This window comes from Vulpes lagopus, chromosome 10 (assembly GCF_018345385.1).
Source record: "Vulpes lagopus strain Blue_001 chromosome 10, ASM1834538v1, whole genome shotgun sequence".
Taxonomy (NCBI): Eukaryota; Metazoa; Chordata; class Mammalia; order Carnivora; family Canidae; genus Vulpes; species Vulpes lagopus.
This window is the reverse complement of record NC_054833.1, coordinates 60,227,003-60,803,718: the sequence shown is the minus strand read 5'-3', so window position 1 is coordinate 60,803,718 and position 576,716 is coordinate 60,227,003. Positions and strand designations below refer to the sequence as shown.

The 576,716-nt window shown below is 46.3% G+C and overlaps 8 protein-coding genes and 1 long non-coding RNA gene across 21 annotated transcripts in view; 6 read left to right on the top strand and 3 right to left on the bottom strand.

Moving 5' to 3' along the window:
• Positions 1-76,053, top strand: part of GAS7 (growth arrest specific 7) — a 209,806-nt gene extending 133,753 nt beyond the window's left edge. For all 7 annotated transcript variants that reach the window (XM_041771061.1, XM_041771067.1, XM_041771065.1 and 4 more), the window contains 12 exons: positions 15,703-15,783; positions 29,967-30,052; positions 38,540-38,593; positions 46,728-46,817; positions 50,037-50,152; positions 52,618-52,692; positions 57,398-57,476; positions 63,754-63,882; positions 64,528-64,651; positions 68,390-68,469; positions 70,107-70,205; positions 71,029-76,053. In XM_041771061.1, coding sequence (XP_041626995.1) covers positions 15,703-15,783; positions 29,967-30,052; positions 38,540-38,593; positions 46,728-46,817; positions 50,037-50,152; positions 52,618-52,692; positions 57,398-57,476; positions 63,754-63,882; positions 64,528-64,651; positions 68,390-68,469; positions 70,107-70,205; positions 71,029-71,142 — 1,127 coding nt within the window. In that variant the 3' untranslated portion in view covers positions 71,143-76,053. The remainder of the gene's footprint in view (positions 1-15,702; positions 15,784-29,966; positions 30,053-38,539; positions 38,594-46,727; positions 46,818-50,036; positions 50,153-52,617; positions 52,693-57,397; positions 57,477-63,753; positions 63,883-64,527; positions 64,652-68,389; positions 68,470-70,106; positions 70,206-71,028) is intronic.
• Positions 76,054-79,327: 3,274 nt separating this feature from the next.
• On the top strand, positions 79,328-87,009 carry RCVRN (recoverin). The gene is made up of 4 exons (XM_041769760.1): positions 79,328-79,449; positions 80,196-80,680; positions 84,168-84,279; positions 86,739-87,009. The coding sequence occupies exons 2-4, from the start codon at positions 80,300-80,302 to the stop codon at positions 86,852-86,854; spliced, it is 609 nt and encodes a 202-aa protein (XP_041625694.1). The 5' UTR covers positions 79,328-79,449; positions 80,196-80,299; the 3' UTR covers positions 86,855-87,009.
• Positions 87,010-91,530: 4,521 nt separating this feature from the next.
• Positions 91,531-143,685, bottom strand: GLP2R (glucagon like peptide 2 receptor). Its single transcript, XM_041769786.1, has 13 exons — positions 143,237-143,685; positions 136,545-136,632; positions 134,431-134,535; positions 131,692-131,813; positions 122,950-123,056; positions 121,166-121,319; positions 119,097-119,256; positions 118,036-118,096; positions 116,595-116,664; positions 111,583-111,671; positions 104,278-104,416; positions 95,646-95,687; positions 91,531-94,644 (listed from the first exon to the last, which is right to left on the bottom strand). The coding sequence occupies exons 1-13, from the start codon at positions 143,615-143,617 to the stop codon at positions 94,297-94,299; spliced, it is 1,866 nt and encodes a 621-aa protein (XP_041625720.1). The 5' UTR covers positions 143,618-143,685; the 3' UTR covers positions 91,531-94,296.
• A 2,552-nt stretch (positions 143,686-146,237) lies between these two features.
• Positions 146,238-160,409, top strand: GSG1L2 (GSG1 like 2). The gene is made up of 5 exons (XM_041770066.1): positions 146,238-146,590; positions 155,343-155,390; positions 156,679-156,831; positions 158,551-158,662; positions 160,151-160,409. The coding sequence occupies exons 1-5, from the start codon at positions 146,305-146,307 to the stop codon at positions 160,407-160,409; spliced, it is 858 nt and encodes a 285-aa protein (XP_041626000.1). The 5' UTR covers positions 146,238-146,304.
• A 10,923-nt stretch (positions 160,410-171,332) lies between these two features.
• DHRS7C (dehydrogenase/reductase 7C) lies at positions 171,333-186,667 on the top strand. Of its 2 annotated transcripts, none has more exons than XM_041769946.1 (7): positions 171,333-171,467; positions 171,666-171,825; positions 180,421-180,533; positions 182,275-182,485; positions 184,126-184,218; positions 185,337-185,492; positions 186,406-186,667. In XM_041769946.1, exons 2-7 carry the CDS (start codon positions 171,672-171,674, stop codon positions 186,612-186,614), a joined length of 936 nt encoding a protein of 311 aa, XP_041625880.1. In that variant the 5' UTR covers positions 171,333-171,467; positions 171,666-171,671; the 3' UTR covers positions 186,615-186,667. The 2 variants fall into 2 exon arrangements, with proteins under 2 accessions (XP_041625880.1, XP_041625879.1); XM_041769945.1 differs by having other exon boundaries at positions 182,272-182,485.
• An 8,267-nt stretch (positions 186,668-194,934) lies between these two features.
• Positions 194,935-200,100, top strand: LOC121500752. Its single transcript, XR_005990447.1, has 4 exons — positions 194,935-195,004; positions 195,302-195,420; positions 195,940-196,062; positions 199,821-200,100. It is a non-coding gene; the product is annotated as an uncharacterized LOC121500752 (long non-coding RNA).
• A 24,336-nt stretch (positions 200,101-224,436) lies between these two features.
• Positions 224,437-274,844, bottom strand: USP43 (ubiquitin specific peptidase 43). Of its 2 annotated transcripts, none has more exons than XM_041772776.1 (15): positions 274,295-274,844; positions 265,713-265,844; positions 260,084-260,187; positions 252,083-252,175; positions 250,303-250,438; positions 247,713-247,848; positions 246,310-246,445; positions 243,970-244,081; positions 240,939-241,042; positions 237,976-238,053; positions 236,826-236,952; positions 236,383-236,731; positions 234,559-234,717; positions 232,934-233,098; positions 224,437-226,183 (listed from the first exon to the last, which is right to left on the bottom strand). In XM_041772776.1, exons 1-15 carry the CDS (start codon positions 274,820-274,822, stop codon positions 225,123-225,125), a joined length of 3,420 nt encoding a protein of 1,139 aa, XP_041628710.1. In that variant the 5' UTR covers positions 274,823-274,844; the 3' UTR covers positions 224,437-225,122. The 2 variants fall into 2 exon arrangements, with proteins under 2 accessions (XP_041628710.1, XP_041628711.1); XM_041772777.1 differs by having other exon boundaries at positions 236,398-236,731.
• A 1,761-nt stretch (positions 274,845-276,605) lies between these two features.
• Positions 276,606-317,503, bottom strand: CFAP52 (cilia and flagella associated protein 52). 2 transcript variants are annotated; one of them, XM_041772778.1, is made up of 14 exons: positions 317,406-317,503; positions 311,152-311,351; positions 310,337-310,473; positions 305,240-305,368; positions 302,728-302,827; positions 301,844-301,960; positions 298,047-298,147; positions 295,426-295,596; positions 288,693-288,841; positions 286,424-286,569; positions 283,709-283,860; positions 280,947-281,049; positions 277,847-277,958; positions 276,606-276,979 (listed from the first exon to the last, which is right to left on the bottom strand). In XM_041772778.1, the coding sequence occupies exons 1-14, from the start codon at positions 317,473-317,475 to the stop codon at positions 276,804-276,806; spliced, it is 1,863 nt and encodes a 620-aa protein (XP_041628712.1). In that variant the 5' UTR covers positions 317,476-317,503; the 3' UTR covers positions 276,606-276,803. The 2 variants fall into 2 exon arrangements, with proteins under 2 accessions (XP_041628712.1, XP_041628713.1); XM_041772779.1 differs by lacking the exon at positions 295,426-295,596.
• Positions 317,504-318,182: 679 nt separating this feature from the next.
• STX8 (syntaxin 8) lies at positions 318,183-571,833 on the top strand. Of its 4 annotated transcripts, none has more exons than XM_041770063.1 (9): positions 318,183-318,318; positions 323,402-323,501; positions 330,070-330,164; positions 339,760-339,870; positions 362,641-362,765; positions 374,921-375,013; positions 472,312-472,413; positions 481,133-481,184; positions 495,464-495,521. In XM_041770063.1, the coding sequence occupies exons 1-9, from the start codon at positions 318,302-318,304 to the stop codon at positions 495,504-495,506; spliced, it is 738 nt and encodes a 245-aa protein (XP_041625997.1). In that variant the 5' UTR covers positions 318,183-318,301; the 3' UTR covers positions 495,507-495,521. The 4 variants fall into 4 exon arrangements, with proteins under 4 accessions (XP_041625997.1, XP_041625995.1, XP_041625996.1 ...); XM_041770061.1 differs by lacking the exon at positions 495,464-495,521 and adding an exon at positions 482,857-485,715; XM_041770062.1 differs by lacking the exon at positions 495,464-495,521 and adding an exon at positions 482,761-482,900.
• Positions 571,834-576,716: the final 4,883 nt, after the last annotated feature.

The window sequence follows — 576,716 nt, the reverse complement described above, 5'->3', positions numbered from 1 at the left end:
ACTGGGACACAACACACTTCTGTTGTGTAAGTGGCCTTGGTGGTGGTGGTGTTTTGTTGGGGCAGCCCCAGAACACCAGCATGCTTCCCAGGCCCCCGCATAAAGGGCCACCAGGGGTCTCTTTGGGCACTGTCAAGTCGCAGGAGAGGTGTCGTGTCCTCCCCTGGAGGCTGTGGAGAGGATACACCCTGTCACCTCCTTTGTCCACACCTGGCCTGAGGTTACAGTAGCATCAGCACCAGAAAGGTGGCCTGCTTTCCTGTTGCACTGCCAGCCTGTTGGTGAATGCAGGGCGTGGGCCCAGGCTTAAAATAGCTGCCTGGGCCCCAGACTTCTGGTAGTTCCAAGAGAAGGAAGTGCAGAAAAGCCTTTTATGTAAGCTATAGGAGAGAGACCCAGAAAGCGATTGATTCCCAGATGCTTTAGATTCTTCTCGTACATGTCCTTGTGTGTGGACCCAAGAGGACTGGGCTGGCAGGCACGTCCACAGCTCTCTGCCCCTTCTTGGCCCGGGCAGTTCCCCATCTTGATTCCCCGTCTCTGTAAAAGCAGGGGTGAGGCTGGTGTCTTTCAAGCTCTGTATTTCCCCTGGGGGACAGACTCCAGTGGCCACGCAGGTGGCCCAGCTCCCTGCCACCACCTCCCGTGGTCGCTGATTCCTGCTGGGTGGGATGCCCTGTGGCCCCAGGGGCACAGCTTTGGCTGCAGGGACGAGGGCTCGGAGGTGTTGGTCGGTAGTGGATGGTTCCCAGTCATAGATCTGGGAGGACTTCTGTTCCCCCTTTTGACCTTTCTGCGAATTTTCCAGCACTGCACCCCCCCACCCCCCGGGACCTGCATTACTTTTATAAGTAGGATAAAAATAATTGCTCTACTCATTTCCCAGATCCCAGCCCGCCCTCCTGGGTTCCTCTGCCTCTGCTTTCTCAGATGCCTGTCCTCCCTGGTCCTCTCCCTCTTCCTGCTGGAGTCCTCTGGTGGGATCTTTGGGCGCTGCTAAACTTTGGGGTTGCCTCCAGAGCTGGGGTGAACAGACTGGAGCCTGAGAGCACCCTGGTCTCATTTATGTGGGGTGAGGAGCACCCAGGGGTGCCCAACTATGTGCTCTCCACTGTGAAAGAAGAGGATGCCGGGCTGGGAGTCAAGGATGGACTCCTCCCTCCTTCTCTCTCCTCCCTCCTCCCCAGCCATCATCCCTGTCCCTAGATAAAGACTTCAGTGGCTTTGTGCTGCTGTATAGAAACAGGTTACTTGTTGATGGGGGACAGAGGGCCTCTACAGGAGCAGGTGCACAGCACACAGCAGGGATAGAGCCTTGGGAAGCAGAACAGAACGGGCCAGGGAGCACCCAGTGCTTTGGGTCCCCATCCAGCTGGCTTACCTCTTCCCTAGAGAGACTGCATCCCCATGAATTCCCGTGACCAGGTGTGCAAATACAAAGCCTTCTTGGCTGGTGGACTTTAGAGATGGAGAGGAGGCCTGCATGGTGGTGGTCCTGCTGGATTTCTTCTCTGCTCTCAAAGCATGGGCCCTGTGAGGGGTGCGGGGGGGGGGCACTTTTCTTTTTCTGGATCTCTCGGGGTCACGTTGACTGTTGGCTGCAGTTTTTAACAGCGCCACCTGTTTGGGGGAAGTACTTCAAATCGTGGGTGTGTTTAAGTCAGGAGTGATTTGTGGGTTGTTTTGATGGGTGTCCCTTTGGGAAAAAATCTTGCTTATTTTATTTTCATTTCTATTTTTATTTCTATTTTTATTTCTATTTTTATTTCTATTTTTATTTCTATTTCTATTTCTATTTCTATTTCTATTTCTATTCTATTTTTATTTTTATTTTTATTTTATTTTATTTTTGAATGTCCTTCCCTCCTTCCTTGGCACCCCCCAGGCCTGTGCTTCTCCAAGTGGAGTTCCTTGGACCAGAGGCATCAGCGCCACCTGGGGACTTGTTAGAAATGCAGTTTCTCGCCCCCACCCCCACTCCCAAGACCTTTGAAATCAGGGGCTCTGGGAGTGAGTGGGGTCCTGTGGTCTGTGGTTTCACCAGCCTGCCAGGTGATGGAGAAGGACTACTGTACTTTGAGCCTACCTTGAAGGCTGCCCCTGTTGGTGGCATTCCAGAATTTTCCTTAGTGGACGAGGCTGGCAGGCCTTTTAGCAGAGAGGTTTTTTCCAACCTGCTCATTTTGTTTCTCAAAGAATCTTATTTCATATCACCTTGAAAATGCTACCAATTTCTTCCTCACTTTGTATATTCCTCTCTGTCCTGATGCACCCCCCCCCTTTTTAAAGATTTTATTTATTTACACATGAGAGACACAGAGAGAGAGGCAGAGACACAGGCAGAGGGAGAAGCAGGCTCCCTGCAGGGAGCCCAATGCAAGACTCGATCCCAGGACCCCAGGGTCACACCCTGAGCAGAAGGCAGATGATCAACCACTGAGCCCCCCAGGTGCACCCTCAATGCCCTTTCTTGAAGAGCTTATTTTGTCTAAAATTTCTGTCCATGTTTTGGAGTATTGGTTCCTCCCCGCTTTGTGATTCGGGGGCTAGATGGTCTTCTTGGGAATCCAGCAGGCTTGGAGAGTGCCTTGGTGGCCACACCTCTCAGAGGGAGGACGGCTTATTTCTATTCCCCAAAATAGCCATGGCTCTTTCCGAAGGTTTCCTCTGCCTTGTGAAAAGCAACACTCTCTCCACGATTTCGAGCATTATTTATAAATGTAAAGTCACACCTTTTACTGGAAAGGCTTCTAAATCTGGATTAGCCATGCAGCGTGGTTGAAGTTCACAAATGCCAATTTTCTCAGAAAACAGATCCTAAGGGTGGCATGTGAGTGAAAGATACCCCATAGCGGGAAGAGAAGCTTCGGAATGGTTGAGGGGTGTGATTTTTTTTTTCTATGGAGAGATTATGGAAGTCCTCCTTGGGGCGTATTAAGAAGCCACTGTTCAGCACAGTCCTAGAAAAATATTCCAAATGTGGTCACAGAAGAATATTCCAGATAATAATGGCCTTAGGGCTGGCGTGGGCTGTTTATAGGGCAATGAAGTTTGGTGGATGTCTGTGGGCAAGAGGGTATTTATTTATTTATTTATTTATTCATGAGCAACACAGAGAGAGAGGCAGAGACACAGGCAGAGGGAGAAGCAGGCTCCCTGCGGGGAGTCCAATGCAAGACTCGATCCCAGAACCCTGGAATCATACCCTGAGCCAAAGGCAAACAGACACTCAACCGCTGAGCCACCCAGGTGTGCCAGGGAGGGTCTTCTTATAGGAACAGGGGCCCACTCAGACTAGCTTGTAGGGGGAAAAGAAGGGACATCTATTAGAAGCACATAGGCCATCTCCTAGAAGCCTCTGCTAAAGAACTGGAAATTGAGAGCTGAGCTGTAGGTTCTGTCTCTGGGATCTCACGATGTCTCAGGCTCACCGGGTTCTCTGGGTTTGCAACATACCTATTTTTCTCTGCATTCTTGCTTTTTTTCTTTTAGCAGCCAGTTAGCAGAAACTGGCCGCTGAGGGTTGAAGATGGCCTCCCAAGACCCGTTCTGAGCCACGCCTGTTGGAACAAGGAGTAGTGGCCAAGTAGGCATTCCCCAGATATGGGTCTGCCTAGAAAGGCCCTGGCATTTGGACCTTTTTAAGGGAAGGGTCTTGATTATGGGTAACACGTAATTCTGTTTTGTTTTGTTTTGTTTTTATGATGTTTTAGAGGCACCTGGGTGGCTCTGTGGTTGAGCATCCACCTTTGGCTCAGGTCATGATCCCGGAACCCCCGGAGGTCGAGTCCTGCATTGGGCTCCCTGCAGGGAGCCTGCTTCTCCCTCTGCCTGTGTCTCTGCCTCTCTCTGTGTGTCTCTCAGGAATAAATAAAATCTTTTTAAAAAATGATGTTTTAGGATTCTGATTGTGATTTTTATAGAAAGCCCAGTTGATCTGTAGCTTTTTCGCTTCCTCACTTTGGGAACCACACTCAAGAAGCAAGGCCTTTGCCAGCAAAAGAGGGGACTGTATTCTTCTAGGACTCTCATGGACTGTGTATCCCCCCTTAACATTTTTAAGCCAGATAAAACTTAATTTCAGAAAATGGTTGAGAAATAGATGGACTTTAATTTTTTTCAGATCACTGGCCTTGTGCTCTACCAGCATTTATTGACTGCCTCAGCCTTTCACAGTTGCCCTGCAAAGCACCGCTGGACCATATGCTAACCTAGTCTGTTTGGGTCTGTTTCTTGTTTTTTTGTTTTTATTTTTCCGTCTTTGAATTTATTCCTACACTAACATGATACAGTGTCACCTCTCTTTCATGGAAAATTATCATGTACTTGGTAAAGCATTCAGATGGGATGCTATAAAAATATGGCCCTTTTTGATTTGATTTTGTTTTAATTATTTTAGAGATACAATGAGTTTGAGTGAGAGGAGAGGGAGAGGGAGAAAATCTCAAGCAGACTCCCCACTGAGCGCAAAGCCCAACGTGGGGCTCGATCCCACGACCCACGAGATTGTGACCTGAGCTGCCAAAATCAAGAGTTAGTTGCTTAACCAACTGAACCACCCAGGCGCCCCACTTTGGCTTGATTTTTAAAAATTAACTAGCATCAAATGTTTCTTGTGTGTTCTGCTAGCAATTTTCTGTGCACATACATTTCTTTTTTTTTTTTTTTTAAGATTTTATTTATTCATTCATGAGAGACAGAGAGAGGGACAGAGACACAGGCAGAGGGAGAAGCAGACTCCCTGCGGGGAACCCGATGTGGGACTTGATCCCAGGACTCCGGGATCATGCCCTGAGCCCAAGGCAGATGCTCAACCACCGAGTCACCCAGGTGTTCCTGTGCACATACATTTCTAGGATGTATCTGAGCACCTTTTGTACACTGGTCACTTAGTGGTGTGTGTCAGACACGCCCTGCACATCTGCACATTCAGATCCGCCCCATTCCCAGGGAACAGCTGCGTGGAATGCCATCCTCCCAACACAACATTGTGTCCCCTGGGCATTGACAGCGTTTCCCTGGAGATTTTCACCATTTAACAAAAGATGCCCCCAAACACATCGCCATGCTCATTACATCATTGCACACCCGAAATTGTTGTTAGGTCGAAGGATCTGTGTGTTTGGGATTTTGATCACTATCTCCACGCTGTGTTTTTTCAAGACATTCCCAACCTGTTTTTCCAGATCCTCGCTAATGAGGGGTTATCAGTCTGATATACATCCAGTGAGTAGGAAAATAGTGTCTTGTTATCTTAATTTGGGTTCCTCCGACTCTTGAGAGAGAACGAGCATCTTTTCCTCTTGGTTATTTGCAGTTGTTTTTCTTTAAATCATCCATATATGTTCTTTGCCTTTTGGATTGGATTGCTTGCATAATTCATGCTATGTGAAGGGGCTTGGTGCTCTGTTCTCCATGGTCTTATCTACACACACGCACACACACACACACACACACACACACACACACACGCTCATTTTTAAAAACCAGCCTTTGGCTGTATACCCAAACTCCATTCTCACAATTGCTTTGACCTGAGTCAGCATTCACTCATCAAACACCCAACTGCTTACTCTACGCGGTACCTGGGAGACAGGGATACATTTATGTGACACAGTCGCTGCCCTCACATCTGGTGGGCGGACTGGACTTGAAAGCAGGTGCTGGGGCTGAGGAAGGGGATAGGTGATCCGAGCCCTCCCACCCAGGCTGTCTACCGCCTAAGGGCAGGACAAAGTTGTGGGCTCCTGGAGCTCCTCCCCAGGTTCGGCACTTGTTCATACTTAGTGCTTGGATAGTCTGAATGATCTCAACGAGGTGCACACAGGACCAGGGGGGTCACCTGGACTCTCCCCATGTCCAAACCAGTTGGCCCACACCTGCCTTCCAGCCTGCTGCCAGCACTGTCCATGTCAAACAGCTGGGCTTCCCCCACCCCCCACCCACTAGAACCTTCTACTGGTGCCTTTTCCCTCTTGGCTTCCTTCACAACAGTGCTTTGTCCTCTCTGTGGTCCCCTATTCTAGAAAAGACTCTAAAAACTCAGTCATGCTAAAGGATTTGTGGCAATCTATGCTAGATTAGGTTATTCTAAAACTAAAATAGTCAACAAAGCCTCATGTCAAAGCCAAGGCTCTCTGGGGACAGATGTTGGGAGTCTGATAGCTTTAGAAGGTTGGGGTAAGGATGATGGGCGTTTAGGAAGTTTCCTAACATGATCCTACATTGCTGCCATGCATCTTGCTTCATACCTTGCCTGACCCTAACCCCCTCGGATTCTGTGTCTTTAGGTATTTTCTAGTCTGTGGCTGGTTCCTGGGATGGTTTACTGGGGTCTCTACCAGTTTTTACCCCCATCTGGTTTATCACTGAGACTCCGTGTTAACAATGCTGATTTCTGGGTTCTGCCCGAGACCTACTGAACCAGAATTTTCAGGTCCCGGGTCTGGGAATCTGTATTTTTACCAAGTGGTCCCAATGATCGTGATGAATAACCCAGTTTGGGAAATGAGATTGGAACTTTGCCATGTACCTGTGCTTACATCCCAGATCCCGATGGTCTAGGCTTTGGTTTGGATAAGGTCTCTTTCTTGGGATCCACCTACTTCTCCACCATAAGATGAAGGTCATAATATCCACGAACTGGCAGTTGGCCAGTCGTGACCTGATGGCTCACGACAAGACGCTTATTCCTAAATTGCAGTCAACGCTCACTACCCCTCAACCCAAGTTCAGGGATTCCTGGTGTGTTTGCCTGAGACTGTACTCTGTAAGGAGATTGGTATACCAGGGTTCCTAAAGGGTCTGAAAGACAGGCTGAGAGTTCCAGGCACCCCACTCTCCATGTCCCCACTAGAATTCTTCTGGCCATGGCTGGTCCTATTCTTCTAGGCCCTCTTTGTAGGCTAGAGGCAGCCACTGGTTGAGGCCAATGTCAGAGGGCCAGGGCACTAAAGGGGCCGCCTCTTTATCCCATTGGTATCACCAGCCTCTCTACCATCTGTGAACTGGGCTTAAGGACCCTGCCCCACCTGGATCACAGGCTTGCCAGAAGGATCCTTGGAGCTGCTGGGAAGTGGTAGGCCACCAACAGTGATGTTTCTCTCGTCAACTGAAGGACATTCCTACTGCTCAGAAAGGCTAAAGAAGGCATTCTCGGACCCTCTTCCCCCTAGCGCCAAAGAGGTGCCCTTCCTCCCCTTCCCTTTGGGGGATGTGTTCTAAGGAATGGACTTGGCATTTGAGCATCTGTCTGTGTGACACCAGTGCCTGAGCTTCTAGGCACATAACAGCAGCTCTGGGCCAAGAGGTGTTTTAAGGACCAGGGGCAGGTGTGCAATCCATATCTTTCCCTTTCTTGAACAGCAGAGTCCTGGTATCACCACTTCTTCAGAGCATGAGGACTCTTAGTGCCCAGAGGGGGCAGTTCTAGGGGCCGTCAGGGTTATGTGTGTGCTGCTTGTGACTCTTGGACCCTGGGAATTGGGGACCATTAGCTAGCACCTCCCTTCTTTTCCCACTGCTGCGGGCTTGACTCTTGCCATGCATTTCTGGCTGGAGCTCAGGATGCAGACTCTGGGGTCCAACGGCTATGGTGAGGTCTTACCATGCTGCCTGAAACTAGAGGCCTGGCCTGGGCTCAAGAGCCCTCCCGCTGGTAGGTCAGACCCAGGCAAGCCTACAGCACATAGTTCTTCTGCTGACAGGCCCATGGATGGCCCATTGCAAAAAGCCTTTGTGTGTTTCTGTTTGCTGAGACACCACTGCTGTATCCCTGCCACCAGGGATCTGAGCTGTGTGAACAGGGTTGGAGTAGTAATGGAGGCCCCCATGGGAGACAGATCAGGATTAAGCTTCCCAGGTGAGAATCTCTTCCTGGGTGTCACATGATGGTTCAGGAATTCTCTCTATGCCCACGAGGTTCTGAAACCAACATGGAGGGGTTTGGTCCTAGAGCTGAGGGCAGGGGGAAGGGGTCATCATCACCTGGGCACCCCCTTCATTGACCCTTCCTGAGTGAGACATCCCTGGGTCCCACTAGTGTCCCATTTCTTGGTGGTGGTGGCAGTGGTGGCAGTGCTATCCTCACATGGATGGACCCTGCCATACTCATCCATGCTCCCAAGCTCCTGCTGTTCCTTCTGGAGGGAGTTATGGAAGGGCCCCAGCTCATCTCCATCTCTGAAAAGCTGACTGGGTGGATGGGGAGAGTCGGTATTCACAGATGATGCATCCAGGGCACCAGACATGCTGAGGGGCATGTGGTGGCTGAGTCCAGGAAGCCTGCTCAGAGGCATGGCCAGACACAGTGGTCACCATTGGATTGTGCCACTTCTCTGTTTAAAGCCCTGCAGTGGCTACCCCACATTGCTGGACCCCCACCCTCAGGGTGCCCATTTCTGGAGGTCGATAGCTGGGGCCTGAGGCTTTGCATTTCTAGTGATGCTAATGCTGCTGGTCCAAGACCCCACTCTGAGGGCCAGTGTCCTGCATAATCCAGTCTCACCCTGTTACCTCTGACTTCTTCTGCTCCCCACCTACATCCCCACTCTTGAGCCACACCATCTTCCTTGTAGCTGTTTGAAGATGACAGACCTGTGCCTGCCCTAAAGCCTATTGACATTTTGTTCCTCAACCTCCAATTCTGTGTCATCAGATATGTGCATGGCTCACTCCTTTTCTTCTTGCCAGCTTCTGAGACAGCCCCCAACCTGCCCACCACTTGGCACCAGTCTGTTGGGCACCCCAACACTTGGCACTCCTCTGCTTCCCTCCCATGTTCTATCAGTCCTGGGCTGTGAGGTCTGGCAGTGGTGATGGAGAGTTACTTCTAAAGCTGGGTGATAAAAGAGCATCGTGGCTTTTCCCTGCCTTTCCGCCCACACACTTTGGGGGAAGTTAGTGCCATAATGTGAGCAGCCCCCACAGCAAGGAACTTTGGCCCTTGCCAGCATCTGTGTGAGTGAGGCATCTTGAAAGTGGCTCCTGCAGCCCCACTCAAGCCTTCAGATGATGCAGCCCCAGCTAAGACCCTGACTGTAACATCACGGGAGAGCCTGAGCCAGAACCACCCCCATGAAGCCCCTCCTGGCTTCCTGACCCTCTGGAGCTGTGTGACATCATAAAATGCTTATTGATTCAAGCTGCTGAGTTCGAAGTGGTTTCGGATGATACTTAGTACTTAGATACCTAATACTTTCCAAACTTGACTCAACTGTGCCTGTCTGGGGGAGGCCTTCTGTGGCTACCCTTCTAAAATTACATCACTGTCTAATATTATTTTTTACCCTTCTTCCCTACTTGATTCTTCAGTGTGTTCTAATGTCTAACCTGATATGCTTTAATTGGTTACCTTCTTCCTGGCATGATTCTCTTCCTCCACTTCCATCAGGAGATTTTAAATTTTCATTCATGGAAAATTCTGCATATTGATATTTTAAAAATGGAAGGAATAGCATTGTGACTGCTAGAACGTAAGCTGAGGGATAGGGGGGAGGGTGTTTGAACCCGTTCTATTTCCCGTAGTATCCACAGGGCGCAGGACACTGCCAGGCGCAGAGTAGGCTTTCAAGTATAGTACTGTTGTATTCCATAATAGAACTTATTATGTTATATCAAATATTTACCAAGTCATAAATATGTCTAATATCTCTATGAAATTCATAAAACAACATTATTGATTTTGAGGGTGATTCTCAAACACTAGTGGTGTATAGACTCCAACAGCACTGTTTTGCTGCAACTCCCAGAGTCTTAGCACAGAGTTCAGAGATGTTGGTGTCACTTGCACGTTGGGAGGTCCTTGCTGGTGGATTGAGCTGCAGTTCTGCTACTTCTCATCAAGACCTCAGCTTCTTCCTTTGGAAAATGGAAATCGGGTTGCCCGGGTGGCTCAGTCTGTTGGATGTCTGCCTTCTGCTCAAGTCATGATCCTGGGATCGAACCCTACATCGGGCTTCCTGCTTAGTGGGGAGTCAGCTTCTCTCTCTCCCTCTGCCTCTCCACCTGCTCATGCCCTGTCTCTTAGATAAATAAATAAAATCTTAAGGAAAAAAAAAAGAAAAGAAAATGGGAAATAATAGTGCCCATTTTGTACTAATTTGGGGGCCGTTGAAGGAGGTGCCCAGCATGGAGGGGCTTGGGCTAGACCAGGCATGAATGGTGTTCAGAGAGTACTAGTTCATTTCCTGCGGAGGGTCTATGGTCTTCCTGTTGTCAGAGACCCCTAACTGCTGTGATCGCAAAGCCAAGGACAGAGGAAATGCTGGGATACAGGAGGGAACCAGAGCCTTTGCTGCGGAGTCCCAAAGGGAGGGATGAGTAGGACCCTCCAGATGCTGATGGGGGCTCTGGGATGTGCTGCAGCTTGCCTTCATGGGGGCCGACCTGACTGCAGATTCTGTATCCAGGTTGGGAGGAGGTGTCCTCTGATTCTCCTAGGACCTGCCTTCCTGGTTGGAGTATAGGACATGGCCAAGAAGAGCATGGCAGCCCCCGGGGGGACAGGTGTGGGGGTGGGGGGAGCAGGGTGGGAATAGCTTCTAGCTTCCAGATCCGAAGAGGCAGGGGCTGCAGAAGGGAGCAGGAGAGCTACCATCGGGCTAGGAAAACCCTGAGAACAGCCCCCCAGACCCTCCTGGTGAGGAGAAGTGGGAAGGGCAGGGGGTGCCAAGCCAAAGGAAGCCACAGTTGGGGCCACCACCAAACAAGAGGAAAAGCCAGGAGGAGCAGTGGGGAGCAGAGAGATTTAAAAGGATGAATTTTTTTTTAGAAGGTAAAGAGGAGGGGATCTCAGGAATCCCAGAACCCAGCCAGGACCACATGGGCCCAGTTCCCTCTGAACTGGAACCAGTGGTTGTTCACCTGGGAGCTACCACACAGCCAAGGATTGGCCCAGTCAAGCACTTGAGTCCATTGAGGGCCAGACAGGGACTAAGGGTGAGGGGTGGGGGGTCCAGGCAGGACAGGACAGGACAAGGTTGACATATGCCCAAGGCATTTACCAGAACTGGTGGCCTAGATCCAGGGGGGTCCTCATGGCCTTCCCCCCGGAAGCCGCTATTTCCAATGCATGCAGGATGCAGTCTTAACCAGGGAAATGAAGTTCAGACATAACTGTGCAAAGTTAATAACTGCTGCCTCACTGCCTGTTTCACTATTAGCATTATCATTGCCATTATTATTTTAAGGAGGGGTCGTCTGTGCTTTGAATCCCAGATTTATGTCTCTGTCCTCCTTTCAACTAACTACACTTTGATTTTTTTTTAAAGATTTTATGTATTTATTCATGAGAGACAGAGAGAGAGAAAGAGAGGAGGAGACACAGGCAGAGGGAGAAGCAGGCTCCCTGCCGGGAAACCGACATGGGACTCGATCCCAGGACCCCAGGATCGCGACCTGAGCCGAAGGCAGACGCTCAACCCCTGAGCCACCCAGGTGCCCCCAGAAGTTTTATTCCACGTGGCAGTCATTGCCAACCACTGATGGGGAAATTAAACTCTCTGGCCTGTGGCATTGATGGTCCAGTTTGATCCACGGGCAGGCGATCTGTGTGTGTCTGTGGCTTTTCTGTTGTCACTGGAGGTCCGAATCGAGTTAGGGTTGCCGTTGGGGAAAAAAAAAGTGTTTTTCATGGATTGAGTTGCATGGGTGGGCAGTGTTGCCAAGAACACATCTCACTTCTTCCACTCTGACCTTGCTGTGCCCCCTCAGCCTTTGGGGGCCTGCCTGACAACACCTCTGGCCCTGGCAGTCTGGGTGTTTCTGGAACCACCTAAAACCCCAGGGAGAGAACCCAGGGTAAGTCAGGCCCCAAACCTTCTGCTTCAGTTTGGCCCTGGCTTGTTCAGGGAGCCTGGAGTGTTGTAAATAGATTAGGGGACCTTTTATTGAAAAAGGCCTAGAAATGGCTTCCTCCCTGTGGGTGGTATGGTCATCTGGGGTGATGTTTCCTGCTCCTGGTGAGGTCACTCAGCCACAGTCCCCGTGGCTCTCTCCAGACATCCGCCCGGCCTGGCCTGGCCACTTTCCTGGCTCAGTAGCTCTGTGTTTTGGGTTTGGCCAGAGTTGGCCAAGATGAGGAGGGAGGCTGAGTTGATTCCTTCACCATTTTTTTTTAAGATTTTATTTATTCATGACAGACACAGAGAGGCAGAGACATAGGCAGAGGGAGAAGCAGGCTCCCAGTATGGGACTCGATCCCAGGACCCCGGGATCACGACCTGAGCCAAAGGCAGATGCTCAACTGCTGAGCTGCCCAGGCACCCCCTTCAGGCGGTTCCATTGCCCTGATGAAGTTGAGGCCAAAATATGTGGTTCTTGCAGGAAGGGGGGACTCCAGCTTGGGGGCGGGGCTTGTAAGGGACCCAGACCAGCAAGTGCAGCAGAAGGGGCCTTCTGGGGAGTGGGGTTCTGACTGCAGCCCGTATCCCCTTGTGATTTCAGATCCTCCTCCTGCAGACTCTGAGCACATGATGCCACCGTGGCTCCTCCTCTCTGTCATCAGGATTCCCAGTGAGGGGGAGGGGGACCCACAGGGGCAGCCCCACCCTGCTCTTCGCTCTCAGCAGGCTCTCATTAGTTGCCCCACATCCCACAGATGCAGCAGCTTCAGTGGGAAGGTTGCTTGGGGCCCAGCCCAGGTCACCGTTGCCATGCTGTGAGTCACCTCTCCCTGCCGCCCTCCTGTCTTGCTCCGTTTGCCGCCAGGAGTCACCATGGTTGTCCTTTCTCAGTCCACATGAGTCTTGCTTTTGCCCATAAGATTGCATTTTGTCTTGGCCACAACCCCCCTTCAGCTATAAGAAGAGCTGGTGCTCCCGCATAGACCCGGCGTAGAGGCCGCCCAGCTGACCTTGGAGCACAGCCTTGCAGGTGTGTGCCGCCCCGCTCCCAGCTGACTTCCACAAGCTCCCATGGGGCAGAAGGGGCTGCTGGGGCTTCTCTGAAATCAGGCATCAGCCACCAGAAGGGTGGGGCAACAGCAAAAAGTGGGCATCTCCCTGGGAACCGTGCCCATGGGGGAGAACAGGGCTGTTTGTCCCTGGAGACAGGAAGGGTGCATCACATGGGAACCTACATGTGCTGCCATGGTGTCTGTCCTTCCATTTGCCCATCTGTCCAGGCACCCAGCAGGGCAGGGGGGAGCCTGCCACAGACCTGGCTCTCAAGGACGTGGGATAGGGGTCAAGGTCAAAGTGTGTGCTGTCTGAGAAGTGGGACAAAGGGTTGATTCCCTGTGAGGAGCTAGTGGGGTGCGAGTGTGTGTGCTGGGGGCTCCTGGGTCTGGTTTTCAGGCAAATCTGGGGCAGATTATGTGCAGGAGGTCCAGGTGGGGGTGTGCTCCAGGGAGCTGCCCCCGGGAGGGAAGCAAAACAGTACCAGGTACAGTCACAAGGTCTGTCAGCCCCTGCCGGCTCTGAGCTGGGTGGCCATGCGGGATTATTTGACTTGAGGCAAGGATTGGTTGGTGAGCTTTTTAACCCCCCACATTGACCAGCCATTGGATGTGCAGCGCCCCCCATCCCTCACCCCAGGCGTAGCTTCTGCAGCTGGAGACATCTGGGGGATGCACTACAGCGTTCACTCTGGAGAGTTTGGGCATTTGACAGCAGGGGAGAAATGCAGTCTGGGGAGGCTGCCTGGTGGAAGAGACATTTGGTAAGATTCGGCCCTCCGGGGGTGGTAGTGGAGTAAGGCATGTTGCAAGACCAGCAAATGTGCTGGAGTGAAGTGAATGCTGGACAGATAGGGACACCCTACTGCCGGGGCTCTGAGGTTTGGACTTTATTCTGTCTGCCATGTGGGGGACGAGCCAGCAAAGGATTGTCCCTGTGTGTGACCTGTAGCAAGAGCAGGGCTCTGGGGTGAGCACCCCCCCCCCGGCCCCTCCTAACACGGGAAGCCACTGAGCCTGATTTTCTGGTCACTCCTCAGCTGTCCCCTCCATGGTCACATCTGCCTTCTGCTCCTGTCACTCACCCTCTGCTCTGAAGTCTCTCCTTTAAGACACGAAGGGACCAATATCTCCACCCCGCCCACTTCTTCCTCCTGGAGCCATAAACCCCTTGAACCCAAACAGTAGGTTTAAGATTTTAAGACCACTGACCAAAGCTGGAGGACAGGAGTGTTGGGACCCGAAAGACCAACTAGCCCAACCATTTCATTTCAGATGGAGAATCAGAGGACCAGAGAGGCCATGTGAGCTGCCCAGGGCCACACAGCCCATTATAGGCAGCACTGAAGCAGGAATCCAGTTCCCTTGAATCCAAATTGAAGAGAAGCTGTTGAAAAGTGTTGCTTATTTTTGTTTTGAGCATCTCAGACCACTGAGATTTTACTAACAATTTTTGATTAGTCCATTATATGGACATAGTATCATTTAACTAAAAATATACCGAATGTGGGCATTTGGCACCAACACAGTGGTTGCCGTGAGTGGATACCCTTACCGATCATCTTTTACAGAGGAGGAAACCAAGGAACCTGGAGGATGGTTAGCCTGGCCTGAGGTTCCAGGGGTCAGAGGAGGCAGAGGCGGGATTGCAACCCAGGTGGTCTGGACGCAGAATGGCGCTGTTCATAGATGCTAAGCAGGGTGCTCTTCGTGGGTTGGGAAAAATAAAAGAGTCGATCAGTGAAAAGAAGGGATAGTATGATTTTTGTTTGATTTTAAAGGTGTGTGTACACAGCTCGAGAATAAATCACTGAAGATACTAAAACGTTGACGCTGAGGACCTCTGAGCTGGTGGGACCATGTGGGCTACTCTTTTCTTTTTTCTTTTCTTTCTTCCTTCGGTTGATTTTATTTATTTATTTGAGAGAACGTGAATGAACAAGGGCAGAGTGAGAAGCAGACTCCCCGCTGAGCAGGGAGTCCGATGCGGGACTCTATCCCAGGACCCTGGCTTCACGACCTGAGCCGAAGGCAGACGCTTCACCCGCTGAGCCACCCGGGTGTCCCAATGCTACTCTTTCCTTTGTGTTTTTCTACACTGTCGAGTTGTATAGCATGAGAAAGGATCGTCTTCATCACTAGATAACTTGATGAGAGGTCTGTGCTCACAGTGGCCCTGTGCCTAACGTCGCATTCAGGGAGGCGAGCACCGGTTGCAACGTTAGCTTTACTTCCTGACTGGCCCCTGTAGCTGGGCATCCGGGGAGGGACAGGTGGCCAGTCTCACGCAGCGATTATAATTCAGACAAGATGTGGGCCTTTAGAGCCGAGAAGGACTTGAGAAATCACCTGCATTTTGCAGAAGATCCCCCCTCCTTTGTCTCTGTATTAAACCACCCCACCCCCTCCCAGGCCAGGGCTCCTTCCTCTGGCTCGGGGGTTTCGGGCGACACTGGGCACTTGGAAGAAATGCCCTGTTGGCAGGTGGGGGTCAGGGGCACGAGACAGAAGTGGAGATTGTGAGTCGGCACCTTTGGGGGATTGTTGGGGGTGCAATGGGGACTGTTCCCAAAGATCCCTGCTAGGAGGTCACCTCTCCTGCTCCTTCATGGGAGAAGGGTCCCCAGTGAAGAGAAACTGTGCATCATAGGAAATGCAGAGGGGCAATAATGTGGGAGCAGAAAGCCCACTCCTGCTTCCCAGGGTTGTGCAAGAAGGTGGCCAGCCCACGGCTCTGCTCCATGACCCTCTGAGGTTTGGCCCCTGTGAGAGTCTCAAAGTGATTGTGTGTTTCTTTCTTTGACCAGAGACCACCTGGGAACGTCCCAGCAGTTCTCCTGGGATTCCAGCCAGCCCTGGCCCTCACAGGAGCTCTCTGCCTCCAACAGGTACTGTCCACTCACTGCTTTGGGGGCAGCTGGGAGGGGCCCCATACCCACCTCCACTGGAAAGGCCAAGACTCTGGGTTCTGGGGGTCTGGAACCTGGCTGAAGATCTTACTGGCCAAACCCAGGGAGTGATGTGGAGGGCTGGAAGGCTGGGCTCTCCCTGGTAGTGTCACTAGCAGCCTGATTGCTCATGCTCACTCCCTCTCAGGTGCTTAAGGAGGGGAACTAGCCAGGTGACACAGTGAGGCATCAGGGTTGTACCCTGTCTGCTGGTGTGGATACCCCAAGCGGGAGCAGCACTGCTCTGCACAGCTCCTAAATGCATCAAGGAGAAAAGTTAAAGGAGGCAGATTTCTATGGGGCAACTTTCAAATAAAATGTTCTAGAAAGCACTTGGGATTCCTCGTTAGGGTGTGAGTTCTCTGTCTGCAAAGGCAATCAAGTGGAGGTGGTCGAGGGAGACATTCCTATCATAGGTGGGGGTTTTGTACCAAGTTCCTAAGAGGCAGGTGGATTTTTAGAGCCCTTACCCATGAGCCCAGGTTGCAGTAATGTGCTGTTTCGCTGCCCTGGTCATATATGCTCTCTGAGGATGGGGATTGCACCTCCCCTTTTCTTCCGTGGGACCCTTCAGCCCTCAGACACGAGCTGGCTTCTGTATTGAGGGAGCTCACCAATGCCTCCATCATCATGGGGTGGGGACTGTGAGGAGGGTAGGGGTGAGAAGAGGAGGGGAGAGGCAGCAGCTTCCATTGAGGGGGGTGAGGGCCTGTACAGCCTTCACGGAGCTGACATAACCCATCACAGGGGACCAAGGGAAGAGCTAAAATAACGACGGAAGAGTGGCTGTGTGAACGCATGAACGAAGGTGTACAGGCAGGTGTAGAAAATATGAGCAGGACTTTGAACCCTCGCATCAGAGGAAGGGTCTTGGGTGCAGGGCTGCACCCCTGCCTTGCAGCCCTGAGGTCTTCAGACACTCTTTACCCCTGATACGTTAGGAACTCTACAGTTTATTGTATGATGCATATAAGATAAAACATATGACCAAAGTGTGTTATTTGAGGAAATGAGAATTGTCAGAGCAGAGGAGTTCAAGAAACAAAATGGTAGGAAAATGCAGCTCTGGAGACTCAGCCAAGGCACGAGAGAAGGGGTGAGTGGGTGTTCTAGGCTTTTAAAATGTTTTTATTGACATTATTTATATATATATATATATATACACACATATATTTATGTATGCTGTCAATTTGTATGTATGTAAAATGTAAATAAACCTCTAAATATATAAATACATATTTATATATTTTATATATAAATAGATATACAAATATATAAATAAGTGTATATATATACTTGTTTATATACATATATACAGACATATATATTTTTTATTTCTTTTCTTTTCTTAAAAGATTTTATTTATTTATTTATGAGAGACACAGAGAGAGGCAGAGACACAGGCAGCGGGAGAAGCAGGATCCATGCAGGGAGCCCGATGCAGGACTCGATCCTAAGGCCCCGGGATCAAACCCTGAGCTGAAAGCAGATGCTCAACCACTGAGCCACCCAGGAGTCCCTTTTTTATTTTAATTATTTTATTTATTTAATTTTTTTAATTAAAAAAAAAAAAGAACCCAAACAGAGAAAACCCTCTTGTGAGAGAGGAAAATGAGATATTTGCTCCTGATTCCCTAGGGACAGGGTGAGCCCCCCCCCCCACACACACACACACCTCATCGCAAGAGCTAGTTGCCAGAACCGGCCCATTTGGCCTTCCTACCTGTTGTAGGACGAGGACAGGCAGTTCTGGGCACACTGCCTTCTGTATTGGGTCGTCTGGTGTTTCTGTTTTTGTTCTAACAATAGAAATGCCAGTGGGAATAAAGGGAGGTGTGGCCCTCCAGGCTGGCTCCTGGCCAGCCAGACACTAGGAAGGAAACCTGGCTCCCAGCTGTGTTTCCTGGCCACAGTGGTTGGTCCCCGGAGCAGGACAGGACGAGGCTCAGGTGTGAACTGCCACCTGTCACATCTGCGGGGCTGCTGGGACCGGTGGAGCCTGTGGAGCCGGTGGGGGAGCTTGCCCTTTGAGTCAGTGGGGTCACCTCTTCGAAGCCTGTGGCCCCCAGCACCAGGCTGTCCCCTCTGTGCTGTGTGGGGGCTATCCCCCAGAAAGAGGGCTGGAAGGAGCTGGCTCAGGGGCCAGGCATGACAGGCGCCTGCCCCCGCCTGAGTTGCACAGCCCAGAGGCCTGTCGGCTGAGCACTGACTTGGGCGCTGGAGTGGGACTGGGGTGCTGAGAAAGGCAGGGAGGTGGGCGCAGACCACCATCATCAGACCCGATGATGACAGTTGTCAAGAGGGCCGAGGCGCTAGACAGAGTGTGTGGTCACCTCCGCCCCCAACCTCAGGGGGCTGGGGCACCTGTGCCCAGGTGGGCGGAATGCTAGGTCTGTCAAGTTCTCTACCAAGAAAGGGTTTTGTCATCCCATGCAGTTGGACGATCAACACACTCTTCTGTGCGTTGGGGATTCAGCGGGCACCCCAGCATCGTGAAGGCCTGAAGTGAAGACCCCGTTAGATGTGCTGCCTTGTGCTCTTTGTTTTGTGGGCAACATCTGGGCCCCCTAGTGCCGTGGGTCTTAACCCTGGGGCTGGTTTGGCCTGCCAGCAGGCATTGGCAGTGTCTGGAGACATCTTTGGTTGTCATCTTCGGGGGGGGGGGGGGGCGCAAACGCCACTCTGTAGTGCCCAGGGCAGCACAGCCCCCCAACAAGGGTTGTCCAACCCCTCACATCTGGTATTGACAGAGTTGAGGGGCCCTGTTCCAGGGTGACTCAGAACCTCGGTACTGTTCAGGGGTGAGAGACCTCGGCCCATCGAAGTGACAAGCAGCAGCAAGGGACACGTGGGGGGCTCAGTGGTTGAGTGTCCACCTTTGGCTCAGGGCGTGATCCCCGGGTCCTGGGATCGAGTTCCTCATCGGCTTCCCTGCAGGGAGCCTGCTTCTCTCTCTGCCTGTCTCTTCCTCTCTGTGTGTGTCTCGTGAATAAATAAATAAAATGTTCAAAAAAAAAAAAAAAAGAGAAGCAGCAGCAAAATCTACAGAAGCCTCGTTCGCTGGCTCTGAGGCCCCTTTTGTGGGCACAGTGGATACGTACCCCTCAATCACAGAGAGCCCTATTTTCTTCCCTCATGGTGCTTAAAGTCCAGCTGCCTCTCATGGTTGTGGCATCTTCGATTTCAGAATGACAGCTTAGAGCGGGGCCTCGGGGTGTCACATCTCACCAGGCCTCACAGTGCCCATGTGTCACAGCACGAGGCCATGGCTCACCTCCCACCCACCCCTCCGTAGATCACGATTCTTTTTTTTTTTAATTGACGTTCGATTTGCCAACATAGAATATAACACCCAGTGCTCATCCCGTCAAGTGTATCACGATTCTTGATTCCTCTCTCTATCCCGGGGCTCAGACACTCGTCCTCTCTGTGTCCACGCTCTGGGGTGGATGGGAGGAAACCTGTTTTGACATCTTCTTTTCTAGCTTTTGAATGAAACCTCTTCTGTAGAGGATAAAACACCAGCCATGTAGGCATTTTTCCCTACGGGGCGCGTGAGAATTTTGTCTAGATAGTCACTCACCCAGTTGTACAGGCACCTGTCAGGAGATTGAAATTTTTTTTAAAAGATTTTATTTATTTATTCATGAGAGACACACAGAGAGAGGCAGAGACACAGGAAGAGGGAGAAGCAGGCTCCCTGCAGCGAGCCTGATATGGGACTCGATCCCAGGACCCCGGGATCACGACCTGAGCTGAAAGCAGGTGCTTACCCGCTGAGCCACCCAGGGGTACTTTCAGGTGGTTCTATTGCCGTGATAAGTTTGGGGCCGAGCCCCTATGGTTGTGCTCGTGCTCCTGCGAAAGCAGCAGTAGTAGAATATGCCAGATGCTGTTCTCAGTGCTGGGGGTCACACCACAGACCATCCACACCTGTGTGATCCCTGCTCCCAGGAACCCACGTTCTAGCAGATGACTGGGGCAGACGAGTTAATGTGCAATATGTCAGATGATCCTGGTTTGCTCTCATGAAAAGAATTGCAATAGGACAGTGGGACAGAATGCGGCTGGGGAGTCAGGGATGGCCCCACAGAGGAGATAATGACTATGTGTGGGGGGTGGTAGTGAGGTGTTCTGGGCCAGGGGACAGTGAGTGCAAAGGCTCTGGGGCAGAAGTGACCCTGGCATGTTCAAGAACACAGAGCAAGCCAGTGTGGCTGGAGGGTGGGAGGTGGCAAGGCAGAGAGGGGTAGGTGATGAGGGGAGAGCGGTCAGCAGGATCAGACCCTGCCGAGCCCCCCAAGCTACAGGAAGGCGGTGGGATTTCATTCTGAGTGAAGTGGGAAGTGCGGTAGAGATGTTTTGTCTTAGTGAGACACTGCCTTTGTGAGGCAGCCAGGCAGCACTCGGCTGTGTCAGGATTGCTCTCTGTTAGCAGTGGTGGCAATTGGGGTGCTTACCTGCACAGGAAGGGGCTGGCGGTGAGGGCAGCGTGGGAACCTCAGCCTCGTTCATTGACTGCAGATACCACGTATGGTCATTTCTTTTCTTTTTTTTTTTTTTTTTTAAGCTTTTATTTATTTATTCATGAGACACACACAGAGAGAGGCAGAGACACAGGCAGAGGGAGAAGCAGGCTCCTGGATACAGGACTCAATCCCAGGACCCTGGGGTCACGACCTGAGCAGAATGCAGATGCTGAACCGCTGAGCCCCCCCAGACGCCCCCCCCCCGCCCCCACCGCCCCGGTCTGGTTATTTCTAAAGGAGGACGTGGAAAAACAGGTCCTGGAGAATATTAGTGGGAACCCCAAATTAACCCAGCTAGAGCAAGCTTAGGCCGCCTCCCCTTCACGAGGTCCAAGGTCAGTTTTACTCTTGAGTCGTAGCTTCTGGAGAGGATTCAGCAGCCACCTGTGGACGGGGCCTGGTTCTTTGTTGATGCAGGTTGTTCAAGGGCTGGAAGCATAGCCCGGCCGGGTTAGCAGCTGGGGAGCAGGATCCGGGAACACACCAGTGCCCCTCACAATTGGGATTCCACTCTCCCAACGCCAGGTGCCTCTTAGAGGGTCAGCACTGGACTGAGGGCTTTTCCTTCACCGCCTCCCTGAAGACGGCGGCATCCGGAGCCGTGTTTATCCTCCAGCTTTTCCTAGAGACATTTTTCATGCCAGGTTTTTGGGGTGAGGCCCACAGAAGCAGTAAAGTCTAAACCAAATGGAAGAGCAGAAGCTGTATTCCGTAATGGCTGCAAATATGAAAAATGATCCTGGGGGCTGGTTTAATAGGCAGCGTGGACGCAATGATTTATGGACAGAGTGAAAAACAAGGTTCTGGGAGTCTCATGGATGCATCACTTTGTAGAATGAAGGACACTGCAGAGCAGCATGGCCCAGTAGAACTTTCTAGCATAACAGAAAAGTGCTCTATCTACACCGTCCACTGTGGTAGCCTGAGGCACATGGGTGGTGGACACTCAAAGTATGTCCGGGACAATTCCAGAGGAATTTAACTTAATTTCGCTTTATTTAATAATTTTTTTTAAATGTTTGGAATGATCTCAGGTTCACAGAGAAATCACGAAGCCAGTTCAGAGAATTGTTATATATCCTGTACTCAGTTTCCCCTATGGTTCATATCCTAGATACCTGGGGTGCGCTTTGCCAAAAGTAAGAAACTAATGTTAACTAATTTTCTGCAGATGTCACCAGTTTATCTTTCTTTTCTTTTCTTTTCTTTTCTTTTCTTTTCTTTTCTTTTCTTTCTTTTCTTTCCTTTTTTTTCTTTTCTTTCTTTTCTTTTCCTTTTCTTTCTCTTCTTTTCTTTCTTTTCTTTTTTTTCTTTTTTAAGATTTTATTTATTCATTCATGAGAGACACAGAGAGAGAGGCAGAGACACAGGCAGAGGGAGAAGCAGGCTCCCTGCAGGGAGCCCGATGTGGGACTCGATCCCAGGACCTCGGGATCATGACCTGAGCAGAAGGCAGATGTTCAACTGCTAAGCCACCCAGGTGCCCCCAGTTTTTCCACTAATGTCCTCTTCCTATTCTGGGATCCAGTCCTTCATACCACACAGCATGTATATTTTATTTAAGTGTGATTGGTTAGAACTTGAATAGCTCCCTATGACGAATGGCTATCCTGTCAGCCAGGGCAGGTGTGGAGAGTGAATTCCTTTCTGAGCTTCAGCCCCTGGAATGTGCACTGAGCTTTTGTTGGTGTGTTTCTTTCTTTTTTTTTTTTTTTTTTTAAGATTTTATTTATTCATGAGAGACACAGAGACATAGGCAGAGGGAGAAGGAGGCTCCCCTCATGGAGCCCGATGTGGGACTCGATCCCTGAAATCCAGGATAACGCCCTGAGCCGAAAGCAGAGCTTAACCGCTGAGCCATCCAGGCATCTCTGTTGGTGTGTTTCTTAAAGGCTGGAGGAAATCCATCTTGTACTGAGTCGCCCCACTGCTGACGGGGTGGGAGTGGTCAGGAAACCCGGGTTCAGATTCTGGCTTTGGCTGGCCTGGGGGCTTGAGCCCATGGAGGGATCATCCTTGGGTGCAGGGCCTGCCTCCAACAGCCCCTGGGAAGCCAGGTCTCAGAGGACTGAGTGAGGTCCCTTGAAGATCAGGGAGGGTCTGCCTTTGAGCACATGGAGCCAGCCAGGAGGAGTGCATGTCAATAGCCGCTTCCCCTGTGCAGAGGGCTCTGAGAAGGGGGCTCCCCTTCACCCACACCCTCTCTAGATTGGGAATCCCTCACCGCCGTCCGCCCCCTACACAGTTACAAGCAGGACCCTCCATCTGCTGCAGAACTAACAGGTCACCAGGCCCAGAGCAGCTTCCATGGTCCTCAGCTAGGTCTCACCATTGACACCAGGATGTCCGCCATGACACCGCCTTCTGGAAGGGGCCTTGAGTATTCCTTTCCTGGTTCTTGTCAGCTCAGACCCCAGAGGACCTCACCAAAACCTGTGTAACCTTTGACCCCGGGAGGATAGGTCACAGGCTTTCAACCATTTACAGCCACGTGGGCAGATGTGTTGTGGGTTCTGTTTTGGGGGATACAGTTTCTATTTTAGATAGTCAGGGAAGCCCGTGAAGACCAGGTGGCCAGACAGATGTTTCCAGACCAGAGGATTATAATGTGAAACTGCCCCCCCGCCACCCCACTAAACAGAACTGAGGAGATGCAACCTTCCTCCACCACATGGTGAGTGGCAACAGCGTGAGGCAGGGATTGTGCTCCGACTGCCTTCAGGGGGTGCTGAGCACAATACTCGCCCTGGTGTTTGCTTTGGTTTGCCTGACTTCAAAACCCGCCTTCTTACAGCCACCACGGTTCCCAAAGCAGGTTCCACATTACTCTTGCTTTGCTGCCCAAAATGGGTTGTGTGTCCACTAAAGTGTGGGAGTACCACACTTGTTTGAGGTTCACAGAGCACGTCAGCAGCCAGGAATACTCAGTTTATCATGCTTCGCAGATGTTGGGTTTTCTACAAATGGAAAGTTTGTGGCAAGTCTGTCAGCACCATTTTTTTCCCAACAGCATTTGTGTCACATTTTGGTAATACTCTTGATATTTCAAACTTTTTCGTTATGTCTATTATGGCGACAAGTTTTGTGATCCGTGATCTTTGATGTTACTATTGCAATTGTGTTGGAGCAACCACAAGCCTGTAGGAGTGAACTTCACCGATAAATCTGTGTCTTCTGATGGCTCCACCGACCGGCCATCCCCCCATCTCTCCCTCTCCTCGCCTCCCTCTTCCCTGAGCCCCAACAATAGTGAAATTAGGCCATTTAATAACCCTCTGGTGGCCTGTAAGTTCAAGGGAAAGGAAGAGTTGCATATCTCTTACTGTAAATGAAAAGCTAGAAGTGATCACGCTCAGTGAGGAAGGCATGTTGAAAGCCGAGATCGGCTGAAAGCTTGGCCTCTTGTGCCAAAGCAAAGTTAGCCAAGTTGGGAATGCAGAGGAAAAGTTCTCGAAGGAAATTAGACTGCTACTCCAGTGACCACACAAATGATAAGAAAGAGAAGCAGCCTTCTTGCAGATGTGCAGACAGTGTCAGTGATCTGGATAGAAGACCAAACGAGCCCCAACATTCCCTTAGGACGAAAGCCTAATCCAGAGCAAGACCCTAATGTTCATCCATTCTGTGAAGGCCGGGCAAGGTGGTGACCTCAAAGTGCAAGGGCAAGGAGCAAGTGCTCCAGAAGAGGGAGCTAAGGTAACGAATGAAGGTGGCTACGCTCAGCAGCAGATCCTCAGTGTAGATGAAACAGCCTTCTGTTGGAAGAAGATGGCATCTAGAACTTCCACAGCTGGAGAGGAGAAGTCAACGCTAGGTGCTCATGCAGCAGGTGACCTCAAGTTGAAGCCAGTGGTCGTTTGCCATTCTGAGAATCCTGGGGCCCTTCAGAATGAGGCTGAATCTACTCTGTGCGCTGTCCACAAAGCCTGCGTGACGGCACCCCTGTGTACAACCTGGGTTACTGAATATTTTAAGCCCGTTGTTGAGACCCATGGCTCAGAAAAAAAGGATTCTCTGCAAAATACGACTTCTCATTGACAGTGGACTGGGTCTTCCAAGAGCTCTGATGGAGGTGGGCAATGAGGTGGTGTTGCTTCCATGCCTGCTAACGCCACGGTCATTCTGCAGCCCACAGGTCAAGGAGTCACTTCAACTTCCAGGCGTATTATTTGAGAAATCTATTTCGTGAGGCTCTAGCTGCCAAAGATAATGATTCCTCTGATGACTCTGGGCAAAGTGAATTGAAAACCTTCTGGAAAGGATTCTCCCTTCTAGATGCCATTAAGAGGATTCATGAGAAGAAGTCAAAATATCAACATGACCAGGAGTTTGGAGGAAGTCAATTCCAACCCTCACAGATGACTCTGAGGGGCTCAAGAGTCCAATGGGGAAGTCGTTGCAGATGTGACGGAAACAGCAGGAGACCTAGAATCAGAAGTGGAGCCAGGAGATGGGATTGAATCACTACCATCTCATGATATACCTTTCAGTGGATGAGGGGTGGCTTCTTATAGATGAGCAAAAAATTGTGGTTTCTTGAGATGGACTCTGCTCCTGGTGAAGATTGTTGAAATGACAACAAAGGATTGAGAATATTCCATGGACTTAGTTGATAAAGCAGCAGCAGGGTTTGAGAGGATGGACTCTCGTTTTGCAAGAAGTTCTCCTGTGGGTCACATGCTATCAAACAGCATCATGTGCTGCAGAGAAATCGTTCATGAAAGGAAGTCTATCAATGCCCCAAACTTCATTGTTGTCTGATTTTAAGAAATTGCCACTGTCACCCCCCCACCCCGCCTTCAGCAGCCACCAACCTGAGCACTCAGCAGCCATCAACACTGAGGCAAGACCCTCCACCAGCAAAGATGAGGAGGACTTGCTGAAAGCTCAGATGATGGTTAATGGTTGGTTGGTTTTTAACAATAAAGCATATTTAAATTAAGCACGTACATTGCTTTTTTTTTAGACATAATGTTATTGAACATTTTATAGAGTGTAAATGTAAACATAACTTTTACATGCACCAAGAAGTCAAAACATTCATTCGACTCTCCTTATTGTGACGTTCGCTTATTTGTGGTGCTCTGGCGCCCAACCTGCTGTATCTCTGAGATGCGCCTGTATCTAAAAAGGCCTCCTCCTGTAATAAAACAATTTAATTCTGAATAATAATGGGGGCACTTGTCCCAAACTCTTTGGAGCATAAGACTCTACCCTCTGCCTTTACTGCTTCGGACTTAGAACAAACATCCTGCCGAACTGGTGCTGGGTGTCACATGCCCTGGGAAACTCTGCATTCCGCCGCGATGAATGTGGGAATAGGGTGGTGGTGGTGGGAGGGGTGTTGCAGGAACGAGGCCTTGGGGCTCCTGGGTTTCTTCAGCTTGAGGAAAGAAGTTACATGTTTATTCCAGAAATAATGGGAGATTGGGCCAGACCTGAAGGAGGCAGAAAGGGGGGCTGTCTCCAGGGCTGATTTTCTTGTTTGAAAGAGTAAGTCTCCTCTTTGGGGTCCTTTAGGGAACAGAAATGTGGACAGTGGGGCGTGGAGGACGGAGCTTTCTCTTTTGGGGACTGCAGCAGGAAGGGAAACAGAGCTCCTGGGAGCATGAATTCTGGGCAACAGATGTTGCTGGCTCTTCTCTGTTGCTTGGCTTCTCTCGACAACTCTTGCTTTGCTCCTTCTTTTCCATTTTTATCCACTTCCTCTCCCCCAGCCCCCCAAAGACCTCCTCCTTTTTCCTTTCTCCCCAAATGCCCGTCCCCTCCTCTCATTTACGCAGCTCTCAAGCCCTCTCTCTTTCCAACTACCCACAAACAGGAATGAAATGTGTGCATCTGTGTGTTTATATTTGTGTTGGAAATTATGAAAGTTACTACCTAAGAGCTTTCCGTTCCCTTTTTCTTATCTTAAAAACAGCTGAATTTGGCATTTTACTTTTTTTTTTTTTTTTTTTTGGTATCCCCAGACTGAATTATGCTCCTTATGGTTATGAGCAATCCTTGACCAGTTTTATTTTAACCTCACTTCCCCCCATCCCCTGGGGGCTGGAGGCATCAAAAGTACCCACTTCTGGCCTCACTTGTGTTGCATCTAACCCCTGGTAAGCTGAGAGCCTAGAGGACTGGAAATAATCAGAGCCCCCTGTGGGTGAGCCGTAAGTGTTCAGATCTCCACTGATCACTCTTCTGAGCGTGCCTGGGACTGGTAGCATGAAACGCAGCAAGACCAGGGCAGTGGAGAGCTGCTGGGTGGGGAGAAGTGGTTGGATGGGAAATTATTTTTTCTCTCCCAGTAATTGTTTTGACACCGAAAGTAATTAGCCAGCAGCTGACAGCTCAGAACTGAAGTGAGAACAAGAGGGTGGATTAGGGGCAAAATGCCCCTGCGTTCGGCAGTTCCTGGCCGCCGTTCGTGTGGTGAGAGGGGTGCATGGGGGATGCAGGAAGCAGAAGATAGACAACCATGTACTGAGGGTGTACTTTGGGGTGCTGTGAGGGGAGCAGGTGGGGGTCGGGAAGAGCTGGGGACAGCTTTGATGTGCAGGGACCCTGTACCATCAAAGGTGTAGTGACTGGTTCCAAGTGAAGACCTGCTCAGGTAAGAATTGACCAATTTCGTGTTTGTGGTCACAATGGTTCAGTTCTTCTCTTGCCTTCGGTGGATTTTTGGATCAGGGCAACACTGGCTTTGTCTAACCAGCTGGGAAATTTGCCACGTTTCCAAACTCTTGGTGCAGTTTGTGTCTAGGTACTTCTTTGTTAGGCGTTAGAACGAATTTGCCCATAAAACCATCTGGGTCCAGGGCCTTTTGGAGGGAGGTCAGTCCTCAAAGGTTTTACTCATCTTGGTATTTCTCTCGTGTCCTTTGGAACCATTTTTTTTGATCATTTGATTCTAGCCTGTAGTTTTAAATCATATGCCCTTGCATTAAAAAAAAAAACTCTTAACGAGATCTGCTTATGTTTTCTTTCTAATTCTGTGGTCTGAGCATTCGTGCGTGCACTCAGCCTCAGATTAGATGGGCTGACCTGCTTTTTTATTGTGATTCCTCCCCGCTACAGCCACCCCCACGCAGAGAGAACTTGCCTGAGCTGCGAATGTCATCCTGTTTCCTAACCCATTCATTTCTGGTGCCATATTTATACCCCCTTCTCATGTTTTCCTTCGGTTTACCTCATTGGCTTTTAAAAGTTTCTCTAAATTCTTAATTTGAAGGTTTAGTCCATGTATTTGTATTCCCTTGGTTTCAGTAATTGAGTAATGAAGGCTGTGGATTTTTTCTCCAAATATAATTCAAGCCTTATCCCATCCGTTTTGATATGTTCCTCATGATTCTCATGATTATTTTCTAAATGTTGTATAATTACAGTTTTGATTTTGACCTGAGAATAGGAGAGCATTTTCTGAAATTTCCAAGTGTTTGGGAGTCGGAGGGATGGGGACCTTGTGTATTTGTTCTTTCATTATTAATATCTGCTTTTATTGCTTTCTGGTTGAAGAATGTGGCCTGCGTTAGTTATGCCTTTTGCGACTTACCAACACTTTCTTTGTGGTTTCAATATGCCCAGGCTTTTTTTTTTCTTTAAATGTTCCATGGCTTGTTGGCCAAAGATGTTATCTTTGTTCGTAGCACATGATGTTAAATATCTAGTTCATTCGGCTTTTAAGTGAAATTACTGAGATATTCATATCCTCACTTTTGTTTGCTTACTCAGTCATCTACTAAAAGCTGGCTGCTAAGGTTTTCTCTCGATTCTCCAGCACGTAGGTTTTATCCATTTCCGTGCTACACTGTTTGATAAACGAATGACACTTCTTGAATGTTACACCTTCATTGGGTCTTGTATTTATCATCATCTAGTGCCCTTCCTGGCAGAGCTTATACCAATGTGAGTAGCTTCTCCTCAATCCTCTCAACGTTCTCTGATGCTCTTGGAATCCTGACCCTGGCTCCCCTTGAGCTGGAGAACTTGTGGACGGTAGTCACAGTGTTTAATCAGCTGACAAGGGGCCTGAGTGCAGACCCGGCTTGTGACTCGCCATGCGGGCTAATCTCTTGTGTCTTGTCGCTTCCCCAAGCCGCTGCACTGGGAGGCCAGCTCCGTGCCCAGCTTTCTAGTGCCTTCCTGTATCTCTGCCCACCCTTCCTCCAGAGTATCAAGCCAGCCTTGCATGTCAGGGAGAAACCCAGCCGCCCACTGGGGTCTGCAGGGTAGTCTGTGTTTCTGCTCGCAGGGGGGCCCTCGATTTTTCACTGCAAATGTTGGAGATTGGGGGACATCCCCCAGCATGAGGATGGTCCCGCGTGGGGTGGTCTTCATCAGCCCATTGCTTGCTTTTGGCAGATCAGTAGACGTTAGAGACTTTTCAGCCAACCTCTCCCCCTGTTTCTGGCCACCCCGCAGGGCCCTCTCAACAAGAACCATGCACTGGACTCAGTTTATGTACCTCCCCTGGTTGGACCTACACAGTGCATATGTTGTGGCAATTCCGCCAAGCCTGGGGTGTGTAGGAGGCATGCTTCCCTGGTGTCTGGGTATGATGCAGGCTTGGGGTTTGAGGCGACTGGATTCAGGAGCAGAAAGCAGTGACCTTCCCTCCCTCCACTGGCCCCTTTCCTCTTCTCAAGAATTACTTAATGAGTCCAAGCATCCTTGAGCAAGTACTGCCCCATTTGATTTTCATGCTAATAGAGCCCACGTAGAATTATCCCCATTTCTCAGATCGGGAAGCTGAGGCTCACCGAGGAGAACTGCTCTCTAAGCTCATGTAGCCATGCCTGCAAGAGAGCAGTGTCCCCTCTGGGAACTGAGATGGCACAGGTCCCGGTGTGTACTTACTTGTGACATCAGGAGCACGCAGGGGTGTCGATGGGACCTGTGAATCCATCCTCATTGATGGAAATATGCCAAGGAAACTGGCAAATGCTACACACCAGGGCTCCCTGCTTAGAGAGTGAGGTTGATCCGCACCCCTTGGGAGCATGAGTGAGTATCACAGGGCTAGAATATTACAGCCTTGAATTTTTTCTTTCTTTTTTTTAACTTTAGGAAAATCAAGACTCAAAAGAGATGGTCTGCGATGCCCTTCCCCACCCCAGCTATTAATTGGCAAAGCCAAATTTCAGAGAAACCAGTAAACCCAGTGCTCTTTTCTTATATGCTGTGAGGATGAGGGTGGAGGTGGTTCCTCTGGAGAGCTACAGGCAGGTAGAGGCGGTCCTGCCTGACTCTGGAGAGAGCCTGGACCGTGGATCAGCACCAGTGGCCACAGCTAATGTGGCATCTTCAGTGATGGCTGTTGAACTGTAGTGAGCCCCACCCCTCCTCTTAAGCACATCCCTCTCTGGTTCAGAAAAGAAACGTGGTCCCCCTGAGAGATCCGCAGTTGGGAGCTGGGGATCAGAGAGATGCTTGGAGCCCATTTCCAGCTCCATAAGCGCTGGTCAGATCCCAAGGGATGGTCCTGGCTGTGCGAGACGTCTCAGAGGCTGGCAGGCAGTGACATGGCACAAGGGGCTGCGGTTGCAGGCAGTTGGCGTCACCCGTGTGTGGTCGGCGTGGCATCTGAGCACTGTTTCTCTCCCACAGTGAATGGATACCACGTGGCAGGGACCCCAGCACACCCTCCCGAGACTGCCCACATGAGTGTCCGAAAATCCACCGGTGATTCCCAGGTAAGGGGTCGTGTTATGGGAGGTAGGGGTAGCCAGCCAGTCTAGCAGGCCCAGGGAGGTGTCGTCAAGAGGGCATAGAGCCGGGGTCCAGGTGACCACAGCCCGGTTCTGCCCCTGGTACAGAGTGGCTGGTATATCTGGGTCATTCCCATGTACCATGATTGGGGGAGAGTGGGCAGTTGTGGTTTGTTGGTTTTCTCTAGAAAACTGGAGGGTCGTTGCAGTGGGGCAATGGCGGTGGACCGTCCCTATCGTTAGGGCGGCGGGTTCCATCCTGCCACCTGGATTCCCAATATGTAGAATCTAGGTGTCTGTCACTTTAAGAATACGGATGGGGCCAGATCACATCACGTTCCTTCTTCTATGCTCTCTCTTTCCCCGCCCCTAGACTTCACCCAGAAGGGGATTTTGTAAAATGCTATCTTACCTTTAATAATCTAGCACAGAGCCCACAATGACAAGATGAGAGGAAATGGGAGAATGGTGTAAGAGTTCCATCCTGCTTTCCCATTCATCCTACCCGTTGACATCTGTACAGATATGGGTACCTTTCCCGAGCAACAGGTGAGACCACTGAGTCTCAGGCCATTGCAGCAACCCATGCAGGTTGACACGAATATGTGATTGGAATGGACCTTGATGCAACAGCTCATGGCCTTTCAAGTTGTGTTACGCTGTGTCTAAGGAAGTGAGGGTTGGCTTATTTATTCTATCCATAAAGTCTATCCAGAAGATGTTCTTTTATCTTTTAAGATTTTATTTATTCACGAGAGACACAGAGAGAGAGGCAGAGACATAAGCAGAGGGATAAGCAGGTTCCCTGTGGAGAGCCCAATGAGGACTCTGAGGTTCTGTTTCCAACCAGGCCCCCAGGGGATGCTGATCATGCTAGTCCGAGGACCATTGTCTTGAGCAGGGAGCGGTCTGGACCTGGTAGATAATGCACAGTGTGTGTGTGTGTGTGTGCGTGTGTGTGTGTGTGTCCCCATCCGTGTCCCCTTCACTCCCCTGCTCGTGGCACACATCACACACACCCCTGGCACTGTGTGTTCTCTGCCAAGCCCCCAACAGCCATTCCAGCACAACCTCCATCAATCTATTTGGAATGAAGCAGGTTTACCTCCTGGCTACAGATTGTTTTCTGAAGACATCAGCCTAAGTTCTGGTATGTTGTAACATAACTGAAAGAGCCGGTGCTACCCTGGGTATCATCTAGAAGACTGAAAACATCCTCCCCACTGCCCCATCGTTCATCCTTCTTTCCCTAATAGAACATGACTCCCTCTGCCCCTCAAATAATGCGAAGTTGTTACTGAACCGTTTTGTTTTTTAATGTATATTGAGAGAACCTTCTCGGAAGCTGCTTTGACCCAGGGATATCCCCTCTAGCATCTGTTCTTGGAATACATTCAGGGATTCTGATCAGTGTGGGAAGCGTTTCCTCAAGCGTTATTTCTGACTCTGCAGCATGGGACCGAGCCTTAACTGTCCAGCCACAGGGGATAGGCACAGTGGATGTTGGCACTGAATCACCACCCAGCCTGTTCTGTTACACAGACTCGAGAAATACCATTTCTGAAGAAAACTTAATGATTTAGGTAGAGGCTGAGCAGCACACACCCTCCATGCCCAGCCGGTCTTACCTGGTAGGAAGAAATCCACATGTTCATGAAGACAAACGACTGGAAGAAAAATTAATCAGAACAGTTGATGGTGGTTCTGTCTGCATCTAAGACTGATTCTCAGTCGGGAACATTTGTTTGGAAATGTTTTGGTTGTCACAGCTGGGGAGGGGGGTACCACTGGCTGGTCTCTAGTGTGTAGGACTCTACTATGACTAGTTGGCCTACAATGCACTGGACAGCCCCCCCACACACACACACACACCCAACAAAGAATTATCCAGTCCGAAAATACAGTGGTGTTGGGGTTGAGAAACCTTGGTCTAAAGTACTTTTTATTTTCCTTGTACTTTGTAGTATCTTTAACATTTCCCAAAATGAACGCATTTGACTAACAGAAGGCAGGTACAATGAGCGTTATGGGAAGCAGGGTACTTGGGGATGCCGCGTTAAGTGGCAGGTAGAATTGAGTGTCCTCGCTTGGGATGAGAACGTGGAGGGTTGACGTGTCATCGAAGTAACAAAGATAATGCAGCACGTGCACGGAGAGCCAATAAGCAGTTGTTCACCAATCCCAGAACCAGAAGGTAGCGTGTTATTTTATTTTTTTTTTAGGCCGTGGAGGGATTCGTGAAGCTGCGGAGCTGGCTCTTTGCAGTGGTGCTTGGGGCCAGTCCCAGGAAAAAGATGAGAAATTTGGGTGTTTACAGAGAGTGCTGCCAACAAATGATCCCCCAAGTATAGACCGCGCTCTTCAGCACGCATAGTATTTGCTCACACAGTCCCAAGCTGCCGGTTATAACAATCACAACATAGTGATACCTGAAGAATAACGGAAGAATGAGTGCATGAGCAAATGAACACAGGGGTGTTCCAGATACAGGGTTGGGGGTGAGTCAGCAGGTTGCCCAGGGTTTGCTCAAAGGCCTGTGAGCTGTCCCCCACCCCCATGTCTCCACCCCCCACCCCGGCCCCCTGTCCTTGGCAGGACTGATGGCTCTTCCAGGGACCCTACCTGCACTTCCCAGCTCTGGGAGACCAGTTGGCTGGGCACAGGTGGTGGTGATATAGTGCCACCCAGTGGATGTTTCTGGCCTGCAGCCCTGGTGTGGGCTGTCCGAATACTGGATAAAAGGGGCCCACCTAGGGGCACCTGGGTGGTTCAGCGGTTGAGCATCTGCCTTCTGCTCAGGGCATGATCCCAAGGTTCTGGGATCAAGTCCCACATCAGGCTCCCCACAGGGAGCCTGCTTCTCCCTCTGCCTGTGTCTCTGCCTATATCTCTGTGTCTCTCATGAAAAAATAAATAAAATCTTTAAAAAAAAGAATAAAACAAATAAAAGTGGCCCACCTGACCAGGGGGCGCTGGTGTGTCAGAGGCTGAGTTTTGCTGGCCTCCATGTCCTGGCCTGTCCCACGTGGCAGGGCCTGGGGTGGGAGCAGGGAAGGGACCTGGACACCAGAGTCCAGCCCCTTTTGTGACCAACCTTTCAGTGGGTCTGGCTTCCTAGAAATGTCCCCCAGGAGCACGGGGGTGGGACCAATGGGTCGGAAACTCAGGGTCCCATTGGAGACAAGAGCTGGGAGTAGAGGTGAGATGCTGAGACTCATCCACCTAATGGGGCTCTCCTCTCAGTCCAGCGACACATGTTCCATCGAGCATCTTCTCCTTCTCAGCCAGGCACTGGGTCACAGGCAGACAGAGCCCCTGCTCTAGTGGAGGCTGGTGGCTGGTGCCAGAGAAGACACGAGATAAGTGAAAATTTCCTGTCTGCAGCAGTAAGTGCTAGAGGAGGCATGTGCTCTGGGCACCTGGCCAGATGGCCATTGGGTGGTGGTGGAGGTGCCAGTGCCGGGGCTCTAGAAGAAGAGATAGTGAGCTAAGACTGGACAGATGAGTGAGGGCTTAGTGTGGTTCAGGGTGGTGGTGGGGAACAGCCTTCCAGTGGAGGGAAGAGCACGTGTGGACGCCCAGAGGAGGGGGAAGCAGAGCGGTGTTTTCAGAGAACCTGTGGGGGCCAAGTGGGACTGGGATTTACTGAACCCACAGGTGCAGGGAGGGCAGGGGGTGAGGGGCTGGAGGGGTCTGCACAGGCCTTTTGTGAGGTGCTTGGGTCTCTTCCACCAGAACAGGGGGGTCATTGAGAGGTTTCATTCTGCCTCCCGCCTTCCGAGGATTTACGGGGCCTGAAGACGGGGTCAGGAAGGGTTGCCCAGCCGGGGCCCATGGGTTAGTGCAGTCCACCCAGCACCGTTTTGTGTGTTATCACCCCCATGGGTCCTCACCTTGCAGTGACAGCAGAGTGGCCCAGGCGAGAGAGAGTAGGAGACCAGGCTGGGCAGGGACTTTTAAAAAAGGAAGGTGTGGGGCGCCTGGGGGTGCTCAGTCAGTTGAGTATCTTCCTTTGGCTCGGGTCGTGATCCCAGGGTCCTGGGTTCGAGACCCACATTGGGCTCCCTGCTCCAATGGGCAACCTGCTTGACCCACCCCCAACTCTGTATCTCAAACACCCCTGTGTTCATTTGCTCATTCACTCATTCTTCAGTTATCCTTTTCCCTCTGCCCCTCCACCCACATGTGCTTGCTCTTTCTCTTTAATAAATAAATAAATAGTTTTTAAAAAGTTGTTATTTATTTATTCATGAGAGATGCAGAGAGAGAGGCAGAGACACAGGCAGAGGGAGAAGCAGGCTCCCTATGGGGAGCCCGATGCCAAACTTGACCCCAGGACCCCTGGATCACACCCTGGGCCAAAGGCAGACGCTCAACCACTAGGCCACCCAGGCGTCCCAATAAAATATTTTTTAAAAATTAAAAAAGAAACAAGGAAGGAGAAAACTTTCCAGAATCATAAGCAAAGGACATTAAAAAAAAAAATTTTTTTTATTCTGCACCTTGGCAAACATTTAGAAACGCAGAAGGCTTGCTGTAATAAAGTACTATGGACTCGTCCTCTAACTGCAATGATTATTCAGCCAATCTTCATTTATAGCTCCATTCCCTACCTCTCCTGTCCCCCCATCCCAGGATTATTTGAAAGCAAAGTCCCGACACACTGTTTTTACTGGAAATGCTCCAGAGTGTGTATCTCTATGGAGAGGGGACATGACCGCAGTAGCATTAACCCCTGTGAGAAGACATTAATTTGGTATGATCATTTAATATACGTAATTCCTCGTCAAACTTCCCCTTTGTCTCCCCAGTTCCAGTTTCCCACGTGGATGTATTATTGGCTAGATCTCTTTAAAGTTTCCCTCTCTCTGGGCTTTATTGAGATGCAGTTCACACAGCCTACAATCCATCCACTTAAAATGCACAGTGCAATGGTCACAGTTATGCCACCACCATCGTAATCGCTTTTAGAGCATTTTCATCGCCCTGGGAAGAATCCCCGGAAGCCTTTGGCACCCACTGACCTATTTTTTTTTGTCTCCATTGATTTGCCTCTTCTGGACGGTTCATATAAGTGGAATCGCAGAGCATGTGGTCTTTTGTGTCTGGCTCTTTGCCCTTAGGACATGTTCCGACGTCAGTGGATGTTGCAGATGTAGTAGCACCATGTTCCTTTTTTATGGCCACATAGTATTCCATTGAAGGGATTGACCATTTCATCTCATTTATGGCTTTTGCTTCTTTTAATCTAGACCGTATTCACCACATGTTTTTATGTTATTTTGTCTTGCCCCACAGAGGCTCTTTTTGAGACGAGTCCAGGCCAGGTGTAGAATGACTCGCATGCTTAGTCCAGTTGTTTTTTTATGCTTAGACTCGGGCTAACAGTTCTGGCAAGGATTTCTACCACCTGGGGCCTCCTGGGATAGCACCCTACCAGTGATACAAACCAGGGGTTTGAGCTCCAGGTTAATGCAAAGACCCCTTTGCAAGGGTGCATTTTTTTCCCTTTCTAGTTAGCCAGTAATCTGGGGGGTGATAGGGTGAGACCATGGGCATATCCTATTCCTTCACAGGCTTTTCACCTCAATACTTTGAGCATCCTTGGTGACTGCAGCCGGATCCATTTTGACTTTGGGCTTTGCAAATGGTGATGTTGTGATTCTCTATCCATTTTTATGGGCCTTCTTCCAGAAAGGAATGCTGCCCCCCTCTCCCTACCTGCCCTTTGAAGTTACTCATTTGTAGTCATTATTCATAATCATGCTCCCATTGTCCCAAATTTGGCTTGTTGGAACTTCTATCTGCAGGCGCTTGGGTCCGTTGGTGAGATTGCATTGTTCTTTGCATGGTTTCTAACCTCCTAGAATAATAAGATGTTCCAGATGGACCTGGCTTCCGAAATGAGCCATTTCTCCCAGGAGCCTGGTTCCTTTGAGTCTGAAATAATATTTAGAAACCAACATCTAGCTAGTAGGTATTCTCTCCGTGATGGAGGTGTTGTTCCCTCTAAGCCCTTCTGTGGAATGCTGCAGGGATGTGTGTGTGTGTGTGTGTGTGAGGTGTGTGTGTGTGTGTGTGTGTGTGTGTGTGTGTGTGTAGTGGTCAGTCCAGGCTAAGGCTGTACTACCTGGAGGGCAGAGAGTGGGAAGGTGCCAACACCCACACATAGGATGCCCCCCATCCATGCCATTACTTGCACTTCTGTCCTGACCCAAGTTACAAGGATGAGGGCAACCTTTGTATCCAGCTTCATCCCATAGAACCTTGGACACAGTGGCCCCCAAATCAGTGTTTGTGGATGATGGAGATCTTTCTCCATCCCTGCAAAGACACCCAAAAAGCAGGAGGTCGTCCCCAGCCTCCATGTGAGAAGCCAGAAGAATAGAGAGAAAAGAGAAAAGAGCCTGCAGCTCTGACTTCCTCGCTTTACCACACCAGAGGCTTCCCTTCTGCACCCCCCTCCCTGGCATGGGTTTGCTTGGCCAGTGCCCATGCAGAGGAACCCGCAGGAGAGCCCTACACCTGCCAGAGGGTAGCAGCACTGGAGCTCCTACCTTGTGGCCTCTGTCTTCCTGTCAGGTGGCCCAATTTTGGCGAATGCCCTGGGATGCGAATGATAGTGCAGGAGCGTCCAGGGTTAGGAAGGTGGATGCGTTGATGCTTTGAAAATGTCCATCGAGGCTGTGGTTGGCCACAAGCTTGAGGCAGCCCCAGAGCCTTCCTGGGCTACTAGAGCGGCTGCCAGAAGTAGGGAAGCCTTGATGAATGACAGATCATAGATCAGTGAGTCCCCAAGGGAGGCCCCCAAACTCTGCTTCAGAGACACTGCCCCCTCACCCCCAAGAGCTGCTGGGTCAGGTGGGACCCAATTTGGGGCCACTTCCTGTTCATTCTGATGCACTCCAAAGTTTGAAGACCACTGATAGCAAACAGTGAAAGTGAGAGAAGTTGCATGACTTGGCACAGTGACAAAGTTACTGAGTTTCTTTAAAAAAAAAAATTACTTATTTATTCATGAGAGACAGAGAGAGGGGCAGAGACACAGGCAGAGGGAGAAGCAGGCTCTCTGTGGGGAGCCTGATGTGGGACTCGATCCCAGGGCCTCGAGATGATCCTTAAGCTGAAGGTAGACCCTCAAACCCTGAGCCACCCAGGTGCCCCTAGTGAATTTATGTTTCTTGTCTAGGATGTAGATGATGTGCACAGTCCCTTTTAGCTCGCTAGCCTGAGGGTATCGGCTTCCATTAACTGACTTTCCTTACTGGCCCAGGTAGGTCTGGATGGGAGTAAGAGGATGAACATGGGCTGCAAGCATGGGCTCCATCAAGCTCTCTGTTTTGTGTGCTGAGCAGATGGCATCCTGAGGCCAGGCTGAACCCCGAGCCCAGATGCTCATCCTGCCAGTGGTCCAAGGCGGTGCCGGCCCAGGATGGCCATTGCTGGTTTCCTGAGGCTGGCTGGAGAAGCCTCCCTGACAACCATGTCCTTAGGTTCCACTAGGGCAAGAAGGCTGTGGGTCCCAGGTCATCCATATAATGCCCCCTCTCCCAGGGCCTTGGGGTGAGCCCGCTTTCCCGCTCATTGAGTGGCTCAGGACAGGAGTGGACATTGCACATCCTGCTCAGAGACCCTCTTGAGTCACTAACATAACTGCTAATAATGGGGCAACGACCTCCTCAGCATTGATCCTCCTCCCCTTTAGGATCATAGACTCCTGTGATCTGGTCTTTTGAGATGTGGTCTTTTCAGCTGGTAATCCTTAATGTAATCCATCTCAGAACCATGCTGGGACTTGGGCAAGTCTGCTGAGGACCTGTGGGATCCAAGGTATTTGGGACAGTGGCTTATGCTGGCAGCAGGAAGACATAAAAAAGGCAATGCAAAGGCTGAATGAATGAAAGCAGAGAGGCGGCTCTGCTGAGAAATCCCTCCTGCCTCCCAGGGTCGGGGCAGTGGCATGTCACGGAGGGGGCCAGGCATCCCCGTTGCACGTTGCACGGATTGAGGGTTTGATGTGTTGGACCCAGGGGATTCAGGATACAAGTCGTTTTTTGGAGTCCGCGGTGCCAGGAGGTGGCGGCCTGCTTTTAACTCTCTGCTCCCCGGTGGCTTCTGCAGGTTCAGACAGCAGGCAGCACTCGGAAGGCTTACCAGCAGAGGGCAGCTGAGGGGTTAAGTCCCCAAATCAGGGGCTGCGAGAAGAGGAGGGAGACCTGGCTTGGAGTGGTTCCCTCAGAGCCTGGGCTGGAGGCTGCGAGCCCTCCCGGTCCCCCCCAGGAAGCAGCGTGGGGTCAGGGCCGCTCCTGCCTGCCCTCTTCCTGAATATGGTGACTTAAGGGTTAATGGGAGCTCCAGCATCCCCGATCCCCCGAACTTCCCAGCACGCGGCTTGCAGGGAGCCCGAATAGAAAACCCGAGATGTCCAGTATGGAGAACAGCCTCGATGATGTCTCTTGCCTCTCTCCCCAGAACCTGGGATCCTCATCGCCAGGCAAAAAGCAGAGCAAGGAAAATACCATCACGGTAAGCGATGGACTTCCGCTGGCGCTCACAGGTGGGGCGGGAGAGCGGGGCTTTCTGCCTGCTGGGCGGTTGCCATGGCAATGTGGACCCAGTGCAAGCCCAGCCTAGAATCTGGGAAGTTCCGAAGGTTGGATGGAGCTGAGATTTTCCTTGCCTTCCCCCCCATCCCCATCCCCAGCCTAACCCCCCATCCCCATCCCTATCCCCAACCTCACCCCTTCCCCACCCCCACCCCATTCCCATCCCCACCCCATCCCCATCCCCATGCCACCCTCACTCCATCCCCACCCGAACTTCATCCCCAACCCCACCCTCACCCCATCCCCATCCCATCCTTACCCCATCCTCACTCCCATCCTCATCCCCACCCTCACCCCATCCTCATCCCCACTCTCACACCCATCCTCACCCCATCCCCACCCCTATCCCTCACCCCCATCCCCATCTCACCCCATCCTCAGCCCCATCCTTGTCCCCACTCTCATCCCCATCCCACCCTTACCCCATCCCCATCCCTCACCCTCATTCCCATCCCCATGCCACCCTCACTCCATCCCCATCCCCACCCGCACCCCATCCCCACCCCCACCCCCATCCTCACCCCCATCCCCATCCCTATCCCTCACTCCTATCTTACCCTCACCCCATCCTCATCCCCACCCTCACACCCATCCTCACCCCCATCCCCATCCCTATCCCTCCCCCAACCTCATCTCCACCCTCACCCCCATCCTCATCCCCACCCTCACACCCATCCTCACCCCCATCCCCATCCCCATCCCTATCCCTCACCCCCATCCCCATCCCACTCTCACCCCAACCTCATCTCCACCCTCACCCCCATCCTCATCCCCACCCTCACCCCCATCCCCATCCCACCCTCACCCCATCCTCATCCCCACTCTCACCCCATCGTCATCCCCACCCTCACCCCATCCCCTCCCTCACCCCCATCCCCATCCCACCCTCACCCCATCCTCATCCCCACCCTCACCCCCATCCCCATCTCTCACCCCCACCCCCATCCCCAACCCCCCTCGCCCCACCTTCATCTCCACCCCCACCCCAGGCCTTCTGTTGATTTCACCTTTCACTTTTTCCCTCCGGGTGGGTGACTGGGTGCAGGTGCAGGCGTGGTAGGAAAGATGCAGAAGCCCTCCTCCCCGGGGGAGGCACATGTGCCCAGGCGGGGCGGAGGGGGTAGCCTGTGCTCTGCACACCAGCTACGATGTGACATGTAAATTACAGCCACGGCGGGGTTGCTTTGCGGGCAGGGTGACTTCTGGAAGATGTCAAAGTTAAAAACAAGAGGAAAAGAACTCTAAGAAGAGAGTTCTGGAGGGGTGCAGGCAGCTCCTGCTTGGGGTGGCCAGACCGCCTCCTGGGGTTCTTCTAGAAGCCCACAAAGCCCCCACAGGCAAGCCCAGGAGGACTCCCCAACACACACACACACACACACACACACACACACACACACACATACATACCAGGCCCGTGTGGGGGAAAGGGGACAAATGCCTTGTCCCGCTGCTCAGACCGCCAGCTAAGGGCTTGGAGACATGAGACGTGGGGTCCTCGGTGTGCTGCTTTGACTCCAGCGCAGGGAGCCCAGAGTGGGGACCTGCTCCCTCAGGCTCCAGCACAGGCAGGTCTGAGCCATTCTGACCATCCACACAAAAATGAGGCCCAGAACGGGTATGCCACCCTGGCTCGTGCAGGCTGAAAATCCTGCTCTGGATGAAAGATAGGGTTGGGTTCACGGTGACATCGGCAACCGTAATTGCCACTTTGGTGTGCATTTACTATGCGCTGGTAGTGTTCGAGCGGCTCATGGAGCTCTCTGCTCACTGTGTGAGGTGGAGGTGACAGGACCACTGTCGTATGGTGGCCGTGAAGCCAGAGGGTCTGTTACAGCACCTGCTAGCTGCACAGCAGCCCCGTTGTGTCTCAGTGTGCACATCTGTACAACGGGGAGAGATGGCAGGTGTCTGTGCCCCGGGGATGGGGTGAGGACTAAATGCTTCTGTATGCCCAAAGCACTCAGAACAGGAGCTGGGCATGTAGTAAGTGCTCGGGGCGCACTGGTCTTCTTGACCCTGTTTACAGATGACAGAACTGAGGCAGGCAGCCATACCTCTCCCGGCTGGGATGCATCAGGACTCAGGGCCTGTGTGCCCCCCGCCCTTGGAGGTTGCCTGTGGAAGAGAGTGGGGCCTGGGTCAGGGGCAGCTGATAGGCAGGGCGTGGGCCGGGCCCAGGGGCAGGCCCCCCAAGTGCACGTTATCCTCACTTTCAGAGCGCCAGGGAATGCCCCAGAGCAAAGCAGAACCCCCCCCCCACCAAGTGCCCTCCAGCGGAGGGAAGGAGAGGGAGGGGGGAGGGTGGTGGTATGGTGGTATGTTAGAATAGTAGGAGAAAAGTGGAAAGGACAGATGCGAAGTGGAAGCGCTTTCCTGGCAGGGATGTTCTGGGGGCCCCAGGGTAGGGACCTGAGTCACCGGCCATGCCTTGGCTTTGAGCCAGAGCGACAAGGCGCTTGGTCAGAGCCGCCTCTCCAGCGCACCTTGCTCATTGTCTGTCCTGACCTCGTGTCTCCCCTCCTCCTTCCCACTGACCTAAATCGAGCTGCTCAGAGCTGGCCTGCAAAGTGTTGCTGGCAGCCCAAGCCTCTGGGACATTTGCTTAAAATGCCAGTTCCTCGATGGGTTCCTAGACCTACGACACTTGGTTGATCTGGGGCCCAGCAGGGACGTTTGTGTTGCAACCACCATCCCCAGGGGTTGTAAATACACACTTATGCCTCCTCTGGGAGTTTTTGCTGGAGGAAGTGACCGGCCAGAGGGCTCGGAGCAAGCAGAGCCCCGGGACTGGACTGGAGCTGGGCCTGCTGCCTGCCCTCCCAGGTGGCCCCAAGCACGTCTGGGCTGAGATGGGTGAAGGCCTGCGTGCTGCTCTTCTCTGTCCACAAAGCGCTCGCTGCCCCCTGTCCCATCCTCAGTCCTCCCTCTGGGCTCTGATCCTCCAGGGTTCTGTGGTTTCCCAGAAAGGAGACCCCGCCGGGCCACTGGATGGGGAGGTGGGGGAGATGCCCAGCTCCCGGGGCACAGGCTGACCTCTGCTGGCGAGTGGGGCCTGGGTGAGCAATCTCCCATCCTATCGGATCCTGCAGAGTGGACAGGGCGTTTGCAGGCATTCGCTCAGATGCTCGCTGGGCAGTAAAGAGCAGTGCATCCAGGTCCCAGGCTGTGTGTGGACAGGGCCGAGGAACCAGGATGGAGCTTGATCCTGACAGGCCAGCTTCGCTCCTGCTGCTGGTGGCCTGGAGCAAGCTCTGGGCAGAGCCAGCCACGGAGTGGGTTGCTTGATTAGGAGTGACAGGCCCTCGTGGCAGCTCACAGCCCTTGGCACAAACAGGACGTGTGAGAAATCTAGAGGATTCCAGAGAAGCTGACAACAACGCTGCATAGCCTGGAGGGAGGAATCTGGGGACCCCTGTGGTCCTCAGCCTGTGCTTCTTGATGTGGCCCATCATATGCCCTGGAACCTCGGTGGGAGCTGGTGGGCTGCAGGTGAGCCCTTGGGGTCGTTTCTTTTCCACTTCCATAGACCCCGGCTCTGACTTCTTCTCTTCCACCCCCTCCCAGATCTGCCTCCCTCCAGAAGCAAATTCAGAGCCAGGTGCCAGCGAAGCGGATGATGCTCTCGGGGACTCCCTACATCAGGCGCACTTGTGTCTAGCACCTGTCATGCCGTGGCCAGCAGCCTTAAGTGGTGGCTGCAGCCCCCTTAGAATGCTCCGAGGGTTTCTAGTGGGGTGGGACAGTGGCACTTGTGATCCCAGCTGCCCCTGTGCAGAGCCTCAGGCACACAGTGGCCGTCGGGGAGGCGGGGTGGTGGTGATTCCCCTCGTTTATCCGAGGGCTGGAGAAACCAGTTGATGTCAGCGTGAAGATGTCACAGGTCAGGGGCACTGACTTCGGGAGGAGCAAGGGTGGGGGTGGCCCCCAGAACTTCTCCCAGACGGTACTCACTGAGAGGCATGCCCCCTGTCCTGCTCCCTGTCAAGTGCCTCTTCCCACCTGAGCCTGCCACCCCTCCCCCCGCCCCGCCTTGGGTGGGGGTGTGGAAGGTAGTGTGACCAAAGTGAAAAGCCGGGTTGCCTGGCTTCCAACACTGACTCCAACCAGGAAGCACAAGCCGTGTGACCTTGCATAACTGACTGAACCTGTCAGTGCCTTAGTTTGTTCCTCTGTAGAATGGGGGTAATAACAGCACCTGCCTGACATGTAAAGCAGTTAGAGCCGTGGCTGGCACATTATTGGCTCTGATCAGAGCAGATGGTGGTTCCTTAGCCTATCCACTGTGTTTGCCGGGAGGAAGATGCCATCAAGGCTTTGACTGTGCCCAGGAGGCCTCGGAGGAGGACAGGCTCCATCCCAGAGATGTTGTGAATCTGGAAAACGTCCCCCAGGAGGGCACAGAGAGCCATACATGAAGGTTTCCACGAGGAAAGGCTTCTCTACTTGCTCTTTGTTTAGGTTGGATTCTCTTATTTGGGGGCGCAAGGGGGGTGGTCCTGCAGATGTAGGATGTTTACCAGCATCCCTGGCCTCTACCCACTAGGGGGGCCTGTAGCAGTGCCTCCTTCCTCCCATCCCCCCCCCCATTTTGTAACAACCACCAATGTCCCCAGGTGGGGGCAGGGTAGTTAGAGAGCAAAGTCGCCCCTGGTTGGTTCACTTCACAATCTCCCTGCAAGATCTCCTGTGCTCTTCTGCTGATCCTGTTGCTCTGAGCCACCATCGTGATCCCCAGCTCCCTGGGGAGGATCCCTGGTGGCCGAGGTCTGGGTTCTCCCTCCGGAGAATTCACCCCACCAGCAGCCCAGTCAGGTCAGTCTCCTGCTGGATGCTTCCAGGGCTCCCACGCCCACAGGGCTCCCCTCTGGCCTCAGTTTTAAGTCCTCCCTGACTGCCTCCCAGCCACACAGAGCAGTGATCCCCCGACTGTGGGTGCAGCCTCGGACCCTGGATCCTTTGCAAACCTGTGACCCACTGTACCTCTCACCCCCTGTCTGCCTAACCCTAACCCTCTTATTAGCTAAATCTCTCTCTCTCTCTCAGATTCCTTCTCCCAACCCCCAGCCATTCCTGCAGTCCCAGCACCCATGCTAACCCTAGTGGTGATTTATCCCAAAGTAGGGCAATCGCTTATGCACCGATTTGCCTTCCTTGTGAGGCTTTAAACTGTTGAGGACAGGGACACCTGGGTGGCTCAATGGTTGAGCATCTGCCTTCGGCTCAGAGCGTGATCCCGGGGTCCTGGGATGGAGTCCCACATCGGGCTCTCTGCAGGGAGCCTGCTTCTCCCTCTGCCTGTGTCTCTGCCTCTCTCTATGTGTCTCTCATGAATAAATAAATAAAATCTTAAAAAAAAAAAATAAAACCGTTGAGGACAGAGACCCATTCCATCCATCACTGGCCTTCAGTTACTGCACCAAGGAACACTTGTGGAGCACCCCTCAGGGTTCTGTGCTTGCCAGGTAATAGGGAGACAGCAGAGAAAGGGTCTCCTTCCCATCATGGAGCAGACTCTCTGGCTGATTAAACAGTCATGAGAGGTATAATTACAAATGCATGTGTGCAGAGGGCTGGAAAGATCTAGCATCTCGAGGGGCACATGCAACAGACGTTTGCATGGGAAGTGGACAGGCCAGCGTTCCACTGAACAGCCGTGTGGTTGATGGCTTGAGCTCTGCTGTCAGCCCAGCCCCGATTCAGATTCTTAACTTGTGGGATTTTCAGTTTCTTCCTGTAAAATGAGGCCCGTGTAACGCAGCCCGTGGGGGTTGCTGGGATGATGACATGGCAATGTGTGTGGGGCGCCTGAGTGAAGGCCTCCTAGGGATTCCCAGTGGTTATTGCTGCCTCCCCCGGGGAGCTTGTGGGGTGCAGTTCTTGTTGGTACCTACCAGGGAATGCGGGGCTCTGAGGAGCATTGGGGACATCCCTGTGCGACAGGGGGGAGCATCCATCCCCAAACCAGAGATGGTAGAGGCGGGGACAAGTACCCTGGGGCCTTTGGCCAGTCCATCCAAGGACCCGTATCCTCACAAAGCAGTAGAAGTGATGGCAGGGATGAGCCCTCCTTGTCCCCCGTCCCCCAGCCCAGCCAGATCCCCTTCTGTGGTTATTGCAGGGCCATTTGTGGGACCTCTTGCCTTTAGCCCCCACCAGAATGCTCTAGAAGACCTCTGTGTTCACCCAGTTCCGCGATCCTTAACGCCCAATATAATGCCGTCATTCGTTTGTCACTGGATTTGGTTGAAATGTTCACGGACCACATTATCACACAAAATAAGGATGCCCCTGTGATCACTGTTACTTGTTGAAACAAGAATAGCTGGCACGTGACATCAGGAACATGCGACGCTGGGAATCCAGCCCTTGTGTCCATGATTCTGCAGGAGATCCAGGCAGCAGTGAGCCATCTGAGCCCCCGGGGCTGGGGGGAGACACCCCTAGTATGTCAGCCTGAAAAGAGGGTTTGGGGGGACAGTTGCCTGATGGTGGGCATTGGGAGGCTGGGCCTCCCCCACTGCAGACTCCCTCAGGCGCCAGGAGGAGGAGATTCCACATCCCTAGGGTTTTCTGGATCCTTCCTGCTCCTGGTCTTCCCCTCCAGAAGGGGAATCCCAGCCCTTCCAGGAAGAGAAAGGAGCCCTTCCTCTCCGGAGGAGAGGGCTCCTGTCCTTGGCTGGGACGTCTCCCGCACCGTCCTGACCTCCTGGGACAGCAGGTGAGACCCGGGGCTCTGGCAGCCAGAGCGGAATGTATGTGCTACATGCACGTCCAGCGTCCCATGTTGTGTCACCTGACGACACGCTGAACTCTTCCTGCCGGCTTGATAGCAATTGGCAGGAGCTAAGAGCAAGATCTGCTCTTGGACAAATCTCTGCAGACCGTGCCCCTCCCCAGAGTGGGGGCTGGGCACCCCCACCCAAACCGCAGCTTCTGTGCACGAGGCACCTCGTTCATGCACACGGCTGCCTAGCATTGCAGTTTATGTGGCCTCTGTCCAGAACCCCAAGGTTTTCCATGTGGTTCCTGCTTGAACATCACAGGGTTCCCGCTTCGGCGGGTGCCGGCTCCGGGGTGAGGCTTGCAGACAGCAGGGCCCAGGCCTCGCCTCCCCGAATCTCCATGGCTCCCACGCTGAACACAAATGAACGGGCTCCCCCAGGAGCGGATTCCAGGCTTGAAGCAACCCCAACAGAAGCAGGGGCCGGAGCGCTTCCACCGGGAGGGGAAAGCCAGGGCACCACGGACGTGCCTGGGCAGGGTCGTCTGAGACAGGCCCCAGGAACATCTTCACTGTCCGGCCCTGGGGAGCCTGGCCCCAAGCACACATCCTAGCATCATCACCTTCCACTCTCTTTGTCCGTAGAATACATATGGTGCATAAAACGCACAAGGTAAACTCTCAGCCTGACCCCTCGGCCACGTAGTTCCTTTTTCAGGAAGCAGGCGATGTTATCGGCTTCCAGAAGTATTCTGTACATAAATGACCAAATGTGTATATGTTTTCTCCTCCCCGCTCTGTCTCTCGCTCAATCTCTGTCTTTCTGCACAAATAGTAGTATTTTGTAAATACTATTCTACATCCTGGTTTTTTTCTTCCCCACTTGATAATACGACCTGGCGCGCCTTCCACATCAACATGTAAGAACTTTCTCCCGACGTTTTCAGCTGCCTATGCAAATCCCATAGATGCCTCTCTGCCCATTGCTGTTTAACCACTCCCCTGCGCGTGGACGCAGATCCATCCATAGGGCATGCTCTCCGTAGTGGTCACTGGGTTGGAGGCTCAGGCCGTGTGTGGTTTTTGATAGATCCTGTTATGCTGCCCTGCAGAGAGTTGGGACTGGTTGCACCCCCCTGGGGTGGGCATGAGTCCTGCTGCCCCTCATTGGAAACGCGGGCCCCTGGAGCATCCCGAGACTGCAGTCAGTGCATGTTCTGCCAAACTGGTGTAAAGGGAGACCTCTGTAATGCCGTGTGCCAGGCACAGAGCCTTCCCAGCTGCTCCCAACCTTCTAGGCAAGTCATTTTCTTTCTTGTTCTGTGCCCTGCAGATAAACTGTGTAACGTTCCCTCACCCAGACACGATGCCGGAGCAGCAGCTGCTGAAACCGACCGAGTGGAGCTATTGTGACTATTTCTGGGTAAGTGTGCCTCAGTTTCCTCCACCCCCTACTTCTCCGAGGATCAGGAGTAGAGGACACCCAGCAGGTGCATGAAGGGTCTCAAGCTCAAAAGAAGAGGATCCTCTTCTGTTGAAACCTGGTGGTAGATTGAGCATCGAGGGCAGATGTTTGAGACCCTCTTAGAGTCCAGATCGTTTCATAAATCTCAGCGGATCCATGGGATTTTCATTCAGGGCAGCACGGCAACCCCGGATGGAATGCAGATGAGCTGAGGGTCACTACTTTGCTGCTTGGTAGGAGCAAGAGGCTGGAGCCAACTTCAGTGGGGGAATCTGGCCGCCCCACTTGTTCTGTCATGCTTGAAGGTGACCTTGGACAAAAGCTTTACCTTTTGGGGCTTCCCTGCTTCTATCAGGCAGGAGGAAGTTGGGTGCCAGGATCTGTGGAGAGCTCTGCCTTTACTCACTGTGGTTCCAGAACTTTTGCATTCTGTTCAATGAGTGCAGAGCTTCACTTTTGCAAGATAAAAAAGAATTCTGGAGACAGATGGTGGGTGACCGTTGTGCATCCCTGTGAATGCGCTTGATGCCGCTGAGCTGCATCCTTAAAAGTGGTTAAGATCGGGGGGTGCCTGGGCGGCCCAGTTGGTTAGGTATCCTGACTCTTGACCTCCACTCAGGGCTTAATCTTGGGGTCATGATTTCAAGTCCCACACTGGGCTCCAGGCCGGGGGTGGAGCCTTCTTTTTTTAAAAAAAAAAAAAAGGTTAACCTGGTAAATTTTATCTTACGTGTATTTTCCCACAACAAAATCAGTTATCTGTTGACAAGTGCACAGCCCGCCTGCTCAGAAGCTCTAAGAATAGCCCTTGGCCTCCGCCTGTAAGGCCAGCAGTGACTTTCAAAGTGAAATCACCTCACTCTGGATTCGTATAGTGCTGATGGTTGCTCATCCTTGGGAACATATGAAAAAAACACTGAATTGTATGCTTTAGGGTTAAAAAAAGAAAAACACTTAAGTAGAGACCCTGAGGAGCAGTTAACACACAGAATAAAAACTGTTTCGCCACCATGCAGGATGGCATCGCTACCTGTTTCTAGTTTGTGAGCCAAGCACCAGACAGACATGCTTTTGTTCTGTTGACAAGTCACTTGTGCTCTCAAAGATACCCAGTGATTCCCAGTGGCCCAGCCGTGTATCTCCCAGGCCTTGGGGTGGGGGTGCGGGGGTTGGGATCTGGAGAGGGGCAGCAGACGTCACAGAGAGGGTTCTGTGGGGCGGCAGAGGTCAGAGTGTAGGGGATTCGGGAGGCCCCATGAGCATGCTAGGTCTCCTTCTGTTTGCAGTAGGAAGATGTTGGAATATGATGTGATGAGGTTTAGAAGCGTCGTGCGGGGAAGACTGGGAGCGGCTGGTGGAGGAGTCAACAGCACCGTACAGAAGCTCACGGTGGCAGCCAGAGATTGGGGGCGACGGGGAGTGGCTGGTTATAGATGTCAGCTCTGAAGAGGGAGGGGCGTGCAAAGTGGAGCATTCAGGGGAGACTGGCTGGAGCCCTGGGAATGCAAACCCCGGGAGCTTCAGGACATTGCATGTGGGGTTCATGTGGAGGCATCAGGGGCCCTGCCACTGGTCAGCATCCAAGGGAACGCCATTTGTGCAGTCCTGTCCTCATTCAGGCTCTGCTGCAACCTGCTACTTACTAGGGCTTTATTTTTCCTGACCACCACTTTTTCCTCTAACAGAAACCTCCCCACTGACACAGCCATCAAAGTCCACCATTTCTGGTTGCTTTTCCCGAGTGTGGACACATCACTCTCCATCCCATGTGGGAGGCAGATTGAGGCCAGGATTTGGGGGGGGCAGTTCTTTGGCTTTTATCAAGGTGTAGCATTCACACAGTGAAGCGCGTGGATCTTAAAAATACTCGGAGAATGGGACTTCTGGGTGGTTCAGTGGTTGAACGTCTGCCTTTGGCTCAGGGCATGATTCTGGGGTCGGGGATCAAATCCCACATCAGGCTCCCCACAGGGAGCCTGCTTCTCCCTCTGCCTCTGTCTCTGCCTCTCTGTGTGTCTCTCATGAATTAATAAATTAAAAACCTTTAAAAAAAAACTCAGAGAAGCTTTTCAGTGGCCAGAGCAGCCCCACCATGCCATGGAGTATCCCACGTGGTAGTGATCTCCCTGTCACGAGAGGAATTAGCAGTGTGGCCCAGAGGGCTTTGTGTCAGGATGGCTGAGGAAAGGGGATCCCATGTCAGAAAGGAGTTTTGGTGAGGGGTGTCCATAAGGTTTTAAATGCTCAACGATGGGAAGTGGGATTCTCTCCAGACCCCTTTCCAAAATTCCCTTCTCCTAAAACATCTGCTCTGAAAATAGTCTTAGAGATATAAGATACAACCCAGGCCTACTGCAAAGAGGGGGGATGGGCACAGCTCGGGATTGAAAAGGCCTGGCCACATCACCCTGTGGCTAAGCTGAGACAAGGGGTCCAAGGACCGATGTACCTGTCTGGTATCAAAGGATGCATTTTTAACTCCTTTCTTTAAGCACCAAAGCATCTGAGTCTGGATTCCTGGTGGGGAAAGGCTGTCATGGGGGAGGACACAGCTTCAGGTGTGGTACCTGCCAGGCCCAAGAAGTCTCTAAGAGCTATGTGGGCAGACCCCGGGATGAATGTCCTGCAGGGGAGGCTGAGCCTAGGGGCTGCTGGGTAGGAGGCAGGAAAGAGGTATTCAGGTCCCCTTGAAGAAATGCAAGCAAAACAAAAGAAGACATTTAATTTTGACGTTTTAAGAGTATTTGCTTGCAAAATGATTCTAGTACTGAACTCTTATTTCACTGACTTGACCATCTTCCTTGAGTCCTGACTTGGTTGAAAGTTGACTAACATCAAATACCACTTAGCGAGCATTTAGGATCCGGTGAGTGCTGTGCCAAGCCGTTTCCAGGGGTCACTTACCCTGGAATGACCATAGGAGGTGGGCGCCAGCATCCCCCCAACACCCAGTTTCACAGATGAAGCAGCTCAGACTTGGACCCAGGGGAGAGCTTGCCTGAGGCCTCCCAGGAGAGAGACACGAGCTGGGACCGTGGGCACAGCATCCCTCTTGGGCTGAGGTCAGCTTGCCAGGGGGCGGGGGGTCCCTTCGGGTGCTGCCTTCCCCGCACTCCGTTCCCTGCAGCCCTGGACACCACCGTCACCTAACCTCCCGTGTCTCTGTGTCCTTTCTAGGCTGATAAGAAGGATCCTCAAGGCAATGGCACTGTAGCTGGGTTCGAGCTGCTGCTTCAGAAGCAACTGAAAGGCAAGCAGATGCAGAAGGAAATGTCAGAGTTCATCCGGGAGAGGTGAGGCCTGGGCCCCCTCCCAGCTCCCGGGGCCACGGGCAGCGCCACCTTGTCCTCTGGGCCCGAGGCCCTTGAGCGACTGGGATGAGCACTAGCAACTCGGCACCTGGCCCAGTTAGCCCCAAGGGGAGCATGAGACCTGAGGTGCCCCAAGATTCGTCTTGGGACAAATCTAACCTGCAGATGTGTTGCTTTGGCCTGTGTAATATGTTTGAAGTTTGAGCTAACTTTTCTTTTTTTTTTAATTGGTAGATCTTACATTAAAAGCTGGCTACCTGGCATGTCTTGAAAAGGCAGAAAGTCTGGCAGGAATGGTTTGCCCAACAATGGACCAGAGCCAGGTGGCAGCCAGCCCAGAGAGGCAGCATTTTGCCACAGTCCCCACCACTCCCTGCTGTACCCCCGTAGATCCCTGGGCTCCTTTACATTGGAAGCACTGGTCCTGTCATAACAAAAAGGAGGAGTGTTACCTTGTAATTCATCTTTGAACTAAAACTGTGTCCCGGGCCTGGGTGTAAAGAACCTGCCACCCCCACCTCCCCCTGCCCCCATCCCCGCCATCCTTGCCTTCAGGGAGCTCAGTAAGATGCAAGTCAGGTGAGGTCATTGTGACAAGTGCAAGGATTATAATAGTGATTTTGCTGAGGGATGGTCTGTCTGAACATAAGCAAGGAAACAATAAATTCAGCCTGATGGAAACAGGAGAAAGTAAAAGAAGAGTCTTAAGTTCCTTCTCCACCTCCCACCTTTCAGTTCCTCCGAGGTCTGAGACCCTGTAAGGCACACACACCTGCACACATGTATGCACCCCCCACACACGTGTGCATTACACACACACACAACTTTCCATTCTGGAGTTTCCAGGGTACACTGGAAATATTTACAGTAAATGGCAATATATTTAACATTTTTTTAAATAACAATTTTAGTAATTTTTCAGAGTTTCAAAGCACCTCTTTTGCTTAGGCCTGTTTTCCATTTGTAGAAGCAAATCTTTATTTTACGACCCTCTAAGCTGGTACGGGGTGGAGAGGATACATCGCTGAGGTGCGAGCAAACAGTAGCACAAAGCAGGTGACCAGGTAAACAGCCGTGAAGCCAAAGTTTGAATACACCTGCGGTCTTGTATGTTCCTAAAAATGTCATGTTAGCAGATAAATGGAATCTGACCTTGGAGAACACCCTGGTCTTCTGTGAGGAGTGCAGATGTCTCCCGGGAGGCCTTTCCCAGCCGGGAGAGGTGACGGCAGGGGCACACAGGTGGAGCCTGCTGGGCCCGGCATAGGGCAGCCAGGCCTGGTGTATGCAGTTGGCAGTGAGGTGTCTTGGGGAGTGTGAAGCTAGGAGTGCTTAGACCTGCTTTTGAGGGAGATATGTTGACCTCTGACTGGATGCTGCACCCTGGTCGCCCATCACCCTGGGGAGGGCAGTGCAATGGCAAGGAAGTGACGAAACAGGAAAGAGACTCCAGTGGGACCCAGATGCTGTCTAGAGGTGACAGTGGGAGCAGAGCCATGAATGAAGAAACACAGTTGTGGCTCTCTCAGACCAAAGCAGAAAATAATTCTTACTCAGAATGATGCCAGGGGGCTTGGTTAGGCCACCCATCGCCATCACCACACCTGGGGCCATCAGCTTCAGAGCTGCTCGGAGCAAGGCTGCAGCCCCCGGAGGGTCTCTGAGGCCTTCCTGTTTGCTGAGGGAAAGGCCGGGGGCTTCTGCGTGGTGGCTCTGGATGTCACAGCACGGTCCCTCATCCCCGCAAGGCCCAGGGCACCACTCAGGCGCTGAGCATCGCCGGGGACAACACTCTCACATGATGTGCCAGTTAATCCAGAACAGTCCCCAGAGAGTTGCCTTGAAAGTGTGTCAAGGGCTCGCCTGCTGGAAGCAAAATCCAAGGCAACCTCCCTCGCTCGGGAACGGAGGCAGCCGCAGCTCTGGGCACTGCCTGGTTTCCATGGAAATACGTGTGTCCTGCAGGCCTGATGGTCGGGAGATGCTGAGGGCTGGGGGACTGTAGGGGAAGGTGATGTTCCTGCTTTGTGGGGGCCGTCCCTGCTTTGGAGGATCTACCCCTGGGGTGCAGGGGCCAGAAGGGAGGCTGCCCTGCATGTCCCTGTGGTCCATCACAGGTTATGTTCATTCATCGGAGGGCCTCCCATGTGTCCAGCCTTGGGCTAGGAGTGATGCGAATAAGAGCACCTCTTCATAGCCCAGAAGACACATGGGGTCACCCCATTTTACAGATAAGGAGACAGAGATTCACACAAGCTTATTCACTCAGCAAGGATTTTTCTAAGCACCTGCCATGTGTTGGGTGGATGGACAAGAACCTTGAACTCTCAGAGCCTGTGGTCTAGTGGGTTCCTTTACACGGTCAGTAGGCGGCAGGGCTGTGGGTCAGACCTATGATATGATCTCGTGCCGCTGAGCTGATATGTTGGGTTTTCTCCCATTTGCAGGATAAAGATAGAAGAGGAATACGCAAAAAACTTGGCTAAGCTCTCTCAGAATTCATTGGCTGCTCAGGAGGAAGGGTGAGTGGGGAGGACGGTGACGGGAATGGGAAGGAACAGCAGACAGGATGGGGGACTTCCTTGTCCCTGATCCCTAATCGGTGCCGTGGTCCCACGTGACTGGGGAAGTCTGCATAGGCCTGGCTCCAGGTGGGCCCTCATGATTGCAGGTATGTGCGTTCATGCTCAAGGTGGGCACTTCCCCATTATCTTCTGTCTGGTGACCAAGGGCCTCCCACCAGATCCTGGTGTATGTCAGCAGCCCCTCTACCCCATACCCTGGTCACTGCACACCAGCCCCCAGACTCTCACTCCAGCTCCCGTCTCCTGGGGAGCAGGCTGGTAAGACCCTGGGTGGGAGAGGATTCTGTACCCGGGCCATCATTTAGAATTCTCTCTCGAAAGCCAGGCTCCCCTGCCTCTCCAGCTGCAGGGGTCCAGACCTCCTTGGGTTCAGGACCTGGGCTGGCAAGAGGATCAGCCCCACCCTCCCAACCACAGAGGGGTCCCTAGCAGTGGAAGACTAGTTTTCTCTGCTTGTCTCTCTCTTTTTTTTTTTTTTTTAAAGATTCATTTATTTACTCACAAAAGACCCAGAGAGAGGCCAAGACACAGGCAGAGGGAGAAGCAGATTCCCTTTGGGGAGTCCGATGCAGGACTCGATCCCAGGACCCTGGGATCATGCCCTGAGCTGAAGACAGATGCTCAACCACTGAGCCACCCAAGTGTCCCTTTCTGCTCATTTCTTAACATAAAACACTTGCAGCCTGCCGGTGGGAATGTAAAATGGTGCCGCCACCATGGAAAACAGTTTGGCAGGGCCTCAGAATGCTAAAGAGGATTACCGTATGACCCAGAAATTCTGCTCGTAGGCTTATACCCAAAAGAATTGAAAATAGGTACTCAAATACCCGTATGGTATGCATGTGTTCATAACAAAACCATCCATGACAGCCAAAACATGCAAACAACCCAAATGGCCATCGGGGGATGGATGGACCAACAAGTTTTATATCCGTCCATGCTGGATCATAGGGATACACAATGGAATATTATTTAGCCATGAGAAAGGGATCTCAGGTCCTGATCCAGGCTACTACGTGGATGAACCTCAAAAACATTATCCTAAGTTAAAGAAGAAAAGGTTGCATGTTATAGGATTCCATTTTTATAAAATGTCCAGAATAGGAGAAACCCACAAAGACGGAACAAAGATAGGTGGTTGCTGGATTGCCAGGGGAGCATGGAATGGAAAGAAACAGCTTCATGGGTTCAGGGTTTCCTTTTGGGGTGTGTATAGTCATCTGCTTGGGCAGCTATGATAGAGTACCACCGACCGGGCAGATTCAATGACACAGATGTCCCTTATCATGGTTCTGGAGGCTGGAAGGCCCAAGATCATGAGGCTGGAAGGGCTGGTGTCTGGCAAGAGCTCTCCTCTTCAGTTACAAGTGGCCACCATCTCCCTACGGGCTTCCCTTGGTGTGGAGAGAGCATGGGCTCTCTGGAGTCTCTTCTTATAGGGACCTGAGTCCTATTGGATTGGGGCCCCACCAGTTTTGACCTCATATGACCTTATTACTTCCTTAGAGGCTCCATCTCCAAATAACAGCCACCCTGGGAGGAGGTGGAGTGGGGGAGGCTTAGGGTTGCAACCTGAGTCTGGTAGAGACCCCACACACTCAGCCCCTAACGGGATGGGGGGGGGGGGGCGGGACGCACGGGTTTAGAACAAGATAGAGGCAGTGGTTGCACAATATGGTGAATGTGCCGAACACCGTGGGATTGTTCTCTTTAAATTAATTTCATGGAACGTGAGTTCTGCAGACTCAGGAGGTGGGAGCTGGAAGGTTCCCCCCGCCTCCGCCTAGGCCTTCGCCCCATTGCTGCCTCCCTCTGTGTTGGAACCTCTCTTGCGAGGGGAAGTAAGGACGGAGGACGTCCTGTTGTGGGTGGTTATGGTCGTCAGAGGGCTGCGATGCTAAGTCCAAATCCGCCTGCGTGCCCTGAAGCCTCCAGGGGACGGGCTGTGCCAACCCAGCGTGGCTTTGATTCAGGCCTCTCTGCGTGGGCCGGCCGTGTGGCCAAGTGGCGGCTGCTCTGTGGTTTCTCGCTGGTACTGTGGGCCACAGGGCGGTCCCTGCAGGGCCAGGGGCTCCTCCACAGAAATGAGCTCACCCCCATGGCCCCCTTCTGCCCCCACCCCTGGGACACTGGACCCAAGATGAGAGCAGGAAGGAGGCATCAGTGGGTGGGGGAGTCGCCCCTCTGCCTGGCAAGGAGACTTTCCTGCATATCTCCGTGCCCTGCAAGCGCAGGGCTCTTCTGGAGTCTTCCGGCTTCCACCTCCTCGGCCTGGGCTGCTGCCAGGGACACTCCATCCTGCCAACATGCTCAGCATATGCTCCCAGCTGCACGAGCCAGGCCTGCACCACCGTGCCGTACACACACACACTGACACACACGGGCCACCCAGCGCACGATCACTCACGGGCCTCGGCACTGTGCACCTGCAACGCGGGCGTGAATGTGCATCCCATCGTGGCTGCCCAGGCACACACTCCTCCCGGCGGACAGGCGGGGGCTTTGGGGAGGGAGTGGGGGGGGGGCGGTGAACACACGGGAAATGGGATTTGGGTCTTTGCGGGTTGGTAATTGTGACAGTAACACGCATTTTGACTCAGCTTGCCTGAGACTGTATGTTGGAATGGAAATACATCTCAGGTTTTCTTTCTTTCATTAACCTCTCCACAGATGAAAAAAAAATCTGTCTTGGAGGGAGAGAATTTCTAAATTGCTTTTTTTTCCCCCCTAAACTGGGAGGTGGCTCTGGAGGGGCCTGGAATTCTGGGGTGGGGAAGTAGGGGGGTGGACGGAGGAGTGTGCTGCTTGCCCAGAGAGGCCCATCCGAGGGTTGCAGTGGCACCCGCCCCCATGTGAATGCCCAGCCTGGAGGCAGTGGGTGGGGGCCGAGGACCTCATCCCGTGTGGGACCCGGGCTGCTTCCTTCCTTCCCAGGGCAGCACCCAGATGCCCTTCTCAGGCCGCCAAAGCCCTGGGCCAGTTCCACGTGCTGACCGTAGGCGCCCAGGCTCAGCAGCGCCCAGGGCCTTTCTGGCTGCCGGGCTCTGGTTTGTAGGTTCACGTGGAGCTCAGCCTGGATTCCAGCTCCCACTCCCCCCGGCTCTCACTTTAGATCTGTGATCCTCTTGAGATAATCTGCATGTTAGGGCATCAGGCCAGGGTTCGAGATTTTTTTTTTACCTCCCCCACCACCACCCCGTGGATATGCAGTCGTCTCTGACCCTTGGTCGAAAAGACCGTGCTCTGTCCCCACCCCACCCCCAGGTGCTTGGCACCTGTCACTGGTCGCTTGCCTGTTACCTGCATGCCTGTGTCTGCACCTGGCATTCTGTTCTTGTATCCACGTGACCGCCACGACTGCTCCCACCCCCTCCACCTTCCCCCCATCCCCGGGCCCCCTGACCATCTGCCAAATCAAGGGAGAGCCCAGGCCACCCAGAGTTGCCCCAGCACTGCTTCTGGGAGCTCAGTCCTCTTCCCAACAAGACAGATGCCAACAGCTTGGAGTGCCCCGTGGCTCCCTCCGGCTCTTCCCTAATGGACTGTGCTCCCCAGCCAGGATCGCCCCAGGGGACCTTTCTGTGCTGCCGGACCCCTAGATAAAATGGGTCAGCCATTTCCCGTGAGCCAGCCTCGCAGCCAGACGGCCCTGGACTGTGACCAGAGGGACTCGTTGTGTTCTGTTGGACGAGTCTCACTGCCGGTGGCCTCGCTCGAAGCCCAGGAGCCGCGCGACCTGCTGCTTTTTGACTCAGCTGTGCCACTTCGCTGCATGTTTTACGGATTCTCTGGGGAGGGAGTGGGGGGGTGGGGGGTGATGGTGGCTTTTTTTGATGAGATGAAGGCATATGAACAGTCAGCCTGGGTTTATGGGCTGCATGGGGAGGTCTTGAGCAAGGACTGCATGCGTGTCGCTTTAAGCCCAGCAAGGCTCAAGGGTTCCAGGTGGTGGAGGGTGTGGGGACCACTCGTGAAGACCCTGGGGACCTCAGGAGATTGCTTTTATTTTTGAAACCTCTCCTTTGGGCGGCAGATGATTAGGTCACAGTACTCTGCCCTTCTGGGTGGGGAATGTGTGGGCCACACCGGGTGGGGCTCCACAGCCCAGAATCAGGACTGGGGGAGCCGTGCCTCTGTGGATGGGGATCGAGAGCCTTCCCTGCTACGTGGGCATCTGTGAGCAGTCCCTCCGCCCAGGGGTCCATCTCCCCCACCACCACCACCACCATCACCTTGGAAGTCTGGCCACTGGAGGCTTGCCCGCAGGCAGGGCTGTGTGGCACCTTCTGTTTGAGAAGGGCTTCTCCCCAAAGAGGTGGCTTTCCTTCTTCCTTGAGAGGCCAGCAGGCCTTCACACTGCGCTCCCATGAACCAGGATGGGCGCCGGGAAGGCATGGGCAGGTGCCTGCTGTGCACCTGCACCCCACCTCCTTCTCCCATCTCCCCCAGTTCTCTGAGTTTCTGGATGTTTCCCCAGGTGCTGCTGCCTGCCCCCTTTGGTCCTGAGATCCTCAGCTCGGTTTGGGATGGTCCCCCTCCCCCGCTGAACCCACGTGGAGAATCCACCGTCCCCCCCAGGAGGGGCCGAAATCTCTGAGGGCAGTGCCGCTGCCTGGGTCTGACCTTCTCTCTCCTGTTACAGCTCCCTGGGAGAAGCGTGGGCCCAGGTGAAGAAGAGCCTTGCAGACGAGGCGGAAGTTCATCTCAAGTTCTCTGCCAAGGTGAGCCGGCCCTGCGGCCTCTCTGAGCTGGTCACATGAAGCCGTGTGCTGCTGAAGGGCTCGCAGGGATCTCCCCAGTGCGTCCCGTCGGCCCCTTCCATGGTCCGCGGTGTGGATTCCCAGTGCAGGGCAGAGAGACAGCAAAGCAGTGGCATCAGGGGCCATGCGTGTCCCTCAGGAGCTCAGAAAATAGTCAAAGCTTCATAAGTACTGGTGAATAAGTATTTATTCCCTTTGTGCATTTTTTTAAAGATTTTATTTATTTATTCATGAGAGACACACACACACACACACAGAGACAGAGAGGGGCAGAGACACAGGCAGAGGGAGAAGCAGGCTCCCTGTGGGGAGCCCGATTTGGGACTCCGTCCCAGGACCCTGGGATCACACCCTGAACTGAAGGCAGATGTTTAACCACTGAGCCACCCAGGTGCCCCCACTCCTGTCTTTTGAAGCCTACTCTCTCTGGGGATCTTTCTGTTCCCAGGTGACCCTCTTCTTCCCTGCTCCCTGGCTCACATCTCCAGATTCCATCTCAGGCTCTCACCTACTCTTCAGGGGGAAAAAATAAACCCAGAGTCTAAGGGAAACAATTCACACTAAAGTGTGCATGACTGATCGGGCTGCCCACTAGCATGATTGCGTTTTAAAGGAAGAGAGATCCTTGAGAGTAGCACCATTCTTGGTGGCCTTTGTCCCGTGGGGTCTGCACTCTTCCCACTGTCACCAAGTTGGAGGGTACATTGCCTCCTTTACTACCATGTGGAGGTAGCACCTCCCAGAGGCGTCTGCTCTTCCCTGAGTTCCACACTCAGCACCCGTGGTTCCATCTGTTCTCCAGAGCTTTGCTCGTAGGCATTGCCCTCTGGGGCTTTGGGAAGTGCGCTGTTGGAGGGCAGGAATTGGGCTTCGTACGTGTCTCACCACCCTACCCCGTGACGGTCCCCCTTGCACGCAGAGGGCAGAATGAGTGGCTCAAGTGATGGGGACCCACAAAAGGGCTTTATAAAGATCTGGGGTGGGAGGAAGAAACGATGCCGCTAGCAGCCCCACCCCCGGCTTTGGAAGGATGTTAGCACCCCGAAGTCAGGTTGACGCCAGCTGTGAGTGAGACTTTTGGGCTCGCAACAGCACCCTTAACCCAGCCACTGAGCACCTCACAGGAAATCTGCCAGTCCAGTGTGGGTGAGGGGGCTCCGTGAAGCGTCCTTTTTCTGCCTCGGCAGAAAGCAGTGAGTTATTTCCAAGCTGTTGATCAGGGAGTGTTCCCCTGAGGCCTCCCTTCTTGTGTCCTGGCCTCCACGGAGGCAGAAGCCTCCACTGATGGGGGAGATGGGGGAGGGAGGCTGCCAGTGTGAGGTGGAGCTGGGTCTATAAGTTCTGAAAGGTCACCTGCTGGGTCCCCGGGAACCCTGCTGGCACCTGCTCCTCATCACCGAGACCCTCCAGTCTTGATTATTTATACAGTGCCCAACAGGTGACAAAATATTCTCCAAATACACACATTTTTCTCTACGTCTTTTTACCCTCACCGCCGCCACCACCTCTGCCTTCACCAGCATCGGTACTTAGAGCCACCAGGCACATCTGGTTTTCCACTGATTTCTCTGATTTCTCTGACACCAGCCGGGTGTCCTACAATTCAGCTCAATGCTGGTGCTACCTGCCTAGAGAAGCATCTGATCCCATGGGCAAAGGGCACCGTCCCACAAGACTGTCCCCCTTGTTGCTTCCAAGTCTGGCCACACTCGTGTCTGACGTAGCAACAAATCGGGACTTCCCAGGACACCTTCCTCACATTTGATGCTTTGCTGAATGGCTCACAGAACTCGAGGAAACGTGTCCTTAGGTTTCCCGGTTTATCACAGATTAAAGGACATCGTGAAGGATACGGATGAACAGCCAAATGAAAGGTCCATAAGGCGAGGTCCAGAAGAGTCCTGAGCACGGGAGCTTCTGTCCCCATGGCATTGGGGTGTCCCACCTGCCCGGCAGGTGGATGAGGTCACCAACCCAAAAGTTCTCCAAACGCTATAATTGATGGATTTTTATAGAATTTTCATCACATAGGCGTGATGGCTTATGAACTCCATCTCTGCCCTCCTCTCCTTCCCTCCCCAGGGGATGGAGGAGAGGCTGAAAGTTTCAAGCTTCTAATCATGGTTTGGGCTTTCTGGTGACCAGCCCCCATCCTGAAGCTCTCCAGGAGACCACCGAGGTCACATCATTAGAAAGATGCTCCTGTCTCCCATGAAATGCCAAGGGATTTAGGTAGGGGTTCTGTGTCTGGGACCAGGGTCAAAGACCAAATATTAGCACCAGAGATGCTCCTAGCACCCCTATCATTTGGGGGGTTACAAAGCTTTCGGGAGTTCTAGCCGGGAGCTGGGGACCAAGGCCAAAATACACATTTGTTGAATCAAGGCATCCCAGTGTGCAAGCATTCTAGAAGGTTCCGTGAAGGGACTAACTCCTTTCCCTTGGGTTTTAACAAGCACCCGGCAGTCAGCATCTGCATTTCACACATGCTCCTGAGGAAGCAGAGGACAGGACTGAGGGAATTGGCAGCTTGCCCCCCGGGCCTTCTCTCTGGGCAGACCAGTGGCATTTAAAAATGCACAGAGCCCTGTTCTAAGGGACACTCTGTCCTCTCTCAGGGGGTCGCCAGGGGGGGGCAGGCCTCCCCCTCCAAGCACTCAGGATGTTTTCAGCCAGGTGTTGTCAAGGTAGGGCTGACTTCACCATGCAGCTGATGGAAGATCTGTGACGAATGTTCACGAAAACCGGATTTTTCTATGGGAGCTTCTCCTGCCTTCAGCCTGTGAGTGTTGGTGGCCTTCGGAGGCGACCAGGGTAGCAGCCCAATGGCTGGATGATGATTCCTCAAAAGCAAAGGGGCTCCCAGGATTTATGCATCTGCCATGGATAATAGGGCTCCCTATGGCCGAAACCCATTTTAGCATCTGCTCCACGGGGCTTGTTGAAATTCACTCTGAATGTTCTGTGTCAGGGGTAAGAGCACTTTAAGAAATGCAATTTCAGCTATGGCAATCTTTCAGGCTTTGCTATCTCCTGGCTCGAGCCACCATCCCTAGCAACAGGCTCCTGAAGAAGTAAGATTACTGTATGCAAAGGAGGATCTACCTGGCTTCAGCTGAGGAAGAGAAAATAGAAAAATTCTTTCTGATAGAAGAAAAAAAATCTAATCATGCAAGAGAGGCCGTGCATTCAGACAGAAGATTTTAGGGGGACAGTGGGAGTCCAGAGACGTGAGTTTTATATCCGTGCTCTTCCTGACCAGCTTTGTGACCTGGAGCAAGTCTTAGCAACTCTGGGCTTCCTCTTTTTTTTTTTTTTTTTTTCCATGTGTGAAATGAAGAGCTTGGACCAGATCAGTGACTTGAAGCTTATTTGATTGGTACCCCGGGTAATAAGTTTTGCATGGGCAGCCAGAGCACACAGGTGTCCAGATCCAGATAGCCACGCACAGGTGCTCACACACATGCATAGCTAAGACCAATGTTCCACAGAGCTATACTACTTCTACCTAAAATGTACTCTGGTGTTCTCTATTTCTTTCTTTCTTTCTTTCTTTCTTTTTTTTTTTTTTTTTTTTAGATTTTATTTATTTTCATGAGAGACAGAGAGAGAAGCAGAGACATAGGCAGAGGGAGAAGTCTCAAGATGCATGACTCAATTCCAGGACTCTGGGATCACTACCTGAGCCAAATACAGATATTCAAACACTGAGCTACCCAGGTGTCCCTGGTGTTCTCTATTTCTCATCAAAAAGCTAGTTCTGACCTAACTGACACTGAACTGATTTCACAGCTCTTAGGCCAGCTAAGGAGGTCACAAGGACAAGCATCCAGGAAGGCCTCTGTCCCTGGGCAAAGATGCTCAGGCATTAGGAACAAAGAGGACACCCAGCCAGCGTTCTCAAAGAAAAAATTAGTCTTTTATTTTATTTTAAAGATTTTATTTATTCATTCGACAGAAAGAGAAAACACACACGCACAAGCAGGGAGAGGGGCAGAGGGAGAAGCAGGCTCTCTGCGGGGAGCCCAGTATGGGTCTCGATCCCAGCACCCCGGGATCATGACCTGAGCCAAAGGTAGATGCCTAACAAACGGCCACCCAGGTACCCCAAAATGAGTCTTTTAAAAGCATTTAGAACATAGAACTATGAATCTCTATCTATGGGATTGCATGCCTGTGACAGCTAGTAGCGTTTTGTTTCCAGAAAGTCATTTGGAATCTGGGAGGCACATTTTGGTGTACTGGGCCCTTTTGTAAGTCACAGAACCGGGGGCTGGGGCCCAGGAATCCTGAAAATCCTGAATGTTGAAAAGACCCTCTGGACAGTAAGCTCCTGGGCACGTGGACGTCTGGAAATCAGCCCACTTCCTAGGCCCTTGGAAAGAGACCCGGGGTTACTGAATCGACAGGCTGAGTTAACCCTCCTAGATCCCCGATCAGGAGCAGGTCCCCCCAGCAGCTAAGCTATGCTTCTCCTCCGCCAACACCTGATGTAGGTGGGAAAGGGCCTGCGTGTTCTGGGCCGCTCTCAAGGGTGTAGCATCTTTCGGACTGCCACCAGGTGGGGGTGTTTTCCTATGCAAGTCCGCTTCTAGGGGCTTGGAAAAGTTGGAGGCATTTACAGCTGACATCAGGGAGAGAGGGGAGTTTGGGCGTTGTTTCCTTTTTTTTTTTTTTTTTCATGTATGAAATGAAGAGCTTGGACCAGATCAGTGACTTGAAACTTACTTGACTGGGACCCACCAGTAATAAGTTTTGCATGGGCAGCCAGGGCACATAGGTGTCCAGATCCAGATAGCCACGCACAGGTGCTCACATGCATGCAGAGCTAAGACCGATGTTCGAGAGGCTCTGGGAGGCTGAGTTGGGGGGCTTCGGGAGGCTGAATCAGAGTGCTCCAGGAGGCTTGTGCTCTGTTAGCCTTTGACAATCATCCGACAACCAAGGCATCGACTTGTCTCCCAGGCATTGGGCACTGAGGATTTTGTCACTCTCCCTAGTAGTAAAGGGGCTCCCACTCCGCACCAGCTCTGACCAGACATTCTGGACACAGTGGGGCAAAGCCAGCTGGGCCTCTGCCCTCTGGGACCCCCCCCCCCCCACACACACACACACCTGTATTTGATATAGAACTACAAACACCGAAGTCCTGAGGTCTCCAGAGAAAAAGATAATGTAGCAAGAGACCGGTAAGGAGGAAGAGAGAGAAGTCGCAGAACCCCTGTTGGGAGGTCATGTTCGAATGTTGGGCTGTGCTTCCCGAAGGCACTTCGGGGACTGGCTGAGGGACCCTGGAAGGCTGGTAGGGGGGGCCATAGGAGGCTGAGTCGAGGGTGCTCCAGGAGGCTGGGCTGGGGGCTCCAGGAGGCTGAGTCAAGGGGCTCTGAGAGGCAGAGTTGGGGGCCTCGGGAGGCTGAATCAGAGTGCTCAGGAGGCTGAGTGTGAGGGCCCAAGTCAGCTGGGCTCTGGACTGCCCACCTGGCTCTGACCATAGCAGGGCCACGTTGATCTGTAAAAGCTCTCCTTCAAAAGAGGGTGGAGTAGGGGGGAAAGGAAGCAGCATAAAAGAGAAGGAAAAAGCTTGAAAAACCCCACACCTCTCTGGCTCTCCAGATAGAGGCTGGCTCCCTCAGGGCAGGAGGGGAGGTGCACCTGTCTCCAAGCAGACCAGAGTGGGGAGCCTCCTGGGCTGGTCACCCAGACCAGTAGCTGTGATCTTCTCCCGGCCCTGGGCAGTGCCCACCATGGCTTCCTCGAGCTCTGACCCGTGTCCAGACCATCCTTGTAATCTGGGGCACCCGGCATGTGGCAGGTGTTCAGCAAATAGAACTGGCCTGAGCTCACCTCACTAAAAGGCAGTCACTGTGCTAAGTACTTGGGGACACAGAGGCGGTGGCTTGGTTTCCAAACCCCAGTTTGGAAAGTAAAGCAAAGTAAGCTGAGGACCTGAGCAAAGTCCTACGAGCAGTGGTGAGAGCCTAGGGGAAGCAGGAGGCAGCCGATGAAGGGCTCGGAAAGCCTTGGACACTAAGGTATGAAACCTGGGGCCTGGCCAGCTTAAAGTCACCCCCTGACCCGAGACCTATTGGGTGGCCCCTTGTGTCTGTCTTCCTATTGGCTGGGCCAGGCTCTGTCCCCAACCCCACCCTCACCTGTAGAGTGGGGGAGAGTGCCCCCCCACCTCATCTTGCACCTGACGTCCCCAGGTCCTGAGCGTGCCCCCCCCTTTCCTTGACAGCTGCACAGCGAGGTAGAGAAGCCCTTAATGAATTTCCGAGAGAACTTTAAGAAGGACATGAAGAAGTGTGACCACCACATCGCCGACCTCCGCAAGCAGCTCGCCAGCCGCTATGCCGCGGTGGAGAAGGTGAGGGGCCTGGGAGGCCAGTAGGCTGGGTGACGGCAGGGTCCATGACCCACAGCAGAGGCATTTGTCCCCGGGTGGTGGGATTGGAGTGGCGGTGCGGGGAACAGCAGCCCCCAGCCCACATCTGAGGATCCCCCACTCCACCCCTGGGACCCTCGGGTCACTGCCAAAGGACCAGTAGGAGACCAAGTGGGGCTCCCCAGGCACAGGAAACGAGGTACCCCATGCTTTTGTGAGATGCTCAGCTGGCACGTGTGCTGGTCCATGCGGGCCCTTTATCTGGGCCTCTCTGGGCAGTTTTCCTCCTGATGATTTGGTTCCCCTGGCAGAGGCCTGGAGGTTTGACCTCGCTGGGAGCTGCTAACCCCAGTGCCTTGGGAAGGGGCGCAGGACCAGGGGCGCATCCTTGGTGCCAGCCTTGGGCACCCTAAACCCTGCCAACTGTGGCCACCCCAGGGCCCATCTGGACCCAGAGTGGGGTGGCTGGTGCTGCCATCCGCTGAGCATCTGCTGGGGAGACAACGATCCATGAACACAGAGAAGTCAGGACCCCTACCCAGCAACAGGGAGGCTGGGCTGCATAACCCGAGGGGCCCCCCTGGCATGGAGTCCTGTGGGCAGCCTCCCCATGTCATTGGACCCCAGGCCCGTAAGGCTCTCACGGAGCGGCAGAGAGACCTAGAGATGAAGACCCAGCAGCTGGAAATCAAGCTGAGCAACAAGACGGAGGAAGACATCAAGAAGGCACGGAGGAAGTCCACACAGGCTGGTGAGTGCGGCCACCGGGCCCCCTACCTCTCTGGTCCTCGCCGGGGCCTCCGAGGTACAGAAAGGGCACGGCTGAGGGACACCTGGGTGGCTCGGGAGTTGAGCATCTGTCTTCTCAGGGCCTGACCCCGGTGTCCTGGGATCAAGTCCCGCATCAGTCTCCCCACAGGGAGCCTGCTTCTCTCTCTGCCTGTGTCTCTGCCTCTCTCTGTGTGTCTCATAAGTAAATGAAAAAAGAAAAAAAAAAAAGGGCAGGACCGTGGAGGGGGTCATGATGCTATGTCCAGGCCCTCCTGGGGGATGAGGGGACCACCCTGGACCTCAGACCAGGAGGTAGACCAAATCCTCCATGCGTCCAGAACTCAGGGCTCCTGTCCCTGCGAGGATACTCCCAGGGCTTCCTTATGGCGAGTGGAGAGACCCCCTGCCCCACCACGGATGCCCACATTTTGTTCGGTGAAAGAACCAGATTTCAGATTCTCACACAAAGATCCCCCCACCCCCACCCTTGAGTCAGTTTCTACTTCAACCTCGTGGTTAAAAACTGTGGATGCACAAGAAAGGGGGAGAAAGGCCAATTAGAACCAGGTTTAAAAAAAATAGTCACTATTTGTTCAGGAAGTCCAAGTTGAGAGGCACGCAGGTGGCAATTTCTGGGATTAAAGCGTGTGCTGTGATTAGGGTTTGGGTCCAGTGTCCTTCTCACCCGAATTTCTGGTGAACCTAAGACAGTTAACGCGTTACAGAACGAAGCCCACCGTCTGGATGTGATCATACAGTGGTGTAGAGGTAGTCGATCACAAAGCAGTGTGACAGAAACACAACATTTGATTGAAAGATCTGTAATGCATAGTGATAACCAGATCCAGAAATAGAAGGCATAATATACTTATCCCGGGGGATTGGGAAGGCAAACCCAGGACGGGAAGAGGCTGTTTCAATTAGCTCAATTTATTAAAATATTTTAACAATACAATTTTATCGCTGCCTGGCAAAAAAAATGTGACCAGCACCTAAGAATATAAAAATCCAATTCACTAAATAGACGCACCACCAACACTTCCTAGTGTTTGAACTTTTTTAAATGTTTCTTGATTTTTAAATTTATACACAGTAGGTCATTTTCCGTTCCATGTCCTGAACTCACTTTTTAAAAAAATTTTTTTTAATATTTTATTTACTTATTGGGGAGAGAGAGCAAGAGAGCAAGAGAGCAGGGGCAGAGGGAGAGGGAGAAGCAGGATCCCTGCTGAGCAGGGAGTCTGATGTGGGACTTGATCCCAGGACCCCGGGATCATGACCTGAACCGAAGGCAGACACTTCATCGACTAAGCCACCCAGGCACCCGAATCTGAGCATTTAAAAAAAAAAGACTTCTGTCACTTGTGATTTTTTTTTTTTCTGTGAACAGATGAACTCCTGTCCTCTCCCCTATTTCTTTTCAGGTGGCTGGTCTTGTTCTGACAGATTGATTGACAAGGATTAATTATATATCAGGAAAATTAACCTTCCATGGTTTGACTTGCAAATATTTTTCCTAGGTTGCCATTTAGCATTTAATTTTGTTCTTATATTTCACTTGCTCACTCGCTCGCTTGTTTTCTTCTTGAATTTTTTTGCAGAACAGTCTTTTTCCCTTATAAGGTCTGGATTTTGTGACTCCCTTAGAAAGACCTTTCCTTCCTCAATATATATATTTTTAAATCACTTTTTTCCCTTTAGCCTCAGGTGTAAAAAAATAAACACGTAAATACTTGACCCACCAGGAGATTATTTGAACCCACAGCACTGCTTTGGCCCTGTTCCTCAAGTTCCATTGTTTTGTGTATTCATTTACATCATATCCTAGATATTTTGCTTCACATTCATTTCTCTTGGGTTCTAGATACTTGGCTATTCCATTTCTCGCACATTCTGGACAATCTTGCTACTTGCTCTTTCTAGTCAATTGCAGCCGAATTCAGAAGAACATTACATTTTCATGCTGGGAAGGCTCTGCTACATTTGTTCTTCTGGTCTTGCTGTTTGTGTCTTGGCTGGTTGTGTGGCCATCAGATAATACAGACTCTTATCCCTACAGTTTGGAATTCTCTTATGATGGAAGCGACTGGTCCTTGCCCTTGGTTCTAACTGAAAAATTCTTCCTTTCCGAAACCCCCTTCTGTGTACCTTGTGCCTGGCCCCATGCCTCAGAGCCTCTTGTCGAACCCTCCAGTCCTCCTGCAGCTACCTGATTTCCTGATGTCGCACAAGATCCCAAAGCATGGTCTCAAGATCAGGATCAACAAAGAGGGCTTTTTTGGGAGTTTGAGTATCATATGTTTGTAGGGTGACTTGCTGACCCCCCTCGTTGGTCAGGTGCTGTCAGGCTCCTGGTGGGAATGTGTTGGCTGTGAAGTACACACTTTCTTCTCTCCAGATCAGTCCTTCTTGGGATCAGGGACCCATTACTGAGGATGGGTCAAGAGCTCTTGGTTGTGTTCTGTTACTCGGGCTCATCTCTTGGCAACAGTGTAGTTCAGTGGAAGGTGGTGCTGAGCTGGGCCCTGGGCTACGTGGACGGGAGTCTCCCCAACTTCTTTCACTTCCATTTCAGAATACACATGATCCAGGGGATGTTAGAGGACATTGACTCCGCTGGAATTACTAGATTTAGAGTGAATCTGCTAGCTTGGGATTGGTTCTTGAGTTTTTCGCATCTTGAACAAAGGCTGTGATTCCTTCCTGTCTCTGGAGCCCAGTGATGATCAGAAAACCACATTGAGACAGAGCCGTGTGCCCAAGTGATGCCTCTCTAGCTGCAATGTGCACGGGGTTCCCCCGAGGATCTTGGGAAAATGCAGTTTCCGATTCAGTAGGTCTTTGGTGTGCCCTGGGATCTGCGTTTCTGGCAAGTTCCCAGGGCATACTGAGGCTGCAGGGCCAGGCATTGCATTCTGGGCAATAAGGTTCTGGGTGCTGATATGCTTAGTAATGCTTGCAACTATCCCACGGCTTATTTTCCTTCTAATTACAAAATATTTCGAATGTACCTGCCTTTCCAGAAAATAACCTACCAAGCATCAAGATTGCAGAGTTAGGGTTGTTTCGCCCGTCTCTTGTAGGAAATAAAATGCTGTGGGAGGAGCTTATTTCTTCCCACCCATCCTCTCTTTCCAAAGTGACCACCGTCCCAGAATTGGTGTGTAGCGTGCCAGTGCATCTTCATACTATTACTGTACAGGAGTGAGCCACAGACTATCAGGCACATTATTTTGTGTTTCAGAATTATATTCTGGTGCATGTACACACACACACACACACACACACACACACACACACACACACGATTTGCAGACTTCTCTTCTTTCACTCTTAGCTACTTCCAGGTTGCTTGTGACACATGTTTTTTGTTTTTTTTTTTTTTTTTGTGACACATGTTTAACCAAGAAGGACTCTCCAGTGTCAAATGAGAAGCCATCTTTAGAGAGGAAAGCATCTCTTGGGTTTGTGGTAGGATTTGGGGGGGTCCTAGGAGCACACACACACACAGATACTGGAAACCCTCATCCTGAGTTCTTAGTATCTGGGGTCGAGCTCATGATGCAGGGTTGCCCCTTCATTTGCTCTGCTTCCCATCTCTCCACATTCCAGTGGCTTCCATGACCCAGGGAAAGGAGAGGGCATGGGGCACAGATGGAGGAGGGAAGCCATGGTGAGGACAGGACAGAGTGTGATGGTGGCTGATGGTCTTTTCCAGGAGATGACCTCATGCGCTGTGTGGACCTCTACAACCAAGCCCAGTCCAAATGGTTTGAAGAGATGGTGACCACCACATTGGTGAGTGAGCAGAGATGTGTAAGCTTGTCCATTCAGGGAGTGGTGCTTGGGAGTCCCAGGGGGATGCTGGTGGGCATGCGGATGATGGTGGAATGGAGGTGGCCATAGAGGTGGTCATTAGATCCTCCACTGCCTCAGAGCCAAGACCTCGACTCTGGGCCAGTCTATGTGAATTCAGATCCTACTTCGGCACTCCCTAGCTGCATGAACACAGGCAAGGGTTGGGTCTTACCGTACCCTCCTTGGCTGTTCCCTAAGGGGTCAGGCTCTCACCCAGGGATGCCCTCAACCAAATGTACAGTGGTGCCTTTAGGAAAGACAGCCAAGTTTCAGGAAGAGTGACCCTCCCCACCCCAGGAAGGGTTGCCCGTCCCAGATAAGGGGGTGCATACAGAGTGAGGTTGGGGTAGCTGTTTGGGAGGATTGAGAGGGGAGGCCTCTGACCAAGGGGTACAGGGAATAGGCATCAGACCCCTTTTTTTGCCTTATATTTTTTAAGATTTGTTTGTTTTAGAGAGAAACAGAGCACAGGAGGGAGGGGCAGAAGGAGAGGGAGAGAGAGAATCTCAAGCAGACTCCCCACTGAGCATGGAGCCTGACACGGGGCTTGATCCCACGACCCTCAGATCATGATCTGACCTGATACCAGGAGTCAGACGCTCAACCACTCAACCAGGCACCCCCTGAGTATCTCTTATGAGGGGACGGCATCTCCTCCTCAGCACCCGTTGGGGTGGATGGTGAAGTGTGGTTGGCACTGGGGCCGTTGGGTTGGATGAGAAAGGAGGCCTGGCACCAGGTATCTCCTGCATTGTCCCACTGCCCAAAGCTACCGTCGTCCATCCGGCGCAGGACAGACTAACGCTCTGCGTGTCCAGGTGTCAGCCCACCAGAGCAGATTAGAAGCCTCCCCCAGGGACAGTGACCTAGTCTTCCTCCCGGTTAATCTCCTAATTAAGCCCCCTGCTTTACCCTCCTTCCCGGTTAATCACCTAGGCAGTGACCTAGTTGTGCGCAGAATAGTAGTCTGATCCCCTAAATTCCAAAGATGCAGAACCATCTAGAAACCAAAGGACAAACCCTTCCTCTTCCATTTGACAACGGCCGTCCGACTCCCAGCCCCCCTGCCTCCCCCGGCCTGGTCTGTCTTCTGCACGTCAGCACTGGATGGCCAGAGGAGAGGAGGCTGCTCCGCAAGGCCCAGGAACAAGGCCCCAAGAGACTGAAGCACAGAATCTCGGCATGTGACCCATTTGTCCACCCCATAGGGGAACCAAGGCTGGGGCTCCCTGGTGCAGACCCAGAAGCCTGGTTGGAACCCCATTCCTCCCACAATGCTCCGTGCTCTGGACAAGTGAGGTTACAGATAAGGGCCTCTCTCTTAAAATTACTGTGGACAGTTAAGTAACGCTGTGAAGCTCCCAGCACCCACCCCACCTGCGGCCCGGCAGGGCAGGATTCCGGACGCAGCAGCTGCTGTCACCTCCTCCACCTCCCCCCTCGGCGCTGCGCCAGTTCAGCCCCAGCGCGTCGGTGGCTCCAAGCAGGCAGCCGGGGACTGGTGTTCCGTGTTCGGGGTGGGCTGGTCCCCGAGGTGAGGGCGGGCGCTCAGGGCTGTCTGGCCTCCTCCTGGGCAGGAGCTGGAGCGGCTGGAGGTGGAGAGGGTGGAGATGATCCGGCAGCACCTGTGCCAGTACACCCAGCTGCGGCACGAGACGGACATGTTCAACCAAAGCGTGAGTCCCCCGCCCCGGGCTGAGGCCAGGAGGACCTCCCACCCCCCCACCCCCACCCCCACCCCCACCCCCACCCTGGAGAGGAGCCGGGCCTGAGGGGAGCTCCCTGGGGCGGGCGCGGCCGGCTGAGGAGCGCCTCCAAATGAATCTGTCCTGAAGGTGGCCAGTGGCACCCGGGCCTGGGGGCTACCTCTTGGGATGGGCTCACGCACCGGCCTGGACACGTGTGAGTCTATCCCACGTGCGCGAGGTAGAGACGCGCCCGAGACAGACGCACGCAGCATAGAGATGGCATGCGTGGCAGAGAGGCGCCCGAGGTAGAGGCGCTAGGTAGAGACTGACATCAGCTGTCACCCCGAGGAGAAAGAAGGTCATGACAGTTAAAATAGCTGAAGACCTTATCACCTCCCCTGGCAAATTTCTTACCAAAGAAATAAATACATAATCCAGAAATACTCAAATTCTCTGACGCTCAAATTCCGTTGGCTCTGTTCTTGGGTGGTAAAGGTGGGGACAGATGCAGGAGGAGGAGGAGGAGGAGGCCCCGGACCCGGAGCCGAGCTCCACCCTGCCCCATCATGCAGGCCTGCAGGCTGGAGGGCAGAGTGCCCGGAGGGTGTCACAAAGTGGGGGCAAGAGCCCAGGCTCCCCACTCTTGCAGCCCTGCGCCAGGCTGAACCTCCCAGGCACCTCCCTTGGAGCCCCACAGCCCCTCTAGAGAGGCTGCCAGGACAGGCCAGAAGGTGTGAGCCACAGGACTCGAAGGTGTTGTCCCTGGCACACCTGCCACTTCTGACTATGTCCCCTTCTCCGTCCCTTGCAGACAGTCGAGCCTGTGGACCAACTGCTTCGAAAAGTGGACCCAGCCAAAGACAGGGAGCTGTGGGTCAGAGAGCACAAGACAGGCAACATCCGCCCTGTGGACATGGAGATTTAGGCTGGCACACACGGCCCCGGGGGTCCTGCTGCAGAGAGGGGTCTGGGGTCCCACGGAGAGGCGGTGGCAGTGCGCACTGTGGGGCCCGCTGCTGAGCGCAGCCGCCCTCCCACCCACTGTCCTGGTCCTGGGCCACTGAGCTGGTGATTCCAGAAGGGCGGCCCTGCCAGGAGCTGCCCGCATTCCCAGGCCAAGAAGACGGATCCACAGCCCTGCCCCGTCTCCGAGGCCGTCGCCCCCACCCCGACTCCTGTGTTCTGCTTCCTGCTCCCAGGACAGACTGAGGCTGGAACTGGGTGTGGTCCCTGCTGAGCACCCTAGGGGTCACCTCCCCACCCAGAGCCAGCTGTGTCACACACTTGTGCCCCTGGAAGCCCCAAGGCCTGTCTTCTAGCCCCTGGTGTCCCAGGCTTTGGAGGGTCATGGCAGAAAGGTCCCTGTCTTCAACCAAGTATCAGGATCAGAATCATGGATAGAAGGCACCGTTCAGCTCCCCAGCCCACACCCAGAATTCTTTGCAGCCCACCCTCTTTATTTTCTTCCCCTTATGTTCTGAGAGCCCAAATCTGGGCTCTTCTTTGCCACTTTCCATCATCTGGGAGTCTTGGGAATAAGGCCTGGCTCCTCTCTTGGCCCAGACCGACCCTGCCTGGAGAGGTCAGGATGGAACTACCTCATTCACATCAGCCCCAAGTCAGAGTATTGAGTCGCTTTTCCTATTAGGTCAGGCATCTTCAGTAAAGTCTCCGGGCTGGAAACCCCAATCCACCCAACCCTCAACTGCTTCCTCAGGGAAGCTCCCTCCTGCCACCCCTGCCCCCTCCCGGGCTCTTCTCAGGGCCCTGTGTCAGCGCCCTGTGGAAGACGGGTTGGGGTTTGTCCCTCCCCAGATGTGGCTTGCTTTCCCTGGTGGGCACCAAACAGGCATGGCATATTCTCACGGCCACAGTGGGTTGTCACCCTACAGGCAGTGTCCTGCCACCTTGGTCTCAGCTCCTGCACGTTCCAAAGCCCTGCACGGAGCCCTGCTTGATGTTAATATCATCTTCCCCCCTACCCCCATCTCCCACAAAATCCGGTGACTTGGGAAGCTTTCAGCACGCCATTGGGTCCTCACTCATCACTCTCTCCCTTTATAGAAACACAGCAAACACATTCTCCATCACATCTAAGCCCTGAGCATCACCATGAGGGGACCAGAAGAAGAAATCTCCCCCCGTCCCGCCCCGCAGCTTCACCACCACCCCAGAGGTGGTCACGTAGCCAGCAAGGGGCAGATTGTAGCCCAGAACCCACACCCTGAGAACCCATCCTTCTTAACTCCTCTTTCCCTTTGATTACTTGGATGTGCAGGGTCCATATACCCCCTACTAGGGCAGGATCCTAAGAGCATGACTCCCGGGGTCCTTCAGTCTTCATGCTGGGAATTGCCTCACTCATCTTGAGTCCTTGGGCACCTCTTTCATTGAGTCAGAATTATGTCCTCACAGTTTAGAGTACAAAGATGCTGAATATCCTAGAGTGAGCCAAACTGCCCCCTGTCCTACTAAAACACCCTAACCAAAAAAGGTCCACATGAAGGCCTTTGCCGACACGAAAGCCATGAGGGTGGATCTGTCCCCGGCAGGGAGGACCACTCCTTCCAGATCTGGGGCTGGGCTGTGACACCAGCTACCAATCTTAGGATATTATTTTTTGTTTTCTCTAGGAAAAATGGGTGCTAGTAGTAATTGCCTTGTGGCTTAGTGAACTCATTTGTGGGTGATTTTCAAATGTTCAAAGCCAATAGCCTTGTTACTAACAGATATTTTGAGTGTGATATGGCTCATGGGTTTTGTTTTCTCCCTCCCATCTGAGGATTCCTGAGTCTTCTGGTCCTCCCTGGGAGACAGAGGGGGGCTCTCTTGCCTCTTCCAGCCCATTTTCTGAGGGTACTCCCCACCCCCACCCCACTGTCCTTAATTTGGTCTCATTAGCCTTCACAAATTTCATTTCTTTTTTTTTTTTTTTTCCTGTGCTCCTTCATTCACTTCTCATTGGGGTTAGTGACTGAAGCAAACCGAAACAGTGTCCGCACTCCCAAACAGGGGGTTTGTTTCTCTTCCCTTTGTGAAGACCAGTCAATTCCTAGATTAGCGGGTGGGTACGTAAGAACCTTGGCTGAGCCAAGGTCCCTTCTTGGAAACACAAGCCATAAACTTCAAAGGACATCAAAGACTTTGGCTTGTTAAAGTGATTTTACTTCCAGCCATGAGTGGCCTCGACAGGGAGAGTCGAAACAGGATTCTGCAGACCCACTGGTGATTATGGAGGTAGTTTGGAAAGCACTTTACAGGTGTTAGGTTGGGGGCATTGATCAGTTTATTCCCCAAATCCCACCCCGCCAGGACCTACTGCCTTGTTTTTCCAGATTTCTGGAGGTCATTGGACCTACGCTATTAGAGTTTATTGACGTCCAGTGACACCCACCCTTTGGAAGGATACGGTTCTGTGAATTTTGACAGACCTCGTCTTAACAACCAGCCACCAAAACCACAATATTTCTATCACTCCCAAAAATTCCCTCTGACTCCTTTATAGCCGGTCTACACCTGCTTCCCTTCCTGCACCCTGGCAACCACTGATGGATTATCTGACCCTGCCGTTTGCCCTTTCTAGAATGCCATACAAAAGGAGTCCCCGATGCAGCCCTCAAGTCTGGCTGCTTTCCCTCGGCTTCACGCTTTGGGGTCATGCACATCGTGTGTGTGTCACTAGCTTGTTCCTTCGTCTCGCAGAACCGCACTATGTTGCATGAGTCCTCGCTTGGGGAAATGCTGTGTTGGGCCTGGAGGCTCCTGGCCCAAGGGTCTTCAGCTTGTTTGCACGGCTTCTTCCTCCGCCTCCCAAGGCGCCTCCAAACGCCAGCTGTGCCCACGGTAGTCCTTGGAGCTCACACTTGGCCTTTGTGGCTCATTTCAGGGTTTTGTGCAGAAAGGGGCCAGGGGTTGGGGAGGGGTGCCTCCCACTTAAGCTGCAGCCTGAGGTTTGCACCTCAGCTGGTAAGCCCACGCAGTCCTGGGGGCCCTCCCTTCGGCTCACAAAGCCTCCAGCTTCTACTGAGCATTGGGTGTGGGAGGTGAATGGACAAATGGCCGGTAAAAATGCAGGGGGCGACCTCGGGCTGGCCATGACCTTCCCCTGGATGTCTGTTGCCTTGGCTGCAGGCTGCAGGTGTGCGTTCTGGTCTCCCCAGCCTCCTCCAGCTACTGCACTCCCTCCACCTCCCCTTCTTGCTCCGGTTCTGTATCCCACACCATCATGCTTGAGCCCCATCTGTGTGATTGTGCATGGTAGTGTCTGAAATCCTCACGAGAGGGATACCCTGGCACTTCTTTTGTGTGTAGACCCAAATGGAGCCGAAATGAAGAGTTTCCTGAGCTGTTGAGAATGAGGTAGTTCCTCCTCGGGCCCAGAAGGGCGCACTCATAAGTCATTACCTTTGGGGTCTCATCCCCTGATCTTTGATCTCGTGTCCTGAGGTCTGTGTCCAAGGAGCCAGGACAAGCATGAAGAAAGAGCCTCTTCCCGTGAGCTTCCTGATACTGCTGGAGCCTTGCTCCGCTGGTGGTCACACTGAGCCTGTGCCTGCTGCCCTTGGGTGGTGGCAGGTGGTGACAGAGATAGAACCCAACCCAGCTAACACTGGGCTAGCTATGGGCATGACCCCCAAGGTGATGACTCCCTCAAGCCATGTCCCGATTGTGCCCTGCTTGCTGAGAGGTGAGCCCTTGGAGGCAACCAGGCACCCCTCTGCCCCCTACCCCACCAAGCAAATGGAAGATATTCCTGGATCCAGGCCAGGGAAGGTGTGAGCCATGGAGCCCAAGTCTGCCGGGGTCCCATGCTTCTTGGACGCTTCTGGGTTGAGTTTTGGCAGGTAGGGCTTGCAGGATCAGCCAGCAAAAGACACAGGTGACAAGAACCCTTTAGAGGCTGGGGTGTGGCCAGGTCAGGAGCCTTTGTTGCAGGGTCCCTCCGAGGGAACTGGGTTGTGATGACCTTTGGATCTCTCCCTGTGTGCTGTTCAGGGGATGCTGACCCCTTGTGTTTGAGGGACGTCCCTAAAAGGATTGCAGTGAGAGTGCAAAGGATCTGGGCACATGGGTGTGGTCGTGGAGACGGTGTGACACAGGGACGGAGAAGAGAGGGATATGGTGCCAGGGCAAGAGCACTGGACCAGCCCCGCCCTGCTGCCTTGTTGGTCCTGTAACCCACAGTGAAGTCGCGTTCCCTCCCGGGACCTCTGTGCTCCCTCATCTGTCAAGCGGGGACGTGTCCTTCCCAGCATCACACGCAGCCGACTGGCTCCTGGGAGCTGTGGCCTCCGGCAGCCGTGCGGACCTGGGAGCAGACACTCAGAGGGACACCGGCTGTCCGCGGTGGTGACGGGGGTCCCAAATTGGCATTGCTTCCCTCCCCTGAGGAGGGAGATGAGGGTGGGGGCGAGGGGGGGGCGGGACTGGGGGGGTTGGGGGGCAGCCCTTTCACCGACCAGCACATCAGCAAACCCTAGGACAGTGGGATTTTCTAACAAAATAAACTTGCTTATTTGGTCTGTTTTCTGTAACTTTTGCTAAATACTTTATACATTTTTAATGTTAAAAAGCTGTGTCTCCTGCCAGCATTTCTCATCCCGGTATGACTGTGTTTACTTCACATTGTATACCCTTCCACCCTCTGGCTGCCTAGATCAGTAAATAAAATTGATGTACTATAATTTATAAGTAACACTGTTGAAACTCTGATCCCTATGGAGGCTGTAACCCACCCGAATTTCTCCCTCCCCGACTCCCCTCGCCCCAATCCCTGCCACCCCCTAATAGCATTTGTGTGTATTAATGCTAAAGAATTAAATGTTTAAAGGGTTTACATTTTGAAGCCGTTTGCTATATATAATTGTTCTGCATTATTATAAAGCGTTTTCAGGAAGTGAAAGGCTCTCTCATTCCCCCGCCCCCAACCCCGGCCCACCCCCGCCTCGCTCTGGCTCTGTGTGTACACTTGAGATGCTTAGATTCATCCCATGTAAAATAAACTGTCCAGAGACACTGGGTCCTGCTGGGTGACCCTCCTTCCTGGAGGGCTGTCACACTCTCCTTTGTATAAATGGTCTCAGTGATCCGTCTAGGCTCCCAGGGTTGGTGATAATCTTACGCCTCATGTCTTAGCAAAGGGCACCTGGGTGCGGATCCCCCCCTCAGATGGTTACCTGCTGCTGGACCCACAGCCCTGGCCCCTCCCGGCCCAGTCCCCTGGGGACTTCTATCCCTGTGGACAGAAAGGGCTCCTGGCTATTGTTTCTTTGCTCATCCATCCGTGCATGCAGTCATTATTGACCACCTGCTAGATGCCAGACACCCCTTCACGTCAATAAGTGAAATGGATAAAGAGCCCGGCCCTCCTGGACATGGCTTTCTAGCAGAGGGAGAGGCAAAAACAGTTGACAAGAGTAACTAATCCAGCACGGGTGTGGAAGGTGTTCCGTGTTAGGGAGAAAGGACAGGGCAGGATACGAGGATTGGTAGTTTCAGGGATGACTCTGGGTAAGTTGTAATATTAAACAGGGCAGTTGGGGCAGCCTTATTGGGAAGGTGACATTTGGTCAAAGGCCAGGAGACCCCAGGCTGGGGGGGTGGGGTGGGGTGGGGGGAGCCCAGCAGGTTGCTGGGAGAATATTCTAGGCAGGAGATGGCCTGGTTATAGGTGGTGAGAATGGAAGAGGGACACCTGGGTTGGGGATGCTGTTGCCGGAATAGACGGACAGTGGGCGGGGGCAGCTTCTGCAGGGCCTTGTGCGCCCCTGAAGGACTCTGACTTTCACGCTGCTGGAGGGGCGGAGAGAGGTCCAAGCCAAGGAGCGTGCGGCCTGACTTCACAGCTGTAGGACAGGCTGTAGCAATGTTGGAGACCAGGATGGAAGCAAGGAGGCAAGGAAGCTGGTCCGGGAGGGGCAGTGGGGCCTGCAGGAGGTGGTCACAGTGGAAGTTGAGGGGAGCAGTCAGGGTCTGGATGTGCTTTGAAGGCAGTGCCTACACGGTTCTTGACAGATGGGGTGGGGTGTGCCAGAGGGGCGCCGAGGATGACTCCAAGGACTTCAGTCCAAGCCACCAAAAGGGTGGACTGCCATGTGCTGCAACGAGAGGGCCAGGGGAGAAATATTCCTTCCCATCCTCTGCCACCCACCCACCCCCTCTATACCCCCTTTCCCGGCCCAGTGCAGACTGGTGTGTGGGCTCCGGTTCCAGGCCAAGGGAAGAAGGGTCAGCCCGTCCTTTGTACCAGAGCAGGAGAAGGTAGGGGAGTGGGGGTGAGTGCTGGGGGCCACCCCCTCCCCCCCACCCCGAGCTCCAGGCTTGGGGGCGCCACAGGGCCAGCCTCTACGAAGAGATCACTTCTTTCAAGGAGTGGGGAGACACAAACTGAGGTCCTCTGGTTGGAGGGCAGGCCTTTGGGGTTCGAGCAGAGTTTATGGCCGCAACTCAGACTTAACAAATCCGTTCACAATACATCATCTCCAACAACTTGTTTGCCTAAGGAGCATAAGCATAAACTCTCCCTCTGATAGAAGATGTTTATGCAGGTTTTCAAACAAACCCCCAGGTCATGACTCCTCTCCTGGAAGCATCAACACAGCTGCCTGTGGTCCCATCCCAAGGCCGGGCCCCTCCTGGGCACAACCTGAGGAATGTGGGCCAGAGGTACCAGGCTGCTTCCCACCTGGGTCCAGTCCTTCATTCTTGCCCTCAGCCAGGGTGCAAGGGCCTCCGGGACTCTGGCTGCTTTCTGCATTAAGCCAGGGCCCTGTCTCCTTGCCCATTGGCTCTTCACCTACAGGGATGGAGCTTCTTGCCCACTGGCTCAGGCCTCCTTGAGAAAGGAGTTGTTGTAAGGTGATGCAAAGACCCCAAATGGAGAGCCTGACCGACCAGGGCTTTCCTTCTGGCTTTGCTGCTTAGCAGCCCTGTGACCCAGGCAGGCTCCATTTCTTCCCTGTAACATCCACTTCCTCTCATCTGCAGGCTTGGTATGGACAAGAGTGGCACCAGAAGGCACTTAAAAATATATTTTTTTTTTATTTATTTATTTTATTTACTTATTTGAGAGAGTGCAGAGTGGAGTAAGGGCACAGGGAGAGAATCTCCAGCAGACCCCACATTGATCCCAGAACCTGATGTAGGGTTCAATCCCACGACCCTGAGATCATGACCTGAGCCAAAACCAAGACCTGGATGTTTAACCTACTGAGCCACCCAGGTGCTCTGCCAGGAGGCACTTATAATCACCTTCCACACCTGATTCTGAGACAAAGGGCAAAGCCTCTGACCCCACTTTCGTGGGCTGGGGTAGATGGGTTGGTTGGTTGGTTGGTTGGTTGGTTGGTTTCTGAGTGTGGTGACTGATTTATTTCCAACTGCTCTTGAGAACAAACACTTTGCTACAGGATAGTGAAAGTCTTGGGATCCCTGGGTGGCGCAGCGGTTTGGCTCCTGCCTTTGGCCCAGGGCGCGATCCTGGAGACCCGGGATCGAATCCCACATCGGGCTCCCGGTACATGGAGCCTGCTTCTCCCTCCGCCTGTGTCTCTGCCTCTCTCTCTCTCTCTCTCTGTGACTATCATAAATAAATAAAAATTAAAAAAAAAAAAGGATAGTGAAAGTCTTGGGAAAAAAAAAGATCTTCTATTAAGAAATTATATGCTCTTACAAACTAATGAGAAAAAATAATAAGTACACACACACACACACACACACACACACACACATGCACACACTCCTAACATTTAGGACTCCTGAGAAATACTCTGGAACCATAGGGGTCAGCACTGAAAAATCCAGAAACAATGGGCCATAGTCCCATATGAACACATGCAAATGGCTTTGAACATGGGCAAACCCTTCCATGGGTGGCGCAGGCCTCACCACTCGGCACTGTCTCTGATTCACCCGTGTTGCTCACTCCCTCCACCTTCTGGCCCTCCAAGCAGTTTTGTATCCTTGTTGTAGATGAGTCACAAAAACTAACATATTGTGTGTGCCTGGCTCTCTTCTAAGTGCTTTGTACATATTAGCTCATTTTAGCCTCAAAATAACAATGAGGCAGACACTATTATTATGCCCATTCACTTGGAATATTCACAGGGGCCCCAAGTTGCCAGGCACCATTCTGGTGATGGAGAGGCGGCTGGGAACAAAACAGACAGAACCCCTGCCTCCAACGGAGCTTCCGTTCTGGTGCGGGGACACACAGCACATGGAGTAATTAAAAGTGAGTCGGAAGGGGTACTTATGAGGAAGAGACATAAAGTGGGGCTTGGGGGCACGGTGTGGTGTTGTAAACAGAGTGATCCATCCAGGCCTTGCTGAGGAGATGACATTTGAGGAAAGCCATGAAGGAGGTAAAGGACTAGGAGACCATTCTAGGCAGAGAGAGGTTAAGAAACATGCCTAGCGTCACACAGCCAGGAAGTCACAGAGCCAGGATTTGAACCTCAGGCTGGCTCTGGAGCCTGGCTTTTTTTTTTTTTTAATTCAATTTGCCAGCATACAGTATAACAGCCAGTGCTCATCACATCACGTGCCCTCCTTAATGCCTGTCACCCAGGTACCCCCTCTCCCGACCCCTCCCCTTCTGCAACCCTCAGTTTGTTCTAAGAGCCTGCCTTTTCACGGCTGCAGCGTAGAGCTCAATGCAAGATGCCATGCCTGCCCCTGGCACCCTCAGAGTTTGGGGGAAAGAGAGGCCATGAGCACGGTGACTCCTGGAGAGCTGAAGTCAGGGAGGACCAGGGAGAGGCAAGGAGCAGCAGGAGAGGCCAAGGCTTTGGCTCTGAAGCTTCTGACCTCCTGTCCTGTCCTCCCCAAAGGCCAAGATGGATTGGCCACCTGCTGTCAGCTCTTTCTTTTAATCTGGACGTGGGGGGGTAGTTCTTGGAGCCTACCCCATCCCCCGTCCTGGCCCCTCCTCCCTCCAAGTACTGGGGTGAACCAGCCACAAATCCTCTAATCCACCAGCACCTCCAGGTCAGTCTCCAGCTGCAGAAGACCACGTCGCTCGCCACCCACCCAGCCAGCCCAGCCAGCCAGCGCTGCCCGGCCGGGCCCAGGCGGCCTCACCCATGGGGAACAGCAAAAGCGGAGCCCTCTCCAAGGAGATCCTGGAGGAGCTGCAGCTGAACACCAAGTTCACAGAGGAGGAGCTGTGCAGCTGGTACCAGTCCTTCCTGAAGGAGTGCCCCAGTGGCCGCATCACCAAGCAGGAGTTTCAGAGCATCTACTCCAAGTTCTTCCCTGAGGCCGACCCCAAGGCCTATGCCCAGCATGTGTTTCGCAGCTTTGACGCCAACAGCGACGGCACCCTGGACTTCAAAGAGTATGTCATCGCCTTGCACATGACCTCGGCCGGCAAGACCAACCAGAAGCTTGAGTGGGCCTTCTCGCTCTACGATGTGGACGGCAACGGGGCCATCAGCAAGAGTGAAGTGCTGGAGATCGTCATGGTCAGTCTCGGCCTCCCCCGCACAGCGGGACTGGGCTCCCCCGGGTTCCTGGGTCCAGGGGGTTCAGGGGGTCGGAGGGGGCGGTGTCCACAATCTGGGGTCCTGCTGCTGCTGCTGCTGCTCAAGGGGACGGGGCTGACCATGTGGAGTGGGGATCCAGGCTGCGGAGCTCAGGGGCTCCAAGTGTGCGAGGAGGGGTCTCCAGTACGTGGGTCACTTCCCAACAGCGTCTCTTCCTCCTAAAAAAGAATCTGGGTATTTTGTGTTAATTAAATTTTGTTTCCTTCCTTCTCTCTATTCCCTCCTTCCTTCCTTCTCTCCTTCCTTCCTATCTTCATTAAACCATCTTGCAAACCTTCAACAGTACCTATCCAGATTCTTCCACAGTTAGCTTTAAGTACATAACGTGTTTCAAATACAGAGTAGGGGATCCCTGGGTAGCTTACCAGTTTGGCATCTGCCTTTGGCCCAGGGTGTGATCCTGGAGACCCGGGATCAAGTCCCGCATCGGGCTCCCTGCATGGAGCCTGCTTCTCCCTCTGCCTGTGTCTCTGCCTCTCTCTCTATGTGTCTCTCATGAATGAATAAATAAAATCTTAAAAAAAAAAAAAGAAAGAAAATACAGAGTAGAAGGAGGCCAGCTTTGGGGGTCATGAACTTTTGGGGGTTCCTGTCCTCTTAGTCTTTAGAGCCAAGGGTAGGCCACATCACCCCGGGGGGCCTCCGCTTTCTTACCTGCTGCCCTATGTTCTGGACTGAGCCTCTGCAGGGGCCTTGCTGGCCAGCACTTCTAAAACACACTCTCCCCCCACCCCACACTGGCCTGGCATCCTATCATTTGTTGCGAAGATCGCAGGGATCTTAAGAATACTTTCATTTAATAGGTAAGTAATTTGTAAACCCTAGAAATATATGCAGGAGACAATTGAAATTGCCTTTAATTCTATCATCTGGAGGGAGCTACTGTCAATGTATTAATGTATACAATCCCAGCCCTTTAAAAAAAAAAGATTTTATTTATTTATTCATGAGAGACACAGAGAGAGAGGCAGAGACACAGGCAGAGGGAGAAGAAGGCTCCCTGTGGGGAATGGTGTGGGACTCGATCCCAGGACCCCAGGGTCATGCCCTGAACCGAAGGCAAACACTCAACCCCTGAGCCACCCAGGCATCCTACCATCCTAGTCCTTTATCTGTATATATATATTTAAAAATAATTTTAGAACTATGATATATAAGGCGTTTTTCTCAGTCATTATTTTGTTACAATTTCCCTATCAAGAAATGGTTTCTTCAAAACCATTTTGAATGGCTGCTTAGAATTCTGTCTTATGGGACACCTGGGTGGCTCAGCAGTTGAGCATCTGCCTTCAGCTCAGGCTGTGACCCCGGGGTCCTGGGATAGAGTCCCACATCAGGCTCCCCAAAGGGAGCCTGCTTCTCCCTCTGTCTGTGTCTCTGCCTCTGTTTCGTGTCTCTCATGAATAAATAAATAAAACCTAAAAAAAAGAATTCCATCTTATGGAAAGGCCATAAAATTACCTAACCAGCCCTGTACTTTTGGAAAACTAAGATGTTTCTATTTTTTTTCTTATGATGGCATCTGTATTCCCCTTCACTTGGCATCTCTTCCTGGCATCTACTAATCCCCCAGCCCATTTCATTGTGTTATTCCCCTAATTCTGTTCCTGGTAAAAAGGAGAAGAATGTCTTTTGTAGTTTATCTCATTTTTTGGTGCATTTGTAATCCTGCTTGTGTTTGCATGGTTCTCCCCCTGATTCAGAGAGATCATAAACCAAGCAGCCAAGCAGGCAGCCTCTGGGCAGCAGACCTGACTTACGCCTCACGTTAAGGGTGGGGACGTCCCTGGAATCTGGGCACTACCCACAGAGCGAGCTCCCCTGGCTTGGCAGGTGGCCTGGTGCAGGGAGCACAACCACCAACAGGACGTCAGGCCCAGCGGTGGCCTACAAGTTGGTGCTCCTTGAGGAAAAGGAAGAGGAAAGGAAAGAGGGAGAGGTAGGGGTAGTATCCACAGTATCCCCAGCTGAGGCAGTGCAAGCTGGTGCAGGGCTGCTCAGTTCACTAGATCACATGGTCGCTGCCCCGGGAGTCCAAAGTTTCAGGATCTAATCCCAGTTACACCACTAACTAGCTATGTGGCCTTGGAAAAACCTTGGGGCCCAGGGTAAGGACTGGATAGCTCCTTCTCTGAGGTCCTGACAGGCTGTCCTTGGAGTTAGAAACTGGGCAAGGGTTTAGCCCAGGGTTTAGCTGTGGGGCCGGTACGTGGTTCCCCAGGCTCAGGACTGAGATGGAACCCGGCACCCACAGTTGGGTTGCTGGGCACCCCCGGGCTCTGAATGCTGCTATCCAAGGCTGCTGCCCAGAGCTGCTGGGTTTGCTCCTCTTGCTATAGCATGTTGGTGCTAAAACTTCCCAGACCTGCTCGCCCTCCCTCCAGGCTAATGTCACAGGCATCACTGCCCCTGCCTCAGTGTGTGCAAGGTGCCCCCAACTCCACCCAACACGCCTGCCTGCACCCCTAGTCTGCCCCAACGCTGAGTGCGTGGGCTGGAATGGGCTCGGGAGCCACTCAGGTGTCCACTCTGGCCTGGCTGGGCTGGACTTACCGAGCTGATGGGATCCTATAACCTGGAGCTGGCAGGGCACATTGAGACCACCTTGTCCCTCTCTGTTCTCCATCCCCTTGGATGCTTTCCAAGTGAATAGACTGCAAGGATAAAGGTTCTAGAACCAAACTGCCTGGTTAGAATCTCCATTTCTTCATCTGTAAAATGGGGCCAATGAAACCCACCTCATAAGGCCATTGTGGAGGTTACATGTAAAAGGGCATGTTATTACGCGTTCCAAGAACATTAGCCGTTGTCACCATAAGCCAACCCAGCTGGGCAACCAAGGTACCACAGGGACCCCAAAGAAGCCACTTGAGGTGGCTGCTGTGGGATTATCAGAAAGCTTTTGGGGTTGTTTTTTTTTAAAGATTTTACTCATTTATTCATGAGACAGAGGCAGAGGCAGAAGGAGAAGCAGGCTCCCTGAGGGGAGCCCGATGAGGAATTCGATCTCAGGACCCCGGGATCATGACCTGAGCTGAAGGCAGATGCTTCACTGACTGAGCCACCCAGGCACCCAAGCTTTTTGTTTTTTATCTCATTTTAATTTTTTTTAAATAAAATGAAAGTATTGTTTCTACAGGGTCAGGAAATTCAACAGGTGTAGAGAAGGGGGGAAAAAAGTGAAAGCCTTCTTTACCCCTTTACTACGTTCCCTGTCCCTTCTGAGGATCTAAAAAATACAGATTCCCCAACTCTGCTCCCCTGGGCAGGCTGGGGCCTGGGCATCTGTATTTTCACCTCTGCTTGGGGGGATATCTGGCCCTGGGCACGGGGGTGGGGGAGGGTCACCAGAGAGGGTCACCCCTGCTTCTCCTTCTGATGGGAACTTCCTCTTTATGTGCTGCAGGCTATTTTCAAAATGATCAGTCCCGAGGATGTGAAGCAACTTCCAGAGGATGAGAACACCCCAGAGAAACGAGCAGAGAAGATCTGGGGGTTCTTTGGAAAGAAAGATGATGGTGAATTCCTTCCCCCTTAAAAGTGTCTGGTTTTAGAGTCATGGGCTATTTCCTGGAGGCCCCAGCGAGATTGGTCTTCCTAGGGCCAAGGGGACCCCTCCTCACGGCATGCACTGCAGGGCTATCTGAGTCCCTGGGGGAGAGGGGACCCCTCATCTTGGCATGCACTGCAGGGATCTCTGCGTCCCTGGGGGGCAGTAAGCAGACCAGTCAGCAGGGCCCAGCTCCGCTGTCCCCCTGGAGCAGATGCTGCTGGTGGGGACCGGTGCCACATCCCCCTTGCCCCTTGACTCCATCACCGCCGAGCTCCCTGGGGCAGGGGGAAGGTCTGGATTCTGGAAGGCCAAGGAAGGAAAGGCACCTTAGAGCATCGTTAGCGTGGGGGGAAGAATGGCTAAGTCAGGACAGCAGCTCCTTAGCCGAGGGCGTACCCACTGCGGGGTTACGGGCTCTGCAAACCACTTTCTGTTTCAGCGGAAGTGCTCGCCTAGACGCCTGGGTGCACCTTACTTGGTTCCTAAAATGCTTTCTGCACAGTGAGGACAGGGCAAAGCTTCAGCTCGGCCTGTGTCTGAAGGGGCGTCGAGTCCCAAGTCAGCGGGATCTCAGTTTACCTGCTTTTACCCCGGGGAGTTAGTTTGGATTCCGACAGATGGAATTAGATTTAGATTGGGTTGGAATCGATTTATTGAGAACTGGCCTTCGAGGGAAAGGGAGGAGGGAGCTGGAGGAGCCTGGGGAGGCCCAGACTGCAGGGCAGCGGGGCCCCGAGCGGAGAGCCCAGGGCCGCTGAAGACTTGAGGCCGCAGCCCTGCTTTAGAAGGTTTTGGCAAAGCCAGGGGAGCCCCTGGGAGCCCTTTCATCCACGGGCCGGCCAGCCTCGGGCCCTCCAATGCCCCTGCTCAGTCTTTGGCCACGAGCAGCCCTTGGAGATGTGGGGTCTCCCTGAAAACAGGGAGACATTCCAGAACAGGGCAGCTGGTCTGCAGGTGCGTGATGCTCAGGCCAACGCAGGCAGCACTGCAGAGGGGCGGCATGGGCATGGCTGCAAGCTGGGCGGGGAGCCCCCCAACATGTGGGGACCTGGCAAGTGGCTGCCTGTTCTTGTGGCTTCCAGCTGGTTACTGCCGCCTGGGGACCCGCAGCCCCGCGGGGCCTCCTCAGCTGATTCTCTAAGAGAGAAGCCGGCACTGGAGATTTTGAGAACCTGAAGGGCCTCACTTGGTGACATATGGTCCACGCACCTCTGCGCAGCCAGTGTGGGCTCCTTCTGTGGTCTCCGGGACAGGCCTGGGCAGGTCGGGAGAGGGGCAGGTGCAGGGGGCCCCAGCGCCACCAATCTGCAGTCCAGGAAGAAGCCTGAGGAGCAAGAAGGTCATTGCCAAGGGGCCCGGATCCGGGGGAAAGCAGGCCAGGTAACTGGGCGAGCCTTCAAAGCAGGTGATCGTTCCCAGTGCCAGTCCTGTGCCCCGCTGACTTCGCAGTGAGCACCTCCTCAACTCTGCTGCGTGGGTGTAGTGGTCCCAGCCTCCATGTCTCCTCCCCTTCCGGCACCTGCTCTCCTCTTCCTCCTCCTCCTTCTTCACACCATGTGGCCCCTCCCCCACTGACCGCATCTGGGAGGACCAGACATCTCTCAGGTCTGCCAGGTGCTATGTCCTCCCGTTGTACTTGCTACCCTGAAAACCAACCCAGGTGAATGCCACAGTCACGGGAGGTGGTGGTGTTTGGAGGCCGAGATTTTCAGATGACCCCCTCCGGAGACAGCGCCTCACTCCACAATCAGGTTCTTGACCGTGGCAGTTTCAAGCTCAACCTGAGGCCGAGAAGGCAGCTGAGACTTTAAAACACAAATTTCACTACCCGGACCTGTGCAAGGACCCCATCCTGGATCCTCACCCGGGAGGGATTAAGGGTGTCAGAGAGGCGCAGAGCACAGGCCACTGGAAATCTAGTTGGTTCAGCCAAGCTCGTTGAGCACCTGCTCGGTGCAGGCAGTGTGAGCATCACCATCTGCAGAGAGAAGCACCTGTCTCTTTCTGGAGTTATTTAGATGTGGGAGTGTCTCCGCATCAGACCAAGAGTTTCCTGGAACAGGAACTCTGTCTCATTCCTTTCTGAGCCACCCCCTTGCAGTGGCCTCAGCCCCAAGCACAGTGGCTCCAGCACAGAGGAGCTGTCAGCCCCCTGCTGGGAGGGAGGCAGAGAGACCTCACTAGGGGCCAGGCTCTCCTGGGCTGGTCCTCTCATTAACCCTTTGCTGCTGGTTTGAGGGCAGGTCCAGGGATCCCGGGAAAGAGCTGGGTATCTGGGGGTGATGGGTTGTACCCTCAGGGGCACAGAAATTCAGTGTTTTCATAACAGATACCTCCACATGGGGCACGCTGGCCAGCACCAGCCTTGCTGTGACTTGGGACAGCTGAATCTGACTGCAGCCTTTCTTCTCCTCCCATGCACAGATAAACTTACAGAGGAGGAGTTCATCGAGGGGACCCTGGCCAATAAGGAAATTCTGAGACTGATCCAATTTGAGCCTCGAAAAGTGAAGGAAAAATTAAAAGAAAAGAAACCCTGATGTTGACTGCTTGGCCCTGCCCCTCCTGTCTCCCCCCGCACAGAAACCCCCACATGAGCATGCGCACATGCCCCAGGGGCCAAGGGGGCTTCCTTGGCCCTAGCATCCCTCCTCCTCTTCTACCCCCCACCTCTGGTCCCCTTGGCCCATGCCTCGGTGATAATCCCAGGATTAGGTCACAGGAGTCCTCAATATCACCCCCTACCCCGTGTAAGCTCCTTTGTGGGTTGCTGGGTAAGCAGGTTCCAATAAATGTGAGAGGAGCTGGGCACACAGCTGGGTCATTCTTGAGCTGGAAAGGGAAATGATTTCTGTCGACTGGGCCTCAGACACAAGGGTGCATGGCCCCTGCGGCCACAGGCTGGGGTGCTGGGCCTGGTGTGACAGGGAAGCAGGCTGCATGGGGGACTGTAACACTACAAGACACCATTCCAGGTGGTCAGGTGACCCTGGAGATATGCCAAGTGCTGCCAGGGGGGCTGACTCCTCCAGAGGGTTGGGGAAGGTGTTCCCAGATAGAAACATTTCAGTTAAGGCCACATGGCCTGCAGGTGGGGGGTTGGGGGAGGATGGGGGTCAGGAAGCACGGGGTCCCAGAGGGCAGCCCCCTCAGAGACACTGAGGCAGGAATGAGAATGTCATGTTCCAGGACTGGAAAAGGCCAGGGTAGCCAGGGAGCCTGGGGAGGAGCCCAGGGAGGAGCCCTGGGAGGAGGGAGAGCTAACTGTGAGTTATGCCTAAAAGGTAGGCAGGGACCAGCATGCCAGGCTTTTCTGCAGTCCATGGAAAGATGGGGCTTCTCCGTGGGGTTTGAAGTAGGAGGGACTCATGTTTGTAAGAGAACCCTCTGGCCAGGAGAAATACGTCAGAGGGGCAGGACTAGGAGCTGGGAGCCTGGACATTATACTTTTACAGTCACCCCAGGAGCCCTCAGCAGAGGGGACCCGCCTGGAGAGAGTAGGACCGCTCTGGAGATAGCATCCTCCTCACTGGCTGCAGGGGGAGGAGGGATGACAGGAGTGGCTGGAATGGCAGAGACAGCAGCCAGGTTTGTGGCCTGGGTGCTGGGTGAATAGTGACGCCATCTACCACGATGAGAAGCTCAGGGAGGGTCCTTGTTCTCAGGGTTTCAGGAAATGATGACAACAAGTTCAAGCTGGATATGGTAAGAGAGGTGGGGGCCCTCCCCACCTCCACAGATGAGGAGGAGGCCCAGAGACTGCAAGCAGCCTGCCCAGGGTCAACCAACTAATGAGCAAAGGCTGTTTGGGGCTACCCACTGGGCTACATTGCCTTGTCACGGCTCTGGGGCCTGGGACACCTTGGAACCCCACCAGCATGGTCTTAATAGCCTTGTACTCATTGGGGAGGCTTATCTACTTTCTAGGCTTAAGCTCCAAAATGAGCTCAGAAAAATATATGGAGGTCCCAGACACTTGACTGACCTATATGCAACCCCCTGAGGCAAGGGAGCCTCCAATTGGGAGTCTTGGGGTGACCCCCCCCACCTCCACAGTGATAGAACAATCACCACTGCTGGAAAGCACTGCTCTTCATGGAGGGTGAGTCTGGGAGCAATCCTAACACTCAGTATAGAGCCATTCCTGGGAGCCAGGCATCCTGCCCCATGGTGTAGATGGGGACACTGAAGCCACAAAATAAGAACAACACGTTTGGCACTTGAACTAGAGGCCCTTTGATTATACTAGGCTGCCTCAAAAGCTTGGGCCTGGACATGACAGGACAGAGAATTCTGGTTTTGCATAGGATCAGAGCTGGAAGGGGGAGAGGCTCTACACAGGATGTGGTCCAGCGGTTCTTCAAGGAAGAGAGTCATTATTAGAATTACCTGCCCAAGACACCCCTCCAGGACCAGACTAGTGAGTCACTCAGAAGAGTCATCTCAGGGGGAGAAGAAGGATCTTGGGTTCAGCTCAAGGTAGCTCAGGGGTAGACTCAAAGGCCTCCAGTACTCTTTCCACCACCCTACACACTGCCCTACATGAGTGAACCTCATTTGTTGGGGAGTGAGGTTGAGGGCTTTTCTCTGGGGTTGGAGCATCCATGTCATTTGAATTTAAAGGCAGAGACACAAGGGGCACCTGGGTGGCTCAGTGGTTAAACATCTGCCTTTGGTTCAGGCCATGATCCTAGGGTCCTGGGATCAAGTCCCACCTTGGGTTCCCCGCAGGGAGCCTGCTTCTCCCTCTGCCTGTGTCTCTGCCTCACTCTCTGTGTCTTTCATGAATAAATATATAAAATTTTAAAATAAAGTTAAAGCAGAGATACCACATAATAACCTTGTTAATCTATGATTCAATGAAAGGCATAAAGGGGCCACTGGATCTTCTACGGCCAGTGGAGAGCTCAGTAGTGCTAACATAACTAGCACATCTTCTGTTACCTTGGGGCGGCAGGGCCACTTGGGCTGGGTCCTGCCCTGCTCTAGGGTTCTCTGTGGGAAAATGCTGAGAGAATCCGGAAGTGGTGCAAAGGCCAACTAGACTGAAGAGAAGAGAAGGAGGTGGAGGTGGTGTTGAGCTATGTCATCAAGACTCTTTCGGATGCAAGGGACAGAAAACCCAACACGGATTGCTGTGGCACAGATAGGAATTTATTGAGTCACGTAAAGGAAATCCCAGGAGTTTTGCTAGCTTTAGGTCTGGCTTAATCCAGGGGCTCCCACAATGCCTAGGGACTCCTCTCCTTCTCCTGGCCTTACTTTCTACTGTCATGGCTCCATTCTCAGGGAAGCTTTCCCTCCTGCTCTGGCAAGATGGGCACCAGCAGATACAGGCTTACTCTGCCATGGTTCCAATATCAGCAAAAAAGGGCTGGGGGGTGGCTTTCTGTTGAGAATCCCAGCCCAAGTCCCAGGACCATCTCTCATGGGCTCTTGGTTATATGCCCATCCCTAACCCAATATCTGGTGCCAGAGGGCTGTCCTGCTGGGATTGGCTGAGCAGAATTTGTCCCCAGCCTTGGGGCCGAGAGTGCAGCTGAGACAGCTCAGACGTCATGAACTGGGAGTGGGGAGATGTATAGTTCCCAAGAGGAAAATTTGGGTCCTATTAGTATAAGAGAAATAGATTTTTAAAAATAGATGTCCACTCTAGGGACCTTGGGGCGGGGGAGTCATTTCACATCTAAATTTCTGCTTCCTCACATACATGTAAACTAAGGGTTGGAAACGGGTCTTTTCAAGAGCAGTAATCCAAACTGCTCTCACAGGCTCCAGCCTCTTGTGTAGTGCCCCTTTGGTATGTCTTAGCATCCTCAGTGGTGTCCCTGACAGACTTGCCAGTAGGTCTCTCAATACCAGGTGCCATTGCTTCATTAGATACCACCATTCTCACCTCAACCAAGGCTATAGAACTTTAAAAAAAAATTATACATATTATTTATTTATTTATTCATAAGAGACACACAGAGAGAGAAGCAGAGACACAGGCAGAGGGAGGAGCAGGCTCCATGCAGGGAGCCTGGTGTGGGACTCGATTCCAGGTCTCCGGGATCACACCCTGGGCCAAAGGCAGATGCTAAACTGCTGAGCTACCCAGGGATCCCCTACTCTGTATTTGAAACATGTTATGTACTTAAAGCTAACTGTGGAAGAATCTGGATAGGTACTGTTGAAGGTTTGCAAGATGGTTTAATGAGGATAGGAAGGAAGGAAGGAAGGAAGGAAGGAAGGAAGGAAGGAAGGAAGGAAGGAAGGAAGGAGGAATAGAGGAGATCATGATCTGAGCCAAAGGCAGATGCTCAACCACTGAGCCACCCAGATGCCTCGAGGCTACAGTACTTCTGATATACATACCCAAGCTATGCACTGAGCTGCTGGTGAGCCTTCTGGGTTAATATTTGTGGCGTAGGGCCACAGGGAGTGGCATGTGTCACGGAAACAGCTCTTGTCACTGCCTCCTGGCAACAGCTCTCTTGAATGTGATTTGTGGCTTCCCTTTGTACACCAGGGCTCAGGCCTTGTCCATGGAGCCAGATGGGGACACAGACACCCTATTTCCCACTCCACCTCCATTTCTGTTGCTTGGAGGCCACACAAATTTATCAGATGAGCTCAGGTAGGTGTGTGTGTCTCATCTGAGGCCCTAGCTGGGATCCCACCCTTCAAAAAACAAAATAAAACAGCTCCACAAAACTAAGCCAACCACACTTAACGTCAATTATTACTCAGAGTTGTGAGAATCAGTCAAGTCTGTTCTTAACGAAGAATTTCTAAGCTGTACATGTCACAGACAGAAGGCTTATTTATTTGGACTTTAGCAGAGCATAGTGAGTTTTGGAGGGGAGGTGTCACTTGATACCGTTTCCATGTCTTCGACCTTGGTGACATATGAAAGCCAGGCAGGTGGCTATGGCCCCCAAAGCACAGGCAATAGAAGAAAATAAACAGATAAACCAGACTTTATCATGACCAGAAGCATCTGTCCGTCAAGGGACACCATCAAGAGGGTGAAAAGACAGCCTACAGAAGAAAAGGAAATATTTGCAAATTATATATCTGGTAAAGTCTTAAAATCCAGAACATACAAAGAAATTCAACAACTCAACAACAACTACAACAAAAAACCAAAAACCCATACAGCCTCATTTTTAAAACTGGGCGAAGGGCTTGAATAGGATTTCTCCAGAGAAGATATGCCAATGTCCATAATCACATGAAAAGGTGCTCAACATCTTTAGTCACCACAGAAATGCAAGTTAAAACTACCCTAGCTACCATGTCATACCCATCAGGATGGCGATGATCAAAAAAGTAGAAAGTAAGTGTTGGCCAGGACTGGATAGATTGGAACCCTTGTGCATGGCCGGTGGAATACAAAATGGCACAGCTGCTGTGGAGGATGGCTTGGTGGTTCCTCAAGATATTAAACAGAAGGACCTTAGGACTCAGCTGTTCTCCTCCAAGGCGTCTACTCAAAGAATTGAAAATAGAGACTCAAACAGAATCCTCTGCACACCCAAACCCACAGCGGCATTTTTCACAGTAGCCAAAATGGGGAAGCAACCCAGTGTCCATCACATGGTGAATGGAATAAAATATTTCATCCACACAGTGGAATGTTATTCTGCTGTGAAAAGGAAGGAGGTTCTAGTATATGCTACAAGATAGATGAACCTCGAGAGCAGTGTGTTGAGATAAGCCAGTCACAAAAGGACAAATATGGTGAGATTCCACTTATGTAATGTACCTAGAGCCATCACATACTGAGACAGGGTGTAGAATGGTGGTAACCAGGGGCTGGGCCTAGGAGATACAGGGTTAGTGGTTTTTTTTTTTTAAGATTTTATTTATTTATTCATGAAACACATAGAGAAAGAGGCAGAGACACAGGCAGAGAGAGAAGCAGGCTCCCTTTGGGGAACCCAGATGCAGGACTTGATCCCAGGACTCTGGGATCACGACCTGAACCAAAGACAGCTGCTCAACCACTGAGCCTCCCAGGCATCCCATGGGATTAGTGTTTAATGGGGATAGAGTTTCAGTTAGGAAGGTGAGAAAGTTCTGGAGATGGTTGGACAATAGTATGAATGCACTTGATGCCACTTATTTATAGACTTAAAAGTGGTTAACATGGTAAATTTTATGTTCATATATTTTACCACATTTAGAAAAGTTAAAAAAAGAACAAAATCACTCAAGAATTTCTAAAAATACCTATGTCCAGGCTCATTTACACCAATTCCATCAGAATCTCTGGGTCATGGCTAGCCATCAGTGTTTCCAAGCAAGTTCCTCAGGTGATTGTCTGGCCAGGATTGAGACCCACTAAGCCAGATCTTCAAAGCACCAAGAAAGTGAACAATCTAGGGGTTGGTCTAGATGAGGGGAGACACTTGCCTCCCACCCTTTTGGCCTCTGACCTCTGTCCCCTTCTGCCTTCTCCATCCCCTCCTCTGGGTCCCCAAGGAGGCTCAATGCCACAGCCCTTTCCTTCACATCTATCCAGGAACTGTGCTCCAGATTCTCAGGACACAAGAGACCTTCAGCACCCAGCGAGAAACACGTGTCAAAGAATTGACCTGATACAGACTCAATTAAATAAACTTGTTATTTTAATTGTTAAGGAGACAAGAGCAAGCGGGGGGTGTGTATGTGTGTGTGTGTGCACGTGTCACCCCATTTGGGGAGTGACAAGGCAGGGAGGACATATTTACAGATGCTTTGGGAAAAAAATAAACTTCCTTCTCCTATTCAAGGTCGGGTCCTGGGTCACTGATCCCCAATAGCATCCAATGCTTCCAAAGACATCTCTGTCCCATGTCATCGACGAGTGTATACTGGGGACCTACTCTGAACCTGCTGTGCTGGGTGCAGGCTAGGAACACAGCAGGGCCCCAGCTCCCTAGAAGCTAACAGACCTGAGCAGGGAAGGCAGGGATATTTAGAGCAGGGAGAAATTAGAAGGACGTATACTTTTAATGATTGAGCTATGTATGATCTGGACACCAAAAAAATAAACCTTCGCTTTGTTATGCACTTGCCCAGTGCCTCTGCTCCAGTTTCTCCTCTTGGCAAGCAGAGCCGGGACTCCAGGGGGGAGGGCGGAAACATGGAATCAGCAAGATAAATAATATTTTAGGTGCAATTGTTTAAAAATAGAAATTCACGCCCCAAAATCCGTCACAGGCAAAATACCAATGTTTTCAATAAAGTCAGGATCAGAATCTGCATTTAGATGAGCTGGTCTCTCGCTGGTCTCACCCTCATCCTGGCGCTGTGCTAATAAAAAGTTATCTTTAGAAATGGCCCATCTGCGGAAGCTTGCGGATTTTTTTAATGTTGTGTTAAAATATTACTTATCTTGAAGATTTTTTTTCCAGTGCTGTCTTAAATCTTGCACCCAAGCCGGGTTCCTCACCTACCTCACCCTAGTCCCCACCCTGCTGGCAGAGTGTCTTTGACAACGGAGCTGCTAGGCAAAATAGTGGCCTTGCAATGTCATTTGAACTGCGGATCACGTATACCCCATGGGATACACTTACACGAGAAGATTATTCGTGGATCTGAAATGCAAATCGAATTGAGCACTATGTGTTTTAACTACTAAATCTTGATGACTGCCCTACCGGTGTTCCCACTAGTGTAAGGCTGTATCTCTCTCATCCCATGGCAACGTACCCGCCCAAATACACATGCATTTTTGCACACTCCAAAGCGACACTCTTGGCCATTAACATGTGTTCCCCTAGAATCTTCCTCCTGTGGTTTTCTTCCAGCGCCCTGCTGTATTGCTTTAGTCACTGAGCCCGACCCTAATGGCCCGGGGCCTTGCTCAGCCTTTAGGGCATCCTCCACACTGGGTCTGAGCATCAGAGACCTGGACATGAACTTCACGCCAAAATGGGCGCGGTGCATGGGGAGACCCTGAGGGCTCTGTGCACATGCCACTTCCTTCCTCCCCGGGCGGTGGGCCTCCAGCCTAGATCTCACTCTCTTCCAGAATCTCCTCCATGGTGTGGGTCAGGGTGAAGTCCCCGTCGCTGCTCTCGGACAGGCTGCTGCCCCGGGGCCAGGCTGCGTGTCCCCGTGGGGGCCGGGGGCCCAGTCCCCCCAGGCCGTGCATTGCCAGGTGCAGGAGCTGTCCATGGTTGTTGCCACCGCCCAGCGAGGGCTGCAGCTTCTCCCGTGTCCTCGCGCGGCCTGCCTGGGACAGCTTCTTGGGACATTTTCCCAGGAACCGGAAGTCTTTCTGCAGGACCCAGGCACTGCAGCCTGAGTGGCGGGCCAGCAAGAAGCGGACCCAGTGCTTCCGCAGCTCAGCCTTCACCTGCGGGGGGATAAGAGGGCGGGTTACTGTTCCCGAGTCACCTGGCCGTGTGTGTGTGTGTGTGTGTGTGTGTGTGTGTCCTATCAGCAATCACTCACTGCACGGCTCCCATGTGCCACCCCCGGGAAACTTACCTTCTAACTGTGGAGATGCACAGAGAGGAGTAAACAAGCCTATGTGTGCACAGCGCATGGTAGTGACACCATGTGGCTACTGAACAGGACAGTGAGGCGAGGAGACAAAAATTTGAGATATAAGTGTTCCAGAAAGGACTGTGTAGAGGTGGCATATGACACCTGCCTGGTGGACAAGGAGCCCCCCGCCCCGCCCTGTAGGAAGACAGAGGTGACAGCAGTGAGCAGGCGGGAAGTGGGTTTTGCTGTCCAGGAGCTTACATTCTGGGGGGTGAAAGAGGGACTGGAGATGCCACCAATTCCTAAAGCCAGGAGGAAACCGCCTGCCCTCCCCCTTTCAAGCCTCTTTCCAGGAAGCAGAGAACTGGTAGTGATGATGATGATGATGATGATGATGATGATGATGAAAATCACCATAGTTACTGGGAACCCAGAAAGCTCAGAGCCACACAATAATAACCAGGGGCCGCTATTATAACCATTTTACAGATCAGGAAACTGAGGGCGAAAGAGCTCTAGGAACCCGATGCACTCAGACCTGCTAAGTGGATGAGTCACAGCCAGAATCCCGATTTTTGGACTCCAAAGTTCAAGCAGGTTCCCTCTGTCACATTTAATGAATGCTCCCTGAGTGCCCCCAGCAGGGCCAGAGCGGGGATGTGAGCCTCTTCCGTGCATCCCGACACTATCTCCCATTCCTCTGGACTTCCCCCTGCTTGCCCTACTGGGTGCTCACAGTATGCATTTGCCCTGGGTACATGCTGGTCACTGCACCATGTCCCCCATCACACAACCAGAAACCTGTGGGGGCTACAGGACGCCAGCCCCAGCCTCACCAGAACCCGAACGGCAGCTTCGGAGACGTACCTCTCCATTGGCAAAGCAGTACTGCAAGGCCACGAGTAATCCCTGCAAGCAAAGGAAGATATGGCATGAGGTTTGCCTTAGGAGAAGATGTGTCTGGGAATGGCCTGGAGAATCCAAGCCCCCCCTCGCCCCCCGCATCCGGGAAGCCCCCAGAAGAGTCAGGTGACTACATTGCCAGCGTTAACTGGAGTTGGCCATACTGGTCACATTAGCTTGGATTTCACTGGGATCTCTTCTGACTTTGACCTCCACCACCCGTATCAGCCCAGGTATGTGCTTAGATGCCTACAGGTTAATGATGAATAAATCCTAAATACTTTGTGTTATTCATTCAATTATACAAATATTGTACAAGACCGCTGTCCCATTTCTACTTGTTCATGGTGAGCATTGCTAATTTTTTTTTGGCCTCAATTTTATTCTTTCCCTTTGGGAACTGATGCTGCCCTACTCTCTGGGCTTATGGCAGGGTTGTCGATCATGGTCCCCATGTTCTAGGATGGCCATCACCACAATAATCAGCCCAAATGGTCAGGGGACCCAAGCAGGGCTGATGTGAATTCTTTTGCCTAGGAATGGAGGAAGGGTTGCACTCTCTTCCCTGTGTTTGCCAACTTTATGGTCAAAGTCAGCCCAGAGATACCCATGGGTGTCTTCCCAGCTGCAGGGAGTCAGCTTGTCTGAGGATGAAGCCAAGAGAGAGAAAAGCTGATGAAGCCAAGGTAAGAGACAAGATTTCCAATCTCGTATGCATACCTGGATCCACCAATGCCTGATCCTGAAGTTTTCATTTATGTGACATAATAAATAACCCCTTCTTGAGTCAACATTTCTTTTGAAAAGATAGATGATTCCATGCCCATCGTTTCTCATCACATGTAGATTAAAATTTAAAAATCTCCTAACCACAGAAGGCACCTGGGCTCTGTTTCTGTGTCGCTGACTTTATCCACTTCTTGTTACCCGCTTGCCCTCAGCCACTCCATTCCAGCCACACTGGCTTCTTCCAGCATCTCAAGCTGAGGTACTAGTTACCTGTCACTGTATAACTCAGTGGATCAAAACAGTCAAGATTTACCGTCTCACACAACTTTCTACGGGCCAAGAATCCAACGGTGGCTTAGCTGGGTATTTTGGTTCAGGGTCATCCTTCAGGTTGCAGACAAGATGTTGGCTGGGACTTCAGTGTTCTGAAGGCTTGACTTGCTTCCAAGATGGCTCACATGCCTGCCAAGTTGATGTTGGTTGGTGGTAGGAGGTGCTGGTCTCTGCCACAGAGCTGTGTGAGTGTCCTCGTGACAAGGGAGCTGGCTCCCCGACCTGCCCCGAGTGGGTGACCCAAGGGAGCCAGGCAGAAGCTACAACCTCTTGATGACCTGGCCTCAAAAGCCACATTCCTTCATGTCCACAGTACCTTAGCAGTCATGCAGATCAACCCTATTCCTTGTGAGAGGAGACTCTGTGGGGCCGTGAATACCAGGAGGCAAAGATCCTTGGTGGCTATATTGGACACTAACTAGCACAACTCATTGCTTATTGAGGTCCCTTCATGCTTTCTGTCTTCTGGACCATTCTTCTCTCAAATCTCTGCCTAACTGGCTTCTCAAAATTCAGCTCTTAGCTCAAATATCTATAAAAGAGAGAGATCTTACCCGACCGCTCAATTTTTGGTAGCCTCTCCAGTCACCGTGAGCTGTGAGCTCTCTGATTATATTCTTTGCAGCCCCAGAATTATGTTGTTATTACTGGGCAACTTGGTTCTTAACTGTCCCTCCCTGCCCCCACCCAGCAAGGCTGGCGTCTTTATCTAGTCTTTTCACTACCAGACACCCAGAACCAAAAACAAATGCCTGGCACATGAGAGGAGCTCAACCCTTTCTGTAAAAGGAATATGTGAGTGAGTGAGTTGGGTTTCTGTTACTAACAACACAAGAGCTTCGCCTTGTACAATGCACAATGATTTCTAAAACACAACAGGACGGTCTCCTTTCTGTTGTCTTCCTTGTCATTTATGAAGCATTGTGGGCACCAAGGGTCCCAGTGGAAACGACAGGCCACCTTTACGTGGCATTTCCATTTCCAAAGCACCTGTGTTGGGGAAGTTTCTGGAGAGGGATACCCATCTTGATGTCGGAAGATTTTTCTGGATTCACTGCCTGACTGCCAAGAAGTCTGGGATCAAAGCTGTTGTAGCTTGTGACTGTCTTCCAGCATTTGCTGACTCTAATGCTTCCTGATGTGAGATCCAGCTACGCTAACCTGCATTCCATGGTCTCCCCAGTCATGTGAGCATCTGTGGCACCTGGGCTGTGTGTCTAAAGTACTAGAGCTCCATACATGTGCAGGACTCAAGTGCCTGAGTGTTTGTAGGGGGGAGGGGAACAGCGTAAAATGGCAGGACTCACAAGGGAAGGACACGTTTCTGACTGAAGAGTGAGGGTCAGAGTGCAGACCGACTCTCCCATCTCTCTTGATAATATTTCTCTCACCCCCTGCAGCTGGCAAGGGAGGTTTGGTACTGGGAAAGGAGCTGATATTATAAAGGGATTATAACATGTTGCCCTGGGGGAAGATTTTTATGGTCTTCCTTATGGAGGCTTAGAGATTTGGTGTGCTGGCTATCTTGATGTCAGTCATGTGTTTGGATTCTGCTCACCAGTGTGGGATTTTCTTTCTCCATGCACCCTTTATTCCATGGGGATAGCTCCTAAACAGGGGCATGGTGGTACCAGTTTATCACTGCCACACACACACACAGTCTCATTGGGGGTTCCTAGTTGCCCCATACAGTGGCAGGGAGATTATGCATGCCCTTGAGCCTATGATATTAGAAGAGGTAGCTTTCCCCTGTCGGAATCCTCACGAATGAGTTAGCTAAAATAGGATTCCACATCACACACATGTCTTTCACTTCTTTGGGTTCTTGACTGACTGTTTTCAGAGGCTCCTGGAGTCCGGTTAACTCTCATTCTAGATAAAATGAGTGTGAAGGGAGTGGTCCCACAGAACAGATGGCGCTCACTTCCTATGCCACCACCACTTGGTGACAAGTCTCTCCAAAGATCCCTTGATGGTGAAATTCTCTATGAAATAAGCTCTTGGAAGAGTGAAGGAGCCTCCAAGCAGCAAGGAAAAGCCTCTGTTGGGCCCATGACAGTTCCTGCTAATGCACTAAAATATGACCCACCGGATGTGCCCCCACACATCTGCTCACTCATGCTGTCACCTCTGCCTAGGAGGATGGAGGGGAGTAGTGCAGGGGTACCCAGAAGTACTCTGTCCATGCACAGGCCCTGTCAGTGTGTTTCCTGGCTCAGTTTGCACAGGAAACACAGGATCCTCATGTTTCTCACTGATGCATGGCAGCAGGCAGAGCTCCAGTTGCAGGACCAAAGGATCCAGTGAGGTGGTGAGTCCCCAGAAATGGCCCCAAGGATCTCTCCTTTCCCTATAGGCATACGTTACTCCTCACATAAAGTGGTGGACCATCTTTCCCCTCCCCTTGAATCTGTGACTCCTGTACAATGTGGTGGAAGTAACCTTCTGGGACTTCCGAGCCTATACGTTAAGAAATCTTGGAAGTTTCTACCTTCTCCCTCTTAGAACATTTGCTCTGGGGATGCTCTGGGAGTCCAGCACCAGGCCCAAGGTGGATGGAGAGGCTACGTGGAGGAGAACAGATACGACATTCTATGATCAAGAGCCTCAGCTGAGCCCCAGCCAACAGCCCGTGTCAATGTCCAGCCATGTGAATGAATCATTTTGGATGTTCCAGCCCAACTGAGCTTTCAGATATTTTCAGGCCCATTTTTAAAATTGCATGTATCAAAAATATCACCCTGCTGAGTCCAGAAGGCCCAGTTTATAGAATCATTAAAGATAACAACACAGTTCCTGCTTTGAGCCATGAAGTTTTGGGGTAGTTTGTCACAGAGCAGTCAGTGGAGCTGCTAACACAAGCTCCCTTGCCAATGGAGTCTGATAAAAGCTGATTCTTCCTCAAAATCTGTCCCATGTAGTTCCCCCATAAGCTTCTGGTCCTCAGAGGGCCTGGGGCATGTGAGCTCAGCTGACCAAGGGCTCACATAACCTATCAAGCCCTCAGAGGAAGAAAAGCCAACAAATACTGCTGACATAATAGCTATTGGTTCTTGTTTCATTGCTGACAATGAAATTGTTTCTAATTTATGATTATCTTTTAAAGAAGGTTAACACCAAACAACACAGGAAACTTGAGTTATTAAAGCTTCACCATTGAAATCCACCCCCAAAGATTGAAATATATTAAACATGGTTTCATAATGAAAATAAACAAGGCCAGCAATGGGTTCTGTGTCGCAGCTCAGAGCCACACACAGCTCAGCTCCAACAGAAGGAAAAAGGAGCCAGGGCACCTGAATGGCTCAGTGGTTGAGTAGATATCTGCCTTTGGCTCAGGGCGTGACCCCGGGTCCTGGGATCGAGTTCTGCATTGGGCTCCCTGCAGGGAGCCTGCTTCTCCCTCTGCCTGTGTCTCTGCCCTCTCTGTCTCTCATGAATAAATAAATAAAATAGGGATCCCTGGGTGGCGCAGCGGTTTGGCGCCTGCCTTTGGCCCAGGGCGCGATCCTGAAGACCCGGGATCGAATCCCACGTCGGGTTCCCGGTGCATGGAGCCTGCTTCTCCCTCTGCCTGTGTCTCTGCCTCTCTCCCTCTCTCTCTGTGTGACTATCATAAATAAAGAAAAATTAAAAATATATATTTAAAAAAAAATAAAAATAATAAAAAATAAAAAGGAAGGAAAAAGGAGCCATCATTCAATTGCCCAGCCCCAGGCTCTGCCTCTGGCCTTTGATGAGCATGAGGCACTATGACAGAGTGCTTCCCAGCAGGGGCTCAACCTCCACAAAGAAACCTCATCTCTGGTGACTACTGGCATGCAGAAGTCCTCCTCTGAGTCCTCTGTCACTAAAGTGGTAGGATAATTTCTCCCTCATGGTGACAATGTGAGGGTTCTATGAGATCAAAAGCATTTGGAAGTAAAAGGATGTTTTCTCATGTTCCATTTTATTTTTTAATTTTTTTAAAGATTTTATTTATTTATTAATGAGATAGAGAGAGAGACAGAGAAAGAGAGAGGCAGAGACACAGGCAGAGGGAGAAGCAGGCTCCATGCAGGGAGCCTGACATGGGACTCAATCCCCGTCTCCAGGATCATGCCCTGGGCTGAAGGCGGAGCTAGACTGCTGGGCCACCCAGGCTGCCCTTTGTTTTTGTTTTTGTTTTTGTTTTTGAGACACGGTTTTGCGGGATATAGAATCCTTGGTTGAATTATGTTTCTTTCAACATTTTGATTATGTCATATCACTGCTTCCAGACTCCTACTGTTTCTGATTTGAGTCAGGTGTCACTTGTTTGTTGGTCCCTGTGTGTCATGAGTCATTTTTCTCTTACTACTTTCAAGAGTTTTCTCTTTGCGTTTGGCTTTCAACAGTTGAACTATAACATTTAACATTTATAACATTTATATAACTATAACTATAACATTTCTCGGTGGGGATCTCCTTGTTTTATCTTCTTTGGGATTCATTGAGCTTTCTGGATTCATAGATCAATGTTTTTCATCACCTTTGGGAAGTGCACAGCCCTTATTTCTCCAAAGAACTTTTCTTCTCCTTTCTCTCTCTTGTCCTTCTGGGACTGTATGCTGAAATGCTCAATGGTGTTCCACAGATCTCTGAGACTCTTTTATTTTCTTCATCCCTTTTTTCCTGTTTCTCAAATTGGAGCATTTCAACCGACCTATCTTCAGATGTATTGGCTTTTTCTTCTGCCATCTGATTCTGATATCAAGCCTCCCAAGTGAAATTTTCATTTTCATTATTGTACTTTTCAACCCTAGAATTTTTTCAGGTTGTTTCTTATTTTGCAATTTCTCTCTGTATTGAGATTTCCTAATTGATAAATCTTTGTCATCATGCTGATCTTTAATTTCTTAAACATGATTTCTTTCAGTCCTTCAAACATATATTTTTTGAGGATTTTAATTTTAAGTAATCTCTACACCCAATATGGGGCTCAATTTCACAATCCTGAGATCCAGAGTCACACGCTTTACCAACTGAGCCAGCCAGGCACTCCTGAACATATTTATATTTATAACAGCTTCTTTGAAATTCTTTGTCTGCTAAGCAACCTCTCAGAGAGTTTCAGTTGACTGCTTTTCTTTTTCCTGAGTAAGGGTCACACTCTTGTTTCTCTGCATGTCTCATAATTTTTCGTTTTTGTTGTTCAAAACTGGAAGTTTTATTTTTTTTATTTTTTTATTTTTTAACAAACTGGAAGTTTTAGAATCTGTATTCCCTACTCCCTACTTCCTGGGTAGTTTCTTTGTCTGGGCCATTAGTTCTGTGAGACTTTTCTCCCCTGTGTTATACAGCTCACTGATGTCTGTGCTCATTTCAAAAATTTTTGGCTTTGTGTTTAAGTCTGGCCTCCTGATCCTGTTTATAATAGCTTAACAATTAGTCAATGATTGATCAGAAGTCATGTTCAATCACCTTAAATCAGTAAGACTTCCACACTCTTTAATAATGGACCTGTGTGTGGCTTGGGGGACTCATTCCAAGTTTAGACAGTTGATAAGTCTTCTATGGCTTTTACTTTCTATCTCCTGTGTCTCCTGGATGTGTGTGCAGGAGCTCGTGTTCAGCCAGCAACATGTGAATATCCTCTCTGGTCTCCCCTGAGTGTGTATGTAACCTTGCACAAGCCTCCAGCCTACCAGAGAAATATTTTGGAGCTGATCAAAACCCATGATATGTCTCATTCCTCAAATCCCCCTATTGAGTTTCTGGCTAGCGTGCCAGACCGTTTCTCATCCCAGCTAGGATGACCGTCTTAGGCTGTGACATTTTCATCTCTCAATCCTTTGCCACTGAGATCACTACTGTATCTGACAGTGGCCAGGAGTGTGGGCTTTTCCTGCTCTCTGATTGTTCTACATCAAGTCAGCCCCTTATTGCAACGAAGCTGCTAGTTTTCACTAGAATTTCCTCACTGACGGAGAAGTTGAAGGACAAGCGCATTCCAGGCTAAACAAATGGACCCCACTGTTGTTACTCAGATTTAACAATTTTTCTTGAATAAACTCTTCTCAGCCTTTTGTATGCCTCTGGCTGGTTTCCAGGGCCCTCACGTCATTGCTGTTGACAATCTTGTGTGATTTTACTGTTGTTTCTTGGGGGAGGGGACTGCTTGCCAAGTGCCTCTTTCCTCCATTCCATAAGTCCTGCCCTGTACTAGCATTTTGCAATGATTAGTCCCAAGGTTACCACTGAACAGAGACTCTGCTGCCAGCACTGTTTTTGATGGTTGCTTGGATTTGTGGCCTTTGCTACTGAGCCATGCTTTTCAGTATTGATACCCTTGTGTAGTCTCCTCCCCTTCAGTCCAGGCTGGGATTTTCTTTAAAAATCTGGGATTTGCTTTAATTTTTTTTCTTTGTTTATATATATAGAAAGTGAGCAGGTGAGGAGCCAAGAGAAGGGGAAAGAGAATCTCCAGCAGGCTCCACACTCAGCATGGAGTCTGACTTAGGGCTCAATCTCACAACCCTGAGATCATGACCTGAGCCAAAATCAAGAGTCGGATGCTTAACCAACTGAACTACCCAGGCACCCATGGGATTTGCTTTAAACATCAGAATGCAGAAGAAGTATCACTGTATGAGTTTCAGGCCTAGGCATCTAGAAGGCTGGAAGCTCCTGCTTTTGTGCTCTTGGAAGCTCTGTACTGCCATCTAAGAAGTTCAGCTTCCCTGCTAGACAGATCATGTGAGGAGAATCGGCAGTAAGGGATAGGCCCCAAGACTGTATGGAACTGAGGGAAGTAGCTGGCAGTGAGAAATGAAGCCCCAGAAATTTGACCAAATAAATCCACTCCAGCCAGCCCTAACCATGTGAGCCTTCCCAGCTCAGGCACCAGACATAAGAGTGGTGAAGCATCTTGGAAGGCATGGCATCACATGGAGCAGAGGGGAGCCATCCTTACTATGCTCACCTGGAGTTCCCCAGAATAATGAAAAAGAATAAAAATTATCGTTGTTATAAGATACTAGGTAATGGATAACAATTTAAGGATGGATAACCAAATAGCCAGAAAAAAGAGCAACAGCTGGACTACTGGTTCTAGTTTTGGCCTCCTCCAACACATCTTGACACAACTGGCAAGCTTCAAGAGCTGCCTGGTCTTGACTCACTGGTTCCTACCAAGTTGTATTGTGTTCTGAGTATGTCACCTGAAGTATAGACAATGTTCATTGTGCACAATGCCCTGCAGAGAGCCCAGCAAAAATAGGCACATAATAAAAGGCTTCACGCTGACACTCACAGTTAATATGATTGTGAGTCACACCAACTATTACAGCCCAGGAAACAGACCACTTTTCCCTTCTTAGTCACTGAGTCATGCTGGCAGGATCAAGGCAACACAACACTTTTGGTCTACACACCCTTTTCATGCCATAGGTGCCAGTGCCAGAGAGCCTGTTGACACTACAACTTTGTTTCTTTCTCAATTCTCAATCTGTCTGGGTCAAGGGCATTTGGTTTTCTCCAAAGCAAAGGAATCCATGTTCAGATGCCTACTTACATGAAATGAGCTCAGAGTCAGCTGCATGAAGAGTCGTATAAGTTTTGAAAATCCTTCCACTTGATCATCAGTGATGAAGGAGAAGAGAACCTCGTGAACACCCAACAAAGGAATGAGGACCAGTGTTGACTTTGCCAATCTGCAAATGACAACCAAAAAACTGTCAGGAGAGCTATGTTGAGAATAGGCAGTTTCCTGCTCTTCTGTCCATGACTTTATCATAGTTCTTATCATACTGAAAAATAGTTGATCTTCTAGTTTGTCTCCTTGGCTACACATTGAATGCTTTAAGGGCCAGTGTGGTCTTGTTTAACTGATTCCTCCCTACACCTGACTCTTGGCAGACACTCAGGATACATGAATGGAGTGAATGAATGAATAAATGAATGGATGGATGGATGAATTTTCCTATAAAGATTATGATATGCCTATAGATCTTAATGTTTTGACTGATGGATAGATTTCCATGTGCATGGCTGTCTCCCTGGGACACTACACCACTACCAGGTATGACAGATTTCCTATTTCCTGGCTGGCAGGTGCCTCTATTTCTTTCTCTATTCAGGACTTCCAATGTCAGTGCTTTATTGAACCTGAGAAGGGAAAGCAAATGAAGTATCTGGGGTCACACAGCCACTAAGTGACAAATCCAGGCCTGGAAGTGAGGCTTCTGACTCCAAACTCACACCCTACACACTCCATGCAGAGCTTGACCTTCAAGCCCCATGCTGCCCTTCAGCCCCAAGACAGCAAGGGCTGCAGGAAATGAGAAACTGATCCTCCTCATAAAAAGTACTGTGTGGAAGCTTGCTGCTGTATACACTCTGCATAAAAAAAGACAAACATTCCTTTGTACCACCCACGTGCAAAGTGCACAGCTGGGGCCCAAACATTCCATATCGCATACCGGTGGTTCCCAAACATGGTTTATCATTAGAATTCCTTAAAGAACCTAAAAAGATAGATGATAGATAGACAGATAGATGAATGAATGGATGGATAAACAGATAGATGGAGAGATAGATGGAGAAATGGATAGGTGGATAGGTGGGTGGATGGATGGGTAGATGGATGGATGGATAGATAGATGGAGAGATAGATGGCTGGCTGGCTGGCTGGGTAGATAATAGATAGATGATAGAAAGATAGTAAATAGGTATAGCCAGCTAGCTTCCTCAGCTGAGGTGTCAACCTCCTGAGTCAAAACCTCTGCCCTTTGAGTCCTGGGAATGTAAATTTTTAAGGAATCCTCCCATGGGGTTCTGATAAGCGGCCACATTTGGGAATGACTTTTTTTTTTAACCATTGAGCTGCTTCTTAATTTAAAACTACCTACATTAGCAAAAGTGACTCATACCCAGGGCACAAACAAAGCTACTGTCTTGTATATACACACTGGAAAAAAAAAGTTTAATCCCTAATGACTTTTTAGCCCAAGTCACTTTTCTTAAAGGGCCAGACTTGGAGAAGGCTTCCCCCCACCCCAACCCTGTGGAATTAACGATGGAGGAGATCATGGGCGATGTCCTCGGGAAGATTAACTATATGCAAGAGAAAGTGTTTAGTGTGGATCCTGTGTCTGTGAGACCCATTCAAGTGTAATGGTATCAAGGAAATGAGAAAATCTCACCTTTGTCCCCCGAAAAGACCTAGAACCGTAGGAGGAAAGTAGGCACATAAGCTGTGTGTGCAAGACCAGTGACGGATGGGGTATTGGGGGTGGGAGTGCTAGGCAGTGGGGAAACAGACACCAGGTCTAGTTATGCCCTTCCCCTGAGCTGAGCCCCATCAATTCCAACCCCACTCCCATCCAGGGCAACACTAAGGTGGTCCTAAGGACAGAATATTTCAAGAGAGTTGTTTATGTGCTTGTTTTTGCTTTTTAATTTCCAGGAGTGTTTTTAAAACCCTCTGTCTCAGAGGCAGCAAAGTGGCAACCACAGGTTAAATTTGTACTACTGGTGGTTTTTACTTAGGCTAAGGGGGTGATTTCTGTTACTGGAACCACTTATAAGTAATAAAGACAGTTGGAGCAGAGGGGGCCAGATTTCTGGCTTCTTTGGAAGAACACGGAAATCTGGGCCTGCAATTTTTCTTGGTAATTGTCATCGGCGGGCCCATAGCAGCTGTTTTCTTCACAGGGAACATGTCCTCTATAACATTCAACCCATCTGTACTACTCACTTATGTTCCACGCTTGGCCCCTGTGAGTATCTGAGTTTGTGACCCTTGCTCTGGGTTATCTAAGTTTTATTTAATTAATTAATTTATTTTTTAAAGATTTTATTTATTCATTCATGAGAGACACAAAAAGAAAGAAGCAGAGACACAGGCAGAGGGAGAGCAGGCTCCCTGTGGGGATCCTGATGTGGGGCTTGATCCCACAACACAGCCTGAGCCAAAGGCAGATGCTCAACCACTGAGCCACGCAGGTGCCTCAGTTATCTGAGTTTTAATGATACGTGCTACATACTTAGATGCAGGTCTGCATTTCACCATTAACTTGGGGCCATGCTATTCAAAACATTAGGTGTTTTGAATAAGCTCTGTATTTTGGAATAATAGCAAATCTGTAGAAAAGTAGCAAAGAGAGTACAGAGAGTTCCACATATGCTTCCCCCAGTTTCCCCTCATGTTAAATCGTGTATAACCATGGTACATTTATTTGTTAAGACTAAGAAGCCAATACTGGCATCGGACAAGTAACTGTGCTCCAGATCCCTCTCAGGTTTCACCAGGTTTTCCCCTAATGTCCTTTTCATGTGCCCGAGTCCCATATTTAGCATGGGATGATTTTTAAGGAATGGCCTTCTGTTTATGAAGCTTTGGGCCATTTTAGTAACTGTCAGCTCCCTGGTAGGATGTCAAGGGATTCCCCGTTCCTTATCTCATTCTAACTTCTCCTTAGACAAAGTACCATGTGTGTTCCTGTTCGGATAGAAATCCATAAATATATATCTACAGCCGTTTACTCTTATGAACTGTATTTATGCTTATTTTTCATCTATAGTCATTTGTTTGTTTAAATTGTTTGGTTTATTGCAGTCATTCAGTGATCCAACAAATATTTATGGAGCATGAGCCAGTGCAGTGGGAGAAGAGGTGCTGTGGTCAAAGGCAGTGGAGCCCAGGGGCAGTATCTGGGCCTGGGTTCAAATCTCGATGCCACCAATTATCCTCCATGTGGCTTTGGACAAATTATTTAAGCTCTCATCTATAAAAATGAGGATTATACAACTAATACCATAATATGAAGTGTTGAAATAATTAAAACATTATTATTAATAATAATACAACTGACAGTGTCGTTTGAAAGAGCAAATAAACACATGGTAAGCCCTCGGAATATTGATATCTGATACTTGAAGAATGTTCACTAGGATTTGGGTATCACTGTTTTTTTTAAAATAAGCCATCTTTGCCTTCAGGTTGCTTACAACCTCCACCACGACTTTGATCAATTTCACTTCCATTTGTTACATTTTTTTGGTTTTGGGTGCCCACCAGAACATCTTTTTGGAAAGGGCTCTGAGGCTCGGCAGGTGAAGAAATGACCCTCCTTTATAAATTCAGCAAGAGCTCTGCCCGGCACACCACATGGAGAGTAGAGACTGGTCCTCCGGGGGAAGAGCAGCCTGGGTGCTGGAAGCCACAAGGAACAGACAACTCTGACGCCACTGAGCATCATCAGCTGGCATCTGCCCACATTCCAGGGGCCTGGCTCGGCTCTCCCACTCCTGGCCAGGCAGGTGTGCCATGTAACTCTCCTCTGCTTGAATGCTGGAAGCCCAGGGACAGGATGGGGACTACAGGAGGTTCTCCAGCAACTAACAACTTGCCTTTTTGGCAAGACCCAGACCTATTTAATTTAAACTTTCCTAAAATATGCTCCTGGAGGAGATGGGGGCCAAATCTTGAGAGCTACATTCTGAAAGTTCTCAAAATCTGGGGGAGGTGGAAGCAGGCCTGTTTCTACCAGAGTTTGGACAAAATGCCCTGGGCCCTGTCGCCCCTTCCTCCTCATCCTAGCCGGGGAGGGGTGGCAAAGGAAAACAGACCTGGAGGGGGACGTGGAGGTAGAAGAGCTCAGTGTGAGCTGGTGGGGGTGACCTAGTGGGGTGACTTAGAAATGAGAGCATTAGCACTGCTCTGCAGAGAAAAATGAGCAGATGCCCTCCTCAATGCTGCAGGATTCGCCAGCCAGGGCAGGAAAATCAGGTGGGCTGGTGTGTCCTGAGAGGCAGGACCCTGGGTTTTTGCTAATTAATGAGCATAAGCTGAGCAATTGTACTGTGCTCTGTGCTGGAGCAAGGTGAACAGAAAGCAGATGGCCAACCAGAATGATGAAGAAAGTCACAAAGATGCTAAGAGTCCCCTGTACTTACCGAGCCCTATCTGTGGAGACCCTGAGAAATGAGCCCTGCTTTCACCAGGCAGGTGGCCCCACAGGGCAGTGGGGGTTTCTCACGGTCAGTGATCCTTCGCACCGATCACTCTACTTTGACGACATGATCACTGGCAACACCCCAGTGACTGCTTTGAATTTCTGGCTTATTTGTTGTCAAGTATGCTAGGAGTGCAGGCACCAGGAGGAAACCCCCCTGCTCATTCCCGCCTTTCACCACCTCTAAGAATGAACAGTTGTATAGTCTGGTTTATATATCAGTCTCTTGTGAGTCCAGTTGGCATTAGGCAGCTCTCCAAAGTCTCAGCCATTTGGGAACACTGATACGTCCCTGGGTGGTGACAAACTCACCAAGGTAAGGTGTCTTAGCCTGGGAGGACTCCAGGTGGGCATAAACCCAGGTTTCTCTTTTCAAGCTTTATCCTTGAACAAGGGTGGAGGAAGGGAGGAAAAAACCTTTCCAGACTGGTTGTATATATCAGACAAGTTATTCTTTCTCCTCCCAAAATAGCTGTCTTGGATCATTGCTCAGCCATGAGGGTCTCCCCAGTATTTATGCTTGCCTAGATTGTCAGCTCCCAGTCGGGTATGCACACTTGAGGGCTGTGCAAAAACAATCCATGTGGCATTAGAAGAAAACGTAATAAGGAAAGATAATTGAAGTTCTATGTGTTAAATTTTAATCCATCCTTTACCATTTTCTCTTTCTGTTGTATTTTATAATGTCTATATCAGCTCAACAGACCATGGGTATGAATGATGAGGGGCATGCTCAGAATTTCTTTTTTTTTTTTTAATTTTTATTTATTTATGATAGTCACAGAGAGATAGAGAGAGAGGCAGAGACACAGGCAGAGGGAGAAGCAGGCTCCATGCACCGGGAGCCCGACGTGGGATTCGATCCCGGGTCTCCAGGATCGCGCCCTGGGCCAAAGGCAGGCGCCAAACCGCTGCGCCACCCAGGGATCCCCAGAATTTCTTTATTGAAAAAGATGCATGATCAGAAAAGTTTGGGAACCACCATCTCGGATAATTCCAAAGGAGATCTTGCAAAAGGGGATGTTGTGGCTGCTTAGAAGCATATCTGCCATGGCCCAACCTGAAAACTCCATGGGTTATTTCACTACAGCATCTGACCCAGTGTCCTGCACTCTGCATCAAAATATCTTGGGGGAAGTCCATAAGAAGTCCAGGTAACAGGGCTCCATTCCACATTTACTGAGTCTGAATACCCAGTGGAAGGCCTCATGAGTCCATGCTTTTGGCTGCCTTGCCAGGTGATGCTTATAAGCAGCTAGAATGGAAAGCTTCTTTAGGGGACCCTATGGGTTTGGAGCATGGGGAGCCCCAATGGTACATGGTGGGCTTTGAGGGCAGAAAAAAGCAGGGTGTAGACTCTCAGTCTGCATGGAAAGTGGTGTCTTGGGATTTGTCTACTCCCTGTTTCTGTTTCTGGGCAGTGCCGTCCTCTGTCGGGTTTCCCAGATGCTTCAGTGTCCCCTGTGCCTGGTTAGTGAGAGGCCTGCCCTCCCTGAATGGACCCATGATGGGAAGACTAGAGCAGCTCTAACCATGATTTTAGATCTCCACCCTCAGAGAGCAGTTAGAGGCTTAGCCTTGGGAGAAGAGCCAAAGAAGCTTTGAGCCACTTAGAGTTCTCCACCAGAGGCGCCAAGAAAGTCGGCATGGTTCTGTGTTGTCCAAGCCAGCCCAAGTGCCTTCAGGATGAGAGGGTGAGTTGCAAAATGTTTGGGCCAATTATAGCATATATTTGTCAGTGGTGAACCATACGTGTTTATATCCTTTGGGAACTCCCAGAAGAAGGGTTTTAGGTATATAGAATTTGGGGTCTTGATCCTGGGCAAAGACCACTCACACATCCAATTAGACTGAGACTTTTTTTTTTTAATATCAAAATAGAGCGATTTACAAGACACTGAGTATGATCTGTTGATTCTCTCTTGAAACAAATGAGCTACGACACACAAGGTGATTCTTTTTCTCAGAGAGCGTGAGGGTGAGTGGGGGTGGAAGAGAACAGAACGGGGGTCAATGTGCACGGAACAGAATCTAGAAAATGCAGACAGAGGACGTCTGGCTGTACGTCTGACACAGACAATAAAAACTGCAGAAGCCAGAATTCAAAACTTCAGTGAGTGGCTCACATCTATGAGCTTCTTTGGTCTTCCTAACAAGCAAGAGATGGGTTTCCTGTGACATTCCCATTTTACACACATGAAATTAGGCCCAGGGAGGCCAAGTATGTTGCCCAAGTTCACTCAGCAGATCTGGGATCATGGCCAGCATCAGCCCTCTTGACATATGTTCACACCAAAATACTAGTTTTTGGGAGTTGGAATGTTCTTCTTGCAGACAGGGCCCACATACTATCTTTCTTTTGTTCCAAGCACAGGTCCAGGCACATGGTAGGTGTTCATTAAATATTTGTCAGATAAATGGAAAAAATACCTTCCCAGCACACCTGGGTCAGGTCCAATTTTAGTGTTAGTGAGAGAGAAACAGAGCTCCACCCATCCTCACTCACACCTCTGCCTATGACCTGCCATGTGGACTAAAATCCTTACCCTTAGAGCCACTCTTTGGCTCAACCAAATGGCTCTACCATCCATTCTTAGGGGCATTTTAAGTTCTCTGCTGCGGGGAATGTGCATACCCTTGACCACTCACTTCATGTCCATGGGGCCAGAAGGTCCTCAACAGTGGCAAAAGCCTTGCATGACCCCATGACACCTTTTTCAGAGGTTCCTTTCTTGATACGCTCATCTTGGGAAACAGACATATCGATATAGCTCATGCCCCTCCCCCAGAACATTATCCAGAACAGCCTGAAGGGGTCAAAATAATCTTGGACCATCGAGCGCTGACCTCAGGCCACTCACCTGTATTTATAATCTCTGAAGCACATTTGATGGGCTTTGAGCTTTGAAATGAGAAGCTTGACAATTTTCAGGAAGATGAAGAAATTGACCTTGGGGAAAAAAGTAGATATGGGTTAATAAGTGATATAGACTCCACATGGTTATGAATATCAAGGTCACCCTGAGCCTGGCCATTGGGTCCTTGTCCATGTAAGCCAAGGGAAATGTGGCAGTTGACCATTCAGGAAGTACATGCTCGTGGAAATCCCCACTCTTCCAAAGGCCATGTCAACACATCCATGTATTATTTCATTTAATCTTCACAATAATATTCTGAAAAGCCACACTGTTTTTATGTCATGATACAATGAGAAAAAGGAGAGGCATGGGAGATACAAGAGGCACGGAAGAGATCAGTACAGTTCCTAAAGTTGCACACACAGCAAGTGACTGAGCTGGTACTAAATACAGCTTTACCTGAAAATCATCTTTTCTTCATGTAAACAGCCTCCCTTCTGTAAAGAACTGCAGCCCTACTGATGTCTAACTTGAGGTCTTCTTGCTGCCATGGAGTTTATTGGAAAGCACATATTCTCCTTTCCCTAGAGTGGATTCCACACCTGTCATGGGCTGGGACAGTTTGACCCTTCATTGTCAGCCTTGGTAGAAATGTTTAAATATGTCTGCAAATTCTTCAGCACTGTTGCCTTAGAAAGGCAGAGCCTAATTCCCTCTTTCCCTCTGAGATGTAAGCAAGGCTTAGCTATGTACATCAAATGAAAAGAACATGGTGGAAGTGAGGCTATGTGACTTCTTAGGGTAGGTCCTCAAAAAGATGGCATCCACCTGGTTCTCTCTCTCTCTTTCTCTGGGGAAAGCCAGCCGCCATGTTGAAAGCACACTCAAGTAGCCTGCAGAGAGACCCACCTTGGGGAACTGAGTCCTCCTACCAACAACTAGTACCACTTGCCGGCCATGTGTATGAGCCACCTGGGAAGCTGATTCTCCAGCCCCAGTCAAGCCATCAGATGGTTGCAGCTCTGGCCAACACCTTAACAGCAACCCCATGAGACACTGTGAGGCTCTTGGAGAAGTAGAAAGGCAAGTGATTGAGGGCTTGGAGAATGAGAATGAGATTTGTGAAGAGTAAGACCAAGTGGGGGTGGGTGGGAGAGAACCAGCGCCTGCAGAGCCTTTCAAGGTCACACAGAGGACTTTGGGTTTCCTTCCAAAAGCAATGGAGAGCCAGTGATGAATCTCAAGCAGGAGAGTTACCTGATCAGATTTGTATTTCTATTCAGAAAGATCATTTCAACAGCTGTGGGGATTATGGATTGGAGGAAGGCAAAGCCAGAGTAGGGGAGACAGGAAAGAATGATGGAGAGGTGATATAAAGCCACAGCTGTGGTGCATCAGCAATGGGGAATATGAGATGGATTTGAAAGTCTTAAGGAGTATGAGTCAAATGGCCTAATTTGTTAGTGGTTGGATGTGAGGTCAAAGATGATCCAAAGTTTCTCAGTAGATCTCAAGTGTGCTGTCATGTCATTCACCGAGAGTGAGCACATGAAGGAGGGAGAGCAGGTGCAGGAGGATGAGGAGAGCTCTAGTTACTGTGGACACAAGAGATGGCTCAAGGCATTGAGATATTTATGTTTGGATTTCAGCAGAGAAGTCCCAGCTGGAGCATGGAGCCAGCATTGGAGGAGGTGAGATCGTCCAGAAAGGCAGGGTAGACTGAAAGAAATAAAGGGTTAATTAAGAGACTCACCTTGTGATGAAAGGAAATGGAGGCAGGAAAAGAGATGGAGAAAGAGTAGCCAGGGCAGTTGGAGCAGATCACAAGGAAGTGGTGTCCTGGAAGCTCACAGCTGTAAGAATTTAAGAAGGTGAACACTACGTGGAATTTAAGCAAACTAAGACTGCATTTAGCAACAAAGAGCTGAGAAAAGGTGCACTTCACAGGTGGCAGTATGAGCCAGATCGCAATGCTTTGCTTTTTGAGCTAGACATGAAGAGGTAGATGATATTGAAGAGGCTTGGCTGTGAAGGGAAGCAGAATGATAGAACAGTAATCGACAAGGGATGTAGAATGGGGACAATGTCTCTCCCCTCTTTTACATGCAGGGCTGTAGAGGTTTGGGGTTAGAGTTGTTCTTTTCTTTTAAGATTTTATTTATTTATTCATGAGAGACAGAGAGAGAGAGAGGAGAGAGAGAGAGAGAGAGGCAGAGACACAGGCAGAAGGAGAAGCAGGCTCCATGCAGGGAGCCTGACGTGGGACTCAATCCCGGGTCTCCAGGATCACTCCCTGGGCTAAAGGCAGAGCTAAACCGCTACCAGGCTACCCAACAGTTTTGTTTTTTTTTTTTTTTTAACTTTTTTTTGTATGTATTTTTTATTGGCATTTGATTTGCCAACATATAGCATAACACCCAGTGCTCATCCCATCAAGTGCCCCCCTCAGTGCCTGTCACCCAGTCACCCCAACCCCCCACCCACCTCCCTTTCTGCCACCCCTTGTTCGTTTCCCAGAGTTAGGAATCTCTCATGTTCTGTCACCCTCTCTGATATTGTTTTTAAAACAGAAAAGAGTTGAGAATGCCTCCAGGTGATGAGGAAAGAGCCAGTAGAGTTGGAGATTGGGTGATCATTAATGGCGGAAAGTCTCCACTAACACTGAGCCAGCACAGGACCAATGCCTCCTGCCTGGAAATAAAACCCTGGAAACACACAGTGAAACAAAAGCTGCAGAATCCAACCTGTACCTCCTGTGACTCGCCTTATCAAGCCCAGGAGAATCAGTGCTCAAAACTAACAGACTACAGTTTCAGGCAAGAGACTACTATTTATCCAATCCACCAGCCAGCAGGAATGATGGAGCTTCCCAGCCAAAGAGTATTTAGTAACAGAACACTTAAATACAAACTAAATGCAACCAAGTAATTTATTTCTTTAATGGGATATCTGCTTTTCCTCACAAAGAGAAAACGTTGTGTCCTTGGCTTAGTGATTTGTTGAAGTCAGGCATTTTTCTCACAAAGTAAGTTGAACCGGGGAAAGGAACGTTATTTCAGCAAATTAATTTCAATTGGGACTGTACCCTAGGAAATGAAGAGTTGTGATGAGGAGCATGTGGATTTTCTGTTTTTTGTGTCTTCCAGGGACCAGACATGAGAAAATGGGCATCAACCAATGGGCCATATGGCTCCTCAATGCCACGGAATGAAACATCAGCCTGGTTGGACCATGGAGCCTGTGCTCACCTAGGCATCCCGCAAGACAAGAGTCAGCAGGCCCATTTGGATGACACTGTTCTTCATTTGTGCACAAGCAGGAAAAGAGACTGAGTGAGGAAATTTTTTAAGAACGCAGCCAACTCCTCTTAGATTCTGTGATGAGAATGGGGACACAGGACCCCAAATATGTAAGGCTCCCTTTCAGGTCCTAGACAGTGCAGAATGCATTATCAGATACCACGTTCCTGGTGACACTTCTTTGGTACCCCAGCACCTGTGCTTAGGTCTGGGAGGCAATTGCCTCCCTTAGAGGCTGGCAGAGGCAATTGCTAACATGGTAGGGGGCTCAGAAGTCAGCTTCATCTACCCCTAAACTTCTCCACCAACCCCTGACCCCTCTTCACCTGGCCTGCTGTGTGGACTAAAATGTCTTATCATTAGAGCTGCTCCTTAGGGTTAAAATACTTCATCCCCAGAACCCTGATGAAGTGCACACATCACACAGTTTATAGGAACACTTGTGGTGGGGGGTGCTTTTTCCATCTATTATTCATCCATTTGCTCATTTTTACAACAATGAGTAATTCAGTCACTACTTATGATCTGACCCACTTTCACCATGGGGAGCAGAAGATGGGATGCAGCAAAGCTAAGGTATAAGGGGGTAGGAAAGCACAGGGTATGGAGAGATTCCCACTGCAACTTTTAGAGGAGGGAACTATGAAAATGAGATGTTTGGGAGACACAGAAAGCCCCTGGGCGCCTGGTGAGACAGAAGATCTAAAAACAGACAATACCAGTGAAGACTAATTTTACAGACTTCTCAGCTTTGCCAAGTCCTGGAATTATCAGAGGAGATTCAGTAGGAACGAATGAAAAAATCTGAGTTTGTAACTTCATAAAGTCAACAGATGGTTCATTCAATTCATTGGCTAAAAAAAAAAAAGCGTTCAGCTGCGTGTTCAATTTGGTTGATCCATTACCTCTAGGAATTACGGTGTGGATAGAACAAACCTGCATAGTGTACGTATTTTGTAAGGCTGTCCATGAAGGTTTGGACTAATCAAAGCTTTCTGGATTTTCTACTGGGAGCAGAGGAGACTAGGATATAAGAATATATCTTATTCTGGGATGGTTCTATTCTAAATGTACACCCAAGGGTAACAGGTTAATTTAAGTAGTGGAGCCTTATATCCTGAAGAAGATGTGAATTCTCCAATTTCTATGCCTCATGTAAGACCAGAGCATCTGGACTCTCGGGATTGTTACATTGTTATCTCTGAAACAGAGAGAAAGTCAAGAGGGCAGCAGATAAAATCAGCTGGGATGTCTGGAAACCCCGCATAGCGTTCATTCACATCAGCCCTGATGCTGATCCATGGATGCAGACCCAGTCTGGGGGAGGTGGGAGAAGCCCAGCTGTGGTAACAAGGATGCTCACGGCAGGGTGGGGAGGAGGGGGAGCCTGAGTCTCAGGATGAGTCTCTTTAGTCCCATACAGCGTCACTGAGCTGGTTACAGGTTTCTGTATACAGCATGAGGCCCCAGGGAGAAGGAGGCCTGTGGTACAACCCTGCATTGGAGTCCTGAACCAGAGCAAGGATAAGCTTCTAACTTGTTCTTTCTCGTTCAACACACCCTGCTCACAACTCTCGACCACCCCTTTTCTCAAGGGAACTGGCCCAGGCTCACTCTGAGTCAGAGAATTCTGCTGGGTGGCAGGGGAGGGGGAGCAGGGTCCCCCACAGCTAACATGCTCAGGGAGGAAGAAGCAGGAGTGGGAATGGTCCTTACCATTACACAAAGCAGCATGGGCCCTCGGATGATCCACCAGATTTTCTTATTTCTATTGGTTACCCAGCACCTATGGCAAAGAGTGGGCAGGAGAAGACTTAAAACAGGGACACGAGGGCACCTGGGTGGCTCAATTGTTTAAGCATCTGCCTTTGGCTCAGGTCACGATCTCAGGGTTCTGGGATCGAGGCCCACACTAGGCTCCCTGCTCAGTGGGGAGCCTGCTTCTCCCTCTGCCTACTGCTCCCCCTGTTTGTGCTCTCTCTCTCCGTCTCTCTGTCAAATAAATAAATAAAATCTTTAAAAAACAAAACCAGAGACATGGTTGAATGAACAGCCTCATGCCCTCTGGAAAAAGGGTGCTCATACTTAAGACTGACTGCCACTCGTGATTCTCCTGGGGGTGGGAGAGAAAAAATAAAACAGGATTACAACCCCCTCCTATTCGTATGGTACCATCAACTTTTCTTAATGGTAAAGTGTTCTTTGAATGCAAACAACATGGCATGGGACTTTCCACGCTTTTCTTCAAGTTCATACAAAAATAAATTATTAATTACACATACGGGATGTTTTGGTAGTGATTATTTGGAAGGGGGGAAATAGGGTCACGCGATATACGTTGTGGGCAGCAGGCTTACCAATGTCCTGTTGAGATTCAATCCCTAGAAGCCAAATGATGGGGAACCAACCTGGTTTTTTAGTAGTCTCCATAAAGTTCCACCATATAGGCATGCCACAATTTGTTCATGGTTTCCCATATTAGTGGATGCTCAGGCATTTTGTTTTTGTTTTGGGTTGCTTTTTTTTTTTAATTGAGATATAATGGATATTTAACACCATCTTAGTTTCAGGTGTGCAATATAATGACTTGATATTTGTATATACCTTGGCAAGATGTTAACTGGGCCACAATAAGCCCAGTTAACGTCTATCACCACACATAGTTACAAATGTTTTTTCTTGCCATAGGGATTTTTAAAACAGACTCTCGAAGCACTTTTCAAATATACAACAGGGTATTATTAACTCACCATGCTGTCTCCATGTTATACTTTATATCTCTTGGAATTATTTATTTTATAGCTAGAAGTTTGTGCCTTTTGACCACCTTCACCCATTTCAGTTTGCTTCCTCTTCATCCCACTGTGAACAATGACACATTAACCAATATTGTACCCGTATCTTTACATACCGAAGGTCATCGCCACCCCATGCAGTGACTTTCTTGAGTGTTAATTTGAGCTAATTTGGTGCTAACTTGCATGTGTAACTAAGCTAACAAACTTTGATTATTTTATCTACAGGTCTAAGTACATTCTAGATGGCCAAAACAGAAGGCGGCGGATATTCTCTTTGGGAAAACGGTGTCAATTCTTGTATTTGGGCATATCTTGGAATTCCTGTCTCACGGAAATGTGTGAGCGGGTGAATTTCCTACCCAGTGTTTTCCAGCTGTGCACGAGTGATACTCCAGGGTACAACAAACAGCAGCGGGAAGGCTGGGGAAAGAAAACAGGGAAATGCAGTTAGGATCTGATTGGCCAAACCTGCCTGCCTCCCACCCCACCCTGATGAGCCAAAACCATCTGGTAAAAACGTATAAAAGCCCAAATATCACAGAACCACAGGCTGAGAGCTGAAGAGACTTAGGGTGACACAAAACCCATCTGTTGTTTTACCGTCAGGCAAACCAGGAAGCAGAGAGGAGAAAACACCCGCCACATGTTGCAAAGCAGCTCAGAGTAAATCCAAAACATTCACCCAAATCTCCCAAATGGTAGGCCACCGGTATTTCTTCTGAATCCTGCAGAGCCTCACATTTTCCAAGAGTTTGTGGCAACAGGGGTTCCAGACCCCTTCTTGAAGACTGAGTTGGCGTTTTTGGACTGGATGTTTGTGTCCTCTGCTCCAACCCCATGTTGAAGCCCTAACCCTCAATGTGGTGATCATTGGGGGCTGGATCTTTGGAGGTAACTAGGTTTGGAAGGTGGGGGTGGTATTGGTCATCATGATGGGATTAGAGCCTGCTCTCTCTCTCTCTCTCTCTCTCTCTCTCTCTCTCTCCATCATGTGAGGCTATAGTGAGAAGGCGGCTGTCTGCAAAAGAAGAGGCCCTCACCAGAACTCAACCATGCTGGCACTCTGATCTCAAACTTCCCAACCTCCATAACTGTGAGAAATAAATGTCTGTTGGTTACGCCATGCAGTCTATGGCATTTTGTTATGGCAGCCTGAGCAGATCACTACAGCTGGGGACAGGGTAGGAGGGAGAGCATCTAATTGTACAAAAAAAGCTTGTTGATTTTTGAAAGTATGCATTCGGTCTATAGTGCTTATTTGTATCTGTACATGTACACACACACCCCTTTCATCAGTATCTTTTCACTGGAGAGTTATCTGCCCCAGATGCTCCCTCCAGCTGGGAAACCAAAGGTTCTATCAAGCTCCTATGTTCTGATGGGCCCCTAGGAGAAGAGGCTGGGGGTTCAGGTCACTCACCCCAACCCACCAGCATGTATCTGGGCCACAGCCGCCTCTCAGAGAGCACTGTGGGCTCCAGCAGCGTGTGCAGATAAAGGCCTTCGACCAGCAGCCATGAGTAATTGGCACCCACGAAGTAGTGCAGCAGGACCTGAGCCGAGCGGCAGGAGGCAGATATCTGTGAAGGACAGAGCACCCGAGGGTGAGGCCAGACCTTCTCATATGGACCCAAGAGGCTGGAGAAGGGCCTCCCCATGTACAGCCCTCTCTCTTCCCTGTCTCACCACACAAATTTGCTTACTATCTCAGAAAGGCTGGCAACAATACCAAAATGCGAGGGAGGGCTTTCTGTAGGGTTCAGAGCCCAGCCTCTTCCTTGACCTTCTAGATTTGTGTAGACAAACAAAAATAAAGAGAATGCACCAGCAGCAATTTCCCAAAAGGAAACACTGAAAGGTATGTTCCCTGATCTTAGTTCAAATCAACTAGAAACTAAAAAAAAGAAAAAAAATCTTCATATGATTGGAAAGGAAGAAATAATTTCTAAATAACCTGTGAATCAAAAAAAGGAAATAATGATAAAAATTAGAACTTATTTTTGAACTGAATGAAAGGAAAATTCTACATATCAAAAGATGTGGTGTGCAGCTAATACCACACCTAGAGTAAAACCTACAACCTTAAATGACTCAATTAAAAAAAGAAATAAGCTGAAAAATCAATTATCCTAACTATCACATCAGAAAAAGAGCAGCAAATTTAACCTAAAGAAAGGACCTGGCAGGGGCAGGTAGGTGGCTCAGTGGTTGAGCATCTGCCTTTGGCTCAGGGCGTGATCCTGGGGTCCTGGGATCGAGTGCCGCATCAGGCTCCCACAGGGAACCTGCTTCTCCCTCTGCCTATGTCTCCGCCTCTCTCTCTCTCTGTGTCTCTCATGAATAAATAAATAAAATATTTGAGGGGAAAAAAAAGAAAAAACCTGGCAGGAAAGCATAAAGATAAAAGTAGAAATTAATGAAACAGACCACATAAACGTAATCAACAAACCTAAAATTTCATTCTACAGTTTGTCTAGTAAAACCAAAAAACATCTGGTGAGGATGATCAAGAGGGTAGAAAAGAAAATGAAGGTATAAATAATCAATATCAGGGATGCAAAAAGCAATACCTCCAAAGCTGCAACAGACCTTAAAAAGATCTTAAGAAACTATGAACTATTATGGCAAGAAACTCGAAAAGTTAGAGGAAGTACATGCATTCCTAGAAAAACTCAAGTTACTAAAATTGACACCAGAATAAACAGAGAACCTGAACACAAGTCAAAACTAGTGCATAGTTAAAAGCCTTCCAATTAAGAAAACTCTGATTCCAAAGGCTTCACTGGAGTGATCTATGAAATATGTAAGAAAGAAAAATACCCATCTTAAATTCTCCCAGAGAATAGAGAAAGAGGTAACAAGTCTAATTTGTTTTAAGAGATCACCATAAACTTTATCATCTTTTTCAGAAGAAAAGAAACTTCCTCACAGGTGCAGGTGAGAGAATGCTAAAGAGAACACAGCATCAGCTAATGAATCCAGCATTTTAGGGAAAAGAGTAATACATCAGAACCTAGTTGTATTTATTCCAAGAAAGCCAGGTTAATTTAACAGGTTACTATAATCATTATTCATAAGATAAAGGAAAAAGCATCCCAACAGAAGCAGATTTCAATGTGGAAAAGATTTGCTGCTTTTAAAAATTGCAATAATAATGATAATGATAATAATAAGGAATAATTAATAATAAAGGCTCATCTGTACAGTTCTTTTGTTCACAGATGAAGAAATTTCCCACCCAAGTGCACACAGTAGCCCTGTGGTGGACTCTTCTATGCTGACGTCTTTTACCTGCCCCACTCTTGGGAGGTTTGGGGGGGCTTTTTGGTTTGGTTTTGGGATTTGTTTTAAAGTCAAATGATGCCTCTCTAACCAGAAGGCCTTTGACACCCCCTTTCCTCCCCCTTCCCCTTCCCAGCCCCACCTTCCCACCGCAAGATTCCCAGTACTGATCTGCCAAGTGAGAGGCTATGGTAGGGAGGGACATACCTCGGACACATAGGACATCCACTCTTTGTCACTGTTGGGCCTCCTGGAGTAAGAGTTGTAGAAGATGGCATCCTTCACCAGCACAGCCAGGGCTCTCAGGATGAAAGAGGCAAACAAGTTCATGTGGATGTAGTTGCGTGTGCAGTGGAGCTTTCTGTGCAGGAAGAAGAAAACCAGGTGTCTTCCCCCATGAAAGAACAGTTCAGACTGACAGGTGTGTGCCTGAAACACCTGTGCAACTATCACTAGAGGGCAGACATTCATGGTATAGACTCCAGAGCTGCATGCCTGGGTTATGTGATTTTATCTGTGCCTCATTTCCCTCATTGGGAAAATGGAGATAATACTGACATATTGAGTAAAAATTGAGAAATTGAGGCAAAAGGGTTGAGTCAGCTGTCCAAAGTCCTAGAGAAGTGGTGGAGCTAAGGTTGACCTCTGGTCCTCTGGTCAACCCAGGCTTAGCTAAAGTAACTTACTCCAGGGCTGGGCAGCTATTTCCTCTGGGCTTGCTTCTGGCACTTTGGGAAGGTGAGTGGAGGAGGTCATGGATAGCACAGGGTACAGGTTCTAGAATTCTTCCACTGCTCAAGAATTGGTCTCTGGATGGGGCATAGGGTCATGATTCTGCTCCAGGAGCCATAGAATATCCTGGGATTAAGGAGCCAGACCTGGGGCTAGAGGAGCCCAGGTGGGAAGCTGTTCTGGAGCTAGCATTCAATCCCCCAGAGTGCGCATCTAGACCTCCTGCATCGAATGCTCATTCTGCCACATTATATTCAATTACTTTGCTGAATGAAGGCCGAGAGCCCTCAGAGGGCTCCCTAGGGGATTCATAAATATCTCACTTGGGTGATTTCTAAAAATATGATTAGAAAAATGCATATTAGCAAAATGCACTCAGGCTTTGGATTCTGAGTAACAACGTAAGGAAATGGAAATGCTCAGTCTCTGAGCTGCCTGGTTGCCGGCCCGCCACCATCATTCACCAGCTGCATGCCATTGGACAAGTTACTTGATCTCTCCAAATTTCAGTCATTTACAAAACAGAGCTGGGACACCTGGGTGGCTCAGCAGTTAAGCGTCTGCCTTCAGCTCAGGGCATGATCCTGGAGTCCCAGGATTAAGTCCCACGTTAGGCTCCCTGCGTGGAGCCTGCTTCTCCCTCTGCCTATGTCTCTGCCTCTCTCTCTCTCTCTCTCTCTCTCATGAATAAATAAATTTTTAAAAATCTTTAAAAATAACCTGAGGCTGATGATAATGCTAATCTCCTAGGATTAGAATTAACCATAATTCTGATTAGGAAGAAATTTCAATGACTTGCATGTAACGTGTTTAGAAAAGTGTCTGGCACTGAGGAAGCACTCAAATGATTGATAGCTAATTGGAGTCTGTGGGCCCCGGATTAAAATCCCAGCTCTCTCACACTAATTTGCTTTGGGGAAATTTCTTAATCTCTTTTCTAAAACTCATGCCTCTGGTAGGACAAGGTAGACAGGAGGTTATCTGATCCCAAAGAGGCTAAAGTAGAGTTTAGAATCCCAGGTTCCAGTTCCAGCTGTACTCTGTGACTGACAGGGACCTCTCATATCCTGCTCTCACTGGACCTCTGATATCCTTTCCCCCTCCACCTGCAAAATGGAGTTGATGGACCAGAGACTCTCTCAGATCCCTTCCAGCTCTGATGGGCCATGACATCAGCCAGCCCAGTCTTCTGCCTTCTAGAGGGAGCCAATAAGCAAATCCCAGGCACCTGAAGATGTGCAGGCATAAATTCCACTCACCGAAGGAACAAGAGGAGAGTGAGTGCCAGGAGGAGGGAGATGACGGAGAGAGAGTACCCCACAGTGTACAACAGCTGCAAAGTCGACAACAAGGCATGGTGCTCCACCTGTGCACAGATAAAGAGCAGTTCTGACCACAAGCCAGACAGCTATGATCTCCACCCCCCAGCTCCATGACCAGGACGACAAGGGTCTAGGCATGCACTATAGCCTTGTTGATACCCAAGGGTAGCTTAGGGTAGCTTAGACTGCTTTCTGGCACATCTCTGAGATGTGCCATCTCAGAGCTTTGATGGACTGAAATGCTCACGAGGGAGGTCTCACCTCCATGGCTGGTCCTACAGCCCAGCATTGATGCTTCAAAATTCACAGTATTATGGAAGAATTGTGCCCAGAACAAGTGAGTGCCTTAGAAAGGAGGACAGGTTTCCTTGTCCCTGAGTGTGCTGTCCCTAGAGTGTAGGAGTCCCTCTCTCTGGAAGATGGGGCCAGATTTTCACCTGGATCCCTCCTAAAATAATTTTTCATGCCTGACCACTTAGGTGAAGACCCCATAAAACATAGGATATTTTCTCGAGTCCCAGGATAGCCTGATTGTGAACAGAGGGTAATTTTCTGGAAAGTCTGTGTTGTGATTTTCCAGCAGAATCCCACCTTCTTACCAATTCATCATGCTACTCGCCATCAAGATTACGTTTCTCAATACATTTTTGTTCAAGGACTCACAGCAAATATGTATTACCTGCTAAATCATGGCTTACGCTTCTCCACATAACACTTTTAGCAGCTTTATTCAAGCATGCCTGGCGTGCCATAAACTGTACATATTTAAAGAATAAAACTTGATGAATTTAGACATGAATATATCTGTGATTTCATCACTGCATTCAAGATAATGAACATTTTTTTTAAATTTTTATTTATTTATGATAGTCACAGAGAGAGAGAGAGAGGCAGAGACACAGGCAGAGGGAGAAGCAGGCTCCATGCACCGGGAGCCCGATGCGGGGCTCTATCCCGGGTCTCCAGGATCACGCCCTGGGCCAAAGGCAGGCGCCAAACCGCTGCGCCACCCAGGGATCCCGATAATGAACATTTTCATAACCTCCCAAAAGTTTCCTTGTGACCCTTTATAATATATATCCTCTCATTCTCTCCCACTATCTTATGCCCAAGTGAACATTGGTTGGTGTTCTGTCATTAGAGATTAATTTTCACTTTCTAAAATTTTAATTTTAAATTTTAATTTAAAATTTTCACTTTCTAAAATTTTAAAAATTTAATTCCATATAAATGGAATCCTATGATTTGTTTTTTTCTTTCTTTTCTTTTCTTTTCTTTTCTTTTCTTTCTTTCTTTTCTTTTCTTTCTTCTTTCTTCTTTCTTATCAGGCTTCTTTCCCTTGAAATAATTATTTTGAGATTAATGTACATTTATTTGAGTTGTTTTCAGAGATTGGGTTTCACAAATAAAAATGAAAATTTCTGCATGAGTCTTTACGTGGACATAGGTTTTTAATTTCTCTCAAAGAAATATCTAAAAATAGAAGGGTGGGGTAGTATGGTGTATGTTTTAACTTCTTAAGAAACTGCCAAACTGTCTTCTAAATAAGTTATATCAATTTATGTTTCCACCAGCAGTGGATTAGGAGTTCCAGCTGCTCTGGAATCTACTAACACTTCATATAATCAGTCTTTTAAATTTTAGCCATTCTATTGGGTATGTAGTAATGTCTTACTGTGGTTTTAAGTTGCATTTCTCTAATGATTAATGACGTTGAGAATCATTTAATGTGCTTATTTGCCATCTGTGTATCTTATTTGGTAAAGTGTCTGTTCAAATATTTGGCCATTTTTTAAATTGGATTGTTTGTCTTAATTTTGATTTGTAAATGTTCTTTATATATTATAGATATAAATCTCCTGCCAAATAAGTGTTTTGCAAGCATTTTCTCCCATTCTGGGGCTTGGCTTTTTATTTTTTAACAGCGTCTTTAGAAGAGCAGAAGTTTTTTATTGTGATACAGTTCAATTTGTCAAATTTTTTATATAGTTGTGCTTTTTGTATTTTATTTTAAAATCTTTACTTGACCAAGGCCCTTCATATTTTCATATATGATTTCTTCCTAGAAGTTTAATAAAATGAGCTCTTAAATTTAGGTCTATGATCCATTTCTAGTTCATTTTTCTTCATAGTGTGAGGCAGGCAAGGGTTGATGTTCAGTTTTTGTTTTTGCTTTTGCTTTTTTTTTTTTTGGGTATCCAATTGCTCTGGTGCTGTATAGAATAATAAGATTATTCTTTCCCCCACAAAATTGCCTTGGCATTCTTGTCAAAAATCAATTGTCTGGGTCTTGTAGACAGAATACAGTTGGATTTTATTTTGTTTTATCTTTTTTTTTTAAGATTTTCTTTATTTATTCATGAGAGACACACAGTGAGAGAGAGGCAGAGACACACATAGGCAGAGGGAGAAGCAGACTCCATGCAGGAAGCCTGATGCGGGACTCGATCCCAGGACTCCAGGATCACACCCTGGGCCGAAGGCAGGCTCTAAACTGCTGAGCCACCCAGGGATTCCCCTTCTTCTTCTTTTTTTTCTTTTAAAGATTTATTTATTTATGAGAGACACAGAGAGAGAGAGACAGAGACAGAGACAGAGAGAGGCAGAGACACAGGCAGAGGGAGAAGCAGGCTCCATGCAGCCTGATGTGGGACTCAATCCCGGGTCTCCAGGATCACGCCCTGGGCTGAAGGCGGCGCTAAACCACTGAGCCACAGGGGCTAACCCCTTGTTTTATCTTCTTAATCCCAACTGACAACCTCTTTTAATTAGGATGTTTAGATCATTTACGTTTAATATGATTACTTATTTGATTGCATTTAAATACCTTGGTTTTCTCTTTGTCCCAACTTTTCTTTGTTCTCTTTCCTTATTTTGGTTTGAGCATATTTTTTAATTCCATTTTTCCTTCCAGGACCTACTAGCTATACCTCTTTGTTTTGCTTTTTACTGGTTGCTTTAATGTTTACAGTATATCTTTAACTTATCATACTGCCATGGCCCTCATCCTGGCCTTTGTGTGATTGTCACACATTTTTCTTGTACTTATATTAGACCCCATAATACATTGTTACTATTTTTACTTTAACTACTCATATCTTTTTAAATATTTTTAAAATAAGATTAAAAAAAGTTTACCTTCATATTTACTATTTCTGGTGCTCTACATTCCTCTACATTGATAAAAAAATTTCCATAGACACGTATGTCTTTCTATGTTAAGGTCTTTCTTTAACATTTCTTGTAATGGTGGCCTGGGTGCAGAAATCTCTGTGTAGCCTTTGAATCTTTCTAAATCAAGCTCAATCATACTTCTATCTGAAATTATTTTCTATGAACCCCATCAAGAGCTCTATAATCCTGTCAGGACTCTAACTTCTCTTGCTGGTCTCTCTTCAACTTGAAACTAAATCTATCCTTCTAAAACCAGCATCAATTTTCCTCTTAAAAGAAGTCTTCCATAAATGCTTCTCTGTGTACTGTCAACTCTGAATTCCCAAAGCACTTGTGGTCTGTTTCAACAAATTGGGGCATCAGTTATAATATTCATTAATGTGTTGTTTGCATTTGTTTTGTATTTCTAGATTGACTATAGATATCCTGAAAGCAGAGACATGTTTAGTGTTTCTTCACACAGAGTGGCATGATTTCTTTAAATAGATGATTCAGGTGGCATATTAAGACTTCCGTGAGTCATTTGAACATCATTTATTTTATTGGCTATATAAGCTTAACACATTTAATTAAGTAACCTAATAATCTGTTTCTGAATTATTATTTTTAAAAACATGTCCATGTTTTATGCTTTCTGGAAACAAACTAGGGGAATTACTTGTTTTTTATTTGTCTATGTTTTAGCTTGAGTCCCCACCAAAGCAGATCCTGAAAGGAGGATTGAAATGCAAGTACTTTACATGGAAAGAGAACAAACCATTAGTAGGGGAAAGGAGAAGCTAGGAAAAATAAATGGTGTGTTATCAAGGCAGCTACTACTTTGGGCAGCTGGAGCTTAATCCCATTTCCCCATAGGGAAATGCTGGAAACCTCAGAATTAGCCACTCTAAGACTGAGGGAGCTGGACATTTACATACCTACTCCTGCCAGTCATTGGTTAAGGGCTGTTCTGTGTTGGGGTAGGAGGGTCAAGGGCATTAATTCCTTGGTGCTTCAGGCCTGCCCTTCTGTGGACTAAGTGGGCTCTGAGAACCAGAGAACCAGCAAAGAAATGCATGAGCTGGTGATAAGAAGTTAGACAATTGTGTACTGAATTGGTCAGGGCAAGGAGATAAGAGATGGGCAACAATATACAGTTGTTTTAATTGCACTGTTTCAGAGGAGTTTCTTAAATTCCCATCTACATTCAGAGTTCCAATAAAATCTGGTTACTTCTCTAGTGACCTCAGAACACCCAGATACTGTCCAACTCACTCTCAGTACCAACCGGTGAATCTTAAGTCATTTACACATCTTTATGCAATGCTTCATAATCAGCGTGTACCAGGGAAGACTGAGGAGATAGGCATTCTCATACACTGCTGAAGAGAGGGGGGAAATGGCACAACTCTTAAGGAGGGGAATTTGATAATAATTAACAAAATCAGGGGCACCTGGGTGGCTCAGTGGTTGAGCATCTGCCTTTGGATCAGGTCATGATCCTGGGGTCTGTCCTGGGGTCAAGTCCCATGCTGGGTTCCCCACAGGGAGCCTGCTTCTCCCTCTGCCCATGTCTCTGCCTCTCTCTGTGTCTCTCATGAATAAATAAATAAAATCTTTAAAAATATATTTAATAAAATTACATATGCATCTATCTTTTAATCTAGCAATCCCATTTCTGGGATTCTTCCAAAAGATATACCCTAACAAATATGAAGCAACATATGCATACAAGGTTATTTGAGGTGGCATCATTAGTGATAAGAGATCGGAAATAACTCTACTGGCTATAGGAGAGCGGCTGAAAAACTATAGTAGAAACACATAGTAGAATACTATGCAGATGTGAAAGAAAAAAAGAGAGGGAGAGAAAAATATTTGTAGGTACTGATATAATTTCTAGGACATGCTACTAAGTGAGAAAGGTGAGATGCAAAATAAGGTATCTGCTAGACTTCCTTCAACGTAGGAAAAATGGTAAAACAAATATTTGCTTAGTTTTGCAAAAGGAAACATAAGATGTATATTATAATTTGATTAAAAGGGAAGGAAATAGAGGGAAAAGATAAGCCAGAAAATAATAAAAATGTTTATCTGTAGGGGGAAGGCAGGAATAGGGTAGAGGCAGTGATTGGAGTGTGGTTTCTCTGACTGTACTTTTTATTTTTTATTTTTTTAAAGATTTTTATTTATTTATTTATTCATGAGAGACACACAGAGAGAGAGAGAGAGAGAGGCAAAGACACAGGCAGAGGGAGAAGCAGGCTCCATGCAGGGAGCCTGACACAGGACTTGATCCAGGTCTCCAGGACCAGGCCCTGGGCTGAAGGCAGCGCTAAACCACTGAGCCACCCAGGCTGCCCCTCTCACTGTACTTTTTAATATAATTTTGGCTTTCAAACCCTGTCAATATTTTATTTATTAAAAATAAAGTTAAAGGAGAACACGTGGGTGGCTCAGTGGTTGAGTATCTGCCTTCGGATCAGGACGTGACCCTGGGGTCCTGAGATGGAGTCCCACATCACACTCTCCTTGTGTCTCTGCTTCTCTCTCTGTGTCTCTCATGAATAAATAAATAAAATCTTTAAAAATTAATTAAATTAAATTAAATTAAATTAAATTAAATTAAATTAAATTAAATTAAATTAATTAATTTAATTTAATTTAATTTAATTAAGTGGGTGACTGGGTGGCTCAGTCAGTTAAGCATCTGCCTTCAGCTCAAGTCATGATCCCTGTTGGGCTCCCTGCTCAGTGGGGAATCTGTTTCTCCCTTTGTTCCTCCTTCTGCTTGTGCTCTCTCTATATATCTCTCAAATAAATAAATAAAATCTTTTAAAAAATTAAAGACAGAAAGTAAAGAAAGAAGAGAAAGCAAATCCTTAACATTAATAGAAACAACTGAATAAAAATGTGTATCCAACCAATAACGTGACCACATGGAGAAAATAATTATTTCAAATAATTATGAACACAGTACTCTGAACATGGGATATAGTCTAAGGATAAAATGTGCTGCAAATTTGGCGGGTGGGGTGGGGGGCGAGGGATGTCTTAAATCTACATACTACAAAGATCTTAGGATCTAGTTGTAGTGGCAGTGAACATACCTAGCACTCAAATCTCGGTTTCTAATAACATTCCTCTATTTAGAGAATCCAGAACTCTTTGAAGAAATAGCTAATTTGGGCCTGGAACAGGGAAATCATGAGATGAGCTTGGACCATCTTCTTGTGCCAGAAAATAAGGAAGTGCTCCAAGACCAGAGAGATTATCACAAAAGGACACAAGAGCCAGTTTGGAGGCGTTTCACTAGTTAAATTTAGAAAAACGCTGAGCATCAAAGTAATAATAGGAAGAAGAAGAAGAAGAAGAAGAAGAAGAAGAAGAAGAAGAAGAAGAAGAAGAAGAAGAAAGGAGAAGGAGAAGGAGAAGGAGAAGGAGAAGAAGAAGAAGAAGAAGAAGAAGAAGAAGAAGAAGAAGAAGGAGGAGGAGGAGGAGGAGGAGGAGGAGAAGAGGGGGAGGAGGAAGGAAATAAAGAAATTTGTAAATTCATAGCAATATAGAAAACTGAAAAGAAGGGGAAAGAGTCTTCTTATCAGAAGAATGCCCTCTAGTAGATATGGAAGAAATGACAAAGCTCGAATCAACTCAAGTCAGCATCATCAATAAAAGTTGTAATACTGAGAAAAGTTTGTTAGGGAACAAGACACATACATAGTTCCAAAGTAGCATCCTACCAATTACTGACCAGACAGAAAAGGAGACACTACCTATCATGGAGGGATCTGGCTGTCACTACCAACATCCAGTGATCATACGCAACATCATTGTAGTGTGACACCTGACATTTTGGTCTCCTGGGGTGATGCTATACAGTATACACAGCACCCATGAGGATTAAATTGAGTCTTACCAAGCCTTTAAACCCAACTTCCAGCTTAAGGGAACATAGAAGATGAAGGACTATGTCTAATAGCAACAAAGTTCTTCAGGGGGTCTTCGAAAAGCCAATCATGGGCTACGGTGAGGGAGACTCTAGATTAAAAGATAACTGAAGTGAACCTGGACTAGACTCTGGTCCAGGGAAGAAAAGCTTAAAAAAAAAATTGGAGGGGAAATCTGAATGAATATGGATAAAGCACTAGCTGATATGATGTTAATTGGAATAACAGTATTGCAGTTATGTAGGATAACGTCTTTGCTTAGGAAGGACCTGATGAATAATATTTAAGGATGAAATCTCATGATGCCTGCAAATCGTTGTCAAATATTTCCCAAAGAGAGACACAAAGCAAAAGCAAATGGGGGAGAGGGGAGGGATGTTAATACATTTTGACTTTAGATAGTGGGTCCATGAGTATTTATATTATTATTCTTTTTAACTTTCCTATGTGTTTGGATATCTCAAAATAAAATGTTAAAAAAATATATCAATTGAGATATGCTGTATGGAAAACTGAGTTTTATCATTAAAATCTACATATTAAAACTATAAACACATATACACACACACAGAAATACGATCTCTTTAAAACACAATCTCATTTATCGTACATAAGAACCCCCAGGGATCCCTGGGTGGCGCAGCGGTTTGGCGCCTGCCTTTGGCCCAGGGCGCGATCCTGGAGACCAGGGATCGAATCCCACGTCGGGCTCCCAGTGCATGGAGCCTGCTTCTCCCTCTGCCTGTGTCTCTGCCTCTCTCTCTCTCTCTGTGACTGTCATAAATAAATAAAAATTAAAAAAAAAAAAGAACCCCCAGCTGATGAGGCGTAAGAACATATTTTGTTCACCAGCACTCTGAAAAGACCTACTATCGCTAGCGTTTTTTTGGGCCAAATGTCAATCCATTATTAGAAACACAGGCAATCATGGCCAGAAGTTGGGGTTTTTTTTATGTTTTTGAGATTTGTTTTTTTAATATTTGAATTCTTGGAAATATGGCTTTTTGCAGAGGGGAGGAGGCAATGCCCCAGTCCTCACCTTTCTAAAGAGAGAAATCTTTACTTCCAGTGGGAAGTGGTTTGACTTTTGATTTGCTGTCCCTCGGGTCCCTGCAGACTTGAACCCAGAGGAGGCTTCAGGCATCCTGCACCTGCTGGTGAGTCCCCCGTGATCACCTGGGTCCCAGCCTTAACTGCATATCAGTATCAATGGGGAACCAGATACCAGTCTGATGACCAGACCCCAGCACAGACCCCTGACCCAGTCTCCATGAAACCATTCACTCAGGATTTATTAAGTACCCACGGTATGTAAATGCTTTTGCACCCCAGTATTTGGCCAGGGGTGAGAAACTGAGCAGCCTCAGGGGTGCCTATTTCACTCTTGCTGCAGAAGAAATTCAGCGGCTGCCAGAGGTTACTGTCCTACAACCGTGGACCTTCCCCAGGTGAGGCTGGGGCAGACCAGCAATGGGGGGAGGCTCCTTGTGTGGCCCCCAGAGCCAACCAGGGGGGCCCTGGTGGAGGGTGGTTGAGGATGATGCCCAGGGCCCATCATCACTAGGCCAAGCAGACTCACATTCTGTTCAGAGCTGTGGTCCTTGGAGCATTCGGAGTCATCCTGCCAAATATCCGTGGAGTTCTCCAGCATTTGCCAAGTACCCCGAGCCAAGCAGTATCTGTAGGCCTTTCCTGAGTTTTCTGAAAGTAAACACAGCTCTAGGGGAGAGGTCAGAGCACCCAGCCCACTCCCGAGCACGTGGTGAGGCCCTCATCCTCACCACAAAGCTGTGGAAAATCCCAGGGAAAAGAGATTTTCACTTGCCTTTTGGGGGCTCATTAGCATCCCTGCTGTTTATTTGGGATGGAAGGAAAAACACGGAAGCCTCTGCATTTCGTAACAAACCACGATCCACTAATGTCTACTGTGTTTACCCAAAGTCTCTAGAGCTAGAACAGTCCCTGGTGACTCAGAAATGTGAGAGCCCTGGAAGGTGCAGCCCAGCTGGGAGACATAGGATCAGAGAGGGGCGTTGGGTCCTGATGCCCAAGAGGCAGTGCCACAAAGAAGAGAAAGGGGTAGATGAAGCCTGCTCGGCCACCTACAAGCTTGGTGGCCTTAAGCTTGTGGCCCTCCCACTCTTGCAGACTTCTAGTTTCTTCAAGAGCTGAGGACAATACGGTAATGGTACCAATCTTCCCCAGTTTGGGAGAGGGTTAAACGAGTGCGTGCATGCATGTGTGTGCATAAGTGACAGGTTGGCACTGTGTCCACGATGACAGCTCCATTCTCAAAGCCCTTCCCCAAAGGGATCGTCCTCCCTCCTAGAAGACCAGGGACTGGACTTGCCAATGAGTATTGGAAATTGAACTTCCCACTCCTGACCCTGCATGGAGTAGGCCAACAGTAACTATTTGTTGAGTGTAATGGATGGATACCCGTGGGGTATTTCCCCCTGCCCACCTGAAGTCTCCTCAAGGGTGTCTAACTGCCATCTCAAACACCATTCAGATACTCTTGTCCTTCATGGTCTACGGCTGACATGGCAGTCATGCACATCATGCCTCACCCCGAATCTTCCAAAGGCTGTCTGGAAACAAGTCAGAGCCCTTCCTGGGCCTCCCACAAAGTCCTGTACGGTCTGGCCCTCAGTACTCTCTGACCTAACTTCCTACTGGCTCTCTTTCCCCTTCAAGACAGCCACAGTCATCTCGCTTGTTCTTTGTGGGACACACTAGATGTAAGCAGTGGGCACCCTGGGCCACCACCCAGATGATGGTGAGCGTGGGTGGGGTCAGGCAGGGTGGGAGCTCTTTCCCTCTCCACCTTCCAGCCCCCTGTCCCTCACCTCCCACATCATCTGACAAGTCTTGGCTCTTCCTCTTGCCCCTGCCTGCATCTGTACCATCATGCTCCCATTCTCTGGATCCCTTAAATCAACTTTTTTGTAAGTTTAAATTTTTAGTCACTTTTTCCCTTCAGGTGGAATGGACCTCCGTTTTTAGCTCTTGAAAAGAATAAGTAGGTGGAGGAGCAGTGTGAGGTGGGGGCAGGAGTAAATGGCCTGTTCCATGTGTCCTTGAGATCCTTGAACATTTGGGTCTTAAAGACCTTAAGGAATCCAGGGGCTTGACCTTAGTCTCAGCCTCATTTCCATTTACAAAGCACCTGCTGTGTGGCTGACTCTTCCTGCCTTCTTATTCATTTGTGGCCTCAAAAGTAGCTGTTGTTCACTTCACTTTCCGGAGCAGAAAACAGCTCAGAAGGGCTCTGGACACTTGCCCTAAGTCACAGAGGGTAAAAGAGATGGACAGGCGCTGAACTCCATGTGCAGTGCTCTCCCCACCCCACTGAGCTGGCTCCCACAGGGCTGCTTCCTCAACTATCCAGACTCTCCGGTCCAGCAAACTCCAGTATCTTCCCTTAAACGTCACATCCTCGTACCTCCTGGGTCTCTTCCAGCTGGATTTCACCAGAGGATAGTTCCATAGACTATGTCACTAGCTCTCCCATCAGAAATGCGTCTCTCTTCCTTGGGAACTCTCTCTGCACCAGAAGCCTCAGAAAATCGAAACCAAATTTAACTGATGATTTACCAAGCTGAAACTACATACAAAAATATCACCATCTTGCCTGCTTAGTAAGGCATTCTCACTTGGTTTTGCCTGGAACTTTCTAATCACTTATGTTTCTGGAATATAGTTTTTTTTTTCCTCGTTCTTTGGCCTTCAAAGGCAAAAGAGTTCTAGCCAGTAATTGTTTCTCTTCCCTTCCAGAACAAACCAGCTAAGAGGTTGGGCTGCTGGGGCAGGTGAGGATGGGATATGCTCCTGGAGTCCTACATAATAGCCACTTGCTTTGCGCTGAGTGGTTAAAGATTTCATCCAAGTCCCATGGGATTTAAAAGCACCACCCTGTAGCACCATCTTCCAAAGCTATCTGACAATTCCAAAGTTGTGGATGTGAGCATCCCAATCTCTCCTCCTCCTCTCCATGATGACTGTCACTGCAGCAAATTCTGTGGTAGCCTGGCCTGGACTCTCTAATCTTCCAATAAAACAGGACTGTTGCCTTAATGGAACATCCAGGCAGAGAAGAATTGCAGGCAGACAAGAGGAGGTGTCCGGAGAGGAAAGAAGGTATGTTACTGACAACTTAGGAAAACTTCTGTGGGGAAAGAAGACTTGAAAAAACCACTTGGTTGGAGCCCCCTCTCTCTCTCTCTCTCTCTCTCTCTAATTGCTTCCTGGCTAGTCTACCCAAGAGGGACCAGCCTTTAAGGAAACTGCCAGAAAATGGTAAAATAGGACTTACTACCTTCACTCCACCAAGGTAAGTATGAAGGGCAGGGGACGGAGACATTCCCTGGAGAAGAATGAGGCCAGCACACATATCGATCAAAGGTCCCATTACAAAAGGTCCCTGTGGAAAGAAAAGGTCCCAGGTGAGTGCCATGTTGGAGCACCGACACCACTGATGGAGGCAGAGCCCCCTTCCTGGCACAGGAAGCTGGTGTATCCTATGCAGGAACTAGCATTGCTGTCCCACTGTCCACATAGGTCAAGGATGAGGAGCAGCATGGGGAGAAAGGAGTGTTTAATGCACCCTTAGGCACAGTGGCTTTATCTACCCAACCTGACCCCTTGCAGTGGTCCCGTCCGTTATGTCAACGTGCACGTCACGCTGATGTTGGTTTATTTTACATGGGCTGAACTCTCACACAAGCTCAGAATCAGGAGAACACTTGGTGGTTCAGCCAGTGCCTTCTGTTCCATAGTTACTTAAGGAATTGTCAAGCCTTCAACCAATTAGATGCTGGAACACCCTCACTATAAAATGTGCAAAATGACCAGTGGATGGAGGGGATCTGCAGAATCAAGGTTCTTGGCTACATGTATTGGACACAACCTCTGTCTGGACATATTGCTCCATTTGAAGACCAACCGAATAATCATTATGAGACATTTGCATCCAGGGGATGATTTATACACTGGCACTTGGCAATGAGATGCTGATGCTAAAAACATACAACACAGCCTTATGGGCCTCCTGGGATGAAATTAAGGGGTTTCAGGCTGGATCCCAAATGCCCATAATGCAAGTTCCTCACTCCTGGGAACTGAGCATCATTCCTATCTGCTCCCTAATTGGGCTAGCCTGCAGGGGCCACTCAGGTTGGATGGCCACATCATTGACATCAGGACCCCACAGATGCAGATCTACCAGGTTATGAGCTGGCTCAGGGCATCCTGTGGAGCCAGCTGCAAGTGTCAGCACAAGGTCTGTGTGAAGCAGTGCTCACCTGGCCGAGCTGCTCACGGTATGGCTCCAAATTAAAAGGACGTGCCCTACTTTGATTTCAGAAAGCTGTATTCCCTAAAGAGAGGGGTGGTCCTTATAACAGATATCAAGCTTTGATTGCCACCAGCCTGGGCTTGAAGAAATATTCAGAGGGAGAGGGGTATGTCTTGAAGGCTGGGACTCTTTGGGTCAGGAGAAGGGAAAGAGAGTTTATGGTATCCTGTCCTCCTCTGTGCCCCTGAATGAAATAATCTGAAAGCAGCCAGGAGGATGGGGGTGTGTGTGTGTGCAGATTTCAATATTAAAATAACCAAAAAAAGAAGTCTTGGGATGCACCCAAAAAGTCTGCATGAGGGCAGGAGAGGCCATGGACTGATCAAACTATTAACATATTTGCTAGAACTTTCTAAACCTGGTGTAGACCTGGATAAGAGAAATGTTATGAATCGGATTCAGATAACACCTTGGGGGATGAGGACGTCCTCCCACCTATCTCCCCGGTAGAGTCCCAGGTTAATCTATGACAGTTGCTCATGTCATGCAATTTGGTGGTGAGTGTGCTGTGATAGATGACTTTAAATTAATAGTCACATCTATGTATATCTTGTCTCATATGCTCTTTTATAATGAGAGGTGGGGGTCTCTCTCCTCCCTTCCCTTGAGCCTGGATAGGCCTTAGTAACCATCTGACCTAACTGAGCTTGGAGGGGATAGCTTCTGAGAGGCTAAGTCATAAATGGCAACATGACCTCTAGTCATGCTTGCCTTGGCAACCTAGCCACCATACTGTGAGGAGCTGGGGCTATGTGGACAGGCCACATGGAAGTGTTTGAGCCAATGGACTCTCAGCTGGAGCCACCATCAACCATCAGATGTAAGTGTGAACAAGCCTTCAGATGATTCCAGCCCCCAGCCACTGAGTCTTCCAGCTAACTCAACACTGTAGACCAAAACCAAGCCATTCCCCCTGTGGCTGGTCTGAATTCCTCACCCACAGAAACTGTGATAGATTATAAATGATGATGATGATGATGATGATGATGATAATGATGATGATGATGATTGCTTTAAGCCACTCAACTTTGGAGCTATTTGTTACACAGCCATAGATAACTCATACACGTGCTTACCAGAAGGTTCCTTGAGCAAGTCTTTCAGACACTTCTCTTTGTATTGAGCCCACTTGCGAGTTGTTTCCTCAAGGAGGGATCCTGTAACCTGGACAGAAAAAAAACAAAACACGGTGACTCCCTGTTCACTACAGAGGTGGCCTTGTGATCATGTCATCACGAGTCTCAAAACCTGCCATTGACGTGACCATAATGGCCTGCAGCAAGAAACAGAACTTCTTTGGTATGTTATGCTTTATGTTAAAGATGCATACAAATTTTATGTTCATTCCATAACCTAATCATATTGATTTTAATACAGATACGAAAGACTTCCCCCCCAAAATCTTCAAGTGAGGCTGACATTTCCAGAGGAGGCAATATGCTCATCCTGAATGTGACATCCTACCAGATGAATAGTTGCATGCTCCTAAGATTATATGGATCTCCAGAAGAGAAGCATCACACTAAGAAGGATCCAATAATGTGTCAGGAAAAGGCTGGAAGAATTGCAGGGACTTGCACCATCCCACCTGGTTGCCTGTGGATCCAGAATCAAAGACTGGGCAGACAAATGCTCTGCTACTATACTTGAGGCCTTGGGATTTTTTTTCCTTTCTGACATTCCCTCCCCTAGAACCTTAAAAATATAGCACACACTTTTGGGCTTTCCAGATAATTTGAGTTGTATAACAACATCTAATTGTGCATCTGCACCACTTGCTTTGTTTATTAACAAAACAGTGGGTTTAAAGGGGTTTTCTTTTCTTTAATTTGCTCATCTTCGTTTGAGCACCTGTTGTGTGCCAGGCGTTGCATTCGGGAGGAACTGAAGGGGATGCAGTGATGGGCAAAACACAGCTTCCTTCTGCCCTAAAGGACTTAGAATCTGCTAGAGATAAGACAACTATATAACTGGCTGTCATACAAAGTCCAGTGACGTTCTTACCCTATCGTCCCTGGCTTCCAGAGACGTTCATCCCCGAATGGTTCAGTATTGGCACCATTAGCCTTTCTGGTTTGTTCCAGAAACCAGGAGTTGTCCTTGGCTTCTCTCCCCCCCGTCATCTAACCAGGTACCAGTTTCTGTCCTGTGCTTCTCCCTAACCTGCATTCCATTTCCTCCACCTCTGGCCTGGTCCACACTCCTCCAGAGGGATAGGTCCACAGAGCTGTCCTGCCTAAAGTCTTCCACCTGTGGCCTACTGATTTGACTTTACATCTCAGCCACCTCTGGCCCAAACCTCTTGACCCCAATCATGCTCTTTCATGACTTTGCATCTTTGCATGTCCCACTGGCCCTCCCTCCTACCCTCGTCTTCACCTGGCTCACTCCTGGTTCAACCTCCAAGGCTCAACTCAAGCCTAATGACCCCAGGTCATACTTGACAACCTCTGTGACTGAAGTCTTGAGCTGGGAACCTTTCTCCCCAGTGCCCTGTGACCCCACACATGACTAAGTCCTGCAGTCCATTGTGTTCTATTGCCATTGGTGGTTTATTTATTTGTTCATCCCCTTCATGACCCCATACATTCCTGGAGGACCGAGATGTGTCTTTCATCTCTGAATACAAACCCCTAGCACAGGCCAGAAGTTATTGTTCTCATTGTCCAGCTATAGAAACAGAAGTACAGGTAGGAGTTGGAGTTGGAGGAAGGATGAACACAGAGGGGCTAGATACGTGATTTGGGATAAGATCATCCAGTTCAACCGGCTTTGAGGCTTTGTGTCCTCTCACAAGGGGTAACAAACTCATATGTTTTCTTGGGCCAGGCAGAGAACCAGAAAGAATGGGATAAGACAGGTGGGTAGCAACAGGTGTAGCAATAGGTGTAACAACAGAGAGCGGAGAAGCACAGTATAAACTGGGGAGATGTTCCACCAAAAAGTCAGCATCAGGAACACCTGGGTGGCTCAGCAGTTAAGCGTCTGCCTTCGGCCCAGGGCGTGATCCTGGAGACCCGGATTGAGTCCCGCATCGGGCTTCCTGCATGGAGCCTGCTTCTCTCTGCCTCTGTCTATGTCTCTGCCTCTCTCTGTGTCTCTCATTAATAAATAAATAAATAAATTCTTTTTAAAAAAAGTCAGCATCAGAACCACTATATTCACCCATACCCCCCACAACAAAACAAAACAAACAACACAAAACAAAACAACCCAAAACCCAACCACCTATAAGCCCAGTGGATGGGAAGCTTCCACCTTCTGAGTAACTAGTCCAGTCTACCCTCTCCCTTCTCTGCCCAGCGTGCTCCAGCCGCCAATACTATGGAACGCATGATGGGGTCTGTGTTGTTCCTTTGCATTCTTTCCAGAGAATCACACAACCAACTTTTTGGATAAGAGCTGGTGTAGCCATCATTAGACCAGAGGTTGCCAAACTTTTTCAATTCATGGTGCCCACCGTGACTCCATCATTTTTCCACAGTACCCTTAAGCCAGAAGAAAAACCAAAAGTCCCATTTCTTTTGAGGAAGTAGGGCCAACCAACTTAAATATTTGCATCCTAACAACTGAGTGCCTACTGAAGATTGTACAACTTCCCAAACTTGGCAATCAGATGGGATAGCATCCCGTTTGTTCCCATTCTACATTGATGCTTGTGCCGTACTTGCTTTTTATCACAGCAACTGAAAAAAAACAAAAAACAAAAACAAAATAAACCCCCTCCAGCTTTGCAGAGATACAACATCATCAAAGGGAATGAAGCGTGATCTAATGCCAAAACCATGAACTACCTCGAGCTAATAATTTGCGGGGTTTTGGCAGATGTCAAATATCGCTTTGCTTCCCTTGAAAAATGAGCAGCCCTGTGAGCTCACAGCGGTGCCTTGAGGGACCTCAGCACACAATTTGGAAGCCATTATTTAACCAATAAATAATAACAATGACGATAATGATGAGGAAATAATTGGCATTCATTCCTAGGTTCCAGTCTCCCCATAGTACTTTCTGTCTCTGACTTATGGCACAAGAGTCAAGATGGAAGTTTATTAACACACTAAGAAAATAAATCCTAATGGGACCATAACTAGGATCTGTATTATTTTTCACGAGTTCAGCAAAGAAGGTGATGACCAAATCATCAGCTTCCAGAATCTCCAAGCCACTGAAGTAAGACCCTTTCTTGGATAGAGTGCTGTTTATATTCTCAGGGACCTCGCTGGAATTGGCCAAGGAAGAGACAATTAAAATTAGTCATGCACGTGAGCTGTCCCCAGACTAATCTGACCCTCTCCCCCTGCCCTTTGCCAAGACTGATGGCCATGATCAGGAGGAGGAGGAGGAGGAGGAGAAAGAACCCTACAAAGCACCAAATTTGGTCAATCTAGGGGAGCTGGACAAACAGACTGTCTTCCCAGGTACTTGGACAAGTACACGAAAAATGCAAGAGGCAAATCCAAGTTCAATCACAGCCAGATCCAAACAAGGTAAGGATGAAAGGAAATAATGCGAATGGCTGTTTTCTAACCGGAAAAAAATCGACTTGATCTGGATTTCTCTTTCCCTTGCGCGGGCAACGAGCATCAACGACTAACTCTGCCGAGGAGGGATCAAGGAAAACGGGGGGTAAAAAAAAAGACCTTCTGTGGGTTGCTTTCAATACATTTTATTGTAGTCTTTGTTCAAGAATGCGTACGCCTCTCTGTAAATCAAACAAAAAAAATTGCAGGAAAGCCAAAAGGGGAGAAGATTGAATCATAACGTTAGTATCAGAAATTACCATCTCCTTCTGGACTCTTCTCTCTGTGTACACGCTTCCGTTTACTTTTTTCTCCTTCTTTCCATTTTTATTTTAACCAAAAAAGGAAACCATCTTGTTTTGTGCTTTCACCAGAAGGTGCATAGTGAATATGAATCCATTGCAAGAGCCATACTCCTAAAACACTGTTTTAACAGCTACATAATGTTCTGTGAGTGAATGTGGTACACAGTTCAGTGTTCAAATCCTCTAGCGATGAACACTTACACGGGCTGAGATGCTTGCTAATATAAACGATGCTCTACTGAAAAAATTCACAAACATTTGAGCACATCTTTATTTGCTTAGGAGAAATTCTTTCAACTGGAATTTCTGGGTCCTAGAGTATACACATTTTTAAAGGGCTTTGATAATGTACTGCCAACCTATCCTTGCCAAGTTTTTTTTCTTCTTTTTTTTAATTTAAAAGTATGCACCTTTTTACGCTCCCATCGACAATGTAAGAAAGAGCCACAAATTTGCTTCTCAAAGAGCCTTAGAGAGAGAGTTTATGTTTTTTGAAGCCAAAGCAACTGTTAATTAACTTAAATGAGTCCAAAGCAGGGAGGGGGGGGTTGAGGACGGGTGGGTGGACTGCTTAAATTTAGAAAACCTAAACTATCCCTGAGAATTTCTCATTAAGTGAATTTTAGGAAGACTTCCTGCCAGAAAACATGCCACAATCATTTATATTCCATGCAGGGAAAGCATCTGTGAACAAAATCCATCATGTAAGTCGACACAAAGCCTTGTAATGTAAACATCATGGAGGAAAAATATGGGTTTTAATACCAAGAACCCGGGGGGGGGGGATTCATCGGGGTGATAGACGCACCCTGGAGGACAGACAGAGGGAAGAGTTTCTGAAGACAGACTGGGTGGCAGATGGGGGTGGGGTGGGAGGGAACACAGCTCACAGAGACAGTATTGATTAGGAAAAGACCAGAAGCAAGGAACAAGGTGTGGCTTTGTCAGCTTCATACTCCGGCCTGAGTAACTGCAGATTTCGCTGACGGAACATATCCATAGTCATATGTCAGCAGCTTGCCCAGGAATGCTAAGGAAGAGAGAACACAGGGCTTTGCTCCAGTGAGACATAGCGGCTCACAGGCCGCACAATCACAGGTGGTCACTTAACAACCGTGAACCTCAATCTCCCCAACTGTGAAATGGGCTCCGTCATAACACTTCTGCGAGAGGCTTGCAGTGGGGATTGCAGCCAGACAGACTGAGGAGAAAATGCAAAGTGCTGCAGCGGTGCTTGGCACCTCGTGGCAACCATCGCGCAGGATCGCATGTAGAAGGGGAAAGGAGCTAGATTGCTAGTTGCATGGATTCAGCCGGAATATGAGATGCCCGGAGGGTTGAAGCAAGAGTGTGAGCTCTGTGCAGAGTCTCCCAGCAATGGCCCCACCGCCACCCAGCTGGTGGTTCGCCCAGGGGCAGCCACCACGGCAGGAATTTCATGAAACCATCGACGGGGCGCACATCCTTAGTCCGTGGGAGAAATCAGATGCAGAGAATTCGGTAGGTGTTTTCTGCCTGTTGGGTCCCAGGTTAGAACAAAGAAAGCCCAATGAGGCGAACACTTACAAGATCAGACACCACGAACCGACGTCCCTAGGTGGGGGCAGGCGGGATTTGGAACCCCAGGGCCACATACAGGGTCGAACTACACCCATGGGCCAGAGAAGAAGAGAACCCTTCCTCGAGGCACTTTCATGGCTTGCATTTCCCAGATGAACAGGACATCATGGTCTAGTATAAAAATGGAAACTCAGGGGCACCTGGATGGCTCAGTCAGTGAAGCATCGGCCTTCAGCTCAAGTCATGATCTCAGGGTCCTGGGATCGAGTCCCATATCGGCCTTCCTGCTCAGCGGAGTGTCTGCTTCTCCCTCTCCCTCTGCTGCTCCCCTGCTTGTGCTCCCTCATTCTCTCTCAAATAAGTAAATAAAACCTTCTTTTTTTAAAGGAAGCTTAAAAAGGTAAAAGGGCAAAAGTCAATGTCCCTGGATAAGAATAAAACAAGATACCAGAATGCCCACCTGAAGAGGTTGGTTACATACATTACAAGACAACCTTGAAGTCTTAAACATCACGCTATGGGGGTACCTTTTACTGATACTGATACTGATACTGAAAAGCGTTCTCATCTGTAAGTGGGATTAGCAGGAGCTCCTCCCTCGTGGGGTGTAAATTGAGTTAATACAGAGGACACACCTGGCACCGGCCCTAGCACATCATGCGCTTGATTGAAGTGTTAGCTTGTCTTAGCTTTCAGTGTATTCCCATAAGACAAAAGCAGAGAGCGAGATAATATTTATAGTCAGTCTGATCTTATGCTTGAAAAAAAAAACAATAAAGTACCTGTAAATATATGGCAGAAAGAGGTCCAGAAGTATAAGCCCCCAAAGGTGAAAAAGGGTGATTTCTGGGTGGTGGGACTGCAATGATCTAGAGCTGGTATTTATGCATCTTCAGATTTTATACATTTAGTTTTAAAACAATGAACGTTCTATATTTTTATACTAAGAAGGAAAAGGAGAAAGGAAAGAAGAGAAAAAAAAACCATAGTCCTAAATACTCAAGCCTGAGTATTGTAAAATATTGTAAAAGCAGACAAGATATACAGGACCAGTTTAAATGCTATTTACAGAATTCATCCTGACATTGGAAAATACTTATAAAATGGTGTAAAAGGGAAAACCAGGATACAGAACACTTTATGCATCATAACTTCAGCCACACAGACACACACATAGAAAAAGGATTTGCAGGAAATATGCCAAAACGTTAACCACGATGACCTCTGAATACTAGGATTAGGGTTAATCATTCCCGCCTTAACCCTTAATAATATTTCCCAAATTGCCAACGAGAGGCCGCAACTGCCTATAGGATCAAAAAAGATGCAGAACTGACCCCGGCAGCAATCGCTGTGACAATCCAAATCATAAACCGCTCTTACTTGTTTGACGGAGACCAGGAGCAGCAGGGTGAGCACCGGCCTCGCGGGGGCCGGCAGGGAGCGCTTCCTGGAGGGGGGCAGAGGCCTGGGCCCCGGGTGGGCAGGGGTGTCCATGGGCAGTGTGGACTCGGGGTGGGGGTCCTCTCCTTTCCTTCTTCCAGGCGCTGCCCCTGCCCGATGCTGGCCTTGCCTTCCCCCCTGCAACTTCACAGGCGAGGGAGCAGTTCTGGAATAGTCCAAGATGCACCAGAGGCGGCCTCCTCCTGCATTCCTCCCGGCACAGCGAGGAAATGTTTGCACAAACTCTCTCCACGCCGCGCGCGGAAGGAGCGTCTGAACTGGTCTAGGGCCACCTACCGATGATTCCCTGGGGTTTCTCATCAGCGGTGGCTCATCTCCTCCTGGGCCACCCCCCCTCCTTCCAAAGGCAGGGAGATTTTTCCCAGACCTTCCCCAAGTCAGCTGCGCTCCCAGGGACTTCCTCAGCAAGGGCCGCCCGGGAGGAGAAGCCAGGCAGCCAGTGGTTCTGCTCCGTGCACACAGTCCGCGGGCTGGAGCCTCGGGTTCCAGCTGCTGAGCAACAGCTGGCACAAGAGGATGGGCCTCGCACCAGGTATGAGTGGGCATCTGAGCAAGGGGGCCCATTTCTTACCAATGCCCCAAGGGCAGGGTCTCTTCTGATCCCCATCTATGCAAACACTTGGAGGGAGAAAGCAGATCCAGGTCCAGGCCCTGGAGCCAAACCCCAATGGGTGGCTTGAGTTCTGTCTACAAGTGCAGGAAAGTCAAACACAACTCTTGATGGCCCCGTTGAGCCTCTCGATGCTGCCCAGCCCACCTGGCAGGGGCTTCCAGGGGACGCACATCACTTTCTCACCCAGCTGATGATCACCTGTTTCATTTGTCCTCAAATAACCCTGTGAGGTGACCAGGAGGTCTCCACTTAACAGCTGAGAAAATGAGGCTCAGAGAGGTTAGGCTGCTGGCCCACGGCCTCACAGCAGTAAATGGCAGGCCCAGGATTCCCAGAATCACCTGACGCAGCCACGTGGTCAGGTGCTGATCTTACCTCAACTCTCTAGGGGCATTCCCTTCCTCTGGCGGGCTCCTCTAGGGGCCTTGGAGAGGCTCAGCTCGGTCCTGATCTCCCCACCTCTCCCTGTCCAGGCTCTTCAGCCTCCAGATTGGAGGCCCAGGAGGCAAAGAGGTCCTGCCCGGCTGAGACGCAGGTCGGCAAGAGACAAGAAGGCCATGTTCTCATGGAGTTTGGTTTTGTTTTTCTCTCCATCCAAGTCGGACAGAGGAGCACACCCTTGCTAACTTACCTGAGTGAATGAATTCTGAACGGTGGGGGGAATACCAGGAAGCACCGCTCAACAGAAATCCTTGGAAATCTTAAAATCACCACATGGCAAGACTTTAAACCCTAACGATCAAATGCTTGTGGTGAACAAAGACCCCCCCCCCCCACCCAGAATGGCCTGGGACAGTAGTACGACCTCTGGAATTAATGTGGTCGTCTCTGGGACAGCAGGATGAGGTGACAAGGGGAGAGGCACCCCCAACGATGCTCTGATCCTTGCCTTACAGCTGGAAAGCCGTTCTGGAATCACACATTGACAACCACGTCTTCTGGGCTGCATGCTGGCAAAGGAAATATTCTAGCTATTCCCTTTGAACTTGTTCCCCAAAACATTCTTTTCCTGAAGGGACAGGGGCGGGGGCGGGGGGGGGGGGGCACACCTGGCCTCCTTGCTGTGGGATGGGTGCCATCTGGTGATAGAACGTGATAAATCCTCTTCCCACAAGTCCTGTGGCCAGTGGGACGAGTCCCTGTGCCCGCGCCAGCAGGAAGTAGAGTTAGAGTGGCCCACGTGACATGTACCCCAGCACCCAGCCCAGTGATTCTCCCTTACGTCTGCAGGTATCTGAGGGCCCTCAGGAGGTGCTAATAGGCGATCTAGGACCTGTGTGTTTCCGGGATGCTCCTCCTGCCCTCATCCCTGCATCAATGTCTTCTGCTCCAGAAGTGATTAGTCTCCTCTGTGTCACCATCCCCAGGGGTGAGGATGCCAAGGGCTGTGCCTGCCAGCTTCTGGGGCCCCAGGACGGTGCCGGATGTCGCACCCCATGGGGTGTGAGCCGCCCACCCTTGCTCTGCATGGTGCTTTGGCTCTGGAGCAGGCCGCCAGCACCTCAAGTCTCAGTCCCCTAAACAGGACGCTGTCCTTGGCAATCCCTGTTGGCTAAGCAGGGAACAAACAGGCTGTGGGACTCCCCATTTCTGGCACCCAACACTGAGTAGCCTGATCAGTGCAAAAGGCAAGGGTTGAGCAGACTCGCCCAGACACCTGCCCAAACACCCCTGGTCTTCAGCGCCCTCCACAAGAACCAAAAGGCAGATGCAACCCGAGTGTCCATGGACAAGTGACGCATGAGCAAACGGGGGTCTATCCACGCAACGAGATGCCACTAAGCGGTAAAAGGAAAGGGATTCTGACACCTGCTGCTACACGGGGGAGCCTGGAGGGCACGACACTGAATGGAATAAGCCAGAAACAAAGAGACAAGACTGCACGGCCCCACTCACGTGAGGTCCCGGGACCGGCCACATTCATAGGGACAGGAGGTAGAGTGGCAGTGCCCTGAGTGGGGACCGGGATGGGGAGTAAGTGTTCACTGGGGCAGAGCTCCAATGTCACAAGATGACAGGGTCTAGAGATTGGGCGCGTGACTACGTGAAGGTAAAAAAATGGTCACCATGGTAAATTTCACCTTCTGCGTATTTTACCCCAAGTGCAAAAAGACCGAGCGCCAGGCCCCTCCCGCACCCCACTCCCTGGAGAGGACTGAAGGGCCGGCGTCACTGATGGGGGCCTGCCCCGCTCTGGGCCTTCTCGGGCCACGGGTGCACACGCACACGGATGGCACACGCTGAGGGGGGCACCCGGGATGTGAGGGAAGCCGGTCAGGGTGCCAGATGGCAGGGCCGAGAGGGGCGGGTAGCCTGCGGGGGGAGGCAGGGAGGGGCCCGCTGCTCATCCTGACGCCACACACCTCCTCCAGCCATGGACAGGGCCAGGCGGCGGCAGATGCTGGGCCTCCTCCCCGTCGGCCTCGCCCTGGCCTGCTCCCTCGCCGCCGTGGGCAGCAGCCACTGGTGCCAGGGGACCCGGAGGGTGACCAAGCCGCTGTGCCCGGGCAGGCTGCCCTGCATTCACTCCGATGGGGGCAGGAGGGACAACGCGAGCCAGGCCATCCAGGACATTTGGGAGACGGGGGACGACAAGTTCATCCTGTGCAGGTTCCACGTGGGGCTCTGGCAGTCCTGTGAGGAGAGCGTCGGCAGCACAGGTGAGCACGGCGGCAGGTGCAGCGAGGTGGGTGACAGGTGCGGGAGCTCTGGAGCCTGCCGCCTGGCTGGGAGTCCCGGCTCTGTCACTGACTGCCCTGCATCCTCGGGCAAGCTTCTTCATCGCTCTGAGCCTGTTTCCTCAAGTGTAAAATAGGAAGGATAGCGGCCCTCGTTACCAAGAGTTACCATAAAGATAAAATTACTGAGCTCACTGCCTTGCAACAGGGCCTGCTGCGGTGGGTTTAGAAACACTCGTTCTTACCATTTGCTAGTGTCACCCCATCCCTAGAGAACCAGAAGTGGCCCCGTCCATCTCTCAACTGTGTCCTTGCACATCTAAGGGGGTCTTGGAATGGCAGGTTCTCCTGAAAAATTGACTTTTATCACCATCGGTGATGATGTGGAACCCCCACCAGAAGAATCTTTCACAAGTTAACCCTCTGGAAGCCCTTGAAATAACCCTACAAAGTAGATATAATCAGCTCACAAATGAGAAACTGAGACTCAGAGTTTCAGGTCACGTGGCTAGTGAGTCCCACCCCTTTCTCACTGTAGCACTCAGCCCTGATCTTTTGAGCTTCTGTGGGTTTGGCAGAGTGGTGATGACAGAAATGGGAGAGGGGGAGAGAGGAGAGAGAAGAGGGAGGGGAAGGGTTGGTATTTGGAGCATCCACCTTTCAGAAAATTTTTTTTTTTACCTCTTAAGGAACTGAGGAAGGAGGACCTGGACCCCGCCCCCCCGCCCCCCCCCCCCCCCCCCCCCCCGCCCCAGTGTCTGGCAGCCTGGCTGCAAACCCAAGCCCATGCTTGGGGCCAGGATGCTCTTCCCTTCCTACCAGGAAAGCACATACCTCAAGGTCAAAAGAAAAGGTCCCCTCCACATCCTCATTTCTCTCTTTTTAAAATTTTATTTATTTATTTATTTATTATTGGAGTTTAATTTGCCAACATATAGCGTATCACCCAGTGCTCATCCCGTCAAGTGCCCCCATCAGTGCCCATCACTCAGTCACCCCAACCCCCCACCCACCTCCCTTTCCACCACCCCTAGTTTGTTTCCCAGACTTAGGAGCCTCTCATGTTCTGTCACCCTCTCTGATATTTCCCACTCATTTTCTCTCCTTTCCCCTTTATTCCCTTTCACTATTTTTTATATTCCCCAAATGAATGAGACCGTATAATGTTTGTCCTTCTCCGATTGATTTATTTTCCTCAGCATAATACCCTCCAGTCCCATTTCTCTCTTGATCTTGGGCTTAACACGTTAAATTTCTTGACCAGCCTTTTATTTTCTCTGCAGTTTCTAATTGCTTTTTCCCATCCTCGTAGCATTAGTGATTTCATCCTGAGGCCTAAGGAAAAGACTCCAAGTAGAAACTCTCTGATATGCTGCTTACCCATCTCCATCCGGCCCCAGTGGGGGCCACACAGGAGCAGTGCCTAGTCTTGCCCTTCCACATGTCCTGGTCAGTGCGTATGGACTTGGCATTACGTGTGGTACATACGCTGTCAGCCTAGAGCTAAGGCTACCAGAAGACACTCTCTGCCCCTCTCCTCTAGGGAGTGAGCTCTCTTCCTATCAGTCTGCTCTCTCTACCCAGGAGGCTCATGATTCTGCATTCTGGAGGGCACCAAAGGTAGTCTCAGATTTTCAGTTTGGAAAAAAATGATCACTAAACCCATTGGCAAGGTGCTTGGAACTTCTCCTCTTCCAAGGCCTCATCTGAGGATTGCCTACTTCAATTTCCATAGCTGCATAGACATATCATACCGAATATCAGATGTTGGCAGTGCATGACAATCGCCCAGGGAGTTAATTCAATTCCAGGTCCCCAGCCCTGGAAATTCTGATTCAGTAGGTCATAGATTGAGGTCTAGAAATCTACAGTCCCTTTTATAAAAATATATTTAACCAAGGTAATATTTACACATAGATAAGAGATCAAATCATTTTGAGGTGCTTCTAAGAAAAACCAACAGTCCCCTGCTGCCTTCCCACTTCTTAACCTAGTCCCACCCTTCAGGGAAACCACTTTTAGCTTAGCTGTTTCTTCTGCTATTTGCTTCCATGTTTCAAAAGCCATATGCTAGGCATTACTTATCAACTTCCTGTCATAATAGATAAGGCTAAGTCTCTCATACCACCACGTCCCACATATGTCCTGCCATCTTCCTAATATTCTTATATTACTGTTTTAGGTAAATCAATAAGTCAACAATTGATTTAGAGTATATAAATATTGTTCATCACAGAATCAAGGAGGTGCTATCATTACATTAAATTTCTTGTATAGCTTTTTGCTTTCCTAGAGTTCCTTGTTGCCTTTTCTTTTCTCACCCTCATTGCTTTTTATTCTCTTCAGCTCTCCTTTCCATCTGGTGTCTTCTGTATTTCTAACAAGCTCCCCCCTAGTGATTAAGACACACACCAAAAAAAAAAAATAAAAAAATAAAAATAAATAAAAATAAATAAATAAAAAAGACACACACCAAAGTTAGAGAAGCAAAGGTATAGCAAAGCCCTCTGGAAAGACAGTGCTCAGAGCAGCATGGAACAAATTTGCTAAAAGCCATTTCCTTGTTAAGCAAATGGAGAGGTGGAAAGAGGAATGAGACACAGTGGTGAGAACTGAGATGAAACTAAAACAAGGAAAAATATGATAAGGTTATCACAGACTGACAAATGATATGGGAATAGAAATGACAAAGAAGTTCCTTATAGCTCTGGGCATGGCGAAGGCTTCATAAAGGAGATGGCGGTTGTGCCAGACCTCCAAACAGGACTGTGATTTAATAGATGGAGATTAGGGCTGAGGATATTCCAGGCAGACAGGACAAAGTGAGCAAAGGTTTGAGACAGGACAGTTCCTGTATTTGCATTAGAACACAAGGCAGGGTGGAAGAGGAAGCCTCATTACAGAAGAATTTAACTCACATGGCTCTTGAATGTGACCTGAGGCAGCTTCTGCTTCCCTACAACACAAAGTCACGGTCACTTCAGGACAAGGAATTGAGCAAGACAATGTTCCCTAGAAAGAGAAACCTAACTGAAGAAAATTGAAGCATCACTAGTGTGTAATGTCAGGGGAGGTTGGGCCACAGTAGAACCTGAACCTGAGAACAGGAGGTAGAAAATTGGACAGTCGGGAGCTGTTTCCCTAGTGATCAAGGAATTGTGAGAAAGGACTCTGCTGGGATTTTCAGAGACTGGAAGCCTTATCTCTTAAATGATGTCAGAGCTATAGGTTTCAGGGAGGACTGGAAGCAGGTGCAAACCGTCTACCGGCATATGGCGCATGCCCGACGTAGTCACACCAACACTGTGCAGATAGATGATATACACTGTCCTTGAGCTTTCTGATAAAAACAAAACAACAACAAACTATTACCAGGTTGGGGGAGAGGACCTTCTCAACCTAAAACAGAGACCAACAGCACAATTATAGGGCTGTGTGAGGGGTTTTCAGGCCTCTTCTTCCAGAGACCAGGAATCTCCTTGGCATTTCTGCCAACGGAGTGTTTAACACACACACACACACACACACACACACACACACACACACACAGCCCTCTCATGGATCATACCACTGAAAGGTGTTTAAATATATTATCAGGAACACAGGCTGAATTTTAAGGAGAGTTGATGGTCTCAGTGATTCATGGACAAAGCCAAGTAGAAATAGAGTCCAATTCTTGACCTCTTTCTGATTAATATGCTTCTTATATATTTGATGTCACGCCGGAAAGAGACTTTAACAGGTGCCTCTCTGGGTTTTCTCAAGGATTATGCCCCCCACCCCCCTCCCAGAGATGCCTTGTGAGATGCTTTTCATAAAACTAAATAGAGTTTCGATTATTAAAAGAAATTGGAAGATGTTGCCTATTACATTTTCTTCCAATGCATCTTAACGTTTTAAAATGTCTAAGTCTTACCATAATGAAAACCGTTAATTATTTATTACATATCCCAGTGTGTCCCAAAATTAGTTGACCACAGAAAAATAATCTGCTTGGAGCAAGGCTCTTTGTAAAAAGGCTCACCTAAAACAACAGATGCATTTTATTGAGTTCTAGAAGCAGGAGCACTCCCTTGAAGACTGAACAGCTAGATCCTAGTAGAGTAGGGCACAGAGCTCAGATTTCTTGACCCAGACTTCCTGTTTCCCACCACCCCCCACCTCAATGCCCAAAACTTAACTGAAGGTCAATTGTCTTATAATTGCCAATGAAGATGCTTGTGCCCATCAATCCAAAAAACCTCTGCTCATGTTTTTTAAAAATTTTTATTTTTTATATTTTTTAAAGATTTTATTTATTCATGAGAGACACAGAGAGACAGGCAGAGAAACATGCAGAGGGAGAAACAAGCTCCCTGCCGGGAGCCTGATGTGGGACTTGATCCCAGGACTCCAGGATCATGACCTGAGCTGAAAGCAGAGGCTCAACCACTGGCCACCCAGGGGTTGCCTCTGCTCACATTTTTATACGTTTCCTAATATAAAAGGTGGTCCGGGTAAATCACAGTATCTAAATATTGTCATCACTTTATTAAGAATCAAGAAGAGGGCATCTTCTCCAGAACACCTTTTTTTTTTTTCCTCCCCTCAGAGAAATATGATCACCTTCATATGTTATAAGATGCCCCCAGAGCAAAAGGTTTAGAATTAAGTCTTTATTAAGTAATAACTAAAGTAATAGCAAACATACAATAGAGTAAAACAAGAGACATACGTCACAGGTGGAAAATCAATGCCCACAGAAGGTGGTAACAACAGCAAACAGAGCAAGATCATCGATGACCTTGAAATGTCATCCTCAGCTCAAGGGGCAGCTTGAGCTCAGCTCAGTGGTATGGCCACATGGACTTAGGCGCTCGGTGTTGTCAGGTTTTTGTCTGGCTTTTTCAAAGGAAGTAAGATATTTGGACTTCCACGTGAGAATTCCCAATTTTAGAGTATCTTGAAGGGGCACCTGGGTGGCTCAGCTGGTTGAGCGTCTGACTCTTGGTTTCAGCTCAGGTTGTGATCTCACAGTGGTGGGATGGAGCCTTGTGACGGGCTCTGGGCGCAGTGAGGAGTCTACTTCCGATTCTCTCTCTCCTCCCACACTCCCCACCAAATAAATAAAATTTATTTATTAAATAAATAAATAAATAAATAATCTTTAAATAATAAAAAGTATCTTAAAAACATTGCCCCAGAAAGCACGTCTGCAGAATATAGCCTGAGGCTCCCAGCTAAAGATCACTGCACACAAACATCTTCTCTTAAGTGTAATTCATCACAAGGGCCTGGGAGATTTGGGGGTACATGAAAGAAAAGGATTATAGCTGGAAGTGAACGAGAAGGCATCCAAACAGTGCTTGGACAGAGGGTCAGAAGGGGCGCGGGCCTCTCAGGAGACCTGACAATAAGCACTCCATCCAGGTGCCCCTGGATCCAAATAAGCCCAGGAGAGCAGCCTTGGGACATCCGACCATCCCCAGATCTGCTGCCCCGAGGTCTTACGGATTTTTTTCTTCCTTCTGAATCCACTTCATCTCTGTGCCTGCAAAAGCTGACCCTCGAGGGGAGGAGCGCGATCTCAGGTTGGAGCGCGATCTCAGGACATCCTCTGCACAAGCCACCTCTTCCCATTCCTGTTCCTGTTGCCAAAGTGCTTTTAAAGGGGGGAAGTACTTCTGACTTCCCCCTCTGAGATGAAACTCCTGGCAGAGGCAGTGCTCACATGGCATTCTCTGCCTTAGGCGAAGCAACGAGTCAACAGAATGTGCTGGTTCCCAATTCCGCAGTGTTCTGTTGAAGCCACAAAGGTCAAGGACAGAGGGGCCTGGGCGCCCCGTGGGGTGGGGGGTGGGAGGACAGGACCAGCAGATGGGGATGCACGAGTCCAGCGCTGGGGACCTGGACACGGTTTCCCAAGCTGGCTTGGGGCTCCGCTTGGCCGGCGAAGCACTTGCAGCCGAGCTATGTCACACCAGCCTCTCCGGCTTCGTGGGATTTACGAAGATTTTTCCTTTTAATCCCGCTGGCCTCATTCAAAAGGAACACCATTTCTGAGGATTCAGATTAATCAAGGGGTCACTGTGGCCTGACTCCTTGCCCGGGCTGACCTCAACCTTCAAAGCCAGGGTGAATTTTCCTTATCTCCTTATCTCTGGCCTCTACTCTCTCTTTGCTCTGCCCCTGGGTCTGTACTTGGCCCTCTCTTTATTCCTGTGACAAAGGGCAGGCCACTTTGGAAGGCAAGGTACATGGTTAGTCCACCCCTCCCCCCTCCATGGGTTATGTAGAAAGACAGCAGGTGGTGATACGCAAAAAGGTACTGGATTTCAGGAGGGAAGCCCAGTTTCAGTTCCCAGTTTTTCCAACCTGTCTGAGCCTGGCCTCCAAATCTGTAAAATGTGGCTATTTGTACTCACCTTGATCGATAATGAAATGCTCCAAAAAAGGGGGGCATCTGGGTGGCTCAGTGGCTGAGTGTCTGCCTTGGGCTCAGGGCGTGAAGTTGGGGTCCGGGGATCGAGTCCCACATCCGGATCCCTGCAGGGAGCCTGCTTCTCCCTCTGCCTATGTCTCTGCCTCCCTCTCTGTCTCTCATGAATAAATAAATAAATGTTTTTAAAAAAGAAGCTCTGCACCAGTCCCAAAGGGCTGAGAGCAGCACGTGAGTGTCGAGATATCCCCTGTGCAGTGGGGGCATCCTTGGTAGAACCCATGGGATGCGGACAAATTTTCCTACTGTGCCCATAAAACCACCACCACTGCCAAAGCCAGAGAACCTGTGAGGAACATGGGCCCATCCCGTCAGTCCAAAGTTGACCTCATTAAAAAGCTTAAGAGGCCACTGGGGCTTCAGATGGGCAGATGGGTCCCCGATGCTACTGTCCTGACCCCCAGGCTGTGGAATACCTTCCTCTGGGCCGCTTGCCCTAGACAGGTGACGAGTAAAGCCCTTTCTTCACATTTGTCAGGAAGTCTCCCTGCAGCACAACTCGACCAAATGGCTGTATCATAAACCCAGGCCTTGTTCTTCTTCCTATAGTTCAGCAGAGGTGCACTGCAGATGTGCCAACCTATGATGTCCCGGGGCCCTTGGACTTTCATGGCGACAAGAATGGCAAACCTTAAGGTTTATGGCCTTTAGACATGTGCCGCCGTGAGCATGCACCTGTTTGGGCATATGGTCCTTCTTGCATGAGCCTGATGAGTTAGAAGGTGAAGCCAAGGGAAGGGCTCTGTGTTGGGAGGACAGGTGGAGGAGCCTGGCCATAAAGGAAGAGGAATTTGGGGGCACCTGGGTGGCTTAGTGGTTGAGCATCTGTCTCTGGCCCATGGTGTGATCCCTGAGTCCTGGGATCAAGTCCCACATCGGGCTACCCGCAGGGAGCCTGCTTCTCCCTCTGCCTGTGTCTCTGCCTCTCTGTGTGTCTTTCATGAATAAATAAAATCTTCAAAAAATAATAAAAAATAAATAAATTCCCAAAGCAAGGCTAATGTGAAGACTTCTGAATCTGTTTTAGGGATGAGAAAGCCACTCCTATGAAGAGTCAGTGATGTGTGGCCCACCCTGCTTTTAATTCCAGCCAGCCCAGACTGGGAGCAGCTCTGTGTCTCAGGCATCCCCGCATCTCCTGGCACCCTCCCTGTCCTGCCACACTCCAGAAAGCATGATGAAATGTAAATAGCTAGGTTGCTCAGTAACAGATCTGAATTTTCTATAATTCTCTCTTTTTTTAAAGATACATTTTTTTATTTTAGAAAAAGGGTGCACAAGTGGGGGAGGGGCAGAGGGAGTGAGAGAATCCAAGCAGGCTTCTTGGTCAGCCTGGAGCCCAACGTGGGGCTCAATCCCTAGACCCTGAGATCAGAGCCTGAGCCAAAATCAAGAGTTGGACTCTTAACGGACTGAGCCATTGGCGGGGGAGGGCTGCTCTAATTCATTTTTTTAAATTGTTACAAACTTGGTTACTTTCCTTCTAAGCAGAAACAAACTGAAAATCATAATAGAAGGGATGCTGTTGGGGGAGTTGAGACTCCCGGGTCTAAGGCTCGCAGTATCAACCTGGACGGGCTGGATTATGCCGCAGTAACAACCAGCCCCCAAATCTCAGTGGTTTAACTCAACACATTCATGTCTAGCTCATTCTGTGTGGATTTTTCAGGTTGGCAATTCAGGCTGATGGACACTCCATGCAGACGTGTGCTTCTGTGATCACAGAGGCAGGGGAGCAAGACTCGGGTGGACAGGACATTGGCCCTTAAACCTTCTGACCAGAAATGACTCCCCTCATGGCAGCTCCCAATTCACTGACCAAAGAAAGTCATATGGCCAACCTGGACTCATCGGGATGGGATTGAATTATGCTCCTGTGAGGTGGGTGGGGGGCAGGACATGTCTATGAACAATAAAGTAATTGACCACATTCCCCAAACCTTGTTCAAATGACCTGGGATAAGGGGCTCCTGGGGGGCTCAGTTGGTGAAGCGTTTGACTTCGGCTCAGGTCATGATCTCAGGGTCCTGGGATCGAGTCCTGCATGGGACTCCCTGCTCCACAGGAAGTCTGCTTCTCCCTCTGCTTGTGCGCTCTCTCTCGCTCTCTCTCTCTCTCTCTCTCTCTCTGCCAAATAAATAAAATCTTTGAAAAAAAAATGGCCCGGGATAGATTGAAGGCACTAGGAACACATTCTGTCACTAATTGTTCGGGTTACTCCTAATTATGAGTATATTCTCTTTGTGTTTATTCTAGGTGAAAAGTGTAGGAGTTTCCAGAGCATCATGCCAGCTGAAGAACAAGGTACAACACCTTACTCATGTGCTGTCCACCAGCACGCCACCCCACGATCTGGATAACTGTTAGGGTTTTTGTTGGGATGGGGGAAAAGATGGGGGTTTTGTTTGTTTGTTTGTTTTGTTGTTGTTTGTCCAAGATGTCAAATCCAAAAGCTGGAACTGTGGGCTCTCTCTCCATGTGCCCTGGAGTCAGTGGTGCCGGAAAATGCTAAGCAACCAATTTTGCCAGGAGGGAGGGATGGGAAGCCCTGACAGGTAGTGTCTGATGTTTCCTGGGGTATAAATACTCCCACCGTGGCTAATTTGCAAGCTACCACAATGCAACGTAGATGCAGTGCCCGGGAGAGATGGGCTCTGGCTCGCCATGACCTACAGCACTTTGTCTTCTGTGTAACGCTCATCAAGGTCATCATGATGACCTTCTCAGTATCTGTGTCCCCAACTGGGATAAAGGTTTTGTGAAGGCGTGAATCATGCCTGCTTCATCCACTGCAGGGGTCCCCAGCACCTGGCTTGCTCTGCAGGATGACTTTCAGGAATGTTAGCTTCTCTCCATGTCCCCTTAGTCTCCTGGCCTCCACCTCTGACACAGTTCCTCAAAGCCACAGGCAGGATCCCCTCCAGAGGGCAAATAATTGGCTCACATAGAAATAAAATAAGGTTTGGGCGCCTGGGCAGGTCAGCCGAAGCATCTGCCTTCGGCTCAGGTCATGATCTCAGGGGTGGAGTCCTGTATCAGCCTCCCTGCTCAGTAGGGAGTCTGCTTCTCCCTCTGACCCTCCCCACTCTCCTGCTTTCTCTCACATAAATAAATAAATAAATAAATAAATAAATAAATAAATAAATAAATAAAATCTTAAAGAAAGAAACCAATAAGGTTTTGGGATCTCTAACCAGGGTGCTTCAACTCTAGATGTCTCTCTCTGCCCTCTCATGTAACGTTGGGTATCTTCTCTAAAAAGACAAAGTCTTCTGGTGAAATCAGAAGTTAATCAGCATTAACTTTTGAACTGGGCAAGAGAGACCCCCAGCATCTCTCATGTCTTCACATCAGACTCTTATTCCATTTTTTTCCCTCCCAGCAAAGGACAAATTTACACACTCCTCTCTCAACCCCAAGGAGGCCTCTATCACTGCCAACTTTCCAAGATCCAGCAGACGTCGTGTTTCCTAACCCTTGGCATTTGCTTTTTATTTTTTGTTTTAGAAGTGAACTCAATCAAAGGGCTAGACATTGCAGTACTTCTGAATTCTCAACCCTCAGCATCCCTGTCATCCTCACATGTTTACAGGTGTTCTGTGGCTGTCCATTGGGGCCGAGATCATGAATATTTTTCTGATGATGACAAGTGCCATTCTCCTGGGCTCCAGAGTGAGTTATCATCGCTCTCATTTCCATCAGCTCAAAGTGGATGCCTCTGTAGCCATCCTCATGGTGCTTGCAGGTACTTCACCGTAGCAGCCCTGAGACAGCCCGATTCTCCAGAGCCCGCCCCAGAATCAAGGACAGAGCTTCAGGCTGGCTGTCCCCACTGCCAAAGTGCTGGCTGGCTCTTTTCCATCAATCGCCATTTCAGCAGGACAGTTCACTGGTCCACCAGAGAAGTCGCTGAGTTAATCCCATCGGGGGCGGGGGGGGGAAGCAATGATGCTTTGGGTGACCGATGAAGAGAAAAGAGGGTAGACATAGGGGATGGAGAATGAAATGTATTACTGCATGTTTATCACAACTCTGGGAAGGAGGTACACTGGCTCTGAGAACAGAAATCGCCTAATTTAGGGTGGCTACATATGAAATCCTGCCTGGGTTCAGATCTCTGCTACCTAATGGCTGTGTGATCCCAGGCAAGTCACTCAACCATTCTAAGCCAGCTATCTCAAAAGCCTATGGTGATGGCCAGGTAAGAATGCACCTGGTATGTATAAGAATGCAGGAAATGGTCCCTTGCTAAAAATCATTATCCAGGTTTGATGTACATAAAAGAATGAAGAACTCCCTTCTTGGGGATGGGGGGGGGGTCTTCTGTGTCCTCCAAGCAACTTTTAGAGCAACTTCATTTGGGTCTCAGGAGTTGGCCTTTCTATCAGAAAAAGAACCCTGAACAAATGGTTTCTTTGCCTCCCTGTCCTGATACTCAAAGCTCTGTTAATAGTGCATCAGCCCAGTTGGGAGCTTGGTAAGTGTCAGGCATCTTTCCCCAGCCTCATCATCAGTGAATAGAATGATAAAATCCAATTTCTGGAACTTCATAACAAGGAGGCAGGCCATGGGCTCGTGGAGACTCTTCTGCAGGTCCTGGCATCCTCCAGGGACCCCCAAGGTCATGAGCAGACCTCTTCTTGGACATCTATTCAGTTTCGACTATGAATACATGTCAGGTAGTGTGTTTGAGGATTTACATCATGAGGACTTTAGCCATATAAATAATTGTCCCCATCAGTTAAAACCCCTGACACCTATCCCTAACTAGTTGCCATTTATTAAATTACATTAAAACACCATCTATGGACTTAGAGTCCCCATACAAGAAAGACGAACCAATGAAACAACTACAGTTTAAAAGTGAAATTCAAGAAAACTTTAACAGAAGACCACACTCTATAGAAAGCTCCCTCCAAGTATCTGGAAAAATTGACACAGTGCATTCAAATCCTAGACATATCCTGCCACACCTAGGGGGGAAAGTCTTCCAGAGTCTCCAGGCTAAAAGGCTGAGCTGAGCCACTTAGAAAGGAAAGAAAATCCCATTGGCAACTGATTTCTGTTCCTCCCAATTACTGTCATGTGAATCTAGTGTGGCCAGACCCACTCAGATTTTTATCTACAATATCCCAGTGTTTCTGTGTTAGCAAACCATCCATATGAAAAAGAATAATGTGACAGAGCACTGTAGAGTGTGGGAAAGAGAGAATGGGACATTGGAGCCTCTGAGCATTGGGACACCAGGGCATGATAGACAGGAAAGTTGGTCATTGGAGAAATGACATGTCAGAGGAAGGCCTGCCATGAGGATTCATGACACTAAGGAATTAGCATGTACATGAAACACGAAGGCTGCTTGCAAGGGCTCAAGGAGGATGCTACTGGGATTCTTACATACAACTCACATAAGGTAGAGAAACTACATTCCTAACTGCGGCTCACAAAAGCTTTCCTTGTGCAGGGCTTCTCAGCATGGTGGCCCACATGATGTACACAACCATTTTTCAAATCACTGTGAACCTTGGACCAGAAGATTGGAGGCCTCAGACGTGGGACTATGGCTGGTCCTACTGGTGAGTTGCTGGCCCTACTGGTGGGTTCAAGTCCTGATGGACCAGCAGGGATGCACACAGGGTGTTTAGGACAACCGACCTTGGCCGTTGTTCTACCATCTGACTTTGACTGACTTCTTAACCATTCTGTGGCGCTGCTCTCCCATCTGTGAAAGGATGATACAGCCTCGTGTGTTCACGGGCATTTAAAGAGATTGTGTTTGTAAAATCCTTGGCACAGAGTCAAGTCCTCAGGAAATGGAAACACTAGGGATGCCTGGGTGGCTCAATAGTTGGGCGTCTGCCTTTGGCTCAGGTCATGTTCCCGGGGTCCTGGGATCGAGTCCTGCATCAGGGTCCCCACAGGGAGTCTGCTTTTCCCTCTGCCTGTGTCTCTGCCTCTGTGTGTGTGTGTCTCTCATGAATAAATAAATAACATCTTTTTTTAAAAAAAAGAAAGAAATAGAGACACTAATGTTATTCCATTCTTAAACACATTGCACCTGCTTCCTTTTGTAATCCTTTCTGAAAATTTCCCTTTCTTTGTCATCTAACCTTCATATTGAATTCTATTTTAGATTTAAGTTGAATTTCCAAAAGGTCTTTCTTGTGTTCTAGTTATTGCTTTTTCATAATTCCTGATCCTGCTTTGTTCATGCAGTATCTTCTCATATCTCTCTGCACATCGTGATCAAAGGGTTTTCTTCTGACTACTGTTTTCTTCTGTTCCTTGTGCTACCTCTTTTCTTTAGATCCCCCCCTTTATCTATTTATTGTTGGGCCTTTCCCCTAGATGTTGATACCCTTGAAGTCAAGTCATATTTAAGGAGGATTGGAAACTCTGGAATGGGTTTAAAACTTGCCTATGGGTAGGCTTCTTTGTAGGCAATCGAATATGGAGACTTTTATTTCACCTGAGAATGTCACCTCTTGAAAATACACCAATGCCAGTTGGCAGAGGTTCTTTCTCAGCGACCATTTGAATGGGTTCTGTAGAAGGTAAAACGTGTTGACCATCATCTCAGGAGGCAAAAGGCTTCCAGAAGGTAGGGGTAGAAAGTAACAACACCAAGTGCCTGCCCTGGGTTAGAGCCAACCACAACACTAACAAATGCAACAGTTCTGTGTCAGCAGATACTGTGCAGAGTACTTTCCGTGCATGAGTCCACTGAATTCCGTTCAACCACCCTGTGTGCAGTGTTACTATTAACCAGGTTTTGCAGATGAGGAACCTGATATTGAAGTGAAGTCCCCAGCTCAAGGGTGCCCAGATCATAAGATACGGGTGCAAACATGCCATGCAAGCTTGGTGCAATGACTCCAAAGTCTGTTCTCTTGACCATTGGGCTACAACAACACTATTGGCTGGTCTCTGAAACTTTTCATCCGAAGTCCAGGTCCAAATCAGATGGAACTAGGAGCTGGGTTTTTCACCAGACTGACCCCACAGCAGAAAGCCCTAGAACCAGAGCCCTACACTCCCTCCTAATGGTGGTGTTTTGTTGACAGCCTCGCGTGGGGTTCATCTGCCCTCTGCATGACTGTGTCGGTCATAGCCATGAACAGATATACAGCAGCCCGCCTGGAGTTCACAGAGAAGCAGAGGGTACAGAAGGGAAGTCAGCACTCTCAACTCAACTGCCCAGAGCCCAAGGCTTTGGAAAGTATTTGGGAAACAGAAGCTGCTCCCAGCCCTGCCGGGAGTGCCCTCACAAGTGTCTCTGAGCATCTGCCACCAAGTGCCCCCGGCAAGGTGTCCATGTGCTAGACAATGCTTGTGGCTACCAAATGCACACAGGCAGGCAAGCCAGGCACCTGTGTCCACAATGCACATCTCTGGGGTGGAATTCAGAAGGCAGTGGTCCAGGTAAACCTTCTGCCCACCATCTAGCCCTTTATTAAACAGCTTTGGCTTCAGCTACGATTCCTAGTAAAATGCCAGTGTCTTTAAACGAGATTACTCTTACAGGAGATATCAATCATTGTCACTCTAGTATAAATGAGCACCTCAAGCTTTCCCAACGGTGTGTTTAACAAAGGTAACCAAAGAAGAGGGAACATGTAAGCACTCAGGGTAATAGAAGTTGAAGAAAGAGGAAAGGAAGGTTCTAACAACAAAGGGTGTGAAATGTGTTGCCCATACATGTTTGTTGACAGAAGAGCCCGGAAAAAATTTCCCTTAACGAACACATAAATTGACAGTATGCATGTCTGTCCCATACTTTCTCTTTTATTTTAATCAAGAAGGCCCAAATTTAAATTGAAAAAGTTGGTTTCATGTTTCTTTCAACATATATTTTCTTTGAAATGTCCTGATTTCTATGTACAGTAGGATCCCCTTGGAAGGATAATCAGATGATAAAACAAAATGAGAACAGTCAAATAGAATGACATCTTATAATAATGAAGTAGAACAAGTGTTGGAATCATTGTGCTTAGATCACCAGGCTCTTTTGCTTCTAAAAATAAATATGGCTTAAACATGCAAGTTTTGTTTGAGGCCGTGGAGTGCCGCATGTTTGCTAATGTGTGCAATTACAATATTATATAAATTTATCTTATCTTTTAAACTAACATATTATTAAGGCCATGGGCTGTAAGACACATCATTTGGGTTTTTGAAAAAAAATTAAACTGCTAAATTATAACAATCCTAAATATGTCCTAACTTAGATTTATTTATTTATTTATTTTTTAGTGTTTATGGGGTTAGTGGACACATCGTTTCTGGAAGAGGAAGAAAAAAAAAAAAAACAACCCTGAGTCTTTCAAATGAAATTATTCAGTCTGCTTATGCGGAACTGTAACATTTATACTGTCACAGAGTAAGGAGAAATTAGCTTCTTCGTGTTTGGGGCTCTAGTCAAGTACCTAATAAATTATGGTTCCATGGGATTCTGTGTTCCAGCATATTTGAAGAGATAGAAAATGGATTTTTGCAGGAATAAGCCCAGCTCAGAAAGGCACGATGAGGTTCCCCTGGGCCATTTCTTCACCTAGATCAGAGGGACCTGTATCCAGTGGCTTCCGCCCTCCACTGTATACAGGTTTTGTATGGTTTGTCACCCCCCATGTATCCATGTAGGGAGATCCTGTGTCATCGTCACAATATCAAGTCAGAGTCCGATCCTAGAGAGAAGGAAACCTGCCTGAAATCCTGAAATGTTCACAGAGACATTTGGTTCTCTAAAAAAAGTCTGTGCAGGATGTGACCAAAGTTGCCAAGGGAAAAAATTAATTTTCTGGAGCCACGTGCGAAAAGCTGGTGTCATCAGATGGCACAGGTGGCACCTTGACAAATACGTGATCAGTTAGATGCCAGGACAGGACCTGAGACGATTGGTCCCTGAGGTTCAAGCCAAGACTCTTTGCTATGTCCTCTGAACTCCCAAGGCACTTTTCTTCCTTTCAAATTTTTTAAACGGCAGTTTTATTAAAGTATAACATACATAACCCTGAGTATACACACACCCTAAGTGTACGGCTTAGTGAATTTTCAGAGAGGGAACATGCCCTGTAACCACCACCACCCCCAGATCAAGAAACAGAGCCAAGGTGTCTCATTTTCATCTAGCTTTGCTCTGAGACAGCCCCAGGTGGATTTGAACTCCTTAGTAGAGAAATAATCTATTTATGGATTTGTTCCCCTCTTAAAGGTTGTAAATTGCTTCTCTATGGCAAGGACTTTTCTCTGTACCTGCCCCCAACGTCTAAAACTGTGGTTGGTGGAACACCTGGGTGGCTCAGTGGTTGAGTGTCTGTCTGTCTTTGGCTCAGGGCATGATCCCGGGGTCCTGGGATCAAGTCCCACATTAGGCTCCCTGCATGGAGCCTGCTTCTCCCTCTGCCTGTGTCTCTGCCTCTCTCTCTCTCTCTCTCTCTCTCTGTGTGTGTGTGTGTGTGTGTCTAATGAATAAATAAATAAAATCTTTAAAAAATTGTGGTTGGCAAGTAGAAAACCTTCATACACACATGTCTGCTTGTATGTGTATATATATGTGTATGTGTGTGTGTGTGTGTTTAGGAAAAAATATCAAATGAACACACACACACACACATATATTCTATCCAATAGACCTTTGTATTTTTTAGCATTTTGCAGATATTGATACAGTTTGTGATTAAGGCATGGACTCAGGAGCCAGAGTGCCTGGCTAGAAACCCTAGCTTTTCACCTTGACCTTGGGTGAGTCATTCATCCCTCTGTGCCTCAGATTTCTCATCTGTAGAATGAGAGAATAATCCTCCCTATTTCAAAGATCATGAGGACTAAGGGCATTAGTATGTGTGACGATCCTAGAATAACAGTCAGCACCTAGTAAGCACAACAGAAGGATTAACTGCTAGGATCTGCCACGGGCAAAGCACTGTGTCAGGTCCTGTGGGTATTTAAGGAAACAAGATAGAGTCTGAGCCCTTGCCAGTGAGTTGGGGAAACAATGGTGAAATCTCAGTGACCACATCCAGGGGAGAGAGCCAGGATCGAATGAGGGCCCCAACCAACCAACCATTTTAAGTGTGGACACTGTCTACCCTTAGTTAACCATTCAGTGACTTTTATCAGGTGTCTACAATGTTCCAGGCACCACACCATTCTTCCTGATGTAAGGATTCCAGCTTCTCCCTTTTCTGATATTAGCAAAATACCCATTTGGGGTCAGTTGTTAGAAAACCGGTCCAAGTCTACTGCCTACTTACTGCACCAACAAACCCAAGCAGTTTCCAGAATGTCAAGTGTTTTGACTAATCAACCCATCACGAGAAGCCACCAGCAATGGCTCTCAATGGTCTTACCCAACCAGGCTCACGAGACTCAGAGGCAAAGAGTCCATGTCTCCCCTTATGAGGTGAGTGGTAAAGAAGGGTGACCACTGACTCCCTGTGCTTGAGCAGGAATAAACAAGGTGTTTCCAGGTGAAGAACTGAAAAAGCAGAAGTCTCCAGTGGGTCTAAACTCACTGATTGGCCCTGAGTCTGTTTTATTGATTGTTTTCATAGAATTGACAACTTAGCCTCTTTGCTGTCACCAGACAAACCCATCTTGGGGAATCACAGCTGAATGGTCTGGGCTGAGAGGGACTTCTTTGAAGACCAGAATTATGGTTAGTTAGTAGGCTTGCCCAGTGAGATGCACCATGTTTGCTCATGTTAACACTGTTCACTCCTTGAACACTGTGAGGTGTGTGTCATGGAGATACAGAGCCCGTACGCTGGTCCTGTAGAAACAATTTAGTGTTGTTCCCAAGGAAAGAGGTGGGAGGACACTGTAAAACCACCAAGATGAAAGGTTAGGGGGCATGTCCATCACTTGGTGGTTGACCAATATTGCTATTCACTTTTACTAAGTCAACTGTGCTGCCTTAGAGAGACAGACTATCTGGGTGGGGCTTTAACTACTTAGGGATTTTTTTTTTTTTAGTCATCACAAAGCAAGAGAGAGACATCTTTTACACAGTGAAAACACAGAAGAAAAGAAGGTGGCAATCTAGAAAACAGGAGAATTTGGAGGTCAAGCAAGATTATAAAGGTGTCACACAGGATCTGTTTGCTTCTCTCTTTGATTATTTTCTTTTCTCTTTTCTTTTTTTTTTTTCTCTTCTCTTTTCAACAAGGAAATATTTCAATATACATGAGCTAATGTAACCGACGTGCATGCAGCCACTGGTCCATGTGACAGAATTAAGTGCTTTGTCGTGGTTGTCACAGATCTCTCTTTCAAAAGAGAGAGAGAGAAGAAATAAGTTGTAAGAGATATAATGAGCACCTCACATTCCCCATCTCTTTCTTCTTCTTTCTCCCGGGTCGTAACTAGCACTTGGGAGTCACTTTTAGGTGTGGTCACACACATTTACTGTGCACATCTGTATCCACAAACTATAGGTGAAAGGGTCTAATCGGGCTTCACATTTTATATGAGTGACCATCATCTTAGATTCAGGTTGCCCCCCCAACGAGGTTGGACAATTTTTTAACTAATTTTTTTATTTGGTAAAATACACATAAAATTAAATATACCATCTTAACCATTTGTAAATGCACATTTCAGCAGCATTAAACACATTCCACTGTTGTGCAACCATTGCCACCACCTGTCTCTGGAACTTTTGTCATCTTGCAAAACTGAGACTCTGTCTCCATTCAACACTAACTCCCCATTGTTCCTCCTCCCTGCCCCTGGCACCCCCATTCTGCTTTCTATCTCGATGAGTTTGACCACTCTAGTACCTCATATAAGTGGAATCACCCAGTATTTGTTCTTTTGTGACTGCCTTATTTCACTCAACACAGTGTCCTTGAGGTTCATCCATGTGGTAGCAGGTGTCAGGATGTTCTTCCTTTTTAAGGCTGAATATTCCAATTTTTTAATACATCAGGCTAGTCCAACAACCCACCGTCCTGTCCCATCCTTGCTTTTCCTCTTCAACAGCCCTGCTACCTATGCAATGTTGCCTCCAGGCATGGGGAGCACCCATCCTCCCCAACGGAGATCAGGAGTGAAATAAGTTTGTGCTGCAAAGCAAGTGCTGGTCCTGGCTGGAAAGAAGGATCGAGCCACCAGAACCTGCGTTTCAGCCCAGAAAATGAGCCTGCGGGAGTGAGGGGGTGACAGACCCAACAATGTACCTATTATGGAAGTACGTGCTCACACATTACCTGACTTAGCCCTGGCACTCTTCACCTCCGAATCCTGCTCAGAGTCCTCAAGAATGGGTGCTGATGTGCATTGAGGTAAGGCAATGAGATGAACCAACACAGATGAGGAAAAAATTGCCAGGGAGAAGGGAGAACCTAAAACTGTCAGGTGCAGTGATGGGCCAGACCCCTTCTGGGTGTTGTATGCCCATCACCTCTTATACTCTGTCTCTACATGGTGACAATGGTAGTAGCATCAGTGTTTCTGTTTCCAGAAGATGCCCATGAGATCAGGTCTAAGTGTGTGCCTGAGGCTACATGCAATTCAGGAGCAGAACTGAGATTCGGACTCAGGACAGGCAGCTCCAAGCCCATCATGCAGCCTTTCTGGGGGCAGAGTAGGAGACAAATTCTCTTGTCTCCTCCTCCATCCCCACGTAGGACTGTCAAAGGCAGGACCCTGGGGCATCTTATAGGAAGAGTAAAGGGGTTGACTAAGCCACTGAGGGAGCACTTGCCTCTGGTCCAGAGATGGATTAGGGCAATTTGATGCTACACTTAGCTTTAAAGATGGCTTCTGCTTGGAACCAAGGAAATTGAAGAGGCTCTAGACGTTCTGCACAAGCAGGCTGGGGCTTGCTGTGCTCTAGATCATGGCTTTCACACCCCAGGCTTTCCAGGATGGCCCCCAACACCACAGAAGCGCATTCACACTGTTCAGTCTTAGTTCTCAAGTCTTGGGCTAGAAAATACCATTATTTCAGGGTCAGGCAAATCTTTAGTCTTCTGTCCTAAGTAGGGTTGCAAGGTAGACTGGGATTTGGAGCAAGAATCTCTCTGTAATTGAAGAGGGTGCTTTTTTAAAAAGATTTTATTTATTTATTCACAAGAGACAGAGACAGGGAGAGAGAGGGAGGGGGGAGAGAGAGAGAGAGAGAGAGAGAGAGAGAGGCAGGTTCCATGCAGGGAGCACGGGAGCACAATGTGGGACTCAATCCCGGGACTCCAGGATCACGCCCTGGGCCGAAGGCAGGCTCTAAACCGCTGAGCCACCCAGGGATCCCCAAAGAGGGTGCTTTTGGTTGGAATATCCTTTGTCTGTGGCAGTCAAGCCAAAAGAAAGGGAAACTCCCACCACCCTTAGTGGGTGTGAGTTTTCACTGGTTCAACTAAAGTTCCCCTGAGAGTTGTGTCTGAACCCAAATAGAGTTCCATGCCTGAGAGCCCACTGCTCTGTCTTGCCTCTTCTGCATGGCCAGGGTCATGGGGCAAAGTGGAAGCTACCAAACATTATTCAACCAAGCTCTGAGGCTCTTGTAACCAGTGGCCCCCAGTATCTCTTAGACACAGTGAGGCTGTCATCCAAATGTCAAGGTGTGCAGAAGGCTGTGTGGTCAAAGCAGAACGTGCAGGGAGTTTGGGTGGATCGTGAGCCACCTTCAGGGCTGGCTTGTTATGGAACCACTGATAGTAAGTCTGAAAGAGAACTGAAACCTCAAGATAATCTTCACAGAGAAGTTCCTGTCGATGTCACCAATGGCTTCTCATTACTAAAGTCAAGGTCACTTCTCAGACCTTATCTCACTTGACCAATCAGCAGTATTGGACACAAACAGTCACCTCCCCCCACTTCAAACATATCTTCACTGGATACCCAGGACACCACTCCCTTGTGTCTCCCCCAACACACTGACCACATCACTTCTGTCTCCTTTGCTGACCTTTCTTCAAGCCCCCAAGCTCTGGATGTTGGAGTACCAAAGAGCACAGCCCTCCAGGGTACCCCCAGTCCATACTAATGTCTTAGGGGACCTCATCCCTTTACAACTCTGGCAAAACCACCAACTTGTGATAGCTCTCAAATATATAACCTGAGCCTAGACCTCTCTTACCTGGACATGCCTCCAGACTGGCTTACCCAACTTCCTACTCAACACCCCCACTTAGATTAACAGGGTTTCAAAATTAACAGAACAAAACAGCACTTGTAGTTCACCCACATCCTCAATCACTGCTTCCTGCAGCCTTCCCCAACTCCAGAAAAAGGAAGGAAGGAAGGAAGGAAGGAAGGAAGGAAGGAAGGAAGGAAAATTAATAGTAACTATCCTATTAGTCATTCAAGTCAAAATCTTGGAGTAGGGGCACCTGCGTGGCTCAGCTGGTCTTGGTCTCAGCTCAGGTCTTGATCTCAGGGTCATGAGTTCAGGCCCTGTGTTGGGCTCCAACTGGGCATGGAGCCTACTTTAAAAAAAAAATCTTGGAATGATCTTGACTCTTCTCTTTCCTTTATTCCTCTCTATCCAACGTATGAGCAAATCCCGTCTGCTATACCTTCAAATATGTCTGAATCCAGGCACTTCTCACCACCTTGACTGCTACCCAGTGAAGACAAACCAAGGCCAGCATCACTGTTTACCTGGGTTATTGTTGCAAAAGTCTCCCGCTGGCCTCTCTACTTCCATCCTTGTCCCCATACACCCTATTCCCAGTACAACAGGTCTACATGAAAGTCCATTCACATCTTCTCTCTCCTCTGAACACCCCAAGGATTACCATCTCATTTAGAGCAAAAGCCAAAGTTCTAACCATGTCCTACAAGATCTATGGACCCTCCAACAGACACATGAAAAGATGCTCAACATCATTCATCATCAGGGGAATGCAAATGAGAACCACAACATAGATTACCTCACACCTGTCAGAATGGCTAGGGTCAAAAGACAAGAAGCAACAAGTGTTGGCAAGGGTGTGGAGAAAAAGGAACACTTGTGCCCTGTTGGTGGGAGTGTAACTTGGTGCAGCCACTGTGAAGAACAGTATGGAGCTTCCTCAAAAACTTATAAATAGAAATACCATATGATCCAGTAATTTCGCTACTGGGTATTCACCCAAAGAAAACAGAAACACTAATTTAAAAAGATATATGCACTCCTATGTTTATTGTAGCACTATTTACAACAGCCAAGATATGGAAGCCACCTAAGTGCCTATTGATAGATGAACAGAAAAAGAAGATGTGATATATATATATATATATATATATATATATATATATATATAAAATGGAATATTATTCAACCATAAAAGGAATGAGATCTTGCCATTTGTGACAACATGAATAATAGATCTTGAGGATATTATGGTAAATGAGATAAGTCAGAGAAAAACAAATACCACATGATTTTACTTATATGTGGAATCTAAAACCTAAAACAAATCAACAAAGCCAAACTCTTTTTTTAATGTTTTATTTTTATTTCTTAGATTTTACTTATTTATTTGAGACAGAGAGAGAGCACGAGCAAAGTGAGGGACAGAGGAAGAAGCAGGCTCCGCTGAGCCTGGGGCTCATCTTGGGACTCAATCCCAGGACCCCCAAAATCATGACCTGAGCTGAAGGCAGATGCTTAACCAACTGAACCACCCAGGTGTCCCCACAAAACCAAACTTTTAAATACAGAGAACAAACCGATGGTCACCAGAGAGGGATATGTAGGGGGACGGGAAAAACAGATAAAAGGAACTCAGAAGTACACACTTCCACTTATAAAATAAATCAGTCATGGAGATGAAAGGCACAGTATAGGGAATATAATCAGTAATATTGTAATAACATTACAGATGGTGACCACACTCATCAAGGTGAGCACTGAGTAATGTCTAGAATTGTCAAATCAGTATGTTGTATACCCAAAACTAGCATAACGTTACATGTCAATTACACTTCAATATAAAAAAATTTTTTTAAGATAGGTAGGCTCTCAACTGCTTCCCTAAGTTCATCCATTACTCACCTGCTCCAGTCACTGTGCTCCACGCACAGGCCTCCCTGGCGGCTCCTTGGGAATCCCAAACACATTCTGCCTCAGGGCCTTTGCACCTTGCTGGTCCCTTTGCCTACAATGCCTGTATATCCTCCCATATATCCTCCTTACTTCCTCAGGCATCCACTCAGGCGCCATCTTTCCACCAACACTCTCTGATCACTGTACATGAAATGAGAGTGACATATTCTCGGTTTGCCTTTTCCCTTCTCCCAGGCTAGACCCTATGATGTGCCACTCGGATTCCTCTTGGCTGACAGACTTGTTGCCTCAGCTGCTGGCAGTGTGGTCAGCCAACAGCTAGCTCTTAGCCCCTTCGGGGATCACCTCAGTTACAGAGACCTGACCTTGGGCCCTTTGGTCCCAAGCAGGTAGAGAAGCCACTAGCCCATTGCACGAAAGCTCTGTGACACTCACCTGTGCTGCTTGACTGCTCTTTGCTTTCTGTTTAACGAAAATGGTAGGGCTGGTTTTGAATGAGTCTACATGATACACGGGCATCAGCTGGAGGTAGACATTCCCACTCAAGAGTGGCTCTGACGCATGATGGAGAAGAAAGATCTTCCACGCACAGAACTTGGATGAACACCTATTTTTTAAAAAGATTTTATTTATTTATTTATTTATTTATTTATTTATTTGAGAGAGTGAGAGGGAGCATGAGGAGGGAGGCAGAGGGAGAAGCATACTCCCCACTGAGCAGGGAGCCCAATGTGGGGCTCAATCTCAGGACCCTGAGATCATGACCTGAGCTCAGTGCTCAGCATGAGATTCTCTCTCTCTCTCTCTCTCTCTCTCTCCCCCCGCCCCCACTCCTGCATGCTCATGTGTGTGCTCTCTCTCTTTCTAAAATAAATAAATAAATCTTTTTTAAAAATGTGACATATGTCCACACAATGGAAATGAGTGATCTCCAGCCTTGCACAGTATGGATGAATCTTGCAAACACAATGGTTGGCAAGACAGTAACAACTTTGAGACTCTGTTTAAATAAAAAGTCATAAAAAAAAAATCACAGGTAAAACTAAGATATGCTTTTCAAAGCTAGAAAGTAGTCCCTCCTCAGGGCTGGAAAGAGATATTTCTATATGTATTTTCTATACCAATAAAAAGTTAGGTTTCTTTGATGTCCCTGGTCATCCTAATTTCTAAGGAAGAAATTCTATTTCCTCACTGTCACCCCTGGGGAACTACTCCCTGCCCCCCCCTTCCTGCTCAGTCCAAATAAAAGTAGGACATCATTATGATTGGTCTTCTGGTTTCTGGCAGTTTGAACACTTCAACAGGTTTTTACTTTTCTATGTGTTTTCTTAATTTCTAATCCTACAGCATTCCCTTATGTAATTTAAAAAATCAGCATTTGGGATAAATTCTTAGTAATTTTTTAAACATTTTATTTATCTATTCATGAGAGACACACAGAGAGAGGCAGAGACACAGGCAGAGGGAGAAGCAGGCTCCCTGTGGGGAGCCCAATGCGGGACTCGATTCCAGGACCCCAAGATCATGTCCTGAGCTGAAGACAGATGCTCAACCATTGAGCCACTCAGGTGCCCCAGTATTCTTTTTTTTTTTTTTTTAAGATTTTATATGTAAGTATTCTCTATGCCCAATGTGGGGCTCGAACCCACAACTCCAAGATCGAGAGTTGCATGCTCCACCAACAGAACCAGCCAGGTGCATACATTTTTCATGCTTTTAATCATTCAGGAAGACAACAGTTATCTTCTTGTGAGCTGGATCTATACTGGGTCTGTCCTCCCAAGAGTCCTGCAAGATGGGACTGTTGGGCTCATTTTACAAAGAAGCTAAGGCACATGCAGGGAGGTGACACAGCTTGACTAAGGAGAAACACCCCAAACTCTGCTCATGTCACAATTCCCAGGGTTCATTCTGCAACAGGTTCCACCCTGCTTAAAAATTTTCTATGCTTTTCATTCCCTCCAGAGAGGGAAGGCCAGATGGCTTGCAGCCACATGGGTCTGAGCTACCTGGAAGCATCCAGACCCACGGTTATAGGAATGGATGACTGGATGTTTGCACTGAAAATCCCAGGTCCTGATCCCTAATGCCCAGCCCCGAACTGCAGAGGAAAACTCCAATAGTCAGGCTTGCCAGAGAGCTTTAAAAGTCCTGGCAGGAACTCTGAAATCAGACCCGGCCAGCATGTGTCCCTGAATATCAGAATAGACACTATATTTACCCTGAAAAGCCCTTCAGTGCACTGACAGCTATAAATAGTCATTAGGGCCCGAGCAAGTGGCCTTAACACATGGATTTCCTTCCAAAAATGCAGACCCATTTTAATTAAATTTGTAATTAACCTCTGGGAGGGCAGGCCCCGGATTCCGTTTGCTTTTGGACACACCGTGAGTAATTTCCTATTCATTGAACGTTTGGGGATTAGCATGCTCGCTGGGTGCTTAGCTCAGAAGCAGCTTGCACAGGACCTGGCTCCCTGGAGAAGACACATGGGCTCATGGTGAACGCACCCTGTAGCCTGGGGCCAGGTGTCCCCGTCAGAGTCTCTTTGCAAAGCCAGAGAATTTTCCCTCTGTTTCCCCCAGAACAAGATGGGAGTCACAGCCGTGCTCATGCTGCCTCTGCTGCTCCTGGGAATCAGCGGTCTCCTCTTCATCTACCAAGAGGTGTCCCGGCTGTGGTCCAAGTCAGCCGTGCAGAACAAAGTGGTGGTGATCACCGATGCCATCTCAGGACTGGGCAAGGGTAAGCCGGCTTCTCGACCTGAAGGACGAGAGGTGGCAGGATGGCCACCTGGCCAACCTGCTAGCGGGAGGGGGATCAACGCTGTGTCCTCTCCGAGGGTCTGTCATTAACCAGCAAGTGTCTTGTCTTTGGGGGGCTGTAGCTCCCACGCCTGAGACATGAAGGGATTGGCATAGCCGGGCTTGCAAACTCATAGCCTTGGAGCCAAAAGGGGTCTGCAGATGTGATTTGCTTCACCTTCATCGGGTTCTGGAAGTGTTGAAATGCAAAGTCCTTCACTGGGGCGGCATACCAACTATGAGCCCAGACTTGGGCGCTGGATTGAGTTCCGGGCTCCATCACTTACTAGCTGGTGACTGTACTTGTCTGCTTTGGATTTCCCATCTAGGAAAGTGAGGATAATTACTAGTAGTCTTTACCTCATGGTGTTGTTGTGGAAGGAAGGAAGGAAGGAAGGAAGGAAGGAAGGAAGGAAGGAAGGAAGGAAGGAAGGAAGGAAGAAAAGAATAGATGGAAAGCATGTAGAAGCACCAAGTGTGCATAGTGGTGATAATGATGCTGAACACATTTAGGCAGAACAAGTGCATTCTGGTGCGCCACACACCCCACTCATCCCTAGTGTATTGCACTCAGGCCAATTAGTTCAACCACTTACCTCCTGGCCTTGAAGGTACATATGTTTGTGGCCTTTGAATTAGATGGTCTTAGGGGGCTTTTCTCCTGGAGACATGAGGGCAGGCAGTGTCCTTAGGTTTGTTAAGATTCTAATTCTATCTCTCCTAATGATGGTTGTGCAGCCACCTACAGGATAATTTGGGGGCACCTTTTGTGGTGGTTTGTGTTATTTTTAATTGAATGTAGAACCCACATGGCCAAACATTCAACAAGTGTCCGGTGGGTCCATTACGTGCTGTGTATTGAGGTGAGCATGGTACCTTCAGGGAAGGGCTGGCACCCATTCCCGTGGTGCTGCCATCATGAGAACATTCGTAACCTCCTGTTTGGGATTCTCTAAGAACTTCATTCCTTGGGTCTCCCAATGGGAGCCAATCCACATGCTTCGGAAGACAGGATCAATGTCAGTGGGTGGTTAACTCAAGCTCACCGTGTGACATAAAAAAATAAAGCAAAACAGATGAACTGGGTTCTCTGTGTGTCCCTCCATGGGTCCTAGGAGCAATTCCCAAGGAGGACATCCTGCATCATTAGATTCAGGGCTCAAAAGGGAGGAGAGATACAGTCCTCAACTTCTACAAGGACAAGCTAGGGCACACACTTCTGTCAACCAGACCAGACACGAGACAAGAGGGACAAGTGGTTGCCATGAGCCAACAGAACAGAGACACTCACCTACAGACACTCAGAGGCCGTCTTTGGGGGAAACCTGTTCTTTCAACAGAACCTGTCCCTGTTGCATCAGACCAGCTGCCAACATGAGACCCCCTTCCTTGTGGAGCCTTCTCTGCCACAGACAGGGCACAGTCTTTCTTCTTCTCAGAGGGGCTCCAGAAAACTGGCCTCTGGGGTCCCACAGTTCCTCCTATAAACACTCCGCTGTTACCACACTCCTCACACCGGGCAGTATGCGTGTGTTTCTCAGTTGGTCCGCTAGATGAGCTCCCTCCAGGTACAGCCTGTGATTTATTCACCCTGGTGTCCCATCACCTAGCTCAAAGCTTGGCATAGACTATGTACTCCCTCCCCCCAAAAAAAGTTTATTTAATAAGTGCCTTTAAAAGCAACCATCTTATGAAGAAAGGCACTCCTTTGGCTATGTATGTGGTCATCTCTTTGCCTCGTTGTTTCTGACCAGATTCCAATATGATCAGAGAACATATTCTCTACGATTTCAATTCTTTTTCTTTTTAAGATTTTATTTATTTATTGGAGAGAGCATGAGCATGAGAAAGAGAGCACAAGCAAGGGGAAGGGCAGAGGAAGATGGAGAGGCAGGCTCCCTGAGGAGCAGGGACCCCAACACGGGGCTCGATCCCGACCCCGGGATCATGACCTGAGCTGGAGGTAGATGCTTAACCCACTGAGCCACTCAGGTGCCCCCATACAATTTCAATTCTTTTTAAATTTGCTGAGGTGTGTTTTATGGCCCAGGATATGGCCCATCTCAGTGCACGATCCACAGGTGCCTGGAAAGGGTGACCTCCTGCTGTGGTTGTGCGGAATGTCCCACAAAACCTCGATCAGATCCCGTCTGTCCGGAAGGCTGTCCAGTCCTGCATCCTTCTTCCCTGTCGCTGGGAGATGTATATTTGTTTCAGGAGCTCTTTAAATTTATTTTTAAAGTCTCATTCGGTCATAGTGATACACTGCACCAATCGGGTACCTGAGAAATACAACCCAGGGGCAACGTGGCATCTTCAAAGGATTGAGGCCTGGTATCGGTCACGACTCCCATCACCGTTCTGTTGTGCTGGGTCTTCTGGACCCACTCTGGGAAAACAATGCAAAGCAGAAAGAAAAAAGTAAATCCAAACATTCAGAAGTAACCTGAGAAGTGAGGCATGGGTGGCCTTAAATAAACGCCTCGCTGGAACCCGCCGCTGAGCGCAGGGATCGCAGGATCACCCAGCCCCATTCCTCAGTTCTGGGGCAGGATAAAGTGAGGGGCACGGCGCCGATGACACGGGCCACACACGGTCCCCAGCGCATCCCACACCCGTCCCCTGGGACCTGAGTGAACCCAGCCAGGAGCGCGGGTTTCCGGAGCAATAAGACAGGGATCAGGACCCCAGAACCCTGCCCGGAGCCCACGCAGCTCGGCCCCATCGGGAATCAGGTCACTTTGTACCTTGTCGACAGCGAGAGTGACTCTCAAAATACTTCACCACTGTGCTTGAACTTGAAGTGTTTCTCAAATTGGGCTGCTTGCTTCTCAATCATCGGCCTCTTAACAGGGGCTCCAGGTCATCCTTTCACCCGAAGTCAGGCGGTGGCAAGTGCAGGGCAAGGAACCGTGGAAGGCGGGCCTCAACTTATGTGTGCTGCGTGGAAAAGAAAAAGCTTGGTGCCAAGCTGCCCGACGTGAGATACACTGAGCCCAGCTCCTGAGCCGACCTGATCAAGATTCAGACCAAGAATGTCTGAATATGCTAGAAGGACTTATTTGGGAGGGGGACTTTAGGCTGGCTGTCTCGAAGCAGGGGTAGCACCATCCACTGGGCTCCAGCCTCCTGGGCCCACCTGGGAGAGGCAAGGTGTTCGCAGAGAAGAGGGGGTGGGTGATGATCAAGAGCACTCCTGGCTGCCTCTGCAAGGAGGCCAAGGCCACGGGCCCCTCCCCAGCCCCCGCGCCCAGCGCGTAGATGTAGAGGATGAGTGGGTGACACCCCCGCATACTCCTTTCTGGGGGTCGGGGCACGGACCAAGGGGCAGACCCATGCCGAGAACCCAGTACCCCCATGAGAATGTCATTGCTTGGAGTCACAGCCTGGCCTTCTACCTCCAGGTGGTCTCTTTTGGTGAATTCCATTATAAACTCTAATATATTAAAAAGGATTTTCAGGGCAGCCTGGGTGGCTCAGTGGTTTAGCATCTGCCTTCGACTCAGGATGTGATCCTAGAGTCCCAGAATCAAGTCCCGCATTGGGCTCCCTGCATGGAGCCTGCTTCTCCCTCTGCCTGTGTCTCTGCCTCTCTCTCTCTGTGTGTGTCTCTCATGAATAAATAAATAAAATCTTAAAAAAGAAAAAAAAAGGATTTTCAGGTAGGGGTGCCTGGGTGGCTCAGTCGGTTAGGCATCTGCCTGTGGCTCAGGTCCTGATCCCCAGGGTCCTGGGATTGAGACCCGCATTGGGCTCCCTGTGCTGTCTTTCTCTGTCAAATAAACAAATAAATGAATCTTTTTTTTTAAAGCATTTTTTCAGGTAAAAAGAACAGAAAACACACCTAGAACCCTGCCCACTTGGAAACACGTCTTTCTGTTTCCTTTACAATGCTCATACATGTAGTCAGCAGTGACCATCTGATGGGTGCCATGTTCTGGGCCCAGGAGTCAGGGCAGCAGCAGGACAGCCCACCCCACTCTGAAATTCATGCAGCAGAGAAAACCCTTCCTCTGTGTCCCGATTTTTTAAAAGCAATCTAATAGTCTCGTGACTTTTCTGATCACTATTAGATTATATAAGACCCTTTGGGCATGATAGGTGCCCTGACACACCATCAATCCTTCGATTTAGAAATTGGGACGCCCGGTCCAATGCATTAGAAAACGTGTGGATTTTCATTGAGGTTAATGCCCTCTTCCATCTACTCACCCAGACCCAGGGGTCAGAAAGTTTGTTCCTCTTTCGAACTCTTCTGGGCCTGGAGCAGGGGGCCAGAAGGGAATAGAAGGAAAGCAGGAGGGAGCCTCATCTGGCTGACACTGTCATGAGGCTTCAAGCTCATGGCCTGGCATCTGTTTAAAACCAAGTCTGGCATTTTCTCTGCAGCCACTTCTGCGGGTCCTTCAGAGCCCCTCCCTGGGAACATCCGGCCCCCATTTCCACGAGGCCTGCACACTCCACTTGCTCAAGTCTCTTTCGGTCCCGGGGTTTAAGGGCAAGCACTTCTCCTGGGCCCTCTGTTTTAATAAGATCCAATCAAGGTTGACGGCAAAAAAAGGGCATTTATTATCTGCCACAAGTAAGGTTACCGGGGCTGGCTCTCAAAGCAGCACCTCCCAGAGTAAAAAGCAGTGTGTTTTCATTGATCGGTCCCACGAATGCATCAGCCGGGTAGTTGCCCTTGAAATCCAGACTCTTCTGGCTTTAGCCAGCCCCATGGTCCCTTCTGCCCCTTCCTGGGATCTTGAGTGCCCTCTGGTTGGACACTGCAACAACAGCTAAGCCTTTGTGGTTGGTTCTAATTAGCTAACACCACTGCCCTGTTGACAGAACCTCAGCAGAATTCAAAACAGCTCCCACGCAACCCACAGCTTATGTCTCCTCCATCGAGCTTGTGAGGCTGGGTTTTGGAGTGCAAATGCCCTGGGACAGCCAGGTCCTCCTCTGCTCTGCTCTGCGCAAACCTGCGGCACCCCTCCTCATGTTGGATTTTGCAGGTGGGACTCAGACCCCGTCCCCTGGCTCCACGGCCACAGGGAACCCAACAGCAGGCTGTTCGAATGGTCCCAGTGGAGACAAAGGGCAAAAATCCACATCTCAATTCTCTCCCCAAATCCTGCTTCAAAGGCCACTCTCTCTCCTTTTCTTTGTCCAATTTGTGTCCTATTTGGAGGATAAGACAATATTGAACTCCATAAAACAGGGTTTTAGTGATTTCCTTTGAAAATACGCATCTGGGGTTGGCAGGGCACTTCCGAATTTTACATCTGTTTGATCTCGGTGCGCTGGTCAAATTTTCCATTTAAAACCCTGTTACACGTGCGTCTGTGCAATTTAACATCTCATTACACACAGAGTCAGCGCATGGCACGGAAACACCGGTTTCTGCAACATCAGTTTTAAAGGCTTCGAAATATTCAATAAATACCATCATTGACCAGCCTCCCATAATATAGGACATTTATAACCATCTCCACCTCTTTACTGTTATAATAGCACCGAGATAGACAACGTGATAACTGTGTCCACTCAGACATTCTTAATTATCTTCTTAGAATAAATGCCTCATAAATGAAATAACCCGGTCAAAGTCTATATTTGGCTTTAAGGATTCTATCCAATTTTTATTCCAAAAGATTGTGGCAATTTACACTGCCACCAGCAGGGAATGTGTGACTCTCCCTGAATTTCGTTTTCAATTATCTGATGGATGAGAATGAACGTTCTGTTTTAAACTGCATGTCTTTGTTCTTGGCACCAAACTCTCACCTTCTATATATTAATCAGCTCTTTGTGATTCTCTTATGAATTGCTTACTCATCTCACTAGCCAACTTCTTCACTGGGGTCTTTGTTTGGCTTTCTTATTGATTTATAACAGGTCTTTGTAGATCAAGTAAATTAGCCCTTTTCTGACATATGTATTTTATTTTATTTTTTAAAAAGATTTTATTCATTTATTCATGAGAGACACACAGAGAGAGGCAGAGACACAGGCAGAAGGAGAAGCAGGCTCCCTGCGGGGAGCCCCATGTGGGACTCGATCCCAGGATCCTGGGACCACAACCTAAGCAGAAGGCAGACACTCAACCACTGAGCCACCCAGGTGCCCCCTGACATATATATTTTAAATAGATTTCCTCAGGGCGCCTGGGTGGCTCACTTGGTTAGATGTCTGACTCTTGATTTCAGCTCAGGTCATGATTTCAGGGTCCTGGGATTGAGCCCTGCAACAGGCTCTGTGCTTAGCACGAAGTCTGCTTTACATTCTCTCTCTCTCTGTCTGTCTGTCTCTCTCTCTCCCTCTGCCCCACCCCTACTTGCACTCGAGCTCTCTCTCTCTCTCTAAAGTAAATAAAAATCTTTAAAAATAATAAAAATAAATACACTTCCTCAAGTTGTCTTGGTCTTAATTTTCATTCCTGTTTTCTGCTGTAAGGAAAGGATTTTTTTAAGGATAAGAAAATCTATAGATCTTTTCTGTTATGACTTTTTTCCTTTGAGGTCAGGCTTCTAAGATCTTTCTCTAAAGCAAGTCATTTCTCCTTTCTTCTAGTTCTTTTATGGCTCTGTTTTGACATTTAACTGTTTAATATATTTTAGAGTATCACATTCTCCCCAATAGTTAGTTAGGAGTTCAAATACCACATTTTATTTCATTATTTTTAAAATTCCACTTTTTCAGTAGTATGTTCTTTACCCATTGATTCATCCTGCTAACTTTAAAATACACCAAACTCTTACGAATTCTTGGCTCTATTTTTTCTATCCATACTTGAGCCACAAACAGGCTGCTTTAATTTCTGTAGCTTTATCATGTATTTTAATAACTGATGGTTGGTCCATTCCTATTTTTGTTCATCAAACTGTTCATTGCTTTTCTTATGCATTTATTCTTCCAAATAAGGTTTGTAAACTATTCCAAGTAAAGTTTAGGATCTTTCCATCCCTTTCCAAGACATGTTGGGATCTTGATTTACTGCATCAAATTCACTTGGAGATGGATTAACATCTTCATTGATTTCCACCATCCAGAATGGTCATGGACACCCTCTTTCTCAACAAAGCACCTATATTTAGAGAAATCGTCCCTGCCCTGTGGTCCCAACAACTCAAGGTGACATTTTTAACACCTTTATTTCTTGGTTTTGGTTTCCCTTGGTCAGCAGAACTGTCCACATCCTCCCTCCTCCCTGCTCTCATCACACACATTACACCTGCTTCTAGACCTCACTGGGACCTCCCATCTGTCCCTCACCCCTGCTCCTATCTGAGACCACAGGGTCCAGCATCTCAACTGCTCTCCCCTCATATTACAACCCCCTGCCCACAATGCCTGCTGATCACATCCCATTTGGCCCCCTACCAGTGGACATTGCCTCCTCAGGAGTCACACACCTATTGTACCCACAGTCAGTAGACATAAGTGAATAAAAGGCTGGTCCTCTTACCTCCAGGTGGGACACCTCTGCATTTGCATTTACACTCCAGAAACTTCCTTGGATCCACCCACACCTAGATTTTCCCTGAAACCTTACTCCCGGATGGATTTCCTCTAAAGAGCATTCCCTCAATAAAACCTGGCTGCCTGAGTCCCTGCCTCTAATTTTGCTTCTGGGAAAACCACCCAAGACACGGCCTCATGTGGTCACCATGGGAATTAAGTGATCTAATATATGCAAATCTCTTTCAACAGTCCCTAGAACAAGTAAACACTCAAAATATATTAGCTTTTATTGTTCTTAAATATCAGTATTATTGCTACACGAGACTACTGGGTGTCTACCAACCTTTGCCCCGTTGAGAAAGCCCTATGTTGGGTGAGTCAGGAATTTGGTTCAGAATAAAATTAACTAGACACAAAGCAGAATTATTGTTTTTTCCTTTTTTTTTTATTTTTATTTATTTATTTATTTATGATAGTCACAGAGAGAGAGAGAGAGGCAGAGACACAGGCAGAGGGAGAAGCAGGCTCCAAGCACCGGGAGCCCAATGTGGGATTCGATCCCAGGTCTCCAGGATCGCGCCCTGGGCCAAAGGCAGGCGCCAAACCGCTGCGCCACCCAGGGATCCCTGTTTTTTCCTTTTTAAATAAAAATAACCCTGGATGGAGTATCTACCCACAGAGAAAATGTGCAGGAAACGGGTGACATTAGGAAAAAATCCACGACGGCTGATTCCTATATCTTTAGATTAAGATATATTGAGGGCTTTGATCCTGGAGGGCTAGGTGGTCAGGATCATCCCTCTGTCCAGCTTAAGGAAGAATATCCTAATAATCAGAACCATCCCAGGAAGGAAGGGTCATGTCTCTCCACCCTGATCCCCTTCATGGGAGGTAACCACGCGGAGGCTGGAAATGACAAAAAAAAAGTTCAAGCCCCGGGAGGAGGTTGAATGAAATGACCTCTAAGTAGGGACCCTGTGGCCCTAGGACTTTTGAGTTCTTTGAAATCTTGAATTTGTATGATGGAGGCTCATCATCCGGGGCTCCATCCTCACGGTGCACCCCGCCCTCTCTCTTCTCCCCACAGAGTGCGCTCGGGTGTTCCATACTGGTGGGGCAAGGCTGGTGCTGTGTGGGAAGAACTGGGAGAGGCTACAGATCCTGTATGATGCCCTCATCAGTGTGGCCGACCCCAGCAAGGTAAGACCTCCTGGCAGGTGGCTGGGGGAGCTCCTGGGCTCCCTTAGCAGCGCTTGGGCTATGTGGGTGAGATTTGGTGCTTGCTTTGGGGGAATGGGAGGCAGGGCTCTCACTCATCTTGACACAGGCAAGGGCTGGCTTATCTTGACCATTCTCCATGCCAGGAACTTGCTCCCTGGCAACTCATCCTCCCCACCCCCTATGTATTTAAGTCAGAGCCAAAGCAGATCCAGACACTAGCGCATGGCACAGGTACGGGCATGATTATAAGCCCTTACGGCTGATTTTTAAAAAGTAATATATCAGGGGTGCCTGGCTGGCTCAGTTGGTGGAGCGTGCGACTCTTGATCTTGGGGTTGTGAGTTTGAGCCCCATGTTGGGTGGAGAGATTACTTAAAAATAAAATCTTTAAAATAAAATCATCCCTCAAATGATATTCCCTTCAAACAAGTCAGGGAAGTGAAGTCACTTTCGATGAAGTCACTGGGAGGTGAACGTTTTCCTGGAGGTGGCAGGTTTCAAAGAGTTTCTGGAGCCTTGTTTAGAGAATTGCCTTTGGAGCTCTCTTGACATTTTGGGTTTGTTGTGTTTAATTCTCCCTTGAGGTTGTTGAATTAGTTTTTGGAAACAGCCCAAAATAATTCACAACGAAGTCTGGTATTTGAGAAGATGGAACAGATGGGACAACTCAGCATTCAGGTTATGTTTTGGGGGGATGTTATCAGGTAATCATTTAAAACGAGGTTCTGAGGTCAATTGTGTGGGAAATACTGAGGATAGCCAAGCTTGTCTGGTGGGTTCCTTTACTGCAGGACTTTTCAGAGCCTTTGATATACTCATGTGCATTGTGTATCCCCAAGAAGGATGTGTAAGAGTCTGTGTTTCCTAAACACTTTGACCAGGGAACCCTCTTATCAGGACTAATGTTTGTCAAACACTGGAATTGCATTTATCACATGGTATCATGACTTTTCCAACCTGTTCCCTGCTCTAGACTGTGAGAGTCTCAATGGCAATTGAATATTTAGGACTGAACACAATGCCTGGCACATAGATGGTGCTCCAAAAATATTGTGTGGAGGGTACGATTTTTTTAATAATACATTTATTTTTTATTGGTGTTCAATTTGCCAACATACAGAGTAACACCCAGTGCTCATCCCATCAAGTGCCCCCCTCAGTGCCCGTCACCCATTCACCCCCAGCCCCCACCCTCCTCCCCTTCCACCACCCCTAGTTCGTTTCCCAGAGTTAGGAGTCTTTATGCTCTGTCTCCCTTTCTGATATTTTGGAGGGTACGGTTTTGGTCAAAAAACAAAATGTGGCTACAGAGCATAGTGAAGGATTCCCCTGGGGCTCCTAGGCCTGTTTGGAAAGCCATTTACAAAAAGGAGCTCATAAATACTTCATAACATCACCGTTGGAATCCATGCTCGGCCTCCCCTGTAAAGGGTGATTTTCATCTGGATTGATCAATTCTGGCCCCTTTGGCTGACAATTCAGACTTATTACTGCATTTTTGCATGTTTGGATTCCTGGGGTAGCTGTGGTACCACGAATGGACTCCCCATCCGCTTCCTTCCTCCCAGAACCATTTCTACTTTTTCTTCTTCATCTCTATCTTGAAGTCATTCCATGAATTCTGAATTCCAAAAAGGGGTGGCTCTCAGATTGAGGGCCCCCAGGATCTGTGACAGAGGTCTTCCCACACACAACCTTGACTCTCTCATTGGTTCAGCAGACATTTACCCCAAAGCTGGTCCTCTTGGACCTCTCGGACATCAGCTGTGTCCAGGACGTGGCCAAAGAGGTCCTGGACTGTTACGGCTGTGTGGACATCCTCATCAACAACGCCAGCATGAAGGTCAAGGGGCCTGCCCATAAGATTTCTCTAGAGCTCGACAAGAAGATCATGGATGCCAATTACTTTGGGCCTATCACGCTGACCAAAGGTCTCGTGAGTTTGACCTTCCTGCAGATTTCTGGGCGACCAGCTGCTAGAGAGGGCTATGTTACATGATCAGACAGTCACCCAATTCTGGATGCAGTCTCTAGTCCCCCTCGGGAATATTCCTATTTATTTGGTGAAAGCTTTCAACATTCTGGCTATAAATGTTAATAAGAAAAAAGGGATTTTGGAAGTATCTTGCTAGTATATTCCAGCCTCCCTATTTGGGGTGCCTTCCTTCCCACCCAAGCCCTGCCCTTTATCCCCTCTTCCTACTCATTTCCATGGCTTCCCCTCCAATCCCATCCCACATATTGGACCATTGTCTTCATGCTTCACATACATTTTGATATATCGACATGGCCTTTGATCTGTTCCCACCCATGTCAGTTGGTCAAGGATAGAGATCCTGTCCTCAGAAATAAAAAAGAAAAAGATTTATCCCCAAACTACAAGAGGCCCAGTGTAGTGTCCTTCCCTTTGCAGGACCAGGGAGAGCAGAATGGGTAAAAAAGGGTAAAATGGCAGCTCTTATGTGGAAAGACCCCACCGCCAAGTTCAAATGCAGGTCTAGAACATGGGAGGTGGGGCTGGAGATGACAGGGAATGGAATTGAGAGTTGAAGCTACCCACCCCCCGCAAAAGTTTGTTAAAGCAGAACCGCAAAAGGGAGGAGATATATATACCTGGAGAACTTCTGAGCTTCAAATGTGAGGAACCCTGGAAGCATGGTCTTAGAGCTGCCTTGTAAACAGCCACAATCTCCAGGATAGTGAGGTTTGGGGCAGCAGGACAGAGGAAGGGATAGGTATCTGAAGCAGAAAGATGACTTTCCAGAGCTTCTGAAATGATGCCCCAGAGATAATGGTTTCCTCTAACGCACATCAGGCAGCCTTCAGGGTTCATCAGCATCCAAATGAGGGATAAAGGGGATAGCAGGGGGAAAGCCAGGGCTGGTTTACTTTCCTGGTTGGGACCTCCAATTTGCTAAGAGACTCTTGCTAGAGTCACTAGCTCTGGGCCTTGGTTTGCCCATCTGTAACAGGCTCTACGTCAAAGTCATTCTTTGATTTTTTTTGTTGTTGTATCTCCATTCCACCTGCATGTACTGTGATTTATTCCATTCTCTGAATTTCTGTATTTCCAAAGTCATTCATTTTTAGGGGAAATCTTTATCACATTGCCATAAATTAAAAACCCTTCTCCCTCTCAATAAATAGAAGGTCCTTGACAATAGAACAAAGTAGCAGTTTCCCCCAAGATGCAGGGCTGGGGCCTTTCCTCTCTTGGTTAAAAGATTCACGCCTTCAAGAGAGGTGTTAAAGACACATAAGGACCCAGAGAGGGGAATCGGAATGGGGTGATCTAGGACCTATCTCACCACTGAGATCCCTGTCACTTCTGTACACGGCGGGGGGGGGGGGGGGGCGGTAGGCTGTCGCTGAAAATCACCCCGAAATCACCAGTAATGGGGTCCAGCCTGCTCTTAGGAAATACGGGAGTAAGGGTGTCCCTGTTCCTGTCCACCTGTCCTGCTGTAATCAGATTTCCAGGGGTCCTGCATGATGAAGGGGATCTGGAGCAGGCTGTCTGCCTGCTCGGTCCGCAACGCGTAACCATGACCCACTGTCCTGTGCTTTCCAGCCTTGCTTCCCGACATGATCTCCCGGAGGACAGGCCAGATTGTGTTAGTGAATAACATCCAAGGGAAGCTTGGAATCCCATTCCGGACAGCTTGTAAGTTGTTATGACAGAAACATTATGTCTATGTCTTATAAGACAGGGGAGGCTGTGTCTAGCACTAGGCATGCAGTTATGGGGTGGGGGTGGCGTCCACAGGTGAGCTGGTCTATTGGTTTTTCTTTCATCCCTTCAGTTCCTACTTCTGAGCACCCATGGGACTCTGCGTTCCTCAGCCCCAGAGGCTCACGTCCCCACAGGCGGTCAGGGCCTGCCCTGTCTGAACACCAACAATCCCTCCCAGACGGACACCCCTGAAATGGGAAGGAAGTTAGGGTTCATCATACCCCAGTGGTGGCTCTAACTCCCCCACCCACCCACAAGCTCTAAGGAATGTCCACTCTACTCTTTTTGAAATCCCTGAAAAGGTTCTTGCTTTCCCAACCGATGACTTTATCCATTTGCAGTGAATTTGGTGAGCAGCTCAGATGGACAGGACCCCACAGCAAAAAAGGCCAGGAGGTGGGAGGGGAGACCTGCTCCGGGCTCACCAGGGTATCGAGCTGGCCCTGGGACCCTGGAGAAATAACTTGGTACCAGCTCTACTGGGAAGGAATGGGAACTCATGCCTGGGCTGGGCATCTTCTATCCATCTTTACCACCACCTGCCAAGGGGGATATTATCCCCATTTTATATATAAGAAAACTGAGCCTCGGGGCGCCTATGTGGCTCAGTGGTTGAGCATCTGCCTTCGGCTCAGGGGATGACCCCAGGGTCCTGGGATCCAGTCCCACGTTGGGCTCCCAGCAGGAAGCCTGCTTCCCCTCTGCCTGTGTCTCTGCCTCTGTGTGTGTGTGTGTCTCTCTCACGAATAAAATGAATAAAATCTTAAAAAAAGAAAGAAAGAAAACTGAGCCTCAGACAGGTAAAGCAATTTGCCCAAGGCCCCGCAGTGGACAGGTGGGTGGCTGAGCCGAAGCAGACCCCAGCTGTGCCTCGATCCACCACTACCCCAGGGCTCCGTGTCCTCCTCTGTGGAGTGGGGGCAGGGCTGGGCTACATGAGAGTCCTCTTCCAGCTGAGCTGGTGGGAGCGTGTGCGCAGGCCTCTGTGGCAGTGCTCCTGCCGGGGTGCAGGGCCGGGCCCCCCACCGACCCCCGACTGTTGCCTCCAGACGCTGCCTCCAAGCACGCCGCACTGGGCTTCTTCGACTGCCTCCGGGCCGAGGTAGAGGAATACGACGTGGTTGTCAGCACCGTGAGCCCCACTTTCATCCGGTCGTACCACGTTGATCCAGGCCAAGGAAACTGGGAGGCCTCCATCTGGAAATGTGAGCTTTCCCAGGGAGGCTGGAGGTGCAGGTCCCAGGAAGGGGGCAGCCTGGGGGCCGCTTCCTGAAGCCTGAGACTGGGGGTGGCCCCCCACCTGGCCAACAGCAGGGAGGGGCCCCCCATACTGCAGTCCTGAGGCACCGGGGGAGCGGGGAATCCTAACCCACATCCAGCAGACGAAGGCCCATCTGGGCTCCGTCACTCACAGGCTCTGTGACCTTGGCCGCGTCACTGCCTGTCCTGGGGTCTCAGTTTCCCCTGAGGAACAGCCAGATCTGATCTTCCAGACCTTCCTACCCCTGCCCCCGACTTTTCCCTGGGAGGCAGCACCAAGTAGATGCTGAGAGTCTGGCACCGGCTTCCCTATACTTGAAGCCGGCCTCGGTTGGATGCTCAGTGTTCCAACACAGGCAATTCGTTGTGAGCTCTGTGCCTCAGTTTCTCTTTAGGCAGTGAGGAATGACTATAGTGCCTGCCTCGCCAGGCACACAGCAAGCGCTCTATAGATGCACCGGATTATTACTGCTGTTCCAGAAGGCTCTGAACAGGGAGCTGCTGCACCCTGCTCGAGGCCCTGTATACACCAGGGAGGCGAGATGGACCAAGATGTGGGCAGGAGGTTGTAGCTTCACGATAGCTGTAAACATAGCTCCTTAATTCATCTGGCACCTTCTGGCTTGAGCTCTTTCTCCTGCTTGCAATGGCTCACAACCCATCCCTACCCCGAAATTAATAGGGCAGGAAACTATGTCCACTTCACGGATGAAGAAACTGAGTCACGGGGGGTGGTGAAGAGTGTCACCACCGGGTTCTCAAGGTCCCTGGAAGCCCATGACTCCAGACCAGGCTCCCCCTTCCCAGTCTTAGGGCACCCAGAGGCTATAACCCCCGCCCCTCCTGGGGGCTTTTTAGTCTTTTTCAGGAAGCTGACCTACGGGGTGCACCCTGTGGACGTGGCCGAGGAGGTGATGCGCACTGTGAGACGGAAGAAGCAGGAGGTCTTCATGGCCAACCCCATCCCCAAAGCCGCCGTGTACATCCGCACCTTCTTCCCAGAGTTCTTTTTCGCCGTGGTGGCCTGTGGGGTGAAGGAGAAACTCAATGTCCCAGAGGAGGGCTAGGTGCTGGGGGCCACACGGGTCAATTCGAGGGGAATAAAGGTTTTCTGGCAAGGTGCAGGTCCCCTGTCCTCTAACTCTGGGGCCCAGCATAAGCTACATCCCTGACCTACCCCTGCCTATGGGAGATGCCCCAACACCAGCCTGTCTCTGCAAGGGCCCCTGGGTGCCTCCCACTGGACATTCCCAGGACACGCATCCAGAAGCTTCTTGACTCTGTAGGGTGACACAGAGCAGAAGAAAAACAGGTACCATAATGGGTCTGACCCCGCATAGACACACACACATGCATGCACACACTTGTATGCACACATGCACATGTACACACATGCATACACATGCACGCACACAGGCATGCACACACATGCATGCACACATACACACACACACACATGCATACACACACTTTAGCCATCAGCCCGCTCAGAAACTTAGAAAAAAAACCACCTCCACTTTATACCACACTCACACCACACTGGGGTCAGCCCCCAGCAACAGGAGCAGGACTTGGCAACCCGCTTGGGCAGCCCTGCCAAACAGAACTCTCTGTGACGGTGCAAATGTTCTAGAACCTGCATTGTCCGCGAGGGCAGCTGCTAGCCACAGGTGCCTGTTGACCCCTAGAAATGTGGCCTGTGCGCCAGAGAGACTGGATTCTCAATTATATCTCGTTCGAGCCACTGTGAATTTTAAACAGCCTCACGTGGCTAGCGGCCCCCGGGTCAGCAGCACAGGGGCGCTGTGACGTTCGCTCCTGGCAGCACATTTGAACCTGCCTCTTTCCTGGAGTTAACTGGTCAGAGCAGGGCCCGGGCACAGCTGTTTTTAAAACACTTCTGAGTTGATTCTGAGGCACGCCAGGGGTATCTACCTCATTGCAGCCTTTTTGTGCATTTAAAACCGTCATTCTGTTTCTTAGCAGGCACCTCCCTAACTCGTTTTTATTACACAAAACAGTTCATGATCCTTGGGATGTTGGAAAATATAGGGTACTTTTTTTTTTTGTAGTAATATTGTAACTCTTGATGCAAACTCTTCTAATATTTAGAGATGAAAGAGGGCCCAAGTGTCCCCTCACCCCAGACCCAAGCCATTTACAAAATTGACATATATACTGTACACATAAGCAGGTGGGTTTTTTTTAAGATTTTATTTATTCATCAGAGACACAGGGAGAGAGGCAGAGACACAGGCAGAGGGAGAAGCAGGCTCCATGTAGGGAGCCCGACGTGGGACTCGATCCCAGGACCCTGGGATCATGCCCTGAGCTGAAGGCAGATGCTCAACCTCTGAGCCCACCAGGCACCCTGACAATTGTGTTTAAACCAGAATCTACAAAGTAAAATGCCCAGAGTCGCGTGATCACCGTGGAACCCAGCCCACCCTGTAAGGTTGATGATCAGGATGTGGTGTCAGAATTTAGGAGGGTCAGCGAAGCAGCAGGCAAGGCAGGCTGAGAGTCAGTCTTCTGTCCTTGGCGGGGGGGGGGGGGGGGGGGGATTTTGTTACTGTAGGTGGGGGAGCAGGTGCTAGAGCGGTGCTCAGGCCAGTACCAGTGGGTGCTTGCAGGTGGGGCGTGGGGGCAGGAAAATGCTTGAAAGCCGACTTGTGGTCAGAGACAGAGACAAGAGATGCAGCTTCAGGACAGGAAGCGTGGGAGCCAGGGCCACAGGCAGCCAGTGCTGGGACGCATCGGGGCTGCGCCCCCGGCTAAGCTTGGCCACCACCCAGACCCAGGCTTCAGGTCCTGACCTGCTCTGCCTCCTTTTAAGTGAGTTCTACAGAGATGGCAGGTGGGGACGTGATGGACAGGGAGGGAGCATCTACACCACACAGAGCCAGGGGGACTCCAAAGCGGGGGTCAGACCTCAGACCCTGGGACTCCCCCAGAGAAGCCACGTGGATTGATGAGGCAGGAAGAAGGACCTCCCGTGTGGTGGGTCTGCTCCGATGTCCCCCTGTCCACTGGTTGCCCTGCAGACAACGAGGTCAGGGCCCTGTAGGAGGACTGGCTGGGGGCACCCCAGATGCTCTAAAGTTGAATTTTCTGTCTCTGTACTTTGGTCTCCCTCTGGCTGGACGCCCCCGATTCCCTTTCAGATGCCCCTGAGTCCACGCGGGCCCTGCTGCCCTCTGGCGATGGAGTGTCTCTCCACCAGAGGGGGAACAATTGTAATAAGCTGCGGAGTGGGGCAAGTGCCGTGCGCTATGCGGAGTGGCCACCAGGTGTCACTGTGGGCCCGAGCCGATCCTGCAGGTACTTTGCGCGGAGTCCCCGCCCCGCACAGGTGTAATCCCGCAAAATCCCACGCAGTTCCCAGTCTCCAGCGAGCACACCCCCCACCCCGGGGGTCCTGGGATCAAGTCCCGCATCGGGCTCCTGGCAGGGAGCCTGCTTCTCCCTCTGCCTGTCTCTTCCTCTCTCTGTGTCTCTCGTGAATAAATAACATCTTTAAAAAAAAAAAAGTAAGCGGAGACAAAAAGCGACCACATACCCTGGGAAGCACTCTTGACATTTGGGCGCTTCTTGGAGCACAAGAAACTTTGAGGGTGCGTCACTTAGAGCTATGGGGGCCTCGCAAAATGTGGCTGCAGGAAGACAGCACGGGAGAGACACGTGGGAGGGGCGGGGGGCCGACAGCCTCCAGACCTGGCCGCTCTCCCTGTCCACGCTCCAGGAGGCCACCTTTGTGGACAGCAGCCCCGGCCCTGTCGTTGTGGCTACTGATGGGGCTCCACCGTGGAGGTGAGCTGGCAGGAAGGGATGAGGCTGCTGTATTAAGGCCCCCAGGTCCTCACACCCCCACCCAGGTCACTTATGCAACCCCCACCCCGTGAGAGGGTCCCCTTGGGTTACACTCTGGAGCTGCTCCTTTTCCTGGTCCCTTGGATCTCAGGGCGTTCACGGGTCCTGGCTCATGAAGCCCTGGGTGCGTCATCATCTTTTGCTGGCCTCCCTTTACCCTGGACACCTCTCTATAACTAGTCCCTCCGTGAAACACCCCCCACCCTGCTGCTCTGTGATACCCATGTTGTGGGGATATCTATGGTTCCCCATAAAATACATATTGAAGCCCTAACCCAACACCCCTACCCTCCTCTCCAGTCCTAGCACCTTAGAAATGTGACCTTGCTTGAAAATAGGGTCATTGCAGATGTACCTAATTAACATGAGGTCACATTCGGGTAGGTCAGACTCCTAAATCAACATGACATTTGTCCTTATAAGACGACAGCCGGGGTGCCTGGGTGGCTCAGTGGTTGAACATCTGCCTTCGGCTCAGAGCGTGACCCCAGGGTCCTGGGATCGAGTCCTGCATCAGGCTCCCCCTAGGAAGCCTGCTTCTCCCTCTTCCTGTGTCTCTGCCTCTCTCTCTGGGTCTCTTATGAATAAATAAATAATTAAAAAAAAAAGATGAAAGCCGTGTGAAGACAGACACACAGGGAGAATGCCACATGTTGACCCAAACACAGACCAGAACACTAGAGCTACAAGCCAAGGATCTTGCTTGCCAGCCACTGCCCAGAAGACATCTGTGAGGCCCCTGGGGAAAGTCAAGACCCAGAGGGAAAGAGGCCAATCTATCAAGGAGGCACAAGCATCCCTGGAGGTGTGCTTGCTTCCTGAGCCCAACAACTACTAGTTCTGTATGTCATCAGAGGATTCAGTAGCATCTAATCAGAGGGCCCTACTTGTTCCAAAATTTCTAGTGGGGATTTCAGACACCAAAACAAAGCCCTCCACGGTTCAGCTATGGCCTCCAGAATATTCCAGAGCAAATGTGTTCAGTGTCATCAGCAGAGGAGTTGGCTGTGAGGGGCAGGGCTGAGGATGGAGGGTCAGAAACACCAGGCCTGGAGCCCTGGAAGAGGAGCAGCCCATCAGCATGGCAGGCCGGGTCCAGGGCAGGAGGATGGACCCCAGGGCAGCCACCCAGCAGCAACCAGGCAGATATGGTCTCCTGAGCCAGGAAGAGCCTCACCAGCGGCCACTCGGCCTCCCTCACTCTTCCTGAAATCAGATGGTCTTCTCCAACTTGAGAATAATTGACAGGCTGATGGAGACACAAGAGCCAAAGTGAGCCACCCTGGTTGTCCTGGGCCTTTTATCTTCATTACTACTTTGAATCCTTGAGAGTCCAGTAATGACTTTGGGGGTTACATGTGGCATAAAGTCAACTCAAACATCTACTCACCTAAGTAACTGGAAATCCTATTTCAGGCATGGCTAGATCCAGGCAACCAAATGGTGCCATGCCACCAGGATTCAGTCTTTTTGCTTGTTTCTGGGTGTGTGTGTGTGTGTGTGTGTGTGTGTGTGTGTGTGTGTGTGTTTTCCATCTCTCAGAAGCATATTCCACTGGTGAGCTTCACTCTCAACAGACTCACCCCTTCATCAGGACAAGATAGACACCAACAGCTCCAGGCTCACACCCTACCTGCTTGAAACCTAAATAGAGATTACTCTTTCCCAATAGTTCAGACTAAGGTGCTGACATCCGCAGGGCCACATCACCTTACTGAAATCACCACCCTGTGTCTGATCACCCAGGCCTAGACCATGTGCCCATCCTAGGGCGGGAGAGGCAGGGTGCTTTTGGTGGACAGATTGGGGAAGGGTGGTTTCCCCACTGAAAATGAAAACATTACAAGACATTTTGCAAGCAACATGGTCTTTCTTTGTATAGTAGGCTCTTGAACAACACAGGGATTGGGGGCATTGACCCCACAGACCCAAAAATCTACATATATCTCTTGACTCCCCCAGACTTTTTTTTTAAGATTTTATTTATTTATGCACAAGAGACCCAGAGAGAGAGGCAGAGACACAGGCAGAGGAAGAAGCAGGCTCCCTGCAGGGAGCCCATATGGGACTCGATCCCAGGACCCAGGGATCACACCCTGAGCCCAAGGCAGATGCTCAACTGCTGAGCCACCCAGGTGCCTGACTCCCCCCAGACTTAACCACGAATAGCCTACTGTTGACCTGAAAGCCTCACCGATTAAGTCAATTAACACATACTTTGTACATAATCTGTATTATACACTGTATTCTTACAATGAAGCAAGCTAGAGAGAAGAAAATAATAAGGATAATAATAATACTGAGATAGGCTAAGGTAATCATAAGGAAGAGGAAGTACATCTATGGGGCTACGCTGTAAAACTTTGTGCACAAGTGAGAATTCTTGCTGGGAAAGACAAGGGACGTGACGCACGCTGAGCCTTTGTGGTCTACCTGCCACCTTACTAGCCGCTTTCACGCACGACCTCATGCAATGCTCCCAGCGGGCCTCTGAGATGGAATATCTGTGGTTCTGTTTCCCCTGGTGACAGAGGGAGAGGCTCGGAAAGCTGGGCAGATAATTCAGCAGGTTGCGGTCGTGTGGCTGGTCAATGGCACAGCGGGCCCTTGTGGGGGGAGGGGGGACAGCCAGTGTGGTCGCAGATGGAGATGGAGATGGAGATGATCCTCAAAGTGCCAGCCTTATCCCATGTTAGAACGGAGTAAGGCTTCCAAATGCAGAGCCAGATCATGCCCACCATCCCCATGGTGTGCCCAGGCCAGCCGCTGTATCAGAGGATCTCTGGTGGCAAAAGTCAGTCAAGGACCTTCCATTGTGAAGGCTGAGCTCCGGTGCGGAGGTTTGGTGTGGACCCCATAGGGCTCTGTTGGCCAAAAGAGGAATGTCCAGGTGTATAAATAAGAGAGGAACCTGGGGGGCCTCTGGGGGCTTAGTGGGTGAAGTGTCTGCCTTCAGCTCAGGTCATGATCTCAGGGTCCTGGGATCGAGCCCCCTGTTGGGCTCCCTGCTCAGCGAGGAGCCTCCTTCTCCCTCTCCCTCTCCCTCTCAAAAACAAATCACCAGTGTTCTTAAAGGCTCTAGTATTGGGGATTCCTCTCTCTCTCTCCCCACCCCCACCACCTGGTGTCTTGTCAGATTCTTTTTATCTGCCAAGCCCCATTTTCTTGTTCTTTGTTGGCTGTCTTCACCCATTTATTCAGGATTTCTGCACCCAAGCAGCTCTGGCTTGTCAGAGCCATTGAATTTGCTGAGACATCAAACCTGACCCTAAATTTATGGAATCTCAGAGCTTGATCACGGACTCTCCCAAACGTCCCTCACCCCATTACAAGCTTCTGGGATAGAACAACTGGGCAGCTTGGGGTTAGGCATAAACACATGCCATAAAACTCTAAAGAGAAGCCAGAGGAAGATTAGGAGAAATCACTAGAATGGTTCCCTCTGTGCTGGGCAGGAGCAGGGACGTGACCAAGCAGAGGCAGCAGGGCTTCAGATACGCTGGTCAAGTGACTACTTGTTTCTTCTTTAAAACTGTTGGCATACATCATTTACACTTCCCTGTTTATGATACATCTTATAATTTTTATAGGTTTAAAAGCAACAGTCTTGGGCTGTCTGGGTGGCTCAGCGGTTGAGTGTCTGCCTTCAGCTCAGGTCATGATCCTGGGATCCTGGGATCGAGACCCTCGTCAGACTCCCAGCAGGGAGCCTGCTTCTCCCTCTGCCTATGTCTCTGCCTCTCTCTGAGTCTCTCATGAATAAATAATTTTTAAAAGTCTTGTTTATAGCACATATACATAAAGAGCTGTTGTGGTTACTCCCATGAGAGTGGAGGCCTTACTTCCCTGGACCGAGAGAACCACTGGGGAGATGGGAGGATGTTGGAAAGGCAGGGGGAACCCAATAGAGATTGAGGAGAGAAAGCCTGAGTCTGAAATTCTTCGAATTCTAAAGGCTTGCAGGATAGGTTCATGGCCAGACAGATGTGCAAAGGTGCATACACAAAGGGATCCGGAAGGGATCCACCTCTACAGCACACTGGTTGGGTGATGTGGGACCCATTACATAGCTTTTGCAACGTTAAGGTCCTTGATAGCATGGGGGCAAATCTTGTGCTTATTTCACAGCATCTTTTTAGGCGGGACACATCAAGAGCTTGAAATACAGGGGTCACGTAAGGAAGGGTGAGAAAGAGCATTGTAGGCAAGGGTACCCAGAGACAGGAGAGATGGCCTCTGACACCCAACTGATTTTCCCTCCCTGGTTCTGGGGTCTTGATAAGTCTTGTTCTGGATAATTGATCACCGTGAACTAGTAAAAAGGAAGGACCTAAAGAAAAGTTGAAAGCAATGAGTCGAAACAAAACAAGGATGCTAACTTGAGCCAGTCCTAAGAAAAACCTTTATTATTTGTTTTATTTTAAATAGCATCGAGTGAGAACCTACCACGTTCCAGGCCCTACAGATATTGCAGAGATAAATAAGGCTCAGGCTGTGGTCTCAAAGACATCCCAAGGAACACAACTGCCTAGGATATTTATTTATTTATTTATTTATTTATTTTTGTTGGAGTTCAATTTGCCAACATATAGCATAACACCTAGTGCTCATCCCATCAAGTGCCCCCCTCAGTGCCCGTCACCCAGTGACCCCCATCCCTGCCCACCTCCCTTTCCACCACCCCTTATTCATTTCCCAGAGTTACAACTGCCTAAGATTGATCAAAATGCCCACATAACTGTGTCCATTAATCTTATTATTTTATAACTTTCCAATTTCTTTTTGCTTTTTATAATTACCAAATGAATACACAGGTTCATTAGAGACAAGTCCTGCACAGAAAAGTATAATATTGAAAATGGAATCCCCACGGCCTCTCAGAATTCTGGCCCTTACATATACAATTAACGAAATACAGTTAATTAAGAAAAAAAGCCAAGTCAATGGGTGGATGGCTTTCCACTCTCTCTCTCTCTCTCTCTTTTTTTTTAAGCATCATACTATACCATGCTGTTATTTTCCCTCTTAAGAGCTTACCATGTGCATCTTCACCATCCTCATACATAGAGGTCGACTTCCTTCTCTCGTCATACTTGACATGCTGAGAATCTCTTTAAATATCATTTTATATGGGTGCCTGGGTGGCTCAGTGGTTGAGTGCCTGCCTTCGGCTCAGGTCATAGTCATAATCCCGAGTCCTGGGATCGAGTCCCACATCGGGCTCCCCACAGAGAGTCTGCTTCTCCCTCTGCCTGTGTCTCTGCCTCTCTCTGTGTCTCTCATGAATGAATGAATGAATGAATAAAATCTTTAAAAAGTTAAGTGCCTGCCTTAGGCTCGGGTCATGATCCTGGGGTTCTTGGTCCTGAGATCGAGCCCTGCAGTGGGTTCCTTGCTCAGCGGGGTGTCTGCTTCCCCTCTCCTTGTGCTCTCTCCGTCTCCTATTTGTTCTCTCTCCCCCTTTTGCTCTTTCTCTCAACTTAATAAGTAAAATTTAAAAAAAAAAAAAAAAAAAAAAAGGCCGTCTGCTGTGGAGACAGGAAGACCTGGACTCTGTCTTGGCCTCTTCAGCATTGTACAAGCTCAGGTAAGTCACGTGGCCTTCCCAAACCTCCACCTCTTTGGCTAAGTTTTTTTAATTGTGGTAAGAGAAATTGACAATTTGTTCAGAGATCTACCCTCTTAAATGTTTATGTGTGCTATACAGAATCGCTGGTGGTAGGGACGACGCTGTAGAGCACATCTCTAGGGCCAAGTCTTCTTGCTTAAATGAGACTTTATGCCTGTTGATGAATATATCCCCTCTTCCCCCTCTGCCAGCTTCTGGCAACTCCTGTCCACTCTTTGGTTCTATGAATTTGACTATTTTTGATATTTCATGTAGGAAAATGGAAGTTCTTGCTTCTTGGGGACAGATGCAGGGATTAACATTGATGACTAACTCATGAAAAGAGTGAAGGAAGGTGGTTGCTTCTACAAAACTCTTGCCACAAAGTATTCCAGGTACAGATACAAAAGGCTGTATACAGGGTGATGGCTAATCTTATATGTCAACTTGGCAGGGCCAAGGGGTGCCCAGAGATTTGGTCAGACATTATTCTGGGTGTTTCTGTGATGGTGTTTTTGGATGATATTTACATTTAAATGGACTCTGAGTAGAGTAGAACACCCTCTGTAATGTGCATGGGTCTCATTTAATCTGTTGAAGACCTAAATAGAACCGAAGGCTGCCCTCTCTTGAACCAGCAGCCAGTCTCTGGACTTGACCTGTAAACTCCTTTCTGAGTCTCCAGTCTGTCACCCTCCTCATTTCCTTGAAATAAATCTCTTCCTATATATACACATCTTACTGGTTTTGTTTCTCTGGAGAACCTCTGATTCACATAGTGGGAAAATACCATAAACCAAAGAAGAGTACTCTTTCACTTCACCTCTTAGTAAAGGGGTATATTTGTAGTATATTAGTGATGTTATATGCTAAGTAGTATATTAGTGACAATATGGAACATTCTTTTCCCAAAGGGTGCCTACAAAGAGAAAATAAGTCTTGTGCACGCTTTCTACACCTGTATAGGGTAACATACCAGAAAAAGAAAAAGAGAGAAAAAGAAGGAAGGATCCAACAAGTGTTGAATCTTTGTACAGGTAAGAGTTCCTTGAGGTCTGCAAGCCCTAACTTCTTATAAATGCAGGGAACTCAGTATGACCTCCCAGGCCACTCCTCGGTGAGCATCCATCCAAGTCAGTGAAAACTAATAGAAAGGGTGTCTTCCCGGAAGCCAGGGTCTGTCTCCAGGTCTGTTTCTTCCCCTTGATTCTAGTCTAATCATCAGGGGCCATTCAGAAGAAATAGAATCCCTCTTCTATATGGCATCCCTTCAATATTTGAAGACTACTATTCTGGTTCATGATTCTCCTCACCAGACTTTGTTTAAAATCCCCAACTTCTCCAGATCTGCCCCATACAACATGGTTTCCAGCCCCCTCACCACCCACCTTTTGGATATGGTAACAATTTGCTAACGTTCCTCTTAACACAAGGCCCCAAAACCCCATGGTGCAATCCAAATGTGGCTTGACTAGCCCAGAGTATGCAAGGATGCTTCTGCCTATACAAAGCTGTGCTGATGGAGTTGACTTTTTAAAACTAAAACGAAGTCTGAATACATGGATCCATGTTGCATGTCACTTTGAGATTGTTTCAGCTCATAACTGTTAAAGGAAAGTATATGTTTGCAAAATTGGTCTGTGCCTCAATTGAGCTATGGATAAAGTAAGCTAGAACTGGACAGCAAAATGGCTTGAGCCTCATAGGATGTGACCTTACTTGATGTCACTATTGGGACCACAACCAAGATAATAAATTCTCCTTTTTAAAGTTTTCGATATTTTCTTCCTTCTCTCCATCCAGTCTTAGAATGATTGACCCCCAATCCCATTCTCCTAGTCTCCATATACACCTGTCATGGTCATCTCTCAAACAAATCACATTTCATCTGTCAGTGGGTGACTGTGGCCAAGGCAAATAATCATGCCCTTTTCACAACTGTGAATGGGCAGGTTGGATAAGATGCATTCCAAACTCCCTTCTAATTTTATGATCCTTTAGATCTGTGATATCTTAGGCCCAGTATCTGTTTGACAAGTTCCTCCCATCCACGCATCCAAATCCACTAACTGGTAAAAAAAAAAAAAAATACCTGCTGCCCTCTAGGCTCCCAAAAGGGTCCTTAAGCCAGATCTGACCAGGTTGTAGGTCAGAACTGGAATTTTGTTTCTTCTCTTCTTTTGGGCTGAGAATAATCACAAGATATCATTTAGACTGGATGGTTCCAGGCATACCAACATTCTAACAAAAGTTGATTCCGTGGATCTTTCTACTTAGAATACCAGCTTGAATCCACTCAGTAAAGTAAAGTTGTTGGTTTTTTTTTTTTTAAGTTTAGGGAAGGTCAGTAGAATTTAATAATGCATCTTTGGGTCTTCATAATGACATATAGCTAGTTTGATGGGATATTTTACTTCTCAATAACTCAAGTTAAATTATTCCATGGATGAAGCTCAAAGAGGCAAGCCTACTATGAGATAGAGGACCTGATCTGAGCTTGGCCACCCATTCACTGTGCAGCCCCATACAAGTCTTTTGATCTTTCTGGTCTTGTTTTCCTCATCTGCAAAACAAGGGCCTCAGAGTAATTGACCCCAAGGCCTCTTCAAGCCCCTGGTCTCACTGTTAAGAGAATGAAGAGCCAAGCCACAAACTGACAGAAGATATTTGCACATTGTCTACCTGAGAGAAAACTTGCATCCAAAATATATAAATAACTCTCAAAACTCAACAAAAATACCAATAACTTAATTCAAAATGGGTGAAATGTTTGAACAGACACTTAACCTAAAGATATATAAGGGAGTTAAATTAGCACACGAAAAGACTTTTAACATCCTGAGGCAATAGGGAAATAAAAAATAAAGTGAGATATCAATGCACACCTATCAGAATCACTAGTTAAAAAGGAAGTCTTTGCTCACTGCCAGTAGAAGTGGAAAATGCTACCACCATTTCTTAAAAAGTTGAAACATTCACCTCTCATTTGACCTGGTCATTCTATTCCTATGTACATCTCCAAGAGAAATGAGAGCATCTGTCCACACAAAGACCTATGCCCAGATTATTTAGAGCAGTTTTAGTAACAATCAAAAAGGGGAAACAACCCAAAGGCCACCAAGTGGATGAATGGATAAACAAATTGTGGCATATCCGTGCAAGGGACTACTAGCCAGGACTAAAAATGAGTTAACTATGGATTCATGCATCAACATGGATAAATCTCAAAAAACTATGCTGAATGAAAGACCAGGAGTGCATATTGTATGATTTTGTTTACATAGAATTCTAGAAAATGCAAGTTTATATGAAATTCTAGAAAATGCAGTGAGCTAGTGATAGAAAGTACTCAGGTGATTGCTTGCGGATGGAGGAGGCAGCTGGGGCACAGCGAGTGGGGAGGGAGAGATGACAAGGGGATTTGAGGATACTTTGGGGAGTGATAATACATTCATTACCATGATGGTGGTGATGGCTTCGTGGAGATAGATGCCAAAGCACATCAAATTGTACATTTTAAATATGTGTTTATTGTATCATAACTATGCTTCAGTAAAGCTGTTTATAAATGAAAATTTTAAAAATTTTAGAAAAAGATGTCATAAAGAGTTGGAAAATCAGGATGCCAGGGTGGCTCAGTGATTGAGCATCTGCTTTCAGGTTGGGGTGTGATCTCTGGGTCCTGGTATCAAGTCCTGCATCAGGTTCCCCATGGGGAGCCTGCTTTTCCCTCTGCCTGTGTCTCTGCCTCTGTCTCTGTGTCTCTCATAAATAAATAAATAAATAAAATCTTTTTTTAAAAAAGGAATTGGAAAATCACATTACCAAAATAATAATCCACAGATTATTTCCTCATAGCAAGGGATGAAATGGAATGCACCATAGAGGCACCAGATAGTCATCATCACCTTTGTGGAGCAGTCAATGTCAACATGGAGGTAGGCAGGTTGACCAGATATGATATATCTTATGATGGATACAGTAAGAATACCAAACCTCACCTACAAGGTGTACTAACAGAAATCCTTAACATAAAGACTGATGATTAGACTTAAATCTAATTGCAGGTAGAGGATACCAGGGATAAAGGAAAAAGCCAATGGATAACCTGAAGAAGCACCATCCAGAACTGAGGACATCTTATGTTTAACTGGTCTGGTCTCATCACGGGTTAGTACAGTGAGAAAAAGGGATGAGGCTAGCTCAGGAGCTTTCGAGGACCTACCTCCAGATACAAAGTGTGGACCTGGATTCTGGAAAGGGAACTGGGACCTAGAGGGGGAAATCTGAATATAGCCTGAATATTAGAGAAGATGGAAAGGCATTGCCATGGGAAGGTTTTATATATATATATACCAAGTCACTTGGATCCCCTGAGTCCAGCATGCGGTGATCCCAGCAGGAACAGAAGCTGGGCAGTTTTCTTGCCCTGGAGTAGTAAATGTGCCATTTGAAGCAAGTATACATCTTTTTTTAAAAGATTTTATTTATTTATTTATTCTTGAGACACAGAAGGCAGAGACATAGGCAGAGGGAAACGCAGGCAGCCTGATGTGGGACTCGATCCCAGGACCCCAGGATCACAACCTGAGCCAAAGGCAGACACTCAACCACTGAGCCACTCAGGTGCCCCACTATTCATCCACTTTAAAATGAGACTTCTGGTAATGAAAATTCTAATGCTAACTGGTGACTTAAAAAAAAACTAGAAGATTAAGAAATAAGAAGAGCGTACATCAGAGTTTCTCAATCTTGGCACTACTAACATATGGGACCGGATAATTCTTTGTTGCAGGGAGCTGTTGTGTGCACTGTTGGATGATGAACAACATCCTGGGCCTCTACTTGCTAGCAGCACTGCTCCCCCATCTCCAAGTTGTGGCAACCAAAAATGTCTCTAGAGACTGCTGAATGCCCCCAGTGAGCAAGATCCCACCCCTACCCCACAAACTGAAAACAGTTGTTATACATAAAGGTTCACAGAGCTTGACTGATGTGATCAGATATCTCACTTACCCTCCTGACCATGAGCTATTCCTGGAAACCCATCTCTAGAAAAAAAGAGAACCACATGCATCTTTCAGAGAAGGAACTAGGGGCTGGGGTGAAGAAATGGCCTTGCCTTCTTTTCTGCACCATGAGCTCATCCCCTTATCCCTCTAAGACCACCTAGAGTCGGTCCACCTACTTCCTGAAGCTCTTCCCAACTACACCTTTCTCAATTGTCAATCTAGCCCCCCCACCTCCAGAAGTGGAAGAGAGCTAAGAAAAAATAGTGTAACAAAAGTCAAAGAAAAAGCGCTTTCCTGAAGGAATAACGAGTTATCATGAAGTGTCATAAGAGTAGAACAAGGGATCCCTGGGTGGCGCAGCGGTTTGGCGCCTGCCTTTGGCCCAGGGCGCGATCCTGGAGACCCGGGATCGAATCCCACGTCAGGCTCCCGGTGCATGGAGCCTGCTTCTCCCTCTGCCTGTGTCTCTGCCTCTCTCTCTCTCTCTGTATGACTATCATAAAAAAAAAAAAAAAAAAGAGTAGAACAAGATTGGGACAGAAAGGAAAGCATCATGTCTGGCATTTACAGGAAGCTATCAGAAAGGCCATCGAGGAAGTCACTGACAATTTGACATGGCCTTGGGTGTGGATGGCTGGCTTCACTGGTTTGAAGGGTGAACAGCAAGGGAGGGAAGAAGGGACATGAGTAGGAGACAGAAGCAGAGGGCAAGGATGGGGGAAGCCCTTCCTTCATGGCTTACAATCTACTCGCTTGCCCTCCTGGAACCACTAGGGTCCTGCATCCAAACCTCACCATGTTGTGTGTGAGCACACTCCTCTCCTCCTCCCAGCAATGGACCATCTGTATGGAGCAGTGACGTGCCAGTGAGTCACAAGGACAGGCTCCCCCCTACTGAGGCCGAGAGGAACTTAATACGCCATCATTGATTTACGTATGATCTCAGGAGACTGAAAGCTATAAAGTAAACTCCGTGTCTGTCTCCTGTTCCAGAATTCCACAAGCCTCTCTTTATCTTGATGAGTTCCTTCCTGTGTGCTTTTTAGTCAGACTTTGCATACAAACATATTTGCTATCAAAGAATCACAATAAATCCTGCCCCACCACTGCAATGTACCCAATAAAAGTTGCATAAATCGGACCCACATGGTCACTGCAGCAGAATGCAGAAGAGAACAACTTAATGCGGGAGAAGAATGTCTATAGTCAAAGGGGTTTGAACGGGAACCCAGTGTAATCACCAGTCATCTTCCAGCTATTTTGTCATCACTCTTATTTTCTTTGTAGCATGTGAGGAACCATTTTCTTGGTTTTTTTAATCTGTCTTCCTGGCTAAAATATGGGTTTCGTGAGAGAAAAGACTTTGTCCTGATCAGCAGAGTTATCTCTGAAGCCTAGAACTATGTCTGACACATAGAATATAATTAATCAATGTTGATTGGGTAGGTGGATGGACAGATGGATGGGTGAGTGGATGGGTGGGTAGGTAGTGGGTGGGTTGATAGATGGATGGATGGGTGGGTGGTGAATGGCGGGGTGGGTGGATGTATGGATAGATAGATGAGTGGATGGGTGAGTAGATGGGTGCTTTGATGAATGAATGGGTGGATGGATGGATGGATGGATGGATAGATGGTTGGTTGGTTGGGTAGGTAGATGGTTGGATGGGATGGATCAGTGGGTGGATAGATGGATGGATAAGTAAATGGATGGGTGGGTAGTAGATCTTTGGGTGAGTGGGTGGATGGATGGGTGGATGGATGGATCAGTGGGCAGACAGATGAATGAATGCATAGATGGGTGGGTAGATGGTTGGGTGGGTGGATGGATGGGTGAGCGGGTGAATGGATAAACAGAAAAATGGATGGGTGGGGGTGGTGAATGGATAGATAGGTGGATGGATGAATGGGTGGGTGAGTCCATCCGTCTCTACCTCTCAGGCCTATAGAGCAACCCTACCTAATAAAGGCCCCCAGCAGTTCCCATTGTAAGCTAATTCCACCTTAACTGAACTGAGTTTTCAATTTAAACAAACAAAAAATACATTGACTCACTCGTTATCTTTTGTTCCACATGCCTCCCCCCTAAGGAAACAGGAAAGTGGATCCATTCAAATATTTCCTTCTTTTGATCAGTCATGAGTAATTCGGAATGTGACTCTGCCTTCTCAAATCTACAGAATTACTTAAACCTGAGGTTTCTTGGTGAGAAGACCTTTGCCCCAGATTCCCCCCAATTCTGTAAACCCTGGAGGAGAGGGTTTCCATGCCCTGGCTTGGCACTGCCTGGCTGTCAGAATGTGAGAAACTATGGCCATTCTTAGGGGTTCCATCCAACAGAAAGGGAGAGGCCTCAGGTCCACCTCACATCATGGGTAATCAATCAGGACATGTTCATTTTTGACACGGATGCATTTTGAGGGTTTGAGAGAAAGCTATTCGAGACTTCGATCTGGCTAAAAATTTAGACTGGTCTCTGGCGACTATAACAAAGGCTCTTCCTCTCAGCTCAGCCACAAAGTCGCAGTCTTCCTTCCCTCAAAGCCAGGGCCTCATCCACCAGCTCTACCAAGTCCTTCCTGATTGTCTGTGCTCCCCACTTAGAGACTCAACATGTTCCTGCAAATCCAAACAGAAAGCCAGTGAGGGAGAACCTCACTACCTATGCATCTCGTCTAAATGTGCTTGGACCATTCTGGTGGTTTAATCTGTGCTGGAGGGAAAAGCAGAGAGGGCAGGTACTGAATGACTTGGAGGAGCGAGCAGCGGAACTTGGCAAAGTGACACGAGTGAGCAGAAGCGGTCTGCGCCAGAGCCTCCACTACCTCTTCCTTCGCAGCCACAGCTCCTCCTGCTGCCCCTCGGTTAGAGGCTAAATGCTTCCTGACTCTTCCCATGAAATGAATGAATTCCCAGTTAGGCCACAATTAGTCCTTTTAAATTCCTCTGCTGCGTACCGTAGGACCCAAGAGATGCTGACTGTGCTTGCATGTGCATGTATTTTTAAGGACTTGAAAAAGTCTAAACTACTTTTTGCCAGAGGTTTCCAGGTCCCTGGAGGGTCCCTTCCATAATCTTAGGACTTCTAAAGAGCTGTGCTGACTCACAGGGGGGCCCAAGTCTTGACCGTCTTCCTCCGGATTTCAGGGTAGATGCTCTCCAAAGGAGACTTTCTTTTCTTTTTCTTTTTCTTTCTTTTTCTTTTTCTTTTTCTTTCTTTTTCTTTTTCTTTTTCTTTTTCTTTTTCTTTTTCTTTTTTTTTCTTTTTCTTTTTCTTTTTCTTTTTCTTTCTTTTTCTTTCTTTCTTCTTTCTTTCTTTCTTTCTTTCTTTCTTTCTTTCTTTCTTTCTTTCTTTCTTTCTTTCTTTCTTTCTTTCTTTCTTTCTTTCTTTCTTTCTTTCTTTCTTTTTCTTTCTCTCCAAGGGCAGTAACTCAGGGTACGTGCTCTGCAATTTCCCAAAGGCATTTAAGCCCCTTCCTTCTTGGAGGACTTTCCAGTATCCGCAGATTTAACTGGAGACACTGAGGGGCCTTCTTTCAATATTTAAAAAAGGTGAGAAAGAATAAAAAGGGATCATATGGGGAAAAATATCTTTTCTGGTATTTTTTAAAACTGAGCTATTGCTTATACACAATAAAGTACACAGATCTTCTCTGTCTGGCTTGGTGAAATTTTAGAAGTGCCTGTACCCACATAACCACCACACAAATGAAGTTGTAGAGCGTTTCTAGTAGCCAAGAATGTTTCCTCCTACCTGGTCAATAGCATCCCCCAGAAGCAACCCCCATTGATGTCTACCACTCACAGTAATTTTTACCTATTGAGTTTCAAAAAAAGGAAATCATAGAGTAAACTTTTTTTGTGCGTTTTGCTTCTTTTGCATACACAATTTCTTTATGAGTCAATTCCACTTGTATATGTCAGTAGTTTCTTATATATATATATATATATATATATATATATATATATATATAGTAGTTTATATTTTTTTAATTGAAATATAGTTAACACAAAGGCTACGTTGGCTTCGGGTATACAACACAGTGATTCAATATCTCTACATATTATGCTATGCTCACCCCAAGGGTAGCTACCATCTGCTGCCACATAACACTGTTACAGTGCCACTGACTATATTCCCTATGTCGTGCCATTCATTGTGGTAACTCATTCCTTTGATAACTGGAAGCCTGGACCTCCTACCGCCCTCCACCCATTTTACCCATCCCCCCATTCCCTCCTCTCAGGCCACCACCAATGGATTCTAAAGAGGTATTTATGCATCCACTTCTGCTTTTTGTTTGTTCATTTGTTTTGCTTTCTAGATTCCACATAGAAGTGAAATCATATGGTATTTGTCTGTGTCTGACTTATTTCACTTAACATAGGACCCTCTGGGTCCATCTATGTTGTTGCAAATGGTAAGATCTCATTCTTTTTGTGGCTGAATAGTATTCCATTGTCTATCTTTATCCAGTCATCAGTCGATGGACACTTGGGCTCCTTCCATATCTAGGCTATTGTAATTAATCCTACAATAAATATAGGGGTTCATGTATACTTCTTGAGTTATTGTTTTCATGTTCTTTGGGTGAATACCCAGTAGTGGAATTACTGGATCACATGGTATTTAATTTTTTGAGGAACCTCCATACTATTTTCCACAGTGGCTGCACCAGTTTACATTCCCACCAGCAGCACACAAGGGTTCCTCTTTCTCCACATCCTTGCCAATACCTGTTGTTTCTTGTGTTTTGGATTTTAGCCGTTTTGACAAGTGTAAGGTGGTATCTCACTATAGTTTTGATTTGCATTTCCCTGATGATGGGTGATGCTGAGCATCTGTTCATGTGTCTATCGGCCATCTGAGTGTCTTCTTTGGAAAAAATGTCTGGTAGTCTTTGTTTTGTTTTGTTTTGTTTTGCTGCAAGCTATTCCATTAAATGAGCATTTCACAGTTTATTGCTTCCAGGGATATTTTCTATTAACTTGAAGTTGCATTTACTCATCTTGTCATCTATCAGATTAGTGCTGCTCTTAAATCCACCTACTGAGTTCTTAGCTTCTGATATTGCTTAGCTTCAGACTTAGTTCTTAGCTTCTGATTTTGTTTCATTTTTTAGAATCCTCATTTGACTATTTAAAAAAAAAAAAGATTGTAGTTTCTTGGTGTGATTTCTATGGTCTTGAATTAATTAGGGCTGTTTTCAAGTCCTTGCCTGCTCATCCTAATATCTTAATGGAAACCACATTTCAGATGTCCCCCCATTACACGGTTTCGTTATGGCTTCCAGCTCAAAGCAATAAAATTCTAACCTGAACTGCTGAGCATCACTGCCAGGAGAATTTCCAGCAGATCCTTCTGGTTCCTTCATAAATGATCTATGAGCTCCTTCAGTGGCTAAATGACCCATCAAGTTTTTAAAATAAACCAGTTCTTGGCAGGTTAATGTTCTGGCTCTATTATGTTTGAGAACATCCTGACTAAGGTCATTCCAGGGCTCCCATGAGGCAATTCCCAAATGAAATGTCTATAGTTTTGCAACAGTGGGTCAGAAAACATCAAAGTTAAAAATGTCTTCATGTCTGAGACCACCCTCCTCCCTCTAGTCCATCTCTTTACCTGAGGTTTATGACTTTAGATTCTCTGTCCTCTCAGCAAATGCTTCCAGGAAGAATCCTGCCTACCTGGTTCAAATCTTCCATTTAGCTTTGGATGTGATTCATGCATCTTGGTTTTCTAAAATAGAAAATGGCAACAGACCATAAGAGAGAAATTTTCCTGTATTACAGCTTTTATTATGTTGCTTCCTTGATCCAAAGAATTCAGTGGCTTCTCCATGCATCCCCGCACCCACAGACCTCTTTCAGATTTGTATTTAATTAACATCTTATGCAAACTGCTGTTCCAGCTAAGCTAGCCTGCTCCTGAAACATCCCCAGTGTCACGTGATGGCTTATACCGTGACCATATACCCCCCACCCCCAATCAGGAGTTCTTCTGCATATCCCCTGTAAAACTCCTTGTCTGAAGGACACAGTGTCTCATTCGTCTCTGAAATCCCAGGAAGTAACATAATGACCAGTACACAGTGGGAAATCTAAATATGAAACCTCCACCATTATTTTGGAATCTGTAAATACGAAAGTCACCTTATTCTTTACTGCAAAAGACTCTAAGATCTCAAACACTGAATTCCACCCTCCTCACCCAGATCACTAGATCATCCATGGATCACATCTTAGAGGGAAGTTATGTTCTAAAGCCAGTCCAAACTCCAAACATTAGGAATTGTCAAATTGATCATAAAGATGTGAAACTACAATAAACCTAGTGTTTAAATTAAAAAAAATAATTGTCAAATTTTCCCTTGAATAATCCTGTCAAGGGATTATGGCAAGTCACCCATAAAAAAGAATGTTGATCATTTTAAGTGTATTATGACTTATTTCAGTAAGTTCAACACACTCAAAACAGCCAGCTTGTCCTGACATTGGACTAAGTGGCTGTTTTTCAGCTGAGAAATATAGGAGATCCTTGGCTTATTTTCAGAAGCCATGCTACATGAAAAATATATTTCCACTCATTTTTTTATGTGTTGGCTTTGTCTTCTTCCCTTGGGATGCACAGTTAGTTTCCCACCAAATGATAGGTTCAAATGATGAACTCCATTGGGGTCTCCTACTTCCCACCTCTCCTGTTCTGCCTCCCCTCCTTAAACCTGCTCTTTAACAACAGGGAGATCCTTGACCTAGTTCTCAGTTTACCAGCTCTACTTCTCCTTGCCTTGTCTTTCTCTGAAACCTTTCCAATGGTCCCACCACATACCTCCTGTTATATCCATTTTATCAATCTTCAAACCTGTGTTTTCACTGATTTCTCTTCAATACCATAATTTCTTCCTTCTTAGAACTTCCATAGCAGGCTTCTACTGTGGTACCTGGACAACTTTATTTTGCTCAAGTTGCAAATCATAGACTAGACTGCAAGTGCTTTGTGGGCAGGAGGTATATCCCATCCTGTTCTGAACCCCTTCCAACCCCTGTTCATGGCCTGGTGCCATGAACACATCCGGTGTTCTACGGTATTTGTGGAATGGATATGAATTAATGACATATTAGGAAGCATATATATTGTGGATTCAAGATGGAACTCCTGGAACTGTAACAAAGATGCACAGAGACCAACTGGCAGCTGAGTATTCTGTGCATAAGGAGTTAAAGCCTCCAAAGTAGAAATGGAGGGAGTGACAGACACAAAGGGACATCTTTAAGGTTGGAAACAGGGCGGATGCCTGGGTGGCTCAGTGGTTGAGCATCTGCCTTTGGCTCAGGTCGTGATCCCAGGGTCCTGAGATTAAGTCCCACATCGGGCTCCTTGCAGGGAGCCTGCTTTTACCTCTGCCTATGTCTCTACCTCTCTCTGTGTGTCTCTCATGAATAAATAAAATCTTTAAAAAAAAAAAAGTTGGAAACAAGGCACAAAAGAGGGTTCTAAAGTTTACAACCTGGGTGTCTAAGCAATTGAATTTACCATTTATAGAGTAGGGCCTATTTTTCCACGGGGAAGCAGAAAACCTGTGAGCTAAACACATTGAGTCTGAAGTGCTATAGGACAGCCAAGTGAAAATGTCCAGCATGAAGTTGGAAATAAGAATACAGTGCTCAGGGGAGGGACCTAGATCTGACTGTGGATATGGGAATCCTCTGTTGAAAGTGAAATGGAGGAGACCCCCCCAAGAGAGAGTGCAGACACAAATGCAGGTGGACAAGGTCTTATCTTTGCAACATCCTTGGGACACACACACACATAAGCAGGTAGCTTTTACAATGTCTAATTCATCTCTGAATGTAGCCATCAGCCACATGGAGCTTTTAAAACCAAATGAAACTAAAAATTCAGTTCTTAAGTCATACCTATCACATTTCAAGTGCTCAGTAGCCACATGTGGCTGGTGGACATCATACTGGACAGCACAGATATATATAAAATTCCCATCTCTGCAGAGAGTTCTAACCGACAGGGCTGGTCTAGACTGAAGGAAAAAAGAAGGACAACTGGAAAGAGAATTGTTGCACTACCCTAGGAATTCACTAGGGTTGGTTAACTAAATGAAGATGCTTAATTTTAGTGCCTTTGCTATTTGTAGCAAAAACTTATTTAAAAACAAACTTTTTTGTTATGTAAGTAAGATGGCTCCATGTAGAAAAATATTTAAAAGATGGAAAGTGGGGCTCCTGGGTGGCTCACTTGGTTAAGTGTCTGCCTTTGGCTCAAGTCATAACCCCAGAATCTTAGAATTAAGCCCTGCATCAGGCTCCCAGCTCAGCATGGAGTCAGCTTCTCCCTCTGCCATTCACCCTGCTTGTGCTCTCTCTCTTGCTCACTCTCTCTCCCTCAATAAATAAATAAAATCTTAAAGTAAAAAATAAAAAATTGGAAAGCACAAATTAAAAAATTAAAAATCCCTCCTCCCCAACCTACCTATCCAGATCTAGCCATTGTTAACATCTTTGAGTAAACCTGTCCAGTCTGGTCTTTTTAAATATTTACATTTGAGTAATATTGAATAATATTTAAATTTGAGTAATTTCCAAATTTCATTGGAAATCATATTATACATATAATTTTATAAACCACTTGTTCACCTGAAAGTCTATCATAAACATTTTCTCAATGATTATTAGCCCATCTGTAATGGGTATAAATGCTAGGCCACAAATATTTTTAAGGCTTTGGTCACATCATACACTTTTTAAAAAAGATTTTATTTATTCATGAGAGACAGAGAGAGACAGAGAGAGAGAGAGAGAGGCAGAGACACAGGCAGAGGGAGAAGTAGGCTCCATGCAGGAAGCCCAACGTGGGACTGAGCTACCTGGGCTGCCCACATCATACACTTTTATAGAAAAGTTTCATCAATTTTCACTCCCAGCAGTAAATGTCTGAACATTCTGGTCATCCTTTGCCTTTTCTTAGCCTTTCTCAAGGTCATTTATTTTTCTTTAAGTTTGGAGTAGTTTTTTTGTTTTGTTTTGTTTTTTTAGTTTTTTATTTAAATTTCAGATAGTTAATGTATTTGTTATTTATAATCACTATAGAGTGATTCAGCACTTCCATACAACCAAGATCATTTGATGATTGCTTTTTATCTTTGCCAGTCTGGAATATGCCACTTGTCTCAAACATTTTTTGTGATTTTTTGGCCAATTACATTTATTTTATGTACTTGTTCATGCACTTACCTATTTTATTATTTGCCCATTATTTCTAAAACTGCACTTTATATATTAAATGTTGAGTTAGTCTATGTATGTAGTGGGCCAGAGGTAGAGTTTTATAGACATCTCCCCAATTTTTGTTAGCTTGCTTCTGATAATATTCATATAATCAAATATTTGTCTTTTTCCTCTGATAGTTCTTCCTTTGTTTTTTTCTGTTAGAGTTACCCAGCATGGCCTCAGGTATCCCTCAGAGATGAGCAGAGGGTGAAGGCAGCTGGCGGACCGAGGAAGGTCTGATGGGGGACTATTACTGTGATCAGTCTTCTGATTCTGGAAAGAGAAAAAACGCAACACTAACACTCACTGCTTCTAAGTCTGACTCGGTGTAAGAAAAGAACATGCCCTGGTTGCTTATTTACTTTGTGTCCCCTCCTGGCATCCTCACCTCTGATCTTCCAAGGCAAGTCAAAGACCACAGAGGCTCCCAAATGTCCATAACAGGGAGGGGCTCAAGTTCAGCTCCCAAATCAATCCTTTTGAACCCAACTTTACATGGCTAGAATTTTATGTCCTATTGCTTGTTGGACGGTTGCTTTGTACCACAAATACAGTTCAGAGATTTTTGGTACAAGGTATTTGTCTCTTACATTGATAGATAACTGCAGACTTTGGGGAGGATTTTTACACACATTCATGGAAAGGCTACTGAACAAGATATCCAAAACCCTAAAGTTGGGATTGTTGAGTTATTGCTATAGTAGACTACAGGAAATCATTTAATTCTTGTTTCCTAGTCCCAGATATAGCTCTAACTTGCTCCCTGACTTAGGTCCCATCACCTTCTAGGTTTTTGTATCCACAATCTGGTCCAAGATTTTGCCCTGTGTATCCTATTTTCACCTCACCAACACTTGTCATTGCTGCTTGGTTTAAAGAAGATCACACCTGCTGAGAACAGAGGAGTGCAAACCCACACCACCCCTGACAGCTGCATCCAAAGCAAGCAGATGAAGATTTGAAGAACGAGCAATGCATTTCACCGGACACCCAATTACTCAGTCCCATGCAACATAAGAAACTGGTTCAGTTTGCGTTTCTTCTTTCTGACTGTATCCATGTGATATGGAGACTGGCTCAGGTAGTTCAATGGGTATCTCAAGGAGAGCCTATTTTCACAGGGAATGAGGACATGTATCGTCAGGGGGAAATAACTCGTTCTATTGTAGAGAGGCAATACATTTGATTTTCACTGTATTTTTTTAAAAATTCATATTTCGGAATAATGATAAACAAAAGATGGATAAACAAGTAGGTGACAGATAATCTTCCAACCACGTGAAACTTGCTTAAGTAACTGGTTTACAACAGTTCTTACATCCTGAGAAAGGCTTAGTCAATCCCCTAAAAAAAACCACTTTAAGTAAGTTCCTGGGTGATCCATAAGGATCAGGAGCTTCCAGTGGATGCCCATGCCTAGGCATCACCCTCTGAAAGCAGAGTCCCCTCCCCTTCCTCTCTCTGACAGCCCCTGGTTTCTGCTTCTTGTCCATTCCTTTGATTGAATTATTTCTATCCTGAGCCACATCAGTCAGCTTTTTTGCCTTGGATCCTTTCCTTGAACTTTCTATCCTTATCATTTGTCTTGCCCTTTTGCCTGGTAATTCTAGAAGGGTAAAAATTTGCAGGAAATATTTGAATTAGGGGCTCCTCATTAGTTGTCAAATAAAATCAAAATGTCTTAGCCAAGGATTGGATGTCTGAGGTCTGGCCCAAAGACACCAAAGATATAGAGTAGGTGCTGGGTCCTGCAGTGGAATAAAGCTTCTCCCTCTGCCTGTGTCTGCCTCTCTCTGTATTTCTCAGGAATAAATAAAATCTTTTTAAAAATTTGTAAAAATACCATGTCATTTTAAAGCAAAACAACTTCTCAAAATATGATAAAATAATTATATGATATAGATAATATCTTAGAATTGTACTTGAGGAATCACTTTGTGTGGATGACAGCTATACCTGTACCTCGCACAGGGCAGGCCATAAACATTGATTAATGTATCAAGAGATCTATTAGTCAGTCATGAAGAAATTTTTTTAAAAGCTTTTATTTTTAAGAAACCTCTCCACTCAACGTGGGACCCTGAGATCATGACCCTGAGATCAAGAGTCACATGTTCCACCCACTGAGCCAGCCAGCTGCCCCCATAATGAAGATATTTTAAAATAGTGTTGTGGTTAATCAGCTAGAAATGTTGGAAGACTTTCTTTGAGAGAATTGATCGATCATGAGAAAAATATCCCAGAAATTGGACTTTATACCCAAAAATGAATAATTCAGTGATTCCCCCCATCTTTATACTTTTCTGTAGTTCTTGACTTTCTATAAGTCTATTACTTTTATTTTAAAAGAAATAAAATAAGCTTTATGTCCTTTGCCACCCACGCCAGTGCCCTGCATCTTACCTTGATTCCTCTGGGGTCCTTGTGCTATGTCCGCTTTCTGGAAAACAGAAAAGATCAACATTATACTGTGCTAACTGTATTAGGGCTATTTGCCTAGGGTGGTGCTTTTGTGGTGAATGCAATCTCTTCATGGGTCCTGAGTATTTTTTCCTAGATGATTTTTTCCATGTCACACTTGTATTCACATTTTTTGCAAAGTCCCTGATTCTTTTAAAAATCAAACTGAAATGCCTCATCTTGGCATTCAGGATTCTGCAAAATATGGACTTCTTGAAGCTTGTACGTATGTTGTAAAAAAAAAAAATCTATCTACTAGATATCACCATATACAAATACACTAGCTTTATATATATATATATATATATATATATATACACACATATATATATATATATACACATATATATATACATACATATGCACATTTCTCTCTCATTCACACACACACACACACACACATGCACAGAGCAAAGAGCATCTCAAATCAAAAAATAATAATAATAATAATAATAACAACAACACGGTGTAAAATACTGAGAGCTTAGGGCCCTATAGTATTTCTCTTTTTTAAAATTTATTTATTCACGGGAGACGCACAGAGAGGGGCAGAGACACAGGCAGAGGGAGAAGCAGGCTCCATGCAGGGAGCCCGATGCAGGACTGGATTCCAGGAACCCTGGGATCACATCCTGAGCGGAAGGCAGATGCTTAACTGCTGAGCCCCCCAGGTGTCCCAGGCTTCCCAACCTTTTGACACGTTTCTACAAACGTGAAAGTCTTACCCTTGTCTCTCTGTGAAATTCAGGTTAAACTCATCTGATTAGATTTCACAAAATCCTGATCCAGGTGTTTATGGGGAGTTTTCCCTGGTTGAGAATCAGCCTATCTTACCTAACTTGCAAGCCTCTTTTTCCAGTTTGCAAATATACATTTAAAATCCTGAGGATGTGGGTCTGCCTGGGTGGCTCAGTTGGTTGAGCGTCCAATTCTTGGTTTCAGTTCGGGTCATGATCTCATGGGTCATGGGGATGGAGCCCTGCGTTGGGCTTCACGCTCAGCAGGGAGTCAGCTTGAAGACTCTCTCCCTCTGCTCACTCCCCACCCCCACTCTCTCTCTAAAATAAATAAATCTTTGAAAAAAATAAAATACCGAAGATGCTTCCCCAAATGGCATAGCCCTTTGCACCCACTCAATTATGAAAGCATTGTTCCCCGTCATGTGGAGACTGTCTCCCCTACAGACCATGTGTCCTTTCCAGAACACAATTCTAAGGCTGAGAACTGGGCCCCATTTGGGATGTCAGAGACCACAGAAAATGTTCTCATTGTCCTTAACATGCTTCCAGACTTTTCCGAAGTAGCTCACAGATGCATTCAGCTTCTGTGCGAAGGTCGCAGGGAGCTCGGTCCTGAGTGTGATCCAGTGTTGGAATCTACTGTAGAGTCGTCCTCTTGTCCTATAAAACAAAAAGAGACTCAAGACTATGGGCTTATGGAGAATATTCAGTCTGTCGGACGGCTGGCCTTGGCAGGATGGAAGGAGGAGGCCCGGCCACTACCCACTAGCCTGTCCCTGACCACCTGGGATTGACTCGGAGGCAGTTCCAGAGCATTCAGAAGGAGACTGTCCCAAGCAGATAGTTTCATGGGGACATCTCCCGCCACCACGGGGTGGAGACAGGCGAGGGTCAGAAGTGTCCAGGTTTTTCGGTCGCTTAAGGAGCTAGTTTGTCATCAGGTAAGGTGACAGCACCCTGTGTGACCATGGGCACACAGCTCTCACCTCAGAGCTCTAAGGGTCTCACGGGGGATCCAGATGCTCTAAAGATGCACAAGCATACAGAGGAGCCTCACTGTTTGCTGGGGTGTCAGAGGAGGGCTCCCCAGGTAAGGTGATGGTTGAGTCAAGCTTGAAAGGTGTGTGGACATTTTCCAGATGGAGGAGGGAAAGAATGTTCCAGAGAGAGAGAGAATGACAAAAGCCAAGGGGCATGAGACAGCCTTGGTGTTTGAGAACTGGGGAGGAGAACCAACTAAGGACAAGGGCGTGGCCTCCCACCCTGCCAGCACTACTTCAAGCTTGATGCTCTTTCTCGTTTTTAATGGTGTTTACCATTCTTTTATGATGATCAAATGGTACAAGGCTCTTTCAGACTATAAATTTACCTCTAAGAAGATGTTAAGAGTGGGCCTCCTGGGGGGCTCAGTTGGTGAAGCTTCTGCTTTTGGCTCAGGTCATGATCCCAGACTCCCTGGATCGAACCCCAAGTTAGGCTCCCTGCTCAGTGAGGAGTCTGCTTCTCCCTCTGCTCCTTCACCCTGCTCATGTTCTCTCCCTCTCTCAAATAAATAAATAAATAAACAAACAAACAAATAAATAAATAAAAAAAATCTTTTTTAAAAAAGAAAGAAAATGCTAAGAAAGGATCATCTCTGTTATATTTACAAAAATCACATCATGGATTTGTAAGTTCGAAGTGTAAAATATCCTATCCCTGTCTCTGGGTATGTGTGCAACATTTATCTGTGGTGCCTGATACTTCTAGGTCAACTCCCAATCATCACGGCAGACTGGACTTACGAGACAGGATTTCTCCTTCTGATTCTAGAAATAAGGAAAACAGTGAAAGTCGTAAGGTATTACAAATGTTCGAGTAATAAAAGTAAGAAAGGGATCTCCCTGGGTGCCAGTAATAGAAATGGAAGTGAAAAAAGGATGTGAGCAGGGAAATGAACAGCTCAGAGTTCATGGCATATGGGGTCTTCTTACTCTTCTGCTGGGGTACGGAAGGGGCACCTGCATAAAGACGGGGCCATGACGAGGTGCCCTGCTCATCCACAAGAGGGGAATGGGAAAAACACACCTGGTACCAGTAATCAACATATTGCCTTCTAATTCATACTTCATTACCTGCTCCATGAACATGGATCTAGATCCTCTAAATATCTCTTTTTCCAGCAGGTAATATGCTAAGAACACAGATCTGGACCCTCTAAATCTCTCTCCTTTTCCAGCAGGTATGATGCTAAGAACACAGACCTGGACCCTCTAAATCTCTCCTTTTCCAGCAGGTATGATGTTAAGCTTTGTCAGTAGAAGACACTGAGGAGATATTGCAGAAAGGAGGGGTTTCTCATCCTAGTTCTGGGTGCTCTCTTGGCAGGCTCCCGTGGCACACACATGACTTCCCAGTGCCCAGTATGCCTGGTAGTCACAGCCCCTACCAGCCAGCGCCTTCACCAGCACCCCCTCTTCTGGGGGTGTTGCACTGGTGTGCCTCCTGGGGGACACCTCCTGAGAACAGCTTTCCCCAGTACCCTCAAGGGCAAGTCCCTGCAAATTTTGCCAGGGGAACACCACATACCCAGCAGGCATGATGCTTAGAACACAGATCTGGACCCTCTAAGTCTCTCTCCTTTTCCAGCAGGTATGATGCTACTGGTACCACTCACTGGACCACACCTGTGCTGCATCTCAGGTGAGTATATCAGCCCTGGGGTGGTTGGGGGTCTTCCTTAGAGCTTCCTTAGAGCCTACAAGTGGAGGCTGCTCCTTCCAACCAGACTCCTGTTCTCTTCTTACAAGCTCTCATGTGATAGTTAACACAGCGTATTTCTTTATATTAAACGTGTCCAAACCCCCCCGTGGTTTCTGTCTCCTGAGTGGACTCTGACGCACATGATGACAGGATTGGGGACCGAGCAAAGGTGTGGAAAGATGTTCCCACTCTTCTCTCTGTCTCTCTGGGGCCCAGTGGGACATGCAACAGGCAGTAAGTGGAGACCCAGAGTCCTGGTGGGGAGCTGAAGAGAAGAGCTCTCCTGATTTTAAGAGTAAATGAAGTATTTCTTTGTCCTCCTCACCACAAATGAACCTTGTCACCTAAGGACTTGTTCTCAGCTGAATGATGTCCCTTTGTCCTGCACTTTTTCTAAATCTTCCTGTAGGATTTACTAAGCTCACCCTGAGGAGAAGGTCGAGGCAGAATAAAAACACACACCGATGGAGCATTTTTGTGTGCCAGGCACTATCATGACTATTTCAAGTGTGATCCTACCCTTCTCCTACAGAGGAGGAATGTGGCCAAATTGCAAATCTAGTAAATAATGGATCTGGTCATTGACTCCAGAAAGTTCATCTGGCTCCAAGACCCCTCTCCAGGACAATCAAAGAATTATCAGAGTTAGAAGGACCCTTCCAGTTGCAAGGACCTCCTTCTGCATTTTGCGCGTAATCATGATGCCACCCAGGGAGACAAGATGACTTGTTTGAAGTCCCCACAGTCAATGCATGACTGGTTCTAAAACTCAGCCCTGCCACATCTCTAGTGGAAGCTCTCCTGAGTTGTTCTTAGACTCCTCAGTGCTGTCTCTAAGCCCTAAGCACTGTTTCCCACATCGAGAGCCTTTACCTAAATACGCCTTACTCTGGGCTTCTTTTATCTTCAGAAGAATCTCGAAGGAACTCATTTAGTAAATGCTTCCCCAGGAGGCAGCTTACCCCATTTCTCTGAGACTTTCTTCCAGGCTGGTATAGATGCTTCTGTTTGAGGTGTCATGCCCATTGTCCTCAGCTCTTGAAAAAAAAAAAAAAGAAGAAGATGTGGGGTCACCTTTGTGAGGCTGTCGTGGAGAACACATGTTGTAGGGGCCGGTAGTCTGATGGAACAGCACCTGGGGGCATGGGATAGTCACCCCAAGCAGGTGTGTGCCATTCTGCAAAGCTTATCACTCACTGATATCTAGCTTGAGTGATTCACTAACAGTAAGGATTAGGGAAAACTAAAAAGCCAATCACACATTTTACAGTCACCACATAAGGAAAGGCCACATCCCTAAGAAGTTCTTTGTACCCTACCACTAATTAATTTTTCCTCCATTAAAAATCTTACAATATGCAAATTCCTTCACATCAGAACATAAGTCACTATAATCATAAGTTTTTCTCCTACAAGATGTCAGATAATGAGGGACGTTTGGGATACCTTTTCTTTTTAGAGCATTACTATTTTATTTATTTATCACTTTATTTTTAGGGAGGGAGAGCAAGAGATTCTTAAGTAGACTCTGCACTCAGCACAGAGTCAAACATGGGGCTCGATCTCACAACCCCAAGATCACGCTCTGAGCAGAAATCAAGAGTTGACACTTAGCCAACTGAGCCACCCAGGCGTCTCAAGAGCACCATTGCTTTTAATAGCAGAAATATAGGAACAGTGCGAGTGCCTCTTAGTTAAGTTTGTGACACATTTGCATTAGCAAGTTGTAAGCAACATCCGAAAAGAATGGGGCAAATCTGAAGTTAGAGACCTGGGGGGGGAAAAACTCCAAAAGCTTAAATGAAAAAAGAAAGCAAATGTAAGAGTACAAACGTGCAACCAGCAGAAAAATAAGCCCAGGAGCTCTAAAGCACAACACAGCGATTACAGGCAGCAATACTTCAAAGATGCTAAGTATCTAGATCTTAACTGTTCCCACCATTTAAGAGAAATAATTACGTGATGTTCTCGAGGTGACGTTGGCTAACACTACAATGGCAATCCTATTGCAATTGTGTAAATGTACCAAATCAGTACATTGCACAATTTAAACTTACGCAATGGTCTAGGTCAATTATATCTCAGTGAATTTAATAAAGTGAAGTTTGAATTTTAAAAAAAGGAAGTGGCAAAACAATAATTATTGTATGCTTGTATATGATTTTTAAAAAAAAAATTTTAAGAGGAGGCAAAGGGAGGTATACCCGGGGGTGCTCACTGGGCTAAGTATCTGCCTTTAGCTTAGGTAATCCAGGGTCCTGGGATCCAGCCCTGAGTTGGGCTCCTCTGCTCAGAGGAGAGCCTGCTTCTCCTCTTCCTTTGACCCTCCCCCTGTTCATGCTCTCTCTCTTGCTCACTCGGTCTCAAATAAATAAAATCTTTGAAGAGGAAGGAGAAGAAGAGGAGGAGGAGGAGGAAGGCAGAAAAGGCAGAAGCTTTTTTTTTTTTAGATTGTTTTATTTTTTTTAGATTGTTTTATTTATTTATTCATGAGAGAGACACACACACAGAGAGAGAGAGAGAGAGAGAGAAAGAGAGAGGCAGAGACACAGACAGAGGGAGAAGCAGGCTCCATGCAGGGAGCTCGACATGGGACTCGATCCCAGGACCCCAGGATCACGCTCTGGGCTGAAGGCAGGCGCTAAACCACTGAGCCACCCAGGGATCCCCAGCAGAAGGTTTCTATGACAAAGTGTGAGTGTTCATGAGATTGGTCCTTCCAGCCTGGAAACACCCTCAGAGCCCTTCCTCCACCTGGAAGCCAGCCTGAGATCCATGGACTATTCGAGGAACTTGAAAGCAAAATCCATTCATTGAGATGATGAAGCTCAAGGATCACTACACCAATCAGGGAAATAGAGAGAGTGATAGGCATGGGAACCTGCCCTGCTGCCACAGGTGGACATTGCCTGCCTTGGCTCCCGTGTCCACTTCCGATGCCTGACTTTGCTGAGATGACCCAATGTGTTTTACATTCTACTTACCATTAGGTTTTTTTCTGTGATTCTATCACATCTGGTTCAATGATTCTTAATTTTAAATTATTTTAAATAGATTTTAAATTCGAACTGAATTTTATTTCAATGTATACTATAAATCATGAGATGCCTCATGTTTTTCTGTCCTCTTCATCTCTTGTGCTATCTGCTAGCTAGTCATTGGTTTGGGGAACTGGCTCCACAGATCCTGGTGCTCCTATAACTGGGCCAGTGATCTTGGTCAAGTCATTACACAGGACCACATGGAACTACCATTTTGGTAAGTCAAAAATGGTTGAAGATGATCCAGTCTACGTATCTAAACTCTTCTCTTCGACTCTAGACCAGCAAAAATGGAGTTAGCAATATCATTTATGTCCCAGGAGTGTTTAAAGAATAAATGAGCCCCTGGGAATGCAGGAGCAGACATTAGCTGGTGGGGTTGTTGGCCGTGCTTTACCTCCTGAAGCTAATAACCAGATGGCTAGAGCTGCCAGCTGTTGAACTATGCCCGTGGAGGCTAGAAGCTAGAGAAGCAACAGATCCAAGGGGATTTCTGAAAGACTATAACTTACTCTCTAATAACTGTGTGTCCTGGAACCCAACCTACTCAAATTCATATGTCTTCCTTTTGGGAATGAGCCTTACAAGAGAGGCTGGGAAATAACGGTGTCCTCTCTCTCCCCCAAAGCCACATAAGTCTCTGAACCCAGAGCCAGCATGTAAAGAACTGCAGGCTATCCCAACCCTGCAGATTTCCAGTCTTTGACACATAGGAATATGGTACCAAGAAAGAGACATCTGCCTAAGAGCAGGCTTGCTAGCCTTGTAGGAGGCACCAACCACGCTGGGATGTAACCAAAGAGTGGTACCAGCTGATTGATGTACAAGTAGGCGATCAGTTCCAACGGTCTATGAAAGCCTGTATGTAAACCAGAGAAGGTTCTTGCTCATCTTAATAATCTTTTCTAGATGGGATGAGCACTGGGTGTTATATTTTGGCAAATTGAATTTAAATTTTAAAAATGTAATATATATATATATACTAAAGACCAATTAAAAATAATCTTTTCTAAATGAATGGTTCCCAATGCCATGAAAAGGGCAGCGACCATTACTCATTCAACATTTCTAGTGTTCACTGAAATAATAATTCAGTCATTACTCAGTTAATAATAATTAATGCATTCGGTTCTCACATCAACACCGCAAGCTAGGTGTATTATTGTCACCTGACATGAGGAAGCTCCAGCTCAGACCAATGAGGTAACCGGCCCAAGGTCACCGACTGGGAATTAGAAGAGTTCGAGGCCACATTTGGCTGGTACCAAAAGCACAGACTCATAGCTGCTTCGTAAGCACTCACTTAACCAGCTTTAAGACAGGTTTTCCTAAATGAGTCTATGAAGGTAACAAGTGATATTATCATAACTCCAGGGGTGTGCTAGCAGACTGGAGGTCCAGGATTGGGGGGGAAAGGCCCGATTTGTAGAGTTTGATGATTTCTATATTGTAAATAATTGGATTATGGCTGATTTTGACATACTGATTCCAGAATATTTAACGATGGGCTTGCAGGAGCCAGTACGAGCCCACCCCAGCACACCACTGCAGGTTTCCATTACACTGATGAACAGATCAAGGCCCCAAGACATCAATGTGACATGACATGAGGCCACAGAATTCATAGCTAACCTTGAATTTGAACCTGGAACCTCTACAAAAAGACCACTGGTTGCTTCCACAACTCCGTTTGTACTTACCAACCTCAGGAAGAAAAGAAGGAAGCATCACTACCAAACACATGGGTCAGGCCACCTTCTTGATGAGCGGAGTGTTCTTGAAATTTGATCTATTTGATCTTCCCTCCCCCTCCAATGTTGACACTATTGGTAGGGCTCTCCATCTGCTGGATGGATCGAATTGGGAGGGTCCTAGATCAATGAGCAAAGAAATGGGAAAAGGGGAAGAAGAAAAAGGGAGTATGGGAGATTAAGCAGAGATGTCAACTCAGGTGGAAAGTATATGAGTAAGAAAACAACACTTCGGGTGGCCACAGCAGTGGACACCAGCCGCTCTGTCTGCCCGGCTTCCCATCTTATGCAAAGAGCACCTGCGCTTTCCTCCTGGGGGGTGGATGACATCCATCCATGTGGCTTGGCTGGAGCTGGCTGCATCCCCTGGCTCCTGAGGTGGGCTGTGGCTGGGGTCTGGTGTTAGAGTGTGTGACACGGCCCTAGCCACCCATGCCCCACGCACCTGCACACCAACCCATTCAAATACAGCCTGTTGGAGGGAATTCTAGGATGTGGCTAGAATGACAGGAACCGGGCCTCAGTGGTTCCTGTGTGTGCCTGGAAGTCCTCTGCTTGAAGAGTGTCCCCTGGCTGAGACCTGCGGCCCCCCACCAACCTGCCTGAAAGAAACTGGGAGTTTGGTTAACTTCAAAGTGATTTCATGAGCACCACTCTTAGTATTTTTTTTTTTAAAAAACAGATTTGCTGGTCAACTTGTCAACATTTCAGCTCAGAACATTCCCCGCGTCGGAGCCACTTTCGTTTCGCCAGGGACAAAAATAAATACAGCCCCTACATGGGCTGGGACAGCAGACAGATGAAGTTATGGGATCTCTAAAAATGGAGTAAACTTTAGTCCATTTCTAAGACAGTGGAACAGAAGGCTTCGAAACCTCTAGAATCCATTATATGTCAATGAAAGTATTTATCTGGCTTCCTTCCTATGAATGCCTCTCACTAGCCCTCTTGGGATCCACCCTCTGTCACCCTACAAGACTGTAAACCAGCTTGTTCCAAGCACTGGAAGGATCTTTGGTTCTCACTCAGAGGATGAATGGCTTGAATCCTCCACTGGCAGCTCGGGGTCCCAGTAACGGTGATAACTAATGTTTGCTAATTAGCTCATTTTGTGCTCTCAACCACCTGATGGATCAGGTCCTATTATCATCCCCACTTCACAGACAGGAAATCGAGGCACAGAAGAGCTAAACTAACTTCCCAAATTCAAATAGCTGGATGGTGGCAGAGTGGGCTTTGAACCCCAGCTCTTGCCAGAGTCTGGTTTCTCCATGCGTGTGCGAGGCAGCAAGTTGAGACTCAAGGCCGAGGCAGAGGGAGGGAGGATCTGGTCCAATGTCAACCTACAGAGGTGGGAAGGGAGACCAGGGGTGAAGTGGCTTCGCAGAGTCATTCAGTTACTTCATTGGCAGCCTCATCCAGGTCCTTTCCTCTCTAGTCCGAGGTGCTTCCCTGTGGCAAGAGGGATGCCATTAGGTTGGGTGTGAGGCTACCCAAAGGTCAGGCCAACCAAGATCTCAGGAATCCTTCCCTTCAGACCAGGAAAGTCAGACAGGGCTGAGCGTCTGCACACACAGCCCCAGGTTGGGCCACCCTTACACATGCCTGGAGAAACTCAGCTCCTGGGGGGACCTACTGGGGGCTCCCGAGTCGCTGCTCAGACCACGGCCACTCCCGATATAGTCACTTCAATCCAAGGGAGAATCCCAACAGTAGTGTCCTGATCTGAGGAAGAGGATTTCCCTGGATTTCCATCCGCCATCCTATGAAGTCACAGAGCCTCTGTCCTGGTCCTGACCATAGCATGTACATCTGTGTCCAATCCTGGGGCCTTCCTTTGCAGGAAATGTGTGCCTGCATCACTTGAGAGGTGTTTGGGGGCCATGAGGACCATGAAGATGAAATTTAATCTACAGCCAAATAACTATGTCCATAGGTAGGGAAGACATTCCAGAATGCAGCTGTAGAATGCCAGAAGTGGTTCATCCCTGGGATCATTTCCGATTATCTCACACTCAGGTTTAAAGCTGGTAGGTGAGACCCAGCTCTGCTCACACCCAGCATTTCTCCAACCACTTTGACGTGTTTCTTTGGTGGGGTTCATTTGCCACAGGCAGGTGTCAGTCTAAGGAAAGCCTTTTCTGCACAACCCCAGAGACCAGGACTTGGAAGTGAGTGTATGCAGCCTGTTTCCACCACGAATGCAGGGATTCCACACAGCTTCTTAACTTATCCAGAGTAGGGCTCTCGTTAGAGACACCCCCACCCCGTTTTTTACGATTTATTTACTTATTTATTTTAGAAAGATTGAGGAAGAGCATGAGCAGGAGGGGCAGAGGGAGAGAGAAAGAATCTCAAGCAAACTCCACACTGAGCGTGGAGTCCGACATGGGGCTTGAGCCCACAATTCTGAGACCGGGACCTGAGCAGAAACTAAGTTGAACACTTAACCAACTACGCCACCCAAGCACCCTGAGACCCTTTTCTTATATTGTCCATTCAGGTAGAAAATTGGAGTTTGGGGAGAGATGTCTGAAGGACCAATAAAGCTTACAGGAACCCATCAATGCTCCAACTTCCATCCACGTCAATGCCTCAAACCCTGTCCAATTTACATGAACCGTGACTTCCAAAAAGAGGGTGCTACAGCTCTATTTCCCTCTGAAATTTTGCATACCTGTCGGAAACTAAGAAAGCAAAGTTTAAGAAATAGACCAGTTTTCCTAGAGGCAGAACCATTAAATTAGGATTCATTCTGGAAGGATCAAAATCCTTTCCCAGACCCTTATGCTCACAGCCTTTCCTGCCAGGTCCCTGTAGAGGGGGAAGCAGGCTCAGGGGAGCGGTGCAGATAGAGCCACCAGGGTCCATGTGCCATTGCCTCTTACTAAACCTCCAAGTCCGGCGCCCAGGGAAGACAGTCAGTCCGAGGTGCATCACGGAGGACACCACTCACACTTGGGACCCACTCATGGTATCCAAGGGCATTCTGAAAGTTGAGACCTTCCAGGGGAGAAGCCAGGGGGTGGCCATCTGGGTCATTATCACCCAATCCCTTAGAGGACAAAGGAAGGGAGGCTGAGCTTAGAAGTGCATGGAGCCAAAGATGACAAATGAACATCAACAGCAGTGAAAGAGCCAGGAAAAGCATCAGGATTCCTCGACGCCTATGACCCCAGAGGGCATGGACAGCCACATCTTCCACATTGCTTGAGATTAGTGGATTCACACTTGAGAAGCACACGGGTCACCTGGCATTCACGTCGCCCTTCCAGGCCAAGTGGCTCAGTCCTCCTGCTTCAAAATCTCTCATAATCTCAGCTCTCCCTACCTTGGAACTGTGTTTCTAGGTAGTCTTTCTCATGGGCACCTGGATGGCTCAGTCAGTGAAGCTCAGGCCATGACCTCAGGGTCCTGGCATTGAGCCCCATGTTGGGCTCTGTGTTCATCACAGAGTCTGCTTAAGATTCTCTCTCTCTCTCCCCCCCTTCTCCCTCTGCCCCTCCCTTTGCTTGTGCTCTCTCTCTAAAATAAAGAAATAAATCCTAAAAAAAAAAAGAGAGAGAGAGAGAGAGAGAGAGTAGTCTTTCTCAGTAGGAAAAAAAAAAAAAAGGACCTCATTCTTCCTTCTTAAGGGAAAAAAATAAAAGTGGCAGGGACATACCGATGAGTCATGCAATATGTATGAAGGAAAACTTAATTTTTGGAGTTGGATGTCTTGTACAAATGGTTCCCAACAGAGAGGAAATATTTCTAGAAAACAGACTACACACAGACCCAAAGGCCTAGGGTTGGGCGTAGCAGCTCCCAAGTAAGCAGTGACAGGATATTTGTCAGAACTGCTACCGAGGAGTTCAAGGAAAGCTCAAGGAAACGGAACAACTATCGGTCTGTGGGGACAGGCTCACACTCTCGGGCCTCCTAAGGACTAATCCTTTAGACAGAGAGACCTAAGGGGACTTCTGTTTGTTTAGGAAACATCAAGTCATCTTATTTAAAGTTTCAGAAACAAAACAAGTCATGACTTTATATCAAAAGCAAGGAGCCAAGCCGACACAGCACTGGTTGGGGCGCCTGGCTGGCTCACGTGACTCTTGCTCTCAGGGCTGTGAGTTTGAGTCTCACACTGGGTATAGCAATAACTCAAAAATAAAATCTTTGGGGGACGCCTGGGTGGCTCAGTGGTTGAGAGTCTGTCTGCCTTTGGCTCAGGGCGTGATCCTGCAAGGAGCCTGCTTCTCCCCCTGCCTATGCCTCTGCCTCTCTCTCTGTGTCTCTCATGAATAAATAAATAAAATATTTAATAAAATAAATAAAATAAAATAAAATCTTTGGGGTAAAAAAAGATCATTTGTTAAATTTGAATAACTCCGAGAGCCATCTGCATGTTTCACTGATGGACCTTTATTAAAATTGTACATAGATGTCATACTTCATTTTTGTTTTTGTTTAAAAAGAACTTCCTCTACTCCTAGTATCAAAATAGTTCTCTTTTTTAAATACCTTGAAAAACAGTAATACAATTATTTTGTTATATATTAAATATCTTCCTAAAATCGCCACCGGTTCTGCTCCATCTCTCTCCTAGATGTTTTACGGTGTTTTTGGCATCTTGAAGGCTTTATCCCAGAGAGGCATTGCAGATTTGAAAATGAGAAGCCGATGGCAAGAAGTGATGGGATGTCCAAGACTCTTATTTATGAGGCCTCCCTGCAGAGTTACCAGCTGTAAAGCTGGGCTACATCTGAATCTCTCTTTAGGGCATGTACTCGGGCCTGTGGAATTAGGGAAATAAATCCAATCTTGCGCTGAACCGGTAATGCTGATGCAACAGCACCCTCTCCTGGCCTGCAAGTATAAAAGCACCCAACGGTACAGGAAGGTATTAGGACATGCTGTGTTGGAAATCTAGAGGTGGGTACCAAAAAAAAAAGAGAAAGAAAGAAAATAAATTTATTTTTCAGGGGTCACAAGACAACCGGCTTTCCGAAAGCCCACTCTCGACACAAGCTTCTTCCTGCGGCTCCATCGTGAGGAGGCCAGCTTCGCACGAAACTGGAACGCGCACCATCAGAAGCTGGACTCAGGTAACGTTTTCTTCCGACTTAAGGAAAGAGTGTGGTACTTCACCTGTTGCAAGGTGCTCAAGGGAGGGTGCTCTCCGGGAACAGGTCTCTGGGATGCACCCAGGGCACCGGCCCACGCAGGCCTGCCGGCCTTGCGGGGGAGGCGGAGAGAGCTGGGTGCCGACCAGATGTCCCTCTCCAGGCGACTGGCGGGGGCCCTGGGCAGGCCGTCCCGGAGCTGGAAGGAAGGAGAGGAGACTCGAGCGTGCTCACCCACCGCTGGGCTCAGCCTGCCGCTCACCAGGGACACTGGGGACGCCTGTGGGGCCACCTCCGCCCTGTCATGCTTGTTCTCCTTCTTCCAAAACACAGACCTCAGCAGGGTGAGGGTTCCCTGTGGGGATCTGTTGGTTTCCATGTCTCTGCCCTCCGCGTGGGTCCTCATCCTGGCTAAGGCACTGTGGCGGCCGTCTGCGCTGCTTCTAGAAGATGCCGCGGTGCTCAGAGCCTCCTTGGGGGAGGGTACCCTGCTGTGGCTTCCTGCCTGACCACTTCCCTTGCAGTTTGCGGTCTTCTGGCCCTCAGCTCGGGCTCGTCTCTCATCCCCCACCGAGGACATCACCGGGAGGGGCAGGTCAAACTCTTTGGGCAGCTTGATATCCTGACTTGCATTTTCCGTGGCTTTCCTCGCAGTGTTGGGACCATCTGAGATTCCAGGGGTTGCAGAGTAGTTGGTGTGGCCCGAGGGGCAGGGCACTCTGTCGCTGGCTTGCCCACTCTCTTCCCCCCTAGCCGGGCCGGTGGCTTTTGACGTCCCGTCCTCACCAGCAGCGCCTGTCAACAGCGGCACGATGGACTGGCTCGTGGATCGGGGCCTCCGCCTGGACTCCAAGTACTCCACCAGCTCCACGGACCCACCGAGGGGTTTCTCTCTGGGCCTAAGAGACCATCGGAGGGGCATGGTCTTGAACAAGGCTCCCTGCTTGGCTCTGGAAGGTGGAGGCTCCTTCATGCTGATGCTTCGGCCTCGTACACCCCGGACCAAAGGCCCAGACTGCAACCCTCCTGAAAGAGACACCAAGAGCATCAGTGCCTGAATACCCCTCCGGCTGCAATGCGTGACTACAATGCCTGTCAACTAACAGACAGTGAGCGAGCATTCCTGATGCACTCAGGCAGCCCTGTGCTGGGAGCTGGGGACAGAGCGGTGAGCGAGACACTGAGGTTCTAGCTCTTGGAGGTATCAGCATTGGCACCATGTCCCATGGAACCCTTTTACATATTTGAAGCCACAGGGCAAGCCAGTTCAACAAAGGCAGCTGCATGCCCAGGCAGCACCGACTCCTGAGAAAGCCCAGTCTCAGAGGCATCTAGCCCTACGACTGAACACCATTTTCATTTATATCTAAATATTTGCATGAAGCAGAACGCTCAGCAAAAGTCCCTCCTTCTTCCAGGTCAAATTAGGTGCTTGTACCTTTCAGGGGCAAGAATCTCTGATATCCTATCTGTGGGCTTAAAAAAATAAACAAATGGTGCGTTTAATTTTATCAGAGCTGTCACTTAGGTCTTCTTTGTGTGTTTTGCAACATGTATATATGGTTGGAAAGACAAGTTTGATATGTGATGTCGAAGGAGAAATAGTCTAAAAAAACAGTGTAATCCCAGCTGAAAAAATGGATACACGTGTGTGTGATGCATGCATGTGAAAACATACAAGTATGGAGAAGTAAATACTAAAATGACAAGATGTCGAGGGGGACATAGGATGATGCTGTCTATGTATGACTGATTTTTAAAAAATTCTTTCCTAAATTTTAATGTCTCTAAAGGGAATACACACATAGCCATGGCTGTATGTTTCTCCTGAGGAAAGAGTCACTTATGAAAACAATTTCGTTTACAACAGCATAAAAAATAATAAAATACTTCAGAATTAACTGGGGAGGTGAAAGACTTGAATAACAAACGCTACAAACATTAGAAAGAAATTAAAGATGACAGAAATGGAAAGATATCCCACGTTCATGGAAGGCTCAATATTGTTAAAATGTCACCATTCCCCAAAGCAATTGATCTGCAGCTTCAACCCAACCCCTATCAAAATCCCAGTGGGGATTTTTGCAGAGACAGAAAAACCCATCCTGAAATTCATCTGGAATCTCAAGCGACCTCCATAGCCAGTTACAAAAAGACAAATACTGCATGATTCCACCGCATGAGGTGATCAGAGTGGTCAAAACCAGACAGAAATTGTACAGGGGGCGGCCAGGGGCTCAGGGAAGGGGAGAGTGTTGTGTTTTTGTGAAATGGGCAGACTTTCAGATTTACAAGATGAAAAGAGTTACAGGGATGGATGGTGGCTGTGACTGAGTCACAGCACGAATGTACATAACACCACTGAAACATGCATCTAAAAACAGTCAAGGGACTCCTCGGTGGCTCAGTGGTAGAGTGGCCACCTTCAGTTCAGGGCATGATCTCTGGGTCCTGGGATTGAGTCCCGCATCAGGCTCCCCACAGGGAGCCTGCTTCTCCCTCTGCCTGTGTCTCTTTCTTTGTGTCTCTCATAAATAAATAAATAAAATCTTTAAAATAATAATAATAATAATAATAATAATAATAATAATAATAGCAACACACAATCACCTGTCACTGTACCATTATGCTGCCTTGATGTATAAGATGCCTGTCATCACAGAGGAAAAAAGTCTTCACCCGCACGACCCGCATGGTGCAGGGACAGTGACATGCATTTAGATAAAGACCCAATGTCAACCACACTGCCTTTCACCCACACCTGACACTCTCATCAGTGAGGAGGAGAATGACCCCCATGAGCGAGGACTACCACCACAAAATGCCCCTGTCAGCACCACAGCCAACTGGGACGAGCTAGATGCAGAGAGATCAGAGGTTCTCAGGGGACAGGTGACAGCTCAGGGTCTGCAGGCAGGGGAAGCACGGCACACATCATCAGCCAGGCTCCCGGGGAAGAGGTGATGGGAAGGCAAAGTCCACTGCCCACCAGTGACTGGAGGGGTTTGACAGCATCTCTCAGAGGTTCCTGGGGAATTTTACCTGCCATGGATCATTCTGGTGGGTTTTTTTTTTTTTCATTCTGGTGGTTTTTAATCATTCTTCTTTCATTTGGTATTGCTTTCCTTAAAGCATTTCCTTAGATCATTACAGCAAGAGACACACACAGTTTCACCCAAAATGTTTTGCAGTTTCACTTTCGACGGGCCTTGTCATTCCACCATTAAGTCCCCATCCCTCAGGGGAAAAGCAATATGCTGGGGTCTGAGACACACATGCTGTTGTTGCTGGATTTTTTCCCCCCTTGTCCGCCACCCTGGGAAGGGCAGAAAGCGAAGCTTTTATTGGGAGGACAAAGCTGTGACTTTCAGCTTTTCAAAACGAGATGACACAGCCTGCAGCCTGGCAGGTGGCGAGGTGGCTTGGCAGCACGTCCCCTCTTCCCGGCTGAAAGGCCTGGGGCAGCGGGGAGATGCGTTGGCCACGCGGCAGAGACAGAAGGGACAGGAGAGCACTGCTCACAGACATCTCCCTCCTGGGGGAGGGGACAGTGCTCCCCCTGCCCCTCCCGGGGGGACCTCCTGGAGGCAGGGAGCCAGAGGCAGAGGTGGCTGGTGTTCAGAGATGCCTGAGTGAGGGTTCCCTCTGCCGCCCCCCCCTGGAACCTGTGGCCTGGCCCAGGCTCAGCCGGCTTGAGAACCTGGGAGGACCTAGAGCCTTAAACCACATGGAGGACATGGAGGGTGAAGTCCTCCCTTAAGATCAGAGAAGCCTCAGAGCCTGCGCGATGGGCTTCCCAGGTCCTGCGAGGGACAGATGGCACCTGTACAGCTGGCAGGCTCCGCCCTCACCCCCAGCCCCACCTGCAGGCCCCCCCCCAGCCCTGCCCCGCCCCCCGTGGCCACAGCCCCGCCTGCACCCCCGCCCACATCCATGGCCCTTACCCACAGCCCTGCCCACAGCCCACCACCCACAGGCCCCGTCCACAGCCCCATCAGCACCTGCACTCCCCCCCATGGCCTCCCCCATACCCGTGGTCCTTACCAACAGCCCCGCCCACACCCACGGCCCCATCAATACCTGCAGTCCTTACCCAGAGCCCCAATGGCACCTGCAGCCCCGCTCATGGCCCTGCCCACAGCGCCACCCACACCCACAGCCCCATCCAGGGCCCCACCTGCAGCCCCACCCATAGCCCGGCCCACAGCCCCTCCTGCAGCCCTGCCCTCGGCCCTGCCCACACCTGGCTCTGGTAGTAGCAGATGCTGCCCTGAGACATGCCCCCATATGTTCCTATGTGACTTTTTATCTGCCGCTAACAAGTCGGGCATCTCTGACCTCAGGATGCATGCTGTCCACCCCCTGCCCATTCTTAATCCACCTGCAACAGGACCAGCCTCCTGGTCCAGGTATCTCAGCATATCCGAGGCTTTCCACTGTGCCTCTCACAGCCACCTACTACTTACACCTTCAAGAGACATGTAAGGAGAGCCTACTGAGTGCCAAGGGCTGTTTTCAGTGCTAGGGATATGGCTGTGGAAAAAAAAACACACAGTTCCTGGCCCTGTGGGGCCTGACAGCAACATGTGACATCGTGGGATGGAGTGCTGAAGGCTATGACAAAGAATGAGGCGGGGTAACCGGGGAGTACAGCGTAGTCAGTGGCTGAGGAGTAAGGAGAGAAGAAAGCTGAGTGAAAAGGGAGGAGGATGCCATGTGAAAGATTGGGGAAAACAGCCTGCAGGCAGAGGGAGCAGCAAGTGCAAAGACCCTGGGGCACAAGTGAGCTTGGTGGGTCAGGGAAGCAGCAAAGAGACCACCATGGCTTAACCAAGGGAGAAAAGTTTCCCCACTAGGGGTCTTCATCTTCTGAGCCCCCACTTTAATTCGGAGACATCTCTGTCTCTGGTTGCAGAGGGCAACCTGGGACAAGCCTGACCCCCAGACTTTCCCTGGGTCCCCTAGAGGGTAAGGACAAGCTACATGGCTGAGCTGAGCCTTGTCCAGCTCTGAGACTAAGCCAGTAGGATGAGGGTGGCGAGGGGAAAGTGTGCCTTGGCAGGCCGAGGCCACCCCCACCACCATTACTCCAAGAATCACCTCTGCTCAGGAGAGCATGGAGAAGAGCCCCAGTGGGCAGAAGCAGAAGAAACAACACACAGAAGGGGATCAGGGAGTCAGAGAACCAGCAGAACAGGGCTCTGATGAAGTGGAACAGACAAAAGAGAAGCTTTCAGGGAGATTCAAGGATAGAATGAGAGGGCTGACAAAAGGTCTTCTAGGTTTTCAGATGCAGTAAATGCTTTGAAGGCACATGGGTCACTGTTGAGACTCAAATCCATGGCCGAAAAGACAAAGGAAGCACAGTGTTTCACACCTTAGAGCAAAACGACCAAGAGAAATCGCAGGGAAAAGCTAGAAGACCCCGGGAATGGACCCAGGGGACCCACCAGGCAAATAATAAGAATTTGAAAAGTCAGAGAAACAATAATTAAACATACAAAAGAACAATTTCCCTAAAGAAAAGCCTGCATCTGTAGGCGGACAGGTTCTGGGGGTTCTAGGTGGGGGGGTGGTGGTGGGGAAACAGACCTGGGCATACTCTGGTGGAATTTCTAAACTCCAAGGGCAACAGCTTCCAGCCCAAAAGAACAAGTGGTTCTCACGTAGGAGGGGGGAAAAAGGCGTCTCACCTGCCACCCTGGGGCCTGGCGGGCCGTGGGAAAATATCTACAGACACCAGAGAGGGAAGGATTCTGACCCAAGAGTCCATCGACCAGCCAAGCTGCGACTCACTCCCTGGTCAAAGAAAGTATTTGTGCCTATGCAGAGGGAGAGGGTGCGTCGCCCATCCCTAAAAAGAACTCTGGCCAAATGTTAAAGAATGAGAATCCAGATCTCAAGACAGAGGGGGATGCAAAGAAGACAGGTGGGATTTTCAGTGGAGCCCGCGGCCCGTGTACCATGCAGCTGCATAGGGGCAGATGGTTTGGGGATGGGGAATACAAGGTGACATTAGAGCATTTGGGATCTGGGAAGTCACAGCGTTCACAGCCTGAAACCGAGTGCTGAACCATCTCAGAGAATCTGAGGGCTGGGAATTGAAGTTTGGGGCAGGGGAGGGGTCCTAAAACAGAGCAGAGGGAACACGTGAAGGCATTTCAAAGCGCTCACTCTGGGTGGGGAAAAGGAACTAGAAGCATTCCTCGGTCTCATCTCACTGTGGGGAAGGGCGGCAGGCAGAAATGAACTACAACGGCGCACGGAATAGGAATGACCTGGCTTCCCATATCCATAGAACAGGAAGATGCATTTGATGGCACACATGGGAGGGAAGGATAAGGGAAAAATTCGCAGGATGGAAAAGGCACAGCAGAACTTCTAAACAGACAAAGGAAGAAACAAAGAGCCACATGACCAACTGGGCATAAATAAGGAAAAAGAAAACAGAAATAGCAACAACAAAACAACTTTCTTAAAGAAACAAAATCAAGTTTATCATTGTTAGATTGAATACCAATGGACTGAATGCTCCGCTTGTGAGACAGGCTCTCCGTTTTTGACATTGAAAAAAGTAACAACAAAAATAATAAAACTGCAGTGTTTACTAGAAACCACTTAAAACTAACCAACTCTAAAAGAAAAACTCATAAAGCAAAAGGGAATGGCAAAGTGATACCAGGAAAATGCAAACAAAAAAGGAGGAAGGGGTGGAATGATTAATCTTGAAAAAGACAGAATTTTATTTTTTAGAATTTATTGATTATTTTAGAGTGTGTCCATGAGAGTGGAGGGAAGATAAGAGGGGGAGAGAGAGAATCTCGAGCAGACTTTCCACTGAGCATGGAGCCAGACATGGGGCTTGATCTCCTGACGCTGAGGATTATGACCTGAGCTGAAATCAAGAGGTGGACACTTAACAGACTGAGCCACCCAGGTGCCCCTTAACAAAGTAGAATTTAAGATGAAAAGCGTGAAGCAGGATAAAGTGCCACGTTACAACAAGAACAGACGATTTATAAAGGATACTGACACGTATTAAAGCAGCAACGAAATAATATAAAGCAGAAATTATTAAAGTCCGTGGCATACTTGATTAAAAATACAGCCATGCCAGAAGGTTGGACTAGACCCCCTTCCTAGCCAGGCAGCCCTTGATAAAGTCAATGTGAAGACAAAGTGAACTAAATCCAAAAACCAACTCACCTAATTGAATAGTTTCGACACAGAGCTTATGTCCCCTGACTTGACACAACAGGCATTATTTCATGTGTGCACAGAACACTGACGAAATAATAATCGTGCACTTACTTGATCGCGAGAAGGGGATGCTTTTTGAAAGCCACATTCTTGGATCACAATCCACAAAATGAGAAAGAATTAAAGGGTGAGCTGCCCCCCCCACCCCCAATCACGAATGCCTGAAACTCCCAGATAACCTTCAAAATGGAATTGAAAACAGAAATAACACAGTATCTGGAACTGGAAAGTACCGATGATGAGAGAAACGAAGCCTCGAAGGCCCAATAAAAGCCACTGAGAAAATTTACCACCAGAGGCACGTCCACCAAAAATATGAAGTCTCAGGGCCCTTTTACTAATCAGGGGGCTTCTGCAAAGGGCGCTGGACATTTTTTTTTTTTTAATACGGTCTTGATTTTTGTTTTGTTTTGTTTTTCTAAATGTTGCAAAAGCCAGGTTAGTTTTTACAACTTCCTTCTTGAAGGGCTTCTCCGTACACTCCTCCCCAGTTACGGAAGTCGCAGTGGGACATACCCTTTTCCTGATCGGAGAGGCTGCTGGTGAAGACGGGAGGGTCAGGCTCCCGGGGCCGTGAGGGGCCGGGGCTGGAGCTCCAGGACAACAGGCTGCCCCTGGTGCTGCCGTGACTGCTCTCCAGCCGAAGGAGCCAGTGATCGGAGAAGGAGGAGCTCGTGGAGCCTGCGGAGAAGCCACAGGGAAGGCTGGACCCACCCCCACCAGGTGGCTCGGGGTCCTCCGAGGAGCCTCTCCGCAGCCAGACCCCCACCCCCGAGTCCCGGGGCTGCAGAACCAGAGCAGAATTACACAACAGAAGTGATGACCAGAGGAGGACCCCGCAAACTGCTTGACCACGTGACCATGCTGACAATCTAGGGAAAGGCATTCGGGCCCAGAAAGGTCAGCGTGGTGACGGGCATGGAAGGGCTTCCCCTGACATCACTTGCCACCAACTCCAGTTTTCTAATAGGCCAGGTTTTCCATTCGTTCTGTGTTCTATAAAAGGAAGGCAGATTTCCCATTGGGATTGATTCAGACCCCTTGGGGCGTTGTGGTTTAATTTGGCCACCTCCCAACAATTATAGGATAGGATTGCAGAGCGCAATAAATCACATAGGGAGGTCAAAGTTGACCTCCAGACTTCCAAGTTTGAGGCTGCTTAATGAACATGTTACTGGGTATGGTTTAATAGCTATCTTTCCTACTGAGGCCCAGTGTCCCTAACAACCACCTCGCCCTGTCTTTTTATTTTTATTTTTTAATTAAAGATTTTATTGATTTATTCATGAAAGAGGCAGAGACACAGGCAGAGGGATAAGCAGGCTCCTTGTGGAGAGCCCGATGCGGGACTCAATCCCAGGACCCCAACGTCATGACCTGAGCCAAAGGCAGACACTCAACCAGTGAGCAACCCAGGCGTCCCCCCAAGCCTTTCTAATAGGATGAAAGCAGGTGTATGTGCAAAGCTAATTAAAGTTTGACATGAGGGGCACCTGGGGAGCTCAGTTGGTTAAGTGTCCGACTAACTCTTGGTTTTGGCTTAGGTTCTGATCTCAGGGTCATGAGATCGAGCCCCATCAGGCTCAGAGCCCCAACATGGGGCTCAATCTCAGCAAGGGGGTCTGCTTGAGATTCTCTCTCCCTCTGCCCTTCCGTTTTGTGCTCTCTTTTTCTTAAAAAAGGGATTCCTGGGTGGCACAGCGGTTTAGCGCCTGCCTTTGGCCCAGGGCGCGATCCTAGAGACCGGGGATCGAATCCCACGTCGGGCTTCCGGTGCATGGAGCCTGCTTCTCCCTCTGCCTGTGTCTCTGCCTCTCTCTCTCTCTGTGTGACTATCATAAATAAATAAAAAATAAAAAAAAAAAAAGATTTAAAATCTTAAAAAAAAATAAATTACAGTCTGGCTGGATAGGAGTGAGACTGGAAACCTGAAATCCTGAAACAGCTACAAAAGCAGCTGGGTCATCGGCTACAAAACATTATTCCTTATTCCTTTCCCCTGGGTCCATTGTGCATCCCTACAAATGCTGCAGTCAGAGTCCCCCCACTTCTGGATCTGTACCTACCTCCCCTGGTCCTTGTCGTTCATTCAACTGAACACCTTCCCAGCTCCCCACTCCTTCCTGAGCGACAGCACATACCTCTTACGGAGCTGCTGGCTGACCAGATAGGGATGCTGTTCCGTTTCTGATAAAATAGGATGTAAGCGCCTCGGGTGTTGACCTCGTCCTCTGGGAGCGGTTCAACCGTGCTGTCGTCGTAACTGTACCACTGGCCATCCAGAGAGTTCCGGCAGTAGGCTGCAAAGGTCCAAATCCGAAGTGCCAATTACTGGAGCCCTCCCTGCCACCACCACCCCCCTCCAAGAAATAAACCCAGAAAGGCATTTCGCACGAGCAGAGCTGAAAAAAAAAAAATGGACGTTGTTTGTTAACAGAATGAGAAAAATCGGTCCATGTCTGAGCAGAAATGAATTTTGTGGGAATCAGATCAATCAGTTACCCTCCCAGATGCAGTGTGCTGTGACTTCAAGCCGGAATCCTTAGGTTTTAACCTGGGGTTCTGGCAAAATCGCCAGTAACGGGGAAGCCCTGAATTATTTAGCCAGACAGTAATGTCAAGGTTCACATGGTTCCTTGAGAAAGTTCGAAATGCGCATCTCTGATTCAGTATGCAATTAAAAAACAACAACAACAACAACATATTTGAGATTATGAAATTAAAAAACAACTATGTATTTGAGATTATGGTATGTGTCTTTCCTGCCTCAGAACTGAAGGAAAACATTTAGCAAAGGTCCATAAATAAGATTCTTGCCACCTTCCAAATAATACGACAAAACACTCTCCTTCCCCTCCACATCTCGGCCCATGGTGCCATCCAGAACCCACTAATCCGGAGTCAGCCCATTTTTCTGTAATGAGTCACATAGCAAATATCTTAGGGTTTACAGGTCCCATTCAGCCACAGATGGTCTCTGCCATATATTCCTTTTCTTCTTCGTTTTCATCTTTTAAAATGTGAAAACCATGTTTTAACTCTTGAGCTGTATAAAAAAACCAGCGCTGGACTGAATTTGGCCCGAGGGCCACAGTTCGCTGAGCGCAAACTTCCACCCCCATAACCAGTCCAAAGGCCAGTCTTACTGATTCTACTTCCAAAACGCATCTGGAACACCCCAACTGTCACCTCCTGAGTCCCAGCCAACACCATCCCTCATTTATTTGAGCCCCAGAAATGCCTCCTAACTGGAATTCCAACTTCCACGCTGGCTCCCTTCTCTGCCTCTTTTCCACAGAGGAGAGCTACATTTGTAGACTAGATTATGTCCTTAACCCTAAAGTCTTTTAACGGCTTCCCATTACCCTATGGAAAAAAAACCCGCAAACTCTCGTCCATGGCCTACACATAGTGCCCACTTCTCCAGCCTCATCTGTGTTATTTACCCCGGGTTGCTATACTTCAGCCGTGACAGGCTTTCATCATTTCTTAAACACATCAAACCCTGTCCCAGGGCCTTTGCACATACTAGTAGCTCTTCCCATAATGGTCTTCCTCCCATTATTCACATAGCTAGTTTCCTTTGGTTCTGGCATATGGGCGCCACCCTCAGAGAGGCCTTATTCCTATCACAGATACCATCAATCGTATACCCTTCATGATGCCAGGCAGTGAAAGAGCTGAAGCAACAAGCACCTCTGTGTCTGAAATCAGACTGAAGCGCCACGAGGGCAGGACTCATATGTGTCTTGCTCCTCCCAGGAGCTCCAGGACCCAACACAGGGTCTGGCACAGGAGGGGCACAGGCCGCCCAGCATGCCCAGTGTCCTGGTGGTGGGAGAGCCCGGCCTTCCGGGAGCACCTTCTCCTGGGCGGCGGGGGGGGGAGGGGGGGGAGCGTCCCAAAGCTCAGGCCACGGTCCCGACCCATGACCACAGCAGCACGAGCCACAAGGCGAGGCTCACCTGTGTAATGCCCACCTTGCAGACTGCCGTGGTGGTTGCAGACGGCATACAGGTCGTACAGGGTGTCCAGCGGGTAGCCAGCGGGCAGGCAGGCCGGCTGCTTCCAGGACGGCCAGGGGCCCGTGGCAGCCGGGGAGCCAGCGCCTCTCTGGGCCACGTGCGGAGCCATGTCGAGGCCAGAGAGCGGGAACCTCACCAGTGTGGACAGTTTGTTCCTCTTCTCACCCACTTGACAGAACCTCTTGAGGTGGATGATGAGGATGTCGGGCAGCGTCCACAAGCTCAGCTTCACCATGCCCCGCTGGAGGGCCTCGCAGTGCGGGCACTTCCATGCATCGTCCTGCGCCAGCTGGAGAGGAAGCCAGTGACTCTGAGGCCCCCGCCTCCCATGCCACGTGGCCAGCCCCCCCCCCCCATCCCCAGCCCAGACCCTCGGGCAACACCTGCTCCTCCTTGGTGTAGAACTGAAAGCACTCATCCAAGGTACAGCTGTGTTGTTGGTGTGCCTGCTGCTGCCGCCACACACTGTCCGCATCCTGGACCCGCTCCTCCTGGAGGTTCCCAAACAGCCTGCAGGGTGCAGACATTCAGGGCATCAGGGCCTCCTACGGCCAAGGGCACTCTCACCTGTCTCGATGTGCAGCATGCAGGCAGCCACCAGGGGAGGTGAAGCGGCCCCGCCAGCACCTCGCACACACGCTGAGCCCTGCTCACTTTGACCAGGATGCCTGCTCTCGCCTGCCAGCTCCTGGGGGGTAGGGGGGTGGGGGCCGGTGCTCAGCCGATTCGTCTAGGCTTCCTCAGCTAGCACAGGGCCCAGTATCTTGCAGAAGATTAATAAACACTTGCTGGAATGAACAGTGTCCTTTCCCAAAGTATATACTCAGTTATAGGAACAGCCAAGCTGAGTGATCAGGACAGCCTGGGTTTAAGTCCTGGCTCGGCCATGCATGTGCTGCAGGACACCGAGCAACTGCTCAACCTCCCTGTGCACCTGAAAACGTCTAAAAACTGTGGATTGTGGTAGTACTGACCTCACAGGGCGTGGTGAAGGGGAGATAAAGTGCATCTAGGTGAAGCGCTTGCTCAGGGCAGTGACCAGCATGGGCTGAGTGGGTAAGCATCTATTACTACTATTTTTTTAAGATTTTATTTATTTTCATGAGAGACACAGAGAGAGAGGCAGACACAGAGAGAGAGAGGCAGACACAGGCAGAGGGATAAGCAGGCTCCCTGTGGGGAGCCTGATGTGGGACTCGATCCCAGGACCCCGGGATCACGCCCTGAGCTGAAGGCAGACGCTCAACCTCTGAGCCCCACAGGTGTCCCTATTTACTACTATTTTTAATATTATCTATTACTATTTCTACTATTACTACTATTACTGCCACTGCTCCTCACACCACCCAGCATGACTGTCATCACTGTCATTACTGTTGTTTACATGCAGACACCTGTCACCAGGGTCTCCCAGAGGCATGGACCACACGGCCTCCTGCCTTCCGGTGTATCGGGGGAAACGGCATGGGAGGATTTATTTGAACAGGCAGGCTCTGCCTCTCCTCCCCTGGAGCCCAGTGCTGTTGTACTCACCGCTCCTTGGCACAGCTCTCCCACTCCACAGCCAGCTTGATGTGTGGGGGGCCTCCTGGCCTCCTGAGGTGCATGGCCCTGGGGAAAGAACACAGCCCATAAGAAAGTTTGAGGCCTCCTTCCCCTTCCTCCCTGCCTCCCACCCCAGGACTGATGTCCCAAACAGAACTGCCCAAAGACCTGAGTGTAAACTGAGGCCAGGGAGATAGAAATGTGACCAGAAGGGTCATGGCCTCAGAGAGGGCTTCCTTTAGCGTGCAACCAGACTCTTTTTTCAAGGCTTCTCAAACTACTTATGGTCAAAGACCATTTTGTTGATGTTTCTAAACCATTACGGGCCCCCAGGTGGCTCAGTGAGTGGTTGAGCATCTGCCTTCGGCTCAGGGCATGATCCCGGGGTCCTGGGATAGAGTCCCCCATTGGGCTCCCTGTGGGGAGCCTGCTTCTCCCTCTGCCTGTGTCTCTTCCTCTCTTTGTGTCTCTCATGGACAAATACACAAAATCTTTCAAAGAATAAATAAACCATTACAGATAGATCCTTTTGTGAAATACAATATAAACGTAATGGAAGGACAAAATAGTTCAATTTTTTAAAAAAAATTATGCAAAATTATTATGCATTCATCCTATTTCAATTGCTCTGTCCTATTGCCTTGACATACCTAAGGGCTTCCTCTCAAATTCTGTCATGGGCCGGTGACAATCAGGGTACAGGCTGGCATCACAGTCTGTGGAACTCATTTGGAAGCCAGAGTGCCACGAGGAGGGCCCCTCTCAGAGGCCCCCCAGCCCCTGTGCTCACTTGTCCCATCAGACCAAAGAAGGACAGGCCAACAGTCCTCCAGCCTCCCTAACTCTACTCTGTAAAGCAGCTGCCAGGCGAGGAGGGTGAAGATGGCACAGAAAACATCAAACCTTCGATCTTCCACCCCTCCTGATGGTTCCTGGACTTTACAAAGGGACGAGTCCTTCCCATCTACGATCCTTTTTCTTTTCCTTTTTTTTTTTTTTTACAAGATTTCATCTATTTTTCATGAGACATACACAGAGACAGGCAGAGACACAGGCAGAGGGAGAAGCAGGCTCCCTGCCAGGAGCCCTATGTGGAACTTGATCTCAGGACCCCGGGATCATGCCCTGAGCTGAAGGCAGAGGCTGAGCCACCCAGGCGCCCCCCCACTGTGATCCTGATATCCATTTGGATTCAGACACCAGTTCCAGTGTGGGCTTTCTATCCACACCACAGAGCAATGACCTCCATTCCAGCGTTATCTACCTGAAGACAGCATCAGATCCACACACAGGTGGAGGGTTTGGCCCTACAAAAGCCCCCTCCCCACTTCAGACACCAAAGGTCCAGGTTGTGATCTGGGCTACAGACTGGAAGCTCTGGGGACCCTCTCCTTGGGTTTGATTAATATGCAGGAGTGGCCCAGAGAACTCAGAGAAACATTTCACTTGCTTGCTCACCAGCTTATTATAAAAGGATGCAACTGGGGAATGGCCAGATGGAAGAGGTGCAGAAGGCAGAGCTTGCAGAGCTCTCCCAGCACCACTATGTGCTCACCCACCTGGACGCTCCCAAAACAAGCCCTTCCGGGGGTCTACTTGATTAATCATTGCCCACTGGAAGTGCAATCCATCTCCAACCCTCTCCCTCCTTTGATGTCTGTGGGTGGGAAGGACAGCTCCCACCTTTAATCACATGGTTGGTTCCCCTGGCAACTCATCCCTCCCTGTCCTGAGGTTCTTTCCAAAAGTGACCTCATTAGGGGCACCTGGGTGGCTCAGTGGTTGAGCATCTGAGCATCAGGGCATGGCATGATCCTGGGATCCACAATTGAGTCGGGCTCCCTGCAGGGGGCCTGCTTCTCCCTCTGCCTGTGTCTCTGCCTCTCTCTCTGTGTCTCTCATGAATAAATCTATAAAATCTTTTTTTTTTTTAAAAAAAAAAAAACCTCATTAATACAGACTCAGGTGTGGTTGAAAGGGCTTGTTGCGAAGAATAAGACACCTTTATCACTTATCACTAAAGGCATTCCAAGGGCCTTAGGAGCTCTGCGGCCACAAGACCAAATATATATTTCTTATTATAAATGAGAGTATCGCACCTATGTTATGGATTCACTCAGCTTTGGTGGACTGAGCCAGAAAACCAGAGACGTTTATTGGTAACTCTGCATCTTGTAGAAAATGACCCAGAGCCCTAGATAAGTTACAGAGAAAAACCACCTCTTGGGTATCATGACGCTCACGAGCATCACCTGGCAGGGCCGTGCAAGGTGGAAGGATGCAGGGGTGGCCAGGCCGGTGTTCCCCCTCCATCACAGACATGGGATTCTACAGTTTGAGCCAAAGGCTCAGTGGGAGAATTCTCCTCCACCCCAGACGGGACATTCAGGTTGAATTCAGCAGCCTGAGCTAACTGAACAAATTTGGGTTTCTCAGTCAGACGGAAATGGGTTCTGATTCGGGCTGGGCCCTTAGCTACATGGGTATGAGCAAGTTAGGGGCACCTGGGGGCTCAGTGGGTGAAGCGTGTGCTGCTGTCGGCTCAGATCCTGATCCCAGGGTCCTGGGATCGAGCCCCGCATCGGGCTCCCTGCTCAGTGGAAGTCTGCTTCTCCCTCTCCCTCTGACCTCTCCCACCCCTGCTTGTATATGCTCTCTCTCTCTCTTTCTCAAATAAATAAATAAAATCTTTTTAAATTTTTCAAAAAAATTTTAAAAACTATGAGCAAGTCATCACCGGGAACCTCAGCGTCCCCACATCTCTGAGTGGCCACCACAGCACCTCTCTAGACACAAGGGTTGAAAGCACAGAAATGTGTCCAAGGACCTAACACAGGTGACTGACACCACAAGGCAAGCAACCAGGGGTAGCTAGGATTATAATCCATTCACTGACACTCCAGGCAAGTACAGTTGCGCTTGTTCTCTTACCAAAGCTGGAACGTCCTTACCTGTCAACTGCCCAGTGACAGAGTGGATGACTGTCGTGTGGGGATAAATAGCTGCAGGCCAGGGAAAGCCCCACAACCCGGACGGAGAACAGAGATCCCGGGTTCTGCAGAGACAGAAAACAAAGTTGGTGGGTCATCATCACGTTGACTTCTGTTGGGTCGAGGACAAATAAGTTGCTCAAAGAGCATGATCCTTTATGTTTATAGTCTATTTTGAGTACTGCCTTAAAAATTAGGCATTAGACATTTCATGTCTTCATTCTGAAGACATGAAAATATTTATTTATTTAGTTTTGTGGGTGGTTTTGGGTTGGTTTTTTTTTTTTTTTTTTAAGATGCACACTGTAGGGGCACCTGAGTGGTGGCTCAGTCAGTTAAGCATCCGACTCTCGACTTCGGCTCATGTCATGATCTCAGGATCGTGGGATTGAGCCCTGCATTAGGCTCATTGCTGTACTCGGAGCCTGCTTAAAATTCTCTCTCTCCCTTCCTCTTCCCCTCCTCCCTCTAAAAAAAAAAAAAAAAAAAGACACACACTGTACCTTTTACCATAGCAATCTAGCACTCTTTAACACACTAAATTTTCCCAAACAATGAACAGTGTTTTTTAAATAGTGTACATTTAATTGGAGCAGATGCTGGCTCGGTCAATGGAAGAAAATCGCTCAGTTATGTTAATTAATGATGAATAGATCATTTAATACCTTACCTCAAGATGACTATCATCATCACCAAGTTGCCAAAATGAGGCAATCAAAGCAAGCTAGAGTCTTTTTTTTACATACCAAATGCTTAAGAAGTATTCATACACTACAAAATAAGCCACAGAAAGAAATACCACCTATGTTTTCATTCTAAGATGCATGTTATTTATTTTCATATTCTAGTATTTCTGAAGTTGAAGGCTGTCATAAGCAGTGTTATTCACAATAGTCAAAAAGTGGTGTGTCGGGATGCCCGGGTGGCTCAGCGGTCAAGTGTCTGCCTTCAGCTCAAGGCATGACCCTGGGGACCTGAGATCGAGTCCCCCATCAGGCTCCCTACATGGAGCCTGCTTCTCCCCTGCCTGTGTCTCTGCCTCTCTCTCTGTGTCTCTCATGAATAAATAAAATCTTAAAAAAAAAATCAGTGGTGTCTTCAAGTAAAGCAAATACAGTTTAAAGATGTATTTACTTATTTGAGAGAGAGAGAGCATGCATGGTGGGGAGAGCCAGAAGGAGAGGGGGATAGAGAATCTCAAGCAGACTCCACATTGAGTGCAGAGCCCAACTCAGGACTCGATCCCACAACCCTAAGGTCACAGACCTGAGCCAAAACCAAGAGTTGAATGCTTCACCCACTCTGCCACCCACACATCCTGAAAATATAATTCTTTAAGTGGTCACGGGTGACTTTAGCTTTAACAAGAAAAACAGTGAAATATCCTTCCAAACCCTGACGATGGCAAAAAGTAGATGCATCTCTACTTGTAAAGCACTGATGAGCTATAGGTTGAGGTCAGACACAGGGAAATAAGGGGGACAGGCATTGCAGTTCCAAGAAAGAACAACGGTGCATGGACATGACCCAACACGCATGCAGACAGCTGCAATCTGCTCCCCTGGCTGCAGCAGCTCATGTGTGCAGGGGGCAAAGGAACGCTGCTAAGGTGAAGCAGAAGCCAGCTGTAGGGAGCCTTAAGCATGAAGTCCAGGGAGCTTGCCCGATTGGACCATGGCCACACTCTAGTTCACCTACAGTTTCAACAAGGACAAAATTGATCGCAGGCAAGCAAGCTGCCTCCAGAGGCTTTGATCCAGGGGTGGCCAGGGGAGGGTTGTACTTCCTAAGTTGACTATTTCTTAAATCTGGGGGCAGCAAAGTGGAGGGTGGGGTTGCGGTTCTTTTTCCTAATAGTCCTTGGCTGTTTGGATGGCAACATAATCAACACGATTTAGGCAGTGGTCCGGTGTGGAGGCAGCTTACCCCACCTGCACACAGAGCAAGTTTGCAAAGTGATCGCATATAAAAGTCTTGGCAGTGACAGATCTCTATCTTTTCACGATTCGAATGAATTCACTCTGCCCAGCAAATTGGCCATTTTGGGAAGATGTTCTCCTATCTTCTGTTCTTAGCTAGGGAAACTCATTCTAGAACCTGCACTGATTTTAATCTCTTCTGCTCAAGGTTGAGAATTCTGAATGTATTCAAAGTATGACCATATGGAGTCAGGGTTTTAATATGGTACTAAAGCGTTGTGGGTTTACACGGATGGGCCATCCTTAGGAACCCCACAACCATTTTTTTTTAATTTTTTAAAGATTTTTTATTTATTTATTCATTCATGAGAGACACACAGAGAGAGGCAGAGACACAGGCAGGGGGAGAAGCAGGCTCCCTATGGGGAGCCCGATGTGGGACTCGATCCCAGGACCCCAGGGTCACACCCTGAGCTGAAGGCAGACACTCAACCACTGAGCCACCCAGGTGCCCCAATCTCAGTTTTTAAAAAACCAGATAAAATTATTGTAATACCTAGATTTTCACATTTGGACATAAACCTCCATTTACATTTGCCACAGAAAATCATACCTCGAGTATATTTTCCACATGAGTTATACCTCAAGCCCCCTGAAATTCTGAATCCAAACATGTAAGTTACAATTTATGAGACCCCTGCTCTCCAGGAAAAACCCTAAGTAAATATACAAAACAGAAAAGAACAGCATAAATCCTATTCCAGTGGTGTTTTTAGAGATTTAACAAGAAAAAGACTCTGTCCGTGAAAGGTATTTTGTAATGGTGCAAAGAATAAAACAGCAGAGGCCACAGAATGGTTACTTCCTCACATATGATCAAAGCTGGGTTTTGTTTTTTGTTTTAAAGGTTTTATATATTTGGGGCACTTGGGTGGCTCTCATTAACAGCAAATGCTGGTCTATCTTGAGCTCCTCCTAGATCCCTACCCTCATCTCCATCCCCCGCCACACACACACACACACACACACACACACACACACATACACACACATACACACACACACGCTCTGACCTGGATGGGGACCTCACTCTTCATGACACAGCGGACATTACTGAGAATGCGCTGCTGGAGCTGGACCCAGGTGATGGCTCTGTCTTCCCTGAGCAGGAAAGGCGGCCCGAACCTGAAACATTCAAGGCTTCTGGTTATGTCAGCAGCGGAACAACCAACGCTACTCAACAGCCACGAGCATTGACTGTGCTCAGGAGCACCTCTCCATTGAGTAAGAGCTAAGCGCCAAGCACGGCACCAAACCACTCCTCGAAGCACCTCGTTGCAAATGGACACGCGGTGGTATAAACAGAGGCCCAGAAATGCAAAGCCAAAGAGAGACATGGTGGTGCAAACAGATGGCTGCAAAGCTCAGCCAGCTGGGAGATTCTTCCCCACAACAGAGGAAGAGAACACGGCAGCTAGAGGAAATGGAGGCAGGGATGAACCCAGAGGGAAGCCAATCCAGCTGATGCACTGATGCTTTTGTTCATCAAGAGCATTCTTGGGAGAGTGTTTCCCATGTTCCAAGCTATGAACGCACCATGGTGAGCCAGAGGTGGCTCTGGCCACAGTTCCGGCTCAGCCGTGGGTACCACCGGACAAATCACCACCACCCACGCAAGGCTGTAGGAAGACCCGAAGGGATAAGAATGTGACACTGTCGAACAAACTCTGCAGAAACTCAGCTCAAACCTGAGCTAGTGCATCTGGAAGGGCAAAGGCACTGTGCTGCCCACAGTCAGCTTATTCACATTTTTCTCTGTCTGGCATTCAGATTGCTTCCAATCTTTTAAATTTTAACTTATGGTGCCTGCTTATGGTGGGAGCTACATATATGTGCTTACACACACAACTCCGTGTGCGCATGACCGATTATTTCTGTGGAATAAATTTCCAGAAGCGGAAATGCACGAGACCAAAGTGATGTGTAAGCCAGCTGCCCTCCCGAGAAGCCACGCCAGTGTACAGTGGCAGGTGTGCCCCATTCCCTTGACACCTGCCCAGAGTGAGTATTATCAAGTTGTAAAAGTCTTTTACTGATCTGAAAGCGGAAGAGCCTCTTGCTGTTACAATTAGAATCATGACTAACAAAGCTGAGTATTTTAACTGATGCTTGTATTTCTTTTGTGAATTAAGGTAAATCTCCCTAAAATCTCCCTCATTTTAACAAGAGTTATCTCTCTCACTAATTTCCAAGCTGAGTTTTATACCATGGCTTATGCACCCTTCACCTGTCACGTGATGTATTTTTTCTCATTTGTCATGTGATGTGAATATTTTTTTCTCATTTGTGCTTAAAATTTTAAATGCATCTAAAACATCAGTCTTTTCCTTTATAACCTCCTGTACCTTAGGCATTAAAAGACTCCTCCTGCCCAAAAACATAAATATCTCCCTACATTATCTTCAAGTTATCTTATGGTTTCCTTTTAATCAGTCTAGAATTTAAACGTGAATCTACGTCAGAAGTAAAAAATTGATCATAAAAAATAAAAAGAAAGAAATCAATTTGCCCTACCCTTATATACTAAATAATTTATTCACTCTTTAATAATATGAAATGTACCATTTTTATCATATAACACTCAAATATACTTCAGCCTATCCTGTTACACTGATTCAAATGGGAAAAAAAAATTTTTCCACAGATATTACAATTTTTTTGGCTTCAAAAACTATTGCTATTTATATAACCTATATCATAATTTTTAATAATTGAGACTTTATTCTAGTTTAATAAAGCAACCCCTCTTCCTTCCTCCTTTCTCCTTTCCCCAATATTTTCTATCCTTACGAGTTTATTATTCCAGATGAATTTTACAAACATTTTATCAATCAGTATAGACACTTTTGGTTGGAGTTATAGCTTTCAAGCGTTTAATTTGAACTGGTTACAAAAATGATCTGGTTTTGTCTATTCGTTATGTAACCACACCCAGACCCTTCCACAACTTCTGATCACTTCCCAGTTCTTGGCCCCCTGGACAGGCCATGATATAATCTGCAGACAGTGGTCATTTTATCTCTTCTTTTCTTATGGCCAGTTTTTTCCCTTGTCTTCCTCCCCTGACCAGGCCTTACAGCACAATATAAAACGACAGTGGTGAAAGTCGTAATAATTGTTCCTGAAATCAACAGGAAAGTCTCTGAGGTTTAATTGCTAAGGGGCGACATTTGCCATCTGTTTAAGGCAGTTATTGATGAACCTTTTGGTCAGAAAGTACCCTAAATCCTAGTTGATTAACCTTGAGAATGCATGCTTGCTTTTATCAAATTAGAATTATTCTAGATAGAACTCCAAGCCTGAGTCTACACATGTCCACACATCATGTAAAAGGAAGATGAAGTTATACATACCTGCTGGCCTGTTGCCCTGACCCCACCAAGTTACAGATGAGGATTAGCACCTTATTCTTGCTGGGGACAGACAGGGGTACTCGCTGCCCTTCACGGGCTGCCAAGCGTGGGGACACCGACAAACCACATGGATGAGCTAAAGAGAGAGAATTATGTTCATACTCTTAAAGAATTTGCTGGGGGCACAGCCTGGTCTCTCTAGCCCCTCTTCTCCTTGAGCATCTATTAACCACCATTGGGAGACACTAAAGCACTCTAAGGAAAGAGATACCAAGATCCGTGGCACTTGTGCCATCGGGTATGTGGTAAAGGAAGATCACATATGTGGTAGCGAATTTGCCATTGTGTTCAGCCAGTAATGTTAAAACGTAGGCAGGGATTTTAATTAACACTTCCCAAAGTCAATCTGAAAAATACACCAAAATGATTTTGGTTGCTTTTATGCCTGAATCAGAGAGCCAAGAGTTGGCTCCGGTTTCCTCCGCCAACAAAAGAAACACAGAGGGAAGGTAAGAACCTCTACCCTTGAGGAAGAGGAAGAATTAAACTATCCTCAATTTCTGATCATCCTGAAAAATCAGACTTCTGAAGCACAGGTGTGTCTCCTTTGATTGAACCTGAAATGAGGGTCTTTTCATTGAATTAAATAATCAGGGCCAGTCAATGCCCTGCCCAGGGGTTCCTTGTTGACTCAGAGCAACCACAGATCCCTGGTTCCCACCACCTGCCACTGAGGTTGGCTGAGGATAGGGGCCAGGGCACAGGATTCACCTGAGCTCTATGGCAACACTGGCAGACCAATCCTCCAAATACCAGCCTTCTTGACCAGCTGATTGGGCCAGAATATATACTGAACTGCAATCAAAGACCATCAGATGCTGACTTCTTGGTCAGTCCAAAGTTCAGGGAGTGGGACGGTTAACAACAGTCATTTAATAACCTCTTTGGCCATCTACTGCTTCAATCTGTAAACATTTGATTTCAAGCACAGACTTTGAACTACAAGAGTCCTAAAGACAAAGATCACCCCAGGACCTATTCTGAATCATGATTCTCATTCTCAACTGTGGTCTCAAGAGCAGCAGCAGCATCGCCTGAGAACTTGTTAGACATGGTAATTCTCGGGTCCCACCCCAGACCAGAAACTGAACCAGAAACTCAGTGTGGAGGACCCAGAACTTAGCCTTAACAAGCTTTCCACATGAGTCTGATATTCACCATGGTTTTGAGAACCCCTGACTAATTTTTAATGATCAACCATCTATACAGTAAACATCAGAGAAAAATAGCCTGACAGGTCCAAGTACTAAAATTAAATACATCTTATGCCTTAGCATGCAAGGAGTACCCGCTCAAACGTGTGACTCATAATATCCATAAAATTATGCAACGCACTACTGTACCTGAGAGTGTCTCCTGACCAGGGGGTGGAGGAGCATGGAAGGCATACACATTATCTCCCTCTGAGATGGTATTCAGGTCCTCTTCATCAAAGAACGACCGCTGGAATCCATTGGGACACAGTTCAACCAAGATCACCTGGAATGAGGAGGATCATTTTCCCTCTGGATTTCTCCAAGGGGACTTAAGCAAGAAATCTAAAAGTGACTGATGGTCTCTTTTATCCTTTTCCTCCCTTCTAAGTAAGAAATGCTGTTTATCATTCATGATAAAAGTGAGAAATGCTGCTTATTATTCATGATAAAACAGAGGAAGTATAACAATTACATTGACCACAGACATCTCAATGGAAACAATAGGATCTCAAACTGCTAAAGAGAAGGGATGGGGGAAGACAATTGGGGGGGGGGGGGGACCTCAAGTTTATGCCCAGCTAAACTATCATGTGATTCCTAGGAATAAAATAAAGCTCTCTTCAGATTAAAACTGTTGACCATTAACGGATCGCTACTGAAAGAACTAAATAGCCTTTGCCAACTTTTCTTACATCATGGCATCCAGGGAACATATATTTATGGAACACACTCAGCCAAGCAGCAGCGATTGCTCACATAACAGAGCAGAGGGGTGACCGCCTTGAGGGTCCTGTCACCTCAAGGGCTGAGCAAACCAACATGTCAACAAACCTAAGCCATTCAAGGCACACTGGCTGGGAAATACTCTGGTAAGACATAAATTCCAGGGTTAAAACGAACAAACTGAATAAAAAACAAAAACAAAAACAAAAACAAAAACAAAAACAAAAAACAAAAAACCTAGAGTTGTAAGATGAAATGACAAGTCGAAGAAAATGGTAAACATTGGTAAATGTAAATAATGCACGGACTCTATAAATCCATAATAATAACAACTAGTATAAGTACTACAACCAGGGAGGCGGGATTAAAACACTGGACAATCATATCCATCCACAGCAATAACCAAAAAGGTTGGAGGGAGATTAAAACACACCACGATCCTTGCATTGTTTGGGAAAATTAACACACGACCTTGCTAATTCTACATGTTGGCATTTTAAGGATAACCACCAAATAAGCATAGAAATAGAATATATATACGTCCCAAGCCTGAAGAGATGGAACAAAAATTGCTCGACAGAAAAGCAGCAGCAAAGGAGAGGAAAAGGAAACAAAGAAAAAGGAGGGCAAACAGAAAGTATAAAATAAGAGGATATAAATAAATCCAAATATATTCATGAGTGTAGGTAATGTAAGTGGAATAACCCTGCCAGTTAAAATATCAAAACAGATTTTTAAACTCCAACCCAAAGGCCAAATGACTCCTACCTCCCTGAACAAACAAACACATCACACTTCTTAAATTCCTGACAATTCCTTTACTCATAATTATTCAAACTCTATGTCACATCTGCCTTTTGGGGTTTTTTTGGTTTTTTGTTTGTTTTTTTTTACTGCTAATTCTTTTCCCAAGACTCACCCACTGTCCCATTCTCTCTCTCTCTCTTTCTCTCTCTCAATATACTCCCAAAGAACACTTTGAGTTCACTGAGTAAGATATACACTTTTTCCCCCTGACTTGAGATCCTCCTAAATTTGGGGATAAAATCAGAGGCACTGATGGGGGGGGGAGGGGCAGGAAGGAGCCCACAGAGTGAGTGACCATGGCAGTTACCTGGATGGATGCATGTGTAAAAATTCAACAAACTATAACCTCAAGGTGTGTACCTCTTACTGGGTGCATGTCTTTCCTTAACAGAAAGGCTACAAAAAAATTTTTTTAATTTGAAAAAAAATATGACATGAGGTCATTGGGGAGGTGTAAAATTTGCATTTCCTAGTTAAAGACACAGGGGACCAATTGCTTACTTTGCCCAAGGTCACAAAATAGAAAAGCCCTATTCTAAACCCCTCCCATGACACCACCTGGCTGTCAACCACCATCACCCCCACACTGCCTGTGCACGGGGTCCCCCGTTACGAGTTCTGCCTCCAAAGTCATTGCAGATCCAGCCTCTTTACCAAGACTCTGGCACTGAGGTGTTACGCATCCTCAGTAGCTCCTCATGTTTTATTTACGGCCCCTTCAGCATCCTGGTTTATAATCTCAGGAGTGAAACTATACAGCAGCGGTCCAGGCTTTGGAATCAAACCATCTGCATCAAACCCTGTGTCAGCGCTGCCTAGCTGTGTGGCCCTGGGTCACTTAACCCCTTCGTGCCTCCTCTTTGCTCATGGACCAAACAAGGATAACCGTACCAACTCCACAAGGTGGTCACCAGGGCTGCATTGGCTGTGAATACAAGGGTCGCAATACAAAGCGCCCAGCACTTGAGAAGCACTACTGGGCATTGCTGTCATTGGAATTACTAAGATCGTGATCATCAGCACTGTCTTTGCCCTTTTCTGGTAACTCTGTGCAAATGCAGGGAGAGCTCAAGGCTCAGTCATCAAGGCACCAGGGGCGGCCGATTGAATGGAAACTCATGAGTCCCAGGGAGTCACCTCAGGGAACCAGAAATTAGTCTAAATGGCCCCAGACTGCTAGCCTGGCCCCCGTGCGATTGCATCACACCTCATCTGCAGGGACGTCGCCTTCCTCTGAAACCATCTTCCTCAGGGCTGCCACTGTGCTGAGGATTGGCACGGCCAGGCCAACCCGCAGGAACCGCTGGCTCTTGGAGGGGAAGACCAAGGTGACGCTCAAGAATCTGGAAAACAGGAAGGTGTCCATATACTTAAAGGGCGGACATGAACTGCCAACCCCATTACCATTGGGTCACGTCCAACACTTAGGCAGGTTCTCTGCTTTCTGGTAGGGTCACTGACTTTAGGTACACTGTCACCAGGTGGAAATGGAGAGCCAACTCTCCCAGAGTCTCTGCTCCCTATAACTTTCTAGCTAGTTAAAAACAAAAGGTACTTGATTAAAAATCACAGTACAGACCTGCAATCTCAAGCTTCTGTTTGTTAAATAGGTCACATTAGGCAAAAACAAACTGCAATTTGAGATGTAAAACAGTCAAGCCTCTTCCACTACAGTTTGACACTACTGATGCCCCCACCCCTTAATGAAATTCCCCTTGGTAATAGGATACTTGCCCTTCTGCACAGCACTCCCCTCCTCCCTGCCCCTCCTGCCACCCGCCAGACACTTTTCCCTTCGACACTCTCTGGAATCTCTAGTCGTACTGCCTATTGTGCCCACACACACACTGGGGCCCACTCCTCCGGCTCCTTCCTGCAACAACTGTCGGATTCTCAAAGCCTGCTGGCAGAGCTGGGACTTGAACTCCACAGCAGACTAGCCCTAAAGTCAGCGATCCCAAACACTGTGCTATGCTGCGTCCGTCAGGAGGCATCCCCTGGTCATGTCGCTGAAGGAAGGACCAGCCCATGTGCAGCCCGTGCCAAACAGAGGATGAGCAGCTCAGGAAGCCAGAGCAGAAATGAGGATTCAGTTGCTGGGAATGACTTTGGGAAGCTTTATCTCCACAGGTGCATCCTAAGGACAGGGCACTGTCAACGGGTGGAGGGCAAGAGAGATGGTATTTTCAGAGGTGGAGGAAGAAATGCCACAGTCTCAGCACCAGCAAAGGACCCCCCAGACTTCAGTGACATGGACATTGGCCAGGTGCCTTAAGGGCCATAAAGCCAATGGGACTCCTGGGTGGCTCAGTGGTTGAGCAGCTGCCTTCAGCTCAGGGCATGATCCCAGGATCCTGGGATCGAGTCCCACATCGAGCTCCCTGCATGGAGCGTGCTTCTCCCTCTGCCTGTGTCTCTGCCTCTCTCTCTGTGTCTCTCATGAATAAATAAATGACATCTTAAAAAAAAAAAGGGGGGGGCATAAAGCTGAGCCCACCACACCTCTTACCTCGACCCTACCCTGCTCTATCCTGCTTTCCTCTTCTCCTTTGACACCCCCTCCCCTTTTTCCCTTGGTCCTTAAAGAAACGGTTTCCCTGCTGCTTCAGAGAGAGCCAAAAGGATCTGGAAACAAAGCAGGGGAAAAGCAGGTGGTGACAGATTTTTTTCAGATTGGCCCCTAGTCTGCTGAGAGGTGCCGAGAAGCCGAGAAGCCGGTGCTAGCTTCTGAGTCGGCCAGAGACGTAAGCCCGGAGATTATGCTGACAGAGGCACCGTGGATACTTCCTTCCTCAGCTAAAGAAGGGAAGCGGTGACCTTTCACTTTGTCACATTCAATCGGCAGACATCGCCAGCTTTCCAGGCTTGTTTGTACAGAAATGCTGGCCGAGACCCACAACTGACAGCACTGCAGGTGCGAGGCCAGAGGGACCCCAGGAAGGACTAATGGGCAGGTGTCAACTTCACCACGCAGGACATTCACGTACCTCGTCTGGCGCAAGGGGATTGGTAAGGACACACAGAGGAAGGGGTCAAAGGTGTTGCTCTGCTTCAGGCAGTGGGGACAGGTCAAGGAAGATCTGCGAGGACAAAAGAAAAGAATTTCAAGCTGAATTGCACTCAAACAGTTAGGCAGATCCTCAAAAAGCTAAACATAGAATTGCCATGTGAGGGACGCTCGGGGGGCTCAGCGGTTGAGTGCCTGCCTTAGGCTCAGGTCGTGATCCTGGGGTCCTGGGATTGAGGCCTGCATCAGGCTCCCCGCGAGGAGCCTGCTTCTCCCTCTACCTGTGTCTCTGCCTCTCTCTCTCTCTGTGTCTCTCATGAATAAATAAATAAAATCTTAAAAAAAGAAAAAAAAGAATTGCCATGGGATCCAGCAATTCCCCTCCCAGACACATACCCAAAAGGAGATGATGACACAAGTACGTGTACACTGATGTTCATAGCAGTACTTTTCCCAAGACCAAGGGCGGGCACAACCCAAGCATTCATCAGTGGATAGATAGTTAAATCCAGAATACATAGAGCCACAGACATGGAAAGCAGATTGGGGGTGCCAGGTGCAGGGGAGGGTCTCAGGTTCTCCTTTGGGTGTTGAAATAGGAACTAGACAGAGGCGGTGGCTGCCCAACATGGTCATGTACCTGCCGCCAAACTGTACACTTTAAAATGGTTAGTTTTACGTTATGTGACTTCTACCTCAATTTTTTTTTTACCTCAATTTTTTTAAACAAAGATTTTATTTATTTGAAAAAGAAAGAGAGAAGGAGAGAGAAGGAGAGCATGCACAAGCAAGGGACACTGCAGACACAGGCAGAGGGGGAAGCAGGCTCTCTGCTGAGCAGAGAGCCCGATGCGGGACTTGACCCCAGGACCCTAGAATCACACCCTGAGCCGAAGGCAGACGCTCAACCACTGAGCCACCAAAGTGCCCTCACCCCAATTTTTTTAAAAGAAGGTTTAATCACACATGTCAGTGCACTGAGCACGGGAAGGGAAGCTGACATGCCTGGAGATGGAAACAGAAAGCCAATGTGCAAGTCGGAAGGCATCTTAGGACCAAGTGTTCCCTTGGTTCTCAGCCTCACTCTGCTCCAGAATCACAAGGGAAGCTTTTCTAAGCACACAGATGTCTCAGCCCTCCTCCCATAGATTCTGTTTCCAAGGGGAGAGGGAGACAGGGAGAGGCCCAGCTGTCAGGATGTCCATCCAGGACACAGAACCACGGACGGAGTCCACCCTGCTCGTTGTACCAGCTCAAGAAAAGCAGCTAATAGCAAAATAGCTCATGTGGACACAGCGTTGACTATGAAGTGGGCGTTGTTCTGACCATCGTGCCTGTATTAACCCTCCTACTACTGGTAACCACCAGTATCATCCCCCTTTTGCAGACGAGGCGACTGAAGCACAGAGAGGTTAAGCAACTTTCCCAAGGACGCACAGCTCGGAAGTGGCAAAGGGAGGCTCAGGTTCCAGAGTCTACGCTCATCACCTATCCCACAATCTTTAGTACATGCAAATGATGCATCAATGGTTTCTGAGTAGACCACACACTTTAAACTTTCAAACTTAACACTCCCTTACTTAAGAGCATGTTGTCTCTAAAAGTAGTTTTTCTATTCCACATGGGCACCCCCATTTTATTTCCTTACTTGGATGCCATACTATATTCTTCTAGGACAAAAGGGATTTCCCAATATCTTGGATGCATCCTGAAATCCACACTGCCTTCCTCCTTGAGGTCAGGGCCCACCACCCAGCTGACAGCCCTGCTCCTGCACTAGTCAGCCCGGAACAACAGAGCAGGTGTCACAACCAGGTTTTGAGTCTCTGCGGGGAGTCCAGCTGGAGTGGTTCCCAGTTTCCCACTGAGCAGACTCAATGGGGGAAAACCAGAGACAAACAAGAAACCCTGAGGCCTTCAGGGTGCTGTCCAAAGCGATCCTAAATGGGCTCCCAAAGCAGGTCGGCTCTCCGGGGTACGAGTTAACAGCCTGCCATCCATGGCTTCAGAAAACAGACCGGAGTATTTAGTCCAACAATTTGCTGCCTCCTTGGGAAAAGCATGGTGATGTTTTGGTAAAAACCATGTATCAGGGGCGCCTGGGTGCCTCAGTGGTTGAGCCTCTGCCTTCAGCTCAGGGCCTGACCCTGGGGTCCTGAGTTCCACATCGGGCTCCCTGCAGGGAGCCTGCTTCTCCCTCTGTCTGTGTCTCTGCACCTCTCTCTGTGCCTCTTGTGAATAAATAAATAAAATCTTTTAAAAAAATGAAAAGGAATTTTTCTTCTTTGATTTATCTGCATTTAGAGCCTACTAAAGCTAAGCGAGGCTGCATTCTTCTTGCAGGCTTGCACCATATTAAACAGAGATAGAGTCTGTCTTTATAATGAGCCACGAATCTCCGTAAGGAGCAAGAGATGTGTAGTTGGTAAAAAAGAAAAAAAAAACACACATGGAATGGTCTAATTTTACGTGTAAAGAATGAAGGGAACATATGGTCTTCGTAATAAACAAACTACAGAAAGGGTGCGAAATGAGCAATGTTTTTCAAAGATGAGCAACGAGGACAACATGAGTGGGACCAGCAAGTGAGGGAGAGAGAAGACTCTGGATGTTACCAGGCTTCAGCCATCCCCCACATCCTTCTGTCCTATAGTCCCCCAAGCTGTCATGGGAGGAACTGCCCCTGGACCTTCTTTACCCCTGCCCATCTCCCTTCAGCAGTCCAGAGTGGTCAAATTGCTTCTGATACAGAAACCAACCTTGGGCAGCGGGTGGCTCAGTGGTTTAGTGCCTGCCTTCGGTTCAAGTCGTGATCTGGGGTCCTGGGATCGAGTCCCACATCGGGCTCCCCGCAGGGAGCCTGCTTCTCCCTCTGCCTGTGTCTCTGCCTCTCTCTGTGTCTCTCATGAATAAATAAATAAAATCTTTAAAAAAAAAAAAAAAACAACAACCTTGCCAGCCGCCCCTGAGACTCAGAGCTGCTCTTTGCTTCTCGCCAGATAAAATGCCCAGAAACCAGCCCCTGGGTCTTGGCGATGCACATTTCAGCACTCCGACCTCTCCCTGAGGCAGCTGCACACACATCCTACCCCTCAGACCCGCCCAGCACCAGGAATGGGGATGTCTATGCCGGCAGGGGTGCTTCTGACAACACACAGGTCAGATGTCACCCCTGCAGGACCTGCTCTGAGAAAGCCTAACAGGGATTGCCGCCTAATGGGGACCAGATCAGACTTTCTGTGAATAAAAGCCACAAGTGACAAAGAAATGCAAACACACACATGCATGCACTCCCTCTCGTAGCCAAAACTCCAACATAGCAACAATCCTTGGTTAGTAAACTCACAGATGTTTTAGGTTGTGATAATAACCGTATGGAATAACCAATTATCTCTCCCCTAATCCATCACCTCAGGCACTCAGATCCTATTCCTCCTTCTCCCCTCCAGCCAAAGTCAAAAACCCAATACCTTAAAAAGGAGGGGAAGAGGGAGATACTCGGTGAAGAAGATCTCTGAATTAATTCATAATAAATCCTCCAGCTTGCAATTTCATAAAGAAGGGCTGATACCAGGGATGCCTGTGTGGCTCAGGGTGTGATCCCAGGGTCCTGGGATCAAGTCCCACAGGGAGTCTGCTTCTCCCTCTGCCTCTCTCATGAATAAATTAAAAATCTTAAAAAAAAAAAAAAAGAAGAAGGGCTGATACCATGGCGACTTTGCCATCATGGCAAGGCCTCCCCAGTGGAGAGGGAGGCTGAAGAGTCCGCAGAGCCACAGGCGCCACCACTCAGCGGCACCGGCTCAGAGCTGGCCCCATGGGCTACCCCCGGAAAATCACTTCCCACAGCTCAAAAGCCCTCACCTGGACAGTCATGTCTATTTTTTCTTTACCGCAGACTAAGTGGCACAAAGCAGGTATTTTTAGCGGTCACTGGTTCTTTTAAGCTTGAACACCTTGCTTGTTACTCATCATCCCACAGTAATCTACCCAAAGGATACTTGCAGTCCCTAATATCTGATCGGGGTAAATGTCACTTCCTCAGGAGTCCTCCTTCCCTGACACGCCCAACACCAGTCAGAGACTGTGTGATGTTGTGATGTTATAGTAAGAAATAGATATATTTGGTCTTTGTCCTAATTCCTGGCGCTGAGCTCCGAAAACCCTTGGAATTACCTAAGGAAGGAGCGCCAGGAAGCAAAAGGTCCATCTTTTGTTATCCATAAGAAGCCCCAGGCACATCACCTGAGAGTTATGTTAAGCAGGTGATTTTTGGAACAGCCCCCAGATAACCAAGGATGGGGGCTGGTTGCCAGGGGAGCCAACCCGGGGTTAAGAGGGTTGGAACTTTCAGGGGAGGAAAGGGTACCAGAGGTTGAGTCAGTCACCCAAGGGTCAATGACTCAATCAGGGGTAGGCAAGGAGAGCTACAGGAAGCCCTAGCACGAGGGGTCTGGGGAGCTTCCAGGCGGGAACAGGGGGAGGGGCTGGGAGGGCGGGGCGCCCCGAGAGGGGGCGGGGAACGCAGTGGGGGCGGGGCGCCCCAAGAGGAGGTGGGGGGCGGGGCACCTAGAGAGAGGGTAGGGAGAGAGGGCGGGACACCCAGAGAGGGCGGAGCACCCAGAAAGGGTGGGGAGAGAAGGCGGGGTGCCCTGAGAGGGAGGGGGCGCCTGGCGGGGGAGCACCTGGGGAAAGAAGGTGGGACGCCCAAAGAGGGGACAGGGTGCCGGAGAGGGCAGGGCGAGAAAGTGGGGCGCGGCGGGGGGGCGAGGTGGGGCGCCCGGGGAGCCTGGCAGGGCACCCAGGGAGGTGGGGGAGCCCTGCGCCCCTCGGATGCACTGGCCCAGCACATCGGTCCCACCCCGCTGTTCTGAGCTGCTGCCTTTTATAACCAACAGCTCTGGCGAAGGGCTTTCCTGCGTTCTGCGAGCAGCTCTAGCGAACTGTGGAAGCTGTGGAGGGCGCGGTGGGATCCTCAGGTCTGTAGCCTGCCAGTGAGAGGCACAGGTGCCAGTGAGAGGCACAGGTGCCAGTGAGAGGCACAGGTGTTGGTGTGGGACTTGAGGGAGGGGTGTGTGCTGGGGGAGCAGTCTGCTGCGACTGAGCTGTGGGGCCTGACGCTGTGTCCAGGTAAACAGTGTCAGAATGGAGTGACAGGGACACCTGGGTAGCTCAGTGGGTTAGGTGTCTACCTTGGGCTCAGGTCATGATCTAGGGTCCTGGGATAGAGCCCCATGTGGGGCTCCCTGCTCAGCGAGTCTACTTCTCCCTCTCCCTCTGCCCACTCCCCCCTGCTTGTGCTCTCACTCACACACTCTCTCTGTCAAAAGCAAATGTATAAATAGAATATTTAAAAAAAAAAAAAAAAAAGGAATGGAGTTACACTGGAGGATGCTGGGTTGATGCTCGCAGAGAGTTGCAGTCTGGCCTGGTGTGGGGGCAGCACCCAGCGCCCACACACCTGACCCCAGGCAGGTATGTAAGCAGGGTAGGAGGAGAGGTATGTAAGCAGGTGTAAAAGAAAATAATTTTTTTCTTTCACCCCAGTAACCTGCACCTCAAAGCACCTGCCAGCTACATAACCCTATAAACACACAGGGGTCACCCTAGATTCTCAGCTTTCCCTTGATGCCTCCACATGGCACCCTTAAACTCACTGCCTGCCCTGCCACAACTGGATCCCAGGTGCCACCACTCTCCCACCGTCCCTCAGCTGCTGCAGCTACTGGTCCTGCCTCTCTTCACCTCCCCCCCGCCCCCCAAACCACCAGTGTCATCTCTGAAATTGAAAACGAGACCACACCTGGCTTCAAATTTTGCAGTGGCTTCCTTTGCCCGTCAGACAACAACCCACACCTGGACAGGACTCCTGCCCCTACCAGGTCCCCGTCCACCGCTCCAGTCGTACCTCCCACCCCTTCCCTACCTGGCAGCTACCTTGGCCTTCCTGTCCTTTGATGTCCCAACATTATTCTAACCCCAGGCCCTTTGCCTCTGCAGGTTTCTCTGCTTGGATGACCCTGTCCCCAGATAGCTGACTCCTTGTCACTCGGTTCTCAGCTCAAATGTCTCCCTCTAAAAAGAAGCCTCCCCAGACCACCTTATCTAACACTCCCCACACCCCGAGCCATGTCTTATCACCCTGGCGAGCTGCCCTTGAGGTGTGTGTCACCAAACACCGCCCCCCAGGAGAATGTGAGCTCCATGAGAATGGGGCCCTGCCTTGTTCATATCTTCGGGAAGGGAAGTGGCCAGTAGAGGATTAAACAGTAAATATCTGGGACCTATCCAGAATTAAGTATCTAGAGAGCACAGGGAAGTATTTGGTTGGTGTTTCTCAAGCGTGGGCAAGGAGTGATGCTTCTCGCTGCACCCCGTGGACCAAGCACAGGAGCAGATGCTCAAATATTTGAAAGAAGAGGGGCACCCAGGTGGCTCAGTGGTTGGGCATCTGCCTCTGGCTCAGGCTGTGACCCCGGGGTCCTGGGATCGAGTCCCACATCAGGCTCCCCGCAGGGAGCCTGCTTCTCCCTCTGCCTGTGTCTCTGCCTCTCTCTCTGTCTCTCTCATGAATAAATAAATCTTTTAAAAAATTTTTTTCAAAGAAGGGAAGAAAGAGAGTGTGTATCCACCAGAAGGGAAGTGGGTACAGAGAACGGAGTGAGCTGAGAAATAAACGGAGTGGTCGTACAAAGACACCAGTGAGCGGTACCTAGTGGCAATTCTTGAGCTCCTCCCTTGCAATCTCACCTACTCTGGCCTGTACTCCCCGTTTCCCTCCTTCTAGATGTTCCTTCTCCTTTCTTCTTTTCCTGTCTCATTTTTGTTTCAAGCAGCCTCCACTCCGGGCATCTGCAGATAAACATGACACCGATGCCCTGCAGGTAGCTTTCACGGCTAGAAAAGGGCAGCGGCCAGGAGGCCGACGTTCACTCGCATGTGCCACTGGAGGAGAGAAATGGGCCCTCCTTCATATACAACAATACAACCTAGACTCATTTGGAAGAGTTTTTAATCACCCAATATGCTAAGTGACCAAGGGTAGCATGTCACCAAGAGGAAGTTCTCTGTAGCCGATGGCTTCCCCTAAATCCCTCATTCTTGTGCTCCTCCCCACGTCTGAGCATTTTCCACTCTTGTTGGAGATGCTTCCTCCCCTCCCCATTCAATCCTAATCATCCTTCAGAGCCCATCAAAAGGCACACCTCCTCCAAGAAGCCAGGTAAGTTTCTCCCCCTGTAACTCCTTCCTGCAATCAGTGCTTTCACTGAACCATCACAGTACTTGCCCTATATGAATCTCTGAACTGTCATAGATGTAAAATCCCAAAAAGAACATCTCTGAAGTCCAACACCGTATATATATTTATATATGTTTATTTTTTTTAACATCCCCCCTGATACTAGGACATCTTGAACTCAAAATAACTTGGCAAGCCAGGCTCTCTGGCTATAGGAACAGGAAGGATCTCGTCAGCTTCTCAATGATTGCCTGCTGGTGAAGCCCTCACCTTCACATTCCCACTTTGTAGAACCCCCTCCAAGGGGAGATGGGAGGCCTGGGGACCAGTAAGAAGGGACAGAAGAAATACTGAGGGCCAGAGACACCTGGCTGACTCAGTGGTTGAGTGTCTGCCTTTGGCTCAGGGCATGATCCCAGGGTCCTGGGATCGAGTCCTGCATTGGGCTCCCTGCATGGAGCCTGCTTCACCCTCTGCCTGTGTCTCTGCCTCTCTCTCTCTCTCTCTCTGTCTCTCATGAATAAATAAATAAAATCTTTAAAAAAGAAAAGAAAAGAAATACTGAGGGCCAGGGATGACTGGAATGAGTGGTGAACTGGGGTTTGTAATGGGAAGGGGAAGGGACTAGAGCTTCTGTTGTCTTGTAATCCTGGGGCCACGTGGCAACCAGGAGACCAGGTATCGGCACAGAAGCCTGGGCAATCCGTTCTAAGCACATCCCACTCTTACCTATATTCTTACCTGTACTGTGCTTGAAAGTGGCTCTGCACAAAGCTTTGGCCTAGAGAAAGCTGAGCCGGTGGGGACGGGAGGTTCTCAGGGGTTTTACTGGCTTCGGGCTGAGGCTGCAAAGAAATGAGGGGAGAAAGCAAGATGAGGCACCCATCACTCCACCATCTTTGGACCACTGAGCCCTGGCCCCCCAGGCCCACGCCACCCCTCCTGGAGCCGGGACTCTGCAGGACCTGGATCTCCTGTAGGCTTTGTCACAATGCACAGCCCCTTCAGTCTCTAGACCTCCCCAGTTCCCCCAGAGGATGTGCTGAGGAACAGAGGTGAAGCCTGGGAACGCTCCCCTACTCGGCCACCTCGGCTGTGACCTCTGCCCTGACTGTCCCATTCGCATCTCTATCCTGCTGGGCCCCGCGTGTCCACGCCTCCTGTACCTTCCCCCAGGCATGCTGCCATGGCTCCGAACACGTCCACGCCACATCTCCCATCTTCCACCTGCCAACCCGCCCCACCTGCATCTCCCCGGAAGCCACTCTTCACAGGAGCCCCAGGCAAACCAGGCTTTACCCCTTAGAATCGAGAATAAGCCTCCTTCACCCCACATTAGTCCTACCGTACCCCTCTTTGCATCCCCTTATGTATTTGCTTTCTGGTGCTGATGTGGCAAATTCCCACAAACTGGCGGCTTAAAATATTCAGAGCCGGGAGAAAGGAATGCATGTGTAGTGTGTGGGGTGACATGCACCAAAATGCATTGAGGAGTGCCTGGGTGGCTCAGTGGGGACTCAGTGATCTCAGGATCCTGGGATAGAGCCCTACATCGGGCTCCCTGCAGGGAGCCTGCTTCTCCCTCTCCCTCCTCCCAGCTCCTTCTCTTGCTCACTCTCTCTCAAATAAATAAAAATGTTAAAATAAAATAAAATGCATCAAGAAACAGCAAGAGGAGGAAAAACATGGATGGAGTGATGGACAGATACAAGAGAAAGCAATTTTAGTAAAATGTAGAGTCTAGGTGGTTCTCTGTATAATTAATTCAATGTTTCCACATGGATGAAATTTTCCGTTATAAAATATTAGGGCAAATGCTCATAACAGAACATTCTTATTTGCCCCCATGGCTTTGCGAAGCTCAATTTAACCAGCACAGGGGAGGTGAGAAGGGTAGTGGTAGATAGGGCTGCTGGGTGAGTCTGGTTGCCGCGCTGAGTGGGGTCTTCAATGTCCTTAAGGAGACTACTCAGTTCAGTAAACAGCCCAGAAGCAAGATTAAGAAATAGCCTCCAGAGACACCTAACTCTGGGAAATGAAGAAGGGGTAGTGGAAAGGGAGGTGGGCGGGGGGTTGGGGTGACTGGGTGACGGGCACTGAGGGAGGCACTTGATGGGATGAGCACTGGGTGTTATGCTATATGTTGGCAAATTGAACTCCAATAAAAAAAATAAAAGAAAAAGAAAAGAAATAGCCTCCAGGATCTATCTGGAGTTAAGGACACAGATCAGGAGGCCTGGGGTACAATGGGGCAAACTGGAGCAGGAGCCACAAAAACGAAAAGGAGGGGGGTGCCTGGGTGGCTGGTGGGTGAAGCGTCTGCCTTCCGGTCGGGTCATGATCTTAAGGTGCCTGGATGGGGCCCCGTGTTGGGCTCCCTGCTCAGCGGGGAGTCTGTTTCTCCCTCTCCCTGCCCCTGCTCGTGCTCTCTCTCACTCACTCCCTCTCTCAAATAAATAAAACCCTAAAAAAAAAAAAAAAAAAAAAAAAAGAAAGAAAAAGAGAGATGGACTGAAGATGCCTTGTGTCCACAGCTCATACCTAAGCACTTGGTGGGGCAGCAGACAAAGAAAAGGGGAGAAGACAGGTGGGAGCAACCTGAAGCTCCCATCTGGTGGCTGGAGAATGCCTGTTCCATCAGATGAGGGAAATTGGAAGGGAGAAGTGGGTCAGGGAAGGGCACGCTGTGTAAGGTTATGGGGAGCTGGAAGGGAATGAACCCTGGATGCAGAGATCACGCTGGGATTTGTGGCTGCGCAGGGCGGATGCCCTTTCTGGGACACTGAGCCCGGGTCCTCAGTCCTGGTGCCCCTTCTGGGACACTGAGCCCAGTCCTCACAGAGGTAGGGCTCTTTAATTAGATGTCCCACCCCCCTTAGCAAGGGACAGGCTCGTGACCCAAGCAAGCCAGATGACACGTTCCTGCCCTGCATGTGAATCGTGAGCAGAGTGACCAAAGCCTGAAACAGTGATTGCAGCAGGGTGCCCGGGCCAGAGCCCAGCAGCTTCTGCCACTGTGACAGGCACCCCCAGAGCTGTCTGATTCTCTCTGGGTCCAAGCTGGGTTCTCGTCTCCCCTCTGATCCCCTTACAAGTCAGCTGAAGCTGGTTGCTGTTCACTTGCGGCCAAAGACCTCACAAAGATACAGGTGCTTCTGCATCAAGGTGGTAACGTGGCTCGCAGAGGTGGAGGTGGGGGCAGGCGGAGAGGCAGGGTCACCCGGAAGGGGGTACGGAAGGAGAAAATGTGGAGTGAGGCTGGGCTCAGAGGCAGCAGGGTCATTTGCAGAGCGTAGACCAGGAGGTCAGACCAGGCCGGCTCCAGTCTGCTAGCCAAGTGGCCTTGAGCATCTCTCTGGGCCTCATTTCATGTCTAAAAGGAGCAGGACTATCACATCCATTTCACGAAGGCACCATTAAAAGAAAAAAGATTGTGTGTCCTGGATTGCACAGAGCAGGTACCTCATATATATAGTTTCCTGGTCCTCTCTGCAGCCCCTTTCTGTTCTTAATTCTGCAACAGAGGCATTTCCCAAAAGATGGCCTCTGTGAGAGCATCTATAGGATGCTAAAAATATGTCCTTTTCACCGGATGAAAACATTGGAGAATCATTCCAGGGATAGAGAAGAAACGTGGTCCTTATGTTTTCTATTCTAGTTTCAAAAAAACACCTAGCTGTATGGCCTTCCCATGTTTTGAAACAGAAATAACCTCAAAAAGAAAAAAACTGGGGCACCTGGGTGGCTCAGACGGTGAAATGTCTGCCTTTGGTTCAGGTCATGACTCGGGGTCCTGGGATCGAGCCCTGCATCAGGCTCCCTACTCAGCAGAGAGCCTGCTTCTCCCTCTGCCTCTGCCCCCGACCTGTGCTTGCTGTCTCTAGTGCTCTCGCTCTCTCCCTCTCTCAAATAAATAAATAAAATCTTAAAAAAAAAAAAAAAAAGGAAAAAAATTGCTCAGTTACAGAGGACAGTCCCTTCTCAGAAAGGGAGGATGAGGTTTCATGCCAGCTCCCACTTTACCATCGAGCCTTCCCAGCCAGGCCTCCACGGGCAGCCCAATTTTCTGACAGCAAATTCCAGAAGCCACTTCCACCCCAGACAGAGAAATAGATCTTTTCTGGTATCAATCAGGTCAAGCTAAGAGCTGGGCAAGCTCCTCTCTTTGGTCAATGGCCACTCTCTCTTCCTGCCTGGGTGATCAGGGCTTCTTAGGGAAAGGACCAGAGAGCGACCGACTGGCATGGCCCAGAACAAGGAGCAAGGGGCAAAGGGGCCTGAAGTCAGTCTGAGCGGCTGGCGGGCCCAGTCAGAAGCCTGGATTTTGTTCTAAGTACAACAGGAAGCCACCAGAGACATTTAAGAAGGAGGGAGACATGACCTTTTGTCCTTTCTCAAAAGATACCTCTGGCTTCGGTGTGGAGAACATCTATCTAGGAGGATGCATTGGAGATTGGAAGACCATCTAGGACTGCTTTGATGTGGGTCCTCAACTCACTAAAAAGAATTATTGGCATGTCACCAGCATCCTGTGGGTAGATGGACACTGCAAAGGCCCCGTGGAACAGGACGGCCTCCACAGCAAAGATGTGCTATCTGGCCACAGATGTGAAACATGCACAGTCTGAGAGAACCCTGCTCTAGAGTCATGCTCCCTAGATGTGGATCCTGGCTCTCCCACAGATTGGCTGTGTGACTTGGGGCAAGTTACTTAACTTCTCTGTGACCTTCCCTGGCCCATAAGCCCAATACCCCTTCCTGCCACCAGAGGAAGGACTGAAAGGCTGTCTAGGAAGCGACTTTCCAGGTAGGAAGTGCAGCCTGGCACAGCCAGGGATGGGGAGGAGGCGAACACACAGGACAAGTCTTTTCCTGTGTGGCCAGGGGATGGGGCACCCTCGATCTGCTCATCTCCTCTCACCCCAGCAGGGTGAGAAGGAAAGAGATCCAGCCCTGCTTTGACATCGACTTGGGTTCGATTCCATTTCGCCCAAGTATTAGCTGGATGACCTGGGGCAATTTGCCTAACCCAACTCTTCCTTAACTACAAAACGTGAGCCATCCGTGAGAACATCAGAGCAGGAGAGCGATGGGACCTGTCCAACTGCTCAAGAGTCTATGGAACATCTCTTACGTGTCAGTAGTGAAGCCAGCCCTGAAAAGCATCAAGTGAGATGCATGGCACATAATGAATATTCAATACATGGTATCTTTTAAAAAATATGTCATTCTGATTTCAAAATGGGTTCACTATGAGATTATAGAATACACAGGGTGGTGGACAAATTTTCTGCTCAAGCACTCATCTCTGGGGAAACGACCCAGCCCAGATGCTCTAAAGACTACGTGAGCGCTGGGGCACCTGAGTGGCTCAGTCAGTTAAGTGTCCAACTCTTGATTTCAGCTCAGGTCATGATGTCAGGGCCATGAGATCGAGCTGGGCCCACACTGGACTCCACAATGGGCATGGAACCTGCTTAAGATCCTCTCTCTCTCAGGATGCCTGGGTGGCCCAGTGGTTGAGCATCTGCCTTTGGCTCAGATCATGATCCTGGGATCGAGTCCCACATCGGTCTCCCTCCTTCTCTCTCTCTGTGTCTCTCATGAATAAATAAATAAAATTAAAAAAAAAAAAGAAGAAGATTCTCTCTCTCCCTCTCTGAAAAAAAAAAAAAAAGGAAGACTAAGTGAGCACTGCAGAGGCTCCTCTGGCCACCATGGAGGCAGAGCCGATTGGAAAATGAAGCCAACAAGAAATAAAGAGCCAAAGACGTGGTGACATCATCTGAGTCCTTGGGTCCAGCCTTACCTGAAGCTGGTACAGCCTATAACGTTTAAGCCTAAACGTTATAAAAGCCAATAAATGCCCTTTCCTGAAATTGGATCAAGTTAAATTTCAGTCACTTTCAACTAAAAAGATCTGAGAAGGATAAGACCGCTGTGTTTAAAAGAAGAACCGCCCATAGTCCCACAACCCAGAAACACCATCCCACAAAACACTGTAATTTTTCTGGTCCTCCCAGGTTCCACTGTGGTGTTTTTTGGTTTTTGGTTTGTGTGTGTGTGTGTGTGTGTGTGTGTGTGTGTGTGTTTTGCTTTGTTTCATTTATGTGCTTTAGGGGTGACTGGGATAGTTCTTGTTAAAATAAGAAAACAGTGTTTCAAGCCAGACCCCCTTGTACTTGAACCCTGGTTCTGTCCCTTCTTTAGCTGTGTTGCTTTGGGAAGGTTCCTCGACCTCTCTGATCCTTGGTTTACTCATATATGCAATGGAGGTGATAACTCTAGCAGGACCCCATATCAAGTAAATATTCAAGGGGGAAAAAAAAAGAAAGCAAGCCAAACACGACATGGTGTTCGAGTGCCCCACCTTCTCGGCCCCCGGTCCTCGGGAGGAGCCCTCCAAGTCCTCATGCACACGATCCAGCAACCAGAGCAGGAACTCCAAGGCATCATGCTGGGCATTGCCTTGGAACTGGGAGCCATACTTGGACACAGCGTTCTGCAAAGAAAGTAGAAAACCAGATGGTCAGTAGAGTCCCTTGAAGAACCAAGTCAGGGCCCGTAAGCACCAAGCCTGCCAGGGGTCACTAATGGGCCCTGATCGGGGCTGACAACGTGGAACACGAGGTGAGAACTTTCTGGGCTGAAGCCTGCTCTTTGGGGACAATGTCCCCAAATCCTATCCTGGTGTTCTGTATGGAAGGCACTTTCTCCCTGCATCCCCCCACTGGAAAGATTGCTGATATAGGTCCTGTCCTTGGAAACCCCACAGGCCATCTGGGCTGAGTATGTGGATGATCTTGTCTGTTGATTGCGAGGGTGTTTGCTCCCACTGGGCACTCAGTTCCCACCACTGCCACCCATGAAAGCATCCCTCCCCGCTCTCCTACTCTCTCCCTGGGTGACTCATCTACTCCCAGCCTCCCCCCCCCCCCCCCCCCCCCCCCCCCCCCGTGAAGTGGGCTGTCCTAACATGCACGCGGCTCCCTTAACTGCCTCCTCCCAGCAGATGTGAAATCAAACTTCTGTGGTTAGATCCCACGTTGCCTGAGCCAGTCCTGCGCCCCATTCGTTCGTAAACATTTGTTCAGGGCGGACCATGTGCCAGATACTACTGTAGGGGCTGGAGTTACAACACTGAACAGAACGCACAGGACGCCTGATGCCCACTAAGCTCCCTCGGCCCTCCTGAGAAATCATGCCGCAGCTTTGTCATCTCCTACAGGGATGCACATTCCAGGTTGTTTTGTTTTGTTTTGTTTTAAAGTTTATTCCAAAGGGTGATATATAGACATATGGACATTTAAAGAATTCAAGACATAAAAAAAGATGGTCATGAAAAGTCTTCCCTCCACCCAGCCCCCATCTCTGCCCCAGAGGGAGGCCACTGGGCATTTTCTCAAGCATCTTTCCAGGAAACATTTTTTTTTTAAGATTTTATTTATTTATTCATGAGAGACACAGAGAGAGAGGCAGAGACACAGGCAGAGGAAGAAGCAGGCTCCCTGCGGTGAGCCCAATGCAGGACTCGATCCCAGGACCCCGGGATCATGCCCTGAGCCAAAGGCACATGTTCAAATGCTGAGCCACCCAGGTGCCCCAGAAAAGTTTTTTTTTTTTTTTTTTTTTAATGCACGTGCTAGCATGAGGATCTGAGATTAAGCAAATCCCCACTGCCCATGTATGCACACATGCAGGTGCACAGAGTACATTCTGGTTCTTTGCCACCACCCCCCTTAGATGCAGCCGGACATCAAGCCCCACCTCACACAGGGCTGCCCTCGGCTCCCACCAAATGGAGCAGTCTGAGCTACGGACCCACATGATCCTCACCATCGCCAGTCAAATCTAATAGCCTGGGCATTTTGCTTTTTCTTCCTCTAATCCTTCCACTGGGATTTAAAGAAAACTTTGGGATATGACAAAGCAAAATTCAAGATTGAATTAGCTGAAATACTGGCTCTGAGTCTTTATTCCAGTCATACTAGTTTGTGGCTCACTGTTGGATCCTTTGTGGTATTCTTCCTCCAGACTTCTTTGTCCTTTGACCTCCAGGTATGGCTGCCAGATTGATTGATTGATTGATTGATTTTTTAAAATATTTTATTAATTTATGTATTTACTCATGAGAGACACAGAGAGGCAGAGACACAGGCAGAGGGAGAAGCAGGCTCTCTGCAGGGAGCCCAATGGGGAACTTGATCCTAGGACTCCGGGATCACAACCTGAGCTGAAGGCAGATGCTCAACCACTGAGCCACCCAGGTGCCCCAGGGCTGGCAGATTTAGCAAGCAAAAATACACAGTGTTCAATTAAGTTTGAATTTCAGGCAAGCAGTGATCGCTTTTAGAGTAAGTACATCCCATGCAATACTTGGAATATATTTACGCTAAAGAAGTTATTTGTTGTTTATCTGAAATTCAAATTTAACTGGGCATCATGCAGTGCATCCTACCTGGCCACCCATCGCCTAGCCACCCTCAGTATCCCACTATCTCTATTCTTAGTACCAACATTCCTTCCCCGGGGGAGCAGCTACCTCCAACTCAAATTCTCTAAAACCAGCTCTTCCTCTTAACATCAGTGTCCTTTTTCAGATTCAAAAATTATTATTTTGAGAGAGAAAGACAGCAAGGGAGCACAAGCAGGGGGAGGGGCAGAGGGAGATGGAGAAGCAGGCTCCCCACTGAGCAGGGAACCCAACACAGGGCTCGATCCCAGGACCCCAGGATCATGACCTGAGCCGAAGGCAGATGCTTCACTGACTGAGCCCCCCAGGCGCCTTCAGAGTCTCTCTTGAACCCACATTGGTCAGCACCAAGCGTTCTGGAAGCTGGTTCCCAATCTGTCTCTGTGTCCCTTCATAGAAACCCATTCCCGCCAGAGTCCTAATTGCTGAGAACCCAGAAGACAGCACCTCCTGGCAAAGGAGCCCAGCCCTGGGACTTTCCCTGTGCCAGCCCACAGCCCATTGGAGAACATCATGCCTCAACTCAAACCTCCCCTAACTCACCAGCGAACAATCCACCCTGCTCTGGTCTGGCCCCGTCCATATTTTTCACTGCCCTCACACATATTTCAAAGCTAATCGAGCCACTCAGGTGCCCCCAACATATCTTGCCAACTCCACACTCTACACCTTGATGGCCTATTCCTTTGGTGAGAAATCCATCCCCCTTTTGCTCATCATGTGAGTCCTTTAAGATGGACACTCTTCCTCTTAGCCCAGTACTAAAGCCATACAACCTTTCCAGAAAGAATGTGAGGATTTTAAGAAGTAGACAAGCTAGGCCCTTGGAAAAATCCTTCTAGAGAAACAGTAATTTCACTTTGGGGGATCTAGTAACAGGAAATGAGAACTACAAGCAAAGATACTGCTACGTACTAAAGTTTCCTGGGGAACACTTATGGCACACTCAGATGGCCTGAAAAATTATGCTTGAGGAAATGAGAAGAAAATAAATGATCCTATCATTTTTTTGAAAAGTGCAAAAATATGTATTTGAGATTATCTGATATATATGTATTGCTAGAAAAGACCAGAAATACATGGCAAAATATTAACCAATGGTTATTATAGGAGGATGGGACAAGTGGTCTTTTTTTTTTTTTTTTTTTTTCATTTGTACACTGCAAATTTTTTTACACTGAATTTTGTTCTTTAGTATTTTTCGGCTTAGAATGGTCTCTGGCAGGTATTTTAGAGTTCAGGGTTTTTTTTCGAAATAACTTGACCTAGGGGCGCCTGGGTGGTTCAGTGGGTTGGGTGTCTGCCTTCGGCTCAGGTCATGATCCTGGGGTCCTGGGATAGAGCCCCTGCTCTGCGGGGAGCCTGCTTCCCCCCTCTTCCACTTCCTGCTTGTGCTCTCTCTTTCTCTGTGTCAAGTAGATAAATAAATTCCTTTTAAAAATTAAAATTAAAAAAAAAGAAAAAAAAAAAGAACTTGACCTACTGGTTCCTGCAGAAGACACTCACACAGAAAGTCTATGAAAATGTGGCCAGGGGATCCCTGGGTGGCTCAGCAGTTTAGTGCCTGCCTTCGGCCCAGGGCGTGATCCTGGAGTCCCAGGATCGAGTCCCACATCGGGCTCCCTGCATGGAGCCTGCTTCTCCCTCTGCCTATGTCTCTGCCTCTCTCTGTGTCTCTCATGAATAAATAAATAAAATCTTTTAAAAAAAGAAAAAAGAAAATGTGACCAGAGCTGTATTAAAGTGAAATCCTCCCTTGGGAGAAATGGACAGAAATATTTGCTACTTCTACACTGCAGCCTGACATAGCTCGCTCTGCATGTGTGCATGCCTTTCTCCCTCTCAACACTGATCATTTTTAACACACCTCTTACACAATGATTCCTAGTTATTTCATATTTCCGGTGCTTTTCGGGAATGAAATCTAATTTTTGCACACTCCAAATGGTTATCACTTTTGATTTTCTGTCTGGTTTCTGATCTCGTTAGTGACCGCCATCATGCTACAATATGGATTTCTAGACTCATCTAGCCATTTCCTTTTTCTGTTCAATCTTTTTTTATCCCATTTCCATTTCGTGTCTTACTGTTTTGTCCAGAACTTCCAAAATATAAGAGCGATGAAGAAGAATCCCTGCTCGTAAAAGGCAATGCCTCTAGTGCATCACGTAAGGCATACTGTATGTCTAAAATTGTAGGTCTACAAGTGATGCCTAAGTACATAAGCTAAGATAAACTCCAGATGGCTGAAATCCTTAACATAGCCATGAGAAAACTTAGAAATACATAACACAGAATCTTTATCAAAAGGTATGACGTAAATAAATCTACAACTTCTAGGATTGGGGATGGGAAGGAGTGAGTTTGCAGAGAGTGTGGCGAGTTTAAGGCTTGAGGAACTCACAGAAAACAGAAAAAGGAGTATTGAGACCCAGGCCGAAGGGACAGTCAACATGGACACGCAAATCCAGGAGCAGTCTCACGACTAGTCAAGAAGCTCTTAACCAAAGAAACCAAAGAAAAATGAGATGCTATTTCTTTTTGTTCAGTAAGTTGAAACATTACACTTGCTGAGATTAGCCTTTAACTGTTCCCAACACTGGAAAAAAATGATTACCAAGTAATGTTCCATAAAGATGTTAGGTAATGCTAACTAAGGCAATCATCCTGCAGCATAAATGTATCAACAATTCACTGTATACCTTAAACTTACACAGTGTTGCATGTCAGGGATAGCTCAATTTTTTAAAATGGGTGCACTGCACTGTACCTGAGTTATACCCCTATAACAATGATTCAAAAAGAAAAAGAAAACATATAAAAATATAATAGTCACATCTTTGCTTTGACCATGTAAGTCCACTTCGAGGGAGCAAATTTAGGAAATGGGTCAGAGCCAAGGACAATGATTTGGACTCAAGAATTTTCAAGACAGTGTGATAACTGGAAACCTGCACAGTAAATGTCTCTGCAGGGACTGGTTCATGTAATGAAATACTACAAAATCATTTAAAATTGAGTTCTATAGAATGTTATAATGGCCAGGAGAAAGTCTTAGGACAATATTCGCATGAAAAAAAAGCAGGATACAAAACTAGAATTTTCAATATGTAGATGCTCTAAATGAAACACGGCGATGTTTATGAAGGTTGTCTCTGGAGGGTGGAGTTCCAAGTCATTTCTTTATATTTTTAGCACCTCCCGAGTTTTTTTTCCTATGCACATATTTAATGATATCATTAGAAAAGCAACATGTCAACGTGTCATAGATAATACCATCGGCGGGATTTGTTAGGATGTATTTATTCATGTGTTGTTAAAAGAGGGTGGTTCTACTGTCTGCATGCTGGGTGTCTGGGAGGTCAGCAAAGAGGACACCGCAAAGCCATCCCATTTGCATGGCTGGGGTTGGGGTAACTCACTCCAGCATGCTGGTCCCTCCTCTATTCCCCTCTTCCTTGGCCTGAAGCTAGCAATGCCTCCTCAAGACCCAACTCCTTCCTGAAAACCATCTGCAGCTTATCCCCAACCAATTCTTCAGCTCCTCTCCCCGGGGACAGAGGCTCCCATTATTTATTTATTTATTTTTCCATTATTTAATTTATTATTTTTTAAAGATGTTTATTTGAGAGCGAGCAAGTGTGACAGCATGAGTGGGAGGAGGTGGGGGGAGAGGGAGAAGCAGGCTTCCCATTGGGGTCGATCCCAGGACCCCGGGATCATGACCTGAGTCGAAGACAGAGGCTTAACCGACTGAGCCACCCAGGCACCCCTTCCGTTAATTTACTTAATCTTGCATTTATCCTGCCTCACTCACAGAAGGTCCCTCAGCTCCACCTGCCAGAGAATGCACATCCCCACCCTCCCCTGTCCTTAGCTGACCTCTCCTGTTGACCTCTCCTGACCGCTACTCCTCGTGGGACACCCCGTCCCACGTCCCGCCATCGATCATATCCTCCTGCCAGACCTGCCATAAGCACTCTGTATATTTTTATTTTCCAGCTCTTGTCACCAGCTCTGACCACGTGCCTGTGCTATCATTTCATTAACATCCACCTCTCCCGCTAGACTGGGAACTCCTAGAAAGCAGCCCCAGGGGGGTTTGTACTCAACGCTTCTCATGCATTCCAAGTGCCTGGCATAGTGTCGGGACTATCTGTCGGGTGAAGGGATGTTTCCTCACCTGGATAATAAGGGGAGCCTACCTAGATATCAATCAGCAGGGTTTATTAAAAGCCCAGATCCTGGCATCCTCTGCTCCCTCCAAGCCTGGCTGCCCCAAAAGTCCCAGGAAACCTCAGATTACATCACCCTCATTAACAATTAACAAATGACTATCCTCCAGCTCCCCCCACCCCCCCAGGCTTTCAAGGAGCTTCCAGGCCTTGGGGATTCGAGAGCAAGAGATGAGATAGGAAATCCCAGTGAGTCACGGAGAGCAGTTACTTATCTGGAGGATTTTTTTCAAGCTACTCCTGTCTCTCCCACCGTAGCAGGAACCGCATGAGAATACACCTGGCAAGAGTTAAGGTATATACACATTACCTCTCTCCCTCCTCCAGGTCTCTGTAGGTGAGAAACAATAGAAATGATAAAAGCTTCCTGGAGGTCTGGCACTGTTCTTAGACTGTACAGAAAGAGAACTCATTGAATCCTCCCAACGACCTGATAATAAGGTAGGTACCATTATGGTCCCATTTCGCAGATGAGGAAAGTGGAGGCACAGCGGGATTTGGTAACCTGCTCGAGGTCACAAAGCTCCAGAGACCCTGCTCTTAACCACTACACCCTACGGTGGTCCCTGCCATCCTAAGATTTCTGTCGTTCCGGTTACTGCTGGTCAGTCAGCCTCAGAGGGAAGCACATGATCCTCCCGACTTAGGTCAGAAGACCAACCCCGCGACAATGCCTACATCCCTTGCTTCACCTCATCACAGACATGTGATGACCTCGCATCCTTGCAAGAAGGGTGAGTACTGTATACAATATTTTCAGAGAGAAACACCCATTCCCGTAACTTTTATTACTGTATATTGTTATAAGTGTTCTTTTCTGTGATGAGTTATTGCAGTCCGTGTCTTAACTGGACCTAACTATAAATTAAGCTTTATTGTAGGTAAGTATGTCTAGAAAGAAATATAGTGATTATGTAGGGCTTCGTACTACCTCTGGTTTCAGGCACCCACTGGGGGGCCTGGGATGTACTCCCCCCCCCCCAAGCATAAGGGGGGAAAGGACTACTGTACTGCTTCATTATTAAGAAAGCAAATATTGCCCAAAGGGGATACTGAAGACACCCATTTGACCCACTGACTCCTGCAGAGCACTGCTTCGGTAGTGGAAGTGGGAGAGCGGACGGGGGAGGCTGGCACGCTGCGGGTCACATGGCAGGGACTGCTTTTTCAGGCTGAAACTCAAGAGCGGTGATGCCTGTGGAATGAACACTGACAGGTTCCCCTCCCCCAAGAACAATCGCTCGTCTATGGGGAGCTTCAGCTGGCTGCCCAGAGCTGTGGTTTTTTCAGCAGGAAGCAAGTCATGTGCATCAATTATCAGGAACTCTGTAATCCAACTGGGATCCCAAGCGTGCCGCTTAACCCTGGGTGATGTGACATACATAACTCCCAAGGCCTCATGACCCTACAGTGTACTGTAAGTAGACCCTGATTCTGGGGGGCCAGTGAATGCAACCTCAAACCCAGGCGTGGTGGGCGATGTAAGTGCACTAAAGGATGCCGTCTCCAAGATAGCACCCCCACTGCCTTCCCCCATCACCGGGGGGAACTCAGTGGCACTCAGCACAGTACCTGGCCCATGGATCTCAGCTCCCACTAGGTTTAGAATAAAACCCGCACTCCTTACTACTGCTTCTTAGACCTTGCATGATCTGACCAACGTCAGCCACGCCCCACCGCTACCCTCCCTGGGCTCCCACCACTGGTTTTCCTTCTGTGCCTGCAGGCCGGCCCCTGGCGCCTGTGCTGGCTCTTCCCTCTACCTGGGTCACCCCTAGACCTTGGTCCGGCCGCGTCCTACTCATTGGGATCTCTGCGCGAGCATCCCCTCCTTCCTCCGAGGCCCTGGCCTGAGAGTCAGGCTCTCCACACCGCACCCCTCCAGACTGGGAAGTGTGGGTCCGAGGCAGTAGGACGCCGCGGGGACCCGAGGGCCTTCAGTACTTGAACAAACGTTTGTTGAGTGCACAAATGCTCAATGCACTCCGTCGAACCCGCTCCTCCAAACACACACACACACACACGCACACACACCTGGGAGAAATTCATAGAGCAGACGTTTGCAAGGGTAGCACCGCAAGTTACCTCCGGACGAAGGCGGCGAGCCGAGCTGCAGCCCTGGGGCCACCTCGCCCGAGGGGCGCGCGCGGCGGCGGGGGCGGCGGGGCGGCCGGGAGGAGGGCGGCCCGGAGGAGGGCGGCCGGGAGGAGGGCGGCCCGGAGGAGGGCGGCGGGCGCTGCCTACCTTGAACTCGGCGGAAAGTTGGGGCGTGTACTCGCGCGTCCAGAGCGCGCGCACCAGCGCCGCCAGCTGCTCGGTGACCTCGGCGCGGCCCGGCGCCGCCCGGTAGCGCCCGAGCGCCAGGAACTCGGCCAGCAGGTCGGTGTTGCTGAGACACTGCACCACGGCGTTCATGAAACAGGTGTTGCCGTGGTTCTTCAAGCCCTGCGCGCCCGGGGGCCGCGCGCCGTCGCCGGCCGGGGGCTGCGGCTGCGGCTGCGGCTGGGGCTGGGCGCCGGGCGGGCGCTCCTCCCCGGGGCTCCCGCGCGCGGCCGGGGCGGGGTCCGGGGCGCGGGCGAAGCCCCCCTCGCCGTCGCCGTCGCCGTCGCGGGGGCCTGGCTGGGGCCGCGGCCGGGACGGCGAGGCCCCCGGGCGGGAGCGGCTGCCCAGCGCCAGCAGGAAGCGGCCGAGCAGGCGGCGCAGGGAGCGGCGGCGGCGGGGCCGGGGCGCGGGCGGCCCCTCTCCCTCCGCGGCCCCCGCGCCCGGCTCCATGGCTCCCGCCCGCGCGCCCCCGGAGCCGAGCCCCCGCTCCCACCCCGCCCCCGCAGCGCCGCCCACCCGCCCTGACCGCCGGGCAGAGGCGGCGGCCGCCGGCTACCTGCGGGCCAGGTGTGCCGGGGCCGGGCGGAGGCGGAGCCAGGGGCGGGGCCGCCCCGCGCGGGAATCCGGCCGCGGGGCCCGCCCAGGGCAGCGCCGCGGCGGCGGAGAGGCGCTGGGTCCCCGCCCTTCCTCGCCCGCCGCAGGCCGACGCCGCGGATTCCCTCCCCTTCCCGCCAGACTCCAACCTGTGAAGCTGCACGGGGCTGATACGCTTGGAAGGCGGTGGGTCGCGAAGCCCCGGCTAGCCTGAGGTCCTGGAAATTACGTGCGGGGAAGATGAAGATCCTCCGAGAGGCGCGCACCGGGGGCCGGGACCCGCCGGGGAGCGCGCCGCGGGGTCCTCCCAGCTGCCGGCGCCGGCCTGTGCGGGCGGGGGCGGGGGCGGGGACGGGGGCGGGGGACGGGGACGCCCCCCCTGCTGCCACTCCCAGCGCGCCCGCACCGCGCGGGAGGCCTTCCCGGGTCCGCGACCGGGAGCCGCGTGGGGCCCCGGCACGAGTCGTCCCGGATGGTTGTGGCGGGTTCGTTTAAACTGCAGGCTCGAGGCTTCACTGTCCTGCTCCAGCTGCTGAGAAGCCGGCGCAGGGAGGACCGCGCCTGTACCGAGGCAGAGGAACCGGAACTCGACCCGGCTCTGCGGCCGGCCCAGCCCACACGCGGGCTCCTTCCAGCCTCGGCGTTTGCTCCCGGGACGTTTTCAGGCTCCCGGGCTCGCCCGCGGTGCGTTCCCCTGGCGGGTGTCGGCGTCCAATCAGAACTGGCCTGGCCTTGCCCCGCCCTCGGTTTCCTGGGTGACCCCGGGGGGCCTCCTCCGGTCTCTTGACCCTGTAACTGTCAGGTTTATAATTAATCAGGCAAAGTCTTGCAGGAGATTTTCTCATCAGTTTCTGACTCAGAAAGACCTCCGCAGGATGCATGATCCCATCAACGCCCTGAAATGTTTGCTTATTTGAGAAGTAAGGATCATTTATTAAATAACTGCCTTGATATGTCCCCAGGAGGTGACCTGATGCAGAAGAAGAGGACGATGACGACGACGAAGAAGAATTACTTAAAGGATAAACAACAGGCTTAGAACAAAAAACGTATGCTGTGAATTGGAGACTTGAAGTATTTCTGGAAAATGCCATGATTTACTCTCTCTTGGAAAAAAAAAAGATACCCGGTGGGATGATTAATACACAAGGTCCGTTCTCTTGCCTTCCCTTGCCCAGAAAAGCATCTGAGAAATTTCACCTTTGATGATTATCCCCAAGATCCCCAAGAACCCATGGTTTCTTTGAGAAAGCACCATAATTCATGTTCAACCGTCTTCTCTGGCAGGGATTCTGCTGATGCTTTAACATATTATTTCACTTCTCAAAATAACCTTTAAAGCAGATATTCTCACTTTACAAAAGGCCAAACTCAGAAGGTTGGATGGATGGAAGGCAGGGAGGGAGGAAGATCCTAAAATCCTACCCAAGATCTGGACTCAGACCAAGTCTTGCCCCATTGCAGCTTGACCAATGAAAAGCTGACCCTCCTTATTTTTAGAGAATAACAGTAGTGCAAGCTGTAGACAAATTATGCAGAAGGGCTGTGGGTTTTGCAGTCACAGGACAGATATTATGACAGGAAACCAACAACAGGGAATTTATAATAAAAACCTTTTAATTACACTCTGGACAACTTATTCTTGAACACATTCCAAGTTTAATATACAATTTAAGAATACAAAATGCATCCTATAAAGAAAAAGGGAAACTTAACGTATTTTGAGTAAAGAACAAAATCCCGGATGGGAGAAATAAAAAACCAGTCTTGGGAGTTATCTAAGGTCAACTTTCAATAGAACCCTACGCGGTGGTGCATCCCAGAAATCTCTGAGGCCTCATGAGGTAAATGGGTACTTCCATCTCAAAATAGCTCCATCAGCACTTACGCTAACGATGTACTGATTTCCTGGACTTATCCGGATGCGGGTGATGTTGCCACTGTGTCCCACCCCGACATGAGTCACTTCACCCTCGTTATAATCCCAAACTTTGACCAGATGGTCATTTCCACCTGAAAAAGACAAACAGGTGTATTTGGCATTGCTGCAACAGAACAGGGAGGAACAGCCTTGATTTCGAGTAACTGGATAATTTACAGCACGTCCCCCGTGTTCCAATTTAAAGGGAGAAAAATCTGTCTTTATATTTCTCTTTTCCTTGATTATAAAAATCTAGATCTGCTGTAGTAAATTTTACAAGAAAGAAATATAAAGAGGTGACATCCTTCTTATCTCACCACCCAGAAATAACACTGATTAACTATTATGTTATTAATAACACTGATTTAGTTCCTTCCAGTCTTTTCTCTACAAGTATATGTGTATATGTATATATATGTGTGTGTGTGTGTGTGTTTGTATATGATCACAATGTGTGGTTTAATATCATGCCATAAGTAAATGTGTTTATGAAACTTTAATTCATTTGGAGCATTTATTTGTTAATGTCTTGAAGAGTCAGGGCCCAGCAGGAAATGATCATTGATGGTGTCAGAAGGCATGTTATATGGTCCATGCCCCCTGGAAATGCTGATTTAAAAGCTGACATTTAAGACTGCAGTAGGAAATAACAGAGCAAGGCATGCTGGATAATCCAGACCATTTCTGTCACCGATGCCACCACCAAAAAAGGAAACAATGTAAGGCTCAGCTTTTATGTGTGCCCCCCAAGGCTCATGGGCAGACGTTTCCTCCCACTGAAGCGTGACTTCTGGATCTTACTTTCCTGGCCACTCGGGCTGCAGTGTTCAGGCCTGAATCTGAATCACAGGGGCCCGTAGATACTTTTGTCATCACTTCCTGTTGCCTCCCACTTGGGAGTTCTATGCTCCCATTTACATAAGCAGGGCTTGGCTTTCTTTTCCTACCCCAGGACTAACCTGTGACAAAGTGCACTCCTTCCAGGGTAATATCCATTCCATTGATTGACCCAGACAAGGAGCCTTCCAACTCTCTGATTACGGACCCATCAAATACTTCCCAGTAAGCAATCTAGAATTCAGAAAAAACAGCCATCAGGCCAGATTCGGCTCAGTGGCAGCATCCGTGCCATGCCAACAAAAAGATGGTTCTAACTTTATATAGAAGGGTGGCAAAAATACACCCTGGGATGATATATCGGCTGAAAATTATAAATAGGCTCAAGCAGGGGGTGGAGAAGGCATTTTCATATTTTTAGCACTGGTTTTTCAATTTGCATTCTATTTAGAGAGACGGTGATGTGCCAGTAAGCCCGGATTGTGACAGAAAGTGCTTTTGGTGAGAAGAAGCACTTGGAAGTCGGGAGCAAGCTATAAAAGAAGGCCTGGTGAAAGGGAAGCAGCCCCCTCCAGCTGCTTGGGGAAGGAGCAGCTCAGGAGTTGCACAGGCTCTGCTCTCTGCGGCTGACCACCCCCTCTTCCTCACTCCATCCTATCCCCAACTTTCTCTTCTGCCTCAAAGCAGTGAACCCCACCCCCACCCCAGGATGGGGTCTAGAAGGTAAACTGACAATATGGTCCCCTCCTGGGTTAGGGGGGAGATTTTTCTCTGAATCTTTGCTTTTATACTCTTTGAACTTTGAACCTTATAAATGTACAACCTCTTCAAAAGAGAAAATTTCTTTCTAAACAAAGCACTTGACCAGGAATCAGGAGTGTGAATTTTGCGTGCATTTCACCTCTTCTTATTTTGTGTTGATAGAAATTTGCTGGGTCACAATTCAGGTCGTGAGGCCAGGAATCTGTATTATTCTGAATCTAGCGGGAAATTGTATGTGCTATTTTAAAAAAAAAATGTTTTTAAGCTATCTTATTGATTTCTATTAATGCTTGGTCACTTTAACAAAAGGTTGTTTTCATAGTAAAAGCATAAAGGAATATAGAAGCATGCCCGAAATCTCGTTTCTCAGGAATCACACCCACTTAGGCAGCTGGTGCCTGATGGCCTGCTCTTTTGGCCAAAGTCAAAGTGATCATCTGAGCAGCCTTAAGGCGCCTTGGCTTTCCCTCAGGCTTACCCTCTGCTGGGATGGTCTTCCCAGAGAGCTAAGCAAGGTGAGTCCTCCACCACTCAGACCTCAGCTCAAGTGTCACCTCCTTAAGGAGACCTTCGCCAAGCATCCTAGCTAAAGCAGCTTCCATCCACTGAGCCAGGATTGTGTGACCTATTCTTCCTTTTTATCCCTTTCACCATCTGATGTTGTCTTGTTCACATATGAGCCCGCTGTTCAGGGACATGTTTGTTTCCATGTGTCTTGTCCAATCCATTCCCTCCTACCTACGGTCACTACGGAAAGTTGGCCAGCTCCCTGACAGCAGGGACACTGTCCTGTCCCCAGGCCTCATGGTGGCTGTACCGATGTATGATTTATGCTTTGAATATTCTGGTGACAATTCTCAGATGAGGACAGTAGCCTGTTTCAAGTCTCCTAAACTCATAAACCATCCCATTCTCTGGAATGTGGGGAAACATGACACAAATCTGGAAACTTTATGAACCACGTATAATAGCATTTATGGTGACATCATGATTAACTTCTAATATCCTTTCTGCCCCCCTTCCAAGAGGAAGCCTGCTTAAGCCAGAAGTGAAATGGGTTTGAGGAGTGGGCAGATGAAAGCCAGTTTGGGCATACAAGACCCAAAGGAAGTACCAAGGCCAACCTACAGGAACTAGAACCAAGCAGAACTCTGGGTGCTCCCCCTAAACATTCTGTGTCAGGCAAACCCTGGCCCACACAGGTGGCATTTCTTAGGTTTTTATGACAAAGTATCTTCAGACAGTAGTTCCCAATCACCTTGGCAGCTTAAACAGGGAAAGACCCATTCCTAGATTATTTATTTATTTATTTATTTATTTATTTATTTATTTATTTATTTATTTATTTATATTCATTTGTGAAAGCACAAGCAGCGGGAGGGCCAGAGGGAGCCTGACGTGGGGCTCGATCCCAAGACCCTGGGGATCATGACTTGAGCCAAAGGCAGACGCTAAGCCACCCAGGTGACCCTATTTTCTTTTCTTTTTTTTTTTTTTAAGATTTTATTTATTTGACAGAGAGCAAGCAAGCATGAGTGGGGTGGGGATATGCCAAGGAAGAGGGAGAAGCAGGCTTCCTGCTGAGCAGGGAACCAGACATGGGACTCGATCCCAGAACCCTAGGATCATGACCTGAGCTAAGGGCTGATGCTTCACTGACTGAGCCCCCCAGGAGCTCCCTGCCCCCTCTTCCTAGATTCTATCTTTGGTGTTGGGGGAGCAGAGAGAGGTACCTCTAGTATTTCTCCTACAATATTTTTATACTTTCAACTTTACTTTTTCTGTAGCTGGTGGAAAGATAAATATACAATCTCTTCTTTGATGATCTCAAAGTCATCTCCAAGTCTGAATTAGAGGAATCCAAATCCATTAATTGGATGCGCAGATAACTGGACTGAGTCCTGGCTGGTCTGATGTGGCCAGGAGGGTAGCTGACACCCCGGCATCCTTGCCCTTCCATGTGCCTCTCTCCTGAAGCCTTTTGCTTGCTCCAAAAGGAAGGGTTCCCCCCAAAAGAGGAACCAATCTTCACCCAAGGCCAGGGACTCCTCAGCTAAGGAGATTTGTTATAAGTTGGTGAAGTAGAGAAGAGCATGTCATTCCACTTGAGTGTAGTCAAGGGGACAGCTGGTTTGGGCAATCTGGTTCTAGGCTCAGAAATGCCCTAATAATGAAAACCAGTACTTAGCGTGTAGCTACTATGGGCCAGGTTCCCCGCCATCGGCATTACACAGGAGCATGACTTTAGCGCTCACGGCAACTCTGTGAGATCAGCCCTTTATAGACAAGGAAGCAAAGACACCAAAAGGTGATGTAGCATTTGCAAAGCGGAGCAGCTGGTCCCCAGCAAGACTGTGCTCTGAACTAGGGCTCAACCCCAGAGCTGCTCCCTCAGCCACAGCACCTCACTGCTGTCTGCCCTGCACCAGAAGGGCCCTGACTCCTGCTGGGAGTGTTTACCTTTCTGTCTGTCCCGCTGGTGATGATCTGGAACTCTTCCGGGTGGTAACAAACACACTGGAATAAGGTATTTGCCAGTATCATCTGATTCCTCCGGAGACGTCTGAAATTGAGACACAAAAGCCCTGAGGCTTGACTTGCTCTTCCCTAGGAGATGTATTGTTCAAAGTGGATTTGGTGCAAGCAGGAGTTGCTTTGGTTTATCTATCCCAGACAGACTTCCTGCTCCTCTGCAGGCTCCACTTTGGCATCTCCTCAGCACACCTGTGGGGCACTCAGAAGACACCGGTCGGGCCCTTTTCCAAAGACAAAGCACGGAACTGCAGGGGAAGCCTCAAGTTCCAGCAAGAGTGGAGTGGGAGGGGCTGAGTTCAGAGTTACCCTGCTGCCTTCCACACAAGCCACCTTATTCTTGAGGCCACCATGTGGAAGTAAAGGTTCCTACCATCTGAGTGACACAGTGTGGGGATAGGTTTTTATTTTTATTATCTTTCTTTAGACATTTTTTTAAAGATTTTGAGAGTGAGAGAGTGAGCATGAGCGGGGTGAAGGGCAGAGGAAGAAGCAGGCTCCCCGCTGAGCAGGGAGCCCGATGAGGGGCTTGATCCCAGGACCCCGGGATCATGACCTAAGCTGAAGGCACCCCCTTAACTGACTGAGCCACCTAGGTGTCCTGGGGATGGCTTTTTAAAAATCGATATTATTGAGCTTCACCTTTAAGGATTTGGATCTAGCAGGTGGGGATGAGGCCCACAGATGGGCGCTTTTCATCAGCATCCCAGCTGATTCTCATGTGCATGACGGTTTGAAAACCACTGTGGTAGCTACCATGCTAACAAATATGTACATATATGGCTTCTCCCCCTCGGGAAATGGGTGGCCATCTCACAGGCCAGTCTCCACAGGCTGAAAACATGCACCTTCTGCATGGTTTCTTCTCAATATGGCAGTTTTCAAACCTGGCATCTGGGCTGGCCACTTTTTAAAGATTTTAGCACAAATTAGCCAGATAATCCTGCAATGCAGCAGGCAGGCTTCAGGGATTTTTGGTGATCACAAACAACCCATGGATATCACTTTAGAGACGCCCTACCTGGGACGCCTGGGGGGTTTAGCAGTTGAGCGCCTGCCTTTGGCTCAGGGCATGATCCCGGGGTCCTGGGATCGAGTCCCACATCGGGCTCCCCACAGGGAGCCTGCTTCTCCCTCTGCCTGTGTCTCTGCCTCTCTCTCTCTGTGTCTCCCAAGAATAAATAAATAAAATCTTTAAAGAAAAAGAGAGAGAGAGAGAGACGCCCTACCTTCTAGTTCTGTGTGTTACCAAAGGGGAGTTCAGGTGTAGGCTAAGACCTCCCGCAAGTGTGGTCCTTGAACCAGGGGCATCCCTTTGGAGCTGGTTAGAAATGCAGAATCTCAGGAGCCCCTCTGGACCTACTGAATACAAATCTACATGTTAACCAGATCCCCAGGTGGTCCATGGGGAGGCACATCAAAGTGAGAGACACGCAGGACCAGGAGGCAGGTTTCTTTCGTTTTTGTTTTTAGTGTATTAAATAAAAAGTGTTCTGCATTTGCATTAATTCCCATTCTCTTCTCTCCAGTCTAGAAAGTTCCTTATTCTCCTGTAGTACCTATATCCATTCCTATATTTAGATCTTTTTTCTCCTGCTTCTACACTTATCTGAGTCTTTCTAAGGCAGTTATGTGCAGAGGCAAGGCATCTTAGGAGTGATAAGAGAGGTTGCCAGGGGAGGAGGGAGTTAGGGGAATAGGGCCTAATTCTAAATTAAAAAACACAGCTGGGGCGCCTGGGCAGCTCAGTGGTTGAGTGTCTTCCTTCGGCTCAGGCCGTGATCCTGGGGTCCTGGGATCCAGTCCCGCATCGGGCTCCCTGCATGGAGCCTGCTTCTCCCTCTGCCTGACTCTCTGCCTCTCTCTGTGTCTCTCAGGAATAAATAAATAAAATCTTAAAAAGTAAAATCAATAAACACAGCTAAAATGCTTATGGTAAAAAAAATGAATATTTTTAAAATAAATAAATACACACAGCTAAAATGCTTATAGTAAAAAAAAAAAAAAAATCACCCCTGAAAACCTTTTGTGGACTCCCAACAATAAAGTCACACCAGGGATCCCTGGGTGGTGCAGCGGTTTAGCGCCTGCCTTTGGCCCAGGGCGCGATCCTGGAGACCCGGGATCGAATCCCACGTCAGGCTCCCGGTGCATGGAGCCTGCTTCTCCCTCTGCCTGTGTCTCTGCCTCTCTCTCTCTCTCTCACTGTGCGCCTATTATAAATAAATAAAAATTAAAAAAAAAAAATTTAAAGTCACACCAGTCCTCCACTTCCACCCTGCATGGCTCACTCTGCAGAGCTCACTCTGGTCTTGGTCACACTGCATGGCACAACAATAGGAACTGCCTATGACGTTACTTCCCTCTCCCTTTTTGCGGGGTGGGGGGGAATTCTTAGGATTGCATTCATATAAGTTCAATCATGCTTCGCAGTGTGTGACCGGAAAGCTATTTGCCCGTGCGTCCAGAATCTTCTAAAATCCAGCCCTTCCGGGAAACTGTATCCCTTCTACCAGCACCCGTAAACCCTGAACAAACCCGTAAACATCAGAGGAGTGGCTTCAGATGGACATCCCCTGATCGTTGCCTTAAAGATTTCTAGTCTTTGTTTGAATCTTCTCTCAAGTTCCATAAAAATGCTGGGATTCCTGGGTGTGTATCATGTTGTCCTCCCCACCACGGGTACCTACACCAGGTCCCAAATGATGCAAGTGCCATCCGTGCTGGCAGTGACACATTCCTCATTGTTCTTCTTCACCCTAATGCAAGACACGGAGGATTTGTGCTCTTTCAGGGCCTCTTCCAGCTTCTGGGTCTGGCAGCCTATCTGCCACACCCTCACCTGGAAGCCACAAAGCACAGGCTTTCAACACAAACTTGGGACTTGAAGGGGTTAAAATATATACATTTTTTCCCATATTTATATGCTTTTTCAGCTCTACTGTACTCAACTTATTTTAAATTTGCAGTTCTCGTCTCCGTTGAGTGGGGCGGGAATGAAAAGCTGCAGAGCAGGAATATCCTTCCATGGAGCCAGGAAAATGCTACCAATAATCCTACACCTACATCTACTTATAAGGCTGAGAAATTTATCAGACACCTGCTGCTTGCTAAAGCAGACATCTGCTCAGTTCTGCTGAGCATCACTCTCAGACTTCTGGTGCCATCAGGAAAGCTCTTGGGTGCCCAGAGCCATATTTAAACTTCACATCAGCTGCTCGGGCTTAATGGTTTTCAATCGATGGTTCCCAACCTTATCAAAGCCAGTACCTGCTTTCTACAATAAGTATATTCTGACTGCCAACCCCCTGCTATCGTGAAGTGAAATTCATAGGTCATTGGTTCTACCCACAAAATTTCAAAAATGGTCAATATGATGCCCTAACTGTAATAAAAGGGGTACGTAAAAGGGAAGTCATTGTATGGTCCTGTAATAGATAAACATTCTGTCACAACCGTACCAGAAAGCATAATAATGTAGTCAGATGCTTACACTTTCTCATATCGAGCATGTTGGACTTGTGGAAGGTATGAAGAGCAGAGATTATCTTGCTTGAGTAACATAAGACAATACAAGAATACAAGAATAGTATCAACACCCTAGAAACTAGGGTTAGGATAAATGGGCTAACTTATTTGTACCTGAAAGGGGAAAGTAGCCATAAGCAAAGTAAGAAAAACATCCTAAGACGTTTCCTTAGTAAGGAAGATGGGGAAGCATGAAGTTCTCCCAAATGAGCTGTGTCTGAATAATTCTCTAATCTTGTAAGCCACTATGTGTGGAGGCATACATTCAGTCTTTAGCAAGAGTAATACTCAAATTTTCTAACTCATACGATATGGGCAGCAGCCAAACAGCACCCAGGCCTGGAGCTTTGGATGTTCTGGGCATTAGCCTTTAAGCTGTGGGACTGCAGGGGGTTTAGGGTATGTTTGCAGGGGTAAAGGGAGAGGGGGTAAAGTGGTGGGACTGGGGTCTTTGCAACTCAGGCAAGGTCATTTACCAATGAAAATGGAAATACTTGAGTACTTCGGGAACTGCTGAATTCATACCCGTGCACACCTGCTGACAGCAGCCCTGGTCTCCAGCACTTAACAATGAATGTCTTTTGGAAGGAAGGTCCATAATAGCTGAGTGAGGAATGGGAGGAAGAGCTGATGTGGTGTTCTGAAAAGACTGCCAAGGGCAATGAATTTGTAATGTCTGATTTCTTACAGCAGCTCTCATCAACTGGGGCTCAGTCCCCTAGAAGCAGATGATCTGGTCCAAGCCAAGTTTGGGCAGGGGCAGGGCAGATGCCCCAAAAGGCTGAGGGAGCTAGCAAGGATGCTGAGGGTGTTGACAACAGCATGACTGAAGAGCTAAGGGAAGGGATCAAAGCCCTCGAGGGGGTGGTAGGCAGAGAGCAGGGGAGGGTCCGAGGCTAGAAGGGTCTATGGAGCACCTGTCACGTGGCTAGTCCACGTGGAGATGTGCTCTGAATGCAAAATGCACATCAGATTTTGAAGACTTGGTACAAACCATCGCAAGACATCTTACTAATCAGAGTCTTGATTTTTTATTTTCCATTTATATAGAAGAAATGGAAGTGCAGAGAGGTTGAAGAGCTTGCCCCAGGTCACACAGCTGGAAAGTGGCGGAAGCAAAATTTGTGGCCAGTCTGACTCCTGGAGCCCAAACACTCAGCCTAGAACCTGCTTGGCCCTCAACTCTGCTAAAGGCCTCATGAAGATGCTAGATCCTTCTCCACTCTGATAAGTTATTCCTATAATTGCATGAAGATAAGAAAGGAAAAGAAGATGTCCTCTCTTGAGAAAGGCAGCCTTGGGTGGGGGATGCAGAGAAAGCCGAGGTGGGGAGTGGTGGTGTCTGGGGGAGGCAGTGAGAACAATGTGTGAATGGAAGATGTTTCAGGCTCCTGCCAATGATGGGAGCGAAGGTCAAGTGTGACGATTCTGAAATAATGGTCACATATCTGGGTAGATGAAAGAATTGAGTCTAAAAATAGCATTGCTTTTAAAAGATATGATGGAGACAATTTATGTAACTATAGTCTTTGAAGGAGAAGAACAAACAAATCCAAAACTCTGGCAAAATGCTCACCTGATTCATAGCCCGATTCTGTATAGAATGCTTTCATGTCTGTATCTTGAATGTTCTTTCAAGGTATATCTGAACCGAACAGGTATATCTATCTGTGTGTTTGTGTTATTAGAGTTTTAATTTACAATATATTTTAGGGTTTCTTCAAAATCCTACTTTGGTTCTGCCTGACTCCTAATATAGGTTAAACACACACACACACACACACAAGTAAGTAGCTTCCTGTAAGGCAGTTGCTCTAAACTAGGGGCTATTGCCAAAAAAAAAAAAAAAAAAAAGATTCTGCCTTCAAGAACAATACCTCCCCTTCCCCACCGCCGCTGATGACCCGTTTACAGTCACTGGTGGTAGCGATAGCTGTCACTCCGATCCTGTGGGCATTGTTGATGACATACATCAGCCGGCCCGTCTCTGGGGCGAAGGCCCGGATCCTACCATCGTCCCATGCTGGTGTGGAAGGGAGACAAGAGAGAGGCAGGATCAGTAGGCCCCTAGTCTTGGTGCCGACTCTGGCTCTCCTCAATCATAAAGGAGTCGGGACTGGGGAGCAGTGGTGGTGATGGGGGAAGGTGGCCAGTCCCCCCCAAATGCCAGGAATCATATCCCTCTTGCCCCTGACTCCCCAAATTGGCCACACCTGCCTGTAGGTGCACCCAACCCCAGGAGAAAACGTTTGGGGTGGGGAGGAAGGAAGGAGGCCAGCTCCCACTGCTCCTGTGGGTTGCAAAACTTGTGCATTCAACCAGCTAGCTGATATTGGTTGCATCTGGGTAGAGAATTTAACATCTCTAAACACATGTTGGTTTCTTACCCCTCCCTCTATTTTAAACCTGATGCTCCTTCCCTGACTCCTGCCATCTTCCCCATCTCAATAAAAGTTGCCATCATCCATCTAGTTGTCTAAGCCAAGAACTTCAGAGTCATCCTTGATTCTTCTCTATTCCAACCACCCAACTCCACCCAGCTCAACCCAACTTCCAATCAATAAACAAGCCCTATAAATTCTACAGTTAAAAAACATCCCGAATTTGCCCACTTCCCAATCCCTCCCTCCACTGGGCCTACCCTCAACTAAGCCACCAGCATCTCTCTCCTGGGGGATTGTAACAGCTTCCTCCCTGGCCTCAGACTCTTGCTCCCTTCAATCAATTATCTATGCAGGGTCTGGGTACACCCCTTCAGGGACCTAGCAGTGAACCTAGAAGTGGCATGAATAGAGGCAGGGAGACCTGGTAGGAAGCCACTAGAAGAGATCTAAGGGATGGTGATGGCTGGGACAAGAGTGGAGATAAGTGCTCTGTGGTGAGCGCCATCTGTGGTGAGGCAAATGCCGAAAGCCAAGAGCTCCTGGTGGCCACTGTGTGTGAAGACATGACCAAAGGAGAAGCCAATGGGGAGGAGACAGAGCCAGGGAAAGAGGAGGTGAGATGAGCTACTGATATCACCATTTCAACAGCTGCACCTAAGATCCACTTGAGGGGTGCCTCGGTGGTTCAGTAGGTCAAGCGTCTTGACTTCGGCTCAGGTCATGATCTTGGGGTCCTGGGATCAAGCCCTGTGTCAGGCTCCCTGCTCAACACAGAATCTGCTTCTCCCTCTGCCCCTCCCCTTGCTGGTGCTTGCCTGCACTCTCTCTCTCTCAAATAAATAAAGTTTTTTTTAAGAAAGAGAGATCCACTTGACTTTTCCCTGATGTGAACAAGTGAATTCACTTTTTGACCACTGGGGAAATTTGCATATGAGTTGAACATAAGATGATATATATTTATATATAAATCCCAGGACCCCAGGACCATGCCCTGAGCTGAAGGCAGATGCTCGCCAGGTGCCCCAAACATAAGATGATATTAAGAAATTATTATTTTGGGGATCCCTGGGTGGCTCAGTGGTTTAGTGCCTGCCTTTGGTCCAGGGTGTGATCCTGGAGTCCTGGAATCGATTCCATATCGGGCTCCCTGCATGGGGCCTGCTCCTCCCTCTGCCTGTGTCTCTGCCTCTCTCTCTCTCTCTATCTCTCTCTGTGTGTGTCTCTCATGAATAAATAAATAAAATCTTTTAAAAAATAAACTAAAAATAATAAAATAAATTTTAAAAAGAAATATTATTTTGTAGGAAAATATTACTTTTAGCAATGCAAACTAAAGTATTTGGAGGTGGAATATAATGGTGTCTATGATTTACGTTAAAATACTTTGCTGTGAGAGGATCAATTGAGTTAAAAGTGAATTCTCTTTGAGGCATAATATAGTTTAAACAACCGAAAGGGTTCTAACACATAGGTGCCCTGAACTCACCAAGGCTTCAAAATCCATCTGGTAATAGAATGACTAAATTCTCTTATGAAAGAAAAAGCCACACACTATACGCAGCAATGTCGGGGGCAGAGAAATTGCTTTCTGGTCCTTCTGAACTCAGAAAGTCTCCCAGCTGGAAGGGAACTCCACAGAGAGGCTGGACTGGAAGCAGCGGGAGGCCACTCCAGGTTGTCCATATGGAGAGGCCAGTAGAAGGAACAAAGGTCCAAAGCCACCGCCCGAGCCCACTGCAAAGCCCAAGGATGTCAACATTACCCGAGATGATGCTCTTGCCATCTCTCATGAAATCGATGCCGTGGCAGGTCATGTTGGGCACAGTGATCCGCAGCAGCTCCCTGTTGGACAGCGTGTGCCACACTCGGATGTCTTTCTTGGCACAGGTGGCAAACAGCTCGGCGGTGCCACTGCAAAGGAGCCACCGTAAGAATAAAGAGGTGCAGCCACACAAGACGCACACTGATTCTTAGGTGCACACTTGACTCTCAGATGTTACCGCACCGGGACATCGAGAATGGTGTCTTGTAGCATCAAGTATCTCAAAGCCTGATGGCCTTACAGAAACCTTGTGTAAGATGGCATTCAACGCCCACAAGTCATCTGTGGATCATCTCTTGCAGCCCTTTGCCCGGAGGAGACAGGTTGAGACAAAGGTGCTCAGGAGGGAAATGCCAATTTCAAAGTCTTTAAGTGTCCTGGTTGACTGGAGATCAAATAGGTCTGTGAGATGTTGATATTAAGAGACACTAAACAAACTCTTCCTGACAATAGTCATCATAATTTCAAAGAGAAAAAAGACACAGGTGCTAGAGTTTATGTTTGCAGATAACCTGGAGCAGTACTTTGCTTGGTTGTGAGAGAATATGAGCTTCTGGACAAGGAAGCGAAGCCCAGAGTAATGGGTCTATTTTTTTTAAACGATTTTATTTATTTATTTAAGAGAGAGAGAGAGAAAGAAAGAAAGAGCACTAGCAGGGGGAGAAGCAGAGGGAGAGGGAGAAGCAGATTCTTCACTGAGCAGGGAGCCTAATGCAGGGCTCAATCCCAGGACCCCAAGATCATGACCTGAGCTGAAGTACGACACTTAACTGACTGAGCCACCCGGGTACCCCCTGCTTTTTAAAAAGACAACTTGTAAATAAAGTGAAAAATACCATTACATCAAAAACTACAGACTATTTCAATTTGGATAAGAAAAAGGAGTAATACTCGAGTATAATAAAGCCCAGCTGCTTAATAAATATGAATTTATAGCTACAGTCTCTGTGGAGGTTGAACTAACTTTTAGATGTAAGTGCTTCTCAAGAAATGTCTACATTTCATCAAAGGCTCATTCAGGACAAGAGCTCATATTTTAAGACCATCTCTCTTTGGAATTAATAGAAAAATAAATGGATCTTTTTCCATAGATTTAGCTTTGGGGCTCAAAGAGAAATAATTATAATGCTGGACTAGTTACCTAGAAAAAATGTGGGCTGGAATAGGATGAGGAGATGCAGCTGCTTGCCAGACAGTCCTAAGTAACACAGAGCAAATCAAGCCAACTTTAGAGGATAATATTTATTTAAAATAAGAGAGGCTTTATATAAGACACTGCCTTCAGTGAAGGACCCCCTCCTGTGGGGAAAGTGAGCTTTTATTTATTTTTATTTTTTTAAAGACTTTATTTATTCATGAGAGACACAGAGAGAGGCAGAGACACAGGCAGATGGAGAAGCAGGCTCCCTGCAGGGAGCCTGATGCGTAACTCGATCCCAGGACCCCGGGATCACACCTTGAGCTGAAGGCAGATGCTCAACCCCTGAGAACCCCCAGGTGTCCCAGGAAAGTGAGCTTTTAAAGAGGCATGTGGACTCCTCATGAAAGTCAAATATCACGGATTTGAGCACACCTAGAGAACTTTCCTAACTCTCCTTACCCTTGACGGATGGTCTACTTCTTCAGGAATCTAGTTCAGACATGAACTTTTCCAGTAGTAGACTGTCCCTAGTTAGGACCTGAAAGGTTAAATTCCAGGAAAAAAAAAAAAAACAGATCAGATCAAGACGGCGCCCTGGGCCCACGTATCTCCCACCTAAAATCCTGTGAAATGAAGAGACGGATGCAGATGCCAGAGACAGGGGTAGAGGTAGAGGTAGAGGTAAATACAGGGAAGCAGGAACAAGTTACCATCAAATTGACCAGAAACATTGAGGATCAAGAGAAACCAGCCAGATAAAACCCGTGGACAGACAGAACCAGAGGGAAACACAAAGTATCAAAATCAGGAGGAGAGGGTAGCTCTCGTGATGTTGTAGGCACGAAGTGGTCACACAAACCTTCCTGCAGATGGCAATCAGAAGCACTAAACAGGATCAACAATGAGAACCTAAAATCCTAAAGATGCTGAAAGCGTTTAAAAGTAAGCAGAAACCAGGGAGCAGTTGTTCTTGTAAAAGTGCAAGTGGGAAGGATTAAGAATCATGACCGTGTTGCTGGCTAATCCAAGGATGCCCCTGACTCCCACAGCTGCGGGGGCCACGGAAAAGCGGTGCCAGGTAAACTGTTTAAAGACATGTTAACAGAGTCAAGGGCTGGAAAATGTATTTATTTTAAAAAAAGATTTTACTTATTTATATGACAGAGAGAGAGAGAGAACATGAGCAGGGAGGGAGGGGCAGAGGGCGAGGGAGAAGCAGACGCTCCACTGAGCAGGGAGCCTGATGTAGGGACTCAATCCCAGGACCCCGGGATCATGACCTGAGCCAAAGGCAGATGCTTAACCTACTGAGCCACCCAGGCACCCCAAGGGCTGGAAAATTTAAAGGGGGAAATCCTGGCAGCAAGAGATCTACTGGAGTGAAACCTAAATTCAAATTATAAACATTGCCCAAATTCCCATCTGACAGCTAAAGTCTATGTGCATGGGAGAAAACCCAAGAGGAGGAAAAAGCAGACACAGACCAGAGAGGACTCTTCTTTTTAAAAAAATTCTATTGAATTTTTTTTTTTTTTTTTTTTTTTAGGATCATATGTTTGAAGACAGAGCTACATGGGATCAATCTGAGCGGGTGGTTTTTTGTTTGTTTGTTTGGTTGGTTGGTTTTTTTTTTTTTTTTTTTTTTTTGGACTTTTTAACTGAATACATTCATCAACTGGGTTCAGCTTGCAAGGCAGAAAGCTGGACCTTACGCGCTAAAAATATCAGAAGCCAGGGCCTGAGGTCCTAAGAACAGCTGAGAATTTAGAGGAAATCTCTAGAAGCAAGGAAACCATGGGGAGGATGAGCTTCATCTCTGCACAAATCCTTGGGTGAATGCTAAGTTCTGCAAGCATGCAGGAGTACCCAGAACCTGTATATGAAAGCTACAGTGGGAAGCCATAAGAATGTCAGCTGCCACATTCTGTGAGAAGGACAAAATTTGCAGGTTGAGTCCAGGCCAATAATCCTCAGAGAACACCAGGGAATTCAGAGTTAGTACAATGTATTATCTATCATGCTGAGTTTTCAATGAAAAGTAAGCAGATATGCAAAGAAATAGGAAAATATGATTTGGGGAACAGGCAATCAAAAGATCAAGGTGTTGGAAAGACTTCAAAGCAACTCATTTAAAATATATTCAAAGTATTAAAGGAAACTATGATATTAGGGTGCCTGGGTGGCTCAGCAGGTTAGGCACCTGCCTCCAGCTCAGGTCATGATCTCAGGGTCCTGGGATCAAGCCCAGTATCAGGCTCCCTGCTTAGCAAGGAGTCTGCTTCTCTCTCTGCTCCTTACCCAGCTTGTGGTTTCTTGTGCTCTCTCTCTTAAATAAATAAATAAAATCTTAATTTAAAAAATTTAGGGGGGGAGGATTCCTTGGTGGCTCTGCGGTTTAGTGCCTGCCTTCGGCCCAGGGCATGATCCTGGGGACCCAGGATCGAGTCCCACGTCAGGCTCCCTGCATGGAGCCTGCTTCTCCCTCTGCCTGTGTCTCTGCCTCTCTCTCTCTCTCTCATGAATAAATAAATAAAATCTTTAAAAATATAAAAAATAAAAAAATAAAAAATTTAGGGGCGCCCAGGTGGCTCAGTTGGTTAAGTGTCTGTCTTCAGCTCAAGTCAGGATCCCAGGGTCCTGGGATTGAGCCCAGTGTCAGGCTCCCTGCTCAGTGGGAAGCTTGCTTCTCCCTTTCCTCCTTGTTCATGCTCTCACTATCTCTGTCTCTCACTCTCTCTCAAATAAACAAATAAAATATTTAAAAAATGTAAAGGAAACTATGATACCAATGAATTAACAGGCAATATCTAGAAAGAACTAGAAATATCATAATCATAAATTATTATATCAAATACACATACTTATGACTTAAAGATTGATAAATAACAAACAATACCATGAATAGTTTCCAAGTCATGTGAAGTCAGGGAGGGGAAGGTACAACCACAAAACATGATCATGACACAACACAAGACAAGAAAAGGAGACACAGGGACTCTAGGGTGGCTCAATGGTTGAACATCTGCCTTGGGCTCAGGTCATGATCCTGGGGTCCTGGGACTGAGTCCTGCATTGGGCTCCTGCAGGGGAGCCTGCTTCTCCCTCTGCTTGTGTCTTTGCCTCTCACTCTGTGCCTCTCATGAATAAATAAATAAAATCTTTAAAAAAAAAAAAAGGAGACACAAAAAGAAGAAACATACTATACAGAAAACATCTATAAACTCATTAGATAGAAATAAGCACAAGTGGATTAAATTCTATGAAAAGACCAAGGCTGGCCTAAAACAATACGAAGAGAGACATAGTTTCTTTTGCTACAGTGCATGTCTCTAACATGTATTATTAGCTCATATGCAATAGGCAAATAGGCACGTGATAGCAGAATGTTGCAGAAGTCGCTTGGTTCATCTAGACATTTTTCCCAATAGATTAATGCCTTGGCACATGAAGGACTAGTAGCTGAAAAAAATGTACATTAACTGAATCCACAAGGAAAGGAAAAACGCAGTCCTTTGCGGGATGCTGGTGTACCCCATGCTCTTCCTCTTCATTCAGTTTTCTCCGTAGCTCAGCAGGGAGATGGAGGAGAGAGCAAAGCAGGAATGGGTAGTAACCCTGGATAGATTTCTTTTTGGGATCATGGAATGTTCCCGAATTAGATTATGATGGCTGCACAACTCTGTAAATGTGAACAAACAGACAAGCAAATACAAAACAAAAGAACAACCCACATTGAGCTGTGAACTCTAAATGGGTAAACTTTATGGCATGTAAATTATATTTTAATAAAGCTGTTTCACAAAAAAGAAAAACAAGAAAAAAGGAGGCGGGCGGTGGATGGGGGGGAGAAGAGGTACAAACCCTGAATAGGTCAGTAACTAAGTAAGTATTTGAAGAGTTAGTTAAAAATTGACTCTTAGAAAAGGCCCCCCAGGGCCAAGTAATTTTACAGATTGATTCTACTGAGCACCTTAGAAAAAGAGGAAAACACTTGATGGGATGAGCACTGAGTATTACACTATATATTGGCAAATTGAATTTAAATTTAAAAAATATTAAAAAAAAGAAAAAGAGGAAAAAAGTAAGATGAAAAGAAAATGACCAACCAAATCTCAAAAAAGATCACCCTGGTGGGAAGCACCAGCTGTTTTCACTATGAGAAACATATAAGGGCACTTGGGCAGCTCAGCTGGTGAAACGTCCATTTCTTGGTTTTGACTCAGGTCATGATCTCAGGGTAGTGAGATGGAGCCCCATGTTGGGCTCTGCACTCAGCGGGGAGTCTGCTTGAGATTCTGTCTCTCTCTCCCTCTGCTCCTCCCACTCATGCTCTCTTTCTCTAAAATAAATAAGTAAAAAAAATTTTAAATAAATAAATAAATACAATAAATAAGTAAAGCTTAAAAAATAAAAAGTAATTGCAATGACTCAGGGAACCCAAATACATTTCATGATCTTAAGGATTGAGTTTCTAAAGGGAGTCTCACCACCCATAAAACAATGATTCTGAGCTTTGTAAATTCAAGTCACATACTGTGGAAGGTCAGAGCAAAAACTGTCCGATCAAGTTCGTGGGGTGAATGCCACCGAAGATAAAATGTGTTTCAAAAGCAAATAATGGCAAACCATGACTTGACTATTTTTTTTTATATCAAAACTGCTGATGGTTGTTTGCTTCATTTGTATCATGTAGGATTTACCAAGAATTCCAGAAGATTACTGAGTGGTCCAGAAGACCTCTTGTGTCCATCACCATTAAGTGTGCCAAGTCTAGAAGACCCAAGAGGTATAAACAAATGACTTGAAAGAAGTTTGGAAAAAAGGCACTACTGGGGCACCTGGGTGGCCCAGTCGGTTAAATGTCTACCTTCGGCCCAGGTTATGATCCTGGGGTCCTGGGATCGAGTCCCATGTCAGGCGTCCTGCTTAGCAGGGAGCCTGCTTCTCCCTCTCCCTCTACTCCTCCCCCTGCTTGTGCTCTATTTCTCTCTCTCTCTCTCTCTCTCTCTCTCTCGTTGTCAAATAAATAAATAAAAATCTTGAAAGAAAGAAAGAAAGAAAGAAAGAAAGAAAGGAAAGAAAAAGGAAGGAAGGAAGGAAGGAAGGAAGGAAGGAAGGAAGGAAGGGCAAGCAGGCATTAGTAAGCTTTTTCCAGACAGTACTGGGGAAACAGAAAAGTTTCCGTGATAAGTTTATTAGAAGAGCCAACATTCTAAAGAAGCCCAAATTTGAACTGTGAAAACTAATGTAGCTGCTGGGTGAAGGCAATAGGTATAACCAGTGTTAAAAATAATTATCAAATAATAATAAAACATCAGTATTATATTTCCAATTATTATAATTAATATTAGATCATAATTGTTATTAAAATAACTGACCAGCATTGAAAAATTTGAGGACAAAAAATAATAACTATATTAATACATGTTGAAAAGGCATTAATGAGATAAAATCAAATTTCTTGGCACACTGCATCAGACCTCCATGTTTTCACTGAGTGTGGGAGCCAAAATACTTTGCTCTTCTACTTACAATGGAAAGATAATGTCCTCAACAGCTTCAAAGTGACAAGTTGCAATGAGAATCTCTTTGAAATCCGTGAAGTTGATACGATAAATGTGTGATTCTTCTGTTCCTACAAAAAACTGATGTCCTTCCCCTCGAAGTGTGATAGAAGTGATGCCACCTTGTAACTGGACTTTCCTTTATGGAGAAGCAGAAAGGTGAAGTAGATTCACTCCATCAGTTGAGTACTTGTTACAGAGGATACAAATCTGGCATATGACCTAGGACATGTCTTCAGGGAGGGGACACAATTGGAAAGGCAGGAGTGACTCACAATAGTGGGTGCCCATGGTCAGCAGAGGGAGAGGCCAGCAGGGTTTACAGTAGTTTGGGGGGCTTCCTCGGTGAGAGAGTCTAAAATGGGTTGTGGAACGTAGGCAGGATCTGGACAGAAGGAACATTCCAGGAAGGCAATGGGCACAAACGATCGTGGCAATTAAGTACTTCATTAATTCCATTTCTGGGAAATAATCCCACAATTGGGAGGGAAAACCTTTATGTCAAAGGAGGTTATTATAACTGTAGTGAAAAGAGTACAAAGTTGGAAACAACCTAAATATCCAATTGCAATGCAATGGTGAAATCATCTACCGGACAGCAGGCAACTTCTTAAGATATTGGCCAATTAAAGCATGTTTCAAAGATTCTGTATGTTTTACCACAGTTTTTTTTTTTTTGTAATTTACCACAGTAGTTTTTAAAAAGATATTAATGTTGAGAATGTTTATGACGTTTACCTTAAGTAAAAATAAATCAGAATATATTTTGTACACAGGGAAGTACAGTGATTTTAAAATGTATACGAAGAACACAAGACAAGAAGAAATAACAAAACATTAATAGTGGCTGTCTTCACCCAACTTCAGGGACTCTTGTCTCTTCGTCCACATTTCAAATCCTACTGCTTCCCAAATGTCTCAGGAGTGTGAACTTTACCAAAAAAAAAAAAAAAAGCATATACATGAACAAGTCCCTAAAAACCCAACCTTGCTCTACAACTAATTTAGTTTTGACAGTAAGAATGCAGTGGAGATTCTTGTGCAAGGGATCAGTGTGGGACGGGTAATACTTTACAAAGATCCTTTTGTTGATGGGATGCAGAATGGTTAATTAAGAAAGGACTGACCCCAAGTCACATCCTGGCTCCTTCACTAACTAGATAGAGCTCTCTGACCCTGGATAAATTGTCAGAAATCTCCTAGCTTCACTTCAATTGACCACAGAATAATTTCTCCTTCGTGGGGTCGTGGTGAGGATTAGAGATAATGTACATGAGGCTATGGAGGGCAGCCATTAGAAATACTGGCTATTGGCATCTGGGCTCTCTAGAAGACAAAGTGAAGCCCAGGGCTCTGGGGGCAAGGCCAAGGGTCCCTGAGCTTCAGCAGTCTGCTTCATTATACTACTTCCTGACTTCTCATAGGAGCAACTTTCTCCATCCACAAAAACCCAAGGAGGCAGAAATCACGGCATCCAATGGGAGTACATGCTGTCACACTAGGTTAGTTTGGAGATGCGTACAGCACAAACCCTGTAATAACTTCCTTGAATTAATCATCCTCATGACAGTGGGAACATTTGTATATTCAGGACAAGGTATTTGAAAATTAGGGGGTGAATTTTTTATACTCACTTCACATATCCAGAGTCTAACCAACTCTGCTCTTAAGTAGCCTCCTTCTCTTATTCCCCTTCACCTAGACACAGACCTTGTCCAAATGCATTCCCAAGAAGACCTATCCAGAGCACTGAGTTTAAAATTACAAACTTGGGGGCACCTGGGGGGCTCAGTGGTTGAGCATCTGCCTTTGGCTCAGGGTGTGATTCTAGGGTCCCGGGATCGAGTTCCACTCAGGCTTCCCAGAGGGAACCTGCTTCTCCCTCTGCCTGTGTCTCTGTCTCTTTCTCTATGCCTCTCATGAATAAATAAATAAAATCTTAAAAAAAAAAAAGAAACTTGCGTTCAAATGAATTAACCATGAGAATAGTGCCTGACAGATAAGAGGTACCCACTGCATAATAAATTTTACTGAATAAATAAATTTTAAAGGTTTTGAGATTTGAGGTTATTTCTTGGATTTTTTTTCTTTGTTGAGAAAGAGAGAGTTCAGGCACGTGGGAGGGGGAGAGAGAGAGAGAGAGGATCTTAAGCAGGTTCCATGTATAACACCAAGTCAGATGATGGGGGGCGGGAGCTCGATCTCACCACCTTGAGATCATGACCTGAATCAAGAGTTGGACACTCAAACAACCGAGTCACCCAGGCACCTGGATATCTTTATAACAGCATCTTATTTCCTCTGTTATGATTCAGATTTATAAATGAAATAATAGTTAATGTACTTATTAGAAGGGCAATGTCCCCTTGGGTAGTCGTGGACTACTTCGGTTTGATTCAACATAAGCTATTGTCTTTTCATTGGCAAAGAAATAATCTATTGTGATTCCAACCACTCATTTTAACAGTAAGATTAAATTCTTTAACCAAATATCACTTTGGCAATTATTGCCAAATAGTTACTGGCTTTAAGCAGACTTCCTTCTGGTGGGTCCTTCCCCATTCCAACCCTGTGGAGTCTGGAACTTACTTGATAGGTTTGTAGCTGGGGCTTTTACAGAAGACCAGCAATCCGGCTCCGGAACCCACCAACAAACCCCCCATCTTCAGGCACCTGATGGCAGACACTCCCTAAGGGGTAGAAACAGCATTGAGAGAAAAGCCAGATGGTTTCATCGTTAAGAATCAGTGTGTGGGGGCACCTGAGTGGCTTCGTCAGTTAAGCGTCTTTCTTCGGCTTAGGTCATGAGAGCCCTGGTCAATGGGGAGCCTGCTTCACCCTCTCTCTCTGCCACTCCCCCTGTGTGTGCTTGCTCGCTCACTCTCTCTCTCAAATAAAGAAATAAATAAAATATTTTTAAATTAAAAAAAGAATCAGTGTGTGAGCTGACACACATGTAACAGACATGGGGCATTGCAAAGGACAGGTCAATGCTGCCACGTGTTGCCTCGACAAAACACATGAAGGTATCACCTGTGACATACCCCTGTGACAAAGGCTGGCCACAGGGCTCAGTGCCAAGAATGAGCTCTCCTGGTCCTTCAAGGAGCAAGCCTGCTTCATCAGACTTCCTCCCTTTAAAACTACCTGTGCATTTTGAATGTATTAAAAATTAACACTTTTTATCTATCTATTGGAATGAAGTTACAGCAGAAGGTATAATAAGCGCAGGCAACATTAGTTCCACAGTGGCTACTGTTTACACCAGAAGTTAATTCTTATACTGCAAGGAGATTATATTAACATCCAAGGAAAGCACTAAGAACCCTTATTGTTTGGTGACTATATTTTCTGAACTAAAGCATGCAGTATATAGTATATAGTCTTACCAATAATAGACATTGTTAAATTCAAAGCCATCTTCAAAGTGTGGGGAGATATGATGGTCATTTTATAACCCCCACTATGAAGTTCTAATTTTATTTTATTGTATTTTTAAAGGACTTTTTAAAAAGATTTTATTTATTTACTCATGAGAGACACAGAAAGAGAGAGGCAGAGACATAGGCAGAGGGAGAAGCAGGATTCATGCAGGAAGCCCAGTGTGGGACTCGATCCTGGGACTCCAGGATCACACCCTAGGCTGAAAGCAGATGCTCAACCACTGAGCCACCCAGGGATCCCCTGTATTTTTTTTAAGGATTTTATTTATTTATTTGAAAGAGAGTGAACGAGAGAGAGAGCAGGGGAGGAGCAATGGGAGAGGGAGAAGCAGACCCTCCACTGAGCAGGAAGCCTGACATGGGGCTCGATCCCAGGACCCTGGGATCGTGACCTGAGCCAGAAGCAGATGATTAACCAACTGAGCCATCCAGGAGCCCCACAATGTTTCATTTTAAAGCTTTCAGTAATAATACAGCTAATGACTTTACAGGCACAAGCCTAATAAACTTTAACAAACTTTACAAAATAAATATTATGTCTTCTCAAGTTACACTAAATTGAGTTTGCCTATTCTGGTTCAAAATTCATTTTATGTTTGAGAAGAGAAAGCAAGACTCAAGAATGTTAAGGCACAGAGCAGAATTATGGGCTCCCCTGTCCTGCCCGCCACCTTCAGCTCCCAAAATGCTACAGCAGGACAATGGGATAAATGCCCAGCCCATGAGGAGACAACCCTGGAGTGAGGATTCTTAGCATGTGTTGGGGGACTTAGGGAAGCAAGGGATAAAGCATTCAACAAAGCCTCAGAGTTACCTATGTGTGATTTCTAAATAAACTTTTGAAACTATAAGCAGGTTCTGAAGCCAGGCTGCATGAGTTCAAATTTCAGCTCTGCTACTGATTAACCATGAGATCTTGAATAGTATGTGCCTCAGTGTCCTCATCTGTGATGCAGGGATGAAAATGGTACCTATCTCATCAGACTGTTGAGGACCAAATGGGGTAATACAAAGAAGGTGCTTTGCTCCGTGTCCAATATGCCAACATTTAGGGATCCTGTACTGTTTTAAATATTAGTATTATGACCACCATCATCTTAGGCTTACCAGGTCTGTTAGAAACGATTCCAACCCCTTTACCCTTCTAACCATAGAGTGGCCATTTAAGTAGAGTTTCAAAATGGGTAACAGCCCAAGGTCACATAATATTCCAACCAAATATCTTCAGCGATATCTCCTATCCTTTCATCCCCTAAGAATTATTTTCTTTCCACTTGCATAAGTGGTTCCACTTGGAACCACTGCTTTGTGGAATTTACCATCAGGCCTAAATGCCTAAATGGCTTAGGAGTTAAAGTATTCACAGTACCCCCATCAATGGCACTTAAGTACCAACAACTTGGGGAACACTAAGATGGCCAGCATCTATTTTTGGGAAAGGCATTTAGATCCCAAGTGCTGTAGGGGGAAGGTGTCAAAAATAGGCAGATTGGTATTTTTCACATAGGGTTAAATGGAGCCCTTTGGAAATAACTCAGGAGGTGGAAATGGCAGGGCTCTGAGCCTTGCCCTCCTTTAACTGGGCTGCTTTGCTTTTATCTGTTTCATATCCTGGAATTCCCCTCCTAAAAATAACTTGGAAAACAATGTCTAGACTACACCTCGATCTCCAGTGGGATTATTTCTAAGCCTTTCTCTATCCATACTATAGCGTTCTCTCATTCTTATGCATACTCTTAAAAGCTTGAACATTAAATGATGGTGTGATTAAGTAAACTCTAACATCTTCCCTGGGCATGTGGTGCAAGATTTCAAGTCTTCTGGGGAATATCTGCTAAGTGGGAAAGCATCTAAGCTGAGAACCATCTGTTCTATTATCAGACATGCGATAGGCAGGTGCAGAACCTAGCACAAGCTCTCAAATTCAAAGGTTAGTGGAAACAGCCCTTGTAACTTTCTGCAGGTCCTGGAAATAGCAGCTCTTATTTTGTGAGACTACCCTCTGATCATAGATTTTTTTCTTTTAAATATTGAAGTCTTTCTGGATTTTTAATCAGAATTGTTAGGAACTCTGCAAATATAAATAATCCACATTTTCTAGGTCTTGCTCATGACTTACAATGCTGGCTGAAGCTAAACTCTAAGATCTGGTTATTAGAGGGGTGGCTGGGGGGCTCAGTTGGTGAAGTGTCTGCCTTCAGCTTAGGTCATGATCTCCAGGTCCTGGGATCGAGCCCCACAGCAGGCTCTCTTCTCAGTGGGGAGTCTGCTTCTCCTTCTCCCTCTACCCTTCCCTACCCTGCTTGTGGGCGCTCTCTCTCTCAAATCAATAAATAAAATCATTTTTAAAATAACCTACTTATTGACTAGGACGAAAATTACATATGTATGCATGTTTATATCCAGTGTTATAGATCAAAAAGCACATTTCTTTTATATATGGTAACAGGGCTGTCAAAATTCTGGCACCAGTATGGGTACAAATCAGAACCACAGGCCCAGTGCTTGAAAAATATAAAAAACGTGTGGTCTGATTCCCTAACTGGGGACACCGAGGAAGTTTTGCTCTACATATGAACCAGAGATGAGGGCTCAGAGAAGTCAATGCACCTTGCAAATTTTGGTGTGGCCCTGGGTACAACACAGCCTTCTTCTTTTTTCCACAGACTTTTTTTTTTTAAGATTTTATTTATTTATTCATGAGAGACACACAGAGAGAGGCAGAGATACAGGCAGAGGGAGAAGCAGAGAGAGCCCAATGAGGGACTCGATCCCAGAACCCCCGGGGGGTCACGACCTGAGCCAAAAGCATATGCTTAACCACTAAGCAATCCAGGTGCCCCTTTTTCCCACAGACTCTTGACATAGGTCTGTGCTGCCAGTGGAGGGAAGAAATCACCAGAAAAGAGCAGGGCAGGACAGATGCTGGCGGTCTCTACTTACCAGACTGAATTTGTCCTTCACAGGCCCAGTGTCTGCCAGCAGTTTGGTCCTTGGGTTCATTTTCAGAATATCTCCAGTTGTGGTGCCAAGGAAGAAAAAGCTATCATCGTCAGCTATCTGGGGATCAGAGACAAAAAGGGTGCTAAAGATCTGTGTTTTCTCAGTGATGCCCAATAGCTCCGATCAGGGATGGGACAAACTCTCTCTGAGGCCCCATTGGACATCTGACCTACAAAGGTGCCCATGGCTACTTCAGTCTCTATGGACTCTAAGATGGGTAAGAACAGCTCTGAGGGGGGCAGAATCAAAGCCAACCTCAGAACCAGGAGAAAGGTTAGACTCCAGCTAGCCTGCGCATTTCACTGGAAGACTCTGTGTCTGGTGTTAGATACGCATGTGTAGATATCCTGCCAGTTCCAGTTCTGGAGACACCACCTCAGAGTGCCTAGGATGAAGATTTACTCCTCCAAGGAGAACATGTGTTTGCTTTATCTCCTATTTTCCAAAGTCTATCTGCATATGACAATGATGTGTTAAATAAGAGAAATAAGTCAGTGGAGAATGGAGTTGTCCATATTCATGTAGGAGTCCACAGTAAAAACATATAATTCCTCTTTCCCAAAGTTGTGTCTAGGCAGCTCCTACCTTCTGAAAGGAGCTCCAGAAACAACACCCTCCCTCACCTGTATCCCTCAATCAGCATCCCTTATGTCCAGACCTCCCCTCCCTACCCCGCAGCCCAAGGTATGTGTACCTATGTATGTGCACACATGTATGCACACACACATGCATGTACACACACACACATATACCCCTTGGCCAATACTGTTAACAGGAATTTGTACCAATGTTTACTGCCATTAATACTTAAAAGTAATACTTACTGTAATACTCATGACTATTCTTTTCATCTGACCTGTTTGGCACTCAGTTGGCCAGATTTTTCTATTTGGGAGATCCAGTTCCCAGACTCGAATGGTCCCACTATAGAAGAGAGACACAATCAAATGGAAATCTATTTACTAATCTCTTTATCTTGTCTCTGTTTTCTGCATTCCCCTGGAGGGAAGAGAACTGGATATTTCTGAGGGTTTCTTAGGCCTACTGTTCTACTTAAAATCTTCCACTCAATCCTTACAACCACCCTCCGAGGTAGGTTTTATGATCCCCTCTCTCCTCCAAATGAGAAAACACAGCAGAGCAAGGATTCACACCCAGTTACCCACTGTAGTCAGAGCAGACATAAACACAAATAAACAAAGGGCAAACCAGAGTTCACTAAGTATGTTTCCTTCAAGGTTTGCAGTTGTGAGAAGATCTCTTCAAGGAAAAGTGCTTCATTATGGAGAGCTGTCCTCATGAAAAATGAGACTAAGTAAACAGTGGGCCAAAGAAAATCAGCCCCTGACACAAAGGCTTGGCATATACTTGGCATTCAATCACTGTATGTTGAGTTAATCTGAATTAATAATTGTATAAACATATCGTGGTCAATGTCATAGCTGAAGCTAATAGTCGAAGGCAAAAAAAGATTAACCTAAAAATAGATGGATCGGGGGGGGGGGCACCTGGGTGGCTTAGTGGTTGAGTGTCTACCTTCAACTCAGGGCGTAATCCCAGGGTCCTGGGATTGAGTCCTGCATCGGGCTCCCCACAGGGAGCCTGCCTCTCTCTGTGTGTCTCTCATAAATAAATAAATAGAATGTTTAAAAAGAAAATAGATTGATGGAGGTGCCTGGCTGGCTCAGTCAGAAGAGCATGTGACTCTTGATATCAGGGGTTGTGAGTTCAAGCCCCACATTGGGCAAAGATATTACTTAAATAAATCAATTTAAAACAAAATCAAAATTTAAAAAAAGAAAAAGAAAAACAGATCAGTCAAGTTCAGTTTTCCTCTTTTTTTTTTGGCTTCCAGAGTTATGCACATAATAAGTGCTCAATAACTATTTTGTACACATTCTCATTTGAATAAAAATATACTTCTCATTTGAATTCTTATTTTGAGTACTTTCAAAATTAAAAAAAAAATCAGCTTCTCCATGGCCCTCCTGGTAGATGTCACTTGGATGCCAAATTGGAATTTGCAGGATCTCTCATGAGGGACAATATAATGGAATATATGGAACTAGGGCCAACATGGAGGGTACTGTGGGTGCCGTACCAGAAATCTTACTTACGAGTACTTACTTACTCTTAGTTATCACTGTTGCATGAAATTAAAGCAGATCTAGAATACAGACTGTCCTTAAAAAAATAAAAAATAAAAAATAAAAAAAAAGTTTGGGCAAGGAGGGCTTCAATTCAAGGTGTAAATCCTGGAGAAACACTGTCCTTGGATGTCAGAGTGGGCTGATGCCTGCAGCTGAGGCCGCTGCTGAGGAGCAGCTGGACCCTGATGATACAAAGGCTTAGTGAAGCCACTTTGCAAACCCCAAGAAGTGACAGTACTGCATGGTCGTCAGTGGCCTCAGAAGACAGGGAAGGATGAGGCCAGATGCTCCAGGCTCAGGATGCTCTCCTAATAAGATTCACTCCATAGGGGGTTGTTGGCTCATTCAACCAGCTAGGTTCATGGCCCCTACGTAAATCCATCCTCGTAATTAGCCCCAGAAAAAACGCATGCTGCATATCACAGGGAGGGAACAGGACACAATGCAGATGTAGAGCAATTCTTTGCTCTGGCTGGAAAAGCAGCCAGTGGTGTGTGCCTTTCACAGATGGGAGACCACAGATGGGATGAACAAGAGGGTTCCACCCAACATGTACTCCAACCCCACATTCATAGCTTTCGGACCTTTACACTGGCACACCACATCATGAAAGAGGATGCTTTTGTGCAGGTATAACCTTCATCTCCCAATCCAGAAAGGGCCCTGATTGGTGAATCTGTAAATTAATTTCTTCTGTTAGATGCTGGCTCTCAGCTTGGTCTCCATTAGCTGGGTAAAAGCTAGAAATTATCTCATATGGCCAATAGTCAGACATCTGAAACTTCCTGGCACAGTTCATTTGCAAACTATCATTTCAGGACACCTAAATCAAGACAGGTGCTAAGCAACATCAACCAGTGAGTGGATCTTTGCAATCGTGCACATTCCTCTGTGAGCATGCACTGTAGATAGTGCATGATCAGCAACAAACAGACCAGACCCCAAAATGAATTTAGCAGAGAAGCAGTGGCTCCTCAGTAGGAAGCACAGAATTTTCAAATAACCATATTTAAAGACTTTCAGTTACAAGGCTTTTTAAGGACTGCAAAATCATGCAAATTATGATGTAAGGTAATTTTGGAGGACGAATACTGTGTTCCCCCAAATTGGAATGGCCATGCTTTCTGCCCAAGCAAATAGAGTGATGTACGAGTTCTGAAAACCCTGACTGCATGCAGATGCATACTTTCCAGCAGTAATGAACATCTCATCCCGGCACCTCGAGAAGATTATTGTGGTGGCATTCCCCACGTTGAGACTGGCTGCAGGACTGCCACAGATGGCTTCTCTCTTGGCTATGCTCCACACGACCACACTGCCAAAACGAGAAGGACCAAAAGAGTCAGGGGAAGATGGGCTCTTGAAATAAGAAACAGTGTTTTTAGTGGTTCTAGAAAGAGAGAAAGAGAGAGAGAGAGAGAGAGAGAGAGAAGGAACAAAATAATTACACTGACCCCCAGATATCTCCTGTGCCGCACTGGTTATTAGAGGACAAGCAGGTGACACTTAAAAAGGTTTTGTGTTTTTTTTTGTTTTTTGTTTTGTTTTTGTTTTTGTTTTTTTTTATTCATGATAGTCACAGAGAGAGAGAGAGAGAGAGAGAGGCAGAGGGAGAAGCAGGTTCCATGCACCGGGAGCCCGACGTGGGACTCGATCCCGGGTCTCCAGGATCGCGCCCTGGGCCAAAGGCAGGCGCCAAACCACTGTGCCACCCAGGGATCCCCTTAAAAAGGTTTTGAAGGAAAATGATAATGAGGCTAGAAACCAGTGACACCCCCCCCCATCAATGAAGTCTGATGCTAAAATAAAGACATTTTCAGATAAGCAAGGCATAAACATTTACCGCCCATTTATCACATGTAAAAAATTTTCCTTGGAGAAGTATTCCAGGAAAAAAAACAAAACAGTGCAATGAAAAGGATGAGCTCAGGCAGTGCTCCCAAACATGAACATACACCAGGGTCTTCTCGAGCTTCTGAGTCAGAAGGTGGGGCCTGAGATTTTGCTTTTCTAAAAAGTCCCCGGTGATGTTGATGCGGCTGGTCTGGGGAGCACACATGGAGAAGCGCTGCTTTGGGTTCCTTTTCCTTCTTTCTGGGTGCAACTTAGTCCTAAATTGAGCATGTTCAGATAATAATACTAAAAATGCTGGGGGTGGGGGGTACCCCAAGTGGCTCAGTAGTTTAGCGCCTGCCTTTGGCCCAGAGACCTGGGATCGAGTCCCACATCAGGCTCCCTGCATGAAGCCTGCTTCTCCCTCTGCCTGTGTCTCTGCCTCTCTTTCTCTCTGTGTCTCTTATGAATAAATAAATACAAAATCTTTATAAAAAAATAAAATAAAATAAAAATGCTGGGGATCATCTAAATATTAAAGAAAAGGAATGCAGATGGTACAAATTTGTTAATGTAAAAACATGCCTCGCTATGCTTCCCAAATTTCCTATATGTAGAATGTATTATCACCAGGGTTCTAAAATCCAAGTAGAATCAAGATTGGTAGGAATGGGGAGGTAGGCAGTTGTGTTAAGAGCCAGAATTTTTTTTTTCTTAATAGGAAATTGATAGATACCATCTGAAGTGGAAAACTTGAGAGGCATATCATGCCTTCCCCCGCCCCAAAAAAGACTCTTAAAACCAAGTATGTCATGCCCAAGAGAAATGAAAACATACATCCAATCCAAATATTGTACATGAATGTTCATAACAGCATTATTAATAATAGCCTAAAACGGGGAAAGACACAAAGCCCCATCAACTGATGGATAAAGAAAATGTGGTGGAGCCATACAATGGAATATTATTTGACACTAAAAAGAATGAAGTACTGATACTTGCCAAAGTATGGATTAACCTTGAAAACATTATGCTTAATAAAAAATATAGGATACTAGGGTGCCTGGGTGGCTCAGTCGGTGAAGCATCTGCCTTCAGCTCAGGTCATGATCCCAGGGTCCTAGGATGAAGGCCTGTGTCGGGCTCCCTGCTCAGGGGTAAATCTGCTTCTCCCTCTCATTGTGTCCCTCCCCCTGCTTGTGCTCTCTTTCTCTCTCACTCACTCACTCTCTCTCTCAAATGAATAAATAAAATATTTAAAAATTCAGTTACAAAAGGCTATATACTGTATTATTCCGTTTATGGAATGCTACACTGAGAACAGGCAAATTTATAGAAACAGAAAGTAGATTAGTGGTTGCCTGGGGCTGAGAGGGTAGTGGTGGAGTGGGGAGTGACTGCTAATGGATGAAGGGTTTCTTTTCAGAGTGTATAAAATGCTCTGCAATTGTTTGTGGTGGTAATTACACAACATGACATGTAAAAAATGTCTTTGGGGAAGTATTTCAGCAAAGAAAGAAAGAAAGAACTGAAGAACGAAAGAAAGAAAAAAATCCACTCAACTAACCGCTATAGCAAAAAGTATATACCCATATATTTTAAGTGGGTGAATTTTATGGTATGTGAAATATATCTCAATGAAGGTGTAAAAAAAAAAATCCCAGTGCTCCTGGGGAGAGCTCTTCATAGTGGAGGGGATATGAATTCTGAATTCTTGTGCATAGCAGGATAACACATTTTCTTTATAAACCACAGATGTCTGGGGATCTCTGGGTGGCTCAGCGGTTTAGCGCCTGCCTTCAGCTCAGGGCGTGGTCCTGGGGTCCCGGGATCAAGTCCCACATCAAGCTCCCTGCATGGAGCCCGCTTCTTCCTCTGCCTGTGTCTCTGCCTCTCTCTCTCTTTCATGAATGAATGAATAAGATCTTTAAAAAATAAAAAATAAATAAACCACGGATGTGGTATAGCTTCCATTTTTCAAAAGCAAGTTTAAAATTTAAAAACAAATAAAAGGCACTGACATCAATAGCAAGTTGGCCAAATTTCAGCATATCTGTGCAATGGTATACAATGCAGTCATTGCAAAGAATGAGATCTATGTCTATACAGACACACAGAGAAAATGGCATTGGTATAAAGTAAATAAAAAATCAGGTTGTTCTCAGTAGGTGCAGAGAAAACATTTGACAAAGTATGACATCCATTCATGATAAAAATTCTCAACAAAGCAGGTCTAGAGGGAACATATCTCAATATAATAAAGGGCATATATGAAAAACCTACAGCTCACATATCATACTTAATGGTGAAAAACTGAAAGCTTTTCCTCTAGAAGGAACAGGACAAGGATGTCTTCTCTTACCACTATTATTCAACATAGTACTAAGTGAAATCCTAGCCACAGCAATCAGACCATAAAAAGAAATAAAAGGCAACAAAATTGGTAAGGAAGAAGTAAACTGTCACTATTTGCAGATGATATGATATTATATATAGAAAACCCTAAAGATTCCACCAAAGGACTGCTAGAATGGCTGAATGAATTCAGTAAGATAGCAGAATACAAAATTAATATACCAAAAATACATTTCTATGCACTAATAAGGAGGTAACAGAAAGAGAATTTAAGAAAACTTTCCCATTTCAATTACAAAAAGAATAAAATACCTAGGAATAAATTCAACCAAGGAGGTGAAAGACCTATACTCTGAAAACCATAAAATATTGATGAAAGAAATTGAAGAGACACAAATGGAAAGACATTCCATCCTCATGGATTGGAAGAATAGATATTGTTAAAATATCCATACTAGATATTTTAAATCCACACTTTTATGGTCAATTAATCTATGACAAAGGAGACCTGAATGTGAGACCAGAATCCATAAAAATCCTGGAAGAAAACACAGGCAATAGTTTCTTTGACATTTGGCAGTAGAAACATTTTTCTAGATACATCTCCACCAACAGGGAACAAAAAGCAGAATTAAACTAGTGGGACGGTATCAAAACAAAAAGCTTTTGCACAGTGAAGAAAACCATCAACAAAACAGAAAGGCAACCTATAGAATGGGAGAAGACATTTGCAAATGACATATCCGGTAAAGAGTTAATGTCCAAAATATATAAAACATTTAATATAACTCAACACCAAAAAAAAAAAAAAGAAAAAAGAAAAATCCAATTAAAAATGGGCAGAGAATCTGAATAGACATTTTCCCAGAAAAGATACAGATGGCCAACAAACACATGAAAAGATGCCCAATATCACTCAACACCAGGGAAATATAAATCAAAACCATAATGAGATACTATCTCACACCTGTCAGAATGGCTAAAATCAACAACACAAGAAACAACAGGTGTTGGCAAGGATGTGGAGAAAAGGGAGCCCTTTTGCACTCTTGGTGGGAATGCAAACTGGTGCAGCCACTCTGGAGAACAGTATGGAGGGTCCTCAAAAAGTTAAAAATAGGAATTTTATATGATCCAGGAATGGAATTCCTGGTTTTTTCCCCAAAGAAAATGAAAACACTAATTCAAAAAGATACATGCACCCCTGTGTTTACCATAGTATTTACAATAGCCAAGATATAGAAGCAGCCTAAGTACCTAATAGTATATAGAATTGTTGAATCGTTATATTGTGCACCTGAAACTAATATAGCCTTGTTTATTATATTTGAAAAAATATTTTTAACAAATAAAATTTAAAATGAAAATGTAGGAAGCACCTGGATGGCCCAGTCAGTAAAGCATCAGCCTTCGGCTCAGGTCATGATCCCAGCGTCTTGGGATAGAGCCCCAAACCAAGATGGGCTCCCTGGTCAACAGGGAATCTGCTTCTCTCCCTCTGCCTGTCTCTGCCTCTCTGTCTGTGTCTCTCAGGAATAAATAAATAAATAATTTTTTTAAATGCCACCCTTGGGGTCACATTGCCAGGGTTACTCTCCCAGCTCTGCTACTTACCAGTTGGTGGCATTCATTCCTCACCTGTCACATGGCACCAGTAGCTTCCACCTGGAGTTAAGGAGATAAGGCTTGACTAAGGTGTTCCATACACACCTGTCACACAGTAAGTGGCCTCCTACCTGGCCCTAAATTTGCTGTTGTCATTGATGATGATGGTATCATCCTTCTTTTACAGCGAAGGTTCTCAAATTCAGTGTACTTTACAATCACCAGGAAGACTTTGAGACTGCCTAAAGCCCAGGCCAATCAGCCTCTGAAAGTGGGCCCAGGTATCAGTGATTTCCTAAAGCTCCCTGGTGGGTTTTGATGCACAGTGAGGGTTGAGAACTGCTGCCCTACCATATTTTCCCCATGCACTTTTCACATGACACACAGCTGAATATGGACAGGCTGACAGAGAACGTCCGGGGGTAGAGGGTGCACGACATATCTGGAAATACACGTGGTGGAAAATAAATAAACCTGCTGAGTTCATTACCTGCCGTCGTCTGGGCCTCCTAGTGATACCAAGTACAAGTCATTTGGTGAAAAGGCCAGTGCTTCAATTTTGCCCTTGTGAAGGGACAGCCGGGCAATCAGCTCTCTTTTCTTATAATCCCACAAGATGATGTCAGCCTGGGGGCAAGAATACACTGTCAGATCACAGACTGGCTTCAGAAGAGTCTGGAGCAGGGGAAGGAGAGCTACTCTGTCTTGGTGAAAAATAATCACTAATTGCACTTTTCTAGAAATTAGATCATTTCTTTCAAATGTAGTGGAAACAAATGGGAAAGGGTTTTGTTTTGTTTTAATATTTAATTTATTTATTTGAGAGAGAGACAGAGACAGAACATGAAGGGGGGGCGCAGAGGCAGAGGGAGAAGCAGGCTCCCCACTGAGCAGGGAGCCCCGTGCAGGATTGCCATCCCAGGACCCTGAGGATGCTTATCTGAGCCGAAGGCAGATGCTTCACCCTTTGAGCCACCCAGACACCCCTAGAAAGAGTTTTGTTTTATTTATTTATTTATTTATTTATTTATTTATTTATTTATTTATTTATTTATTTGAAAGAGTTTTAAACTAAGCAGGGACTTTTGGTTTCTGAGCATAATCAGTGCACCAGCTACAAGGTCTAGAGTAAACACCAAAATACTCAGCTTAGGGAAGGAAAATGAACTCAAGAAGGAGGCAAAGAGGAAGAAGAGGGAGGGGAGGAGGAACATACGCCAGCATAGAGTTGATCTGGATTGGGGTGGATTTCCCAGGAGGGCACCTCTCTGTCCACTTATGGGGAGCTATTCTCAGCTCATTCACCTTGAAGCCCATGAAAGTGACCTGTCCTGAGGCTATGTAGGCCCCGCTCCTGGAGATGGTCACACAGGAGACATTGTTGCCATGGCCATGCAGGAAGTTCTGTTCCTGGGTGTTTATCGCCTGAATCAGGATCGTGCAGCCCAGAGGGTAAATCAGATGCTCCTGGTCAGGGTGGCATTTCAGACCCGTGGGCACATGTCCTGAGAGAAAGGTTAACAAGAGAAACGGTTTAAAAATAAATAAATAGGGGCAGCCCGGGGGGCTCAGCGATTTAAGTGCCTGCCTTCTGCCCAGGGCATGATCCTGGGGACCGGGGATCGAGTCCCACATCGGGCTCCCTGCATGGAGCCTGCTTCTCCCTCTCCCTCTGCCTGTGTCTGTGCCTCTCTCTCTCTATCATGAATGAATGAATGAATGAATGAATGAATAAATGGTAATAATTAGGAGCAGTGTGCCTGGCTGGCCCAGTCGATAGAGCATGCAACTCTTGATCTCTGCATTGTGAATTAAAGCCCCATTTTAGGCATGGAGCCTACTTAAAAAAAAAGGAGGGGGGAACGCCTGAGTGGCTCAGTGGTTGAGCCTCGGTTCAGGGCCTGATCCTGGAATCTGGGATCAGAGTTCCCCATCAGGTTCCCTGCAGGGAGCCTGCTTCTCCCTCTGCCTGTGTCTCTACCTCTCTCTCACTCTGTCTCTCATGAATAAATAAATAAATCTTTAAAAAAAATAAACAACAGGGATCCCTGGGTGGCGCAGCGGTTTGGCGCCTGCCTTTGGCCCAGGGCGCGATCCTGGAGACCCGGGATCGAATCCCACGTCGGGCTCCCGGTGCATGGAGCCTGCTTCTCCCTCTGCCTGTGTCTCTGCCTCTCTCTCTATCTCTCTGTGACTATCATAAATAAATAAAAATTAAAAAAAAATAAATAAACAACAGTAATTGGTACAAAAATGGCCAATGTTTTTTAAAATTGCATACAAAAGGAGGATCCCTGGGTGGCTCAGCAGTTTGGCGCCTACCTTTGGTCCAGGGCATGGTCCTGGGATCTGGGATCGAGTCCCACATCAGGCTCCCAGTATGGAGCCTGCCTCTCTCTCTCCCTCTGTGTCTATCATGAATAAATAAATAAAATCTTAAAAAAATAAAAACAAATAAAGTTGCATATAAAAGAAAGCAGTTTTGAAATAAACCTTATTTCAAATAAAATAAGTGTATTTTGTGTGTGTGTGTGTGTGTGTGTGTGTGTGTGTGAGGGGGGTAATATATTTAATTTTATTCCACTGACAAGGTCAGCCTAACATATTACTTCTCAGACTCTAATGTGTATAAAATTGCTTGGGAAATCTGGTTAAAATGCAGTTTGGGATTTGAGGTCTGGAGAGGGGCTGAGATTCTGCATTTCTGACAAGTTCTCAAGAGATATTGATGCTGGTTTGGCAATCTTATTGGTATCAGGGCTCAAGGGCCAATTTTGGGATCCTGAGAAGCAGGATTTCCTGGGTGCAGGGGAAATATGAGAGCAGCCTGTCTCCGTGAGTGTGGAGGCATAGGAAGATCATGAATTCACTGCCTAGGGCAGAAGTTTGGTGAAGATGATTTGGTTCTAAGTCACCACCAGGTGCTCTAAAGAAGCCACGCCCTCTCGGTGTGAGACCTGCCTCCCCCCACCTCCCCGCATCTGCAAGAACCATCTTAAGAATTACAAACCTTTGTTACACGTTTTAATATGAAATATAAGTCCTCCCTGATCAATCAACTTTGGTCAGGATATTTTGGGTTGTGCTTGATATTATTTTACAATATAAACTGTAAAGTCTGCTTGATTGGCTAAAAATCACTTTAGCGGGATGGTATTCAATGTGTAGATTAAGGAAAAATAATTTTTTTAATGATATATTCGATCTCCTTTCTAAAAACAGGAGATGCATTTCCAAGCTCCTTCCAGGGCTTCCAGTGGCATTTTCAATATTCTTCATAAAGATCTCACACATTTTTTTAGTACGTTTATTCCTGGGTATTTTAAAAGCATTCTATGGCTATTGCCTACTCCATCAAAAGAGTCATACATATTTATTAATATCATATTCTGGTCTTAGAATGAATTCGTCTTTTACATTTAACTCCCTCTAGAATTTATTTTGGTACGTAATGTGGTTCCAGTAGCTAAATAGATTTTTTGTTTTGCTCAAATTGCCAAATGTATTTATTGAATAAATGATTTCTTTTGCTTTAATTGAGATCATTCTTTTTCCATGCAGTAGGTTTTCAAAAGATTAAGGTTTGTGTCTTTGGGAGTGATCTATTCATATATGTATATTCACATATATATTTTTTCAGTTGCAGTTACCTTATAAGCAATCATATGGCTATCCATATGGAAAAAAGTAAAATTAGATCCTACTTCACACCATCCACAAAACAATATATTTCATGTAGATCAAAGCCCAAAATGTGACAAACAAGACTTAATGAGTACACAAGTTGTAGGAAATGACTTCTTTTTAAACACATACCACAAGAAGAGCAAATCCTAACAGAAAAGGCCAATATAGTCAACCAGTTAGGTTAAAAATTTTAAGTTTCTAATGACATTTGACAAAATAAAAAGAAAAACCAAAACCAGGAGAAGATATTTGCAATGTGCATGACGACAAGTATCATATCCAGAATAAACAAAGAGCTACTGCAAAGAAATAAGAAAAACACAAACAGTTTCAACAGAAAAGTGAGCCAAGGATTGGAACAGACAATTTATGAGAGAGGGAAGTCAAAAGCCAGTAAACATATGAAGAGACAGGCAAATTTGCGAGTAATTGGGGAAATACAAATTATATCCCAGATGAGATACCATTTCGTCTCCATCATAATGGCTAAAATTAAAAAGGTTGATAATAGCAAGCATCAGTGGTGATGTGAAACAAAAGGGAACACTCATACTTTAGCATTGTGGGAAGGTATATTGGTCGAATCGCTTTGGAAAACACCACATCCGTATGCAGCGTGTCTGAATATGCACACACCCTGGGACCTAGCTGTTCCACTCTTTGGTATAGAACCTAGAGAAATACATGCAAGGGTGCCCGTGGCCACTACAAAAGTGTTCACTGTGGTATTGTTTGGATTAGCAAAAAGTAGCAAATAAACTAAAAGACCACCAATGGTGAATAGGTAACTAATGTTGGCCTATTTACACAGAGAATAGTGGAATTAAAATAAATTAATCAATGTGAGTAGATTGCACAAATGCTAGGTGAAAAAAAAGCAGGCTGCAGAATGTGACCAGGATGATATTATTACTATAAAATATAGAAATAGGTAAGTTAGTATTCTAAATTGTTTATATATAGCATATTTAATATTTTACCCGTACAGTAAAATTTAAAAACATAGCTGGAAAGAGTACACGTTAACTTCAGGATAGTGGTTGTCTCTAGAGAGGGAGACAGGATGGGATAGCGTGACAGGAGAGAGGACTTACAATGTGTATTTTTTTCTTAAAAAAAAAATAACTCAAATAAGAAAAAGCATCTGGGCAGCCCCGGTGGCTTAGGGGTTTAGCACCGCCTCAGCTGGGGGTGTGATCCTGAACACTGGGGGGATCCAGTCCCACACTGGGCTCCCTGCATGGGGCCTGCTTCTCCCTCTGCTTGTGTCTCTCCCTGTCTCTCTCTCTCTCTCTCTCTCTCTCTGTGTGTGTATCTCATTAATAAATAAATTTTTAAAAAAGAAAAAAAAAAGCATCAAAATTCGCTAATTCTGCATGTAATACTTGGTATTTATTGTGGCATTCTAAATTTCTGTTGAAATATTTTACAGTAAATTTAAAAAGCCCTGTGACACCCCCTGCCCAGAATTAACTACTGTTAATATGCAGATGTGTATTTCTTCAGATTTATTTTCTTTGCATTTAGTCATTAGGGTTCCTGGCTGCAAACAAGAAAGGTCACTTCTGGTGGACTTAACAGGAAAAATAATTTCGCGGAAGGAATACAAATAGCTTGCAGAATTGGCAGGAAGTATGGAAAATTGCACTTGAAAAAGATGCAGTGGTTGAGCATCTAAAGAGCATGATCCTGGGGTCCCCACATTGGGCTCCCTGCAGGGAGTCTGTTTCTCCCTCTGCCTGTGTCTCTGCCTCTCTCTCTGTATCTCTGCCTCTCTCTCTGTATCTCTCATGAATAAATAAATAAAATCTTAAAAAAAAAAGAGAGAGAGAGAGAGAGAGAGAGAGAGACAGGAGCAGTAGGTGAGACCAAGTGACAAGAACTAAGGAATTCTCATTCCCACCCACCTCCACACCCAATGCAACAACATCAGACTCCCACAGCGCTCTACTGTTTTGCAGACTCCTGGAAGAGGGGAAGCTCTGGGAACATCCCACTGGCTGAGCCTATGATGTCCTATGTCTCTGAATTGGCTCCCAAGGAGTTAGGAGAAGAAAGATTTGCTCCTTTTTAAGACCTCAGCAAAGGCAGCTGAACAAACCCCCCACCCCCTGCTGTCCCTCCTGAGTAGCCAAATTCACACATGTCTCCTATAGTGAATACATACAAACTCACCCCCCACTGCTCCCTACCTCTCTCTCTCACTCTCTCTCTGTCTCTAACATACACACACATACACACACACACACACACACTTTATTTACTAACTATAATGGACTCATACCATACATAATATTGGGCAAGTTGCATTTTACACTTAATATATCTTCGACATCTTTCCTTCCTAGATCTATCTCATTTTTCTTAAGGGTTATGTAGTATTTTGTTGTACAAAAGGACTATACTTTTAAAAATAATTTATGTGTATTTGTATGAAAGGATGCAAATTGTCACAAAACCAACAAGGTAAAAATAATCCGATCAGTTTGGGCCATCTTAAGAGGCCAAGATAATTAGTCATGGCAATGGAAAGCACTGGAATATAATGGACCATATATTTACTCTTAGAGCTGGACAACACAGCATGAGCTCAGTTGTAGAGCTCTGTGTTTGAAGCTCTGCACTGGTCACTGGTGTGACCCCCTGCACTGGGCACAGGTCCCTTACTCCCTTTACCAGTGACCTTGTCACCAGCTGTAAAGATAGTCCACTCCTCAGGTCAGGTGTACTAAGTACATTCTCTATCTCTCTCTCTTTCTTTCCTTCTTTTTCTTTCTTTCTAAAGATTATTTAACACAGAGAGTGTTCCCTTAGGCAGTAAACATATTTATTTGACAGAGAGAGAGAGAGAGAGCCCTGAGAGGGCAAGCAGGGGAAAGGCAGGTAGAGGGAGAGGCAGAAAATGGGGGTCTGATCCCAAGACCCCAGGATCATGATCTGAGCCAAAGGCAGATGCTTAACCGACTGAGCCACCCAAGCACCCCCGAAATGCCTACTTTCTATCAGAAACTATAAAACTAAAACGAAGAGTCAAGATACAAGTCCCAGAATACACCTAAAACTCTAGTCTTTGATTGTTCTGCAACTGCATCACTACAATTTAAAAACTTTCAGATAACACAATGCACTTAAAAAGAAGTTTGCTTTTTCTAAAATGCAACGCATTGCTTGTTTCCATCCTTCACACACAAAATCAAAGAGCACTTTCCGAACCCTTAATGTTCAAACTAACAGGAGGTCATAAATAAGATGTGAGCAGAACCAGCAGTCCTCCCGCTTCCCACCCCCCCACCCCCACCCCCGCCTTGACCTGAGCCTCTCTCCCCTCCAGCTCCCCCTGGCGTCCTCTTGATCTTTTATCGGGGTCTGAAACCTTCCATTAGGAGTTCTTCTGGGGTCGGGGGACTAGACCATCCCCTAAGGCGGGTGCTCACACCCACGTCCAGCTCCCAGCCCTTTCTCATTGGCACATCAGCTGGGATTCTACGAGGTTCTGGGTCCAGGGGTCGATTTGGACTTGGCAGTCTCGCAGTTCACGGGGGGGGGGGGTGTCTTTGGGGGCTGCGTGGGGACTTAAGGCCGAGGCAGAGCCAACCTAGAATGAAAAGGATGACGGCCACCCTACTCATCCCTCCTCCCCGGGGGTAGGGGGGGAGACACTTGTCCCTTCTAGGTGCTGCGAAGCCATCCCAGTCCTTGAGGCTTAGAACGAGGAGGTGACTCCTCGACTCCCCGGGACCTTAGGGCAGGAGAGAGCGTGGCTCTGGCTCAGTGTCCCGCGCTGCCTTCCAGGTGGCCCCCGGTGTCCCTGTTTGCACTATTCGTCCCCGGGGCTTGCAAACCTCCCAGCCCGGACACGCTCAAGGCCTCACCGTTGAAGCCGATCACGGCCTCGAGCTCCAGCTCGGCCACCTCGGCTTTGGGCGAACTTTGCTCCTCCATCCCCTGGAGCCTGGGCTCTCGACTCCCTCCTCTCGCCAGCGGCGGCGCAGCGTCTCCTGGTCGTTATGGTAACGGACGTGCGCATGCGCACCAGGTCCCCGGCCGCACGCACTGGCGGCGGCGGCACCGGGAGCTCCCGGTGCAAGAGCAGCCGCGCTCCTTCCCATCCCTCTTTCGCTGGAGGTGTAGGGGCATTGAGTGTGCTCGTTCCCTCCACGGAAAAACGTCTGTGACTTCTTCCCCGAACTATATAACCAAGCACCGAGTGTCATTTAAGGAAGGTCGCTCTAAAATAATATATAATTGCCACTTCTTTGGGTCTCTTACTTGAAGCAAGATTGCAAATAATTTTTAAGCTTTGTGGCGGTACACCTTTACATGGAAAAGTAACTCTGAGTGCGTTCTGGCAGATTTCTACAGTTGTGCAGCTATGCCCACCGTCTTGTTTTTGCTTTGGGCAGGATGGCATTTCAGATGCTCGCCGGAAAATGCTGAAGATTTCTGTCCAACGCTTTTATTTAAATCGCGCCGGGTCGCTCGCGTCTCGCAGTGGGGGAACATAAGAGATTAGATTGCTCCATCCTGGTGTTCCCCGAGGGGACGTGGGGGCCGCCCCCCTTTCTGGACCGTCCCTGCGAGGCCCTGGTGCACACTTCCCGCCCCCCCTCCACGCCCCCCCACCTCGCAGGCCAGCTCCGGGTTGCGGTCGCGCCCGGGCCGAGCAGCGGGGTGTGAGCCGCGCCGGCCGCCGTAGTCCGCCGCCGCGAGCAGGAAGTGTCCGACGGCGGCGGCGGCGGCGGCGGCGGCGGCGGGCGGAGACTGCACGATGGCCCCGGACCCCTGGTGAGCCCCGGGTGAGGGCGGCCGCGCCGGGGGTTCCGGGGATGCGGTGGGGGCTTCAGGACGAGGGAGCGGCAGCGAGGCCCCTTCCCGAGCCCGGGGCGGGGGGGTCGGGGGGAGGACCCTGCCGCGCGCCCCGCAGCCTCGGCGCCCGCAGGGGCGGCCCCGCAGGCGGGCCGGGTGGTCTCGGGGCAGCGGGGGAGGGCCAGTGCGCAGGCCCGGAAGGTGCCCGGAGCCCTGCATTGGCTCGCGTCGGACCGCGGGCACTTCGGGCATTTCGCGCCCGCCCCGGCTGCCGCGCCGGCGGCTGCGGGCTCCCCCGGACTCCCCGGGCAAGTCCAGTCGGAGTGACCTTTCTGTGCGATGCGGCTGCAGCTGGTGACCTCGCCGCCTCCTCTCGCTTCACCCGCGGAGAAACCCGGGTTCACAGCCCACCGCCACCTGCGCCAGTTAGTAACCAGTTGGCACTGGGACCTAGATCTCTCGGGCCCTTCCGAAAACTTGGAGGAATCGCGGAGGGGAATTGCGCATGTGTTTGTCTGGCTTGTGATGGGCCCTTACCTGAGTCCGTATCCAGAAGGCTGTACTGCAGCAACTTTGCAGTAGAACCGGAGCTGAGGAGGGTCGTTCCTCCAACACCCTGAGTCCCAAGGACTGGATGATGACAGACACGAGCTCTCATCCCAAGGAACAGATTGCTACAGAATTACGGACTGAAGCTGTTTTTGTTTTTAAGATTTTATTTATTTATTCACGAGAGAGGCAGAGACACAGGCAGAGGGAGGGCCTGATGCGGGACTCGTTTCCGGGACCCCGGGATCACGACCTGAGTCAAAGGCAGACGCTCAACCACTGAGCCACCCAGGAGCCCGGAGGATTTTTGCTTTTATGAAAAAAATGGGGAAAGCAAAAATAGCATTCGGTGTCTGTTTTGCAGCAAGCTGTCATAGAGACCTTGCACCTCCCAACCCTCCCCTCAAGCTCCTTCCCTGAGAACTACATTCAGCATCTCAGCGTCAAGCTGTCATAGCTTTGAATTGTGTCAGTGAGCATCCAGGCTTTCACTTAGTTTATTTTGTGTCTCCATTAGCAAGACGTGCCCTAAGGCATCAGAAAAGCCCCAAGGGAGGTTATTTTGGGGGGGTTTAGGAAAGCTCAAAAGATATTCCGTATAAAATAATGGTAATTGTTGGTCCCTTTGCTTTACATGGTTTCGGCTTATGAAAGGTTTTGTAGAAAGACTACTTTTGGATAGTGAGGGAAACCTGCATGCTTTACAAAGCAGGGAACATTTCAACCATGTCATTAAGTATTTACTGAAAACATTTCTTTTTATGGCGCACAATAGCACATTCTACGAATAACCATAATTTATTTCCTTTTCTGTAATGTTAGAGTATGTTTTGTTTAACTGTTGCAAAGACTGCCCCCTTTGTTCCATTTCTTATTTCCTCCTCTTGCTTGCTGCAGACGGAACTATTGAATTGAAGGGTATGAACATTTTTAAGGCCCTTGATACCTATTGCTAAGTTGTCTTCCACCTCCTGGAAGCTAACCCCCTCACTTTACACTTAAGGTAGGAAATAAAGCTCAGAGATGGTTATCCATTTAGATTGGTGGAAGTGATCATTGGACCCCCAAGCCCCTTCCCCAGTTTATGGAGAAAACACATAATGTGCCCTTTTACTCTCATGTAGTTTGACCTGGTGGCTTTCTCATTTGACTGTTGACCGTGAGAAGTGCGGGAACTCTGCTGTGTTAGTATCCACTACCTTGCACAGTGAGTTGCTAATCAGGAAGGTAGAAGGGACTATGGAACAGGGCTTTGAAAAAACTATAAACACAGACTTGACTACGTACAGCTTTGCCTTTGGGCCATTGAAAAATTGTAGGTCAGTGATGCTCTACTCCTGAGTGGCGTTCTAATGTTCACTTATGGGATACAGCAGTGACTGCTTTAATGGCATCAGAGCAAGTGATAAGCGCTGTCTCTGAACTAGTTATTTGCTAAAGTTTTTTTTCAAGTTTTTAAAAATTTATTCATGAGAGACACAGAGAGAGGCAGAGACACAGGCAGAGGGAGAAGCAGGCTCCCTGAAGGGAGCTGGATGCGGGACTCAATCCTGGGACCCCGGGATCACACCCTGAGCCGAAGGCAGATGCTAAACCACTGAGCCATCCCCAGGTGCCCCTGAGATTTTTTTTTTTTAAGTAAATCTCATACATAGATGAATTTGTGCATTCAGTGTTTTTATGGTAGAACAGGGGCTCAGTTCACAGTCTGGGAACTTCCTCCATGTCCCCCTTGGTGGGTCCTCAGTCTCTGCTATGGTGTCACCATCATCTAGGTCACTTAGGCCTGAGAACTCCAGTCATCAGCTTTTTCTTCACTTCTCTTTTCGGGTTGTTAAACCTTTGGGTTTTCCCCAAATGCCTCTGGCATCTCTTTGATACCACCTTTTTCTGCTCTGGGCCCATCCTTTCAGCTCTGTGCCTTGCAGACAGTAGATACTGGTGACCAGTTATGGAATCAGAGAGCTGGAGAAGTCTCCTGGTCTCCTGCTACTCCTCTCTCATTCCCAGCCTTTTGTGTAAACAAGTTCAGGTGGATTTTCCTAAACTAATACTTTAGGCACTTGTGTACTTGAACCCGTGATGAGGCTGGCCATTACCATCACGCCTGTTTTCAAGGCCAGGTTCTCAAACTTCTATACAGATTGGAAAATCCCCCGGGGAGTCTTTCTCAATTGCTCCTGTCCTGATCAGACCCCATTCTAGTTTAAGCAGAATGCCTGGGGCTGAGTGCCAGGACTTGGTTGCATTGTTTTTGTTGTTTGAAGATTCCTCGGTGATTCCAGTGGGTAGCAAATTTCTAGAACCTCCGCTTCTCCAGGGCTAACGTGAGAATGTGAGGATTGGGAACAGAACGTCTGGGATTTTGACCTGCATTTCACAGGACCTCTTCAAGGGCTCACTCCCCTACATCTCTAAAGCCCTCTTGTCAAAAGTCTCACCCGTTGATCCTGGTGTTCGAGTCTCTGCAGAAACTAGCTTCCCTGCATCTGTAACCCTGTGATACTGTATCCTCCTACCTAGGGCCACTCAGCCCAATGCGCCAGGCCCGTTTCCTTCCTTTCACCTTTGCTTGTTTCTTGTGTCTTTGGCCCAGTCTAGAATGTGCCTCTCCCTCCTGCCTCTCAATCTTGCAGTTCAGCCCAGGATATAATCTCTTGGCCTAGTCCTGTCAAATCCGAGTGCCTCGGCTGCCAGTGATTTCTCTCACTTCCACACTCCAGAAGGACTTACCAGTTATGTTCCACATTTGGTAGGAGCTATAGCATACATTATTAGTGATTTCCACAAGTATGGTCTAGGAGCACAGAGCCAGACCTAAGTTCCTCTTTTCGGAGAGGACAGTATGGAGGGGAAAAAGGGGAATGTGGCAAAGCTGGGGCTAGGACCCAGTTTCCTTACCAACTTCCTTCCTGTTATCTTTTTTTTTTCTTTTTGGGGGGAGAGGCAGAGAGAGAGGGAGGGAGACAATCTCAAGCAGACTGCATACTCAGCACAGAGCCCGATGCTGGGTTTGATCTCCTGACCCTGAGATATGACCTGAGCCCAAATCAAGAGTCAGATGCTCAATTGACTGAGCCACTCAGGTGCCCCTTCCCTCCAGTTTCCTTAATTATGTATTGTATCACCTGCTCTTCTTTGTGAACATACGCACACTACACGTGTATGCCATATGCACGATGCCACTTTAGTGTGTAGTGGGAAGTAGTTAATGATCCTACCTCATGGGATGTGAAGTTCAGAATGTAACACTCTTAGCCAGAACTGGCCCAGATCCGTACTCAACCACTATACTACTATTGCTATAATCACTATAGTAAGATTGGTAAGAGAAGTGACTGAAGATTGTTCTTTTTCATCACTGAAAAACACATTTGCTAAGTTCCCTAGGTATATGAGTAGTGAGTGGGAGTTCAAAGATTTTAAGGAATGGATTGTTTACCTTCTCACGCAAAAATTGGGACATTGGGTAAAACAGCAGTTTTCAATATTTTGTACTGGGAAAATATGTTGATTGTATCGAACTGACCACCTGGTAGATGAAACACAACGTATAGGCGCACTTAGCTCTTCTCTGTAAAACAAGTAGAAAATAGAAAGGCTGTTACAAACGGACCCACGAAGGGGTGATTGGGAACTCACTGTGAATTTTTCAAAGCCTCCAACACTTTGAGTACTAAACAGAAACCCAGCAAATGTTTTGAGAGAATTCTCATAAGCTTAGATGTCAGGAGGGTGTGTGTCCTGTGTCTCCAGAGCATTTCATTGTAGGATAAACAGTACTTGCTGTTCTTGTTTTACATGTAAAGCTCTTCCCAAGATAGCTGCCTGGCTGGCTTCCTCACCTTGCCTCACTCTCTGCTCTTTAATCCTGCTTTATTTTTCTTCTTCACACATACCAGCACTTGACATACTACATATTTATTTATTTTATGCCTTTCTCCCTTTGCTAAGCTCCTAGAGCAGGGACGTTGTCCATGTAGTTCACTGCTCTGCTCTCCAGGGCCTGGAACAATACTCGGTACAGAGGAGGCCCTCCGTAAACATTCACCGAACATTCTTTAAGTCAGTGAATTCAAACATGTTACCATCTGCAGAATGGTGAAGTGGGTAGGAGCCCAAGCTCAGGGCTGGGCAGCCTTGGCTTGCTGCTGGGGGTATCACTTGGGCAGGTCTCTGTACCTCTTTGTACCTGATATTTCCTTACAGGTGGGGGTGGTAATGGTACCTGCCTCCTGGCATTTTTTTGTGCATTAAGTGAATTATTAAAAATGAAGCATTTAGAATAGATCCCTGCTCATAATATTTACCATAATAGCAACACATGTCCCTATGACTGTTAACTATTACTACCCTTCCTTCCTGTTTGAATTTGTAGCTAGAATTAAAAACAGAAGCTCAAAAAAATAAATTAATTAAAATAAATTTAAAAAAACAAAACAAAGCTCAGATGACACAGAAATCTTCTTTCAAAGAACCTTAAACATTCTTTCCCTTTACGACTTTAATGCAGGTTCTCCACATACGACTCTACCTGCCAAATTGCACAAGAGATTGCCGAGAAAATCCAACAGCAAAATCAGTATGAAAGAAATGGTGAAAATACAATCAGGGTAAGACCAGGGGAAAATTAGTACCTGAAATGATTTGTTTGAGCTCTGAGGTCTGAAAACCCGCCTACTGCTGAGGCTGTGTGTGTGTGTGTGTGTGTGTGTGTGTGTATATGTATATGTATAAAATGGCCTCCAAACTTACATGTGTGGAATTGGTATTACAACCAATCAGTTAATCATTATAACTGAGACTAAGTGAAGCATGACACCTGTTTAATTTCTCCTCCATAACAAAAGTTTCTAACAATTTCATAGTCTGGGTCAAACCCTAGACAGTAAATCTTCCAGACTTTGCAGAACAAGAGGTGACATCTTCACCTCTTGGAGTATCTATTCTTGCCAAAAGGATCGTGGCCTTTTTTTTACATTTTACATGGAAAAACGTAAATAGTTTGCAGGCTGTACAAAAACAGTGGCAGGATTTAGCTAGGAAATATATTTTTTAGACACTCAGGAGTTCATACTAGCACCTTTGAGTCCAGGACACAAGTTTCTTTCTAAACTTCCCCACTCAAATTCATATTTTTCCTTTCCAGCAGTCAGAACTTTGGTTTCCAAAAACAGTGATATCTTTTTGTTCATTTGATCTACCATATAGTTTACAGAAAACAGTTTCAGAATTACTACGCAGGTGCCACCACAAACACTAATTCTGAATTTGTCTTATTTTTTTTAAGAACTAATATCCCACTAATAATACTGAGGTTATTCTGTTCTAAAGTTATTAGAATGGATTCCTTTTTTTGTTTTCCTTTTTTATGCTATCCTTTGCATCTGTTTATATTCTTTTTTTTTTTTTTTTGCAATCTTTAACCCCCATACTTATCCCCCCCACCCCCCCACATGGTAACCACCAGTTTATGCTCTATGGTTAAGAGTCTGTTTCTTGGTTTGTCTCTCTCTCTGTTTTCCCTTTTGTTTCTTTGTTTTCCCTTTGTTGATTTATTTCTTAATTCCACATAAGAGTAAAATCATGTGGTATTTGTCTTTCTCTGACTTATCTTACTTAGCATTAAACTCTCTAGCTCCATTTATGTTGCTGCTAATAGCAAGATTTAATTCTTTTTATGGCTGAATAATATTCCATTGTGTATGTGTATTCTGTTGTGTGTGTATACATATAAGAATATATGTATACACACACACACACACACACACTTTTTCATCCACTCATCAAGTGATGGACACTGGGGCTGCTTCCATATCTTGGCTATTGTAGATAATGCAGCAGTAAACATAAGGGTACATGTATCCCCTTGAATTAGCATTCTTTTATTCTTTGGGTAAATACCCAGTAGTTTGATTACTAGATTGTAGAGTAGCTCTGTTTTTAACTTACTGAGGACCCGCCTCACTGTTTTCCACAGTGGCTACACCTGTTTGCATTCCGACCAATGTGCAAGAGGGTTCCCCTTTCTCCACATCCTCGCCGACACTTGTGTTGTTGATTTTATACATTCTGACAGGTGTGAGGTGACATCTCGTTGTGGTTTTGATTTGTATTTCCCTGATGCTGAGTGATGTTGAGTATCTTTTCACATGTCTGTTGGCCATCTGGATGTCTTCTTTGGAGAAATGTCTGTTCCTGTCTTCTGCCCGGTTTTAAATTGGATTACTTGGTTTTGGGGTGTTGAGTTGAATCAGTTCTTTAGATATTTTGCATATTAAGAGTTTATCAGATATGTCATTTGCAAATGTCTTCTCCCATTCAGTAGATTGCCTTTTTGCGTTGTTGGTTGTTTCCTTTGCTGTGCTGAAGCTTTTTGTTTTGATGAAGTCCCAGTAGTTTATTTTTTATTTTATTCACCTTGCCTCAGGAAATATATTTAGAAAGAAGTTGCTTGGGCCAATTTTTTCCTGCTGTCTTGTAGGATTTTTATGATTTTAGGTCTCACATTTAAGTCTTTAATCTGGGATCCCTGGGTGGCACAGCGGTTTAGCGCCTGCCTTTGGCCCAGGGCACAATCCTGGAGACCCAGGATCGAATCCCACGTCGGGCTCCCTGCATGGAGCCTGCTTCTCCCTCTGCCTATGTCTCTGCCTCTCTCTCTCTCTCTCTCTCTCTCTCTGTGTGACTATCATAAATAAATAAAATTTAAAAAAGACCTATTAAAAATAAGGCTTTAAATAAATAAATAAAATTTTAAAAAGACCTATTAAAAAAATAAGTCTTAAAACTTTCAGTTTATTTTTGTGTACGGTGTAAGAGAATGGTCCAATTTCATTCTTATGTGCATGGCTGTCCAGTTTTCTAACACCATTTGTTGAAAGACTTTCTTTTTCCTACTGAATACCCTTTCCTGCTTTTTTAGATTAATTGGTCATATAATTGTGGGTTTATTATATTAATAGTTAGTACTCCTTATATGCAATCATTTTCATGAATTTCTCATTTATTCTTCCTGGTTTTTTTTTTGTTTTTTTTTTTTTTTTTTTTTGCAGAAATACCATCTGTGTATTTGTGTGTGTTCTCATTTCTCTTCCTTTTACATAAAAGATACCCTTTGGTATCTTGCTCTTTTTATTTAATACTACATTGTAGTGAACCCTCCATATTAATTCACTGAGATCTTTGCTGTTCTTTAGGCCTATATAGTACTCTATCACACAGATAAGCTGTTGTCCCATTTAACCCATCTAAGGATGGGCATTTGGATGGTTTCTACTATTGTGCTGTTATGAATAATGCTGCAATAAATCCCTTTATGCTTCCCCCCCTCTTATATTTGTGGAGATGTCTTTTAAGGGTGAATTCTCAGAACCAGAATGTATGTGATTTTTTCACCCGTAGCCAAATTCCCCTTCACGGAGGTGCTTGCCTTTGGCACCCTGATCAGCAGTGCACGGATTTCTGTTTCTTCACAGGCTGACCAACAGAGGGTGTTGTCATCTTCTTAGTCGTTGCCAGTCAGCTAAGTGAGACAGGGTGCCTCAGTGTAGCTTCACATTTGCATTTTTCATACATGAATCGGGAAGTATGTTTTCACATGCTTAAGCGTTATTTATATATATATTTTCTGAGAAGTTCTTGTCTCTTGCCCATTTTTTTTTTATTGGATTGTTGGTCTTTTTAGTCTTTAAAAGAATTCCTTATATAATGTGGAGATTAGTTCTTGGTGACATACTGTAATTTATTTTCTTTATCATTTGTGGTTTGGCTTTGCTTATGGTATCATCTGCCATGTGAAAGTTTTGGTTTTTTTAAACAGTTGGTGAACGATCTTTAATTGCTTCTGTATTTTTACTTGTAACTTTTGCCATTTCTAGGATGTAAGGGAACGTATTCCTGTTTTCTTCTAATAAATGTATGGCTCACTTTTCATGTTTACATCTCTGATTCATTTAACTGCTGTCATTTTCTTAGATAGCTAGATTATTTCTAATTATGAGTTTTCAGTGTGGCTAAATTACTGCCCCTGTGAGAATAAGTTTCTCAGTGTAGACTTTCTGGATTTAGGTTGTATGAAATTTTAAGCTTCTTGAACATACAGTTCTGTACCAATTCTGATTATCTTTTAAAAATCTTTTTCATTCTGTTAGGTGAAAGTATACAATAGTTTATTGTGCATTTTTAAAATTACTTATGCCCCCGAACATATTTTCATATATTTATTGGATACTCGTATTTCTTCCTTTGTGAATTGCCAGTGTATGTCCGTAACCTAACCTGTTATTTCTTAATCTCAGTGTTCTTTGTATGTATGTTGGCTATATTAAAGCTTGATCTGGCATATTTGGTACCAATATTTTTTCTCTTAAATTGGCTTTTGATTTTATAAATGACATTTTCTTGTGACATGTAATTGTTTTTAAACTCTGATATTTTCAGTATTTTTATTTGTAGTCTTTTCTTCTAGAAAAAAGGGAGACAATTCTGACAAAGATCTCTCATACCCAGAGATTATGTGAAATATTTTATCTAATCATCTAAATTTTCTTCAAGCTTTCCGTCAGTTTTTCCTTTATTTTTAAACATGTATCTTTAAAATATTTGAAGTTTTATTTCAGTATGTTGTGGGCATTTAATTTTACTTTTTCCCCCTCTTTGCTAAATTATTCCTTACCTTACTGCCCAGGCTATGAAATATACTGTATTTCATTCACCGAATTTTTACGCAGCTGCAATCTTGCTGGACCTTCTGTTCTCTTGCACTAATGATGCTTTCGCCAACTCCCAGCACTATACTCTTGTAGTTTTTATGAAGACTTAGTATCTGATTGTTTAAATCCCCCATTATCATATATATTCCTTGTCTTTCTATATTTTCCTTTATCCATGTTCTTGAATAATTTTGCATAGCTTCATAGCTTCACTTTTGTGCTGTGCCTCAATTGCCACCTGTTTTCCAATAAAAGAACTCCAGATGAGACTTTGAATAGATGTGTGGCTTATTTATAGGTTAAATTAGGGGACATTTACGTTTTTACAGTATTAAATGTTTCCTTCTACTCATTCCTTCATTAGTTATTTACTGCACATTCCCTGTGTGCCAGGCACTGTGCTAGATATTTTTTAGATTTTCCCGACATTGTTAATGATGTTTAAAAATAATAACTAAAAAAAAATTCTCCCTACCTATTACCTAAATTTAGAAACTCCATTGATTTTTTTTTCATTATGTGGTTGATAACATACTGACTCCTTTTCCTGTTTCTAGCAATCTGTCAGGAGCTTCATTTAACGTTCCCAAATAGATTACTCCATTTGCAAATGATGATTTCCTCTCCTTTCCGGCTCTTGTCTTTCACTTGTCTTAAATGCGTTGGTTAGCACTTCTAGACCAAAGTTGAATCATATTGTAGTTTCTGTTTTGTTTTTAATTAATTCCCCCTATGCTGCATTAATCGTTAACACTGTCAGCTTTATTATTAGATTTTCTAACATCAAACTGTTCGTAAATTACTAGGATAAATTCTGCTTGGTGATAGTATATATATTGTCATCTTAACATAATTCTGAATTTGCTTTGCTAATATTTTTAAAAGACTTTTATGTTTTATAATCCCCATGGGAGATTGGCATGTGGTTTCTTTTTCCCCCCAATATCTCTGTTAGTGCCTGGTACCAGGGTTGTGTTAGCTTAAAATATGAAGTTGGCTTTCCATCTTTTTCTGTGCTTTGGAAGGTTTCTGTTAAATTATGATAATGGAACACTTTTCCTGATTATAAAAGTAATCATTTTCTTATAAAATATTTTTAAAATCCCACTACTCAGAGATAACTGCCCTTGACATTTTCAAGTATTTCATTCCTAGATTGATTTTTCTCAGTGCGGGGATATTTCTTTTTTTTTTTTTTTTTTTTTTTTTTAGTGCGGGGATATTTCATTTTATGACTTGATTTCTTTTTAAATAAATTATGATGGCTCTCTTTCTGTGTTAACAAGTTGAGATTTCAATCATACTTTTTAATGGCTACATTCTCTTTCATCTCTTGAATGCTTTTGAGCTTTAATTTCATAGACCTTTTAGGTTTGATGTGCATCTGTGTGTGTGTGTGTGCGTGTGCATGCGTGTGTTGTGCTTTTTTTGTTTGTTTGTTTTACTCTTTACTTCTTGAATGAGAGGAGATCTGCTTTCCTTGGTATTTCCTCATAAACATTGTGGGTGGTTTTTCCATGGTTCCCAGAGGTATTAGAATAGTTAAGGTTAGACTTTTCTTGGCTGCCGATACCTTTGAGGGTTGGTTGATGTGTGCAGCCCTGGGCCAACCTCTGGTGTCCTACTGTTTTTTTTCCTTAGTGGGACCGCTAATCTAGGGAGGGAGCCCCTGCTTCTACTGCAGCTTTGTAATTGCTTTGAACAAGGTAGCAAATGAAATCTGTAACAGTCTTGTTTTTTTAAACATTATCTCTGATTTCACCCATGGCTGACTATATTTAATTTACATGGGCAGCTTTATTTTTCATATTTCTCAATATCTGAGAGCCCCTCTCCCCACCCTCCTCCATATTTGAGAGTAGCACTCACAAACCAAAATTTCCTCTGGGTCTGCAGAATGATTGAGAAAATCCACATGCTGTTGGAAAAAATAGTCACGTGTGGTTAACATTGCATAAGAAGAACACACGGCTATAAAATGTTTAAATGGGTTTTAAGCATACCAGCATGTTTAGGGAAGACTGGCCAGGATGATAGTGGGACTTGCCATCTTGTCATTTGAAGCAAAGTTGAGGGAACTGTGGGATTTTTGCTGGGGAATGAAGGATAGGGAACCCAATTTCCTGTGTGACTCCAAGGTGGACAAATAGGATCCAAGGGTAGATGCTTAGAGCACAGAATTCAGACTGCAAGGACCAAGTGGCAGTTTCCAATCACTATCTATGGAGGTGTGAACTGGTTACACCTGTGACCTGCAGCTGTGACTGGTCACATTGGAGAGTGGGTACGAGCATCAGGTGGGTGGCTGGACCAAAATTTAGATACCTTACAACCCCGAGGGTATTGTTGGGAAGGTTACGCATCTCTGCCAGCTTGCCCTTGCAGGAACCACAGTTATGTTTACATATTTGTAGGAGATCCCGCACCTCTGGACCAGCATACTTAGGATGTGTTCTTTTCTTTCCAGCTTACCGTGACAATCAGAACTTTGTTGCAGAATCTGAAGGAAAAGATCGCCCTTTTGAAGGACTTATTGCTAAATGCTGTGTCAACACATCAGATGTATCCATGTAAACATTTCCACCTCTTTTCTAGAGTGGGAGGAAAAGTAGTCTTATTTTAAGAAAGGAAGGAATCTGGGCCACCCAGATTTTTCCACAGCTTGAGGAAGACCTGGTTTCCAAAATACTGCCTATCCTCTTGATTTCTATTTTAAGTGTCTGTTACATGTTTTACAGTGAATATGCTGGCAGAGCAAGACACACTGAAGGCATTAATTTATTTGAGTGTTATTTGGGCATGACCTTTATGGTGTAGGAAGTGAGTGCTTTCTGCCAGTGGTGTGTTTGCATCAAGGTTTGTATGCCCACCTGTCTAGTCTCCTGAAGATGGTGAGCCACAGCTCCTGCAGGAGACAATCATGGTTATCCTGAGCTGTGATATCCTGAGCTGTGATTATGCTAGAATGTCCAGAGTTTTGAGTGATCCATTTTCTTTTCTGAGAGGCCAATGCCAGTAGAAGTCATGTATCTTTGGGATTTTTCCCCCCTCTATTTATGTAGATTATTGAGATGGGACTCCTTTGCCTTCCTATTCTTTGAGAAGCACAGATACTGCCCCAGGTTTGAGAGTTTGGGGGTGTGGGGTGGGCAGGGAGCACTTGCTTAAAGCAAGTTGTGCCACCATCTCAACTGCCTACCAATGCTATTAAGTATTGAAATTTTTATTAGAAGTTCATAATTTGATCCATTTAGGAAAAAACCAGTTCTGTAAAGCCGAGTTTATATTGGTTTGAAAAATGGCCTCAAACTGCTTCCCCCCTCATCATTTCTTCAAATGATCAGTTCATACCCAAAAGCCAGATTCGAGTGTCTCAGGAAATGGTTTTTACATGGGAAAATGTAGGAATATAGACACAATAATTGAAAATGTTTTAACAATTATTTTCTTACGAGTGTAACCCCTTTATGCTACCAGGGAGGTTCATTTAGATTAATTGCATGATTTTCCAAATATCCAGTTACTAACATGCTAAGGTTTCAAGTAAAAGTTTAATTTCAACAAACAATGGGGGCTTTATTTTTAACACAACTGGAATATTCTGATATCTCCATCTGGTATCATTTATACTACACATATATTAGATATATACATGTGTGTGTATATATATATTTAAAGGTTTATTTATTATTTGAAAGAGAGGGAGAAAAAGTGGAAGCACAAGCGAAGGGTGGAGGGGGTGGGAAGGAGGTGGTGGTGGTGGTGACAGGGACAGAAAGAGAGGGAGCAGACTCCCCTGCTGAACAGAGAGCCCAATGTGAGACTTGATACCAGGACCCTGGGACTTGACCTGACCCGAAGGCTTGCTTAACCAGGTGAGCCATGCTGGTGCCCCATGCACATTATTATAAAAAGGGTTTTAACTTATCAAGATCAGCAAGACCTACTATGTAGACCTCAAGTGGTTTCCAGTTGGCCCAACTGCACTTGAGGTCCAGATAGACACACTCATTTTCTTGTTACCTAAAGCACATATGTTAGGAAGGTAACTAAATAGTCCTTTCAGGATGTAATATTAACAACTGTGTATTTGCTAACTTCCATTAAGGTAACATGATTATTCATCTTATGATATTTATGTGTTAAACTAGAGGGTAAAAAGGAAACAAATTAAGAACTCTTACTTTTTTCTATTAGTAACTTCTGCTCGTTATTAGTTACAGAGGAGCATGTGGCAGTAATAATTGACTTTGTTCTGAATGCTTTCAGCCTGACCATCTTTTGAAATCTCACAGACTTTGGTTTTGTGGTCATCTCAGAATTTGCTGAATGAAGCACGAAAAACATATAAAAATATTTAAAAGTATTGAACAGAGTTATTAAACACATTATGAAAATATTTAAGGACATTACTGTGGATAATGTAGAATTTTGTAGGATAAAGCAGAAACTCAGCTGGACGATAACAGCATTCTTTAAGTCTTTTTTTCAAACAATTGGGTCTTTCTACTGGAAGTGCAACCCATGCTAAGGATGGAATTTCTGGTCACCCGCCCCAAGGGGGCGCTCAATACCTCTGCGTTTTCAGGGAGACCATTTCTTTTGATGGAATGGAAAGGAGGTAGTTCTCCATTATGAAGGCCTCTTTTTAATTCCCTTGACCTTCTCCTACCCAACTATTTTACGTAATTCTATGGCAGTTATCCTCCGGATTTATCCTCTCTTGTATTTATCCTCTGTATCAGAGAGCTATTTGCGTTGATGGTTCCTTATTTTCTTTACAAAAAAAGGTATTGAGGCCAGGTCAACCTTTGCACCCCAAGTCACAGATGGAGCTGGAAAAAGAATCCAGCATCCCAGCAGAGGAGTATTTTACACAGAGAGGAATCCGAGGGCTGGAGTAACTTGCCCCAGACTCCACAGCTGGGAAATGGTAGAGCTTGGACGCAGAGTCAGGGCTGTCTGGCCCCGAAGCCAGTTGTTTAAAAGCTGAATCTTACTTTAGTAGAAATAATACAGTCATCTGTCACCTGGCATGTCTTCAACTAGAATTCCCTAATAATTGGCATGTTACTCTAGTGCCAAGACAAATCCTGTTTATAATGCAAATCCTCAAGACCCTCCTTAATCATCAGAAAGATTAAACACTGTTCACTGTGGTTTATTAGGTATGCTTTATGATGTTGTAATTCTTAGAAAAATTTTTGTTCGTAAATCGCCAACAGAGTGACTGTTTAATCCTTTTTTTTTTTTTTTAAGGCATAACTAATGTTGGGTGACTTTTTTAATGTGAATATTTGAATACCACATTTCCTTACTGTGTTGGGTAGTTGAGAGTTTACGGCACTTTACTCAGTAAATTTATGCATTTGTGCAGTTTTCCAAAGAACACTAGGGATTGCCAGAAAGATAAGTCCTAGGAAAATGCCTTCCAAACAATTAAACTCATGGAGTGAAGGCATAAGATGTTATTGCTCTTTCTTGGAAAAGTATTTTCTCCTGGCAAGAATAAATGTGAAGTTAAAATGAAAGTTCTGTGCTTTTGAATTGGTTAGTTAGCAATTCATAAACCAAAGTCCTGCAGCCAGAGAGTTTAAAATTGCTGAAAAACATTAATTTCTATTCACCGTGTTTCTTGGTGACAGCAGTTGTTAATTGCTTCGCTGGTTGAGCAAAGTTGTGGGCCATGGGAGGCTGCATGTGCAATGTCAGGTAGTAGTAAAATTATTCTTGAATTGGCCTTATGTGAAGCTCATCTTTGTGTTGGGTTCTCAAAGGCAGCACCTTTACTACTTTAAGGAGATTTTTTAAAAATCTCTTTACAAAGGGGTTCAATATAAAAAGATACTTTGGTGTCTTGGGAGATGTCCCATAGAAATGATCTTTAAAACTATAAATAACTTTTCTCCCCCTTTCTCTTTTGCAGGGGGAGAAAAGACAGGTAGACAGGTAGATAGGCAGATGCAGCCATCTGCATTCGGTAACATACCAAACGAATGCAGATGTTGGGGGGCTAACCAAATAGACTTTAGAGAGAGCCCCTCGTGGCTCCAGTGAAGGTCAAATGGGTTCTCAAGCATGGTACTTACACATGACAGTTTTCACTGGGACTTCGTATGGTGAGGAAGTAGGGACAAGACTGTTGATGTAGGTAGGGATTTTTTGATTTATAGTCTTGTTACATTCTTTCTAGCTTTCCATGCTAAGATCTTTCTTTGTTACCATGGTAGTAAAAGTAGATGGTAGTTTTGCTTGCTGTGTTTTTTTTTTCTTTTTTCTTTTTTTTAATTTTTATTTTAGAGAGCCAGAGAGATCAAAGAGGGAGAAGAAGGAGAAGGAGAAGCAGACTCCCCACTAAGCAGGGAGCCCAATGCGGGGCTCCATCCCAGGACCCTGAGATCATGACCTGAGCTGAAGGCAGATGCATAGCCAACTGAGCCACCCAGGCGCTCCTGCCTGCTGTGGTTTCTTGTTTTGTTTTGTTTTGTTTTTTTCTGAATATCCGTACCTGGCACAATGTATAATTAGTAACTTGATGTAAGTCTCCCACCAGCCCCAATTTGTTGGGAAGTATTTCTGCTTCCATGAAGTCCATTGGTATGGTGGGAACAGCACTGACTTTGGAAGCAGACAGACTAGCTTGAGATTGAGGACTAGCTCTGCCACTTCTCAAGCAATTTAGCCTTTCTGGACCTTCATCTCATTATCTTGAGTAGGAATTAGGAAAAAAAGTTACATTGCAAGGTTGTTTTAAAAGCTGGAGGAAGTCAATTTAAAGCACCTCACAGGACTAGCCCCTCCTACTGGCGGGTGTTGAATACTAGGTTGCTTTCAACATTTACTAATATATGTCCAACCTTGGACATATTACCTAACCTCTTTGTACCTTGGTGGGTTTTTTTTTTTCCCCATCCGAAAGAGGGATAATAAAAGTATACCTGGCTTGTAGGATTGTCATGAGGATTAAATTATGTGCAGGGAGGATGCTTGGTGTGCAGTAAGCCTTCCTTGAGGATTACCTGCTACTTACTATTTTGTCACTATTGTAAAGATTCCAGCTAACAGGGAGAATTTACAGATAGTCCTGGAGTTGCTCATCATGTAAAGAGATTATAGCAAGGCACATAGATAATGTATTAAAATAGGGCTTGCAAAATGAGATCAGTGCTTTGAGGAAGGTAAAGGCTTGGCCTGGTATATAATAAATATTCAGAAGAGTTTGTTAACTTAAAAAAAAAAAGGATGAGATGCATGTGAGCTAGCAAAGTTTAGCCTCTAGGACCCTCAACTATCTTTTTTTTTTTTTTTAAGATTTTATTTATTCATGAGAGAGACAGAGAGAGAGGCAGAGACAGAGACAGCGGGAGAAGCAGGCTCCCTGCAGGGAGCCCAATGCAGGACTCGATCCCAGGACCCTGGGATTATGACCTCAGCCAAAGGCAGATGTTTAACCACTGAGCCACCCAGGTGCCCCTTTAAACTGTCTTGTTGCAGCTCTTAGGGCACCAAAAAAGAAATCAGTGTATCTGCAAACTTCTTCCTTCTACAGCGTGATTAATTCACAAGCAAGGCTTGCCAAAATTCTTAAGCCTTCTACCAACTAAAGAGAAAATCCAGGAGCTGGAATGGGGAGTGGGGCATCCTGTGGGACCAGCAGTATCTTCCTTTCACTTCCTTAGATTCCCAGGGCTTGTCAAGTTTGAGCAGGGAAGCTGGCCTGAAGCACACTGGTAGCAAGTTACTGGTAATATGAAATCAGCATCCCATTTCATGTACAACCTTACATCCCTATCACTTGGCTTTATATGTAAAGCCAGCCATCAGTCCACATACACGTAGTAGGATCCTTGCTTAGATGATTCTACGATCTCTTGTTAGGAACAACTCCTCAAGTGATGAGTGTGCTGGGCAGAAGGGCTGTTAATCTGTGATTTCTCCTTTTGCCCCTCTCCCCCCATCTCCTATACCACATCCTCCCAGTAGATTAAAATACAAATCAAACAAGGAGGAGGGCGTTCCTAATTGGTTAATTTTCCAGTTTTCCCAGATTAGCAGGGCGTCTCTGGGAAAATTCTGTGTTGGTATTACTGGTTCTGATGTTGATTTTAACAGGCTGCTGTGCAGAGGCCAAGTGGGTAGTCCTGGGAGCCCCAGGGTGCAGAAGCCCCCCGAAGGTTTGGGGGTCAATGCCAGCTCGTCTTGGTGGGAAAGCCCTGACTTGAAACAGACAGAGCTGGGCTCCAGCCTGGTGTTGTCAGTAACCAGCCAGGTGACAGCCACACTGGGCCAGGCTCCTGGTGGCGAGAACCAGGGGAACCCTACCTGGCTCTGGGGAACACTAAGGCTTTGTGTAGCAGTAACTGTGATTCTGTTCTTCAGCTCTAACCTACAAAACACAATCACCAAGCTTTACCGCTCTTGAAATTGATGTTATTTAATAAAGTCTATCCTCAGGAGCCTTTAATCCTGTAACTGGCGTCTGTTAAATTTGAGCACCCGTCTTTCCCTGTTGCTATTATAAAAGCACCTTCTACCTATATGCTTATGATTGGTTTTGGCCAGCGCCTTGCCTCTCTCTCTACTTCATCCCCACCATCTCCACCTCTTTCAGGGTTCACAGTGTGGATGGTGGGCACCTGTCATCCCAGGCTTTCCTAGGCTTGCATAACTAGGTGTGCATGTAGATATAAATTTCATTTTGACTACATAAAGGGGTCACACCATCCATATGGTTTTGAAACTTGTGATTTTATTAATTAGCATTATGATAGGCACACCATACAAAACACCTGAAAAGTAAGGGTCCCTCACACCCCAAATCCCCAGTGCTCCCTCTTTAGTGGCAGTTGTTTTGTATCCTTCCAGAAATGTTCTCTGTATACATACAAACATATGTGTGTCCAGCTGAGTGTTTTTTAAATGCAGTGGGAGCACAGCATTCACTGTTTAGCTCTTGGCTGCTTTTTCTTTTATTTCATTTTAACACTATGTTTTAGAAATGATATCCTATCAGATAATCCACGTCAAGTACTTAGTAAGTGCTCGGCTATGTTAATTATAATCGCCGGTCCATTAAGAGTGTTGCCACTCTTTTTTTCTCCTTTTTTTTTTTTCTTTTAGGCTGCAAAACATTTCCACTATGGAGTTGTGCTAATTCCTTATTTGGTGGACATCAGGATGTTTTTGCTATTTGGCTGTAGTGAACATGTCTGTTCCTAAGCCTTGGTGTAGATGTGTGATGTATTGCAGGACAAGGACCTGTTGTAAGATAGTGCTTTCTAAATTTTGCCACTTAGAAGGCAGTCTGGCAATTGGCTGAGCTTGTTTTTGTCACAGAGTGCCTGCTTCCTCTACCCTTTCCAGAACTTCCTGGTCACACTTCCTAATCTGATACATGAAGGGGATACTATGTTTCTGTTTGCATTTCTTTTACTAATGTAAAAACTGAATGTTTTTCCATTATTATTAGGCGTTCTTTTTTCTGTGCTCTGTTACATTTTTGCCTCTTTCTTTTCATTTCTTTTCATTTTCTTTTCATTTGTCACTATTAATTTGTCATGTCATGTCACTATTAATTTGTCATAATTCATTTTGCTGATACTTAAAAAGTTCTATACAGTCACATTGGTCTTTTCCTTCGTGGTCTATACATTTTCAGTTTGATGGGAAAGATTTCTCTTACCCCAAGAATTATAAAAAGTTACCTTTTGTCTTCCCTAATGATACTTTTGTGATTTTTTTTTTAACCTTTAAATCTATGCTTAATTGTAAGAATGTATTGTAGTTCAGCTTATGTTTGCTTGGGTGGCTGGACACTGAAAACCACAGATTGCCAGAGTTGGTGGAATGCAGAACACAGGACTAGACAAGTTAGTATTGTGATATAACTAATAGTTACCACAAATTAAAATTCCCATTTTGTCCTGTATAATTCATGCCATAGCTTCTGAGAGCTTCTATTCCCCCCAACCTCCCCACCCATGACCTTCTCTTAGGTAGAAGAAAAACCTTCTGCTCTGTTGACAATTTACCACTAATGGAAACACATTGATACCTATCCTTTCTATGGCATCCATCAAAAGGCAAATATTTGGCCTTTTTTTTGTCCAGATGAAGTACTTCAGCCCCCTCTTTCTTTCTTCCTTCCTTTCTTTCTTTTTTTTATGATTTTCAAATTTATTTGAGAGAGAGAAAGGAAGGGGCAGAGGGAGAGACAAAATCTTGAGCAAACTCTTTGTGAGGGCAGAGCCCAACACAGGGCTCGATCTCACGACCCTGAGATCATGACCTGAGTGAAACCCAAGAGCCTGACACTCAACTAACTGAGCCACCCAGGCACCCAGCCCACTGTTTCTTAGCTGCAGTGGCTAGTTTATGGTTACCAAGAGGGCTTTGGGAAGAGCATGGCATTCTGGAATGTTGAGACAATCTATTGACTTATTTTAATATCTGAAGCCACTGACCCTGCTTAACTACATTGGTTTGGGGATTTATGATTTTACTAACTACTGTCTGTTACTGGAGAACTTTTTTAATGGATTTTTAAAAATTATTATTATTTTACTTGCAAGCTAGCTCTTTCTATTCACAATTAGCACTAGAAATTGTAGATCCCCAGGCTATGGTCCCCTGCCTCCTCCAGGAAATGGTGATGCTTCTACTTGATTTTGCCAATTTCTTGGAAATATTTTTGGGCCTACATACAGTGTTTCATGCCCATCTCTTAAATAGAGAAGTGTCTCTGAATTTAAAGTAGGAGTCAAAGAAAGAAAGAAAGAGAGAGAGAGAGAAAGAGAGAGAGAGAAAGAGAGAAAGAGAGAGAGAGAGAAAGAAAGAAAGAAAGAAAGAAAGAAAGAAAGAAAGTAGGAGTCTCACTAACATCTTACTGTTAACCAGAACTAGGACTGTGCCCCGGGTGACTGCGTAACCAGAGTTTCATGTCCAATAAAACAAAAGCCATCTAATAAAAAAAACTCAAAGCCAGATAAAATCCACTGTGCTGAGGTGGCTTATTTCTGTACTTACTCTCTTGTGTCTTGTGTCAGAGATGTTCTTTCAGAAGTGTTGGTTAGCTTTCTCCCCCTTTTTTTTTTTTTTTAAGATTTAATTTTTTTATTTGAGAGAGAACAAGCAAGGGAAAGGCAGAGGGAGAAACAGGAGAAGCAGACTCCTCGCTGAGCATGGAGCCTAATTCAAGGCTCAATCCCAGGACCCTGGGATCATGACCTGAGCTTCAAAGCCAGACACTCAACCAACAGATTCACCCAGGCTCCTATCCCCTTGTTCTTTTATGGCAGAAATTTTCTCCCTGAACATTTTATTTTGTTTTTAAACACGCAAGCACGCACACACATTCCCTAAGCCTAGAAGAACTTGCTTAGCTTGCTTCAAGGAAGCTAGTTTAAAAAAAAACTGGATTTAGCCCAGATTTATTTCTTTGCCATAACTCATGAATTGTGCTGGAAAAGGTGTTAGAAATAATCTATTATCTCGTGTTGCATCTGAGGAAACAGATCGAAAAAGGTGGTTCAAGGTCATAAATAGTGGTCAAAACAAGACTTTTGGCTTCAGACTCCTGGTTTCACTGCTTACTAGAATAACACATTGAAATCCGATTCTTTTTTTGTAATTGTCTTTAAATATCATGCCGTGTATTTAAATATTGAGCTGATGGGAGCTCCTTTTAGATCAAATGTGTCGCACAGAGTAGCGCTTTGCAGTATCTATTCCCAGTGTGTTAATAGGAAGAAAGAAGGCAGCATAGAAAACCTCTTCCTTTTTTTACAGAGTATCTTAGGGTACTCCTGTCTAGGAGAACACCCTTGAACACTGCCTCCTAGAACTTAAAACCTGAGGACTCCCTGAGTCAGATGGCTCTGCTGACAAGAATAATCATTTCAGTGTTGGTCGCTGGGAGGAAGATAATTTCTACCTCCTGTATTTCTCAGTGGTTGAGTCTGTCAAGGTCATTGAGTTGGAAGATCTGTGATGTCGAAGGTCAGAGCAGGAGCAGAAGCAGAACAGCTGAGATCTCTTCTGGCCAATATTGCTTAGTGTCTGTACCGGGTCATAGCTGGCCGGGAGAGCTCACTGCATAACAGAATAGGTAAACTGAGGTAATCCAGCCACTGTTGGGACCTTAACTAGCTGCCTGCAGCACACAGCTTGAAGGAGACCGAAGACAGAACCTCCTGGATGAACTCGTAACTCGAGAGAGACTGCTTGTGGCATCTTTTAAGAACGAGGGTGCAGAACCGGATCTCATCAGGTAGGGCCTTTTCATTTACAGGGATTATGTGTTGGGTGAAGATGTGTTTGCAGAGATTACAGATTTGTTTCCTGAATGGTCTAACTCAACTAGTAAAATAGATCCAGCTCATTTATAGTGTTTGACTATCATTTTCTTTCAACTTAGTGTTCTTTAATTTTCAAGGTTTAGGAAATCGGGTGTGTTGAGCTGCATCTCATCTTGAGGGGTGAATGTTTGGGGAGAGTACAGACAAAATCAGCAAATCTCCTTTGCATCCTTGAGTTTCTTTCTTCTATCTTAGCTGTCTTTTAAACTCCTGAAGCCAGGTACTCATCTGTGTGGGGACATTAGATGTTTTTTTTTTTTTTTTCCCCACTGACACTTTGGAAAAGTGTGTCCTAGTAAGATGTGTCATCCATGGCTCATGAAGGTAGGGGTGTGGGGCAGGATTCTTGCTCCTGCTGTGCCCCTGAGTGATTCACAGGCCATGCAGTTGACTGCTGTTCTGCACCAAGCTCTGTTGGAAGACCCGGAGAAGTGGTCCGGCGTTCCAGGGTTGGGGTTAACAAACCCTGTATGGTTACATCTTTAGAACTGGCCTCCCCCTGCTTCCAGAACTCCTGTAAGGTCATCATGGGAACCATCACAGAAGGACAGGACTTTAGGGTAGAAACTCACTTCTCTCCTTCTTCCCCACGGGGTCTGATGCTTTCACTCTGGAGAGGAGCTTGTTTCTGCTGAGTTCTTGGTCAGGAATAACATGGCTTTTCCCCAAGAGCAATGGTTTTTGACCTTTGGCCACATATTGCCAGGCCCCACCTCAAACAATTAAATGGGGGGAAAGGGGGTGCATGGAGGATCCCAGGTGAGTCTGGTAGGCAGCCAGGATTGCAGACCATTGCCCTGGGGCAAGGATGCAGCAGTTTCCTTTGGGCCCCAGACTTCTCAGGAGCATGTGATCCTGGGTTTTTGTGTTTTTATTTTTTTTTAAAGATTTTATTTATTCATGAGAGGCACAGAGAGAGAGAGGCAGAGACACAGGCAGAGGGAGAAGCCGGCTTCCTGCTGAGAAACCGACATGGGACTCGATCCCTGGACCCCAGGATCACACCCTGAGCCAAAGGCAGATGCTCAACCACTGAGCCACCCAGGTGCCCCTGATCCTGGGTTTTTAGAAAGAGATTATGAAAGATAGGAAGCTAAATGAAATCTTAAGTCGTTTCAATGGAGAAGTAAAGCCAGGGAGGGAGGAGTTGTGTCCCAGGCAGGGTTTGTAAGAAACCTGGGGGTGGGGTGGCTGTCTCTCTGCCCGTGTGTGGTGGATGAAGGCGGTGGTCCAGAGCTGGTGACATGGAACACATGAGCAAGGAAATCTGTAGTGTAGAGTTGGTGCCACCTGTCAGGAAGGGCCTTTACCCGGAAGGAAGAGATCTTTATAGTCCAGACAGTGAACAGAGGCACAGTCAGGCGGCAGAGCCAAGTGGAGAGGCAGTAGGGAGGGGGGTGCATCTACGTACCTCTGCTTTGTGGTCATGGAGGTGGTGACAGTGATGGACGGTAATAGTTACCTACCCCATTCCCGACAAGAGTATGTCATGTGCCCAGCTCTGCTTAGTGCTCTACATGGTGTCATTTACAAAAGCTGAAGAGGCTACTTTATGTGCGAGGTCTTTGTAGGTTTTGTGGGTATTTTAGTCCCCTCTTGCTTGTTACTTGTCTTCTCTCCGGTGATCGTCTCCATATCCTTGTTATTTAAAATGTAACCTGTGCACAAGCGTCATTGCCACCTGGGAGTGTGTTAGAGGTGTGTTAGAAGTCCAAGTTAGATTCTTGGACCCTGCCCCCAAACCTCCTGAATCTGTTTTTGTTTTTTAAGACTTTTATTTATTTATTCATGAGAGACAGAAAGGGGCAGAGACACAGGCAGAGGGAGAAGCAGGCTCCCTGCGGGGAACCTGATGCAGGACTCGATCCTAGGACCCCAGGATCATGACCTGAGCCAAAGGCAGATGCTCAACCACTGAGCCACCCAGGCGTCTCTGAACCTGTATTAAAAATAAATAAATAAATAAAAATAAAAAAATTAAAAAATAAAAATTATTTTTAATAGGCTTGAACTCAGGACAGTGATGTTGAGTCATGTGTTCTACCCACTGAGCCAGCCAGGTGCCCCTGAATCTGCATTTTAACAAGATCTCTGGGTGATCTGAATGTACCTTGCCATTTGAGAAACAACGGCTCTATATCCTCTGTTCCTAACAGCGGCACTTCGTATCAGAGTCACACAAGAGGCTTATAAATAAAAAGTAAAAACAGAGGCTTACAGGTGTCAGGATCATGTACTTGCGGGGTTGAGTTAGTAGTCTGGCCAACAATAGGTTTTTGGGTTTTTTTTTTTTTTTTTAAGATTTTTTTTTCATGAGAGGCACAGAGAGAGGCACAGACACAGGCAGAGGGAGAAGCAGGCTCCCTGTGGGGACCCCGATGTGGGACTTGATCCCAGGACCCCAATATCATGACCTGAGCCAAAGGCAGCTGCTCAACCACTGAGCCACACATGTGTCCCTGGGTTGTTCCTTCTGGGGCCATGACGGAGAGTCTGCTCTAGGCCTCTCCTCTGGGTTTGTAAATGGCTGACTTCATATGGTCATTTCTCTGTGCGTCAGCATCCAAATTCCCTTTCAGGGTGCCAGCCATACTAGATTATGGCCCACCCTATGACCTCATTTTAATCTAATTACCTCTCTAAAGAACCTGTTTCCAGATATCATTGTGTCCTGAGCTGTGTACTAGGGGTCCGCATTTCAGCATCGGAATTTTTGTGGGGACACAGTTCAGCCCAGAACTCAGTCTTGAAATTGCGAGGCTTTACAGACATTCCAGGAGAATCTGATCAATGAGAGGATGCATGCTAGATGAGAGCATTCTCAAATACTATGTAGGAAAATCCCTGGGAAATCTGCTTCTGGGCCGTGAAATGGACACTCCCAACAACACTGTTCCCCCAGCTTGGCAGAAATGATAGCATCACTGCAGACTCATCAGGGACAGGAAATAAGTGTATGGTGAGCGAATGAATGAATGTTGAAGTCAATTGCTAGAAGTAGATTGTCTTAGCTTAGAAGTCAGAGTCTCCGGTCTTTGAGTCCATTCACCTGCCTACGTCAGGGTGTTATTTTTGCCCTCTGTACCCCTAACCCCCACACTTGAGGCCTGTCTGGCCCTCCCCAACTTCTCGTACGCTCATAATTCTCTCACTAGCCTTCTGAGGATCTGAATTCAGACGTAGACATAAGGAGTTTGGGTTCACAGCTCAGCTTGCCCTCTTGCCTCTTGACCATCAGAATGCCTGGTCATTTCTGATACTGCCATTAGGGACCTTTCAGCTCAGTCTTTGGAGAAACCTCATTCCCTTTTCTGCTAGCCAGTTCCTCGGGCTCACAAAGCCCTCCTCAGTCCTCCACATGGTCAATTCCTGGTTCTGGGCTCCTCTAACATTTTTTTTTCTACTTCTCCAATCTCTAGATTTCCTCCAGCATTTTTGTTTACCTCTGTTATTCTTTATGCAAGGTGCAGTGCTTTGTCACTTGGGGGTGTGCTGGGCGGTGGCACATGTCTTTGCCTTAGGTCACGAGGTACAGAAATACATTGGCCAGAAAGCCTTCACAGAACTTAAAAATGTGATCGACACACTCTCTCTGGCAGGATTTGTCATTGACGCCAGACGGCCACCACAATGTGTTCCTTGTGGCCAACTTGGGGGTTCATTTGCTCACCAGTATCTCAGAGCCCCAGGATAACTGGCAGCCACAGCACAAGACCAGTTTGCCTGATTGATGGGGACTCACGTGGAGCCCCTGCCTCTCCCTCTGCTTCTGATTTCCTTTGTGTGACCCTGGTCCCCTCGTGCCCGCTCCCTAACCCTTAGCCTACCCCTCCCATTCCTCCTCAAATGTGGCCTTATTAAGGAGAGGAGAGTATTGTCAGACCTCAGTTTGGATTAACATTTCCCTTAAACAGACATTAATGTGGCAATCATGCAATTGAATGTGGAGCTGTCATGTGATGGAATCTTCCTTATACCTTGCGGATTACCGATCATTATTCGAAAGCATCAAACCTTGATGTACCACCGCGGTGTAAGCAAGCAATGGCTGGCTAATTAAGGGCATTTGGAAACTTGTTAAAGAAGCCTCTGTGTAACAATGTCTCTTAGAAGATAAGCTGTGACTTATAAAGCAGGGACACAGCTTCTGATTTAAAATCCTGCAGCCCTTTATATCTGAGAGCATTGTTGCGTCTCACAATTAGTTAAATCTTTGTCTGTCAAGAGAGGAAAAAAAAAATCCTTGCATAGTCCACTGCTCGGTGAGCATCTCAAAGATTATGTGATTAACTCGGCTGTAGTGGGTGGCTAATTGGCTCAGCTTTAATCCTCACACTACCAACTATATTGAAGATTATAGGAAATAGGAAGTTATTTAGATGTTGAGATGGTAGCTGTGTATCAGAAATGGCATATTAATTAATAAGCAGACTGATTGCTAAAATCAAAATAATAAGGATGATAGTGGAATGTTCACATTTTCTTTGTGAACTTTACATTTGATTCCAGATCTCTCTCTTTGAGGCTGTTAAATAAAAGTATGATACTTCCGGCTTGCATTTCAGGTCAGTGTCACTGAATTGAGAAGCCAAGGTGGGCAAAAGAAAAATCTACATTAAATTTTACATTAAAAGCACACCATTTTAAGTCACTGAAACTTTTATTTCCAATTAAAGCTTGAGTTATAAGAAGGATGATTTGTATCCAATTATGCCTGGATTTCCTAAAGTGTCATAGGTTTATATTATATGTTGCTTAAAGTTATTAACACATGAGCAATCTACGTTTCTAGAACTAGGAAGTAGCTAAAGAGTGCATACGTGCATAAGTAATATATTCACATGGCTGAGAAATTTAAAAAGCATTTAACAGTATTTGGTGACAAGCCTCCCTCCTGCTCTGTTCCCCACTTCTGGACACAAATATCAATCTTAAAAATCGTTGCCATATCCTTCCAAAGTTCTCTTAGGAATACAATCAAATGTGAATATGTTTTCTTATTTCCCTCCATCTTTTACACAAATGGTACATACCATTCTACAATACTTTTTGGTTACCTCAACTAATATATATTAGAGAGCTTCCCAAACCGGCAGGTTTTGTCATTTGTTTTCATAGCCTTATAATATTTCATTATATGCATGTGGCATAATTTCTTTAACTAGCTTCCTGTTAACACATGTGTGTATTGTTTCTTGTCTGTTACACATATATTTTATATGAATACATATGTGCTTAATACATAGACTTTTTTTCTACTACAAAAAGATGGTGGTTATACAGAAGGGAGTTCACACATGGGAAAGTCTGCCTCTACATAGGTTCTTACAAGTAGGATGGCTGGATCAGAGGGCATATGCCCTTGTAACTCTCATAGAACCAGTGTAGACTTGCACTAGCCATTCGTGTGAGTGCCTGTTTCCATAGTTTGCCCCAGAGACAGTGTTATTAAACTTCGGTTTCCTATTCCAGTCTAATATATGAAGATAGTTATTTCTCTTTTTTCCAATATTTTATTTATTTATTTATTTATTTATTTATTTGAGAGAGAGAGAGAGAGAGAGAGAGAAACGTGAGAGAGAACAAGCACAAGCAGGGGGTTGAGAAGGTAGAGGGAGAAGCAGATGCCCCACTGAGCAGGGAGCCAGATGCAGGGCTCGATCCCAGGACCCTGAGATCATGACCTGAGCTGAAGGCAGATGCTTAATCGACTGAGCCACCCAGGTGCCCATAAAATAGTTATTTTGTAATAGAGTTTTATGTAGTTACTGTATATAATTGTAATGAACATAGGTTATTGGGAAATTCTCCTCTGTTTCTTTTTAGTATTCTCATGATTTTATTTTATAACCTTACTTAATCTACTTGGAATTTAATTTGGTGAAGAGGATGAATCCCACTTTTTTCTTAATTGGCTACCCTATTTTTTTTACTATGTTTTTCATTGAATGATCCATTTTCACAAATTTTGAGATGATGTGCTTTAATATAATACATCTGTGTAGATATGTATTTGGATCTGTTTCTGGACTTTGTGGTGTATTCTAGGGGTCTGTGACCACTCATGTGCTAGCACCTTTCCTTTCGAGGCTTTATTATAAGTTTTAATACATGATTGGGCTTGCCTCCTGTCATTACACTTCTTTTTTAAGAGTTTTGATTTTTTTTAAAAACATGAATTCTAGAATCAGCTAACCTGGTTTTTTAAAAAGGGAAAAATAACTATTTTTAAAATTGGCATTCCATTAAATCTTAAAACCTTTTATAATGTTGAACCTTCCTCTCCAGGAACATGGGATGTGTCTCGATCGGGTCAAGCTGTCTTTTAGGGCTTTCAGAACATCTTCAAGGGAGCTGTATATGTTTCTGGTTTAATGTAATTTTAGGTATTTTATGTTTTTGGTGGTTTCAAATTCACTTTTTCATGCCCTCACGCTTTTTGATTTTTGATTATATAGAAGCTGTTCATACGCTATTAATATTATAACTACTTTTTTTTAATTTTTATTTATTTATCTATTTATGATAGTCACAGAGAGAGAGAGAGAGGCAGAGACACAGGCGGAGGAAGAAGCAGGCTCCATGCATCGGGAGCCTGATGTGGGATTCGATCCGGGGTATCCAGGATCGCGCCCTGGGCCAAAGGCAGGCGCCAAACCGCTGCGCCACCCAGGGATCCCTATAACTACTTTCTTAGTGCTCTGATGTTTGTAGAATCAACAGAAAGTTGATTTCTAGTTATATTTGTTGGTTTTCTAAAAGAAAGGAAACAGTTCCTGGAAGCTTCCCAATCCATAAACCGGCCCAAAATAGAACTAAGTTGGGCTAGCATCACATGCCAGGTTATGCCAAAAGCCGTGGAAGAACAGAGTTGCCATGACTGGCTTAGGTCTGCTCCGGAGACACGGATCCCTGAACTGAGAATGAGGATGGGCTCATGTTCCCTGAGCAGTGGAGCCTTGAACAGAATCAAGGTTCTGATAAGGAGTGAGAAGAGACTTAGCAGAGTTGGGTGGGCAAGCTGTAGTGACCACATCAACCCTTGCCCACAGCCCTTCCAGCAGCAGTAACTTGCTACATCTTTCAAGTACCCTCTGACACCAGACATGGAAGGTTCTTAAGTTCTGTGACCTCACTAAGGACCTTCATCTCCTATCACATCTGTTCCTGAAGTCCCAGGGAAGTGGTAGTTCACTGCCCTTCTAGGTGATTTTATTTAGGTTCACGTGGGACTTAGACTTTAAACCTTCAATTTGCTTTTTAAGGAAGCCGCAATATTTACCACTACCACCTGGCTCTCTGGAGAGGTTTAAGAGATACGCTTTTGAAGTTCAACATGGTTCTTATAGTGATGCATTTATGCAGTTCCATAGAGTTGGTTTCTTCTGCAGACAGATGATCTCATGCATTTTACGTTAGGTAATGTTTAACTCTCATTTGGGAGGTAGGAGCTTCTGACCTTGTCTCCACGATCTGGAGAAATGCAATAGGTTAATTTGATGTGTGGACTGATACTTCATGTGACAAGAGGGACTATTTGGAGTAGGGACTGACCTGAAAGGTCTGGAATATATATTGTCTTAGTACATTTTTTTCTATGTTAACCACTGGTCCAGTAGCAGTCATGCAGCATGTACAGTGACCGTGTTTCTTTGGGGAGAAAAATGGAGAATGTCATATGACAGTAGTTCTTGTGACTCCTTTTGTGGAGGAGGCAGTTTGGTTGAAGGGTTAGGCCAAAATGTTGACACTTTGGGATATTCTAGAAGTTTGTGGGAACTGACAGAATTTTTAAAAATGTGAACCTAATCTGAAAGTGGTGGATTGTGTCATAAACACACAGATTGTACAAAAGAGTAATCAATGAAAATTGGAGCGCCTTCCCACTTCCAACAGATGTGAAGTTCCTCATTTCTTCCCCAGAGGTAACCACTTCTAATAGTTTTTTATATGTCCTTCCTGGGAGATTCTACATATATACAAGGGTGCGCGCCCACACACACACACACACACACACACACACACACACACACCCCTCCCATCTACCTCTTGCCTCTTTTATTTTTAACATGAATTATAGTATAACATGCCCTCTTGACTCTTTGCGTTATCTTTTTAGCTCTATGGGGTAACTTGGAGATGATGAAGCAGAATGTTTAAACTAATACTTTTAAATGTCTTGGAAGTATTTCAGAGCTTGACAGAGTAAGCTATTCAAAGTTTTTTGGTGATGTATGTACTCACAAGACTGATGACCACTTGAATGGATCTCTGTAGTCATTTTAGTCCAGATTTTTTTTTTTTCTCTCCATGGAATAGGAAAGGAACTCTACCAGCAGCCCAATTTCTAAATAGATACTGAGTATAAAAAAGATTATCCATTTGGATGACTGATGAAGCAAGTGAATCTAAAGACCTTGAGATGTGAATAAATATTAGTTATTGCAATTCCATGCTGTTGAACAAGTCGAGAAAGCTACCCAGTGATACCCTGTGAGATGTAATGAATATAGTCTGTCCACAGGCAGTAGCATGGTAGCTTCTCCACAGGTTTTGAAAGCTGGATGACAAAGAAATATCAAATAAAAAAATTTAAGATGCTATTTGTTATAGCATTAAAAACATGAAATATGTAGGAATAAGTCAAAGAAAGGTATATGAAACCTCCACATTCAAAACTATAATAACATTGTTTAGAGAAATTAAGGAAAAACTAAAAGATATACCATGTTCAGGGATTGGAGGACTCAATCTTGTAAAGATGTCAGCTCTCTCAAGATTCACCTATAGGTTCAGAACAAACTCAGAGTCCCCAGCCACTTTTTTTTTTAAAGATTTTATTTATTTATTCATGAGAGACAGACAGAGACATAGGTAGAGGGAGAAGCAGGCTCCGTGCAGGGAACCTGATGCAGGACTTGATCCCAGGAGCCCGGGATCACACCCTGAGCCAAAGGCAGATGCTCAACCTCTGAGCCATCCAAGTGCCCCCACCCAAGCCACTTTTTCAGTTTCATCATTTAAGAAGATGATTTTAAACTTTATATGGCATTTAAAAGAGCCAAGAAAAGCCAAGGTAGTTTTGAAGAACAAAAGGCATGAGGGCTCACGTTATCAGTTATCAGGACTTACCATAAAGCTGCACTGTGATGTGGACACAAGGATAGGCAAGTAAACCAGTGGAACAATACAGAGTTCACATGCGTTGCTACTTGACTCATGACAAAGGTGCACTGCAATGTAGTAGAGAAAAGATAGTCTCTTCAATAAATAATGTTAGGTCAACTAGAGAAGCATACGAGTGAAAAAGAATCAGCCTCTGCATCACTGTTTATAAAATTCAGTTCCAAAAAGATTGTAGATCTAAATGCAAAAGGTGAAATGAGAACTCATAGGAGAAAACATAAAAGAATGTCTTTATGACCTTGGGACAGGCAAGTATTTCTTATAGGATACTTAGAGCATTAAACATAGAAGAAACACATGATAAGTTGGACTTCCTTAAAATAAGAAATTCTGCTTATATCAAAGCACGAAAGACAAGCCACAGAATGAGAACCATATTTATTTTATTTATTTATTTTTAAAGATTATATTTATTCATGAGAGATACAGAGAGAGAGGCAGAGACACAGGCAGAGGGAGAAACAGGCTCCATGCAGGAAGCCCAATGTGGAATTTGATCCCGTGACTCCAGGATCACACCCTGCTGAAGGTAGACGCTATACTGCTGAGCCACCCAGAGATCCCCAAGAATTCATATTTATAGTGCGTTTATCTGATACCAGATTGTTGTTGTATCCAGAATATATAAAGAACTCCTATAATTTAAGAAAATGACTGACAAGCCATTAGGAAAAAGAGGCAGAAGACTAGAATTTGGACATCACAAAGGAGGATACCCAATTGCTGGTAAGCATATGAAAACATGTGCAACTTAACTAGTCATAAGGAAAGTGCGAAGCAAAACCATGATAACAGACCATCGCACCTACCAGAATGGCAGGAATTAAAATGGCAGACGGGTTAAGTGCTGCTGGAATTCTCACACACTGCTGCTGAAACTCTCAATTCTGCAGCCACTTTGGAAAACTGTATCTCCTAAAACTGAGCTGTGCAAAAGCATGAATAAGACTGCTTATATCAGTGTTATTAGTCTTCCCACCTGGAAACGACTCAGTGAATACCTACACTAGGCTGTATAAATACATGATGGCATATTTATGCAGTGATACTACCCAGAAAGTGAGAAAAAATGAACTACATGCCACACCATGGATGAATCTAACAAACATCCACATTGAGCAAAATGAGTCTGACTTATGAGCGCGTACTCTAGGATTCCATTCCTGTAAAGGCAAAGCTTCATTGCAATATTACAGATCAGGGAAGTGGGTCCCTTTGTGGGAAGCAGTGAGCCATAAGAGGGCACGAGAGATCCTGGTGTTCTGTTAGCACTCTGTTTCTTGCTAGGGTAGTGACTAACTGTGGGTGCTCACTTCACAAATTATCTTTGAGCTGTACACTTAATGACTTTTCTGTTCACATGTTCTAATTGAACTTAAAAATATGTATGTAAGTACCAGTATACATACATACATTTTTATATAACATATTACACATGCAGATAAGTATGTATATACCTGTGTCTATGTACACTTATATATGTATATATACTTAAATATATAATATGTAATAAGTAATTAGTAATACAATGTATGCTCATATAACACATCGTTGCTCATAAAACTTATAAATGGATATAGTTATATATAACCATACTTAATGTGTGAGTATACATACATAAACACGTACATATGTATTGATGCTTTTGCATGCACAGTGTGCACGCGCACACACGTATGCACACTAAGATCTGTGTCCTGAACAGACCACAAGATGGAGATGTGAGTCAGTAGAACTGGGGGAAAACTTTACCCAGGTCTTCCTAGTGGGTAGATTTTGTGAAGTTAGGGTTTTTCTTCTGTGAAAGTGCCGGGGGAGTGCTTGGCTTGCTCTTTCTGCCCACCGTCAGAAAAGGAGCCAGGTCACCCTTCTATTCCATCCCCAACATCATCCTCCTTCCTTTCTCTGCTCACTGCAGCCCTGTTTGTCATTTGAAAACTTCCCCCTGGGTGACTGTAGACTCCTGCCTGGGTTATCTGCCCCTTCTTGCTTCTCTCTCCCTGTCCCTCCATCATCTTTTCTTACCTTTAGATCTTTCTTTCCCATTACTCTTTCTCCCTGCCGCCCCACCACCACCACCACCACCCCTGCCCCCGCCGGAGAAAAAAAAGTTCGATTCTGGCATTTCTTGATATTAGTGTTTGTTTCCTACTCTTAATTTTAAAAACAGAAGGATGCTTTTTTTCTTTTTCTTTTTTTTAATATTTTATTTATTTATTAATGAGAGACACTGAGAGAGGCAGAGACACAGGCAGAGGAAGAAGCAGGCTCCCTGCAGGGAGCCCAATGCGGACTCCATCCAAGGACCCCAGGATCACAACCTGAGCCGAAGGCAGATGCTCAACCGCTGAGCCACCCAGGCATCTCCAGAAGGATACTTTCAACAGCACTTTCTATCCATCTTCACTACGTCAGGGGTCATCATTCTCCTAATATCTCCCCTCCCCTTGATCTTCCTCCCTGAGGAAGTGAGTCGTCCTTAATTGGATTTGAAACAAATTACAAACGCAATACAGGCTCATTATAACAAGTCAGACTGTACTGAGGCGTAGCCAAAAATTAATTCTCTCCCTTTCTTTCCCTCTAGTGCCATTATCCTAAAGTAACTAGTGTTAACTGTTTGGACACTTTCCTTTTCCACCTGTATCTGTGTTTATACAAATATTTACAAATAGATTTATACACATAAACGTTTTCCTTTCCCAACTTTTTTAATGAAGACAGTTGTCTGATACAGATTACTCCATAATTTACTTTTCCATTTAAATTTGGACAGTCCTCCAAATCCATAGATCTAACAAATTCTTTTCAGTGGCAGCATTATTCCACAATGTAAATATGCAGTCATTCATCCAACCACTCCCCATCTGATGGATACTGAGTTGTTTAGGTTTTTGCTATGACGAGTAAAATGTGTCAGGACCCATGGTGAATGTGGCTTCTATTTCTGTAGAAATTTCTCCCCAAAGTGGAGTCACTAGAACGAAGGGCATGGGTGTCCAGGTTCAACAGGCACTGCCATGTCTGTTTCTGAAAGTCCCAATGGCTCTCATTCTCCCCAGCACCATATGGGGAAGCCCTTTAATTTTTTATTAATATTTTTAAAATTTTATTTGTTTATTCATGAGAGACAGAGAGAGAGGCAGAGACATAGGCAGAGAGAGAAGCAGGCTCCCCATGGGGTGCCCGATGTGGGACTCGATCCCAGGACCCCAGGATCATGCCCTGAGCCAGAGGCAGGTGCTCAACCACTGAGCCACCCAGGTGTCCCTGGGGCAGCCCTTTTATAGAACTGGTTGAGTTTTGTCCATTCGATGGGCGAAAAATGGTATCTTGTTTTGAATCGCAATCCTTTAACCACCTGATATATTTGTCACTTTTTCATGGGAAGATAAAAAGATTCCCTACCCCTTTGTGTATTAATTTTACATGATGAAAACCACATGGGAATTGAAAAAGTAGAAAATTCTAGTCTATGAAGAAGCAGAGGGAAGAACCCAAGAGTCACCTATACACACTGTATTATAAGTTACTTATGTTGATTAAAAAAAAACAAACCTATTGAATACTTTCCAATGTGGGCTTTTTATAAATGAAAATGTGTAAGAAACTGAAAAAAGCATTTTCTCATTTATTAAAAAGGATTTTCTCTTTTTCCCTGCCTCTCTTGCCTACCAAGCACGTTCAGATAGTATTTGAGCCTCATAATAATTTTTGTGGTGTAAGAGAGGAGAGAGGAGGGCCAGTTTGCGGATGGGGAGACTGAGCCTCAAAGAAGCCATCATGCCCAAGGTGAATAAATGGGAGAAAAAAAACTAGAACTCAAGTCTCCTTGTCATTTGCTGTAGGTTTTGTCTCTTGAGCCCTCTCTCTCTCTCTCTCAGTTTTGGTCTCCTACCATGGTTCCCTTGTAGGGACCCCCATTGGTTCATTTCTCACTGACTTCAAGTACTTTTTCCTTCTTCCTGATACTTGTACGTAACACACAGCGTTCCTTCCATATGTTCAAGCCACATAGTGTGAACTCTGCATGTGTAATTCAGTGGTGGGAATAAAGGGTCCAGTATTAAAAACCTGGGTTTGAATTTTGACTCAATTTTTTATAAAAATGATTATAAAAATAATCATGACTCTACAAAATATTGTGGAGTCCAGGTGAGATAAACGTAGGTGAAGGCATATGTTTATGCCTTTGTGAAGTGCTTGGTAAATGGTATTGAGCACATGCTGTCACGGCTCTTAGCAGAGGGCAGTCCAAGAATGGCATGCCCTTTGGAGAGGCCTTTTTGTCCTGCACCAAACAATGGAGAATGACGTAGAAGAGTTGATACCTAAATGCTAAATCTTGTGCTATGGGCCACACACAGTCTAGGAGATAAGGACAGGAGGAACGCTGGGTGAGGCAGGAGGAACTGAGAAACCAGGGGGAGAAATGAGACTTGACACAGCCATTGTACATTTGGTAGAATTTGCATATTTTCCTCTTACTTGTGTGCCTTCTTGAGCCCTCCTCTTTCTAGACTGATCACTTACGTACCAGTCTGCATACTTGGTGTCCAGCTGGCTGCAGAGATACCACCTCAGGGTGCCTGCAGGTTGCCGGACCCTGTCCCCAGAGGGAAAATGAAAAGCACAGTCGAAAGCATGGGTGCCCATCTCAAGAGTTTGAGTTTTTAGATGGGAACTATCTAAAATAGTTGAAAATAATGACCATGCGGGTAGTTTTGGCTTTAGTGAGTCTTGGATGTATACATATTATTCACGGACACCCTCAGTCTTTTAATGCCAGATTTGGATTTTTGTACATCAGCTGACAAACATAAATTTCTACCACTGTTGGTCATCCTTCTGCCAGCTAAAAATTTCTTTCTGTCACACTTGCATCTTTGTCCTAGAACAACGTTAACTTACCCAACTAAGTGAATATTTTACTGCATTTTATCTTTATGAGTGAGGACAGAAGCAAATAAAGGGGGGGGGGGGACAGTAGAGTTGAGACAGAAATGGAGATCATCCATCATGTTGAATGCTTAAATGCAAATTGTTCACCTCAGTTGGGCACCTGTCAGATACGTCTGTTGTTCAAGTGTGCTTGGTCGTAAAAAAAATTTTTTTTGAAAGGTTTTATTTATTTATTCCTGAGAGACACAGAGAGAGGGGCAGAGACACAGGCAGAGGGAGAAGCAGGCTCCCTGTAGGGAGCCCGATGGGGAACTCGATCCCAGGACCCCGGGATCACAACCTGAGCCAAAGGCAGATGGTCAACCACTGAGACAGAGATGTAGGGCCATTGTGAATGGCCATTATGAAAATCCCTCCATAATATATAAGCATATTGTTGACTTTCATTCATTCTGTTTCCAAACATGTTTTTGGGAGTGCTTTCTGTACTCACAGAAGGAGTTGCTTATAAGTAAAAGTCAGTCATGGCATCACTGAGCATTTTAGGTTGAATTGTAACCACCCACCAGCAGATGGCTCTCAGTCACTGTAAATTTGTCAGAGAGCTAATTCATCTCACTTGGAATTCTACTGTTTTATGGACCACCCTGACGTACCCCTTTCTACTCTTCAGGAACCCTGACAATCAAACGCTTACAGTAGAGCAACTGTTCCTTTTAGTTTTATTTTCTTGATTTTGGGCTGCCTGAGTGACTCTTAGGCAAAGCCTGCTGGAATTTCTGAACTTCAGTTTGGAGGTCAAAACTTGCAATGACCTTTGCCACCCTGCATCTCTGTTCTGCTGTGAACCATTTTGCCAGGTTTGTAACGTAACATTAAAACTTATTAGCGGCCAGTGTGGTCAGCAATGAGGAAGGAAAAAATGGGATTGGTTTGAAACTAGAAAAATATTTAGACTGCAGTAGATTTTACAGATGCTATGGCAAGCATCTCCTTGGATGATGTGTAAGAAGATACTTTCCTTGTTTGAGTTCTTACCTATTCTGGCCTCATACTCAATAAAGATCATGTTTTTAACTTCACAAAAAAACAATAGTTGAGTATTTGCAAAAGGCATGGTGTTAGGCTTTTATTGTCTCCAGAGTATCAGGTCCATAAGGTTGGTTATTTGTCTTATTCCCTTCCAAGCCCCAAGGTTAGAGTTGGGGTGCTTATAGAGGGTGCTCAGTGAGTACTTGTAGGAAGGATGAGTGGAAGGCAGGATGGGATACAGGAAGGAACAGGACAGAGTCCTGGACCTAGAGAGGCTAGCCATCTAGCAGCTTTGGCTAAAGTAGTCATAGACAGCCACCCATCTGGCAGGAGCAATTTTACTTTGTGGTCGTTCTTAGGAACAATGTTGAAGTTTGGGAAAATTCTAGAAGAAAATAAAAAATGTCTTTTCCCCTAGGTTGTGTCACTTCCCTGAGTCTCCCACATTTGAAAATTTTTATCCCCTGTATCCAGTCTACTCAAAAACTTGGGGAATTTCCCTGTGATTCACTGTGGGGATTGTCTCCTGCTGTCCCCTCTTGCCATTTCCCTCCTTCCAGACCCCCGTCACCTTCCGCCTGAATTACACCAGCCTCCTGGCCCACCTCCCCAACTGTGGCCTCTCCTCAGCATAATCCTGGCCGCATATTGGGGCCAGATTTTGCCTCTCAAGAATTTATGTCAAAGAATCTATTTCTGATTGAAATTTGAGCCCCTGTGCATCTTTATATCCACAGAAAGCAACTGCCAAAAAAAGTTTGGAGAAAGGAATTACCCTTTTCATACCGTGGTAGCATTTTCTCATCTTTTTAGGCAAGTCTAATTGTAAAGCTTCACAGACTCAATTCACTTCACTGGCACCCTGGAAGCATCTTCTCCAGTCCTGTCTGCAACCCACCACATGGTCCATGAATACACAAACACTGATACTCCTTTTAGATAAAACGCAAACATTTTATATAGTCACTTTGACATCTTTTTGAGATGCTAACAACACCTAAGAAAGCTACCTCTTGGGAATTCACTGCTTTTTCAATTCTGGGTTTGGTTGATAAGAAGGCCTGTCCCTGTGAGCTTCCAACAAACTTCAACCACATTTATCAGCAGAAAAACACGAGTCGCCTGTGCCACCTGCCCCCCGTAGTACCATAATGTAATGTACATCATTTTCTTTGGGGGATGAAAATGAAATATTTGTATACCTTTTGAAGCAACTATGAAACTTTGTAGTAAAATCTTTATAAGACAGATAATTCAGGGGCACCTGGGTGGCTCAGCGGTTGAGAATCTGCCTTTGGCTCAGGTCATGATCCCAGGGTTCTGGGATCGAGTTCCACATTAGGCTCTCCACAGGGAGCCTGCTTCTCCCTCTGCCTGTGTCTCTGCCTCTCTTTCTCTGGGTCTCTCATGAATAAATAAATAAAATCTTTAAGAAAAAAGAGATATCCAACCAATTTATAAATGTGGCCTTCATTTCAGAAGTTCTGTTTGTTACATAAGTTCCATCCTGAAAGAATATGGACAAAATTAACTGATATATTTTTTTTAAAAACCATCTCAAGTCTATTGTAGCCTCTGGAGCATAGTGTTTAGCATTTTGCTTCCGTAACTTCCTTCTTCCTTTTTAGAGGAGAAGGACATTCTCTTGGTGTCATTCCAAAAGCAGGATTGAGCTCTAAGGTTTTAGTGAAAGAATTCTCTTTCAGGTGATACCCTCTCCATCTGTTTGAACAATATCAGTCTTTGCTGCTAGAGTCTCAGAGGCACATAACAATTGATTAAGTTTTGTTTGCCCCCCCCCCCCTTTTTTTTTTTTTTTTGCTACTCGGGATATAAACATGACTGTCATGTGGCCTCTTTCCTCACAGAGCTCATAATTTAGGAAGGGAGATGGATAAGTAAATAACTCACTACAGTCCTGCCTGATAAATGCCACGTTAGAGGTTTCGAACAAAGTGCCATGGGAGCACCAGCGAGTGATTGATTCAGGGGAGGGGGGGGTGGGGATGGGGATCAGGAAGGACCAAACAGAAGTGACATTTGAGTTGAGCCTTAGGGGATGAATAGAATTTTGCCAGATGGACAAAAGGGTGGGGGTGGGGACCCTCCAGACTCATACAAAAACATGAGAGTGTGGAAGTTTGTGCCTTTGTCTGAGAAGCCCTGAGCGGTTTGTAGGACTGAAGGAAGAGTAGGGTCTGGAAGGGGGTGTTGGGAGATCCCTGGGGCCATGTCTTCAAGCTTAAACGTCTCATCTGTGGCATCCAGGCTGCCGCAGAAGTTTTAAAACAGGGAAATGTCACAGTGAGAGCTCTGTTCCAGAAAGAGCTCTGGCAACAGGGCTCACGATGATTTGGATGCGGGCGACTGTAAGCGAGGGGACCAGCCACAAGGCTGTGGCATAGGAATGGCTGAGATGTGGGAGACAGGGGCAGAAGTCAAAATCTGCAGTGGAATCCCCAGCTGGAAGGTCCCAAACAAGAAGACATGCATGGAAAGGGAGCCTGCAGGAAAATATCACAGGTGGAGGTGAATCTGAAAGTCTTGAGCACAGTGCTTTTCAATCAGGATGAGGGGTGAGAGGACCTGCCTCCCCTGGATTTTGTTATGTGGGATTTCAGATTCTTGCCCTGCTAGGAAGGGGAGCATGCCCTTCTCCCACCCCCCAGCTAAGAACCCACCACCATGACGACCCAAGAGAACGTGTCCTGTTCCATGTGGACTGGGACAGACATGCGTGAGCACCTGCTAGCTCCTGTTCTTCCAACCCTGCAGCCACGGCAACAGAGAGCATTGCCCAGAGAGTGATCACACTGTGAGAAGGGCAAATCTGAAGAGAATTGCTGGGGAACACGCATATTTAAGGGACACATGGAAGAAGAGGGCCCTTCAAATCACAGAGAAGTGTCTGCCTGTGGGAGAGAGCAGCATGGAGGAAGCCACGGGAGGAGCGGCTAGGTCATGGAGAAGGGCCATGGGCAGTGGTGACAATCGAGACCTACAAAGGGACGGAGGGGCAGCAGGGGACATTTGGGCAGTCAGGAGGTTACAAGTGAGAAGGAAGAGTTTTGTAGAGCGGAGGTTGGGCCAGTAGGCAGAGTTCATTCCTTAGGGTGACTTAGCTGTGAATGGGAGGGCATCTGGGATGGGGAGCAGCTAGTGTGAAGCTAAAATGACAAGGTTCTGCAGGAGTGAGGGCGAAGGGGAGGAGGGGATGCAGGTGTGTCAGGGCTGCCTGCCCAGGAATCAATGCTGCTAGGCCTCGCTTTCCAAATTGCACCCTCTTTACCCTTGTCCCGAGCACGTGTGTGGCTCCCGCCTCCCACCCCAGAGACATCATCTGGATGTCTGTCCTTTCTGGGAATGCCCTCCATCCCTGCCTCCCCGTAGCACTGACCCTTACCCGCTCTGCAAGGCTATGTCTAGTGTCCCTGTTGTCACGAAGCCTGCCCTGTGATGGTAGAGAGCGCCTTGGGTGAAGAGTGCAAAGAGGTAGGTCATGCCTCTAGCTCTGCCACTAAGTGTGTGACCTCCAAGAAAGTCACCATGATCTCTCTAGGTTGGTTTTCTTGTTAGTCATATCTGCTGTGGCTGACACACAGGCCTGTGTATGTCACAAATAAGATTGTGGCCGTAAAATGCCTCTGGAATCACACAGAACACAGCCTGAGTGTGCTGACACCATTTCCTGACTCCTGGAGCCTACAAAGAAGATGCTGTGGGTCAAGAAACAAACCCAGGCGAGAAGAAAACTTTTTGACTCCTTAGACTTAAGATTTTATTTATTTATTTATTTATTTATTTATTTATTTATTTATTTATTTATTTGATTTCATTTATTTATTCATGAGAGAGAGAGGCAGAGACACAGGCAGAGGGAGAAGCAGGCTCCATGCAGGGAGCCTGACGTGGGACTCGATTCCGGGTCTCCAGGATCATGCCCTGGGCTGAAGGCAGCACTAAACCACTGAGCCACCCGGGCTCCCCCAGACTTAAGATTTTAAACACAGGACTGGCCTCTTTACTTGAGTGTGCGAACATGCCAAACAGAAGCACAATTTCATGCTTCAGTGAATGATTTCATTCATTTAGGTATGGTTTTTGCCAAATAAGTTAATACCCTCAACTTTTTTTTTTTTCTTCAGTGCCCATTATGCCAGGCACTGAGGTTATCGTGAGAAACAAGATAGTCCCTACCCTGGGGAGCTTCTAGTCTAGGGTGGAGGCAAAAAATAAACAAGTGCATCCTATCCAATAGCTAGTTGTTGAAATGCTACAGAGAAAAATGCAAAATAAGGAGGTGGGCTGAGCATTATGAGTAAGGGTATTACTTTATTTTACTTTATTTTTGTAAAGATGTTATTTATTCATGAGAGACACAGAGAGAGAAAGGCAGAGACACAGGCAGAGGGAGAAGCAGGCTCCCTGTGGAGAGCCTGATGCAGGACTGGATTCTGGAACTTTGGCCCTAAGCTGAAGGCAAATACTTAACCGCTGAGCCACCCAGGCTCCCTTAGTTTCTCTTTTCAATTTGGTCATAAACTCCTTGAAAGCAAGAATCATGTCTTAAAGTCTTTCATATTTTCCTTCTTACCTGAGAGAGTGCTGGGTAGTAATAAGCATCATTCCAAATACTAAGTTGAACATAAAATCTAATTAAGAGAAAATCAAGTCTTTCGCATGCAGCGATGCTTGTGATCTTACCTGCCCTTGTTGATAAAGATATATCCCTTGCTGAGTGTCCCACTAGAGTTGGGGCATCAACAAGTATGAACACCAAAAGGAAAGACAGAGTTTAGCCCTGAACTTCTAAACTTTGAAACTTTCCAAACTCCCAATACTTTGGAACCAGATAGCCAAGGGAAGAGGCATTAGAGAAGAATTTTTACTTTGGCCTACTTTGGCCAACCACACTGTGGTTTATGATTACTTTTTTTTTTTTTTAAGACTTTATTTATTTATTTGAGAGAGAGTGTGCGAGCAGGTGGCAGGGGCAGAGGGAGAGGGAGAAGCAGACTCCCCGTGGAGCAGGGAGGCTGATGTGGGGCCCGATCCCAGGACCCTGAGACCCTCAGGTCATACCTGAGCTGAAGGCAGACGTTTAGCCAACTGAACCACCCAGGTGTCCCCCATACTGTTGCTTTTCTATCAATCTGTGTGAAAAGCAAGACCAAAACAGTCCTTTCAGTGCTTAGGGCCTTCGGAGGTCTGTCTGCAGCCCTGGGAAATCTTTCCTGTATGTCTGCCGTCTTATGAGTGTTTGATGTTAATATTAGATTGTGCATTAAATATATATGTGTATATATATAATTAAAGGCTGTAGTTCTACTTTGTTGTTTTTGAGATTGTGCAGTTTTATCACATCTGTTTTGTTTTCTCCTTTAGTAATTTGTAAAGACGCGCTCTCGGTGTGGCAAGAGCCACCAGTGGGACATTCCCTCTTTAACTTTGGAGGAGCAACGTCTACTGTCAGCACAGGTGCAGGTGTACTAATTTGAATGGGAGGGTGCTCTTGGCCATTGATAGATGCACTGTGAGGTTACCTTATGTCCCTCTGACCCATTGTACTGGTCTTTAGCACTTGCTTTTTTCAGGGGTCCATACGCAGCTTCCCAGAGGAGTCCTATTTTGAGCCAGAGCTGGTGCTTGCAGGGTGCTGTAAGAGTCAGGGAGCGTGCTTTTTCTAAACTCGCTTCTCCTTTCTCTGTTGCATTCATCCCCACATCTTGAGTTAGGTGAGACTGAATGATTATTCTAGGGAATAAATCCAGGATCTTGACATCGTAGATACTTGGGGCTGACCAAGCAGGGTAAGGTTTTAAAGAAATATGTCTGCCTACTTGATGAGGTGGAACCACATTGTGCTTCTGTTTGGCATGTTCATGTGCTCGAGCAGAGGCCAGCTCTGTGTTTAAAATCTTGGGTCTAAGTAGTCAAAAGTTTTCTTCTCACCTGGGTTTGTTTCTCAATCCACAGCATCTTCTTCTGTAGGTTCCAGAGTGCTTGACTAAAAATGAAGTTGATACAGCCTTTTGGGGTATACTTTTATATTAAAACATTATACTTTAGTGTGCCCTGTGTATGCAGAGCATTAAGCAATAGAACAATACTAGTGAACATTTGTTGAGTGACTCTTCTCTTCCAAGAACTGCACTGAACGCTTTCTACTTGTTTCACACCTGGTCTCCCTCCCACCTGCCACCATCGGAATGGAAGCAGCACCCATCACAAAAATTTGTACCCTGTAGGGGCAGAGATTCTGTTCTGTTTTTCCTGTATTCTATTTTTTTCTCATTCCCATGAATGAGAACAATACCTACTACATACTAAGTACTGAATAAATGTTCTTTGGGTAAATAGATTTATTTTATTTACCCCCCAGCAACCCTCTGAGGTAGAAATTGCTGTCTGGATTTGGTAGGTGGTAGGGCCAGGATTTGAACCTGTGTTGACAGCTTCTTGTTCTGTGTTGGGGAGCAGCATATAATCCAGTCAAGGGTGACTTTTGGTTCCTGCCATCTATCTATTAGACGAGACGCTTACCTACGTAAAAGGTTCAACAATGGAGTAGCAGTTATTTCCAGGTAATTTGAGAAATCTGCAAAGTACTAGAAGAGTCACAAGTGATGGAGAAATGAATGAATGCATACCCATCGTCTGGAGCTGTGCTTGCAGATAGCATGTGCAACCACTACATGTTAACCACTGTTGTGTCTGCCACTATGGTTATGTCACCAATCACTTTTTATGAATCCAACCAGGCTCCCAAATGACTGACCGTACATTGTGGGTTGAAAAGTGGGTTTCATGAACACGATGGTCCTTGGGGCTTGGACAGAATGTGGGCTGGTGGAGACAGGGAAGGAGATACTTGAGATGAAAATCCTATAAACCAAGGCTGAAAACATGTGTTCCATGTTCCTGGGACAGCAAGGACACCAATGTGTCTGGTGCAGAAGGGGTGTGTGGGATACTAGGGCGAGTAAAGATTAAGACAAATAATTCAGAATCTGTTTACTATGTTGCGAGCACTACATTGCCTTTGTAAGATTGAATTTGAAACCCTGTGTGTGTTTTTTTCTGTGAACAACTTAACACCCTTTAATAAAAAATTCTGTGGTCATTTTTAAGTGCCATAACCTGTGGTTGCAACATTGTATCTTAAGAAATAATATTTGTGCCTTTGGTGTCACGTAGCCTGTGAGACGGGGCTTTGTTCTAATAAAAAGGCCACTTCCATTTGGCCTTGTGTTTTTGAAATTTAAGATCCTCATTCATGATTATTGACTCAGATGTATCTTGGAAGATTAGTAAAGGTATTATGTGCTGCTATAGCCTCTTTAACAGGCTATAAATCTCTGGGGAGACCAGGCCTGTGCCTTATTCATCCTCATACCTCGTCCAGCATGAACACAGTTGCTGGCCTAAACTAAGGATGCAATAAATTGTGGTTGAATTGAATTTTCAAAGCATGTGAGGCTGGCCACCTCTGCACTTGTGGGAATAATTTGCAGCAGAGCTATATTTTTTGAGTTATGTAATGCATTGAATCTTATTCCTAGGTCCAGCCTGATGACTGGAGGGGCTAAGCGAGGAGTCCCCAACCCTTGGCTCTTTGAGGAGCCAGAGGAGACCAGAGGTTTGGGTTTTGATGAAATCCGGCAACAGCAGCAGAAGATTATCCAAGGTACTGAATACCCAGGAGCATGGGCCCAGAAACCTTGTCAGAATTTTACTGCAGCCTTTGAATGTTCCTCACACCCATTGAAGATCACCAGGAAAGCTCTTGGTCCTTTAAAGCTCTTGGCGATTTTGTGCCTTAGGGTGTCTGAGGCATAGACAGATGGGGTCATCCATCCAGGTAGCCCATGGAAGTAGTGATTCTCCACTGGGAGGGAGAGCGCGTGCACAGTTCTGAGTCTGAGAAACCCAGGTGAATCCGAAGCATGTGCCCCCCTCGCTTTACTCCTTGATGGGACTCGTGCTCCAAAAGAACACAACACTCCTCCTTTTTCTTTTTCTTTTTTCTCTTTCTTTTCTTCTTCTTCTTCTTCTTCTTCTTCTTCTTCTTCTTCTTCTTCTTTTTTCTTTCTTTTCTTTCTTTTCTTTTCTTTCTTTCTTTCTTTCTTTCTTTCTTTCTTTCTTTCTTTCTTTCTTTCTTTCTTTCTTTCAGATTTTATTTATTAACTTGAGAGAGAGAGAGAGAGAGAGAGAGTGAGCATAAGCAGGGAGAGCAGGAGAGGGAGAAGCAGATTCCCCACTGAGCAGAGAGCCCAATGTGGGACTCAATCCCAGGACCCTAGGATCATGACCTGAGCTGAAAGTAAACACTTCACCTACTGAGGCACCCAGCCCCCCTCCCCCCAATCTTTTTCTTATACAAAATAAGCCCATTTGGCCTTTATCTTCAAGTTCATCTTGTCCAGTGGCTTTTAAGCGTAATTGTTTGTTTTGTGTTTTTCTGGGTTTTTGTTTGTTTGTTTGTTTGTTTGTTTGTTTTTTAATTTTGGAAGTAACGCAGGATTGTTCTGGGAAGTTCAAACAATACAGGGAGGTATAACATGGAAAAACATCTCCTTATTGGTTCTCCAATCTCAAACTATAACCAGTTCAACATTTATTTCTTCACGCTTTTTTTCTATATGCATACACACATATATTTAGTAGAAGCACACACATATTCTTACATAAATGAGATCATGATACAGGTGCCACAGCTTTTACTTTTTTTTCTTGAATGTATGTCACAGACATTTTTCATGTTCCTGTTTTTGTGCATGATTTTTGTGTATTACAGATATGTTTTAAAACAGTTTTACAAAAAAAAAACTGTTTTACTGAGATATACTTGACATGTCATAAATAGTATGTATTTAAAGTATATAATTCAATAAGTTTTGACATATGTATGACATTGTGCATGTCTGGTACATTTTTTTTATCAGATTTATCCCTAAATATTTCATGCTTTTTGTTATGTTATTAATGGTATTTTAAAATTTCTATGATTGTTGCCAGTGTAGAAAAGTAGAACTAATTTATGTGTATTGATCTTGGATCATGCAACCTTGCTAAACTCATTAATTTGTTAAAAGCTTTTTCGTAAAGTCTGTAGGACTTTATTTTTTCTTTTTTTGGAGCAGTTTTAGATACAGAACAAAATTTAGTTGAAGGTTCTTTTGCATGTGAATGTCCAGTTGTTACAGCACCATTTGTTAAAAGGATGGTCTTTGCTCCATTTTATTACCTTTGCTGCTTTGTCAAAGACCATTACTATGTTTATGTGGGTCCATTTCTGGGCACTCTGTTCTGTTCCCTTTGTTCCTTTGCTTGTACCACAGTGTCTTAATTACTACAGCTTCAGAGTAAATCTTGAAGTCAATTTTTCTACTTTTGTTCCTTCTCCTTCAATACTGTGTAAGCTATTTTGAGTCTTTTGCCTTTCCAATAACATTTTAGAATCAGTTTGTTTATAGCCACAAAATAACCTGCTGGGATCTTGATGGAAATTGCATTAGATCTATAAAGTGGGAAGAAAACTGGTGTCTTGGCAGTATTGAGTCTTTCTACATACATGGAATATCTTTCTTTTAGTTCTTTTTTGATTCCATTCATGAGTTTTGTGGGTTTTCTCATATAGATCTTGTACATATTTTGATAGACCTAAATACTTCATTTTGAGGGATGCTAACATAAATGGTATTGTGTTTTTAGTTTCAAATTCCACCTATGATTGCTGGTTTATTGTAAAGTGAATGACTTTTATATATTAATCTTGTATCCTGCAACCTTGCTATAGTCACCTACTAGTTTTGGGAGATTTTTGTTAGTTCTTTTTGATCTTCTACATTACATGATCATATCACCTGCAAACAAAGTTTTCTTTCTTTCTTCCCAATCCATATATATATATATATATATATATATATATATATATATATATATTTTGTCTTGTCTTATCGCATCTGATTGCATTAGCCAAAACTTCCAGTACAGTGTTGAAAAGGGGTGTTGAGAAATGACATCCTTGCCTTGTACCTGATCTTAGTGGGAAAGCTCCAAGTTTCACACCGTCAAGTGTGACGTTGGTTCTGGGGATTTTGTAGGTATTCTTTATCAAGTTGAGGGAATTCTCCTCTATTTCTAATTTACTGAGAGTTTTTATCATCCATGAATACTGGATTTTGTCAAGTACTTTTTCTGCACCTAGTGATATGATCATGTGATTTTTCTTTTTTAGCCTGTGGATATGATGGATTAATTAATTAATTTTTGAATGTTGAACCTGGCATGCATACCTAGGATAAATCTCACTGACTGTGGTGTATTATACATTGTTGGATTTGATTTGCTGATACTTTTTTTTTTTTTTTTTTGAGGATTTTTCTATCTATGTACGTGAGTGATACTGGTCTGTTTTTTTTCTTTTCTTGTAGTATCTTTGTCTAGCTTTGGTATTAGGACAGCAGTAGCCTCAAAAAATGAGTTAGGAGGTATCCTCTTTGCTTCTGTCCTCTGAAAGAGATTGTAGAGAATTGGTATAATTTCTTCCTTTGATGTTTGGTAGAATTCACTGATGAACCCATTTCAGCCTGATGTTTTCTGTTTTGGGAGGTTTTTGTTAAGTCAATTTCTTTAATAGATATAAACCTACTCAGACTGCTTATTTCTTGTGTGAATGTTGGCAGCTTGTGTCTTTCAAGGAGTTGAGCCAGTATTGTCTAGGTTATCAAATTGGGCATAAAGTTGTTCATAATATTACTTTATTGTCATTTCAATGTCCATTAGATCTGTAGTGATATACACTTTTTAAATTTCTGAGTAGTCATTTGTGTTCCCTCTCTCTTTTTTAGTTAGCTTGGTTAGAGGTTTATTAATTTTTTGGTTTCATTGATTTTGCTCTGCTGATTACCTATTTAAATTTCATTGATTTCTCTTATTATTTCTTTTGTTTACTTTGGATTGGATTTGCTCTTTTTCGAGTTTTCTGAGGTGTGGAAAAAGCTGTTGATCTTAGATCTCTCTTCTTATCTAACATAGACATTCAGAGCTATAAATTTCACACTATGCACTGCTTTTGCCATATGCCATAAATTTAGTTTTGTTTTCATTTTCATTTACCACAGAATATTCTTAAAGGTCCCTTGGAATTTCTTCTTGATCATGTGTTATTTAGAAGTATGTTGCTTAATCTCTACATATTTGGGGGTTTTCCAATTCCCTTTCTGTTACTGATTTCTAGTAGTTTGAGAATAGATATTTTATAATTTCTATTTTTAAAAATTTGTTAATGTATGTTTTGTGGCCCAGACTGTGGTTTGTCTTGGTGAATGTTCCATGTAAGCTTGAGAAGTATATGTATTCTGCTTCTGTTGGATGAAATAGTATATAGGTGTCCATTTTATCCAGTTGATTGATGGTGGTGGTGAGTTTAACTTAGTCCATACTGATTTTTCTGACTGCTGGATCTGTCCTTCTGATAGAGGGGTGTTAAATCTCAACTTTAATAGTGCATTTATCTATTTCTCCTTGCAGTTCTATCAGTTTTGCCCCATGTGGTTTGATACTCTGTTGTTTAGGCATGTACACATTATACTTGATCTTAGCCAAAACGCCAAGAAGCGATAGGCATGTACACATTAAAGATTGTTGTGTCTTCTGGGAATCGACCCCCTTTATCTTTATGTAATGATTCTCTTTGTCCCTAATAACTTTACTTGCTTTAAGGCCTGCTATGTCTGATATTAGTATAGCTGTGCTTGTTTTGTTTTTTAAAAAAGGCTTTTTAAAATTTATTTATTCATGAGAGACACAGAGAGAGACACAGGCAGAGGGAGAAGCAGGCTACGTGCAGGGAGCCCGATATGGGACTCCATCCCGGGTCTCCAGGATCAGGCCCTGGGCTGAAGGCGGTACTAAATTGCTGAGCCACCTGGGCTGCCCTGTTTTGTTTTTTTCTTGATGCATGTTAGTAGTTTGTTTTTCTCCATCCATTTACTTTTAATTTATATGTGCCTTTATATTTAAAGTGGGGTTTTTGTAGACAACATGTAGTTGACTCTGTTTTTTTGATCCACTCTGATAGTCTTTTTCTTTAAATCATTGTGGTTTTACTTCGTCATTTCAATCTGGATGACTTTTATTTCTTTTTCTTGCCTTATTGGGCTTGCTACAATCTCCAGTCTCCAGTACAACATTCACTAGAAATTGTGAGAGCAGACATCCTTGCTGTGTTTCTAACCTCAGGCAGGGGTACATTCATTTGGAAGCCAGGTGTGAATTTTTCTTAGTTTGGTACTAGATATTTCTGCATTTCTAGAAATATTCTTGAGATCTTGGGGGGGGATGCAATTATTTGGGTATTATTTTGTAAGGTGGACCAGAACAGTGTTTCTTTTAGTGGAGGAGTCAGCAAACCATGACCTGTGGGGCACATCTCATCCATCACCTGTTTTTATAATGGTCTGCAAGCTAAAAACAGTTTTTCCATTTTGAAGTGGCTGAAAAATAGAAGACAATTTTGTGACTTGTAAAAATTATATAAAATTCAAAGTAAAGTGTGTATAAATAAAGTTTTGTGGGAGTACAACTGTGCTCACTTATTTATATATTACCTATGGTTGCTTTCCTGCTACAGCAGCAGAGTCGAATAGCTGCACTGGAGACCATATGAATCACGGAGCCCCAAATATTTACTGTGTGGCCCCTTAGAGAAAACGTTTGCTGACTTCAGTACAGAGCTAATCTAGCCACTGCAGAGCTAAAAAGCATTCTTAGTACTCTGATGCCCTGTCAATCATGAGGTGCCCTGGTTGGTGGGAATAGGAACTATGTTTGACCCAGTTGGAACTCGGAGGATCATTCCCTCTTGCTGGTGGTTCTTTCCCTGGCTAGTTTCTTTATGCACGTGTCTTGGTGAATACCCAACTGAAGCTTCAAGGTGGGCCCCATGTAAACCTCCAGAGATTCTGTTTGGGCAGTTCACTCCTGCCTGTGCTATGCCCTGTGTACTCTCCCCTCCTTGATCTATTTGGATGCTTCTCAATGTAGGGAGATTGCCAGGCTCCCCCTGGGGTCCCTACCCCCATGCTGGGCAATATCTGGGGCAGTCCTCAAGCTCATCTCAGTGCTTTCCCATCACTTGGGGAGCACTGCTCTTCATTTCCTGATGTCCGGGTCTCTCTTGAAACTGTTGTTTTATATATTTTGCCTGTGGTTTTGTGTTTGTTTTTTGTTTTTTCCCAGTTGTTTCAGGCCAGAAATAAATCAGGTCCCTGTCAGTCCATCTTGGCCAGAAGTAGAAGTGTAATTCTGTCTTGAACTCCCTTTCCACAGTGAAATTATTTAGTAAATGGAACTGTGCCTCCCTTATAGCTTTAACTCCGTGTACTTCATCTATCATTGTGTTTGAAGCAGAATGAACCGTGTAGAGCAGTGTGGCTTTACACATAACACAGCCATTCATCTGTGGTGCTTTATCTTTCCGGATTCATGGTTCCTGAAAGGAGTGTCTTGCTAGCTAATAGTAATGAATTTTCTGGTATTGTTGCCTTTTTTTTTTTTTTGCCAAGAAAAGCTGCTTTCCGCTTGGAGAAGCAACCCTGTCGCTGAGAAGGTGTGAGAGGATGCCACCTGCAGGTTTTTGTGTTGAGCCTCCAAAGCAGAGCGCATCTTTACGGAGATGCCCACCCTTTGAAAGCCCCACTGGCCATTTGGGGTTTGTGGAGGGCTGGGGATGGGGCAGGCAGATGAAGGAGTGGGGACTGTTAGCTGTGTGCATTCAGGACATTCTGTCCTTCTATCCTTACCTTGGTGTTTTGAATTACTGTGTTCCTTCTCTGCTTTCCCAGCAAGCTGTTTTTCAAGGGTAAGCAGATACGTTTAAAAAAAAAAATTGACAATCTTTATGTTATTAGCCTTTTCTCTGCCTGAAGAATCTTGGGGAGATGCTGAGGTTGCCATGGTTTTCCTTCACTGCCAGGTCCTGCACTAGAAGAAACAAGGGACTGTGAAAGGCCATTGCTAACATCCTTTTGCCCATAGAATCTGTTTGCCTTTCTTTATTTCTGTTGACCCCTAGAAACACTTGGAAAGTCATCCTAAAATAACAGTTCGTCGGTAGAACTTAGACTCAAGGCAATGAATGCTTTCTTTTTCGTTACAACTGGTTAGCCAGCCTTGGCTTCTGTGCTGTCATTTGAGGCACAAGTGGACATTAGGCCGAAAATGGGTGAGCTGCTGATGTTAACTGGACCACCTCGAAAATCCCTGATATAAAACAAAGAAGAGTGACTTTTGGGGTTAGGACCTTGACTTGACTCTGAGTCAGAGGGCAGCCAGTGGAAAATACCATTCCACCTTCACTCGGGGGCTCTCTATTGATAGGGTTTCTTACTCCGTAGATATGCTTCCTGGATTCTAGCAGAAAGTTGTGCCCTCGTTCTGGACTTCTGTGTTCTTCGATCTGTCCGTGTCATCATGTGAACTAACAGTGGGGAAGTAGGCCAGCCAGACTGGCAAATCTGAGCAGCTAATCTTTGAACCCTTGCAACCATCACTTCACAGACAGCTATCCTGGAAGATGCCCTTTCTGGTCGCTGTCATCCACCCCAGGATTTTCTTCCTTGAAACTTAACACAAAAACAAAAATAAAAACGTCTACTCATAGGACTTGCTCTGGGAGTTTCCCCAATGTAGTAATTTGCTTCATCTAGCAAATCCAGCTGTCCTCATCTGTCTCTTCTTTCCTCTTATCCAGAGAGAGCTCTTCCTTGAATAGTCAAATGTGAGAATTCCCAGTACTTCTCTCTGGGCCCTAGACTAACACAACATCAACTACGTCTCCTATGATCTAAACTCAGAGGGCTAACTAGTATTGCCCATGAGCCGTTTCCTATGCCCAACAGAGACTGAGATGCTTTTTTGTGCAAGCCTAGCAGGCCCTCTGGTCCTTCCTTGATTTGGGCATATTTATTAAAGTGTGCTCTGTGCTGTCACTTGGGCTGAGAACTGCTGCAAAAACACAGGGAAAGAAGACACAGCTCTAGCTGTGGGGTCCCTTGTCATGTGTTGGGTTGGGGCCCTGAGTTTGCCGTTCCTAGGAATGTCCATCTGTTTTATTTACTTGTTGAAATGTAACTTTTTGCTGTGGGCAATTTCAAAACTATGTAAGTAGAGACAGTAAGATAATGATCCCATTTTGCTCATTAATTGTTTCAACAATTAATAATTCCTACTAATCAGCCTTGTTTCATCTCTGTGTCTAGCCACTTCCCCATCCCACCCACCCTCTGGATTTTTTTGAAGCAAATCCTAGACATCATATCATTTCCACGGTGGATATTTGGAAATACATCTGTAAAGTATGTTTATAAAAGATAAGGATTTTTTTTTTTTTAAATATAACCACAGGGATGCCTGCGTGGCTCAGTAGTTGAGCATTTGCCTTCGGCTCAGGTCATGATCCCGGGGTCCTGGGATCAAGTCCCACGTTGAGCTCCCCACAGGGAGCCTGCTTTTCCCTTTGCCTGTGTCTCTGTCTCTCTCTGAGTCTGTCATGAATAAATAAATAAAATCTAAAAAAATGAATAAAATAAAATATAACCACAATGCCATGATCACCCTTACTAAGTGAACAGTAATTCCTTAACAGAATCAAATATTCAAGGTTCAGATCTCCAGATTGCCCACGATGGCTTTTTTTATTTTTTATTTTTTATTTTTTTGGTCATTCAATTCAGGATCTGAATATGGTCTGTACATTGCAACTAATTGATATGTCCCTTAACTTTCTTTAATGGATAGGTACTTTTGCCAACTCTCTCTGTTTCCCTTTGCTGTTTCTCGGTTGAAGAAGCAGGGTCATTGGCCCTGTACTTTCCCACTATCTAGACTTGCTATTTGTAATCCCATATATTGTTTAACATATTCCTCTGCCCCACATATTTTCTGTAAATTGGTAGTTAGATTTTGCGGCTTGATCAGAATCAAGTTTATTATTTTTGGCAAGAATACATTGTGATGATTGTCCCTCTCTGATCTACAGCCACCAGATAGCCCTCCCACAATTACATGATGTTCTGTTAGAGGATGGCTTTTCGAAATGTCTAAAGATAGGAAGGATCCAAACACCTAATTATTCCAAAGGGAGTTTTCAAAAACAATGATTGTATTAGTTTTCTGTTGCTGCTGCAATAAATTTGCACAGACTTAGGGTCTCAGCCTACAAGTTTATTATCTTACAGTTCTGTAGGTCAGAAGTTCAACACAGATCTTCCTAGACCACGATCAAGGTGTTGGCAGGGCTGGCTCCTTTCTGGAGGCTCCAGGGAAGAATTCATTCCCTCACCTTTCCTGACTTCTCGAGGGCCCCCCACATCCCTTGGCTTATAGCCCCCTTCTTCAGGGTTCAGAGCCAGCAAGCTATGTCTCCCTGACCCTTTTTGGAGTCTCCCTCTGAACACAGCTGGGAAAGATACTCCGTTTTGAGGGACTCAACGATTACACTGAGCCCACCTGGATAATCCAGAACACTCTCCCGTCTTGAATTCCTTAGCCTTATTCACATCTGCAGAGTTATTTTGCCATGTAAGGTCCCTTGTTCTCAGGTTCCAGGGATTGGGATGGGACATTTTCAGGGGGCCATTTTTCTGGATAGCACGATGCTCATCCACTCTTAAAAATTAGCACCATTGCCATACTGACAGGCGATTGATAGAGTGTGGCTTGTTGCAAATGATTATGATATTGTAGTGACAGGGTTAGGTGGTGGAAGGCAGACTAGGAGTAATGAGCTAAGAATGTGACATTAGCATAATTTCACACAGCTCTGCATAACTGTGTGAGTCTTGATTATTTCTGTATCTGTAAGTAGCAGCATTTTATCTTGTTCATTGCCCCTCAGGTGACCGTCCTCCATCCTCTTAGAAATGCCACCGTGAGCCTGGAGAAGCTCAGGTCATCAGTATGATTATTAATTACATGCAAAGCATCTCCATTATCTGGGCCTTCTGTGTCTTTGGATTATGGAATGGAGACTTACTGTAGCACTTTCACATAGTGAGGAGGTGCCAAGGTCTTACAGAAATGATCCGAGTGGCACACAACTTTTGACTCTCTTTCTGTTTTGCATTAGCAAGATAACCTTTTGATATAGTTAGGTCAGATAGTGAGTTAAGGTTGAGAGAGAAGAGTGTAATAGTATAGGTATTTTCATTCATAATCTGTGTCTCTACCAGTTAAAGCAATGACAAGGCTTTAATGATTCTTTTCCTAATTGAAAACTGTAGAGGAGTCTCCTTTCCTCTTGTTAAATTGTGTTGCCTTTTAATCCACATTGACCTTTGATCCTTGATCCTTGATATAGATTATTCTGGGGATGCATTTGGAATTTTGCTGTAGCATCGGTATCCTATAGCAGTACTAGGTTGACGACAGATTTATCTTGGAGGACATCCAAAAGGTTGTTACTAAAGACCAAAAAGACCTCATTATAAAGCGATTTTGCTATAAAATGGTCCCTTGGAACAATCCCTGGAGACATCAGGTCATTTGTATAGTTAAAAATGTACATAGTGTCAAAAAATGTTACTAAGGGGTCCTTACCTCACACCATTAGTTTAAATAAATTCCAGATGAGTTAACAAGTTAAGTGTAATGGCTTAATTCCATAAAAAGACTAGGAAAAAAATAAGTAAACTTTAATATGATCTTGGGTAAGAAAAGACCTTCATGATTTCTGCTTTTGTAGGTATGCTTTACTGTGAAACCGTCACTTAAAAATCCCGATCAACAAGTGAAGCTGCACGTGGCATGTTGCCCTCACCTAGCATATTGCTGGGGTAGAGAGATTCATTATCACTAGACTCAGCCCCAGAACATTCTTCCCAATGTACCTGAAAGCAGAGAAAAAAAGTTCAAAGAGCTCACTGAGACTACCTAGTTAAAAACAAAAACAAAGAAACAACATCACGTTTTATAGAAAGGATCTCGAGTAACTTGAATTCTCCTATCTCTAAATTTCAAAATCTAGCAAGGTAATCTATCTTCATTTTTTTAAAAACAAAAATGCTATTTTACTATACATTGTTTTGTATCCTGCTTTTTTTTCACTTAATAACAAGTCCTGAGCTTTTTTAACATCAAAATGTTCATGTACAATATCACTTTTAATTGCTATATAGTGTTTTACTTATGAACATACTATATGTTTTTAAACCAATCCCTGTGTGTGGGCATTAGCTAGTTTCCAGTTTTTCACTATTATAAATGTATCAGTCCGGGTCCAATCGGGAAGAAGAAATTTGAACAGGGAAAATTTAATATTTAATCTCCTAGCAGGAGATTAAGGTAAGAAGGGATTAGTTAGCAAGAGTTAAGCAGACAGAAATAGAGGTATAAGGTGCAATCACTGGCTCTCAGGCTGAGATCAGGTATCCTAGGACATGCCCCACGCCCCCAGGACTGCGGTCACCAAGCAGGTGTCCTTGTGGTGCTCAGCTGATGGAACTTGCTGAGAATCTGTGGAGCTGGAGGCATTCTGTTGTAAAATGGCCCAAGGAGGGGGTGTGTCGGGAGGAGTTGTCGACCTCTGGGTATAGCTGGCCACTGTACCCTGAAGGAGCTGCCAGCTTTGCAGGAACTTATCAGGAAAGCAGCCAAACACTGTCCTGCAGTGTTCCTGCCGCCCTGTCTATTGACGAGACTGGCAAAGGAAAAAATATTTAAGGGATCCAGATGCATTTTCATTGAGCAGTCACGCACAGGTTATCAGCGGATAACCAGCCCAGGAGAGGTTTCAAGGAATATCCTCATGTGTACTTCATTGCGTACCATCTGCATGTTTTCTTACATTCCAACACGTGGAATTGAGACATGAAAAGGTGGGCGTGATTTGCTATGTAGAAAGGTATGTTTCCTGTCCTCCCATGACAATGCTTAGGAGCTTCTCTTTCCCACATTAGTTAATCCTGGGCATTAGTATGCTTTTAAGTCCTTACAAATATGATAATTTTTAAAAAGTCATCATTGTTTTTTATCCCTATGTTAAAAATTGATAATGTCAAAGCTTTTATTTATTTTTCCTTTGTTATCTTTTTTTTTTTTTAAGATTTTATTTATTTGTTCATGAGAGACACAGAGAGAAAGAGGCAGAGACACAGGCAGAGGGAGAAGCAGGCTCCATGTGGGACTCAATCCTAGGACTCCGGGATCACGACCTGAGCTGAAAGCATAGGCTCAACCGCTAAGCCACCCAGGTGTCCTTTCTTTGTTACTCTTTTGTGAATTTCGTGTCTATATCCTTTGCTCATTTACAAAATTGGAATATTTTTCTTATTGATCTGCTATGCTCTTTATGTATTAAGCATCAAAAAGCTTAAATGTTGGGGCACCTGGGTAGCAGTTGGTTAGGCATATGCCTTCAGCTCAGGTCATGATCCTAGAGTCCTAGGATTGAGTCCCCCGTCTGATTCCCTGCTCAGCAGGGAGCCTGCTTCTCCCTTTCCCTTTGCTGATCCCCCTGCCTGTGTGCTATCTCTCTTTCTCAAATAAATGAATAAAATCCTAAAAAAAAACGAAAGTTTTAATGTTGATATATTAAATCTTATGTTATTTCATTTATAATATTTAAAAACTTTATCGGGAGATCATTTTAGTTTAAGGTGTGAGGTAGGTATTTATTTAACTTTTTTTCTTTATATTCTCCTAATATTAACTGTTTTTTCTTTCTTCCTGACCTAAAGTGTTACTTTTACAGTATATTGAATTGCATTACATGCCTGGCTATGGACTTCAAATTGTTTTCCTTTGGTTTTTAGTAGCCTGTTTCACTTTTCCTTCCAGAACAGGATGCAGGCCTGGATGCCCTGTCCTCTATCATAAGTCGCCAGAAACAGATGGGGAAGGAAATTGGGAACGAACTGGATGAACAAAACGGTAAGAGCATATCTGAGGTTGAGCACCTTTGCTGTTTAGTAAACACTAAAGTGTTTAGTGTTTAGTAAACACTAAAGGCATGAGTATTTGTTAAATGATTTTAATGCTAGAAAACTCGTGGAGTTTAGTGTTTAGTGTTTAGTAAACACTAAAGGCATGAGTATTTGTTAAATGATTTTAATGCTAGAAAACTCGTGGAGTAGTTTAACATGGATGGATTATTACAGTTTAATGCAGTTGAGGATGGTTTGTGGCAGATTTAGATTATAGTTAACTGAATACTTTGCAAAGAAATTTGGTAAGAAATTCCTAGTCCTTTGTCACTGCTTTTTAAAAAATACTTTGTTTTACGAGCCACACATCCCAGGGGTTTTTCCTTTAATTGATGAAATGTGATAATGTGATGAAATTGCTCAGAGCGTTGTACACTTATGTGTGGCACACTGGGGTGCGGGGACTCTGTGTCATCCACATACCCAGTGGAGGTGGCTCTTCTTCCCTCATAAATACCATGCTGCGGGGCAGAAAAATGCTTGAAGATCTCTGTTCAGAACTCAATGTGACAGATCTGGTTGGAGCAAGATTAATTTGCAAACCACAGCAGGATGGCTTGGGAGAAACAGCTTTGTTGGGGGCCTACCTGAAAAGCTCCTGTGCTTGTGGCATGTGATGTGAGGGGATGGGGTCTGTTGGAGTACTACGGTGGTCAAAATGGAGGGGAGCAGGACAGATGCAGGAGACTGATGGCACTTGTACTGTGGTGGACAGTCGGGGGCCTGGGGGGGGGGGCACTGGTCTGTGAGTGGAGATCCCAAGTCCAGCTGGGACATGTTTAGAAATGCCAGTGAGTCATCCACATGAAATTGTTGAGTAGACAGTTGGAGGTTTGGTACCAGAGCTCAGTGAGAGCACAGGACCAATGAGAAGGGATGTCAGAACGAGAAGGGATGTCAGAACGAGAAGGGATGTCAGAAGCCTCTGCATGGAGGTGGCGAGTGAAAGCATAGTAACAGTGGGGTCTCCATCTATGTCATTGCACTTAATCAGTAACCTCTAGCCCTCTTTGATAGCGATGGTGCTCAGAATGGCTGAGGGGCCTCCTGGTGTCACATTGCTTTTATAAGTGACAGCATTGAAATGCCAATGCAGGTCATCTGATTCTCGTGACTGCTTTTTCTACCACTCTGCCCTTCCTCTCTAAGGAAGATGACATAGGGAGAGAAAAGTGGAAGATTCTGAGGTTTGAGCTCTGTGATAGTGCCATGGAGGCTCATGATGGCATGGCTCCCAATAAGAATGGCCACAGACCTGTGAACATGGCAGCCCTGGGAATGGATGATGCTCATTTTGAAGGCAGGGCTGCACATGTCAAAACTATATAGCAAGAACTTCTTTTCTCGATCTCCACAAAGAATAAGTTAATTTCTTTCTATAGTACTATTGCATTCATCATAAATAAATGTCATCTATTTATCATTTATTATATATATTTTTTTAATATAAATTTATTTTTTATTGGTGTTCAATTTGCCAACATATAGAATAACACCCAGTGCTCATCCTGTCAAGTGCCCACCTCAGTGCCCGTCACCCAGTCACCCCCACTCCCTGCCCACCTCCCCTTCCACCACTCCTAGTTCATTTCCCAGAGTTAGGAGTCTTTCATGTTCTGTCTCCCTTTCTGATATTTCCACTCATCTATTATAAATAAATATGTGCTAAAGGAAATGGAGAAACCCCCATCTTTATAATCTTAATAATGGTTATTAATAGTTCAAGCACAGAGGGAAGGGCATTTGAGTCCTTTTCCTGATGGGGCTGACCTGAATGTAGTAATTTATATATTTATATATTTGCATATTGAGAGAGTGTTGGTATAGGCATAATTGTTCTTTTTTCTTTAAGATTTTATTTATTAATGAGAGACACAGAGAGGCAGAGACATAGGTGGGAAGCCCGATGTAGGACTTGATCATGACCTAGGATCATGACCTGAGCCAAAGGTGGATGCTCAACCACTGAGCTACTCAGGTGCCTGGTATAATTGTTCTTTAAAAAAACATTTTTTTCAAAAAAAAAAAAAAATAAAAAAAATAAAAATAAAAAAACATTTTTTTCTTATTTATTTATTTTAGAGAGCAAGGAGAGGCAGAGGGAGAGGGAATCTTAAGCAGAACTCCTCACTGAGTGCCGAGCTATACACAGGGCTCGATCCCACAACCCTGAGATCAAGACCTGAGCCAAAACCAAGAGTTGGACACTCAACTGATTGAGCCGCCCACCTAGGCACCCCTAATTGTTCTTTATCTAAAGGAAATAAAGCCTCTTTAGTGGTCAGATTAGAAAGGATTCTAGCTGCCAAAGTGGTAAAGCCTGCCCATCCTGTGATGTGCCTCGGTAAGCCACTGTGTAGTCATCTCTGAGGAGGTGGCTAAGAGCTGATGGTGCATTCTTTGGTGGGTGACTTGCTGACTTCCTGGGTGAGATCACCATGCATCTTTCCAGCATAAGCAGTCATGCCAGCATGTCCTTGTCTTGTCTGCCCTGTAGCCTGGTGGTTATCATACTTTGCAGCCTATTAGAATCACTTGGCGGGGCTGGGGGCGGGGGGGGGGGGGGGGTGTTAAACCCCCTGAAGCTCAGGCCATAGCAGTGTTAGATTTCTTTTGCTGCTCTAACAAATTACCACAGACTTAGTAGCTTAAAAATGACACATACTTACCATCTTACAGTTCTGGAGGTCAGAAGTCTGACCCGCATCTACCTGGGCTAAAAATTAAATTAAATTAAATTAAATTAAATTAATTAAATTAATTAAATAAAAAAAAAACCAGCAAGGTGTCTGCAGGGCTGCATTCCTTTCTGGAGGCTCCAGGGGAGAATTAATGTCCTTGCCTTTTCCAGCTTCTAGAATCTTCCTCCATTCCTTGGCTCATGGCCCTCTCCTCCCATCTTTAGAGCCAACACCAATGAACTGAGTCCTTCTAACATCACATCATCTTGACCTGTAATGTCTGTCTCTGTCTTCCGCTTCTAAGGACCTTTGTGATTCCATGTGACCCACCCAGATAATCTAGGATAACTTCCCCATTTTAAGGTCAGTTGATTAGCAACTTTAAGGCCCCTTGGCCATGTACCATAACATATTTACAGGTTCCAGAGACTGGAATGTAGACACCATCCAGGGACCATTATTCTGCTCCCCATAGTACTTATATCAGTTAGGCCATAGTCTCCAGGGGTGGGGCCCACTCAGCCACATCTTTAAGTCTCCCCAGATGGTTCCAGTGTACTGCCAAGTTTGAGAACCAGCACCTTCACTGAATATCAGCACTCTCCTTTCGTGTTGTCTCTCCCATGCCCACTTTGCAGCTACAAATCCCATGCATGCGTGCTGAAGGACACTCAGAGTTACGCACATGCGTGTACCATCATTGTCAGGGTTCTGATCTCATGTTTTGGCTCCATCCTTTTCTGTTCTTCCTCTGTACCTCCCAGTCCTCAGCTCCATTCCAGCCCCGGATGCATACATGTGTCCATAGACAAACAGGAGATATTTTTCCACTTAGTTGCCAAAATAAGCTGTTTTCTCCATGGTGGCCTCCCAGAGCGATTGCAGTTAGGCTGGTGGTTTTCTGATGTGCACATTTGTTCCTCAGAAATAAGGCAGAGTCAGCCACTTTTCTTCATAGGGACTGAGAGACTCTGAGGATAAAAAATTATATCCCTGCCAAGACTACAATCAGCCTTTATTCCTTTTGTGAAAATCAAAAAGGCCATTATATATCTGTAGGTATTGAGAACAGGGTGGCAGCCCCATCTGGAATTTTATTGTTGACCTGGGTGTATAATACAGAGCCAGGGCCACTGGAGAAGGATACCACTTTTGTTGTAAACATCTCCACTGAATCAGCCTGTTGGTTTTTATTAAACAAGAAAAACAATAGGCAAAGATAATGGCCAGCTGGCCATTTTGGAATAAACAATCAAAACATTGCTAACAAAATACATTGTACTTAGAACATAACCGCAAAGCTGAAGAGCCAAATTATCATCAATTTAGGAATTCAGGTTCTAGTCTTCTCACATAGAATTAGAAAGGGCCAGAACAGCACCAGTAACTGCCCTGTTCATATGCCAACGACCTAGCCTCATGAGGAAAAGGATTAGCAATTAGGTGAAAATCCCAGTATGGGAGACCTAAATTACACCTGGGTGTGGGGGTTGGGGAGCAGGTGAAAGTAGGGGTCGCAGGAGGGCAGGGTGGGGAACTGAGCCAAGGAGATCACCTCGTGGAAATACAGAATTCAGTCCCCTTCTGTTCATGAAGAAACATGGATGGTCAGGCACAGAATGGGTAGTCATGGTGCTTGCTTACCAAACAGTTCCCTGAAGTTTATGCTCGAGGACAAGGCCTTTTGAAAAGAATGCTAATGCAAGAAAATGAATAGAATCGACTTGACTAATATAGTTGTTCCTAAGACTTAACTTTGACTTTGGCCCAGCCTTAACGTCAGCACCAAGAAGGACCATGGAGGCACAGTTCCTCTGGTAGAAACAGCACCAAGAATAGGCTGTTAAACAAATTTCTGCTAATGTGTGCCAATCGTCAACATTCTTTTTTTTTTTTTTTTTAAGATTTTATTTATTTATTCATGAGAGACACAGAGAGAGAAAGGCAGAGAAAGAAGCAGGCTTCATGCAGGGAGCCTGATGTGGGACTCGATCCAGACTCTGAGATCATGCCCTGAGTGGAAGGCAGATGCTAAACTGCTGAGCCACCCAGGCATCCCAATCGTCAACATTCTTTTCAGTGTTCAGATGTCTCAACTTTGGCCCAGTCCTTCTGATGCTTCTCTCTTAATCTTTGAGCACTTCCTTGTTTTGTGAAAGGAATGAAAATGACAAAGGAAACCTGTCTTTGTAGTGTCAGTGCTGAGGTTGAGGAGACCAATGTGTCCTTTCAGAAAGCTAGAAAATATGACTAATGTCCTTGAAGGACACACAGTGACCAAAGATTCCATATACACATCAGTGAATTGCCATTGTAAAGGGCTGTTAGAGCTGCTCCGCTCAATTTTCATGTTGAGCATTTAGGAAAGTGACGTGGTAGACTATTATTCAGCCCTCCCAAATACGCATGTCCTGATCTCTGGAATCTGTGAATGGCACCTTATATGGCAGAAGGGACTTTGCTGATGTGTTAATAATGATGTAGGGATGTTGAGACAGGGAGGTCATCCTGGATCATGTGTTTGGGTCCTAAAATGTGATCACAGATGTCCTTATAAAAGGGAAGCAGAGGGGCACCCAAGTGGCTTAGTGATTGAGCATCTGCCTTCAGTTCAGGTTGTGACCCCGAGGTCCCACATGTGGGAATGAGTCCCACATCAGGCTCCCTGCAGGGACCTGCTTCTCCTTCTGCCTATATCTCTGCTGCTCTCTCTGTGTCTTTCATGAATAAATAAACAAAATCTTTTTTTTTAAAGGGGGGAGGGGGCAGAGAGGGATTTGAGACAGAAGAAGGCACAGGTAACTGAAGAGATGCTATTCTGCTGGCTTTGAAGATGGAGGAAGGGGCCGTAAACCAAGGGATATGGAGAACACAGCTCTAGAAGCTGGAAAAAGCCAGAAGATAAATTCTCCCCTATAGCCCCTGAGGGGACACTGTAACTTCAGTCCAGTGAAACTGACTTTGGACTTCTGATTTCCAAGACTGTAAGGGAATAAGTGTGTGTGTGTGTGTGTGTGTGTGTGAGAGAGAGAGAGAGAGAGAGAGAGAGAGATCTTCTTAGATCACATTTGATTCCAGAACATGCATATATGTCTGTTTGACTATTGGAGAACCTGGTGCATGGTTGGGGAGGAAGAATTTTCCCTCTGCCATTTACAGTCCTTCCAGCTGGGTTGGAAATCAAATTGACCTGAGACAGATTTATAGGAGAAAATCAAATTTAATTTTATAATACAAGGGAATTCACATGGACATGAAATTCGAATGTGCATTGTTTAAGGTCCTATGTTTGTTTGTGGTAATTTGTTAGAACAGCAACAGGAAGGTAATATAAGTAGTGATGGTGTCTTTTTATCAGTTGTCAGTGAATTCTGGCTAACCACCATTATGCTAAAAAATGTATTTTGAGTCTTCCAAGTGTCTGTAGCTCCTCTTGAAGAGACTTCTTGAAAGCAGGCTTCACAGAAGGAAGTTTGCATTCCTGCTGCCCCAGTCAATCTCTACCGGAAGACCTCTCAAACTGTCTATTTAGCACTTTGATAATAGAATTTAGTCTTGTATTAATGAAAGAAATGTGTGGGCAGTTTGGTGAAGGAATCTTTTCATGGACTGTCCAGGATCAGAATTTCCCAAAGTGTGTTAGGCAAGGTGATTTTAGAAAATATATTGAGAAACACTTTTCCATTTAATAGTTGCATATTTCACCGAAATGAAAATGACTATCATTTGAAACCTGTGATTTCACAGCAATATAAAATTTCCCTATTCAATTAAATTGTATAAGCAGAAAAATAAGCATAATATGTACCATAATAAGCATAACATTTATGTAATAATATGTTATTATAGAAGCATAACAGTGAGTTGATATAAAGGAAAACATTAAGTGTATATGTTGCAGGTGAATTATGAACATGGCAAAGAATTCTAAAGGTGGTATTTGAAAAGCTGACATTTGGAAAACACCACCATAAGAAGACTCTTTTTGTTCAAGTCTGGGTTGCTAGAGAGTACTTACTTGGTTTTCAGCCTTGTCCTAGTACAACGCTCTGTGATTTAATGAGTGCTCCCTTTTCACTTGGCCTACCTGGCGGTGAGATCACACATTAGACAAGCAGAAGGGTTGGAGGACCAGCTGGAATGATGCCTCCCAGCCCTGCGAGTTTGTAGCTCTGTAAGGCAGTGGCCGTGGTAGGCGCACTGGTGCTGCACCCCTAGAACCTAAACACAGCTGCCCTTTGAGGGAAGCAAGACAGGCAGAAACCGCTTCTCTTTCAAGGAAATATAAAATGGCCTGAGGTGTAGGGAGTTCCTGTGACTGCTAGGCAGGTGACGTGTGAGCAGAGAGACACCTGATCCACTACCCAGAGCTGTGTCCCGGGAGAGCTGTGCCCAGACTTTGCAAGCATTTCCCTGTAGCATCAGATGCTTTACTGGTCAGGCCGGCTTTTATGAATTGAACTGGGAATGTAAGCCTCCGCCCCCAAATTTGGAATACAGACACATAAATGTCAGGTGGGGAAATGGTTTTCTCTAAGTGGCTGTGCTGACCTGGATTCAAGTTTCCTTTACTGGGATTTCGTTCAGTGGATTTGGCCAACTGCTAAGATTAGTGGAGCAGGGTCTCACGCCTGAACTTCATTCATTAGGAAGTTTGTGAGTTATTTGTCTTTGAGATTCTGAGGGTGGGAAGGAGTTTGGGGTCATCTGTCCCCCAGCACCCAGCCCCTGCTGTCTTCCCATCTTTGGAAGAACTGCATTCAGCCATCTCTGACCTGTGGCCCTCTGTGCTTTCCTATGAGGTCTCCTGGCAAAGGGTGGTTGGGGAGGGGGGGCATTGTGAATCCTCTTCATGTGCAAAATCCCCAGTGGCAGCTTGTGTTTCTTCCACCCACATTTCTACATAGGTTTGCATGGTTGAGATTAAATAAACTTTTTTTTTCCCTATCACACCTAGTAACGTCTTTGCCCTAAATCCAAATTAATATTTTTTCTCCCCTGGTGCATTCCCCCTTCACTCAGAAAATGTGGAGTGCTGATTCCATGCTAAGCTCTGTGCTGGAATGCACGCATCCAGCTGTGGTAAAAGACACGGCTTCTGCCCTCCTGGAGCTTTTGTTCTAGTGACGGAGGCAGAGATTAGAAAGAGAACTCCACAGATCCCCATCCTCTACCAGGGAGACCATGGTAAGCAACATACAGGGTACTGCTAGAATATGCAACAGGAGAGTCTGACGTAGTATGTGAGACTCAGGAAAGCCTTTTCCCGAGGAAATGATGTTTGTACTGAGATTTAAAGGGAAGAAAGTTTTGAGCAGAAGGAACAGCATATGCAAAGGCCCTTTTGTGGAGAGGAGTCAATAAGGTTGAGGAATGTTGTGAGAAGGCCAACGTCCCTAGAGTGCAGAGAGCCTTGGAAGATGAGAACAGAGAGGAGGCTGAGGGAAGGCAGGAGTCATGTAGGGGTGGCCATCGACCACTACTGTGCAATGCCCTGAGCATGCATCAGGTTAGTGTTCTCTGTTGCTCGAAGTTGACCAATTTCCTGTTATTTTATCTGTTTAATTTGCTTAGACTAAGGGAGACAGGTCTATAAATGCATGTCTGTGCTCTTTGCATTGTTCGACAATAGCGCATCTAAACTGAGAGTGCTCAGCCACTTTTGGGGAGAAGAAATGAGCATGGTGGCAGTTGGCATTTATTCTTGATCAAACATGGTTCTTTATATCATGAAAACCAGCAATAGCACCTAAAAACCAAATCCTTTCTTTTCTTTTCTTTCTTTCTTTTTTTTTTTTTTAACTTCACTTCCTGTTTGGTTGGAGAAGACAGACATTAAACAGGTATTTCCCCAATTCAGGGTATTTTCTCTAATCGTGATAAGAGCGGTCTGAAGGAGGCCAGCTGCCGCAGCAGAGTTGGCACAGAGCCCCTCGGCCAGGTGGTGGCTAAGGTCTCAGGGACAGGCCGAAGTTAGCCGGTGAAGGGGTAGCAGCTAGTTGCCGCATCTAGGGAGTGGCTGGACATCCCATGTGAGGTCTCGGCAGCTGGAGAGAACCTCGCAGGTCTGAGAAATCCAAAGAAGGCTTTTGTGGCTGGGGAAGAGTGAGTCAGGAGGTGAACAGACCACGATGCAGTAGTGTAGGGACCCAGAGCCAGGGTTGGGAGGGCTTCACAGTGTGAACACCTAGCAAGCCCTGAAAATTACAGAGATTTTATATTTTCCTGGGAAGGACTCTGGTTTACTTTAGCCACAATCAACAGTCCTAGTCAGGAAACGGTTATGTTAACAGAAATTTTGAAGAAGACTGCGGCTCCGGGCTAATTTATACTATTTCTTCTTTTCAAATATACAAAAGCCGATACATCGTCCTCCAAATAGCACTTCTTAGACACCACAAGTACTGTGTTTGGTACTTTCTTTTTCTTTTCTTTTTTTTTTTTTAATCATTGAGTCCATTACATTTTATAATTACCATCGGTTTTTCTTTTTTAACTCTTTGTTTCTCAGTTTCCAAACATGTGCTTTTAAACCATCTTTTTTGTTTTTGTTTTTTTAAGATTTTATTTATTTATTCATGAGAGAAAGAGAGAGAGGCAGAGACATAGGCAGAGGGAGAAGCAGGCTCCCTGCAGGATGAGGCAGGGCAGCATAAGCAAAAGGCAGATGCTCAACCACAAGCAACCCATCTTTTTATTATTGATTTTTCTCATTGAGTTGCATAGGGGCCAGATAATTATGCCCTACCTATATTGTACTGCTTCTTCTCTACATGTTAGGATGTCTTCTGGGGTGTGGGAACAGTCACAAGTAGTCACCACTCCACATATGCCACGTGAGAAGGGATAGTTTCCAGGCCCAGGAGACAGGGCTTTGGAAATGCTTTCTAGAGCATCCTTCTGAATTCTCCTCTCCACATATTGATGTGACTTCTCACCTCTCTGCTCCCTCTGTCCATTTCTGCAAGAGGTACATAAAATCTACTTCAATGTTTGTGACTTTTGCAGTTTTTCCATGTGACTAGGTCAATTTTTAAATTTTATACATTTCAAGGAAAAGCTTTTAGGCAGATATATGCACAAGATTGTTTTATTTTATTTTGGTGGTTGTATCTTTTTATCATTTTGGAAATATCTGCCTTTATTTCTAATCTTTTTGCCCCTTAGGGCTGTTGGTCTGGTAGTAAGATCACTACCTCGGCTTTCATTTGGTTAGTGTTTGCCCAATATAGTGATTTTCACACTTTGTGGTCTAAGGACCGCTTTGTATTCTTAAAAAATTGTTGACAGCTCCTGAAAGCTCTGGTTTGTGTGGGTTATCTCTATCAACACTAACTGCATTTGAAATGAAAAGCAGGCATTTTAAAAACATTTATTAATTCTTTTAAAAAAGACACGCCGGGACACCTGCACCCCGATGTTTCTAGCAGCAATGTCCACAATAGCCAAACTGTGGAAGGAGCCTCGGTGTCCATGGAAAGATGAATGAATAAAGAAGATGTGCTCTAGGTATACAATGGAATATTCCTCAGCCATTAGAAACGACAAATACCCACCATTTGCTTCGACGTGGATGGAACTGGAGGGTATTATGCTGAGTGAAATAAGTCAATCAGAGAAGGACACACATTATATGGTCTCATTCATTTGGGGAATATAAAAAATAGTGAAAGGGAATAAAGGGGAAAGGAGAAAAAATGAGTGGGAAATATCAGAAAGGGAGACAGAACATGAGAGACTCCTAACTCTGGGAAAGGAACTAGGGGTGGTAGAAGGGGAGGTGGGCGGGGGTGGGGGTGACTGGGTGACGGGCACTGAGGTGGGCACTTGACGGGATGAACACTGGGTGTTATTCTAGATGTTGGCAAATTGAACACCAATAAAAAATAAATTTATAAAAAAGAAAAGCAGTAACACACCATTGCATGTTAACATAAATAACTTGATTCTTAAGAACAACGACCCCCAAACATAAGCAGCTTCAACTAGCAAATGCTTATTACATTTTTTATCTTTCAGTGTCTGTCCATCGTAGGTCATTGATGGGCATAATCAAATGAGATCTCTTGCTGATAGAATAGGCAACCTTTTTTTTTTTTAAGCTTTTATTTATTTATTCATGAGAGATGCAGAGAGAGAGGTGGAGACTCAGGCAGAGGGAGAAGCAGGCTCCCTATGGGGAGCCCGATGTGGGACTTGATCCCAGGACCCCAGGATCACACCTTAAGCCAAAAGCAAATGCTCAACCACTGAGCCACCCAGATGCCCCTAGCTAACCATTTCAAACATTGCAGGACACTGTGTCAGAGATAAGAGAGCTCTCAAAGGATTTGTTGCTACAATTAAATGCTCTGGCCCAGAAGCGACTGGTCAACTTCTTTCTCAGCTCATTGGTCAGAGCTAATAGCGTGCCCTTACCTAGCCGTCAGAAGGTATAATCCTACCAGTTTGTCTAGTTGAGTGATGGAGGGGACAGAAAGCACTGGTTGAATGGCATATAGGAATATCATGGGAGCAGTATTTAGCTGTAAGGGCCAGACTGCCTCTGATTCTTCCTACCTTGAGCAAGTTACTTCTCACTAAGCCTTTCCTTTGTAAAATGGGGATTTTAGTGCCTATTTCATAGTGTTGTTAGAATAGTACTTCACACACACACTGTAAATGCTGTCAAAAGTGTTTTCCATTATTAACTATATTCACAGTACAGACTTCCAAGTCAAAATGGTAGGCTGAGCTGATGGGTGACTCCTCCCACTTCTTCCAAACACGTGGAAATGTAAGATGAAACATTTTTTGAAATGGTTTTATAATTCTTAGCTGACCTAAAGCAAGAAAGGGAGTTCTCCAGGTGTCAGGAATGAAGGCGCTTACCCGTCACAGTGAGTGGAATTGAAGACTTATGGCCCTCAGAGCTGGAACAGATCTGTCCTTTAGGGATCTGGGTGTAAGCACCCATGTGGAGATGGGAATTGAGGCTGTGGACCCCAGGCCTTATGAGGGGCTGCACGTGGGTCCTCCATGTAAAGCCAGGAGCTGGGAAATGACACTTTTATGAGAAAGCTAATATCCTCCACCCCTGCCCAAGAATGAGATCAGTTAGGCCACCCACCTTGGGCCGTGGCCACCCTTATATTTTTAACATGCATACCTAAGTTTACATTTTTCTAAGAAAGTCTAAAGCAAATAAATATTTCAGAATAAATCAAGTTTAGAATGCTTAAACTTCCTTCAAACTCCTCATCTTTCATGCTGGTTTCAAAGGAAGCCCCCCCCCCCCCCCCCCAACATACCTTTTGTCCCTACAGTCAATATTTTATTCAGATTTACCAGCATAGTTTACTGATTTCTGCTATAATTGTTGTAGTCATTCTGTTACTTCTTCTGGTTGATTTTTTTTTTTAATTTTTGGGAACTATACTTTTAAAACACCAATATGCTTTAATGCTCACAGTTGCTTTTTTCCACAAAAGTATGTTTTGTTTGTTTTTAAAGAGAGAGGGAGACAGAGGCAGAGGGAGAGAGAGTCTCAAGTAGATTCCATGCTCAGTGTGGAGCCCAATATGAGGCTTAATGACCCTGACTGAGATCATGACCTGAGCCAAAACCAAGGGTTCGACACTCAATCAACTGAGCCACCCAGGCACCCTCAAAAGTGTGTTTTTAAGGTTGTAAAATCTATTAAACCTTTGAGTATTACTTAGAACATAAAATTTCTCCTTTTGTTCCTCACATTATTCCTGTTTTCTCTGGGTGAGTTTTGGTTTTCATCTCAGTCTTTGCCTTTCATGCTGTTTCAGGCTAAATTATATCCCCTCAAAATTCATATGTTAAAGTCCTAACTCCCAGAACCTGAGAATGTGACTGTGTTTGGAACTTGGGTCTTAAAATAGATGATTAAGCTGAAATGAAGTCATTTGGATGGAATCCTCATCTACTATGATTGATGCCCTTATATGAAAAGGAGATGAGGACCATGTGAGCATGCAGGGAGAAGGTGGCTGTCCACCAGTCACAGAGAAAGGCCTCAGAAGAAACCAGCCATGCCAACACCTTGATCTCATACTTTTAAAGCCTGCAGAATTGTGAGAAAATAAGTTTTTGTTGTTTAAGACACCCATCCTTGGTACTTCGTTGTGGCCACCCTAGCAAACCAATACCCATGGCATGAAATTCTTTATTGACTTAATATTTATGAATTAAGGACCATGTCAATGAGTATGAGTAGCTAACATAGGCTTTCTTTTATTTAGGTGGGTTTATTACCCCAAAATCTTTTTTCTTGAATGGGAGGTTTAGCTATGTAGTCCGTTTCAAGGGGGAGGGTATACCAGTAGGCAAGTCTCCCTTTGGGTATGTGGTTAGGTGGGAGAGAATCATAACCTTTCACTCTCTCATTCCAAAGTTAACTACGGTAAGGAGAACTTTAACCCTCAGGTGACATCTTTTATATGTTTTCTTTCTTTTCTCCTCCCTGTCTATTCTTCTTTGACTCATTCACTAGCCTGGCTGCCAACACCATGGGCACTCCCCAGGCAAGCCTTCCTCTCTAGAGAGAGCTGTTCTAGGGGTTCCAGCTGGGACCTGATACTGCAGACTTAAGTCTACACAGGACAGGCCCAAAAGCCAACTGGCTCAGCTTTTCTGTAGACAGTTCTCCACTGAGATGCCCTGATTCCTGCCTGACAGCCACTTCTTTGTGGGCCATTCTTTGGCTCCCAATAGTCATTGACTTACTCCAAGCTTGGAGCCTCTCCAGAGTTCTATCAGGAAGAAAGAGCTCCTATCTTTAGCTCTGATGATGTATTTCAGGTTCTACTTTGGGTTGGCTTGTCGATACAGTCCCAACTATCTTCTTCTAAAGAAAGCCTTTAAAATGACTTACTCACTGATAACACTCTGTGTTTTCAGGGCCACCATGGATTTCTTCTTTCAAGAAATATTTTTACTGGTATTGCATTCTGCTCTGGGGAAGAGAGGGGGAAGTATGTGTGTTTACTGTCTTGAGCTCAGAGTCTCTCTTTCATATTTTTTTACAAGGTCACAAGTATCTATAGAAATTGTTTTGCAGAAACAGCTAGTGTTCTGGAAGCTTCTGTTAAACAAGTTTTTTTAATATAGTCTGTGAAAGTTGTTTTCTAGGGCTTCTGTGATTTGAAGGATACCTCCAAGTTATCACTGATGTGTTTATAGATAAATTTTCCTAAAGATAAGACAACTGGAGGTATCAAAGAAGGTGATTATTTTCCATTCACTTACAGTATTATATACCTGGTAAATGTAAAATCAGTTTTTTATCAGAAAGTTCATTAAAAAAAAAAAAAGGATTGGGGGCACCTGGGTGGCTCAGTCCGTTAAGCATCCAACTATTGATGTTAGCTTGGGTCATGATCTCAGGGTTGTGAGATTGAGCCCCACATCTGGCTCTGCACTGAATACGGAGTCTGCTGAAGATTCTCTCTCTCCCTTTCCTTCTGACATTTCCTCCCCCTCCCTCTCTGAAAGAAAAAAAAAATCATTACTCATTTCTAGGGAGAGGCTATATTATAGTAATGGGGTCTGGTGCGGGGCGGGGGAGAGAGAGAGAGAATGACAATGACTTAGCAGAGCAAGTATATTCTTCCAACAATAATTGTCTAACACCAAGTGGGTGACCAATAATTTAATTCAGTGTTGACACTATTTACCTGGAGATAATGTCAAAGTCCACAGGTTTAAGGGCTCAATCCCATGACTGTCCTCACCTTAGATGTCAGCCTCAAGTCCTGAGTATCCTCAAGTACCTTTGAACCACTGGCTATAAACACCGGGTTCCCAAAACACCCCTTCAGGATTCAGTAGTTTGCTAGAACCACTCACAGAATTCAGGAAAATGCTATATTTATGATTAATTCTTTTTTAATAAAGGATGTAACTCGGGGATCCCTGGGTGGCGCAGCGGTTTGGCACCTGCCTTTGGCCCAGGGCACAATCCTTGAGACCCGGGATCGAATCCCACGTCGGGCTCCCGGTGCATGGAGCCTGCTTCTCCCTCTGCCTGTGTCTCTGCCTCTCTCTTTCTCTCTCTGTGACTATCATAAATAAATAAAAATAAAAAAAATTTAAAATCCAATTTAAAAAAAAAAAAGGGTGTAACTCAGGAAATACAAATGGAGAAGGTACATAGGTCAAGGCCTTGGGGTGGAGGTGCCCACAGTTTTCATGCCTTCTCCAGGCACATCACCCTCCTCGCACATTGGTGTGCTCACCAACCCGGAAGCTCTCTAAGCCTCATCGTTGGAGAGTTTTTATCAAGGCTTCATTACATAGGAATGGTTGTTAAAATCTTTGGTCACACGAGGAACCTGGATGCTTTGAATTTGCTGACTCTGCAAAGAATTCCCAGGCACAGGCATGCGTGGTGTTTATCGACTAGCTTTAACTCTGATGATGACCTGGGTTGGACCCACGTTGGGCCCCAAGCACATATGTGCCCATCTGTTCTAGGGACTCCTCTATTGCTTTTTTTCTAGGCCTACATCATGGTCTCGATTCTGGCCATGAAGCTCCTCTGGAAGGCCATCTAATGAGAGAGAGGCAAGGATTTTCCAAAGGAAAAGCTTGTGGAAACAGTTGTCAAGAAAAGGGGATTTATCCTCTGGCCCTAGGATAGCCGGCCTAGATGATTCATCAGGCTTCCTCTCCCCAGGCTTCACCACAGTTCCTATTTGACTTCCAAGAGGGAGGCTGTGAGGCCAACTGTAGCAACTGAACTGGAGAATGGATGGCAGAAAAGCAAGCCAAAACAAGAGACCAAAGAGAATCTCAGAAGAAAAGCCAAAGCAATCACATGGAGAGAGGTCACCCTGGAAGGTCTACATCCTACCACTTGGGCTCAATGATAATACTGTTCCTCCTCCTTGGTGCCTTTGCAGGAAGGGAAAACCTTGGAACTCTCCTTGGAGGCCGTGTCGGGGGTCCCCAGGATCAGTGATTTGCTGGAAGGGCTCAGCATATACATGCCTATTCACTACATTTGCTTATAACCCTCAGATCAGCACTCACAGTACTTTTGCAGTTAATCACAGATGTGTGTGAACAGGTAAAAACTTGGAGTCATCCAGTGCACACTTTCTCAGCCAAGGTCAAACAAGGCTACACTCTGCCTTTTTATTTTTGCTCTTACACAAAGGTGACCAGAGGATGGAGACCCTAGCTCTGGGGTCAAGTGGACTGGATTGGAATCCCAGTTCTCAGCCCCATTAGGGGAGTGACCTTAGGCAAGCCACTTAACCCTTCTGAACTTTCTTTTCCTTTTAAAAAATATAGAAAATGGAATCTAGGATTAGTAATTTTGGGGATTTAAGATACAATCTATGTGAGATTAGACACACACACACATTCAGAAGTAGAGCAATCCTATGAAATCTTTCACAAGCCAAAATGGCATAAAGCAAAGAAGCAGTTATCATTAATTTACATGGAAAAAAAATTTTGAGCATTCCCAGACCCAAAAAAACAACGTCTTTCAAGGTTTTGGATACCTTAAGACACATCTTGATAACAGTTGCACAACATAAATCAAGATAAAACGCAGATGCTCACAAGCCCAGTTCATAAGTACGGCAGCTTGATGCTGAGATGCTGAGTGTACTAACTGGGGCAGGAACATGGGTGGTGCTCCTTGCACTACTTGGGGTGTGTGCTGCCTCTATAACAAACACAGAATGTTATTTTTACTTTTTTTTTTTTTTTTTTTGGAAAAGGGAAAAAAGTCCACTTTCGGTCTCTTTGGTTGGCAAAAACAGGTACTAACATAGTAGGCCTTTTGTAAAGCTTGGAATGGCCTACTGTGAACTTTTGAAAAGTGGGGGATATTTCTAAGATGTACACACACACACATTTCCTTTAGGAACAGCGGTTCAGCATTTGCTAGTTCAGTGTTCTTGATAACCTTATAAAGCTACCACGAATAACAAGAATTGACTCTGGTTATACTCACAGTTATGATTTATTACAGTGAAAAAATGCCAAACAAACTCAGAGAAAAAAGGTGCATGGGCTAAAGTCCAGGGAAAGCAGGTGAGAGCTTCTCACGGGTGTCTTCCAGCAGATTCACACAGCACGTGCTTGAATAGCCCAACAACACGTGTGACAGCCCCTGTGACATGTTGCCACCCAGGAAGCTCACTAGAGACTCAGGGCCCATTTTTTTGCTTGTTTGTTTGTTTGTTTGTTTTTTCTTTTTTGAGGGTGTTGGTCACAATGGCACTGTCTGCCTGGCGTGTTCCCCACTTTCAGACTCCCAGAAGGAAAGCAGGTGTTCAGCATAAACTGTATTATTTATATAGTTTGGGAATAGTAATGACTATTCTTATCAGTTAATGGTGGGAACCCTCTGAAAATCCAACTTCCCAAACGCTTGCCAAGAACCAATTTTGTAAGTAGGCCTTCCTGGGAAAAGCACTTTGGCCTGCTGTGTCAACTCTTTATTTATTTATTTTTTTTGCGGAGAGGTAATCGTACCAAATACAGTTTGTGTATCACACTCTTATGTCTATGCATGATCAAAGGATTTGTGGAAAAATGAGAGGGGTAGGCGTGTGCTCTTGAGAAGGCAGGGGCGCAGGAAGAAGGTGAAAGCTTTGAAAGCTACTCAGCCCTTCACCGTGGCTTCTAGAATAGTGTGTGTGTGTGTGTGTGTGTGTGTGTGTGTGTGTGTTGTGTGTGTGTGTGTGTGTGTGTGTGTGTGTGTGTGTGTGTGTGTGTGTGTGTGTGTGTGTGTGTGTGTGTGTGTGTGTGTGTGTGTGTGTGTGTGTGTGTGTGTGTGTGTGTGTGTGTGTGTGTGTGTGTGTGTGTGTGTGTGTGTGTGTGTGTGTGTGTGTGTGTGTGTGTGTGTGGCGGGGGGTTAGTTCCATCCCTAACAGCCTTCAGCTGAGTCCGGCATCTCGTTAGGAGTGTTAAAGGGTGTGCTTTCCCTAAGTGGAAGTTGTTGAGCATATGGGGTGGTGAAAAAGAGGGAAGAACTTTGTTAACAAAACTCAAAGCAGCAGGAAGGAAATGGTCTGATTAGAACCAAGTGCTTAGGCAGGGAAAGACAGCATGAGAGAGGAATGGAAGGGCTAAGCAGTAGTTTGAATTGACTCAGAATCCATAAAGGAGCTCGAGCAGGAAGTGCTGCGGTCTTGACCGTTTATTTTGGGGAGAGACACGATGTTCTCTTTCCATCTGGATGGTCCTGCCCGGAGAGGGAAATCTTAGAGAAAACATTTTGAGTGCACTGATAAAGACTTTTAATTGTATTTCTATTTTTACTAAAAGTGTTGTAACCATTTTAAGCAGGAGTTGAGGAATGGGATTCATACCAAAAGTAAAAGAGTACTGTCAACCAGTTTGGTGAGTTTGAAATCCATTAACACAGATTAGATGTATTAAAGAATTAATAGGGGCAGCCCCGGTGGCTCATTGGTTTAGCGCCGCCTTCAGTGCAGGGTGTGATCCTGGAGACCCGGGATTGAGTCCCACTTAGGGCTCCCTGCATGGAGCCTGCTTCTCCCTCTGCCTGTGTCTCTACCCCTCTCTCTCTCTCTCTCTCTCTCTCTCTGTCTCTGTCTCTCATGAATAAATAAATAAAATCTTTAAAAAATAATTAATTAATTAATTAATTAATTAATAGCTAGTTGTTTAGAATATGTCTTTAACCATCCTTTGAATATATCAAGCATATATACCTACTGAGTGTATGTTTCTACCAATAAGGGAACTTGAGATCCTGGTATGTATCTGCACCCCTTTGGGTCATTTGGGTAAAATAATTTGAGGCCCTGTATATAGAAGTGACCCGTGGATTGGGAATAGGGAACTGGTTGGTTCAGTCAGTGAGTGTTCCACTCTTCGTTTCGGCTCAGGTCATGATCTCAGGTTTGTAGGATCGAGCCCGTACCGAGTGTGGAGTCTGCTTGGGATTCTCTGTGTCCCCCTGTACCCCTCACCCTGCTCACAATCTCCCTCTAAAAAAGAAGAAGAAGGAGGAGGAGGAGGAAGAGGAAGAGGAAGAGAAGAAGAAGAAGAAGAAGAAGAAGAAAGAAGAAAGAAGAAGAGGAAGAAAAGAACTGACTCTTAGGATTCATTCAGGTGATAATGTATAAGCAAAATTTACTCATTTACTCTACCTCATGTCAGATTTGTGCTACTTCACTAATTCCAAGTTTGGCCAGTCTCTAGGGGTGGAAGTACAGTGAGTACTCACTATTTCCAGTCAAAGAGCATAAGAGTAGCCACTTTTGTTTCACTCTGTTTTCAAAATGATATTTTCTCTTGTAACTTGTTCTTGCCAGAAATGGATAGATCTAGGAAGAAGTCAGTGGTTGCGTTTTTATGGGAGATGTGTTTTGAGTGGGCTCATGAAGAGAATGAGTGGTAGGTAATGGTTTGGGTGTGAATTAATGAGATGACTGTAGGCATTTTTCATCCTCTGTGTACTTGCATACACGTAACCTAACACTGTTACAGTCAGGCTTCAGTTTCTCATGTGAACAAAGAGGAAAAGACAGTGTGTGTGCATATGTGTGCATGCGTGTGTGTGTGTCTGAGAGAGAGAAGAGATAGGTGTGGGCTTACACTTGGATTTGGAATGGAGTATGTCTGATAGTCTAGGAGTTCACAGTATGTGGAGGTACTAGGTCCAGTCCTACTTTCCCTGCTCAGAGGCATTTGTGGGCTGACCGGGTACCTCCGCTTACATCCCTAAGAGTTCGTTTGTGTTCCTTTATCTGGTTGGAATCATGCCAAAGACCAAGCCAGGCCCACTGCCCAGTCTTTTTCTAGGCTGCCTGTTGAAGCACCATGGAGTGTGGGTCGCATAGAGGAGCTGAGCGCCGAGAGAAGTAGGAAAACTTTGTTCAGCTCCTTGTTTCATGTATGCTGCTTACCTTGAAAATCAAGTGTCCTCTTCTTACCCATAAAGGCATTGAGTCGTATCTTGGCTTCTCTTGGGAGAAGACTCAGGAGGGAGTTTAATTTTTTAAATGTTTATTTATTTTTGTTCTTTCTGCCGTTTCTTTTTATTTACAGTTTTTGTGCAATGCAAATCAATTCCATAACATGAGAGGTGACTGTGAATCAAAACATAAATACAGTACACAACCCAAAATGAATATATAGCACTCTGGCCTAAAACAAGACAGGCTATTCATGTACACGCTCAGTAGTTTGAGATCTGTTGGATGTGGTTGTTCTGGTGACATCTTTTTTCCAAAGATAGGAAAAATTTATTTTGGTTATCAATCCACTACGGCTGTGGCCGTAGTAGATACCAGAGCATCTGAGTACCAGTGTGAGAGCATGCAAACAAAAGCCCATAGAATGTCTGTTTTCAGAAAGCTTTCCATGCATCATCGAAGCAGCTGTGAAAAGATTTGCTTTCCAGAGTCAAACCCCAATGAGGCTCAGGACCAGATCCTAGCTATCTAAAAATATTGAATGAGAACAGAAAGTGTTCCAAATGTGGCTCTTCTGATTCACCGCTACAAAAAAAAAAAAAAAAAGGAAAAGAAAAGAAATTTACAGAAAGAGTATAAAAGGTTTTTTGAATTTAATGTGGTTAAGCTTCCAGTTGGTCTTCACTTTGCAAATACTTGTTTTACAGTTTGACTCCCGCACATCTGTTGTCTTTTCCATTTTAAGATTTGTCTATTTTACCTCCAAAACAGACCATTTATTTAATTGTAAAAAGTGTTCAATGTATGGAGAAATAAAAAGCATTTTGAAATTACTCAAGGTCGGGCAGCTGGGTGGCTCAGTGGTTGAGCATCTGCCTTGTCTCAGGTTGTGATCCCAGGTCCTTGGATCGAGTCCCACATCAGGTTCCCCACAGGGAGCCTTCTCTCTCTGTCTGTATCTTTGGCTCTCTCTCTGTGTCTCTCATGAATAAATAAATAAAACCTTAAAAAAAAAAAAGTAGCTGAGGTCAGCATACTTCTACTCTTTGGAATCAGTTTGGTTAAATATATCTGGCACTCTTGTTGAATTGGAATAGGTGATAATGTATAAGCAAAATTTACTCATTTGACTTCAATTGGGGGAAGATTCCAATCCATCATTGCCCTGGTACATATCAATTGCTATATAAAAAAATCAAATGCAATGTCAAATCCAAAGCCTTAGAAGAAAGTGTACAGTTCCCAAGAAACAGTGGTAGCTGAACAATGTAAAACTTTATCCACTGTACATAGACATTAAATAGTGCATTGAAGATTTACAGTAACACCTAGAAGTTCCTTCTAATATACATATAAAGAGAATCATGGGAACTTTTTGTATTACCTAGCTGTTTTACGGCCTTAAAGATTTAATGAACCAGATGAAAACTGAATCTGTTCACATCCCATCCTTCAGATCTAGGTAAGATACAAAATCTAGTCTCATGTTCAAACTAGAATTTTATGCGTCCACAGTTCTTAAGCCACATTTAAAGAAATCATTTCGGATCCCTGGGTGCTCAGCGGTTTGGCACCTGCCTTTGGCCCAGGGCGTGATCCTGGAGTCCTGGGATCGAGTCCCACGTCGGGCTCCCTGCATGGAGCCTGCTTCTCCCTCTCTCTCTCTCTCTCTCTCTCTCTCTCTCTCTCCCTCTCCCTCTCCCTCTCCTCCTCTCCCCCCCTCCCCCCGCCTGTGTCTCTGTCTCTGTGTGTCTCATGAATAAACAAAATCTTAAAAAAAATTTTTTTAAATAAATCATTTCTCTCTCTCTCTTTTTATTTTTTTTTTAATTTTTATTTATTTATGATAGTCACACAGAGAGAGAGAGAGAGGCAGAGACATAGGCAGAGGGAGAAGCAGGCTCCATGCACCGGGAGCCTGATGTGGGATTCGATCCCGGGTCTCCAGGATCGCGCCCTGGGCCAAAGGCAAGCGCCAAACCACTGCGCCACCCAGGGATCCCTCTCTCTCTCTTTTTAAAGATTTTATTTATTTATTCATGAGAGACACAGAGAGAGCAGCAGAAACATAGGCAGAGAGAGAAGCAGGCTCCCTGCAAGGAGCCTGATGTGGGACTTGATTCCAGGACCCCAGGTTCACAACCTGAGCCAAAGGCAGATGCTCAGCCACTGAGCCATCCAGGTGTCCCTAAATAAATAATCTCTTAACTAATTTGGGGTGTTGTCTCTTCATCTTGTACATGAAACACCAGTAGATTCAGTAGTCATTCATCGTCTAGTTAGATGCTTCACATTTTCTTCAAACCAATCAAATTTGGGATCCTCCACATTTTCTGGGTCAACAAAATATGGGGTACAATTAGCAGATTCAACGAAGACCTGTTTTTTCCTTGTCACACTGGATGTATACGTGCCATTTGGATAGGGTCTAGAAGATGGGACAGTATGGATGTTTCTTGGCCTGAGTCTCTTAACAGTAGAGATAGAGAAGGGAGAATGAGATTGCCAAGAGTGACTGTTGACCGCAGAGTACTGCCAGTTGCCATGTTGGTGGCATTAGTTGGACTTGGGGCAGTTGAGGTATTTTGGGGGGGAGTTACTTAAAAGTGTTACAACAGTTGTTTGATTTGAATACATCTGCATGGATAGGAACAGCACCAGAAGCAGCAGCCAGCCCAGTCAGAACCTGGCCACCGTCTTTCTGCCCATGTCAACCCCATTGGTGTTGGGGTACAGCACATCTCACTGGATGCAGAACCTCAGGCAAGGTTCTCAGGAGGGAGTTTAGCATGTAGGATGTTTATTGGGGAGCACCTTTGACTAACTCGCTGTGGGAGGGAGATCACGTAAGCAGGATGGGCAGAGGGAAAAGCTGAGCTTGAAGACAGCCTCAGCCAGTGCCATGAAAAGCTTTGCAGCTCAGATTGCCTGTCTTTGACCATCTTGAATTCACAGGGCCAAACCTTTAATTCCTCCATCTCAAGCAGTTATTGGATGTGGAATGCCCTGGGAAGAACATGTCCTTGGGCAAGACAGCTCTGTGCCCTTGAAACAATCCCTAATGAGGCCATGGGATGTGCATTAGCTAGAATCCAAGGCTCTGGAAATGATTGACCCATACCCAGCATTTTCAAAAGTTGTTTATAAATCCTTGAAGTTGAACCAGAATATTCTACCCAATTTCCAACCATAACTTTGTTAGTAGTTAGGATAAAAATATGGAGCATTTTCTTTTCACCTTTACCTTTTATGGTTAAATGTATATTACTGTGGGAGCTTTATCTTTTACGGCCTTGTATGTTTCAAAACTGTTCCGTGAAACCTTGTTCAAAAACAGCTGGAACCTGTCAGCAGATATAAAGGATTCTTTTCAGGAACTTAGCATATAAGAATAAAAACCCCAAGCCCCATAGAAATGATTATTTGCTTTATCTTAGATGCACCAGCATCCTACCACTGCATCTTCAGCATCACACCTCTTTTGCTTTAAAAAGGAAAACCGGTCAGGCTTTATAATTCTGTTCTTAAAGTGTTGCACTTCATTGGTAATTCTTATTATTAACTAATCAAAGGAAAGATTAAACAGGCAGATTTTTATTTGGTGAACTTCCCCACAATGAACCACTTACAGAACCCAACTCTGTCAGTTCAGTTGAAAACGAGATGGTTTTCCATAGGCATTAGCTTTTCTGTTCTTTTTGCCTTTTAAAATAGCACAGAGTTAACCTCTTTCCACAGAATTTCTTCCTGCACCTAACAGCCACTGAAGATCCATCCTGAGTTAACGTTTGTGAAAGTAGCGAGTCATGGTCTCTCCTGTGTTGGGAAGGGACCCTCGATGAGACAGGAATGACTGGGAGGGTCAGAGCAGGTGGCCCCTGGACTCCGCAGCCTGGAGTCTCTTGCCAGAGGCTTCCAGCACCATGAGTAGCTCTGCAGAGTTCGGGGAGGGCCGCAACTCCCCCCACCTTCTCATGGGAGAGGGGGTCCTACATTTCGGGGAAGCAGGAGCACGTAGAAGTCATGGTTAGAGACACCTCCTCCTCTTCCACTTTTCCTCTTCCTCTTCCCAAGTGAACCTTTCTTGGGAAATTTTTGCCCCTCCCCACCCCCCCTCCCATGCTAAACAGAGCACACCTCCTACTTCTCAAGAAGAGAAAGGTCATTCTTGCTGATTTCCTCTAGTTATGATCTTGTCGGTACAAGAGGGAGTGGGTAGGTGTTCACTGTGCTCCCTGCCCCTGGAGGTGGGAACCTCTAACTCTACATCTCTGGGAAATCTAGAAGGGCAGGCACCAGGTGTCACCACAGAGTACCTGCAGCCCAGACTTAGTGATGGAGCCCGAGACTCCGGCAGATGACTTGACTCCTCTGGGCGGCACAGTTACCTCATTTTTAAAGTGGGACACCAAAGTGCCCACCTCAGGGGGGTTTGGTGAGGATTCAATGAGATAAAACGTGTGAAGGGCGCACTGCCTCGTGTGTAGTAAGCACTCAACAACTGTTTGTTGCAGTTGTCATCACAATGCCTTGTGCTCCATAGGTGGCTGGTGGCAATTTGTGGAACTGAGATCCCAGTTGGTTCCATGGAGCCACTGGGCACCCCCCGCCACTGTTCCCCTTAACCCTGTCAGGATGAAGGAGGTGGAATGAGGGCATTTTGGACACAGGTCTGTGTCACTTCATTGTTGGAAACCAGTGTAGGATTTTAATATCACTGTTTAGGATGAAACTGACTGGGAATCCGTAATATACTTCTTGAGATTTTCATGTTTTATATGGAATTTGAAGAATCAGCATTTATTTCTGCATTGTGTTGTTGACTTGTTAAAATATTAGTCCTTCTTGGCGGCCAAAGCATCTTTTGTCTTGGAAGTGCCCCTTAATTGATCTCTTGTGGTGATTAGTGAATTTAGCCCACTCTTTGGAAGACAGGTATCCCTCCATGGATTTCCCAAGACTATCCTGCACAATCTGTATCTGTTCATGTTTTAATACTTCTTCATCTAATTTTCCCAGTTGTTGTTGTTGTTTTTTTGTATTGTTTTTGTTTTTTCCTTTTCTGTGAATATCAGGGCATGAGAAAGGGGAAGAGTACGGAGCAGTATGGCGAATAAGAACAAAGGCTTTGGAATTGGAGTTGACCCCCAACCCCCACTCCGTCACCCCATCCTCTAGCTGTGTGACCAAGAGCAATTTACTTAATCTTTCCAAGCTTCGTTCCCCATATGTAGACTGGGGTCGATAACACCTACCTTATGGGCTGTGAGGATTACACCAAATAGGATCATGCAGACGCGGTGCTTAGCACAGTGACTGCCCCACGTTAAGCTCTGGACGGCCTCAGCCCATGGCAGCTCTGGGTGCTGCGGCACTCAGATACCATGGAGGGCCCATTCTGTTTTTCATAGCCCGTGATGACAGGCGTGCTGCTTGAAGAAATGTTTGAACTCGCCCTTCTGAAAGTTCAGTTTCTCCAGGTGACCGGCACACCTGTGATAGGGCTGATCTCAGGGTATAAATTTCTCCAGCGCACGAAATTCTCTTTTCACCACGCACAGTTCATTTCTGGTATTAGTCACTGAACTGGGAACTTTCTGGTTTTGATTGGCCAGTCAGGGTTCACTGAGGCAGATTCTTTCCTGAGATTGCCCCATATGTTCAGGAAAGGGAGTGTTTGTGAGCTGCGCAGTGCTGCAGACCCAAAGCCAGAAGACAGCATTGTGTTGCCATTTTGCAGCTACTCCCCATGGACGGCTGGGCAGGATGATTGATATTTTAGCATCTTTGTTCTTTCTGTTTAGTTATAACACTAGAGCTGTTTAAATCACTCTGAAAATAACATGCCTGACATTTCTCCGGTCTGGGGGAAAAAAAAAAACAAAAAACCAAAACCCAGAAAACCTAAAGCAATAATCCTCTGTCTATTACAGAGGAAGTGTTTTTGGTGAGAAAGGAGAGAAAAGTGGATGACTTAGGGGAGAATAATTCTGAATCGTTTCATGGTGGAGAATACATTAAAACCTAAAAAGCTCAAAGGCATGACTCCAAGTGTGTATTTAAGAGGCAGAGATTGGCATCAGAGGGCACTTATGTTCCGTAGCTGGTCCCGAGTCTGGCTACTGCACTTGTTTTGAACATTTATTATGTGCCCACTTCTGACACTCTTCACTTAAGACACACACTTGACATTTTTCAGCACATAGAGTCCTCCAGGAATTTCAGTGTTGTACTTAACAAGTACAGGAGACTAGAGATTATGGTTTGATTTCATGTTCAAGTAACTTCTCTTTCCTCTTTGTGCTCTTTCGTGTAAATCCAAAAAGTTGTTCAGCAGTCACTCACTCAACCGACTCTGTGTACGGGGTGCACCTGACTCTGAGCCTCGATTAAGGGTTATACCGAGCAGCAGACTTGTTAAATATAGGTGCAAACATTTGCCTTGTGTCGTGGCTGTGCTCCTAAAATAATTGCATATCATAATTGAGAGCTCATAATTGCAGGCCATAATTTAAATCCCTTGGCACACCTTTGTATTTATAGGGATGCCTCAGAAAATCTTTTTCTAAAGCGACTGTTCTTTTTGATAATCGCCTCTTGCAGCTGCTGAGTTTTAAGAATCAGACTTAAGAAAAGTATAGAGCATGGATGGCCACTGTCTCAAAGAGAAGATTCCAAAATCCTATGGTAAATAAAATATCTCACTTTGAACTGGAGAGTTCAAATTATTTTTCTTTGGAGGAAGGATTTAGGTCTGTTGAATGAAATAGGTTCCAGTGATTACCTTTTATTAGCACTAATTCTACAGTAGGGACACAGACATTCCAGGAGCTGTTCCTCTTGGTTTCCATAGACTATTGCATTTAATCCTCCCAGAAACCCTGTGAGTGGTGATACTATTCCCATTTCACAGATGAGCAAACTGCCAGACAGAATCGAATCCTTAACCAAGATCAAACCACAGTCAGGTGTCAGTGCACACTCAGGCTCTGTACCATTAGACCAGTGAGGTGTGCCAATGTGTTCTGGAATGAGGATTCTTCATGTTACTCCTTAGAGACACCTTCCCCACTCTGTAGAAGACCAGGGGGCTCTTGCTTCTCTATCTGTGGGGCCCAGGTTGAATGGGTATTTCTTCCTTGGACTTTGAAGAGCTGTGGCCAATATATCATTGGGTCCCCATGTGCTGGTGGCCAGGGAGGATGGCTGGGACATTTCTCTAGCTATTTCTCTGTCTGACTTCCTCAGCGAATACTGCCCGGTGGAGAGGAATCAAGAAGGTGCCTCCAGGGACACCTCAGGGCCTCAGTGGTTGAGTGTGTGCCTTTGGCTCGGGGCATGATCCCTGGGTTCTGGGATCTAGCCCCACATTGAGCTCCCTGCAAGGAGCCTGCTTCTCCCTCTGCCTATGTCTCTGCTTCTCTCCCTGTGTCTCTCAGATAAATACATAAAATTAAATGAATAAAATCTTTTTTTTAAAAAAAAAGGAAGTGCCTCCAACAATCCTTCCCTGTTACAACTCACTTTAGTAAAAGGAACGTTTTTCCCAGATGATTGTTATTTAGGGATGTGCTGCATGTGTTATTGTCCTGTAGGTTGTTTTTTTTCTTTTTCCTGATCAGAATCCTTGAAAGGGAAAAGAATCTAGGGTTGCAGTGAGGTTTTGTTCTCTGTTCAGTCACGAATGATCTCTGCTTTGATTTGTTTAAAGCTGCCAGTAAGCTACTAGGATAGTTGTCTTTATCATTAGGTCGTGCTGGGGGATTCCCTGCTGCTACCACTGTGGACTTTGCACTTCCTTATATAATTGCCCAGTGCCCTGGGCTCTGTATGTAGGTGACTGAGCAAGAGACATATTTGTGTGTCCCCTCTTGGAGAACCAGCCACCATGGCATGTGTTCCTTCTAATGCCCTCAGTCGCTCTCCACAGATACTGGCTCTCTGCAAATTCACACTGTCTCCTCACATTTGGGTCTGGATACCTGGCCTTATTGCAAGGCCACTCCTACTGAGAGGGCAAGGGTGTCTCTTCTTTATATTGGTTTTTGGCTCTACCACTAGCTCCTGAAGGAATCCTGTATTAATGATATCCTAAGAGAGCTGAGCCAAAACTTAGGGGGATTGTAGGGGGAGGGTGTGGGCCTTTGGGAGAAGTCCGAGGTAACTCTGATACACATCCACTGGTGCACCACCCCCTCCAAAGGAAATCTCCCCTCTTCTTGTTTGCTTGTGTGCCCTCCCAGGGTGGGATGGTGTGGATCAGCTCATATTTTGGATTGGTCCCTGTTAGGATCTATCAGGGAAGCAAACAACTTTTTTTTTTTTTTCAGGAGCTGTGTACGTGATGGGAAGTATACAGTTCCACTTTTAAGTAACTCCTTTTATTTTTTAAAAGATTTTATTTATTTATTCATGAGAGACAGAGAGAGGCTGAGACACAGACAGAGGGAGAAGCAGGCTCTATACAGGGAGACTCAATACAGGGAGTTGTGGGACTCGATCCCAGGACCCCAGGACTATGCCCTGAGCTGAAGGCAGGCGCTAAACCGCTGAGCCACCAGGTGCCCCTAAGTAACTAATTTTAGTTGGAGAAATTATTTGTAAAAAAGTAAATATAATACACTGAGATCAAAGCTGTCTTAGAGGTAGGAATGCTGTGGAAGGCTACAAAGCAGTTTTATCAAAAGCAGACATGGATATTTTTGTCTCCTAGGCTTCTGTGGGATTCACATAAATACAGAGAACAAACTGGTGGTGTCCAGTGGGAGGAGGAGGGGATGAGTAAAATGAGCATAGGAGAATGGGTGGTCCAGGCGTCTAGTTACAGAACGGATAAGCCACGGGGATAAAAGGCACAGCATGAGGGGACTAGGCACTGGTGTAATAGCGTTGTGTGGTAACAGGCAGTAGCTACATTCGTGGCAGGCATCGTGGTGTGTAGACTTGTGGAATCACCTTATTGTACACCCCAAACTAACGTAACATTGCCAACGACTCTCAAAATCATGCCAGTTGAGGCTAACTTGGTAAGCTTTGTGGTGGTCATTCATTACTTGGATCTCCATGACAGCCTTATGAGGTCATTACTGTGACTGCCCCCACATGACGGCCGGGAACATGAGGCTGAGGCAGCTGAGCTGCTGAGTGTCAGAACCAGAATTCGTACCCAGATCTGTCTCACGACAGAATCCACTCCTGTAACCATGCTTGCGTATTTCCTGCCTCCCCGCATGATACACAGGAGTTATTGTGAACCTGGTAGCTCCTTCAGAGAGGTATCTGTGGTACCAACATGCCTGTGTTCTTGTCCTTCCTGCACCTCCAAGTAGGAACGGGAGTGAGAACATCCAAGAGTTAGTAGTGAACATTGTGGTGTGGCCGTAGAGGTTGAGAATACAGTTGCAGTCTGAAAAGACTAAATTAGGGGGCCCAAAACGTGAAGCCCACTCATCTCCTTCGCAAGGTCTCAAAGATGCAGCTGTAGAATGATCCACCTGCAGAATGAGGAGGCCGTGCTGCTGGCATCACGTGGCAGTGCTTCCTGTGCTCTGTATTGAGCCACTGCCTGTTGCTCTAAGCACTGCTCCATGCCCTGCCTGGTGACAATGCTCCTGGCACCCTGCAGACCACATTTCCACCTTGCCAGCCGCCTTCCAGGAAAGTTGTGCCCGCAGGGAGGAAGGCAAGGCCAGAGGACGAAAAGGGACTCATACTTGCTTCCCACCTGCTTGTGTCACACAAGCAAAGCTTCACCCAGCAGCAGTGGCTGATACAGTTCCTGATACAGTGGCTGGACTTCGTCTGTGATTTCCCAGCACTTGAGATTCCACCTCTCCAGGTGCCCCCCAGAAACCAGCACCAGCTGAGCAACACCTCTTCGTCAGAGGGTTGACTTGCATTTCCAGAGTCCACCTCCAGGCTTCTGATGTCTTTTTTAAAATATTTCATTTTGGGGGAGCTGGCAGCTTCTGGAAGTTGGCAAAGGCGAGGAAGAGGATTGCCCCCCAGAGCCCCCAGGAAGCACCACAGCCCAGCCGATGCACTGGTTTTAGCTTGCTGAGACCCACACGGGACTTCAAACCTCCAGAACTGTATGTACACAGTTCATGTTGTTTTAAGACACTGACCTGTGGTGATCGGTCACAGCAGCTGTGAGAAAGTAATACACAGGTGACAAGAACCTGGGAACTTTTTTTTTTTTTTTTAAGATTTTGTTCATTTATTCAGGAGAGACACAGAGAGAGAGAAGCAGAGAATAGGCAGAAACAGTCTCCCCACAAGGAGCCCGATGTGGGACTCGATCCCAGGACCCCAGGATCATTTCCTGAGCCAAAGGGAGATGCTCAACCACTGAGCCACCCAGGCACCCAAGAACCTGGGAACTTGATGACTTTGCTAAACTTCTGCATCGGCCGACCCTGTGGTGCCCCCCTCCCCCCAAATGTCTCAGCCCAGGAGACAAGCCTTTCCTGTCACCAAATCCAGTTTGAGGGCAACCCAGGTGGCTCAGTGGTTTAGCACCATCTTCAGCCCAGGGCATGATCCTGGAGACCCAGGATCAAGTCTCAGGTCAGGCTCCCTGCGTGGAGCCTGCTTCTCCCTCTGCTTGTGTCTCTGCCTCTCTCTCTGTCTGTGTCTCTCATGAATAAATAAATAAAATTTTTTTAAAAATCCAGTTTGAGTTGGATTTTCTGCTGCTCAAGGCCCGAGCTGTCCCCATTGATAACTACAGACCTTACAGAGTAGGGCATATAAATAAGGTAGACTCTCCACGAGTGTTTCTTGAACCGTGACAAAATGTTGGCACACCCCCCACACACACACCCCAAATCCACGTCTAAGGAAGCAGGGCTGTTTTCTGGCTCATACTAAGTGTAATAGTGGTGATCTTTTTTTTTTTTTTAATTTTTCATAAAAGACACAAAAGATGTTTGGAAGGACGGACACGTTGTTTGAATACTGAGGTGGCCTGAACCCTCAGCAGGTGCGCTTTCAAATTGCCAGATTTCATTTCCTATCGTGACCTGCAGGCATCCACGTTCCCCCCTCCAAAATAACATTTCAGCAGACCCTGTGGACATGCCAAGAAGTGATTATTTGTACAAATCCAGATGATTTCCTAATTTAGGAGAGCTTAGGTGGAGGAAGAAATGGAGGGAGACACAGGCTGTTTCCATCCCCGCAGCGCGGGAACAGCCCCAGCACTGGCTCGGACCACATGTTGCTGACAGCTATGAAAGTGGTTATCACCGGACAGCTGCTCAGTGGCCCCGTGAACTCAGCCGGAGGCTCAGCCCAGGTTGAGATCAGAGAGGCCAAAGGTCAAATGCTGTCTGGGTTCCTTTCCAAAAGCCTTCTCTCCACCCCTCCTGGGTTTCAAATTAGCTTTTGTCATTTCTGCTCCAAAAACCATCCTGAACCTCTGCAATCACCTTTTTACACTTCCCAGATACACTTGATGAGTGTTGCTGCCTCAGCCTCCTCCCCATCACCAGCACATGGTCCTTCCAAAGTTGGTAGAGATCTTGTCTGCGGGAAGACAACATTTCCTTCACATGGCTTCCAGCCCTGCTTGTCTAGTGGGGGCCTCCTCTGAAGGCTGCATATTTAATATACTTAACGTGGGGTGCTTGGGTGGCTAAGCAGTTGAGCATCTGCCTTCAGCTCAGGTCCTGATCCTGGGGTCCTGGGATCGAGTCCCACATCAGGCTCCCCCACAGGGAGCCTGCTTCTCCCTCTGCCTGCGTCTCTGCCTCTCTCTGTCTCTTCATGAGAGACAAATAAATAGGTGAAATCTTAAAAAAAAATTAAAAAAGCCTTTTATGCTTTCATTTTATAATTTTATCTAAACTCTGCCTTCGCATCTTTGACATTAGTGTTTTTTGTCACCAAAGCCATGTTAGAGCAGCATCCCAGAGCCCTCCGTCCTGGGTGAGAAGATAAATTGAAACTTGTCCCTTCAAGGAATTTACTCTCTGGTGGCAAAGGCAGCATTGTGAGCAAAGAATTACAATATTTTATAAGAAAAATGAATGATAAGAGTTACAAAGTGTCATTGGAAGGCTCTACATAAAGCTTGAGTTCCTGCCTAATTCAGACCTGAGCATGTGTATTTTCCACAATCTGCGCAACCATTGAGTACAGTCATTAATAACAGTAGCGTTTTCTCCATGGAGTAAACATGTTTTCACTATAGCTATGGCAACGAAGCTGATTTGTTGCCTCACTTACCTTTCTTGGTTTTCCTGAAGTTTGACAATGGATCAGAGGAACTTACAGTGTGAACCAGTGTCAGTTGAGTGTCATGGCCTAGGAAATTCACCTTTGGGATCCTCACACCAACTGCCAGCCACATTGAGCCCTAAAAATGAGAAGGGCCTAAAAGAGGATTGAGATCCAGCCCATCCCATTGGGACACTGGGTTACTATTACTATTTTTTTAAGATTTTATTTATTAATTCATGAGAGACACACAGAGAGAGGCAGAGACACAGGTAGAGGGAAAAGCAGGCTCCCTGCGGGGAGCCCAATGCAGGACTTGATCCCAGGACCCTGGGATCACACCCTGAGCCAAAGGCAGATGCTCAACCACTGAGCCACCCAGGTGCCCTGGGACACTGGGTTATGAGCATTATAACTGAGTAAGAACCAGTGTTGAGAATTAGAAACACTTTATATTTGTATTTAACTTCTAGGTGAACAAAGACATTTTTTTTTTCTGTATTTGGCATCTAAATTACATGAAAGATTGAAGAGAATTGTTTTTTTCTCTTACCCCACCTTGCTGTATCCACATTCCTCTCACAAGCACTCTTGTGTTTGAGAGAAGGGAAAATAGGGCTCATTATTTCAGGCAAAGACTCCAGCAAGAAGCATTCAGGTGTTGGGAATGTCTGGCATGAGAATCAGTTGAGATACTTAGAATAAAGCATCAAAGATGGTACCAGATTATGTTACAGGTTACTAGTACCCAGAATTTGAGTCCCCTACCGGCCTTGTCATAATGAAGATGAAATTGTCATGGGGACACATCTTCTCTATTATATCTTCATATAATTATTCATTGTTTGATCCCAGGAGAACAGTTCATACACCTCATATTGAGAGATTGCAGTAATTGCTCTTGCCTTTCATTTTATTTTACCTAATTTTTTTTATTTTTTACATTTTTAGAGAGGGAGAAGGGGGAGGGGCAGAGGGAAAGGGAGAGATAATTTTTTTTAAAGGTTTTATTTATTTGAAAGTGAGCAAGAGACAGAACACGAGCAGGAGGAGGAGCAGAGGGAGAGGGAAAAGTAGACTCTCCACTGAGCAGGAAGCCTTATGCAGGGCTCGATCCCAGGATCCTGAGATCATGACCTGAGCAGAAGGCAGATGATACTTAACCGACTGAGCCACCCAGGTGCCCCGAGAGAGAATTTTTCCTTAAGATTTTAGTTATTCCAGTGAGAGAAAGAGAAAGAGAAGGCACAGAGGGAGGAGCAAAGGGAGAAAGACCAGCAGATTCTGTGCTGAGCACAGAGCCTGAGGTGGGGCTCGATCTCATGACCCTGAGATCGTGAACTGAGCTGAAATCAACAGTCAGGTGCTTAACCAAATGATCCACCCAGGCGCCCCTCGTGCTTCTGAATTTTAAACATAAATTGTCAAGATAATTTAATTGGATTAAGAAAAAAAAAGCATACATCAGATAATACCTTGAATTAAATAAACCAAATAAGAAAAAAGAAGCAAACTATCAAGTGCAGATTCGTAAGCAGTGAGACTTTGGTTCAGTTTTCCAAGAATCCAGGGACTGGGTGTATGTGAGTGTAGGGATGTGTGTGTTTACTTTACCTGTTTGTTTCTTCTGAGGTATTTAGAAGTTCATGAAAAATCTGATACCTTGGGTTACCTTCCCATTCTTCCTTAAATATTCATTTTTGTTGTTGTCGTTGAAAGGAAGACTTAGAGACAGGTGTATTTATAAGATTATAAAGATAATCTGGACATATGTATGGTAGGAGCTAAATTATAACTCTTGGAATAGAGATTCCAGGTCCTTTCAGCTGACACAGAGTCAGCTGTGATATTTTAAGTCCTGTAAGTCACTAGAAACCATGAACTCTAGCAGAGGCCATGTCTATGTCAGAGGCGCCATTTACTTAGGAAAATTATGAAAACCATTGGACCCAAGGGGAATTCGTGTTTACCCTGGAAGATTACATTAAAGACGGAAATGAGGCTTCGTGTTAAATTCTTGAACTGGGACTGTCGGTCTCCGACGATCACACATACTCGCACACGCTCGGTAAAAGGGTGTGAGAGGAGAAGGTGTGACAGCACTGACATGCGTGGCCCTGCTTTTCCTCCACAAGGAGACTGGTTTGAGCCCAATGGGCTGGGGCTACCCTTTTGAGTCAAAACGTTCAGACGTTAATGGGATTACGGTGAGGATTAGGCCTGAGCAAAGGGAGTGACTCGGGAGATAAATGCTGGAAGGGAGAGAGAACATAAACAAAGGAGAGGATTGTGAAGTGGAGCTCACGCCAGAGGCTTGGAGGGATCAAGTTCATAGGAGGCAGGCTGTCTGATTCACTTCTGGGCTCCCTACACTGTGCACCGGGCCCGGTACAGTCTGTGCTCCACACACGCTCGTTATGATGTCAGAAGCGAGAGAAGGTTCCCTTCCTGCAGGAAGGCCACAGAAGAGGCCTTGTTTCAGGATGACCCCAGTTGCTCTTCCTCCTTTGGCAGTTAGGGGCAGATCCATGCACCACATGCTCCAAAGAGCCCCCACGAAATCAAACTGCTCCTGTGCAAGAGAGATGCTGATTGGAGGCCAATTCGGGAGTCCTACCTGCCGAGTCATCGTGCTGGTCTTAGCCAAAGTGGCAGGAAGGACCTGATTCTCTAAAAGACAAAATAAATCATCCATTTATGTGATGCTAGCTAAAAGTGTACCTGTGAACATTGGCAAAAATCAGGATTTGAAGGCATGGCTGTCATTAACTCATTATTGTCTTTTGTTAACCTTCTTTGTGTGTGTAGTGGGTTTTTTGAGACATAACCTATAACAAATTTTGTCCTTTTGGGGGGAACAGTTGTATGCGTTTTGATAAACATGCACAACAGGAGTGTGGAGCGAGTCCATGGCCTCAGAAACTTTCCTCACCCTCATCTGTGGCCAACTCCTCCTGTCCCTGGCCTGCAGGCATCACTGATTTGTTTTCTCTCCTTACAGCTTTGCCTTTTCCAAAATGAAATATAAATGGGATCAAGCACTGTGTAACTTTTGTATCTGGCTACTTTTACTAAAGCATAAGTGCACCTGAGCTTCATCCAGATTGGATGCCTGTCTCCGGAGCTCGTTCCTTTTTCTTGCTGGAGACTCTCCCCCTGTATCACTGTACCACAGTTTGTTGACTCACTCACCAGTTCAAGGACTTGGTTTGCTTCCAATCTTTGGTTCTCTTGAATAATGCCACTGCAGACATTTGTGTTTCGGTTTTCACATGGTGTGAATCCATGTTTTTATTTCATGTGCATATTTCTTAGGAATGGGATTGCTGGTGTATGTGGGGGAGCGTATGTTTAGTTTGCAAAGACACTGATAGGTTGTTGTTCAAAGTGACCGCACCATCTACATTCCCACCAGCAGAGTATGAGAGTTCTGGTTGCCCTTCATGCTTGCCAACGCTTGGCATTGACATTAAAAACATTTTTTAGGGGCACCAGGGTGGCTCCGTTAAGCATCTGCCTTCAGGTCAGGTCATGATCTCAGGGTCCTGGGATCAAGCCCCGTGTCAGGCTCCCTGCTCGTATTCTCATTCTCTCTCTCTCTCTCTCTCTCTCTCAAATAAATAAATAAAATCTTTAAAAAAAATTTTTAGGGATGCCTGAGTGGCTCAGAGGTTGAGCGTCTGCCTTTCACTCAGGGCGTGATCCTGGGATCCAGGATCGAATCCCACATGGGCTCCCTGCATGGAGTCTGCTTCTCCTTCTGCCTATGTCTCTTCCTCTCTGTGTCTCTTGTGAATAAATAAATAAAATCTTTAAAAAAAATTTTTTAAACCATTTTTAGCACCTCTTTAAACATCAGTTCTGTTAATACTTTTGATAATGTAGAGAGCTTATGCCTTCCTCTTCAAAAGCAAAATCTCTCTCTGAATAGTGAAAGTTTTATATGAAGGTCATTTAAAAAATAATTAGACCTGGTTCTCGTTATTGTACGTATGGTCTGTAAAGTCACTGTGACCATTGAATTAGTGACTACTGAACCATTGATCCTAGGGGAAATTCAAGGTTAGGTTCCCAGGAGGCTCTGGTTACATTTTGTTAATCGATCAATATGTAATCTTCTCTTAAGTGTGTTTCTCTTTGAAGACACATTATGTAATATATTTTGTTGATTCAGTAACATTGAACTCATGCTCAAACAGCCCTAACAAAGCTTATCTAACGTGTGCGTTTTCTCCATAAGGCACATCACAGCCTGTACTTGGGGGCCATGCCTAACCACCCGCAAAAAGCACAAAAATGTGGAAACCATGGCACTAAATCGACCAGGAAACAGACACCTGGTTACAGTGTGAGAGCCAACACAAGAAGGCAGAGCATTGTCTTGCCCTACTTCAGCTGGGAGCATGCATGTCAGATGAGTTAGATTTCTCTCTGCTCTGTCCATGTCCAGGAATGACCGAGCAAGTGCCACGGATATTGTTTTGGGGGTTACAGATCTGTTTTAGCAGGTGAGTGAATTCACCTCTATTTTTATGTTTTAGAAAAATGCTTACATTTAGCTTAACTGAAACAAAGATTTGTAGTGATTTGATCTTAATGCCAAGCATCATAAAATATTTTTATGCCAGTAAATTGATGAGAAAATTAACTTGCCAAACCAGGACTGCTCAGTATGAAGGTTGCTTAAAAACAAAAACAAAAACAAAAACCTCAAGACCATCCTAAGATTTCACACACACCCCCACCCTCGTTGCAAAGACATGCTTTTGATTTATGTTGGAAGATCTCATGCACCATTCAAACATATTAAGCACACACTTTGTTCTTAAAAAGTAATGTAGAATGTTGAACTCTGAATTTTATCATAGTAACAGCTACAGGGTATGTGTTTAAATTCAGAGACAGATTAATGCACGTACCAAAAACCCCCGTTGCCTAAAAGTAATTATAAGTTTTCTAGATAGACTGCCAATATGATATAGGCCCCAAAGAAATCACCCCTCTTTACTGAGACAGAACAATAAATTGGTTTTCCTGAATACAGTGGGTAAAGAATCCAAGTTCCTGACCTTGAATATTTCGCTGGTAGTGTTCTGTGCAGTAGGGAACAATCAGGATGACATTTGCTGAAATGTTTGAGATTTATAACATAATAGCTTGAGCATATGTGCCAAAAAATAAAAATCTTAAATCCTATCAAATCAAGATTAATCACCTATTAAAATACTAACAAATAGTGTAGTACAGGTGGTGTCATAAGCTGTCTCTCTTCATATATTGTTACAAAACAAACTATTTTGGCAGTGATATGAAACATCACGCATCTTCAGTCTTGCTCTCAGTGGGAAAAAGGGGGGAAAAACAACGCTACTCAGTCATTCTTGGTGTGGATCTTGGCATTTCATTAGGAAGTGCTATCACAAGCCTTTTTCACTGAAAAGCATATGCAGCTCTCTGGAAACTGCTAAATTTCCTGGCTTTGTACTACTGCCAAAAAACTGTTGCTTCTCCTCGTCATTAACTAGTACATATTTATTCCTCTCTATCTTTGTAGAGACTAACCCATAGAGCTCTCCCATGAAAAGGAAAACAGTAGTCTGCTTACCCCCCTCCTCCCCACTCCTTGAGCTGGCTGTGCAGAAATTAATCCCATGGGCAAATGTCTTCTTTACATTCTGCTTTAATTTAGTACTTGTAACTGTGGACCAAGTTGTAACAGAAGGACTGGTACAGTGGTGATTGTGTCTCTTCGTTAAGATGGTTTTTGAAGCTTGTGGGAAAATGACTCGTGAAACATTGTCATTAAACATTCCTAGTAGGCTAGAATAACAAGTTGCTATGTTGGCTTCCAGCGAATAGCCAGGCAGTCAGCAAATATTGAGTGAGGATCTACTTTGTGCCAGGCATTCTTCTAGGCTTTAGCAATCCCGTGGTGAGTGAGATGGTCCCCCCGACGCCCATGGGATTATTCCCATCTCCTTGTCCGAAACATCTTTGGCTAAAAATGTCTTACTGGAAGATGATGGAAAATAAATGCAGAAAACAACCTTTGAAGTATTAATGTACCTGAAGTGTCATCACAGTTTAAAACGCAAATCATAGGGTTGGAAGCACATTAGGCTGTTTTTTAAAAGTGCAGAATTTGGGAAAATTTAATAACTCAAGGGTACAGGAAATAAAACCCATCAGCAGGTTGATCTGTTTTTCCAGTCTGTGACTCAGATATCAGTTTTCTCAAGTTACTGTGCCTTGCCTGCTCACGAGGTGTCTTAAAGCTCTTCCCTTTCGAAAGTTTCACGCTCGTCTCTGTCTTGAAAGACACCCAGCAACATGCCGTTCTCTTCCCGAGACCCTGGCCTGTCTTGCTGCAAATGGTGTAACGAGCCGGCCCCCTTCATTTGTTTTTACAAAATAAACTCTTTAGCAGTGACATGAAATATCATGTCTCTTCTTTCCCACTCATAGTGGGAAAAGGGGAAAAAAGTGCTCCGCGGTCATTTCTCTTTGTGGATTTTGGCATTTCATTGGAAAGTGCCAATAGGTACTCATTTTTTATGCTGCTCTGGAAAGCTGTACACAGTCTTCCAAGTCACATAGCAAACTCAGTGCCTGACGGTTCTCCAAACTCAGGTCAGAAAGGTGGGAAACTTTTATTTTTCTAGGCAGGGAGCACATGAGTAATATACTTGCAACCTGCTTAGCTGCCCCAAGTTGTCCTCTGTAGCCAGCTTCCCTGCTCAAAGAACTCCACATCAATCTGTCGCTGATGGTCAGCAGAGCAGCAAAGAGCCAGTGTTATTGTGAACCTACAGTGGAATGTCTTGCTTCCCAGCTGGTGATCAATCTGTGTTAGACGGCAGCATGTTTGCCTCTACAAATGAGCTGGACTCCTCTGCCACGTAGCTCTGCCAACTTTTGAAAGAAAGAGTCTGTTTCAATTCTTTTCGGGGGTAAAGACAAAAAGTCTGTCTCCCTTTACACAACCAGCTATTGAAAAATCCATGCAAATATCCACAGCCATTATCCGAAGGAAATCATCTTGAGAGGTCGGGAAGTTGCATCCTCCTCACCCCCAAAAAGAGAATGTGTGTTAAATGTGTATTTTCACATACACATGCTCGATGAATTTCTTTTGGTTTTCTTTTGTAAAGGTGATGATTTCACAATACCAGTTGTACCATCTCTTGAGACTTCTCACTTCCACATGAAAAGGTCCTGGGGTTCAGGATTTTAATTCCCCTCTCTCAGCTGTAGGTGGAAGCCAAGATTCCTGGCAGGATTGTTCCTGCCGAGAACAATGCTACCAAACTTTTCGTGGAGGGCTAGTGTTACGAATTGAGGTAGAACGACCAGGTCAAGGCAGAAAAAGATTCCACTGAATCCGTGCTATTTGGACACAAAGTGGCTTCCTAGTTATGAACTTTTAAGAGCTTTAAGAAAGTTCTCTAGGGCAGAAAGGTGCCAGCAGAGTCCAGGAAGTGTGGCACAGCAGGAGTGAGTGGAGCTGAAGGAGCAGGTAAGAGAGCAGGGAGTGAGAGGTTCATGGATGACGGATGGAGTGAGCCCTTGTGCATGGAAGCAGAAGTGTGAGGAACGTCTTTGTGTGGGACTGGTACAGTGCTGTATGGCCTGTAGTGGTAAGGGTGAATGAATAAATGAATGATAATAGGCATGAGGAAGTTATTCATGCACAGGGGAAGGCAGAGTGGGCAACTTTAAAGAAGAATCAAAAAGAAAAGTTCTTATAGGGCACCCAGGTGGCATAGTCTTTTGAGCCTCTGACTCTTGATTTCAGTTCAGGTCATGATCTCAGGGTCAGGAGATCGAGCCTGGGGTTGGGAGATCGAGCCCCGTGTCGGGCTCCACGCTCAGTACGGAGTCTGCTTGAGATTCTCTCTCTCTGCCCCTCCCTCTGTTTGCATATACATACGGTCTCTCTCAGATAAGTAAATAAAATCTTAAAAAAAGAAAAGTCGCCCTTTCACGAAGATGGTGCTGAAGGCGAAGAAGGAAGCTCCTGCCCCTCCCAAAGCGGAAGCCAAAGCAAAGGCTTTGAAAGCTAAGAAAGCGGTGCTGAAAGGCGTGTACAGTCACCAAAAAAAAGAAGATCTGCACATCACCTACGTTCCAACGACCCAAGACCCTGCGTCTCCGAAGGTAGCCCAAATATCCTCAAAAGAGCGCCCCCAGGAGAAACAAGCTTGATCACTGTGCCATCATCAAGTTCCCCTTAACTACTGAGTCAGCCATGAAGAAGATAGAAGACAACAACACACTTGTGTTCATTGTGGATGTCCAGGCCAATAAGCACCAGATCAAACAGGCTGTGAAGAAACTCTATGACATTGATGTGGCCAAGGTCAACACCTTGATCAGGTGTGATGGAGAGAAGAAAGCATATGTTCGACTGGCTCCTGACTATGATGCTTTGGATGTTGCCAACAAAATTGGATCATCTAAACTGAGTTCAGCCAGCTATAAATCTAGATATAAATTTTTTCACCATAAAAAAAAAAAAAAAAGGAAAAGTTGTGTATCGTTTGGTGGGGGTTTAGTAACACAAATTGTTCACCTCAGTCCGCTGGATTCTGTGGTCATTAAGTACGGAGATATAATGATGCAGTGGGATTTCTTTTTGCACCTTGATCAGGGTAGGTGGGATACGTCATTTTTCCAGAGAGAGTGGGGCTCTCCAGACCCTGGGAGGAGCTGGTAAAAATAGGTGTAGATGAGCTAGAAAGAGGGAACTCCAGAGAGGGTGGGAATCACTTTGGCCTCAAAGTGCTGCTGAGCTGATCCATTCTCCTTGAAGGAGGAGGGGTGGTGGCTTTGAGGACACGGGGCTCATATTTTAAGTATTGGGAAACTACTGAAGGTTGTTCAGAATGACAGTGACAGTAAAAGAGAAAATGTGATTCGTGTGGATTTTGTTGGGCAGTTACGTGGCATATGGATGCCTGTGGCCGGTTGGATTTGGAGGGAAGCATTGACTAGGATGGTGATGAAAGGAATGGAGGGAGGGGTACGTATGTCTGAGAGAGAGAAAGGAGGAATCTGCAAGCTTTAGTGATGGATCCAAAGGGAGATCCGAAGGTGTTGGAATGAATGAGGGATGGCTCCCAGCCCCAATAAGTAATGGTACCAAAGACAAATCTCCATGCTTTAGAGGCAGGAAATCTCTCTAATGTCACCTCATTCAGTGATTCCCAGTATAGGATCTCATGCAGTAACTCAGAGGGGAAGTCATTAGACTCTGAAAGTAATGCTCCGCTCTTTTCTTTATGGCTTCTCTTCTTCCCCCCTCTCCTGGTGAGATCTTCCAGGGTTCTGGAAATGGGCTGGTTTATGCCCCCACCACCCTTGGCTGCCAGCATTCCCTTATCTGTCCTGGCCAAGGTTTGAAAGATCTCACATGACTTTGCCACGTGTCTTTTTATTTTTTCACGTACACCAGGAGATACTCTGGTGATAATTTTTAAAATGCATTTGAAAAAAATACCAACATATGGCAGTATGTCCCAGCTCCAGACCTCCCCCTCGCCCGATCAAGAAGGACTGTCAGTGGTGCTTTCCTGATAAAAATAACAGAATTCCTATGGAGGAAAGTATAATAGTGGTAGATTGTAACCATCAGTTTGTGTGAAGATACGGCTATTGAAGATAAAAGTTCATTTTGCACAATAATTAAAAAAACCTTTTAATTGTTCATGACTCTACTATCCTCTGTTTGACAGACTGCATTAGAATCAAAAGAAATAATGGTCTTACCCTACCCTGCATTATTGAAAACTCATCCTTTGTATTTGATTCAGTTGGGCACGCCACATTAAGGAGCTGGGATACATTATCTAGAGTTGGGGACCAAGTCATGGTGGAATTGGCAAATAATGTCGTGTGAAGGATCGGGGTATAGAGTGGGGCTCAGCAAAGTGGGGTCCACTGCATATTTCTGTACAGCGCACAAGCTAAGAATGGAGGTTTCTATATTTTTAAAGGGTCAAGAAGCCCAAGAGCAGAATACCATTTCATGACATGTGAAAATTATATGAAATTCAAATGTCAGTGTCCATAAAGTTTTTTTTATTATTTTTTATTTTTAGGATAGCCACGTTTGTTTGATTACATATTATCTATGGTTGCTTTTGTGCTAATTACCACAGAGACACACGGCCTGCAAAGCCTAAAATATTTACCATCTGGCCCGCCACACAGAAAATGTTTACTAACTCCTGGTCCCAAACTCTATAGTGCATACGAATTACCTGGTAATTCTATTAAAATGCAGATTCGGAGTCAGGAGGCTGGAGGTCAGGCCTGGGAGTCCACCTTTCTGACAGCTTCCAGGCAATGCCAGAACCACTGGTCTTTGGGTCACACTTGGATCTTCGAGGGACTAAGTATTTAACAAAGGTATACTGTAAAGGAGAGATTATCGAATTTTTCGAGTACAGATAGGCTTGTTCTACTTGCCTCCAGGAAGCACTTTCTAATGATTAACTGGAATCACAGAATCATTGCAGTGGCTGCAGGTAAATGTCAAGGAAGCCCAACGTGGCGCTCGATCCCAGGATCCCAGGATCATGACCTGAGCCAAAGGCAGAGGCTTAACTGACTGAGCCATCCAGGCATCCCTGAGAGAGAAGGTTCTCAAGTTGAGCAGTGGCTGGACTCTTTGAGTGGAAAGTGGTAACTGAGATCCTTCCAGCATTGTGCTTTTGACAATGAAAAGAGGAGGAGACAACTGGAAGGAGGGAAGGCTTCTAGAATAGCACACTGCTCCTCGGAGGAAGGGCCTAGGATAACAGGGGCGATGTCTGTTGCACTGATCTCTCCCAGCTGGCCCAACAGCTAGTTCACCTGCATGACGGGTTATCAAGGCCCGAAGTTCAGTACTCCTAAGAATCAGCTGTTGTATGTATATGTATATGTATGTGTGTTTTTATTTTTATTTATTTGTAAAAATCCTATTTATTCATGAGAGACAGAGAGAGAGGCAGAAACACAGGCAGAGGGAGAAGTAGGCTCCATGCAGGGCACCCGATGTGGGACTCCATCCCAGGACCCCAGGATCATGCCCTTAGTCGAAGGCAAACACTCAATCATAGAACCACCTAGGTGCCCCAGCTGTGGTTTTTAGAATGCAATTTATACTTCCTTTTATTTGAGTCACCCCTTGTGTGCTCTAAGAAGCCCGCATATGTCTGACTCAGTTTTCGTTGCTCGCTTAGGAGGCAATTAGATGTAATCTCTGCCCTTGGTCCTCTCCTCTTGGGTCCATTTCTCCCACATCTCTTCCCTGAAATGTCCTAGTACCAGCCTGGGGAAAAGGCTCCTTGCTTGCAGTGGGATCCTCCAGCTGCGGAGGCCCACATAAGTGGACCCTCTTGTTTATGTCTCCAAGAAGAACTCCTTTTAAAAAAAAAAAAGGAAGTGGACCCTCTTGTGTATGGCTCCAAGAAGAACTCCTTTAAAAAAAAAAAAATGGGCAGGCCAAAAACTAGCCATTTGGAGCAAAACGATAAATGTTGGAGACTGTAGCACATTTAGACAGATGGGTGAGTCATAGAGTATTTAGGCAACCCGATACTTAGCTATTGATGAACACGTTCAGAACCATAAAACTCATTAAGTTAATAAATAGTACAACAATCTGCACAAAAACCAGTGAGCGGCTGTGGTCGTGGTCTCGGGGTGTTTCCTACTTTGAGCGCTTTTCATTTCAGCTTGTCACGGGTCTTTAAAGACATGATTTATGCTTCCTAATCCCCCAGGGAGGTTAAGTATTTTCATATTTATTGCACGGAAGAGCATTCTGTGATTACTTGCCTGTCCTGCAATCGGTTTGGCTGGAAAAGGACACAAGAATTTTGACCTCAGCCCCGTATCCAAACCAGGAGTCAGCATTTGAAAAATGGGAATCAATATCTTGCCCGGAGAGTTTGTCTCATTCTGCTAACCTGGGGGAAGAACAGATGGTGGGAGGCAGCGTGCACACAATGCGGCTTTTTCTTTTGTAAATCCGCCCGTAGCCCCCACAGCTCAGAGCTCGGCCACGTTGAGAACGGCCAAACATCTTTCAACTCGCTCAGGCTTTTCAGGCGGTTCTTCATCATCTACTCTATTATGTTCATCGCCATCATATTGTTATCCTGATTATTAAAACCTGAGTAGCCCGGAGTCCAGAGTCTGTCCTAAGCATGTTGGCGAGCCTGTGTAACCTCAACGGATTTTTTTGGTGCGTACTGATATTTTTTCAAAATCCTCACCCTTTTAGGGGCACCTTGCCAGCTCTGCCGGTGGAGCGTGGGACTCTTGATCTCAGGGCCATGAGTTCAAGCCCCACATTGGGCATAGAGATTTCTTATTCATTCATTCATTCGTTCATTCATTCATTTAAGATTTTATTGATTTACTCATGAGAGATACATAGAGAGAGGCACAGACACAGGCATAGGGAGAAGCAGGCTCCTTGCAGGGAGTCCAATGCAGGACTCGATCCCAGGACCCTGGGACCCTGGGACCCTGGGATCATGACCTGAGCCAAAGGCAGATGCCCAACCACTGAGCCACCCAGGTGCCCCGGGTGTAGAGATTTCTTAAATATAAAATCTTCAGAACAAAAAATCCTGACCATTTTAGATGCCTGTCCTCCTCGCTTCCAATTATCTTGAATGTGCCACATCCCATAACACTTTTACCACCAAACAGGTACCCCCAGATACCCTGCCTTGCTTTTCGGGTTCTACCACCCACTTCTTGGTGGCCTCTCCTGCAGTCCTTGAGTTGATTATGGTTCTCATTCTCTCTCTGTCCCTGCAAGTGAGAGGTTCATTTTAAGAAGTCTGTTTTAAGACCTATGCGCGTTGTTCTATTCAGTTAGCTGGATGGATTCTTACCTCACTGGTGCTTGCTTTTGCTCACTTCCCACAGTGACTCTCTAGTGGGTTCCCTCATGGCGGAGTCTGTAGTTTTCCTCCACCCAGTACACCATTCATATCAATCCTTTTAAAAATAGCACTTTTTTGCCACACGACTTCAATGCTCAGAAAGCTTCAGGTGTTTTATTATTATTATTATTATTATTATTATTATTATTATTATTATCTGATGGATGGTGTTAAAATCCTTTGGGTCAATAAGGCCGTTTTTATTTTTTAATTTAAAATTTTTTAGAACGAGAGAGCGTGAGCAGGGCAGGGAGGGTGGAGGCAGAGGGAGAGAGAATGTCAAGCCAACTCCGAGCCAACCCAGAGTGGAGTCCAATGTGGGGATCGATCTCATGACTTGGAGATCACAACCTGAGCCAAAATCATGAGTCAGACACTCAACTGACTGAGCCACCCAGGCACCTCATACGGCCCTTTTTAATCTAGTTCTAATTTTCTTCTATGCCAGGTAAGTTTCTTCTGTTTCAATTCCAAATATGCCTTTTACATACCTGTTAGTGTTCTGGTGCTCTCTAAGAAGTGGGAATGAAGCATTATATTTTAAACGTCCTTGGGGAGATGGTATGTTTTCACAATCCCGATAACTAATGATAAAAGGCAGCCTAAGTATAGCTGAGGTAAGCATCACTTGAACCCTGGGCTGTCCAGGACCCCGTCCTTGGTTTCTGCTTACTCTGCGTGCTCTTCCTTGTCCCTAATGACTGGTCCACATCCTAATCCATCCCTCTGCCTCCAGCCTCGTAGGGGTTCTGATCAGGGTTTGCTCTGTTTGCCCTCAATCCCAGATCTGCATTTCTGCCTTTACTGAGCATCCTCTCCTGGAGGGGGATCCCAGTGCAACATGTCTAATGCTCCACTACTTATCTTCCCCCACAACCCATTCCGCTCCTTACCTTCTTTCTTGGTTGTCAGTGTCACCATCCCACTTATCTTCCAGATCAGATCCCTCCAGCCCATCGCTAAATTCGGTCATTTCACCCCTGAAACCACCTGTCCCATCTTTTCTCCCCACTGGTGAAAAGGCTCCAGCTCCCTTTGAGAACTGCTGGTGCACCTGGCAGGTTCACCTGCCACCAGCATTCACTGCCCAGACTGTCTGCCCCTCTGCTGACAGAACCAGCTTCTTGTAAACAACTGTGATCACGTTATTGTCATGTTAGCAACCTCTAGTGGCTCCTTGTCACACTTAGGGCAAAATAGCAGCAATCAGAGGCTGGCATACTAGCCCCTCGCCAGCCTCACCTATCAGTGGCCACACCAACCACAACAGACTCTTTTACCCCTCTACTTTCTCACATGCTGTTCCCTCTCACATAGCTGCTCTTCCTGCTTTTCCTATCTAAAAGACACAATGCTCAAACGTCATCTTCTCCGTAGACATCCTTTGTTGGGTTCTCTCGACACTCTGTGCAGCCACTCAAGTGCTCACAATTTTGGATCCCCCCTACCCCCCATTTCAATATCTGTGACCCAAGAAGTGCTTTTTAGCTAGGACAAGGGACTACATCACTCTTGTTGTCTCCAGTAGGGACAATAGAAGTTTTCGACCGAGTGAGTGAATGTGTCATGAGTGACAGTTGTGGGGCTGAGACACCAGGGAAGGCTTTGTGACCGGGGCTCTTTGGCTCCATCTAAACCACTAATTGAACATCTCTTCAGTGCAAGCGCTCACAATAAAGTTCCAAGGAGGGAGTAATTATTCCCATTTTGCAGGGCTGGAAACCAAGACTCGGGGGTTCGATTATTTGCACACAACTGTCTCGCTAATAAGTAGAGGAGTCGTGATCTGCACCCAGGATGGTCTGGGGGGTCCGAGCTCATGCCTCGTCTACCATGTCAGAAAATAAATGGTGTCAGAATAAATCTTAAGAGTGTGTTATGAGGCCCTCCACAAGGATAGTGATGTCATGATTCTCAAGCACTTAGGAACTCACAAAGGAAGCCCGTGGTTTTGCAGAGGACTGGAACCGTTTTCACAACTGCTTCCCTGCCTGCATCTATATCTGTGCACCCTTAATATTGTTTGACTCACAGAGGAAAATTGCTGATCCAGAGTGAACCGGTTGAACTTCTCTTCTCCTCAATCTCAAGAGTATCCCATGGAGGGAAATGTTTTAAACCACACCTGAGCTATAAACAATTTATTCTGAAGGTAACAGTGTTAGGACTGCAGTATGTAAACTTTGAGCTAATAAAAATCTAAGTAGCCTAATTTGGAAACTACACCGAAGGTTAGAGGGAAAGCTTGTAAATGTTTTTCAAAGACGGCGTTTAATTCTATCACCAGCTTGCAAAATAAATAGTCCAGCTGCTAGCTCCGAAACAGACACGGGTTGGAAATGAAATGTTGGTTTAAATGCATTGGTCATTAGAAATCAAAAGGAACGTGAAGTACACTTTCTAGTTTATGAGAGACAAGGGTGAAAGTTCCCCAAACACATTTGTGGGTAACTGGGTTTAAAAATCACTTCCTCCTCTTTTCTTTAAAAGCGGCTGATGCTTAGTGCGGTCTGTGTTGTGATGACGGGAGCATTTTCTTTCCCCCCTCTTTCCTGTTGAGATGCAAAGGTTTGGAATAAATGAAGAGCAAGAACAGAATCAGGAGATGTTAAGTCCCACTTTTCCACGTGTTCAAGCTGTTTGCCGGAGATTGCAAGCTGCATGCCAGATTCTTTGAGGAATGGGAGGTTACTTTCAATAATGTGCTGGATTGACCTGAAATGTTTAGCCAGCACATCTGCTTGCAAGCACTGGCCTTGTGTGAGGTTCTACTGGAATTAATTAACTCTGGTTGGGTGCTCTGAGATGTTTTCTCCATGTCCTGTTTTACCATAATAAGACTTATAAAGTCCATCGGAACTTCTTTATTTTTCCTTGAGAACTGCTTAAAAAAAAAGAACAAGAAATAGGGATGCCCGGTGGCTCAGTGATTGAGTGTCTGCCTTCGGCTTAGGTCCTGATCTCAGGGTCCTGGGGTCAAGTCCTGTGTTGGGTTCATTGCTCAGCGAGGAGTCTGCTTCTCCCTCTCCCCCCTGCTTGTGCTCTCTCTCTCTGTCAAATAAATAAATAAAATCTTAAAAAAAAAAAAAAAAAAAAAAAACAAGAAATAGTTGAAAAAACCCAGAGAGCAGTGTTTTCTTGCTTGAAAACGATTTTAGAGAAAAGCATCAGGAGTTTGATTTCTTCGAATGTGTGTTTTTAACCTCAAGTTACGGTGGAGCTGTATCTCCTTCATCCATGACAGTCGTGTTGTTTAAAAAAAAAAAAATTTGATCGTATTATGAGGAACCGGAGACCAAGTTCAGGGGAGCAGACCAGGTGCTGAGCCACTTGCAGAATTACAAAATGTTTTGTGAAACAAGATGTTATCCCAGAAACTTTCCAACTTTAGAAAGGGGAGGGAAAGGAGGTTTCTGGGAAGTGTGTGCACAGCACAGTACAGGGCTCCAAGTCCCAAAAGCATGATGTTAATGCCAAGATGTTTGGTGTTGGTGTGGCTGTTAGCCTGTTCATTTTAGCACAAGTGCACTTTGCCCTCTTGCTTTTTTTGGTAAAATGGAGAGGACACCTACCTTCTAGATGCAGAATTTCTATTTGAGGTGATGACAACACTTTGGAAATAGACCATGGGGAGGGTTGGCACAATATTATGAATGTAATTAATGCTGCTAGATTGTGCACTTAAAAATGGTTAAAACTGACAGGGGTGGTGGGGGGCGCCTGGCTGGCTCAATCAGTGGAGCATGCAACTCTCGAGCCCCACATTGGGTGTAGAGATCACAAAAATAAACAAACTTTAAAAAAATTGGTTAGGAACACCTGGTTGAGCGTCTGCCTTTGGCCCAGGGTGTGATCCTGGGGTCCTGGGATCAAGTCCCACATTGGGCTCCTCACAGGGAGCCTGCTTCTCCCTCTGCCTATGTCTCTGCCTCTCTCTGTGTGTCTTCTCATGAATAAATAAATAAAATCTTTTTAAAAATCTAAAAAAAAATTGGTTAAAATGGCAAATTTTACAATATTTATATATTTTTTACCACTGTTTAAAAAATTATGTGATAGACCAAAATCCATTGCATCATATACTTTAAATGGGTATCCGGATTTATGGCGTATGAGTTATATCTTGCTAAAGCTGTTAAAGAAAACTAAATATAGTTAGGGAGTGTGATGTTCTGATTAACTGAGTGTTCTAGGTAATTAAGGACGAATACCTTTGCACTAAAATTAACAAGTGAAAGGTATTCTTTTGTGGAGTATAAAAAGATGAACTTGAAAAACATTTTTTTGTGTGTACTTCAGTGGGTTGTGTATTTTGTTAATTATAAATCTTTAGAAATAGAACACTCAGCTATCTGTGGAGTGTCTGAATAGATCTGTGTTGTCCAGTCCAGTGGCCACTGGCCACACATGGCTTTGAGCACTTGAAATGTAGCCGATCTGAATTGAGATGTGCTGCACGTGCAAACTAATGCTGAATTTTGAGGATTTGGTATGAAGAATACAAAATATCTTGCTAATAACTTTTATGTTGATTATGTGTTGAAATGGTGGTATTTTGGATAAGTTAGGCTATATAAAATATGTTGTTAAGTCTATTTGTTTCTTTTTACTTTTCAAAGGGATGCATGAGTGGCTCAGTTGGTTAAGCATCAGCCTTCGGCTCAGGTCATGATCCCAGGGTTCTGGGATTGAGTCGCGAGTGGAGCTCCCTGCTCAGCGGGGAGCCTGCTTCTCCCTCTCCCTCTGCCCCTTCCACTGCTTATGTTCTCTCTGTCTCTCTCTCTCAAATAAATAAAATAAATAAGTAAGTAAAAAGAAAAAAGAATCACTTCTGATAACTAAAGAGAATACCACAGAATTTCCTGAATTGGTATAGATGTTAAGAGAATTTCTCTCCCGAACGAACGGTAGGTGCCCCTTCGTCTCTAATTCAGAGTTTTTGCAAGTGGCAGACCTAGGAAAGGTTGAGGGAGTGCAGTTTGACCTGCTAGGATACATGGTTCCATAACACAAGGTAATGCAATCGGAAAGTGGAGGAGTGGTGTCAGTAGATGCTGGAGGTTGGCTTGGTTCAGAGGCAGTTTTTCTTTGGCAGGAGGAATAGGAGCAGCAGGACTAGAATTACAGCCTTTGACAAGAGAGGAAAGAGCCCTCACAGGAAGCGGATGCACTTTCAACTCTGTTTTAAGAAAAAAAAATCAAAAAATGAGCGCCTCCACCCAGGGGTCCCCCTCCCCAGAGAAGGCACCCCCAGCCGCGTGTGGAGGACTCTGGCTCGGGGCAGGAGTGCTGCCTCTGGCTCAGAACCTCACTGCGCCTGCACGCCAACCTTGCCGCTCTACTGTCCTGTGCCTGTTTAATATCCCCTGAGATAGTCACGGCCATGCTGCTTGCCTAGGCTGTCCAGGTCCTCTCCCTAGGTATTAATTATTCTTTGGGTTAGTGCTCTGGTTACAGAGCTACATAGGTTTCAAGTGGTCTGGCCCTAACAGTGTTTTCCATCATAAACCCTGTTAGTTTTAGAGTGTGATTTTGTAGGATGTGAGGATTTTCAGGAACGTGATATCACATTATAGCCAAAACACCCCCGGGAACTGAGTCCTGCACCTTCAGTAGGCAAAATCTCAGGATGCCTAGGTGATGCCACTGCCACACAGGGAAGGTGGGAAGGGAAGGTGTGTTGCTGGCCTTTCCCAGTAGACAGAGGCTGAGCCCACTGTGTGTGTTGCCCAGGTATGGCTGGATTAACACTGTTACTCCTAGGATATAGTGTGTGTAAGTCCATGGGCTGCCTGGGGACTGGTCTTCTGTATATACAACATTATTTCTATGAAGAAGTGTCTACTGGCATCGACTTCTGAACAGTCAACTAACTTCCAACACTTTTGGAATTCATTGTCTCCCCAAATTGGCAAATGCCTGCAAACCTTTAGGAAATTAACTGCTTTACTTCGACCACCACTTAGTGAGGACAAACTGGGACATGGGAACTTGGGGAGCTGAACGTAGTCATGAAAATCATAGAAACAGAAGGCTAGTTAGTGGTAAAATAGGAATTTCAGACTACCTGCCCGCCTCCCAGCTAATAAATACATCTAGACCCAACTTCCATCGAGTTCTTTTGTTTTCTCAAGTCAGAAGCTCTGAAAATCTTCAGAGAATAGGTTTTTCCACCCCAGTTCTTTTTTGACATAGGAGAAATCCTTCAGAATGTCAAAAATTCAAGATTTGGGGGTTGCTTTGGCACTTCAGCAAATTAAAAGGCAGATTGAGGGGCACCTGGGTGGCTCAGTGGTTGAGTGTCTGCCTTCAGCTCAGGACATGAATATGGGGTCCTGGGATCGAGCCCTACATTGGGTTCCCTGTTCAGTGGGGAGACTGCTTCTCCCTCTGCCTGCCTCTTTCCCTGCTTGTGCTCTCTCTGTCTGAAATAGATTTAAAAATCTTTAAAATAAATACATGAATAAAAAGCAGTTTGGGTACTAATTCACAGGGTGCCTTTCAGTGGTTGGCTGATCCTGCTTGAGAAAAGAGAGGACAAGTGGTATAGGATAGAGGATGTAAAAAAAAAAAAAAAAGGATAGAGGACGTGACCTTGAAACCATGGTTCAGCTGTGTGTGTGTGTGTGTGTGTGTGTGTGTGTGTGTGTGTGTGAGAGAGAGAGAGAGAGAGAGAGAGAGAGAAGGGCAGAGATGGAGTCTGACTTGTCTGTAGAAGGGCAGGTCTTTAGGTGTCTGTATTGAGCCTTTTATTGTGCAGGGACTGGTCTGCACTGCCCCAGTGAGTGTCTGGGATCTGAGCTGAGCAGAACATTCATGGATTATGTCCATCTCAGGAGAGCATGTAAAGCCGTGCTGTCTACCTGTCACTTACTCAGAAGGAAGAACCAAATCCTGCACTACCCTGTGAGTTTTTTTTTTAATTAATTTTTATTGGTGTTCAATTTACCAACATACAGAAAAACACCCAGTGCTCATCCCGTCAAGTGTCCACCTCAGTGCCCGTCACCCATTCCCCTCCAACACCCACCCTCCTCCCCTTCCACCACCCCTAGTTCGTTTACCCTGTGAGTTTTAACAAAATTCTGATCATAATGGATGATAGGGAAATCATTAAAAACCATGTACTGCTCACTGTGAAAACCTTTAGGTGGTAACATTTGAAGTCAGAGTGGAGCCTATAGCTGGTAGCTATTACCTTTTATTATTAAGCGCAGTTATTAAATGGAGTGTTTCCCCCCACCTTTCCAGGCACACATCTTTAACGACAGTCAGAGGAATCATGTCATTTCTCACACAGATATTAATAGTATACATAATTTTAAATTACAATGAATCTGTGAAATATGGCTGGTTAGGGTTTTGAAAAGGAAGAACCTGGATGGGAGAGCATGTGATAGAAGTTTTTGAGATTTTGTAGTGGGTTGAACGATGATTCCATAAAAGATATTTTTCTCCCTGCATAACTCTGGATGAAATAGTATCATGTTTCAGACAAAAAGCCAGCTGATTAGAAAGAACATATAGACAGGAGGCCAGGTTTGCTCATTATTTATATTCAGGGTTTGAAAAATAGCCCCTTTGCCGAGTCAGAAACTATGGCCTGCATCCCACCCAGCAGAAATCCTGATCATTCATCAGCATGAACCACAAATGCCTGGTTCGCGGACCTCTTCTTGTGCTTCCCAGGCGGGGATGATCTCTTTATCCTTTAACCCCTAGAGCACCTGGTACCTCTCTGGTGTCCTGCAGTGTCCCTTGGGTCGAACGATTTATCCTTATTTCTGATTTTCTTTTCTCTCCACTGAATTTCAAACTGTGCAGGGGAAGAGCACTGTCCTATCTCTGAAGCCCTGGAAGCTGTACAAAGTGCCCAGGACACAGGCAGCTTCGAGAAAGATACTGTGTTCAGTGTGGCATTGGGTCCTCAGTTTGGGTTTTTTTTGTTTTGTTTTGTTTTTGGTAACTTTGAAGAAAATACGCTGCAAATATTCAGCTGTCCAGCATGCTTCTGGGAGAGAGCAGATACTGGATACTGACACTGTAATTAGGGTGTGATCAATAATGGGCCAGGCCTGATCCAGAAACCAGAGTTTCATGGTGGGAGGAAGAGCATCAAGGGAAAAGGAGTTCTGAGCTGCAGGCAAAGAGGGGGCCAGCTGCTCTACTCTACTTGGGTCAAGTCTAACATGGGGTCCTGGGGAGGCAGTGGGAGCTTCAGAAGCAAGTTATGAGGACCCAACCAAAGGGAGCAGGGTTCAGGCACAGGCTGGGTGGGGCACTAAGGCAGCACCCCAGGTTGCAGGACCCCAGAGCCAAGCAGTAGCCAAAGCCCCAGCAGCAAGAGATGAGCAGGGTCCTACCACTGGAGCTCAGTTGGGCTGGGCAGGTACAGGATGCCCTGGTGGTGAACCACTCTGCCATTGTCCTGATGCCCAGCACAGCGTCAAAACCTTGGGGATGACCCAGCCCAGGATCCCAGGGGGGTTTGCTATAGTTGAGGAATGGGAAAAATATAGTCGTGGAGCAATTCTTTCACAGCCTGTGGTAGGTGGCAGTTTTATGAGGTCAGCACATCTGGAATATGTTTGGGGGACCATCAGCTAACATCGATAAACCCTGCAAGCCAACCTGTCATGGCTCACTTGTGTGCTGAGGCCCAGGTCCCCACCGTACTGAGCTCTGTGGCTGGACGAGACCTACAGCGTCCTGTGTCTGACAGATGCGGTATGCTTTTCAATAATAATCAGCAGAAAACTAGGATAAAAACCTGGTCTGTGACTGACAGGGACCAGCATGTGAAAAACTTGTCTGGTGCAGTGTCTAGTTTTCTGACAGATAAAAATCTAACCAGTGGTAGGTTCCCCCCCCCCCGCCCCGCCCTTTTTCTTTAGCAGATCACTGACCTGTGGCGGTTAAACGAAATTTTAAAAAGGAAGGTCATAAAAATACATAACTCCTATCGGCTTTTACTCCTAGCGTTGTGTTTTGAATATTCCTTGGTCTCCTTTATTAGATTGTTTTTTCTCTATTATATGTAAATACAGAGATCTCTAAAGAAGAAAAATAAGCAGGGGCACCTGTGTGGCTCAGTGATTGAGCATCTGCCTTCAGCCTAGGTCATGATCCCAGGGTCCTGGGATAGAGTCCTGCATCGGGCTCCATGCAGAGAGCCTGCTTCTCCCTCTGCCTGTGTCTCTGCCTCTCTCTGTGTGTCTCTCATGAATAGATAAATAAAATCTTAGGAAAAAAAAGAAAGAAGAAAAATAAGCAGACCGTCATTGCTTCGTTCAGTTACGGCTGATAAAGGCTTGTACAAAGGTAGAAATTTCAGACAGTATAGAAAGAGATAATATGGTAAGTGAACATTTGTGATTCTCAGGGAAATTTTATGCAGAGATGTATATATGTACTTATTTATGGGCCATTATTATTTAAGGAAAGGGAAATATATACTGCACGTATCGTTTACCTTTGCTTTTTTTTTTTTAAACCTAATCAGTCCCAGAGATCGTTCCCTGTGAGTGTGTACAGATTTACCTGATTTGTCTGAGGAGCCGTATAATATTACAAGTACAGACTCACCATAATTTAACCGAGTCCCTAATGGTAGACATTTCATTTCCAGTGTTTTTCTGTTCCAGACAGTATCACAGTGACGCTTAACAAGCCGATTCTCAAAACCACTACTTCTGAGGGTTGGGGCATGTGTAATCCAGGGCCCAGCAGAAACCTTTCCCAGTGAAGAGCCAGATGAGAAGTATTTTTAGCTTTGCAGCAGGCCAGTAGGTCTCTGTTTCAACCACTCACCTCTGCAATTATAGTCAAAACCTGCCCCAGTTGGACTAACAGATGGTGGTACGTCCACACGGTGGAATTCTACACAGCCGTGAGCAGGATGTGGCCCTGATATGTGCTGTAATGAGCCTCAGTGACATTATAGCTAAGGGAAAGAAGCCAGACATGGAAGGTCACATATTATATGATTCCATTTATACGAAGTGCCTAAAATAGGCAAATGCATAGAGACAGGGTTCAGATTGGAGGTTGGCAGGGACTCAGGAGAGGCAACAGTGGGACACAACTGCTTAATAAGTAGGAGGTTTCCTTATGGGGTGATGAAAATGCTTCGGAAGCAGGGGTGGTGGTTCATCAACACTGCGAATGCACAAAATGCCACTGAATCATTCACTTTGTGTTAATTTTGTGTTACGTGAATTTCACCTCAATAAAAAAAAGAGAAGTGGTTCATACCTGTGGTGGGCAGGAGGAGGGGGGAGGAAGTAACCATAGTCAATATGTGGAGGAATGAGTGAGGCTGTGTGTTCTAGTACATTGTACTATAAACTTTATTTACATAAGAGAAGGCAAGCTAGGTTTGGCACCTGGACCATAGTTTGCCACCCTCTGGTAGTATCTGAAAGATACTTTTGATGGTAATGGGAAGGCTGGATCAGGGGGACCCAGGCAGGTATAAGGGTAGATGTAAGGACTGGAGTCAAGTAGGCTGTTGTGGGAGGTCACAGACCCTTTGAAGAAGCTAAATCTTTGGACCCTTTGCCCCCCAACCTTACTTATGTGCATGCACATATATTTGCCTGAACAAATGCCTGCTCACAGTCCCACATTAGGAGACCCTGTTCTGGTTGAAGATGAGAGCTCAAACTCCTGGAGAATGGCAGTGAGGAAGTAGGGAGCCCAGGTCTCTGGGACATTTCCAGTTCTCTAGAGAAGCCAATAGCATGAAGACTGAGAAGAAGCTCTAGAATTCCCTGTTAGCTCCTTGATTTACCTTGGTGGGAGCAGCGTGTCTAGAACAATGGTGCCACAGCCCAATGGTCATATGTGGAGAGTGAGCGAGGGCTCATGTTGTGGGGATGGAATTGTAGACCACTTTCTCCGGAATGGTGTTAAAGGAAAGAAGGAAGTTTTAAAAGCATGAGCTTGAGGGCTGGTTTTTATAGGAAGGGAAAGATCTGAGCATGTTTGCAGGCTGAGGAAGGAGCCATCCTCGCCTCCTTGAGGTGGTGGCAGAGAGCCCAAAGAACGGGGCATATAGGGGTCTGGCAGACGGGTGATAGATCTGCATGGAGGAGGAGAGAGGACATACAGACTATAGGGAAGGGTGTCTGTAGGTAAGTTTAGAGGTGGAGGGGTGAGTTTCTTTGCTAAAGGACCTTCTCCCTCTGTGAAATAATTGACAAGAGCTCAGACTGGAAATAAGAAAGTTGATGGATAGAGGTCAAAGGGATAAGGGAGTCGCAGAGAGATTTGGGGCAGCTCCTGCGAGCAGGGATTGAGAGTCTCTGGTGGCTGATGTCCACTACCACTGTTGAGTTTGTAGGACTCACTCAGTCAACGGATGCTTACTGAATGTGCTCTGGGTGCCAGGGGGTTACCCATCTAAGAATACTTGAGATGGTGTCTGATTTTTCAGTGAGACTGTCATGAGACACAGTATAGGAAGGGTTGCTAATTCTTCACCTGTGCAGCTCAAAGCTCATATTGCTGAAGCAGCTTTGGCAGGTAGACTCATAATAGTTGAATCTGCACAGCCCTCCTATAGGTTAGTCAAATGGGCAACAAGAGTGACCTTTACGTAATTGCCAGAAAGTTAACCTATACCAGAGTGAAAGCTAATCCAAAGCCACACACAGGTGGTTCCCAGTTAATGCAAGGTTTTTGTGAATCCTATGAGATTTGGCAGCTAAACTGGACATGTATTCTTCCTCTCTCTCCCTAGTCCCCTGTTTTGTTTGTTTGCTTGCTTGTTTTAACAAAAATCACGTTCTGTGCAAGCAAGGTAGAAGTCCAAGAGCTCAGAAAACTCAATCTTTTTAGTGGAGGTATAAGTAGCCTTTAAGTTAGGGGTGAATCCCAGTGCCATTGACTGTTTATGACCCAGTCACCAACAATCTGATTACAAAAGGTTTCCAGTACCCAACCTGAGTAGCCAGCCACCAGTGTTCCTGGAGAGAAGGCTCTTGATGGCCAACATTTACCCCCTACTTTGTCGTCCTTGCCACAACAAATTCAACTCTCTCCTTCCACATTTCTCCTATGAATGATCCTAGTGGGTGCCGCATATTTTCTGGAATACACAGTGCACCGCCTCCCCTTGTTAAAAAAAGTGGTCAGGGCGCCTGGTTGGTTCAGTCCATAGAATGTGCGACTCTTCATCTCTGGATTGTGAGGTTGGGCCCCACACTGGAGGTAGAGATTACTTCAAGTCTTAAAAGAAAAAAGGTTGCTGTTCTAGATTCTGCGGCCACAAATAAATAAATCTTTATTTATTAAATATTTTTTATTTATTCATGAGAGACACAGAAAGAGAGGCAGAGACATAAGCAGAGGGAGAAGCAGGCTCCCTTGGGGAGCCTGATGTGGAACTCGATGCCAGGAGTCTGGGATCACAATCTGAGCCAAAGGCAGATGCTCAACCACTGAGCAATCCAGGTGCCCCACTAAATATTTAGTATAAAAAAAAATGCAGAGAAACACAATAGCTGTCACAGAAGTGTGTGATTCAGTTCCTTCAAGAAGCAAGGGATTTGGTGTTAGATGCAGTGCTACTGCCTGCAAAGCAATTTTGAATCAGCGGTCTATGCTGAATACCTGCTGTATGCCTTGCAGTGTAGTTGACAGTGCAAGTGTTGAAAGAGTTATAAAATACTGCCTAAATTTTCAAAGAGCTCACATTACAGCCAGGGAGGTAAGACTAAATACAGGTAAAATAATCGGCAAAAAATACATGACTGTATGAGCATTATGTTGCACTGGTACTTTTATTTTATTTTGAGATTTTATTTATTTATTTATTCGAGAGAGAGAACACAAACAGGAGAGAGGCAAAGGGAGAAGCAGACTCCCCACTGAGCAGGGAACCCCCCCCACACACACACACCCCCGACTCAGGGGTCAATCCCAGGACCAAGAGATCATGACCTGAGCCAAAGGCAGATCCTTCACTGACTGAGCCACCCAGGCACCTGGTACATTTATTTTAAAAAACTGGTTCACTATGGCTGGGAAGTGAGGCTAAGAAGGAACAGCTTACTTGGGATGGAAGGGCAAATTCAGATATGCGCATGTGATTTTGGGCAGTGGTTCTCAACCTTTGCTGCAGATTAGAATCACTTGGGGAATTTTTTAAGTCCTGGTGTCCAGGCTCCACCCAATACTGAGTCAAGGGTTTTCCCACTCATTTCCACAAATATGTGGTGTCTTTTCCAACACCAGTTCTCGGATCCTCTGACACCAGCTGGGTGTTCTACAGTTCAATGCAATCAGTGACCCCAATTAGCATCAGACCCCACAGGTTTAAGGACTCAGTCCCAATAGACTTTCTCCACCTCAGACACCTGACAGGTAGCAAGTACTGAGGTATCGGGAACCTGCACTTCTGCCCAACTTGACTGCAAATTTGGGGGTTCCCGTGTTCCCCCCACTGGTGGATAATTTACTAGAATGACCCACAGGACTCAAGAAAATGCTGTACTTACTAATACAGCTTATTAGGAAGGATACTGATGAGCAGCCAGATAAAGGGTTATCCAGGGTGAGGTCTGGAAGGGTCCCGAGTGCAGGAGCCTCTCTGCCCTCGTGTTTGGGGTGTGCAACCCTCCCAGCACGTCAATGTGTTCCCCAATCCGGAAACTCTCTAAATCCATTGTTGAGGAGTTTTGTTTGTTTGTTTGTTTGTTTTTTAAGATTTTATTTATTTATTTAACAGAAAGAGAAAGCCAGAGAGCACAAGCAGGGGACAGCAGAGTAAGAAGGAGAAGCAGGTTTCCTGCTGAGCAGGGAGTCCAACATGGGGCTCAATCCCAGAACCCTGGGATCATGACCTGAGATGAAGGCAGATGTTTAACCTATTGAGCCACCCAGACACCCCATGTTTAGGTGTTTTTATGGTGGTTCTATCACCCAAGCAGGATCAATGAAGTCATTGGCCATTGGTGATTGAACTCCATCTCCAACCCCTTTTCTCTCTCCATAGGCACACATTGGGACTGAACATTCCAATTCACTAATCACATGTTTCCTTCTGGTAACCACAGGTCATCCTGAAGGTGACAAGAGTCACCTTCTTAGCATAAACTCAGATGTGGTTGCAAGGGCCTTGTTATGAATGACAAATGACACTTGTGTCACAAAAGAAATCTCATTCACTTTCAGGAGCTCTGTGCCAGGAACCAGGGACAGCGACCAAATATATTTGTTACTATACCACAACCAATCTGATTACAATTTCTGGGAGTAGGAGCCAGGCATCTATATTTTTAAAGCTTACCAAGATGATTCCAGTGCACAGCCAAATTTGAGAAACACTCTTCTTGGGCCATGGTCTTAAATGTTCCATATTAAAGAACAGAATACTAAATAATAAAGCTGTAGCTCTACCTCCAGTCTTCCAGTCCCTCTAAGACAGAGTCTCTGAGTGTGAGGTCCAGAAATGGTCTTACTTAGAGGAGCCTTGGGTGCTCCTAATGGGCAAGCGGGGCCGGGAAGCATGTATAAAGTAATGGTGGGACGTTTCCAGTGACATGGCTCTGGAGCTCACAGGAAGTGACTGCCTGGAGTTGTCCACTTGGAGACCACTGTCAAGTTATAAATAAATCCAGGAGGGACACCTGGGTGGTTCAGTTAAGCATCTGACTCTTGGTTTTGGCTCAAGTCATAATCTTGCAATTATGGGATTGAGACCTGTGTAGGGCTCAGTGTGGGATCTGCTTCAGATTCTATCCCTCTTCCTCTGCCCCCCCCTGCTCACTTGAGCACACACTCTCTTTCTCTCTCTAAAATGAATAAGTAAAAAAAAATAATAAAAAAAATAAAATAAAATAAAATAAAATAAAATGAATAAGTAAATTCTTTAAAAAATAAAATCCATCCAGGAGAGCGCATTACCAACAAGATGGGCCCAGGACAAAGACTTGGGTATCAAGAAGAAAAGCCATTGCTTTTGTATTTGTCATATTGCCAGGGGATTGATAGCTTTAGCAGAGCGTGTTGGGTAGATCCTTGGCTGGATTCTGGGACCTTCTCTGAAGAGGCCACAAGGGGTGAACTCTTAGGGCCAGGATCATGTTAGTGGAAGGAAAGTGCACACCAGACAGCTGAGAACTCGTGAAGGCATCAAGGTCAAGTGAAGGATCTTGAGGTTTTGTTTAATAATCGGGTTAAGACACAGGAGAGGGGCACCTGGCTAGCTTAAGTCAGTTAAGCTGCTGACTCTTGATTTTGGCTCAGGTTGTGATCTCAAGAATCATGGGATTGAGGCCCACATCATGCTTCACACTCAGAGGGGAGTCGGCCTGAGATTCTCCCTCTCCCGCTCATGCACCCTCTCCCTTTATCTCTCTCTGAAATAAATAAATCTTTAAAGGGAGAGAGAGGGGTTCTTGGGTACAGGAAAAGAAGATTGAAGATTCTAGAAAAAAGAGTTAATCATCCACCAACCCTGTCACACGTGTATGCTGAGGCCAATTGTCCTTCCTTGGGCTGTGCTAAGGGGAGGATTGCAGATGTCAGGCATCTGGTAGCAAATCAAAACAAGTGTCAAAAGCTATGTTTTATGACTAAGGAAGATCTAAAAAAGACTGGAACAGATCTGTGTGTACCTGGTTCTGGTGGTTGACCTGAGGAGCGCTGTCTGGCTCTCTGGCTCCCCAGGTTTCAGCTGTGGTTGTAATGGAGTACCTGAGAAGAACAAATAGTGTACTTGCTATATGAACTCAGCTTGGAGCAGGTCCCCAGCCCCAGCTGTGCTCACCGGACCAGAGCCCGTCCTTAAACTGTTTGTTACCAGCACAGAATGCAGTCAGTACAAAAATTTGAGAGTAAGATATTCAGATTTTTATATAGCATTTTGGCATTGCCACAACATCCAAATTCAGTGTTACGGGCTTGCATTTTATGAACTTTTAACGATTTTCAATTTGTTAGTAACTCATTTTTATTTTGTGAAAGCCTGGTTCTGGAAGGCTGGAAATTGAAAAGAAAAAGGGAAATCCTACACTTCAGGGAGCTGGTGAAGTGGGGTCCATGCCCCTCCCCTCCAGGCCAGCTGCTCTTCTGACTCAATTATGGCAGCTTTGTAGCCATCACTTATCTCCAGGAGGCTGAGCTGGAGTGTCACCACTTCTTGGCTAAATACTAAATATTTGCTTTTGTAGATGGACGGAAGGAAGGAAGGGTGGGTGGATGGATGGAAGAAAGGATAGAAGGTTGGAAAGAAGGAAGGAATGATGGGAGGATGGATGGATGGAAGGAAGGAAGGATGGATGGGTGGATGGATGAATGGATGAGTGGGAGGATGGAAAGAAGGATGAATCGATGGTTGGTTGGAAAGAAGGAAGGATCAATGAGTGGATGGAAGGAAGGGAGGAAGGGAGGGATAATGGGAGGGAGGGAGGAAAACACTTTTATGGCTATTCTGACAGGGTGAGTTCAGCTCCTGTTGCTCCCTCTCCTGGCCTCCCTTTTGTTATCAAACACTGCTGGGCGAGTTGAGCTCCCCATTTCTTTGGAGTGCTATTGCCCAGCCTCCTCCTGGACTGTTTTCCTGTAGTCTAGACTGTAGGCTTCCTGAGGACAGGGGTTATGTCTGCTTCAAGCACTCTTGTATCCTTAGAGCTCTGGCCAGTGTCTGGTGCACAGCTGGTGTCCGCTTTTTTTTATTGCGAGGCATTCTTTGTCCTATTGTCACTTTCCTTTTTAAAGCAAGTGTCTGACCATGTCCTGAAACACTTTCCTCATCTTTCCCTTTGGCTACACCTTTTCTCCTCTTTTTCTCTGCTTCTCCATCACTGGTATAGCAATTCTCAACCTGTGTTTCTCATCTTCTGTCAGAACTCCAGAAACTAATCCTGTCTACGTGCAAAGAGCACTCTGTGAACAAATGTGTATTTTGAAAAAAACTTTCAAAATACTGCAGGGAAGTAGAGCCCTGAGGTAACACCAACTTGCTCCTATGCGTGTGCATCCGTTACAGTGATCTGTGGCTCATAGGGGGGAGGGGAGGGGCAGGGGATATGTAATGTGAATACGTGTGCCAATTTAGGGTTTACTCCCTCTTTATTTAAGATAATTTACAAATTTTGGTACTGTGATCACTTACAAATCACTTTTTTTTTTTTTTTTTACATTTTTATTATTTGAGAGAGAGAGCACACACACACATGAGCAGGGGGTGGAGGGGGACAGGAGAGAGAGAATTTCAAGCATGCTCCACGCCCAGTGCAGAGCCCAGCGCAGGGCTTGATCCCACGATCCTGAGATCATGACCTGAGCCAAAATCATGAGTCAGACACTTAACCGACTGAGCCACCCAGGCGCCTCAACAAATCACTTTTAAGTGTTTTATTTTGAACTAAATTTAGATTTATAGAAGAGTTGCAAAAGTAAGACAGAGTTCCCACATATCCCTCATTCCACTTTCCCTGACACGAACATCTTACCACTGTGTTCCTCAGCTTTGTGTTTGTGTGATCTTTAACCTTCCCCAGCTCAAGCTGACTAATGCACAATCACTACTCTTAGGACTTATGTAATGTTTGTTTGAATAATGACAAAGATATTTAACTCTTAGATGCTTGGGCTACATGTACTTGTATTCTTTTATAGATAATCTATTTTTTTAAGATTCTATTTATATATTCATGAGAGACACAGAGAGAGAGAGAGGCAGAGACACAGGCAGAGGGAGAAGGAGGCCCCCTGCAGGGAGCCCGATGCGGAACTCCATCCCAGGATCCCGGGATCACGCCCTGAGCCAAAGGCAGACGCTCAACCACTGAGCCACCAGGCGCCCCTCTTTTATAGATCACTCCTAACACGTGGCCTCCAGCACTTTTAGATCATGTATCACATTTGTTTTTTATTATTTTTATTTTTTTAAAGATTTTATTTATTTATTCATAGAGACACACAGAGAGAGAGGCAGAGACACAGGCAGAGGGAGAAGCAGGCTCCATGCAGAGAGCCCAACGTGGGACTCGATCCAGGGGCTCCAGGATCACGCCCTGGGCTGCAGGCGGCGCTAAACCACTGTGCCACTGGGGCTGCCCCATGTATCACATTTGTAAAAATTATGATCAACCCTCTGAGATTTTTTTTAAACGACTGCCTCTATAAAATCATATGTACTATTGTGTTATATATTATGGAGCTCCTAAAATTAGTAATGCTTGAGATTAAAAAAATTTTCAGCATATTAGTAGAAGTTTTACTTTTATTCTTGCCACATTTCATTGATTCACCTTGCACACCCCAGTGGGTAGTGTATTGGCTTAAATTAGCATGTTGGTTTGAACTTCTCTCTCCTCTCCCAACAGAAACAGAACCTAGTGAGGAAGTGATGCTGTTATGTATATTGTTTTAACACTGATTATCCTAGGCTGTGTAACGTAGGAATTTTCCAGTGTGTGATTTGGAAACAGCTGAACTGTTTCTGAGAATCTCACAGAACAGAGTTTACTTGAAAGCTTTGTGATTAATAAGGTAAAACGATTTCTCTTAAAGCAGAGCTACGGATTACGTTTTTTCTTGGGGTTAAGCGAACATTATAACCGGGGATTTCATTGTCTTTATACTGGAACAAATGCTTTTTTCAGATCTAGACACAGTATGAAAAATAAGACTCTTTGCAAGGTGCTTGGGAAAGTTCTGAGTAGCTCCCAAGTGGGGAGGCCTTTGTTCTGGGGTTAATCAGAGGGACACTGGGAACATCATTCACTGCTGGTATAGGTCAGAGAGAAAAGTTCACATCTGGGTGTTACTGACCACCAAGCCCTTTCTTGTGGTGCTTTCAGAAGTGATATATGGTCAAGCATCCCAAGAGCACAAACCTTTAGTGTAGATTTAGTAGGGGAAAACACTCCTTGTCCATATGATAAAGTTATTTATTTATTTACGTTGAAACTGAGGCAGGTAACAAGTAAGGAGTCTGTGGTAGTTACTTGAGCAAATACATGAGCAAGGAAAACTTGCTGAAGTGTTTAAATTTGCGCATGATGCCATGCCTGGCATATAGTTTGCTGATTGCCAGGTTGAGTCAATGAGTTTGGGTGGATTTTTACCGGGTCGGTTGGTACAGCAAGCTTGCTGTGCTTATACAGGTTTTGTCTTGTAATTGTTTTTAAAACTATGCATACAGTTATTTTGCTTCCCTATTTGCATGTTGCATTTCGGGATAAAAATGTTTTTAAACATTTTAGAGAAAAAATGTGATGAAGTGAATGCTGTACATGGACTTTGTTTCCTTTAGAGGGTTCTGGGTAATATGCTTAAATCTCCTTTGTCAAGTTGAAGCATAAACATTAGAGTGTTTGCTTGTCAACACACGGAATTTGGTAATTAATTTATATTTAGAAAAACCCTTTGCAATTTTGAACAGTTTAGGGAACACGGTTTCCAAGTATATTTTGCTAACAGCCAGGAACAGCTGCATTTTTGCATAGCTTTTCAGATGGCTTTCTCTGTGACATCTGTGAAAACAGACAGCTCCAGTAACTGAGCATGCTGGGATTGCACACCACATTACAGCATTTTATGATGTATGAGGGCCAGAGGCTCCTCTGTAACTGAACAGGCTGCCCATTTGTATAAGAAATACTTATTTGACTTACACCTGAATTCTAAATTGACATTTATTAGAGAAGCGGTGAGGACGGAAACCTCAGCTTTGGCCCAAAGTGTAGAATACGTCATTCATTGTTTACAGGTGCTTAAACAAGAGAATGACAAGGTGATTCCTTATCAGTAGATTGAGTTGGGGACGCGGGTTAGCACATCAGTGATAAATGGTCCTGGCTTACCGGGCAGCTTTGTTAAGAGTGTTACTACTCAGGAGTGGAAGAGAAGTTCCGAATCTGTGCTGTTCATGCTGGCACCAAACAGGATTGAGGGTATTTGGGTGGGATGGGGGTGGGGAGGGGTACGAACAGCACCTGCACACAAAGCGTTTCATAGATGTCTTTTACTGGACTTCATTTCTCCCTCCCCCTAGCCCCAGCCCCCTGTGTTTATGATTTATAGGAAAAGACAAGATCAGTCTTTTAAAATAAATCAGCTAGTTAATTGCAAGTGACCATGGGGCAGTGTCTAAAGTTATAGATGTTCAGAGGATTCATCGTGGCGAAGGAGATTTCTCTCACTCTCGGACAGACTCTCTTGGTTTTTCCTAATGAAAAGCATTCACTAGGGAGACATATGGACTAATCTCCAGCCCCACCCCCAGTGCTTCCAATTAGGGGTCTGTTATCTCATTGCAGATAATTGGAAAAGGATATTCAAAATAGTGCTTCACGTAAATATGGCTTTTGCCTGCATTATATTACAAGGAGTTCCAAGCACATCTGGAGCGAGGGCGGCCCCAGGGACGTTGAAGCGGGCTGTTTGGGTTGGCACAGTGACATTAGAGTATATGCCAATTTGTAATGGCTTTTGGAAACAGGCAGTTTTAAACTCTCCCTGAACTATTCCCCCGAGAAATTATTCAATTAAGTACAACTAAAATTAATGTTTAGCATTTTTTGTTTAAATAAAATAGGCAGCTATAAAGGGAAGGCTGTGGTTCATGCCCGAGCTCTTATTTGGGTCTGAAATCAAGCTCCTAAGAAATAATTGAGCGTCCTGGAATCAGCGTGTTTTCAAGAAGAGATGGAGCGGCCAGCTCCCCCTCACCACTTGCATGCTGTGCACATGTCTGTGTTTGCTGCTTGGGCAATTGTGGACATTCGGATGATTGTCCGGCTTCTACAAACCCTTCCAGCACCAGCTGGGGAACCGCTGGGGGTCACAGAGCCAGAAGGACTCCCTTCTCGCTCTGCTAAGTCAATGCCTCTAAAACCTTAATGAGCATCAGTATCACCCAGAGATCTTGTTAAAAATGCAGATTTTGATTCATTCAGTCTGGGGACGAGGACTGTGGACCCCCCCCCCCCAATCTAATAAGCTCCCTGGGGACTCCGCTGCTGCAGTCAAGGACCACATTGGAGCCATGGGGTTCTAAGCAGGCATTGGGGGCGCAGGTTGTGTGTTGGGGACAGAGTCCCTGGGCTTCACTTTGACTTCCAGTTTGTGGCTTGGCCCTGAGCGCATTCAGGTGGGTATGACTCTTACTTCCTAGTACCACATCGTACTGAGTTCTCAGAATCCCCGATGCTCAGACCTTCGTAGGGCCCCGCCCCGTGGACTGTTCTGTGAACTAGGACACAGTTCTGATCAGTGAGCCACAGGAGGTCATACTTCCAAGTTCTGTCACGTGTCTTCCTAAAATCCAGACACATTGTCTACCTCGTTTTTATCCCATGCATCTTTTGGTAGCTGTGGAATAAAGGGGGGGAAAAGCGAACTGATATTTCTGAGTCTCTGTTTGTGAATACGTAGGCCAGAGCCCTGGTGAACGAAAGGATGTATGTGTAAGTGTGGCTTTGTGGTTTTCGCCAGGCATCCTACTTTTAAGGTTTGGCCCTCAGAGTCTGGGATCCAGGACTTTGATGGTCAGCTTATTCAAGGGTGGTCAGGTTGTGACATGGTTAAAATCCATACGAAGTGACAGCTCTTGAATGACTGATTCGTAACCCAGCCTGGTGTGTTATCCACATGTGAGAGGGCATTCTTCTAGAAAGACTACAATATCAACATCTCCCAGGCCGGCTGTCCCCTTCCTTGTACTGAATGCTAACTCCCACCAGATAGATATTGAGACATCCTCCTGGTGTCCACCACCTCCACCCTTCCAGATAGCCCTATTCCGCCCACAGTACTCCTAGGTGCCCACTAGAAATTTCTAACCTTTTCCTTTAACTCTCACACTGTCCCCCTTTCAGCCTATCCTTTATTTTTTTTTCCATCTCAGTAATTTTCTTTGTAAAACACAGTTCTATTCATGTCGCCCCACCTGCTGAAACCCTTCAGTACATTTTCATTGCCTATGCTGTGTTTCCAAGACCTTGACAATTTTTGTCATGTTGGCCTATAGTGTTACTTATCTAAAGTTCTCTTTTGGACTTCATTTTTAAAATTTTTTATTTTTATCAAAGTTAATAATACCTGTACATAGTTTAATAAGTCAGAGAGTTTTAGAAAGACGAGGAGAAGCAGGGTTTCTCCCTGCCAGCCTTCCTTGCCTCCAAGTCCTACCCTGCTGAAGCAGGGCTTCTGATTCCTTGTGGTTTATATGTCAGGATCCACAGAACAGTATCTATATTCTAACATAATGTGCTTCCTGTTTCTTAATATTTTCCATCTTAGGCTCTGTTGATCTCCCTTCCTGAGGAAGATGCTGATTTAACCCCTAGCAGTCCTACCCAGATGCCCTCCTCTTGCCCACACTCATACTTTTTTAGTTAAGTCAATGTTTACAGAATTATGACTACATAAGTTGTTCATGGCTGAGTCACAGTGGCAGAATCAGATTTTATTTCATTATGCCCTTTTGACTAAAATTAGTAATTATACCTGTTTCTTTTTTTAAATTAATTAATTTATTTCAGTTAGAGGGGAGAGGAGAAGGGCAGAGGGAGAGGGAGATAGAGAACCTCAAGCAGACTCTGCGCTGAATGTGGAGCCCAATACAGGGCTCGATCCCACGACCCTGAGATCAAGACCTGAGCTGAAACCAAGAGTTGGACGCTTAACTGACTGAGCCACCCAGGCATCCCCATCTGTTACTTTCTCCTTTTTTCACTTGCCTAGTTGTCTTTATTGTACTTCATTCTTTCCCCACCCCCATCCCATCACCTCTGACAGCGCTATGAAATCCCTTTCTATGGACCAATAATGTTGGTAGCTGTCTTGGTCTGTTCGCCTGGGGGAGTGAATGACAGACAGCTAGAAGTCTGGAATCAGGGTGCCAGCATGGTCAGGTGAGGGCCCTCCCTGGTCGCCAACTTGTGTTTCACAGGACAGAAGGGCTAGGAAGCTGCATGGGGGTCTCTATATAGGGGCACTAATCCCATTCATGAGGGACCCACCCCCCAGTTTAAGTAGCTCCCAAAGGCTCCTCTGGCCTCCTAATATCATCACCTAGGATTTCATCATATGAATGTGGTGGATGGGTGGACACACATTCAGACCAAAGCAATAGCCCGCCCATTTCATCTTTATGGAGTCCTCTGTCTCCCTGTCAAACCTGGTCTGACCACACTCAGGCAACTGCCTTCCTGTCTAGGATGTCTGCATATTACCACCCTGGGAATGTGATGCCCTTTGCTTCTCTCTCATGTGCATGCCCTGTTTCCTGTACCTCATGTCTTCCTCTTTTCTTCCTTCTACCCTCTTTGGTAGAACACATTCTCCAGGAACCTCCAAGAAAAGGTGCATGGGAAGTAAACACAATCTAAGATCCTACACATTTGGAAATCACCTTCTTAGCCCTTCGTGTTTGAGTGAAAGAATGAGCATGTTGCAGGTTGGAGTTAATTCTCTTGGATCCTGAACGCATTCCTCCATTTGCTTCCAGCTTGCAGAGATGCTTTAGAAAGGTCTGCTCTTCCAAATTCCATTATACACGAGCTGTTTTTTTCTCTCATCTCTCTGAAAGCTTTCAGAACCTTTTCATCTCTAGTTCCTGAAATTTCACAATGATATGGGTATGACATTTTTTCTCCCTCAACTCCCGTTTTCATCTGGGACCTTATGTCCTTAAGTTCTGGGAAACTTTCTTGTATTATTTTATTGTTAATTTCCTCCATATGATTTTTCTCTTTTTTTCTCTTTCTCTTTGTAGTTCTTTTGTCAGCATCCAGCCTCAAGAAGTAATCCTCCATTCAATTAAAAATTTATTTCTTAGTTCTCTTTTGTCATATTGCTTTATTTCTTAAATGATGTCCTCAAATCTATCTTAAGATTCTTTCACCTGTCTCTCTCAATGTCCTATCTTTTGTAAAAACTAAAACATTTTTTTCTTATCTTTTCATTTTGAACTAATTATAGATTCACAGGAAGTTGTCAAGATAGTACAGAGATCTCATGGTTGCTTCACCCAGTTTCTCTCAAGGATTGCATCTCCTCTAACTGCAGGACAATATTAAAACGAGGGATTTGACTTCAGTGTGGTGTATGTATATCTACTTCCATATCATTTTTTTAAAAGATTTTATTTATTTGTTTATTTATTCATGAGAGACACACAGAGAGAGGCAGAGACACAGGCAGAGGGAGAAGCAGGCTCCCTGCAGAGAGTCCAATGATCACGTGATCACTCTGGGATCACGACCTGAGCCAAAGGCAGACCCTCAACCACCCAGGTGCCCCTCCATTTATCATTTTTTTAATTAAAGATTTTATTTTTTTTTTATTTATTTGAGAGGGAGGAAGAGTAGGGGGAGAGGGAGAGAGAATCTCAAGCAGACTCCCTGCTGAGCACAGAGCCCGATACAGGGCATAATCCCACAACCCAGATATCATGATCTGAGCTGATCTTGTCAACCAAGAGTTGGACACTTAACTGACTGAGCCACCCAGGCACCCCTTCATATCATTTTATCACATGTATAGATTCATGTGACCACAACCCCAATCAAGACTCAAAACTATTATTGCCATCCTGATTTTAAGAACTCTTTTCTGAAAGTTCCTCTATCATCCTTTTGTTACAATTTTGCAGAGACACTGTCTTATCTCTTTGAGGACTGTGTGTGTGTGTGTGTGTGTGTGTGTGTGTGTGTGTGTTTCTTTAACTCCAAAAAAAGGTGTTTTGGAATCTTTTTACAAATGTTTGTTGACCATAAATGCTCACATTTAAAAGGAAGATACTACTGCAAATTGATCAGAAGGCCTTTGTGTGAACTTGACTGGTGAGCCTCACTTTATAGCAGTAGAGGGAAGACTCATCCATGTCGTTGTAGGAGTTTCAGATATCAGAGTATATACATCTTTCCTCATGGGCTGGTCTGTTCATGGAAAATAGCCCGCCAGTCCCCTCTTAGGGGGTATGTGCAGCTCAAGCTCTGGATGCTGACTGGAAAGAGATTCAGGAGGAGGAGTAGCGAGCTAAGGCTCATATATCTTACAGGCACACTTGTGTTTTTACTGCACCATACCCACTTCCTCCATGGTGCCCAGTGTCCCCAACAAGGAGCTCCCTGGCTGGCATTCGGACCTCATTGGAGAAGGTATTGACTGGAGGGGAGAGAAGTTCGTTGGGTTCCCTGGGCCAGGGCTGGTCCACAGAAGACACTGTTTAGACCCTGAGGTGGTGAGCAGGTACACCGTGGGAACTGGCTCCCTGGCAAGACAGTGCAGTGTCCACACCTACAGGGCAGAGGCATGGTGGCTGCAAGGCCGGGGCTTTGAGCTCACTAAGGGCTTGTCCACCCTGGGCTCACTGTTGGGACCCAGCGCCACTGGATGTTGTGCGTATCCATAGTTGTAGGGCCAGGGCCAGCAGCAGGAAGAGGAAAAAAACACTAGCATACCTGATCTTGGAGCGGCCCCCTCCTCTTGCATTGTCCCTTGCACACCCTCTGTCAAGAAGGTGTCACGTCAGGCTCCCTGCAACAGAGAACAGCTTGGCACCCCGTCTGTAAGTGCCAAGTCAGTTCTAGGAGGTGACTCTGGAGCCAAGAGGCTGTAAAATGACATAAAGGAATAAAAGTGGGCATAAAGGAATAAAACATAATGCAAAGTTTCAGTCTATCAATGCATTTTATAAAATTGAGATGTTTCCTTTCATTCACGGGACTCTCCCTGATTTTTACTCGTTCTGTGCTTCCTATGGTCCTTTGCATTTGGATTTCTTTTCTGTGCTTGGAGAGTTCAAAAATACATATTAGAATAAAACAAAAGAATTATTAAAACTGCATTCATGGTCAGAAAGTCAAAGACACACATGCAAACTATGGCTCTGAGAGGCCTGCCTATAACTACCCACCACAGGATAAATGCCAGCATAGATCTCCTTCTGTGCCCTTTCTAGAACGAGAAGGAGGCCTAAAATATGTCTGAAGTGTGGAAACTCATGGAAAGAAGGCAGGTAATTCTCCTGCAAAGGAAGAGCGTTCATTCCCTCCTTAAGTGGAGAACTGTTCCTTCTTCAAGGGTCTTTGTTGTGGTAGGGTTTTTTGTTTTTTTGTTTTGTTTTGTTTTGTTTTGTTTTGTTTTGTTTTGTTTTGTTTTGTAAACCAGAGTGCACGGTTAGCATCTGCTTTCTGATTGATGGATGTCACGGTTCTGAGTTGCTCAGAGTCCATGTCTTAACCACATCTCTGGGCTTCATCAGAGATCTTCTCTCACTTCTAAAAAAGGGAAGTACAGAGAAATCAAGGTGATGCACCTACGGAATGGGAAAAATGCAGACGATGTTTAGTCTGCATTGAGACAAAAGCTGTAATCTGAGATGTTAGAGGTGTGTGCTACTGAGTGAAACCTGTGGATCGAAACCCAGAGACGAATCTTCTCATGTCCCCCACCCCATCCCCAGTGGCTTGGACAAGTTACACAATCTGTGTGGGCCTATTTTGACATCTTAAAATACTCTAAGTTTCCCCATCTACTTTTCAGGGTTGTCAGGGGGGGAATCAGAGAGATAATAAACGATGGCAGTGCTTTAAAACTGTATCACCCCCATCAGAAGTATTTTTAAAACTCTTCCACTTATATGGCATCAAAATGAAACAGAGAATGTAAGCCCTAACTTAGAAAGGATGCCATTTGATGCATTTCACAGAGAGCTAGTCTGTCTTGTTGAGATCTAAGAGGAGGAACCCAGAAATAATGTTCCAAACTCTCTCTGTTTCTAATGCTCTCTTATACATTTTGTTCTATGTTATAAGAATTTGAACATGCTCTAAATATTCAAGAGCAGAGGCAGATATGGAAAAATGTAAGGCTGTGATTCTATTAGCAGTCTTGAGTCCCAGAGGAAAGGAAATTACTCAGCCAAACAGATTCTGTTGGATTTGAGATGTGGGCTATTTTTTCAGAGAGTAGAGATGTGCTAGTTTGAGTCCAGATACTTCATGAGAGACTATAGGAATTTAAGTGATAAAATGGAGATGTAAAAATTGTCTAGGGTTTTCTCTTTCTTTCTTTCTTTCTTTCTTTCTTTCTTTCTTTCTTTCTTTCTTTCTTTCTTTCTTTCTTTCTTGATTTTATTTATTTATTTATTCATGAGATACACAGAGAAAGACAGAGACACTGGCAGAGGGAGAAGCAGGCACCCTGAGGGTAGCCGGATACAGGACTCAATCCCAGGACCCCAGGATCATGCCCTGAGCTAAAGGCAGATGCTCAACCACTGAACCACCCAGGTGCCCCAGTTTTCTTTCTTTTTTGAAGATTTTTATTCTTTAAGTAGTCTCCATACCCAATGTGGGACTAAAACTTAACAACTCCAAGATCAAGAGTCGCATGCTCTACCAACTGAGCCAGCCAGGCACTTCTTGTCCAGAGCTTTCTATAGTCAGTTGTGAGAGGGGAAAAAAATTTGCAAATGACCTTAGCTCACCAGTGGGGGTTGTATCCTCAACCGAAGTCATAACAGTAGATAATCGTAATTATGACCAATGAGATACAGCATAACAAGTAACAACTGTACATTTATATAACAATTAAAATTGTTTTTAATTCTTTTTTTAACTTTATGGCATTTAAATAATTCCACTACCTATGCAAAAAGCCTTATGTTTCTACAATGTAGAGTCACAACACGCAGAAACAATAGGCTGGATCAGATATGTGGTCTAATAAACTAATATGTGCAATGTAGTAAATAATAACTAAAGATTTACTTAACAGTCATTTAGAAGATTTCTTATGGGAGAAATGGAATGATCTCATCTTTCAAACTGAGCAAAACAGAACAAACAAAGCAGTCTTAAGGTGTTTGGATGCCCTTTTTCCTTTCTGAATATCATAGAAAAGCCGCTAGAATCAGATGATTGCATGGTCTGACCAGCTCTGCTGCTTACCAACTGTGTGCCTCTGGACAAATTACCTCTTTGAGCTTCACCTTTTGTGGCAGTAGCCTCCCAGGTAGTTATCCTAGGGATTAACTGGAGTAGTACCTTGCTCATGGGAGCCACTCAGGAACTGATATATCTCCTGACTGTGTTCTCACTTTGTTTATGAATAGGGATCTCATGAAAATTGAGGAAGTAGGTCCACTGACATTCCTTATGGAACTTGATGTTTGGGTGGATATCCTTGGTGGAAACCCATTTGGCCACATGTACGAGCCTACTTCTGGACTCCCTTCTGTCCCATTGACCTTTTCTCCATACCATGCTGTCTCGATTACATAGTGTTAGAGGATGTCTTGAGATTGGATAGTATTACTTTTCCAACTCTGGGTTTATTTTTCCACAATATTGTGGTCTACAGTAGACGATTTCTTTCTTGTTCTGATCTTAGGGGAAAGTGTTTAAAGTGTCATCTTTAGATTTGATGTTAGCTATAAGTTTTTTAAATCATAGACTTTGTTCTTTAGTTTTAGATTTACAAAAATTACGCAGATATACAAGAGGGTTTGCATAATACCCCACGCTTAGTTTCAGTTCTTAACATTTTACATTAACATTGTATTTACAGGTAATGAGCCAATGCTAATAGATTATTATTAACTAATTCCATAGTTCTTTTAGATTTCCTTATTTTTTACCGAATGACCTTTTTCTGTTCTGGGATCCCATCCAGGATACCATGTTACGTTTCATAATCATGTCTCTTTAGGTTCCTCTTGGCTGTAGCAGCTTCTCAGACTCTCCTTGTTCTTGGTAATATTGGCAGTTTTGAGGGATACAGGTCAGGAATGGTATAGGATACACCAGACTTGGTCTGATGTTTTTCTCATCATAAGACTGGGGTTACAGGTTGCTGGGAGGAAGACCGCAGAAGCGTAGTACCTCTTTCATCCTATCATATCAAGGGTACATGATATCGACATGATTTGTGACTGTTGATGTTGACCTTGTTCATCCAGCTGAGGTAGTATTTGTCAGGCTTCTCCACTATGGAGCTACACGTCACTCCCCCACCCCTATTTCCATACTCTACTCCTTGGAAGGGAGACACTACTTGCAGCCCACACCCCCTCTTTGAAGACAGAGTATCTACGTAATCCATTTGGGATTTTGCGAGGGAGTTTTGTCTTTCCCATTTACAACTTATGTATTTGTATGGATGCATGGATATTATTTTATATTTTTGGCTATGATCCAAAATTTATTTATTTTGTTGCTCATACTTTTCCTGTTTTTGGCCACTGGGATTTCTGTCATTTGGCTCCTGTGCTCCTTTGACATACTCCCACTGATGGGGTTGGTTTTGGGTTTTTTGTGTCTTAAAGCAATTCCTTAGTTTCTGGTGCTACCGGATACTTGAGGCTCATGTTGTGTATTTCCAGTCCCAGTCCAAGAATCAGCCTATTTCTTCAGAGAGCCCTGACTCTTTTTATTAGAGAATGGGATTAGAAACCAAAGTCTGGATGCCTGGTGTGCTCTTTGTTACTGTAGTGTTGCTCTTTTAAATGCCTTCCCGGTTGAGGAAGCATAGAAATATAGGTATGTTTACTAACCTGTGTATATACACTTACCTATATGTAACCATCTGTATCAATCTTAAGCTACTCTTTATACCGTCTCTTAACTTTCATCCATTTATCACATGGATTATCCTTGCCTATCTTTAAATTCCCACTTCAACAGTGAGAATTTGGCTGCTGCCATTTGTAATTGAGAACAATCTCAATTGTTCAGTTCCAGTATACATAGATAAGCAATATCTGAAGTGTTAACTCAGACTCCCACAGCAAACAACCTCATCAGGGCTTCTGGGTGGCTCCATCAGTTAAGCATCTGATTTCAGTGAAATCAAGCCCCACATTGGGCCCCACATTCAGCAGGGAGTCTGCTTGGGGTTCTCTCTCCCCTGCCTCTCCCCCCACTCACACATGCGTATGCACACTTTCAAATAAGTAAATAAAATCTTTTTTTAAGAAAAAAGAAAAAACAACTTTATCAACTAGAATCTCATTCTATTATTCAGCTGCTTTTGCCTTAAATCTCACAGATTCTGCTCATTTCCAAAGTAACTAGGACCAGGACCTTTTCTCTCTACCCCTCTCAGTGATGATGTTTTATACGTTTGTAGTACAGCTAGATTCTCTCACCACAGTGTGCATTCCTTCCTGGATTCCTCGGCCTCCAAATTTTTTTTTATTTCATATTCATTAAAGCTCACTCTTTGTGCTGTAAAGTTCTGTGTGTTTTGACAATCACATAATGTTACATATCTGCCATTATGATATTACACAGAATGTTTTCTATGCCCTAAAAAATCCCCTGTGCTTCACCTACTCATCCCTCCCTTCTTCCTCCCAAACTCCTGGCAACCACTGATCATTGTATTCTCTCTCCTCTTTTTTTTTTTTTTTTGTATTATCTTAATAGTTGTACCTTCTCCAGAATGTCGTATAATTGGATTCATACAGTGTGGAGCCATTTTATGTATGCAGGGTGCTAAGAAACACATGTTGATAACCTACGAATGAGTCAGCACCGAGCATATTATCACCAGGATTCCAGTTTTCTAAAATAATGGGAAGTGTATTTTTCTTGTTACCTTATTTAGCAAGGATTCTAAAATAGCTTACATTTTTTAAAGTAAACTTTTTATTGAGGGTCTAGGAAAACTGGCAAGGTTTTTGTTTTTGTTCCTATTGTAGGGTTGTTTAATGCCTGAACTAAGATAACGTATGTTGTGCTTTTAGATTGTGTCTTCAAATCAGAGCTCATGGTGTCTTCTCTGAGCTCTGTGATTTTTTTTTTAAGATTTTATTTATTTTTTCATGAGAGACACACAGAAAAAAGCAGAGACACAGGCAGAGGGAGAAGCAGGCTCCAGGCAGAGGGAGAAGTAGGCTCCCTGTGAGGAGCCTGATGCAAGACTCGATCCCAGGACCCTGGGATCATGATCTGAGCCAAAGGCAGACTCTGTGATTTTTAAATGACTTTCTAAATTTTGTGTTTCTGTGCTGATGCTAATATTTAGAAATTTTAAAAATATCCTAGATTATCAGGATGACCACTGCATTGTGTCTTACCATGCAATTCCTGCAATTCCAGTCCACATTTGTATATGTATATATAATTGTCCAGATCCCAGCAGTTCTTGGCTGATGAGAAAAGAAGGTATATTCAATATAGAATGATGCCTTTGCTTCCATGAGAAGGCCAAAGGCTGTCACTGTTGTCTGTATAGAGGGTGTCTCCACAGCTGGAACGAAGAATAGCAGGACAAGCCCAAAGGACCTATACTGTAGTTTGTGTCACAGTCACATATCAAGAGCAGTTTAATATTAACAACACAGGCGTCATCTGTCAACATTAAATTGTTGTTAAGGAAAATTTCCATTTTATAGTTTTTATTTTCAATATGAATATTTATGTTTAGAACCATGGAACATGGAGCCATGAACAAAGAATATGTATCCACCTGGCTGGTTAATATTTAATGAAATAATTTAAATAAAATGATTACTGCTGAGAGGTGTCGAAGAATTTGTTTGTTTTTTTTTTAATTCTAACGATATGCAACTCAACATAGGAAACAATGGCTTAGCACATGGCAAGTTTTCAGTAAATATTAGTAGCTGTTGTTATGGTTTTACATAATAGGCACTTTCTGTAATATGCTCGTCTAGCCTGGCTGTCTTCCCTTCCGCACATTTTGGCGTTCACTCTATCCTGCAGCTCCGGCAAATTGCCCTCGGCCTCCACTCACCCCCACCACACCCGGAGCAGCTATTAGCGTGGTCCACACCAGCTCCCCAGCTGCCACTTGAGTAGACACGGCCTGTCTGATCACCTGCCTTTTCTGCAGGACTGCCCTCTGGGCTGACAATCTTCTCTTGGTCTTTCTGCCACCCATCCTTCCTGCTAGCTCTTCTTATTCTTTAAATACTAGTGTTCTCTGAGATTTCTCCCTTTCCCCCAAACCTCTTTTTGTTCACTCTAGATCCTTCTTAACTCTAATTTTCAAATTAACATGCAGTGACATTGACTTTGTGTGTATACGTGTAGCATGGTGAGTTTTAACACATGTATAGATTTGTGTGACCGCTCCCACAAATGGGGCACAGACCAGTGCTGTCCCTCCAAAGACTCCCTTTTCCTGTTGTTTGGCAGCCATACCCTGACCCATCCCTCCCCTGCAGCAACCACCACTGACTGCTCTGTTCTCCATCACTCCAGATTTCTTTGAAAATATTATGTAAATGGAATCATATGTAGGAACTTTGTTAGTATTATTCCCTTTCATTTTTCTGTTGTGGTTTTTACTATATGTCTGTGTACAGACTGCATTCGTGGCTACTAGGCAATGACAATATTATATACTTAATATTCTACAGTCTACATAGAACATGTATTTTTTTTAAGATTTTATTTATTTATTTGTGAGAGACACAGGCAGAGGAAGAAGCAGGCTCCCTGTGCAGAGCTCAGTGTGGGACTCAATCCCAGGATCCCGGGATCACATGCTGAGCCAAAGGTAGATGCTCAACCACTGAGCCACCCAGGTGCCCCTAGAACTGGTATTTTACTGCTTGAAATCAGGCATAGAAACCTTACCAGCATGCAGCCCCTCTCCTCTGCCCCTGTATGGTAACCTTGTCTGTGTGTTACCCTCCTGTGCATTGAGCACCAGACATTGTGAGTTTTGCTTTCAACTGTCAAACAGTATTAAAGCGCTTAATTAGAGGAGAATCTATTCTATTTACCCAGGTATTTATTCCTTCTGTTGCTTTTCCTTCATTTCTAATGTTCTAGATCACCTGCTGGTGTGATTTCCCTTCTGTCTAAAGAACTTACTTTACTGACAGCAAAGTCTCTTAGTACTTCTTTATCTGGGAATGAATGTCTCTCTTTCCCCTTCACTCCTGAAGGACGCTTTCACGAGTATGGAGTCCTGTGTTGGCATTACTTTCCTCTCAACAGGTTTAAAACTATTGTTACCCTTTCTTCTGGCGTCCTCGATTTCTGATAAGAACTACACAATATTTCAAATCTCTGTTCCCCTATTAGACTGTCTTTTCTTCAGGCACCTGGGAGAGTCAGTTGGCTAAGCATCTGATTCTTTATTTTGGCTCAGGTTGTGAGGTTGAACCCCATGTCTGGCTCGGAGCTCAGCAGGGAGTTTACTTGATATGCTCTCTTTTCCTCTCCCTCTGTCCCTCCCCACCCCTCCCTACCCTCTCTGTTTCTTTTTCTAAAATAAATAAGTCTTTAAAAAAAGAAGAAGAAGAAGACTGTCTTTTGTTTTCTTTGTTCAGTGCCCAGCAGCTTAGGTACAAGTGTATCTAGGTGTGGATTTCTATGTGTCTGCCTTGTTTGAGGTTTGCTGAGCTCCCTGAATGTATGGGGTTTTTTTTGTTGTTTTTTTTGTTTTTTGTTTTTTTTTTGTTTTTTGGTTTTTTTTTAAACTAAGTTATCGGACAGCAAGGCTGGAAAGTCTTTTTTTTTTTAATTTTTATTTATTTATGATAGTCACAGAGAGATAGAGAGAGAGGCAGAGACATAGGCAGAGGGAGAAGCAGGCTCCATGCACCGGGAGCCCGACGTGGGATTCGATCCTGGGTCTCCGGGATCGCGCCCTGGGCCAAAGGCAGGCGCCAAACCACTGCGCCACCCAGGGATCCCTGAATGTATGGGTTTAAGGGTTGTTGTTGTGTTTCACCACATTTAGGAAAACATCAGCCATTACTTCTTCTAATATTTCTGCTGCCCCACACTCTTTTCTTCTTCTTCTGGGACTCTGATGATGGGAATGTGGGACCTTTGCCATTGTCCCACAGGTCCCTGAGGCTGTGTTCATCAGCCCCCTACCCTGCCCCACAAAGTCTCTTTTTTTCTTGTGCAAATTAGATTATTTCTCTTGACCTCTCTTCCAGCATGCTGCCTCTTTCCTCTGTCATCTCCATACTGCTGTTGAGCCCATTCAGTGAGTTTTTCTAACTCATTTATTTTATTTTTCAGCTTCAAAATTTGCATTTGGTTCTTTTTTTTTTTTTCCTTAAGAGAGAGAGAGAGCATGAGTAAGGAGGGGCAGAGGGAGAGATAGAATCTCGAGCAGGCTCCACCCCCCTGCACAGAGCCCAACATGGAGCTCAATCTCACGACCCTGAGATCCAAACCAACAGTCAGACACTTAACTCACTGAGCTACCCAGGCGCCCCCTACATTTGGTTCTTTTCTATATCTTGTTTTTTGGGCGAAATTTTCTATCTTGTCATTTGTTTCAAGAGCGTTCACTTTTACTTACTGGAGCATGTTTGCACTTTTTGCTTTAAAGTCCTTGCCAGGGGATCCCTGGGTGGCGCAGCGGTTTGGCGCCTGCCTTTGGCCCAGGGCGCGATCCTGGAGACCCAGGATCGAATCCCACGTCAGGCTCCCGGTGCATGGAGCCTGCTTCTCCCTCTGCCTGTGTCTCTGCCTCTCTCTCTCTCTCTCTCTGTGACTATCATAAATAAATTTAAAAAAAAATAAATAAATAAATAAAAAAATAAAAAAATAAAAAAATAAAGTCCTTGCCAGATAATTCCAACAACTATGTCACCTAAGCATTGACATCCATTGGCAGCATTGGCATTGTCTTTTCTCATGCAACTGGAGATCTTGTTCTTCATATGCTAGGTTATTTTGGATTGCATCCTGAACATTTTGATTGTTATGTTATGAGATACCGATTCTTGTTTAGATCCAACAGGGATGTTGATATATTTTGGTTTAGCACACATTTGACCTGATTGCATTGAGGCCACAAGTTCCAGCTAGCTTTCTATGGGTTGTGGTTCCAGTGTCAACTCAGTTTTCATTTTTCCGCAATGCTATTTGGATTGGTCCCATTTGTGTGCCAGCTAGTTGCCAGTCTGGGAGCTAGATATTTTTCTGCACTGTAGTTCATATCCACAGATGCACAGCTCAGAGGGGTCTCAGAGTTCAGAAACAAACTTAAGGGTTTCTTTCCTAATCTCCTTCCACTGCATGGTCTTCTTGGTACTTTTTGGTCTCTAGGGCTCCCTTTTCTGTTTCTCCAGCTCCAAATCTGGGGCTTTAGTTACCCCACGCTGCTATACACTTCCCACTATATACAGTAGGGTTTTTTTGGTCATTTTCTTTAACTTGATCTGGGTCTGATTTTTTTATTCTTTTGGCTTTTTATTTAAAATTTTTCCCAAGCCTACAGAAAATTGGAGAGTGCACCCTTCCCACATACTTAGTCTCTGTTCATCTAGATTGACCAGTTTTTACCATGCTACATCTGTTTTCTTGCTTTTTTGTATACTTCGTTTTCCAGCAAACTATATATAAGTCAGGTGAATGTGTCTCTTAAGTACTTCAACATGCATTTTCCAAGAACTAGCATGTTTTCCTACATAAGCATGGTATCATTAGCAGTTAAGAAACCTAATGGAATATTGTCTAATACGGAGCCCATGTTTAAATTTCTCCAGATTCCCCAGCAATGTCCTTTCACAACTTTCTTTTTTTCAGGTGTTTTTCTCTGGCAGTCCTCAAAATTTAAGCATTGCATTTAGTTGTGTCTTTAATGTCCTTGAATTTAGGAAATCTTAGAAAATCTCTCTTGCTTTTTTTTTTTTTTTTTTTTTTTAGAGAGAGGGAGAGAGAGGAGAGAGGATTAGAGTGGGTGGAGGGGAGGGGCAGAGAGAGAGGGAGAGAGAGAATCCCAAGCAGACTCCATGCCCAGCCCAGAGCCTGACACAAGGCTGGATCTCAGACCCTGAGATCATGACCTGAATTGAAATCAAGAGTCAGACATTTCACTGACTGAGCCACCCAGGCACCTCTTGGTCATTGATGTTTTCAAAAAGTACATGGCCAGTTGTCTTGCAGGATTTCCCAGAATCTGGATTTTCCCACGTGTTTCCTTATAAACAGATTCAAGTTATACATTTTTGGTAAAAAAGACCACACAGATAAAGTTGTGTACTTCTTGTCACATGACATCAGGAGACCTAATGTGACAGTTTGTCTCATTATTGCCAACATTAAGTTTGCTTGCTTGGTTAAGGTGATGCCTGCCATATTTCTTCATTGTGAAGGTAACTTTTTGTCTCTGTAACTAGGTAGGAATCCATGGGGAGATACTTTGAGACTGTGGATATGCTGGTTCCCAGTAGCCCTTCACCCAGTGGTTCGGTGGTTTGTTTGTTTTTTAATTGAAGTATAGTTGATGCACAATGTTACATTAGTTACAGGTATATGACATAGTGATTTGGTAACTCCATATGTTAGGCTGTGCTTACCAGAGGTGTGGCTACCATCTGTCACCATGCAAGGCTATTTAAGTACCACTGACTATTTTCCCTATGCTGTACCTTTCATCTCCATGACTTACTCATTTCATATCTGGAAGCCTGGAACCTCCCACTTCCACCCATTTTGCCTCTCTCCTGACCTACCTCCCCCCAGCCCCGGCAATCCCTAGTTTGTTTCCTGTATTTATGGATCTCTTTCTCCTTTTTTTTTTTTATTTGAGTGTTTGTTTTGTATTTTAGAATCCACCTGTCTGTGAAATCATGCTATATTTGTCTTTCTGTTTTTTACTTATTTCACTTAGCATAGCAAGCACTCTCTAGGTCCATCCATGTCATCACCAAATGGCAATATCTCATTCCTTTTATGGCTGAGTAATACTCCATTGTATCTACATACCACATCTTCTTTATCCAATCATCTATCGATGGCTACTTGGGCTGCTTCCATGTCTTGGCTGTTGTAGATAATGCTGCAATAAACATAGGGGTGCAGATACCTTTTCAAATTAGTGTTTTTGTTTTCTTTGGGTAAATACTTGTAGAATTACTGGGTTGTATAGTATTTCTCTTTTAAAAATTTTGAGGAACCTCCATACTGTTTTCCATAGCAGCTGCATTAATTTACCTTCCCACCAGCACAAGGGCTCCCTTTTCTCCGTATCCTCTCCAACACTTGTTCTTTCTTGTCTTCTTGAGTCTAGCCATTCTGATAGGTGTGCCCTCATTATGATTTTAACTTGCATTTTCCTGGTGATGAGTGATGTTGAACACTTTCCATATGTGTCTCTTGGTCATCTGTATGTCTTCTTTAGGAAAATGTCTTCTCAGGCCCTCTGCCCATTTTTAATCAAACTATTATTGTTTTTTGGTGTTGAGTCGCATTAAATTCTTTATACATTTTGGGTATTAGTCCCTTATCAGATATGTCATTTGCAAATATCTTCTCCCATTCAGTAGGTTGCCTTTTCATTTTGTTGATGATCTCCTTCATTGTGTGAGAGCTTTTTATTTTGGTGTAGTTGTTTTTGTTTCTCTTGCTTCAAGAGACATATCTAGAGAAATATTGTCAAAGAAATGTGACATATCAAAGAAACTCCTGTCTCTGCACCCAGTGGTTTTAACATCTATTATGATCTTTCCCTGAATCAATCATTATATAGGTGGTTACAAAATGGTGTGAGTCTTTGGCTTTTTATGGGTGATAAAACTATACAGAAAAACCCAGAAATGATTATAAAAGTCATAATGGTAGTTACTTTGGGGAAAGAGGGAAGAGGTAGTGATTAGCTAGCAGGGGGCACAGGGTGGGGGGAAGGAGAACAAAGGTGCTGAGGTGTTTGCAGCCACCTTTTTCTTGACCTACATGATCGTTAAATGGGCATTTTACTTTGTAATAATTCACTGAACTGTACATTATTTTCTGTACTTTCCTATATGTGAAAAAAGGTAAGATTTTAGCACGAAGTTTCACAATAATACTCACATTTGTGTTTACAAGATTCATTGCTTACCATGACTTATTTAATATATTATTATGCCATGACTTAGTCTGGATTTCTCCTTTTTCCATTCAGTTCTTCATCGTCTGAAAATACTTCTTTAAGTAATTCTTTTTTCAGGAAAAGAAAGTATGTATACACACATACTTTGGGATTGTTATAATGATAATTGTCTCTAAAACGTTTTTCTAGGGGGTGCCTGGGTGGCTCAGTCAGTTGGGCTTTCAGCTCTTGGTTTCAGCGCTGGTCATTTTCTTGGGGTCCTGAGATCAAGCCTTGTGTTGGGCTCCACGCTCAGCAGGGAATCTGCTTGGGATTCTTGCCCTCTGCCCTCTGCTTCTCCCCCTACTCATGGGTGGGCATGCTCTCCCTCTCTTTCAAAAAACTAATTTTAAAAACTTTTTTCTAGGGGCACCTAGATGGCTCAGTGGTTGAGCCTCTGCCTTTGGGGTCCTGGGATCGAGTCCCACATCAGGCTCCCTGCAGGGAGCCTGCTTCTCCCTCTGCCTATGTCTCTGCCCCTCTCTCTGTGTCTCTCATGAATAAATAAATAAATAAAATCTTTTAAAAAGCAAAAATTAAAAAAAATAAAATAAAAAAGCAAAAATTTTTTTCTATGATACATATATTGTTGCCCCAGAAAAATTATATGTCAAATATCATATCTTCTAAGATACATAAATACAGGTATATATAAGCATATAGATACATGCACATGTACCATATGACAAATAAAAGTATCTGTGCCCATTCACACACACATATGTATATGCACATATAACCTTCCACTTTTGCACACTGTTCATTTCTATTTTTCTCCATTTCTGAATACTTCTACATGCAATTTCATGAATACTTCTACAAATGCAAGCTAGTCCAGCACATCATACCCTCAGGCAGTGAATATTAGTGCAGCATGGGGCAAATGCAGTCAGCCACTTAGCCCTCGTAAAGTAAACTGAATGTGTTTTGCATATGTTGTTTACTCCACTTGCTCTGTTTTTCTGCCACTGGGTTTGTGTTTGTTGGTTTGTTTGTTTGTTTGTTTGTTGCGGGGAGGGGGGTGTGTTTTCACAGTTCAGAACTTATACCGGCTGACAAAAGTGTCTAGGTGACATTGCTAAACTTTTTATGGAGAAATACAGAAGGTGATCTTGCCGGATTTTAAAGCATACACCGAATGGGCAGCCCTGGTGATTTTTGCAAGGCCAGTGAGGTTACAGATGGCTTAAGGATTTGGGGCAGTTCTGATGCTCTGCAAGGTGTCATAGACATCACTGCAATGTGGGAAGAGTCAGCAGAGAAGTGGCCTAGTGGTAGCTGGATGTAGCTCTGGCCAGAGGCCCAGCAGCAGCTCAGGGGCCCCACTCGGACATGAGTGGTTACCTTCATGCGATCCTACAAGAACGTGACAGTGACCGTCACACACCCTGTAGTTCTGTTTCCATCACTGTTCCTGTCCCCTGCAGTTCCCCACCAGGCGAGTGCTTCCTGGCTCCCTATTTCCCAGGAGCCTCCACTATAACTTGGCTAGATTGTTTGAATCCTTAGCTCACAACAATCCTGTGCCCCTCTCACCTTTTTACTCATTATTCTGTGTTTTACACTATCATTTGAGTGCTTCAGAATGGTTTTTTTTTTTTCCTGAAATTCAGAAATTTCATGAAATAGTTCTAGGCCTTTCTTAAGACTGTTGTTCAGAGCTCAAAGAGGTGTGTCGTGTTTTGTGTTTTTGAAAAGATTTTATAGGCAGAGGGAGAAGCAGGCTCCCTGTGGGGAACCTGATGTGGGACTCCATCCCAGAATCCCAAGATCACGACCTGAGCCAAAGGCAGGTACTCAACCACTGAGCCATCCGGGTGCCCCTGTTTTCTTTTTTTTTGTTTTGTTTTGTTTTGTTTTTGTTTTGTTTTTGTTTTTGTTTTTTTGACATGAAGACTCAAGTGTTTTGTCAGCTCAAGGAAAGTCCATTATTTATTTGGTCATTTGTCCTCCTCCTGTTTTCCTGGATTTTTTTTTTAGCCCTGTCTTTTTTTTTTTTTTTTTTTTTTGGCTTTCCCCTCCCGTGTTTTGTCCTCTCTAACCTTTCTTCTGTGACTTCTGGGAAATCATTCAAAGCTTGTTGTCTGAATCTTGTATTTAGATTACAGTCTGTTCAATTGCCCACCTTGTGGTTTTTAATTTGACGATTGTATTTCTGTCTGGATGAGTGTGTCTAGTAACGAAGCTTTTCCTTCCTTGTGCTGCATGTTTTGGCTGCACTCAGTTACTGCCCTCTTGAATCTCTCTCTCTTTTTTTTTTTAAGATTATTGTCTATTTATAAGAGACACAGAGAGAAAGAGAGGCAGAGACACAGGCAGAGGAAGAAGCAGGCTCCATGCAAGGAGCCCGATGTGGGACTCAATCCCCGGTCTCCAGGATCACGCCTTGAGCCAAAGGCAGACACTTAACCGCTGAGCCACCCAGGGATCCCCTTGAATCTCATTTTAAAGAAAGACACCAATTTCTCAAGATTTCTCCTTTTCTGGAAGGAACTGTCTTCTCTTGGGCAGCAGACATGAGGGAGGGAAAGGAAGCTTCCTCATTTTTAGCTCTTTGTTTACACTTGTTGCCTGTTTGCGCTTCTTCACACACAGAGATCGGTGTGTGTCTATCATTAGAAGTGGGGAAGGTTCTTTCACCTTAGCATTGACTTATGGGACAGTTTGAGGCCCAGATGAGGGGAGAAGGAAAAAAGAGCCTGTGTTGTCTGCCTCAATTCATTTACCTGTCCTTGCTTAAGATGTGAGCAGGTGGAGTAGCTCAGGGGATTTCTCCTAGGCCTCCAGAACCTCAGCAGGTCCCAAAGACTCTGCTCGGGTGTGCTGGAGTTCCCCACCAACTGCCCTGTCATGCGGTGCCATAAGCAAGGTCCTGCTTCTCCTTTGCTGAGTCACAGATTGGTCTTTTTCTTCTGTTCCTGATTTCTCTTATGTATTTGACATCTTTTCCTATAATCCCCATTATATGGAAAATAGAGAGCAAGGTAAATGAATACCCTCAAGAAGAGCTCTTTACTCACTTTTTAAAAATATTTTATTTATTTATTCATGAGGGACACACACAGAGAGAGAAAGAGGCTGAGACATAGGCAGAGGAAGAAGCAGGCTCCCTGCGGGGAGCTGGGAGCCCGATGAGGGACTCAATCTCAAGACCCCAGGATCACACCCTGAGCTGAAGGCAGATGCTCAACCACTGAGCCACCCAGGAGTCCCTACTCATTTTTTTTTTATTAAGATTTTATTTATTTATTTAACAGAGAGAGAGAGAACACGAGCAGGGGGAGCTACAGAGAGAGAGGGAGAAGCAGACTCCTCGCTAAGCAGGGAGCCTGATATAGGACTCGATCCCAGGACCCCAGGATCATGACCTGAGCCAAAGGCAGATGCTTCACTGACTGAGCCACCCAGGCGCCCCTCTTCACTCTTGGTTTTAACATTTGTCTTCAAATGTGATTGGCAACATAAGCAAAAGGCAACCTAACACAATGACTTTCCAACTGCCTGTGCCCACCCTGGGTACCAAAAGGCACCAAACTTGTTTGAAAATAGATTAGCACATGTTCTGCCTTTTGTATAGAAAAGGCAGATCAAGAGTAGAAAAAAGCTCCGAAGTATAATTGGAGTCTGAAACTCTGATGCCATGGTGTCTCGGATTAACACAGGATAGAAACATGACTTTCTCAGAAGCCAATGCAAATGCTTACCAGGAAGCAAAAGATCCATTTCTTTTCAGAGGCTGGACTGTACAGAATCTGAAAGAGTCAGCCGGGGGTTTCTCTACCTGTGCTCTGAAAGCTGCGTTTAATTTGCTGGGTTCTTTAGAAACAGAGGTTGGGGGAATTCCCACCTTAGCTCCCGGGCTGCAGGGTGGGAATTCCCCAGGCTCCCTGCCCTTGGAAATCTGGGGAGTTCCTAACAGCTGACTCGTGGAGCTGCTGCCAACAAACCAACCCCACAGTGGTAGCATGAACCTTTAAAAAAAAGGATGTCTCAGAAGTTCATGCAGCAGCCCTAACCACAGGTTGTTAACTTAAGGAAATGAGACAAAAGAAGGAAAATGCTCACGGAGGAGGAAAGAATCCGTTGATTCATTCTGTATAAATAGAGAAGCCTTCTCTCTACCCCACAATGGACTATTTTTAATGAGTGTTTATTTAATGGAGTGAATATTTTGTATCCATTAGAAATTATAACTGTGAAGAGAGACTGTAGCAACATGAAAGAGCACAAAAGATATCATGTTAACGGGGCAAAGGGCTTATGTATTGCAATTACATAAAAATATATGTTTATGTCAAATCGTAGATGAGAACACATAGAAGTGATTTATGGGGGCATTTGGATAACTTTTTGGCTTCCCCCCCCCCTCTCATTTATAAACTGCTATTAAATAATTTTTATCATTTAAAAAAATAGAGTTGGTTTTGTAAACAAACAAACAAACAAACAAGCTAGTAATCAGAAGAGGTTTACCAACCAAATGAAAAACTTTGTTTGGTCTGAGATTAAAAACATCAGCCCCTTCGGGGCGCCTGGCTGGCTCCATGGGAGGAGCGTGCAGACTCTTGATCTCAGGGTCATGAGTATGAGCCCCACCATTGGGTGTAGCGATTACTAAAAAAAATAAATGAATAAACTAAAAAAAAGAATCGACCCCCTCAGTGTTGCCTACTGATCTTTGCTGAGCTAATCCACTTCAGTCTTGATTTTCCTTTATATTATAAATATTTATAAAATTTAAAAGGAATCGATTTAGAATCCCAGATAACTCATAACAACTGACAAATATTTAGTGTCAGACAAAGAATATTTTACACCTGTCTTTTGGCAACACAGGCTGATCAAGCCTGAATTTTATATTATATCCTGCAACATTAGAACATAATTAGACTACCCTATGACCCAGTAATTGCACTACTTAGTGTTTACCCCAAAGATACAGATGTAGTGATCCGAAGGGGCACCTGCACCCCAATGTTTGTAGCAGCAATGTGCACAATAGCCAAACTGTGGAAGGAGCCCAGATGTCCATCGACAGATGAATGGATAAAGAAGATGTGGTGTTTTATATATATACATATACACACAATGGAATATTACTCAGCCATTAAAAAAGTGAAATCTTGCCATTTGCAACAACATGGATGGAACTCAGGGGTATCATGCTGAGCGAAATAAGTCAGTCAGAGGAAGACAATGATCATATGATCTCACTTGTGTGGAATTTAAGAAACAAAACAGGATCACAGGGGAAGAGAGGAAAAAATAAAGCAAAACAAAATCAGAGAGGGAGACAAACCATAAGTCACTCTTAATCATAGGAAACAAACAGGGTCACTGGAGGGGCAGGGGGTAGGGGTATGAGGTACCTGGGTGATGAGCATGAAGGAGGGTATGTGATGTAATGAGCACTGGGTGTTACATAAAACTGATGAATCACTGAATCTACTTCTGAAATCAGTAATACACTAAATGTTAATTAATTGAATTTAAATGTTAAAAAGTGAATTAGTCACTCTGGTTTTTTTTTTTGTTTGTTTTTGTTTTTTTAATCTACGATAGTCACACAGAGAGAGAAAGAGAGAGAGAGGCAGAGACACAGGCAGAGGGAGAAGCAGGCTCCATGCACCGGGAGCCCAAAGTGGGATTTGATCCCGGGTCTCCAGGATTGCGCCCTGGGCCAAAGGCAGGCACCAAACCGCTGCGCCACCCAGGGATCCCTAGTCACCCTGTTTTTAAAAAAAAGATTGTAATTCAGGTATCCCTGGGTGGCTTAGCGGTTTGGCACCTGCCTTCGGCCCAGGGCGTCATCCTGGAGACCCGGGATCGAGTCCCGCATTGAGCTCCCTGCATGGAGCCTGCTTCTCCCTCTGCCTGTGTCTCTGCCTCTCTCTCCCTCTCTCTGTGTATCTCATGAATAAATAAGTAAAAAATATTTTTAAAAAGAAATAAATAAAAATAAAATAAATTGGGATCCCTGGGTGGCGCAGCGGTTTGGCGCCTGCCTTTGGCTCAGGGCGCGATCCTGGAGACCCGGGATCGAATCCCACATCAGGCTCCCGGTGCATGGAGCCTGCTTCTCCCTCTGCCTGTGTCTCTGCCTCTCTCTCTGTGACTATCATAAATAAATAAAAAAAAAAAAATTAAAAAAAAAAAATAAAATAAATTTTAAAAAAGATAGTAATTAGACTATAATCAGTTGCATGGACCCATTGCAGTACCAAGCAACTATATGAAGCATAAATGTTACCTTGGAACAAAGCATGGGTGCTATAAACACTCGCTTTTATATATGCTGCTATGTGTAAGCTCATCTGTGTTCTGTTGCTGACTAGATGAAAGCTTAAATGTCATATCCAGGCCTCACATCATGCTGTAGGATGAATTCTGTGCCCAATGCATCAATATATCATAAGATCTCGAAATCACTTCCCTTGAGGATCTGCCAGTGTTTTCAGCTAATTATCTTTATCCCAAAAGAGAAGACTAAGGAGAGAGATGAGAAGTGTTCTGTGGAAAAAATAACACTGGTGTTGTACTCTAGAAATGACTAACGTGGAACATGAAAGTGGACAGGTTTTCGGCTCAATGTATAGAATCTTATGATAATGAGAATCACCTTCCAGCGCAGCCAAGGAACTGATTTTCTCATGAGTTTCCGAAGTCACCAGCCACAGGGAGCATTCAGCAAAATGTTAATATCCTGCTGCTGTAAGAAAAAGGAGAGGAACTGCCGGACGATCACAAGACGTCTTGCAGCTCTACAATTTTGTTATTCTGAGGCATTCACTTTGTCTTTCCAGGATGCTGCCTGCCTGGAGAATCTTAGGAGTATCATAATATTGCACACTTAATTTTTTTCTCGTTTACATTTTTAAATTGAGGCACAGTTTCCATACAACAAACCACACAGATCTTTAGTATGTATTCTGTTCTGTGCAGTTTGACAACCATATACAATTGTGTCATCATTTAGGATCTTTCTGTCACCTCAGAAAATTCCCTTGTGTCTCCATCTAGCCAGTCCCCACCACCACCCAGAGGCAGCTACCTTCTCATTTCTATGCAGTACATTCATTTTATCCTTAAACTTCATATGAATAGAATTATAAAATATATATATTGCTTTTCATTTTCTTCTTTTAGCCAAAAAAATGCTTTTAGGCTGTTGCGTTAATAAGCAGCTCATTGTTTTTATTGCTGAACAGTATTCCATTATACAGTTATGCCTGATGTATACAGATTCGCTTATCCATTCTCCTACTGATGGACATTTGAGTTGTTTTCTTTTTTTTTTTTTAAGATTTTATTTATTTATTCATGAGAGACAGAGAGAGAGAAAGAGAGAGAGAGAGGCGGAGACACAGGCAGAGGGAGAAGCAGGCTCCATGCAGGGAGCCCAACGTGGGACTGTGCAGTACTTTGTGCATTCTGGATTTTAAAAGTTTTTTATTATGCGTTATATCAAATCTACCACTGTATGAGTGGAAATTAAGACTTTATGTAGTTTTTATATGTTGTAATATTTCTTCAAATAAATCTCTCCTATAAAAAAAAAAAAGAAAAAAGGAACACGCCCTGGGCCGAAGGCAGCGCTAAACCGCTGCGCCACCCCGGCTGCCCATTTGAGTTGTTTCTAGTTTGGGGTTCTAATGAATTAGGCTGCTGTGTATATTTTTGTGCAGGTCTTTTTGAGAAATATGTTTTTGTTTCTGTTTGGTAAATGCATAGGAGTGAAATTTTTGGGTCATAAGTTAGATACGTGGTTAACTTGGTTAAAAGTGACAAACATTTCTACAACTACCTTTGTGCCAAATTGTCCCCAATAATCGTCAGTCTTTATGGTTAGCATTCTAGTGGGTATGAAGTAGTATCTCGTTGTGGTTTACATTTCCCTCGTAACTAATAATGTTGAGCTCCTTTTCATGTGCTTATCAGCCATTTTTATGTCTTCTTTACAAAACATCTGTTCAGATCTTTCGCCTCTTTTAAAATTGGGTTGTCTCTTTTGTTGTTAATAGCTGGGGGCTCTTTATATATTCTAAATACAAATACTTTGACAGATGTATGTCCTGCAGATATTTACCTGTCTGTGGGTTGTTTCTTAATTTTTTCCTTGGTGTCTTTGGATGAGCAGAAATTTTTGATGAAGTCCAGTTGACCACCTTCTTTACTCTTCTGCATAGTCTTTTTATGTCCTATCTAAGACATTTCTGCCTACTCAATATCATAAAGATATTGTTCTATTGTTTTCTTCCAGAAGCTTTACACTTCTAGGTTTTACAGTTAGGTCTATGAACCTCTAAAATTAATTTTTTGCATACAGTGGGAGCAAAGAGTCAGGATTGTTTTCATTTCTTCATAGGGGTATTTACTTGTTTCAATAGCATTTGTTGTTGAAAAGACTTCTTTGTGTATTTTACTGATTTTTTTTCCTGATATCTTTCTTGAGAATTGAGTACACACACACACACACACACACACACTCACATACACACACAGGTCTTTGAACTCTGTCTCATTCCATTGATCCATTTGTCATTCTGCCAATACCACACAGTCATGATTGCTATATGTTTATAATAAATCTTAGACTTTGGTAATATGATACCTCCAACTTTTATTTTTTTCTTTGGCAAGATTATCTTGACTATTCTAAACTAATTGCCTCTCCATGTACATTTTTATATTTTTTTAAATGCTAGGATTTTTTAAATTAATAATTTTTTAAAATATTTTTTTTTATTCATGAGAGGCAGAGACACAGGCAGAGGGAGAAGCAGGCTCCCTGCGGGGAGCCCAATGAGGGACTGGATTCCAGGAACCCGGGATCACAACCTGAGCACTGAGCCACCCGGGCATCCCTAAATTAATAATTTTTTAATTTAATTCCAGCATTGTCAATAGACAGTGTTATATTAGTTTCAGGTGTGTAACACAATGATTCAACACTTCCATGCATCACCCAGCGTTCATTGCAAGCTCCCTCCTTCATCCCCATCCCGACTCACTCATCCCTCCAACGGTCTGCCCCAACCCTCCTATCCCTCTGGTAACCATCAGTTTGTCTTTGTAGTTAAGAATCTGTTTCGTGATTTATCTCTTTCTTCCCCCTTTGTTTGTTTTGCTTTTTTCTTTTTAAGATTTTATTTATTCATGAGAGACACAGAGAGAGGCAGAGACACAGGCAGAGGGAGAAGCAAGCTCCCTGTGGGGAGCCTGATGTGGGACTCGATCCCAGGACCCCGGAGTCACACCCTGAGTCAAAGGCAGGTGCTCAACCACTGAGCCACCTAGTTGCCCCTTGTTTTGCTTCTTAAATTCCACATATGAGTGAACAACCTGCTAGATTTTGATTGGGGCTACACTGAATCTGTAGATGAATTGAGAGAGAACAGATGTCCTTAAAACATTGAGTCTTTTAGTCTGTGAATGTGGTATACAGCTGTCCATTTCTTTAGGTCTTTTTTAATTTCTCCCAGCACTGCTTTATAGTTTTCAGTGTAGAAGTCTTACCCATCTTTTGCTAGATTTTTCTTTTTTTTATTTAAGATTTTATTTATTTATTCATGAGAGATACAGAGAGAGGCAGAAACACAGGCAGAGAGAGAAGCAGGCTCCATATGAGGGGAGCCTGTTGTAGGACTTGGTCCCCGAACCCTGGGATCACTACCTGAGCTAAAGGTAGACACTCAACCACTGAGCCACCCAGGCATCCCTGTTAGATTTATTTCTAAGTGTCACTAGGAGGACTGGGGAGACCCTGGGCCCTGGGACCTCAACCCAGCCCATCCTAAAAGTGTTGCTAAAGGTTCTTGGTCTTGGTAGGAGAAAGAATTCAAGAACAGACTCAACACAGATAAATGACCCAAGAAGGAAAGTTTGTTAAATTGAAAAATACACTCCTGAGATGTGAGAGCAGGCAAGCCCTGGGGGTTGGGTTTCTCTCTTTTATTAATGGCTGTTAACTAGGGGGTGAAATATTCATCTCTCAGGTCCAGGATGCAGGGGTTTGTGGCTTTTCTTCCTAATTTGGTTGGGGGCTTTTTATCATAGTACCTACCATCTTGGGCCTGGCATGTTTGATCTGACTTCTTTTGGACTTCTTTTGAACTGCTTCTTTTGGATTTCTTCTTTTGGACTTCTTCTTTGGACTGCTGCCAGGACCTTCCCAAGAGCTGGCATGACCCCCTCATTATTGGCCTCCAGGTAGCTTGTTAGAACCTAACTCACTGCCTACTGTCACATAAGCATTTGGTATACTTTTTGATGCTATTATAAGTGGTAGTGCTTTTACTTTGACTTTTTAGTTGCTTGTCACTAGCATAAGAAACATAATTGCTGTTTATAATTGATGTTGTGTCCGCAGGTTAGTCACTAATTCTTCTAGGTTTTTTTTAATATTTTACTTACTTACTTACTTACTTACTTACTTATTTATTTATTTATTTATTTATTTATTTATTTATTTATTCATTCATGAGAGATACAGAGAGAGAGAGGCAGAGACACAGGCAGAGAGAGAAGCAGGCTCCATGCACGAAGCCCGATGCGAGACTCGATCCCAGGACTCCGGGATCATGCCCTGAATCAAAGGCAGACGCTCAACCACTGAGCCACCCAGGCGTCCCCTTCTAGTTTTTAAGTAAATCTGTTTTCTCGGTACACAATCATGTCAACTGCAAATATACATATTTAAATTTTCAAATCTTTTTGCCTTTTTTTTCTTGCCTTATTAAGCAGTATGGGACATCTAATAGAATGTTCAGCAGAAGTCATCAGAGGAGATGTCTTCGCCTTGTTCCCTGATCTCAGAGAAAAAGTGTTCTGTATTCCACTGCTAAGGACAGTGTTCACTCTGATGTTTTCACAGATGTCCTTCATCAGGTTGAGGAGATTCTCCTTCAGCCCTGTTTTGTGGAGAATTTGTATCATGAATGGACACTCAGTTTTGTCAAATCCTTTTTCTGCATTTATTGAAATGATGATCAACTCTGTTAGTGTGATCACTGATTTTACACACTTCTCCTTTTCCACTCTTTGCATTTAGAGCAGTACACCTGTGTCCAAGCTCTGCTTTAGTTGCATCCCACAGACTTTTGTTTTGGATTCTCATGATCATTCAGTTCAAAATATATTGTTTTTCCTGTGATTTTTATTTTTGCCCCATAGGTTATTCCGAGGTAATTTTTCTTTTTTCTTTTTTTTTCTTTTTTAAAGATTTTATTTATTTATTCATGAGAGACATACAGAGAGAGAGGCAGAGACATAGGGAGAGGGAGAAGCAGGCTACCTGTAGGGAGCCCGATGTGGGACTCGATCCCAGGACCCCGGGATCATGACCTGAGCCAAAGGCAGACGCTCAACCACTGGGCCAGCCAGGCGTCCCTCAGAGGTAGTTTTAATGTGGGGATTCAAATGTGGGATTTTTTTAGTTTTCATCACATGTGCTCTTTCATCACACAAAAAGATTTCTCTCCCTCTCTTTTTTTTAGGAGTTTAGTTATTTATTTGAGAGAGAGAGAGAGAGAAAGAGAACAGAGCAAGAGAGCACATGAGTGAGGAGGAGGGGCAGAGGGAGAGGAAGAAGCAAACTCTTTGCTGAGCAGGGAGCCCATGCAGGGTTTGATCTCAGGACCCTGGGATTGTGACCTGAGCCGAAGGCAGACATTTAACCAACTGAGCCACCTAGGTGTCCCCAAAAAGGTTTCTTTTCATTTCCAATAATACTTCTTGACTTGAGGGATCCCTGGGTGGCGCAGCGGTTTGGCGCCTGCCTTTGGCCCAGGGCGCGATCCTGGAGACCCGGGATCGAATCCCACGTCGGGCTCCCGGTGCATGGAGCCTGCTTCTCCCTCTGCCTGTGTCTCTGCCTCTCTCTCTCTCTCTCTCTCTCTCTCCCTCTCTGTGACTATCGTAAATAAAAAAAAAAAAAAAAATACTTCTTGACTTGAAGTCTGTAGTGTAACACTGGTGTAACCATGTCAGCTTTCTCATGCGCACGCTTCCCATGCTGATATTCAAAGCAAGTTTCTTATGAAAGCATCCAGTTGTGCCTGCTTGCTTGCTTGCTTGCTTGCTTTCTTTCTTTCTTTCTTTCTTCTTTTCTTTCTTTTTTAATCTTGGCTGATATTCTTTGCTTTTAATCAAGGAGTTAGTCCATTTATATTTAATGTGACTATTGATATAGTTGGGTTTAATCTGCCATCATAGGTATTTATGCTCTCCTTGTCCTGTCTGGTTTTTGTTCCTTTGTGCCTTCTTTCCTGCTTCCTTGAATCATGCATTTTTTTATTTTATTTTTTTTAGTATCTAGTTTTATTCCCTCTGTTGTTAAAATCTGTATCTTTTGGTGTGTGTATATGTGGTTTTCTTTTTTCTTTTTTTTAGTGATTACTTTAGAACTGTGTTGCTCAGTACAGTAGTTGTGACCCACACACAGCTATTAAGTTTCAATTAATTAGGGCACCTGGGTGGCTCAGTAGTTGAGCATCTGCCTTTGGCTCAGATCCTGATCCCGGGGTCCTGAGATCAAGTCCCACAACAGGCTCTCCAGAAGGAGCCTGCTTCTCCCTCTGCCTGTCTATCTGCCTCTCTCTCTCTCTGGGTCTCTCATGAATAAATAAATAAAATATTTAATTGAAAAATATTTCAATTAGTTAAAATGTGAAAAAATTAAAATGTGCCCCTGGCTTAAGGAGGACACTGTTAAATGGCAGTGAAAGGTTTTCTAGGCAGGTGTTCTATAGGTAATATTTGATGAATTAGGCTTAGATCTGCTGGTCTAAGATGCAGCAAAGTGCTTTGAAAATATGTCTTTTAGACTCTATCCATTCGTTGCCTTTATCTGTTTGCATTTATTTTATCTGGCTGTGTACTAGGCACTCTCCTGGGAATTACAGGTAGAGCCTTGAATGAAAATGAGTCTCTCCTAACTCTGGGAAACGAACTAGGGGTGGTGGAAGGGGAGGAGGGCCGGGGGTGGGGGGTAAATGGGTGACGGGCACTGAGGGGAACACTTGACGGGATGAGCACTGGATGTTTTTCTGTATGTTGGTAAATTGAACACCAATAAAAATTAATTTATTAAAAAAAATGAGTCTCTGTCCTACTCTTTCAGCAAAGAAAGACATGCAAGCAAATATTAGAATATGAAATGTAAGGGTCTGGAAATAAACAGAGGCTGTAGGAAGCGCTGCAGGAGCCCAGGAAAAAGAGCAGCCAGCTATTTTGTGCCTTCCACATGCCATTCCTTCCATACCGATCATTCTCTTCCTGCTTCTTCACCAACATGGCCTTCAAAACTCAGCTCCAGCATCCTCTGGAACCTTCCTTTGATTACTTTTATTTCTTTAACAGAAACAGTGACTCATATTAGACAGTGTACCTCTAAAGCAATTCAAGCAAGCAATTTCTTTCTCGAAAGAAAGAAAGAAAGAAGAAAGAAAGAAAGAAAGAAAGAAAGAAAGAAAGAAAGAAAGAGAAAGAAAGAAAGAAAAAAACAGAGCAGGGAGGGAAGAAGTGAGGAACGGGAACCAAAATGGAAAAAAAATATGTACTCATTAGAAGGACTTCGAATAATATGGAAAATACAAGGAAGATCACCCAAGATCCCAGCACCTAGAAGTAATCATTATTCACATTAGATTGACATCATCCAGATATATCCTTGTAGGTCTGTCCATACAAAAGGGTGGATGGAAATAATTTTACATCATTAGGATCACACTATATGTGCTATTTTAAGGGTTGCTAAGTGCTTAATTTCACTTTAAGGAGATTAGCGTAGTGTCAGCGATACTTCCAATTTTAAAAGAAGAGGATTAGTAAAAAAAAATGCTGAACTTCACATAAAGGGTTCTTTACAAAAGATAGTAATTACTAAAAGATCCATCTAAGGTGACGAAGAAAAGATGGTGGTTTTGAAAAGCCGTATGTCCCCATATGTTTCCCTTTTCAACAGCTCAATAGGACTCCTCTGTGAAGTGATGGAGAAATTAACATGTCCAACTTCCTTCCACCTCCCCCACCCCGCCCCAAAACCCCAGCCCCCAACTGCTTCCTGACTTCCAGTTATAATTACAGCATCACCATGTACAACATTTATCTACCTTTCTATAACATAATCCATGTGTCTGTTGATCCCTGGGCTCAATATTTCTATGGCCCCAGCTCTCTCCACCATATCTTCAGTCATGGTCTCTGTCTTCTCCATCCTAGAGTTCTTTATTTCTACTCATCTCTTGCTTGGCTAGATTTCATCATCAAGTGGCTTTCTCAAGAAGGACCCCAGTGGTCACTGGAGTCCTCCGGAGTCTGTCCGCTAGCCTTATGCTGGAATGACAGCTGGCTGAGCATAACTTTGCTGGGTCTTGCTTTCTCTCCCTTGGACTTCTGACAGTTACTCCTCCTCTGTGTCCCAGACTCATGGGAAATCAGGTTTTTTCTTTATTACTACACCCCCCCTCATGCCACCTCCACTTTTTATGAATTGGAATTGCAGATTGCAGGAAACATACATGAGCTCTTTACCTTTTCCCTCACTGCACGGGAGAGAATTATTAGTGGGGAGGCTGGCCATGGCTATGATCCTGTGATGTGAGCCAAGGTCTTTCTGCAGTATTGACCACGAATTTCTGTCTTCCTTTCTAGAGATAATTGATGACCTTGCCAACCTGGTGGAAAACACAGATGGGAAGCTCCGCACCGAGACCAGGCGTGTGAACATGGTGGACAGAAAGTCAACGTCTTGCGGTAAAGGATAAGCTAACCTTAAGATTTTGCCTCTCTCAAAGCCTGCAGATTTACTCTGCTTTCATTTTCCCACATTTGTCTAATTCCTGCAGGGATCTGGTTGCTCTTCTAATGCAGACAGTCCCATTTAATGAAGCATTGAAATTGCTAAAAGAGACCCAAATCTTGTGAAAATGAAGTGAGATGTAGGGCTGGGTGGCCCTGTCCATTAAGCATACCACTCTTGATCTCAGCTCAGGTCTTGATTTCAGGGTCGTGAGTTCAAGCCCCATGCCTAGTGTGGAGCCTCCTTAAAAAAATAATACTGAAATAAAATATAACGAAGTGACTTGCTCCAGGTATGGGAGAAGTACAATGCATCGCTAATCTTTTTTAATTTAAAATAGGAAACCTCTCTGTATGTTTACAGAGGAATACCAGTTTGGGAAATTGTGTGACGATATGCAGATGGGTGCTGGTAGATCCTTGCGGGTGTAAAGGCGATCTTGCTTCCTTTGTGCCTTTTTATGGTCATGAGCTTAGATGCCCTGGTCCTGCCCTAGAGGTTCTGAATAAGTAGGGCCAGGATGGAGTGGATAAGTGTTCCTTATTTAACAAATACAGCAGGACGTTCTGGTGCAGGTACTTGCTACACTGCTGAGGCTCGGATGCAGAGTTCTATGAGGTTTGAATTGTCTATTGCCTGTGCAGGGTGTCTTGCCCGAGGTAAGTGGTGATAGATGGTAGTGACAGTAGTGGTGACTGCAGTGATTGCTACTGGGTTGCTCTTCATCTCACAAAGGCTCATAAGGTTTATGAAGCTCATACCTTTATTGCAAACAGAAGTACAACAGCACTCAAAACACCGGTGTCTGAGCACGTGCTTTGCTTATTAGCCCTTTTGATACAAAAAATACAATTGAGGGATCCCTGAGTGGCGCAGCGGTTTAGCGCCTGCCTTTGGCCCAGGGCGCGATCCTGGAGACCCAGGATCAAATCCCACGTCAGGCTCCCAGTGCATGGAGCCTGCTTCTCCCTCTGCCTATGTCTCTGCCTCTCTCTCTCTTTGTGTCACTATCATAAATAAATAAAAATTTAAAAAAAATACAGTGGATTCCCTCCAATCTGTCCCATTTTAGAAAATAGACTCAGGCAGCCCCGGTGGCTCAGCAGTTTAGCTCCACCTTCAGCCCAGGGTGTGATCCTGGAGACCCGGGTTCAAGTCCCACGTCGGGCTCCCTGCATGGAGCCTGCTTCTCCCTCTGCCTGTGTCTCTGCCTCTCTCTCTCTCTCTCTCTCTCTGTCTCTCATGAATAAATAAATAAAATCTTGAAAAAAGAAAATAGATCTCTGTGCGGGGATGAACTGAGATGTACAGCCTGGGGGGCCTTACGTTCTTTATCTGACATGCTGGTGAAGCAGAAGTCTAGAACAACAGGGTGACTGAGGACAGGCAGCCAAGGACTCGAGAACCTCGGGAACCTCAGGGACTCTGTGGGGCCTCCCTGCTCCCCTGTTACCACCTGCCTGTGCTCCCTAGCCCAGGAGTTCTCATCCACCAGATACCAGCCACTCTGCGCTGCTGCTCCTAGGAGCGTGCACTTCTTTCTGCTTCCTGCTGAAGGCAACATCTCCTTGCTTTTTGCTTTACCAACAACCTTCTCATGTAACTTCTGCCCCCAGGGACTTTGTTCTGCACCAGATCCTTTGGAAATAGAGAGATGGGGGTTCATACCCCTCCTCTTGCATATCTTAATTGATTTTTATTTCTGTAGAAACTTAAGCTTGCTCAGTCTTGGTTGCCCGGCTTGTAAAAGAGCAGACAATGTGGTTATCAAAATTAAAGTATATAGAATATGTGAGGTGTTAATGCCATCTTCCCTGACTTTTCATATTTAGCGGGGAAGCCTTGCAGTGGGGGGAGTGTGAGAGGGGGCGTTCCAGAGCCTGGACTTGCATTCCAGCTCCACCAGTCACCAGCTATGTGCCCTTGGGAATGCACAAAACTCCCCTTTGGGTTTCCTTGTCTTTGAAATGGGAATGCTAATGATATATCCCTGAGAGCGTGTTGTAAGGGATAAAAGAATCAATATAAATATAGGTAAAGATACAGGTACAGTTACAGATTATATGGATACAGATACATAGCACTTAGAATAGTATGTGGCACAGAGTAAGCTGTGAGCAAGTACTAGCTATCATCTCTACGTGTCTAAAGTAGGAATAGTCCTGGGCAGTTAAGCATCTGACTCTTGATTTTGACTCAGGTTGTGATCTCAGGGTTATGGGATTAAACCCTGAGTTGGGCTCTGCACTCAGCACAGAGTCTGCTTGAGATTATTCTTCTCCCTCTCCCTCTGCCCCACCCCCCCACCGCACTTGCTCACTCTGTCTCTAAATAAATAAATACGGGCAGCCCTGGTGGCTCAGCGGCTTAGCGCCACCTTCGGCCCAGGGCGTGATCCTGGAGACCCAGGATCAAGTCCCATGTCGGGCTCCCTGCGTGGAGCCTGCTTCTCCCTCTGCCTGTGTCTTTGCCTCTCTCTCTCTCTCTCTCTCACTCTGTGTGTGTGTGTGTGTGTGTGTGTGTGTCTCATGAATGAATAAATAAAATCTTTATAAAATAATAAATACAATAAAGTCTTTAAAAATAAATAAATAAATAAAGTAGGAATAGGCTTCCCAATTCAGTGACAATATTTCTTGAAGTCTTTTTTATATGCAAAGCAGCCACGCTGTTATTAATTTGGAATGAATGTATTTATAGATACATTGGTAAGCTTTTTGTATTTGCAGAGCAGTGGCCCTCTGCACATGTTATTCATGAAGTTGTAATGAATATTACTTCTGTTGCCAGTATTTTTACTTTATGGTATTGCTTAGTGTTGGTGTTTATACCCAGAAATGTGCATAACATCTTCTGACTTGAACTGTTTCATTTTTTTTAATAGAAGAAATTTAGAGATTCTTGTAATTACTAAAATGCATGTTTTTAAAACTTGGTATCTTAAGTTAACTGCAAATTTGTCTTATGTACCATTTATATTTAGTTATAGATAATCTGTAACAGAATTACAATTGGCCCTTGCACAATTGAGAGGTCAAGGGTGCTGAACCCCCCCTCGGCAGGTGAAAATCTGCATATAGCTTTTGAATCCTTCAAAACTTAGCTATTAAGACTACTGTTGACTGGAAACTTTATCTGTAACATTAACAGTCAATTAACACATAGTTTGTATGTTATATGTATTCTATATTTTACTCTTACAAAAAAGGAAGCTAGAGAAGAGAAAATGTTAAAATCATAAGGAAGAGAAAGTACATTTATAGTACCACACTGTGTTTATTGACAACTGTCCACATGTTAAGTGGACCCGCACAATTCACACCTGTGTTATACAAGGGTTAACCATATATGTAGGGGCTCATAAGAGAGAAGTCCAGTTGTGCAGCTGCGTTAAATAGACATTTCTTTAGTCTTTCAGTGGAAATACTTCAAAGAAAATTATTTCCTCTTATCTCATCAATTTTTTGCCCTAATATTTACTTAGCAGTGCCATTAGTATGATAGATCAACAGCCCCCAGTAACTAACCTTATAGCATTTCTGATGCCTGCTACCTTTAAAGGAAAATTTATTGTGTGTATATTCTTATAGGGAAATCTATAATTACGTATATGTTTGTTGGCAAGCAGTGCTAGTTTCTGCATACTGATAAAGGTTCATCAAGAGTCCCAAGCTCTAGAGAGGTCAGACTGGCTTCATGACACCCCACAATTAACTTCTAAGTCTCCCGTTGATCAGTACAAAGCCTGTGAAGTTACTATGCCCTATGGAATTTACTGAGTGAGTCCAGCAGCCCTTGCCAAAATTGACCTAAATTTTTTTTTTTTGGTAAAGATTTTATTTTTATTTGTTTGAGAGAAAGCACAAGCAGAGGGAGAAAGAGAAACATACTCCCCGCTGAGCAGGGAGCCCGATATGGGGCTCAATCTGAGATCATGACCTGAGCTAGAGTCACATGCTTAAGTGATTGAGCTGCCCAGGCACCCCTAATAACCTAACTTTAAAAAAAATTTATTACGGTAAAAAGATACATAAATATAAAACATACATAAAATTTGCCATTGTAACGATTCTATTTTTTTTATTTTTACTTTTTAAAGATTTTCTTTATTTTTTTTTTTTAATTTTTATTTATTTATGATAGTCACAGAGAGATAGAGAGAGGCAGAGATAAAGGCAGAGGGAGAAGCAGGCTCCATGCACCGGGAGCCTGACGTGGGATTCGATCCCGGGTCTCCAGGATCGCGCCCTGGGCCAAAGGCAGGCGCCAAACCGCTGCGCCACCCAGGGATCCCAGATTTTCTTTATTTATTCATGAGAGAGACACAGAGAGAGAGAGAGAAAGGCACAGACACAGGCAGAGGGAGAAGCAGGCTCCACGCAGGGAGCCCAATGTGGGACTCACTCCTGGGTTTCCAGGATCACACCCTGGGCCAAAGGCAGGTGCCAAACCACTGAGCCACCCGGGCTGCCCCATTGTAACGATTTTAAGAGTGCAGTTCAGTGGCATTGAGTACATTCATGCCACACAGCCGTCAGCACTGTCCTCCTCAGAACCTTTCCATCTTCTCCAGCTCTTACCCCATGAAACACTGACTCTCCCTTCTTCTCCAGCTGGCCCCTGTGAGCCACCACTACTTTCTGATGACACCAGGTACCTCATAGGAATAAACTCACACGGTATTTGTCCTTTCGTGTCTGGCTAATTTCATTCAAAAAAACGTCTTCATTACTCTTCCATGCTGTAGTGTGTCATGAATTCCTTTCTTTTTCAGGCTAAATAATATTCCTTTGCATATCCATACTACATTTTGTCTATCCATTTATCTGTCAGCAGACCTTTTGGCCATTATGGTGAGTAATGCCTGCATGAACGTAGGTGTACAAGCACTGATTCAAGACACTGCTTTTTTGTGTATATGCTCGGAAGTCATCTTGCTGAATCAAATGGTAAATTCGGTTTTTATTTTTTTTTAAGGAACAAGTTTATTAACCTGTCCTTTTGTTTTGCTTCCAATCCTTAAACTCTCTCATTAAAAAAAAAAAAAATTATTTTAGAGAGATTGAGAGAGCATAAGCAGGAGGAGAGGCAGAAGGAGAAGGAAAGAGAGAATCCCAAGCGAAGTGCTCCACATTGAACGTAGAGCCTGATGTAGGACCCAACACAGGGCTCGATCTCATGTCCCCAGGGTCATGCCCTGAGCCAAAAATCGAGAGTTAGACACTTAACAGACTTAGCCACCCAGGTGGCCCCGCCCCAAGTCCTTAAACTCGTAGATACTTTCTGGTGGTTTGATTATTTTCCTGATAAAGCCCATACGCAGGCAGGAGTCAGGGACTTTTTATCCAGAGACAGGCAGACAGGTGGAGTAGAAGTTACTGCCCTGGCCCACCCCAGCTGAAAAGTGTAACAGGAGACCTTTCCCCCATTGAAGTGGGTAGCCAGAGAGCACCCCTAGGGTATGAGTGAACCAGGAGTAAGGTACCCTTGGGAAGTATGGAGAAGGCAGCCTTGGCACTGAGAAATTTAGAGAAGGAAATAGACAAAACCATAGTTCCTGACAAGTCATGGGCACAGAAGGGCCCTCATGTGGATTTGCGTAATGGGCATCCAGACCCAGGATGAGCCAGGAAATCACAAACTCTGCATCTGGTCTGGGGCAGATACAGGTGCTAAAGCTCTAGGCTCCTGGCAGAAATAATGACCCGCCTGTCAGGAAGAGGGCATCTTTATCCCTGGTCTCGAAGAATCAACCCAAAGCGAATGGTTCAGAGCAGTGACCAGCACACAGTCAAAGATAACCTAGCAACATGAGCTGGAACCAGCAACAGGCCACAGTTGCCAATCTGCACAGACTCACAGTTGTAGAATTATCAGACACAGATAGTTAAAATCAACTATGCTTGGTATATTTTAAAGAAAGAAATGACAGGCTTGAAAGGATCTTCAGAAAATAGGGAACCTTAAAAAGTAGCAGGAAACTTGAGAAGGGACCAAAACCAAGCTCCTACAAATTAAAAAAAAAAAAAAAAAAAAAAACCTGAAATTTGAAACTCAGTGGGCATATTTGGTAGCAGCAGCAGCAGAAAGAATCAACCAGGGGACAAGCTCTGAGAAAATATAAGCCATATTCCCTTTCCAAAAGTGCTAGTAGCTAACACTTACAAGAGGATGTCCAAACGCTGTGCAAGTTACATTACGATCTTAATAAGAAAGGGTTTGGAGGGCTTGGTCCAGGACCTCAAGACATAGCAAAGGGTTGATTCCCCTGCCCTTCCCAAATGCAAGATGCGATCGTTCCCATGTAAACACACACACGCGAAGCCACAAGCAAGGTATATTTTAACTGTTGGTGGGGTAGGCGTTAAGCAACCCCCTCAAATGTCCCTCGATTACTGTTCACGTGGCACTCTGTTTGTTTAACTGAAGGGACTCGCATGAGCTGAGGGTAGCAGGCACTACATGATCATTTTAAGTGCAGGAGTAGGTTGTGAACCGTGAAATGGTCTTTTGTCTCCCTCCCCTGGGCATGTCTTCCTTGCTGATCTGATACATACATAAGTCATAGATGCTTTCACAGGGAAGAAAGTTCCAGTTATTCTCACAGACCGAATTGCACGGGGGGCCACACAGTAGGGCCCAGTGATGAATTTGTTTGTGCTGTTGTTAACAAAGGATTCAAGCACTGCTTTGTAAACCTTTCACTCAGGAGCCCTGGCTGTAAAAATTGTACTGAGATCTTTGTCCAGCAATTCCTCCTTCATTTTCCCTGCCCACCCTTGGCCCCCCCAAATAGCATCTGGAAACCAAGATTTTCTTTTTCCAGCTCCCAAACATGAATTAGACTGGTATTTTCCGTGGGTCACGGAAATATGTACTTGCAGATCCTGTTGCTTGTGTCAGGGTGTCTCCATAAAAGCAAGACCTTTGTCATTGCCGTTAAATATTCAGTGTGCCTCGTCCTCATTAGAATTCAAAATAGAGCTTCGTCTGAGTCAGACGGACGAAGCCAATTGTGAAGGCCAGACTGAGAGTTCTGAATGACTCGGGGTGAGGGACAGTGCTGCTTGCTTCTCAGCATATTGACTATTATGTAATGTTGTCTAAGCACGTCGATTGTGATTGTAGCCACACTCGAGAGATGCGAGAAATCCACCCAACTGATATTGCGCTAACAGTGTCCAAACCTGGGACCTTTGATGGGCCTTCAGCATTTTAGCATGTGGCTGTCTTAGGGACACTTACAAGTAGTACTACACAGCACCGATGTGCCCCAGCGGGGTCACAAGGTGGGCTCTGCTTCTTAGGACCTGGGTGCCTGGGAAAGCCACCTGCCCCATCTGAGGTCATGCCTCTTGGTTTATGAAAATGAGGGACCACATGGTGACTCTGCAGATTCAGTGAGAGCAAGCTGGTGGCACAGTGAGTGATTCTAGTGTGTCCTCAGCACATGCCACCTATGTGAAAGTGTGGGTTTAAATTAGTTGCTGAGGGGCCCCTGGGTGGCTCAGTGGTTGACCACCTGCCTTCGGCTCAGGGCATGACCCCGAGGTCCTGAGATCGAGTCCCATATCGGGCTCCCCGCAGGGAACCTGCTTCTCTGTCTGCCTGGTCTCTGCCTCTCTCTGTGTGTCTCTCATGAATAAATAAATAAGATCTTTAAAAAAATAATAAAAGTAAATTGGTTGCCAAGGGTCGCCTTGATAAATAAGACTCAGAGGCTCGGACCATCGGAAGTCAGCACAGCAGAGCTGTTAAGGAGTACAGTGACGATCTGAGAAAGTTGCACAGGGATATTCTGGAGCTTGGAGGTTCACATCATCATTAAATTGGAAATGGAGTCCCTTTCTTTCAAATAAACTAAAGTTTATAATTTTGTGGCTGAAGCCATTATCGGGCCTGAAATTGGTAAGGGGCACCTCTAGCGCGTCGCGGAGGGCGCTGCCTTCCCTCAGATAAGCGCGAACATATATTTTTCTTATACTAGCTCTTTTGAACCTAACACAAGTAGGAAGCTGAATTCTAAGTTGTCTGGCTTATCTAACTAAACTTGGAGACCATTAAATCTCTCAAGGAATTGTTTTCAAAACCCTACAACAGGGACACCTGGGTAGCTCGGTGTGTTAAGCATCTGCCTTTGGTTCAGGTCATGATCTGAGGGTTATGAGATCAAGCCCCATATCGGGCTCCCTGCTCATTGTGGAGTCTGCTTCTCCCTCTCCCTACTCATGCTCTCTCTCTCAAATAAATAAATAAAATCTTTAAAAATAAATAAATAAAACCACCACCAACACAGACAATTTATTTTATTTTATTTTTTTATTGGAGTTCAATTTGCCAACATACAACACAGATAATTAGATATCTAACTACAGAGCAGAGGAATAACTGTGCGGGTTCTTTTGTTTCTGTTACTGCTTATTGAGAATAATATTCTTGCCCTACCGTCTGCTTCTTTCTCTTCTCCTCCTTCAATGAGATAATCTAGTGAAATTCATCTGTTCCCTTATTCTTTACAGACCTGTGCGTCTGTCTCTGTGCCCCACTGCTGTCTTTCATTCCACGTCTATGGAGAAATGCCCGGCCCTCCACTGATGCATGTCTGCCTTCAAAGCCATCTTGTGCTCAAGCTTCATCCCCCATCCATCCATTCATTCTTTTCTTCTCTATCAGCACAGGGCATCAGCTGTGGGCCAGACACTGGGCTCGATCCTGGAGCCGAAGGGTGAGTAGGGTGCAGCACCTTTCCCGGGGGACTGTAGAGTGGAGAAGGACCCATTGTAGATCCCCAGTGACTGCAGGTGGTGCAGGTAGAGAAGGATCTCAGCCTGGGGGCTCCAGGGTTCCAGGAGGATGCACCATGGGAGCAGAAGCCTGAGGAGGGAGCAGGATGGGCTTCCCCTGGGTCTGGTCTGGTAACATGGAAACTCAAAGTAAGCAGGATGTGTAATCTGAGACCCCATGTGAGGGAGTGAGGGAGGGGAGAAGAGGAGAGCAGGACAGAAGGGAAGGTGGGCAGACCTGTGTCAGAACTGGAGAGGAGGGTTTGCTAGAACATTCAGAGCTAACATGTTCCCTGAGAGCACTGTAAGCCAGCCAGGCTTGGAGCCTGCTGGCCAGAGACTGTCAGTGCCTGGAATACTTTTCTAACTTATTCATTGAAACTTCAAGGAAAATCTACTTCTGATCTTAATATTTTGGTACCTCTAATCATTTTTTTTTCTACTCATAGTATTTTTACACAATGATGACAGTACTCTATTTTTAATCCTTCTATCTTTTTAACATTTTATTATAAGCCCTTTTTTTTCTTTTGGCATCAAGAGTACTGTTCAATCAAAAAGATGTAGCATCATTTACTTAGGGGGGCTTGTTTGGGGGCTCTTCAACTGTTTCCTCATTTAGCTGTATAAATAATGCTATATTACATACATCAAGCTTTTTTCTGTATATAAGATTTTTTCTGGGACGCCTGGGTGGCTCAGTGGTTGGGCATTTGCTTTTGGCTCAGGGTGTGATCTTGGAGTCCCAGGATCGAGTCCCACCCCCGGGCTCCCTGCATGGAGCCTGCTTCTCCTTCTGCCTGTGTCTCTGCCTTTCTCTCTCTTTCTCTCTCTGTCTCGAATGAATGAATGAATGAATGAATGAATGAATGAATGAATGAATGATAAATCTTTTAAAAAAATAAGATTTTTTTTTCCTGTCAAGTAGGGTATGAGGTAGGATCCTTCCAGGGCCAGAATCAGACATGGGGTCTGGCTCTTATTTCGACAGGGCCCTGATGGGGAGGTTGTTTGAACAGAGAAGGGCCAGGAGGCTGGAGGGATGGAGACAGAGCACTCATCTCTGGGCAGAGAGAGCAAGGCCAAGATGCTGCAGCCAGAGTAGCTAAGTGTCCCCATCTCCGTTGGTCAGAGAAGGGGTGCAGAACCAGCCAGGCCTGGCTGCCAGCGGTGGGCAGAGGAGGCATCTGGTCACATTGGACTTCATTAAGGAGCTCCCTCAAAATGGAACCTGGGGCTGGATCTGGACAGCCAGGAAAAAAAAAAAAGCAAAACAAAAGGCAGCCATTACAACATCGTGACTTATTTTCTAAGTAGATTTATTTAGGCCCAGGATGGGAGCAGTGTTAGGTTGATAATATTGCCAAATTACTTTCCAGTGATGTAGCAGAAACCAGCCTCCACTCAGACCTGTTAGCCACAGAGTGTTGCTAAAATCCTCACTCTCCTTGAATAACTTCTGGTATTTGAGGTCTGTCCACCGGAAATCCCTCTTCTTCCTCAATTCCCATGACACAGTGTTATCCCAAGATCATCCTGCCGCTCCAGCTGCTCACCCCTTCCCTTCCTTTGTTCTGGTGTTTGCTGTATGCCACCGTCCACTGGGCACTGAAGAGGAGTCAGAGAAGACCTGGTGGCTGGCCTCAGGGAGCACTCAGGAAGGAGGCAAGGGCAGCGCAATAAAGTCTACTGGATGTGCACACAACCCCATCGAAGCAACTTGATTGGGGCCACTCGTTCTGGAAAGTTGAGTGGGAATACAGCAGAGGCAGGTTAGCATTCCGGGCAGTAGGAAATGCAGGCTTGCAGGAGGTACTAAGGCCCGAACAACACTCAATTTCTCAAACAAGAAGTTGGGGGCTGGCCGGAGAACTTCAAAGAAAGTGCATGGTGGCAAAGCTGGGCCAGCCCAAGGGGAGCCCAGGCCACAAACCCAGGCCCCTTTGGGCTGGCATTGCCTTCCTTCTTCCTGCTTCTACTCAGTCTTCCTGGCACTTTACCCTGAAGCTTATTCATCTACTCTTCTGGACGGTACCACAGTCGACCGGCAGTTCCCATCCTAAACCCAGACTTCCCCTAAAGTTCAAGGTCTGTGTCTTTGCCTGCTGCCAGTCCGTTTCTCTGGCCTGTCCCCCGGCATCCTCGCAATCGTGCATCTTCTTCGTACACCGGATGTCCCCAGCTCCAAAGCAGCCCCACGCTTGTTTTCTTGGGAGAAGCCTGAATTCTGGGTCTTCCAGTGAAATCACCTAGTATGTTCGTGTTGACCGTAAATTAACATTTTAAAAAAATGTCCACATGGGACAAATAAAACATGTCACAACGTACACTTGGGGACCTCTCATTCACATCCATCAAGTCAGCCCCCTGGGCCTGTTTGAGAATGACTCTGAAATCTCCCTCTCCCTTCTTTGTCACTTGATATTCTCGTCGCTCTGTTTCTGGCTCTTGTCACGTTTATGTAGCCATTAAAAATAATGACGATTGAGTCTGTTTATCAGTATAGGAAGATGTGCGTGAGTGGAATCTTGATCATATTTATATAAACCGTGGCCCACATCTTCTGGTTTGGTGTATGAGTGCAGCAAATGTCCCCCCTCCAGCTCTCAGCACTACACAGAGAAATAAGATGAGTCTCTCTGCATAAGGTGCTTATTTTTTTAACATGCTTTTCCCAACTGATTTAAAATTGTTTCCCTCTCTTAGACCTACCTGCTGCATTAGATGATAGATACCGAGTAGTAAAAGCATACAGTTTACAACTCTTAGGAGATCTGCTTCTGAAACCCAGAAGAAATCTTTGGTGCTCTGATGACCATATTGGGTTTGCCCCTGATGTGTTTCAGGGGCTAGCGTGTACAGCTCACAGACCTTTCCCTCCCCAGGCACCCTTACCTCCTCCCTCCTTCCCAGGCCCTGTGTTTGTTCATGAAATGTGTATAATGCACGTGTGAAGGCTTTGTGGTCAAGATGTCTTGTATATTGTGACCACATCACTGCTTTGATTTGAGTCTCTACTGTAGAAAAGCCCATTTTTCTGCTAACAGCATTTATTTGGGAGGGAGAAATAGGAGCAGTAAGTTCAGATGTCAGTGCTTCAGCTTAATCCAGGCAAAACGAAGCTTTTGAGAGAAGCGCAAAATTGGAAAACCTTTATTTAATGGAAGGTGATTGATAGGGGCTGACAGCTTCAGAGCTATCACCACCACTGCCTCAGAAGCCTCCACGCTTCTGTAATCTGCCGCGAGGCTATCATCAAGGGGTCAGAGATGATCACAAAGTAGAATCATTTTTTGATTATTGTTTTTGCTTGGTATGGTTTGGAAAGATAAGGTGTGATTTCCAAGAGTAGCTTCTGTTGGGCTGGGAGGTCGTAATTACACTGTGTGGGCCTTGGTCGGTGCTACCCTGTGTACGTGTTTGTGCGTGCTTTCCGGTACTGTCTGTTCACTAGTGACTTCATGTGCTTTCAGCTGGCCCTGTGGGACCTGAAGGCCCTGGCCAGCTTCAAAGGATGGTCAGGAGGCCTGGGACAAGTTGTGTTTTGCATACTCAAAGTATACTTTACCTCTGTTATTTGCCTACTGCCTGTGGGCGGGGGAGAATGCCCGACACCTGCTCAGCATGTTGCCAGCCCAACCTAACCCTTCAGGTCTTCACCGTTACACCCAAGTGCTTCCCATTCATAAATGGGTTTTCTTTTATATTTGTAAATTAAAATGAAATGAAGAATTGGGTTATGATCCTGACGGAAATTACCCAAGCTGGGTAAGCCCGAGAACGGGACATCACTGGATGTCTCTGTCCATGTAAAACCAGTGGCTGAGACTAGATGCTCTTTGCGGCTCACCCAACTCTGTCGTCCTCTTTCCATACCCCTTTGAAGAGCATCAGGGACCCTGCTGCCCGCAATCCTGCCACACCCAACACATGCACACAGAGTAATAAATCAGAGATGAGCCAGGGGTCTAGACTCAAACTGTGTCTGTCTCATTTCCCACAGGTTGGCCAGCACCAAGTTAGATACTTGCAGAATTAAGTCATACCTGAACAGGGATTAATTAATTCTGAACATAACTGAACATACCTTAATTCTATCTGCATCATCACATGATGCTAAGTTGGTTGTAAACATTATTAACCAAAAAAAAAAATATATATTAACCAATGTCTATGATTTTTCTCATCAGAAAAAAAACAAGAAAGGCAGAAATTTTTAATGGAAGATAGACAATTTGGTGGATTTTAGTCTGTACCCAAATAGGAAAATAAAGGAATGGGGTTATAGGTGTAACTCCTGGGTTCTGTGTTCAAAAGTAGCTGCTAGAAAGAGATTCCTAGCACTTTGCTCTCACATCAGGCTATTTCTAGTTACATTCTTAGAAATGAGTTGGCAGGCATTTTTTTTTTTTAACTTTTTGAAAAACATCTCTGAGGGACACCTGAGTGGCTCAGCGGTTGAGCGTCTGCCTTTGGCTCAGGGCGTGATCCTGGAGACTTGGGATCGAGTCCCACATCAGGCTCCCTGCATGGAGCCTGCTTCTCCCTCTGCCTATGTCTGTCTCTCTCCCTCTGTGTCTCTCATGAATAAATAAATAAAAATCTTTAAAAAAAAAAAAAAGATCTCTGAGATTTAAGCTTTTAGTACAGATTTTCATGCCTCTCCCCTCTTACAAAATGTAAGTATAAACTGGATCAGATGAGCACCTAGCTGGTTTTAGGGTTGTTAAACTCACAGTTGCTCACAAGTAGATTATCTTCTTCATGTGTAATCAAAACAGAAACAGGCATCAGATTATCCACCTGATTTCCTGTGTCCCCTCTGTTTAGGGGGCCTCCTAGCCCCCAGCCAGTTTTTGGTGGGTGCTCAGAGAATGGGGTGGTTTTACTTGGACATTAACTGTGATACCCAACATTGCTTAGGAGACATAGCAACCACTGATAAATAAAGTTGAGCATTGCTGTCATCTTAGAAATGGTAACAACTCACACCTGGCCATAGTAACATCTAACTCTGTACACAGCATCTCTGTTGGGCACGTTTGTTGTTCCGGTCATGAGTGAACCCCACTCGTACTTGCTCTTCACCCTTCAGCTTGCTTCGTGGCAATGCTGATGGTCCAGAGCATCTGCCCCTATGACTTTCTCCTGATATAATGAAACATGCTCACCCGGAAGTACATTATGTTGGAGTGAAGTAGAAGGGATTGGGAATTTGTAAGTATTCAAAAAATAGATAATTCTCCCTTACCAAGCCCCTTGGACATGCAGTGTTATCAGCCAGATATTAACATTTAAGAAACTCGACCCTAGATGTTTCATTGAGAGCTTGAGAGATCCCTCCATCGGCTCCACCACAACCTCACCAGTGACTTGGTATTTATTTTTTGGCTCACCTTTTCTTTATATCTCACAGCCAAGTGATCGTGACAATTTCCAGTCATTGAGCCAGCGTTAAATTCCTAAGAAAAATTGATTTGGGGCTCATTTTCAATCACTGATGAGTTTTCTCTGCCCGTGAGTATGAACAGTGAGATCAATTTCTCCGGATTAGCAGCAGAATGATCTTTGTATTGGACTTGAGTCCCAGCGGCCCGTGAAACAGGCCATCTCCCATGGCAGGCACCTCGGGTCTCTGCTCATATCTGCACATCAGGCACGTACCTATATCGGCCTTGTGTCTCCTGAATGGTCCTCACATATCCTTCCATATACTCACTCATGCCTGTTAGAGACTTTGGCCCTTGAAGTAATAGCTCCTTTCAAAATGACTTTCGGATTTCTGAAAAAGTCTTCTATATTTTAAAAATTTATTGTAGATGTGGATCTGAGCGTTTTCATTGTTGTGTTGGCATTGGTCTGGTATAGCTTCCTTCCTGTAAATACACAGAGGAATGAAAAGAAATTGGAGAATGGTATCTTTTAAGAATGAATAGATATGGTGGTCACGCAACACTGTGAACAGACTTAAGTGCCCACGGAACCACACACTTAAAGATGGTTCGCATGGTAAATCTCATGGCACGCGCATTTGGCCACAATAAAAATTTTTTTTATTTAAAAAACAAGGGAAATTTCATTTCATGAAATTATGGCAAAGTTATATAATTTCTAAGATTCCTTGGCGTCATTTAAAAATAATGTACCATACTGTTCCATACAACCGTTTTTTATATGATGTGATAACAGAATCTTAATTATATCGAAACAGATTTGCCTAAGCAAAATAAAAAAAGTAACAAAAACACCCTCAAAAACTAGAGGACATCTCACAAATAACTGTAGGAGAATTAAGCATTATTGTTGCCGTATCTTATTTTTGTCATTCTTATTAGCATTAGTTATTATTAGTTATTATTATTATTAGTTATATTATTAGTTATTATTATTAGTTATTATTATTATTAGCACAGTTAACTGATCACTGAAATATTCCTAGATCCAAAATATTGGCAATTTATTTCTGAAACCTGAAAGTTTTGTGCCTGGAATGTTTGATTTACAGAGACTTCCTTCTTCCTATCATCAGCCCTTGGCTTTATACTTTTCATATCATTTCAGTAACATGACTCTTGAGCATATTTATCCTTGATAAATGAGCGATGCCATTTGTCTCACCTTGCTCCTCTCACTTCCATTTTGTTAATAGGTAATGAAGCCTCTAAGGGTACGGGGTCATGCTTTTTCACTCTGCTCAGGCAGCAGGCACTAACTGTGACATCAGGGATCTGTTTTATGCTTACCATGCCTTAGCAAAGTGAAACTTCCAGTCCTTCCAAGCAGTGGTCATCCTCTCCCTGATGCAGATTTACATCTCTTCTGCCTGTCTTTTCAACTCAGCTTCTCTTTCTTTCTTCCTGTTTTGTTTTGTTTAAGATTTAATTTACTCATGAGAGACACACACAGAGAGGCAGAGACACAGGCAGAGGGAGAAGCAGGCTCCCTGCAGGGAGCCCGATGTGGGACTCCATCCCAGGACCCCGGGATCACGCCCTGAGCTGAAGGCAGGTGCTCAACCACTGAGCCACCCAGGTGTCCCATTTCTTCCTGTTTTTTAATGTGATCTAGAAGGGCTTCTGTGGTTTTTTCTTCTTCCGTATGTATTTCTTAACTGTGTCTTATATTTTTGTGCTGGCTCCAATCAATTTAATAGCTAGATGTGCTGGACTTTAAATATTCTCCCCTCACTGCCCCCACTTCCACCCCCTATCCCCAGAAAGCACCTTTATTGCCAGGTGGTGAAAATTCTAGACCCTAGGCAAATTTCTCAGAACAAGAGCCCTTTTAGCCTATCAGTACTAAATAAATATTTCTAAGCCCTTTGCAAAGTGGAGACTAATCGTGATACAATTTTATGTGTGACAGGCAGGAAATGGAGAGCCATCTGGAAGGAGCTTCTCTTTGTCCTATGGCTGTTCTTCTAACCCTCACTAAACTGAACGTAACAACTTGCCTGTGGCAAATTGAAGATTTGGGTATTTAAAGGCATATATTACATGGGTCTTTTGGGGAAAAAGATCAAATTACTGCTGATTATACCAGTTATAACCCTCAGAATGAACCTGGTGGTTTTACTGAGTTTTTCTGTCCGAGTGATATACAGACTTGTTTATCTGCACCATTCATTTCAAAGAAGCCAGATCGGGGGTCTCTGGCATTGCCAAATAAATGCTCGAGATACCATCTGGTTTGTAGGCAATGGAAGGTAAGAAGGAGCCCTTTGCAGAATTTCTGCCTACACATGTGAGGCTCTCTATTCAACTTTTTCTCCCTGGGCTGATGGGTTTATTTTGAGGGTAGTAATTCCCACAGGCAGTAATATCTCTTCTCCTCAGCGCAGATGTTACAGGTTGGGCTCAAGGTCCTGAGCTCCGGAGGGGAGGATGCCATATACACACTGGACCCTTGAACAACATGGGTTTGAACTATGCATGCAGGTCCACTCATACACAGATCTTTTTCAACAAATGCAGTATAGTACTGTAAATGTATTTTTTCTTCCTTGTGATTCTTTTAAATAACATTTTCTTCCCTCTAGCTTACTTTCCTGTAAGAGTACAGCATAGAATACATATAACCTACAGAATGTGCATTAATGGGTGGTGTTATCAGTAAGGCTTCTAGTCAGCAGCAGACTGTTAGTAGTTACATTTTGGGGAGGGAGTCAAAAGTTATACAGATTTTCAGCAGCCTGGGGGCCAGCGTCTCTAACTCCTCGTTGTCCAAGGGTCAAGTGTCATTCTCTGAGCCCACAGCCCTGGAGCGTGAGCATCCCCCAAGGGGCTGACTTTAATGAGCTCTGTGACAACCAGTAGAGCCTGTACCTATCACTCTTGAAGTTGCATCTCTGGCTCTGGGTGCTGGCTTCTTTCTCCCTGTGCAACCTCTGCTCCCTTCTCTCTTCTCTTTTTAGACCTTTTTCTTCTTTCCTGTTTTCTTTCAGGAAAACTTTCAGACTTTCCATCTTTCTCTCCCCACTGCCCTTCTCTACTCATCATCTCAGTAAAGGATACACCTTCCAGATGTATCTCAGTAAAGGATACACCCAGATGCCTGGGTGGCTCTGCAGTTGAGTGTCTGCCTTTGGCTCAGGTCACTGGGATCGAGTCCTGCATCAGGCTTCTCACATGGAGCCTGCTTCTCCCTCTGCTTGTGTCTCTGCCTCTCTTTCTGTGTCTCTCATGAAGAAATAAATAAATAAATAATCTTTAAAAAAAAAAAAAACAACCTTCTAAAGGCCCCCTTCCTCAGCCTCCCTCTGCCCTCTCAGCCAGCTTCCACACAAAGCCCTGTCCTCCTCCACTCTGTTCTGTGTGTCCCATCCAGCCACACTCTCCTTGCTGTGTCACAGAGCATGGAGCCATCTGGAAGTGTGTTGCCAAATAGAACAGAAGATAGGAATAGTCAGGAAGTACACTTTTAAAAATGTTATTGTATCATATCTTTATGGTTGACTCTACAACCTAACTTGGTATAAATATCTTTCATATAAATTTTCTTGCCATTTCCATGACTCATTTTAAAGTGTGTTGAAGCTGGAAAATTAGCACCTGAGTGATGCCACATGGCTGTGTTTTTGCAGAACTGGAGATTGAGGCCACCATCTTCCAACTCAGTTTCATCTCCTCAATGGAAGGTGTTTTGGGTTTTTGTTCTTTGGTCATCTTAGCATCTTAGCAGTATGCCAACCATTCTACTATGCCAACTGTCTGTCATGCATATGGCTACTTCACTTGGAAAGTGGTGGATATCCCCTTTAACTTAGGAGTTCCTATGAGGGTTTCCTGCCATCTTCTAGAGATGTCTGACTTTAAGTAATCAAGTCCTTGTTCTTTTGTGATCACTGCCATAGATAAGGCATCGTGCCCATAGCTCTTTCTGGTAATGAGGACATGTAGCTGCTTAAAAAACCTTTCTAACCCCTCAGGCAGGCTCTGTCAGTCAGGGACCAATCAGGAAAAAGAGTAACCATACTAGGTGTTTCATCCAGAGGAGACGTAATGCAGAGAACTTGTTGGAACACTGTCGGAAACACTGAGAATACAAAAAAGAGGGTAAGTAATCCAGACATTAGTGCCTGGGTGAGGAAGCTACCACTCATAACCATGGGAGAAGGAGGGCACGGAAGCATATTCTAGAGCACAGGAGCATACTCACTGCTGTCCTCCGGGGCCTGCTGCCCGGCCAGTAGGACCATAGTCAGATGACAGCAGACCAGAGGAGAGCTGCCTTGCTGATGCCAGCAGTACAAGAGAGGCTGCTGTTGCTGCGGCTGGATCACTGAAGGAATTTAGAAGCCTGCAGATACCCTGCTAGAAGCAGATGGGGAAAGAAAGGAAGGACAGCTTCCATCTTTATTGCTAACCGAACTCTTTCTAGTACCGAAATTGGCAGAATGTAACAGGAAGCTAGCTGGCAAGGGAACCCAGGAAAAGTGGTTTGCAAACGCCGAGCCCCAGCATGACAGAACAGAGTGAAGGAGGGCAAGTATAGAGCTAAGAGACAGCAAGCAGGTAATTCCTAGCCCACAGGCTCTTTACGTGGTACCGTTGAGATGTTCTGTATATTTATCTCAAAGAAATCATCTAAGATGTTTTCCCAGCTTTTCATGTTTCTCAGAATTGGGAAGTTCCTCATAGACCCATTGAACTGGAAAAAGATTTATATCTATTCTAGAGGACTATTTGCTTACAGCCATCCATCCCTAGGAATGTGAATCTCAGAATCTCAGACAGTATACACACTGTCATTTTTTAAAATATTTTATATTTATTCATGAGAGACATACACACACACACACAGAGAGAGAGAGAGAGAGAGATGCAGAGACATAGGCGGAGGGAGAAGCAGGCTCCCCGCAAGGAGCCCAATGTGGGACTCAATCCCAGACCCCGGGATCACACCCTGAGCTGCAGGTGGATGCTCAACTGCTGAGCCACCCAGGCGTCCCTACACTGTCATTAACAGAAGAAGCAGTGTTGTGGTCTCATTGAGCTACTGGAAGAAATGATACCATTTCCACTACTTGGCAAGTGGACCTACCATATTAAAAAAATTCTAGAAATGAAAAATGTACACCAGTGGATTTAATGTCTTATAATTAGATTGGTTTATATCCTTCAGTTGTTTCCTTTCTATCTCTTTGTGAAAGAAAGAACTGTGAGAAATTATCTGGAAAAAAATGACAAACAGAAAGGACTATTGGCCACCTTCTGCAGTTTTAGAGATTGGAAGGTAAAGTTGAAGAAACCTTTCAGAAATTAGAACCAAAGACAAAGGAGGATATAAAAATTAGAGGATCAATCCAAGATCCAAACAATAGGAATTGTAACATTTACAATGAGAAAATAGGGGCAAGGAAATTTTCAAAGGAAAGAATGCAAAAAAAAAAAATGCAAAAAAATTCTCTAGAACTGAAGGACAGGAGTGACCATTTGAAAGAATCCACTAGGTACCCAGCTTAATAAATGAAAAAAAAGACTTATGTCAAGGCACAGCATAATGAAATTTTGGATCATACGAATAAAGAGAAATTCCTAGAAGTTTCCCAGAGTAAATGGAAGGAGGCACAGGAGAGAAGGGGGAGAGAATGTTCAAAAGATCTGAAATCAGAATAGCATCCAGTATCTCATAAAAAATACTGAATGACAGAGAAGTATTGCAGGAAGCTCCTGGCAGATGACCTTTCCCTAAATGAGAAAGTAACTCTAGAAAGGAGATCTCTGACACAAGAAATGAGAGAGAGAAGTAAAAGAGAATTCCCTGGATGATAGCAGTGGGAAGACCAGCATATCAACTGTGCAGCAGACCAAGGGAATCACTATTCCAGAATAGATTTAGAGGTCAGGGGGGGAAATAGAATGCTGTGTTTTCCTAGATGAAAAAAAAAATGCTCCGAGAAGCTGCTGAATAGTGTGAGATTTGGTAGCAGGGAATCTAAGCAATTAAAAAAGAAAGGCAATTATTAACTCTAGGAAAACAAAAGATAATACAAAGAAAAGGGGGAGGCATAATTATAATGCATTATTTATGAGTGGATGTGTATATAGCCATGATAATTTAGACATTAGTTATTAAAATAACCTAAATGTATGATTTAAGTACATAGTAAATGGGAAAGAGAAAAGGTAGTTTAAGACAGCTAAATCCTCCTACAATGAAAGAGAAAATGACTATATAATATCTAAAATTGATGGACTGTAGAGATTATAGTCTAAGCATATGATTTTAAATTGTGGAAACTAAAACAAAATTGTGGGGACTAGTGATAAAATAGAAAGAGGAGACAGATATTGCCTTTTTTAAAGTAAGTAAACCTTTTTAAGAATTTTTTTTTTTTAGTTTGTGGCATAAGTCATTTTGATACAATCATTTTTCTTTAATGTTGAGGTCTTTAGGGGATCCCTGAGTAGCTCAGCGGTTGAGTGCCTGCCTTCAGCCCAGGGCGTGATTCTGGAGTCCTGGCATCAAGTCCCACGTCGGGCTCCCTGCATGGAGCCTGCTTCTCCCTCTGCCTGTGTCTCTGTCTCTGTCTCTGTCTCTCTCTCTCTCTGTGTGTCTCTCATGAATAAATAAAATCTTTAAAAAAAAAAATGTTGAGGTCTTTAGGTTTGTATGTTCCATTATGTCTTGAGGAATATGCTTTTAAGTAGCAAACAAATCTGTTAATTAAAAATATAGAATTTATTAAGTAAAAAAATTCAAATAACTTTTGAATAGAGTTCCTTGTATACCCTTAGTTGAATATATTCCCAAAATGATGAACTGCAGAAATCTCAGACTCTACTAAGTAGGTTTATTATTGGAAGTGGTAATAGTAATTTTGAATCTACTCTGTGTCTTAGTAGGGGAGAGTAAGTGAGTAAACATATCAATGCACTTAATAACCAGGGAGATACAAATAGCAAATGGGAAAAGTAAGAATGAACTCTGTGGTATTAGGTTTGAATTCTAAGTATCATTGTGGACTCAAAATTAAAAAGTATTACATTTCCTACTTTTAACCAGTAAAAGAGCCTAGAAACAATGATATTCCAGTAGCAGTGAACACAATTAGCACCCAGATCTTGGTTTCTGGATGCTATTTACCATGAAAAGGAACCAAGGCTCCTTGCAGAAATGGCTAATTCTATGTCGAGGGCAGAGAAATATAAGGCAAGCCTAGAATATCTTGTGTCAGAAATCAAGGAAATGCACAAACAACGATGAAAGCAAATCAAAAGACTGTAAGATCTGCCTTAAAGGGACATCCAATGGTCAAGTTTGGGGCAATTGAAGCAATAAAAATAATAATGATGGCAATAAACATGGGTTTAAAAAATGCGTTCATGAGTCCACATCAGTAATAAAAAAAGGCAGAGATGATGCTGGGCAGAGGGTTTTCTTGCCAGCTAAGAAATGTAGAAAAATCATAAAATTATAAAATCACCATTTGCAACTGCCAGTTTAATTGTTTCAGAATCGTCAATGGATCCTGAACTATTAGGTAGAAGGTTATGGGAAGTGGGATATTCACAATCTTAAATTATGACCCCACAGTTTGTTTATTAATTATAAAGGAGGAAAGATACTTCAAAAAGGGAGCATAGCATCACCAGCATTGGAAACAACCTAGCATTACATGGCTCCAAGTGTGACACAGCGGGAAGTAAACACACCATCGTATTTGTGTCAAAGTGTTAACTCAGATTTGATCAAGAGAAATAATGAGAATAGTGTGGATTGCTGGACAACCTATGAGACAATGTCCTGGGCCCTTTGTAAGTCTCATTATAGTGGAAGAAAGAGAAAGATGGAATAACTGTTGTAGATTAAAAGAGATAGAAGGTGGGTGATTTTAATTGGGTTCTGGATCAAAAAGACACAGCTGAAAGAACATTATTGGGATCTTGAGGGGCATTTGATTATGGACTGTGCATGAGATAAAGTTATTGTGTCAATGTTAAATTTTTTGGTTATAACAGTGATCTTGTGCTTTCTTGGAGAATGTCCTTGTTCTTAAAAGATGCATGCTAAAGCTTTTGGGAATGAAGTGTCATGTATTTAGCTACTTGCCTTCCAAAGTCTCAGCAAAACACACACACACATAGACATAATATAAATACAGAGAAAATAGATACACTAATTTTTTTAAAGATTTATTTATTTATTCATGAGAGATAGAGAGAGGCAAAGACATAGGCAGAGAGAGAAGCAGACTTCTCACAAAGAGCCCCATATGGAACTTGATCCCAGGACCCCAGGATCATGCCCTGAGCCAAAGGCAGACGCTCAACCACAGAGCCACCCAGGCGTCCCACTAATTGTTATTTACTTATTAGATGATGAAAGATGATAATTATTCACCAGTGTTACTCTCAATGAGGAGTATATAGGTGTTCTTTATAGTATTTTTTTCCTACTTTTCTGTAAGTTCTAAATCCTTCAAAATTAAGACATTGGGGAGGGGAGGAAAGTATACACAGTGAAGTTTCCCATGGATTGCTGTCTTCGTTCACATTTTCATATGTTGTCTATGGAGGGAATGAATAGCTGGTGAAGTTCCTAGGTATATCACTTGTACACCCTTTCAAATCTGGTTAACACTATAGTAGGAAGATCTTTAAAGATGAATGCACTTCAGTGTGAGCGAGGTGGTGCATTAGGCAAACCTGGTGGATGCTGCACACAGAGGATCATAAGGCTCTAGCTGCTCAGGAAAGCAACACCTATCTCATTGCAGGCATTTCTCTGAAGACCTTGGTCATCAAGAACAGAAGATGTGAAACTGAAACATTGCCTGCCCCTCTAGTAAGCCTGTGCTCCCTTGGTTGGAATATTTTGTGGACTTAACTCATCACAGTTTAGATTTCCATCCCAAAAGTTATTATACTGTGGTGAAGTTGCTTGGATGTTTCTCTTCTTGCTAGACCTTGAACTTCTTGGGGTCTTTCGACTGGATCTGTCATTCTAATTCCTAGCAACTGGCAAGATGATTGGCTTTGAATTGGATTTATTTAAGACAACTGAAGTCATGTGGGTGAAGATTTTCTGAATCTGCAAACTAGTTTTAAGGACTGTCAGTCTGGAAAGGTGGGATTTGAGTAGGCATAGAACATTTATTAGATTGTAAATGGAATGGGTAGGGTACACTTGGATTTGCTCTAATACTCAAATGTCCAGAACCATCAAAAAGAAATACCACCTGTCACATAGATAAATTCCTTAAGTTTGGTAGCTTGCAGCCACATACTCTCCAGCCACCATCAATCATTTTGCAAAAACTTCCACGCTTACAGCAGACTATTACTCAACCAGAAAAGGAATAAGTAGTGATACATGCTACAATATGGATGAACTTTGAAATATTCTATTAAGTGAAGCCAGAATCAAAAGCCCATATCTTGTATGGTTCCATTTACGTGAAATGTCTAGAATAGGCAAATCCAGAGAGATAGAGGGCAGATCAGTGGTTGCCAGGAGTTAAGCGTTGGGGAGGATTGGGGAGAGACCCCTTAGTGGGTATGACGCTTCCTTTGGGAATGATGAAGAAGCTCTGGATTAAGATGGTAGCAGTGGTCATACAACATTGTGGATGTAATTAATGGCAATGGACTTGCATGTTAAAGTGGTAAATTTTACATTCTCTGTATTTTATAATTTAAAAAAGCCATTAAAAATATGGGTTAATTCTTATAAAGAATGATTGCTCTGGGTTCATGTGGTTTCAAGCAGCACAAGCAATTTGAGAAGGCTAGGGGTTCCTTGTTTAAAAGTTCAAAACAGCTTCACATAGGATGATAATAGGTTATTCTAGTAAACTAGGATAAGTAGGGGGCACATCTAGCTTTTAACATCTAGCTAATGAGGAGAGGCATTTCTTTCTGAGTATGTCCCTCCTGGTCACTGTCATAAAAGTGGCAAGGATAGAACACTTGATCTGATTCAGTGTGGCTTTCATCTGTTATCACTACCACCAGTCAGCAAGTTAGAAGCTCCAGGGACACTGTTTTGTTCCCGGCCTCCCGGTTTCTGAATTTGTTTGCTTTTCCCTAAAATACTTGATTTGGGTGCGTGTGAAATCTGCCCTGAGATTTGCACAGGCTGGAAGGCCCCCCATTGAGTGTTTGATAAAGCTTTCGAGTTTTGTAAAGAACAGTGACCAGATGTGGCCAGCATTCGTGGTTTGTGGCTATTGCCTAGCTGAACTTTCTCTTCCCATGGTACCTCTCAGAAGTTCTTAACTTTCCATGACACGCCAGAGCCTTGAGGGTTGGGGTTAAGTGGGATGGCCCAGCAGACCACGGAGAGATCTGTGTTGCTGTGGTAACACATGGCTGGTTGAGAGTGAAATGGGGGGGGCGGGCTGGGAAGGACAGGGTAAGGAAGGAAATGTAAGAGATGAGCCAGGAGGAGAGGGAGGAGGACAAGTGAGGACACAGAAGAGCGACCCCCCCACTGATTAGTGCCGCCTGTGTTCCCCAAAGGATCCACTTCCTGTACCATGATTCCTTTTTTTGGTCCTAATAGTAAAGCAACCAAACAGTGACATGTTTCTAGAAGATTTCCTGAATCGAAGAGAAATGAAAAATATAGATGTTTGGATTAGGGCCTTGCAGACAGCCAGCTCTGTAGCCAAAGGCTAGGAAGGACCCATACCTTGAAATATTTCTTCTTCTCAATTCTCTAAAATTCTGTATTCATCTAAAATTCTGTATTCATCTGTACCATTTTGTATTTATCTGTGCCGTCATTTAGAGTCATGTTAGGTCAGGCTCACGAATTCAAATACCAGTCGGGTAAAGAAAATGAGAGCCGCAGTCCAGGTATACGACAGCATTGGGAGGTGGCAGGGATGTCACATGCCCCTCCAGGCAAATTGGCTGCTCTTCAGGTCGCAGGACTTCCTGCCACCTGGAACAATGGGCCTCAGGCTGCCAGATCAGCTACTGCCTTTCCCTTTCATTTCCTTTCTTTTTTGAGCAGAAGAGAAATTCGATTTTACATCAACTTTGCAATCTTTAAAATTCCGCGAAGTGAAAAACATAATTGCCAACTGGACCTGGCTGTCTGACTGCCAAGTTATGACCAGTGATTTAAGTAAGTCAACAAATTACTAATACAGATGCAAAGGCTGAATCTGGTCAGCGGTGGGGAGGGAGTAGAGAGGCCAAAGAGTTTTCCTTTAAGAGTAACATATTTTGGTTTAAAAAAATTTATATCGGGGGATCCCTGGGTGGCGCAGCGGTTTGGCGCCTGCCTTTGGCCCAGGGCGCAATCCTGGAGACCCGGGATCGAATCCCACATCGGCTCCCGGTGCATGGAGCCTGCTTCTCCCTCTGCCTGTGTCTCTGCCTCTCTCTCTCTCTCTCTCTCTCTCTCTCTCTCTGTGACTATAAATAAATAAATTTAAAAAAAAATTATATCGGGGCGCCTGGGTGGCTCAATCAGTGAAGCGTCTGCCTTCAGCTCAGGTCATGATCCTGGGGTCCTGGGATCAAGTCCCATTCGGGCTCCCTGCTCAGCAGGGAGTCTACTTCTCCCTCTCCCTGTGCTCCTCCCCATGCTTGTACTCTCTCTGTCAAATAAATAAATAAAATCTTTTAAATATATATATACATACACATAAACATATACAGTATATATACATGAATACTTATATACACATGTACATATATGTATAAATATATACATAAGTAAAATATACGTATTTATACATGTGTGTATATGTGTGTATTTTATATGTGTATATATATATATATATATCACCAAGAAATCATCCATATTAGGGATATTGGAGTTTGATGAGAAATAATTTTATGCCCTGGTAGGAGGTGGGGTGAAAGAGGTGTGACACTGGGTCTTGGTAGGTGGGGGCAGTGGCATGGGGTCTCTGGGTGCTGGGCAGGGGAGAATCAAGCCATGGGAACAGAACACAAAAAGAAATAAATCATTTGGGCATCAAAGACAGAAGGCTGGACTTCGGCATTTACCTGGAACCTCCTGGTCCTGGGCAGCCCCACTCCCCCTTCCCCAAATGAAATGAGAAACGCCCCCTTTGCTTGAAGGTGGAACTTGTAGAGAAACACATGGAAGAGCCCTATACCTATAAATCTTGGGACGTGAACAAGGTAGCTTAATTTTGCCTTAAACTGTTCCTTTTATGTTTTGTAACTTACTTCATTGTACTGTTAAATCAGTTCTTGTACTTGGGCCTCATTGTTTGTTACTTGTGTATGTTTATCTGCTCTTTTTTTTTTATATAAAGATTTTATTTATTCATTCATGACAGACACACACAGAGAGAGGCAGAGACACAGGCAGAGGGAGAAGCAGGCTCCATGCAGCGAGCCTGATGTGGGACTCGATCCTGGATCTCCAGGATCACGCCCTGGGCCAAAGGCAGACACTCAACCCAGGCGTCTCTGTTTATCTGCTCTTTAAGAAAAAAAAAAAAAAAAGGAAACAAAAGAAAAAAATTTTTTTTAAGATTTATTTATTTATTTTTATTTATGATAGACACAGAGAGAAAGAGAGAGGCAGAGACACAGGAGGTGGGAGAAGCAGGCTCCATGCTGGGAGCCCGACGTGGGACTCGATCCCGGGACTCCAGGATCATGCCCTGGGCCAAAGGCAGGCTCCAAACCGCTGAGCCACCCAGGGATCCCCCGGAAAGGAAAATTTTTGAAAAATTAAGGGAACACAGGTGAACTCTATTTTTGTAATTAGGTAGGATTGATTAACCTGATATTCTTTCCAAAAAGAACTGAAACCAAGATGAGACAGGAGTGGAAGCATCAAAACCCCCGTGCAGAAGTGGGTATAGCCGGGAGCTAGGAGCAGAAGACAGCCCTGGACTGGCAGATGGGGAGGACCTCGGGGAGGGAGGGCTGCTGGCTAGCTGAGTCGGAACTAGAACATTCTGTGAGAAAGCTGCAAGCCAGCTTTGGCCAGCGTGCACGCCTGTCTGTTCCCAGTTGGGAGCTGCGCTTCACCTTCCCCACCCCTGGTCCACCATCCATCACCACCATGCCTGCCTCCCCTCTCCGATGGCAGGATTTATAGTCAAGTTCTGAAAAAAAAAAAAAATGGAAAGGGGGTGGGGTGCATGAGAACCAGTGTGAAATGATAAATCAAGTCCTCTTTAAGGTCTAGGATTATTTTGGCATCTTTCACTTTTGGATTCTTTATACGAGATGCTTGGAGAGTCAGGGATAGGGCTTAAAATGTGTGAGTTTTGTTGTTTTGTTTTTCCTAAAAAAAAAAAAAAATGCTCAATTTGCCGGTTTAAATGGACGTTGGCTTTGTTGTGGCTGTTCTGCACCTAGGAGTAGTGAGAACAGCTGCAATGAACCCCGTTCATCTGATTTTACTGAGCCCCATCCATCACACCAAGGGCTCAGGAAAAACTTGGAGTGGTTGGGAGTATCCAGGACAACAGTTTGGTTTGGTTTCTAAGGCTACCTAGGGAAGAATTAAATCTCCACTACTTGCAGCAGAGCAGGAGCACCTCTGGTTTGGTGGTGCAAATGTCATCAGACTTCTGCTCTTCTTTCTGAGAAACCAGCCCCATCTCTTGGGCCCATTGTCCTCACCACTTGGTACCCCATGCATGTGCGTCCCTAGCCTGCACATCTGTCTCAGGACAGCCGGTCATTTCCTGACACTTCCTATGTCTCAGACCAAATTCATCACTTGCGACTCCTTCCCCACCACCCACCGCCACCACCGCCCAAACACACATGCCACATCCACAACCTATCCCCTCACTCCTGCTGCCACCACTCAAGTGTGCCAGTTGCCCCCATTGTGCCTTCCTAAGAGGTTCCCCATTGTCCTTGATTCTGCTCTCACTTTTCTGTCTCCAATTCAGCCACCCCCTTGATCACTCTGAAAGCCCGCTGTCATTTGCCAAACCGCTGGCAATAAAACCTGCCAGAACTCTAAACTGCCCCTAGAGCACAGCCCACCGCCCTTGGTTCTAGATGCGAGGCCCTCTGTGGGCCCTCTGCCCTTTCTCTGGTCTGCTGCCTTCTTCCTTTATCCCTGCAGGAACCCTCACCTCCAACCAAACTGGTGACCTCCTCCCCTCTCGCCCGCTCCTGCTGCCCAGCACTTGCTCACACTGGTGGCCTTCCCTGGGTGGCTCTTCGATTTCCAAGCTTCTTCAACTCCACTTAATAGTTGGGTCTTATCATAACTAACACTCCAGTTTTCACCTCTATGCAAGCGTGTGTTTTTACTCTTTACTAACAATGCACCAACATGAGTACCTTTGGGAGAGGAGCATCCTCCTTCTCCGTAATGCCCACAGGGCAGCAAAGCCAGGGAGCCTGGTAGGAAGAGTCACTGGTTTAGAGTCCTCTCTGGAAGGGGTCAGCCCTGGGTGATTGCTGCAGGGTAGCCACGTGGGTCTACCTTGATTTTTCCAGGAAAGCCAGAAGTCTTCATTTCCATGAGAAATTGCTTAATTTACATTTTTTTTCACATCATACTTTAAAGGTGGTACCTAGGGGCACCTGGGTGACTCAGTGGTTGGGTGTCGGCCTCTGGCTGAGATCATGATCCCGGGGTCCTGAGATTGAGTACCACCTCAGGCTTCCCAAAGGGACCCTACTTCTCCCTTTGCCTGTGTTTCTGCCTCTCTCTGTGTGTCTCCCATGAATAAATAAATAAAATCTTTTAAAAATAAATACATAAAAATAAAGGTGGTACCTATCAGAAAAGTACCCTCCCTTGCAACTATATCTTAAAGACTGCACTGCTACATACTCCTGGCTGGCTCCATTGGTGGTGGAGGGCGCGACCCTTGATCTCAAGGTCATGAGTTCCAGTCTCACGTTGGGGGGCAGAGATTACTTAAAAATAAAATCTTAAAAAAATAAAATGACTCCTGCACATGCACCACGGCTTCGGAATAGCAATTCATTCCGTGCGCAGGTACCAAACAGGATAATAATTCTGCTCTGCAGAATGGGTTTGAGAATCTTGATAAGGAGGAGGTGGTCTGGAAATTCAGAAAATGGAGTTGTGATTCAGATAACAGGAGAAAAGTGGGGCAGTGTTTTGTTGCCCTTTCCTTTGGCAGATGACTTCAGTGAGACAGCCCCCCCTCCTTAAACCAGTATAACTGGATGCTGTTAATATCTCTGTCTTATTTTCATTTGTGAAAATGTTCCAACAAAACAAACTTTTACATGGAGATTTACCAAACTGACATTAAAGGGCAGGCCTCTTTGGAGGGGAGGGGGCGGGCCGCAGTCTTACATGCTGGGAGCATCTGTCTGTCAGTTGGGGCAGATCACAGCCCTCTCCAGGCAGATGAATGAAAGGTCAGGGGAGGGAATGAAGTGGCTGCCCTCTTTGATAGGCTGGCCTCTGCAGGTGTTTGGGGAATTCCTATGCAGGTGCAGATTCCAGATGAACTCCTCTTTATAGCATTTGGACCTCTGTGACATAGTCATCTTTCATTCATTCTTCACACTTTTATTGAGTCCCCTCAGCAATGCTGAGATGTCAGGAGGGTCCCCAGGGCACATGGGCCAATGTCCCGCCTGCATGTTGCTTCAAATCTGGGGGGGGGGGGGGGGGCGGGCGGGGGACACAGGGCACCTGGGCGGCTCAGCCTCTTAAGCATCTCCCTTAGGCTCAGGTCATGATTTTAGGGCCCTGGGATCAAGACCTGCATTGGACTTCCCACTCAGTGGGGAGTCTGCTTCTCTCTCTCCCTCTGCCCCTTCTACTCCCTGACCCTGCTAGTGCTCTCTCTCATGCTTCCTCTGTTTCTGTCTTCTAAATAAATAAATAAAATATTTTTAAAAAATCTGGCAGGAGGGATACAGAAATGTCACAAGCACAGTAATACAAGGGGAATGTGTTAGTGTTCCTTTGTGCCTAAATGATCAATCTAGAAAGTTAGATGCTTTCAAGGCCACCTGATAAATCTGTGGGTTCTTACCTTACCTCTGAGGGAAAGTTTGATTCCAGTCTTGTCCATCTTAAATCCATAATGAGAGAAACCAGATGCATTCCAGGCTCTTGTGGAAATGCCCTTTCTGAGCATAGACCAGCAGACTGAGTACAAATCTGGGATGAGGGGGTACATTTCTTCTGTATTTAACTAAGTTCCCCCATAAGCTTTCTTGGTTTGTTTTCCGGAGCACCTTGATTTGTTACTTGATCACAGATGGGTCAAGAGAAAAAGGTAAAACACTTCATTTTCTCATCTGCCTGACCAATGGTGTGGCACGGCTGTACGCAGAAGTACCATGTCCAACGGTAGGATTTATGAGATGCCTCGGATCTTGGAGAGACTGCAGCCTTATGCCCTGAGAGTGCCCTAGCTGTGGCCACTCATGGAGTCCTTCCTGGATGCAGACACCTGGGCCCCACACAGTGAGACTGATTCAGGGAGTCTTGGGTTTTGTCATCCAACTAGCACCCTCAGATCCCCTCAGATTAGGGGATGCTTGGAAACTATTCTCTGAAAAGCCTTGGTCTAGAAGCTGGAGAGATAAGATCATAGACAAAATGTAACTGCAAGAATAGAGCAGCTGTGTAAGGGTGGCCTGGTGGTCCGTGCCACAGAAGTTTGGAGTCAATGGAGACCTCATTTCCGGGCACCTGGGTGGCTCAGTCATTGAGCATCTGCCTTTCAGCTCAGGGTATGATCCAAGAATCCTGGGATCCAGTCCCACATTGGGCTCCCCACAGGAAGCCTGCTTCTCCCTCTGCCTGTGTCTCTGCCTCTCTCTCTCTCTCTGTGTCTTTCATGAATAAATAAATAAAATCCTAAAGAGAGAGAGAGCGCGTGAGCGCTCATTTCTGGTCTCGGGACCCAGAAAACATTTGAGTTAGTGCAGAAAAGGTGGGTGGGATTTTGATGGTGTGAAATGAAGAAGGAATTTCAGTCCAAGGGAATGGAATGAACAGAAGCACTGAAGTGGGGAAGAGTAGTGTATCTTCAGGGGGTTTGAGCAAGTGGCTCCCCAGGTTAAAAAACCCTTCTGTGGCACTGGGGGCCTCAGAATGAAGTCCAGACTCCATAGCATGGTTTCCATAACCTAGAAGGATCTAGTCCTCCAGCACTCCCCTCCACCCCTCAGAGACGGTGATCTGGCTCTCCTGACCTAATTAGCATCCCCCTTTATTTCCCTGGCTTTACTCCTAGGGCTCCCTCTACCCAGAACACCTGCTCTCTCTGTACCTCACTCCCCGCTGCTAACTTTTTAGTTCTTCAGGATTCTGTATAAAGGGCACATCCCCCAGAGCAGTTCATACATAGCACCCGGGAATCTTCGTAAGGTGCAGATTCTGATGCAGGAGGTCTGGAGTAGGGTTTGGGGTTCTGCTTGTCTCACCAGCTCCTGGGTGGTGTAGTGTTGTCGCCTCAAGGCCCACACACGGAGCAGAAAGGATCTAGGGCAGTAGTTCCCTACTCAGGCTACACATCATGATTGCCTGGAGAGTTCAAAACAACTCTTGGATGCCTGGATTTCCCATCCATGTAAATTCTGATTTAATTCTCCAAGAGCATAGTCCGCTGGGCTGTTGAAGTTTTCCAGAGAACCCTAATGTTCAGGTTGAGATCCACTACCTGACTCCCCAGGTCTGGCTTACAATGGACATCTGCAGGATGCTCATCCTGGGTCATGAACTGACTATTTGCCTGTGCCACTCGCTGGGCTCTTAGCCTCCCAGGAGTGGGGGCTGTGTCTTGTTCATTCATCCGGGAGGAGTTTATGGGGCATCTGTTCCATGCTGCACACAGGGCAAGGTTCAAAAGCTATGAAACAGACTTGGTCCCTGGGCTCACACCATTTACAGCATTGAAGGGGAACCGTCATTTTAGCACAGTGCCTGGCATGGTTGGCCCTTAGTACGTATTGAATGAATGAATGAAGGAGGGGTGAGGGGAGAAGGAAAATGAAAAGAAAGATGGGGGCCAGGTCATGGTTGTCATCAAAGCACCTGGAGCACCCCAGGTACCCTGAGTTCCTGGATACCTGGAAGCTAGGAGGCAGCAGCACCCAACCCCATAGCATCAGAATCCCCTCTAGGGATTCAGCATTTGGAGAGAGGGGAAATGCTGTCCAGTGCACAGGTCTGCAAGCAGAATGAATTGCCTGGCCCCTGGACGAGAGGGACGTTCCCTAATGTCTTGTGCACTGCTTTGGCAAATGGAAAGTCGTTCTTTTTTCAACAGGTGTGTTCCATACTTACCCCTTTTTTATCATTTGGATTTGTGCTGTCTGTGGCTCTCTCAGATATTCTAGGTTTCTCCTCCTGGCTGACGTGAGCCTTGACTCTCTTGCTTCCTTTTCTGTATTAGGTAATTATAAAAATAGCTCTAATTGAATACTGGATGGGCAAATGAGGGTTAAAAAGAAATTCACAGACTGCCTGGGTGACTCAGTCAGTTAAGGGTTTGCCTTCAGCCCAGGTTATGATCTCAGGGTCCTGGGATCCCCATGCATCCCGTGCTGAACAGGGAGTCTGCTTCTCCCTCTCCATCGCCTGCCGCTCCCCCTGCTTGTGCTCTCTCTCTCTCTGTCAAATAAATAAATAAAATCTTTAAAAAATTAAAAAGACATTTATCTTAGCCACTGAGATAATATGGATAATAGGAAATAAATATATATGTACTTCTACTTTAAACGTATAAATATGTCTATATATATATATGCACACAGAACTATTACAGAGGGTTCACATAAGCATAGATTGGTTTTTTTTATTTTTTTAAAGATTTTATTTATTTATTTATGAGAGACACAGAGAGAGAGAGAGAGAGAGACACAGGCAGAGGGAGAAGCAGGCCCCATGTGGGGAGCCCGACATGGGACTCGATCCCAGGTCTCCAGGATCATGCTCTGGGCTCAAGGTGATGCTAAACCACTGAGCCACCCAGGCTGCCCACAAAGATTGTTTTAAAAAGAGAGAGAGAGCTCATTTGCTGCCCACTCATGCCGTCATGTCAAGGCAAGTGCCTAAAAGTGACCAGAAATTCACGGCCAAAGTTCCAGGTGTGGAGAAGCTATTCCAAGCAAGGAGCTAATCAACAGAGAGGATGTCACAGTTCAAATTAAACAGAACAGTGGATTCTACGAAGGAAACTCAGGGAAGTAAAAGGCAAAAATATCAAGACCAAGTTTTTGAAATAAGTAAATGAATGGATGCACAGAGGTGGAGCCCGCAGATCCCTGCACAGAGGTGGAGCCCGCAGATCCCTGGATCAGTTCCAATTTCCCCATCACATTAGAATGACATCCTCTGGGCAACGTTGTGATTTGAAATAAGTATTGATTGTTGTGATCTCTGCTTCCCACCTCTGTTTACAGCCAGGGACATGCAGAAGCGAACAAAGAGCCAGTGATGGTTCAGGGGTGTGTGTGTGTGGGGGGGTGGCTGGGGAGTTTGTGTCACAAAGGTCCCATGTCACCCTAAAGCTTCCCCCCTCTCCCTGCCCCGGGGACAGTCACCGTCCTCCCCACTACCACCACCACCGCCCCACACTGTAAGCAAGCAAATGTAAGGCCACATTCCTATTCCTGACTTCTGCAACGGGAATGTCTGGACCTGTAGGTTCGCAAAGCCGTGTTGGGCAGTTGAGTCTGGAAGATTCCTTTTGGTCACTACTCCCAGAAAGAGTTTCTACCCAGTCTGGCATACAACCTTTGCTCTTCTTCGAGGTGCTGCATCCACAGACTGAAAAAGTTGTAAGTCCCTTGGAAGGGTTTTGAAATGCTAATGCACAGCTGTTGACAGGTGTGAATACCCATCAGCCTGGAATGTCACACCTATTCAAAGTAATTGAGCATCCTTGACTATAATCTCCTCTAAACTCCAGCAATGTGACACCAAGTTGCTTCAAGCTGAGAGAGAGACTTCCTCCAGACTCCTTTGGCATTTTGTCTCAATAAACTTGAAAATAAATAAATAGCCACACACCCACACACCCGCAATGTTTCTGCCTTGCTTTTGAGGCATGTATATGCAGGGAGCACACCTCTGTGATTTGGGTGTGTGCACGCACCTCGCACACATGCACATAAAACACAGCACTTGGGTACCTGTTGTGTTAAGCGAACCACAGTTTATTTTTCAGAACTCTTGAGGTAGACACCTAGCTCATTTACTAATATGTTTACTTACGCAAAAGTTTATTGAAGGTTGTTTGTTATTCTTTAAGCAGAATAGGTTTACTATAGAAAAATGGTAGAGAACAGGAAACAAAGTAAAAATCCACCACCCACTAACAGTCTGGGTGGATCTTTCTTGTCTCTTTTTATGCATATTGATGAAGATGTGGAATATAGGTGAGGTCTGGAGCTGACGACCAAGAAAGAATTCTTGAGATGTCTTTGGTGCAAAATGGTGGTTTTATTAAAGCCCAGGGACAAAGGGAGCCTGCGGGGCTCAGTGGTTGAACATCTGCCTTTGTGGGAACAAGTCCCACATCGGGCTCCCTGTGAGGAGCCTGCCTCTCCCTCTGCCTGTGTCTCTGCCTCCTCTCTCTTGGTGTCTCTCAGGAATAAATAAACTCTTAAAAAAAAAAAAAAGCCAGGGAGAGGACCTGTGGGCAGGAAGAGCTGCTGCCCGAGGCCTGTGAGGGGTGGCTGATCATATACCTGGGAGTTGGGAGGGGTTTGACGATAGCATACTCTCCAAAGAATTTTGGAAGCAAGGTTTCCAGGAACTAGGGGGCTAGCTATTGTTGGGAAAAGGTCACTTATTACCATCTAATTAAACCTGAGTCATGAGACCCTTCAGATGTGTATCAGTGGGTCATGTGCTTGGGGGATGGTCGCCAACACATATCTTGGGGGTTTAGAGATAAAGGAAATTTCTAAAGGAATTTCTATATATTAAAGTGGACTTACAGGATCCTGGGGGTTGGGCTAAGATTGCCTTCTCCCCTTGGCTAAGTGTGAACATCAAGACAGTTGAGCGTGTAGAGGAAGGTCACTCTCCCTGTTTCAAGGACTTGTCAGTGTGTTGCCCCGGGCTCGTGCTTTGTCCTCGGCTAGCCCTGTGTTCCCCCGTCACATACGTAGAATATGTCTACATGTGTTACCTTTTTTTTTTTTTAAGATTTTATTTGTTTATTTATGAGAGACACACAGAGGCACAGGCAGAGAGAAAAGCAGGCTCCCTTTGGGGAGCCTGATGTGGGACTAGATCCCAGGACCCTGGGATCACGACCTGAGCTGAAGGCAAATGCTCAACCACTGAGCCACCCAGGCGTCCCATGTGTTACCTTTTTAAAACCGATTCGGGATCATATCGCAGATACCCCATAATTTGCCTTTCTCATTCCTGGAGTCTGAACATTTTCTCTCTCTACCCTGTTTCCAAGACGGTGCCTCCAATGACTGTAACTTTTTGAAAAAGTGTATTATATCTTTTTACATGATGTCCCGCTTTATACAGAATGAACATTTCTAGCTTTTTTTTTTTTTTTTAGAGTTCATTTATTGTATTCATGAGAAAGACACACACAGAGTCAGAGACGTGGACAGAGGAAGAAGCAGGTTCCCCGGGACTCCGGGATCACGCCCTGAACCAAAGGCAGATCCTCAACCATTGAGCCACCTAGGCATCCCTCTAGCATTTAAGATCTATTTTGATTTAGAAGTTCAGAACCACCACACAAAAGTCGTATGTTTGTTTTCAGTGGCAAGACACTGCACGAAAGGAAGTATTGCTTCTTATTCCTGTTGGGTGAGGTAGCTGAAGGCTTTTAAAGATGTGGTATATCTTTCCAAAGGCAGGCTAAAGAGAACAGGGCCTCCTCCGGCAGGCAGGCAAGTCTCGGATGCTGGGTGCTGTCCTGGGTGAGATAGGATTCAACATCAAGCAGGTGCTCTGGGTGAGCTTGTATTAAAGTGGGGGAAGGAAGAGAGGCAGCAAACTGTACCCAGACACACAAATGTAATAATTACCCATATTGCAATGGCCTGGACAGCGAGGAGGCCCTCTGGATCTGAAAGCTATGCAAAAAGAATCCGGGTCTGCATTCCTTACTTTATTCACATCACCAAGATCGTCACTAGAGTGCTGTGTGGATCACAGGAGAGCGTTCAGGTAATTATGACAGATGAACGCAATCTGATACCATTAGCTCCTTTTGCATGTGTTATAAAATGGTCTCGAGTTGCTCATAAACATGGGCTAAGTGAAATGCCATTGAAGATCTCCATCCCTAGGGGAGGACCCTGGCTATTTTTCGTTCTTTGCTTCTGTGTGAGCCTTCCCTTCCTTGCTTACTTTGTGGCTGATGTTAGCTACGTTACCCAAAGCCAGCACGCTGATGGTGATGATTTGTTAAAATCTGGCAATCTGGATGAAGGAAAAATGATGAGCTCTCTGGTTCTCAGTCATTCCTTCTGACTCCAACCCGGCCCTCATTCCCATTCACCCAGTCCCCATTATGAAGCAGAAAACACTGCTCAAGGCCTGGTTTATTTACCTAATAAACTGGCTCTTGTATTGCCTGGGAAATGCTAAAATTTTTGAGCCAAGAAATCCTAGTAACAGGCAAACAGGGGTCCAGCAGTCAGGTCTGAAGAGACGACAAAATGAAGGTCAGCTAATATCGCCATTATTCCCCTTCCTGGTGGCCATGACAGCGCTGGGGTTTATTTGAAGATCCCAGACTTCGAATCATTGCTTGCATTGTTCACTGCCCTAGTACCACAGGCTGTGCCAACAGTTTTAGATATTAATGTATTCTAGAGATCAGTGAATGAAGAATTCCTCTGCACTTTTCTTCCCTTTTTAATTTTTTTTCCCCTTTCCATACACTTTGTTTGTAGTGTCTTTGTCTGCTGGTCGTTGCTGGGCATTTCTAATGAGAAAGCAAAGAATTGCAGAAGGAAAAAGGCAAAAGGGGGGTGGTGTAGAGAGAAGAGAAGAGGCACGGAAAAAACAGGGCGTGTTTAGCACTTCAACGGTAAGGTGACATTTTTACAAGCTAGTCAGGTGCACAGGACTCACTGGGGGAGGCAGCCTTGGCCATGCAGATTCAGAGCAGAAAGTGCTTTTTTTTTTTTTTTTTTTTTTTGGAAATGTCTGACTCATTGATTAGCTTCTCGCAATGGGAAAAAAAAAAAAACGCACTTTTATTTTTTGAACATCATTTTCCCTGCAGGACACCCAGCCTCAGTGCTGCTTTCATATTCATTCTAGCTTCATTATTGAGGCCCCCCTCCCAACCCACCCTGGGCAGCTGCTAAAAGGGGGAAAAATTAAAGCAATTCATACTCCTGGTGACTTACTGCTGCAGAATAATTGGTTTCTGTTTGCAAAGAACATTATCACAGCAAAGCCCAGAAAACAGAAAGGTCTGTCTGAAGGAGAAGGTTGCTGAGGCCAGGGGAGGGCGGGGGGGGGGGGGGGGGGGGGGGGCAGGATGGACGGTATGATGAAAAATCACATTTTTGCAAAGGTAATTAGCTAATAATTAATTTTTTTGTTGTTGTTTAACCATCATCCCATACTAGGGTTTGTCCTTCTGTGATACATGTACACATGCTGGTTTTTGAGCACACCCTTTGATACCTCGTGGAAATGATAATGAGACCAAACCCAGTTAAAGAGCTCTTTAGACAGTGCGCTGCTTTGGGGGGGGGTGTATAAAATGCAGACCCTCTGAGGGCTCCTCCGACACACAAGAAGTCCCTTTGTTTTCTGTTTTATAAACCAGAGGCATGTCTAAAATTGCAGGGAAAGTGAGAGGGGCCGAGGAGTTGGCGCCGGAGGCTTGGCTTTCTGTATTTAAAAGGAGAAAAAAATTGTTCGCCAGTTATTCGTGCCTGGATTTGATAGGGCAGTCTCTTGGGTGTGTTTGAAGTCCTGAAGGAAGGTTCTCTGAAGATGTAAGCGGGATCTGTCTTTCACTTAGACTTAATTAAGAAACTTGCTGGCTTTGTCTGTAGGGGGCCCATTACGTGCAAGCTGCAGCCCCCTCTGAATAGGGGCTCAGCCTGGAAAGTGTATACACGCCACACCGCCTTTGTGTCGTGTTGCCAAACTGGAGGCAGGAGCAAGTGCGGACGGGGCTCTGCCAGAGGTCATCCCTTGTTGTTCATAAATGTGAGCCCCCGGCCCCAAACAGAGAGCTCAGGCCAGTGCGGGAACATTCCTCAGGGACCTAGAACTAATGAACCTTTTAGAAAATGAATATAGTAAACAAAAAAAGTGGTGGCCATTGGAGAGATGGTGGAGGAGAGTGTGTCTCCTTCTCCAGGGGCCCATTCCCAGATCCTAAGGACCAGGCCCAGGGCTCACCCGAGAGGTGAGCAGGGTCCGCGGGCCCTTTGTATGGAAACCAGAGGCGGCTGGAGCCCGGCCCGGGGCACGGTCCCGCCCCCAACTTGTTTCCACCCAGCCCGGGGACCAAGTTTGCTGTGGTCACTGTTCTTGTAACCTTGAGAATAATTTCCCCCTGGTGGGCTACTGTGGCCTACCCTATTTAGAACAAAGTTGCTGAATGCAGGAGAATAAAGAACAGTGGGAAGGCTGTGAGCAGTGGTTAATCAGCTAATTCGCATTTCAAAAGGCACTAATAAGAGGTGATAAATTCAAATAAAGCCCCGGGTATGAGTACTTTACTCATTCTGGAAAAGCCTTCGGAGAGGCTCCCAGTTCTCTCCCCCCTGCCCGGCTCTCTTCCTTTCCCTTTGAAGCCGCAGACCTCCCGGGGTACCTGCTCCTCGGCCTGCCCCTTCTTGCGGTCCTCCGGCCTGTGGCCGCCTGCACCCTCCACAGCGGGAGCAGGCGCCCTCAGGGATCTGCTGCACCCCATAACCCCGGCCCTGGCACCTTCCGAGCCCCCTCGCTGCCCTGCAGCTCACAGACCATGAGACCCAGTTTCTTCCTTCGCACATAAATGATAACTGCCTTCCTCCTTCATCTCTGGTCGCTGGCAGAGTTGGACCCATCCCGTCCATCCTGAGGGACCACATCCCTCCACCACCACCACCACATCCCAGCCTGCTGTCCAGACGCAGTGGGGTGGGCCCATCTTAGACTTTCTAGGGAGGCTTCTCATGAGTGGATCTTCCTGCTGTCACAGGCAGAAGGCCCTGTCCTGCAACCAGAGTCACTCTCCCAGTGGCTGGAAAAGTCAGCCAGTCAAGTGACTCTGTAGGCACACAATCTGTAATGCCAGTGATCAGTGCTTTCGTTTCAGCTGGGAGTTCAGCTCAAGTACTGGAAGATGAGCTCATCCAAACTCTTTTCACCAAGTCCCCCAGCCCTTGGCAAACTGTAGAGTATTGTGGTCCTTGGTAGAGCAAGCCTGCAGAAGGAAAAGAAACTGTCCCGTGGTGTCCTGAGCCCACTGCCAGAAACAGCATCATCCTGTGTGACGCTTACAGTTTTTCCTGTGGCCATAATATCCCTGTGGGATCCTTCCCAAGTGGTCCCTGGTTTCATAACCTAGGAGCACCTTAGCCCCATCACACTCTGGAAACCCATCAGGAGTGAGCCACCTACCTCCTCAAAGGAATGGCATTCCATCTTCTGGCCCTGAGTGATGTGGAATTCCCCTGGACTTCCTCATTGACAGCTTGATAGTTGGGGATATCCTCACAAGCCCTAAGATGCCCACTGACCTGGCAGGCTACACCTGGGTGCCGACCAGCCTTGTGGTTTGTCACCTAGGACAAAGGCTTTCTGCATAGCATACCCTCTAGTTATCCGGAGCACCTTTACTCGCCTCTTACTGAGTGAGACTGAATTATTCTGGAAGGATTCCTGCTTTTGGAAGGGTTGTGGACCACATGACCTCCAAAGTCCCTTCCATGTGGACACGCACCAGCACTCATGTCCATCACCAGGGGCACGTGGCCCAGTGGGTTCTGACACAGGACTCCTTTGCTGTCCGTTGGCTGAGGGGCCATCAGGGAGAAACTGCACAACAGAGTCCAGCTCTATAGCCAAATAAACTTGGCTGTAGGCAACAGAAACCATCTCTGGTTGCTTAGTGCAAAAGCAATTTATTGAAAGGGTATTGAGTAGGGCAGCCCCGGTGGCGCAGCGGTTTAGCGCCACTAGCAGTCCAGGGCGTGATCCTGGAGACCCTGGATCAAGTCCCATGTCAGGCTCTCTGCATGGTGCCTGCTTCTCTCTCTGCCTGTGTCTGTGCCTCTGTCTCTCTCTCTCTCTCTCTGTCTCTATGAATAAATGAAGTCTTTAAAAAAAAAAAAAAAGAAAGGGTATTGAGTAGTTTGAAAAATAAATAACCAAGAAGGCTGGCAAATCAGGCTACAACATAGAGAGAAACCACCAGTGGCTACCACCCCACCACAGAACCTTCTGGTGAGGATCTCATTGCTGCAACTGCTGAGTGCCCCACGCTGGCTGGCCCTGCCAGTGCCCGACCCCAGAGGTGGTAGCTCGGAAAGCTCCCACTGATGCCCCTGGGGGATGTCCTTGCTGCCACCACCACCAAAATGAATGTTCTACGGTCCTTAGTCGTAGCACCCAAGTGGCTGCACACTAGCTGGTGGGGAGGCAGGGGATATACCAACATTTGGCCCTTTCACCCCTGCCTCCTATAAAAACTCAGGTAGCGAAGAATTTCTCAAATATAAGAAGTAGATTCAGATGCTGAGCAGCTGCAAACCCAGAGTGTGTCTCTACTGGGAGTGGTTTGCCACAGATGGATATCTTCTTTGGCTCCTCTCACTGAACCAGGCAGCTTTATCCAAGATGATTTACGTAATTCGTGGGACTCAGTGAGAAGTGAAAATACAGGGCTTCTCATTCAGAATTTATTAAAAATGTCCAGAGGGCTACAGCAGAGCATTAAACCTATGCCACTGCTCGGGTCACATGCCCATGAAGCCAGCCTTGACTTGACCTTAGGTCACTCAGTTGGGTCTTGGGGCCTTGATAAAGCCAGACACATGATTTCTCATCTATCGGTGTTACTTCATTCTCTTTCCTGCTCACAATTATAATTATCCCCATTTGACCGTTAGAGCAAACGAAGCTGTGATGGCCACTCAAGGCCTTGTGACTCGTTCAATTCCCTGTTCTCCAAACATGGTTTGTCCACTGCGTGCCAGGAGCTCCAAGTGGACAGCTGTGTGGTGTCCCCGGGGGTGTACACAGCACTCTCTGGGTACCATCCTCCAGAGTTGCCACTATTGTAGAACAAAGACTGAGCCTCACTCACTTGAACACCTCATCTTTCACTTCCAAGAACTGCATTGCAGGAAGGAGGGAGCACAGTGCTCCCCGCCAGTCACTGGAAGGCCCCACACTCTATAGTTCCGCAATTAAATCCGGTCACCTGCTCTAACCCTCAGTCCCCTCTGTGTCTAATCCCGAGAATGCCCAACCTCTCTTCTCTGCAGGATTCCACCTCTCCCAACCCTCTTCCATCCACAAGGCTCAGTACAATCGGCTTTTTTCTCTTTAGGATCCCAGCCTAGGGCACTACGCAGTAAAAGTCTCCCCTACCCACTCTCTATCCTGCACATGCCCATCCTTCCCATCTCTGTGGTTCCCAGAGAGTCAACCCCAGAGAGCACCTTTTAAGCTTTTTAAAATTTATTTATTCATGAGAGACACACAGAGAGAGAGAGAGAGAGAGAGAGAGAGGCAGAGACACAGGCCAGGGGGAGAAGCAGGCTCCACACAGGGAGCCCAATGTGGGACTAGATCCCAGGACCTTGGGATCACACCCTGAGCTGAAGGCAGATGCTCAGCCGCTGAGCCACCCAGGCATCCCCAAAGAGTGCCTTCTTGTTGCTCTCCATCCCCTGAGCCCTTCTCTTTCTCCTTCTCCCCTTTCCTTTCTCATTCCTTTCACTGGACAGAACACAATAGGAGATTCGAATATTTATGATGTTTTATAAAATGCAAGGTTACAGGACACGGTTTTAATTTAAAGCTCACAGCCCTCGAACAAAACATAGCTTCCTTGGAAAAGCTATAATGAATTTCATTGTTTTTATTGCTATGTAGTCTTCCAGTGATTATTTTTCCTCCCTCCTAAAGTTTTTCCCCCCATTTTAAACCCAGGGAAGGAAAAATTTCCAAGGGTTATTAGTTCATTAGCTGTTAGAAGGAATAATTGATCTGTCAACTCAAAGGATTTATAAGGATTTGGCTCACAGAATTCATGAAAGCATAGCTTACGTTTAAGTTCTGCCTCAAAAGGAAACATTTCAGTTGGGGCTTCCCCTTACTTTTTGCAAGATAAAAATTAGCATCCCTCCAGTGATGAAAAGGCCCCCTATGTTTTAAGATCCTCCCAATGAGTAGGAACTACAGCTGCAATATTTGCACCTACACCTGAAATAATTGGATTCATGTGTATTTCAACCAAAGGATTAGAAATATTACAAAGTTTTTGGTTTCTTCCAGTGGTGGGTTGCTTTTTGTGTGTGTCTTTTTTTTTTTCCAGTAACAGAGATGGAACACAGCTAACATTTCTTCAACCTCAAATGAGGTTTTTGCTTGCTTTCTCTTTCTCTTTTTCTTTTTCTTTCTTTTCTTTTTCTTTTTCTTTTTCTTTTCCTTTTCCTTTTTCTTTCTTTCTTTTTTTTTTTTTTTTTTTTTTTTTTTAAGCAAATGCACCCAAATTGGGTTTGGCTCACAAAGGAAAGGCTGACTGCAGAGCTAACAGACCCATCATTAGCCACCCTGCCCTCCTAAATGGCCTGTCCATTCCCCTGCTCACAATATAGGACGAAGGCCGTAAACAAGGGATCCAAGGGAACTCTGGACAAGAAACATACAATGGAGTGGGATAAATTTCTTTAGCATAAATAGCAGTCTCCAAGGGTGACTGGTGTGAATGGATTCCTGCTGCGAGGGTCTCTGTGCCTACAGAGGAGATCTGTGGCTTTAAGAGCTGTGGTCCCACCCCCTGGGCTGGGGAAGTGCTCTGTCTCCCCTGCTGGGCTTGGCCCACAGGCCCCCTGTGGGCCTCCTCTTTCCTTTCAAGCTGTGAGTCCTAAGGAACTCCGTGACAGCCTCTCTTTCATTCTGCTGTGCAAATCCTTGAGCTGTTCCTACTGCTTTCAAAAGGAAAATATAAGACATTTTACTTATTCTGTCCAGCAGGAGCATGGAAGCCTGGTAAGACCCAGGGTTATTCCGGCAGTAAGCCTGGGGGAGATCTTCCTCTTTGTAATGACTTGTCGCCAGAAATTCCCTAAGATGACTGGTAACCCACAGTTTATACTTCCTACATCCTTTACATCATGCCCTGTGGGATGCCATCTGGGTACCGCTCCCCCTGGGACTTGCGTACTGCTGGCCTAGGTCTGGACAACCCAAGACGGGAACAATGCTAGGAGAAATAAGTATATCCCAATAGTACGTGTCAGAGGTTAATTTCTTAGCGGCCATGAGCCAAAATGTGCAGGTTCCAAAGTAAATATTTACTTTTAAAAGAATTAAATAATGCAGGGACACAGTTTAAAAAAAAAAATCAACTGGTCCCCTGCCCTGGCCCTCATCATCCCCTGTCCCAACCCAGAATCAATCACTCTTGAGTCCTCTTTCGCTCTTCCTCCTTCTGGTGATTGCCTATTCTGGAATGATATTTTTATGCACAAGCACTTTTAATTTCTCAAGTTTGGACATTACTTACTGATTTCCTGATCTGATATATAGAGTTTTACTCAAACTCTACACGTTCACCTCTCTTCTTTTTCCAACATCCCTGCTTTTATTCCTCTGTATATTACTACTGTAACTGTAAGCAATATACTTAAATCTCTATTTCCTGTTACCTTGATTACAGGACGTTTGCCTCACCTCTCTGCCACTTCATTTCTCATCTCTCTACCCTTCATTTCTATCAGCTGTTGATAATGCTTCCATTCCCTTTTGACCACAATTAAGATTTCTATACTGTGGTTTTAGGTTGATTCCAATGTTAGAAGCCAATAAATAGCTTTCATGTTATTATATCAATATGAATATTACACACTGCAAAAACAAGACGTGCACTGTGGTTGATTATATTTCCTTCTCTATAATCCTAAATCATAATCCCTGATGAAATCTATTTTCTTTTCTTGCATTCCATCACTGCTTTAAAACCATGCCACAGGGCACCTGGGTGGCTCATGGCTCAGTCAGTTAAACATCTGCCTTTGGCTCAGGTCATGATCCTGGGGTCCTGGGGTTGAGCCCTACATCGGGCTCCCTGCTCTTGAGCATGCTCATTCACTCTCTTTCTCTCTCTCTCAAATAAACTAATATATTTTTTAAATAAATAATAAGTAAGTAAGTAAGTAAAACCATGCCACATCTTTGTTTGCTAAAAAAAAACTACGATTTTTGTTTCTTGGCTGTTTTGTTTTGTTTGCCCTTTTTCTTATTGGGAAAAGAAACATGTTCTTTTTCACCCTAAACTTGATATCTTCCACCTTCCAACTCATTCTGTTATTTTGAAACCATTCCATTCTTGTGGAAGCCCCCAATTTTCTGTTCTAAAATTTGCTTGTTCTAAATTGCTTTGCCCATATACCAAAAGAGAGTTTATACTGCCATTTACATATCCTGGAGTTTCCGGTTGCCTCTCTTTTTTTCCTGACATTTTTTTGTCTTTATTTTTGTCTTGAAGTTTTTTTGAGCTAAATCTCCCCTTTTTTTTCCAGGAAACCTAAATCCTCTAGTCTCAGACTTCCCTTTCCAATCCGGTTAGTATTATGATTCAATTGCTTATTGCTGAATAAAGTGGTATGTCACTGTTGTATTTTTTCCCCTTATATAATTTTTTTATTTTCCAGATGTTAATAATTTCCTTTTTTCTTTTGTTCAGTTTTCAATGCACTTGTTTTTTTCCCCAATATATGAACATCTCTTTAGAATGCCTAACAATACTGATTTCCACATGGCAAAATTAGATAATCTCTCAAGGTTCTTATGTATTTATTTTGGTTTGTTTGTTGTTTATCATCCTGGTGTTTCTATTTGTTGTTAACCTGTGTGCTTATACCATTTCTCTGTTCTCATGTCTTCCTTTTCCTGAAAAATTTTAACCTTCATTTTGTTGAACAGTATCCTCAATTTTCTGCAAAAGGGGGCAAGAGTGGTATGCCTAATGAATTCTCGTGTGTGAAGATTCTTTATTCCATCCTCATGCTTAATTGGTAGTTTGACAGGGTGTAGAATTCTAAATTGCAAATTCTTTTCCTTCAGAACTTGCTTTACTTTCTAGTAATATTCAGTGCTGCTGCTGAGAAGTTCACACAAATATGATTCTAGTTCCTTTGTTTGCAACCTGTTCTTATTTATCTTTTCATTGTCCCATTTTTTTGTCACTCTAGAAGATTTTAGGGTCTCTTATTGTTGCCGTTTTTGAAATGTCAAAGCAATTTGTCTGATTGTGGGTCTTTTAATTTCTAAAACTCTTTCTTATTCTTGATTGTTCCTTTTTTTATTGGATTTTGTCCTTGTTTTTGTGGGTACAATATTTTTTCCAAATCTCTTCCAGAATACTAACTAGATTTTTTTGGCAGGGGGGGGGGGTCATGCTCTGGATTTTTTTTTTAATTCTCATCTTATCAGAATTGTTTCTGTATCCTCTAGGGTCAGTTCCTTTATTTGTTTCTCTGTGTTTTCTATGTCATGCTATGGACTTTGCTTATATACTTGATGAATCTTGGGGATGAGCTCATACATATGAATCTGGAAGTGGAAAGGCTGATGGGATGCCTTATATAAATGGATGGATCTGGTTGAATGATGGGCTTCACCCCCACCTTCCATATGCCATAGCATACCAGGACAGCAGCACCCACAGCAGCTCTGGTACCCCAGAAATAGTTTGCTGGATGTCTTTAGAGAAAATACTCCAGCTTTTCATGTGGTATAAACACTGGGCTGCCTGGTGGCTTTGTTACTTGGTAGGTTGGGGAGGGTCCACAGAAAGATCTTCAGTGAGTCCTGATTTTTGTTCAGTTTCTCACTGTCTTGCTTATTCTCTTGTCATTCTGGAGCCTCTCAAGATTGGTGTTTGGCAGGTTGGCGCCCTCATCAGTTACAGCTCTTCCCCATGTCTATGCCACAGCTCCCTCTTCACATTTGGCCATCAGCCCTACCCCAATTGTCTTCTGTCTTCAAGAAATTAGTGGGGGTCTCTCTTCACTGATGGTGCCTCGCTAGATCTCCTCATTGTTGCAGGGCTACACCTCCTTAATGCCTCTCATCCTTTTTGTCTTCCCTTAAACCATGCTTTTTCCAGAGTGAAGCTAACCTAATGCCGTACTGTGAATGAACTGCTGTTCATCTGCCCAGATATATACAAAGCAGTCTTTGTAGACTTCCTTAGTCAGACAAACTCCAGGGCCCATCCACATGCCCCATGTAATGTCTAAAACTTAGATGAGTCAACAAGTATTCCTTGAGTATATACCACAATAGGCATGACAGGGAATATGAAAGATGTAAAAGATGTATTCGCAATCCTATAATCCATTGGGAAGCCCATAGAATAGGTAAGGCAAGGCCCCAAAGTATGAACGTTTTTAGAGATTAAGCATTTTGGTTAGCATGAACCTCAGAACAGATTGGTGAGGTATCTGGCAATCTTTTTTCCTCGCAGAAATCGGAAATCATCACATGGTACAATGAAGAGCGTATGATGGATGTGACGTATTTGTTCTTCACTCACCAAAGAATTTTCAAGTGCAAGGGATTGTACTAGGAGCTGAGAACTCAGAAATCTGTCCGATTATTCACTCTGCCTCAAGAAGGAGAGATGACCCATCCCTAAGTAACTCTCAAATATGAGGCAAAATGATGCAAGACGAATATAGGTAACATGTTACAGGAATTCCAAGTAAAGGGAGAGATTACTTCCTGCCAGTGTATGTGTGGTGCAAGGGAAATTAAAAAAACAGGCCCATTGAAGAATGGCTCACTGAAAGAGCATTTGGATAAATGGGGATGAAGGTGAGGAATTAACTCAGGTGAGTCCAGAGACAAAGGGAAATTCATCTGGACTGGGGCCAGAATTTTAGAGATGTTCATAACATGTCACTATGAGATAATGCCCTTTTCCTAGAACACTGCTTCTAGCACCAGCTTATTAATTAAAGCATAGATTTCCTCCGATTGTACCTTGTTCAATCAAGGGTCTTTGTTCTTGGGGATCCCTGGGTGGCGCAGTGGTTTGGCGCCTGCCTTTGGCCCAGGGCGCGATCCTGGAGACCCGGGATCGAATCCCACATCGGGCTCCCGGTGCATGGAGCCTGCTTCTCCCTCTGCCTGTGTCTCTGCCTCTCTCCCTCTCTCTCTGTGACTATCATAAATAAAAATTAAAAAAAAAAAAAAGGTCTTTGTTCTCTCCTGATGTTAATATCTCAGAACCATAGAAATCCAGCTCCCTCTCCCTCTTTCCCCCTGTCCCGCCCCAGCACTCTGTTCTGCTGTCAGCCCCCTCCCCACAGGGAAGTCCAAGCCATGTGGTGCCAGCATCTCCTTTCCATCCTCTTCACTGCCACTGCTGTTCGGGAGCTGGGGTCGGCTTCCTCACCTGTCATGTCAGCCCTCTCCTACATATCTCCTCCCTGAATTACACAGGTCAGAAAGTTAAAAGCTCCTCATTATGAGGCTTCACATGTGGCCCAGTTTCTACCTTAGAAGACACAGAGATGGGAGAGACCAGTAGAAGGTGTTAGTGACACCCAGGGAGATTAGATCTCCTGATAGGCACAGAGGAGGAGTGTGTTTGGTCTTTGCCGGGAGCTCCGCAAAGATTCTATCATCTAACACCTCTTGTCCCACGAGTGGTGTGGAACCCTTGTCCTGTGTGGTTGGCTCTTCTGGTTCTGGCCATCGTGTATCCTCCAGATCTGGTTTTCTGGTGGTCCAAAAGGTTCCATAAGCTCCAGTATCCCCCCCCCCCCTTTTTTTTTTTGCCTAAGCCAGCTACAGTAGATGTGATCTCAACAGCTAAAAACTTTCCAGTCCCCCACCCATGTTCCTTGAGGTTTCTGACTCTCCATTCATGGTTATCTCTTGTCTCCCATTTTCCTGCCATCACAGTAAGAGGCGAGGGAGTCTGCGTGATGGTCTCTGCAACACTGTGGTCTCATCACCTCTCCCTCTGCACGGCTACAGCTGGAGCTGTGTCGCCTCTAAAAGTTCCTCTCTCTGCCCTAGCCTCCTGTCACTCCACTGTCCCCATACGGACCTGTGCTCTAACCTCAGAACATCCTTCAGTGCCCTTCCTCACTCTCCTAACACAACAGTCCAGCTGTCTTCCTCTGTGAGCCAACAGCTCAATATATCCCACGAGACCTACTTATCTATCCTTCGGGCTACCTGTGCCTTTACTGCCTCTTTTGAATACCCCTAAAATGTTCCCATACTGGTTTAGGTACCCCCCCCCCATTTTGTATTAAGAATATAATGATAGGGGCACCTTGGTGGCTCAGTGATTGAGCATCTGCCTTCAACTCAGGTCGTGAACCCGGGGTCCTGGGATCGAGTCCTGCATTGGCTCCCCACAGGGAGCCTGCTTCTCCCTCTGCCTGTGTCTCTGCCTCTCTCTCTGTGTCTGTCATAAATAAATAAATTTAAAAATCTTTTTAAAAAATAAAAGAATATAATAGTATCAGCTAAAGCTTATAAGATGCTTATCATGTTCCAGGCACTGTTCCAAATATGTTAATATATTAAGTCATCGAATCCGCACAACAATGTAATGACATAGGAACATTTAATATCTACACTTTACAGATGAAGAAACAGAAGAACAGAGAGGTTAAGTGATTTGTCCAAGGCAACACAGCTAGTAAGTGGTTGAGCTGGGATTCGAGCTGTCCTCATTCTTAGTAGCTGTACTCTATTTTCATTCCATCTACCTATGTTAAGCAATGCCAAGATATCTTTGTGTCTTTACATGGTTATTAAAAGTGCTTTTTCCTCTTTCACCATATATGTTATTACTGTCTCACTGTCAGTATCACACGTTGTGGTTCCTAAAGGCAGCACTCCATTCATATATCCACCAGTTCTTTTTTAATGAAATTTTTTTTCCTTTCTCTCTCCCATACTATTTCCTTGCCCTGCATTCTGATTTGAATTTCAGTTCTGTCGTGAAAGATCGTGTCACACTATTGCAGATAAATGTTTCAGGCAGCTGTTGATTAGCTCGGGTGATGGATTTCCCATACTAACCCTGCTAACTCCTCCTCTTTCAAAATATCACTTATGTTACATCCGGAAACCCATACTCTGATAAATGAAGTATAGCAGTTTGTGATATCAGCTGGAATTATTTTCTCTGCCGTCTTCCAGGATAAGTCTCCTGTAGTATTTAGACTCTGGGTTCTAAAATCCGACTATAGGTATGAATCCTGGCTTAAGCATTGAGATTTGGGGCAAGTTATGTAACTTCTGTAAGCTTCAGGTACTTCATCTGAGGGGCACCTGGGTGGCTCAGTTGGTGAAGCATTTGCCTTCTGCTCAGGTCATGATCTTGGGGTTCTGGATTGTGCTCCCTGCTCAGTGGGGAGTCTCTTCCCCTTCTGCCTCTGTTCCTTCCTGTGCCCCCACTGCACGTGCCCTCGCATACTCTCTCTCATGTCAAATAAATAAAATCTTTTTTTAAAAAAGGTATTTCTTCTGGAAGACTGGGGGTAGCCCAAAGTGAATGAGAACAGATCCCCATGGACCCCCCTTCTGTACCCCAGCCCTATCCCCAAAAGGTTAATCCCAGCACATCATATCACATTTGCCTCCCAAGACGAGCACATACCCATTGCACATGGACAAAAACAGCTTCGAGAAGTTTGATAAATTGTAGTTTACTGAAGGTTTCATACGGAGACAGAGGAGCAGGTTATATTGTGCCCCACAAAGCAAATCTTCCCTTTAAAAAGTGTCTTAAAAGTTTAAGAAGTGTCATCCACTTCTCTTCCTCCAGCAGCCCCTTCAGCCTCCTTGGTCCTCAGGGTCCTGGCCTGCCCACCCTGGCTCAGGTCACACTTGCCCTGTTGCTTTGCTTTGTCAGACCAGTTGTAAGAAGCCTCAACTCCTGGGAGTCAGCGAATATTCATCCTTAAGAAAAGAAGCTGGAGGGGCACCTGGGTGGCTCAGTTGGTGAAGCATCTGCCTTAGTCTCAGGTCATGATCCCGGGGTCCTGGGATCGAGCCCCACATCAGGCTCCTCGCCCTGCCGCTCCCTCTGCTTGTGCTGTCACCCTCTCTCTCTGTCAAGTAAATAAAATCTTGAAAAGAAGCAGGAAAAAAGAAGTATTTTCCTCTAAGCTCGACAGGGAATTGACAGTTCCTTGAGTGTCGCCTGGAGCAAGGGGGGGGACAGGGCGCACCACCTGGTTTTGGGTGCCACCCTGCTTCTTGGGGAAATGTCATGCTTCAGCTGCTGCAGCAGAAAAGTCAGCCTTGATACTAACAGCCTCCACCACGAAGTTGTCTTATTCAGAGTTTGGTTATCAGAGCTCCTGGTTGGTTTATTGGTTTGTTGATTTTTCCCTCTTGCCAGAAAACAATGGTTCATTTTCTGTCTCCAGCTCGTGGTTATATTTAACTTACTTCAAGCTAGTCATCAACTTCACCAATAATTGCTTATTTGACTATTGATTATTGCACGCTATAAGGAAGTACTTATTACAGAGAAGATACTGTGTGACAGTGGCCTTGACCGTGGCCATTAATCGAATATAAAATGGTTTCTACAGATGTGGAGTTTTCAAAGTTAATGCAATGAGGTCACTAAGACCATTATTTTCATAGAGTTAATCATTTTATTGGCTTTAGTGTTTGTGCTTCTCTCTTAGAAATTTTTAAATATCTTTCATGTCTGGGGTGCCTGGATGGCTCAGTTGGTTGAGTGTCTGACTATTGGTTTTGGCTCGGGTCATGATCTCAGGGTCGTGAGATCGAGCCTCGAGCCCCCACATTGTACTCCATACTCAGCTCGGAGTCTGCTTGGGTTTCTCTTTCCCTTGCCTTCTGCCCTTCTCTCTCTCTCCAAAATAAGTAATAAATCTTTTTTAAAAATCTTACAAGTTTGGTAACTTCACCCCTTTAATTCACTTGGTCTGTGGTGAATCTCACCCATAAAACTAAGGAACTCACTGTTTGAAAAGTTAGATGGAAACTCAGCGGAATAGAAGTATTTACTGCTTCCAAAGAAGGTTCTTCATTGTAGATTATCCAAGAGCCAGTAATGAATGTGTACTCTCAGAGGCCAGGGATTTCGGGGGATGAATTTCCCAGGGTTTAATCATCTCGTAAGGCCTCTGAGTGTGACTTTTTCCCAATAATCTACTTATCTCAGTAATTTACCCCTCCTACTGCATTGCAAGGAAAATGAGTCCCTCAGGTTGTTTGCATGATAAGTAGCTGGGAATTGTGTGAGCCTTTCAAGAAGCAGCCCTGAGTTAATTGTAGCAGCCTGAGCTAATGGTTTCCCATGTTGGCTGGCAGGTTGCGGTGAAGAAGAGGCTTGAAAACACCCTTTATCACAAGCACTGGGCATTTTAAAAGCTGAAATCTTAAAAATGTTTGCTTCCTGGAAGATATTTTTCCCTTGCAACACAAATGGGTGAGAAAAAATGTCCTTGCAGAGATAGGACTGGCTGCTTTGCAGCTAGCTCTGGACTTGGAGGAGCTTGGGGAGGTTTTTGTTTGTGTTTTTGCCAGTGGCTCACACTAATTTGCCCCCCACCCCCGCCTTTTTTTTTTTTCAAGTCAGCATTAAAGAATAAACTGCTCCCTGCAAGCCAGCAACTAGAAATATTACTTTAGGAAAAGTAAGATTATGCCTCCTAAAATTTCCCAATGGTATTTTTGGCGGGGGTGGGGGGGTGGAGGGGGGTGGGGCTCACATTGCACTTATCCTGGAGTTTGTTAATATGATAATACAATAACACATCAACTAACAAGTCCCAAATGGGTTTTCTGTTGAGGAGAAAGGTCGCTGGAATGCCATTCCCTTGGAGGGAGGGAACTAGAATGTTCTGGACTGTGCCAGTGGAGGACAGAGAGGGTTTGCCTGAGATCTTACCTAGACACGAAGGCATAGGAATGTTCTGGGAGCGGATCACGAGTGGGTCAGAGGAAAGATACTCTTTCTCACATTATGTAGCCACCAGGCAAAACTCAGAAAGTTTAGAGGGAGGGGAACAAGTTCCTGTTGGAAAGAAGGCTGCATGTGAAGGAAGAAGCAGGAATACCTGGTTTCCTCTCTCTGTTTACCCTCTCTGCTAGGCCAGAGCCCTCCCATCCTTGCTATCGATTGATTGATTGATTGCAGCTCAAACATCACTTTTTGCAGGAAGCCCTTTCTGATCTCGAACCCATGGAGTCTCAGGCTCTCCCACAGCTTCATTTCATAGCGTTTTCATAATTACAATTCCACTTTTTTTTTGTATGGTCAGATTATTTCTCTCTCTCCACAAAAATTGGACCTCCCATGAGTACATAAGGATCTTGTCTGTTTTTTATGCACCATTAAAAATCTCTGTTACTCATTTCTCAGAAAGCATGTGGCGAATAGATTGATGGTTGAGCGTCCAGTCGTTAAGAGTATTTCTGGTGAAGGACATCGGGGTGAGGTCCTGGGTTAACTCATGGCTGCGCAGAAAGAATTTCAAGGCTTGTTAAAAGCAAGAGAGAAAGAGGAAAATAACTGCAAGCCTAGAAAGTGTAGAGATACATGGGAGCAGAGATTGTGTGTGTGTGTGTGTGTGTGTGTGTGTGTGTGTGTGAAATATTCCATGAATATGCTAGCCTTGGGATACAAAAATGAGAAAAACATGAAAAAATTTTTAAAGATTTTATTTATTTATTCAGGAGAAACACACAGAGAGAGGCAGAGACAGAGGAAGAAGCAGGCTCCCTGTGGGGAGCCCAATGAGGTACTCAATCCCAGGACCTCAGGATCATGCCCTGAGCCAAAGGCAGATGCTCAACCTCTGAGCCACCAGGTGTCCCTATGACATGCAAATTGTTAAGTCATGTTAAGTTTGCTTCTGCTTCAAGGACAAAAAGGAATTCTTCTGTGGATTTTTTTTTTCCTAGAACTTTCATGGTTTTGTTTGTTGCATTTAAATTTTTGATCCATTAGGAGTTTATCCTGGTTTGAGTTAGAGACACAACTTTTTCTTTCCAGATGGCTGGTTAGTTGTTCCAACACCATTTGTTCAATAAGTCCATTCTTCGTCCTACTGACTTTGGCTGTCACCATGATCATAACCTAATTGGCAAGATTCATTTTTAGGTCCCGGCAATGTGTTTTAATACATCAGATAAAGAATAAGCTACTCTGACAGCTATGTCAGTGCAATATAGTGGCTTATGCAACACAGAACTGTATTTGTTTCATAAAACAGCCCCTAAGTGAGCAGTCTAGGTTAGAAAGGAAGGTCTCTTCTCCATGGGGTAATTCTTTTTTTTTTTTAAAGGTTAATTTACATACAGTAAAATACAACTTTTTATGTGACTAGTTCTATGAATTTTAGCAAACATATGTTGTGTCACCACCATCACAGTCAAAACACTATTCCCACCACCCCAAATAGTTGCCTCCTATGACTTAGTGGTCAGTCCCTCCTCCTCCCCGCCAAACACACCCAGTCCCTGACAATCACTGATCTAAATTTGGTTCCTAATGGTCTTGCCTCATCCTGGAGCCATTCTTGGCTGGCTCTCCCTCTGTCTTGTCTCTCCCCTACGCTTATGGATTCTCATCCCCATGATCGCAGGCAGGGCATGGGCACATCATGCTACACTTCAGAAAGAAGAAGGGTATTAAAACACACCGTTGATGTTTGCAGAGCTGATGATGGGACGCATCACTTGTGCTCACTTTCCACTAGCGAGAATGCACCTACATGCCCACTTAGCTGGGAAATGGACTCTGTGAGCGCTAAAGAAAAGGAAAAGTGAATTCTGGCAGACTCATCCAGTCAATCACCCCTGCAGCCTGGCCACCCACGTATCCATGGCTGTCTTACATCCGCACAGAGAACACACCCTCTCCCCAAGAGAGCTAGCCCAAGCCCCATCCAGTTACTACATCCAACTCAAAGGCCAGGATGTCTGAGTGATGGAAAGTCTTCCCCAATAGATTCTGAGGTGGCTCCCCGTGGTATAGTGACCTCAAAACTAAAACACAAGCTATTTGTATATCTCCCCCCGCCCATCTCTTCCCCAGGATTATGGTTTCTTTCAGAACATATGGGACTTCCGTTCAATGTGCCAGGAACCACATCCCAGTTCCATTTCTGTACATAGGTCTGGCTGATTTTCTGGCGTCCAGCTAGACTTACTTTCTTCCCCAATTCAAAAGCAGCTGCTTTGGGGTTACTTGAAAAGGTGGGTTTAGGAGGGAGGGCGGTAAACCTCATCTCTGCCATGAGGCTGAACCTCCTTCTTTGGCCTCATGGGAGCCCATTAGGAAAGGCTCTGAACAGCCGCAGTCTCATCTTCTGCTCTTCAGAGTATGGCAAAACTTGGCCTTTCCAACCTATCTTCTAGACCTTTTCCTTCCACCTCTGCTCATAAACTGGCCAAGTCTGGCATGAGCTCATCTCCTTCTTCTAATGGCTTGCTAAAAGTTAACAAATTATATATAAGCATGTATCTCCTTACTATAGGTGTGTTATCCCTAAATATATTTCATTGTATTGTTATAGTTATTAAGTAATCTCCTACCACTTAATTTTCAGGATTAAGTTGGATGGGTGTGAATAAATTCCTTAAAAAGCAGACCTGTAAAATCAAGCATGTAAAAAAATGTCATGAGCACCGCAGAAGGCAGCATTGCCTGCTGCATCACTGGTAGGCCAGAGGGACACAGGGTCCTGACAGGGGAGTGAAGATGTGTCATAGACTTGGGTGGACACAGTTGGCATCCAACATTTACCAAATCTTCTTGATTGGTGATACTGTTGTAATAGTTCAGATGAGATATAACAACACAGAGGATGTAACATAATGATTGTCAGTCAGAAACTTCTAACTGAAAGCTTTTAGAGGAGGATGACCATTCCGTGCATGTGAAAACACACAGAGTAGACTTATTTGTAAATATCAAAGATATCCTTCTGAAAAGGCTAATTAAATAGAGAAATATATGCCCAGTCCCATGGCAAAAAAGAAAAAATCCAAAGCACCTCTCTTTCCTAAAATGTTCTGGTGATGGGCAGTCTTATAGGTAAATTCTTTTAAACTTCACAGGAAAAATAATTCCTGTGTTATATAAACTGTTGCAGAATTCAGAAAAGAAGGAAGACTTCTTGTTTCACTGTATGAAGTTGGAGTAACTGGTGTCAAAACCCAGCAAAGAGGACATATATACTGAATGTCAAAACTAAAAAGGCATTTAATGAAACTCAGTGTCTGTGGTCAGTTTGAAAAAGAGCACACAGCAGAGGAAACCATCAACAAAATGAAAAGGCAGCCTACTGAATAGGGAAAAGTAATTGCAAACCACGTATCTGATAAGGGACTAATATCCAAAATATATGAGAGGCTCAACTCAATAGCAAAAGAAAAAACCCAAACAATTCAGTTAAAAATGGGCAGAAGACCTGGATAATAGACATTTTCCTGAAGGCATCCAGATGGCCAACAGGCACATGAGAAGATGTTCAGCATCACTCAGCATTAGGGAAATGCAGATCAAAACCCCAATGAGATACCTCCTCACACCTATTTAGATGGGCTTTTCTCAAAAAGACAAGAGACAGGGCAGCCTGGGTAGCTCAAGCGGTTTAGTGCCCCCTTCAGCCCAGGGCCTGGTCCTGGAGACCCGGGATCAAGTCCCATGTTGGGCTCCCTGCATGGAGCCTGCTTCTCCCTCTGCCTATGTCTCTGCCTCTCTCTCTCTCTCTCTCTTTCTCTCTATCTCTGTCGCTCATGAATAAATAAAATCTTAAAAAAAAAAAAGACAAGAGACAGAAAGTGTTGGCAAGGATGTAGAGCAAGGGAACCCTTGCATTCTAACCGTAGGAATGTAAATTGGTGTAGCCCTACTGAAAATAGCATGGAGGCTCCTCAAAAAGTAAAAAATGAACTACTGTAGTATCCAGTGGTTCCATTTCTGGGTATTTATCTGAATAAAATGAAAACACTAATTCAGACAGATATTTGCACCCTCGTGTTCATTGCAGCATTATTTACAATAGCCAAAACATGGGAAAAATTTAAGCATCTCAATAGATAAATGTATAAAGATACATAAAGAGAGTATGTGGGGAATGTGCCATGCACACACAAATGGAATAGTATTCACCCATAAAAAAGAGAATGAAAAATTGCCATTTGTGACAACATGGATGGACTTGCGGGCATTATGCTAGTGAAATAAGGCAGAGAAAGACAAATACCATACGATCTCTCTTGTGTGGGTTCTTAAAAAACACAAGCTCATCGATACAGAGAACAGATTGCTGGTTGCAGGAGGTGAGGATTGGGAGAAATGCGTGAACTATTTTTGTTTTTTTCCTCTTTAAGTTTAAAAAGATTGAATAAAAATTTGAAAATTAAGAAACACTCGAAAACAATGAAAGGAAAGTAATTCACTCGAGATATATTTCTTGTTCATGACCAAAAGATACAGTATTATTAAGATATCTTTTTTTTTTAAGATTTTATTTATTCATGAGAGACACAGAGAGAGAGGCAGAGACACAGGCAGAGGGAGAAGCAGGCTCCTTGTGGGGAGCCCAATGCAAGAGAGGATCCCAAGATCCCAGGGTCATGCCCTGAGCCAAAGGCAGATGCTCAACCACTGAGCCACCCAGTGGCTTGAGCCACTGAAGCGTCCCAAGATATCAGTTCTTCTGATAGCTTCTGATTTGAAGATCCAGTGCAATCCCCATAAAAATCTCAGCAAGCTGTTTTGTAAATATCGACAGACTTGTGTTAAAAACATTGAGTAGTGTAGTCAGTACTGATGAAGAACAAGTCAATGAACTCACACTTCCCCATTTGAAGATTTATTGTAAAACTACGATAATTAAGCGTGTGATGTTTTAAAAACAAATGGACACATAGATTAATGGAACAGAACAGAGAGTCTGTGAACAGACCTACACAGATACAGAAAACTTGACCTGGGTCAAAAGAATAAAGGCACATCAATGCAGAAAAGATGGTTTGTTTAATTTTGAGTCTTTAGTCATTGTCAGCAAAAGAGGGTACAAATGGACAGCCACAAGGAATTTTTTACACAAACTTTACACCTTAGACATAAATTCACTCAAAAGTGTTCATTGCCTTAGATATAAAATGCAAAACTATTAAGTTATAGTGGGGAACTTAGGAGAAAATCTACATGGGTTAGTTTGGTGATTAATTTTCATCTACAACACAGAAAGTATGAGAAAGATGATAGTGTGAACTTCATTAAATTTACAGTGTGCACTCTGTGAAAGACCACATGCATTCAAAGAGTGGAAAGACAAGCCACTAGCTAGGAGACTGTGTCTTCAGGACACTTACCTGAATGAAGATTTGCATGTAAAGTATTCAAAGAATAGGTAGAATGCCACCATAAGAAACCAGGCTTCCCAAATGAAAATAAACAGGGCAGGGATGCCTGGGTGGCTCACCGGTTTAGCACCTGCCTTCAGGCCAGAGCGTGATCCTGAGTCCCACATCAGGCTCCCCACAAGGAGCCTGCTTCTCCCTCGGCCCGTGTCACTGCCTCTCTCTCTGTGTCTCTCATGAATAAATAGATAAAATCTAAATAAATAAATAAATAAATAAATAAATAAATAAATAAATAAATAAAAATAGGGCAAGACAATTAGACACCTAACCAAATAATACGTTAATGAGAAAAAAGCGTGTATAAATCACTCAACATTGAGGAATTGTTGGAAAACAGTATACATTGTGTACTAGGGAAAATCAATAAAAAAATAAAAATAAACAGCAGCTCTTCAAACTAGGAATTAAAGAGTACTTCATAGGATGCCTGGGTGGCTCAGCGGTTGAGTGTCTGCCATGGGCTCAGGTCATCATCCCAGGGTCCAGGGATCAAGTCCTGCATCAGGCTCCCCACAGGGAGCCTGCTTCTCCCTCTGCCTGTGTCTCTGCCTCTTTCTGTGTCTCTCATGAATAAATAAATAAAATCTTAAAAAAAATAAAATAAAGAATACTTCATAACTATTGCAGACTAAATGCTACCATTTTGCTTGCTGGAAAATACTATCAGATCAGATGAGAGACAAAATAAGAATGTCCCCTCGTGCTGCTGATGCACATCATTAACTTGAGAGTCCTAGTCTCTACAGTATGCAAATAAGTAATAAGGTGGAATCAAACTTACCATGTTTGTAAACATTTTCAATAATCTACCTGGCAAATTCAAGAGAATCAACTAAGAACCAAAAAGAAAGCCAAGTCTTTTGCCAATTATAAGATAAATATACAAAAAGTGGTTTCTCACAAATCCCCAAACCCAGTTAGAAAATGTCACAAAGAACAGAGAAAGGGCATATTAACAATAGCTCCAAGGGGCACCTGGTGTCTCAGTCAGTTGGATATCTGACTCTTGATCTTAGCTCAGGTCTCACGGTCATGGGTTCAAGCCCTGTATTGAGCTCCACATGTAGAGAGCCTACTTTTAAAAAACAACTGCAACAACAACCCTGCCCCCACAAAAAAAAACCCCACAAAAAAAACAAACCAATAACTACAAAAACTCAACAATAAGTAGGGGACCTTGAAGAAAATTAAAACACTACTTGGGTTCAAGACTCAACAGCAGCTGAAACAAAAGCAAAGGAGGGGCGCTCACCATATCTGGAACTGGGGGAGGTCACAACCAGAGGAACTGCAGGAATCTGAAGCCTTAGGGAACAGGTGGGATTCTTGGAGCTCCCAGGACCGTTTGTGTTAGGGCTGCAAGGCTCAGTTGCACAACTCCAAACCCACGGGCTTGCCAGTCAAGGTCACCATCATCACAGGTTTATATATTTAGGTCAGTGGCTTTAGGACATGTGAGGAAGAAGTACTTGTTTCTGATGCACACAGAGATACCATGGGGGCTAGTGGTGGGGCTGGGTACCATTCCTCCTTTATCATTTCTGCATTGGCTTCCCCCTTTCCTGCCACAGACTGGCTTTCTTCTCATGGTGCAGAGCACGGCCTCTGGCAGCACCACATTCAAGTCCTTCTAACTCTGTGGAAGGTTTCCTTCCTTAACAACAATTAGGAGAGTCGTGGGAAAGGTTTCTTTGGGTCCCTGCTGGGGTCTCGTATCTGCTGTGAAACACGAGTGCCTGTGTTTGGCTTAACCTCTGGTCAAGAGTGCAAGCAGGCTATTTTATCAGGAGGGTATGCGGGTTGCTTGGGGTGACAGTTGGTACGAAAAATCATAGCTACAGACAGCAGATTTGAATAAATGTAAGGATATGCCATTTTCCTAGATAGGCTGGCTTAAAGTGTTAGAGATACAGATTTTCCCCAAAATTAGTTTATAAATTTCACACAGCCTGATTCAGAATTCCCGAGGGAGTTTGAGAGCTCCTTGACATCACAATTCTAAAGCTCATCTGCTATAGCAGACATACATAGTGAGATTAGCTAGGAAAATTCTACCCAGGGACAGGAAGCCAGTTTAATTTGTATATTTTTCATCTTGGTATTATTTTATCGCCTATCCTAGGTGTGCAATATGATCCAATGTTGACACCTAATTTTTATATTTATTTTTATTTTTTATTTTTACTTTTATTTTTATTTTTATTTTTGACACCTAATTTTTAAAGCTTTTCTTCCAGAGCAATTTTTATAGAAGCCAGGGAACTGTAAGTTAGGTATTCAAAGATCTCACGTCTGATACTATAACGTCACTCAAATTATTTTGAATGCCGGCTCCACACTAGGTGCTATGGGGTTTCCTTAGACATAGAAGGCATACTCCTTTCCACCTATTACTATACTCAGCCCTTCCAACCAAAGATGAGTATTAGATATTGTCAGTTTATTGTCATTCCGTGTGATTCAGGGAATCAGTTTGCCAAAATGAAAAGAGCTAGAAGAAAGTACAAACAATCGGATCTGAAACTAAAAGTATACAAAAGAAATTGGGGGTTGGTTGGTGATGTGCTACTGCACATCACTGGGGGAGGTGTGGATGACACAGGTTTTATTTATTTATTTATTTATTTATTTATTTATTTATTTATCACACGTTTTAAATATAAGTATCTCTGTGCAGTAGTAAGAGCCTGATGTTGTATAGAATTTTCAAAGATGCCAGAGATGGCTTAAGAGAAAGCACATACTGACCACCTCACCAACCCCGGAATAAAGAGATGGAAAGGAGGGGCGCCTGGGTGGCTCAGTCAGTTAAGCATCTGCCTTTGGTCCAGGTCATGATCCCAGGGTCCTGGGATCAAGCCCCACATTGGGCTCCCTGCTCATCGGGGAGTCTGCTTCTCCCTCTCCTACTCCCCCTGCTAGTGCTCACTTGCGTTCTCTCTCTTTCTTTAAAATAAATAAATCTCAAAAAAAAAAAAATGATGGAGAGGAAATGTCAGCTAAAAAAAGAAGCGGTTGCATGGGAAGTAAATGCAGGTCAGAAAAAGTGACATTTGTTAATTTGTTTTGTGTTTGTAAATGGCACTCTTCTTGGGAAAGTAAACCCATGCCTGAAAAGGAAAGCAAATGTGTAATGCATGGTAATGCCTTTTTCAGTGTGTGTCATGTCCAATTTCTTTGGCTTTGGAAACGATGGAGTTTTCAACCCTGGAGATTTGTAATAAAAAATTTTTAAAAATAGGCAAGATAAATGTTAACCTCCTGTGATTTATGTTCATACCGTGCTTGGGTACTGAGATCCCAACTAGATAACCACTTACAGCCCTCTTCATCTCCAAGTGTCAGGAAAATTGGTTGATTAAGGAAACCCCAGGCTGAAAGTGAAGGAGTTTACATGGCATTCAGAGCCACAAAGAACTTGAAAGGATGACCTTTAAAAGAGAAGTAGCCCCGCTCCTCTGGAGCCCAGAAGTAGCATGATCACATTAAACAGTATGAGAATGAAGAAACAGGCCGTCCCCTCCTCCTTTCAAATCATGGGTTTTTACAGCTCAAAATCAGTTCCTCAGTTTGCCTCCTAAATGATATGCAGATATGTATGGTAAGACCCAGTGTTCTGTGCGGCATATGTTTGGAATTAATCATGTAACCACATTTGCCCCAGCTGCAAAGCTATAGCTCACAGAAGTGTGGAAACAACATTGAGATACGCATCTAGAAGCAAAGGTCATGCTGCCTGTGCCGAGATGCACGTCGGGGAGAGCTTATCCTGGTCGCCAGTGCCATCTGAAGTCCAAGAGCATATGTGAACCCAAATGGCCCGCAGACAGTCAACCCCCACAAGGCCAAAGGGAAGTGACCTTCTATGAACGGGGAGCAAACGAAAGTGAGAGAGCTCACAAAACGCCAACAAGAGAAAAACCAGGTGGGAAGGTTAGCCCATCTGGCTAATTGGTCACAGACTGTAAATTCCCCTCCGGCCACATCTGCCCTCGCTACTTAGGAGAACCTGGATCTTCTGAGAGCTTGCAGAGGAATGTTTGCAAGGATGAGCGCCTCTCAGGTTGGGGGGTTGGGGAGCTGGTTTTTAAAGTCAAACGACAGAAATTGGTCTGCCTACAGAGTGTGAATGGGAGAGGCAAGAGACAAGGCAGGAACAGGACAGGATGAGGAAGATGGTAGAAAGCTACTCAGAAAACCTGGCCTGGTTGCTCCATCGGCCTTTTATTTGCCAGATGGTGTCCTGTACCCGTGGGTCCCAGGCCTGGACGGGGGCCAAGGTGTGGGGGTGAGGAGGTTCCGCGCTCTCTCCCAGTGCCCACTGCACCAGCTCACACCCTCCTGCACCTACTCACATCCACTGCTGTCCTGTCATTGCCTATCTCCACTGTCCACCCTCTTCTGCTCAAGAGCACAGGAATCCCGAGTTCATTCATGCTCACGTACCAGGGAACAGAAAGTGCCGTTCCAGCTAGCCCTCTGCCTCTCAGATGAGAGCAGAGTAAGGGAATGACAGATTCATAAACAGGAATCCCCCGCGGTAGAATTTTGGGCACCCTGAACCCGAAATCCTCGGAGGGAAGACATTGGAAGCAGAGAGGACTCCTTTCTATGCGTCAAGTTATCCTTAGGTTGACCGTTCGGTCTGGCCTTGTTCAGTACATGGAGGTAGCTTTGTTTATAGGCATGCTGCCTGAAATAAACTGAGGTCCCCAACTGTCCATCTTCTGATTATGTCCCTAACAAACATTACCCAGTATCTGCTGTTGCCCGGCACTGGAGCCCTTGCTCTGCTTGTTTGAGAAGTCACACATCCTGAGATTGAGAGGTTCTCTCTCTCGCTCTCTCTCTCTCTCTCTCTCTCTCTCTCTCTCTCTCATGTGCAGACCAAAGAAACTTTTCCAAATCTGTTCTGTTGCCTCTATTAGCTCTGTTTATAACTCTGAGCTTAGTTGGTATTTTAAGTAGGTGAAGAGTCCCTCCATTAAACCAGCATGGCAGGAAGGGTGGCAGAAATGGGATCCTAATGTTCAGCTCTAAGGGCGAGTCGCTAGAGTCACAGATGAATTGAGAGCGAGACCCACGGTTTCTTTTCCTTGAGTCTGAGGAATGGCACCAAGGTATATAAAAAATGAAGCAGCGTTCAAACATCTATGAATCAAGTTTGGAACCGTAGTTACATGAGGCAGAGGTCACTGAAGGAGAGGAAACAGGCTCCCTGTGTGCCAAGCACCTGGCCAAGGGCTCTACAAGCATTACACCATCTGACCTTCACATCTGCCCGCCGGAACAGGTGGGTTCAGTATCTCTGTTTACACAATACGGCAACTAAAGGATTCACTGAGCTCTTCCTCAAACGACTTGTTTACTTTGCTGTGTGTGTGTTATACTTTGGTAAAACTTAGGTTAAAAAAAAAAAAAAGAGGAGGCCCGTAGAGCCCAGAGAAGTCAAATGACTTGCCCAAAGCCCCTAACTGGTACCAGAGGCAGGATTCAGCCCCATTTGTCCCACTCTGGAGCCCACTTAGCTTCTACTCTGTGCTGCTAACTCTTCACATCTAATTATACATTATCATCATGCCACATGGTGCGGCATAGTTCATACAAACGAGTGGTATTTATATTCTCTTATGCTGCCAATCCTTCATCTTGTCATTTCTTCAACATCTAGAAATGTTCTTCTTTTTTCAGTTTCTCTCTCTTCATGCTTTAGTAAACTTCCTTATTCTCCCCACCCAAATCATTCACTTCTTGACTGTTGAATAAATGAGTGAATAAATCTCGTCTTAACATTTATGTTAATGCACAATTTTTAAGATGATGTCCTAGACTCGTTTGTTTCTTTGTTTATTCTGTAAAGTTATCAGATGCTCGCTACTCGCCCAGACTAGGAATATAAAGTTGAATAAGATGGTGTCTTCTTTCAAGAGGCTTGGAGTCTAGTAGGGACAGATGGACTTATTACGGGCTCCCAGACAGCATCTCTTCATATAGAGTGGGAGCATACAGGAGGGAAGTGAAAGGGTAGGCAACAAAGGCCTCATGGAAGAGGGAACTCTGAGTGTCGAGAGATGAGCGAGTGCTGGCCAGGGTCTGGGGGTAGTAGTGAGGCCACAGCTCTCCGTGTCCATTTGCTGGGGCTGCCATAACAAAATACCACAGACCAGGTGACTAAGACAGCAGAAATGTGTTTTCTCACAGTTCTGGAGGCTGGCAAGTTCAGGATCAAGGCAGAGATGATTTCTGGGGAGGCCTCCTTGCTGGGTCCTCACATGGCCTCCCCTCTGCCAGGTGTGCTGTGGGGAGTGGGGAGGAGGAGAGGGAGATGGAGACAGAGAGAGCCCTCCAGTGTCTCTTCCTCTCCTTATAAGGACACCAGCCCTGTCGGATTAGGACACACACACCCCTATAACCTAGTTTAAGTGTCATTACTTCCTTAATCAGTCGTATTAGGGGTTAGGGCTTAAACGTCCACAATGCACACCGACACCCAGGATCCCCTGGCTCCCTAGTCCCTCCTGATACCTCCTCACTGAGGCACCCCACATTCCCTCTGTTCATGTCCTTTCCGGTGTATTCTGCCTGCGCCTGGGATCTCAGCGTGGTGATTTGGTGTTTCCAGTCTGCTCCTTGATGTCTCTCCTAAAGAGCAGAAGACTCACAAAGTTCTGGCTTTAAAAACACTGGGCTTCAGTTGTTTCAAGGTCATCTAAAGCTGACCATGGTGGGGAAGCAGCTGTTGCCTGCCCCCCACCCCACCCCAGCTGAATCTCCTCTCCCGAGGACTCTCTTCTGTGCCTGGCTCCCCAGAGCATTAGGGCGCAGCATAGTTGTGCACATAGCGAAAAAATGTGACTCCTCTCACTTCTCCTGTAGCAAGTGACTACAAAGCCCAAAATGGGCTTTGTATGTATAAAGGCTCTTTGCAAAGCACAGCGCACAGTATTCAGTCCAAGAAAAAAATTATAGTCTTTCATTTTTATAAACATGTTTTCCAGGCAGGTCATCGGACCCTCTCCCATCCCCTGTGTCACTGTAGTCGGATACTCACAAGGACCTTCACCAAGTCTCTGAGAATTTTCCATAGCTGCCTCACTGCTCACACCCATCTGTCTTGCACGCTTGAGTTACAATGCATTCATTTTCAATACCAATCTCTAAATTCCAGCCCTTCTGCAAAGGCTTCCTGGCCTGACTGGGGAGGAGGGAATGACTTCCTTGGGGGTGCTTGTGATGGAGGTGGCCCCAGGGACGGCTGTGCAGCCCGACTCTGGATCTGAACCCCCTCTGTGACTTAACCAGCTGTGTGACCTGGAACACCCGTTTGTTTTTCCTTACCCGGAAACCGAGGGCGTGGGTCATTGTCTGGCCCCACAGCTGCACAGTTGGCCACCGAGCCTTGCTAACTTGACCCCGGGGGGCCAGAGAGCTCCTTGGGAGAAGAGTGGCCTAATGCAAGAAATGGGAGAAAGAGCAATCCTTCTCCAGTGTTAGATTTGTGAGGATGAAATGGGATAGGCCCTTAGAACAGGGTGTGGTCTACAGTAAATGCCTCATAGGTTATTCTTCCTCATTGTCCTCATCCATCAGTTGACATGGACAGATGTGGCTACTGAGGCATATGCTTATTACTTAGTGATTTGACTCAATTCCATAATGTTGTGAGATTTTAAATTTGCCCAACCAGCCAGTACCCATCATGAACACTATGAAGCCTTCATGTTCTGCCCCATTTTCTTTTGGATTCCTTTAATCTGTATTGAAAATAGTCTTCAGGGGCACCTGGGTGGCTCAGCAGTTGAGTGTCTGCCTTCGGGTCAAGGTGTGATTCCAAGGTCCTGAAATTGAGTCCCTCATCGGGCTCCCCACAGGGAGCCTGCTTCTCCCTCTGCCTGTGTCTCTGCCTCTCTCTGTGTCTCTCATGAATAAATAAACAAAATCTAAAAGATAAAGAAGAAAGAAAAAGAAAGAAAGAAAGAAAGAAAGAAAGAAAGAAAGAAAGAAAGAAAGAAAGAAAGAAGAAAGAAAAGAAAGAAAAAAGAAAGAAAGAAAAGAAAGAAAAGAAAAGAAAAGAAAAGAAAAGAAAAGAAAAGAAAAGAAAAGAAAAGAAAAGAAAAGAAAAGAAAAGAAAAGAAAGGAAAAAGAAAATAGTCTTCGGAGAGCCAGCTTGCTGGCACCATGTGCTTGAGGACAGTGTCAGGGGCATGACATCTGACTATCTGGTGGTACCTGAGCACTTGGAGCTCAGGAATAGAGGGGCAAACTCTGAAAAAGAGCCAGTGATGGGAAGCCTTGCTGGCTCAAAAGGAACCCCTTTTCCAGACCAGCTTGGGGTAGTCAAGGAAGATGGCTCTGCAGGCCCTGGTGGGCCAAGGCCAGAAGCGAGCACTTTCATGCCAAAGGGATCCAAGTGCACAGCTAAGGGGGATTCTTTCCGAGTTTGGTGGGAGGAGGATTTCTTCCAGCCCTGTCTGGCCCAGCCTCAGAACAAGGCATGCCAGAGGTTAGGCTTCCACAGGTAGCCAGAGAAAAGTGATGCTTTGTCTTTATTGTGTCTGCTGAATGGCCATCTTTCCCAGCCTGTGTTGTGTTATGGAAGAGACAAGTTTAATAAACAGATTCTATTTTTATTCCGAACCACAGCTCAGAAAAGCATTCCAGTCTCTGAACCCGGGAACAAGGAGCCCCTTCGGCCCTGCGCGCCTGTTACTCTCTCTGCCACCACTTGGTGGTGACACACCAAAGCTGCAGGGGTAGGTCTCAAAAAGCCAGTGAGCACCAAAGCCCCACCGCCTGGCACCACCAGATTGAGCCCATGCCTCAGACATTTAAGATGCCTTTGCTCTCACCCCGACGAGATGCCTGCCCAGAGACCACTTGTCTGATGTCTTCCCGTGACCACGTGAAGGAGCTGCTTGTACTGAGTCCTAGCTCTGGTCTGGTTAGCTGGCAGCTTCCAACACTTGGGAAACACATAGGCGTATGAGAAAAACAATCCTGCCTCCCCTTAGTTCAGCTAAGGCAAGGCTGGAGAATTTCAAACAGAACTTTTCCTTGGAAACAACAGCAAAATATACACAACAGCATAAATAAATGGATAAGCTCACGGAGTTTAGCCTGCTGACCAGGGCTTACGGAGAGAACAGCAAGCAGTGTCAACTGGCCAGCAAGGCTTCCAGACTGTCCAGAGCCTCATTTCTTCTCCCACCTTGGAATCTGCGAACCTTGCAGGGCAAATTGGAGCGAGGACAGCCCAACTTCGATCTCGGGATAGATTTTACTTTTAATTTGTAAGCTCTGCATTCCAAAGGAGATATGGGGTAGTGTATAATATGTGTGTGTGTGTGTGTGTGTGTGTAAAATCAAAGCTGCTGAAGAAATCGAAAATGTTTACAGGTAGACAAGAGCATAAATAGAATATATCAAACCACTAAGTTGATACCACGCTTGAACACCAAATTTAACACCAAGGATAGAATCCTGAATATGAAGAAGGAACTGTGACGTATTTACACAGTGACAATACCTAACAGAAAAATAGAGAGAGAGAGCCTGTACTTTGACAAGAAAAAGCTAGTGCTTTCCTGGGACTGAATATTCATCACAGCAACGGAAGGAAGTGTGTGATCCGACAGTGATTTCGTAGAACACCCAGAAACTCCGTCCAGTCAGTTGATTAGCGATGTTTGTGCTGATACTACTTTTAGATCTGATGAACGGACTCCGCCTTTCTTCCCAGAACTTGCTCACCACAGCTGTGCGGCATCCCCTTCTTCTTGTAGCTGACCTTAGGTGAAGTGGACAGGAATGAGCCTCCCCCGGGATGTGGGGGGGACAGTTAGCACAGCCTCAGAAGAAGATGGGTGCTCTGGAACTGGGGAGCAGTGCGCTTCTCTTTTAACCCTTTTCCAAATGGGAACTTTTAGTAACCTGGTCGGGATTTTCATCTACAAGTATACATGGGACATATGGAGAAATTAAATTATTGGCTCATAGTATGGAGCGCTCGATCCGCACTGGATTGTGAAGAATGCCCACCAACCAGAGATCCGGGACTCCTAAACAGAGGCTCCTTGACGTTCCTTCTGTACACAATAGCATGATGTGATTTGAGATTTTTCTCCCTTTCAGAAAGAAGCGAATTCAGTTTTAGGTGCACTTGAAAGTCACAGTATGACAAATGTATTGTTGGCTTATTGAAAGTTTTTTAGGTGTGTGGCAGTGTGCTTGCTGGGCAACCAAGCAGAGGTCATAATGGGTCTGTGTTTCTCTACTGTCTCTTGCACCCGGTACCTACTTGTTCCAAATAATTCAGACGGGGGGTGGCATTCACCCCTCTCCTGCTGCACCGCTGCCCTTGATCCCCATGCCAAGCAGCAGGGGTAGGCATTTAACACAGAATCCAGCCTGGTGATGATTCGAAATAATGTCTAGGCATAGTTCACAAAGACAGAAGTGTGGGGTCCATTTCAAATGGGGAAACAGCCACAGTGACCTGCGCCACCTCCCTTCCCCCTGGGGCCCAGTCTCCAGAGAAGAGTGCTTTCAACTCTTCCCACTGGTTTCCCCTGGATTGCACTGCCTGACTTCTGAAGAATATGCTCCTATGAATAGGACTTGATCTCATCACAATTTGAGATGCTCTTAACTTCTGCTGTGGAAGAAGGACTTAGTTCTTAGTTTAGCCCCCGACGCCCTCACACTCACACTCAGAGTTCAGTCACAGTGTTAGTTAACTCATGATTCAGCATTTTCATTTTAATGGTGTCACTGTCTTTAACCGAGCCACGTAGCGTACTATAATTAGATTTCCTTTCTTGTACAGTATTTAGTTTTTCCCGGACTTGATGTCATCCTTTCCCTTTGCATATTATAATTCTTGCCCTAAACTGAGGGCACAAGCTAAGAAATGCCTGCAGATATGTGATGTGCACATTGGATAATCCATCTTGCCCATGTTTTGCTAGGGAGTCAGCCCTTCTGAGCCCCCATGCTTTCATTCTAACCTAACCTGTTAGCTCTCCAGCTCCCCTGGCCCTCCACTACCCTGGGACCTCTCTTTGATGTCTCTTGGAGACTTTTCATCCCCTCCATCTCCTGTTGGAGCCCACTTTCCTAGAACTCGTATCTCTTTCCTTGGTTTTATCTCCTCATTTGTTGGAGCACACCCTCTGCTAGCTCTCTGAGGAGGACTGCCTGAGAATACATTTCTCAAGATAAGGCATGTCTGAAAATGCCTTTATCCCGCCTCTTGCAGTGAAAGGATTGACTGCGTAGAGAATTTTTGTTGAAAAACGATTGGTGTTCAGAATGCTAAAGGCATCCTTTGTTATCTTCTAGCTACCAGTGTTCCTACCAAGAAGTCCAGCGCCATTTTGATTCCTGAGCCCTGTTATGCATCCTGCTCTGCTTTTAAGAGCTCCTCCTTAGCACGAATATTCTAAATTTCATAGGGAAAGCCTTTGAGTAACTCCCCCCACCCTACCCCCTTCATCAGGCCCCTGTTAATGGTGTCAAGGACTTGGTGGACCCTTCCATATAGAATTCACGGCCTTTGTCCTGAACACTTTTCTTCCGTTATAGCTTCAATAAGTACCTCCTCTCCTTTTCCTTTCCTTTCCTTTCTCTTCCTTTCCTTTCCTTTCCTTTCCTTTCCTTTCCTTTCCTTTCCTTTCCTTTCCTTTCCTTTCCTTTCCTTTCCTTTTCTTTCCTTTTCTTCTGATTCATTCTATGTTCATGGTTGGATATTGGGCCTCCTGTTATGTTAATTTCCTTATTTTCTCTCCTGTTTTTCATTTCTGTGTGTTTTTGTTCCTTGCTGGGACATTTCTTCAGCTGCTTTTTTTTTTCTTCAGCTGCTTCTTCACATCCTTCCCTTCAATTGCTCTACTGCTGCTGTCTTATTTTCATAACTCTGGGTTTTTTAATTTTTTTTAAAAAAGATTTTATTTACTTATTCATGGGAAACGCACACACACAGAGGTAGAGACAGGCAGAGGGAGAAGCAGGCTCCCTGTGGGGAGCCTGATGTGGGACTTGATCCCAGGACCTGGGATCACGCCCTGAGCCAAAGCCAGACCCTCAACCCATGAGCTACCCAGGCATCCTTGGGTTTTCTGATTTTAAACATTACTCAGTTCTGGTTTCAGAAATACAGAATATTTTATTAGATATTACATCTCTGAGGATATTAATCAGTGTTCCGTCGACGGTTTCTTCTATTGTTTGCTTCATCATTTCACTCAATTCCTTATTCTGGTTTTTGGTGAGGGGTGATTGGCAGAGAGAAGGGGGATGATTTGAGGGGTTTCTTCTCTTTCTCTGTTTCATCAAATGTCTAATGATGCTTGGTTACCCATTACTCTTTAAGAATGAAGCGCCAAAAAGACACCAGGAAAGTTGTGTGTGCATGGGTGCGGTCTGTTGAGTTGTAGCTTTCTCTAGAGGATGATCAGACAGGGAAGGACCTAATCATTTTATTGAGGACCCCAAATGTACCCTAGCGTCTGTAGGTTTTTTCTCTCTGGTTGATCCCTTTCTGCTTAGGGGAGACTTATAGTCTCCTGCCTGGTAAGCAGAAGCTTGGCCGTGTGGTGTCTGGGAGCCCATAGGGGGAAGGGCTAGCCATCTCACCATTCCACATGAAAACTTTTACTTAATTTCCATATTTTCAACCTCTCACCTAATCTATTCCTTCTCCTGTGCCTTCTGCCCCCATGTTTACAACGCTGCTAGTCCACTTTCTCCACCAAACCTCTTTCCCAGGAGTATGGGGGGCAATAGCTGCCTGGTTGTGTGGGGTGCCAGGGTCTGGGGTATAATGGGGCTCATGTCATTTTTAACCAGTCCCCCTGTTTGCAGCTCTGCCTTCAGAACTACCTGGAGCGCCCCATCCCTGAGCCTTTGCAGGGGCCTAGCATACCACATTGGATTCCCACCTCCATCAGTTGTTAATTTCATCTTTGCTCTGTCCTCGTCCACTGACTATCTTCCAACATTTTATTGACATATCTGAGTGGATATCACCTTCTTGTCCATTCTTTGAGTTTGTAGATGAATCCCATTCTTCCCCCTTTAGTGGGGATGGGTGGGAGGTACAAACGTGGGTGTTCAGTTTTAAGAAAATCAGCACATTACATACATCATCCTCTCCAGCCTTGGTCATATCCCCCCGAGGTAGTAGTAGGTGGTCTGATTCCCATATTTCAGGTGAAGAGTAAAGACCCCAAGAAGTCAAGGCCCTTTGTCAAGGTCACGTAGCTGATCGGTGGCAGAGCTGCGATCCAAGTCCAGGTCAGGTATGCCTCTAAAACCCTCTCTTCTGACCACATCACACTTCTTCCGATGCTCTGGGATTGTTCAGGGATTCCTCTTTACCACACTGAACAGTATTAATCAGGAACGCATACCACACACAGTCCCAAGGGGCCATGTAGTCCAGCTAACAGAGCTTTTTTTTCTTCCCTTTGTTCCCCGAAGCAATTATTTCTTTATTTCATTTAAAGACTCGGCCTCTGCAGCTGCTGTGGACAGCTTAGAGTTGTCTGAAGGCTGAAGACCAGAACCAAAGCCGAGCACTTACAAGCCATCAAACTTGAAAGATGTGTTGAGGTGAAATATCGCTGCAAAGCCTCCCCCCCAAACCTTTTTTTTTAGGTGCTTTTTTTTTCCAGACTGAAAGAAAACCATTTGTACTATTCATGCATAAGAATCTTTAGCTCTGGCGGTATTCAAGATGGGATTTTTAAAAATTTTTTTCTTTTTTTTTTTTTCTTGTAACTGCCTACCCCAGCGGAGCAGACAGTATAGTCTTCCAAAGCCAAAATAATTGTGTGTTGCACATCGATATTTACAAGTCAGAGATCGGTGCCTGTGTGTGGGCTGAAACATGTACCTTTCCTTGTCCCTTTTGGAGAAGACGCCTGCCTGTGCTAACAGTTAAATAACTTTGTTTTCATACTGAATATTTAAGTTGCAAATCTGAGCCATGTGGGCAGAGGTTTGAAATCAAGACAGCTGAACTTCTGGGGTGCTTTTGGAGTTCAACCACTTGGATGGGACATCCGTAGACTGACTTCACAGGGAAGCATTCAAGTGCAGTTAGTTGTTCCTCTCATTTACGATCTTGCGCTTTTTTTTTTTTTTTTTAAGCACTACCAAGGCTGATATTTCCCTTGGCATTCCCAGAGAGGTCTGTGCAGTTATTGGCAAGTGCGACATGCAGGACTATGGGAATTCCAGAAGTTCGTTACAACTTTTCAGAGTATTGAGTAAATTAGTCATGTTCGAAGGGAAAATGTGAAGGTATTGTTTGTCTTGAAAGTTTTTATTTTTCTGAGTGCAAATGCCTTAGCAACTGTTGGTGAAGACAGGTTTATTTCAAGCAGACTTTGTAGTAAACAGTGTTCGTTCATGACCAGGTCAGGGTACTTGTAACAGTTTTCATTCTTGATTTTTTCAGGCAGGAGAGCCTGACCAGGACCATCCCCAAAGACATTTTGCCACATTTCCCTCAGGCGATCACCATTTCGGGTGACCAGAGCTGTACCCACTGGCATCCTAGATCTGCCCCTTCCTACAGCCAGACAGGCATCGTTTGTAGTGCTTTGGGCTTAACCTTGACCAATGCTGGAGGCAGGCCTTGGAGAAGTGGCCCAACTAGGTCAGGTCAGGAACTGCAGGAAGCAGTCTAGAGTCCCAGGTAGACAGAGATGTTCTAGATGCCCGAGCTTTGTATGGATGCTTTGGACCTCTACAGGACTTTCTTCTGATTCTTGTTGCTTTGTGTCCATCACAAAAGTCTACAGTGCTGAGGGCAATGTTTCCATCAGTCAGATACTGTCTGAGGTGCTCATTGAAAATGCAGATCACTGAGCCCCACCCCAGGTTTAACGAACTTGACTACAGATCATAGGACATGGGAATCTGCCTTTCCCTCCCAGCAAGCCCCCGCCGCACCCCTCTGATTTTTAGGCAGATCATATCCAGGGGCATATTTTCCAGATCAATATCCAGGGGCATATTTTCCAGATTTTCTAATGAGAAGAATCATATGATACTCTTTCTAAAAATATGAATTCCTGAGCCCCATTCCAGATCCAGTGGCTCAGGATCTCCAGTGGGGCGGGCCCCGGAAAGCAGGGAGAAGGGGACCTAGCATTCATTCCAGAAAGTTCGAGATCCTGAGGCCAAGGCTGCCTGCTGGAAACCATCAGAGGAAAGAAACCAAGCCCCACCCACGACTTTGCATGACTTTTGCATCTGGTAATTAAAAGACAGCTAGGGAGTAGAAACTAGCAAGAATAAGGAAGACCTGGGGGTCTCTGGGCCCCAGGCAAGTCACACCAGAAAGTTCTATCAGTAATTTTTTCCCCATTTACCTTGTTGCATTTCTGAGAATCTTTTTTTTTTTTTTTTTTAAGATTTATTTATTTATTTGAGAGAGACAGAGAGAGAAAGCAAGGGGAGGGGGAGAACCCAAGCGGACTCCACACTCAGTTCAGAGCCCGTTGGGGGGCTGGATCCCAGGACCCTGACTGAGATCACGACCTGAGCCAAAATCCAAGAGCCGGAAGCTTTAACTGACTGAGCCACCCAGGCATTCCATGTCTCTGACAATCCTTGAATCTAATTCTGCCCAGCTGAAGTCAAGATAGAAAGTCCTTATTTTCTGCTGGTGAAAAGATCTGGGGGCAACCTTGAATTTATTTTCTTTTCACTAATTATTTCAAAAAATACGTTTCATTTGCCTTGGCTTCCAAAAGCAAGAGTAGCTTTTTATGCTTTTAAAGAAAAAAAAAATTTAAACACCTGTCACTTCTCGTATCTTCTGAAGTTCTCAACTTTGTCTATATGTAAACTGTGAGCCTCTAAGGTTCAAAAAAACATGTATTATCTCTGTCTCCCCTGGGTGTGGGTTGATGCCTAGCATATTAAATGAATGCTACATGGATTCAAAATAATATATTTTATTTTCCTTGCTAGGTTTATTTTCTTTAGCTGGAGACTATCAGCGTGAAATTTAACCTTTTTTTTTTTTTTTTTTTTTTTGTGAGACCTCTCACATGTGCTTGATTATTGGTTTATTAATTTGAAGATTTATGGAGGGGCAAAATGCAGATTTTTTTTTCATCTTAAAAAATGTCAAACCGAGAGACAAAACATACAATTGTACATACCTGAAAAGAGATGACCAGATCCCCTATATCCTGCTGAGGAAATTTCATTGCATAAATGGGTTACTATTAGTTGATGGAAAAATTAAGTTAACTGGAATCCCCAGTTCGCCAATCGTGCCAGCTAACTGAGGTATTAGTGTCCTGTTTAAACTCTCAGAGCTATTAAATTAAATGGTCATGACACGAAACCTCAGAAAAGTCTTATTGTTGTCTAGAAAGATTGTGTACAGGTGTTGCTGGCCTGCTTTAGAATAAAAAAGGCTTCAGTATTCTCAAAAATCATTTCCTCTCCTGAGGAAATGCACCATAGTAAAATAACCTTTTCCAGTACAGTAATTGCTGGCTTTCGGCTTCAAAAGAAAATCCTTGAATATTATTCAGGTTACTGTTTCCACCAGACTGCTGAATGGACAGTCGTTTTGCATTTGATTAATAAAATGATTGCAGAAAATAAAAGAAGCCATAATTTAATCCCTACAGGCAGAAGTTGTTGGAAACATTTAGTTGCTCAAGAAAATCATTTTTAATTTAATTTTTTTTAAGATTTTATTTATTTATCCACGAGAGACACAGAGAGAGAGAGAGGCAGAGACACAGGCAGAGGGAGAAGCAGGGTCCATGCAAGGAGCCCGATATGGGACTCGATCCCGGGTCTCCAGGATCACACCCTGGGACACAGGCAGCGCCAAACCGCTGTGCCACCGGGGCTGCCCTCATTTTTAATTTTAAAAGACACATACAGTTTAAGCTTATAGAATGAAGGGGACATTGCATACACTGCAAACACTCTCCATTGCAAGTTGGCATGGTACTTCCCCTGAGTTTATATTTTCACCCTGTGAAATGAAAACTCTGAGAACTTTATTGCAAACATAGAAGGTTAAATATTTAGAGAAAGGAAGAAAACTCCTTCATATAAGAAAAGGCATTTCTAATTATTCCCAACTTTTTGTCAGAGTGAAAAATACTCTTTGATGGTGAAGGGTTCCGAAGTTACTCTGGGCTGCCCTGTGAGCTTCGTAAAATGCACACAGGCAGAGGGAGAAGCAGGCACCATGCAGAAAGCCTGACGTGGGACTCGATCCCAGGTCTCCAGGATCACGCCCTGGGCTGCAGGCGGTGCTAAACCGCTGCACCACCGGGGCTGCCCCATAAAATACATTCTTTCAGATGCTAATCACCTGGAGTCGCAATCAGTTTGGGGGAATCTGTATTTGTGAACACTTCATTTTTCCTAGTGAGGATAACGGTCTGATTTCCTGGACTGCATTACCTCCCCTCTAGGTAGGAAGCCGGAACCTAGTTTCTGCGGCAACCACAGAAGCGCTCTTTCTTCCACCTCTGCTGGCATCTCAGATACCCATTTGCCAGAAGATGGACACATGCATTTTTGTAGTTTGGGTAAAGGGAAAAAAAAATTCATCCCTATTTCATGTATTCAGATTGGCAAGTATTAACTCTTGCTTGGACATTGCCTGCAGATCCTTTCAGCTAAGTATTCTCCCACAGGTGAGCAAGAGCACCTGGATTCTGTTCTTCTTATCCCAACAGGTTGGCCAGAAGAGTGTCAAATAGAGAAAAAAAAAAAGCTAGATTTCCTTTGGCTGACCTTTTTTTTTTCTGTACACTATGATAACCAGCTAAGCCTAAGGATCAAGATGATGATGATGATCGTCATTGGTTAAGAAAACAGACACCTGCAGACACTCACATGTCATTGATAAAAAGGATGGGGTCGCCTGGGTGGCTCAGTCCATGAAGCGTCTGCCTTTAGCTCAGGTCACGATCTCAGGGTCCTTGGATCAAGACCCACATCAGGCTCCCTCCTCATCTAGGAACCTGCTTCTCCTTCACTTTCTGTGCTCTCATGGCACTCAATGGCATACATGTATGTTCTGTTTGTGTCTCTCAAATAAATAAATAAAATCTTTGTAAAAATAAATAAATAAAAAGGATGGCTTCCAATCACACACCTTCCTGCTGAACATAGTCTTACCATCCTTGGAAATAATATAACATCTGAAGCAATATAAGGAATGAGGGATCGCACTCTCAGATGCTGAAGAGGAGGGAAATGATAGTAAGAAAGTGACACCGAGTGCCAACCAAAGGTTTATCAAATGTACAGAAACATGAAATGACTGTCTGGGAGTCTTTGGGGTAGAGGGGAGAAAACCAAGAAGTGGCATTAGTCTCAGCCTTTAATGGAAGTATGGGAAGGTTCTCCCAGAGACCATCTCGCCAGGGAAGACTTTACCAGCCATGGATAGCAGACCTACCCCCAGACCCCCTTCCACATGTCTGTGTCACACTGGGGACACATAAAGTAGGTGTAGGTCTGCCTCCAATCTCTGACCAAAATAGGAGATCTTCCCCCAGTGGCTCACCAGCCCCAAAGATGAGTTCTTTCTCATCCCAATGGAAGCAAAGCAATACTGTGCTGTCAGAACTTGAAATAACCCCCAAGATGTCCAAACTTGGGCTCGTGATCCTCTCCAGCCCTACTTTGCCTTCTTGGTTTTCTGTTTTGACAAACAAACCCACCGACTATTGAGTTTCTGCAGCCAGACACTGAGGTGTCGTCCCTGGCATTTCCCTTCCACTCAGCCCACCACATCCCATCTGAGGCCAACTCCTAATGGCTCTCCCCTCCTCAGTATCTGTGGAAGCCCATGCATCCCTGTCCTGTCCCTCGGGTGCCTGTCATCTTCTGGGTCCTCCTGTTGTTTCCTGACTCAGGAAACAGTCTGCAGTCTACCCCCATCCCCACACTTTCTCCACACTGAAGCCAGGGTGAGCTTTAGAAAACAGGGTCTTGCTCTTGTCAGCCTTTCCCTCTACCACCACTGCTCCCCACCAAGCCTTCCAGAGATTCCCCACCATCCGCATTCCCTGTGACACCAACTAGGGCCACCGGCGACCTACTATCCCCCTCATCTCCTGCCCACACACATCCACACACAACTGCAGCAAACATCACGCAATTACCATTTTGCGCCCCTACATTAATTTCCATAAAATCGATTCTGCTTTCTTCACCTGAGCCCTGAATTCCTTATCTGCAAAATGGGAACAGTCCGTTGCCTCACAGTAATTTGACCGGTTCCTGAAACATCCTGTGGTTGTTTTTAATATAACTGAATTAAACGTTTGTATTAGGAGAGAAGTGACATGCACATAATGTTAAATCTTCCCATTCAGGAATATGGGATCTCTCTCTCTCTCTCTATTTGAATTTCCCTTTATGGCCCTCCATAAAGTTATAGGACTTCCAAAACATCAGTCCTGCCCATTTTTCTTAATTCTATTAGTCTCTGTTCATTAGCTTAGTTATTAATGAACTTTTCTCATCGTGTTTGCTATTGTTTATCACTGCTTCAAAAGACAGGGGTTGGAGTTTATCAGTGTATTTGTTAACTGGCCTCTTTAGAGATAGGTTTTAGAGAAAACCTCAGATAGGTTTTCTGTGGGTTATTTTGTTACCCAGGTTAGGTGCTCCATCATCTGCAAGCAATAATTTGGTCTCTTCTAGTTCTTGAAGGGAAACCAAGGAACAGATATGGTTAGGCTTTGAGTTGACAGTTAAGAAGGGGGTTGACTTGAGTTCTTAAAGGGAGAGGGGAATACTGGATTGTTCTGTGGCAGGAAGATGGTGAGAAGTCCATAGTTGCTTGCCTGGAACAAGGCAGCTGGCTGTGGAAACAGAGAAGTTGGCTTGGAAAGTGTGTTGTTAGTATTTGTACTAATACACAGTCTCCAGGACTCTGACCATGGGAGCTAGTCACACCTTTGTTCAGTTCCCAACACTGGTGAGCTGTGAAAACCTTAGATAAATTGCTTAACTTTTCTGAGCTTTGGGTTCCATCATTGTCATCATCGTCATCATCATGGTCATTGTCCCCATCATCCTCGTCATCGTGATGATACCAGTTTGCAGGACTGTTATGGTGGTAGAAATGGTGTATCGGAAATAGTGGGCACAAGGCTTGGTTCACAGTAGACCCTCAGAAGTGCTAGCTGTAGTTAATGCTGTTGCTGCGTTCAGCAGGTAGTGACAGAGCCGGACTTCTCCCTTCAGTCCCCCTCCACCAACCCTGAGCCCTCATCTCCCCAGTCTTGAAGCTCTGTGTTCCCTCCCTCCATCATCTGCCTTTACCTGCTCCTCTTGCTGCTCCTCGTCCATCCCTACTGCTTTGCCTCTCTTGTGACCTTTCCCCCCAAAGCTCTTCTTTGGCCTTTTGATCTGTTACCATCACTCCCATACCATCCAAGACTTGTCTTCTGAGCTCCAGATTTCTATTGCACACCCAAATGCTTATTCAAGATCTCAACCACAATCCCTCTGTAGCAAATCCAGAAACCCTCTGTTTTCTCCATTTTGGTAAATGGCCCCTCATTAACCAGTTATTCAAGGTAGAAATTTTGTTTCCTTTCATCCCAGCCCATTTATCCAAAAGGAAGCCCTGGTAATTCTCTTCTAAAATAACTTTCAAATCCCTGCATCTCCTCTGCCACCACCATATTCCACTCTTTTACCTGGGTGCTATGTTGGTTCTCTCAGAAAGGTCCTGTTGACTCGACTTGTACCGTTCCATCCAGTCTCCACACAGTGGCATAAAAGACTATATAACATAAATGACATGTTGCTACTCCCTACTTAAACCTCGCAATGGCTTCCCTTGTACTCAGAATAAAACCCAGCTCCTTACTGTGATCCCCGAGGCCCTGCAGAACTTAGCCCATGGCTTTCTTACCCAACTCATCTTGATTTCTCTCCTCATTGGTCATCTCCAACCACAGTGTCTTTCTTTCCATGCCATGAAGTCCCTGAGTGTCCTGTGCTTACCAGTCCCTCCAGTTGGAACAGTCTTTGCCCACTTTTTCTGTGACTAGATCCTTCATCAGACCACCCATTAATGTGCCTCTTATTATAGCACTTTGTCTCCTTCTTAACATTTATCTATGATTTGTGATTATCATTGTGTGATTATTTGAATGTCTGTCTCCCCCATTAGCACGTAAACTCCTTGGGGCCAGGAATCATGTCCATCTTGACCATTATTCTCTTCCCAGTATCTAACATGGTACCTGGCATAGAGTGGGTTAGTGATGGATGGAGGATGAGTGGCTGTCTTCTTCAGCCTTAGACCCCATCATAAGCCCTCACTAACCTTCACCAGCTGTTATTTCCAGCTGTTTCTTCTCTTTTACCTCCACCCACATCCTGTGTTCCAGAAAGCTCCAGGCTTCCTCACTTGAGAAAAAGTGGTAGGGACATTCTCCAGAATGACAAAGAGGTTAACCAGAAAGGAATTTTGCTCCGTATTCACCTTAATTCCTGAAGACGTTTATCCTGTCAACTATCTGTCAATTAAGAAAAAAAAAAAATACTTTGTCCCAATTAAACCTATGGACGTTGTAGGATCTAGATTTGAAATAGGGGTTGATATTTAAAGGGGATTGACTAAAACCAATTTTGTGCATGTCTTGGGTATTTCACTGAAGGCCTAAAAAGTCTAATTTTAAAAGTAAAGCCTTCCAACCATCTTGAAGATAACCCAAAATTTCCCTACTAGAAATTTGTTCCTTTAATCAAAATATCTGCCTTTTAAGTGAATATATCTTCAGTGTGACATATATGAGATATGTGTTAAACTTTTGTTCTTTGGGAGATCTTTCAGCTGGGGAGCAGAACCACTCATATCATGACCAAAAAAGGTGAATTTATCCTAAGGACATCTAGCAAGTCTGCATGGCTCCTTATTTCCTAGTTCAAAAAGAGAAAAGAATCTTTCTACTCAACTCAGCTTCATGGGCTGAGTCAGAAACTGCTGGCCAGCCCATGGGTTGGGTCACCTCTATGTGCCCAAGTCACCATGGCTCAATGGGTAGGATCATGAGGTAGAAACCGCAGCTGCCAGGGCTTGCCCTCAACCAGAGTCTAGGTCAACACAGAGCCCATTTCAAGGGACTATAGGCACACCATGAAACATGCCTGGTGAAGCCCGAGTAATGGGAAAAGCAGATGTTTACTGAGCATGACTGGGTTATAGGTACCATACCCCACAAATATACATACTACTATGATCCCCATTCTATGGGTGAGGCCCAGAAAGGGTAAGTAGCTTGCAGCTGGGAAGTAGAACAGTCAGGATTTGAACGCAGGCAGTCTGGCTCTAAAGCCATGGGCTTAACCACTCCTTCCACGTCACTAACACCATATGAGTAAGGACAAGACAAGAGCGTGTGTAAGTGGTTGAAGATGAGAGAGGCAGAGAGTGGTGGCTCCTGGCATCATGTGGGCCAGCCCTCTATTTAGTGATGGAGGAACTCTGATGGTATTAAAGTCTGGCCTAGGAGGTGACAGCCAAGGGAAGGGGGTCCCCGTGGATGCCTGGCGTGAGAGTGGACACTTGCTGAGGAAGAGACCCGAGAGCCACTCAATCCTGATAGGCCGGAGCTACAGAGGGTGTCTGTGTGATCAGAAGCAAAAGAAGCAGACACTGGAAACAGACCACTAACTGTAGCAGTGATGTAACAAAGACTTCGGTGGTCCCTATGTAGTCATGTAATGAACACTGGTGGTCCTTATGACCAAGGGACGTTACAAAGACAATGTTGTATTTTCCAAGACTTTTTTTTTAAAGCAGATATGGATATCATCCATAAGTTTGGAGGGCTTTGGGGGCCACTTAACCAGTAGAAGTGGATGAACACAACAAAGCCGATATGAAATCCCTTCTAGAACATTTGTTGCGACCTTGTGGCTACCCAGGGTAGCAAGCAGATGACACCTCGGAACAGGAAGGCCCATCAGTCTTCTCACAAGGCCACATGAGGTCCACATGCAAAGTGGCAGCCTGGTGGAGCTCGACTTCTTGGCAAGTCTGACCATGTTAATAAGCAAAGTTGCTTTCTTGCAGAGAAGTCCCATGACCGGCCGGTTACAGTCATTTCCCCAGATGATACCCTGTGGGTCGTGACTCAGTGACTCCAGTCTTGCGCTCGTACCCCTGAACAAGGACAGAATAGCAGTAGCTCCTCTCCTCCCGGAAACTGTCTAAAGGGACCACTTAGAGCAGATTGCAGAGCATGCCAGGCTCTGCGCCTGCCGAGCCGCGAGGTTGAGGTCGAGCCACGTAAACACACGCCTGCTCAGTGGCCAGGCCGAGCAGCTTGGGTTTCCAGTGCAAGATTGGGAAGGAGTGGGAAGTCGCCAAGGCAGCGAGGCCTCAGGCCAATTATGCAATTAGCCAAGAGCCTCTGCTGGCCTCCACATTTGTTTAGATAAATTTTGAAATCATCAGCGAGCTCTTGGGCCAGATTCTGCCTCTTTGAGGAGAAAGTCAGACTGTATAAACCTGCCTAGCGCCATGCAGTATGGGTGTGGGACAAATTCCGCCTCCCCCATCCCCGCCACCGCCCCCCGGGGAAGGAGCAGAATCCTTCCTTGGAGAGACCTCTGGCTGTGTGTGGCCTGGCTTGGTCCTCACTGGTGGGGCGGGGAGTGGTGGGAGGGAGGGAGGGGGGCCCTGAGGGTGGCCCCCAGAGCAGGAGGGTCCCAGTGGCCAGGCTGCCAGAAGCACACCACCTGCCCGGGCCCTGCCCCCCTCCAAACCTGTAAGAGGGGATGTTAATGAACAAAGACTGGAGCTCCAGGAGGGCAGGAGGGCTTTTAGCCTCTTCATTCCAAGCAGATGACCTTTTGGACTGAGCAAGGAGAACTGGGCTCCAGTTGCTTTTATTCGAGGCACTCAGAGTGCTTCCCACGTATCTCATTTATCCTCATGACACCCCTGAGAGGTAGGTTTGTTTGAGATTTATACAAAGTTATGATTATGCCTATAGATTTGAGTTCCTGCCTCCATGTCATCCTAAACCCTGAGTCTCATCCCCATCTCACTTTTCCTAACATAACTAAGCCCTTTGGGGAATGGACTGGCTCAGGCTTTAGCCTCGCCAAGGGGTGATCCCCACCCCCCTGCCTTCGCCTTTTTTGTTGTTGTTAAGTTTGATTTATTACTTAGCGTTCTAGCCAGGCTCGATGGATGTTCAGAATATTATAAATAATGTGGATTGAAAAGACCGTGCTGAAATGTTTATTGCATTCTTAGAAAGAGAACAAGGCATGGCGGGCGTGGGGAGCTCGGCCACGGCGAAGGAGGGGTGAAGGCAGGAGGGGAGGCAGGGCTTGCTCCGAGGATATTTTAGTGTGTCAATAAAAGACAGCACTCTGAAAGGAAGGGACTTATATTACGGTCCTGCTATCAAGAATGCAGAAGCGTTCCAGCGAGCGTAAAAAATATACTCCAAGAATGTGCGAGGCCATAAGGAACCAATCATTAGACATTCCCTCTCTCATTTCCTCACCCACCGTGCCGGAGGAAGGCGGCTCGCAGAGGGGCTGCCCGGGCTTTGAAACCAGCTCTGCAGAGGGCCGGTTCCAGGACACCCTCTGGGAGGGCAGGCTGCCGTGGTGAGCCACATGTGGTGACCAAGCACCTCCTTTGGATGCACCATGCATTAGAGATGCAGCTGTGGTCCAAGATCAGGACCTGTGATGCGGGGAAGGGAGTATCACAGCCGGCCCGTCTGCATCCAGCAGATCGCGGCCGAAGCTGCAGTCATTCCAGCTCCTTCCTGCTGTCCTTGGCCTCGCTGGTGCTTCTTCCTTCCCGTCTTGGGCCTTCCCCAAGGCTTCTGTCAGGAAGGAGAGTCACAGTGTCTTAGCGACTCAGATCATCTGGTCAACCTGATGCTGAGTAGAAAGTCTGGCCGACCCTGGAGATGGTTGTGCAAGGCTGTGTGTTCAGAGCGAGGCACTGTTGGCCATTCCACCTGCTGCTGTGGCCCCGGAGACCTTCTCAGAACAGAGGTATCTCTGTGGAGAGAAAATGGGGGGAGGGGTCATGACAGCATATGAGTTGTGGGCACCTGACACATCCCCAGGGTGCGCCTCTTCTCACGAGGCTGCATGTCATCAGTGGGGAGTCTCTGGGTGTCTGCTTTGCCCCCAGGACAGAGGCCCTCCTACCGTCTGGGGACCCCCGACCCTGCATCTTCCCAGCGCCCAGCAAAAGCACAGCCCTTCCCAGCGTGGTAACAGTTGACATTTTACTTCACGGGCTGGAGAACTTCTGATTCTACCTTCTGAAATGTTCGCAGATGTTAGCGCCAGAAGGATCGCACAGAGGGCTCGGTGACACCCCGCTTCCTGGGCCCTACTTCCAGAGGTCTGGACTCAGCAGGTGTGAGGCAGGGCCTGGGAGCTGCATTTCTAACCACCCCCCAGGCGGTCCTGACACCCCAGTGATCACACAGGAGCAGCACTGCTCCAAACACCAACACAGCATCTCCGTTGTTAGGTGACTTTTGATGATTTCCTCCTTAGAAATGGCTGTGAATAGCGAATAAAGAAGGATAAAAAGTTACAGAGAACCAATAAAACGTGGGTCATTTGTTCAATACGGAGAGTTTCAGTTTGCTGAAAACTGAGTCCAAATTGTGTTAAAAAGAAACCTATGAGCATCTGGTAAAATCCCAGCATTTCACTTAAATGAGACTCTGTTGATTTATTTGAAGGATATTTGTAGAATATGTTCTCCTTGCATTTTATGTTCAGATATTAACCACTTATGGGTAATATATTAATTCTGAGTTTGGCAGTACCAGCTGTACTTACTCCTGTCCCCCTACGGTTCTTTACAACCAGCCCTCCGTAATAACCCGTTTTATTGATAGTTTATACTCTTCCTTTCATTCATTCATTCAGCACATATTCACTGAGCACTTAGTATGTGCCAAATACTGTTCCAGCTACTAGAGTATCTCCACATTAATTATCACCAAATGTCATTTGAAATCCACACCACGGACTCTTAAAACCCAGGCAATCGATATTTGAGTCTAAACGATGAGCTGCTTTCCAATCAGCCAAAACACAAGTGCACACTACAGTAAGCGTATGTTATATGACATTCATGCTGGGCACCTGTGGATAACACTGTAGAGACAGAGTCATGTCAGTACATGGTCTGTCCTCTCCAGCTCTTAAGAATTTATAGATGGGGGGCACCTGGGGGGCTCAGTCAAGTGTCTGCCCTCGGCTAAGGTCATGATCCCCAGGTCCTGGGATAGAGTCCTGCCTTGGGCTCCCTGCTCCTCTGGGAGCCTGCTTTTCCCTCTCCCTCTGTCTCTCCCCACCCTCACCCCACCCCCGCTCTTGCTCTTGCTCACCCTCTCTCTAATAAATAAATTAAAAATCTTAAAAAAAAAAAAAAGAACTTACAAATGATCAGCGAAGGTCATCCATGAACCCAATCAGTTGCTAATTTACCCAGGTAATGAGCTAATTTTCTGTAACGTATGTGTTCAGGATACAGAAAAAGCCAAGGAAAAGCAGTCCCAGGATGCTGTGGGCTCAGGAAAGGAGGTGATACTGGGGAGGGAACATTTTTGAGCTGAGGCCAAAAGCCAGTGTCTGCACACTGGGTGTGTGGAAGCCGCGGAGGGCTCTGGAGCAGTGCGAGCAACCCGTGCCAAGGCACGGAGGTGTGAGAGATCGTGGAGTGCTGAGAGTGAGCGGCCAAGGTGGGAAAACTGGATCCTCGTATTGGGAACGTGTCATAATTCAACTTGGCTATTTTGCCTTGCAATGATTATCTGAAATTATCTGACAGACCAAGTTCAGTGCAAGTCAACAAATATTTCAACGCCAAGTCTGACATTTTTGGATTGTCTCTTCTCGTTTCCAAAAGACTGGATATGGAGAAGATGATGATATGGTTGTAATAGGATCCTCAAGCACCTTTTCTTACTTGTGCCAACAGCGAGCATCCAAGAGGCAGGTATATTTTGGGCCTGGCATGTGGCACAGATATCTGGTGTTGGCTTGGACAAGCTAAGGGGGGACCCAGGACACTGAGTTGTATCATCAAGATGCCTTTCTCTGACTGTATCTTTAGGTTCTCATGAAGCCTCTTCCACACTGACCACCCTTGGGGGAAGAGAGAGAAGACTTCTATCTGGGTTGCCTTATCCCCAAAAGTGACATAAACCCCATTTCTTAAGGAAGTCACCCCAGACAGGTCTCCCTTACTTTCTGCTCTGGATCCTTGGGCCTCAGACATCTCTCTGTTCTTCCTTCTCACCAATAAAATCCTTGCTTAACCATTTTTAGGTTGGCTCTATTCTAGAACATCTGGCTTGGGGTCTCATCCATTTATTTTCATCTGGCTCATCAGTGGCATCATTGAATCTGTGTCTCAGAGCCACAAGGGTTTTGGAAGCACCAGTTCTTGGTCCAGGTTTTCACTCAGGAGCACTCTGAAAGTGGCAACCTCCCCCGCCCCCCCACAAAGGTCGATTTATATGGATCCTTGGATGATTTACTGGCCGTGGAAGGACGTCTCTGGGGCTGGGAAAAAGTGTTCCAGAACAGTATGAATGGAGCTGGCGTCACTGCAGGTTCCCCTGACGAGGGAAGAGGCCATTCCACTCCACGGTGTGCAAACACCTGCAGCACGCCCTGTGTTTGGGGTGAGGGTTCCGTGGCCTACCTGGCCTGGTTGCTCCTGCACATTTCCCAGATCGAACTGCAAACTCCAATGCTGCTGCTGCCTTTTTTTTTTTTTTTTTTAAGATTTTATTTATTTATTCTTGAGACACAGAGAGAGGCAGAGACACAGGCAGAGGGAGAAGCAGGCTCCATGCAGGAAGCCGGATGTGGGACTTGATCCTGGGACTCCAGGATCATGCCTTGAGCCAAAGGCAGATGCTCAACCACTGAGCCACCCAGGTGTCCCTCCAGTGCTGCTTCTGGTAAGAGAACCATTTTATAAGACCCGGTGCCAGGCAGCTTCTGGGTGTCTCTTTTGTTTTTACTCCACCTGTCTTGTGATGCTGGCGTGCCAGAGGACATTTACCCTGTCCCTGCAGCCAAGCATCTCACTCTAGCCATATCCTTGAGTGAGGGCCCCAGGGCCCAAACAGGAGACCATCAGTGCACTCTGGTCCCTTCTGTGGGCAAATATAAACCGCATTTTTTGGAAGTGCTCTTAATATGGGTCTTTTCATATATCTGGGCATACACGTTGTTGGGGAATTTTGCATGAGCCTAAATTTTAAAATCTGTGTTCATGAGAGGGTGTATGGAACGTAAGGAAAGGTGGTCCCGCGCTCCCCAGGCATCCCCCTCTTCCTGGTGCTGTGCGGTAAGAGGATGCAGCAGCATTGACGCGCAGAGGGCCTCACAGACACGGTGCAGACTGGAGCATCTTCTGTCCAGGGTGCAGATTGTGAAGGCCACTCTTGTAGCCAGAACAGTCTCCAGCAGGAGTAATGGCAGCCAATGACAGCTGACAATGTGCCACGTGCTAGGTAGTATGCTTGTCACTGAGCCTCCTACCTCGTCTCGTCTGCATGGCAACTCTGGTGCGAGGGCTAGTATTCCCCCAATTTTAGGCTCAGAGTTGGGGTCCCTTACCCAGACGGCAGAGCCATGGTGTGAATGCAGGTGTCTGATTGTTCAGTCCACGCTGCAGTTCCCATCACTACGCTGGATGGCCTCTCAGAGAGGGGGACCTTGGATTCGTACACCCCTGTCACTTGGCTGCACAGTCAAGAAGTGACACACATGGCACTGGGAGTTAGTGGGCCAGAGAGCTTCACGTCACTTCCTCATGACCATTTGCAAGCATGGGTGACCCTTGGAGCTCATATTTCTGCCTGGATGACAGGGATAGGCTCACAGGCCAAGCCAAGTGATCATGACATATGTTCTGGCTATTTGGGGAAAGACTCCACTCCTCAAATGAAAGGACCATGTCGGGCTGCCCTCGCCAGCCCTTATCCCTCCATTCTCCCCCAGCTCTTACCGCTCATGTTTCTTCTCTGTGGCTCTTGGTTATACATGGCCCATGTCACCTTGGAGGCCGAAGAAATGCTGGCTTGGGGGACGGGGGTGCAGGCAGATGTGCTCTCTGGGTTGACAGAGTGGCTGTCCACCCGAAGCACCAGAAAGTCTACTAGCAATCCCCCTACAATGAATTCACCCTGATTCTTCCAAACTTCACTAGACATCTGGCGTCTACTACTCCCTCTTCCTCCTCCTGCCACCAGAACCTGGCTTTTACAGGTCAGATTACAGCAAGTGGGGGGGGCAGTGCTACTATTAAGTGAAACGCCCCCCCCAAAAAAAGACAACAGCCACCTGTTTTGGGACTTTTTTTGAGATTTTATTTACTGATGGAGAAAGAAAGAGCACAAGCAGGGGGAGCAGGAGAAGGAGAAGCAGGCTCCCCACTGAGCAGGGAGCCTGACACGACCTGAGCCGAAGGCAGATGCTCAACCACTGAGCCACCCAGGCACCCCAACAGCCATTGGTTTTCGAAGCACACTATTCATTTGGGCACAGAGCTGTCACAACAGGGCCACATGAGGAATCGCCACCGTCTGAGAAGACCATGTGCTAAACCACACGTCCCCCCCACCCCCGGCCCCCCAAGACAGCGCAGCTCCCGGTGTCTGCCGAGCAGGGTGCCCTGTCCTGGAAAGTGCCGGGGACCCACTGACAAGTTCTTCCCTGCCAGCCCGCCTTTTTCTGCGCTCCATAATAAGTCCCCTTTCTGTTTGCACTTGTCATTACATCACCCGTCGTCATTCCAACCGGCTGCCGTAATGTGTTATTACTGACCTTCCGTATTATTAACGTTCATGGATGGCAGTTTCCTGGTGCCACGTAGGAAGGCACCCTAATCTTACCCGCAATATGTTTCCAGATCCCACTGTGGGATGGTGGGTTTCTGGAAAGTATTAGCACTCCCTTCTGCTGGTGCCCCTAGAACTCGAGGGAGGGGGGATCTGTGCCTTGGAGCCACCATGGGAAGAGAGAAGCTTTGTTCTCTGCGGCACTTTGCACCTTCTAGAACGCTGTGTGATTTACTTACTTGGGGTTTTTGTCTCTCTGCACCCACTGTACCCCCCCAAGCCAGCAGGCGCGCAGGCTCATGTGCATGCACGCACACGCCCCCCACACACAAATAGCAACACAATGTGGGTGGGAATTTTTGTCTTTTTGTTCACTGCCATGTCTCTTGGGACGAGAAGAACAGCGCCTGGTACTTGTAGGTGCTCAGTCGGTATTCGTTGAGTAAATCAAAATCCACCACAGAGATGGAGAATCCAGAGGCTATCAGTGTTGTTTTTCCTTTCCTAACCACATCAGGAGCAGGGACTTCCTGTTTCCTTGGTGACGGGACACTGTCTGAGCACCTCGATATGCAGTGTGCGAGGCATATCCGAAGTGCCTGGACAGTTCATGGTGGCACATGTGGCTCTTGTTAGCAGTACCATGGTGGCCAGAACAATGTGCATCTATCTGGGACCTGCATGACCCACACGCTTGATGGGCCCCTACACAGCGTGCTAGGGATCCCCAAGGGGAAAGGGCCAAGCCACTTGCTCACCCCATCCAAGGTGTTCTTGCTTCCAGGATGGGGGGCTCTCCTGCCCCTATCTCTGCTCTGAGTACCTCTTCCCCTAGAGCCTGAGCGTCTCTCCTGTTCCCTTTGACTCTTCAGGACAGCACCTCTAGTGTTACCCCAAGAATATTCGTGACATAATTGGAGGCATGACTGCAAAAGAGTGTCTGAGATCTCTTGCTGGTGAATGATTTTGACGGGGCCCCAGCCCCCTCCAAGTAAGGAGGGATGCGACACAAGCTTGCAAGTCCCCCAGGAACAGCGCCCTCATTGCTCTTTCAACGAGATGTATAGTAAAGCGAAACCATCCATGTGTTGCTCTTACATTTTCCCAAATAACTGGAGACAAATAGTTATTTTTGCTGGCGACCTCTTTACTGAAAGGTCTTGGTTACAAGTCAGAGGAAAGGACCCTGGTTCATTTAGGCTAAAGAATGTGTCATTTGTGTTAACAACATCGGGTGACTGGTGAGAATCCAAGCAGTAATTGAACCAGGAAGAGTTGGAACCAAGGCACATCCTGGGACACCCCCCCCCCCCGGGCCTGTTTTGTTGGCCACCCCTCTAGAGCATCACCATTACGGCAACAGCCCCAACTCTACTCGGTCCAAACTTCACAATTCCTGGGGAAGAGAGGTCCGTTGGCCTCACGCAGGCTCTGCTGCTGGGCCCATCAGCTGTGTATGTGGCAGGGTCAAGTTGAACAGACACCTAGCTGCTGCCCCCACCCCACCTCCCAGGAAGATGGTGCTCTGGGGTTTGGAACTCAGAGCCTCGGTCCAAATATACCTCCCAGTGGGCTTCTGCATATTGGTCAAATGATTCGCTTTAAAAAAAAAAAAAATCAGAAGGCCAAGCATCTGACACATTGAGAAGGCAATGCGTGCCGCCGGCCATGCCTCCGTGCCCTGCCTTTCTGTACCTGACTTAGAACTTTGGCAGTGGCTCCCTCCTGTCGCCTCGCCCGGTATCCCTAATTGATGCCAGGTGACGCTTTCCAGTGCAAACAGCGCAAACGAAGGGGTTCGTGATGGTGAATCCATAGCCTGACTGGAGCCATCCAGAAATCTTTTGACACTTAGTCAAGAGGGAATTGTCAAAACAAGATATCCATAACCGAGTTCCTGACGGTCTTTTCAGAGACACTTGAATTTCTGCCAGATTCCAGACAGGCTCACACTCCCAGGGGTAACGCGTGGCAGAGGGAGGGGATATTTCTCAGCAAATATTGATGCACCAGACAACTAGCACTAAATTATTGACTTGACAACTCATAACAAGCTGGTTCTGATTGCCGATAGGGAGGCTCGTCTATTTAGAATCGAGCTCTGCCGTTGAGCCGCGGTGATTTGCTGGCCTGAACGTCCTTCGGGGAAGGGAAATGAGTAACACTTTAAGAGCACAGATGGGGCCTCGAAACTAGTCAGCACTTTCTGCGCAGGAAGCAATAGTAAGGCCAAGCTTTTGCACACTCCCTCCGAGGAGCCCTATCAGCTGCAGAGCATTTTCGGTTTGTTTTGCAGAGCCAGGGATGGGTTGATTTCTGCCTCTCTTCGGGAGAGGACCAGGAGGCCCACGAAGAGCCACATGCATGTCTTTGCACCCGTTGGACCCAACCCACAGTGGGTCCTGGGTGGTGAAATCTGATTGCGCTTGGGCACACATTATCCTGGGTAGTGCCCAGGGCCAGCCGCCCACTGCGACTGCTTGACCCACAGGCCTTGACTGCCTGGTCACAACATGATTTGCCCTGGCTGGTGAGATGTGCTGTCGTGTCTGGTCCTCCACCGACCGAGGGTCAGGTGTTGGCCTTGTGGGGGCCTCGTGGCCGTGACAGAGCCACCTGATCGATGCCCAGGGAGGCAGGTCCCTGGAGCCCAGAGCCCAAGAGCCTGCCTTTCCCTAGGCCTGCATCCGCTGGGCTCTGGCAGCCGTAATTCCTTCCAATTTCCTGTTTCTAGACAAGCCCCTCTCTTTGTCCCATCCCCCACTGCTGTCAAGCCACCTTCCCAATTCCTGCTTCCTGCCAGGACTGCTCACTCTCTCTGGCCCCCAGATGTCTCCCCACAGCATCCTCCCCCTCCCCCATCCCTGCCTTCTCTCCAGGGTTGACTTTCTTCCAGCTTCTCTGTGGACGCCAAGCATCTTTCCTCCAGCTCCTCTGTGGATGCTGAGCCTTGCCTGTCGTCTGCGTCAAGATGGGGTGGCAGCCCGGGGACCGGGGAGATGGATTGTCCCCAGATGGGGCCTGGGCCTTCAGAGGGCAGTGTGACAAGGGTGGCCCGTCTCTCCTCCCTGCATCACCTCAGCACAGATCCAGTGCAGACACCCTCGGGGAGTGGTGGGGGGGGCAGGCTTGCCCCTTCTAGAGCCACTCCAGAGGAGAACACAGTTCCCACCCTCAGGAAGCTTGTCCTTTCCAGACAGACCAGAATTTGGTCACGTGGGCCCGGTATGCTGTCGCTCTTGCGGCAGCCCCTAGGGCGCTGGCATGCACAAGTGTCACTGCCTTCTTCACATAGGCTAGCAGGAGCCTGGGGCCGCACCTGTCCTTGGGCTGGAATCCCATCCAGAGGCAGAGACAGACACACTCAGGGTGACATCACAGCCAAAACAACGTTAAGATGTTTCATCTAAGTTTTTGTTGTTTTTGATCAGAATCAAACCACACACCAATTCTAGGCTGATCTTTTGCCTTCTCGTGTGTTTCTTTGAGGGGTCTGTCTGAGGCGTCACAGACACAGCCTCCCACCGCCCCCCGGTCAGCCCTCGGTGGCCTGCCTGGGTCGTGTCCCCTCCTGAGCACCCTCCCTGGCCAGGCCCAGCCCCTGCAGCACCCCCTCCCAGGAAACGTGGCCATCAGCCCAGAGCCTGCTGTTGGCCTGCAGCCTTCCTGGGGCTCTCCCAAGGTCAAGGTGGGGCCAACCTCTGAGACCATCTCCTTACCCACAGATCAAGGGAAATTGTTGCTTTGCCAGCCCCACTGACGTCTGGTGAGAACAGCACAGGATTTATGTGTAGAACGTGCTGAGTACATGTACACGTAGCAGCATGACCACAGCTCTTAATTGTCACTTCTGTTCTCATGCTGCCGTTAACTCCACGCATCGATGTGATGGAGATGATTGGTGCTGGCCCTGCTCGAGTGCCCAGCGTCCCCACACAGAGCTAACCGTGCTCCAGGGCCAGGCATGGCCTCAGAGCCCCCTCAGCTTTCCCCTGGGGTTTGCTCTGCCCTCCTCCTCCTACCTGTGACCCCGGCCCCTGCACTGCCCCGGCTCTGACCATGCCTCCCACGCGGGGCCCACACCCCGGGACCATGGCACTCCTGTCACCTGGCATCCCCTCGGCTGGCTCTGCTGGCTCTGCTTGCCTTCCCACCGCCTCCTGCCTTCACCCAGCCCTTCCTGTGGCTAATGACCCAAACAGAAGCTGCCAGACATTCCACCCTGAGCTTGCAACCTTTCCTGGACACCCGTCACCATGGCTGGGCTGTGGCTGGAACTAGGCTCCAGTTTCTGACTGGGTTGCCACCCAGGGGTCCCCTCTGGTTCTGCTCCTCCCCCTTCTCTCCTGGGGAGTGAATGACATCCTATTTCTGTTGTCAGGCCGTGAGCCTGGCTCTCTCGGGGACATTATGCTGCACCCGCTGTGCACGCAAGGGTCGTCACTGTCATCGTCACTGCTGTTTCTGGAGCGCCACATTCGCTCTGGGAGCCTCATGCACTTCATTATCACCGCATCCTCACCGCACTCCTAGAAGTCGGTATTTCGGGGCTTGTACAGGTGGTGGACCCGAACTCTCCCAATGCCCGCAGATTTACACTCAGGTCTCCCAGACTCCCCAGAACCACGGCGCGTGGCCCCACATCAGTCTGTATGATCCCTGTCGCAGGAGATCCTCTGCCCTAAGGAAAGGACTATTAATAAATCCTACAGGTACGTAAGGGAGGAAGACGATCATTTAAGAGCACTGGCCTGGCTCTGGGAGCATCCCAGGCCATCGCCCTGCAGAGGGTGACCCAGGGCAGGGGGTGAAAGCAGCAGGGGGGACATGAGGTCTGCTGAGGGGATCAGCCCCCAGAGCTGCCCCATGTAAGAATAGAACCAAAGTCAAAAGAGCAGAGAAGACTTTTGCTCAGTTTTTTTTAACGAAAGCACTGTTGGCAGAACAGTGGTGAGGGGGGAGGGGGGAGGCGCGGCCCCTGCCCCTCTCCCCAAGCGGTACCTGCAGTACCTTCCAGGCTGGTGGGAGGGAGGTTGCTGGGCCCATCCTGCGCCCCCGGCTGGGGTCCCAAGGGCACCCTCCTCCTGCCGCCCTCCACTCCCAGAATCCACGTGTGAATACGGTTCACCTTCTCTGCTGGCCGGCTTCGTTTTTCTTAGCCTGCTTGCCCAGTAATGGGATTAAAGGGAACATTTACATAAACTTTTGAAAACAAATATTCCGGTTTGGTCTCCTCTCGGAGTACTCCCCACCTGGGCTCCTGAGGTGCCTCAAGAAATCGGTCTGATCCCTGAGAGCGGGCGGTTAATGCATGAGCAAATGTCACCTGTAGGCACAACTGGAAAAACACGCAGCTATCCTATGGCTGCCCCGAGTCCCCACCTGATGGCTGCCCGGAGCCCCCCACCCCCACGGCTGCCCCTGCCCCAGGTCTCCCCACGTGGCTGCCCCAAGCCCTCCATGGCTGCCTGGAGCTTCCTCAGGCCCTAATGCCCAACAGCCCACGTTCGGGTGCAGAACCGTGTGGAAGGGGGGGGTGTTGGGGGTGGGTGGGCAGTCCCCATCACCCAGGCAGCTTTGCTGGGACAAAACCCCATCAGATAACAGTGCTCTTAGCATCCCCTGCCTGCCACCCTCCATCCTTCGCCCTCCTACCCTGTCACCCCCCACCCCATCATGCTCCCACCCCTCCACCGCCCTCCCCCCACCCCTCACCCTCCACCCCATCACCCCTCCACCCTCCCACCCCTCACCCCTCCCTCACCCCTCCTACCCTACTTCCCCATCCCTCCCACTCCTCAGCCTCCACCCTCCACTGGCTCTGGCCCCTCCATTCCCACTGTGCTTAGCTCTGCATCCCCTATAGCTGGGGGCTGAGGGGGCCATGGTCTGTGCTGACATCTGCTCTCTTGAAAAAAACTAGAGTCCATATTCCTCCTCCTCCCCTCCTCCCCTCTCCCATTCCCTTTCTCCCCTTCTTCCCTTCCCTCTTCCTCCCCTCCCTCATTCCCCTCCTCCTCTTCCCCTTCCCCTCTTCTTCCTCCCTTTCTCTTCCTCCCTTCCCTCCTCCTCCTCTTCTTCATCCCCTGCTCTTCCTTCCCTTCCTCCTCCCTTCTCTCTCTCCTCTTTCCCTCCTTTATCCCCTGCCCCCCTCCTGTCTCCCCTCCCTCCTCCCCATCCCTTTCTCCTTCCTCCTCCCCTGCCTCCTTTGCACCTCTTCCCCTCCCTCCTCCCCCTCCTCCCTCCCCTCCCCTCCCTCCTCCATAAGCCCTGAGAGCTGCTACCTATATGCTCAACTGTGGCAGACACATCAGCAGCACAGCCTCCATTAATTTGCTGATTCCCAGTGTTTCCCTGGAAAAAACATAAACCATTAATCCAGATGAACAGTCTTCAGAAAACACAACAAACACTGTTCTGGAGAGACTGTGTCTCATGTCCCTCTCCAGTCTGAAAAAGGAGTTTGTTTTCTTACATCTTTTTTTAATTGCCATGAACTGGACTTGTAAATACTCTAAGTGGTTGAGTAATACCCATCTGGTAAGCTGACCAGAGGAAATGGCCACTCTTTTCCACTCCCGTGACCCGGGCGCCCCGTGCCGACCCTGCGAGGGGCCCGTGGCTGTGGGGAGGGAAGCCCAGCCTTGCCAGGTGCCAGCACCCTGGCGCCCAGGGCTGAGCGGAGCACAGAGGGCAGGGTCCTAAGGCCCGCAGCCTCGCCAGGTGTCTCCGGGCCGCGGGTGGGGACAGAGAGCCTTCATTGTCTGAGAAGTTGGCAGCTTCCCAGAAGCTCAACTGTCTTTCCTCGTTCTGAAATGTCAAACATTTCCTTAGCTGGGGGATGGATGAGCAGACCCCCGAGGCTTGAGCGCTGTTCGGAGGCAAAAGAAAGAAGTTCTCTCTTCTGCACATGACTGAATACCATTCCCCCTTCTTCCCGTGGCCTCGTGGCCTCGGCTGTGGTCTCCTGCCTCCTGCGAGGCCTCTAGGCTGGAGCCACTTCCCTGTGCCTCGGGCCGGAGGTTCTTCCCCAGCCCTGGCTTTAAGAAAAAGCCAATCATCCATGCTCATGTGTGGTGGTGACTTTTTTTGTTTTAATGATGCCTTCTCCTTATGTGATCCTCACTGAAGTAGGGGGAGAGGAAGTCTGTCTCAGGGTTAACTTCCAAAGAATAGGCTGGGGACAGGGCACAGGTGAGGGCACAGGTAAAACTAGACGGGCCACGAATCCATCCTTGTGCATCGTGGTGCATTAGGCTCTTCCGCCCACTTTTGTATCTGTTGATGGTTTTCCACCATAAAACGTGGAAAAGAGGGGCACCTGGATGGCTCAGTGGTTGAGCATCTGCCTTGGGCTCAGGGTGTGATCCCAGGGTCCTGGAATCAAGTCCCACATCGGGCTCCCTGCAGGGAGCCTGCTTCTCCCTCTGCCTGTGTCTCTGCCTCTCTCTGTGTGTCTCTCAGGAATACTAAATTTTAAAAAAGAAGGAAAGAAAAGAGACTCTGTATCCCAGTTTTTCAGCCCAAAGGAGCCTGGTCGCCCCATCTCTGATAAGCCTCACATCGTGTTGAGGACCAGGGTCCCCGCTGGACAGGCCTCGCTGGTGCAGAGAAAGAGGAAGAGGGACTGAGGAGGGGTCAGTCCCAGCTGGATTCCAGGTCGGGCTCCTGAATGTGCTTAGCACATTCAGGTCAGAGCTTTCCCTCACCAAGGACAGAGAGACGAGAGAGTTGTCGCCAGCTGGGAAAGTAAGCGGGCGAGGCGATGCACCCATGGCACTTACACAAAACCCGGCACACACACGGATTCTGTGCATGGCACGGCTTAGCCCTCCGTGGCTTTAGAACGAGCCTTGGTCACTCTTCCGAGAACATCTTCAGGGAAGAGAGGCTCCATTCAAGGAAGGTGCCAGAGCTGTGGGCACGCTCTAGGGAGGCCAGACTCTCTGAGAGAAGCATTGCTATGTGGTGAGGTATGTAAACACCTGCTCTTTGACCAGGAGAACCCAACAGGCAGGGCTGGCCTTCAACTTGTCACTGTCACCGGCCACCTTGAGATGACTTCCTGACTCTGATCATCCACACACACCAGTTTACTGAAACCTGGTGAAAATGTCTCAGCCAGAGGGCCCCTGTTTGCTGCAAAAGGGTTGAAAATACAAAAGACGTATTTGTCACTGTCCCCTTCCATCTCTGGAAGGGAACCCCGTTGACCACATTACATCAGAGTACTGTCTCTCTCGGGGCGCCTGGGGGGCTCAGTTGGCGAAGCATCTGCCTTCAGCTCATGTCATCATCCAGGGGTCCTGGGATTGAGTCCTGCATCGGGCTCCCTGCTCAGTGGGGAGCCTGCTTCTTCCTCTGCCCCTCCCCCACTCATGCTCTCTCTCCCCAATAAAGACCTTACATCTCTAAAATAACAACAGCAAAGTACTCCCTCTCTCCGTGGTGTCAGGAGCAAAGTGCATTTTTGGTTTTCATGGGTACTGAGGTGCCCTGTGTCACCTCTGCCCAGCATGACTTGTGCGACTCACGGTTTCTATGATACAATAATGATCAGCTTACGGAGGAATCGCTGGATTGATGGTAGTTCCAGGAGGCCCAGCCACCCATCTGTAAAACTGTCCCAGTAAAGGACGCCCAGCCTAGGAGCCTCTGTCTGGGCTCCTGGCGTCCGCGCAGTGTTTGTCGATGGGTGCTGACCACCTCTTGGATCTTCTCCTCCTTTAGCTTCCTTGATACACGTTCTCACCTTCTCCCTCTTGGTTGATTCTTCTTTGTCTTTCTTATTGGTTCTTCTTGTCCCTTCCAGATAGTCACTACATTGGCTCATTCATATCTGTCTATCATCTGTCAATCGATCAATCAATCAGATGTGCCATGTCTCTTCTGTGAGTGAGGCTCTGTTCTGGATAAACTCCAGAAGGAGGAGGGAGGAGGCAGGAGGGAGCATGGCTCACTGAGCAAACCGAAGGCCGATGGCTGGCTCTCAGGTGCAGAGGGTGGCTGCAGGGGTAGCAGGGGTCCCAGATTCTGCAGGGCCCGTGAGAGCCCTCCACCCCCACCCCGTAAAGAGTCTGGATTTCAGTTGAGCCGTCTGAGAGCGTGCAACACACACAGTCACCCAATCTGGTTTCCATTCCAGCTCAGTTGTGGGGAACGGATTGGGCAGAGGGGGCGCCAGGTGGGCACAGTGCAGTGGCCCCGTTTTACGGGGCTGGTGGTAACCCCTGGTGCCCGGAGGCCCCTTGCCTCGGATTGTGTACAAACTCGAACCGGGTGTGTGGTTTCTTCTTCCCAGTTGGTCTCTGCCCTCCAGCTCCTGGCTCCCACCTCTTGTTCTGCTATACTTGTCACCGCCCCCCCATGTGAATCTCAGGGTCACTTGTGTCAACCTCTCCTTGGGCCTCCCCCCTGCCCCGGCCACGCCCAGTCCAGAACCCTACTGCACAGCGAGCCTCTCGGCCTCAAGGGTTCTCCCAGCTCTGATCCTGCATGAGCAGCTGGCAACAGACCTCTTCCAGAAACACCTCATCTCCTGACTTTCCTTAGCACCCAGGCCTCCCTTTTATCTTTGGGGTTATTAGCCTGCACCCTGGACAGCTAGCAGTTGCCCCTGAATTGTGAGATAAAGTATCACAGCCCTGCTTCTAAACTGCTGACATGTAGCCGAATTTACCAGGAAAAGAAGAAATCCCCAGAGGAAAGAAGTGGAGACCAGACCCCCCATGGATGAACCCAGGCTGCAGCTGGGTCATCACCAGCCACAATGATGGAGAGCAGGGATCTGCAGACTTCTCTGAAACGCCAAATAGTAAATAGCATAGGCTTTGCAGACCACAGTGTGTCATATCTCCTTTTTCTTTTTTTTTTTTTTTTTAAGATTTTATTTATTTATTCATGAGAGATACAGAGAGAGGCAGGTATACAGGCAGAGGGAGAAGCAGGCTCCCTGCGGGGAGCCCAATGTGGGACTCGATCTCAGGACCCCGGGATCACAACCTGAGCTGAAGGCAGATGCTCAGCCGCTGAGCCACCCAGATGCCCCTGTGCCAGTATTTCTGAAGGCTCAGAAAAAACAGGCAGTTTCCCAGAAAAATATAATTTAACAAAACTGACTCCCAGTGTGGGAAGCTGTTGGGTGTAGGGTGAGTGTCGAGGACACGCTGCCTAACCATTCATCCATCTGTTCACCAACGGGCATTGAGTCCCTACCCAGGAGCCATCGTGGAAGGTGGGGGTGCAGGAGCAGGTGAGGTCATCCCAGGTCCGGACCTTCTGCCCCTTCTGTCCAGTAGAACTTTCCGTGGCGATGAAGGAAAGCTCATCTGTTTTCTCTGTCCAGCCTAGTAGCCGCTGGCCACATGGGGCTCTTGAACACTCACAGCATGGTTAGCGGAAGTGAAAAGCTGAGCTCTTAATTTTATTTGATATTAATTCATGGAAATGGAAAGAGCCCCACGTGGCCAGTAGGTATTTGGCCAATAGGATCCATAATGTGTTAGCGGCTTCCTGTAGGAGCATAGGGATTTGAACCCCTGGGACCGACCTTCCAGAAAATAGCTTCTCAGTCTGAGCCGGGCAGCCCTGGGGGCCCAAGAGCCACGTGATCCTACGTGTCTGACTCACCTGTTACTTCCTTGACACATCCGTGTGCTTTACCCTGTGAACATCTTGCTTCCCCCTCAGGGCCTCAGTAGCTCAGGGACCCTTGACACAGCAAATGTTTATTGAGTGCTGACTTTGCAGGAGTCTCTCCATTGGATTTTTTTTTAAATTTTTAAATTTTTTATTGTTTTTTTTAATTTTTAAAAAGATTTTATTTATTTGAGACAGAAAGAGAGGGAGGAGGAGTGGAGAGATGAGTGGAGGAGAGGGACAGAGGGAGAGGGAGAAGCAGGCTTCCTGCAGGGAGCCCGACATGGGACTCAATCCCAGGACCCTGGGATCATGACCTGAGCTGAAGGCAGATGCTTAACCCACTGAGCCCCCCAGGAGCCCCTCCTTTGGATATTTTTACAGATGAGTGACACAAGCATCTTGGACTCAAGAAGAAAAGGCAAAACCTCATATGCAGTGGAGAAAATGGATTCTAGATTTAACATTTCCTTGCCAACCCTAAAGCCCTTTGCTTTATTGATGTTTCCTCAAGGCAAACTGAAAACAGAGCCGAGCTGCGCACAGAGGGCAGAGCCAGGGACAGAGTGTGCAGGCCCCTCCTCACCCAGCACCTCCAGCACCCCCAGCCTTGCTGGCACTTTGCTGGCAGAGCTCTCCAGGTGGAGAGGCAGAAACCGTTCAGCGTCCCTGGAGCCCCTGCCTCTGCACCCAGCACCCCGGGGCTGCTAAGAGCACGCATGCACACACACACACACACACACACACACACACACACACACGAACACAACCCACAGGTTTAGAGGACCCATGGACACGCTGCAGAACCACATCCGCCATCCCCTGTAAAGGGGGTTGAGAGGCTGCACGCTGCCCTTCATCATGAATCGCTAAAGCAGTCTCTCGTGCTTCTGTTTTCCAGGGATGATCATGGTGATTTTATTGCTGCTCGTGGCTATCGTGGTCGTGGCAGTCTGGCCCACCAACTAGTGACAGCAAGGGGACCGCCAGCTGTGACACCTGCCGGTAATGGAGAAAAGCCCAGCACCCCAGTGGTACATGAAACTGCTCTCAATAAATCCCTCCCCAAAGCTGTGAACCTCCGATGTGTGTTGCTTCCGAAAGGTACATGGCGAGCTGCCTAGAGCTGCAGGCCCGGGGTGACCCTTTTGGTCTTGACACTGGCCATTTGGGTGCCGGCCCAAGGTCCCTGAAGTGGTCATGCCCCATGGCTGCTGGGGGTTCCCGGCTACCCCACAGTGTGCTGGACATCCTGGGGGGGCAGGTAGCAGGTTAACAGCCAAATGGCTTCGGGCATCTGTGTGCCTGAGGAGGTCGTGTGCCACGAGTGGACAGCCAAGGCCCTGTGTGTCCTGGCGGGGAGGAGGAGGTGGCCACATGGTGTGTGTCTGAGGACACACCTGTCCCCCTGCCACCCTGTCCAGGTCACTTCCGGGGCTTGCTGTCATTACTCAGAAACATTGTTCTCTACTTTGGGAACTGCCTTCAGGCCCAGAAGCAGCCCCATTTCCTTTCCTCAGTGACAGTAAACCCATTTCCCAGGCTGACCATGACTCCAAGCAGCCAGACAAGGTCTGGTGAGCACGGTGGGGGCGGACGGGATGTTATCAGGCTGGAAAGCACCCAGTTAGGGCTCAGAGAGAGGAGTGATTACGACGTCAGGAGGGCAGTGCCTTTATTTGGCTCCTAAACAGGCTCTGAGCACCCCGTGTGGGTGCGTAGACGGCAGTGGAGGTGTGTGTGTGTGTGTGTGTGTGTGTGTGTGTGTGTGTGTGTATGCACGAGTGTGAATAAGAGCCAGTGGGCGGGGGAGGCTGCAGAGGACACCAGGCCCACGGGAGTGCCGGCACGTTCCAGGTTCGAAGGTGCCCGCTGTCCTGTGTATGTAGAAGGCAGGGTGGCCAGCTGGCAGAGGGGGAGAGCACGAGGGTGGGTGACCAGGCTGTTTCCAAAGCACAAGGTTTCACTGAGGGAAAAGGAGAGTGGGCCCGCGGGAGGGGCATCGTGGGGTCTCCCGTGGATTTCCCAGATAACTGCGGATGACCGTCCCCAAGAGGGCAGGGCTGCACCCTCCATGGCCCAGACACAGGAGAGCCCAGCACCACCTGGTGTGGCGTGTCCTAGGACCCCGACACCAGAGACAGCCGTGTGCGGGGAGCACCTGGGTCCAGACGCCCAGGCCCGCAGTCAGGGGACTTGGTAAGGCATAAATCATGCATAGGGCAGGTGACCCTGTTCCTGGTTGGTCTTCCCTGGTGGCACTGGTCACTCCAAATTCCCACCACTCCCCTCCAGTGGTCCCACATCCATGCGCTTGCGTGCACGTGGCCGCCACACACCTGCTTCTCCACAAGGCAGCCCAGCCCTGGACCTGGCCTGCCTGGCTCCACACCAGGACCCTGCCCCATGTCACCCAGGACAGACAGACGGTGCTGCATTCACGGCCACCCAGACCCTGCTGGCAGAGGTCTGTTCCGATTATGGGTGTCTTGCCCCTGGTGCATGTCCCTCGTGGGAACTGAGCCAGTGGGACAGCCAGGGGGACAGCCGCCGTGGGCTCTGGCAGAGGGAAGGGGGTACTCTGGGAATCCTCACGCCGGCTGTGGAACATTCTAGCCAGAAGTGAACCCATTGCCTCTGGTCACGGCGCACTGGCCGGGACAAGTCACCTGGCCCTGCTCCACCATGACGGGCTGGGAAGTACCCAGAAGGCAGACAGCCCAAGCCCCAGCCACTGCCCAGCCACGTGACTCCTGGCCAGGTGCGACTGCTGCGAATGTCACCGTGAGGAACAGGTGACGAAGTTCATTGCACTGCCTGGTTCTGACCCAAGACTGACCGCGTCGGGCCAGATGGTCTCCAGGTCTAGAGTTCAGGGATTTTATCACACACTCTTGGCCCAAGTGCAAGAGAGCAAACCTGTGAGGCTGTGAGAGTGAGCCGGGCAAGAGAGGAAGCCCTCCTGCCTGCTTGGACCCTAATCCCCACTGACTCGGGGGGTGGCCAACCCAGCAGATGGAGGTGAGGCCTGGGGAGGAGAGGATGGGGAGCGGGGACCTGGACTGAGAAGCCCAGACAGGAAGGTGAAGCAGGCTTCACCCTGTCCCCAGGTGGGTGTGTTCTCGAAGGAGAAGGGTCTTGGGGACAGTAAGACACCCTGGGATGCATTTCCTCGTCAGGACAGTAGGAGAGCTGGGTGGTTGCTAATGGATCGCCCAAAGGACGGTCAAGAATCTTCCAGCCTTGTCATGTGAAACCCCAAATCAGTATAAACAGCGTCTCCTTGGAACCCCCCCCCCCCCACTTTGGGGCTCAGGGGACACAGCATTGAAGGTCTGTTTGACTTTCTCACCTCCTCTTGACTTGCTCAGCACGGAGCCCCGGCAACTTGTGGGGCGTCTTTGAACCAGAGCCACGGCATCCTGGCTCAGTCACACGGACAGGCCTTTTCAAGCCAAACACTGAGCCGATGTCTGCACACAGCAGCTTCTGTTCTTTTGACTGAGTGGGCTCCGGGCCCGGCCCCGGCACTGCGAACTGGGTGCCCCGGGCAAGTGACTTCCTTCTCTGGGCCCACAGGCAGGGAACGGGGTGAAGTGCTGGCCGTGTTGGCTGCGTGGACCTGCCGTCCTAGCCTGGGGAGTTGGCGGGGGGTGGGGTGTGTGTGTGTGTGTGTGTGTGTGTGGAGACCCGGGATGGTGCCGGCCAAGAAGGCCACCACCACCCCCGCCTCGTCCCTAACTTCCTGAGGGCTGAGTTTCTCCTGAGAACACCCAGGTCTGTGAAGCAAGGGGCACTGGCTGGGATGAGCCCCGTTTGGGGATCTGCTGCGTCCAGACCCACCCTGGAGTAACGTGGCTAATGTAACAGTGGCATTGCCAGCTTCCTTTGCTAAGGCCCGCCCCCCGCCCCCCCCCCCGCCCCCCCTCCCCGCCCCAGAGGTGTCAGGACTGCAGCCCCAGTGGCCCACAGTGCTCTGCATCGGCCCTGTGAGCTGTTAGGACCACACCCTAAGCATAGAGAAGAAAGGCAAGGGGCACCTGGGTGGCTCAGTAGTTGAGCGTCTGCCTTTGGCTCAGGTCATGTTCCTGGGGTCCCGGGATTGGGTCCTGCGTTGGGCTTCCTGCATGGAGCCTGCTTCTCCCTCTGCCTGTGTCTCTGCCTCTCTCTCCGTGTCTCTCATGAATAAATAAGTAAAATCTTTAAAAAAAAAAAAAAAGGCAACATAGGGCTGGCTTCAACACCCAGCCCCTCGGCAGCTTTATGAAAATAAACCGTGTTAAAACAACAGTGTAAATACTGTGCAACTTCCCTGATTATGATAAGCATTTAGAGGCTGGATGCCATATAAAGAAATCCAGATACCTGCTTATACCTGGTACTTACGTTCCGTTGAAATTTCATTATTATTAATAACTAACTAAACCTTAGTCTTAATTAGCTCCAGGACCATGTGCTGCTTTCAGGGGCGCCAGAGCCCCAGCAGAGCCCTGTCCATCCACACAGCTGCTGCAGAATTCCCAACTACCCCTCTCCCTCCAGAACTGCTGGTCTCAGACACCTGCCAGGAGGCCCTTGCTTCCTCAGATCCCCTATTCCCCATGTCTTCAGCCTTGGGGTTACCCTGGGAGCTCTGTGCATAAACCAAAGGTCTTCTTTTATCTCTTGGTTTTGTTTTTTTTTAAGATTTTATTTATTCATCAGAGACAGAGAGAGTCAGAGACACACAGGCAGAGGGAGAAGTAGGCTCCCTGCAGGGAGCCCGATGTGGGACTCGATCCCAGGACCCTGGGGTCACGCCCTAAACCAAGGGCAGACACTCAACTGCTGAACCACCCAGGCATCCCTCTCTTGGGTTTTCCAGCCTAGCCCTGCTCAAGTCAAATGGGGGTATTTCTGCCTCCCCTCCCCCATTTTAAAAGGTGGACCAAGACTCGTCTTTCCTCTAATTGCTTCATACAGTTTCTGACGTCCTCCCAACTACACGCCAATGACAAAAAGCCTTTACTCCTTCTCGGCATCCCAGGCCCACCCTGCAGGTGGGTGCAGCAGGCACACAGCGGGCGCCTTGCTGGCTCTATTCGTCCTTTCCTCCCCATTTCCCTTGGCATGTTCCTCCTACGTCTCTATTTAGTCTTGAGAGCGCAGAAAGAGATGTCTGTTCAACAAAATCTGAAACCCAGGGCGTCTGCTGAGAGCAGGCGGTCCCCGTGCCAGCACGCTGCCTCGGGAGGGGGCAGCTTTACAAGTGGGGGGCCTGGCCCTCCCTGCACGTTGGGCAGACCCCGGGAGGTGTCCCCATCCGGGAGGGCCTGGGCTTTTGAGTGGACTGTAACCATGCTGGACCCTGAGCCTGGGACAGGGTGGCTCAGGTTCCTCGGGCACCAGCGGCCATCTCTAAACAGGCTCGTCGGCCACCTGGGGCCAGCGCTTCGGGGCAGCCGGGCTGACATCCTGCGCAGACTCTTGACAGGTGGCAGCGCGTCCCCTCCCCAGCTAGAGCAGAAGCCCCCGGGAGGCGGTGAGGCTGCTTACTTTACAAGCCGGGCCCTATTGCTGTCTCTGACCGACAGGGAGCTTTCTTCTGGCCCAGAGCTGCAGGTGCACAGGGGCCTGGCTTTCACCCCTGGGTCCAAGAACACGGCACCCATCTCTCAGGGCCAGACCCCTGCGGCAGCTGGGCCAGCCCTGGTTCTTCCTGAGGACAAGCTAAAGCATCCCTGTCACCTCCCGGAGCCTCAAGGAAATGGCTGGCTTCTGGAACCTTCTAGGGCCAGCCTCTGCCCGTCACTGAGACCTGTCTTCGGAGCAGCTGGGTGCAGAAATTATAGCTTCCTGGTGTCGACGGGCCCCATTCTGCACGGCAACACAACATGTTCCTAATGACTGAATTGTTTATTTAATAAAGAAAGCACAACCATTTGGAGATTTAAATATAGCCTCCCAGAAACGCAGTGAGCT

Bases quoted from the DNA above. Each gene is read 5' to 3' on its own strand.
- RCVRN (XM_041769760.1), top strand. From the start codon at position 80,300: ATGGGGAACAGCAAAAGCGGAGCCCTCTCCAAGGAGATCCTGGAGGAG. The intron at 80,681-84,167 runs GTCAGTCTCGGC...TATGTGCTGCAG, and splicing joins AAGTGCTGGAGATCGTCATG to GCTATTTTCAAAATGATCAG. The intron at 84,280-86,738 runs GTGAATTCCTTC...TCCCATGCACAG, and splicing joins CTTTGGAAAGAAAGATGATG to ATAAACTTACAGAGGAGGAG.
- DHRS7C (XM_041769945.1), top strand. From the start codon at position 171,672: ATGGGAGTCACAGCCGTGCTCATGCTGCCTCTGCTGCTCCTGGGAATC. The intron at 171,826-180,420 runs GTAAGCCGGCTT...TTCTCCCCACAG, and splicing joins CATCTCAGGACTGGGCAAGG to AGTGCGCTCGGGTGTTCCAT. The intron at 180,534-182,271 runs GTAAGACCTCCT...TCATTGGTTCAG, and splicing joins GTGTGGCCGACCCCAGCAAG to CAGACATTTACCCCAAAGCT.
- GSG1L2 (XM_041770066.1), top strand. From the start codon at position 146,305: ATGGACAGGGCCAGGCGGCGGCAGATGCTGGGCCTCCTCCCCGTCGGC. The intron at 146,591-155,342 runs GTGAGCACGGCG...TGTTTATTCTAG, and splicing joins GGAGAGCGTCGGCAGCACAG to GTGAAAAGTGTAGGAGTTTC. The intron at 155,391-156,678 runs GTACAACACCTT...ACATGTTTACAG, and splicing joins CATGCCAGCTGAAGAACAAG to GTGTTCTGTGGCTGTCCATT.
- CFAP52 (XM_041772778.1), bottom strand. From the start codon at position 317,475: ATGGAGGAGCAAAGTTCGCCCAAAGCCGAGGTGGCCGAGCTGGAGCTC. The intron at 288,842-295,425 runs GTAAGTAGAAGA...GCTCCTTTGCAG, and splicing joins GAGGACATTATCTTTCCATT to TGGCACCGCCGAGCTGTTTG. The intron at 276,980-277,846 runs GTTAGTCCTGGG...TGTCTTTTTCAG, and splicing joins AGGAGTGCACTTTGTCACAG to GTGGAAATGACCATCTGGTC.
- GLP2R (XM_041769786.1), bottom strand. From the start codon at position 143,617: ATGAGAAACCCCAGGGAATCATCGGTAGGTGGCCCTAGACCAGTTCAG. The intron at 123,057-131,691 runs GTGAGTCTGCTT...ATCTGTGCACAG, and splicing joins ACCACAGCTCTGAACAGAAT to GTGGAGCACCATGCCTTGTT. The intron at 111,672-116,594 runs GTAAGGACCATT...TTTTTCCCCAAG, and splicing joins CCATGCTGCTTTGTGTAATG to GTCAATTTCTTCATCTTCCT.
- USP43 (XM_041772776.1), bottom strand. From the start codon at position 274,822: ATGGAGCCGGGCGCGGGGGCCGCGGAGGGAGAGGGGCCGCCCGCGCCC. The intron at 246,446-247,712 runs GTACAGTAGTGC...CTCTCTCTTTAG, and splicing joins TGGTCAGGAGACACTCTCAG to CTCATCCATGTGGTTTGTCG. The intron at 244,082-246,309 runs GTATGTATAACT...TGAATGTTTCAG, and splicing joins TCAGGGCAACAGGCCAGCAG to GTTCGGGCCGCCTTTCCTGC.
- STX8 (XM_041770061.1), top strand. The intron at 330,165-339,759 runs GTATCCATGTAA...AGCTGCCTGCAG, and splicing joins GCTGTGTCAACACATCAGAT to CACACAGCTTGAAGGAGACC. The intron at 472,414-481,132 runs GTAAAGGATAAG...CTTCTCTATCAG, and splicing joins CAGAAAGTCAACGTCTTGCG to CACAGGGCATCAGCTGTGGG.